The sequence below is a fragment of the Pelodiscus sinensis genome, chromosome 7, assembly GCF_049634645.1.
Source record: "Pelodiscus sinensis isolate JC-2024 chromosome 7, ASM4963464v1, whole genome shotgun sequence".
NCBI classification, from domain to species: Eukaryota; Metazoa; Chordata; order Testudines; family Trionychidae; genus Pelodiscus; species Pelodiscus sinensis.
Genome location: NC_134717.1, coordinates 57,678,759 through 58,097,500, shown reverse-complemented (window position 1 = coordinate 58,097,500; position 418,742 = coordinate 57,678,759). Strand labels below are relative to the sequence as shown.

The window sequence follows — 418,742 nt, the reverse complement described above, 5'->3', positions numbered from 1 at the left end:
TGTTTCCCTCCTCTCCAGGAGCCCCTCTTTATACAGCCCACACTGAGCCCTAATTAGCGATTTACCACAACTGGCCAGTGAGGGGTCAACGCCATGTCTCTCTCGCACACACACAAGCTTTTGCACTGCTCCCGAGGGGTATGAGAAATACATTTCTGTGTTGTCATTTAAATGATTTACCCAAAGTCCTGCCAGCAAGGGAAGCCCCGAGAGCCAGGAGAGACCGTGTACATATTTGCAGTTCTGTGCCTGGCGCCACACCCAGATCTCAATTATAGGAAGGGCCCTACCACATTCAGGTCCATTTTACAGAAGACTAGTGTTGGAGGAGACCTCAGGAACTCATCTGGTCCAACCCCCTGCTCTAGGCAGGACCAACCCCAACTCAATCATCCCAGCCAGGGCTTTGTCAAGCCAGGACTTAATGTTTAAGGATGGAGATTCCACCATCTCCAGGGGCAACCCATTCCAGTACTTCCCCACCCTCCTAGTGAAATAGCTTTTCCTAATATCCAACCTAGACCTCCCCCACCCTGATACTTCAGACCATTGCTCTGGGATCTGTCCTATGATTAAAAAGAAAGTAAAGTTCATTATTTCAGCAACTGACATCTGGAATTTCATGATGCAATTGTAGAGGTCCTGACCCAAAAAGGAGTTGTGGGGTCACAAAGTTATTTTTTGGGGGGGGGAGGTGATACTGCTATCCTTACTTTTGTGATGTGCTGGTGGGGGCTCTGACTTCAGCGCTGGGCAGCTGGAGAGCTAGAGAAGAACACCAGCTCTGGCCATAGTAAATCTGAGGGTATGTCTACACTACCCTCCTAATTCGAAATAGGAGGGTAATGTAGTCATACCGCAATTGCAAATGAAGCCCAGGATTTGAATTTCCCGGGCTTCATTTGCATAAAGCCGGCCGGCGCCATTTTTAAATGCCGGCAGTTCGAACCCCGTGCCGCACGGCTACACGCGGCACGGAGTAGCTAGTTCGGATTAGGCTTCTAATCCGAACTAGCTGTACTCCTCGTAGAATGAGGAGTACAGCTAGTTCGGGTTAGGAAGCCTAATCCGAACTAGCTACTCCGTGCCGCGTGTAGCCGCGCGGCAGGGGGTTCGAACTGCCGGCATTTAAAAATGGCGCCGGCCGGCTTTATGCAAATGAAGCCCGGGAAATTCAAATCCCGGGCTTCATTTGCAATTGCGGTATGACTACATTACCCTCCTATTTCGAATTAGGAGGGTAGTGTAGACATACCCTGAGCGGTTAAATCCTGAACTGAAGTCCATGGGAGCTTTGCCATCATAATTTCATCCCCAGGATTGAAAGTGCCCCCATTGAACTGCTAAAATTGTGCAGTTGACCTTCCTGGAGAAGTCTGATTAGAAATAGCTGTATGTATATGAATGTATAATCTACCTTTGCTCCATTTGTCAATAACACAATAGAAATAACACACACACACACACAAAACAATCTAGGAGTGTTATTTTTAAAAAGCTACGCACTCTCCCTTTTTTATCACAGTCTTAGCATATGAGGTGAGGCTGGAAATTGACGCAGGTCAATATTCTGCACAAACAGCCAGTCTTTGAAAGACATGTTAACCTTTGCTTTATTTCATCAGTCAGCACACACTGGGCATGCTGTTATGAGACTATCTACAAGGCATGGATGCTAAGGCTTCACGCCTGTATATTGTTCTTTAAATACAGAAGAGAATGAAGACGTGATGGTTTTGCTCTGCGGACACCTATGCCCTTTGTACCAGGGGAGTATCTCACAGGCAAATGGCGTATTTTCATGTAAAGCATGTAAAAATATTAATGGGGTGATTATAGAAGAGGTGTGTTTTCCCTCCAGCAGATGGCAATAGAGTTCACTAGTTTTATTGCTCTGACTAAACCAGGGCTGGATTACCCAATAGGCAGACTAAGCACGTACTTAGGGCACCGACAAAACAGGGGCACAAAAAAAAAAAAAAAAAAAAAAAAAGATTTTATGGTATAGTATTTTTTTATTTTGAATTACATGGGGGGGGGGGGGGCACCATAATCTTTTCAGTGCTTAGGGCCTCTGAAGGTCTTAATCCGGCCCTGACTAAGACCAAGGACAATGTTTAAAATTCTGGTGTGCAAATTTCACAATTAAAATTAAAGAATTTCCCACATTTATTTGGCATTTTGCTGCAAATTGACCTGTGGCACTGGAAACCGTATTTGTGAATTCTGTGCTGCTCGTACTAATAATGACTGGGGTTAATTGGTGGTGTAAGTGAGTCCAATGTCATTCATTTCAATTGAAGTTTTACCTCCTTCCCTAACCCTAACGTAAGGATGAATTTATCCCACTAACTAAAACAATGGATCACCCTGAACCATTTTAGTCATTGTTTGGGTCAGTGCTAAGCAGGAAACATGCCAATGCAAATTGGTGACATATGGAAATGAAAATTCTAAGCCACATAACAGACATTTTCCCCTCCGCAAATTTTGTATTTCTCCAGGCTGCTCTACCTAGGAATGTCCAAACCAGTTACAAATGAGTCATTAAGCATCACACCATGGTTTGCAGAGGGATAGGTGGTACAAAGAGCTAGCAGGCTAGCCTATGAGTTTTAAATTGTAGTTTCTTTTAACCACTGTACACCGCTCTCTTCTATTGTGATAGCACTAAATTAAATTTGCTCTTCCTAGCAGCAGTCACATTGAAAAGACAATTAAAAGCAACTAACTTTACAGATTAGACATACAAATGCAGAGGCCAGGCTACGAGCCAATATTGAAATGGGCAAACATAAGAGTTGGGTTCTCTTTGAATATGATTTGGGCCTGTTGCGTTGAGCTAGCCCGAACCATTGCTAACAGGCAGACAAGGTTTTTTCTGTGCTGCCAGAAACAGCCCAAATCCCTGAATTCTTCCGATTGTCTTCATTCATTAGAACAACAGGCGACCTTGAGAATACTCCTTTGAAAATGTATGTACTTCCTAAAGAAATACAGTTCCCCTCTTAAAGGGTGTAACTCGTTCTCCTTCATTTTCTGCCTTTACACACGCATGATGGGAATGGGTGTTCTGTTGGGGGAAATGTGCCCCTAAGAGGTGGAGTAGTGAAAAAAGTAATTACTTGGTTACCCTGGGACCATCATGTTCCATTTACTACATTTTATGAGAAATTCTGCTGGCGCAGTTGAGTCTCTGGTTACCTTGCTTTATTTTTTTAAAATTCCTTCTGTCCCTTCAACAGAGGTTTCAGAACGACAGAGTCCTCCTTTCTTGAGTCCTCCGCTCAAAGATGAAAAGCCCTAGATAACTAGGATAAGCAGCTGCCTTTGGAAGAGCCCATCAAGAAACACTTAGATCACAATGGAGCATGGAAGATGCCCCTCTGCACCAAATGGACTTTCCGGTGAACATTTGAACTAGAGCGCGTGAGTAATGGCTTCTGCTATGACTAAGCAAAACCGTTCATGGACATGTAACTTGCCCATGTGACTCCACACTCCATCTTTACCTGCCATTTTACACTGGCTGTGCTGAGGGCTTGGTGTGGAACAATGGATATCCCCGCACATGTTAGAAGCTATAAAAGGTCCTGAAAACACCACCATTTTGCCTCTTTCCTGCTCAAACCTCTGGACTATACACTTATATGAATGGAGGAGATGGGGAGCATTGTAACAAAGGGACTGGAAGTAACTAAAGACTTTATTTAAGCCAACAGTTACCATCGCTGTTATAAGCCTGAACCAAGAACTTCACAATTACTGCATATATTTGATTCCTTTAACCAATGTTAACTCTCGCCTTTCTTTCCACAAACAAACCTTTAGCTTTTAGGGTACGTCTAGACTACGTGCCTCTGTCGCCAGAGGCATGTAGATTAGGCTACCAGACATAGGAAAATGAAGCGGCGATTTAAATAATTGCCACTTCACTTAAATTTACATGGCTGCCGCGCTGAGCCGACAAACAGCTGATCAGCTGTTTGTCGGCTCGGCGCGATAGTCTGGACGCACGGGTGTCGACATCAAAAGGTATTTGTCGACCACCCAGGTAAACCTCATCCCAGGAGGCATACCTGGGTGGTCGACAAATACCTTTGATGTCGACACCCATGCGTCCAGACTATCGTGCTGAACCGACAAACAGCTGATCAGCTGTTTGTCGGCTCAGCGCGGCAGCCATGTAAATTTAAGTGAAGCGGCGATTATTTAAATCGCCACTTCATTTTCCTATGTCTGGTAGCCTAATCTACATGCCTCTGGCGACAGAGGCATGTAGTCTAGACGTACCCTTAGATACTAAAGGATTGGCAACAGGATGGTTTTTGCATAAGATATGACTTACGTATTGACCTGGTGTGTATGGCTGGTCCTTTGGGATCAGAACCACCTTTCATTTGATGAGCCGGATGATAAAGAGCCACTCATATCTGAATCCAATGATTTTGGTGGTGATAGAAAGGCTAAAATGCCTCAGGAAACTGCTTTTATGTCTTCTTGTTAGCCAGTGTTGTGAGAGAATTAATTTTGTGGCTGGTTTGGTATATCTTAGGGAGCAGTAAACGCCCGCATTTTGGGGTGTGCTTGCTTTATTTCTCATCAATTGTCCTGCTAAATTTGGTATTCTCTGTTGTGACCCAGAAAGGCACCGTTACAGAGGCATTTTATTTTTAATGGCAAATGTTGATAAACAGCAATTGCACCGTACAGACATAAACCAACTAAAAATATTTCCGTCAATAAGCTAAATTCACACCTAGGCATAGTAAGGAAAATGGGGCTTGAGAACTTATTGGGTTTTTTTTATTTAAAGCTGTTTACTTTGTATGTTTCGAGGCAAGATATTGACAATTTAGTGTTTTAATGGTTGTAAAGCTTCTACTTTTTACATCTCCATGTCTAGTGTCATTAAATAATTAGTGTCCAGCCGGCACCACTGTCGAACCCCTTGTGACGGCGTGTTGGGGAACCCCCGACCCTGCATCCGTAGCCAGATGTGACTCGCATCCAGCCAGTAGAGTGAAAGATTTTATTGGTTCTCAGGGACACAGCGCAGCATAGGAGCAATGTTAGCACAGACACCGAGAGCAGACGCCTTATTCCTCTTGGGGGAAGGGCTCATGGGCCCTGAACCCCACTTTCCTGTGCCCAGTCTCCCCTCATCTTCCCCCAGCCGAGACTCACTCACACTCCCTGCAACTGGTCACTCAGCCCCCAGGCAGCCCCACCTCTTGCTTTGTTCAGATTCCTCCATCTAGCCCAGGTGTCAGGCCAGCTGGGTCATTGCCTACGTGCCTCCCCTCAGGGACCCATCCCCTGCTGGGCACTGCACACACAGACACAGAGTCTCTGCAGACCAGCATAGGGCAGTAGGGGGTCACACAGCGCACAACACAGCAACCAGTGAATGCCAAACCAGAGTGGATCCAGAGCCAGAAGAGAGGACAGCACCCCCACTACGTCACACCCCTCTGATAGCCCACAAATGTGAAATTTAAAAATGGATACAAATAGAACAATGCTCACACACAAATATTGATAGATGTTGAAATGATTAAAAAAATGAATTCTGCCAAGCCTACAAATAATAATATTCCAGATCCATGGTGCCATTTTAGCAGATCCTCCGCGTCTTTACCATTGCCCTTCTCCCTGGAGCCTGCAGAATGGCCACACGGGACTAGTTTAGAGTTCCAAATGAATACGAGTAAAGCAATGACTGGACCTACTTGGAAGGAAGCTTGCAAGATAGTGTCTTGTTAACAGCTGCTCTCTGAGATTTCACCAGACAATCAGCCAGAAGAAGGGCAGAAGGAAACAGCATTGATTTAAAGCTGATGGCCAAAGGTCAGTTATTCTGAGCAAGGAGCATTCAGAAAGGTGCAGAAGCTGTGATGAACACAAATGGACTCCTGCCTGGGGACCACCTAATGGAGACAGACAACCACTTCTAGGGAGAGGAGTCTCAGATTAGGAATTTAGTAGCAGTAGATACCATCTATTTTGCTAGAGTCCTTCATTTTAGAAACTCCGGTTGGAAACCTTCTCTGTCCTTTACAGTCCTACATACAATCTTTCTACTTATCTATGTCATTTAGGAGATAAGATCTATAGCAAAAAGATGAGCTGCCCTCTCTCGCATAAAGCTCCAAACCTTCTCAATATGAACCCCAAGAGCCTGATTCTCTGCATTGCCCTGCAGTTTGTGTAGCAATTCACACTACAGCACAACAGGTGCCACAGGCTGCCCGTTTGCCTTGGTACTGTTTTGCACACCCTTTGCCTCTGAGCATGAAGATTACACATTAGGCAGGTCAATAGAAAAATCAGGCCCCTAATTTTTAGGGACGGGTTAACATCAGACATGGCCCAGATTAAATTGGGGACCGAGTTTTGCTTGTATATTTCCTGGGATGTTGGCACTGTGAAAATATGGAGGCCCTTTAGAAGTGCTTAGCCTCTAAAATTGCCTGTGTGTATCACGGGGAGTGGAATCACAAGAACAGGAAGCCTCAGCTGGGGGAAGACCTAGAGCAGTGGCTCTCAATCTTTCCAGACAACTATAACCTTTTCAGGAGGCTGGTTTGTCTTGAGTTCCCCCAAATGTCACCCCACTTAAAAAAAAAAAATCAGTCAAACTTAAAAAAAGTATCAGGGTACACAATTACTGAAAAATTGCTGACTTCCTCATTTTTACCATGCAATTATGAAATAAATCAATTGCAATATAAAATATTGTATGTTCAATCAGTGTATAGTATATCCAGCAGTATAAACAAGTTATTGTCTGTGTGAAATTTTAGTTTCTACTGACTTCCCTTGGGTTTTTTATGTAGCCCGTTATAAAACTAGACATGCGTCTTTGATGCACAGGTGTGGGAAATTGAGGTGCAGGGGAAGGCTGCAGCATCTCAAGGTTTTTCACAGAGTCTCAGTTGTAGGCCCTGCGCCCAGAGCTCCGCCCACCATTCCTGTGTCGAGGGCTCTGCCCACTGTCCCATCCTTGGCCACCTAACCATTGTCCACACACCGTCTTCCAGAGCAGTGCAGCTCCTGACCCCAGCGCAAGGGGGAGGAGAGGGGTATGGCTGGGTGCATCCCCGGGCGTCCCTAGAGCCAAAGGCTTGAGGCCATGGAGGAGGAGTTATAGAGAAAGAGCTTCTAGATGACCCAGAAAGACCCATGTAGGAGTGCAGCAAAGATTCTCCCTATTAATGTCTTAAAAATTAAGAATGGGACAAAGGCACAATCCAGGAGTGCTGCTGCCTTTGGAAGAACCCATCATTCTGGGACCACTCAACACCCACTGAGCACAGGTGTGAAGGACTGTGTAAGGCACAAGACAATGGGGAATCTGGCCTGCCAGGGAGGGCAGGAGTGCAATTAACCCCACCATGTATCTAATTAAAAGCTCGGCATCACTGCTACAAGAGCCCAGTGCACCAGAGCAGACAGAAAGCGATAGCAAACGACCTCCTAGGATCGTGCCTAAACTAGAATAAAAGACATTGGGATCTTTCAGCTAATGTTTTAAAGTCTTTCTCTGAACAAGGCCCATTATATATTTAACCTGTGGTGAACGTTTGAGATAATTGCTTATGGGAGCCTAGGGTCCACTTGGACTAATTAACATGTATTAAACTAACCTATTCTGTCTACAGGGAGGTTTTTAAATGTTACCCTCCATGGTTTCAAAGAGCACCTTTGACCCTATAGGTCAAAATCCTGTGCAATCATCGATACCTATTATTCATCGGGGGAGTTAGGTTTGACCTTAATGGTGTCTTGGTATGTTAATTAAAGGCTTCCGCTAACTAGGACGTGATAGTATTTTCCTTTGGAAAGAATAGGCACATTTTTTGCCACTGAAACAGATGGACATATCCCCGGTTAGCTCTTCTTCTTAGTGGACTACACCTGTGTTCCCTAACAATGTGGCGAGGTGGTAGAAGTGCATCCTTCTAAAGCATATGACTTTATAATTAGTTTGAGTCTTCTGTACCTTCTTACGTTACCGAGAAGTGGGAATTCAGGGCTGACCACAGTCTGACTCTAGAACTGATTTCATTCAAGTGATTTTAAGAAAGATCCTTCTTACCGTATCCAGTTTCATGCTAGCCTGTTCCACAGCACTGCCTTCCATTAAGAAGGGGAAGTGTCTTCCCACAGAACTTGCAAGACCATGTAGGAAATCTGGATTTAATTCACTGTCATAGCAAAGGCAGAGTGGCTGATAGATAATAGCAACCTGTGTGATTGGCTCTATGGTGGAAGGAATGTGTTTGCATACGGCATCATCTCCAACTAAGTGAGGAAGGAAGCAAAGCATTGTCATGGACATCAAGCAGGTGTCGTTTCTTGTTGGGGTTGTGACGGATGGGTGGGTCATTACCCGTTTCTGGACATTCCAGCCATTCAGTTAACTAAAGTCTTTTCACAGTGATTAACCATTGAAAACTAATCCTAATGGCCTTGCCTGTAAGGGTTAAAACCACAGACAGTGAGTCCTAGGGAAGCAGGAAGTGAGGTGGCAGGAGGCCAGGAAAGCCAATGAAAACAAAGTGTGGGCTTATGAATTGGAAGCAGTGACCTTCCCATTCCTGTCAGTGTGTGACCAGAGGGGAGCTTGGGAGACATGAATTAAGCCAGGAACCTGGGCATGGAGATTCCAGCGACATCCATGCCTAGGGAAAGACTAAATCTTGGAAGAACAGATGTGTGAATAGAACAGGGAATGTTTAGTTAGACGTAATCAGGTTATCGTCTGTATTTTGGGGCTTGGTGAACTTTTCTGTGCTGAGCACAGATCACTATCCCCTACATTGTAACTTTCCAAACTGAATCCCAGAGAAGCAATTCTCTGCGTTTTAATTCTTTTTTTTTTAAGCTGCTCGATAACATCAAGAAACCAAGACAAGTTTCACCCAATGTGTTTTCTTTGTTTGGGAAATAAAAATCACCCTTTTAAGACCATGGTCTGATTCCTGTATCTAATTAGGAAGGCAGGAAGTTCTATGTGCACAAGCCATACTACTAGGATAAATTAGTTTTCCAAGCTCCTCTCCAAAGGGAGGGTTAACAAGTTTCAGGGTCTCTCACAGAAGGAATTCCCAGATGCATCCTCCTGAGTTCATAGGGAGTTTTGCACTTGGTCGGTGGCAGCAATACCAATCCAAGGTCAGGGAATCTTGGGGAGTTTTTAAACAGAAGCCTTTAGTGGCAGGGTATTTTAAAGTCTTTTGCAGGCCCCTACCTTCTGCACCCAGAGTGCCGGAGTGGGGAACAGCCCTGACAGGGGTAAAAGAGGGGCAGGGAAACTGGATAAAGGAACTCTCCCCAATGGAGCTTCATTAATTAGCATAATGGATCCTTGAGAATGGGAGAGTCCAGTACTGTTTTTCCCTCCCCTTACCCCAGTATAGCTCTGTGGCAAACACCACTCCTTCTATGGTCAAAGAGCAGCACTGCATTACAGTACAGCTTAATTTTCAACCACTTCCTTCAGGGTAAAAAGCAAAACAAAGCAGGACAAAGCACTGCCAGCATCTCTCCCAGCTCAACATAGAGCCTGCATTGACCTCGTTCACAGCCCTTTTCATTCCCATGCACTGTTGTAAAGGCGTGCACACCCCTCACACTTTTTATAAAATACAGTTATGCAAACAACCCGAAACAAACCTTTCACCCAGTCCCAGTGGCTCAGTCACAAAACAAGTTTCCAACCAGAGCTGGAGGAAGAAAGCCCTTTCTCTTCATCTCTCCTGGCTCCACAGAGTCATAAGAATGGCCACATTGGGTCAGACCAAAGGTCCATCTAGACCAGTATCCTGTCTGCCGACAGTGGCCAATACCAGATGCCCCAAATGGAGGGAACACAACAGGTAATCATCATGTGATCCCTCTCCTGTCATCCATTTCCAGACAAACAGAGGCTAGGGACACCATTCCTACCCATCCTGGCTAATAGCCATTGACGGACTTAACTTCCATGAATCTATCTAGCTCGTTTTTGAACCCTGTTAAAGTCCTACTCTTCACAACATCCTCTGGCAAGGAGTTCCACAGGTTGACTGTGCGCGGCACAAAGAAAAACTTCCTTTTGTTTGTTTTAAACCTGCTGCCTATTAATTTCATTTAGGAGTCAGGAGTGATCCCCCTTTGCCAAGTTCATGGGCACCCTATTCACTAGAAGGAATAACCTTCCGAAAACCCTTCCTGTCTGAATGATCTGGGTTATGCAGGAGGCTAGGCCAGGCTATTGCTGCAGTCCCTGCTAAACTTGGGATCCATGAATGCCCAGCAAGGCGAACCTGGAGATGTTTTACCCAATGGGTTATTTTATGGGAGGGAGCCAGCTGGCCCAAGGGGGGCAAATGTGAACTGGATCCAGATATAGAGGAGCCATCAGTGCATCTGGTGGAAGGCCAGGCTGTGATTTTGCTTCTCTTATTGCACTGAAGCAAATGAAGTAGGAGGAGGCTGCGATGCAGCAGGAGCCCTGTTGCTACAGATCAAAGGCGACTCTGAAAGTCTTAAGAAGGAAACATCAGAGCCAGAGTCTAACCCCTGCAGTATGTTTCCTCACGGCTCAAGAATTTCTGGCGGGCAGGGTGAATTTTGATGGCACGGCTCTCATGCGAAGGCTGTTCTCCAGAGACTGCCATTTGCCGCAGTTCACGCCGTGATCCCAGACTGTAACTGAATCTGCCATTGCTTCATCATCGTCTGTAAATCCAGTAGGGCCAGGCCCGTAAATAATTCCCCTGCAGTATGCAACAGCAGACAGCACTGGAACAAATGGTTACACCTGGCAGCAGATGCCCTAATCAACTTAATTGAGGAGTTGATTGTGTTTCCAGCATTTGGTGTAATTTCATTGTAGCCCCTGAGTTCCTTTCCTTAAAACAGTGGCAGACAAAATATGGCCAGTGCGGTGCCCATGGACTTGGCAAAGGGGGATCACTCCTGGCTCCTAAATAAAATGAGTGGGCAGCAGGCTTAAAGCAAACAAAAGGAAGTTTTTCTTCACTCAGCGCACAATCAACCTGTGGAACTCCTTGCCAGAGGATGTTGTGAAGACTGGGACTAACAAAATATGGCCCGTGGGGTGCCCATGAATTTGGCAAAGGGGAAATCACTCCTGACTCCTAAATGAACTTAATAGGCAGCAGGTTTGCTTTAAAATTAATAGGCAGTCTGCAGCTAGGTGTAACCATTTGTTCCAGTGCTGCATCGTAGTCTGTAAATTCAGTTGGAACCAGTCCCATAAATAGCTCCCCTGCAACTGTGAGGGCCATGTGCTCTCAGAATGCAGGGGGCGGGGCTGCTTCATGCACTGCCCCCACCTCTGCACAACCTCGCAGCTCCCCTTGGTCAGAAGCCAGCCATTGGGAGCTGCCCAGGCTGTGCTTGTATAGGGAATGCGCAGGTGCCCCACCCCAGCTTGCGCTGCTCAGAGAAGCACACAGCCACTTTGAGCCACATACGGGGAGGGACGGGAGTGAAAGGTAGGGAGCCTGCCTGAGGCTCCTGCAGGGCTGCTGGCTGGGAGCTGCTTAGATAAGTACCTCCCGGCCATAGTCTGCACCTGGCACCCCAGCTTCTCCCTCCCCCCAGCCCTATATACCCCCTCTTACACTCCCACCCCACGTAACCCAAACTGTCTGCACTCCTGTACCCATATCCCCTCCCTGCGCCTGCCCCCCAGGTCACAACCCCTCCCACATCCTTGCACCCCCTTCTACACTCCTCCCCCAGGTCAGAATCCTCTCCTGCATCCATACACCCTCCAGAACCCCCTCCTGCACCCAATCCTCTACCCCTAGCTCCCTTTTGCACCCCACCACCATCCCAGATGCCGCACTTTTCCCATTACTATCATGGAAGAATGCAGCCCCCGACCACCGCCGAATTCTTGAAGTGCTCCCCTCCCCCCCATCAAAAATATATTGCCCACCCCCGTCTTAAAGCATGGTTTTCCGCTGGGAAGAGGACACAGTTCTGGTGGATACATCGTTTACAGCAGCCTAGCAGTGTCGTGTTACAACGATCGCCTATAATTGTGGAGATGATGGGTTTCCTTGCTCACTGAGATTAGTCAGACTCAGGAGAAAAATGGGGTGGCAGTTTGTCAGCTGTGATGGGTGACACAAAAATAAGACACATATAAAATGAGAGATTGATGTCTCAAAGAACAGCCATTTGGGCCCAGCTCCTCACTGGTGATACTGAAACGGAGACTCACAAGCCGCAAATGGCTCTTTAATGGTGTCTCCTACCACTTCTTTGTAGCATATTCAAACACTGTAGGATTTAATCAACAACAAATCTAGGGGTATGTCTACACTAGCCACCCTAGTTCGAACTAGTCTGGCTAATGTAGTCATTCAAACTTGCAAATGAAGCCCGGGATTAAAATATCCTGGGCTTTATTTGCATGTTCCCGGGCACCGGCATTTTGAAATTCCCGGTAATTCAAACCCCCGGCTACACGCGGCATGGGCTAGGTAGTTTGAATTAAAGCTTCTAATTCGAACTACCATTAGTCCTCCAATGAGAATTAGGAGCTTTAATTCAAACTACCTAGCCCGTGCCGCGTGTAGCCGCGGGCAGGGGGATTCGAACTCCCAGGCATTTAAAAATGGCGGCGCCCGGAAACATGCAAATAAAGCCTGGGATATTTAAATCCCAGGGTTCATTTGCAAGTTGGAATGACTACATTAGCCACCCTAGTTCAAACTAGGGTAGCAGTGTACACACACCCTAAGTTACTAACCAAAGCAGGATGCTTTTCCTCTGTCACTAAACAAATGTAATTCATAAAATACATGGTCAATCATTTTGCTGTGAGAATAAATAATACATATAAAATCCACATCTGGATACCCACATTTTCAAGCTGAATGTATTGGAGAAGTCTGCCCTGTTTAAAAACAAGGCATTCGATATCTAGCTTGTAATACAACAGCAATCAGAATAACTTCCCTTGGCTTTCATTAGCAATGATCTGACTCATTCATGCTAATAAACCCACTGGCCCTCCACTGCCCGTCTATGCACTCAAGTAGAGAGTTATTGCCTCATAAAATGGAGGGGTAGCAACATTATCACTTACATGCAATATCCTTGAGCTGGGCCATGAAACATCAATGAGGGAACAAAGGTCTTTCCTTAATGGGGGGGGGAGGAATGGCCAACTTTCCACTCAGTTCATCTTGCTCTATGAAAGGTTAAAAAGATAAGGCCCTGCTGCCTTGCTAGGTCAGCTTTGGCTCACTGCAAATCTGCCCCAAAAATGCAAGAACTTGAATATTTGTGACCCACATCAGTCTTAGCAAGGAAGGGCCAAAACAGCCAGTTGGCAACTGAATTTTCTATTCCTGAAGCAATGACTTTTTAAAAAGGCGTAGGCCTCGATTGTCAGCTGGTGGAGTTCTAAGGAAGGAGAATCACTGACAAACGTCCTTGGTAGCGCCTTCTGAACGTAAATAAAACCTTTTTAAAACAAACTAGGGATCTGCGTTCTCCAGCTGCTGAGCACGTCCCTCCCACCTCTCCCCAGCCACCGATCACTGGCCACTACGCTCACCACCACCCCCAGCCACTATGCTCGCCATCTGCTACACCCTACCACCAGCCTGCTCCTGCACCCTCCCTCCTGGCCAAACACCGTACCCTCAACCTGCTCCTGCACCCTCCCCCTTAGCCCTGCACCCTACCACCAGCCTGCTCCTACACCCTCCCCCCAGCCAGATTCTGCACCCCCACCTACACCCCATCTGCTGCCCATATCCTGCACATCCCACCCCATCCCACTCATTAGCAAAGATGGGGGGGGGCACAGGAGGGGGAGGGGAGAGGCTGTGTGGCTCAGGATGGAGGCGGGTGACGGCAGCACGAAGACACAGATGATGTGAAGACATCACTCTGTCATCCCATGGGAATTTTTTTAATCGCGTGCACACACACACACACACACACACACACACACACACACAAATAATAAGTCTGGAGCCTCTGCATGTGAAAGCAGGTTCCTTGATTTACCCATAGGACAAATCCACATGATGCACATTTTACAGCATCCTGTCGATGTATCAAAGCTCTGACCTGAAGAGCGCACCGCGTCGACTGGCAGAGCACGTTATTTTGATGTGCGCTGCATCCTTAGCCTCTCGGCGTCATCGACGGAGGCCGTCCTGCCCTGCCTGAAGGTAATGTTAGGAGGTGGACACCTGCCTACTAGGAACTGGAACAAGACCCCCTGCTCTTTTAAAACATGCCCTGGCCCAAAAATCATTAACAATAGTCACAGGGTTCAAACCCATGAGCTGCACTCCTACTGCCAGTGTACACATGAAAGCCTCTGTAATTCCATCTGCCGTTACCGGTTTTCTAGGTTCTTTCACGTCCAGTGAACTAGACACTGGAGGGGAGAGGGTGATGAGGAGACTGTTTGAACGCAAAGCGGGGTCCAGCCAACAGAGCATAGGGCTGAGAGTCAGGGCACTTGTTTTCTGTTCCTTCCTTTGCCACTGACTTGCTTTGTGACCACCAATCCTTTCCTAGAAGGCTTCAGCATAAAGTTAACTGCCTGCTGTGGAAAACAATCACATGCAACTAGGTAAAAACGGAGGGTGGAAGTTAATTTTAAAAACCATGCTGTACTTACAGAAAGCTTGTGCATTATTATGAAGCTTGAGAAAACACACAAAATTGCTGCCGCTTCATTGTGTAAATGAATACAATTTCCATCTGCAATCTGATTATCATGTTTCCCCAGAGATTATGCAGCTTGATTTTAGTTAGCCAGGTGTCCACTTTTCATGGACACGGTCAAGTTTCTCGCAGTCCCATAAAGTTTGTTCACAGCCACCAGTCCTGGCTCTCAGTGTTCTATGCTGTTATTTAGCTCTAATTTACCCCTAAATGTCCTCCAACAGCCCAGTAAGCAGTGGACATGTTGGCAATGCTGCCAGACAATATTGACCTCCTGTGGTCTGGAAAATTCCCTGGTTTGGCACCGGTCAGGTGCCGGACTAGAGAGATTCAACCTGTACTCTCAATTAGTGTCTGGAATGGATTAGCACAACCAGCCGTTGTAACCTGGCAATCCAGCACAAAAAAGGTGTTGCACTCCAGGAATCACATTCTGCTTTCTCCCTGCTTTAGTGTGGGCATAATCTGCTCTGTCCTGTTTGCTAGTGCAGATTACCTCACCCTCTAACCCAGGGGTGGGGAACCTAAGTGCAGCCCCCGGCTTGCCTGCATCTGGCCCCCGAGGCGCAGGGCTCCCCCTGTGCTGGTGTTCTAACCTCCTGCGGTCCCCCGTGGGGCTGAGGGACATGATCTACTAGCCTGGGCCCCCCAGACTCCGGTGTGTGAAGGGAATGTGGGGAGTGTCTTTCTCCTCAGCTGGTGGCCCAGTCAGTGAGGGCTTGTTGTGTGTGACCCCCAAACTTATTTTTCTGGGGGTCAGTGGCCCGACCCCACCCCTGCTCTAAACCATCCCTGGTGCACTAGCTGGTGGAGTGGTACAGGAGCAGATCCAGTGCTCCACCCACTAGCCATCCCTTCCTATCCACACACAGGAGGGGAAGTAACTGCCTGGCAGTGTTTGCTCCCTCCCTCACGTGAGAGAGCAGTAAAAGCCACCTGGCAGCATGCCAAGCTAACCCAGGGGAAAACCAGAAAAGCCACACACGTGCCAAGTGTGAGTCGCTATTATTTAGATGACAACATGGGCCCCCTAGTGCGAAGTGCTTCCCCAACACAACCAGGGCTGTGGAGAGCTTAGGTTCTATGGCCACGAGGGGGACAGGCAGCCATTTGAAAGGAGAAATGACTCAAGACCATACACAGCCTGCGTGGAAATGGAATTGTAATAAATACATTATGCATTGGCCAGGAGACAGTGGAGGTATTAAAAGCAGCAGGGTCTCGTTGGCCATCCAAACCAACCCTAGGCCAGATGCACCAGGAGATCGGCACGCTTTCTTCAGTTCCAACCTAATCCCTGGGAAAAAGTGGCTGCTAGTTATGAATACAAAGCTGAGTGCCCAGCATACGCGGGTTCTCAAGCATCCCAGGCAAAGAGAGAAGATGAAAGAGCAGAAAAAAAAAATCAGACTGGTAGTTGCAGGGCCTCAGGCTAGGCAATCAGCAACAGTATGCAGAATGTGTGAGAGAGAAATATGCCAGGTGCCTGCAATCACCGCAGATCCTGAAGCAGGGAGTTAAAAGCACACACTGAATTATGAGCCGCTAACATTGTAACTCTGCCACTGACTTCCTGTGTGGCCTTGAGCAAGTCTCCCTGCCTGTTAACGTGGGAATTGCAATACTTCCCTACCTCTCTTCAAGGAGTACAAGCAGTAAAACGTATCTGCGGTAGCAGCCCAAGCCCCAAAGTGGGAACAGGGCTTCATGGTCCTGAAAAATACATACAGAAAATCCCTGCCCCTCAGGGCTTAGAACAGGACTACTCAATATGTGGCCCATGGCCCGTTTGTTTGCGGCCTGTGGTGCAGTTTGGGTTTACACAGGGATCAACCCACAGCCTGCGGGAGAGAGCGCCAAAACAAAAAGCAGTCAATATAATCAGGGCTTGACAAATCAGTGAATCTATCGCCCGGGGCAAGTAGATTTCAGCCGGTCACCCCATTCACCAGCAGCGCGCGCGCATGCTCAATGCAGAGCTGGTGCATGCGCAGTGCAGGGCTGGCAAGTAGATTTTGCCGTGGTTTGTCAAGCCCTGAATAAATGGTCTTCTGTTGAGATGCATTTTAGTAATTGAGTTCCTGGACTGTCATTGCTCATTAAAAGTGCTGTCATATGGGCAGAAATGGAGTAAATGTTGCATTTTATTAATATCAGCAGACCTGACTTAAATGGGGCCTGCGTGTTGTGAAGTCTTGCCTTAATCTTTGTATTCATGCCCGTCAGTGTGAAAGAAGCTATTTGCATATATTTGCTTATACAGTATCTGCAACCACACTTAAGTTGCAGTCCTCAGCTTTGTGCTGTGAGTATCATTGTGGCCTCTGGAGCTTCCAAAGTTGAGTAGCGCTGGCTTAGAATCGGTGAGGTCTTATTAACTAGTTTGTGTTAAGTACCACAATTGCCTCTACACATTTTTTTTTAATATTATCCCTGTTGTCTTGAACTCCCTCCCTTGCCTTTGCTTCTACCATACGACTTCTTGTCATAAGCCCTGATCCTCCAACCACATCACACATAAGTAATTTCACACAGGAATGCAAAGGGGAGCAAAATTAGACCAGTGGTGGCTGCTTTTGAAAATCCCATCCAGAACAGCAGAGATTTTCAGAAGTGACAATGTGTCCCTCGCTGGATATTCAGCTTCAAAGACACCTGATTTTCAGTGCATGGAGGATGAACATTTTCTGATGGCCAGGTTCAAGTTGGGTGCCCCCAAAATCCCTTGAGAAATCCTTGGCCAATAAATAAGAATTACCATCTTCATTACGGACAGGAACAGCGACAGAGGACCTAGGCAGCTGTTGTATTCCAAACTGAAACGTACAAAGAGACTGTTCGCTTCATCTGTCTAATGCTAAGTGGCTGCTGCAGGAAGAGCTGAACTCATCTGATCCCAGAGCACAGAGAACAGACAGACTGAGAAAACAGTGGTTCAGGCAGATTCTGCTACTCTGTGCGTTAATACCCAGACAAGCTGCTTTTGTCTTTTCCTTTGAAGACACAGTGTAGCAGGACACTTTTACAGTTAATTACAGAAATGTCAGTTTCAAACTCTTGTGGAATTAATCGCATTTTCTGCTAAATTGCAGCATATTGGTTGTTTTTGTGAAGGTACTCTTCGACATCCATCACCCTCTGGTAGACGAGCAAGTACACGACAGGATAAGCTTCACACTGGGCATTTAATCTCAATACCTGTAGCAGGGCTGTCAGACTTTGCTACCTTGCATCTGCTAAACATCATTACAATAAAGTAATGAAAGTCACGAGAGAGATTTGGGGAAAATTTTCTTAAAAAAAAAATCTTGCAGTAAGTGGAGATGCAAAAATAAATCGACCAAACAGATTTCTAAAAGTGGGGTTTTTTAAACTTGGAAAAATATGTAGCAGTGAGCTGTTACTTTGTCATCAAATAAGATCCTGATTCAACAAGACACCCAAGAATCCAGAGTAAAATTTTGTAAAAATTACTTAGGAACTTAAGTCCCATTGTGTTTCAATGAGGCACCCTGCAAGATGCAATCTTGTAGCTTGAGCAAATATACCTCTGATCAAGCTAGTCTAGTAAAAATAGCAGTGTAGCTGCTGGGAGTGAGCAGTGGTATAGGCAATCTGCTCCTAGCACACATCTAGCATCTTGGATAGGATCCGTCTAAGGCCGCTAGCTCTGCCCATCACTCACACCACCACAGCGTCTATTTTTAGGGGGAGTTAGCACCTGTACATCAACTCCAGCTGGAAAGGACACAACCAGCGCAGCCATACCCAAACACTCTTCAAGTGACTTAGGCACATGAAAACGGGATCTTAGCCACCTAGTGCCACAAACTCCCCCTGACTTTTACACTCGGGGGGCTTAACCACCCTCAGCGCCTCTGCAAATCTACCCTGCACCACTGAGGCGCTTCTTAAAAGTGTAGCCTTTGACTGAGGTTTTCAAGGCAGCAGATTCATTTAGCCGGGAACTGGGCTTCCAAATCCCTTCGAAAGCTTTCAACCGCTCAGCTTTCGCCATGTGTTCAAATCCCATTGGCTTCCATGGGATTTAAACTCCCTTGCCTAAGAGCTTTGGGGCTTGCACCAATGTCTCCATTTTTACTACATCATCTTTTTGTTTCCCCTTGTGTTCCCCTTTGCCATCCTGAAATAGTGGCCAGTTCTCTATTGCGCCACCGGGCCCAGCTATGCGTTAAGCATTTGTATTTTTAAATACTGGGCATTGTGGAAATATTAAACATTGTGGCTACATCTACACAATGAGTTTTCTCCGCAAAATATATGCTAATGAGGGACTCATTTGCATGAATTGTGATCTCATTTGCATATCGTCTTCCTATCCGTTTTTGCAATGGGTTTTTGTGCAAAAATGGATTGGCAAAAAATGTGCAAAGGAGATCATGACTCATGCAAATGAGTCCCTCGTTAGCATATTTTTTGCGGAGAAAACTTGTAGTGTAGATGTAGCCTGTGGGCTAACGTATGCCCAATTGGCACACCCCTGCTTTGGGCCCAGAGCAAAGTGACACTGTCAAGCATGGGCCTTGTGCCTCAGAGACACAAAATAGATTAGAGCCGTGAGTCTCTCTACCCTCCATGGGCCTCATCTTAGCAGGGCCTCTAGTCACAGGAAGTGCCTGTCGCACACATATGCTAAAAGAGTACATATTAGGGTAGGTGAATTGAGTGCCTGGAATTACATGAGGATAAGGATATGAATTGAGTGCCTGGAATTACATGAGGACAAGAATATACTAGGCATCATGTAAACTTGTAGGAATGAGGCTAATCAATATCATGTGGTAATACCAGGGTATAAAATATATTGGAATGACAGAGTCAGTTGCACCGGTGAGGGTGTGGTACTTTATGTGGAAAAAAGTATAGAGAGTCAAAGTAAACATTTTAAATGTCTCCAGCTGTACTACAGAACATCTATGGATAGAAATTCCATGCTTGTTTCATGAAATTATAGCAGCAAGAATATACTACCCACCACCTTGCCAGGAGGCAGACAGCAATTGTGAAATGCTCTGGGAGAACAGAGAGGCCATAAAAGTAGAGAACTCATTCATAAAGGGGGATTAAAACTACCCCCAAAGTGACTGGATCCACATCCTCAGGACGGGATGTGGAAATAAAATTTCTAGACACCATTAATGACTGCTTTTTTGACCAGCTAGTACTGGAACCCACAAGGGGAGAAGAAGGTTTTTATTTAGTTCTAAGTGGAGCACTGAGTCTGTTCTGAGAGGTGAATACAGTGGAAGCGCTTAATGTTAGTGACCATAATATCATTTACACTTAACATCCTTGGGGGGAGGAAGACTAAAGAAACCCACCACAGAAGCATTTATTTCCCAAAAGGGGAGCTAAACAAAAATGAGGATGCTACGTATACGGAAATTTTTAAAAAACAAAGTCACAAGAATAAAATGCCTGCAAGCTGCATGGAAATTGTTTAAGAACGCTATCATGGATGCTCAGATTAAATCCACACCCCAAACACTGCAGAGTAACAAGACCAAAAAATAATGACACCCCGGAATAAACAGGGAAAGAGGTAGTTATAGGCAAAAAAGGCATCTTTTAAAAATTGGAAGTTAAATCCCCCTGAGGAAAACAGAACAGACCATGACGCTATTATAGTGTTATAATATGATAAGCTAACGTAATGCCATGGAGATTAAGCTTCTCAGGTATGTTTCCCTGTAGAAGGATGAGCTTGATTTAATCATATTACATGAAAAAAAAAACCACTCAGGCTGATTCTGGTACCTTGGGCTGATACGGGAATCACAGCTAGAAGCTGAAATAGCAGCCAACACTGCAGAAACAAGTGCTCCATTCTCATGCAAATAAGGGGAAGTAAAAATAGTTTAAATTATGGAAAATGCCCTGGACTCCATCTCTGAGTGAATACTGCACATGTGGCTCCAAATATTCATATGAATTTTCAAACAAGTTCACTTCAACTTTGTCGAAATCCCACTGTCTTTGCTGTTCATGAACAGTAGGGCAAATGGAGTTTATTGGCAGGTATGTTTGCCACAAGAGCTCACTTTCAGTGAACATTCAGAACATTTGCTGAAAACAAATTATGAATTTGTAAATCACAAGACTTTTCTCTGGTCAGTGGATTCACTGACTCAGGTGTCCAGTCAAAAAAGCCCAAATTGCTAATACTGAACAATCACGGTGAGCCACTCATACTATCTCTACAAGCTAAAAATCATTACTGGGCATGTAAACTTTGACTAGGATCATTCCAAAATAGAAAAAAAAAAAAGGTACACTTCATTCATTCCTTCTGAATTAATTATTCGCCCAATTCTAGTACCTAGGGTTAGGAATTTGGGGTCCAAGTTGGCATTTACTTGAAAGAAATGCAGATGTGGTCACCCTTTTATAATGAACTTTTCACAATGATAGCAGTGATGGTACCACAGAGATGTCAAACTCCCCTTTCCATATACTTTCCCCCAAATTCTCTCTCCATACGTACAGGCCAATTGTATTCATTTTGCCCAACCTAAAGTTTTGCCAGGTAGAAAATACTTAGCGCAAAAAAACTGAAATACAAAATTTGTCCCTGTTGTAGCATCAGTGGAGTTGCCCTTGGGATAAATTTGGCCCAAAGTATTAACTACTACTACTACTAATAAACAACAGACGCTTCTGAGCTCCCCTTCAGCAGTTGCCATCTACCGAGAGAACATCATCAGCCTCTGAAATTGGCAACGTTAGAGCCATAAGACACTGGAAAGCATTTTGCATGTTGGCTTGACAAGCCAAAGAAGAGATTTCAGTATTGCATATATTTAAGCGCATAATGGAGTTCTCGGATTGTGTAATTGGCCTGACCCATGCCACTTCCATCAGCATCCCCCCCAAAACTCTTAATCCTGGACACAGTGTGGGAAATAGTCATTTCCATTTTAATTATTAAAAACATTCCACATGAGGAAAGCTGCAGCTTGACGTTAGCCCTCTGCAAAGGATACACGTAACCTCCATAGTGGAGCGATATAGGAAACACTCCATATGATCCCCGTGGAGTTTCTCACCGCCCATGTTTTGAAATACTGCCTGATTCCCAAAGATTTATGGTTCTTTCTATGACAGCAGTTTTACATAGCTCCATATCAACCTCTGATCTCATAGGTCATATGAGGCGCAGAATAACATTCTTAAGCGACATCATGTTACCTGACTCCCTAATTCTAAATAAGGGTCTCCGGGCCTCCTGGCCATTTAGAGAAAGTTAACAGGTCTTCTGGAAGGAGACGGGAAGAAGTTTTAGAAAGAGGGAGGAGGGAAAAAATTATTTATGGACACTCTTCCGATAGCAGAACTTTGCACTTGCATAAAGCCTCCCATTGGAGGATACGAAAGTGCTTGACCAATGTAATTTTCCTAGCAGGCGTGAAGTTAAAAGCACTTAAGAATAGGTAAGCTACACCACAGTGAACTTACGTGGTTTGGCCAAGGCTTCAAAGTGAGCCAGTGGCACAGAAGGGACCTGAACCCAGTGGTTCTTCCTTCCTGTTTCCTGCCCTAAGCACCAAGTAACACGAGGCTGGGTCCTTTAGTCCCCCAAGACAAGGAGCCTTAGTCTTTGATCAAGGCTGCAGAGCCTCCAGTCCCTAGGTCAAGAGTGTGAAAGAGACCGTTCTCTTTCCCTGAGCCCTCACTGATTAGGAACAGGCCCTTCTACCACCCTGGTTGGCTAGAGGACTTTGGGGAAATTCCACCCATCACTTCTCGCCCACCTCTCCCTGGAGAAGAGGAATGCTGCTCCGGGGGAGTGCTCAGTCCTGCCCGTTCCGGGAAAGGACATCAGGAGAGCTCTGACTGGTCAGATGGCAGAGGGGCATGCTGGGAGAAGACCGGGTGGGTTGGCCAGTGAGCTCAGTGGGAGCACGTCCTGAACTAGAGACCAGGAGATTGTCCAGGGGGCAACCCAGGCAGGCAGAGCAGATCCGGCCCAGTGGCTTGACCAGCACAGTGAATGAGTCGAGATACCAGGACCCAGGACTCTCCACACCATGCTAGGGGATCTCCAGGCCTTTACAAACAAGTCACTGTCTGGGAATGCCCAAGCGGTACCAGTAGCCAGAAATGCCTTTAACCAGGAAGCTTCCTGTAGGAAGTGTCAGAGGGGTAGCCGTGTTAGTCTGAATCTGCAAAAGCGACGAAGAGTCCTGTGGCACCTTATAGACTAACTGAAGTGTAGGAGCATAAGCTTTCGTGGGCAAAGATCCACTTCGTCAGATGCATGACATGCATCTGACGAAGTGGGTCTTTGCCCACGAAAGCTTATGCTCCTACACTTCAGTTAGTCTATAAGGTGCCACAGGACTCTTCGTCGCTTTTGTAGGAAGTGGACACCCACGCTCGGCCCCTCCGATAAATACCCCGTCTATAGGGAACAACTACACACATTCCAAAGCTACAAAAAATATGCTCAGGCATGAGGACCTCGCGTGACATGAGGAAGAGGCGGAGAATAACGTCAAGAGACTAAATCTGTGCTTTAGGTACCTCTGGGTGCCCTCAGAGTAGATGTGTTCACCCCTCTCCTCCCCCCCAGTAGACCTCTAGTTGTTTTGGTTGTGGGTGCCGATTCCAAACACTGTGTGTGCTTCCTAGATGATCACAGGCAGCTTCTGAGTTGTGGAGAACACCACAGATCATTCACAAGGGCAGAGAATTGTGCATAGCAAGGTGTGACACAAGGGCCTTTTTCCCCCCTGAATATCTTCCCTACCTGCTCCAATAGACAATGAAGTCAAGTGAAGCCTTAGAAGCAGATGTTTGCTCTAGCCAGAATGCACCTATTGCAATGCATAGAAATAGCTGAAGAATTCCAATCTCCTTCGCCTGGCTCCTGCAAGCAGGTTCTAAGTTATGCAAATTACTGTCTACTTAAATAAGTGATCCATTATAAATACCAGAAATCAGGCAAAATGCTGGAAAACTACAGGGCTGTACCTGACTATACCAATATAATTTAGAGTCCCATATGTGCTGCTGTACTTAAGCAGTGTACACCCTCCACTGGGCAGAACTAGGCGTTTTCATCGGAAAGGAGACAGATTTTTGGGCTGGGGCCTCAGCTGGCATAAATTAGCAGAGCTCCACTGACTTCAAACGACTGCTGATTGACGCCAGCCAACAGTTTGGCCCTTCCATTCTGAATAATTTCAAACCCTCTTTAGGGTTTTGTTTGTCCAAGAAAAAAAAAAGTCGCTCTGCTGTCAAGTCGCATAGAAACTAGACTATGCAGATATTTGTGGACGTGGTGCTATTTACTTAGCCATCCTTTAATGCCCTTTCCAATTCTCACGGCATTCTGTCTTCTAGCAGATTATCGAAATAGGACTTGAGAAAGACACAGCTCATTTAAATGAACAGTAATTTAATTCTTTCGTTACACATTCCCGGAATGAGACAAGGAGAGACCGTCAATCTCTACAGCTGGTGCCCAGGTTCTGGGGCAGTGAAGCTACAAGAATTCTAATTGCACCAAGGGGATTTTAATACATACGCTATGAGCGACCGTGCTGGGAATAGCATCTTGTGCAGCACTTAATCTGTATATTTAAAACCAAGTAGTGAGAACTATCCCCACAGGCCCTGTCAGCTAACATTTCCTGTGCAAAGAATCCTGCCTGAAGAGAATCAATACACGTGCCTTGCCTTAACGGCCAGTCTGGCTGAAGGAAGCTAGAACAGGTGCCAGGGGGAAATGCGGTCACGAATTTTTCAGCCACATTTTATCAGCCATTTACTGCATTTTTTACTCTGGGTGGGGTTGTTTCCTACAAGGGCAAGCATGCATGAACATAAAACGATACTCTTTCGATCTCCCACCATGAGTTATCAGAGGCCACCCAGGAGGCTGGAAAATGAATTGAAAAGCATGTGAGCAACTGGATTTCTTTTTCAAGGAGGAAATGGCCTCTGGATTGTTCGGGGAGGATCCAGGGGCTATGTTTTCCCCTTGGCAGGTCCCCCTCACGAGGGGAGGGAAGCTAAGGGGCGGGAGCATTCTCAGAGGAACGTCTTACATGCCTCACTTGGGGTTGCCTGGAGACACTGACATTGCGACAGAATTAGAAAGCCTTGAGCAGGAGGGCAAGAAGGCACAAGTGCAAAGTCAGCCGTGGGCTATATGTGGCGCAGCAGTTGGTGCCCTTCTCCCCTCGTATGCACTTTTCCAAACACTTCTTAAATCTGTCCTTTGACGTCCAGGCCAGTCCTCTCTTGCTTTTGCTTTTCACAAACTCGCGAGGCTCGTTTTATCGCTCTTTCCTTGTTTTGGTGGCCGTTTCTCCTCCCCTTTTCTTTCCGGAACCTACCATCACCCCTTGGGTGTAGCCGTTGTGGATCCCCTCTCATGGCTGGAGACCGGAGAGCAAGGAACAGAACGGAGTGGACAGAGCGATTGATAAATATTCCCTAAAGAACATGTATCCATTGCCCCTGAGAGCGTATCCAAAATAGCCCTGCTCATGGCAGCTTCCTCGCCCAGCATTTGGATTGTAACACACAAGTTCTATTGAAGAACTAGAAGATTGACTGGCCATTGCTCAGGCCCTTGAGGGCAAGGAGCTGCGGGTGTGGGGGGTGCAGGAGTCAGGGCAGGAGCTTGGGGATGTGAGGGGTTCAAGGAAGGAAGCTAGGGGAGGGGGCTGCAGAAGTCAGAGATGTGGGTTGGGAGGGAGGCCTCAGGGGAAGGGATGGGGGCCTTCGGGGATGGGGTGGGGGCAGCCAAAGGCTTCTTCCCGGAGCCATGAGGCCCACCCACCGGCTACTCCCCGGGCCAACCCAGGGCATCAGGGAGTGCTCCTCAGAGCCAGCCCAGGGCAGCAGGGGCTGCACAGCCCAGCCAGTAGCTGTTCCCCGGGGCAGGCCATGGTGGCGGAGGCTGTGCTGCCGGCCAGTGGCTGCTCCCTGCCCCCTTGTGATCTTTCTTGGGTATAACCGTCCCCCTGTGGTCATTCATGAGTATAACTCTCCCTGTTATCACACCCTCCCTTTCCCTTTGATGAGACAAAATGCATTCCAGGCACATCCCATTGTCCTGGCACAACCAAACCCTGACCTGGCTTTAAGTTCTGATGAGAGGAAGCTTCCTACCAAAGTTGGTGGTCCTAGCTCTTACCGTGTAGGAGCAGTTCTAGAACAAACTGCCTCACAGACAGACAAACTCTCTCAAATACATAGTACATAAAAGATCTCAATTCAGCCAGCTCCATCCGTTTCATTTAAAATATTGTTATTTGATGCAGAATAGAAACACACATGCATATGGTCTTTCTGGAGAGCTCTCTTTGCACTGTTGTCTTTTTTGGTCCTCAGGTTAATTTAGGTTAAATCTTATTTGTACCCATAAATTCCCCAAACACTTCTGTCTGTCTGCCACGGAACAACACGGGAAGCAACAGCGGCCATGAAGAACAGCAGCAGCTGAGGAGGTTTGTTGCTTTCTCTCACAAGTGGGCCTTGTCACCCTTCCAGGAAGCAGTGGCAGCAAGATGGCTCTGGCACAGCCTGACACCCACATCGGGTTATTCACGGCCAAAAGCGGAAGAGGAACCTTGTTGCTGTAACACCCGAAAGTGGGGCTGCGTCTGCCACTATTGACTGAAGCGTAGCATGAATGGGCACAGACCCCCTCACCGGCCAAACACAGGCAAAATGCAGTTCCTAAGCATCTCAGGAACTGAGATGGATACGCAGTGACTTGCCCAAGGTCACTTAGGAAATCTGTGGCAGAGCAAGGACCTCAACCCAGGTCTCCCTGAACCCTCCTTCCTCTTTATTAGCTACAGCTGTTTGCCTTCTTAAATCCATAGGGTTATTTTGCAGGAATGCCTGACTAAAGCTAACTTTTTGGGGGGAGCTAGGGGAACTGAGGAAACATGAAACATGGCCCTGATTGGTGGAACTGGGCTTAAAGTGTGAGCACATTCCAAAAAGTTTAGCTTTTCTTTTTAAAGGTGTTTAGTTTTCATCTCACTTTGTTCTAATGCCTGGAGGGTTTGCAGAAGTGCTTGGGCCCTTCCAAATACCTGATGGCCACAGACCTGCTGGGGTGAATCCTAACAATCCTACAAATGTGGGGCCATCTAAGCATGTGTGTTTCTGTGTTTTAAATTCTTTACACATAAATGACACAGAGTTGGATCAACACTGCTAGTGGTTTGCATTGCACTTGTGCTTCTGCACCACAACTAGCTTAGTCACTGGAGACTCCTGCTCTTTGGCACATTCTGCACCACAGAAAGCCTTCCAGCATTATTTTATGTTGTGGGGACACACAATACGCACTACGGGGTGTATACCTGAAATGCAGATCCACTGGTGTGTGACAGGTCCCCGAAGCTATGTCTACACTGCCGGGTTCTTGCACAAGAACACGGCCACGCTGCCATGTCTGAGATGTGCTTTTGTGCAAGAGTGCCCAGGGCAGTGTGCAGGGGCAGATGCGGGGCCCCGGGCAACATAATTCCACAGGGCCCCCCCTTTGCCACAGCGCATGCGTGGGGCTTTTTGAAGCGCGGGGCCCAGGGCGGCCGCCCCGCTCGCCCTGCCCTATATCCGCCCCTGGCAGTGTGGATGCTCTCTTGCGCAAGAAAGCTCTGATGGCCATTTTAGCCATAGGGCTTTCTTGTGCAAGCAACCCCTGAAGCGCGTCCACACTGCCCTCTTGCGCAACAGCTCTTGCGCAAGAGAGCTTACACTTGTAAGAAAAGAGTGTAGCTCTTGCGCAAGAAGCCCTCTCTTACCACGCCGTACCGTACATTTTCTTGCGCAAGAGAGGGTGGGCAGTGTGGATGCTCTGCAGGTTCTTGCACAATAACAGCCGTTCTTGCGCAATAACCCGCCAGTGTAGACATAGACCTATTGTGCCCAATCCAGAGGAGCTGAGCTGTTACAGCCCTCATCTCCAAAGGCCTGACTCTTTAGCTCAAACTTGAGAAACCTGGGTGTGTCCAACAAGGGGGTGACCATCACCCTTACCACAGGGCTGTGTGTATATCGATGGAGGATGCACACATCTGTTAGAAATATTACAGTAGTGCTTGTCCGTTTAAACCAAGAGCAGGGCTCCGCTGTGCCAGTGGCTGCACTTACACAGAGCGAGAGAGAACGTCAGAAGGGAAGATCCCTCCAACCCAGTATCCTCTCTTCCGACGGTGCAGCAGAGGGGATGAGCAAAGCAAGCAACGCTCAAGTCATCCATCCCTGTCCCACTGTGGGAACCGGGCCAAAAAAAAGTTTACCCCAACTGTGAGCACAATTGTAAAGAGCATGTAAGTGTCTGCAAGATAACAAACACACTGACCTATAACAGCAAATGCTGATGGGAAATACTCCCAGGTTGCTTTCAACAAAGACTGCTATAAACTATGGACGTTAATGAGTAGTCGACTACCCTGTAAGCGTATCAAGTAGTCAACTGGAGTACTGACTACCCACTTCCTCCTCTTGCTTCCTTTATGAGATACAGCAGGAGGGAGGGGAAACAGGAGCTGGTGCTGGGGGGAGCCGGATTAAAAGCCGGCTCCCCCCAGTACCGTCTCTATGGTGCCGCCTGCCCCTCTCCCCCCACTGCCTTTATCAGAGGCAGTGGGGGTGGGAATAGAGGAGGCTGCTTCGGCAGCAGCCCCTGTCTGCAGCAGATGGGGCCTGCTGGCCCAGCATGCTGCACCTCTTCATTTTAAATGTATTAAGAGCCAGGAAGCTCTTGCTACATTTAAAATGCAGAGGCGCAGTGCGGGTGGCTCCTGGAGCCGGCACGAGCCGGGACTGCTACCCCCGAGGCTCTGCAGAGCAGCCCTTCTACACGACTAGTTGTGCAGTCAGTTAGCCAGATAACTGCAATTTAGCATCCTTACTATAAACAGGTGCCACAGAACCGGAGAGAGAGAGAGAGAGAGATTAGACCTAACCAAAAAAATGAAGGGGGGGGGGGGGCTATTGACATGATCCAAGGACTATGTTGAAATCACCCTTGGTGACAAAACAAAAGCAAAGCAAGAACTGGAAATCAATTCACCATATTTCATGCATTGGACATTAGACCTAATTGGTGGCCCTCCTATTGAGGTGACTACTGCACCCATCACTTTCTTGGTGGCTCCTCCAAGCAAGAGGCTTCTGAAGTGGGGAGCAAAAGTAAATGCAAAAGAACAGATGGAAACTCCTCGAGTAAGATCCATGACCATGTCTACCACCCTCGGAACCCCAGGCCTTCCTCATCCTGGTGCCGAGAAACACCCTGACCAGAGAGATCCAGAGAACATCACCACCTCTGCTGGTTCCAGCTGAATCCCAGCCCCTGAGTGGGATGAAGTGAAATCAGACCAACAACAAGGGCAGCCCCAGCTCATCATAACTACTTCTCCTCCTCCCCCCAAGGACAGTTACCACCATCTCTGAGGCCATCTAAGGGATTGTCAAACAAGTCCAGGGGAGGGGTTCCTCTTCTAAGACTCTCCAGCGAAAAGGAAAGGGAACAAGGGATGCAGTTACGATGGAAGTCTTGTTTACATTTCAAAGGATTTAGCCGTTTCGCTAGCCCATATTTTATCTAACTACATTTTCTGCTCCTAGGTGTTTGTAAGCTTTACAGGCAGGAGAGAGGAAGTTTGAGCGACCTTTTATAGACAGGAGCCTGAGGCACAGAGATGAAGGGCCACACCTTCAGCGGGGGTCTATCGACTAAAAGGAACGGACCCAAAAAACTCACTTGTCCTGGATCGCACCAGAGGTCTGTGAGTAGCCCCGATTTCCCGAGGCCTGGTCTAGTGCCAGCCTTCCCCTGCTCCGTTGTGGTTTCTGTAAATGTCTCCTTCTGAAAGGCCCATTTTCAAAGCAACGCCCATGCTTGCTGGGCTGAGGAGATGAGACACGGAGCTAGGAGGTGCTGCGAGAGCCTTGGATGTCTCTAATTATAACCCTCTCCAACCTGGAATCCTCAAGGACATGAATAATGGCTCTGTTAATAGCCTTGCACTTATTAGTATAAAACTGCAAGAATCCAAAGCCTATGTCAGTAGGTGTTTCAGTCTACCCTCGAAGTGTCTGAAGGAATTCTAAAGCCTATGGACTTGGAGGGGAAGTAATTCAATTTAGTAGAAATGGAAACTCTTTTGCTCTGCTGAATAAAATATCAGGGATCCATCAAAAACTCAGTTGTCTTCTCCACACTGAAACAAACTGAAGAGCACGGGAAGAAGGAAGGTCTCTATGGAGACTGAAGTGTGGAAAGATAAATAAAAGTTTTAAGAAGGGCAGTTCAATTACAAATGCTTCTTTTGATTAATCGTTTGTGGTTAGATAAGGGGGGAAAAGCACCAGCATCGGAAAACAATATCATGTAGAGCATCTTCATTTAACTGGGGCTCAGTCCATCAGCTACAACATGACACTGGATTAAAGGTAGTGATTTGGAGTTTTTGACTCAACTTTACCATAGCTTTCTAGGCTTAGAAGGAAGAGGGAGAGCAGCAGGAGAGCTCTCGCGGGCTCTTCTCCCTGGGAGAGTTACGGTGGCTGAACGCATGAGGAGTTTTCCATATACGTCTGCTTTATTTTTAAACAACCCCCAGTCTTTGCCTGATCAGCACTTTGTGGCAGAAGGAGGAAGCAGAGGAGGAGTAAAGGGGGCTGGAGGAAGGAGGTCAAGGAGGATGGAAATTGGTGATCTTCCCAACGCTTAAATTAAAAATTCCAGTGTGAAACACAATCTAGTGACACATAAGGTGGGGGGGAGGGGGGAAGAAGGGGGAGATTTATGACTTCAGCACAACGGAAATTCTACCAAGAAAGAGCATAAGTCCATCTGTATTTGAATGCCAACAAGTGATTTGGAACCGGCTTCGTCATATTTCTCTCTTCTTCTTCTGTATTTTGAAAAAAATGCAGGGGAGGCTTTTATAAAAAGGCCACTGAAGTGCCCTGATCTGACGTAGCCCTGACCCTTTATATTCCATTTATAGTCTGAGGGAGAATGACATCCCCCCTACTAGCAAACTGTCCAATCCAGCTGCATGTGTCAAGATTGTATTAGGCACTAAGTGAAATATATATATGACCTTTTAGTGTTTTACACAGTGGGTCCTCCTCCAAGGCTCTGGGCTGTAGATCATCTTGACCACTGCTCCTTACCCAGGAATCACTTTTAAAGGTTTTTTGGGGTCCTTTGCTTTTTTAAACAAACAAACAAAATGGCACCAAAGAAGGATGTTAAGAAAGCTGCACCAGCATCAGCACCGGCACCGGCACCGGCACCAGCTGCTGCCCCAGCGCCTGCCCCAGAACCAACTAAACCCAAAGAACCAACAATTGATCTGAAGAGCATCAAGGTAAATGGTTGAACTTACATGGTCACTGAAAGAGCCCCCGAAACACAAAAAAGCAGGAAATTTAGCAGATCCCTATGGGAACCTGCAGTAAATATTTGCATTTGTTTCTGGGTGTGGGACAGCTGTGAAATGACTGAGTAACCTGAACGGCTTTCCTGATTTACCTGAGCTTCTTATTTATCTACATTGCTGGAAATCTCTAAAGCATGGCGCACATTTTAATGCAAAAGCAAAACCTGGAAAGCTCAAAAAAATTTTAACATAGTGGCCAGTGTAGCTGTTCTCTTAGCAACACCAGCCTGGCCCAGAGTAATTTTCCATTCAGTGGAACTGCATGTAAGAAATTTTTAAAAGGAAAAAAGATACACACACTCCAAATTAGAAGCATGAAAACTGAATTAGCAAAAGAAAAAATTTCACTCCTTCCTTCCCTCTCTTTCAAAGTGACTCATTACTTTGCAACTTTCACTCTGAACGCCTTTCCAAATTTTTGGGAGCAGCTGTTGACTCTTTAGTCCTGGGTGCATTTATTTGACAGCTGCTTTGCTTATCCTCCATAAAAGACAACCGTGACAATTCCATCAATTTCCTTTTAGCTTTGCTACCAGAAACATTGATCCTATGGTAAATGAAATAATGAGGTAGAAAACCTTTAAGGGAAATGTTTCAGTGACTATATTTTTCATCTCTATGTTTTTGTTCATAATTTGCTAGTTGCTGCAAAGAAACTAACAAGCAGGAAAATCCTTTCAGAGGTTTTTCTTAGGTTGCAGATTAATCAAATTCGTGTTTTCTTTGGTTTTCGCATGCTAAGTTGAATGTGGTTGGTTTTTTACTTGAAAAGAACTGTCTGCAAGGAGGAAAGTCTGTCTTGGGGAAAGGGAGGTGACAAAGAGGAATGAGATAGTTACATCAACCTGTATCTCTAAGCAACATTATAAATAGTCATTCCCCACCTATCTGGTGAAGCTTCTGGTCAGATTACCAATTTGGGAATCTCTACATAAGAAGTCCTGCCTAATATGGAGAACTGAAGGGTAGAAGATACAGAAACAATTCTGAGAACCATTCTCATTTTAGCCACAATGTCCCATAATGAATTCTGTTCAGGTTAACACCACCTACAGCTGGTTGTTTCACTAACACTTGGCTAGTCAGAGACTTTCAATGTTATGATCTGTTACTTGAAATCATTTAAGCGTCCTTTAACTTTCACAGCCTGACTTTAAATGTTAAGTCAATATTTCATTAACACAACACCAACAAAAGTTAGAGAGAAAATAATATAGATCTTCTCCGCTCCTCTCAATATTGAGTCTGATCTGATCAAGAAAGCTCCTTTCAAGGACTGAGTGGTCATAACTGAGGTTGAGTATAGAACCCCATCTCCTCTGGCAATACTTTCTAAAACTAAAATCTTTCGTTTGACAAATATCCAGTTACGTGGAGGAACATGAGCTGGAGTTTCTATTACATGATTTAAGTTGGTTTGGTGGCTGCATGTGTCCAGTTCATTAGGAAAAAACAGGAATTTTCACCTCCAGTGATCCTAGTTGATCGATCTTTGCATAACTACACAGTAGTATATTAACATTCAAAAAAATAGAAGCAGGGCTTAGGCACCACAACAGTTCAGCATGATCCTATTCTTTGTTCATACTGCTCTGCATTAACACTGCAGATAAACAGTTATTGGTAACAAAACCACAACTCTGCATGTTGTCAGATGGGTATTGGTAACCAAGTCTGGCTCATTTGTACCCAGCACGGTTCGATTTTAGAACAAAAGACTTCTATCTTCGCTCCTTGCTTTAAAAATAAAACATGATGGCTTAAAAAGAGAAATCCTCCTCCTTTTTAAAAGAAAACGACTAAAAAGGCAGCATGGATGAGGTAGGTAGGTATTATTATCATCCCATTTTGCAAATGGGGAAACGGAATAAAAAGTGTTTGGTGGATTTCATTAAACAAAAAAAAAACAAAACAAAAAAAACCCCACAGAATGAAACAGGCTCTAATGCATTTCTATGCCCCATTTCTATGCTCTGGCCATTAGACTCCACTCCTACAAATGTTTTCCTCTTTTTCTTCCCCTCTGGCTAAGTACTTATGACTCCTATTATCAACATATGTCCCAGTCATTAGTGTATTTAATCTCTCAACAGCTTCACAGAGTCAGGGAAAATATTTCTCCATTACTGAAGCTCTGAGAGCTTGACTTGCCCAGGGTGACAAGAAGTTTGTAGGAGAGTCAAGAATTAAAAATAAGACTTTTGAGTCCAGCTAGTGCCTCAGTCACAAGAACAGGCCTGCCTTCTTCTAGTTCAATGTCAGGAGAAGTATGGGCATGCTGCTCATTCAAATTCTGAGCCAAAAGAATACTTCTAAGATTAAGAATTTCTGCCCAAGAGCTTCCTACTTTATTGTAAAACTAATCCTCAGGTCAGGAGACACAGCCAAGAAGCACAAGCCTGCAGATGTTTCCTGCTTTAAAGTGAATCAAACAAGACTTGGGGCAAAATTTTCAAAATCTGGCTACAGGGACTTTGGGACACCTTATCCGAGTCCTCTTAAAAGGTCCTGGCTTTCAGAAAGAGTGAAGCACTCATCCTCTAAAACCCAGGCCCCTTTTTAAGATGTTCCAAACTGGGCACCTAAAAATTAAGGCACCCAAAAATCCCACTACAAGTTTCACCCCATTCATTTCACCTTCAGCATTCTTTTCATCTGCTTTTAACTGCGTTAATGTAAAATAGGTAGCCGCTCCTTTGAGCTGACTGGGGCTGCTTTCTAGCACCACCTATCGACTAAAAAACAGATTAGCATTGATACTGGTCTAAAATGGGAATAATCTTATTCCTCAACCCTTTCTTGATTGAGAGCAGGTTAGTGAGCAGTGATCGAGAGGAGATAGGTTGGGGAAAATGGGGAAAGTGGGTGACTGAATTAGGACAAGGAAAACATCCTTTGTTCCAGCTCAGAGATCTGAGGCCCTGCTTGTCCCCACACAGAGAACAACAAATTTTCAGGAGTCCAATTTCCTAAAACTTTTCAGTATCGATTTTTATTACTACTGTGTGTACGAGTGTATCATCAGGTGCACAGGTTGATGCAGGAAACAAAATATGAATTGTATTAGCAAGGGGAGAGAGGCTGAGTGTTGAATGCATATGAGAATTACAGGAGGGCGCACAAAAGGAACCAGAAACAATTAAGGAAAAAAAGTGTCATGTCTCATCAGTTCAATAAGAACACCCGTAACATTGCAGGCGTGGCTATGAGGACAGATATTCAATAGTCAATTATTGCAGTGGAAGTTAAGAGCCTAAACACATTTGTGGATGTAAGCCTGAGCAAAAAGAGGCACGTTAGTTCTCTCATGCACCTCTTTTATGAGGGCACTCTATGCTTTAAAACAAATACAACAAACCAGACATTGGTATTATGTACAGGCTGCTTACATACAAAACTAGGTTTCAAATATTTTCTTTCCTAACCATTCCAATGAAAACAAAGGCTTGAATAGTGGTTTAAGATGTGGAGCCTATGATTGTGTTTGCCTATGTGTACACTCTTTGACATAGTATTTACAGTCATTGCAGGACTGGTACAAGCTGTCCTGTGGCACCGGAGAGACACCCACCCACCCATTGTATATATGGGTATGTCTACACTACAAAGTTAATTCGAACTAACGGATGTTAGTTCGAATTAACTTTAATAAGCACTACACTAGCGCTCCGCTAGTTCGAACTAGGTAAACTTCATTCTACGAGGACTAAGCTTAGTTTGAACTTACTAGTTCGAATTAAGGGGTGTGTAGCCCCTTAATTCGAACTAGTGGGAGGCTAGCCCTCCCCAGCTTTCCCTGGTGGCCACTCTGGCCAACACCAGGGAAACTCGTGTGCCCCCCTCCTGGCCCCGGACCCCTTAAAGGGGCACGGGCTGGCTACGGTGCCTGTGCCAGGTGCAAGTCTGCCAGCACCCAGATAGCAGACCCTGCACCTGGCACTGCTCGAGCCAGCCACCTGATGCCCCCCAGCCCTCCCCCTCTTCCTGGGACCAGGCTGGCGGCTCCCGGGAGCTTGCCTGGGACCGCAAGAGGCGGGCACCCGCCTGGTCTAGTGCGGACATCGTGGACCACGTCCACGACCTCCACACTAGGCACAGGAAAGTGGCCGTCTAGGGCAGGATAGCTGCCAGCCTGGCCACCCAGGAACAGGTTTGCATGAAAATCAAGGTGGTCCACTGAGACCCCCCGACCCTGAGCCCTGAGTTTAGAATGGCTGTACTGGGTCAGACCAAAGGTCCATCTAGCCCAGTAGCCTGTCTGCCAACAGCGGCCAACCCTAGCGACCCTGGAGGGGATGGACCGAAGACAGTGACCAAGCCATTTGTCTCGTGCCATCTCTCTCCAGCCTTCCACAAACTTTGGGCAGGGACACCACTCCTACCCCCTGGCTAATACCACTCCATGGACCCAACCCCATAAATTGATCTCACTTCCCTTTAAACTCTGTTCTAGTTCTAGCCTTCACAGCCTCCTGCAGCAAGGAGTTCCACAGGTTGACTATTTGCTTTGTGAAGAAGAACTTTCTGTTACTAGTTTGAAGCCTGCTACCCATTCCTTTCCTTTGGTGTCCTCTAGTCCTTCTTTTATGGGAACTAATGAAGAACTTTTCTGTATGCACCCTCTCTACCCCACTCGTGCTTTTATAGACCTCTATCATATCCCCCCTCCATCTCCTCTTTTCTAAGCTGAAAATTCCCAGTCTCTTTAGCCTCTCTTCATATGGGACCAGTTCCAAACCCCTCATCATTGTAGTTGCCCTCCCCTCTCCCACCCTCTCTCTTCCCCTCTCGTACCTCCTCTTCCCAGTCTCCCCCAGTTTTGTTCAATAAAGAGAGATTCTATTTTTGAACACAATTGTCCTTTATTTTGTACATCAGGAAGGGGGGCTAGGGAGGGGTAAGTGGAAGGAGGTGAGGGAGGAATGGGGTACGAGCCCCCGATGGGGAGGACTGGGCTGGCTCTGTGGGTTTCTGGGGGTGGAACCTCTCCTGCAGCCCCCAAATTGCTCCCCCTCCCCAGATGGCAGCCTGCAGCAAGAGCAGCCGTTCTGATGGCCGAGTGCTGTGATGTGCCCAGTGTGGGTACTCCGGGCAATCTAAGCCAGGACTGGTTTGCAAGTGGGGCACCCCTGAGAACTGTCTGTCCGGGGTGGGGGTCAGGTCCCTTTAAGCACAGCCCTCGGCTAGCCTGAGAGAGCAGCTCCACGCTCTAAGTCCTCATCTGATGCCCTGCCGGCACTGCTTCCGGCCATCCTTAACCCCGGTTCAGGGTCCACTCTGTGTGGACATGCTAGTTCGAATTAGCAAAACGCTAATTCGAACTAGTTTTTTAGTCTGGATGCGTTAGTTCGAATTAGCTTAGTTCGAATTAACTAATTCGAACTAAGTTAGTTCGAATTAGCGCTGTAGTGTAGACGTACCCTATTAGATCTTGAGCTTTTGTGGGTAAAACCTCCTTGACCAGATGACTACTTAAACAAGTTACTTGAAAGGCATTCTGAGCTAATTAGAACAGGGGCAGGATTTAAAAAAAAAAAAAAATCAAACTCCTATATTGTACATTACTGCACTTAAAAAAAAAAAACGAAGAAAAACGTAGATGTTGTAGCTAGTCCTTAGAAAAGTGCAGAACTATCAACGTTCTGTCTGATAGACTCACTGGGTCCAAGTCTGAAACCCTCTCCTACCTAGGACAGATTTTGGTGGTCTTTGCAGATGGGGCGGGGCGGGTCTTTTTGTGCAGCCTCACCTTCACCTGCCTTTGTGTTTCGCCTTAATTATAATGGTAAATGCCCCTTCCAGAGTGGCTCAGCATCAGTAAGCCAGATGCTGAGCTGGTGCAAATCAGCATCGCTCCCAACTTCCGTGGTTTTGTAGCCAGATGCTGAGACCGTGGGCTTTGAAGTCGTTTCCATTTGTGCAACGTGAGTATAAAATGCTTCTTTTCCCTGCTGGTACCACACAAAGCACTGTCAGCATAAGGTTCAAGGCCACAGGGAGCGAGCCTGGGATCTCCCAAGTCTGAATGGCAAGGAAGGGGAGAGGCTATTCTAGCACTATAAATGACACCGGTTTTGGAAACCGTGGGCTCCTGGGCGTGGCATTAGCAGAACTGAGCCCCCAGCCCTGGTGAACATTTGAAGACGTTCAGTGTACTAATTTTAAAAAATGGCATCTTAGGCAACTGGTTCCTGCATGATGCATGAGAAAACCCATTGCATGGATGTGTACTGGGATTCCCCCCAAACGTGACTCTTGATGTTTCTCCAATGGTCTCTCTCTTGTTGCATTTACTCCACAAGCAGGTCGTCTCTGAATGGACATAGCCCGGGGTGTAACAGGAGAGGTAAACTGCTAAATGCATTGACAGAAAGCAACACACCCACACACACTGCATGGGTAATGTGATCTCCAAGGCCAGCCGAGCGAGAGAGTGTGCACTGCAGACTCACCGCCTTTGGTGCTGCAGAGGAAGAAACTGGGGTGTTAATAACAGCTCAGGATTTCCTTTGCAACTCCTTGATTCTGGACTCTTTGCCCAGGTCCTCAGCTAAGGCCAGATCTAGTGCCCACTGAAGTCTATACAAAAACCTGCCTCTGGCTCAGCCTACTCAACCAGGCTACTAGGGACTTTGTCGGGATGGGGGGGTGTTCAAAGTGACTCAGCCACTTTTGAACTCCTCAGTCCTATGCAGATTCCAGGGGAGTCCCTTGAAATAAGTCTTACCAAAGGGGATGCTGCAGTATATAGGGACCACTGGGGGGCAGGGAAGACTCAGCCATGCCCCTTCCCACACACCACGTTATAGATTCGCCAGGCCAGCTTTCAGTCTGGTTTGCACCTGTGGCACTGCACAAAGCAGCCCTGCGGCAGAGGACAATCTGGATATCAGAGTGGAAGACATTCTGAAACTGTCACGTGGAAACCAAAGATCACCTCTGATGGTGGGGTTGCAGAGTACTCAGTTTTCCCAAAACAAAAGTTTATCTGATAATACTATTTGGGAGACGGTGGTTCACCTGAGATTTTTCATAATTTCCTCTGTGCACAGAGCCTCTTGTAGATGAAAGCTGGCTTTGCTTGTAGCAAATCTCTCATTTCCATGTTTTGCCCATGTGAAAAACTGTTTGAAAATAGTTTGTACCATGATGCACAATTTTCATACTTCGGTGGTGTTTAAAATTAAGAGAACAATGTGAACTCCTGAAGAAAATTTGTCATGAAAAATGGAAATTAAGGCAAATTACATAACAGGCTAAATTGTCCAAACCCCCAAATAGCTCTTTTTGCTGATAATAGCCAATATATATTCCAGAGGGTGCAGCTGTTAAACTTTATTAACAGCTCCACTCTCTGGAATATTATTGTAACACCCTTTGTCAGAGATCTATGGTAGATAAATGAATGAGATGAGCTCACATAAGTAACCTTCCTTCAATTAGGTTATCTAGCCTATCAATAATAGAGAAATAAGTATCTGCAAGGAGATGTGAAATAGCCACAACTAGAAATTCTCCTTTAACTTCTGATGTTATATTTAGATCTTACACTAGTTACCAAATAACAGCTTTCAACCATCTGAATTATTATACATCACAGCTGCATGAAGAACTTTTTCTAGTCACATAAAAAAAAAGTCAACATTTTAAAGATTTTCCCAAACAGGAATAAAACCCAAAAATGTATTTTTCACAAACTGAAAATGGAGGGGAAAAAGATTGGTTTCAAAATTTGACTTTTTTTAAAAAAAGATATTAGAATTAGAAAGCCAATTCACATTGGAAAGTGGAATTTTTCATTTTGAAAATGTCCAAACAAAATCTTTCGGTTAACTTGTAAAAATGTTGAAAAGGTAAGAAATATGGCAAAAGTGAACCTGCCCCATGATAAGTTTCAGTTTCAACATATCAGCATTTTCTGACACAAAAACTTTTGTCATCTAATTCCCGACCCGCTCCATTACACAGTATTTTAATGTCAAGCAGCAATAACTCAAGTAGCTTTAATATACCAACATGACCACTGGGAGGCATATTAAAACAACTAATCCAGTGGAGACAAGTCAACAGCATTGAATTTCCTACTCACATCCTCTAGATTTTCATGCAATGCCAAATGCAATTAGAAAAGGGACACTTTTACAGATTAGCCCAAATGAATGCTACTTCCCTCTGGAAAGCTAATGGAATCTCTGTAAAATGATACCCTCCGTGCTGCAGCTGTGCCACATTCCACTTGCTGGCATTTTAGGATTGCAAATGAATTAATCAGTTAACTTCATCCAAGAGTTGTTCCATAACTGGCAAGTCTCATAATATGCCATGTTGCTGTAGCTATGTTGGGATTGCAAAGTACTTTGGACTTTGCATTCAAAGACTTTAAAAAAAACAAATTTGCCTGTACGTCATTAGATTTAAGGAGGCATTTGACCTTTTATATTGATAGAGGCAATCTTGGTGCATGCATTTTTTATTTCCCTCTTTTATTGTATTACCAAGGACTTTTTATAAAACCAGAACTTTTCTTCATGGGGCATTAATCTGCTCCTGATGCTTATTCCCCATATAAAAAGACACGGGGCCTCATTCTCCGCTTCCTTGAACGGGGGGGACAAGAAGCAACTCCGCTGAAGCTTTACCAGTTTGATACCAGTATGAGAAGAATCAGAACCCTGGTCATTAGTGAGGCTACTGTGGTTTCAGTGAGGCATGCAACCCTCTGTGCCAATAAGGTGCAGTGGAGAAGATAGCATTTGCAGTTACACTAGTTAGCATCAAAACTTTATTGGAGATCTGTTAACTATGCTGCAGGGAAACCGCACTTTACCAGCTCCGGTTCTTTGAAAATTCCCCTTAGTATATGGTGTTGAACAAATAATATATTCTGGAGGGCTTTAGAACTTCTTCTAAGACATCCTATGGAAGGACATTGCCAGACACGCAGCATTTTGAACTATAATAATTAGGGAAGTAAGGGAGGACCGGTTAAACAATTAATTATAAGCAGATGCAGGATGGTTAATGCTACTGGCTACACGCACTCCACCCTCCCCTTCCAGTTCTGTGAGTATATTTTTAGCAGGCTGGCTGGCAGGCTGGCTCAGGCCCGGCTTGCGCCACATCTCAGCAGCTAACCCTGCTGCGACTTTGCCCAAAAATTAATTTAGGAGCCAGTCTGCCAGCTGCTAGAATACTTTTAGTGCAGAACCACTTATCGGGGAGCCATGCGACCAACTAAATATTTGTCAGCTGCATGGTTACCGGATTACACACAATTTGACATCCCTGATAAGGGATGGCCAGTCAAGTCCTGTTCCAGGGATCTCAATGTCTCGGAGCCTTCTGAGTGGGTTTCTCCACACCTTACGGCTCCTGGAATAAATGAAGCATGCTGGTGGAAAGCTAGTGTGAAAAGGTGGCCCTTGGACTTCATTGTTCTTTGTCCTCGACTAGGCCTGGTCTATACTAGAAAATGAGATTCAGAGATGCAGTTAAGCCAGAGAAGTGAAATCCACACACTTGTTGAGCTGACCTACGCCTTTTTCCATGCACTGTAATCCTCCACCTCTTTGGATAACTACACTTGGCCTTTTCTGTGCTGCAACCCCCTTGCACACTGGAAGCATTCCCATGATCTCAGTATGGGATCTAGTCAGGCTCCCATCTTGAACAGGAGGATCACAAACCTCAGGTTACAAACTCCTGACCAAAACAGGATTCTTCCCCTTTGGGTGTTAAAATCCTTCGGCTGTATCTTCACCGTTTTCTCATCACTTCTTTCTGTTGAGCCAAAGTGACCATCATTCTGTCCCTTTGGTCTCTCCATGCATTGCAATCCCTACGGTCATTCATTATATTTGTTGTTACTCTCTGAATTTCCCCGCAATCTGAGTATTGTCCCACGGGGACAGTGATCATTGCATAGTCTGAGACGTCAGAAAAAGCTATCCAAAAGTTCAGATCTAGCCAAAGCCAGAGTACATTTTGTAACCCTTACTGAACATCACTAAAGAATTAGAAACAGGACAACCAATCTGGTAATTCAGTGCTGGGAGGTGCCACCCTTACACCTCCATTGAACTGACTGCAGGAGCAATGGCTACATGTGTATCCATCCCCTCTCCACATAACTCACAGCTGGATCGAGCCCAGAATGGACTAAAAATAAAATGTATATAAAAACCATGGACTCATAGGGCTGGAAGAGACCTCAGGAGTCATCAAGTCCAGCCCCCTGCTAAAAGCAGGACCAACCCCAACTAAATCAACCCAGCCAGGGCTTGGTCAAGCCAGAACTTAAAAACCTCCAGGGATGGAGATTCCACCCCCTCCCCAGAGAACCCATGCCAGTGCTTCCCCACCCTCCTAGTGACATAGTTTTTCCTAATATCCAACCTAGACTCCCCCACTGCAACTTGAGACCATTGCTCCTTGTTCTGCCATCTGTCACCACTGAGAACAGCCTCTCTCCAGCCTCTTTAACTGTCCAAAGGGAAGTTCCAAAGGCTGCTCTCAAACCCCCCTCACTCTTCTCTTCTGCAGACTAAATAAGCCCAAATCCCCCAGCCTCTCCTCATAAGTCACGTGCTCCAGCCCCCTAATCATTTTGGTTTCCATCTATTGGACTCTCTCCAATGCGTCCGCATCCTTTCTGTAGTGGGGAGCCCAGAACTGGACGCAATACTCCAGATGTGGCCCCATCAGTGCCGAATAAAGGGGAATAATCACTTCCCTAGATCTGCTGGCAACACTCCTACTAATACTCCTCAATATGCCATTGGCCTTCTTGGCTACAAGGGCACCCTGCTGACTCATATCCAGCTTCTCATTCACTGGAATCCCCAGATCCAAAAATATTTCAGTTTTTATCAAAAACATTAAAACCGGACATAGATCACATCAGAAAATGGAATTATATTGTCATTAATATTTTCACTTAAAACACACACACACACACACACACACACACACACACACACACACACACACACCATGTTTTCCATGGCAAAAATCTATTCAGTGGAACATTTTCCAGCCAACTATGACAGGCAGTGAAGGACTAAGACTAGAACCTACATTCACATTCTCCCAAGGGCATGACACTGCATTGACACTAGCGGGGCCAACTGCTGAGAAATAGTTCAAGATTGTCATGATCTTTTAAAAGTTTCCATTCCGTCCCCCACCCCCTCCCCCCTATCAGAATCCACACCCTAGCTCGGTTCACAGCTTTCTCACTCGAAGTTGCACACCAGCTGAGGCTGTGGCATGACACCTCTGAGTAGGGATGTTAAATTAAGATGAATTAACCAATCGGATAGTCGATTGGATTTCCATCCACTATTTGATTAGTCCACGAGGGTGCATCCGCCTCCTGCTGGGCTCTTGCTGCAGTTCGAAAGTGGAAACCCCGCAGGGAGCACAGACGTGGTCAACAAGGCGGGGGGCAGCAAGGCGGGGGGGGGGGAAAGGAAGCGACTAGTCACATCACTAGTTGACTATCTGATAAGCTTATGCTTATAGGATAGTCGAGTAGTTGCTTACATCCCTACCTCAGAGGCACACTAGTTTACAGCAGATGGGGATATGACAGCATCAAAAACTGGGCTAAGCTAAACCACAGCAGCAGCCCAGTGTCAGAGGCCAATCCACCCCTCCAGACGTGATTGGCCATGGAAAGATCATGCAGATGTCTCCCCAAAATCTAAACACTTCTGCCCCCTGCCCTGGGTATGTCCCTGTCCCCTCCACTACCATCACGTACATAAAATAACTAAATGACGTGCCATAATCATTCATAATGACTGAGGATGTGTGTAACACATCGCATGTTCAGGAATCTTTTTGGACAAGTTCACACATCACTAATGCAATTAATTACTTAACACTCCGGCGAAAAAAGACCTTTTACCACATCTTATAGCTAGAGAAGCGGAGGCAGAGAAACCTGATGAACTTGCTGAGAGCCACACAGTGGGTTAGAGTGAGAGTCAGGATTTAAATTCAGATCTTCAGGCCTCTTTTGTCTGATAACTTGCCCGTGGGCCCCTCCCATGAGACGAAGGGAAGAGCTTCAGAGCCAAGTTTCCCAATCTTTTTAGGATGCTCATCTCTTGAGTTTGGAGGAGTAGGCTAGTTTTTCCGCTGGTAACTGGTGGCAGTCCCAAGAGTAACTAGACCTGGGCCACATGCCACTTCCCAGTACACATCTGGGACTGCTCCCCTGGCTAGACCACCATAAGGTCCTCTCCTCTCCACCCGGGAACATGAGATGGGGGCCCACCCTTCTCCCACCACTTGTAGGCACTCAACCTACCCCATCCTGTCATTGGGGAAAGTGTGTTAATGCTCCCTGCAGTTCACCAAACCTTCCAGAGGTCCCCTCCCTCGCATGCCATCCCCCTTATCCCCATAAGGGAGCTATGCCATTTGCTTTGTGGGGCTCCCCCTGGATAGAGCATACAATCATAGAACCATAGAGCTGGAAGAGACCTCAGAAGGTCAGCAAGTCCAGCCCCCTGCTCTAGGCAGGACCAATCCCAACTAAATCAACCGGCCAGGGCTTTGTCGAGCCAAGACTTAAACACCTCTAGGGATGGAGACTCCACTACTTCCCTAGGGAACCCATTCCAGTGCTTCACCACCCTCTTAGTGAAATAGTTTTTCCTAATATCCAACCTGGACCTCTCCCACCGCAACTTGAGACCATAGCTCCTTGTTCTGCCATCTGTCACCACTGAGAACAGCCTCTCTCCATCCTCTTCGGAACCTCCCTTCAGGAAGTTGAAGGCTGCTATCAAATCCCCCCTCACTCTTCTGTAGACTAAATAAGTCCAAATCTCTCAGCCTCTCCTCATAAGTCGTATACTCCAGTCCCCTAATCATTTTGGTTGCCCTCCGCTGGACCCTCTCCAATGCGTCCACATCCTTTCTATAGTGGGGGGCCCAGAACTGGACACAATACTCCAGATGTGGCCTCGCCAAAGCCAAATAAAGGTGAATAATGACATCTCTGGATCTGCTGGCAATGCTCCTCTTAATGCAACCTAATATGCCATTAGCCATTGCCTACAGGGGCACACTGTTGACTCATATCCAGCTTCTCATCCACTGTAACCCCCAGGTCTTTTTCTGCAGAACTACTACTTAACTGGTTGGTCCCCAGCTTGTAACAATGCTTGGGATTCTTCCGTCCCAAGTGCAGGACTCTACACTTGTCCTTGTTGAACCCATCAGATTTCTTGTGGCCCAATCCTCCAATTTGTCTAAGTCACTCTGGACCCTATCTCTGCCCTCAAGCGTATCTACCTCTCCCCCTAGCTTAGTATCATCCGCAAACTTGCTGAGTGTGCAATCCATTCCCTCATCCAAGTCTTTAATAAAGATATTGAACAAAACCGGTTCTAGAACCAAACCTTGGGGCACTCCCCTAGAAACCGACCACCATCCTGACATCGAGCGGTTGATCACTACCCGTTGTGCCCGGCCTACTAGCCATCTTACCGTCCATTTATCTAGTCCACATTCCCTTAACTTGCTGGTAAGAATATTGTGGGAGACCGTATCAAAAGCCTTGCTAAAGTCAAGGTATATCACATCCACTGACTTCCCCATGTCCACAGAGCCAGTTACCTCATCATAGAAGCTAATCAGATTGGTCAGGCATGACTTGCCCTTTGTGAATCCATGCTGACTATTCCTAATAATTTTCCTTTCTTCCAAGTGCCTCAAAATGGATTCCTTAGGGATCCCTTCCATGATTTTTCCAGGAACCGGAGGTAAGACTGACCGGCCTATAGTTCCCTGGATCGTCCATCTTCCCTTTTTTGAAGATGGGCACTACATTTGCCTTTTTCCAATCATCCAGGATTTCTCCCGATCGACACGACTTTTCAAAGATAATAGCCAAAGGCTCCACAATGACATTTGCCAACTCCCTCAGTACCCTCGGATGCATTAAATCCAGACCCATGGATTTGTGTACGTTTCCCTTTCCTAAATAGTTCCTAACCCGTTCTTTACCCACCAAGGGCTGTCCATCTTCATCCCATCTTGCGTCACTTAGCGCATTAGTCCGGGAGCCCACCTTGTCCGTGAATACAGAGGCAAAGAAAGCATTGAGTACTTCAGCTTTCCCCACATCATCTGTCACTAGGTTACCTCCTTCATCCATTAGGGGCCGCACACCCTCTCTGATCACCTTCTTCTTGTTTCTACAGGCTTGTTAACCTTTCTTGTTATCCTTCACATCCTTAGCCAGTCACAATTCCATTTGCGCTTTCGCCTTCCTGATAACCCCCCGGCATTCTCGAGCTATACATTTAAACCCCTCTCTGGTCATTTGTCCAAGTTTCCACTTTTTGTAAGCTTCCTTTTTGTGCTTAAGTTCACCAAGGATTTCCCCTGTAAGCCAATTTCCTCCTACCATGTTTGCCTCTCTTGCTACACATCAGGATGGTTACTTTCTGTGCCTTCAATAAGGCTTCTTTAAAATACTGCCAGCTGTCCTGGACTCCTTTCCCCTTCATGTTAGCATCCCAGGGGATTCTGCCCATCAGGTCTCGGAGGGAGTCAAAATCTGCTTTTCTGAAGTCCAAGGTGTGTATTTTACTACTCTCTTTTCTTCCTTTGGTCAGGATCCTGAAATCTACTATCTCATGATCACTGCTTCCCAGGTTGTCACCCACCTCTACTTCCCCTATTAGTTCCTCCCTGTTTGTGAGCAGAAGGTCAAGCTGCGCACGGCCCCTGGTCGGATCCTTCAGCACCTGTGTCAAGAAGTTATCCCCAACATTCTCCAAAAACTTCCTGGATTGCCTGTATACTGCCGTATAGGTTTCCCAACAGATGTCAGGGTGATTAAAGTCCCCCCACAAGAACCAGGGTCTGTGATCTGGAAGCTTCTCTCAGTTGTCCAAAGAAAGCCTCATCCACCTGATTTGGAGGCCTGTAGCAGACACCAACCACAATATCACTGCTGTGGTTTGCTCCTTTAAACTTAACCCATAGACTCTCAACAGGTTTTTCTCCCTCTTTATACTGGAGTTCAGAGCAATCATAGTGCTCCCTTACATACAGTGCAACTCCTCCTCCTTTTCTCTCCTGCCTGTTCTTCCTGAACAGTCTATACCCTTCCATGACAGCGCTCCAGTCATGCGAGTCATCCCACCAAGTCTCTGTTATCCAAATTAAATCATATTTCTTGGACTGGGCCAGGGCCTCCAGTTCTTCCTGTTTGTTGCCCAGGCTTCTCGCATTAGTGTACAAACACTTCAGGTAACCAGTTGATTGCCCTATCTTCTCCATTCGAATCAGGGGTCCTCCTTTCTTGCTCGTTCCTCTCTGCATTTCTTCCCAGTATCCGACTTTCCCACTCCCCTCAGGGTTTTGGTCACCGTCCCCTGACGAACCTAGTTTAAAGCCCTCCTCACTAGGTTTGCAAGCCTGCCCGCGAAGATGCTCCTTCCTCTCTTCATTAGGTGGATCCCATCTCTTCCTAACAATCCTTGTGCGCAACCACGCATTTACGTCCTCAATTCAACGATCCCTGCCCAGTCCTTTCCCTTCAACAGGGTGGATGGATGAGAACACCACTTGCATACCAAATTCTTGGATCCTTCTTCCCAGTGCTACATAATCCACAGTGACCCGTTCAAGGTCATTCTTGGCCGCATCGTTAGTTCCCACGTGGAGAAGCAGGAAGGGGTAGCGATTTGAAGGTTTGATCAGTTTGGGAAGCCTCTAAGTCACATCCTGAATGCGAGTGCCTGGTAAGCAGCACGCCTCTTGAGATTCCAGGTCTGGATGGCAGATGGATAGCTCAGTCCCTCTTAGGAGGGAGTCCCCGACCACCACAAAGATGGAGCCCCACAAAGCCTGCTTTCACTCTACTGATCGTTGCTGCTGTGGGCAGGTAGACTCCTCACCAGGTTGACTCTTCCCTGGTCTTTTCTTTCCTCCCACTCCCAAGCATTGGTGGCATGTGAAAAATGAAGACATTAGGGAAACCTTTGGCCTGACGTCCCCCTTCCTCTAGCTTTGAAATACAACGGCCAGCAAGGAAATATAATTTTTCGGTCACAGAGACCCTTAATGGTTTTCTGATGCCCAGCACGCACCAATGAGCCAGAGAAAAGTAAACCATCTCATCTGCCTATTTCCATCACGTGAACGGCTCCAGGCAGCACACTAGATAAGTCCACTGGGCCAGTGTTGTCGGGAAGGGGTTAGTGCAACCGTGCAAGCCCCGAACCTGCAATGAAAGAAATCCCCTAGAACAGTGGTTCTTAAGTGGGGGCCATGAGCAAGTGTTGGGGGGTTGCTAAACAGGGCCTGCATTAGACTCACTGGGGCCCAGAAGAGATAAGGGAAACCCCCATTGCATGGTGTTGATGCCTGGGGTCTTTGGCCCTCACACCTGGGGAGGAAGCTGAAGTCTGAGCCAGGTACCTTTGTAGGGGCCCCCACACAATTGCCTTGATTACGAGCCCCTAACATTGCCCCTGGATTTTACAATCACACCATCCTTCCAGGGAAGGAAGGATGGACCAGCTAGTCTTTCAGAATCAACATTCACATGGTTAAAAAGTCAGAACTAGCCAATTATTGCCCTACAGACCAGCCCTCTTTTCACTCCACAAAGCCCAGCACCACACTGACACAAAGAGAGGTGGACCCAAAGCCAGCTGAAGTCCATAGGAATCTTTCCACTGATTTCACTGGGCTTTGGAATAGGCACCGAGTTTGCTGGCTGGGAAACCTCAGTCTGTTTAAGTACCCGCAGCTTCCTGAGGGGTGGGGGAGGGGGGGGGCAGAATGCAATGTGAACATGTAAAAGCAGCCAGATGGACAAACAGAGAGCTCCTCCCTCTTTGCGGCTGACTTTATAGCCTGAGAGACAAATAGGAGCTCTTCAGAAAGAGAAGCCCCAAGTAGGTCGAGCAGGAATAGTCCTTCTTTGCGTTACAGCTCTAGGAAGTGCTGACACAAGGCAAAGCTCCCTGTCCCTTTCGGACCACCTAAAAATAGCCCCCGCAAAATGTCTGTCAAGAAATGGATCTGTCCCTTTGCCCTAAGAAAGCTAAAGAACTCTCCAAGGGGAGTGGCTGCTTCACTCTGACACCGGAGCTGGCTGTGAGGTCACCGCCTTCACATAAATAAGAAGAAGAAAAGTGAGGGAGGAAGGACCACTCTCTCAGGGACTCAAGAAGCCCTCAGCCAATTCCTCCAGCCCGGCTGCTCCTCTTCTTTTCCAACCGTCTGCATCATGGTGGGTCCACAGGAAAGATAATTCTTAATAGCAAGCCAATGGTTTTAATCTGTATCTAGCTTCCAGTTTGGGTTAGTTTTAGGAGGGAAAGAAGGCCAGAAAAACTATATCATTTGAGGTAGAAAGCCAAGCAAGTAGGGACCTCAAAAGATTCTATTTTGCCCTGGGGGTGAGGAGCGGAGGGGGAAAAGGAGTGAAACTTGATTCTGCTAGGCTAGCTGGTTAGTCTTGTGTCTTACACTAGTTAGACAGAAATGTAGTTCCTATAACTTTAAACTGAAGAGATACTATCGCAGAAATCTATGCTAATTTTTTGTATAGGATGCACGTTGATGTGGTTGCAAAGGAAGCATATAATAAATTATTACCTCAGGAACAAAGCACTGATAAACAGCTAATTTAGAAACAAGGAGTCTTTAATGTCTGGGTTTATTTGTTATCCTAATGTTGAGCTGCTGGTTAAGCAATGATAATTCACATGATCTTAATATTGGGTATCTGTAGCGAAAGGATAATTGGCCTGGAAGTCCATTAACAACTTCGCTATGAAGAGACAATTGATTCATTGCTTAAGCTGCAGCCCTGGTTTTGTCCTAGCTATACTTCTCAATGGGATCTTTAAATAGTCTTAGGATGCTCTTAAAAAATAAAATAAAATAAAATAAACCAAGCAGACACTTAACTAATATGACTAGCCATGGCCTAGTTCTATTCTGAAAGACAGGAATGCTAGAACTCTCAGATACTCTTGTGCTATTTTCTTTCTTCTGTCAATGCATTTTCAACAGTACTAGCTCTCTTTTTCTCTCTTTTCCCTCCCAACTGCAGTCCTTCAGTGCTGACCAGGTTGCTGGTAAGTGGAACAGGAATTTTTCTGTCATAGAACTGGAGTGATAGACTACCGAATACTAGCTGTTCCCTGGTCTAACCAGAACTTTCTCCGTTGCTAGCCCTGTTGATATGCAAGCTACTCCTGAGAATCGGACAAACAAGCTCTTCTTTTTTTTTGGCCCCTTTGAAAGAGGACTCATGAAGGAAGTTGGATATTTTAAAATCCAACAGGTTCCCCCCCCCCTTTTTTTAAAGCTATTTTTTGTGATTGATTTCTTTCCAACAGATCGAGTTCTCCAAGGAGCAGCAGGATGGTAAGTCACAAGACAGCCAGTAATATCTCTGCACACGCATTCTGATAAAAGATGTGGCTAGAAAGTTTAACCTAAGTTTAACCCAGATCTTCAGCCCATATGAATCAGGATGCCCCCACTGCTGTCACAGGAGGCATGCTGACTTATATCATCTAAGGATCTGACCCTGGATTTCCAGGTCACTTATTTTAACACTTACATTCTGCCTAGTGTGCCAGGTACATAGGCCTCAGAGGACCTCTAAGGTTGCCACCTGTACCTGCATGTCAAACAGATGCTGTGAAGCTTTTTTATCATAAGGCAGAAGAGGGAAAAAGAGAAGGTGAAAAAATAACGTAGCTGCAATTACGCTGGATGGTTATTTGCATTAATGGAAGATTAAAAACCTCTGTGAAATACCTACTTGTCACTCTTGTCTGGGAGACAATACGGGAAAGAAGAGAGTTATATTGCTATAAATACACTTATGAAGCATGGAAAAAGGAAATTATTCATGCACACTGGTGCATATAATGGATGTATTTCTATGCTATGCTTACTGCTATATTTCCTGCTTCTATAACAGTAACTATCAAGGTACAGGATTATTCAGTTAAATCTGTAGCCTTCCTAAACAGGTGTGGCTCAGATCTCAAAGTTTTAGAAATTCTCCTTTGAAGAGCCTAAAATCTGCTCCAGAAGTGTTTTTAAATGGACACATTTTGGTTATGTTATGTAATATAATGTAGGCTACAAGCAGCAAAAACCCAGTAGAAAATAAATTTCATCACAGCTCTGAATAGCTCCTATTTTGAGGAGAGGTACAAAGGACCAACTGGAAACCAAAAGTGACAGAAAGAGAAAAGTCAGAGTGTTCAGCTATGGTACATCAAATTGTGGGACAAAGTCAAATTGAGATATGCAACTTCAGCTACGTTAATTGTGTAGCTGAAGTCGATGTAGCTTAACTCAGCTTTTGGTGCCATCTACATTGCAGGAAGTCAAAGGAAGAACGTTCTCCTTTCGCCTTCCCTTACTTCTCATGAAATGAGGGTTATCTGCAGGGACAGGAGCGCTCCTCTCAGTTTGAATGAGCTGTCTTAACTCAACAGCTAATTTAAACCCTGGAAGATCGACAGTGTCAGCTTCGATCTTCCTCTGCAGTGTAGATGTACCCCTAGTGACAGACCTAAATCTCACGAGTCCGTCTGAACTTCCTGGGTCTGATTCTGTTCTTGATGAAACCAGAGTTAATGAGTGTACTATTGAAGTCAACTTGAGTTACACCCCCATGAGATCAGAACTGGTTTCAAACACTCCAGATCATTAAGTGGGCTGATTTGGACACGTCCCTAATTATAACCAGGGAACTTTCACAAAAGAGTTGGGAATGGTTATGGAAAAATTAAGTCAACGAGAATGCATATGTATAACAAAGCAGCAGCTTTTCTAGCCTCCATCCTGCTATTTCAGAGTAGCCCAGCTGTTGCAAAGTTGTGATGACTGATCCAAGTAATGGAGCAATTAAAGGCCACTTGGGAAACAGAAGAACTCACTTGGAATACATTAACCCTACCCATTACAACTATTCAAGCATGCTACAAAATCAGCAGCTGAGCACAACATTGGTCAAGGCCAGATTTCAGATTTGCTTACACCAGTATAATGCAGGACTGGCTCCAGAGAATTCAATAGAGGAACACTAGGGGAGAAAAGGGTCCAAGAGGGCTTGTAATTGGGCCCTTTTCACTGGACTGGGAAGCTGCATCAATGACTATTAAATCCCCCTTTTTATTTCATTTAAAAAAAAAATCAAGAGAGGAACAAAATTTGGTCTTGGAACACTCTCGGTTCTTGCTAATGGCAAAAAAGACTCATGTTTTAAACTTAGCTTTGGATAAACGATGACACAAGATGAAAGGCCAGCTCAGCTGGCATAAACTGGTAAAGTTCCATTGACTTCCATCTCTTAGAAACAGCCGATGCAGAGGCAATAGATTGCTAGATGCTGTTTTGTATAACTCCAAAAGGCACAAATTGCATAGCCTGCAGTAAAAGGGGAGCAAGAGGAGAGAGCCAGCAGTTATGCGTTAGAAGTCTTTACACATTAGATAGTAATGGGATTAATTCCAGATGGCTTAGATTACAGTCTTGCAGAACCACATGCTGAATCAGCAGTTTTATTGGGTGGTAAGGATTACTCCAGGCAGACTGGATGTGAAGCAAACACCAAAATACATCAGTTTCATGTGTCCTTAAGCCCTGGTCTACACTAGGGTGTTATTTCGAAATAATCCCCCTTATTTCATAATCATAAGCAAAGTGTTCACACTACCAAGCCCGTGATTTCAAAATCACGGGCTGGTTATTTCGAAATAGTTAACTCCTGCTTTCCACGAGAAATAATGCGGATTTCAACATAGTTATAGGGTGGGTGCTGTGCTGCTGCTATTTTGAAATACTCCTATTCTGGGGAGCAATTAATCACTCCCCAGTGCTTCCTGGGGCTCTAAGTCGAGGTAGCGCATCCACAATAATGGAGCCTGCCTCAGACTAATTTCAAGGCTCCCCAGTAGTGGGGACACACCATTTCGATTTTGTTTTTCGTAAGTTATTTCGAATTTAGTTATTTCAAAATAATTTCCTAGTATAGACATGCCCCAAGAAAGAGGAGTCATTGGGATTCTTGACCTAAGTCTGTCCCCAGGCAGAAAGAACGGCCACCTACGTACTGTACAAATCAATGCCTTTCTCTAAAATGTGTTTTCAAAATAAACAAGCAGCTGTAATGAAATACACAATTAGTGCTCATGGCACTTAATACACAGGACACTCAAACTTTTGGATGTTAAATTACAGTAGAGCTATCGTGTAGACAGCTCTTGACAAAACCAAGTCAGCTGAGATGGCTCTTTAGCTAAGTTCCTTATCACGATGCTATTAAGTACAAAACAAAGATTATTGAACGGGGCGTAGCCTTTGAATACGGAGAATGCCTTGAACAGGATTTTTCACACGAATTTTTAATTCATGTGCCAAGGTCTCAAGTGGCAACTGGAAAATAAATGGACATCTGTCATCTGGGGACAGGTTTGATTCAATCTGAATGTACTGGCATGACACACTACATGAGCATTGCCAAAGAAAGAAAGACACAGACCTTCAGGGGCATCTGTTATGCTTGGGAATGACCCACCCAGGATGGGAGAGAGGACATGAAGTGACAGATGTGGTTAGACAGATCATAGCAGTGCCATGCCATGAGAGAAGGCAAGGGAGAATTTCAGTCATGTCCAATTGCAGGTTAACATCCATCCAGCTGAGACACAGCCTGCACACGTCAAAGTGGGCAGAACTCTTGTCCTGCAAGGAGCGTTTGGATATCTCTTTGTGGAAAAAAAAAAATCAAACAGATCATTCAAGAACTGTTTATCATATACTAGTGCCATGTTTCTCAACCAGTGGTACAAGTACCCTTAGGGGCACTCGAGAGAAGTCTGGGGGTTTTGTCAGCACAACTGAAATTTGGAGAAAACTGAATTTGTTTTAAGTTTCACAGCGTTTTATTATTTTTGTACTTTTTACACACAAACATTTCATCGCCCACCCGGCTACGATTAAGTTGTTTAAACAAATGTGTTACAATTGTTTAAAAACAAACAAACAAACAAACAAACAAACAACTTTTTTGTGTCTGAAAACTGTCGGTACTGGGGGTATTCATAATTTTTTTTTTTTTTTAAAAGGGGTACTTTATTAAACGAAAAAGGTTGAGAAACACTGTGCTAGTGGATTGCGGGTTGAGAAACTTGTTCATGAATGGGGACGTTTTGAGCAAGCTGATCTCCCTTGGAACTTAAAATGGCCAGTTACAAAACTACAGTTGGCTATTCAAGCTAAGAAAGTGAGCAGAAGGGTGGACTGAAGAAGGGTAAAATTAGTGATATTCAAATGCCATAGGATGTGAGTTTTGCTTGAGACATGGGCCAAAGACTCTGCACCCTAACTCCATTGATTTCAGTGGCATTACAACAGGTAGAGAATATGGCCCCATGTCTTGGTCACTACTAGTTAATACTGAGCTGCCCATCTGATCTAACCTTTGAATTTTCTCCTTGCAGACTACAAGGAAGCGTTCCTCCTCTTTGACAGGACAGGTGAAGGCAAGATTACCTTAGACCAGGTCGGTGATATCATCCGTGCTCTAGGACAGAACCCTACAAATGCCGAGATCAAGAAGATCCTGGGCAACCCTAGCAAGGAAGGTAACTATCCCACAGTCTGTAGGTGCTTAATGAGGAACTGCCATCCCCGCCCACTTAGGAACGACACTGCTCACAATGGATTGAGATGGCGGCTCTCATCCTCCTAGTTGGGTACAAAAATCACTTCACCAGGAAAAAAAAAAGCAAAAAACCTTGAAGTGTTCCTAGATCTGTTTGAAGAGGAAGATGGAGGCTACGTCTAGACTGCAGGCTTCTTGAGCAAGCACACATCCACACTGCAAAAGTGCATCAGGAAAGTGATGCGCTTTTGCGCAAGGGAGCATCCAGACCACATGGACACACACTCATAAGCAAACTCTGATTGCCAGTAACAGAATGGCCACCAGGGCACCTGTGCTTCTTTCGATAGGGTTTTTTTTGCGCAAAACCAGCCTGTTTCCCGTCTACATACACCTTTTTGCGCAAAAAGGTGTGTCATTCCTCATAGAAAGAGGAATTCCTATACCACAAAAACCCCTCTAGTCTATCAATTCACTGTAAATTCTCTTGCACAAAAAAGCGCTTGAGGTGTGGACACTCCGCGACTTTTTGCGCAAAATGGCTAGTTTTGCGCAAAAACTCTGCAGTGTAGACATAGCTGGAGAGTAGATTTGGAGAGGGGGATGGGGTGAGCATTCTGATTTAGGCCTTGAGGAGGATTTTTTGGATGCCAGATTACGGCAGGTGTAACCCACTGGTGCGAACGTGTCTCACCCCTCTCTCTCTCTTTGTAATTCCCATTTGGCCCTTGAAGATAAATAGCTTTGATATTTGTTGTCCAAAGTCCAGTGTGCACCTTGGACTACATCTGCTTTTTTTCAATTTTGCAAACTCCTCACAGATTAAGTATAAGCAATCGATGCCGTTGCCACTAGTTCATATTGAGAAGGGGAGGTGCTGAGGCGGTGATTCTGTGCTGTGGCCCTAAGACAGGCAGAATAGGACTCTCGGGCCAAGGCAGGACGGGGCTCTAAGGTGGCTTTAAGCCACCTTTGTGCCCTTGAAGTCTTGGGCTGCTCTGGGTGCCGGAGAGGCTTCTGGCATCTTTTAGACAACTCTGGGGCTCTGTGCAAGTTACCACCGCCCTATCGACGGCAACTCAGAATCTCCACAGAACTGTCCTCAAAACTCTCCTTCTGCTCAGGCCAAAATCCTCCACAGGCTGGGAACCTCCCCTTCCACAAGCACAATGCCTTTAACAATGTGAAAAGAAGGCAGGGCAGTGGTTTTAACACCCACCAGACTGCAACCATGGCCATAACTTCCATAATAGTGACGCACAGAATCGATACGGCAAAATCATTAAAAGGCCTGGGGAAAGCAACAGCTGATAAAGCGAATGTGAGAAGAGGGGATGCTGGAGGGGAGAGGACCTTTCGTATTCCAGCTTAGGGATTCGGGAGAAGCTATACGGCTCTCTCTTCAGTCGTGTTATAACTAGACACTTCCTTTCCAGAGATGAATGCCAAGAAAATCACATTTGATGAATTCCTGCCCATGATGCAGGCTGCTGCCAACAACAAGGATCAGGGTTCCTTTGAAGACTTCGTTGAAGGTCTGCGTGTCTTTGACAAGGAGGGCAATGGCACAGTCATGGGCGCTGAACTCCGCCATGTACTGGCTACTCTGGGTAAGAGATTTTCATTTCCGCAAGGGGCTCGAGAAGCCAGCTTGTTTACAGGCACGAGACGGAGATGAAAGGATTGTCATGGTCAGTACAGAGACGTACAAAGAACTACACAGCTAGACTAGCAAGTATTCTACATGGGAGCATACAGGGACAGAAGTCTTACAACCCCCTCTAGACACTAAGGCAAAAATATTTGTACTATGTGTAGGCTCAATCTAAGAAATTTAAAAAAAAACTAGGGCTGTCAAGCGATTAAAAAAATTAATCGCGATTAATTGCGCAATTAATCGCACTGTAAAACAATAACAAGAATACAATCTATTTAAATATTTGTGGATGTTTTCTACGTATTCTAATATATTGATTTCAATTACAACACAGAATACAAAGTGCATAGCGCTCACTTTATTTTTTATTACAAAACATTTACACTGTAAAAAAACCCCTTCAGTTCACCTCGCTAAAGTATTGTAGTGCAAATTCTATCATGAAAGCTGAACTGAAATTCTTCTATATAATCAATATATTTGTGTCCTATTCAAAAGAGTCCTTTTTTAGCTCAGCCCCAGTGACGGGTGGCACAGGGCCAGAGGAGAGGTAGACTTTGTCGTGGGCAGTGCAGAGATCACAGGGGGCTCAGCCCCCAACTGCATAGGGTGGCATAGGGCTCAGGAGTGGGGGTCAGCCTCCAAGCTCAGAGGAGGGGTCAGCTCCTGGACTGGAGGGGGTAGACCCCATTATGGGCAGCCCCAGAATCCGATGTGGGAGGAGGGTCAGTCCCAGCCCCAGGAGGCAAAGAGGGTGGCTTGGGTGAAACCAGCTGGGGGGGGGGGGGGTGGAGGGGACAGCTTGGGCAAAAAAATATGGTCACCTGGGAGGGGAGAGGGATGGGTGTCAGGGTCTTTACTTTTCGGCTGTGTCTACACTGGGCCACTTATTCCGGAAAATCAGCCGGAATAAGCTGCGAGCTGTCTACACTGGCCCTTGAATTTCCGGAAAAGCAACAATGCTCTACTGTACAAAATCAGCCGCTATTCTGGAACAACTATTCTGCTCCCGCTCGGGCATAAGTCCTTATTTCGGAACACTGTTCCGGAAAAGGGCCAGTGTAGACAGCCCAGTAGTCTTTTCCGGAAAAAAGCCCCGATCGCGGAAATGACGATCGGGGCTCTTTTCCGGAAAAGCGCATCTACATTGGCCACGGACGCTTTTCCGGAAAAAGGGCTTTTCCGGAAAAGCAGCCTGCCAGTGTAGACGCTCTTTTTCCGGAAATACTTATAACGAAAACTATTCTGTTTTAAGCATTTCCGGAAATTCATGCCAGTGTAGACACAGCCTTCTTGTTTACTTCTCAGCTGGAGCTGAACCACAGCTTCAGGGTTTTTTCCCATGCGCCCTCTGGTGGCGATGTGCATTACTGCACGTTACCAGAGAGTCTCTGGAGTAGCTCACCCTGGTTTGCTCACCTCTGCAATTAACGCGATAATTTTTAACGCGTTAATTCTGCCCTGCGTTAATCACAGGCGTTAACACCCACTAATTGACTGCCCTACAAAAAAGAAACGAGACTGAGGGATAGTAGATCATGCTGTATGAACATTCAATGATTTGGCCTTGGCAGAGGTTTTGCTCCCAGACTTCCACATCTTGTTGACCAGCAAGTACATGCTTTTCGAGAGTCTGCATGGAACCCTTGCAGGGAAGGTGACCCATAAATGAAAGAAACATGCGGTTAGGAGGAACTCATGGTAACCAAGCAAGCAAGATCAAAGAGACGGGCATGAATGCAGGATTTCTGAGACTCTATGGAAGATGGAAACAAACCCAAATTCTATTTGTGTTTCAGGGGAAAAGATGAAGGAGGAAGAAGTAGAAGAATTGCTAAAAGGACAAGAAGACTCTAGTGGCTGCATCAACTATGAGGGTAGGTAGTAACAATCAATCACCTCATTACTCTCTTCCTTTATGTGTTTGGTGCCTCTTTCAGAAAGTTTCATAACGGATTGTTTTGAATGGTATAATCCTTTATGCCAATAATCAGAGAGTGAGTCAATGAGCCCTCTAGAGACATCATTTAGACGAGGCTACGCTGAAAAGCGTTATTCCAAAAAGACAGCTTGCTAGAAAGGATTATCAGATGGTTGCCTCAAGCTGCTTAGCAAGAAATCAGGATATGAAAAGAAAGGACTAAAATTCAGTCCCAACATACTTTGCTTCTATTTATGCCAAGACTAAACTTGGTCCAGAATCTCTAACTTACTTGAGGAGATTTCTGATTACATGGAGCTAACCAAAGCCGATGCTTAGAGAGAATTGTGGATACTCATTCAGCTGTGTCACGACGGAGCAGAAGCCGAGTTTGACTTGCTCAGTATTGATTGCTAAGATAAATGTCATTACAATCTGTCAGCAGCTCAATCTGATGAGTACTACATTTTATCGTGAGTGCCTCAAAACGGTTTCATCTGTGAAATACCTTTAAAACGACACCCCACTAACTCTCTGCTAAATCTGTGTTATTCCACAGCATTCGTAAGACACATCATGTCTATTTAAATGGAGGTCATAAAAATACAATACGGTATGTGCCTCTTATTTGCATTCTTTGCCTTCTCTCCCTTAGACTCTTTGTTCAGTGTCTTCCATCTGCATGCATGGACAGTTGTTCCCAGGTGGTACCTACCAGTCCCCTGCTATATAAATAAAGGGAAGGAGTGTTGTTCAGTGGTAAGAGAAAGGGATGGAGAGTCTGAATTCTCTGGCTCCTGTCTCAGCTCTGCAACTGAACTGTAGCAGGATCATAGAAAAGTCCCCAGCTCCTGCCTCAGTTTCCCAATCTGTGAAATGATTAAATATCTAACTTATCAGTTACCATGAAAGAGCTGAGGCATAAGTAGTGACCTGTATCTTCCCTGTGGCATAAAAATAGCTACTTGAGACTTTGTCTTATGAATACTTTCCAATTCTTTCTAAGTCTTTCAAACCTCTTCTTTCAACACACTTGTAGATTAACAGCAAAGGGGAGAGAACTTTAAATACCTGTACGAACTACAGATAATAGCTGCTGAAACTAAATGAAAAAATTTCTTTAAAACAATTTTCTAATGGTTATATCATCACTGGAGAGAAACATACCCAGCTAGTATGTGAATCAACATTATTACAAACAACAACACTATGCGCAGGTCTATCCAACAGGGTTAAATTCGAAATAAGCTCTGCAACTTGAGCTACGCTAATCGCATAGCTTAAGTCGAAATAGCTTATTTCAAATTTGGGCACGTCTACACAGTACTCATTTCAAAATAGAGCATTCTTCATCTGACTTCACTTACTCCTCGTTCAATGAGGTTTATAGAGAGTCAGCGTAAGAAGCCCGTTATTTTGAATTTATTTCAAAATATCAGCTTGCTATGTAGACCCACAATACGTTATTTCGGAATAACTGACATTATTCTGAAAGAACACTGCTATGTAGACACGCCCTATGAGAGCTAAAACTAAGAAATGAAATGCATGGCATGTCAGTTTGTAAGTTTCGTTTCCGGAAGAGAAGAGATGTCATGAAATCTAACTCTCCCATTTCTCCTTACCAGAACAAGTTTAGACTCCGAAGACCAGAATGCACTCGAAATTTGCCTGAGTGAAACTCTTCTTCCATCCAATACCATCAGTATGGAACACACACAGAACTGTACGATGGGCTCCCAACACAGCAATTTTTTTTTTAAATCAGTAGGTATCTCCCTCTCAATCATCAAACTTACGCTTCAGAAATTGAACATTTGAGGCAAGCTAGATGGAATGAACTGTACAGTTATCAGGCCCAATCATTTCTTGTTCCATGTCGTTTGCCGTGAAGCAATGTATCCCCTTGAAAAATGTGACAATAAATCCCTATGGTCAGTCTGTGGCTATAAAGTCTTTCCTTTCTACAAAGCTGTTCAAATCTCATTTCACAAAAACATTACTCAAGTCTTAATTTATTGTCTCTGTATATTGTATTTCATAAAATAAAGTGTTATGAAAAAATAGCTCTCTTTGGGGGTTGGTTGTTTAATCTGGATCAAAGCAGTTTTCTCTGGGGGTCATGAGAAGGAGCAGGTAGCGAGCAATGCCCTGCACTATCACCAAGCCACTCTGTGGAGAGGAAGAGTCGTAGTTATTGTCAGAATGCTTTGAACGGTGGCCTCCATCCAAATCTTTGAGAAGTTCACCGATATAGAATAGACCAGTGCTGGTTGCTGGGCCAGCCGTTCCATCCTCCCTCTCTTGCTACACACCCACATCTCACTCCCAGACCTGCCCAATAAGACCTAGAAAGATAAAGGAACAGGAATCTCACAAACAGAGGTCAAAGTCAGCATGAGCAGGCCCAGAAATGCCATTTAGAGAGGAAGGGAAGTGGAAGGTGTACTTGCAGCCTCTCTGGAGGACTAGAGACCAATTGATGAACAGAACAAGTGGTCAAAACCAGATCAAGGTATGTATCAGTCAGATCAACCACCTATCATTTACAATATATGGCTATGCTCTCTGCACGGACAATTACAGTAATTAAATCTGGAGGCTGCTTCGCTATTGGCATGCCTCTCCCTTAAATGCAGCTCATTTTCCTGGGACGCTCATAAAGCTGCTTTAATCCCCCGCTGGAGTGTCAGCTTGTTCTATTACCGTCTGACTTAACCTTATTAAGTTACTATGTATGAAATGCCCATAATTCAAGTGACAGCAGGTGCAACAGGCAGGAGGGGAGGTATCAAGTGACAATAATCCTAGACATGCCAACCAGCTGGAGAAATAACAGGTGCCCTGCTTTCTAAGGCTTCAGAAAGAATTTCTATTTAAACAGTGAACAGGAAGGCCAACGTGGATCAATTAATCTCTGAATTAGTCTCTGGACTGACAGATGTCTTCAGTCAGCAGGTAATTTACAGGTTTCCTGCATGCACGAGAGAAGAAGCTGCCCAGCCCACTTGTGCACATCTGATGAGAGAAAAGACACTGTTTCTTTATTTAGCCTTGCCATAAAAAAAGCAAGGGAGGAAAAAAGAAGTAGATCACTTCTGGCAAGTTACTTATAACTACAGAGTTGTGAGCCTAACATTCCAAGGGACTGCTAGAACAAAGGGGTTTTTAAACAGATAAAGACCAGACGTGTAAACACAGTTCTTTTCTTAATAAGCCTCTTCATTCAACTAGAAGAGATTTTCACCACTTATGCTGGTGGCTGAATAGGTGCTGGAACTAGGGGTCTAGGAGGTGCTACTTGAAGTGGTTTCCATTATATCCAGGGTTCTCAGTTTGGTTCAATGGCTCATATCGCTTCTGCTATAAAAATTGTTCTAGCTCCCCTCACTGGCTTACAATCACATGAAAAAGGTGTTTCACACGGTCTTAATTTTCATGTAGTAGCTAAATGTTTCTGACACACCCAGGGCCGACTTATCCATTAGGCACAGTAGGCCCAGTGCCTGTGGCCCACAATACTTTTAGGGGCCCACAAAAATGTTCTAATTTCTTTTAAAATCAGAAGGGAAAAAATGAACTTTTAGGGTCGAAGAAAATGTTTTAATTTTTTTCTCAAATCAGAAAAAAAAATGAAACTTTTAGGGCCCTCGAAAATCTATTAAATTTTGCCTAAAATAGAAAAAAAAATGTTGAAGTATTTAAAGTTATATCAAAAATAATTTATATATATATTTTATGGAGGAAGGGGCCCACGAGGGCAAAAGTGCCTAGGGCCCATGAAAGTCATACGGTCCAGGACGCACTAGGAAAATATCTATTTTTTTCTTCTATTTTTTGGAGAATTATCCAAGCTTTCCTCCAAGCTTTGTGGAGGAAAAGTGTTTCATCTTCAAAACAGCATGAGCGTGCACATTGCAACATGACTTACATTGTGAAAAACAGCCATTTTTGTTGACAAAAATAAATAAATAAAAGCCTTTTAGCTCCAGGAAGGACTTTTGTCTCTCCCGCTCCTCCCCTGTGTTGTGCCCTGGATGCCTTGCTTACCCTGAGCAGGGAGTGGGGGTTGTAAGTGAAATGTTACAACGTAGGACTCAGTGTTCACAGACTCCTTTTTGTGCAATGTGCTGAAGAGCAGAGACTTTGACAGCCCTGCCGCATTGGAGAGGTCAGCCCCACCCCGAGCCCCCTCCAAACCCCTCATCCATGGCTCCACCCCACAGCCTGCACCCCTAGCCGGAGTTCTCCCCCTCCCCCGCATGCCAACCCCAGGCCCCGGGCTGGTGAAAATGAGTGGTGGAGGGAGGGGGAGGATGGATTGGGTGGGGAGGGGTGTTTGGTTTTGTGCAACTGGCAACCTTACTTCTAGAGCTGCATATCCTGACATTACAGTATAAAGATGTTGCCATTATTTCTAATGAATCGTGCATCATAAAATACGATTCTTCCTCCATGAAATTATACCTCAGAGTAAAGTCTGAAATGCTGCTGAAAAGCAAAGCTTGACCTTCTGGATTAATGAGCACAGCATGTATCAGACTGCACTTTATCAGAGCGTTAAACTGAACTTTCTATTACCAAAAATCTCTGGTTCAAGAGGACAGTCTATATTAGCTCATAAGCACGTCAGAGCTCTCCCTAATGCAGCTACGATAGGCAACAGCAGCACTAAGTCGAATTGTTTGTGGTATGCCTATGCTATTGCTGAGCCGGTGGAAGGAATGTGCCCGACGCAATGAAAGAAAGATGGAGAAAAGCCATTAAAATGAACTTTGCCATTGCCTTAGTAGCAATGTGAAGTAGCACAAGGGGTGTTCACTTTAGTTAAAAGAAAAAAAAACCATAAAAATAATTAGGGTGATAAACTATTAAAACAGAGCAATACATTGTATGGGGCCTTTGTAGCTGTTGTATGTTATTTGCAAGCAGTTTATTTTTAAGGGGTACACTCCTCACCAGAGGAGGAACCTTTAGGCATGAAATTCACTCCTCAGGACTCCGCGGGAGGAGCCGAGAGTCTCTGGATCGGACCGGCTCTGTTGGTATTATGATGTGTGCCACAGTGGAAAGAGGGGTGTGTTTGAGGAGTGACCTAGACTGGGTGAGGAACAGTAGCTTGGGAAGGCAAACTGAGGCCAAGCTTCTAAGGACATAAGTAATCCAAGCGGTTGAACACAGGCCACTTGGTCTGTTTTATGTTTCCTATAGTTCTGCCGGTTTGCTGCAAGGCTTATTGCAAACGAAACTGTTTAGAGAGCACACTCCATCGCCCAGCTCCCTCCGCCCCTCCTGCAAAGCAGCATGCACTCCTGCAAGCAGCGCTTACATGCAAGAGTGCAAGCGCTCTCTTTATGCCTCAATGCAGCGAGCTGCCTCTTGCTTCCTCAGCTCACGTGCAATTTTCAGTCCTTCAAGGTGGATCCAGAAGAGAAATGAACAGGTTGCCAACTCGTGCCACACTTGATGTTTCTTTAAAAGCCCAGACTGTTGGATTAAAGCAGGAGCGGACAAAATATGGCCCCCGGGCTGGATCCTGTCTGCCCAACAGCTGGATCCAGCTGCGGACGCAGCAGGAGCCTCAGCCAGGTTCCCTGTCTGCCCTGCCCCACAGGTTGCTCAGAGCAGCCGGCTGCAGGGGCTGCGTGTGTCATAGAAAGCTGCGAGCCTGGGGGAGGAGAGAGAGGCACAGCCCCACACCCAGCACAGTCTCACATCTCCCCTTGTCTGAGATAGAACCTGGCTCTTGAGGAACTTGCTGGCAAGGAGCTGAGCAGACAAGCACCTCCCGGCCAAGTCACCCCAGCCTCTCCCTACCCTCAACCCTCTGCCCTCACTGCTGCACCCCTATCCCACATAATCCAAAGCCTCTGCCCCCTGTTCCTGCACCATAACCCCTCCAGACCTTACCCCCCAGTTCCCTACCCCCCACCACAATCCAAATCCCTGCATACCCTCCTACCCCAGGTCACCCACATCCAGTCCCTGCACTCCCTCCTGCATGCTTCCTCCAGATCAGAATCCTTTCCTGCATCCATGCCCCCTCCCACACCCTGCACCCCAATCCCCTGCCCCAGGGCACAGCCCAAACCCTGGGACCCCTGCCGCCCCAGGTCACAAACCCCTCCCAGACTCTGCACTCCCTCCTCCAGGTCAGAATCCTCTCCTGCACGCCTACTGTCTCCAGACCCTGCCCCAGGTCATATCCCCCTCCTTCATCCAAACTCCTTCCTAGTTCCCACACCCCCTCCTGCACCTCAGGACGTTACCCCAAGCTCCCTTCTGCACCTAACTGCCACCCCAGACCCTGCACCTCCTCCATTCATATTAAGGAAGACCTACCAAATTCTTGGAGCGTCTCCCCACCCCCATCAGAAATTATAGCCCACCAGAGCATGCTTACTCGGGAGACCATGGGTGGGGGTGCTTTCACACCCTTTGCGCACACACCCCTGCATACAGGCCTGCACTATAATCTTGTTAAGTCCTTCTGGAACAGGCACACTTTCATGAATGTCTTCTTAAAATTCTGTGGCCCTTTTTCATTTGTACAGCATGAGCAAATTAAACACAGAAAAACACAGCTCTTAGCATAGCAGCCACTTGCATGGAGCACTGTCTAGTTCTGTTAACACAAGGCAAAACACCTTCTAAAGAGTCCTCAAAATGGTGTATTTCATTCACATAAAATCATTCACCTTTAAATCTACCGGCCTAGTGTACTTTAAAGATATGCACTTCCAACACACCGGTCATCTGAAGAAGTGGGTTGTGCCCACGAAAACTCATGACACCATCTACATAGTTTGTTAGTCTTTAAGGCACTACTAAACTATTTGTTGGGTTTTTTAAGTTTAACCAAAAGGGGGGTTAAGCTCACTCCAGACTTCAGCAAGGTGGGGTTTAACTTCCCACTAAATCTAATCATTTTGCTTGCCTCCCCCTTGCAGCGAGTCCATCTGGGGACAGGGACACACCAATCACAACCCGGCGAGAGGACATGGTGCAGGCTGGGAGGTTACTTTTACAGTATCATTGAAGAACCGCAACAGAACAGGACCCAATAAAGCGCAAACTGAACAAAAAAAGTTTCCCCCAACCAAGAGTTAAAATAAACAGTCGCTTGTTGGAGCCAGTTCCCAAAAGGAAACAAACAAAGGTTTGACCCTGAGCTTTGTCCCAGTCTCAGAATTCACAGGACATCCGCTTTCCCTCAGCCAGTCAACTCCCATCTTCTCCATCTCCCACTCCCTCCACTGCCTGCCTGTCTTTGCACCAAGGACAGACAGCTGGGTCCCTTTTCAGGTTAAAGGGCTTAACTGTTTCCTACCAGCCTAGAGACAGAGTTTCTTTGTCCTGTCACAGGTCCCAGAATACATTCCATTTGCACTGGCTGACTTTTCAATGACAAGAGACAATATACACTGTATATATTAATATATCATTCACACCTGGTCCCTGAGAGGAAATTAAGTCTAGGCACACTGCCCTGGCTCCTTTGAATTATTAGACTGCATAGCTCTATCAAATCAAAGAAACAATGAGGGTTCCTTGAATAACTCATTAACCTTTTCCATCTTTCCAAACATTGACCCTCCGGATAGAAACAAAAAAAATCCTTCCCGAGCAAATAAATAGTCAGTGTTGGAGTCTTTGTGAAAGAAAAATAATGGAGCGGTTTGTGGTTCTTTGTTCTAGCATGGGGAACAGGCAAAGATGTCTCAAAAATGTTCTCCACCCTATAAATGACATTGCTTATTAAATGACTCATTAATTAAATGTCTCATACTGAACTTTCCAAGGTGTAATACAGATATCTAGAAACAGTGAATTTTTGTTTAGGAAAGAAAACCTGATTTTTTTTTACTTACTTTGATGAGATTCTTTTTTCTGCTCCTCAGTTTCTTCAAGTTCATATGCCATCTTTAGTGCTGGGGGGTTGATTTGGTCACAGGATCTCTTGCATTTCAGAGATGAAAAAACCAGCCTTAATTCTTATGGGCCAGATCACATGAGGCTAGAATGCAGCCAGGAAAGGAAGGAAAGAGACCGCTCTTTCACTGTCCTGAGCGGCCTACCTGGATCTTGAGTTCAGGTGTGCATGGGAAGAAAGCAGGGTCTATGGCACATGGCTATTTCACAGCTTATGCAAATCCCAATCACAGTTAATTGTTTAATAGTGTAACAGCTAAACAAGGGTACGAGCACATTTTAACCCCTTCAGCCCAACACATGTAAACACAAGAACGCATCCAACCGATACAAACTCCTGACAACAAGAAAAAGCCCAGTAAAGGAATTCTTCCACCTCAGCACACATACGCCACCTTCATTTGTCCAAAATAATAACAGATCCTACCACTCCGCTTCTACAAAGTCGTATGCAGTGCTCTGCGTGACTTCCGCTCTGTGAGGGAGTATTGGCCCGCACTGCCTTCCCAAGGGTTAAATCCAGCCCTGGGAGAGGCCTGGGGCTGTGTAGCTCACAGCAATGACTAATAGCAGCCAATTAGGGTCCACCTGGAGCTTTAAAAAATAAGGGCTTCTGGCATGGAGAGGAAAACACTCTTGCTGTAGCTGGGGAGCAGGAAGGACCTGAGGAGCAGGGAGGGTGGGGCGGTGTCCCATCCCGTCCCTTCCCGTCCCGTCCCGTCCCGTCATGGTACCACTCCTAGGCCGCAGGTCCTGAGACAAGGCCTGAGGCAACTAGCGCTGCAGGGAGGCAATAGGTCCATACCCCCTAGCCAATGATGAGTGGCCATTTCAGATGCAGTTTGCCCCCGAGGCTGGAGCTAGCTGACAAATGGCAGTGGCTTGTGAGTGGGTACAGAGGTTTGGGGTTCCCTGGTAGGGGGGGACCCCAGAGTGTGGGGCATGAAGGGACATGGGGCCTGATCCAGTGCAGGAGACCTGCTGGCTGGTGTTTTGCCCTCCGTTACCAAAGGTGCTCCAAGGCCGAAGAGCTAATGCCCTGAAAGACCAGCAAGAGGCGCTGCCGTGGTGAGTCACAACCTGTTACGCTCTCCAAAGGAATGACTGGCCTTTGTGAAGCAATCACTGGACTGGGAGCCCCAACGCCTATGTGCTATTCCTGGCTCTGCTGTACCCCACTGGGTGAAAGCACTTCACTGCTCTGTGCCTCAGTTTCCCAGTCAGTAAAGTGGGGGTGATGACCCTGGCAAAGACCTTTTACATCTGCACTTGAAAGGGAATCCTCTGAACTGTCATTCATGTTAAAATTCGACACTCTCCAAGAAGGAATGAACAAATACTCAAACTATCTTACCCATTACCAAGATAGCTTCCCCAATTATCACCTCTAATACCATTAACTCACAGACATCCCACTCTCCCCACCTCTAATATCATCAATTCACAGACACTTATCTTCCTTCCTTCCCCCCCCCCCATCCCCCTCCTGTTCTGAAATGTGATTTGTCCTTTTCATATGTGTTCATTTTTGTAATTGTATCCTTTGGTATATATGATTGTGACTATTTTCTTCCACTATTTGATCTGAGGAAGTGGGTCTGACCCACGAAAGCTCATCATCTAATAAACCATCTTGTTAGTCTTTAAAGTGCTACATTGTCCTGCATTTTGCTTCAAAATGCCATTGTGAGTTCCCATGTATCTCTCTCTGGCATTTCCAGCTCAATTCTTGCTGGTTTTGTTTAGTTTTTAATGGGTTTTTTTCTAACTTCTACTCCAGCAGAAATCAACCTTTGCTGCAAACATCAGCCCCTGTACTCTTTCTGCTTTTCTGGTACAATAAAGGTTGATGCACAGAATTCTGACTGGCCATCAACAAATGGCCTGCCCTTTTAATATGTTAGCCAGTTAAACGATATGTTTTAACTAGTTAACCAATTAAATGGGATTTTACATCCCTAATTCTTAAACTATTTTTTCATCCAGGAAATTTGAAACCCTTCTATCATCAGGCCACATTTGCTGAAAGCCTGCTGCTTCCACTGATCAATAACTCTGGGTGCTTCTGCCCCACCGTTAGCCGCAAGAACTAATGCGAATTGCAGGACACATTGATCGTCAATGCTGTGGATGTACTTGCAGCTCCGGGTTCCTCCTGGGGCTACGCCTGTCTGCATGTTGCTTTGCTTTTGCTAAGCCCATGTCTTCACTGCGGGAAAGATTGATGCTGCCGTGATCCATTTTCTGGAGTCAATTTAGTGGGTCTAGGTAAGAATAGGGGTGTTAAGAGGCAGGTAATTGACACAATTGTATCGACTATACAATGAATCGATTACATGATCAGTCAATAAGGGAAGGTGCTCTGTCCTGCCTTGCTCCCAACCAGGAGCTACCCGGCTGTGGCTCTGCTGTTTAAATGTAGTAAAAGCTGGGCACACCGGTGGGAGGGGGGGGGGGTCCTGGCCTGGCCTGAGCTGGGACAGAGCTGGGACAGCTGTGCCTCTGCATGTTAAATGTATTAAGAGCTGCCTAGCTTTCCCTCAAGACCTGCCCAGCTCTTACTACATTTAAAATGCAGAGGCACAGCGGTCCCAGAGCGGCGCAAGCCAGATATGCTTGGTATTGGCTCACACCAGGTCCAGCCGCCCCTGTTTGTGGCAGCCTGGACTGGCTGTGGGCAGGGGCTGCTTCACAGCAGCCTCCCCTATCCCTGCCCCCCTCCCCCCCAATAGGAGCAGCACGGGGGAGGGGAGAGACACAGGGCAGGTAGCACCATGGAGATGATGCTGGTGGGGAACCAGCTTTTAAGCCAGCTCCTGTCTCCCCCCCCCCCCCCCCCCGGCCTTTTCTGCCTCTGATACAGAGGCGGGGGGGAGGGGAGAGCACGGAAAGTGAGTAGTCGAGTACTTGACTTGACATCCCTAGTTAAGACCCACTAAATCGAATTCAGAGGGCACCCCCTTCTGCAGCCAGTACTCCTGCTCCTGTGAGGAGTCAGGGAAGCTGACAGGAGTGTTTGCTCCTGTTGGCCTCCCACTGTGGAAATGGTGGGAAAACTTGAATCCAGGCACGTTGATTCAAGTTATGTAATTAACGTAGATGAAGTTGCATATCCTGATTCGACCTTCCCACTTTAGTGTTGACCTGGCCTGGGACACCTTTGCATACTTCAGAACTTCATCCTGCACCTTTCGCATCCCTTACTCCTTTCTTTCTCAGCAAGAGACAAGATTTTTTTTTCCTCTGAGTAATCTCGTCCCCATCTTGATGCCGTCTGTATCAAGCTAACATCTGGGTTTTTCTTGAAGGAAGGAAACACAATATGCATTAGGCTGTCTGAGAAGGAAAGACACAAGATCCATCATATCTTCAGAGAGGGTGATCCTATGCTGAATATGGAATACCAGGTAAAATGACTCCTATTCAGGTGAGTTCCATGACCTGGTAGCTAGACCAGAGGAGTGCAGCGCATCACTGTAAAGAGACAGTCGAGTCAAAGAGGTTGCCAGGCCAAGTGGTCTGACAGGACTGGACAGCAGCACGGGTTGGGGCACAGCATTGAGGAAAGAAATGCTCTTTCGGATGTGTAATCCTACCTGAAGGATACATCTAGGAGCAGCCCCTCCACATCACATATCTTAATTTGGATACAGACAGGAGAAGAAGCTCAAAGTGTCATTGGGTACCACATGGCATAGACAACCCATAAACCAGACATTTGCTGTCACAGAATTTTGGCTGTATTGATTTGTGTTTTCCCACATGCGCTAGCAAAGTCAACATACTTGCTCCAGGGGATAGAATGCTTTTCCATAATCCTCTATTTGACATTGCAGTGAGCATAGCCATGTTCTCCTTGCTTGAGCTCGTTTAGGATACATCTACAGAGCAGCGTTATTACGGCATAACTAATGTTATTCCAAAATAACATAGTGCTTGTCTATACCACAAGCCTTTATTTCAAAATAATGTCGAACTGGAGGACTTCTTACTCCGACTCCTGGTATCCCTCATTTTATGAGGTACAAGGGAAGTCGAAGGAAGAGTGTGTAGACAGCGCCAAAAGCCGAGCGAAGCTACTTCAACTTCAGCTACGCAAGTGACGTAGCTCAAGTTGTGTAGCTTAATTTGACTTTTGCCCTGCTGTGTAGACAAACCCTTAGAAACCTGGAGCAGACTTATTTAACATCAAATGTGCATGCTGTAAGAGGGTTCATTTTTCAGGGCCTTGAACAGTGCCTCTACCTACAAAGTGGCTGAAGAACAGTAACTTAATATTTTCTTCGAAATAAAACAACTGTGTACAGAGAATGCTTTGGCTTGAGTATACACATGAGCATCTGCAGTCTCCGTGTCTAGAAACCACTCCCATAGGACACTCCCCAAATAATCTCTTGCAGCAACAGTATTCTGATATTCAGTGACAGGGAAAGTGAATTTGATTTCAGCTTCTCTTGAAAGCTGTTTCTCACTTGACCTTCCTTTGTAAGATAGCATAGAACCCCTTTTTTGTTTTAGCTTTGCCTTAAATCAAATTCACATTGATGAACACATGAAATATCATTCTCAGAGAAGCAGGCACCAAAATGAACACTGACTCTTTTCTTCTGGAACAGTGACCCTGTAAGGAATCAGAAGAGATAACAAGAATACAAACAGGTGGAGGGGGAGGCAAGGAAAAACAGACGTGCAGCCAAACAAATCTAAAACAAAGCCCAAATCCCCCTGATACTGCTCTCACAAGAGGGCAGAAACAGATTAGCCTCTTTTATATTCTATAGGTAACACTCCTAATGAGAACTGGTGATGTTTTGTTGCATTTGACCCGGAGACCTGCTGTTTATAAACGCAGCAACTTAAATAAAGCTCTAGATATCTAGAGGTTTCACAAGAAACGTCTGAAACTAGCCAAATAAAACGAGAAGAAAGATTCAGCTTAATAGACTATACGGCAGTGGTTCCCAACCTTTTCCAGATGGGAACCCATTTTGACAATTCAGGAAGACTTGGTGACCCAAAGCAATTCAAAAACGGGGGGAGAGCCACCTGGGGAGACGCTTGGTAACCCTTTTGAAATGTAATGGCGACCTATATTTGGGTCCCGTCCCATAGGTTGGGAAACCTTGCTATATGGGAAGGACTAGCCCTATGCTGAACACTAAGTTTTGGAGGTGGGGAAGAATGGATGAGCTAGTGTGTCCCCACTGGAATGGAAACAAAATGTGTGAAGGAGAAAATAGAGGAGAGGGGCTCACAGAGAGGAGAGAAATCAGACTCCCAGGTGATGTTCATCCTACAAAATCACGTCTTGGCACAGCTTCTTGGAGGGGTTGCAGAATAAACTGGCCGAAGGAGCTCTGCGGGCATAGTAACACTGCTATGCTATGCAGTGTCATCCCGTCCAGGGGACACATCCAGGCAGCTGCCCTAGGCCCCACAGTTTTGGGGGCTCTGCGGTGACAGCCCCAACCAGTCTCAGGATGTGAGGGACCGGAGGATTAGTGGGCCTGGCACAGCAAGGGCAACAAAGGTCCTACTGACCGAGCTGGTCCATTGTCGGGGTACAGTGGTTCAGTCAAGTCTACTGACAACTATTAGTGTACTTCGTTTGACAATAAACCTGGCCAGGTGCCTTCAAAACCTCATCTAATTTTCCAGTCCCTTTGGAGGCTCTCTCGGACTCTGTTGTGTTGACTACTTGCACAAATCAGCACAACACAGAAGAGGAGCACACACGCAGGCAGGTTAGCATCATTGACAGAGCAGGAGCCCTGTCAGGACAACACAGAAGTGAATTCTGACAACTACAGCTACTATGACCAGGGGTTTTATTCCCAGCCTGCCTAAAGGGCCAACGCCTGCACTTCACTTCCTCTCTGAGGACAACAGACTATGGATTGCCAGCTGTTAGGAGTGACCATGCAGCTCTTTCTAAGCAAGCAACTTTATTCTCAAAGTAACAACATGGCAGAGAACAGGTACAGACACAAAAGTTCCTCTTTGTAACCCACGAACCTGGTGGGTGTGGGTCACTGAGACCACTTACAGAGAGAATAAGGAATCTATAGAGAGAATAAGGCTGCTTTACAGCCTTAGCTGAGTGCTAGCTAATGTTTAGCTACTGCGGTAGAAGTTCATGCTTTAAGCTCTTGAGCTTCTAGGTTCGATTCTACCTGCAGATGACCAGGGTCTGTCAGCATTAGAGATACTCATGCTAAGAGCCTAATGGAGATCGCCCTTATGGGGCCTGAATAGGCCAAAGTCTTTGCAACCCTTAGACAAAAGGTCCTGTCCATTAGCACTAGAAAGAAGGCCCTGAGTTAATTTAAACCCAGCTTTTTATATCAAAAGCCCTTTCTTTGTCTTCTGGGAAAAAACAGTTTAAGGCAAGCAAATGCAAGCTCCCAGGGGGTGGTATCTCACTGAAGGTTTTATAACCGAATGGTTCCCCTTCATTACCCTTACTAGCAGAGCTGTGGCAACCCTGCATGACTGGAGTTAGATAATCCATTCCTGCTTTTAATGCAATATGGTGCATGCTTTGTAGCATCTGTCATAGTTGTGTGTGGGGGGGAGGTTTGCTAGGTTACCTGACCAGCTGTGCCTATGTGTGATTCCCCCTCCCCTCCATCCCTAGCTGTCATAGGTATGTTGGCAAAACTTTGTAGTCTGGTCCAAACCATAGACTTGCACATGTGGGCTGTGTCTAGACTGGCCAGTTTTTCCAGAAAATCATCTGCTTTTGCGGAAAAACTTGCCAGCTGTCTACACTGGCCGCTTGAATTTCCGCAAGAACACGGACTTCCTACTGTCTGAAATCAGTGCTTCTTGCGGAAATACTATGCTGCTCATGTTCAGGCAAAAGTCCTTTTGTGCAAAGCTTTTGCGCAAAAGGGCCAGTGTAGACAGCTCAGATTTGTTTTGCAAAAATGGCGATCAGGGCTGTTTTGCGGAAAAGCGAGTCTAGATTGGCACGGACGCTTTTCTGCAAAAAGTGCTTTTGTGGAAAAGCGTCCGTGCCAATCTAGACACTCTTTTCTGAAAACTTTTCCGTTAAAAGCATTTGCGGAAAATCATGCCAATCTAGACGGAGCCACAGTGTCTGTGTGGCCTTCCTAGGACCTCTAGCCTCAGGGCATGTTCCTGGAAGTGGACACTGCAGGAATGGGCCAAAGGCAAGAGAGGAAACCACTTTGAATTGGCAGGGAGTATGACAGGGTTGGAGCAGCACCTTGGCTACTGTGTCTCAGCAAAGCCCTCTATGGCAAAGGCACAGTTTAGAGCACCCTTGGGGCAACCCTAAACTGCAGTGGAGCCCATACCTACAGACCCTGATTACTTCTGAAGAGAGGAAAGGCAAACTGCTTGTCTTCCACACCTGTCCGGGTGCAAGGATAAATCCCCCTCTGGCTCAGAGTGGGTAAGGATGCCAAATGGCAATTTCCACAGAAGTTACATGCCTAGGGATGGATAGTCAATTAGCGATTAACTGGAGTATTCTTGTGCAAGCTGTAAGCCTCCCTTTTTCGGCCTTATTCAGAGGATTTGAATACCTAGCTTCTGCCTCCCAGGTGAATGCCTTAATGGCTATACTCACTTGCCCTGTGGCCCAGTGAAGCTCTCTGTTTTAGAGATTTGTGTGTCTGTCTGTCTGAGAGTCCATTTGTTCAAGAACTCGCCCTAAACGGTACGAGCTAAGACCACCACATTTGGTATACACATTCCTCTTCTCCTAACTTAAAGCAAGGTCAGGGTTTGGTTGTGCCAGGAAAACGGGAAGTGCCAGGAATGGGACTGGTTCATAATATGGAAAGGGAGGGGCACAGAAAGGAGGGCACGATACAAGAGTGGCCACTGGGGGCGATGAGCCTGAAGGAGAGAGCTATCCTCCAGAGTGTCTGCTGGGGGAGTGGCCAGCAGGGCTGGGCCTCACGATCTTGCCGGCCATCCATCCGGGTAAGTAGCCCCTCTGCCCAAACCCCTCTCCATCAGCCCTTGGCCGCAACACCAGATGGGGGGAAGACCCATGCCAGCCATGAGGGAGGTAGGGGGAGAGAAGGCCCCTGGCGGCTGGGGAGGAGTTAGAGGGGGACAGAAGGCTCCTGGTGGCCAGAGGGGATGGGGGAAAGGCTCATGCTGGCCAGGGGATTGTGGGGAGAGACGGAAGGCCCTTGATTGCCAGGAGAAGACAGAGGGGTCCAGGAGGCTGGAGGGAGCAGGAGCTGGGGGCAGACAGAAGGGCCCTGATGGCTGGGGAGGCTGGTTGAGGGAATAGAAGTCCCTTGATTGCCAGGGGACCCAGAGGTAGACAGAAGGCCCCTGGCCTCTGGCAGCTGGGGTGGTGCTGGGAGGGGAAAGAAGGCCCCTGCCGACCAGTGGGGCTGGGGGCAAAGAGAAGTCCCCACTGGCCAGGCGGGGACAAGAAAGCCCCTCAGCATGGGACCCTCCCATCCTGAGCCCCTCCTCACCCTCCAACCCTCACGCTTTCACCCCCTACTCTCCCAGTCTCCTTCCTGCCTCCCCCCCACATCTCCAGCGCCCCACTCGCCTGACGGACCTGGGCAACGGCATGTAAGTCTTCTCGTATTGCGATATTTGTACAAAGCGGAATAACTTCAAGAAGAAAGCTCAAGCACCCCTCTTTCCCTCCCTACAGAAGCCAAGGGCTGGCTGGTGAAAGCACTCACCTAGAAAGGAGAGCAACCGGAGTCCAAGCCTCCCCTTTGGAGCCGGCTTTCCAGCCTCCCGGTCTGAGGCAAGTTTGCTAACCACTGGGCTAAAGGTCACACGCTGTTTACTGGCCCAAAACTGACTTTTTCAATTTTGCTGACAGATTCCAAACATTTCTGGAACAAATACTTCCCTGATTTTTTCAGGCTGCTGAGCAATGAGGCTGTAACAAAGTCCACAATTATTTGCCCAACTCTGGTTTTAATGAGGGGGTTTAAAAACACCACCCTTCTGGCTGTGCTAGCAGGAACCGCCCTCGCCTACACCCCAGTTGTTCCTTGTGGCCTTGTCAGCACGCTGCCCCCAGCATCTGCTCAGGTTCTTCTGAGTATTTATCTCAGTTTTACTTTAAGCAGAATACCCCCTTTATAGGCTTTAATTTAACAACTCCTCCCTCACGCCCCAAACCATTTCCTCTCTACCAATATTGTTTCATTCCTAAGATCTTACATTCATAAACTCTTCCCAAATCTTACTGGGCCATGCCAGGGAACAGGGTGGGCTGACCACTAGGCCCCACAGCCTTTCAGGGGACACTATCCTGCCACAGGCTGCAAAAAGAGTATAAACACTGCAGTGAGGTGGTATGTTTTTTCACAAGAAACTAAAACTGTTGTCAACATCAAATCATTTTACAAAAACAAGGAATTCTTTTTTTTAAAGATATTGGGGGGCAAAAATAAGTTTAGGGTGAAAAATTTCAACTAGTTTTTTGGTGTCCTCAGTGTCCACAGAGCTTGGCTGATAGCAGCCCGGTTTAGGAGAGTATCATGGCTCCGGGCCCCTCCCCTCAGAGCCGATCCTTGCACATCTGTACTAAGAGGAATCTATCATAGGTATTTACCCTCCATTCTCCAAGGCTCCTGTCCTTTATGCTTCCTTTTCACTCTTGGCCCTGGTCTACACTAGGACTTTAATTTGAAATAACCCCCTTTCGGTCGAATTTATAAGCGGGAGCATCCACACGACCAAGCCTGTTATTTTGAAACAATGGTCTGCTTAGTTTGAAACCTGTTCTCCTGCTTTCCATCAGGAGTAATGCTAATTCCAAAATGGTTACTTCGAAATAGCGGTAGGATGGACACACCGGTGCTGCAATTTTGAAATAACTGCTCCCCAGAGTAATTCCAACTAATTACTCCCCATTGCTTCCTGGGGCTCCAAGTCTGAGGTAGCGCATCCACATTTACAGAGTCTGCCTCGCACTAATTTTGAGGCTTCCCCATAGTGAGGTCACGCTAGTTCGATGTTGTTATTTCAGGAGTTATTTCTAATTTAGTTATTTGGAAATAATTTCCTAGTGTAGACATGGCCTTGTAGGATACCCCAGAGGGTCAGTCCCATCTTAAAAGAGAGTATCTATTTTCATATTGCCAGGGGGTGTTCTAATGAAGGTCTTTCTCATTTCACTTTAGAAAGTATGTTTCTTAAGCATCAATATGTCCCTTTGGTAGATGGCAATAAAAGAGACATTAGGGGAGATGCAAGGTTTGTCAGGTGCAATAATACAGATGCATATTCCCATGCTGCCATCTTGTGGTTAAGTGAGTCAGAGGCCATTTATAAGGAAGCAGCTGAGGAGAAGTTTGACTCTGGGTTTAAAATATTACACTGATCTTGGTATGTGGCAGCTACACAAAAAGTTCAGCCATGACAAATCTTTCAGGCTGTAACTGCATATCTCAGTGTAACAGTGTCTGTGTCCTACAAATACATTCATGTTGAAAGGTAATTCTCTGCTCCTGGCACTAGCGGCCACTGGCCTCCTAGATGCAATGAAGATGGGCCAGATTATTGAAACTGCTGAGTCCCTGCAACTCTCATTGACATTCAAGGGAGCTGCAGCGGTTCAGCATTTCTGAAAATCACACCTTAGAGATACCGATCGCTAGCCGCAAAAGCATAAAAGGCCTACTTTCAAGTTGGCTTCAGAACTATGTCCGGGAGGGGAAGGGGCGGTAGGAAATTGGAACAATGGCCTTTGAGTTAAGGAGATGCTGGAGATCGGGGTTCACTTCATACAAGCATCCTGTGGCAAGATATTTAATCTCTCTGGGCCTCATTTCCCAGTGCTGGTGTTTCCCCACAGGAGCTCCTTGCAAAGCTCAATTCTGGGGCCCTCAGGGGACTGTGAGGAAGATGGGGACAGCCGGGGAGCAGGGAGAAGCGCAGGGAAGTAGTTGGTGACTGCCCCAGAGCCTGTCCTGTCCCCGGCTTCCCCAGCCTGTGGCTGACTCCTGCTCCTATCTGGGAGCTCCCCTCTCTGGACAGCCCCGCGACTCAGCTCTGGCTTTGACTCTAGATCCATCCACAGCTCTTCCCAGGAGCTGCTGGCCCTGTGCTCCCTTGCTTCAGTACACCCCCTTACCTCCCCACCCAGGACCCTCACTGGCTCCTGCCAGCTCAGGGCATGCTCTGCAGCGGGAGGAAAGTGCCTGCCTGGCAGGGAAGCACAAAGCCCAGAGCCATGTGCAAGGGACCTTCCATTTGGCCTGCCAGTCACCAGCTGTTCCTTGCTGTTCCCCGCTGGGGGCTCCCCTGTAAAAGCAGGCTAGTTACCTGGGGTCCAGTTGGCCTGCTAGGCTCTCAGTATCCCTAGCCCTGGTGGCCCCTTTCCCTCCTGGCTAGAGAGCGTCCTCTGAGCTGGCGGGAGAGGAGGGTGCTCAGAGGCAGGGCGGCCTGGGAACACTGCAGACAGGACTGGGCAACGGAGCACAGAGTGGGAGCCAGGTAGCAGGGTTAGCCTTACAGCGCAGGCCCCAGCAGAGAGGAGGGCAGAGTCACTCTGATGGGCCAAACGAAAGGCTGGATCTGGTTTCAGGGGACCCTCTTGCTGTATAGGAGCAAAGACGCTTACTTTGTCCATCTTGTGTCTTTACAGCATAAGCTCTTCAAGCCGGGGAGTGGTTCTAAGTCTGCAAACGTACACACGGTGACGCAGCATGTGCTTCTAGACTTGCAATGTAAATGCAGAATTGCCAATCTCAAGAATTCAAAAAAAAAATCACAAGTCGGACACGAGACTTGTTTGAAAATCACGCGATTCTGAGGGAGTGGGGGGGAAGCACAACTCTTCTTCACCTTCTAAGGCTGTGTCTATACTGGCATGAATTTCCGGAAATGCTTAAAACGGAATACTATTCTGTTTTCAGTTTTTCTGGAAAAGGAGCGTCTACATTGGCAGGCTGCTTTTCCGGAAAAGCCCTTTTTCCGGAAAAGCATCTGTGGCCAATGTAGACGCGCTTTTCCGGAAAAGAGCCCTGATCGCCATTTTTGCAGTGGGGGCTTTTTTACAGAAAAGACTACGGGGCTGTCTACACTGGCCCTTTTCCAGAACAGTGTTCCAAAATAAGGACTTATGCCCGAGCGGGAGCAGAATAGTTTTTCTGGAATAGCGGCTGATTTTGTACAGTAGAGCGTCGTTGCTTTTCCAGAAATTCAAGGGCCAGTGTAGACAGCTCGCAGCTTATTCCGGAAAACCAGCTGATTTTCTGGAATAAGTGGCCCAGTGTAGACACAGCCCTAGTGTTTAAGCCTCTTGGGTCATGGGTTTTTAGTTTTTTGTTTGTTTTAAAAGGAAAGCTCAGAGTCTAATGTCATCCAGGAACTGGGGCCTGAAAAAAATCACCAACTAGCGTGAGACTCGTGATAAAATAATGAAAGTCGACCTCCCTACAAATTATTATGATTAATAATTATCATAATTGTCTTTATGAAAATTAATTTGCAAATGTTCCATTCTGGTGGGTGATGAATGTCAGTTTCCAAAGCAGGATCCCATTGGCTACCTCTGAATTAAACACACATGATTAAACAGGATTAGACATACTATTATGGCTCGGCAGCTGTCTAGCACCCTGAACTCCGTTCACTGTGTGAGCACAGAGAAATAGAGAACCAAGTGCAACATTCAGCCTCTATGCCTTCTTCTACAATATATATTGTTTCCTCTCATCAAATGCTTCCTGAAAGTACCATTCACTCGGCTCCTTTACACAACTGTTGTGCAACACCCTCATTAGGAAGCTATTTATTCTAACACTGAGGCTATGTCTAGACTGTAGGCTTCTTTCGCAAGAACCTTTTTTTGGAAAAGATCTTCCGAAAAAACTTCTTCTGAAAGAGAGCATCCACACACAAAAGCACATCGAAAAAGCGATCTGCTTTTTTGAAAGATAGTGTCCACACTGAACGGATGCTATCGCGCACGTAAGCTGTGATTACTACGGGCGGAGTGGCCACCAGGGCAGCTGTGCTTTTTCCTCTTTCCTGTTCTTTTGAAAAAATTCCCTCTTCTTCATCCGCCTACGCCTTTTTCCGAAAGAGCACTTTTGGAAAAAGGCTTCTTCCTTGTAGAAAGAGGTTTACCAATGTTGGAAAAACCCCTCTGTTCTTTCAATTTTTTGTCAAAAGAACGCGATTGCAGTGTGGACATAAGTAAAGTTTTTTTCAGAAAAACAGCTGTTTTTCTGAAAAAAAAAACTCTGCAGTGTAGACATATGGAAAAATCAAATGTACAACTACAAAAGGGGAATAACTGGCTTGGTGGTAGTACTGCTAAAAAGGATCGGGGATTAAGTGGGTCACAAAGTGAATACGAGTCAACAACATGATGCACTGCCAAAAAAAAGGTTAATATTAGTAATATTATGCTAGAGTGTTGTGACGGGGTGGACAGGCCCCGCACTAATGGACAGGGGGTAGCCCAGGCCCAGCTGGCGGAGAAAGCCCCACTCCTCCAGCCCTGCCGGGCATGCTCTCAGCAGAGGCTGGGTATAAAAGTAGAGGAAGCCCTGCAGCCAGGGAGACCGTGAGATGAGGGAGTAGTCTAGGCTGGGCCGGTGTTTCTGCAGCAGCTGAGACTGGAGTCGCCGCCCATGCCTGACCCAGAGACAGAGCCAGCAGCCGCCACTCCCAGGGAGGCAGGAGCGCTCCCGCAACCCCGGCAGGTACCGGGGCCAATGAGCCCCAGGGGAACCAGGGCGGGGCAGGAAGCAGCCCAGGGCACAGGACTCAAAGCTTGGCTCCGCGTGTATTGGCCGGATTCCCCGCTGAGCGGGCAGGGACCATAGGCCCTGCCTAAAGGGCCCTGGGCTGGGACCCGGTGGAGAGGGAGGGCCCGGGTCCCCCTACCACCCATTCCCCCTGCCCTGGATAATCAACCCCCGGGCCAGGAAAGGCTTCTCGGAGCGACTAGCCCTCTAATGCCATATTTACCCTGATAGAGGGACATGGACTTTTATGTTGGGACTACTAGGGTTATATTCACCCTGACAGAGCGGTCCATGGGCCCGTAAGAGAGGGGGCGCATCCCACGCCAGGGGCGCATCCCGTGACAAGTGTATTAACAGTCGTGTTGTATGCAAGATATGGGAGGTAACTGTCCTGCTCCCTTCAACACTGGAGAAGCCTCAGCTGAAGCACTGTGTCCAGTTCAGGATGCCACAATTCAGGAAAGATGTGGACAAATTGGAGACAGTCCAGTGAAAAACAACTACTGTAAAATGATAAAAAGTTTAGAAATCTTGACTTCTGAGGTCAAGGTTAAAAAACTGCACGTTTAGTCTTGAGAAAAGAAGACTTACGGGGGGACCTGATAACAGTCTTCAAATATGTTAAGGGCTGTTCTAGTTGCTCTCCATGACCACTGAAGGTAGGGCAAGAAGGAATGGGCTTAATCTAAAGTAATGGAGATTTAGGTTAAATCTTAGAAAAAACCCTTCTAATTATAAGATTAGTTAAGTTCTGGAATAGGCTTCCGAGGAAGGTTGTGGAATCTCCATCACTAGAAGCTTTTAAAACAGGTTAAGGAGCGTCTACACAGCACCCTAAATTCAAAATAAAGATACACAATTTGTGCTGTGCATATTGCAGATCTTATTTCGAATTTGCTTATTTTGAAATATGGTATGTTTACACAGCACCAAATTTTAAAATAATGCACTATTTCAAGCCATCCCTTATCCCTCGTGCAATTAAGTTCACCAGGATGGCAAAATAGCATGCCTGTTATTTTGACAAATATTTTTAAAAAACGGGCGGCTTGTGTAGATGTAGGATAGCTGTTTCAGATATCTCCCGTGGCCAGAAATAGCTGTGCAGTGTAGATGTACCTTAGAGAAGTTCTTGTCAAGGAGGGTAAGTTGAGGTTTATTTGGTCCTGTCTTTGTGCAGGGGGCTGGACTTGATAACTTTTCAGTGTACTTCCAGCCACACCTTTCAATGATACCACTGCTCCCTTAACAAGAAAAAGGGTTAACTGCTCTCTTTTATAAAACAAAAGATGTGGTTTTTCTTTTCAGTTTAAAATTCCTCAAAACAGGGCCCCAAGAGCTGATTCTGCTGGCCAGGTATTCTTTATCTGAGGAATACGTGTAGTGTGATGTCTCAGCAAGGTGACAGAACCTTTGTACTCTAAGGCTGTGTCTACACTGGGCCACTTATTCCGGAAAAACAGCCGCTTTTCCGGAATAAGCTGCGAGCTGTCTATACTGGCCCTTGAATTTCCGGAAAAGCAACGATGCTCTACTGTACAAAAACAGCTGCTATTCCAGAAAAACTATTCTGCTCTCGCTCGGGCATAAGTCCTTATTCTGGAACACTGTTCTGGAAAAGGGCCAGTGTAGACAGCCCAGTAGTCTTTTCCGGAAAAGCAGCCTGCCAATGTAGATGCTCCTTTTCCGGAAAAACTGAAAACAGAATAGTATTCCATTTTAAGCAGTTCCGGAAATTCATGCCAGTGTAGAGACGGTCTAATTGTTTGAAACAATTTCATTTCAGGATAACGTAAAACAAAAAACCTTTCCCCATGTGACTTATTCTTTTCCTCTCCCCTTCGAGTGTCTCGCCCCGACTCTCCTCCTTTCCTCATTAAATCTCAGTGTAACAATGTAAAGTTTAAAAATATTTACATTACAAACAATATACATATGTTTTATTATAAACCTCTTACAGTCTTAGAGGTATTAGAAAGGATTTGTAATTCCAAAAGTCTGCAATGCACTTGATTACATGGAGGCTTTAGCAAGGCTTTTATTCTGCAGGAGTAATTGTTAGAAAAATGCCTCTCAGTGTTTTGTTTGCTTGATATTGCAGCGGATTTGGAGACACACAATCAGGAGAGAGGCATACACTTATTTAACCGAAAAGCTTTTAGTAAGTGAATTAACATACGTTCCAGCTCCATTTCTGGAACTATAATGTGGTCCAAGGGGACATTGTAATGAAACACATTTATAAACTGCCTGTCAAGGAGCGTGTCTATGTGCCATACAATGAAATAAATACAAAACACACGGGGCCAGGTTTTCCACATTACTCAGCACCTAATAGCTCCCGTTTAAGGCACTTAAATGAAGTGGCCAGATTTCCAAAAATGTTCAGCTCAAGCATCAGAAATAACAAGCCAACAAGCCCCAAGAGATCATAAACTGGTGCTAAAGGCTCTGGCAGCAAGGTGAACCCAGGAGCTCTTGGCAAACCTTTCAGAAGACAAAAGGAACAATTCCCAGTTAATACAAAGAATGGGGAAGGAAATGAGACAGCAGGAGAGATTCATCTGTGATTGCATGCTGCATACTCTGGCAAAGAGGGACTATGTGCTGGGCATGGGCGGCGAATTATATGGGCTCGTGGTGCCCTGGCTCCAGAAATATCCAGAGCCGGGGGCCGTACTTCACCAATATTTGGAGCTGGGTCTCTCCCCCGGCCCTGCCTGGAGCAGGCCCTGGCTCCCGGCCCCCACCTTCCGGCCCCCCCACGCGTCCTCCGTCCCCAGAACGTCCCTGTGATGGGGGCCTCACCTCCCCACACTAGTCCTGCCGGTGGCGCTGCCGCCATTTGGGGCTTGCGGCGCATGTGCAGGGGTAGCCAGCGGAGACACCCCCCATCCGGTGTATGCGCACGCCAGCTGCACCAGAAATGGGCAGGCTGACAGACCCAGGGGAGACCTGGCAGCCGAGGGCATGCCGGCGCTGGAAGAAGGCGCCGGTATTTAAAAATGGCGGAGGCGGATGAAAAGGGGGAAGGCAGAGAGTGAGTGGCCGGACCGCCCGCGGGAGCCCCCTTCTTGCCCCAGGAGGCCGCCAGAGCACCTGGGGAGGGCAGACGCACAGGAAGAGGAGGCCGTGCTCTAGGGGTCTGGCACCAATCAGTAGCATTACCAGGTAGGCTTAAAAATATACCGGCCACACTTCATGGGGGGGCGGGGACACCGGCTGGGAGGGGAGGGGCGCTGGCCAGGAGGATGGGGGGGCTGGAAAGCAGAGCTGGCGGAGAGGAGGGGTCGGAGGCTGACTGGGGCAGATCGTGTGGCGGGGGGGGCGGCTGACAGGAAGCTAAGCTGGGCGGTGGGGGGAGGGGATCAGGCGGAGAGGCGCTGGCCAGGGGAGCTCAGGAGGAGAAGGGGAGAACTGGCCGCTGGAAGCAGAGCTGGCGGGGGGTGCAGCGGGGCTTGCCGGGGAAGATCAACCAGCCGGCGGGAGGTAGCGCTGGCGGTGGTGGAGGGGCGGGGATTGGGTACAGCCCTGAGCTCGCCCCCCCTTAATGATTTATAAGAGATTTATTAATAACTTGAGTGCCACAGTGGCACATCCAAACAAGCCACATGAACTCAGCACTGGTGCACAACACAAAATCCATTCTGCTCCTGGGAGGAAACTCCTAGGCTATGTCTACACTGGCGGTTTCTTGCACAAGAACATGTCTACAGTGCCATGTGCGAGCTGTACTTTTGTACAAGAGCATCCATGGCAGTGTGGACGCTCTCTTGCGAAAGAAAGCTCTGATGGACATTTTAGCCATAGAGGTTTCTTGCGCAAGAAATCCCTGCCGGGCATCCACACTGCTCTCTTGCGCAAGAGCTACGCTCTTTTCTAACAGGTGTAAGCTCTCTTGCACAAGACACCCTCTCTTCTCACGCCGTACTCTTCCCACTATACAAACCTGCCTCCCATGGTGCTGGGATGCATTCTTTCTGTTTGCCTGCTGCCTATGCAGGCAAGAAGGTATCATCATGACACGGTATAAGGATAGGTGCATCTATACTGGCAAGATTTTGCGCAAAAGCGCTTGCTTTTGCACAAAAACTTGCCAGCTGTCTACACTGGCTGCTTGAATTTGCACAAGAGCACTGACTTTGTAATGTACAAAATCAGTGCTTCTTGCGCAAATACTTTGACACTCCTGCTCAGAGATAAGCCCTTTTGCGCAAGAATACTTGTGCAAGAGGGCCAGTGTAGACAGGCACCTTAATTTTTTGCGCAAGAAAGCCTGATGGCTAAAATGGCCATCGGAGCTTTCTTGCGCAAAAGCGCGTCTACACTAGGCACAGATGCTTTTGCGCAAAAGCAAATCTTTTGCACAAAGGTACTTGCCAATCTAGACGCTCTTTTGCGGGAATACTTTTAACGGAAAACCTTTTCTGTTAAAAGTATTTCTGCAAAATCATGCCAGTCTAGACGTAGCCGATGTGTATATTTGTGCACTGCACACTTGCAAGCAGATGTGTGCAACTGTGTATGCTACCTATTCTGGCAAGGTGTGTGTATTGCGCATTTCTGATTTGTGTGTCTGCTTCCAACTCAGGGGGTATGTCTACACTACCCCGCTAGTTCGAACTAGGAGGGTAATGTATGCATACCGCACTTGCTAATGAAGCCCGGGATTTGAATTTCCCGGGCTTCATTAGCATAAGCGGGGAGCTGCCATTTTTAAATCCCCGCTGCTTCGAACCCCGTGTAGCGCGGCTACACGGGGCTCGAACTAGGTAGTTCGGACTAGGGTCCTATTCCGAACTACCGTTACTCCTCGTGAAACGTGAAACGAGGAGTACCGGTAGTTCGGAATAGGCACCCTAGTCCGAACTACCTAGTTCGAGCCCCGTGTAGCCGCGCTACACGGGGGTCGAAGCAGCGGGGATTTAAAAATGGCGGCTCCCCGCTTATGCTAATGAAGCCCGGGAAATTCAAATCCCGGGCTTCATTAGCAAGTGCGGTATGCATACATTACCCTCCTAGTTCGAACTAGGAGGGTAGTGTAGACATACCCTGGGTGTGCTGCACACTCTCTGAGAGGTAAGTAGTATGTTTTGGTTCAGCGTGAGGCTGTAAATGTATATGTTGCACACTGGTAGAAGATATAGGTGTTCTGTGGCTCAGGGCGTACTGTGGGTGTATTATGGTTATGACATCCACATGACAGGAGCTGTAGGGATGTGTATATTGCTCATTGACAGGCAGTGCAGGTGTGCATGCGTGGGCATGCTGTTACATGCTAGCGGGCAGTGTTTCTGTGTGTTGCTAGATGTTGTGCAACAGCTGGCAGCATCAGTGTGCATGGCTGGGTGTTTAACGTTGGGGAGCGGTGCTGGTGTGCATGGATGGGTGTGGCACACCAGTCAGCAAGCAAAGTTGCGCTGCATGGTTGGGCATTGCATACCAGCCATCAGTGTCAGGTGCATGGTTGGGTGTTGCACACCAGGAGGCAATGTTGGTGTTTGTGGCTGGCTGTTGCACGCCACCCAGCTGGCGGTGTTGGTGTGCATAGCTGGCTGTTGCACACCAGTCAGTAGGCAGTATAGGTGGTTGGCTGTTGAACGCCACCCGGCTGGCAGTATCAATGTAAATGGCTGGCTATTGCATACCACACGGCGAGCGATGTTGTCATAACTGACTGGCCTTGCGTACTACCCGGATAGCGGTGTTGGTATACGTGGCCGATTGTTGCATAACAGCTGGCAGGTGGTGTTGGTGTGCGTGTAGTTGTTGCATAGCACCCGGCAACGTGGGTGGTGGTGTACATGGGTGACTGTTGCATACCACTCAGCTGGCGGTATTGGTATACATGCCACCCAGCAAGCTGTGGTGTTATACATGGCTGGCTGCAGCATACTAGGTGGCAGGCAGTGTATGTGGCTGGCTGTTGCACACCAGTGGTGAGTGGTGTACGGAGCTGGCTGTTGCAATCAAGGCAGAGGGCGGTGTATGTGGCAGGCTATTGCACACCAGGCTGAAGGCAGGGTATGGGACTGGCTGTCCTACATTAGGCTGAGGGTGGTATACAGGACTGGCTGTTCCACACGAGGCAGAGGGTGGGGTTGAATAAAAGTCAAGATGGAGGCCGGAGACCTGATGAACCAAACTTTATTACACAGCGCTGTGGAGATCACAAGGGGATTTCTACTGGACACAGCCAGGTGAACTCTTTTATACAGTGCAGTACACAACCACTACTTGTCATGCCCAAACTTGTTCCTGGGCAAGATACAGCACCTACCATGCTTGGCTGAGAGCCAAATGTGTCACAGTTTTATTTCTTTTCCAGGCCAGGCAGAGGGCGGGGCTGGGTGTTGCAAGCCAGGCGGAGGGCGGGGCATGGGGCTGTTCCACGCCAGGTGGAGGGCGTGGCACGGGGGTGGCTGATGCACGCTAGGCGGAGGGCGGGGCACGGGGCTATTACACGGAGGGCGGAGTACGGGGCTGCCTGTTGCACGCCAGGCGGAGGGCGGGGCTCGGAGCTGGCCGTTGCAGGCCAGGTGGAGGGCGGGGCACGGGGCTGTTGCACGCCAGGCCGAGGGCAGGGCACGGGGCTGGCTGTTGCATGCCAGGCGGAGGGCGGGGCACGGGGATGGCTGTTGCACACCAGGCGGAGGGCGGGGCATGGGGCTCTTGCACGCCAGGCGGAGGGCGGGGCACAGGGATGGCTGTTGCATGCCAGGTGGAGGGCGGGGCACGGGTCTCTTGCACGCCGGGCGGAGGGCGGGGCATGGGGCTGGCTGTTGCACGCCAGGCGGAGGGCGGGGCACGGGGCTGGCGGTTGCATGCCAGGCGGAGGGCGGGGCACGGGGCTGGCTGTTGCATGCCAGGCGGAGGGCGGGGCACAGGGGTGGCTGTTGCACGCCACGCGGAGGGCGGGGTACGGGGTGGCTGTTGCATGCGAGGCGGAGGGCGGGGCACAGGGGTGTTGCACGCCAGGCGGAGGACGGGGCACGGGGCTATTGCATGCCAGGCAGAGGGCGAGGCACGGGGCTGTTGCACGCCAGGCAGAGGGTGGGGTACGGGGCTGGCTGTTGCACTCGAGGCGGAGGGCGGGGAAGGGGGCTGGCTGTTGCACGCCAGGCGGAGTGCAGGGTACGGGGCTGGCTGTTGCATGCCGGGCGGAGGGCCGGGCACGGGGCTGGCTGTTGCACGCCAGGCAGAGGGTGGGGCTCGTGGCTGGCTGTTGCACACCAGGCGGAGGGCGGGGCACGGGGCTGGCAGTTGCACGCCAGGTGGAGGGCGGGGCATGAGGCTGTTGCATGCCAGGCAGAGGGCGGGGCATGAGGCTGTTGCACGCCAGGCGGAGGGCGGGGTAGGGGGCTGGCTGTTGCACACCAGGCGGAGTGTGGGCCATGGGGCTGTTGCACGCCGGGCAGAGGGCCTGGCATGGGGCTGGGTGTTGCATGCCAGGTGGAGGGCGGAGCATGGGGCTGTTGCATGCCAGGCGGATGGCAGGGGCACGGGGTTGACTGTTGCACGCCAGGCGGAGGGCCGAGCATGGCGCTGTTGCACGCCAGGCGGAGGACGGGGCACGGGGCTGGCAGTTGCACGTCAGGCGGAGGGCGGGGCATGGGGCTGGCTGTTGCACACCAAGCGGAGGGCGGGCCATGGGGCTGTTGCACGCCGGGCAGAGGGCCTGGCACGGGGCTGGGTGTTGCATGCCAGGTGGAGGGCGGGGCATGGGGTTGACTGTTGCACGCCAGGCGGAGGGCGGAGTACGGGGCTGGCTGTTGCACGCCGGGCGGAGGACGGGGCACGGGGCTGGCTGTTGCACACCAGGCAGAGGGCAGGGTACGGGGCTGGCTGTTGCACACCAGGCAGAGGGCAGGGTACGGGGCTGGGTGTTGCACGCCAGGCGGAGGGCGGGGCACGGGGCTGGCTGTTGCACGCCAGGCAGAGGGCAGGGTACGGTGCTGGGTGTTGCACGCCAGGCAGAGGGCAGTGTACGGGGCTGGGTGTTGCACACCAGGCAGAGGGCGGGGCACGGGGCTGGGTGTTGTCCGCCAGGCAGAGGGCAGGGTACGGGGCTGGGTGTTGTCCGCCAGGCAGAGGGCGGGGCACGGGGCTGGGTGTTGCACGCCAGGCAGAGGGCAGGGTACGGGGCTGGGTGTTGTCCGCCAGGCAGAGGGCGGGGCACGGGGCTGGGTGTTGCACGCCAGGCAGAGGGCGGGGCATGGGGCTGGGTGTTGCACGCCAGGCAGAGGGCAGGGTACGGGGCTGGGTGTTGTCCGCCAGGCAGAGGGCGGGGCACGGGGCTGGGTGTTGCACGCCAGGCAGAGGGCGGGGCATGGGGCTGGCTGTTGCACGCCAGGCAGAGGGCGGGGCATGGGGCTGGGTGTTGTCCGCCAGGCAGAGGGCAGGGTACGGGGCTGGCTGTTGCACACCAGGCAGAGGGCAGGGTACGGGGCTGGGTGTTGCACGCCAGGCGGAGGGCGGGGCACGGGGCTGGCTGTTGCACGCCAGGCAGAGGGCAGGGTACGGTGCTGGGTGTTGCACGCCAGGCAGAGGGCAGTGTACGGGGCTGGGTGTTGCACACCAGGCAGAGGGCGGGGCACGGGGCTGGGTGTTGTCCGCCAGGCAGAGGGCAGGGTACGGGGCTGGGTGTTGTCCGCCAGGCAGAGGGCGGGGCACGGGGCTGGCTGTTGCACGCCAGGCAGAGGGCAGGGTACGGTGCTGGGTGTTGCACGCCAGGCAGAGGGCAGTGTACGGGGCTGGGTGTTGCACACCAGGCAGAGGGCGGGGCACGGGGCTGGGTGTTGTCCGCCAGGCAGAGGGCGGGGTACGGGGCTGGGTGTTGTCCGCCAGGCAGAGGGCGGGGCACGGGGCTGGGTGTTGCACGCCAGGCAGAGGGCAGGGTACGGGGCTGGGTGTTGTCCGCCAGGCAGAGGGCGGGGCACGGGGCTGGGTGTTGCACGCCAGGCAGAGGGCGGGGCATGGGGCTGGGTGTTGCACGCCAGGCAGAGGGCAGGGTACGGGGCTGGGTGTTGTCCGCCAGGCAGAGGGCGGGGCACGGGGCTGGGTGTTGCACGCCAGGCAGAGGGCGGGGCATGGGGCTGGCTGTTGCACGCCAGGCAGAGGGCGGGGCATGGGGCTGGCTGTTGCACGCCAGGCAGAGGGCGGGGCACGGGGCTGGGTGTTGTCCGCCAGGCAGAGGGCAGGGTACGGGGCTGGCTGTTGCACACCAGGCAGAGGGCAGGGTACGGGGCTGGGTGTTGCACGCCAGGCAGAGGGCAGTGTACGGGGCTGGGTGTTGCACACCAGGCAGAGGGCGGGGCACGGGGCTGGGTGTTGTCCGCCAGGCAGAGGGCAGGGTACGGGGCTGGGTGTTGTCCGCCAGGCAGAGGGCGGGGCACGGGGCTGGGTGTTGCACGCCAGGCAGAGGGCAGGGTACGGGGCTGGGTGTTGTCCGCCAGGCAGAGGGCGGGGCACGGGGCTGGGTGTTGCACGCCAGGCAGAGGGCAGGGTACGGGGCTGGGTGTTGTCCGCCAGGCAGAGGGCAGGGCACGGGGCTGGGTGTTGTCCGCCAGGCAGAGGGCGGGGCACGGGGCTGGGTGTTGTCCGCCAGGCAGAGGGCGGGGCACGGGGCTGGGTGTTGTCCGCCAGGCAGAGGGCGGGGCACGGGGCTGGGTGTTGTCCGCCAGGCAGAGGGCGGGGCACGGGGCTGGGTGTTGTCCGCCAGGCAGAGGGCGGGGCACGGGGCTGGGTGTTGCCCGCCAGGCAGAGGGCGGGGCACGGGGCTGGGTGTTGCACGCCAGGCAGAGGGCGGGGCACGGGGCTGGGTGTTGCACGCCAGGCAGAGGGCGGGGCACGGGGCTGGCTGTTGCACGCCAGGCAGAGGGCGGGGCACGGGGCTGGCTGTTGCACGCCAGGCGGAGGGCGGGGCACGAGGCTGTTGCACGCCAGGCGGAGGGCGGGGCTTGGGGCTGGGTGTTGTCCGCCGGGCGGAGGGCGGGGTCTCTGACCGAGGCTCAGGCGGTGCCCGCTAGGGGGCGCCGCAGCGCGGGCCGGCGCAGTGGGTGTCCTGGGCCCGGCGAGATGGCGGCGCGGCGGTTGCTGAGCGGGGCCCTGCGGCCACTGGGCGCTCTGGGGGCCCGCGCGCCGGCCAGGTGAGAGCCCCGCCCGGAGCCCCCGCGGGGCGGGCAGCCAAGGAATAGTCCCGGGCTGCGCGTGTGTTGTGCGCGCGCTGTACTGTGTGTGTGTGTGTGTGCGTGCGCTGTACTGTGTGTGCGCGCGCGCTGTACTGTGTGTGTGTGCGCTGTACTGTGTGTGTGTGCGCGCTGTACTGTGTGTGCGTGCGCTGTACTGTGTGTGTGTGTGCGCGCTGTACTGTGTGTGTGCGCGCGCGCTGTACTGTGTGTGTGTGCGCTGTACTGTGTGTGTGCGCGCGCTGTACTGTGTGTGTGCGCGCGCGCTGTACTGTGTGTGTGTGTGCGCTGTTCTGTGTGTGTGCGCGCAGTACTGTGTGTGCGCGCGCGCTGTACTGTGTGTGTGTGCGCTGTACTGTGTGTGCGCGCGCTGTACTGTGTGTGTGCGCGCGCTGTACTGTGTGTGTGCGCGCGCTGTACTGTGTGTGTGCGCGCGCTGTACTGTGTGTGTGTGTGCGCGCGCGCGCTGTACTGTGTGTGCCACTGTAGTGTGTGTGCACTGTACTGTGTGCATGTGCGCGGGATGTTAAAATTAGGTTATTTTACTAAATGAGTAGTCGATTGACCCCTCGGTCAGTCTCTAGGGGAAGGCAGCCGGCTCAGTCCTGACTCATGGCAGGACCAAGCTCTAGTGTGGCTCTGCAATTTAAAACGCGGGGGGGAGGGGGGCAGCTCCTCTCAGTCCCTCCTGCTGCTGGGTCCATGACCAAACTAGGGTCAGCTGTGTGGTGGCTGCCTCTGTGCAATTCAAAGGGGCAGCCGCGGAGCCTGGGGTCAGTTGGGGGCTCCCCATTTGATCCTGGGCTCCCCGCAGCACTTCCCCAGGACCCAGGCTGCGTTTTAAAGGGGTGGTGTTTTACAGGGGCAGCTGCCGTGGAGCCCAGGGGCAGAGCTGGGCACTCCTCAGCTGACCCTGGGCTCCTAGTGGCATGCAGTGTAACATGGAGTCCCCTGCTGACCCCGGGTTTCACCGCTTTGAAATGCACAAAGTGGGGGCTCTTGTGTATTTCAAACCAGGCACCTGCTTGCATCAACATTCCTCCTTTGCAATGTACAAGTGATTGTGGACTAGTCAATTAGCCACATTTTAACATCCTTAGACCAAACCCTGCTGCGTGCTATGGGGCAGGCTGCCCTGGCTCCCACTGCCTTTCATCCTGCAGAGCCACAGTGGGGTTTGGTCCTTTCACAAGCAGGGACTGAGCCTGGCTGCCTCCCAGCCGGCAGCAGCCCATCTGTGAGGGATCCCAGCTCCTCACTGGGATCCCCACCCCCCCACGCGGTCAGGAGCTGCTGCTGGGGAGAAGGGGCTGCTGCTGGGGAGAAGCCTCCCCTCTGTTTCCCCCGCCTCCCTGTCTCTGATAGAGGCAGCAGTGAGAAGTAGGGGGGAGACAGGCGGCACTGCGGAGCTGGTGCTGGCGGGAACTGGCTCCCACCAGCTCCTGCTACCCCTAAGCCCCCCACCCCATGCTGCTGTCTTTATATCAGGGGCAGCAGTGCTGGAGGGAGGGGGCAGGTGGGAGCTGGTGAGCATGGGGAGCCAGTACACGTGTTTACATAATTAAAAGCATTTTAACGTCCCTAATTTGGAGGCAGTTCTTTAGAAGGAAATGAGCTGTGACCTTTGGTCCAGATACTGCCAGCATAGCAATTGCCGATCATGACAAAGCTACACCCATGCAAACTATGCTATTTCACAGTCAGAATCAGATCGTATCCCTCCATGCTTTATGAAAATTGGCTTATGAATTTGCATAACACAGAGTTGCTTTATGCAAAACAGGACATGTAACATCATTTTTACAGTTACAATTAGGGATGTGAACTAACATGTATGTGTAAATGTGTAACTTCGGATTTTTTTTTTTAGCGCTTACATGTACACACATGTGGGGGAGGAGGGTGGGCGGAAGCCAGTGCTTCCCCCCTCTCCCCGATAAAGCCTACTACCCCTGTGTTGTTCCCCCTGACCACCAGCAGCTATAGGTGTGTGTGGGGGGGTGCTTGGTGTAACCGAGAGCAAGAGTCCCTCTAAGCTGCACACCTGTGCGGCCTCGCACAGCATAAGCGCCCTCGTGGAGCCTGGAGTCAGTGGGACTTTCTGCTGGCGGCCCAGCCTGCTTGTGGAGTTCCGCATTCCTCCTTTGAAATGTTCAAGAGCCCGGAGGAAGGAGGAATGCCGAAGTGCTTATCGACTAGTCGATGGAAATTCCATCAACCACTCGACTAGTAAATTACTCATTAGTTAACCAGTTAGAATCGCCTGTCAAAGGCTCTGAGAGCTGCCAGTAGATCCCGATCTGCTGGTTGGTGACCACTGATACATTGCAGTCCACAACCTCACCCACTCCTGTAATAGACCCCTTACCACTGGCTCAGTTTCTGAAATGTTCAAATCATGATTTAAAGACTCCAAGCGAATCCACATTAACACTAGTTGAAACCAGCAGAGTGACCCATGATGGCAGAAGGCAAAACAAAAAAACCTGCCAATCTGATCCCAGGGAAAATTCCTTCCCAACCCCAAATAGGATGCTGAGCAAGATCCACATCAGCCAGATACATGGAAAGAATTCTATGTCGTAACTCAAAGCCCTACCCTTCTAGTGTTTCCTCACTGACCATTGGAGATGTTTGCTGCTTGCTGTTACAGATCGGCTACAGATCAGATGCGATCAGATGCCGTTGTGTAAGCAGTCTCATCATACAGTTCCTTCCATGAGGTTAGCAAGCCCAGTCTTGAAGCTAGTTACAGGATTTAATGTTCTGAATACACATCAGAGTAGCTGCCATTGCCAGAGTTGGCATTTAAAAGTAATAGTAAAAGTGGTACTTTTAAAGTTAGAGAGATTTGTAGAATCACCCCAAAGGGAAGAGGGAAGTGGAGTTCATGCTCAAAGAAAACAGGTGAATGTTAAGATTAGAGCCCTGAAAATCTGCAGCTATCCACTTACATGGCTGTGGATATCTGCAGCTCATTTTTTAACACTGAGGGGGTGAGGACAATCGGCTTTTAAGCCAGCTTTTCCTCCTCCCCCCTTGCTGCCTCCCTCTGATAGAGGCTGCCACTAGTCAAGTCACTATTCAACTATCCAGTAAGCACATGCTAATTGGGGAGTTGGCTAGATGCTTACATAGATGCTTGGTTGTTTGTTGTGGCTTATATGAGGTTTTATAGACAATTTGGATGGCAAAAGAATCAGCAGAGTTTAACTGTTGAGCTTTATTTGTAATTTAATTTTGAAGGATGATGGTATTGACTGAATTTGAAAGTGTAGGACTATCACTGCTGGATCTTGACCCTGTCTCAGTGTGTTTTTTGAAATAGTTCATTTAAGGCTGTCTGTGCAGCTGGGCCAAATGCATATCCAAAGTTGACCTGAAACATCTCTTGCTGTACCAAATCTTGAGGGGTTTTTTCTGGTTGTCAGTTATGTTAAGTAACATCATGGTTTTGTGATGTGGACAAATGTGCATGTCTGTTAAGGTTTTATGTTGAAAATGCAGTACCAGAATTATATGCTGGGCTTGCCTGCTATACCAGGAGTCAGGACTTGATGACTGAGGAGTTACTTCTGGTCCTATGTTCCTTTGGAAGGCCCACAAATGCTTGACCAAGATAAGCATTCACTGCTTAGAAAAGCGTTAGGTAGCATTCCTTACAACTGCTCGGGCTGTTTCATTTTAGGTATCTGCAAACTGAAAATCATGGGTCAGTACGTCTTGAAACCTCTTCGGCTAAAACATTAATGGATATTGGAACTCGGAGGATCTTCTCATCCGATCATGATATCTTCAGGGAAAGTGTGAGGAAGTTCTTCCAGGAAGCAGTGGTTCCTTTTCATGCAGAGTAAGATATGGTTCAAATATTTTGTTGCCTCCTAATTCCAGGCTGTGTCTCTGAACTCTCTGGGAATGATGTTCTGAAAACAGGTGAACTGTAAAATGTATTTTAATCTTTAAAAGATTGGGTTAAGATGTGTATATTCTGGATTGCATAGCTCCTACATCACACATTTGAAGGAAGAAGAAAAAAAAAGTACAGGCAGTCCCCGACGCGTCTGGGCTGCCCGCTGCCCACGTGTTCCGCCGCTTTGCTCCCCGTCCCCCTGGTCTGCAGACCAGGGGGACGGGGAGCAAAGCAGAGCAAAGCCGCGGAGCCCAAGGGCAGCAGGACAGCCACGGCGCGTCTGGGCTGTCCCGCTGCCCCCATGGTCCGCGGCTTTGCTCCGGGCGCCTGTGGTACAGCAGCTGGGGCGCTGCCGGTTGGTCCCGTAGCGCCGCTCTGGGCGCTACGGGACCAACCCGGCAGCACCCCAGCTGCTCTGCCCCAGGCGTCCTGATTCAGCCACTGCTGGTCAGTTTCAGCAGCGGCTGAATCAGGACGCCTGGGGCAGAGCAGCTTGGGTGCTGCTGGGTTGGTCCAGCGGCGGCGCTACTGGACCAATCCAGCAGCACCCCAGCTGCTCTGCCCCAGGCGTCCCCAAGTCAGCCGCTGCTGAAACTGACCAGTGGCTGACTACAGGAAGCCCCTGCCCGGGGCTTCCTGGAATCAGCTGCTGATCAGTTTCAGCAGCGGCTGACTTGGGGATGCCTGGGGTTCTTAAGTTGAATCTGTATGTAAGTCAGAACTGGCGTCCAGATTCAGCCACTGTTGAAACTGATCTTCAACACTGTAGAACAGTGGTTCCCAACCTTTTTTATATGTGGAGCGGCAAACCCATTCACAAGATTTGGTGGACCAGTAACATTTTATTTGCATATTGTGCAAATAATGAATATGCAAATAAAATGTTACTGGTCCGCCAAAAGCTCCAGCCCCCAGAACTACTGCAAACAGCCAGCCTCAGCTCCAGCAGTCGCCACGTGATGGGTGGCTGCAGCAGTGGAAGCTAGCTGTTTGCAGTGGCTCTGGGGGTCGGGGCCGGGTTACGTGCCGGCCCCCTACCCCAAGAGCCCCCCACCCCTCTACTACCCTCCCCCCCACCGGCTAGCCACTGACCCCAGAATCCCATGCACCCAACCCCCCCTGTGCTAGCCTCCCACCCTCAGAGCCCCCCAGTACCAGCTCCCCATCCCAAATGCCTCAGTACTAGCCCCACGCCCCTGAGAACCCCCCACCAGCAGACCCTCCCACTGCCAGCCTCTTGTTTCTGGCTGTTAATACATTTAAAAGGCAGAGCTGCAGCGAGGTTAGTTTTGGGCCTGGGAGCTAACCCGGCTGCGGCTCCCCCCTTATCAACTAATCGACTAGTTGATAGAAATTCCATCGACTAGTCGATTCATTGATTACATTTAATATCCCTACTTTTAAGCTAGCTCCCCGTGTGTACCGGCTCCTGCCTGCTGCTCTGCGATTCCCTGGAGTTGGACTGGGAGCCGTTTGTGTAACTGGTTACCCATTTAGATGGCTACACGCTTACATCCCTAAATGGAACTACCTTGTTTCAGGCACAATCTTCGGTATATTTTAGTTTTGTAATCTCCTAGTCCAAATTGCTGTTTTGAAAATTGTTTGTAATAAAATGAGTATGGTTGTTCTAAATCTAGGACAACAGTTTCATTTCAGAATTAATTTCAAGATAATTGAGACTCGTCAAGTTAATATCAAACAGTTGTCTTTAATTCTGGAAGTGAGGGTGATGGGATGAAATATGGTATGGTGTCCTTCCACTTAAATTTAGTTGGTTAGCTATACTCCAGATACGGTGATTGTTCTTTCTAGGGCTATAGTGTGTGTTTGCAAAACCATAACCAGGATATAGATCCCATTCTCCAATATGGAGCATCTTCCAACTAAACATTTAAGCAGTGTATTAATCATGTACTGGGAAAGCAAACAACAAAAAGGTGAATTTAATATATTCCACATGTTTACATTTATTCCATCCCTTCCCTCTCTTCTCTCCATCTCCACCTGGAACATCTCTCTTATGCCTGAAATAATTGTTCTGTTTTTGTACAATCTCCAGAAGATAAATATGAGAGAGAATAGAACAAACTCTCACAACCAAATAATATTTATTATTTGTATTGCTGTAGTACACGGGGCCTTTCTCATAGACCAGGGCCCCAATCAGATAAGACCTGTACAAAAACAAGTAAAAATATTCCTTTCCCTGGGGCTTAATATAGCTTCTCTTCTTCCATGTATAGTTACTAAGTGATGCTGTTCAGGCCAGCCAACAACAATTCCGGGCCCTGAGGAAGAACAATCAGTGGGCCCCCCTGCTTGTACATCCTGTAGACATGGTCTGCCTGATGTTTTTTGCACCTGTGCTGATTGGTTCCCAGCAAGCTGTCAGCCAGTTAGGGTTGCCAATGGTGTAATCATGCAAATGCAAAGACCCTTTCCCCGCCCCTTTCCCTGAGGCCACGCCCCATCCTGTTCCTTCCCTGAGGCCCTGCTCACTCCATTCCCCTCCCTCCAGGGCTTGCTCTCCCCTGACCCCATCCTCACTCACTGTCACCAGGCTGAGGCAGAGGTTGGGTGCGGGGTGAGAATGGAGGTGCGGGCCCTAGGAGTGCGTTTGGGTGCTAACTCAGGGCTGTGGCAGGAGGGAGTGAGGAGGTTGGTGCTTACCTTGGGTGGCTCCCAAAAGTGACTGCCATAGCCCTTGCAGCAACTTCTAGCCAAGAGGCCTGGGGGTTTCTACACGCTGCCACCTGTCGGCACTGTCCCTGCAGCTTTCATTGGCTGCAGGTCCCAGCCAGAGAGCTGAAAAGTCATCATTAGGGCAGGGGTAGCACATGGAGACCACTCCCCCGGGGCCACAGGAACGGCATGGAGCAAGGGCCAGCAGGCAACCTGTCTTAGCCCTGCTGAGCTTCTGGCCGTGGTGGCTTGGAGGGAGGCCTCAGGCCCTTTTAAGTTGCTTTGCTGCCTCCTGTTGCTGTGCCTGATGCCATTCAACCAAACGAAATAGAGAATATAAAACACCATCCACTTAAAATCATTCTTGTGTCTAAAATAACTTCCCCTTACTGTGATAAGTAAGACCCGCTGCTTGAATACCTGAAAGAGATTAGAGGAAAGGTTTTTGTTTAACTGTGTTTTGTGCGTTTGACAGTGCTTTGTGGACTGTCTCGTTCCCCTTCTCTGTAAAGATGGGTTGGTTTCCTTCTCTTGTTACCACGGATCCTTTCACATGGCAACGGGGGCCAAGAGAAACACATACAGGAAAATGTGTCTGCAAAGCCAAACGAAAAATACAGCCCCACCTGTGCATGTCTCTCTGACTGTGGTCCCCAGACTGCTTCCTACCCGTAATGTTATCTGTCTGTCCCCTTCCCCATATCCATGGCTGGGAAGGGGAGTCATGGTTAGGGCTGGAGGCTCCACCATGCTGGGAGCCAGGGGCCGGGGCTGGGAGTGCAGCTGCGGTTGGGGCTGGGGCTGGGGCTGGGAGCAGAGCCGGAAGTGGAGCTGGGGCCAGGATGGGGTTGTATCCTGGAGCAGAGATGAAAACACAGTAGGGCTCGGGGGTGCTTCCTTTCCACTCCGGTGGGGCCTGGCCTGACCCTGCCACACTCCCCTGAACATTCCTCCGTGATCCCCGAGTTTGGGGACCACTGCTCTAAGAAATCATCCAGTGGAGATGGGTTCGTCCTTTACATTTAAGCTGATAATCCAAGGAAGGTTTCCGGAGAACTAGCCGTGCATGCTAGGGATGTTCACTTTCGACTAACCAGCTAGTCGATGGATTTTCTGTCGACTACTTGCTTAGTTGATAAGGGCGTGGGAGTGGGGCACTCACTATCCTGGTGGCACCTCTGCCTTTTAAATGTAGCATGAGCTCCACGGGGCTCTTGCGACATTTAAAAGGCAGAGGCGCAGCGGGGGGGTCCCGGTGTGAGTGGGGACTGCTTGAGGCCCCACTCGCACCGTTTCTCCCTCTGCGCCCCTGTCCCCCTGCAGAGACAGTGCTGGGGGAAGCCAGCTTTTAAGATGGGTTCCTTTGCCCCACCCCCTGCCCCTTCCCTGAGGCCATGCCCCATCCCTTCCCTGAGGCCTTGGTCACTCCATTCCCCTCCCTTTTAAGCCGGCTCCCCCCACACCAGCTCCTGCTCTGCCTCCCCCCTTGCTTCCTCTGATACCGAGCGGGGGAAGCGACTAGTCGAGTAGTGACTCAACTACCCGATAAGCCTCGGCTTATCCCTAGTGCATACATTTGTCTTCTAGAACGTGCAGAGTCTTGCCGTGTAATGTATCTTACTTTTGCAAAATTCTGTCGCTTTGATATTGCTTAGTCAGTGAAGTGTCTGTTGTTTATGCTTTACATCCATTTCAGTTGCAGCTGATAAAAGGCCTCTGAACTAGTATCCCTGGCTGAAAATATGAGTCTTGCACTATAGCCAGAAGGCCAACCAGCTATCTATTAGCATAGAGCCTGAGGGAGAAACGTTCCATAGATAGGAAACCTCTGTCTTGAGTCTCCAGTTCTCCTTCTTAGTTAATTACCAGAAGCTCCTATGCTATCAGTTTACCAAACTATTTTACATCCATTTACCAAAATACCAATTAATCCATGCTAGTGTTCACAAGTTTATCAGTTATAACAGTTAAGGAAATTGTACATTATAAATTGGAAGCAGAAGTTAGCGTTTTACCACCTACCATACTGTATGTCAGGGCTACTAAACTTTGGAAGCCCCAGGGGCCACAATGATACTCGCAGCACATGCCAAGGGCCGCAACGTAAGTGTGGTTGCATGTACATGCAAATATATGTATATAGCTTCTTTCACACTGACAGGCATGAACACAAAGATTAAGGCAAGACTGCACAACACGCAGGCCCCATTTAAGTCAATTCTGCTGATATTAATATAATGCAATAATTACCTGATTTCCACCCATAGGACAGCACTTTTAATGACCAATGACTGTCCAGGAATTTAACTACTAAAACACGTATCGACAGAAGACCATTATATTGACTATTTTTTTTGTTTTGGCTCCCACCTTGGGCTGCAAACAAATGGGCTGCATGAGGCCCGCATGTCGAGTAGCCCTGCTATGGGTAAATCTGTGATGGCAACTTAATCGTTAATGCACAGACTTGGAGACTACAGATCCTAAGTATGTTGCGTGAGTCCAAGGAGCATACCTCTCCCCAGCTAGTAAAATACATGTTAAATGTTACCTTGTGGTGTTGGTTGGTTTCTGAGACTTAAAGTCTTATTCTTAAGCACTGAAACTTGGTAGCAGCTTTTCGGGTGTAAAGCAGCAGCTGTGGCAAAGCACAAATAGCATGGGGGGCATTCCACTAACTTCTCGTTTCTGTATCCTTTGCAGATGGGAGAAGGCTGGCCAGGTGAGCAGGGAGCTCTGGGAAAAAGCTGGACAACAGGGACTGCTGGGTGTCAACATATCAGAAAAGCATGGTGGAATTGGAGGGGATCTCCTCTCTTCAGCAGTGGTCTGGGAGGAGCAGTAAGTACAAGACCACTGTGATAAACTGGATTGGTATTATTAAAAAACGTGTTTGTACGATTTCCTGATTGCTATCGCAAAGAGAGCATGTTCACAGTCAGTCATAGTTTTTTTTATTCACGGTAATGATTATTTAGATTGCATAGGTGCCCCTTACTTTAGATATTTAGGATGCTTGTTTAAATAGTATTATATTTTTAGGACTGCTGAAAGGGAAGGAAAAATGTTCTCTTCAGACTCATGAGTGATCCGCTAGTTGGCAGTGAAGATACACGCTATAAATAAATAAGAACGTGGATGTCACAAGTTAAAATTGTGTTAGTGGGTTTTGACTGCTTTTATTGTATGTTTATTTCAGTTTGATTCTCTGCTTTTTAAATGTATAAAAATGAACATATAAATCACTGAAACAAAAAACAGGACCCAAGAAAACCAACAATAGAACACCACTTGTCATCACCTACAGCCCCCAACACATTATCAATAAACTACAGCCTATGCTGTTACAGGATACTAAACTCCGAGAGGCTCTGGAAGACAGACCCATAGTCTCCTATAGACAACCACCTAGCCTCTTAACCAACAACCACAGGACATACCACACTAATACCAACCCTGGTACCTTCCCTTGCAACAAACCCCGTTGCCAGCTTTGTCCACATATTTACTCTGCTGACACCATTATTGGACCCAACCAAGTGAGTTATAAGATCAAGAACACATATTCCTGCGCATCCAGAAATATACTTTATGCAATCATGTGCCGAAAGTGTCCGTCTGCTATGTACATTGGACAAACAGCTCAGACACTTCGCCAAAGGATCAGTGCCCACAAAACAGATATCAGACAGGATCACAAAGAAAAAACAGTTTCTTGCCATTTCAACCAGAAAGGACATTGTCTCAACGACTTGATTACCTGCATCCTGCTTCAAAGACCTTTTAAGACTTCACTTCAAAGAGAATCCTCTGAACTGTCATTCATGCTTAAATTCGACACTTCACACTCAAATTTGAATAAAGACGCTAATTATCTTACCCATTACAAAGATAGCTTCCCCAATTATCACCTCTAATATCATTAGCTCACAGACATTTACCTCCCCCTCTTCTCCCCCCTCCATCCCCCTTCTGTTCTGAAATTTGATTTGTCCTTTTCATATGTGTTCATTTTTTTTTTATTTGAATCCTTTGGTATATATGGTTGTGACAATTTTCTTCCACTATTTGATCTGAGGAGGTGGGTCTGGCCCACGAAAGTTCATCACCTTATAAACCATCTTGTTAGTCTTTAAAGTGCTACACAGTCCTGTTTTTTGTTTCAGCTGCACCAGACTAACACGGCTATATTTCTACCACTATTCTATATAAATCAGTCACACTTTCTTCTAAAGTTTACTCTTTTCTCTTCAAGGATGTATGTTAACTGTACTGGCCCAGGATTCAGCCTTCATTCAGATATCGTCATGCCTTACATTGCAAACTATGGCTCTAAAGAGCAGATTGAGCGGTTTATCCCTGAAATGTCTGCAGGCAAATGTATTGGTGCTATAGCCATGACAGAACCGGGGGCTGGCAGGTAAGCAAAAAACGATAGGCTTTATACACAGGTTGTTCACCTAATTTCCCTGTGTAAAAAGTCCAAAGGTGTCAGTTACATGACCACTGTATCGATTAGGCAGTAGCCCGGAATAGGTGGATCCACAAAAATAAGCTTGAATTATGGATTGCTGTTTTACAGCTTTGTCATTTCAAACTTTATCTGTTCCAAACTCATGATCTTGCCATCAGTCCTGGGACAAATAGGAGTTTGTATTTGTTTCAGATTGTGCATAAACAGTCGCTAGCCTACTTGATGCATAGACATTCTTTAATGTGAAATGTAATATCTCATTAAGGGAGGCCTGACTTGCTCTACAGCAAGGGAGCTCACGAGCCGCAGCGGCTCATAACCCTGAAAGTACGGCTCACATAGTCGCCCCATGCGCCCCTATAAATGGCTCCTGGCTCCTTGTGCTCACTGGGTGCAGGGAAGCTGTCCAGCGCGGCAAAATGGTGTCAGCCGGCAGGAGCCTGATGTGGCCAAAAAGCCTAACCCATGGTTTTTAAAGGGGCAGTGTCTTTTTTGTTTTGTTTTTTTTTTTAAATCAGCAATTCTGGTGCGGCTCTTCTCATTTTTTCTGCCGCTGTTTCGGCTCTCTTAGTTTAATGGGTCGGCCACCCCTGCTCTGCAGAATGCTTTCTGAATTCCGTAAGAGGGCCTATTTCCTTGTCCCTGAATTGTGTAAAGCATAGAGTTCTCGTTCCGGTGCTATCATTCATGTAGTCTTAAGTGTAGACAATAGGATTATTGAGTAGAGATTACTGATTCAAGGTCATTCGCTTTTGTCTCTGCTCTGCTGAGCAGAAGGGAGCACGAAGCACAATCGGGGAGCTGCACCTTCTGTGCTGTGTGTCTGTTGGTCTTAGCAATCGCAAAAGCCTATCAGCATGAGAACTGTAAGCTCACCTCTAGCCATATGTGGAGGCTGCCAAGCTGAGCGGCTCAAATCTGGTTTCTGGGGCAGCTCTAAATTGATGGACCATGTTAACATAAGATGCTGCTGAGCTGATAGATGTTATTTGTGCACATGGTACTTCTGCTGTGAACAGATATGTCACTTTGAAAGTGAAACAGTGACGCGCTGCACTGAAGATGCGGAGGTTCGCCATTCGTGTGTGTGTGTGTGTGTGTGTGTGTGTGTGTGTATATATATATATATATATATATATAACACTCTTGTTGTTTCCATAGTATTCTCTAGCCCCTTTTTCAGATCTGTGAATCCTATTTTAGTTTTGGACTACAGTTGAGCATAGCACTATCCACGAGGAGTTCTGAGCGCCACACTCCATTATTTTATTCTAGGGATTAATTTTTAAATGTAAACTTCATGCCGCTGTTGGCTTGTTCTCTTAAGTAACTTGCTTTTCTTGCCAATTAATTTTAGTGATTTGCAAGGCATACGGACATACGCAAAAAAGGAAGGAAGTGATTGGATTCTCAATGGAAGTAAGGTATGTGAATGGGTGTGTTCTAACTTATGGTGCTTGGGTACTGAATTCATTCAGTAAGTGAGAGAATTTACTTGATTTTACAGCTGTTTTCACAGCATGTAGTGTTTCTACCCCTTGGTTTTTCCTTTTGTACCAGTTACGTCTTACAGAAGAGTTCACGTTCCCCAGCCATTGGACTTACGCTGACAATTTATGGGTCAATCAGCAGAGCAGACTCTTTCCTTTGCCGCTTTTATTATAGAACGAAAAAGCAGCCCAGTCTTAAGCTTTTGCTCTTTTCCTTGACTGGTTTTAGTCAGTCTGCACAATATAGCCAAGGGCCAGACTGTTTCTTAGTTAAGTGGAGTTCGTAGCAGAATAGCCATCCCACGGTTCCCTGTTGGTTGAAGGAAATAAACAGAAGCCTTTACCGCTTCATCACAAAAACTAAATCTTTATTCAATGAGCGTATTGTTCAGTGTATGGGATAAATTCGATATTAGATGCCAACCACATGCCAAGGTGCCATAAGGCTGACAGTGTGTAGCCATCTCATTTAATCCCTAATATAAACAATTAAGATGGTTGAAGTAGGGGATTGTCATTCTAAAAATTTTTTAAATGATGTTGCTGTTAGTTGAAAACTTATAAAACCAGAAACCTCTTAAGAGTTACAGCTCGGTCCAGGTACTTTGGAATATTGGGGTGGTTGATTTAGTAAAATTTTGTTTTAAAAATGAATGGTAGTTGACCGCATAGTTTAGTAATTAAAAAGGGAGACCCAGGGAGTTGAATTCTGTTCCTGTCTCTTCCACTAAGTCACTTCTTTACTTTTAAGAAAATTATATCATCCTAGGCCTCAGTTTCCCTATTTGTAAAGTGGTGGTGATTATCCTTGCCTGTATGGTAATGCTTTGAAATCTTTGGATGAAAGCACAAAGTAGTAACAGTATTTTGATGTCAGTACATTTCAAAGATTCTTCCTCCGATGTGACTTGCCTGTTATTTTTAGGCATATTTATAGGCTAAATCTGTGTATGTTTGCAGAGACTAGCAAAGTGGAGCTTTGTTCAGATTGTGGCTTTTGGTCATTGCAATAATAAAATAATAAAACTGTAAGTGTTTATGTGTACTTGTCCATAAGTATGTAAAATATATTTAACTAGATAATCGATTGCATGCCTGAACCTAGGCAAGACAAGGCAGTTCATCCTTTTTCAGTTGGCATGGGAAGACATCTGAGCAATTTTTATACTTGGTATGTCTGTACCCATGTTCTGCCTGTTGTTCTCTATGAGAATTTGACTTTTAAATAGATGATACAATGAAGACAACTGTAAGTTTCTATCCATTTTGGCATGCATCAGTGTTTAATTCAATGATAAATATGGGTCGACAGCATGTTGTACAGAATTATGATTTGCTATAGTAATGAAGACCCTCCCAATAATGAATCTTTATAATAGAGATGAGACTGAATTAAAAATCTGAATTTAAATTCCTCTGAACTCTAGGAATGTTTGGAATAAACAAATACAAATATGGTTCCTTTTCTTAATCTGCCCTCTCTCTTTATAATGGGTCAGAGTAGACCCTAGCACTCTTTAACTTCGGGGTATTCGTAGACCAGATCCGACTTATGCTGCCCGAATCCATCTCTCCTTTATAGCATCTGTTCAGAAGCACGTGCTTTATGCATCTGGACTTTTTAAACCTTTTGGACACTTACTTACAGCTTTCCTCTCTTGTATACTGTTCATTTGTAGAAATATGTGACAGTTCGTGTACTGCTACTTTGTAGTCTTTCTAGCTACCTGCCAGCTAACATGCAGCTCTAATCCGTCTTGGTTTTCTTCCAGGTATTCATCACTAATGGCTGGATGACTGATTTAGTGATTGTGGTTGCTGTTACAAACCGTGAAGCCCGCTCCCCTGCCCATGGGATCAGCCTTTTTCTGGTGGAGAATGGAATGAAAGGATTCATCAAAGGACGCAAGCTAGACAAAATAGGCCTGAAAGCACAGGTAAGTCATACAAGCCTTACCATATGTGGGACTTTGAGGCAGTCTAAAAGGACTTGCTATTCCCTGGGGTATTCTCAGTAAAGATCAAAGGTCGCTATAGTAATACTTCCCCGTTTATAGTTTTAACTGCCAGAGCAGGATATTCTAAATTAGACTGAAAGGTTGAGTTGCGGTTGAGTGGAATTTATACTGAAAGCAAACAGCCTCCAGTGAATATATGTAATTTGGGCTGTTGAAGTTAAAAATTGGAGAAGAGGAAAATCTGAGGAAGAGAGTGTTTGACCTCACCGGGATTTTATTTAAAACCACTTTTAGGACACAGCAGAGTTGTTTTTTGAAGATGTACGTTTGCCAGCCAGTGCCTTGCTTGGACAAGAGAACAAAGGGTTCTACTATTTGATGAGAGAGCTCCCTCAGGTAAGGCTGACACAAACCCACACTGTGCGCAGGAAAAGCCCAGACTTTATTTTGGTCTTAGCTTGGAATTGACACCTACAGTTTATGGATTATGCTGAGACTCCTCAGTCTCAGCGATAGGATGCTTACAGCTGCTGTCTGCTGATACTTTATTTATTTTTTTGTGGTAGGAATTGTGCACTGCAAATCGAAATGAAGCATCTTGGAGTGTCAGTGAAATCGCTTGCAATCTAATAGTTTCTATTCACATAATGTTGTTATCTACAATATGAGAATTTGTTTGCTTGTGAGCAAGCGAATGAGTCTGTCTGTGAGTCTGTTTATTCAAGAACTCCTCACAAACAGTAAGAACTAGAACCACCAAATTCAGCAGGCAGCTTCCTCTTCTCATAACTTAAAGCAAGGTCAGGGTTCAGTCCTCCAGGGCATGGCAGAAGAGGCTAAAGCCCCTTTTCCGATTCATATAGAAAAGAATTCTGCCTAGAGGTAAGAGCTAGGACCACCAAATCCAGTGTGTAGCTTCCTCTTACCATAATGTAAAGCAAGGTAAGCAGGGGCGGCCCGTGAGCCTAGGCAAACTAGGCAGTTGCCTAGGGCGCTGCCGGCCCGGGCACCGCGTGATTACGTCATGGCCATTTACAGCCGTGCAGGCGGGGGCGCCAATCACACCTTCCACCTAGGCGCCAGCTGCCGCAGCCGGCCTTAGGCCGCTCCTGAAGGTAAGGTTGTGTGGAGGAAGAGCGAAATGGGATGGGTGCAGGAGGGGGTGAGGGCTTTGGCTGGGGAGGAGACGTTTGGGTGCAGGAGGGAGCTCCAGGCTGGGTCCAAGGGTTTGGAGTGCAGGAAGGGGCTCAGGACAAGGTCTGGGTGGGAGTGATGACCAGCCAGCACTGTTCCCGTATGAACATGTGTTCTAAGCCGTGCAGAACAGAGACAGAATCATCAGGCAGGTGAACAGGTCTGGCTGGGGGCATGCTCCCTCCGACTCCAGCTAGATCTGCCCCAGGCTTCTACTCTCCAGGCACCCTTTAGGGAGGGTGGGGGGCTGCAGTTCCCCTGACTCCCCCCATTCATAGGGGAACTGGTCATCACTACCTCCCAGACCTTGTCCTGAAACCCTTCCTGCACTCCAAACTCTTGGCCCCACCCTGGAGCTCCCTCCTGCACCCAAACATCTCCCCAGCCAGAGCCCTCACCCCCTCCTGCACCCATCCCATGCCTCAGCTGCAGCCCCTTCAGGCACTCTGAACCCCTTACTTGCCCCACTCTGGAGCCTGGGGGGTGCCCACAATCTTAATAGTCTCAAGCCTCCAGAAAAATGAATATAGCCCTGAGTATAGGTAGGTTGAGTGAAGAGGGTTTTTTGTTTTGTTTCTTTGGGGGGGCTTGTGTGTGGCCCCGGACGGATTTTTCTGTGGGTCAGTGGCCCCTGACAGAAAAAAGGTTCCCCACCCCTGGAATACATGTATCAAGTTTTCAAACCTGATTTCAAGACCAGATTTCTCTATCAATAGCACTGGTGTGAAGAACATAAGATTAGAACAGGTTTTTTTTTTTTTTTTAATAAAATGCAACAAACAACTGTGGTATCATCTCAACACTTGTTCACTCAGCTCAATAGTTGTAAATACTCTCTTTTTGCCCTTTATAAGCCTCTTGGTGCAGCGTTGACTCTTTTTCTTCTAAAGATTAATGCAAATGCACCTGCAGCTCTTCTGCCAGTGGAATATCATAGAATAATAGGACTGGAAGGGACCTCGAGAGGTCATCGAGTCCAGCCCCCCGCCCTCAAGGCAGGACCAAGCTCCGTCTACACCATCCCTGACAGATGTCTATCTAACCTGTTCTTAAATATCTCCAGAGAGGGAGATTCCACCACCTCCCATGGCAATTTATTCCAATATTTGACCACCCTGACAGGAATTTTTTCCTAATGTCCAATCTAAACCTCCCCTGCTGCACTTTAAGCCCATTACTCCTTGTCCTGTCCTCAGAAACCAAGAGGAACAAATTTTCTCCTTCCTCCTTGTGACACCCTTTTAGATATTTGAAAACCGCTATCATGTCCCCCCTTAATCTTCTTTTTTCCAAACTAAACAAGCCCAGTTCATGAAGCCTGGCTTCATAGGTCATGTTCTCTAAACCTTTAATCATTCTTGTCGCTCTTCTCTGTACCCTTTCCAATTTCTCCACATCTTTCTTGAAATGTGGCGCCCAGAACTGGACACAGTACTCCAGCTGAGGCCTAACTAGTGCAGAGTAGAGCGGCAGAATGACTTCACGAGTTTTGCTTACAACACACCTGTTGATACAACCTAGAATCATATTTGCTTTTTTTGCAACAGCATCACACTGTTGACTCATATTCAACTTGTGGTCCACTATGACCCCTAGATCCCTTTCTGTCATGCTCCTTCCTAGACAGTTGCTTCCCATCTTGTATGTATGGAACTGATTGTTCCTTCCTAAGTGGAGCACTTTGCATTTCTCTTTATTAAACCTCATCCTGTTTACCTCTGACCATATCTCTAACTTGCTAAGGTCATTTTGAATTATGTCCCTATCCTCCAAAGAAGTTGCAACCCCACCCAGTTTGGTATCATCTGCAAACTTAATAAGCGTACTCTCTATCCCAATATCTACATCATTGATGAAGATATTTACCAGTATGGGTCCCAAAACAGACCCTTGCGGAACTCCACTTGTTATCCCTTTCCAGCAGGATTTAGCACCGTTAACAACAACTCTCTGACTACGGTCATCCAGCCAATTATGCACCCACCTTATCGTGGCCCTATCTAAGTTATATTTGCCTAGTTTATCAATAAGAATATCATGCGAGACTGTATCAAATGCCTTACTAAAGTCTAGGTATATGACATCCACCGCTTCTCCCTTATCCACAAGGCTCGTTATCCTATCAGAGAAAGCTATCAGATTAGTTTGGCATGACTTGTTCTTCACAAACCCATGCTGGCTATTCCCTATCACTTTATTACCTTACAAGTGTTTGCATATGATTTCCTTAATTACCTGCTCCATTATCTTCCCTGGGACAGACGTTAAACTGACCGGTCTGTAGTTTCCTGGGTTGTTCTTACTCCCCTTTTTATAGATGGGCACAATATTTGCCCTTTTCCAGTCTTCTGGAATCTCCCCTGTCTGCCATGATTTTTCAAAAATCATAGCTAAAGGCTCAGATACCTCCTCTATCAGCTCCTTGAGTATCCTGGGATGCATTTCATCAGGACCTGGTGACTTGCTGACATCTAACTTTCCTAAGTGATTTTTAACTTGTTCTTTGTGTATTCCATCTTCTAAACTTACCCTCTCTCTGCTTGTATTCACTACGTTAGGCACACCTCCAGACTTCTCAGTGAAGACCGAAACAAAGAAGTCATTGAGCATCTCTGCCATTTCCAAGTTTCCTGTTACTGCTTCTCCCTCCTCACTAAGCAGTGGGCCTACCCTGTCCTTGGTCTTCCTCTTCCTTTTAATGTATTTATAAAAGGTCTTCTTGTTTCCCTTGATGCCTGTAGCTAGTTTGAGCTCATTTTGTGCCTTTGCCTTTCTAATCTTACCCCTGCATTCTTGTGTTGCTTGCCTATATTCATCCTTTGTTATTTGTCCTAGTTTCCATTTTTTATGACTCCTTTTTTATTTTGAGATCATGCAAGATCTCCTTGAGCTGGTCTTTTGCCATATTTTCTGTCTTTCCTACACAGCGGAATTGTTTGCTTTTGGGCCCTTAACAACGTCCCTTTGAAATACTTCCAACTCTCCTCAGTTGTTTTTCCCTTCAGTCTTGCTTCCCATGGGACCTTACCTACAAGTTCTCTGAGCTTATCAAAATCTGCCTTCCTGAAATCCATTACCTCAATTGTGCTGGTCTCCCTTCTACCTTTCCTTAAGATCATGAACTCTATTATTTCGTGATCACTGTCCCCTATACTGTCTTCCACTTTCAAGTTCTCAACTAGTTCCTCCCTATTTGTTAAAACCAAATCCAGAACAGCTTCTCCTCTGGTAGCTTTTTCAACCTTCTGAAACAGAAAGTTGTCTCCAATGCAGTCCAGAAACTTATTGGATAGCCTGTGCCCCGCTGTGTTAGTTTCCCAACATATGTCTGGATAGTTGAAGTCCCCCATCACCACCAAATCTTGGGCTTTGGCTAGTTTTGTTAATTGTTTAAAAAAGGCCTCATCCACCTCTTCCACCTGGCTAGGTGGCCTGTAGTAGATTCCTAGCATGATATCACCCTCATTTTTTACCCCTTTTAGCTTAACCCAGAGATTCTCTACACAGCTATCTCCTACGTTCATCTCCACTTCAGTCCAAGTGTGTACATTATATTATAGACAGACTTCGTTCTCAAACTATTTCATAAGAAAATTGAAAAGTAGAAGCATTTTGTAGAACCCAGAATGAATCATTATTAGTAGAACTGAACATAGTTGATTAGTTAATGCATGTTTGGAAGAGCAAAGGAAACTTAAGATACCAAAATCATGACTCTGCTTTTTCATAAAGCAAAACCTATGGCTTTGTAGTTGCATCATCTAACAGAAATGAGGTTTACTTAATTTTACACTGTCAAATATGAGACCTACTGTTTCACTGTACAAATTCCATACAGTATTTAGCTCTTTCAAAGAAAATATTTCAGTGGTTTGAAAAAAAAAATGCTCATAAATATGCCTACAATAATGAACCAGATTATTTAAGATAAAAACAATTCCTTAGGACATGGATTTTAGTTTAAATGTTTTCATAGTTTATGAGCATGGGAAGAAAATTATAAACTTGTCAATGTATTTAGACAATGTCCTTCAAAAACTTGTTTAAATTACTCTTTCATTTGAACTGAAAGATTAAAACTAAATTACTGACAAATTTGAGCCAAACTGTTTCCATTGAGTCAGTAGGGGTATTACATTTCACTTTCAGATTTTTTTCCTTTTCTGTAGACTTGCTTATGCAACTTTGGAATGTCACTAAGAACTTTTAAAATCAGGACCCACAAAGACAGTTGTGTCCATTACAGTGACAATATTTTCAATTATGCAGCATTGTTAAAATGTTAATGGAACAGATAAAAACAAACAAACAAACAAAACAGACATAACTAAACTTTTGTTTCCCAAGCTCTGTGTGTGTGTGGGGGGGAAGGGAGAGGTGGAACTCTCAGATTCTTTATCACTTCTGTCTCTCAAAGGAAAGGCTGTTGATTGCTGATATGGCACTTGCAAGCTGTGAATTCATGTTTGAAGAAACAAGGAATTATGTTAAACAAAGAAAAGCCTTTGGGAAAACAATTGCACATTTACAGGTAAGCTTAAACCAAGAAAAGCAGACAAATCCTTTTGTGTCTACCTGCATCTTTCTCCATTACAGATGCATGTAATATGTAACTTTCATTTCAGCAGAGGTGTTAGGTGACCACTGGCCTGTTTTCAGAGGTTCAGAAGTTGGAGTAGGAACAATGACTCTGCTTTCTCTCCCGCGTTCAGTTTTAATTAAACATGACTAAGTACTCTTACGATACCATTGCTGCGGCTGCTTTTAGATTTGTAGTTAACAATGCATTGCTGACTTGGTATATGACTATATAGTGAAAATAGTTTTATTTATAAAGTTGTAGTTTACATTCTGAGGCTCTGACCCTACAATGCATTGTTTTGGATGGACTTCTGCCTCCAAACTGAGTCCTGTTGGCTTGGGTGAACTTCCAGACATGATGGTCTACCAGTGCATTGCAGAGTTTCAGTGCCTACCCGAGATTGATACTGCACAAGTTTTTCACAGCAGGGACCTTGTCTAATGACTGTGACGTGTTAAACAAAAAAATTGCTTTATGTTGTTGTCAGTTTTATGTATATTCCTCAGCTGTGAAGGAACTAAATGCGTAAGACTCCACATAAGAAGTTATAGATTGTCCACAGTACATATTATCCTTCTGCCATTAATGAGATTTAGATGAGAGTTTGGGGTCTATGGCAAGTCCTTGTTCAGAATCATGAAAACATTCTGCTTCTCACAGTAGCTTTCTTTAACCAGGATAACTTTTGCTAACCAGATAGTAATACAGACTCTGGGATTCTTCATGCTATTTTTTTTTCTTAATGCAAGACTGATCTTATGCGTTTCAATGTAAACATTAGGTAGGGGGCTATTCTGAAAACAGAATGTTAAACATTTTAAAACATGTTAAGCATTTTTATGTTCCAACGTTTCGTGTTACATAGAAACTGAATGAATTATATAGGTTGGAGGATGGTAGACTTTTTATTACTTGAAATGTGTCCTTGAGATCACAGTATAAATGGCAAGATTCCCAGGCAAGATTCCCAGTTTTGATCCTTTTCCTGTTATGTCAAAGGCAGACCTCCCTTTGAATTCACCAGGAGCAGGAGCAGACCTTTAGACACAAGATGTCTTAAGTATCTATTCATAAAATTTCCAGGTCTGATTTAGCATTTCTAGTTTCTGTACTTAGCACTATGAAAATAACTCTTTCAAAAACTATAGCTAGCTTTAAAGCAGGATAACTACTGTCCAATACACTTTATTTTTAAAGGTATGTTATCGAAACATTATCCATTGTTTGCATCTCTGTTTCCTTTTATTGCTGATTGCTAAAATATGTGTACAGTTCAAAAGCTGCCTGCTGTCTTGCCTAATTTATTTATTACAAGGTTTGAAATCAGCCTTCTATTTTTTTCTGTAGCTTGGATGAAGGGAAGGATGAAGCCCACTGATAGAGTAGTTTAAGAACTTGAGAAAAGACTTGTAGGCTTGTCTTTTTCATTCCCTCTGCCAGCATAAAGGCCTACTACCACATTGTTGAGTTCTTGCACAGACTAGCTTTATATAATGCTACAAGTGGATTTCTTCTTTTTTTCCACGGTATAACAGATTTCAGTGCTAGGAAACTTCCCCTGACAGCCAGTCTTGTTCAGTAGTATCTTTACTACTCGTATCTCTTTGCACCTCTCTTCTCCCTCTGTTCCTGTATTGTAATTATTCTTTAATAAAAGAAAATGGAGAAATACTTTTTTAATTGTGATATTATTCCTTTAAAATAATTTTTGCATTTAAGAAAATAGAATTGGTACTTTATAGAACTGCCAATAAACTAGGGAAATTACTTTATGCAGTATAGTTGTACTTCTATCAATTCCAGAATATTAGAGTGACAAGGTGGGTGAAGAAGTTGGTCCAATAAAAGATTACCACCTCACCCACCTTGTCTTTCTAGGGCAGTGTTTCCCAATTTCATTTGGCAACGCAACCCTTTTAAACTTGAAAGAATTTTGCGGAACCCCTAATAACAGTCTAATATATGGAGCTGGAAAAGTAAACCACAAATAAGTTAGGATGATGATAAACAAATGCTAAACAGGGTCATGAGATCAACATTTAGTTTAATTGCACAAATTTAAAAATAAAAATCACATAATTTTTTAAAATAATAAAATATTATTGTAATGGAATTTTCTCATGGAACCCTTATTTTCACTTCGCCGAACCCCAGAGTTCTGCGGAACATCATTTGAGGGAAACTGTTCTAGGGAAATTACTATCTGTTTGGAGTAGAAACACATTTTTAACAGAAGGGGGAGCTCAGGTTGCTAAAACTTTCAGTAAAGGGCCAAGGGCCAATAGATTATACTACTGTACTTGGCAATCTATGAACTCAAACATCTCGTTTGTTTATTTTTAAAGAAGAAAACATATTCTTCTGGGGGGTTTAAGCTCAGTGGTTTAAGCATTGGCCTGGGTTGTGAGTTCAATCCTTGCAGAGGCCATTTAGGGATTTGGGGCAAAATGTGTTAGGGATGGTACTTGGTCCTGCTGTGAAGGCAGGGGACTGGACTCAATGACCTTTCAAGGTCCCTTCCAGTTCTAGGAGATAGGCAATCTCTATTAATTTAATTTATATGTCTTTGTGAGTCGCAGACTAAAATCTATAGCTTTTCTTTAATTCAGAAGTCCCTTGACTCTAAGCATATCCTATTTGATTAGACTGGCAGAAATGTGAGTCCATTAAAATAAATGGAAATTAAGCTGCTTTTTGTTTTATAGAATTCCAGCTGTTGTATTGGCGTATCATCTTTGCTGCAGTGATGTTTCCTTTGTGTACATCATTTCTTGTTTGTTTGGTTTTTTTTAAAGCATTTTCTTGTAAATACCTTATTGGCATCTTTTCCTTCACTGGTTTGTTTTAAAATATTTCCTAATTTTTAAATACAAAACATTTTTTTCCTCCCAACAAAAATCAGACTGTGCAACACAAGTTAGCAGAACTGAAAACTCAGATTTGCGTGGGCAGGACATTTTTGGACAGCTGTCTACAGCTGCACCAGGAGAAATGTCTGGACTCCTCCACAGCTTCCATGGCAAAATACTGGTATGCATGTTAAAACAATTTAAAAATGTTACTTTTTTGAACTTTTCTGGGCTCTATCATTATAAAATGGAGGCAACCAACCCAAATTTTTAGCCCCAAAGTTAACATTACATTTGACTAAATCTTTGTTGGCATTTAACATCAGAAATTATTTGCCTAAACTTATAGTGATGTATGTGGTATAAATCACAGAGATGTACACTGAACATTGGTAAATCAAATAATTTCAAAATTAGTTACTTAATGTTGGCTTTGAGGATAAAATGTTTCTTAAGCAATGCGATCCAAATTTAACTTTAATAGTTTCACCTGAGAATTATTTTACTGATTTTTTTTAAATAATCGTATAGCTGAAAAAGTTTAAAAATCAGAGCTTGATCTTACTGAGATTCCCTTGCATCATATTTACAAATTATGAAACTATTTTTGGATGTAATATTTGATAAATCTTGACATAAGTAGGTATTAGACTTAGTTCTCAGAAAATGGCTATCTGGTTTCAGGAAAGAATAATTAGCTACCTCTTTATTGCTGGTGCTGAGATTGAGCTGTTTTTCCTTTCCATTTTATTATTGGACAGAAAAAGCCCCAGGAAATTTTTTGCAGTTATGTATTAACTTATGTTTATCCAGACAAAGTTAGACAAGTGGAAACATTTAAGATCCTGGTGCCAGATTAAGTTATCTGTAAAAATGGGAAAAAATGAAGACGAGAAAGTGACAGAATATTTTGTCAAAAATGTACAAGTTTTAATCCTTTCAAACATTATGCATAAAATGCCAAGGGAATTCAGATAACATTTACATTAAAAGAAAGGATTGATTGTTTCTTGGCATAGGCTACATCAAAATAACTAGTACAGAAGAAGAGGCATTCAGCTTTGTGGAGAAGTCTATAACTAATGCCAGCCTAATTAATACACACGTCCATCCATGGATTTTCCAAAGCACAAAACTTGCAAAATCACCAAAATTCTTATATCTACCATATGTAGCACCCTTGTCCATATAGATAACTAGTAGCAGATGTAGGCTGCAGCCTAACAGGGGGAGGGGAGCAGTCCCTGGCCTGCTCCGGGGGGGCCTTGCTTGGGGCAGTGACCACCCTGTCCTTCAGCCTGTTGTGGGGGCAGTGCTCTGTGGGCTGGCCCCTCCACAGCCTGCAGGCTGCCTGGAGCGGGGGTGAGGCTCTGCGGGCTGCCCCCTTCTCCAACCTCTCTGCTGCTCCCTACTGCCTGCAGGCTGTCTGGGGAGGGACCAGGCTCTGGAAGCTGTCCCTCCTCCAGCTGCCTCCCTGCAGGCTGTCTTGGAGAGTAGGTAAGTCTTGGGGCTGCCCCTGACCTGCAGCGCACCTCCCCTCACCCCCACAGTTTGCAGGCTGTCTGGGGAAAGCCAGGCTCTGAGGGTCCCCACACTCCCCAGCTGCCCTCCCTCCAACAGCACTTCCTGCGGCCTGCAGGCTCTCCCGGGCAGGGTGGGGCGGAAGGACTGGCTCCGGGTTTAGGGCAAGGAAGCTTCTCACCTGGTCTGGCGGTAGGCATTATGACAGAGTCCCAGCCCTGCTGGCTACTCTTTGTGCTTCTGCTGCGCCCTGTGACCACGCTGAGTATCGCGTTCCTCTTTTCTGTGCTTCTCCCTCTTCCCCCTCCCTTTCCATGTTGTCTGAAACAGGCCCATTCCCAGCACGACTAAACCTCGACTTTGGTTTAAGTTCAGGTGAGAGGAAGCTCCATACCAAATGTGGTGGTCCTAGCTCTTACAGTTTAGGAGGAGTTCTTGATCAGACGGACAAACAGATGGGCAGACGCACACATATAGAAGATAGATGGCATTTTTGTAATTTTTCCACAAAGCTTAAATAGGTTTAAAAATTGCTTGAATAGAGAAATTGCTTCTTTCTCTTGCACCAGTATGCTGCACTTCATTTGACTATACAGTAGTTCATGTCCTTACTTCCTTTCTTAAGATTTAACCAAAATGACTATTGTTGAGGTAATGTTTCTTTAAATAAAGTTTAAAAAAAGCATTATGCATCTTTACAGCTGTTGAAGTTTCTGTGTTTTATTGTGATGATATATTTACAGTATTTAAATCTGAAAATCTATTTTGAGTGGATAGTTTAATCAGGATATTTTAGGGTTAAACGTGGTATATAATTGAAGGAAACTGCAATGGAGCAAGCTTGAGGAGAGAATTTCATGAACTCTTACAGAAAAAGGAAATTGATTTGACTAATTATTTTTCATATTTCTTTTGCTATTGTTGAACTTACTTGTTTGAACAGTATTTTTTCAATGGCCTAGCTGTTACTTTTTGCTTGATCCCAAAGTGCAGTCAAAATCCTGTGGGGTTTTATAAAATTTGTATTTGAGTTTTTGATATAACTGCAAGCATGCAGTGTTTCGAAAGAGAAAATGCAGGAAACGAATTATAAATCCCATGCTGTCTTGGATAAGGAAGTATACTAGATTCTGCTGGTAAAGTCCACAGAAATTAATATCCAGACAGTTAACAGTGGAGAGGGGGAAAATACTGGAGCATTGATTAGCTAGCCATATTAAAGTGCAATGTTGAGATTCTTACCATTGAAAGAGGCATCATCTGATATTATTGGTGTACAGACAGTATCCCAGTGTGTTGGCAAAGGGAAAAAAGCTGTGAACAAGTAACATGACTTCACTGAAGTATCTGACGGAAGAATACCCACTGTTTTAAAAATAAATCTTTGATAATTGGCATATACAACATGAAAGCAAAAAGTAAACAATCATGTCTATATTTGAAAACCCTCCTCTTAAAATTTCTGAAAGAAAAGCCAAATTGTTGAATGTTAAAGTTAAAACATTTGTCAGTTATTGCTTCTTTCTCATCCTCTTTATAAAAAAGTCCAAACTTCATCACAGTTCATCATGGTAATTCCTGACATAGTAGGGGTATGGATATTATATGTAGAGCCCTACACAGATTAAAAAAATTGTACTTGCAAAAATGAGCTGTGGATATCTGCATCCACATTTTATTGGAATAAATTGCCAAGGGAGGTGGTGGAATCTCCCTCTCTGGAGATATTTAAGAACAGGTTAGATAGACATCTGTCAGGGATGGTGTAGACGGAGCTTGATCCTGCCTTGAGGGCGGGGGGCTGGACTCGATGACCTCTCGAGGTCCCTTCCAGTCCTATTATTCTATGATTCTATGTGCATATATAAAGCTGATCTCTGTGGATTTTCAGGGCTCTAATTATATGTAAAACAAGTCTGATAGTTAAATGTTTAATTTACATACTAAATCTATAAAGTAGTGTAGCATACATGCTTCAAAACCAACCTTCTGTTTTTGCTATTCTTATCATTTTAGGGCTTCTGATCTCCAAAACAGCGTGGCTACTCAGTGTGTACAACTCCATGGAGGATGGGGGTACATGTGGGAGTATCCAATTGCAAAGTAGGTGTAACACTTCAGTCCTGAATGATAAAAGATTAAGGTCAAATTAAAAGGTGATATTTTCTTCACAATTATTTGTAAACTGGAAGGGAAATGACTCTCTACTAACACAAAGCAGTTTACAGATATACATAAAGAAGATATCTTGGTGTAGTTGGTTTTACTGTTTCCTCTGTATAATCAGGTAGGCAGCTTTTCCTCTTGTTTGTCTCTCTCTCAGCAAAAAAATTAAGTGAATCATTTAAAAAAAAGTCTTATAGCAAAACCATCTGAAAAATTGCAGGACTTTAGGGCAGATGAATTGTCAAATTGCTTCTAACTCACATTTTTAAAATTAAGCCTGGGATGCCCCCCCGCCGGCTTCCCCTGAGGCTTTCAAAGCCGCGGAGGGGCTCCGGCGGGGGGGCAGCCCATGCGCGCCTGGGATGCCCCGCCGCCGGCTTCCCCCGAGGCTTTCAAAGCCGCGGAGGGGCTCCGGCGGGGGGGCAGCCCATGCGCGCCTGGGATGCCCCCCCGCCGGCTTCCCCCGAGGCTTTCAAAGCCGCGGAGGGGCTCCGGCGGGGGGGCAGCCCATGCGCGCCTGGGATGCCCCCCCGCCGGCTTCCCCCGAGGCTTTCAAAGCCGCGGAGGGGCTCCGGCGGCGGGGCATCCGGCGTACAAGACGACCCCCGATTTTTGGGGGATGTTTTTTAACATCAGAGGTCGTCTTGTACGCCGGAATATACGGTACACAGCATGCTAATTTCGAAATAAGCTATTTCAGAAATAGCTTATTTCGAAATAACATGTCTACACTACAGGGAAGCCTCAAAATTAGTCCAAGGCAGGTTTCCCTAATGTGGATGTGCTACCTCGAATTAGAGCCCCAGGAGGCACTGGGGAGCAATTACTTTGAATGGCCCTGGGGAGGAGCTATTTCGAAATAGCAGCAGTGGAGCGTCCACACTACGACTATTCTGACATCACTATTTCAGAATAAGCGTTATTCCTCACGGAAAGAGGTTTACAGATTTTGAAATAATTTCAAAATAACGGATGGCTTAATTCGAAATAACAGAATTGCTGTGCAGACGCTTTCGTTGTTCCAAAATAATGACTGTTATTCCGAAATAATGCTGCTATGTAGATGCACCTTTCATTATTGTGCAAAGTAGCCATCCATTGTGAGTAAATAGCCACTCTAGAGTTCACTGAACTCCGCTTTAGTATCTGCATATCTAACAACCCAGTGCAAGTTTGTAGGGCCCCTGTTATGTACTGGGGGTAGCTGCCTGGCAAGGTGTCTGTTTGAGTTTTTAAATGTTGTGGAGCTGTGGGAGTCTTACATTTTCTTGAATAATGAATTTTAGAGTGACTTTTTAGGGAGAGTTGTGGTTGTGATTCCGTGCTTATTGCTTCACAGAGTGAAATTAGCAAGGGATTCTTATCTGTTTCCCTAGGCTGCTGCCCGGGTACAGTATGTTCAGAAGCACTATTCACTCCCCACACTCCCCCTGGGAGTGTGAGGAAAAGGGAACTGGATGACTTGGGGATCATATTGGGTTCAGACACCAGTTGAAATGAAGCATAGTGCTTAAATCTTTAACCAGCTGTGTGAAATGAATTGGTAGTTTCAGACCATTTCCGGGGGCACAAATACTCACCTTTCAGAAAGACTCCACAGCACAAGAAGAAGCCCAGTCAGCAAGGAATGAGTGTGGCTATCTTGGAATTACTGTCTTGGATCTCGAGGTGCTCTCTTTCTCAGGGCAAACACACATACTAGTAAGGCAGTGTGGGTGAGCTTACAATGCATATGTGGTATATGCATTGTGGGCAAATGGAGGGTTTCAGTCCTCGGAGATGTTAAATCAAGCTCTAAATTAGCTTTAATTGGGAATAGGAGGATATAATAAAAGACTTGAGAAAGGGAGAGCAAACACCAGGATGTATTGTTTTGCAGACTGTAAGAAGATGTTGTTTTGAATATAAAAAAGGAAAGAGGCACAGAAAAATAATAATAAAAAAAAAAAGTTGCAAGGTAGCCGATGGAAAAGAAACACAGAAAAAAATACAGGCAGTCCCCGGGTTACATGGATCCAACTTACATCGGATCCCTACTTACAAACGGGGTGAGGCAACCCCGCACTAGCTGCTTCCCCCCAGCAGACCAAGGAGACGCGAAGCTAGCGCCCCCCTCCCCCCCCCCCCTGCAGACCAGGGAGATGTGGAGCGGCTTTTCTCAGCAGACACCTCTGCTTGAGAATAAAGGACTGAGGGAAGTGAGGTGTGGGAGAATAAAACTGAGCTCTGGAGAAATGTTTGGCTAGAGTTTCCCCTACAATATGTACCAGTTCCGACTTACATACAAATTCGACTTAAGAACAAACCTACAGTCCCTATCTTGTACGTAACCTGGGGACTGCCTGTACAGGGAAAAATTTGAACCCAAAATGACCAGTTGGGACAGTTCCCCCGAGATTTATATGGTTTCAAATGTAAACATGTTCCTACCCTTTGAGACTTGGCATAGGCAAGCAGCAAACGTTACTTGGGACTTATAAATCAAAATAAGGTATGTTATGCACCAGGAGATTGCAAGATAGCAGGAGATAACTTTTGTGTCAGACAAATATTTCCAAAATTAATGCTGTGTGTTCCAGAGTTTCTCTGCCTCCTGGACTAACTGCAAATAAAGTGGATTAAATCCATAGGAGATGTGCGGGGGGAGGGGAGAGAGCGAAGCACCTGAACCCTAGCAGAAGTTGAGGGGGGCCCACAGTTGCATAGGGACCCATAATTTGTAAGGATGGCCCTGCACTGTGGGGCATGAGGGTCAGCAGGAAAGAGAGGGGAAAACCCTCACCAGTACCAGCATGGGAACCTTACCTGTGGACAGTAGCAGACAACATTCAGAGCCCCTCCCCCACTCCCTTACTGGGGCAGCTGCCCTCCTATGGTCACTCTGCAGTATGGCTGTCCCCTGCCTTTGCTGCCCCCAGTAGTCGCTCAGCAGTACAGCTGTCCTCTGATCAGCCCCCTCCCTTTCCATGTTATGGAAAACAGTCCCATTCTAAGCACTTTTCTTTGTCTTGCCACAACCAAACCCTGATCTTACTTTAAAGATAAGAGGAAGCTGCATACCAAATTTGGTGGTCCTAGCTCTTATTTAAGAGGAGTTCTCGAACAAATGGACTCAGACGGACAGATGTACGTGTCTAAAATAGATAGAGACAGACAGGAGGATTTACCTGGTATTGCTTGGGTCCTTAACTCAAATAATTTTTTTTCTTCATTTAAATCATTGTTCTGGGATAGGTCTGGGAATGAGGGGTTCAGTGTGCAGACTGACCTGGGGGGAGAGGCAACCCCAGTTCTCTCTGACTGCAGCAACCTGGGGCCAGATGAAAAGTGCCTGTCCATGGCTGCTGCAGAGGGCCCAGCTGGGGGATAGACAGACACACTGACAAACTCTCTTAACTATGTAGTATATTTGATAACCAGATGTCATTGTCAAATGATCACAACCTGAGCAACTCAGGATAATGCCCATTATGATTTCCCTATTGCTCCCCCCCCCCCAAATAAAATATCCTGAAAGAGGCATCTGAGTTCTTACTACAGACAGATCATACTTGAATTATGCTGGATCTTTAAAGAGAGATTTTTCCCATTTCATCCTTGTGGCACATATGGTGGGTTTTTTTTAAGTACCTCTTTAAACCATTCAATCTTTCATTCTCTCTCACTTTTTCAGAGCTTTTGTGGATTCTCGTGTCCAGCCAATCTATGGTGGAACTAATGAAATAATGAAAGAGCTTATTGCTAGAGATATTGTGACTGACAAGTAGACATCTGGCTACACTGAAGACTGTCACAAATAATATGATATTAAATCAGTCATCAGAATGCAAGTAGAAGAAAGATGTAATGTGTTTTACTGTGGGAAAGGAAACATGGTTTGTACCTGTGGTGTCTAATGTTAAATGAAGATTATTAATTTGTAATGCTTTCTTTCCTGTTGGGAAACATTTGGATTGTACTCTGGACAAATTCACAAAAGTTTTAGAGGTAAGAAGATCTGTTTATATGTAATGGTAGTGAAAAGTTATGAGCACCGTGGAATGTTACAATTAACTTGAAATCTTTGAAACAATGTCATATTAAATCCAGTCCTAACTGGTCAGAATTAAAGACAATCAAATTGTCAAAGAATCCACTTTCTTCCTAGAAAGTAAACAGCTGGGGTGTTTTTAAAAAAAAAAAAAAAAAAAAAAAAAAAAAAACACCAAAACTACATTTTTGGACCTACAGTGTTAAATGTAACTGTAGAACTTGGATGTATCATGAACTCAGTGCCACCTCTGTTTAATAATTTATCTGTGAGAGAATGTAATTGATTTTCCTCTGATGATTACTAGAGTTTATGCATTCATGAATGATAAGAACAAATGGATAAGTGCCTTTTTATTTTTGATCTTCATAATGAATTACAAAAATATAATAAGCTTTACAATGAAATGCAATTTGCCTTATTGCAATATGTTCTTACTTTGTATAAATAAGCTTAATAAAAACATTAATTACAAAATAGCAATTTTCTGCATTACTTGAAAAATCAGAAATCAAATACTATCAAGTAACTATTTGGAAGAGCATGTGCATCCATATTTTGGTTTGTAAGAAACTGCACATTTTAGTTCAGAGTAACACATCTTCGATGTTAAGCTGCAGGAACACCTCTATAAAAGGCTGGTTGGCCAATTCTTAGTAAATGTGCAATCATTGGCTGGAGGTTTAGTATCTGGGGTTGCATCTGCACTGCACCCTTAGCTCGAAATAAGCTGTGCAATTTGAGCAATGCAAATTGTGTAGCTTATTTCAAGTCCATTTCAAAATAGGTTATTTAAAAATTTGGCACTGTCTACACAGTGACAAATTTCAAAATAGAGCGCTATTCTGAAACATCCCTTAATCCTTGTGGAATGAGGTTTACAGGGACATTGGCATAGCGAGCCCATTATATTTTGAAATAACGGGCTTGCTTAAAAGACATGGAATAGCTATTTCAGGATACCAGAAGCATCTCAAAATAGTGCCACTGTCTAGACATACCCTGAGTATGCTGCTAATAAAAGTTTTTACTGCTTTTAATATTTGCTTTGAATTAGCCTAATTACACAACTAGAATTGTGGTTTTTTGCTAAGCCAAATGTGTAATTAGTGATTTGACTACCACGCACTTGCAAATCTGTTGTCTTTTAGAAGTAAGTTGTTAGCTGTCACACTATAATGCTAAGTTTATGGTTTAAAGAGACATTGCCCAAGTGATATCCTTCCTGGGAGTTTCAGCAGAGAAGCCCAGAACTGAGTGGAGACTGATCAACCCACTTATTTTAGAGGTGTATTTATATCAGGATTGAAAAGCTTTGGAGCAGTAAAAAAAAAAAAGTTCGATGCTTCTGCTGGTGCTAACATTGTTTGGATGAACAGATACCAGTCTGTATGCCTGTCACAATCATTAAATTAAGTTCTACAAGTGCTAAATTCATCCAAAACTATAAAGGCGTTGGACTAAAGACTTGTCCAATTGGATACACGTGTACCTTATTCTTCTCCTCTTGTGCAGTGTATGTTTGCCTTTGCAATGGGGGCATATTGGAAGTTTATAAGGCTGCATCCGTGCCTATCTAGATGAATGTAGGAGTCCTTAGCTGAGTTTGCACTTGCTCGCTAATGTTTTGCACTAGTTCTAGCACGGTGCTGGGCTGCATTTCTGGGCTGCTGCTTCGCTCCCGCCTCCCAGGAGTGGAGAAACACAGCTGGCAAATTCTTACGGGCGGGGCTGGGAGAGGGTAGGAATGAAGCGGGCCTCTAGGGCACGCCAGTCCCCCTCCGTTTTGCATAACTCCGCCCACCGCGGTCGCGGATTGGCCAGCTCTCCCGAGGCCTCGGCTGCGGCCCCGCCCGCCGCCTGGAGTTGGGCGCTGACTGTTAAACAGCGGCAAAGCGGCGCAGGCAGCCCGGGCGGGAGGCGGTGCCGCCGCTGAGGGGGACCCGAAGAGCGGAGCCACGGGGCAGGCAAGTGAGCGGGGGGCCGGGCCGGGCACGCTCGCGGATCCCCCGCCGGCCGCTTGGCAGCAGCTGCGCGAGGCGGTTGGTTCCCGCGGCCGCGCCACCCCCTTCGCGCTCAGCGAAACGGCTGGAGCGGACGACGGGAGTGCAGGGGGCGGGGCCTATGGGCAGGGGGCGGGGCACATTCCAGCGGCCTCCGGGCCGCTCCCGCGCGGCTCAGGCCCCGCCCCCTCCCTCAGGGGCTGGAGACGTGTCCGCCGCGGGGGACTAGGGGGCTGTGCCCGGCCGGGACCAATCAAAAGAGCCTGTGAGCGCCGGCGGGGCGGGGCCTGTCTGCTCTAGAGAGCAACGGCGCCCTCGTCTCCCCCCCCCCCCCCCCCCCCGCGGGGAGCGCGCGCCGGGCTGCCCCCTCTCTCCACGGCCTGTGGGGGGCGCCGCGCGGCTTGCGGGTCCCGTCAGAAGCGGGTTCGCGGCCGCCCCTCCCCCCTCGGGTCTGGAAAGCTCCGCGCGGCTGGGGGGGGTCACTTGAACGAGATAATCCAGGGAATGCAGAAAGGGGGCTGATGTAATCTCCCTGAAAGGGACACTGTGCAGGGAAATCACACTTCCACATGGAGACTCGACTGTCCTTAGTCTGGGTGATGCCTCAGAGGAACATTTTATAAAACTTCTTCAGACACAGTTTGGTTCAAAGGAATAATCAAAATAATCACCTACAGGGTTTGTTCTGGGGTTTTTTTTGAACTTGCACTGTAGTTCGAAGTAATACATCTATTTATATTAGAGACACATGTCCAACAAGTAGAGAGCCTTGAGTAGGCCATGTAATACAACCCTGGCTAATTTTAACACTATAGTTTCATTGTAGCCCATTATATTGAGTCTTTTGTTAAATCATATTAGGACATTAAGTATTAGGGATATAAGAGGTTAACTGGTTAACTTATAATCATGCTTACTGGTTTCTGTTTAATGATTAAATTCTGACTGTGGTCCTGCCTACCAATTCTACAGCTGGGGTCCCTTAGGGTTGTCATGTAGCTGCCAGCTAGGGTCCATTGCAGTTGCTGGCCCTGTGGCTAGGGCCCCAGGTGCGCAGCCGGCAGCCAGGACCCCACCTGCAGTGGGATCCCTGCTGGCCACAGAGCCCCAGGTATGGGGCTGGCAGCCGGGACCCCACATGGACATAGATCCTGGTAGTGGCAAAGCCTGAGGCATGGGATTAGCAGCTGGGATCTCGCATGTGCCGAGATGCTGGTGGTGGCAGAGCCTCAGTTGCATGGCCAGCAGCGGGACCCCAGGCATGGGGGCACCCATCCCGCACCTTTCCCTTCATATCTCTAGGTCCCAGGTAACTGTGTAACTGATTGAATTTTGATCAGTTACACGGTTACTGTTTTTACATTTTTTTACATCCTTATTAAGGTTAGAACACCTGAGCTAATTGATAGAGTGGTGTTACACTTTGAATTGAGGTAGCAGATGATGTGGGATTCAGTATCATTGAGGAACAAGGGGAAAATTTTCTCAGAGAGTTATCGATTTATCATAAATTAATAGTAAAAAGATCCAGTTGAAATATGTCCTTTTTGTTGTTTTGTGTAATTATAGCAGTGTGGGTGGTCTGTTTATGAACTGAGTTTCCTTTGTGTTCAAAGAAAGATCGCTGTAGGTGTATGTTTTCAAAGATGAGTAATACATGATTTATAACTGCTGGCGCGTACATAATGCTCGAGTACTCAGCTCCTGCTGTACTGCACAGTAAGAGCTGTGAAACACAGAGGTGACCTCTTGTCTTGTTTTTCAGAGCTACTAATAGAACAAAATTATAACATGTTTACATATTCATAGTAAGTTACTGTGCTGCTTCTGAACCAAAAACAAAAGCTGCTGACTTGAATTATATCTTTTCTTTTAGATTGGTGTACAGTCCCAAGTGACTAAGTATGGACTGTTCTTTGCCCTTCATAACCTTATCCAGGGCATCCTGTTGGGACCAACATCTTTTCAGTCAGGATTACTGCAAACCCCTACTCCTGAAAGGAGTCCCTTTGATTAAGTGTATGAATAGTGGAGGAACAGTTCTTAAAGAATAGTAATAGAAATGTAGCCGTGTTAGTCTAGTGTAGCTGAAGCAAAATGCAGGACAATGTAGCACTTTAAAGACTAACAAGATGGTTTATTAGATGATGAGCTTTCGTGGGCCAGACCCACTTCCTCAGATCAAATAGTGGAAGAAAATAGTCACAACCATATATACCAAAGGATACAATTTAAAAAAAATGAACACATATGAAAAGGACAAATCATATTTCAGAACAGGAGGGGGATGCGGGGGGGGGGGGGGGAGGAAGGTAAGTGTCTGTGAATTAATTATATTAGGGGTGGGGAGTTCTTAAAGAGACACTATAAAGTTGAATTCTAGTAATTCCTAACATATAAAATGTGGTTTTGGCCTGAGGCATGCAAGCTTTTGTTTTTACAATCTCATTTTCCTATTTTTAAATGCTGTCTTGTTTTTTAAATGCTAACTCATGTAGAAAGAAAGTGTGTAAGTTTCTATACATGAAGTACTGCCAATTCAAAAAACAAATAAACTGAAAACAGTATGTTTCTCTAATCTTTTTTTTTATAATAACTTAAAGTGTTACTTGTAAATAAGGTAGGTATAAAAAAGAAAAAAGACACTGGGAAGACTATCGTGTCCCTTTAAACAGGCTGCTGTTTTGAGACTGAAAACTTAGAATTTGGGTTCCAAATATGGGAGGAAGGTTAGGAGTGCACAAATGATGTTTACAGGACTTCATTGTGAATATAAATATTGCTTTAATTTACAAAAAATCATCAAAACACTTCTGTTTCAAGGTTCTCCTGAAATGTAAAACAAAAGCCTCAGTACTATGTAAGTGCTTGAGAATCAGAAAGTGAATGTAGTTATAAACAAAAACGAAATTGACCAGTTTGTTTGCTTTATCTTTGTTCACTCAAAGTAAACAGTATCTTTCGCACATAAAAGTAAATGGATTTTAAAAAATTCTTTTTAAAAATAATGTACTTAAATTTTGAATGCATCTCTTTAAATACATTTGAAATAGAATCTCAAGGGAGAGGTTTACAGAGAAGAATCTCAAAGAGCGACGTCAGAAATGGTTTAGAAAAGTACAGGAATAAGAAAAAGACGGGGGGAGAAGATAGACAAAAGTGAGAGAGAAGTAGAAGATAAGTAGGGCTTGATGGGGTGAGGAGGAATTGAAGAACAGTATCTGGGAGGTTGGAGAATATTAGTGATCATTTAAATCGTTTTTTAAAATGTTGTTTTGTATGTGAGGTGCAAGGGTGTGGTCCAAAAGGAGTACTTATGCCGTGTGCAAAACCAAAATTCCTGGCTTACATCTTACCTTACTAGTGAGGATACACATTCTACTGTGAATATTCTACTTTGATCCTTGAAACAATGTTTTCCTCCCCTTCCTTTTCTCTTTTTTTAAAAATCAGATTCTCAATATTAAAACCCAACAGTTAAATAAAAGTTGAACTTCAGATAAATTAAAAACAATTCATTTGCCTGTTTATTAGCATTTTTATTGCTTCTAGTTTGGAAACGTAAAAGTCTTAGTGGAAAAATATCCTCATAAAGTCAATTGCTTTGACAAAAAAAGCTCTTTCCAGTGTAAGATTTCATCCTTTTCATAAACATAATATTACAGTACTGCTTCTTTGTGAGAAGCAAAGGGCTTGGCCATAGGTTTGTTTCCAGTGAGGGTGGAGTGAAATTATTTTTACTAATTGATGTCAGAATGCAAAAAAATACCCCAAACTTGTGAAAAGGAAAAATGGACCATTTTTGTACAGCTCAAGATACTTTTAATGAAGAATGTTTAGTCCCATGGATGATGCTTTGTTTCAGTCCTGTGTCACTTACAAGGCTGTCTTTGTTTTCAGAGCATGTTATGGAGGTATTACATAGTTAAGGTTGGAACTGTCCTGGTTTATAATTCTGAATCCACAAAAACAAAACAGATAACCTGAATGTTTTCTCCTGTGGCAGACAATCGTTTTGTAATGTGTAGAAAGGTTATTGGACAGGATGTTGATCAGATTTGACAGTTTGAAAAATTAGGAGATTTCTACTTTCAAAAAAGATTTTCTACCATTTTTAACATGTTGTAATTCAAGCAGCTTGCTTCAGGAACTCCAAATCTGGGGCTTTTTTAATTGCCTTCCCTCAGGAGTATTCCCTTTCACTAATTTCAGTTTTCAGTGGTTTTTTTCCCCCTCGAAACTAAGAAAAAATTGAAAATTGTATTTGTTGGAATTTAGGGAGCTTGCAGCCGAGTTGGAAGCATACATTGTTTAAAGGGACATAATCAGTTTCAAACACTACCATTTCTGTGTGGAAACATTTGTACTATATTGTTCTGAATAGCACTTTAAAATATAGAGGTATATATTTAATTTGTCTTTGGTTTTCAGTTTGTTTATTTTGTACATTTGGTTGCTCTTTGTATATACAGGCAGTCCCCGACTTACGCGGATCCGACTTATGTCGGATCCGCACTTACGAACGGGGCTTTCTCGCCCCGGAGCTCACAGGCAGCGGTCAGCCACCTCGAGCTCCGGGGCGAGAAAAGCTGCTCGCGGTGCCCCTGGTCTGCTGGAGACCGTCTCCAGCAGACCAGGGACACCGCGAGCAAACCCGCAGCAGCGGCGGGGTCCCCCGCTTCTGAGGCTTTGCTCTGGCAAAGCCTCAGAAGCGTGGGACCCCCCTGCTGCTGCAGGTTTGCTCGCGGTGTCCCTGGTCTGCTGGAGACGGTCCCCAGCAGACCAGGGGCACCGCGAGCAAACCCGCAGCCGTGCGGGGGGTCCCCGCGCTTCTGAGGCTTTGCTCTGGCAAAGCCTCAGAAGCGCGGGGACCCGCCGCGGCTGTGGGTTTGCTCCCGGTGCCCCTGGTCTGCTGGGGACCGTCTCCAGCAAACCAGGGGCACCGGGAGCAAAGCGGTCCGGCCAGAGCAAAGCCTCAGAGGCGAGGCACCCCCCGCTGCCGCTTTGCTCCCTGTGTCCCTGGTCTGTTGGGCGGGGGCGCAGCTAGTGTGCCCCCCCCCCCAGCAGACCAGGCTTTTGTTGTGGACCCTGGGGCAGAGCAGCTGGGGTGCTACCGGTTGGTCCCGCAGCGCCGCTCTGGGCACTACTGGACCAACCCGGCAGCACCCCAACTGCTCTGCCCCAGGCATCCTGATTCAGCCGCTGCTGGTCAGTTTCAGCAGTAGCTGAATCAGGACTCCTGGGGCAGAGCAGCTGGGGTGCTGCTGGGTTGGTCCAGTAGCGCTGAGGAGCGGTGCTACTGGAGCAACCCAGCAGCACCCCAGCTGCTCTGCCCCAGACGTCCCCAAGTCAGCCGTTGCTGAAACTGACCAGCGCTGACTACAGGAAGCCCGAGGCACAGTTGCTCTGCCCCGGGCTTCTTGGAATCAGCTGCTGATCAGTTTCAGCAGCAGCTGACTTGGGGTTCTTAAGTTGAATCTGTATGTAAGTCAGAACTGGCGGTCAGTGTCAGCAGTGGCTGAATCTGGACGCCAGTTCTGACTTACATACAGATTCAACTTAAGAACAAACCTACAGTCCCTATCTTGTACGTAACCCGGAGACTGCTTGTAGTCAGATTTCCTGCTGTTTCATATGAGTATTTCACAGCAGTGGAGGGGGATATTTATTTAGAAAAGGAGGATGTAATTATAAAATTGCACAAATTGGCAGGTTAGATTCAGGGGCTGGTATAGGAGCTGAACAACTTTAAGCTCTCAATATAAAATAAACTAGATTTCAGGTTGACCATATACTTTTAAGAAATCCTCCTCTGAGAGCTCAAAGAGTCTAATGTGGGCTTTAGTAAGCTTGTAAACTGCAGGAAGCATGATTTCTGCCTCTGCTTAACTTTTAGCAATTCCATCCATATCTTTTCCATGTATCAGTTATTTCACATTCCTGCCAGGGAAAAGGGAAAAAATTAACCCCCCAAATTAAAGGATATGCTTTGTTACAGTGGGCTTAATGTTGTAAAAACAAATTACTTTTAAATATTATGTTGTAGTTAAAAAGAAGAATGCTGTGGAATCACATCTCAGCCCTTCATTAAAAATGTTGACAAGTCTGGAGATTCAGGGCCCAAATCACAGTCTGGATTCTGATTCAATGCATGTCCCAAGCATCTCCTTACAAAAGGACTCTGTTGAGCCCCAGCCAGGATTTATAGCCACCTTTCTCAGGGGAGGGCTTTGTTTGTAGTGTACTAACAATAGCTCTGCAGAATAGAACATCTCATTCTCCAAAGCTAAAACTTGTATGCTAATATTTATTCATATGGTGATAGCGTCAATAGCCCTCTGAGCAGGGTCTCAATATGCAAGGCTGTGTACAATTCCAGAGAGCTTGCTGCCTAAGTACAAGAAGAAAGACAACAGGTGGAGACAGCAAAAAGATGGGAGGGAACACAAAGGAACAGTGAGATGATTATATGGCCCTTCAGATGTAAATTATGTGGCAAGACCCAAAACTTGAGAAGTGAGTTAGGCAATGGCTGTGGAACCCAATGGAACTGAAGAAAATAGGCAGGTTAGTGGAGAAGGCACCCATCCAATGGAACTCCTAAAATAAGGCAATAAACAAGGAATGCTACTTAATAGTCACCTTTTCAACAAATCTATTGCTTCCCATGGTTTTTTTTAACCTCCCTGCTACTGTCTTGTTTCAGCTTGCCCAAGACCTCATGCTGGCCATAGACTTTCTCCTCCTAATCAGCACAAGAGAGAATTCCTGCTCCTGTGAACATAAGCTGACCAGTTGGGCAGGTGCCTGCAGTGAAGAACTTCTGCTGGAAGGGAAAGCATTTTATTGCATTAGAAACAAGCCCTGCCTGACACTGAAAAGTTGATCTTGTTTGGTTCTTGGAATCCATTCAGGCCCTGTCAGTCAGATGAATTTGCATTAGTTAGGTAGGATTTAAATTATTTTTAAAAGAATTTTAAAATATGTCTGAAATGGTCTTTTATTTGTATATTGTATTTTAAAACAGACAATTTATATATCCCCTGTTATTTTCAGGTTTGCTGTAAATTACCTGCAATAGTTATAATGACACCAGCCCTCAGAGAGGCAGCAACAAAAGGTCATGGTATCCACTTGTCACCTTCTTTGTCCTCTAGAGCTATGGAGTCTGATACAACTTTGTGTATGGAAAATTCCAGAGCAGTCGAGGAGACGAAAAAAGAGGATTCCATCACACAGATTACTTGTTCAGTCTTAGGATTTCCCACTGCTGACCTCAACCTCTCTAATGATATCTTCAGTGTAAAACACTTTGGTTCCCCACAATCTACTAGACATTATCAATCTGTCTTATTAATGAGCACAAATTCTCCATTAAACCTAAAACCCACCAACAGTAAGCAAAGGAATTCAGAAGAGCACAGCTGCTCCAAGATGAGAAATCTACTACATAATGGTGCAACCACACAAATCAGTCAGACTAATAATTCAGAATCAGAAAACCAGGTCAGAGGGGAAAATGTATCAGAGACCATGTCCCAAAGTTTGGCAGAAATGCAAAGACTGTTGGATTCAAATGTAACTGAAATCAGTAATATGGCGTTTCCAAAGTGTAAATGGTATCGGAAGAATGGCTTTTTGGATAAGGCTCTGCTAGTACACGGTGAGACAAAAAAAAGCAATGTATTGCATCAAGTTGAGCATGAGCCTTTGAAACCAGTCATGAGCTGCACACCCAGGAGTAAAGAGGAGGAGTTGAATGCTCACTTACTTGAGTATATCAGTAGGCAACAAGTTGTGCTCAGTCGAGCCAAAAGAGCTCGGAAACGTTTACAAATACTCCTGGCAAAGCATGTTGTCAAACACTGTGATCACCAGCTGAAATGCTTTGTGAAACATCAGCTCCAAAGAATGAAAGTTTTTCATGATCCAACCAGATTTTTGGACAGTAGCTCCCGTGGATGCACTGATATTAGGGAAGAAAACAGTACAACTAACTTGAAGAATAATAAAGACACACAGAATGGATTTAACATTGAACCTGGTGAAATGTGGGGTTTTGCACACTCTGCTACAGGCTTGCTATCTCATGTGGAGAAAGATCTGGACTCTGATGCCACTTGCAGTAGTTCAGATGAAGATCGTGATGAACAGACTGTCAGAAAAACTGTGGAAGGGTAAGTGTTAAACTATTGCTAGACGTTTGATGTATTCATTTAACAACTGTAACAAACCCAAAAGGGGCCTGGGCCTTCAAGTTCTTTTGCCTGTGAGTAGCATTAGTCTTACTGAAGTCAATTGGACTGTTCATGTGAGCAAGGTTTGGTAGAATGCAGCCCTCAATTTGTAATCCTATAAATCAAATATTAAGGGAACAATCATTTGATTAGGTTGTAGCATACAGAAAGCATTTCTATGATATGCCTATGGTATGCTGGGCAGTTTCAACAGCGGCTGAATCAGGACGCCTGGGGCAGAACAGATGGGGTGCTGCTGGGTTGGTCCAGTAGTGCCGAGGAGCGGCGCTACTGGAGCAACCCAGCAGCACCCCAGCTGCTCCGCCCCAGGCGTCCTGATTTAGCTGCTGCTGAAACTGACCAGCGCTGACTACAGGAAGCCCGAGGCAGAGTTGCTCTGCCCCGGGCTTTCTGGAATCAGCTGCTGATCAGTTTCAGCAGCAGCTGACTTGGGGACGCTTGGGGTTCTTAAGTTGATTCTGTATGTAAGTCAGAACTGGCGGTCAGTTTCAGCAGCGGCTGAATCTGGACGCCAATTCCGACTTACATACAGATTCAACTTAAGAACAAACCTACAGTCCCTATCTTGTACGTAACCCGGTGACTGCCTGTATTACTGAGTACTCAAATCAATATAAATTCATAGCAGCTAACATGCCGCTCTTTCTCTCTCTCATTCGTTGTCCCTACAAGAGGAAAATTATCATTAATACAGAGAAAGAGAAATGCCAGACATCTCTATGCTTATATTCCAAATAGAAAAGTGTATTATTCCAGAAAATAGTCTTAAAGTTTTACATGTTTATTTTCAGTTTGACTTATTGCAACAGCAATTCTTGCTTTGAGCAAGACTGTCTTATCATAAGCATTTTCAAACGTAATTGTACAGCGAGCCCCTTCTGACAACAAATATTGCCACATGACCCCTGAAGCCTGAGCCTGACCAAGCTCTACAACCCCAGGTGTGAAGGTTAGAGCCTGAGTTCCACTGCTGCAGGAGGCCACAGATGAAGCCCAAGGGCTTCAGACCATGTAGGGACCCTTCAACTGAGCGCCCCTCTGCCTACCCCCTGAAGGCACCAACTTCAAACCAGGGCAGTGGGGTTAGGCTTCAGCTTTGGCCCTGACAAGTCTAAGGCAGCCTGGCGACCCAATTAAAATGAGGGCGTCCCGATCCACAGTTTGAGAACTGCTGTCTTCTTATATGAAAGCAGGGTGCTTGCAAATAAAGATACTGATTCCTAACTTTTATTAATATTTTCACAGCTGCTAAAAGCAGACTGAAAGATTTTAATGTAAGGGAGAAGGTTTGACATGTTGTGGCATGCCAGGATTTCAAACCAAGAATGTCAAAGCCTGCTAGTAGGTTACGTTTGAGTGCATAATAATAAAAAAAAACTTGACATAACAGTTACGAAAGTGATGAATTAATACACAATTAACATAGTGTGGCAGAACAGAAAATCTAATAGTGCACATCAATTCATACGTGATAATCTGACAAACCTAATTAAGTGGAATATTGGAAATAGTTTTATTGCTGAAGTTAATTGCTGATTTATTATTGGCTTTGTATTTTACTAAGCTTTGTAAGTTAACTGTTTTTAATTATTGGCTTGAGGTCCCTTCCAGTTCTAGTGTCCTATGAGTCTATGATTCTAACTCCCGTGAACCCTTGGGGAAAAAGGAGGGAAAAACTCTGGCTTTCTTCCAGGCCAGAAGAGAGTGAGTTGGTGGGCTCCATTTTGGGGAGAGGAGCCAGATTGCTGGTATGGAGCCTTTTCCAGGCCAGGAGCTGTTGTGTTGAAGCTACAGCCTGTTACTGAGAGCCTTCTGGGGCTTGGACCTAACCGGCTGCTTCAGGGGCTGTTGGTGATTATACCTGGAGAGGAGAGACTCTGGCTTTGCCTTTGGCTGAGAAGGGCCTGCATAAACTGGAATAGAAGGTACTGTGAATATCTGTAGCTCTTTGGGAAACTGCTGCCTGGAATGAAGCACAGAAGACAAACTGACTCTGGGTTCAAAGGAAAAACTTAAAAAACAACAAATCGTCTAGTAGCATCTTAAAGACTAACAAAACATGTAGATGGTATCATGAGCTTTCATGGGCACGACCCATTTCTACAGATGTCCTGCTTATCTGAAGAAGGTTGTGCCTGCGAAAGCTCATGATACCATCTACATGTTTTGTTAGTCTTTAAGGTGCTACGAGACTATTTGTTGTTTTTTAAGTTTTTCCTGTTACAGACTAACTCGGCTACCCCTCTGAAGCTTCTGGGTTCAAACAGAGGCAGAGTGATCTGCCTAGTGAACCAGAGCTGCTGGCATTTGGTGGAGCCTGCTCCAGTGGCAGAGGGATTTTGCAGCTGGCTGGCTGCCTGGGCTGACACACACAACCTATATATTGCTGTCTCCACTTCAGCTGAGGATCTTGAAGTGCGTCCATGCAAGCGTCTGGAACGCTGAGATCCAGAGGAGTGTACATACTGGGGTGGGGAAAATGGTGGCAGTATAAATGTCAGTTAAATACGTTTTCTTTATTTCTGTGTACTTTAATTGATTTTATTCATTTTTAGTCTGTTAAACCCTCTTACTTTAAGTTAAGTAAAGGTGTGTTAATTCTAATTTAATCAATTAGATATATATTATTTATAATTGTTTTGGAGTTAGATCCAGATTATTACTGGAATAATTTTATTCCGGGAGGCTTCCATGGCACCATAAATGTGTACAGGGCCAGCCAGGTGGTGGCACTGACATTGCATATTCCTTTAGGAGCAAGGGACCGCAGCAAGGGAGTGGATAGGGAATCCCCAACTATACAACATCACCAGTGGGTTAGTCAGGATCTTCTTTTAGGTTAAAAACAGGTGCCCAGGCACACAGGTGAGTGTGGCCTGCTCCCCAGTAATCCAGGGAGGAAAGAGGGGGTTACACAAGGAAGTAAGTGTGCTTCATACTCTACGTATTGAGGCTTTTAAGTTTTTATTTTGGATAGAACAAAATTATTTAAGTAGCCAGCAAAAGTTTCTATAACATTTGGGGATAAGGGTAATGGGAATGCTGTATTCACTTAATTCCTATTGAAATGTATTAGGTTCAGTTTAATAGGGCAGCTTCTTCAATAATGTTTCTGTTGTAGATTCCTATAGAGCTGCCATCTGGAGTTCTGTTCTCATATTTTGATGTACTATTCCCTTCTTGACTTTGCATCTAGACTTCATGCTTATTCTTCAGAAGCAGTTCTGCCAGATTTGTGTAATGGGAACCTCTCAGCCAATATTCCTGAGTGTTGTACTTTAGTTAGACTATAGGTATATGGACTTCAGAAAAGCAGACTTTGACTCCCTCAGAGAACTGATGGGCAGGATTTCCTAGCATGCTTACACGAAGGGGAAAGGAGTCCAGGAGAGCTGGCAGTATTTTAAAGAAGCCTTGTTAAAGGCACAGGAAGAAACCATCCCGATGCGCAGCAAGAAAAGCAAATATGGTAGGCGACCAGATTGGCTTACCGGGGAAATCTTTGGTGAGCTTAAACACAAAAAAGAAGCTCACAAGAAGTGGAAAATTGGACAGGTGACTAGGGAGGAGTATAAATATATTGCTCGAGAATGCAGGGGAGTTATCAGGAAGGAGAAAGTGCAAGTGGAATTGCAGCTAGCAAGAGATGTGAAGTGTAACAAGAAAGGATTCTACAGGCATGTTAACAATAAGAGGGTGATCAGAGAGGGTGTGGGGCCCTTCCTGGAGGAGGGAGGAAAACTAGTGACAGATGATGTGGGAAAAGCTGAAGTACTCAATGCTTTCTTTGCATCTGTCTTCACAGACAAGGTCAGCTCCCAGACTAATGCACTAGACAGCTCAGTATAGGAAGGAGGTGGACTGCCCTTGGTGGGGAAAGAACAGGTTAGGAACTATTTAGAAAAGCTAAACATACACAAATCCATGAGTCTGGATTTAATGCTTCCGAGGGTACTGAGGGAGTTGGCAAATGTCATTGCTTAGCCTTTGGCCATTCTCTTTGAAAACTTGTGGAGATCGGGAGAGATCCCGGATGATTGGAAAAAGGCAAATGTAGGGGCCATCTTTAAAAAAGGGAAGAAGGACAATCCAGGGAACTATAGACCAGTCAACAAGGACAAGTGCAGAGTCCTGCACTTGGGACGGAAGAATCCCAAGCATTGTTACAGGCTGGGGACCGACTGGCTAAGTAGCAGTTCTGCAGAAAAGGACTTGGGGATTACAGTGTATGAGAAGCTGGATATGAGTCAATAATGTGCCCTTGTAGCCGAGAAGGTTATGGCATATTAGGTTTCATTAGGAGGAGCATTGCCAGCAGATCCAGAGAAGTGATTATTCCCTCTTACTCGGCTCTGGTGAGGCCATATCTGGAATATTGTGTCCAGTTCTGGGCCTCCCACTATAGAAAGGATGTGGATGCACTGGAGAGTGTCCAGTGGAGGACAGTCAAAATGATTGGGGGCTGGAGCGCATGACCTATGAGGAGAGACTGAGGGATTTGGGTTTGTTTAGTCTGCCGAAGAGAAGTGTGAGGGGGATTTGATAACAGCCTTCAATTTCCTGAAGGGATGTTCCAGAGAGGATGGAGAAAGGCTGTTCAGAGTAGTGACCGATGGCAGAACAAGGAATAATGATTTCAAGTTACAGTGGGGGAGTTCTACGTTGGATATTAGGAAAAACTATTTCACTAGGATGGTGGTGAAGCACTGGGATGTGTTCCCTAGGGAAGCAGTGGAATCTCCATCCTTAGAGGTGTTTACGTCTCGGCTTGACAAAGCCCTGGCTGGGTTGATTTAGTTGGGATTCGTCCTGCCTTGGTCAGTGGGCTGGACTTGATGACCTCCTAAAGTCTCTTCCAGCTCTATGAAGGAGACATTTCTAAATCAGAAAGTGATGTTACCAGTAAGAATGGTTCTTCGGGGGTATTGCCTCTACATATTCCTACTACCTGCTCACCTTTCCCTCTTTCTTGTAGTTCTAGTCTGAAAGATTCTTAATTTACTATAAGACACTTAAGTTGTTGAATCTATGAGACCCATTACTATTCCTGTTGTTGAACCTTTGGAGCTAATATTCTACAAAGAAAGATGCAGTTTACAATTCTTTCCAAAAGTGGCAAAGTTAATGGTTAATTGTATTTCCACAGGTTGCTAATTCCAGAGGAATTAATGTTCAATCTGACACCATACACTGACCTTTTATCATGAAGAGCTCTAAAGTTATCAGAACTTTCTAAACAGAATCCTTTCCATCTCTACCCCAGGATTCTATGTTTAGATAGCTCTGGATCACCTAACCTGATGGGTCCCCTAACCAATTACCCTAACAGGTCTGGAGTGATCATAGATCATAGATCACTCCAGACCAGAGGTGAGCAAAAGGCCCTCTGCAGGCTGGATCTGTCCCACCAAGCAGGTGGATCCGGCCAGCAGAGGCCCTGCTGCTCCCCTGCCCCTATGCCGATTAGGCCTTGGGGGCGGGGGAGCATGTGAAGTCTTCTCCGCTCTGCCCCGTCCCTTAATTGGCCTGGGGGTGGGGGAGCGCGCAAAGCCTCCTCTTGCTCTGCCAGGAGCATGTGGCGCTTTGAAGTGCTGCGCACTACTCATGGGAGGGGAGGGGAGGGGAGGGGAGGGGAGGGGAGGAAGAGCGGAGGAAGAGCGGAGGAAGCTTTGCACACTCCCCCTCCTCCACGCCCTAATTGGCCTAGGAGTAGGGGAGTGAGTGAAGTCTCCTCTCACACCAGGGGCATGGGCATCTTGGGGGAACTTGGGGTGGGGGAAAGGTACCCCCTCATTCCCAGACCAATCATTGTTTGGGGGGTGAGGAGTCCAGAAATATCTTGACCCCAGCCCTTCTGCTTGATCCCCTGCCCCTTCCTGCGCGGCCCGGGGCCACTTCAAAAATTTTCAAAGTGGCCCCTGGCAAAAAATTATTGTCCACCCCTGCTACTGACCATGGATGCCTGCCCAACGGGGTGCATTTTTTGTATTGAGCCCTTATTCAGATTATCGAGCATTCAAGACATCTCTAGCTGGGTGATTAGGTGCATTTGGAAATGCCATAGATGAAAACACCGTTGTGTCCTATACTATAGATGAGGGGGTCTCAAACTCCTAGCCCAGTGTTTCCCAGTTGGTGCTCCACGGAAAGAAAGTGTTCCGTGAGAACTCAGCACTCCCCCGCCCCCTCTTAAAAAGACCTTTTTTGCCGCAGGGTCCGTGGTGTGTGTGGTGTGGGTTTTTTTTTCTAAATTGTGGCGGCACTCAGCGGGTTTTTTTTTTCTCTCGACAAATTTTACCCTGGCATCCGTAGGGGTTCCTTGAAATTCTTTCAGGCTGAAAAGGGTTCTGTGGCCAAATAAAACTGGGAAACACTGTCCTAGCCTATGGGCCATCCCCATCCGGAGCTTGCTTCGCTTTCCCACAGCTCCTGCCACTGCATGGTGTGTGTGGGCCTGACTGGTACTCCCATCCTGTGCCAGGCCCCCCGGTAATCCCAGAGGCCTCGTCCCTAGGGGGACCGGGTGCCATGGAGGGAAGAGTTCAGGGCAATGGTGGGAAGGACCAGGATTTGAGGGCCATGAACACACAGGCTCTCCCTGTTGGTATTCCCATGCTGGATTGTGTGACTGCTCTGGCCAGGGATGGCCCAAGGTCTGGGAGTTTGACACCTCTGCTAGATAATATTTGCTGTTGCAGTTTGTTAGGTTGGAACATATATTATTTCCAATGAGGAGTCATGTAAGGCTGCTATGCCATTCTCCTTTTAAGCTTTCTCCGAGCATTAAAGGCTCAACACGAATACTCTGTAGGTGACTAAAACTTTTGGTTTCAGGTTCTCAGGACAGTCACGCCTATCTAGAGATCTTCCATTTTCCTTTGTTTTCACTCTCATCTCTTCTGTTTTCTTAGTTTACTTAGTTTGAGGGATTGTAGTTTACTCCTGTATAGGGTTGCCAGGCCTTTGGAATGCCCAGTCGAAAAAGGAGCTTGTCCTGTTGACAGCACAAGAGAGCCCTCGGGCTAAGGCAGGCTCTCTATCTTCCTGGCTCCATGCTAATCCTGGAAGTGGGTGTCCAGGGAGGCTGCATGCTAACCCTCCTGCTTTGAGTGCCTGCTCCGCAGCTCCCATTGGCCAGCAACCATGATCAATGGGAGCTGCAAGGGCAGCGCATGGAACCTCTCTGGAAACCCATGTGCCTAGAGGACCCGAGGATCTGTTGGCTGCTTCCTGGGAGCCATGGTAAACACTCTTAGGACCCTGCACCCTGACCCCACCCCCTGCCTGGAGCCCCTCCTTGCATGTCACATCCCTCATCTTTTGTCCCATCCCAGAGCCTGCACCCCCGATGCACCCTAGTCCTCTGTCTCAGCCCAGAGTCCTCTCCTGCACTCCAAACTCTTCATCTCTAACCCCACCCAGGGTCCACACCCCCAGCCGGAGGCCTTATCCCCCTTCTGCACCACAAGCCCTGCCCCATTCCGCTGAAAGTGAGTGAGAATGGAAGCGAGTGAGGGAGTGGGACCTTGGAGAAGGGGTGATGGATGGAAGGAGGGAGGATGGAGTGAGTGGGGCAGTGGGACCTCGGAGAAGGGATGGGACAAGAGTGGGGCCTTGGGGGAGGAGAGGTAGGGGCAAATTTCTGAACTGATAGGTGAAAGTACAAAAACAGAAATAAGACTTGATTATGGCTGTTCTCTGGATATCAGTATGCCATCAGTTCCCTGAAAAGGAATGTCCATCTCTGCTGCAGTTGATAATTTCAGTACCATTGTAGCATTTACCCTCCTTAGTACTTGTGGCTAAATTTAAGTTGGCTGAAGTTATTCAAGTTGGAAAATAAATTGTGGCGTGTATGTGTGCATGTGTGTGTGTTGAACACATTATTGGATACATTTCTGAAAGTGCTAGTGGGTAATAATACATGTCTGCCGTCATGAATTCTGGGTCACAGGACAGCACAATCAGTGGGCCCCTGTTCCCCTCTCTCAGACAGACCCACAAGCTGCCATCCCCCAGCTAGAGTAAGCCTGAATACCACCCCTCAGAGGATCCCCTGGTCAATTGCAGCTCCATCTCCCACCTGCCCAGAGGTGCCCTTCCCACCCTCCTTCCCCTCTTTGTCCTTCCAGCCATCCCTTGCACAGCTCTACTCCCCCTCCCCCAGTAGTCCTGTGCGAACTTCTCTCCTTTCCCCCTATGTCCCCAAGCCCAGCTCTTCCCCCTCTCCACTCACCCCCGGCCAGCTTTACACTCCACCCCTGCTCTTCTCCCTTCCTAGCCCAGCACCTCCCAGTGATCCCCAGTCTGATTCATTCCCCCCCTCTCACTTGGGCTTGTCATCACTGGTTCCCCACTCTGTTGGAGCTGTTGATATACCTGCCAATTCTGCTTCCTCTGTTCCTGGACCTTCTCATTCAGGAACATGGGCATGTTTGCCATCCAGTCCTCCACACCCTTCACCTCACGACATGGCAGCTTTGTGGCTAATACTGGCTTAGCTGGCATGCTTGGTACAAGTTCTCCTTAGCAGCAGGAAGTCCTCAGCCAAGTGGAAGCGGTTTTCATGTTGGTGTCTGCCCTTTATCTGCCTCAGGAGTATCAGATGTCCCTGAAACAGTAAGGCTTAGCAACTTCATCGCTTAAGGTGCACTTGGCTAACTCTGCTTTCCATCTGTGAGAGGCTGGCCAATCGGTGTTCTTGAGCGCCCTTGTTGGGCACTTTCTCAAGAGTATGGACAGACTTCACCCACTGGCTTGGCACCCTGTTCCTGCTTGGGACCTTAATATAGTCCTCTTATCACTCATGGCTCCTCCTTTTGAGCCTCTGGATGCGTGTTTCCTGCTTTACCTTTCATGGAAGGTGGCCGTTCTGATTGTGATTACCTCTGCTCGGCGGGTATTGGAGCTTCACAATCTAATGTTGCAACCCCTGTATACTGTCTTCCACAAGAATAAGGTTCAGTTTTGCCCTCACCCCTGCCTTCCTTCCAAAAGTAGTCTCCAATTTCCGTGCCAGCAAGACATTTTTCTCCCCGTGTTCTATCCTAAGCCTCACCAGAACTCATGGGGAAAAGACTGCACTCCCTTGATGTTAGGCATGCACTCACATTCTACATCGACTGGACGAACTCTTTTCAGAAGTCCTCACAGCTCTTTCAGATCATGTGAAGGGATTACCTGTTTCCTTGCAGCGCATCCTTGGATCAAGGCATGTTATGACCTGGTGAAGGTCTCCACACCGACTCTCATGGTGCACACTATGCAAGTGCAAGCTTCTTCGGCAGCTTTCCTGACTCATGGGCCGCTCCAGGAAATTTGCAGAGCCGCAACTTGGTCCTCGGTGCAATGCACTATTCAATTGTGTAACAGTCAAGACAGCACGTGGCCTTTGGCTCCATAGTCCTCGAGTCAGCCGCTCTCTGACTCTGACCCCTCCTCCTTGGTAATGCTTGTGTGAATTGGAATACATATGAGCAAGCACATGAAGGAGAAAATATGGTTACTCATCTTTGTAACTTTTGTTCTTCAAGATGTGTTGCTCATATCTATTCCATAACCACCCTCCTTCCACGCTGTCAGAGTAGCTGGCTGTTGGATCAGCAGGATTGTATATAGGGTGTCACACTGTACACACTGGTGACCCAATAGGTAGCAGCTAGAACAGGGTGGGGAACCTTATTTTGGTTGGGGGCCACTGATGCTCAAAAATCAGTCGGGGGGGCACACAAAAATGAGAAGCAAAAAACCCTTAATAACCCTCACTAGTGTGGCCTCTGGACTAGTAGATTTTGTGGACCGACTCCACACACTGGGGTGGGGGCAAAAATGAGGGGTTCAATGTGTGGGAGAGAGCTGCTGAGAAGCAGGCTTGGGGTGTGAAGTCTAGGTGGGAATGAGGGTGCAGGAGTGGGTTTGGGGGTCTGGCTCCCCAATGCTGGGGAGGGAGCTTCATGCCTCGGGGGCCAGATGCAGGCAAGCTAGGGAGGGGGGGCCTGCAGGTTCCCATCCCTGATCTAGAATTAAACTTTTTGGCAGCCATGCACATGGTGTGCGCATACCTCAATTGGAGTAGATATGAGCAACAGCTCTTGAAGAGCAACATTTCCAAATACAGGCAGTCCCCGTGTTACGTACAAGATAGGGACTGTAGGTTTGTTCTTAAGTTGAATTTGTATGTAAGTCGGAACTGGTACATATTGTAGGGGAAACTCTAGCCAAACATTTTTTTTAGTTTTGGATAGCATAGGGAAAGGTTAACTCCCCTCTAATGTTTGTTTTGCTGTCTGTTCCCCTGTTCAGAAGATTTCACATCTATTTCTGTCCCTGTGACAAACTCAGGACTAAAGGAGTAACTCATCAAATACCAAACAGCTCTGCACCATGCTTTGAGCTAATAGCTTTATTTCCACACACCACCCAGGGTTCTAGGAGGAGGGTCCTTTTTTTGCTAACACAATGAGGCCAGCACTTTGTTTGTTTTGGTGGAGTCTTTGTTTGCCCAGGGAGCCCAGCATGTATAGGGGGAGGAGGGGCCGAGAGGCTGCTTTTGTCTGCTGTTCGGCAGCCTGTTGCTCAGGGGAGGGGGCAGCCTGTTGCTGGCAGAGGGGGAGGGGGGAGGCTGCGAGGCCTCGGGGGGGGGGGCAGCGGGCGTGGGGAGGCACTTTTCCTCTGCCCGGCAGCTCTGCGGGACCCCAGTTGGAGCCGGCCCGAGGAGGAGGAGGATCCTAGGACCCAGGTGAGCGAGCCCCGGGAATGCTGCTGCGCATGTGCGGGAGTTGCCTCACCCCGTTCGTATCTAGGGATCCGACGTAAGTCGGATCCACGTAAGTCGGGGACTGCCTGTATGTGTAAGCATTTTTATGCAGAAAAAACATTGAGTTAAAAAATAAATGTTAAATTCCAGAAAAGGTAATATTGATGGAGGCTCCAAAAAAAAAAAGTGATTACAGATCTTTATAGAAATAGCAGTATATTTGATTCATTGAGGTTTTATTGAATTGATAGTGCATGGCTTTGTTTGGTAGTAGTAATTGTGAAGCAACAGCATATTATTCTGTTTTCTCAGTTTTCATTCTTCTGTGCGGATCTGGGCAAAGACGTAATTGAGCTGTCAACGTAAATGGTGTATTGTTATGCATTGTTGATTACATATGATATCAGAGAGTGCTATTTGTTACAGTTTTTTTCACATTTTAAAGTACATTTTAACTGCCTGGAATGTATGCATTACATTGAGCACGTAAAAGAGCAGCCTTTTTTTAAATTATGTGGTTTTAGATTTAACAATTAACTTGTCTAGGGGAATTAATGCCTCTGCAGTGTCCAGGGTTAGTTTATTCTGAAAACAAACATTAGGCAGGCTTGCTAGAAGACGTAGTCCTTGAGAAAGCATTTACAGGTCATTTCATAAATTAGACATGTTTATTCAGCTGTGGCATGTGATAGTTTTTGTTACCAGTGGTCATTTTTATTTCATACCTGAAACCAACTGCTGATTTAATTTAAAGTGCATTTATTATGCAACATATCAGTGTTTTAATATGCACTTTGTGCTATCTTCACTTATCTTCATAAGTAATGTCTAACTTATTAAATACTAGCGCGTATACCTGGCGTTGCTCAGGTCCTTAACTAAAATAATTTTTGTTTTTTCTTCATTTAAATCATTGCTCTTGGGTGGGGCAGGGATGAAAAATTCAGTATGCGGACTGACCTGGGGAGAGAGGAAAACTCCAACCCTCTGTCACCACAGCAAATTGGAGCCAGATGAGAAGCACCTGGCCATGGTTGCTGTAGCTGCAGCAAGCACAGCGGCTGGAGGGGTGCATATCTCCTGGTCAGACAGACACACAGACAGACTCTCTCAGATAGCTGTCCTTTTCTCCATGCCTGCCCGCCGCTGTCCCAACAGGATTATAGGAGTTCTGGTCTCCATCTCTGGCCCCTTTCTTCGCTCCTGTGGTCATTTTATAGTATAAGTGTCCCTGCTAGTAGACCCCTTCCCTTTCTGTTTGATGTTTATTCTAGGCACATCCCATTGTCCTTGCACAACCAAACCCTAAACTTGCTTTAAGTTATGATAAATTTGGAGATCCTAGCTCTTACTGTTTCGGAGGAATTCTTGAACAAACAAAAGACTCATCGACTGACAGACACACAAACTCTCAAATATATAGTAGATCACAGGAACCCTGCATTTACCATAATGATGTGCAATGTTTATATTCAAGCTAATCATTGGTGAGCTTAACCAGGTGTTGGTGCTGTAATGAAGCTGGTTGTAATGCTGGGCTGTGTGTGTCTAGACTGCATCCCTTTTCCATAAAAGGGATGCAAATTAGACATATCACAATTGTAAATGAAGCGGGGTTTTAATTCCCCATCCCCCGCTTCATTTAATAAGGGATCTTTTGGAAAAGGCTTTATTTTCCGAAAGATCCCCATCTAGACTGGTGCTTTTTTCCAGAAAAGCTCCGAGCCGGAAAAAAGCGGAAGCCATGTTTATGCAAATGAAGCGGGGGGGATTTAAATACCCGCTTCATTTGCAATTGCGATGTGTCTAATTTGCATTCCTTTTACGGAAAAGGGATGCAGTCTAGACACAGCCCTGGTGTAAAATGCTGCAAGGGAGATTGGGGCCAGTTCAGATAATACTGTCAAACATGCAGTTTCAGTCATGGGCTAGCAAATGCTAATTTGATTTTTACTGTTTGTATTGCAGTACTTGGTGATGTGAAGTATGAGCTGTTTTGTCTCTGTAGCTAATTAGCCAAGCTTCTTGGGAATCAGGATTCTTGTCACTGTGCAGTGTTGCTATAACTCATGATTTTATCAATACTTACCATATTTGGCTTATTTTTAAGGATTCTCAAGAATTTCTTATTTTAACAGTCAAACTTACAAAGATGTATTTACATCCAGAATGGCCAACTTCCTTTGACAATGAATCTGAAGTCTAACTGTTGCCAGGAAAGATGGGGGGGGTCCTGTACTCCGTATGTGAGGACTAAACACAGATAGGAGAAGATGGAGTTGCCAGAAATGAGAGTATGGATGCAGCAAGAAGGGGGGAAAAACAAAGTGAAATACCAGAGAGATGTGAGGAGCAGCCCAGGAATGGAGGGAAGTTTAAAGGAATGAGAGGAGCAGGAGGCAGCGTGAAGAGGGTACAGGAAAATGTGGTATGATAGAGGGAAAAAAATTAGGAGGAGTAGGAGAGTGAAAGAAAAGGAGGAAATAAAAAGGTCAAGTGCACACAGAGAGATGCTTGGGGACCATGGAAGGATGTTCGAGGCAGTTGCCATTCTGTCGCATTCTGTTCCCCTCCCCCCCATTCAAGGATAGAAAGAGTTGGATAGAGGAGGACTGAATGGAAGCCACCCATTTCATGGAGGAGAGGGTAAGCTGAGTGATCTGAGTTAGGAGGTTGCATTTTTGTGTATAATAAGATTTAATTTTTGAATCTGAGGTGTTTTCATACAAACTGGGAATGCATGATATCATCACATGGGTGAAAAAATTTGGCAGGCAAAAATGGCTATAATTAAGCCAATTTTATAATCTTTGTGGTCTGATTCAGGAGATTGTACATTTGGAGTTCCTCTTAGTGCTTTCTCATAACACTAGCGTGGGCGCATTACAGCTTATACCACCTATTTAATACAAAACTTCCACTTATTGTTAACTCTCTCCCCATAAATACATGTCTGGGCACTCTGTTTATCCTCTCCAATCCCTTCATCCCTGATGAGGCTGTATTCCTCACAGTTTTCAGGCCATAGGAATTTAGGGTAGGTAGGTGGAAAACATCATACACTACCCCTTGAAGACTCATGGCCCAGTCTAATGATTTTTTCAGCTGTCTCTTAAGTTTGGACCAGCCCTGTAGAGCCTGGTCCTGTGTTCTTCTGTACCATACGTTTTCCTTGATTAGATTCTCCTTTCCTATTATTTTTCTGCCTAATACCTATTTTTCAAACTATCTTTACAGAAGCAGAAAATCCCTCACAATAAAATGTCTGTGCATAGCGTGAGGCTGCTTTTTACTTTTGCTAGCAGTTCCCCTATCCATGCAGTTGCCCTTTTAGCTTCTCCTTAATTATAGATAATACTGAAACATAAATCCCAGGCAACAGATGAATGGTAGAATTTGTAAAATGAATGATTTAAAAAAAAATGCCTGCTGGCTTCATCCCAATATTTTAGGGGGTAGCTGTGTTAGTCTGTAACTTTAAAAACAAGTAGTCTTGTGGCACCTTAGAGACTAGCAAAAACATGCAGGCTACACTACAAGGTTTTTTCGCAAAAGCAGCTGTTTTGCTCTGGGGAGCGTCCACACCTCAAATGAGCTCTTGTACAATTAAATGGGCAGTTAAATGGCAGAACAGAGGGTTTTTCTTTTTCTGCCGTAGGTAAACCTCCTTTTCTGAGGCATAACTGCTTTTAGCGCTACAGTTATTACCATCAGAGCTTTCTTGCGCAAGAGCGTCCATGCAGCATGGATACTCTCTTGAGCGAAAGCACATTGCTTTTGTGATGTGCTTTGAGGTGTGGCCGTGCTCTTGTGCTATACGTTTTTGTGCAAAAACACTTGCGCAAAAGGCTTCTTGTGCAAGAAGCATGTAGTGTAGACGTAGCCATATAGTATCATGAGCTTTTGTGGACAAAACCCATTTCTTCAGATGAGTTTGAGTAACAAATACATTCCATGTTAAAGTTCAGGGGTTTTTTTCTTTGTTTTTCCCTTTTGGGGAAGGCAGGAATGCAGAGAGTTTAGGGATGGGAGGGAAGGATAAGCTATACTATCCGGCTGTGTCTAGACTGGCCAGTTTTTCCGGAAAATCAGACGCTTTTCTAGAAAAACTTGCCAACTGTCTACACAGGCCTCTTGAATTTCCACAAAAGCACTGACTTCCTACTGTAAGAAATCAGTGCTTTTTGCGGAAATACTATGCTGCTCCCATTCGGGCAAAAGTCCCTTTTGCGCAAAACTTTTGTACAAAAGGGCCAGTGTAGACAGCTGAGATTTGTTTTGCGCAAAAAAGCCCCGATCACGAAAATGGTGATCGGGGCTTTTTTGTGCAAAAGCACGTCTAGATTGGCCACAGACGCTTTTCCGCAAAAAGTGCTTTTGCGGAAAAGCGTCCGTGCCAATCTAGACTCTCTTTTCCGAAAATGCTTTTAACAGAAAACTTTTCCGTTAAAAGCATTTCCGGAAAATCATGCCAGTCTAGACGTAGCCCATGTGTAACCCACACACCTAGTGTGGTTACTGAGCAATGTCAGTGGTTCCCAGACTACAGCAACAGTTAAGACCAAGAGACCTCTACAGCATGGTTTGGGAGCCAGCTGGCTTTTAGCTCAGAGGGTAGAGGCTCCTATACTCCACTTCAGAGGTACCAGGTTCAAATCCACCTGGTGGTGGTTATACATGCATTTGTCCTATCAACAATTTTTGGGCTAAGGTCTCTCCAGGAAGGCTAGGAGTGGCTGGTAGTAGTAATACATTTCTTTTGGTTTCATTTAGTGCCATTCTAAGCTCAGACTTGTCTCTATTGGCCTGAGAAATGAATTTCTTCATGGACTTGTAATGCACTGCCCCTACACTGCCAGCCGCAAGTTCCTTCTTCTAATTATAATTTGATTATAGTCTAACTGCTTGCATTTATCTGAGCTTTTTATGGTTTGGTTTTTCTTCTGTTTTTATTTGGTGTATTCTTACATGCAAGTCACATAGGCTTGACCTGCTGCAATTTAATCAAACCAGTGTTTCACATGAAAAACAGCTTATTTGAAATAGCTCGAGCATGTCATGTGGGAAAAAATTTAATAAAAGCTTTTTACTCTGTTTGTTACGATTTTTATATGCTAAAGGCTAACAGGATTGTGCCCTAAGTGGTTTGTCGGCTTAATCACTGTAGTATATTTTAAAAATATAATTTACTGTTTCAGAGTTGGTAGCAGTAGTGTTTTACTTTTTCAGCACATTGAAAAGTGAGAAATTCTAAAAATGTAGCATTGCTAATGGTCTGGGATTGTTCAGAGAAAAACACACCTGGTTTTACTTCCTATGAGAATATGAGGACAGTGTCATGTTCTCGTCCTCAGCACAAAAACTGAGTAAACAGGTTTGCAATAAGGACATACACCGAAAGTATCTATGCACTTTCATGTTCCTTTCCCAGTTTAGAATCAGAGCGTGGGGCTTCCACTCTGTAAGATGTGCTATACTGTTTGGTTAATAGTAGCTGTTACTAGTTGCTTTGTACTCCTTGATGGAGCTTTGTTCTGTGGATCTGCATAGTTGGATTTGCATAGTTATTGGGTCTAGAGATGTAAGAGTAGTTCAATAGTCAACTACTCGCATTTCTCTCCCCCTTTGCTGCCTCTATATCAGTTCATATCAGCGCTTATTTTAAGCATTGTTTCTATTTGTATCAATTTCAGTTTTCACAGCTTGGCAAAATTGTGGGTCTTTATATTTTTCTCTCTAAAATTTTCACAGTTGTAGAAATCCTGATACCCAGTGCCATACTCTAACCACTAGAAACACTTCCTTATAGCATGTCCTATGGGCATGTATACCATCATCTAATTTAACAGTGTTATGAAAACTTAAATGTATGAAGTGTATGTTTATAATTAGACTATTCTAAGGCCAAAGTCTGCTCTCAGGTGTGGGCCATGCAACTTGTATTGACTTTTGAGGGAATGATAAATACATACTTTATGGCAGAATTGATTGTGAATACCGTCCATCCAAGATCTGATATTTCATGGTAGTAGTAATAAAATGCTTTTTTTTCTTTTGCATGTGAAATATAAGGATATAGAGACTCCATTATTGATAATGACCTATTTCTATCAGATAATGCATTTCATAGTTTAACAAGCTTTTTCTTTATCCATTGTGGTTTGGTCTTGAGCAGAGTAGATACAACTCAATGTTTTTTTAAATAAAAAATTGGATTTTTTTATTTAAATTGGATTTTTAATTTTTTTTAAAATCAATAAATACTAAATTGCTCTCCTGTTTAAAAATAAGAAAATTAAATTGAGTGCTTATAACCAGACTATACTCCCTCTGGTAGAGCAGACATTGGTGGAGGGTTGCTAAAGACAGCGTATGAGAAGGAACTTGAACAGTGTGCAAGAAGTACTGAGGGGAAATTTTCCAGTTTAAGCCTTGATGGCTGGAGCAACGTACATAATGCTCCAGTAATATGTACGTGTGTGACAACAAAAAATGGGGTTGTATATCTGTCAGAAACAAGTTACATTGGAAAATGCCCACACAACAGAATATCTAAAAAGTGGCAGTGAAAGTTGTAATAAACTGTGAACAGAAGTTCAGCTGTTGCTTGTGCCATTTTGCCACAGACAATGCTGCAGACATGACAAAGATGAGAAGGTACTTAGAAGAAGAAACAGAAGGATGCTCCTTAATAACATGGCTGCAGTGCCCATTGGACGCATCTTTTAGCCAAAGATTTAAGTACGTCTTCTCCAGGAATTAAAGAAAATGTTGTTGAAATTGCAAAATACTCTCATAACAACTATGTTTCTTCAGCTTCACTGCAGTGAGCAGGAGGATCCAAACTAATTCTCTCTCAAGATGTTGATGGAATTCTGTGATTGACTGTTTTGAACAATTTATGAAGGATTGGTCTAGTTTCATAAAACTTTGGAGAGAAAACAGCGATAAGATATTTTGAATGAGATACTTCCAGTTATCTAACATTGAATTGAAGAGGAATATAGAGAATATGCTCAATATACTGAAGCCTAGGGATGTAAACAACCGTTTAAATAGTTAACCTGTTAAACGACTAAAATGTTAACATTTAACTGGTTAACCGCTGGTGGGGCTTTGCATTTCGAGCGGCCAGGAGAGATCTGAGTCCTGCTGGTGTGACCCTGCCGGCCCGCCTAAGCCAAGTCAGTGCACCTGGAGCTGGCACACTGCCTCCTGCCAACCCGCACAGGCCAAGGCAGAGCGGCCAGGGCCTCTCCTGCTACCCGTACATGGTCGGGTAGGTCTGCTCCAGCCTATCACAGTTGGCCATCCACCTGGTTACCTAGTAAGCATTCTGGTAAGCCTAATGCTTACTGGGCAACCAGTTAACCTTTTACATCCCTACAAAGTCTATTATTTATAACCTTAAACATCAGAGAAATTGCTGCTGCATTTCTGATCTGTCAAAATTTGGAAGGCACTTCAAGAGATATTGACAAAAGAAATCCCTCACCAGAAAGTTAAACTGCAGGCAATAAAGGAGAAAATAGATCAAACAGTAATTCCATATCATTTTCTTGCAACCCCAGATTAATTCTCGACCCCAGATATGAAGGTAGATGTCTAGCTTCTGAAGATGATAATGTTGCTAAGCATGGGCATTTCAAAATCACTCCGTAGTTATGCCAGTCATAATACATTTCAGGGCTGGAGCAAAGCCATTTAATCAGTACATGTTTACTGATGTTTTGAACAAAGTCACTCCTGTGACTTGATGGAAATCATTAGCCAGGCACTTTGAAACAGTGTTCCTTTAGTTGTTAAGCCAACTTTTCACAATAGTAGCTTCCTCTATAGACAGAGAATATTTTCATCATTTGGTATTGTTCACACAAAGCTAAGGAATCAACTAGAAGTTGAAAAATCATGAAAACTCGTATTTCTGTTTCAGTCTATGAATCAGAGTGACAGTGGGAGTGGGGAAGATGAGAGCTAGATGTAGAAGTTTTAAGGACACCGAACATTTAGTGTTGTGATGACTATTAGATTTAATAAAATTTGAAAATTAAAAAAAAAGAGTGTATGGACAGCCATCAGCTGGCAACTCAGGAGACTGCTGCAAGTGCAAATGTGAAACAATTTTGTAACATTAAGAATTAGTTTAATGAAATGTAAGTGTTATTGTGTTTTTACCATTCCTAATGTATTGCTGCTGCATCTGCAGCTTGACATGGATAATAAGTATTATGTACTATTTCCTAAATTAATAACTTTATATTTATCTAAAACATTACACAAAGAAAATCTTCCAAGATGTTGTAAAGTCTTGTGCTCAATTGTAAATTAATGTGTTCTGGTGATCAGATTTGCACTGTTGTTTAAGACCTATTTGAAAAAGTATGCATGGGAAATAGATTTTTAAATCAATGATATTTTGGGGTAATTTAAATCAATCCACGCTGTATCTGAACATGGATATCTTTACTGGCATGATATCATACCATACAAGTGAAATAAGAACAACTGGCTAATTCCTCCTCTTTGCAGTGGTAAAGGCACTTTCTCTCGGTCTGTGGCCAGGGCGTATCTAGACTACGTGGAATGGTTGAAAGAGGATATGCAAATTCCACGTGAATTTACATATCTTCTTCCGATCATGCTTTCGAAAGTGAAAGTAATTAAGATGCAGCTTTTTCGGTGAAAAGCCGTTCTTCAAAAAAGGAGGTTTATGCGGCTTTTTGGCAAGGCGGTAGGGGTTTGCCAAAAAAGCTGCATCCTAATTACTTTCACTTTTGAAAGCTCAGCTTTCGAAAGTGAGATAGGAAGAAGATATGCAAATTCCTGTGGAATTTGCATATCTTTTTTCGACCGTTCCCTGTAGTCTAGATGAGCCCTGGTGTACTTGTTGTAGAGAGTTTTTCCTCTTGCTTATTTTCAGTATTAGAACATGGCTGCTTTTTACCCTTCTCCCATAAACTATGTTTCATTTTATTTGGGCTTTTAACCCTAACACGTTGCTCACAGATTCCAGCCCAGAGATGTCTTGTAATATCACCCTCAGTTCTTCATCAGTAGAATCATACAATCATAGGACTAGAAGGGAGCTCAAGAGGTCAGCTAATCTAGACCCCTACATTCATAGCAGCAGTAAATATTATATAAAGTTGGGGTGTAAGCAAATAGTCAAGTAGTTGACTACCCGATAACCTTAAGCTTATTGCGGAGTCGAGTTGACTACTCACTTTTCAACCCCTCTCCTCTTGCTGTCTCTGTATCAGAGGTAGCAAGGGGGGCGAACAGGAGCTGGTGCTGGGGGGAGCCATCTTAAAAGCCGGTTCCCCCCAGCACTGTTACCATGGTGCCGCCTGCCCACCCTGCGTTGCTGCCTCTAGCATTGCGGGGGAGAGTACAAGGAGTCTGCCACGAAGCAGCCTCTGCCTGTTGCCAGTCCGGGCCTCCACGAGCAGGGACAGCTGCCCAGCTCTTATTACATTTAAAATGAAGAGCTGCAGTGGTCCCGGCTCTGTCCTGGCTCACGCTGCTTGGGGACCTACTCCTGCTGTGGCTCTGCAGTTTAAATGCCAGTTGTGACCTAATCACTGTTGAGTAGAGCAGAAGAATTATTTCTTGTGTCTTGCTTACAACAGTCCTCCCTAATACATCATGTGGTTTTGGGGTTTTTTTCAACAGTGTTATACTGTTGACTCATTTATTTTATGATCCACTGTGAATCCTGGTCCTTTTCTTCCTTACATCTTCCTAGACCGTCCTTTTCCATTTTGTGTGTGTGAAAAGGATTGTTCCTTCCAAATTGGAGAACTTTGCATTTGTCCTTATTGAATTTCATCCTATTTACCATTTCTCAAGTTTATCCTATCCTCCCAATCACTTGCAACCCATCCTATGCTGGTATCATCTGCAGACTTAAGCGTTCTGTCTAATGCCATTGTCATTGATAAAGATACTGAACAGAACTGAACCCAAAATTGATCCCTGCAGTGCACCTCTCTATAGCCCTTCCACCTTTATTGTCACTACTGATAACAATTATCTGGGAATGGTTTATCCAACCCAGTTATGCACCCACCTTATAACAGCTCCTTCTAGGTTGTATTTCCTCACATCTACCACTTCTCTCATCCGTTAGGCTTGTTAGTCTTTCATAAAAAATTATTAGGCTGATTTGACACAGTTCTTGACAATCCATGCTGACTGTTACTTATCACCTTTGTATCATCTAGATCAGTGTTTCTTAAACTTTTTAAGACTGAGTAACACCACACAATTTTTTTTTTATGAGGAACACCAAGGATTTTTTGTTGGGGGGAGGGGGAAGAAAGGTTAGAGGGGGAAGTTATTGAGGGGAAAAAAGGGTCGGGAGAAAGTTACTGGGGGGGGGGGGGGGGGGAGAAGGTCCTGCCCCGTTAAGGGTGGCCAATTTGAATTCTGTTGTTCTCTGCGGCACACCTCTGACTGCCTCATGGCACACTGGTGTGTCACGGAACACAGTTTAAGAAACACTGCTTTAGGTGTTTGCCAATTGAATACTTGATTATTTGATCCATTATCTTTCTTGGTACTGAAGTTACACTGACTGTCTGGTCTGTAATTCCCTAGGTTGTCCTTATTTCTTTTTTATATGGATTGGCACTAGAAGTGCACTTATTCAGTCCTCTGAAATTTCTCCCATCTCCTATGACTTTTTAAAGATAATAGCTAAAGCTCAGCTATGTCCTCAGTCAGCTTCTTGAGTATTCTAGGATGCATTTTATCAGGCCTTGGTATCTTGAAGACATCTAAGTTATCTATGTAATTTTTAACTTGTTCTTTTCCTATTTTATCCTCTGATCCCATCTAATTTTCACTGGTATTCACTATGTTAATGTCCTATTGCTACTAACCTTTCTGCTAAGAACTGAAACAAAAATGTCATTCAACATTTCCACATTTTCTATTATTTTTCACCTCTAATTGAGTACTTGCCTACCACGTCCTTGGTCTTTCTCATGTATTTGTGGAATAAGAGGAACATTTTCTTGTTACTCTTTGTCTGTAGCCTCTTTAATCTCATTTTTTGCCTTGGCCTTTCTGACTTTGTTCCTACGTACTTGTGTTATTTGTTCATGGTCCTTTTTTGTAGTTTGATTTAGTATCTGATTTCTGTAGGATTTTTTTTTTTGAATTTCAGATCATTGAAGATATACTAGTTAAATCAAGGTGGTTTCTTGACATAACTGCTATCTTTCCTTGCTCCCCCACTCTTTTTGGGAAGAGAACAGAAACAGTTCTCTCTCCGGTGAATGGCAAATTCTGTTAACCTCCTTATTCTGTTTTTGTTTCAAATACATGTGAATGTTAAAAAAAAAAAACCTCTTGGGCTATGTCTACACTTCTTGCGCGAGTAATATGCAAATGAGGCTAAGCGTGGAATATCGCTGAGCCTAATTTGCATACATAAGGAGCCACCATTTTTTTCAGAAGAGGCTCTAGTGCAAGAAGGAGCATTTACACTGCCCCTTCTTGCGCAAGAAAAACCCTCTTGCGCAATGCTGTTCTTCCTGAAAAGTAATAGGTGTAAAGGCATTGCGCAAGAGGGTTTTTCTTATGCAAGAAAGGGCAGTGTAGATGCTCCTTCTTGCGCAAGAGCCTCTTCTGAAAAAAATGGTGGCTGATTAGGTATGCAAATGAGGCTCGGCGATATTCCACGCTTAGCCTCATTTGCATATTACTTGCACAAGAAGCCACGAGTGTAGACATAGCCTTGAAGTATCATATATGATATATTTACTTAATATGCACATTGACCAAAATTAATTGACACCAGGGACAGCTGAATCACCCAAATCTGTAATTGAGTGCATAAAATTGATTTTAAAAAACCCATAACCTACAATACCGTCACAGCTTTGAATAGCATGGCATATGTAATTGCAAATTGTTGAGTTGTGCCTTATTAGAATAGAAGTGTCAGTGAGGTGATTATGGAAATCAGTATGATTTGACAGTGGTTTGGGGTTTTGCTAGTAGAGTTATTGGAATTCTATTAAAATCTGTAACTTGCATTAAGAGATCTAGTTTAGTAGTTAGTCTAGCTTTTTGGCTTTGGAGTACATAACAGAAAAACAGTTTTATTAAAGCCAACTTGCAAAATCTGTTGAACGATGAATAAAGTGCAAGAAACTTGTACCGGTTCTTAATTAAGGAAATCAGATGTTGATGTTGTATTGAGTTAACCTGATTAGATGCCTTCAGAAGACAAATGAGATGCTTTCATCAGTTGAAAGTGCATTTATGAAAACGTGTTTATTTTTCTTCTTGGTCTAACCAGTATTTCATCTTATTTACAGCAACTATAATTCTGAATGGAAGTGGCTTGTAGACAGAGCTAAAATTGGCTACCGTTGGACATGGCTTCAAACCCAGATTTCGGAGCTAGAATACAAAATCCAACGACTAACCGACCTTCATAGGCAGATACGTGCCACCAAGGTATGATCTGTGTGTTAAGAAGTGGGCTTTTCAAATAATCCATTGACAATATTTCCAGTACTATTTTTTTCTTTTTGTAACAGTTTTGGTAGCCAAGCAAAATATTGCAAAGAATTACAAAGGTTAATGAGAAGATATCAGAAATCAGAAGCATGGTTATCTAGAGGGCATACACATGGGATTGGAAATCAGAGTCTCCAGAGTTCTAATCCCGGCTCTGTCATTGATTCACTATGGCTCTGGGGAAGTGACTTGAGTTTCCCTGTGTATTAGGAATGTTCAAATGTGTCATTTGCTAACTATGTAACGGCTGAAAAATTCAGTGGTTACCCATGGGGTGGCAGCCAGCTCCTCAGGCTCCTCAGCTTACAAACAGCTGCTGTCCCATGCTGCTGCCTCTGTTGTTATAAGCAGCAGCACGGGATGGCAGCTGGTTCCCCGGAAGCTGGTGTGTGCTGGGAGCTGGCTTAAAAGCTTAATAGCCAGCTTAAAAGCCAGGTCCCGGTGTACCCTATTCCTAGGGGCTAGGTGCTGCCTCCCACTGCTACCTTTGGGAGCCAAACCATGCATGTAACCGTTTGGTAACTGATAAGCTTATGTTTATTGGTTACCCATTTAAACAGCTGCACTCTTACATCCCTACTATGTATAAAGAAGAAACAGTGATTTTTTTTTTTGTGTGTGCCCCTACCATACAGAAATATTTTCAGGACAAATAAATTAATGTTTTTTGAGAGATTTGAATGTGTCAAATGCTCATTATAATTAGAATTACAATATGATATCAACTTTTCTGTTTATACAAGTTTAAAATAAAAATTAAGGAAGTCAAGATTGTTAGGCTGTTTTTTAGGAATGTTATGCTAAATCATACTGTTCTTAGCACTTCATTTCTATAGGCCAGCCAACTCATTCCCTCCCTATGAAGGCAAAAATTCAGCATGTTCCTGCTCATTGATTGTTCCTTTTGTGGTGGTGGAATGTTTCCAGGGCTTGCCTTGCCTCCCTCTGTAGAACTGAAAGGAGGGCAACTCATGAAACTTTAAATCCATGTAGTATCTATGTGGATGATCTCTGCACCTACTCTTAGGGCACCCCTTCACACCCCAAACCCATCAGCATGGCTGTGAGGGTGATGGGAAGAAATCTGCATCATGGCAGTGACTAGGAGATGGTATTCTTACTCATGTATTTCTTTAGTGGTAGGAGGTACGTTCACATGTGGCCAAGCCCCATCCCTTCCCAGGGATGAATGCTACAGAAATGATGCTTTCTGCCTCACATCTGGGCCTCTTACCTCAGATTGGAATCTCTCTCTCTCTCTCTCTCTTTTAAATATGAAACAAATGTCAGTTTACAATATTTTGGGGAGCTGAAAGGTCTGGTTAGAACATTAATGTGGAATGGGGGAGACCCTGCTGTGTGGGCATCGTCACGGGTCCCATACAAGAGGCAGTCCATCTTCGCTACCTCTATAGATTCAAAGGACAGGCAAGGCTATAAGGAGCTGAGAGACTCATCTCATTGGACTTAGAAAAAGTCATCAGAAAACCAAAAGCTATTGTGTGGCCAAAAGTTCTCATTTTTTTCCAAACAGAAAAAAATGTCCTTTTTATTGTAATTTTCTGTGGCAACTCTCACTTCCATTTTCCAACCATTTCTGCTTACAGTCTTCCTGGCTACAAGCTAGCCTCTTCTCCTTACTTTCCAGATATCTCACCATTCCTCTTCCCCTTTCCTTTTTGTTTCTCTCCACCTTCATTCTCCCTGTTTTATTGTGTCTATTCCCTCCCTCCACCCTTTCCTTTTTTAAGAATCTTGTTTCTGTTAACTCCTTTCCTTTCTTTTTTCCTCCCCCCTCCAGTCATGCAATATATTACTCCAGTGAAAGACAGTTTTTAAAAAAATTGACTGTCACCTGCATCATGTGGCTTTTGTGTCCTTTCCCTTTCTTCTACTTTTTGAATTTTGTGTTTGGCTTGTAAATTCTTCATGAAAGTGTCAAAGTCAGACACAAGACTCACAGATTTGTCAGACCGCTCTGTTTATTAGCAAAGCTGCTCTGCTAATTCACCTAGAAAATGTGAGTTCCATACAAGGCTCAAACCCCTTTGATTTATACAGTCAAAAGAAAGACAACTTAACAAGATTAAAAGGATGGCAAAACTTCGCATGATTAGTATGAGGCTAGTCAAGTATCTTCATTTCCATATCAAGCACACAGCAATCTCCTGTCCATATCTCTCTGGCTATCTCAATTACTTTCTGCCTAACACCTAATGTTTCCTTTTCCTGTTACCACAGGCATACCTGACTAGCACTCTGATCTGCATACCTACAAACAACATTAACATAATTTCCTCTTTCCTGTTCAGAGACAAACAGTGTTCCTTCAACTTATTCAATTATTACAGTATAATTCATCTTTCTCTTAAAATATAATTCTTTCTACTTTCACAAAAGGGACACGCTATATATCATCCTTTTGCTTTACAGAGCATCTACTACAACCAAATAATGCTTTGTGCCTTTTTGTGTAACCACACAAAACAATAAATAAATAAGCTACATACTAAAAATCCAGGGGGGAAGTGCAATGGCAAACATAACTACATATTTTTCTCTTGTTCTAAAAGTCTTTTGTTGATGGGAATGGCAACAAAACAGGATTACCTTTTCAAAATGCAATACAAAGGTTTTGAATTTTCTTTTTTATCCATCCCAAACTAAGATCTATGACTCTCAGCTTGCATTAGAGAGATTTTAGGTTGGCAGATCCTCCCTTTCGACCTAAGAGAAGGCTTAGAAAAAACTTGATTTCCCTGGTCACAAGGCCTAGTTTTCAACTTCTCTTGCTTTGTGACCTACAAATATTATAATGGCCAAATATGCTATGTCTGAGACTTGGACCATCTCCTGATAGTTAATACAGGGAAACCCAAACCAATCTGATAGAAGGAGCAGTATGTTTGTAGACATGTTCATTCAGTAAACATGTAGTTTGCCACAGTTTAGATTCACAGAAACAGTTCTTCAGTTATTAACTTTGTTCTTGGACAGTAGTTTGAACAGTGGAAACAATGGAGAGATTCAAGATGAGGGCAACTCCATACTGCTTGTGTGTTTCCCCGTTTTTCTTCTGAAAAAATAATCCAAATTCTGGATGTTAAGGACTAGTCAACTATCCGATAAGCAAAAGCTTATTGCATAGTCAGTCAACTAGCTGATCTCCTCCTCCCCTCCACTGCCTCTATCAGATAGAAGCAGCAAAGTTGGGGGGAACGGGTACTTCAAAGGGGGAGTGCTCAGCGGCTCAGCTGTGCGGCGCTGTCCTTTGAACTCCGCCTCTGCGTTTCAAAGGGGTTGCCCTGCACAGCTGAGCTCAGGCTCAGCTGTGGGGCGCTCAGTGTTTCAAAGTGGCGCTGTGGAGCCTGGGGTCAGGTGAGGGCTCCCCAGCTGATCCCAGGCTCCGCGGCATTTCTGTGGAACCTGGGATCAGCTGGGGAGTCCCCAGCTAACCTTGGGTTCTGAGGAAATGCTGCGCGGAACCTGGTGTCACCTGGGGAGTCCCCAGCTGATCCTCGGTTCTACTGAAATGCCACAGGGAGCCCAGAATCAGCTGGGAGTCCCCAGCTGACCCCAGCTCCACGCAGCATTTCAAATCCACAGCGCAGCATGGAGCTCGGGATCAGCAAAGGACTCTTGAGTCCACTGCTGACCCCAAGCTCCATGCTGTGTTGCGGCTTTGAAATGCACAAGAGTCCCCGCTGGGGGCCCCAGGCTGCAGGCGGTGTTCCGCATTCCTCCTTTGAAATGTATATTTCAAAGGAGGAATGTGGAAGTGCCTATTGACTAGTTGAGTAGTCGATGGAAACTCCATCGACTACTCGACTAGTCAATTAACAGATATTTAACATCCTTATTCTAGATTCTAGAGCTAGTTGCGACTGAGACACGACTCAAGGTGTCAGTGTGATGTTGGCGAGGACCATTCAATTAAAGCACTATCCTGGAAGCATCACAGGAGCCTTAGCCAAGGTAGAGACCTCTCCTCCTATTGGATATTAGAAGAAATACAGGGTTCTTGATTGAGTTCCATTCCATGCCATTCCTTCATCCTCCATAACTTTTAAGAAAACCAAAATATGAGAAGGTGAAGTTGAAGAGCCTATTCTTTCATCACTAAATAGTAGCTCAGATATCTGAATAGATCTCAGAACCACATTTACGCTCCCGGCTCATGCCACAAAATTCCAAGTTTCTGTAGGCTTTTGCTGAAAGGAAAAGAAGCATATAAGTTAAAGCTAATGGCATTTTAGCATGACCAGTTGAGGAAATAGGTTTGATTGTTTCAAAGCTCTGATTATTTATTATTTTATTTCACATGTGCTATAATGTCTCTGACTTTGCAGTTTCTTATTTTAGGAAAAGCTTTTGACACTTAATATTTCTTGTGGAGAAGAAAGTAAAGGGTTTTATTGTTTTTGTTTATAAAAATCTGGTGTTCATTACTATGAAAAGCGATACTTATCCTTTTAAGCCATTTATACTCCAGATGAGATACCAAAAAAATACACCGAGGCTGATGTCTTATTCCTACTTGTGGCCTTGAAGAACAATGGAATTCATAGAAAAATTATTTTATATGCAGTTGTTGCCTCCATGAATACAAAAAATTCCTAACTCCAAAAAATTATCTTGAATTATGGTGAAAGACTGCGGTGTTTCATGCTTTAATGGATTGTGGAGAGAAACCTTGACATTTTGTGTGGGTGGCAGCAGCTGGGGAAGAAAGGGAAGGGAACATTTTAAGGACTTTCAGAGAAAACTCATCTGTAAAGATGCTAACTAACTTGGAAATCAAAGACTGAGGGTTTTGTTTCTACGAAGAGGAAACCAATCATCTTAAAACATCAGGCAAAGAATCACATAGTTGATTTCTAATTTGAATTTTGGCATAGACTCTGAGGCAGCTTTATGGGCATAGGTTTAGTATTGCCAAGGAGAAAAAAAATGAATGTTACCGTTTTATTGTGGCTTAAGTGGATGAAGTATTATTTACATATTGAATGCACTGAGCATACTCAGACTTGTTCCAAAGAGTTGCTCCAGGCTTAGGAGGTATGTTGCAGGGTTGACTGCCTCTTGAAAATGATTTAAGAGGGTTAATTTGTTGTCCACTTACTGTTTTCAATTGCTGTTGTCTAGGGGATGGTGATCTTAGAAGAATTCCCACTTCCAAAAGACATTTTGAAGAAGCAAATGCAATTGACAAACCCAGAAGTGTTATTAAACTCCACAGGGAATTCTCAAGCTACCTTTGAGAGACAGGATTCTATTCCGGAACATGATTTTGAAATGTCACCAAGCAGCCCCACTTTACTTCTACGAAACATAGAAAAACAGGTAAGAACTGAGTGTCAAATGGAGCCAACCTTTTACAGAATTAGAGCAAGCTACCTGGCATTTCTTTACAGACCCGTAAAGATATTTCACATTCCTAAGAGTGATTGCTGATGGATTGAATATCTTAAGTAAATAAACTGGTCACTAGGTTTACAAATTAACTTTTCACTGAAGTATCTATAATTCTGTTTTGATTTAATCAAAGTGGCCATTTCTTGCTTCAGAGAAATAAACATCAGGTTCCTGCACAACAACTCTAACAGTTTCCCATGTAACTTCTTGTCCATAAGGATTTGGATTAGTGCAGTTTTGCTGTGGTTTCTCACGAGTGCAACTTTTCTGTAAAAATAAATTACATTAAAAATAACCCCCAAACTTTGTTCACCTGCTCTCCCCAACAAACATGAGGCCAACTCTGTGAAAAGTTATATATCTGTAACCCCATTGACTTCTGTGGCTTAGGCATAGCTGAGAGCAGAATTTTGATGCAGTGTCTCAAATATTAATTTCCAAGTTGGATTCTAGGAAATACGGTGTAGATCCTAGAAGGTTTTCTTTTCCCTACAAGGTATGCAAGTAAAGATATAGGGGAAACATGTTCATGAACCAACTGTAGGAAACTTGTTAGGATAAAGTGGAGTAAAATTTGTTTTTATAATGTCCAACAAAGAAGATAAAAGATTTATCAGACTTTTAGATGCATCACTGGGAAATTTAGTCAGCTTTTAAAAAGCGAAATAAAAGTAGTTTCAGGTAGTACACCTACTCCTGTTTGCCCCTGCTATGTTTTGTGACTTTATGATCATATTTTCTAAATGGGAAATATACACAGTGCTGGAAAAGGCACAAAATAAGCTGGACAGTATTTTTTTTAGCAATGTCCCAGCTTAGCCTGATTACTTGGAGTATTCGCTGTGCAGTTCTTTACAGACCACTTTTAAAGCAGTTAAGATTAAAGTAACATTTGAGGGTTTTTGAGGTGCCTAAACATTTCCAGACAGTTTTAAAAGTGTGCAGTTGCCCGAAAAAGGTCTGAAATTATGGCCTTCTTTATTTTCTTGCTGACTCCATGTCAGATTTGCTCACATTATAAATAAAAAAGAAAGTTTATCTAGCTGCCAGCTCTGTAAATCAGCTTATGTTCTGAGACAAACTTGTGTATTGTTTTTCTTTTAAGAATACTTAATAAATAATCTTACTTCTGGTAGAGTGAATCTTAGCAAATAAAAAAGTTAGGCACGAATCTGCTATTTCAAATATACATAATTTATATTAGCAAAGTCAAACTATTTAGTAGTAATTTCCTCTAAACAACCTAGTGATTAAATTTTATGTCAAAGTAACCACTAAGGTTTAATGTTCAAAACACAGAGAAGTTGTGAAATACTATCTGCGCTCTGTCACTTTACAAAAAAGAATTCTTAGTCTTGGTGAATTAACTGCATCTCTGTTTCACACAATTCTTAAAGTCGTGATTTTTTTTTGAGGACTTTCAGTGTAGCTTTTGAATATACCAGTAAATAAGAATAAAGGTAGGGATTTCTATCACGTCTAGCATCTTTTTATTTCCATTAGTTCTTACTGTTGCTCTTTTGGCCATTATTATACCTTTTCTCAACCTAAGTGAGCAACTAAGAGGATTCTTTCAATGACCAAACTATTTGGTTTATCAGCCAATACTATGATAACAAGTAGGCAGTCATTTTTTTTTCTCTTGAGACAGTATTGAAGCCCAGTTTCGAAGTCACGAACAGCAGCTACACAATCAGCTGCAAAATTTCTACCATTATTAACTGCTACATGAAAGATAAAATGTGTTCTGCAGGCTACTTTTAAAGTTTGTGTTTTTTATCTGAAAAGATATGAGGTGCCTTTTTTTTTTTTTTTTTTTTTTTGGCATGTCCAGAGATCTGGTAATTACTTTGTCATGGAGAAAACTAGACCTAGAATACTAAATGATGGGGGATAGAGGCATCTTTTAGTTTGTTGCTTTGTGTGAATGAAAGCTTGACTACTGTGTCTTTCAGAGTGCTCAACTGAGTGAAATCATCAATAATCTAATTGCTCCACTCAATATGTCCCCCACATTCTTTCCTCTCTCTTCCACATCCTGTAAACACAAACAGCTGGTCAATGGCGTCTCTCTCAGGTAGGTGACTGTGTGATATAATTTTGTTTCTTGAGAGAGGTTAGTGTTGTAACTTCAGTAATTTTTTTATAATGTTAAGTCAGTCAAAACTAGTAATTTTTCAGTAGTAAATATAAAAAGTAGAAAGCTTTTGCTTCTGAACGTAAAGGTAATAGATTTGCTTTTGACAATCAAATAGTTTATCAGTTTTGTTCCTGAAGTTGCCATCAATTCCACAGATGATTATATACAAGTAAAATCTTCATATGACAAAATGTAGCTGTGAAGGCAGGAGGTAAGGAAGATTGTTTTTGCAAACTTAAAATTGCATTTATTATGCCAGAATAAATTCTCCTAGGGAAAATTATGTAATTGATTTGACTTTGAATAGTTTTGTTTTATGTGATGACTTTCCTTCATTTTTAACAATGAAAACACTTCTTTAATAAGGAAAAATATCATTATATATCACAAACATTGCGGGTTTTTTTTCAAGTGATTGCTCATGTGCATTCCCATAGGTGTGCATATGGAAGGTTTTTCCCTTAGCAGTACCCATTGGGTCAGCTGTGCAGTCCCCTGGAGTGGTGCCTTCCTGGCACAGTCTAGGGTTCTGCCAACCCTACCCCTCGGCCTCCTCAGTTCCTTCTTACGTGCAGTGATGGTCGCACTTGTTCTCTTGCTCAGCAAAATAGCCCTAGCTGTTTCCCTTTGTGTAAATAGTTATTCTAAGTGTTAGTCATTCATGTAGTTAGTAGATGATAGTTTTTTGTTGGAGGAGTTCCTCCCCTCTTTTCCCTTTTCTTTCTTCATTTTGGCCCAGGGCATGCAATGACCCCAGAGATTTGAGCACTTTGACTCTTGGGCAAGGCTATGCCCAAAGGAGACCCACATACTGCTTTCCTAAAGTGTTGAGGGAAAGGGGCACTTAACTGCTAAGTGCAGTATTTACAGGAGTTTCAAGCCAAGAACCAAGCAAGAGAAGGACAAACATTTGAAACGTCTGCTTATCGAGTTGACACTTAGCCCCTTGGTGCCAGAGCTGGTGGCCGGCACCGACCTCTCAGGTGCACAGCTCATTGGCTTCAATGCGGGACCCGTTGACACTGAGAGAGGAGAGACACAAAGAGAACTGTCATGACTCCTCAACACACATGAACAGATCCTTGGTGCAGCACTGCTCCCAGTCTCTTGCTCCGCACAAGAAGACCAGGTCGGATAGAGGCCACTCACCAGCCAGAAGGCTGGCAGCAATTACAGTTTGGTTCGTCCCATGTCCGGACAACATAAGGAAGGCGCAGCAGCCCCGGCACCATTGAGTTCAGGCTCAGATGACTAATCTGCATGGAGTGCTGGTGGAAGAGTTGGTACCATCACCAGCGCTAACTACGGGGCCGCATAAGGCACAGGCACTGCCACCAGCCCTCCCTGCAGCACCACCCTTGGCACAGCCATCTGACAGCACCTACATTTCCAATACTGGCACCTGAACTAATGCTGGCACTGGCTCCTCTTTGGTACCAAGGCAAACCAGCCATGATGAGGCGATGCTTGCTGTCGCTCCTGAACCTTTCTCTGGCACTGTCGGAAACCACTCCACCTTGGTCTGGCTCCAAATACATGTCAGAGTCCGAGGCAAAGTCCTCAGTATTGTGTAGTGCCCAGTACCGGTTGCGATCTCATTCTCAGCACCAACATTGGGAAGCTCCTCTGGGATGAAAATGCCCTGGGCCCCTGCAATGGCAGGCTCTGGTACAGTGGACTCAGAGTCCAGTATCAAGAGTGGCATTTATGATCTCCACCCACCAGCCACCTTCAGCCATTTGGGTCACCCTGCACCATCAAAAGATGCCCAAAACTGAGCCTGTGCAGGCACTGCCAGAGCACCCTGCTACACTAGTGCCAATACCACTCCAGCCTCCAGTAATTTTCCCTCCCAGCATCTCTGAGGACACATGAGAGTGTTGTGATGTGTTGCTTGTGTCCATTCCAAATCCCACCCACCCACTCTCTGTCGGAGTACCTGGCAAGAAGGCACTGAGGAGGTGTGGGGTTGGCAGAGCCCTATATACCTCCCCTAAAGATGCCAATCCAGGGGACTGCACGGCCAACCCTTCCAACGAGCATGCACGTGGTGCGCATACACCTATTGGAATGGACATGAGCAGTGCATCTCGAAGAGCAGCAGTTACGAAAGGTGGGTAACTGCTTTATCTTTTTGAGATGTTTCATTTCCTGCACAGCAGATTGTGTGAAATGAATAGTAGAAAAATGTTTACCACTTATGCCATTTTGCACTTGCTACAAGTTGCATCTTTCATTCAAAGTTCTTAAAGTATTGTACTAATAAACATTAGTTCTTTTCGAGTGATGTCCCCGTGGGTGCTCCACTGTTGTTGTCGGGTTGTCCCGGCGCCACAGATTGGAGTTTTAATTGAGCAGTAGTCAGCTGGACCGTGCAAGCGTGGCTCATGACTCGAGCCATTCATGTCATTTTGATCACGTGCGCGGTCCAGCTCCTGCCAATTCCTTCTTCGCTGCCTCAGTCGCAGACGGAGCAAACCTTCTCTCCTCAGACAATCTAGAAAGGAAAACAAAAATTACTTAGTTTAGTTTGTTCACTTTGATAGTTTAGTTAAAAAAAAATTCCCTTAGTAGTTAGTTGATAGCTGTTATGCTGGGCTCCCCCGGATTTAAGAAGTGCGCCGCATGCCGTGATGCTATTCCAGCATTGGACGGTCATACCAATTGCATTAAGTGCCTTAGTGGGCACTTGTGCCTCAGAAATCTGTTCACTGCACCAAACTGACTTTCAGGGCACGCAGAGATAGGGAAATGAGGCTGAAGATGTTTCTCTTCAACAAGGCCTTACAACCTGTGGAGTTGGCCCAGTCAGCTGCCACTTCACAATCATCCAGGGCTGAAAAACAGAAAGCCACTTCTCTACAGCTGGCTACTGCTCAAAAAGAGCCTTGCCAACCCGTTCCCTTCCACTGGCCTTAATGGCATGTGTGAGGGTGGGTTACAAACCGGGAACATCGGGTGCCATGGTATCACAGTATAAAATGGCCTCCGACTCAGAATCCTGGCAAAAATCTGTGTCGGTGCTGTCAATGGCCAGACCCGCTCGCCAGTCGGCACCGCCAGCTACCACACCGACCAGTATGGCATCACCAACTCCAGTGCCGCCCGTCTTGGCACTGTCAATCTCGGTGTCAACTACAGCGGCGCCACCAATCACAGCACTGACCGATGCGGCACCGCCAAATCCAGCACCACCGCTATCAGTTCTGACTTCTTCATCAATAAAGGTATCATATACCCCAACTGACCCAGTGTCAGCACCATACGTGCTGTCCAGCCCACTGGCACCAAAGAAAGCTAGACAAAAATGTGACTCTACGAGACATATAAGCCTGGAACCGTTGAGTTTCTCTCCGGCATCATCCTCAGCATCACCTTCTCCGCATTCATCCCGTTTAAGAGGGAGTGACACAGAACATACTGTACATGACCAAAGCAGACACTATAAGTCTAGATATGATCGCTCACTATCTCTCTACAGGAGATATATCTCTCATTCACCTCTGCCATCCTCAAGAGGTTCACCAAATTCTCTACATTCTCCAGATCTCCCGATATATTATCATACTCATCACAGGAGTGTCTTTTCAGCTAGATATTCTTCTCCTATCTGATCAGAATATAGACATCACAGCTCAGCATACTACCATTACTATCCTCAATATAGTTTGGCATGGCACCATTATCAACAGTCATAATATGGTCCACCCTGTTGTTATGGACATTCAGTCTCCTGTGCTCCCACAATCTTTCTCCAGCCACCTCATAGGCATCAGATAGTAGTCACACCTCCTAATGTTCCTCCCATGGCTCACCAGTCAGAACCGGAGGAGGGTCAGTTATCTGAAAGGAAGCGCAGCCGCCAGATATTTCACCAATGGTCCAGTCTTCCTCATTTCCTGATGAGGCAGTTATCCTGATGAGGAGTGATCAGTCTCCTCCAGATGACCTGAAGCAATTTCAGGATCTTTTTAAGAGGGTAGCTGCTAGCCAGGAGATTCAACTAACTGAAGTACCTAAGAAACAACTCCGGCTTCTCAAGAATCTTCAGCCCTCAAAGTGTGCAAAGATCACAATCCCCATAGACGAGGCCATTATGGAGGCCGCTGATGAGACCTGGCAGACCCCAGTGTCAGTGCCTCCAACCAACAAGTGTGCAGAAAAAAAGTACTTCATCTCCCCCCCCCCCCCCCAGAGGGAGCTGAATTTTTATTTTCCCACCCACAACTGATGCTGTGGTGGATGCTGCCCAGCACAGATCCAAGCTTCCACAATATAAGAATGTCACCACAGACAAGGAGAGCAAGTGAATGGATCTGTTTGGCAGAAAACTTTACTCCTCCTCCACCTTGGTTGTCCGCATAGCTAATTATTCAGTGCTACTGTCAAATCACAATTTCAACAATTATTTCAAACTTACCACACTCATGTAACACCTGCTGGACTCAGGTCGATATTGAAATCCATAGTTCAGGAGGGGTATGCATTGTCAAGGACTGCCCTTCAAATAGCACTGTATGTAGCGGACACAATAACTCGAGCTATGGCAACATCTGTAGTTATGAGGAGAGCCTCGTGGCTGCAATCCTCCGGGGTCCCTCATGAGCTACAAAGGACAGTGAAGGATCTCTCTTTCGATAAACAGAAGCTGTTCACAGAAAAGACCAACGAGGTCTTGCATGTGAGCAAAGTTTTGAGAACGACCTTGTGCACCCCACCATACCACTGCAAAAGATATACCCCATATCAGAAACACTGTGAGTTCTCATACTCTAGGTATCAGCAGCACAGCTTTGATCAATCGAGAGCTAGGCAATGTCCCCAAAGGAGACTTATGTGGTCAACCACACACAACTACACTTTCGATCCCTTCAGCACTGGCTTGTGTCTGTTTATACCCACCTCAGATGACAAGTCCACAGACGAGTCTCTCCCCCTTCCCATTTTCTAAGATCTCTCAAATGATGGACCGATCCAGACAACTTTCTGGCAGGCGTCCTGTTCCATCGAGATCAACCCTCTTCCTGCATAACTACGGATACTTCTCTCATTGGATGGGGAGCCCACATGGGCAACATGTCAATACAAGGACGATGGACGATTTGAGAGACCACCTTCCATATCAATGTATTGGAACTAAGGGCTGCCTTCAATGCTTGCAGCCCTTATTCGAGGCACATATTCAAGGCCATGCTATCAGAATATTGACTGACAACATAACAACAATGTATTATATAAATTGCCGAGGGGGTACTCTATGCACCGAAACAGTCTGTTTATGGAACTGGTGCATACGAAATGGTCATCTGGGTAGCTTCATACTTACCGGGCATCAAGAACTTAACAGCATACACCCTCAGCTGGCACTTTGCCCCAAACCATGAGAGGGAGCTCAATTGCGGGTTCTCCAATCCATCTTCCACTGATAGTCATCCAAAAATAGACTTGTTTGCCTCCTACAAAAACAAGAAATGTCGACATGATTGCTCCAGAGCCGGCATCGAACCGGGATCTCTAGGGGACGCCTTTCCCTCAATTTGAAAGGCCCCCTTTTATACATATTCCCTCCTGATCCGCTTATTCACAGAGTGCTGGAAAAGATCAACAGAGACGAGGCAACGGTTACTCTCATAGCCCTGTTGTGGGCACGACAGATATGGTTCCCTTGTCTCCTCAGATATCACCTTCCAGTTACCTGTCTATCACCTTCCAATTCATCACGACCTCTTAACTCAGAATAGTGCAACCTTATTCCACCCACAGCCACATGTCCTATGCCTGGCTGCATGGCTCATTGTTGGTTCTATGAAGGGGAACTTCACCGTTCGAACCAAGTGAAAGAGGTTCTTCTGCATAGTGGAAAGCAATCTACCCGTTCCACTTACCTCCAAAAATGGCATAGATTCCTTTTGTGGTATTCTGACAAAGCGTTGTACCCAGGTACAGCACCCCTACATGCAATTCTAGACTACGTCTTGTTCCTCAAGGATACTGGGTTGGCCCTTGCCTCCTTAAAAGTCCATTTGGCAGCTATTACTGCCTTTCATCAACCAGTAGACAGTTATTCAGTCTTCGCACACCCCAAAACAAAGAGATTAATAAAAGGCCTCTCTGACACATGCCCACCACGTAGCTTACCACCGCTGGCATTAGACACTCTTACCCATGCTCCCTCTGAGCCTTTAGCTACCTGTTCACTATCAAAAATGACACTGAAGGTAGTTTTTCTGTTGGCAATCACTTCTGCCTGCAGATTTGGAGAATTAGCAGCCTTAAAGGCAGTACCACCGTATACCATTTTTAATAAGGACAGTGTGATATTGCGCCCACATCCTTCCTTCATTCCCAAAGTTTGTTTGAACTTCCATATAAATGAACCAGTTGTTCTCCCTTTCTTTTACCCTAAGCACACTCCTCAGGACGCTATGCTTCATTCTCTGGACGTATGCAGAGCTCTCACGTTCTATATAGACAGAACTCGATCTTTCTGGAAATCCGAGCTCTTACTCATCTCCACAGTGAAGCACAATAAAGGGGATCTTCTGTCATCACAATGTATCTCCAAGCTCATAATCTCTTGCCCCGGGCTTCCTGGAATCAGCCGCTGATCTGTTTCAGCAGCAGCTGACTTGGGGTCCCCTGGGGCAGAGCAGCTGGGGTGCTGCCGGGTTGGTCCTGCAGCGCCGAGGGGCGGCGCTACGAGACCAACCCGGCAGCACCCCAGCTGCTTTGCCCCAGGCGTCCGGATTCAGCCGCTGCCGAAACTGACCAGCAGCGTCAGTTTCACCAGCATGCTGAATCCGGACGCCTGGGGCAGAGCAGCTGGGGTGCTGCGGGGTTGGTCCCGCAGCCCCGAGGGGTAGCGCTACGAGACCAACCGGGCAGTACCCCAGCTGCTCTGTCCCAGGCGTCCCCAAGAGCAGCTGGAGTGCTGCTAAGTTGGTGCCGTAGCGCCGCCCCTCGGCGCTGCGGGACCAACCCAGCATCACCCCAGCTGCTCTATTGCAGGCATCCCCGATTCAGCTGCTGCTGAAACTGACCAGCAGCAGCTGAATCAGGGACGCCTGGGGCAGAGCCGGACTATCGTAAGGGGGGTTATGAGGGGTCTGTTGTGGCATCCCCTCCCACCCCACTCCAGACCCCTCATAGTCCCCCCTTCTGATAGTCCGGCATATCTGATAATCCGGCACCCCCTGGGTCCTAAAGGTGCTGGATTATCGGAAGTTTACTGTATTTGGTTGGTCTAGAAATCTTTCCATTATCATGTGACCCCCAACAGTGAGAATGGTGAGTACTGAAATTTTCAAAAGGAGTGGACAGACTTGTATACGTTTGTGCATAGGTCTGGGTCTCTCCACACTGTCTCATTTGTACTGAGAGACTGTTTTAATTATTTTTTAAAAATAAGTCCATGACAAAACATGCAGCATTTACTACAAAATACCCCAAGGTTGATGCACTGAAAAAAAGCCTATGAGGAGCTGCCGTGAAAAATGCACATTGGACCCAATATATCCTGTTAGCATGGTCAAAAAGAGGTGAGAACTTAAAGGCCGCAATTTTTGCGGGCTCATACAGCATTATTCAAGAGGGGAAGTCTTTCACTGACAGGGGTTATGTGAGGAGATGCATGCTAACAATTGGTCAAGAACTATTTGATGCGTTTTACAACAAGGACAAAAATCTTACAGAAAATTCAAGACATACCTTTATCGGCAAAAACAGTTCATGACAGAGCTGTGAAAATCAACAAGGAACAAATGTAAAATTTGAGTAGGGCTACTTATTTTTTGTTTGCTTTGAACAAGACAAGTAACATATGTGACGTTGATCAGTTGTGTATTCTGGGACGATATAGTTGTGGAAATGCTATGCATGAAGAAATGATTGAGATATTACCAATGAAAAATCAAACAAGGGGCGCAAAACATCCTTAAAACTGTGATGAACTTTGTAAGCAAGAAAGAAACATAGTTAGGTAATCTTCTATCTGTGTGTACTAGGGTGGGCACAGGGGCCTCTGTGGGCCAGATCCGGGCTGCCAAGCGGGTTGACCTGGCCGGTGACTGCCCTGCCACTCTCCCGCTCCCAAGCCAATCAAGACCTAAGGATGGGGGAGCAAGCCAAGTCTCCTCCCACCACCAAGGGTGCACAGCACCAGAGGGAACCGCATGCCCAGGGTGAGGCGGGGAGCCAGAGACTATATCTGCTCCCCGGCCCCAGTCCCTTTTAGTTTGAGTGTCTAATGTGTTTTTAAAGTTTCCATGCATCTTGCAGGTTTTTCTTATGGTTGTTCTGTTTAATTTCCATTTAACCAGTCTCCTAATTTTTTGTAGTTTCACTTTTTGAAGTTAAATGCTATGGTAATGAGTTTCTTTGATGTTCCCTGCTCCCCTTCTTCCCTTCCAGGATGTTAAATTTAATTATGCTATAGTTACTAAGACCAGATCCTGTAGTTGATCTAAGACTAAATCAAGAATTACTTCACCTTGTGGTAGAATTTCCAATTCTTTCTGCCTAATCCTTTCTCTCCACTCAGACATAGAAACTAACTTTCATATAAGCAGCTCTCAATACTACAGTGTTGCTGCTTTCTTATGAGAAAGGAGATTCAAAAATACATAGCTTTGGTAAAGGTGCAGCCTCATGGTATGAAAATAACCTTTTGAGTTTTCTAGGCTTATGGCCTCTTGCACATATGTGAGTCTCTTTCTCTTACTGAGAATATGGACTTTGCAGTCCTAGCTAAGCATCAATTTCAGAAGGGGCAATCCCTGCTCCCCCAAGGAGTACTGGCACACATACACTCCCAAGGAGTGCCATAGCATATCCAAGAATTCCACATCTGGTGGTAGTGAACTTCCAGTCTCTATAAACAGCGAGAAGTCCTGTGGCACCTTATAGACTTTAGAGTCTGTAGAGTCTCATTTTGACAGCCATCAGAATTTCCATTTATAAGAATGGATACCTCAAACCTGGGTTGGGAAATCCATTTGGGTGACTATGTCGGGGAAACCATGCTATATGCTGGAGCCTCAAACAGTGCTACTGGCTCTGAGATCTTTAGTTTTGTTGTACCAAGAATTTGTCAGAAAGCACAGCCACAGCTCTTGGTAGCATATACTTAACTCCTTGACTTCATCACTGATGAGTAAAAAGGCCACAGTAACTCATGTCAAAAAAACCCCATCATACATACCAAGTCATACAGGTGTGTGTAATGTACATTTTAATATTATAGTTTTTATACTATATATAAAATGAAATGTCTTATGCAGACAATAGGAATGGAAAATCCCATTTAATTGGCTAACTAGTTAAACATATTGTTTATCCAGTTAACTAATTAAAGGGGGGAATGAGAGACAGGGGTGGGCACTCCAGCCAGGCTTCAGCGGCCCCTCCTGCCCATCGCTGGGCTGTAGTGCCCCACCTTCTTCCTCTCTGTATCCCTGGCTTTCACATCCCTAGCAGACAGTCTTATTTTGTAGGGCCCAGTTTTGCAGCTTAGAGCTAGTTGTCAGAAAAGATCGATGGTTGTTGTTGTAATGAGCTCATTTTTATTGTTTTATTGCCTCCTATCACTTAACAGTTGTATAAGAAATCTGTGATTTGTGGATTTTATCAAACAAGATAAAAAATAACAGCAGTCGGTACAGACAGATTGCCTATTATGAAACCAGGCCCTGAATAGCTCATCTACTGACATTTCTCGGGCAATTCAGTGTTTTGTTGTTTCTGGTCTTTGATGTTGTAAAAATAATGCACACTTGAATGCTTTTTGTAGTGAGCCTTTAACTTTGCAGGCAGATGTTGCTACAGCAACAAAACAAAGCAGGATACTACAAAAGTAAAGTGCACTTTTATTGATTCATTCCCACCCAGGTGGAGCATGTTTTGGAGTCTTATACTGCATTGAAATTGGTCTGATGAGGCAAACCAGTTCTAATTTGGTAATACAAATGTAGTTGCTTTCAGACAGCTCTGCTATTGTGTATAAAAGTGCTTGTACTATTTTTGACTTTCAGTTACTTTCTTATAATATAGCTTTTGTTCCTTTTTAAAATACTGCATTCTAACCAATGTTGACTTATAAGCAAGGTGTGTGTGGTTCAAGTTTAGGGAGATGATGATTACATTTAGAGAAATTCACATGTGATAGATAAGTGTTACAGCCTGGCCCAATAACTCTCTAAATTAACACTGCCCTATTGTGAGGGGTCTTAATTTCTGAGTCTCATCCAAACCAACTGGTCTGGGCAGAGTCTGTCTTTCTAGTTCTCAGTAAGGCACATTCTCAGGCTCAGAGCTTGTTCCTGGGCCTTTTCGTGCGAGATGGGACTCTTCAGTGCAGCTACCCAAGACCCCGAAAATCAGTGCTTCAGAGCCTTCCATTCTTACATGCTGCTCCTAGGCTGAGGTCTCTCTGGACTTCTATTTGAACTCCTTCAGGCAACCTGGGAACAAAGCAAGGAACATAGATTTAGCAGTGGAATTTCTTACCCAGAGTGACTATTCTTAGAAGCACTTGAGTAGCAACAAAAAGATGGGCAATACCCCCTACTCTGGCCCCACTAGGAGTACAGGTCAAACCTCTAAAATCTGGGGCTCTCTGGTCCAGCAACATCTGTGGTCTGGCAGGACCATGAATATTGCTGGACCAGAGAGCCCTGCCTGCCCAGTTTCAGAAGTGCAGTCCGAGCTGGGCTTGGTGGCAAGGCGCCCTGCAAATCTGAAGATAATTTTTGCTCACTATTTATCTGTGTTCAGCCTGTGGAATCCCCCCTTCCTCCTCTCTGGAAATCCTCCTCCTCAGAATAAAATAGAATTTTGGTCTCCTTACCATGTGCTCTACTGGAAGACTTCAGCCTCCCTCCCTTGGCCATGCTCCTGCCCCTCTGTGGGCCACTGTGTATTCATTTGGGGGAGTGAGACAGCCTTTGAGATACAATCAAATCTAGTGGCTCCAGATTGCTGGTAGCTTCTCAGTATAGTCTTTTAACACGATGTCAAATACTTTTCCTAGGAAGGGCTGTTGTCTAGTATGCAATTCTGTAAGCTTGCCTTAGGCAAGTATAGACATGTATTGAACACATGATACAAAATTGAGTTTAGAATTTTGATAGAAATATATCCCACTTTGTCACATTAGGCTGATATCTTCTATTTTGAATTAGCCTCAGTTTTATTAGTCCCTTTACATAAACTAATAGCATAGTAGTTTATAGTAGTTTAGTTACATTTGCCAAATAATTTATATTAATTTAACTACCTAGGCTACAGTGAGACTAGATAATGAACCTGAGCCTTCCTTCATTTATGCCAGTGTAATTTCATTAACTTCAGTGGAACGTAGATAAATAGGAGAATGTCATAAATTGTGGTATTGAGTTCTCATCATTAAAGGTAAAATGCATGACTTAGCTGCTGTAGTTATTCTAAAAGTAAGTATAATTCCAGGAACTGTTATGAACTCTCAAACTTAAGTCAGTTTTAAAATAGGTTTTGTCTGGGAATAGAAAAGAAAATGTGAACAAGATCAATAGAATTCCTCACAGTGTTGCAAAAAGAAATTCATAATGTTAATAAACCAGTGAGGAATTACCTATGCCACAAGTTGTGATTTCTTGAAATAGTATGTTAAAACTCAAGTGTTAATTTTGAGTGTCTCTAGAATTATGGGTATAATATGTTTTGGTTGGTAAATCTACTTACTAATTGTGGGAGGTTGCCTTTATACATTGAGCATTCTTGACCTTTTTGACTGATTTCAGTGTTTTCATGGAATTTCAGAGCTTCAGACAACAGAGAGGAAATGTCATCTAGTAGCCAGTTGTTTGATCATCAACACATCAAAAAAAGAAGAAAAGACAGGACAAGGCTGAGATCTCCATCTGAAACTATGAGCACGTCAGCCCGAACAAGGCCACTTCAGAGTTTCCAGAAGAGGAAACTATACCGAATGAGCAGTGCATGTTGTTGGAATAAACAGGTAGAGCTGTCTCCTCTCCTTTAAAAGACAAAAGCAAAAATTCCAGTTGTCAATGTCTGTATATGGCAGTCTGCTACAATAGTATATTACATGCATCTGTTTTGATTGTTCAGTGCATTCAGACAGTGTATATAGTATGTGTGATTGGAGTTCAGCTGTGTCAGCAGGAATTCACAGTTGAATGTAAAAATTAAAATTTGCTCAGGAGCTTGTTTTATCATATCCATGTATTTGTCTCTATTTGTTTTACAGTTGGGGGTGCAATGATTTTTTAAGGAGACTTTACTGCTGAGGAAACAAGCTAGAACATAAATCTGCTAGCTGTTTGCTTTTAGAGTATTTGTTTAACTAAAGAAAGTTTACACAGCTGGTAGTGCATCATTGTGGGGGAAATTAAACTGCTATATCTTAATCTTGTTTCCGCTTTTGCCATTCCCAGCCAGTTCTGCTCGTTCCTTCATAGCATTAGTAGTGCCTTAAATCTTTCTGTTATAAATTAAGATTTTGTCCCATTACAAACAAACTGAATTGAATTAAATGCTTAATGTGGAAAAATCTATTTTAGACTGCTACTTGTGTAAAACAAATGCTGTTTGTAGCCTTGTCCACTGTAGCAGGAATAATATACTGTGATTCCAAATGTTATGAATACCAAGTGAGTTTTCCTTGTTTCTAAATGGCTGAGTTACGTGCTGTCTTCCATCATAAATCCAGCAGCATTAATTCCAAGGGGGTTTGATGCTTTGCATGACCTTCCTGTACCTTTTAGAAACTGTATTGTAATAGTGCTTTTGCATCACAAGTAACACAGTCTGTTAGCATTTTCATTCTAAAGTTGTGTTGGAGTTATAGAAGAGGACATTAAGATTTTGAAAGGCATCGTTTTGTTATCCCATTATTTTTGTGTATAGATGCAGTTATACTAACTTGACATTTGTTTTGATTTTAATTGCTTCCAGCAGTATGTCATCTTTAATCTCACAAACTAAATTTTATGAGGGCCTCTGCAAATAGGAAATATAATGGCTATATGAAAGTTATAATGGCAGTACCAGCAACCCCTTAAGGGAAAGCTGTATGTGAAATCTTGACCTCACTGAAGTTAATGGCAAAACTTCCACTGATATCAATGAACCAGGATTTTACCGTATGAATACATAAGAAAGATGTTTTCAATATGAATATAATCAGATATTCACAGATAACTTGAAATCTTGCGTTGTAATGTGTTATGCAATATATTCTCCTTAGATTAAGAAAAATTCTTCACCTCTTTGCAGCAAAAAAGGGCCAGATTTACAAAGGTAGAATGTTTTTCCACAGGAGAATTCTGATTCTTGGAAATCAAAATGTTTCATAGAAATGGCTTGATTTTGACTAACGTCTTATGGAAACTAGGCAGGTTTCTCTCTTAAACCTTTTTGGTTTCATATAGCCTGCTTTTCTAGACTCCTTGCAGTTTGGCAGCCCTCCTGGAGATGCCATACCTCTCAGCGTCTCTGTAGTTCATATGGCATGCTGCTATTGAGTGGGTCTTCCCAGCTTCTCTGCGGCTTGCCTGCAGAACTTCTAGGCTTCTGTCTTCCCTTTCAGCCCATTGGGTACTCAGTGCTGGCTCAAAAGCTTCTTGCTCAGCTGGGACTCCGAGGATCTGTAGCTCTGACACAACTAGTCAGGTGGACTGCCATGAAGCCGGGATCTTCAGGGTTTTTCCAAATAGGAACAAAACTAAATCTTGAAATATCAAAATCCTCCATGAAAGCAATAAGCCTGATGATCCCAAGGTACGAACTTAGTGTGAGTGTTAGAAGTGCCATTTGTATCTGTAGGTACCTAAAATAGCTTTGAAAATCTGTACCACAGTTACTACATTGCTGATCAAAGAAGAGAAAACCTCATAGAAAATGGTTATACAAGAAGGTGTGTATGAACAAAAAAGTAGTAACCTAATGTGTTTGCTGCACAGGACCAGAGCATGGGACTACCAGGGGGTGGAAGACAAATGTGGCTCTGTCATTTTTTCTCTTTCTTGACAACGGGACTGGCTGAGGATGTAGGTGGTCCTAGGTGCAAGTTAGTTTCTCAGATCAGGATTTAAATGTGTGATGTTAAACATCAATTGCCATCTTCTACAGACCTAGGGTAGGCTTTAACATGGGCTACATACTTAGTTGAGTAAAAGAGGCACACACCACTCACATCCCTACTACCTTGACTTCAACTCATCCAGTTCATTATGTGTAAAAGATAGTATGTCTTGCCTACTGGAATTTTTTTTTTCAAATATATTGTGATGGGTTGAGTCACAGATCTCCTTGAGACTTGCGCTGATGGGCTGCTGATCATACCACTGAGCCTGTTTACCTGCCTTCTGGGATAGAACGTCTGGTCTCCACAGCAAAAGCACAGTGTTGGTGTCACAGCAGAGCAACACCGATTCTGAGAGCAGACCAGCTGTGGATAGGCTCAATTACAGAATCCAGGTGCACAGCCCCAGTGGGATCAAAGTCCCAGATAAATCTCTTTTACTCTGCATAAAAGTTTTATACAGAGCAAGCTCGCATGTTGCTCCCTCCTTTTATCAATGAAAGACAGAGATGTACAGATGTTGTCCCCTCCCCCACCTCCAGATAACAGTTATTTACACTGGGTTTATAATAAACAAAAATGATTTTATTAAATTCAAAAAGTAGGTTTTAAGTGGTTACAAGTGAGAACAGACAGATACAAATAAATTTCTAAACAAAACAAAACACACCAGCGAAGCTTAATACTGTAAGAAACTTGTTACATGCAATTCCTTTCCATAACAGTAGTTTTAATGATCTTTTCTCACAAGCTTAGCAGCCTCCTAACTTGGGCTCGATCCTTTTCCCTGTCTAGTCTTAGGGTGTGTCTACATTGGGAAGTTTTGCAGTCGACATTACTTTTTCCTCCAAAAGTCATCAAAAAGAAAGTCACCAAATCATGTTTACACTGCCACCCTCTGTTGACCTGGACACATTTTTACCTCCCCCATTGACAGAAAGAGCAAAGCAAATTGGTTAAGCATCCCACAGTGCCTGTTACTACCTTCAATTGATAGGCAGTCTGGGAATGCACAATACAGGCAGTCCCCGAGTTACGCGGATCCGACTTATGTTGGATCCGCAGTTACGAATGGGGCCCTTCCTCTCCCTGGTCTCCAGCAGACCAGGGAGAAGAAGCAAAGCGGCGGAACACGCGGGCAGCGGACAGGGCTGTCCGCTGCCCACGTGATCCGCGGCTTGGCTCTGCTTTGCTCTGTTTTGCCCCCCCTCCCCCGTCCCCCTGGGAGACGTCAGCTGGCCGCTGCTCCGTGGCTTGGCTCTGCTTCCCCTCCCCCCCCCCGGTCTGCAGACCGGGGGGGGGGGGGGCAAAGCAGAGCCAAGCCGCGGGCAGGGGGACGGGGGGGGCAAAGCAGAGCAAAGCCGCGGAGCACGCGGGCAGCAGGACAGCTACGGCGCGTCTAGGCTGTCCCGCTGCCCCCGTGCTCCGCGGCTTTGCTCCGGACACCTGTGGTACAGCAGCTGGGGCGCTGCCAGTTGGTCCCGTAGTGCCGCTCTGGGCGCTACTGGACCAACCGGGCAGCACCCCAGCTGCTTTGCCCCAGGCGTCCCGATTCAGCCACTGCTGGTCAGTTTCAGCAGCGGCTGAATCAGGACGCCTGGGGCAGAGCAGCTTGGGTGCTGCTGGGTTGGTCCAGTAGCGCCGAGGCGCGGCGGCGCTACTGGACCAACCCAGCAGCACCCCAGCTGCTCTGCCCCAGGCGTCCCCAAGTCAGCTGCTGCTGAAAATGACCAGTGGCTGACTACAGGAAGCCCCTGCCCCGGGCTTCCTGGAATCAGCCGCTGATCAGTTTCAGCAGCAGCTGACTTGGGGATGCCTGGGGTTCTTAAGTTGAATCTGTATGTAAGTCAGAACTGGCGTCCAGATTCAGCCGCTGTTGAAACTGATCAGTTTCAGCAGCGGCTGAATCTGGACACCAGTTCCGACTTACATACAGATTCAACTTAAGAACAAACCTACAGTCCCTATCTTGTACGTAACCCGGGGACTGCCTGTATAGCGCAAGTCATTTTGGGAACGTGAAAACATCCCATCAACCACCTCTTTGCTTTCACGCCATTTGAAACTGGCAGTCCTTGCTGTGCACTCCAGGATCTCCTGTGAGAAATCATGGATACCAGATCTCTTTCCCATGCTGTGTTCAATCTGCTTAGGACATCACACGTTTCAGAAGAACTACTGTTGAACTAACTCTCAGAGGAAGATGAGGATGAGGATGACTGGGTGAGTGACGTGGACAGCAGTGACTTAACATTGCATTTGGCTATCACAGAGCAGATGTGCAGAGTAGAGAGTCGTTTTGGGGCCAGGGAAACCAGCACTGAGTGGTGGGATCACATTGTCATGCACATGTGGGATGAAGAGCAGTGACTACAGATGTTTAGGATGTATAAAGCAACCTGGAGCTGTATGCTGAGCATGCCCCTGAACTGTGGCACAAGGACACCGAAATGAGAGCTGCTCTCTTGGTAAAGAAGTGTGTTGCAATTGCTTTGTGGGAGCTGGAGACGCCAGTTGCTACTTTTCAGTTGCAAATCAGTTTGGCTTGGGGAAGTCTGCTGTCAGGGCAGCACTTCTGCGAGTGTGCAAGGCAGTAAAGCACATTTTGCTTTGTAGGACTGTGGCCATGAGAAATGTGGATAGCATAGTGACTGGCTTTGCAGAAATGAGCGTTTCAAACTACGGTGGGGCAATTGATGGCATAGATATTCTCATTATAGAGCCACCCCACTTTGCACCAGAGTACGTTAATTGGAAGGGGTACTTTACAATGGAGCTTCAGGCACCTGTGGATCTCCATGGACATTTCATAGACATAAATGTGGGGGGGAACCTGGAAAGGTGCGTTTGTGCATGCACCTTTAGGAACAGTGGCCTGTACAGAAAGCTGCAGGCAAGGACTTTCTTGGGGCATATGGAAATGTCTATAGTGATCTTCAGTGACCCAGCTTTTACCCCCTACAGCCCTGGCTCGTGAACCCTTACACAGAGCACCTGGACAGCAGTAAGGAGCAACAAAAGGTTAGGTGATGGTTGTTGGATGAGCCTTTGGCAGATTGACAGCGAGGTGGAAGTGTCTCTATGGCAGGCTGGACCTTGCGAAGAATCATATCCCCAGGGCGTCGCCTTATATAAGCTCTGAGGAACCAATCTGACAGTGAAGGGTTCTGGCATTTCTTTGTCTTCGAGTTGTTTCCCTGCCTTATCCTACTACTCATCTGGAGCATGGCATTCCCATGAAACCAAGGAATGTTACAAACTTCAACAGGGCCAGAGCGATTCGTATGCATTGTGTCACACACGAGAAATTCACTGAACTCTTCATCAGTTCTGTCTGTTATTGATCTGTTTCAATAACAGTCACAAAGGCTATGTCTACATTGCCCCCATTTTGCGCAACAAATATGCAGATAAGGCGAAGCGTGGAATATTGCCGTGCCTCATTTGCATAATTAATGAGGCTCTGTTCTTCTGCATTTTTTTCAGGAAGAACGGTGCTTGTGCAAGAGTGGGTTTTTGCGCAAAAACGCAGCCTAATTAATTATGCATGTAAGGCACAGTGATATTCCACACCACCTCATTTGCATATTTTTTGCGCAAAATGGGGGCAGTGTAGATACAGCCATAGGGTGAATACTTGCTGGTAAGGAAGAGTGGAGGTTATTGGAAAACCTCACACTTAGGTTAACGTCCAATTGTCAGAAGTCACAGCTGCTGTGATGAGTGGAGTATGCTGGTAAAAAACCATTCCAAGATATGAGAAGGAGTGTGTGAGCACAGAGGGAGGATTGCTGGCTAAAGAATTTTGCATGTGCTGCCAGGTAGGCTTCTGTGTGGGTGTAGAGGGTGGATTGGTTGGTAAAGAATTCTGCACATGCTGCCAGAGAGGCCTTTGGTTCTTTTTGCTCTGCATCTTAATTAGACACTTCAGCATCTCAGTTTGGTCTTCCATGAGCTTTAACATGGTGGCTTCTGTTCTAGCTTTCTTCCCCCGGGTGCCTCTCCTCCCTTTTATTGATTTTGGAGCATTGAATGTTGCAAAACATCCTTCATTTGGTCCTATTTGGTCCTTCAAGGTCTTTTCCTGAGTTGACAGAGCCTATCAGTGGGGGAGTATGTCTGTCTTCTCAAGGTGTGGTCTGGAAAAGTAACCATTAACAACAGAGTGACTGTACTCTTCCTGATAAAGATTGAAACATTTCACTTACATCCACTTCCCTGAACAAAACCAGTACCCTAGAAGCAAACACAGATCTCTCCAGTCACTCTGATCATGGTGAGTTTTAAAGGTTGAAGGAGGGGGAGAAGGGTTGGGCATGGGGACATAAGTAAGTAGAGCCCCCACTTTTGCAGCAGGTGTATATGGAAACAATTTGTAATAATCTTAAACTTGTCCACAGGCTGCCATCACTCTGGCTGACATCTCCCTGCCGAAGGTTAACAGGCAAATGTGGGCTCTGCCTTTGAATGCATGAGGGAGGAGGGAGCGTCCCACTCCTTATGCAGCCCAACTCTGTGATACCTGGGTTCCAGCAGCACAGACGGAGGAATGGTTTGGGAGAATGTTGTCCCATGGGGGTGGGAAGGGAGCAGCCCTGCTATGGGAGCTCCGTGAGAAAATTAATAAGTAGCTCAGGAAGAGCTTTTGACATCGTTACCCAACGAGATTCTATTGATATCTCTGAGCCAGCCAGCTGGAAAATGGATTTTAAAGTTTTCGGGGCTTGCAAGGGGAGAGGGGCACATTGTTTACCTGTTAACATGACTGCAGAGCAGAAGAGTTCAAAGCGCTGGCCAGAGTGGCTAATCAGGTGTAGTGGGAAAACATCCTGGAGTTCAATAAACTTGGAAAAAAGCCTGCTGTAGGTCTCACTGCATGAATGTTGACAGTAAAGGATGGGGGAGGGACGTACCTCCCCGAAGAGGAAGTTTTTTGTTGCCGAAACTAGGCGTTCTTTGCGACTTTTGTTGTGTTGCAGAGTGAATGCTCTCTGGGTTTTGTTGTCAAAAAGGTGACAAAACTTGCCAGTGTAGACAAGGCCTTAGGTGTTTCCAGCAGTCATCTGGGTGGCAAGCAAGGGGTGCCTTGGTGTCTTGCAACTGCCAACTCCCTATTGTTTGGTTCCCTGCCTATAAATCAATTTTGCCCAAGGTGGGAATCCTTTGTGTTCAGCTTCCACCTTCTTGTACCTCCAAGGAAAAGTACCACATCCAAAAAGGGTTGTCGTTTCAGGTAACCTGACCACATGTCTTGGTAGGACCAACCATAGTTCAGGCTTACAGAAAAAACAAGATTAAAAATAAGAGTACTGTGCCATTAAGTTGCTTCAGTACTACCACTGGCTTTCATTAGCACATTTCGATATATGAACAAGTTCATATTTCATATTTCCAACTTCAAATACAAGAATTATACATTCACACAAATAAAATATACACATTCAGGGAATTACAAGTTCTCCAGTGGTAGTTTACATGCCACATTTTGCATAAAGCAGCATGTTTGAGTTAGGCATATTCATATTCAAACACATACTTCCATACAGAATATGAAGGTGCAACATCACATCTTATTTAGCACATTGGCTAACATGTTAAATCTTAGTCTGAACAAGCCCAGATTAGCCACTGTTATTTGTATCTGATTCTAAATAGCTCCCTAAGAACCATTATGTTTAAATGCAATGTGCTTTGGCAATCTCTCCACCCTCTGTGCCAGAAATTATCTATACCTGTACATGACTAGAGAGGAGCCAAGATCTGGGGATGCAGTCTTTGTACCAATTAAAGATTTTCCTCACTCCCTAGGAATCCTTATCTACTCATTTAGTTAGGATGGCTTTTAGGTTCTTTTATGTCACTTCTGCAGCCCAAAAGGTTTAATGTGGGCCAGAATCTGACCATTTCTGGATCTCCGGATTCAGTTCCTAGTTACCTTTTCAAAATCCAGTTTTTAAATTTTAGCAGTGGGCTTTTTAGATGGCAAAATGATTTTTTTTTTTTCATTTCTGAATCTTTTACTTTGATATTTTCTTAACTCTGTCACCGCACTTTCACAGTGTTTTGCAAAGGAGGTGCTGAGAGCAGGGGTGAGAAAAAGGGCCTCTGCTGCCAGTTTTGGACCGCCAAGTGGGTTGATCCAGCCCACAGAGGCCCTGCCACTCCCCCGCCTAGGGGAGCATGTGAAGCTTCCTCCTGCCCTGGGAGCAGCATGCAGCGCTTTGAAGCACCACACGCTGCTTGCAGGGCAGAAGACATCATGCACTCCCCTGCCCCCAAACCCTGATTGGCCTGGGGGCAGGAGGAGCATGCGAAGTCTCCTCCGCCCTCCCCCCTGTGCTGTGTGGAGCTCATGGCACTTCAAAGTGCTGTACACTTGCGCAAGGTGAGGAAAGCTTCATGCAGCCAATCAGGACTTGGGGGCGGGAGAGCCCGTGATGTCTCTTCCCGCCCTGCGAGCAGCGCGTGGCACTTTAAAGTGCTGCATGCTCCTCACAGGGCGGAGGATGCTTTGCGCACTCTCCCTGCCCTCAGGCCAATCAGGCCTGGGGGCGGGAGAGCTGCATGAATATTCCTTTGCCCTATCCTGGCCCTGCGAGGAGTGCGTGGCACTTCAAAGTGCCACACGCTGCTTGCTGGGTGGGAGGAGGCTTCCTGTGCTTCCCCCACCTCCAGGCCAATCAGGATTTGGCCTGCCAGGGGCATGCGTGTCTAGTGGGAAGGGGAAAGCAAAGGGGCTCCCCCACCCCAGACCAATAATGGTCTGGGGGTGGGGAAGCTCAGAAGCATTCTGGCCCTGCCCATTCCAGATTTGGTTCCGCCCCTCCAGGCCGGCCCAGGGCCACTTCAAAAAATGTTTGAAAATTTTGGCAAAAATTATTGCCATGCCTGGCCTAGAGTCTGGGTAGCCAAGGAGTTGGGACTAGGACACAGGATCCAAGTCCTAGGAACACTATCATTTTCACTATTGCACTTAACTGGAGACTGCGCTGAACTTTTGCATCCAGAGGAATTCTTTCTAAGTTAGTGGGTGGAGGCAAAATTGAAGGAGCAACATGGAGTAGTTTGCATTGCTGCTGTGTGCGCTATACATGTTCTGTTGCAGAGGGGGGAATAAAGAAGTGGTGCTCCTGCACAGTCAATCTCAGGCCTTTTACAAACATCAGATTCATTTAAAATGTAAAATATTAAGGAGAAAGAAATAAAAATCAAGTCACATAATGCTTCTGTGGGAAACATGGGAAAAGAAATCCTGTCAAGAAAAAAAGTGACAAAATCAGACTGGGCATTTTAAACGTGTTCTGACAGCCTAAATTAAATAGATGTCAAGTCCTTGAATTAAGGACTGTCATCAGTGTATTACTTCCTTCCAAGAAATCTTATTCTTTCTGTAGCCTTGCTGTCACTTTCTCTTCATCTTAGTAGCTATAGTTGGTTCCCCAGCCATTGATGAGATAGTTCAGCGTGAAATAGAAGAATAGAGTATCAGCCCCAGCTGATTGTTTGAGTAGACAGAATGTCTAAGGCTGAGACAGACAGCCTCCTGTTTCCAGAGCCCCACTGCACCCAGCCCCCCAAAGTCCTCCCCTGTGTCGGCCCTGAGTCCCCAATATTAGCCTCGTCCCCAGAGCCCCCCAGTATTAGCTTTGCCCTCAGAGCCTCCCAGTGCCAGCTCCTCACCTCTTAGAACCCCCCCACTCCCAGAGCCCCCTAGCACTAGCCCTGCCCCCAGAGGTCCCAGTTCCTGCCCCGTCCTCCTTCCCTAGCCTTCCATTGCCTCCCAACTGCCAGCTGAGTGCTGTTGCCCGAGTTGCGGTTGCTCTAAGGCTGCTCTGTTGGGCTCTGCCCAGCCCTCCCGCCACGCAGCAAAGCGCTCTTCTATATCCAAGAAGAAACCCTGCCCTTGCTCCATGCTGGTTGGCTGAGAGGCAGGGCCAGACATGCCTCTCCCAACAGGAGTGGAGTGCCCTGGCCCCCAAAGCCATCGTGGTCTGGCAGCCAGAGGTCTGCAGCCTGGCAGCAGGCTGCGAACCGGGGGTTGGGAACCGCAGCTCCAAAGAGGCACAGAAAAGAGATATTGAAAATTACCCCAGTTTAGTGTCTGGCAAAACTCAGTAGATTGAGAATATACAGCCTAGCAAGCAATATTATAGGAAGATGCTATGAATTTGACATTGTGGGAATGCAAGGAATCCATCCCAGATTTTATTAGTAACTAATAATTAATAGCATGGTTTATATTATTGTCTCTTATTAGTTTATTAGTGGCATTCTACTACATTATTTGATAGTGTAGACAGAGACTGAGTTAATATTCATATATAGGAGTGTTCCAAACATTTTTATCAATTTCTGGCCAGTTATTTTGTTTCCCTCCAAGTCCTCTCTTCTAATAGCTGGAGGTAAAATATTTTAAGTTTTCAGTTGACAAATGCCATCATACATGTAGTGCATAGTTTCAGAGAGCTAGAATTGACTTGTAATAAAAAATCAGAATACTTACAGTTTAGAAACAGCAATGATTTTAGTTTGTTAGATTAAACATTCGGTACATCCTACAAAATGAAAAGTTTGTGTATCTATCCTGTAAGTGCTTCTGTCGTTTATGAGGTAAATGAGGAACTCCACTTGGAGGAGAGGCCAACAGACAAATAAATGAGCTGATCTTGACACTAGTTTGTTATTAAAGCAAAGAAAGTATATTGAGCAAACAGATCATAATTTACCAAAAAGTCCACTTAAACTCTGCTTATATGAATTGCATAAAGCCCACCTGGCCAAGGTTCCCTCTAATTTTTCTATCCATATGCAGAATAAATGTTGTTTGCAGCAAGCATATGCAGATGTGCACTACTAACAGAAACACACAGTGCCAGCTGTCGGAGCTCTGCTAATCAGCTGGACAACATTTGAATCTTTCCTGGGCAGCTGCTCATGCACTCAGCTTACAGGGAACACTGATCCTGACCAAAAAAGACAGAATAATAATTATTTGTGATTTGTTTGGTGCTCAGTTGGGGTTGCTAGCATCCCATTTTGAAATGTGGGAACTTCACAACAAGATAATCCATCAGTTGCATATCTTAAGTCCCTGAATTCTAGCTGGCTACTGATTGCTTAAGAAAAGTATAGGCTTTAACTTAGATACCTGGAGTGAATAGGCATCTTCTTCCTTCAGATTTGCAACTATATTTTCATTTTAGATTGCATCTGTGAAGAAGCATTTTCTTTTCAGCTGTGTCTAAGCTCCTCACAAGCATAAACTCAAGCAGACCTACCATCTAGAATATGGAGTATATTTGAAGTAACTCATTGACTCATTGGGTTTTACAATTATGTAACTGAGGGCTGAATTTTGGCCAATAGAATGTAACAACAGAACTGAATGTTATTTTGTTACATTTAGGCACATTTCCAAGAATTGCTCAAAAACATACAAGAGTCTTAACAGATTTTTCTGTGTCTTTTTTTAATTTCATATACTGATTCTGATTAGCATTCGCATGAGAATTAAAAACTTGAAATGCAAAAGATTGTGCACTAAATTTATATCACTCTTCATCATATAAGCTTTTTTTCTTTCCTTCTACAACTGGCATTTAAGCAACACTATTCAATTGATAACCCTTTCCAGAACAAAAGCATTAATCTTAGTCTCAAAATGATTCATCATCAGTTTATCACACTAACAGGCTACAAATAATCTTTCTGGATGAGGTTGTGTTTTGAATTTGGGAATAGTTTCTGCTTGCCCTTTCTCTGCAGCAGTGTTAAACAGTACTGCAGATAAACTGCTGAGTGAGTAGATTAAAATTCCTGGGTAGTATTTAGAGAAATGGCTTTTCTTTGGGGTGTGTTTTCCCTTGTATTTTAAAATACACTTCTGATGCTTTTCATTGCCATTCTGTAAGCATCTTTTTTAGTTTTCATAGATGCTACAGAACAGAAAAAAGGGTGTTCCTTTTAAATACACTATATCTCCTTATAATTCAGTCATGTACTTTTGTTATTAAATAAATACTAAAAGGGACATTACACCTCAGTTTTCATGGGTACTTTCAAGGAAGAAAGGGGAGAGAATAAGTTTAGATATATGCAAGCTTTTGGGGAGAGAAACTGATAAAGGAATTGGGTTTCCACAGAAGTTTTCTCTATAAAATATTGCCTAGTTGGATATGCTATAGATATCTGTCTTCTGAAATGGTTTAGACCAGCGGTTTTCAAAGTTGGGTCACAGGCATGCCTGGGTAAGCCTTAGGCAGGCCCACAGCTCTTTGTTTAGCTAAGTGTCCGTAGCCACAGAGCCTCACAACTCCCATTGGCTACAGTTTGCCGTTTCCAGCCAAGGGGAGTTGCAGGAAGCTGTGTGGCCCAGGGCGCTGCTTCCCACAGCTTTCCTTGGCTGGAAATGGTGAACCGTCGCCAATGGGAGTTAAGAGGCTCTGTGGCTACGATGTTAGATTAAACAAAGCATCACTGGCCCGTCAGTAGCTTACACTGGTGGGCCCGTGACCCAGCTTTGAAAAACACTGATTTACTCTCTTTATAGAGAATGTCCCAAGGTTTTATGAATTGCTTGTCAATTGTTGGAGCTCTGTGGGTATTCAGTGGAGATAATGGATAGAGCTGGTTAACATTCAGAATTTTCAATGTGAGAGAAATTCTGACATTTGGTAATTTCCTTTTGTCCTAAATTGTTTCAGAAAAGTCAAAATTTCCCATTGAATGAAAATTCCCCAACCCCAAATTATTTCAGAAATATTAAAACATTATCAAAGTTTCATTTCAATAGGTTTGAAGGGTCTTTTTTTAACCTTATCATTGTAGCATTTTAACTGTATTGAAAGTTTGAAACACACTACTTAGGTAATTTCTTATCAGAAATTTCAACAGAATTAATAAGTTCTGGCAAGACATTTCAGTTTTAGTTAAATCAGCATTTTCTAATGGAAAACTTTTCTGTCAGAAATTTTTCAACCAGCTGCAATAATAGACTTTCCTAACAGTGCAATGTCAAATTATTTTCAGCTCTTCCTTATTTGTAGTAGCCTGCTTAGGAGTTTAAAAATAAAATATCTCTTCCTAGTAGTTTTCTTCTTTTTGCATGTGCTAATCATTATTTTGTTTTGAATTACAAGGTGGCTAATGCAGGGTGGTTGTTTTTGCTTCTTTTTGTGTGTGTGCAGTTACACTCAATGATCTGAACACTAATTTGGGAATTGGGTCTCTTTAGCTGACTTACTGCAGAGAAAATAAGCAAAAACATAAAAATCCTGTAGCCACTGTTTGTAAACGTAATTACTATTTTTAACTAGACTGAGACTTGGAAGGATATTTCTGACCACACTGTATACACTTCAAGCAGGCCAAAAAGCAGCTGCAACTAACTTCACAATATGTCCAAAATAATGTTTGGGGAACAAACTGATCAAGCTGATTTAAAAGCTGAAAATTCAAAGTCAAGACGAACTCTTGATTTAAAGATATCAGCTTTATCTGTGTATATCCTGGAATTTGTTTCAGTCCAGTGATTAATGGTTAAAGAAAACTATATCTATTGTGAACATTTTATAATTTACCAGAAGGATTTGATTCATTTCTTCTAGGAGTCATTTAAGTTTCTCAAATAAATAGGCTGATAAGGAAGTTTGAAAAATACATATCCAAGAGAGTGAATTGGCTTTTTAGAGGTGGACTCGTCTCTAAAGAAAATACAAAGTATATCTATGCTACAGAGACTGTTAGTAAAACAATATTGGAGCAGGGTTTTGCTAGCGTGGAACTACTACCTTTCCAAAGTATATTAGCTGTGCCTACAGAAGCAGTCTTCTATCAGCGTAGCTGCATTTATGCCAGGGGCATTTGTTAGCATAGCTGAGTCACTGACCGATATAGCTACGCTGATGTAAGCTGTAAATAGTTGGCAAGTCACTTTTATTTTTATGCAGTTTTAAGAATCAGAACCTAAGTGGCTATCTGTGAGATATTCAGGTTTGTTTATGGTGTTCAGAAATATCTTAAAACTTTCATTTTGTTGGGTTACTTCTTCCTTTCTTCAAGGACCACCCTTAATAATATTTGTGGAATGTCCAAACAAAGACACCAGTCATGCCAACACTTAATGTGCCTGCTTAATTTTAAATGTATGAATAGTCCCACTGACTTCAACTTCAAACATGGGCAGTCCCATTGAATATGGATGCACATGACTGGAAGATCCTGCCTATATTATATTTTACCAGGAAAAATATTGTAATTTCATGTTTGTTCAAGGGAAGCCTAGTTTAATCCTAGGCAATCAGAGATCCCCTCTGCTGTAAAACTATAGCGTGTACTAGGTAAAATTACTGGTTAGTTTAGAAGTCCCTGTTATAAAGTAGAGAATCTGTTTATGGAGGAATAGAAAAAAACATTTTTATCTAATACTAAGTAGTCTCCTAAAGTGTTATTTAAGGAGTAAAATAAAAATCTTGGAGTCACTTATGACCCATTGTTGGAGGGGAGGGGAGGGGAGGGGAGGGGAAGGGAATGGATTTATTTGATACCATAGGTAGAATAATTGTTCCAACACCAATGAATGAGAATGTTGATGTCATCTATAGAATGCACTTTGAAAAATCTCATAAGGCAAGGAGCTTTGCGGGGAGTGCTACTTTCTGAATCTTCGAAGAAAGGGAAGTTAAAATTACAGATGTAGCTTTGTCTTGCTCATTTGGTCAACTGACAACTATGTCAGCAAAGTCAGGCTATTTGTTTATCCTTCACATGGGGAAGATACTCAGTAAGAAAACGAAGAATTCATATATGCCTGTCACTGCTATTGCTTAATAAGCTCAAGTCATAATGCAGGAGGCGGAAAATAGTCCTGTTTAAATAAGCTATTGTTGCAGGAGGCTGTGAAGTGCCCATATTATCCCTTTCCCCCTCCTTTCCCTTTCACACAGGAGTCTATTGTAGGATGGACTGTTTTTGTCTGTAATGTCAAAGTTGCTATGAGCCATTTTGAAAAATGTGAAAATGTGAGTGAAAGCTTTCAGCTAATAAGGAGGAAGACAGAAACTTCAGCTTTAGTATGTGTTTATGCAGAAAATGACATGAACGGTAGTGTTTTATATGAACATCTCTTGTTCTTAAATCATCTTCCTCTGCCACTGCTCCCAATCCTTCAAAGTGTTGACCTTTGAGAGACCCTGTCACATTCAAGATCTTCATCATTGCACTCAAATCTCAGCATAATCTTTCCCCTTTGTTTTCTTTTTCCTTTTAGCACATTATTTACCTTACTGATACCTTTTTATCTTACTCCCACCTCATTTTGCACCATTCATCCTCTAGTTTTTTTACACTTGGATAAGTTATCTTCTTCTTTGCCAACATCTCCTCTTCCTTCCTTTGGATCACTTCTCCTCCCAGAAATTCTATCTGCATTCTCTTCTTCATCAGGGCTGGCCCTACCTTGAGGCGAACTGAGGATCCAGACACAGGCTGTATGCAGTTTGACCTGATATTCATGAACAGGGAGGAGCTAATAGGGGAAGTAGAGGTGGGTGACAACCTGGGAAGCAGTGATCATGAGATGGTAGATTTCAGGATCCTGACCAAAGGAAGAAAAAAGAGTAGTAAAATACAAACCTTGGACTTCAGAAAAGCAGACTTTGACTCCCTCAGAGACCCCTGGGATGCTAACATGAAGGGGAAAGGAGCCCAGGAGAGCTGGCAGTCATTTAAAGAAGCCTTATTGAAGGCACTGAAAGAAACCATTCCAATGCATAGCAAGAGAAGCAAATATGGTAGGAGACCGGATTGGCTCACTGGGGAAATCCTTGGTGAACTTAAACACAAAAAGGGAGCTTACAAAAAGTGGAAACTTGGACAGATGACTAGGGAGGGATATAAATGTATAGCTCGAGAATGCAGGGGAGTTATCAGGAAGGCAAAAGCGCAATTGGCATTGCAACTCGCAAAGGACGTGAAGGATAACAAGAAAGGTTTCTACAGGCACTTTAGCAAGAAGAAGGTGATCAGAGAGGATGTGGGGCCCCTTCTGGATGAGGGCAGTAACCTAGTGACAGATGATGTGGGGAAAGCTGAAGTACTTAATGCTTTCTTTGCCTCTGTCTTCACAAACAAGGTTAGCTCCCAGATTAATGCGCTAAGTGACACAATATGGGATGAAGGTGGACAGCCCTTGGGAGGGCGGGGGGGGAAGAGAACAGGTTAGGAACTATTTAGAAAAGCTAAAAGTACATAAATCCATGGGTCTGGACTTAATACATCCGAGGGTACTGAGGGAGTTGGCAAATGTCCTTGAGGAGCCTTTGGCCATTATCTTTGAAAAGTTGTGGAGATCAGGAGAGATCCCGGATGATTGGAAAAAGGCAAATGTAGTGCCATCTTTAAGAAAGGGAAGAAGGACGATCCAGGGAACTATAGGCCGGTCAGTCTTACCTCAGTCCCTGGAAAAATCATAGAGGGGATCCTTAAGGAATCCATTTTAAAGCACTTGGAAGAGGGAAGATGATCAGGAATTGTCAGCATGGATTCATGAAGGGCAAGTCATTCCTGGCCAATCTGATTAGCTTCTATGATGAGGTAACTGGCTCTGTGGATATGGGAAAGTCAGTGGATGTGATATACCTTGACTTTAGCAGGGCTTTTGATACGGTTTCCCACAATATTCTTGCCAGCAAGTTAAGGGAATGTGGATTGGATAAATGGACTGTAAGATGGATAGAAATCTGGCTGGAAGGTTGGGCCCAGCGGGTAGTGATCAACGGCTCGATGTCAGGATGGCGGTCGATTTCTACCAGAGTGCCCCAGGTTCAGTTCTGGGACTGATTTTGTTCAACATCTTTATTAATGACCTGGATTGCACCCTCAGCAAGTTTGCAGATGACGCTAAGCTAGGGGTAGAGGTAGACACGCTGGAGGGAAGGGATAGAGTCCAGAGTGACTTAGACAAATTGGAGGATTGGGGCACAAGAAATCTGATGAGGTTCAACAAGGACAAGTGCAGAGTCCTGCACTTGGGACAGAAGAATCCCAAGCATTGTTACAGGCTGGGGACCGACTGGCTTAGTAGCAGTTCTGCAAAAAAGGATCTGGGGGTTACAGTGGTTGAAAAGTTGGACATGAGTCAACAGTGTGCCCTTATAGCCAAGAAGGCTAATGGCATACTAGGTTGCATTAAGAGGAGCATTTCCAGTCGATCCAGAGATGTGATTATTCCTCTTTACTCGGCTCTGGTGAGACCACATCTGGAGTATTGTGTCCAGTTCTGGGCCCCCAATTACAGGAAGGATGTGGATGCATTGGAGAGGGTCCAGTGGAGGGCAACCAAAATGATTAGGGGGCTGGAACATATGACCTACGAGGAGAGGCAGAGGGAGTTGGGTCTATTTAGTCTGCAGAAGAGAGGAGTGAGGGGGGATTTGATAGCAGCCTTCAACTTCCTCAAGGGAGGTTCCAAAGAGGATGGAAAAAGACTGTTCACAGTAGTGATGGATGGCAGAACAAGGAACAATGGTCTCAAGTTGCAGTGGGAGAGGTCCAGGTTGGAAAAACTATTTCACTAGGAGAGTGGTGACGCACTGGAATGTATCAGAGGGGTAGCCGTGTTAGTCTGAATCTGCAAAAGCGACGGGGAGTCCTGTGGCACCTTATAGACTAACTGAAGTGTAGGAGCATAAGCTTTCGTGGGCAAAGACCCACTTCGTCAGATGCATGTAGTGGAAATTTCCAGAGGCAGGAAACTGGAATGGGTTCCCTAGGGAAGTAGTGGAGTCTCCATCCCTAGAGGTGTTAAAGTCCCGGCTTCAGAAAGCCCTGGCTGGGTTGATTTAATTGGGATTGGTCCTGCCTTGTGCAGGGGGCTGGACTTGATGGCCTTCTAAGGTCTCTTCCAGCTCTATGGTTCTAGGAGTAGAACAGGAAGAAGGCAGAATTGAGACCTTCCAAAGTTCTTCATCGAGTAGTGTCCCCGAGGGTGCTCCACTCGAGGTGCTGGGCTCGTCCCGGCGCCGCAAACCGGAGGAATTTTCATTAGCAGTAGCCCCCTGCCGGACCGCGCATGCGCGAGTGTCCCCTTCGCGCCTTTCATCTGAGCGCGGTCCGGTCTCGTCAGTTTCTCTCCAACCGTCCGCAGCCGCAGACGGAGTTAGTTTAGGCTCCCTTCTCCTCTCTGAGGGGAAAGGGAAAAACCTTCCTAGTTGTTGTTTAGTTAGTGATAGGTAGTTATCTGTTCTAGTTGTAGTTCCCCCTTTAAAAAAAAAAAAAAAAAAAAAAAGAAAGAAGAAAAGAAAAGCCGCTTTTCTTCAGCGGGCGGTCAGGGCTGCCCTGACTGAAATTGACAAGAACAAACGACTCAAAAATGCCAGGATCACCCGGCTTCAAGAAGTGCCTCCAGTGCCAGGAGGCTATCCCCATTTCAGATGGACACTCCCGGTGTGTCCGATGTCTCGGGGACACTCATGTCCCAGCCAAGTGCAGTCACCGCGCGAAGATGACAGCTCGCGCTAGAAAGGATCGGGAGCTTAGGTTGAGAGTCCTTCTGTTCAACAAGGTTCTCCAAGCTCCGGGGGTCTCCGAGCCGCACTCTGCATCTCCTGACCAACCCGGGCAAGCCCCCAGGATCCATGGGACGCCAAGCGCCACTGCAGGCAAGCCGGGGAGCTCTGGCTATGCGCCGAGACTCCCCGCGGGCAAAGCAGCTAAGGGCCGTAGCTCTTCTGCCCCAACTACAGCCGGCCCCAAAAGCTCCGATCCGACACCCAAGAAGGGATCGAGAGCAGAGTCGGTGCCGGCGCCGGCAACGGCTTTAATGGCGATTGCGGAGCCGGCAAGGGAAGCCCCGGCACCGGGAGTTCCGGCGCATGCGCGCTCGCAGCCAGCCATGACGGCACCCGCAGCGCCTTCCTTAGGTGCCGCCCTGGGCTCCTTGGTGCCGGGCATATTGGCACCGGATGCACCTGCACCGCATGAGTCTCTGCCAGCCCAGCCTCCTGCTTTCACCCCTTCGGGGGATCAAGCTGCACCGAGCCTTTACTCTGCCGTTCATGTGGCAGACGTTCAAGTGGCAGAGGCTTCTCCACTGTGTGCTGTTCTCACACAAGCACCTCTTCAGCCTGCCTGCAATGCCTCGGTGCCAACCAAAGCTCAGCAAAAGACTGCAAGAGTCCGGACACCATCAATAACTCCGGACAGTGTCACCTTCTCACCTGGACCTGACTCACCTACCTCGTCCCATGCTGATTACCGTCGTCACAGTCACCGTTACTCGACCTCCAGGGAACTCTACTATAGGTCACCTCGTCGTTCATCGCCACGTCGGTACTATCGGGATCGTTACTCGAGCTCGCCCTCACGCTACTATAGGAGATCCCTTTCACCAAGATCCCCAAGCCGTACAGACTGCCATCGGCGATATGACACATTGAGAAGATACAGCCGTTCTCCCTGCCACAGTCGGAGGGAAGACTGCTATTACCATGAGTACTCTTCTCATTCATCTCGCCGCAGAAGGTATTCGCGATCGCGATCACCGCATTCTTCTCAGCATCAATCTCCACACGGTCTGGACGAGTCTGCTCCTTATGTAGCACCACCATCCTCGGCTGGGGATTTGGATTCGCAATATCAGGAGGATAAGCAGGACCACACTTCTCTTCAAGGACAGCAGAGCCCTGATTCCCCGGCGCAGCGTTCCTCATCCTCGCCGGATGACACAGTGGTCCCTGCAGACTTGTCTACTACGGAAGACCACAAGCAGTTCCAGGAGCTCTTCAAGAGAGTTGCACAATCCCAGGACGTTCAGACCGCGGACGTGCAACAGAAACAACATTGATTGCTTAAAAATTTACAACCTTCCCAAAAGTCGAAGCTCGCTTTTCCCTTTGATGAAGCTATACTGGAGATCGCCAACGACATCTGGCAGACCCCAGCCACTTCGCTACCAACTAATAAGCGGTCGGATAAGAAGTACTTCATCTCTCAGAAAGATATGGAGTTTCTCTTTACACATCCTCAGCCTAACTCCCTTGTCGTGGACGCAACAGAGAACAAGATCATCTCAGACCAAGAATCCCTCAAATGACAAGGAGGCCAAACGACTGGATATCTTGGGCAGGAAAGTATATTCCTCCTCTACTTCTGCCCTGAGGATGTATAACTTTGCGGCACAGCTGGCAAACCACGATTTCGATAACTATTCGAAGCTGATCCCTCTATTTGAGCACTTGCCGGATTCTAAACGTCAGTTGCTTAAGGCAGTGATACAAGAGGGCTACACAGTCGCCCGAACAGCCTTGCAGATTGCCCTTGACATGGCTGACGTTGCTGCTAGATCCGCAGCTTCGGCCATAGTCATGCGTCAGGCGTTTTGGCTGCACCAAGCCGCTGTCCCGAAGAAGATGCAGGCCAAGGTGGAGGATTTGCCCTTCGATCGCAAATCGCTATTTGCTCAGTGGACAGATCAGGTCTTCCACTCGGGCAAGGACACACGTACGACTCTGAAGACGCTAGGGATGTACACCCCCCCCCTACAGACGTAGGAGATACATACCCTACAATAGACAAAGACCATTCTCATATGCGACACCATGCGCCAGGCCATACGAGACAACGGCCCCAGAAGCGTTGCCAGCAACCCAACAAGACGCCTGTCCAGCAGCAGGGCCAACAGCAGGTTTGATGGGTTGATCGAGGGACTTTGGACCACCCCGTTAACAGAGACTCCGGATATCACAAAAGGCGTATTCCATCATCGTCTCAGACCTTATCAGCATCGTTGGGCTGTCATATCCACCGACCGGTGGGTTCACGACATAATTACTTCAGGATATGTCATCCCCTTCACCTCTCTTCCCCCTCCCTCCCCTCCTGCCCCGTCCCTTTTCAGGGACCCCTCTCACGAGACGCTTCTACATCAAGAGGTGTCACGCCTTCTCATATTAGGGGCAGTGGAAAGGGTGCCGACACCCTTTTTGGGGAGAGGGTTCTACTCTTGCTATTTCCTCACCCAGAAGAAATCAGGGTGTTGGAGGCCTATCCTGGACCTACATCGGCTCAATCGACATCTGAGAAAGCAAAAATTCAAGATGGTCACGTTATCTTCAATTATCCCGGCTCTCGACAAAGGGGATTGGTTCGCGTCCCTCGATCTTCAGGACGCCTACTTCCACATAACTATACACCCGGCGCACAGAAGATTCCTTCGGTTCACAGTGGGGTCCGACCACTATCAATATCGCGTGCTGCCTTTCGGACTATCGGCGGCCCCACGGGTTTTCTCCAAAACCCTGGCGGTAGTGGCGGCCTACCTGCGACGTCTCGATATTACAATCTTCCCATACCTGGACGATTGCCTGCTAAAGGCTCCCACACTCGACGAGGCCACAAGGGCAGTGTCTACAACTACCGCTTTGTTCACAGCCCTAGGGCTCATAATCAATGTCGAGAAGTCCTTCCTAACACCTACTCGCGACCTGGAGTTTATCGGCGCAAGACTCAACTACCTAACCGCGAGGGCATACTTGCCGGTAAAGAGGTTTCAACTCATACAGGACCTGCTACAATCAATATCAATTTCTCCGAAGTCCCGAATACTTACCTGTCTGCAACTACTGGGACACATGGCAGCCACCACATATGTGGTTCCGCATGCCAGACTCCATATGCGAAGTCTTCAACATTGGCTGTTCACTGTGTACACACCAGTGCGCAGTACGAACAGGGTGGTTTCTCTGCCCAGTCAGGTGCGATCTTCCCTGGCATGGTGGGACAACCCCGTCAACATGCTAACAGGGGTCCCCTTTCATGCCCAGAAACCGGCTCTACAAATCACTAAAGATGCCTCTCTACTCGTCTGGGGCGCCCACCTTCGGGAGCTCCGTGCGCAGGGTCTATGGACGCCCCAGGAATCGCTTCAGCATATAAATTTTCTCGAACTAAGAGCAGTCTTCAAGGCTTGCAAGCACTTTCTGCCCATCATCCGAGGACATTCCATACAGATTCTCACCGACAACATATGCACGGTGTATTATATCAACAAGCAGGGGGGGTCACGCTCCCGCTCCCTGTGTGCGGAGGCTGTGCGCCTGTGGAATTGGGCTATTCAACAAGGCATCACCATAACTGCAGCATACCTCCCTGGCAAGGACAATGTAATTGCCGATACTCTGAGCAGGCATTTCCTCTCACAGCACGAGTGGGAATTGCATCCCGAAGTGCTCCGCGACATCTTCTTGCAATGGGGTTTTCCCAAGGTGGATTTGTTCGCCTCTCGACACAACAGGAAATGTCCTCAGTATTGCTCACGAGCAGGCATCGGCACGAACTCTCTTGGCGATGCCTTCCTTCTGGACTGGGATCACCACCAATTACTGTACGCCTTTCCTCCTCTTCCACTCATTCCAAGGGTTTTGGAGAAGATAGCACTGGATGGCGCAACAGTGATTCTGATAGCACCTTTCTGGCCCAGACAGATTTGGTTAACGCAGCTGTCAAGAATGTCAGCGGCCTATCCACGACGACTACCGCAACTGTCCAACTTGCTGTCCCAGAAACACGGCACGGTTCTTCACCCAGCCATCGACCGCTTACACCTCACAGCATGGCTCCTAGTTGGCTCCAAGCTTCGGAACTTTTATGTTCCCAAGAAATGAGACGCGTATTGGTTAACAGTAGATGCAGTAAAACGCGTAAATCCTATCTCTATAAATGGCGCCGTTTCCATTCGTGGTGTTTGGCTAAGGATCTTGACCCTCACTTGTCGTCTATACAACAGATACTGGATTATGTGATGCATCTAAAGACGACGGGGCTAACTATTTCGTCCCTGAGGGTGCATCTAGCGGCAATTTCAGCCTTCCGTCTTCCCGTGGACGGCTATTCAGTGTTCGCCCACCCTATCACCAAGAGATTCCTGAAGGGGCTAGGCAACTTGTATCCGGCCCACAGGATCCCACCAGAGCCTTGGGACTTACCTCTGGTATTGGACGCTCTGACTCGCACACCCTTTGAGCCGCTTGCAACGTGTGATCTACGGATGCTCACGATGAAAACTGTGTTTCTGCTTGCCATTACGTCGGCGCGTCGAATAAGCGAATTAGCAGCTCTTTCCGCCGATCCGCCGTATACGCAATTCTTCAGTCATGCGGCAGTACTGCGTGTCCAACCAGCGTTTTTGCCAAAGGTCAACTCTGCTTTCCATATAAATGAGCCTATAATTCTACCGACTTTCTACCCGAAGCCTCACTCCTCATTGGAAGAAGTACGTCTACACACCCTAGATGTCAGGCGAGCGCTGGCCTTTTACCTTGACAGAACTCGAGTCTTTAGAAAATCTCAACGGCTTTTCCTTTCTACAGCCGAATGCTCCAAAGGCAAACTGCTTTCTGCACAGCGCATTTCCCGTTTGGTCGTTGCTTGCATCACGCAATGTTACGCCTTGCGCAACAAATCTCTCCCGAGCGGTCTTCGTGCTCATTCCACCCGGTGCATAGCTACATCCATTGCCTATCTTCGTGGAGTACCATTGCAGGACATATGCCGTGCAGCAACCTGGTCGTCCACCCTCACATTCGCTAAACACTATGCCCTTGCGAATATACTTACCTCCGATTCGAGGGTAGCTCAGGCTGTCTTGTCTACAGCCCGAAAGTGATAGGTCCGAAGCACTCAGGTCACGCTGGACCACTGCTGTGTACTCACCTCGAGTGGAGCACCCTCGGGGACACTACTCGATGAAGAAAAGAAAGTTACTCACCTAGTGCAGTAACGTCTGTTCTTCGAGATGTGTCCCCCCGTGGGTGCTCCACGTCCCACCCTCCTCCCTGCTTCGGAGCCTCTATTTATGTCTTTCAGATGCTTCCGGTTGGGAGGAAACTGACGAGACTGGACCGCGCTCAGATGAAAGGCGCGAAGGGGACACTCGCGCATGCGCGGTCCGGCAGGGGGCTACTGCTAATGAAAATTCCTCCGGTCTGCGGCGCCGGGACGAGCCCAGAACCTCGAGTGGAGCACCCACGGGGACACACATCTCGAAGAACAGACGTTACTGCACTAGGTGAGTAACTTTCTTTTTTGGCCCCAGTGAGGGGGCAGGAGGCGTCATTTGAGCTCCCTGTCTCAGGTGCCAAAATGTGGGCTGGCCCTGTTCTTCAGTACTTCCCACTGGATCTCTTTCCTACATTATTCCCATGTGTTGTGTTGGGGTTTTCTTTGTGCTATCTATCTTAGATTGTAGTTTCTGTGAGGCAGTGACTTTGCTTTCCTCCTGGATACTATGTAAATATATGGCACACATATTTATGTGTAATGCAGTTTCTATGTAAGAGGTCAATAATGTATGGAAATATACAGGTACCATGACTTTCATGTTGTTTAAGCTGGGTAACAGATACTTAGTTTGGTATATACAAAGAAAAAAAATTGCTATTATAATACCAGTCAGATTTGTTGTGCCTAACTAGAAGATTAACTGTTCCACTGGCCTTTTTGTTTCTTGTTTGTAGGGAATACCCAAATTTTATTACAGGTTGAGAACAATTACCTTTTGATTTGGAAACCACTTTGGAAATAAAATACTGCTTCTCTACATTTTTTCCTAGCTCTGAATGACGCAAAATAACTTTTCATTCAGATACAGAACACAGAGGCCAAAATCACTTTTCCAGTCGATTTTTATCACTTCTAGGCTAATCAAAGTTTGTATGAGAGCATTTCTCATTTTCATAGCATTGAGTCATTCATTACTCTCACTAACATATTTATCTCTTTGGCCCAGTTTTAGAAAGTGAACAAAGGGAAAATGAACATTTCAGATGATGTTTCTGTTTATATCCTTGCAGGCTTTGCCATCTAGAGATGCTTCGTTTCCATATAATACACAAGTGCCTTGCATGGCTCCAGCCTCCATTTGGAGCAGTTATGAACGCGATACAACATCCAGAATAGTACAACATATACCAGAGATGGACTCCACTTTTCATCCTGTGCTGTCATTCTCTTCAGGTAAGACATCTAGTTCCATGTTCTCAACAAAAAAGCTAGTTCCATTGTAAAAAAACAATTATAAGACTTTTATAAACTTTTAAAGCTTTGACCATGAAAGAACTAGGGATGTGAGCAACTAGTTGACTATCTGATAAGTAAAAGCTTATCAGATAGTCGACTAGTGCCCTGATTAGTCGCTCCCCCAACCCCTTACTGTCTCTATTAGAAGCTTCAAGGGAGGGAGCAGGAACCAGTGCTAGGGGGAGATTTAAAAGCCAGTTCCCCCAGCACTGTCTCCATGTGAGACAGAGGGGTAGTGGGGACCATGTGCAAGCTGAGAATCAGCTGATTCCCAGCTCATGCCCTGTCCCACACGCTGGGTCTCTGCTTTTTCAATGTATTAAGAGTCTGCTGGCTCGTAATACATTTAAAAATGAGAAGCATACTGGGGGGGACCCGGCGTGAGCCAGGACAGCTGATTCCTGGCTCGCACTGGTTCCCCCGCACTGTGCACCAGCCTTTTAAATGCATGAAGAGCTGACAGTATTTCTTTTAAGAGGTTCTTTGTAGGGACGTTAAATTCAGTTTAATCAGCTAATCGACTAGTTGACAGCTAACCTTGCTGTGGTTCTGCTTTTTAAATGTATTAAGAGCTTGTTGGTTCTTAATACATTTAAAAGGCTAACACGCAGCAGGAGGAGAAAGAAAGAGGCATCAAGGGGGAAGAGGAGGGTGCTTCAAAGCAGCAGCACCATGTGGAGCCTGTGGCCAGATATCAGGCTCCACGTGGTGCTGCTACTTTAAAAAGCCACGTGCAGCTCAGGGGCTCCGGCTGGCCCCAGGCTGCACGCAGTGTTTCAAAACAGCAGTGCTGCGTAGAGCCCGGAGTCAGCTGGGGACTCCCCCTCTGGCTCCGTGCTCCCCGCAGCTCTTTCCCTTTTGAAGTGTAGCAATAGCCCTAGGGTTATTGCTACACTTGAAAGGTGGAAGCGTCCTTATAGACTAATTGAATAGTTGATGCAAATTTCATCGACTATTTGATTAGCTAACTAATCAAAAGTTTACATCTCTAGGGTAGAGGTGTAGGAGGGGGTACAGAGTCTGGGCGGGAGTTGTGCCCTGGGGAAGATGGGGTGCAGAGGGTTTTGGCAGAGATCAGGGGTGTGAGAAGGAATGGGATGCCAAATACTGGCTCTGGCTGGCTCCTACTTAGGTGACTCCTGGCCAGCAGCCCAGCGGGACCCTCATACAGACTCAAAGTGGCTGCCTGCTCAAAGTGGCTGCCTGCTTGGGGCCATTTGCCTCTCTGAACTGCATGCCCAAGATGGGAGGGGGAGACTTTGTGCACTGCCACCACTCCAGCCCAGTCACCTGCCAGTGAGAGCTGTGATGGTTGTGCTGTGGTGGGAGCAGTGGGCAACACCTGTTCCCCTTTTCCCCTTGAAGGGGCACACAGCGCCAACAGGCACAGAGCCCTAGCAGCCTGCCACTTTGAGCAGCCTGGGACTGCAGCAGGCAGGGAGTCTGCCTGAGTGAGGGTCCTGATGGGCTGTGGGCCAGATCCAAAGGGTTGGGGGGCTGGATCTGGCCTGCAAGCCTTGTTTTGCCTGCCACTTAACTTATCACCTTATTATCTTCTAGATGTTTGCAAATTGATTCTTTAATTATTTGCTCCATTGTCTTTCTTGGCACAGAAGTTAAACTGCCTGGTCTCTAATTTCCTAGGCTGTCTGTATTTCCCTTATTACAGATGGGCACTAGATTTTGCCCTTTTCTAGTTCTTCTGGAATCAATCCTGTCTTCATTGATTTTTTTTAAAGATGATAGCTAATGGCTCTGATACCTCCTCAGTCAGCAATTTGAGTATGCTGGGATGCATTTCATCAGGCCCTGGTAATTTGAAGACATCTTACTTGTCTAAGTAATTTTTAACTTATTCTTTCCCTATTTTAGTTTCTGCTACTACCCCATTTTCACTGGTATTCACTGTGTTAGGTGTCCAATCACCACCATCCTTTTTGATGAAAATCGAAACAAAGAAGTCTTTAAGCATCTCTGTCATTTCCTCATTTATTCTTTTTCTCTACTCTGTTCTTAGTTTTCCTCTTGTTTCTAATATATTTGTAGAATGTTTTTGTCTTATTCTTTGTCTTTAGCTAGTTTGAGCTCATTTTGTGCCTTTCTAATTTTTCCACTACATACATGTGTTGTCTACTATATATTTGAGACCGTGTTGGTGTCTGTCTGTCTTTGTGTCTGTCCATCCATCTGAAAGTCCATTTGTTCAAGGCATCCTCCTAAACAGTAAGAGCTAGAACCACCAAATTTGGTACAGGGCATCCCTGCTATCAGTCGCCCGGTATACATCCGTTCTGCACCAAAGTTGTTGACCCTTGTAGGAACTGATGTGTTATAAGTCTTCTCATTCCCCGCTCTTTAAGTCGTGCAAAAGAAAACCCACTTCGCGCAAATGAAAGTCAGCCATGGGGAAAAAAATTCCCTGCTTTAAGTTGTTTCACTATAAGTCCAAGTTTTTTGGAACATTTCCTGGACGTATAGCAAGGTCGGCTTGTAAGCAAGGTCAGGGTTTGGTTGTGCCAGGACAATGGGATGTGCGTGGAATGTGATTGTCTCTCATCAAACGGAAAGAGAGGAGTGTCATAGCAGGGACAGTTATAGTTATGAATGACCACAGGCAGGCAGCAAGTACTGGGCACAGTTATACCCAGAATGACCACAGAGGGCAGCAAGCACCCCAGTCTCATGATGCAACTGTTGGTTAGCAGTATGGCCCCGTCACCCTGGTGAGCAGCTGCCATCTGTCCAGTGTGGCCCCTGCGACCCCCTGAGAAGCAGTGGCCAGATGGTGCAGGCCACCTCCACTGGGCAGCCTGCCCCTGGCCACCACTGGGGAACTGAGGGTGAGCTGCGTAGCCCCTCCTGCCCCAGACCAACCCTGGGGAGCAGCCATCGGGTGGGTGGAACAGCCACTGCTGCCCCAGGCTGGCCCTGGAGAGAAGCTGCCCCCTGCTCTGAGTCTCCCAACCCCTCCCAGCCCCCTGCCCTGACTCCTACATCCCCCACTTCCTGCCCTGAGCCCCTTTTTACCCTCCCATCTCTGACTCTTGCACCTCCCCACACCACCAGCCTCCTGCCCTGAGTCATCTTCCCCCCCCCACACACACACACACTCCTGCACTCCCCACACCCTGCAATACTGGGTAAGCCTTCTAGTCTATTATATATTTGAGAGAGTTTGTCTGTCTGTTCAAGAACTCCTCCTAAACAGTAAGAGCTAGGGCCACCAACTTTAGTAGGCAGCTTCCTCTTTTCATTCCTTAAAGCAAGGTCAGGATTTCGTTATGACAGGAAAACGGGATGTGCCTGGAATGGGATTGCTTCTCATAAAATCATAACGAAAAGAGACTGAATCATCTGGCAGGTGAAATGGGCTGGCTGGGGGATTGCCCCAGCTCTGAGCTTTCCACCCCTCAGGTGCCCTTGAGGGAGGGGAACGGTTGAAGCTCCCTCCATCCTGACTTGTAGGGGGACATAAAGTGAGGGGAAAGTGCATAGTTTGCAACATTCCTTACTCTACCTGGAGAGTGCAGGGGGCAGATGAACCTGGATGTTCCCCAGCTGGGGGACATGCACCTCTTCCCTGGCTGTGCCCACTGAAGCTACAGCAGCCATGGAGAGGTGCTTCTCACCTGGCCCCAAGCTACTGCGGCAAGAGGGCTGGGTTAGACCTCTCTCCCTGGGCAGCCTGCATCCTCAACCCCTCATTCCCAGCCCCAGCCCCAGCCCAGAGCAATGATTTAAATTAAACACCCTATTTTAATTTTATTTTCCAAAAAATAAAAATGAATTGAGTTAAAGACTCAAGCAATGCTGGGTAAATCTTCTAGCTTGCTTATATTTATCCTTTGTAATTTAACCTAGTTTCCTTGTCTTCTTGTAGGATTCCTTTTTGATTTTCAGATCATTCAAGGTCTTCTGCTTATGTCAGGATGGCCTCTTGCCATACTTCCTGTCTTTCCCACAAAGTGAAATAGTTTCCTCTTGTGCCCTTAATGTCTCTTTGAAAAACTGCCATCTCTCTTCAATTGGTTTTGTTTTCTTAGATTTACTTCCCATGGGATCTTACTTAATAACTTGCTGAATTTGCTAAAAAAAATCGGAGGAAGTGGATTTTGCCCACAAAAGCTTATGATACTATATATATATATATTATATATTTGTTAGCGTTTAAGGTGCTAAAGGGCTATTCGATTTTTTAAAGTTACAGACTTAACATAGCTACCCCTCTGTGAATTTACTAAACTCTACCTTTTTGAAAGCCATTGTCTTTATTTTAATATTCTCCCACTTACCATTCTTTAAAATCATGAATTCTTATTATTTCATGGTCACTTTCACCCAAGCTGCCTTCTGCTTTCATTTTCTCCACCAGTTCCTTCCTGTTTGTCGAAATCAAATCTAGAACAGCCTTCCCGCCCACGTAGCTTTCTCCATCTTTTGAAACAAAACATAGTCTTTAATACATTCCAAGAACTTCTGGAATGATTTATTTTGGGGATATCTGGTTAGTCCCACATCACCACCAAGTCCTGTGTTTTGGATGATCATGTGGTCTGAAGTTGACCCGTACCATCACATCGCCCTTGTTATTACTCCTTTTATTCTTACCCATGGACTCTCACAATTGTGTCTCCTATTTCCATCTCAGTGTCAGTCCAAGTGTTTATATAAGGCAATGCCCTCCCCCCTTTTCTCTCTGCCTTTCCTTCCTGAGCAAGCTGTCCTCTTCTGTACCAATATTCCAGTCATGCATATTATCCCTCCAAGTCTCTGATGCCAGTTATGTCATAGTTGTGTTTATTTCCTAGCACAATGAGTTCTTCCTCCTTATTCCCCATACTTCACGCATTAGTATACAGACATAATGTAATGGAAATAGAATGGATCACTGCATGCCTGAGATTATACAGTTCAGTTATGTGGCCTCATTCTCTTCTGTGTTGCCTCCCAAGTCCTTTTATGTATCCCTATTCATAAAACACTACTCAGAGCTGATGTGGATTCCTTCTTAGGAGCAAAGCCATTAAATAGTTGCTTAACAGAACAGCGGGCAAGGAGAGGGAGGTGATGGTCTTTTTCCCACTTTGTAAGTAATCAAATAAGATAATGCAATTGAACTGCCTTATCAGTGTATTTTGCTTTTGAATAGGTAACAGTCTCTACTAGTATGGAGTCTTCCCCTCCAGCATATCTACAGCAACATGGAAATTTACCAAGTAGTTGTCAGTGGCTGCAGCATACCTCATGCATATTCCATGTAAATCTATCCGTGTATTATTAGAGCAGTGTTTCTCAATCAGTGGTATGAGTACCCTTAAGGGTACTTGAGAGAAGTCTGGAGGGTACGTCAACACAACTGAAATTTGGAGAAAGCTGAATTTTTGTTTTAAGTTTTACAGCACTTTATTATTTTTGTACTTTTTACACCCAAAAATTTCAAAACCTGCCCTGCTATGAGTAAGTTGTTTAAACAAATGTGTTGCAATGGTAGAAAAAAAAATTGTCTGTCTGAAAACTGTAGGTACCGGCGGTATTTACAATTTTTTTAAAGGGGGTACTTATAATTTTTTTAAAAAGGGGTACTTTATTAAAAAAAAAGGTTGAGAAACACTGTATTAGATAACTGGCAGAATCAGACTTGCATGGAACAAATCTTGAAGAAAAATCTGAAAGTGGCATATGCTGATTCTACCCAGAGCCTATGAATAAACTAGGGCAGATATCATTAGCCTTTTACGTACAGTGTGGGAAATACACAGTCTCTGAGACATCCAGTTGATCCTCTCACCTTCACCCCTTTTCTTCATCCCTCCCCAATAAAAAAAACAAGCTGGGAAAACGGTCATAATATTTCTAAGGAATAAAACAATCTAGTATATTGCTAAGGGAAAGAACAAACCTTCCTGGTATTTTATACTTCATAGAGAAGCAGAAAATGTAAAACCCCAAATTAAAAAAATACCTTTTGCAGGTTCCTATTAATCCTGTGATATAGACTTTACTTAGATCAGTACAGTTACTGATATAGACTGTTTTTTGGGCTAGCAAAAATTGCGTTTAGAAATAGTTTTGGATTTGCATATCTCCAAGACACTTGAGATTTAAGATGGTTTGTAAATGTTGAAAATTATTGTCTACCCTTTGGCCCTTTAAATTAGTCTCCTTTTTCTTTCTAATTTCTCAGCTGTCAGACTTACCCCCTTGACTCTTCATCTTTCTTGATCCAAGTATAAAAAGTCCTCATTCCTCTCTCTACTTCTTTTTTTGTAAATTGGTTTCTTGAAGGGCTTTTCAAACAGAAAAGTTGTTTGTAAGTCCTTTTGCCTTTTTACAATGACTGAATTCCTAAGCACTTGAGATGTTTTGCAGACCAAATCTCTGCCAGGAAGCAAGTTAGAATTCCCTGTTGCCTTCTTTGTAAGAAACAGAAGGAGGGCACCTACCTTGAAATTACCCCAGCGTGTTCAGCAACAACAGTGTTGCTCAGATTGCTCAAAGCGGCTAGCTGAGGAACCATGTGCCACTCAGCACTGCATGCTCCTTGGGGGGGCAGGGAAAGCTGAGGCTGATGGGGTTCATGGGGCTTTGAGCTTCATGGGGCTGCGGCAGGAAGGGAGCTTGTCTGAGGGTCGTGCTGGTCTCCAGGCTGGGAGCCACCTAGGTAAGCTCCTCCTGGCCAGAGCCAGCATCTGGGATGCCATACTCTCCTGCATTAGGGATGTGAACAATTAGTGGACTGTCCGATATGCAAATGCTTATTGGATAGTCGACACAACAGTTGACTACTTGCATCCGTCCCCCCTTCCTTGCTGCCTCTATCAGAAAGAGGCAGCAAGGTGGGGGGAAAGAACAGGGGGTGCTTCAAAGTGGCAGTGCTGGGTGGAACCCGAGGTCTGCTGCTCTGAAACGCTGCGTGCTGCCTGTGGCCAGCCCTAGGTTGCACATGCGTTTCAAAGCAGCAGTGCCTCAAGGAGCCCGAGATCTTCTGAGGACTTCCCCGGTGACCCCAGACTCCATGCTGTGCTGCCACTTTAAGGCGCCACGGAGAAGACGGGGCTAACAGTGGACTGCTTGAGTCCCCTGCTTGACCCCATGCTCCCCGTAGCGCTTTTGCCTTTGAAGTGTAGCAACAGCCCTGGGCTGTTGCTACACTTCAAAGGAGGAGACACCTTTATCGACTAATCGAATAGTCATCTATTTGATTAGCTAGTTTATCTACATTTAACATCCCTATCCTGCACGTCAACTCCCTGCCTCAGGCCACTACCCAAACCCTCTGCACCTCACCTTCCCCAGGTCACAAGTCCCTCCTCAGCCCAGTACCCACTCCTACATGCTTCTCTCGGGCCAGAATCCTCTCCTTCACTCAGACCTTGCACCCCAGTCCTCTGCCCCAGGTCACAATCCCCTCCTTCACCAACATTTCTCTCAGACCCTCCCTCTCCTGCAGTTCAGTCCTCTACCCTGAGCTTCCTTCTGCACTCAACCTCCATCCCTGATCTGCATCCCCTCCATAGAGAAGTGCGGCCCTTGACCACTTACCAAAATCTTGGAGTGTTCCCTCATCAAAAATCATTGCCTACCCCTGTGTTAGCCTGTTATCCCCTCACCTTCTGGCCTGTTTCTTTATAATTTTGTCTTCACTGCTGACACCAGGTGTTTTGTTTATTTCTTTTTCTAGTAGGATAATCAGTGGGCATTAGACAGGTCTCTATAAAATTGCAATGGAGACTAGGCACCTGTAATTTTTACAGCAGGGGTAGCTAGGTGAGGTCAGTCACAGGTAGGGGAATAGTGTTGATGTCACTTGGTTACTGCACAGCAAAAATTGCAGGTGCCTGATCTCCACTAGGATGTTAGTTATCCTGCTGTTAAAAACAGACATACACTTTTTTGGCAGGAGCAACGTATTGTGTGGACAAGGATGAAAGATGGGCAGGAATAACTTCACATCAGAGTCTATGTCTGCATCTTAGTTTCTGAGTTCCATTACCAATCATCCCCCATGTTCATGGCAGGATGTGCCAGAGAGCTGATATTTCAGTTTTCCAAAAATGTCTCTGTTGCTGCTGAAGTCTCAGCGGGGCAGTTGTGTTAGTCTGTAGCTGCAAAAACAACGAGGAGTCCTGTGGCAGCTTTAGAGACTAACAGATTTATTAGGGCATAAGCTTTCGTAGGTAAAACCCACTTCGTCAGATTAATTGGAGTGGAAGTTACAAAAGCAGTAGGATATATAAGGAAGAAGTTACTTGTGTACTGAAGCTAATCAAGTCAGGGTAAAGTGGGTCATTCGCAGCATTTGGTCTGGAGATGTGAATATCCAGAGAGGGGAAATAGCCTTTGTAATGAGTTAACCAGTTGAGATCCTTATTCAGTCCTAAGTTAATAGTGTTGAATTTGCAAATGAATTCCAGTTCAGCTGTCTCTTTTTGTAACCATTTTTTAAAATTCTTTTGTAGAAGGATGGCTACTTTCAAATACATTATTGAATGTTTAGGGAGGTTAAAATGATCTCTTACAGCCGGTTGAGTGTGGCTAGTTCGCTACTGGCTACTGCTTCAAAACTGGTTGGACAGTACGGCCCTTGACCCTTCTCCAGTTTCACTATCTGAAGACATTGTCCAGCACAAGCCGTCAGTCTGTCTTTGTGAGCTGGTGGGCTCGAGGCAGCAGTATTCTTTGTACTGAACATGAAACAGACTGTATGAATAGAAATGTAATGCCAATGTAGAACTCCTTGTCCCAGAGCTGGGGGGCTGTCTTAGATGCATGTCTCTTCCTTTGTATTTCAGATATTCCTCTTCATATATATTTTGAAACATTGTTAAAGGAGGACAAGATCAAAGGAGATCCTGTTGACTTCTCAGCACTAGGGGTAGAGTTTAAAATGTCTCCGTTCAATGGTATGTGATGCAAAATATTTTAATTAGTGCAACATTTATATTTTAGCTATTTTCTCAACATTTCTTTTTGTATTATAGGTGCTGCCTTAAATATTATTAATGTTTTATGTGATTTTATAAAAGTATGACTCCTGCCCAACATAGCTTACAATCTGATCAGGTCATAAGACTAAATACTGGGAGAATAAGGGGCACAAGAGTTAGGAGGAAGAAATAAGGAATCTAGGGAAAAACTCATCCCACTCACATAGATTCCAAATAGTTGGGTTTTATGTAGGTAAATTTGTGAAGAGAATGGGAATGTAAAATCTAACCTGCAACCTGTACAGGGTTCCAGGATGCTATACAGTTCTCCTTTCTTGCTATATCTAATTATGAGCTGGAATAACAGGTGTTCTTCCTGATAGTTGTGTGTGAGCATCATTGGACCTGCATAAACACAGCTGGTTGTCCTTAATTGTGGCCTTCTGCACCAGTTCCCAAAAATTATTGAGAGGACAACCTAGGAGATTTTAAAATGTTCCAGTGTTCAGATAAAGGCGGTAAAGTGGCCAAAGATGTAACGCCTCTGAGGCCCATATGTTTTTAGCCAGTGTATTGTATGTATGAGAATATAAAACCAATCAGTGCCAAAGGCATTTCACACCAGTATGCTGTTGATTCATCTAAATCATTAAGCCCTTGCCAAGCAAATTACGTAGCGACTCCTTGGAAATAACCTATAGTCCTGTTGCAGATTGTTCTCATTAAGAGATGCTGCTGCATTCAGCATGAGCTTAGAAACTTGATGATAAACTTCTCCAAATGGTCACTGAGGACTATTTAAACTCTCTCAGCTATAACTATATTGGTTTAGAATCTGAGCAAAGTAGCACAATCCCCTATCATGGATGCATTTTACCAGTATGAAGGAATAAGTTACACTGATACAGGTCCCTTCCTACAAATATAACTGTGTCCACACTGAGTATTGCTTTAACAATATCTACAGCTAACCTGCTACAATAACAGCACAACAAATGTAAGGGGTGTGGATCCTCTCTAGAGCCATTGCACCATTTAGAATGTCAGTGTGCTGGAACATTTTAAAACCAAGGCATTGATTCAGTAAAGTACTTAAATGCCTAAGTGAAGTCAATGTGACTGTTCAAGTATCTTGCTGAATCAGAGCATGACTAATTATTTTAAGTCAGTTTATTACTTAAAGCTATAGATTTTTCCATCTCTTACTGTGTAAATAGCTTCTTTGGTTACCCAACTGTTCAACTGTCTAGTATTTATTCATTGTTGATTAGACTTTGTTGAGATAAAGGACAGGTGGCTTACTAAAATGAGATATGTATGGCATACAAAGGTAGCAGCAGCTGAAATAAGAAGATTTTATGTGAATTCTGTGGGATAGTAAAGTATTGCATTCTGCAGGAAATCTGCCTTATGTCATATCCCTTATCTCCAATGTACCCCATACCTTGCACCTCTTCCACCTTAACTGCTTTTTGCCATGTGCCTGGTATTAAAGGTGCTGTTATATCTCTAATTGCTTACAAATAAATAGTCTGTTTAGAAATATAGTTAACACTAGCTAAAATGTGAATTAACCCTTGCTGTAGTACAGTTATGAGCAAAAAAGACACAAAGGGTTAGATGCTTTTCTGTTATGCTACAGTAAATCAATTGATGCAAATATGATTTCATCAGTGGAACTCAGAGGTGAATTTTGATTCAGTGGTTGGCCTTTTTTTGTGTCTACACATGCCACGGATTGTTACCCTATGTACTTTGTATGTTTCAGAAGAACCTGTCACTATTTCATTATTATTATTCATGTAATGAAAATGAATCTGAAACTTTAGAAATGCTTATTTTGTTTCAGAATACAATCAGCATAATGCTTCTTTCAAACAATGGAGCAGTGGCTATTTACTTAACTCCAGACCTCAAGCTGCATCAAAAACATCAGAACTATTCTCAGAGGGAAGAAAAAAAAGGCACCTAAGTGAGACAGCGATAGGTAAGGAAAAACTATATAAACTACTTAGAAACTCTTACTGAAAATACCCTTAAAAGAATGTGATTTACCATTGGGCTTCACACTTTATTCAAAGTTGTTTTTTCATATAAATTAATAGATAATTTTATAAAATTGTCTCTTAAGGGAATGTGAAAAATAGGCTTATGATGACAGTGCAAATAATAGATGTGCGCCATTTAAGACATACCATTTTCTGCTTCTTTTTATTTCTTCCATCCTCCCACCTTTCTTTCCCCAATTCTACTTCGATGCAATTACAAAAGTAGACATGCTTCTGTTTTTTTCTTATTAGTTGCTCCTTAAGGAGACTCAAGTTGCATTTGTGTAATACTTGACAGTGTGGGATTTATTACATTTCAAAAAATTCTCCATGAAATAGGCTATGCGATATATTTGTAAAAAAGACATTTAACCAACTATTTGCTGTCTCTGAACTCAGCTATGTTTCACTTATTGTATGCTATAGGGATGTCAACGTGTAGTCGACTATACAGTTAACCAATAATCTTGTCGACTACACACACTCCTCTTCCCCCCACAGCCTCTGTTAATTTGGGCTCTGTCTCAGAGAAATTATCCATGAGGAAAGTCAGCAGCCTGGTGAGCAGGGTCAGAGAATTGCAGAGTTGTTTATGAGATTAGAGTTCGTATACTTGACGCACATTGTACATAACTATGCTTTATCTGGTGTCTCTTCTTACCTTTCTTCTGCTCTTGCCAGATCCTCTTTATATTTAGTTAGTGTTCTAAATATATTTTAGTATGGGATTCTCTTTCAAGTCAGGCTAAGAGAAAATTGGGAACAATGTTGGTTTGCTTTTAGAGTCCAAAAAAATTGCAGGAGGGGCTGCATTCACTGGGACTGAATAAAGAATACCCATGAATTATGACTTGTCTGGAACATTGAATGCACTTTAGGGGAAATCAGACTTGCAGGTGAGGCAATTGACTTTGCCATTGTCATCTTTGCTGCCGGTTCTTCTTAGCCATCAGGCAGGAAAAAACTGCTTCTTATCACATAGCCATTAGAGCACCCAATGCATATACAGCCCTGTCAGGGAAGGCTACACTCTGTTCAAGATTATCCCTACGAATGTGATTGCTTTTGGTTGTTCATAGTCTGAAAACATCTGTAAACGAGGCAGGATCTGACACAATGAGGCTGCTTCCAAGAAGGAATTATCCCCCTTGCATTAGAGAGGCAGTTTTTGTGGGACAGTAGTGATGGAGGTAAATTTTCCATAGAAAGAGCCATATAACTGGCTGTTAGGTGTTAATGAAATCTCAGGTGTTCAGCTGGGCGCTTTCAGAAAGGGCCTCATTTGCTACAATGTGGGAAATATTTTTAATATAATAGACAAATATTTTTTTCAAATATTTTTGTGGCAGGAGAATGTAACAGTGATGCTTTTTGCTTTCGACGTGCAGAACCAGAATCCCATAACGATTTTACTGCAGTGACTCATGTCAATTTGATGTCTAGAGCTACCCCAAACACATCGTCACAGGTAAAAAAAATGAATAGACTGATGGATTAATTAAAACATCACCAGAGAGTTGTACAAATTAATAAATAAAAATACAGACCTTTCACAATGTAATTGCTTTACATAGTTTCACTCATGCATAGTTAGCATGAGATTAATAGTCTGCATTGGGAAGGGAGCACAGAACATAGAAATGCATTCTCAAAGACATTTTCACAGACCATGTAATTAGTTTATCAGAACTTTTTTTTAAAATCTGGATTTTTACAATGAATAAAATGTATCATATAATTCATGTCCCCACTGGAACTGTGACTGAAGACTTTTATAACACCGCCTCCTGATGGAGCTGTACAATATTGGCTGGCAACTTAAATACAGCCTTCATCCCGCAGCATCGTGATATACCAAACCATGACTGAGTCTTTTGTTTATTGAACAATTAGCAGAGCCTCTGATAAAGTGACGGTGATATCCAGGCCCCATTAAAATCAATGCCAAACCTCCCATTTATTAGAGTTGCATGGAATTTTACCTTAAAAGTCTTCAGGTTTCAGTGCTGCAGAAATATGAAGGCTTACAGTTTGACAAATGCTGTAACTGATCATCTAAACCTAATTGATGTTCCCTAAGCAGTTTGGGTAATGCAAATTCTGTTGAATTTCTTTCCTTGATTGAGTTTGTTACATGTCTGCATCTAGTGGGAACTTCCTTCTTTTACAAAATTGAATGAAAGTGATTTACTTTGAAACTTGCTTTTTCACTTGAAAACAGAAAGCTCTGTAATTTAGATTGAATCATGTTTTAGAACCAAACCACCTTCTGTAATATAGAAAAGTCAGTCCACACACTTGAGAGAAGTTGGATAGCCCCAAGAAGGAAAATGCTCAGAAATTCAGCATCCTCTTATCCTTAACAAAGGGATTTCTGCAGATTTCCAGATAAATATTTTCCATCTAGATTATTCTACACTGATCAAGTCATTTATCATATTATATTTATGCTTTGACCTCTTGGCATTCTTACTTTTATCGAGTGCAGGAACATTTGTGTAGTGGTCAGGTAATAAGTATAGCATGAACATTATGAAGAATATAGCTGTTCACGGTGGAATTGTCAACAGCGGTTCTCAGCACTGACTATAATTGTGAAATCAGAGTTACAATTCCCATTGACTTCAATGGGAACACGGTTAATTCAAAACTGAGTATTTTTGAAAATATCATTCTAAAAAATCACTTTGCTTTTGTGACTGTTAAATTTACAAAAAACAATGCTTAGTCTTATCATTAACATGCAGCTGTTATCATTAAACTAATGACTTCTGTATTATTGTTATGTAGCATAGCTCTAGACGGAGACTGAGAAGCGAGAGCTCCTATGATATAGACAACATTGTTATTCCTATGTCACTGGTTGCTCCCTCTAAACTGGAGAAGCTACAATACAAAGAAATCCTTACTCCAAGGTATGTTCATTTTTCCCTCTTTGCATTTATGGGGAAACACTAGTGATACATTTTCTTTTTCCATAAATCTTCCTTCTTTCCCCCAAGGGAAATGGTCAGACTTCCTTTAGACACAGTGGGGTCTGATGCACAAATAAGCACACTGTAAAAATAAATAAGAATGTTTTTCTTTAATCTTAATTCTGGTGCACACTGCAGACATAAATGCATGATCTAAGATTATTTTTTATTACTTAGTTCAGTAGAATTCATACGCTCAATAACATGCACAGAAATACACATACCTAAACATTATTTTTAATGTCTGATTTTATTAATTGGATTTAACTTTTTCAAGTAGCGTAACTCCATTATTTCTGATATATGGTTCTCTTAACTCATTTAAAATACATAGATTCTTAGAACATCTTAAACAAGTTTCTGTTAAACTAAATAATGAGTAAATCATCTAAGCTAGTCCTTTTATTTGCATATCTTTGATTCTGTTTCAGGCGTAGGCTGGTTCTATTTAAAGGCTTAAAATCGTAGTAACAGGAATAGTATTAAGGAGCTCAGATTCTGTATTTTTTTAAAGAAAGATTTTGTAGAACCTAATGTTAGAGAAGACCTGTTTTAATTACTTAAATGTTTACATTCCCTTATAAAGCTTGCAACGTAAATACTGCAGAATTGTACTATTTAATAAGAGCCAACAAATGACACTGACTAGAAACAGAATAACCTCATTTCACAGCTGAGGCGATAAAACATTAAATTTGGCTAACCATGTGTTAACTACTCTTCTCCAATTCGTAGCTGGAGAGTTGTTGAGCTTCATCCTCTGGGACGATTTCACATAGATGAAGAAGAGGTAGGCTACATTTTAATGAAACCAAGAGTATAATATATGGCTTCTTAGTGTATGTTTTCAGTAGACATTGGTTTAATGAAAACCCCTGGTAAGTCTGAAATTATAAAAATAAGCTTTTTATAATACCTGTCAAGTTAAAAACCTGTCTAAGCCTTTGTTTGAATAAGTGTTTTATATACTTATTTTGTCAGCTGTCTCTTCGCCCATCCTGCCAACCTCCTAGCGGCAGCACTAACGGGTGATAAGTAAGATGAATCTCCATTCGGAAGCAAGGAGATGAAAGAACTAGGAGTCAGTGCTAGTATATAATCAGCCTACCTACATCCTAGAATCAGGAAGCCTGTAGTTTCTTCATTGTTTTCCTTTTAGCGCTAAGGAAAAGAGGAAGGAGAAGAGGATGGGAAAGAACACACAGAGTTGAAACAATTAAGATTTTGTGTCTGCACCTTTTTTGGCAAAGCTCTAGCATAGTGGGGCTCAGCCAGTGATCCAGCAGCAAGCCCCTTCTACCAACCTCCTGCCCTAATTGCCACCAATCTGTCTGAGGACTGCGATACTAGAGATCCAGTGGAACACCCTCTCCAGAGAGTGGAAAATCAGGTGGATCTCCAGGTTTTCTAGAAGTCCCTCATCCTCTGCATTGTCAACAAGCAGCACCAGAAAGCCAACTTCCTTGGGCTTGTACCATTTCAGCAGATATTTTTATCTCTTTTTTTTATGTGGGCCATATTTGTCTACTCCTTGCACCATGGTTTAGTTTTCCATTGGCAGGAGGGATGCATTCCTCCTTCCTGTCTGAAGCAGAGCAGCCTGTATCACTCTCCTCAGTACACCATGAACAATTCCTTCATCATCCACTGCTATTGTTCCTCCAGGAGCATGGATATGCTTGCCTCTTTCATGGCACCCCTCTGGACTTACTGGTTTGGGAAACTTTCCCTGGCATGCGCGGTATTTCCCAGACCCAGTGTGAACTTTCTTTCCTCCCTTTCTTTCTGCTGCTGTTTCTTCTGACCTGAGTTAAATGTCTAGATAGAAACCTGCCATTTTTGCTACCTTCCTGGAATCTTTGGGGGTATCTGATTTCTATCTCTGATCAATATCACTGACATGTACCCCTGAGTCTGACCTCTACTTGGACTAACAGCAGTTCCAAGACAAACATCCAGCCCGTGGTCCAAAACAAAGATATTGCTACCATCCTGGGTGAGAATATCCTTCTTAGCTGGCAGGACCCTTCTATGTGGCGGTTAGATGGTCCAATATACTAGACAAGGAGTAAACTTTTCAAAGGATTTCTCTCTCCCTTGGAGATTGAAAAGGCAATACCTGCCATGCAGCAATCTTAAGATGTTATTCTGAGGAATGGGATCAGGTAAACGAGATCTTCTGTCTTCAGTCATTTGGATAGAAAATACTCCAGGTCACAAAGGACAAAATATTTCTTCTTCTTATGATAGATTCCACCACTTGTCCTTCTGAAAATGTACCTTGCCTATATATTCTATAGCTCCATGGAAAAGGTGGACAGATTTTTCCGTGGTAGTGCCCTGGAGGTCCTGGCCAATGTTCCCTGTAAACTGAGCACTTGGGCAGCCATCCAGGCAAGATTCAAGTGCCACCCAGCTGATTAACATGCCTCAGTGCACATAATAAAATGTATTCTGCACATGGGTGAAAAAAAATAGAGGGAACATTGCTGCTGACAGGCATTACAATTACTGGGTAGCTTGAGAGAAAAGACATGAAATATCAGAATTAGTAGTAAATAATGTTCCTTTCCTCTAGCTGTCTAAAAACCAAATAATTGCATTGTTTACCTCTTTTTTACTCTCGCTTGCACACTCACACACATACTATAATAAAGTAAGTGTCAGTTAAAAATAGAATCTTTATGAAAGATACATATAAGTGGGAAATAGGTAATTGTGCATGTATAGGGTAAGATTTCTATTTCTGTGCCACTGTAGCTTTTGAATTTCCTGATTTCTGTGTTGAAATTTATGATCAATCGTTTTCTTACTGTGAGGTTTTGAGATTAATATTGTCTAAGTTGAAATCCATGGCCAAACATAATTGTAATAAATAACCAGTAGCAGTTTATGTAATATTTTTGTTTGTTTCAGTAGAGGCACATATTTTAATATGTCATCAGTGTGGCAGGGATGAGTTCATAAATAACTTTTCAAGGTTGGAAGACACTTTTGGTTTTCCAATAAGTTCTATTTCCATATGGCATCTAGTCACATAGGATGCATCTTACATAGCAGCGTCATTTCGGAGTAACAGCCATTATTTCGAAATAACAATGCGAGCATCTACACAGGAATTCCATTATTTTGAAATAGTGTTGAAATAACAGACGGCTTATTCTGACGTCTGTGACCCTCATTCCATGAGGAATAATGCCTATTCTGAAGTAGCTATTTCAGAATAGCTATAGTGTAGATGCTTCACTGCTGCTATTTCAAAATAGCTCCTCCCCAGGGCCATTTAAGCTAATTACTCCCCAGTGCCTCCTGGGGCTCTAAATTGAGGTAGCATGTCCCACATTAAGGAAGCCTGCCTCAGACTAATTTTGAGGCTTCCCTGTAGTGTAGAGGTGCTATTTTGAAATAAACTATTTCAGCGTATTTCTTCTGGAATAGCTTATTTTGAAATAAGCGTGCAGTGTAGACGTACTTATAGAGTATAAGGTTGACCAGATGCTGTGGAAGAATCCAAAGCTTGGTTTGGTTAAAACTTTTTCCTCAGACCAATCATTAGATATGCCAAATGAACATACTTATTCATTTTTTTGAAGAGGGTTTGAGGGGAAGTTTCCCTAAAAATCATTGCCAGAATCTCCCACCTGTGACCAGAAAGCCTTTTGTTGTTGTTGTTGTTGTTGTTTGTTGTTGTATTCAAATCAACCAAAGGAATAGATTTCAAAATTTCCCAGCTTCAAATTATACTAACTCCAAATTAATCCAAACTGGGTGGAAGATACGTATATAAAAAAAAGTTTTACAGTTTGACAAGAGAGAGGACCAAATTCTGTTCTGTCTCCAGTGGAGAGACACTGGTGTAACTGTTGGACCCACAAACTGCAGTTTTGTTCTTTGGCGCTCTTACTGCTCCAAGTAGCAATGCAATAACTTTCAAATCAGAAAATACGTTCTGCTGTAAAATTTGTATAGTCTAACTTTTAACTTCTTATTAGGGCTGTCAATTGACCTGCATTAACGCCTCCACTTAGGAAGGAACAATCACTCTCTCACATACAGAATGGGAAGCGACTGTCTAGGAAGGAGTATGGCAGAAAGGGATCTAGGGGTCATAGTGTAGTTTGGGAAAGAGAAGACTGAGAGGGGACATGATAGCGGTTTTCAGGTATCTAAAAGGGTGTCACAAGGGGGAGGGAGAAAAATTGTTCTTCTTGGCCTCTGAGGACAGGACAAGAAGCAATGGGCTTAAACTGCAGCAAGGGAGTTTTAGGTTGGACATTAGGAAAATCTTCCTGTCAAAATGGTTAAATACTGAAATGAATTGCCTAGGGAGGTTGTGCAATCTCCATCTCTGGAGATATTTAAGGACAGGTTAGACAGACATCTGTCAGGGATGGTCTCGACAGTACTGGGCCCATGAGGGCAGGGGACTGGACTTGATGACCTCTTGAGGTCCCATCCAGTTCTAGTGTTCTAGGATTAATGCAGAACAGGATTAGCGCATTAATATTGTAACGTATTAATCGCAGATGTTAATGCTGCACTGCCTCTTTGAACTGCTGCTCTGGAGCTTCAAAGGGGCTTTGCAACAGTGGAGCTGGGGATCAGCTGGAATCTTCAGCTGACCCCAGGCTCCTAATGCGTTGCCCCTTGGAAATGTTGCCGCGGGGCTTCCACGGAACAGCGCTGCATGGAGCCCGGGGACTCTAGCTGATCCTGGGCTCCATGCAGCACTGTCCGCCACGGCGTTTCAAGGGGGGCACACGCACTTAATCGCAATTAAATTTTGTAATCGCTTACTAGCCTGACTTCGTTTATTAACTTTGAAGAAGAATTTCTGTGGAACCCTGGTCTTGGCTGTGCTCTAGGTGCCACAAAATACAAATAGCAAAAAGGTGAAATCCTGTGTTCCAGCCCAGTTCAAAGAGATCGCTTTTTACAATGTCGGTGTGCTATAGTATTCTTGTGTACAAAGTGATTTAGACTGTCAATCAGAATACTTTGATTTTCTTCAAAATGTCTTTAACAGCAGATGCTTTTAGTCCTTTATGGATAATTGTAAAATTTACTTTAAATGTTGTACAACTGGTATAAAAGGAACAATCGCAAAATCAAAAATCTTTTCACGTAGAGGAACATGGATTTTGACTGCTGAAAGGAAGCGTGTTAAAACCAAGATTTTCACAGCATGAAAGACTTGACAATTTGCTAATGTTCAAAATCCATAGACTTTTTTAAAGTTCTTTTGTTTCAACTTAAAAGTAAATTTGATTACAAATGAATTTAATTCTCCTAGAGGGAAGAGAACTTTTGTAGTCCATAAAATTGTCACTTTTACACTGTACGTCGTCCTTGAAGAAGTTATAGCAAGATACACAAATGTAAGAGTTAGTAAATACCAGAGGAAGAAAGGAGATTAAAAGGACTTCCAAAGTGATTTGTGTTTAACATGAATGCAAAATAATGAGAATTCTTTCCGAAAAATCACAAGATGGAGTACAGAGCAGTCCTATTTCTGTAAGACATTGTGTAAATGGAGTTCTGATTGGTAGGTAGCTACCCAGCCAACTTTGCAAGCATGTGCATTAGGGCCTGACCCAAAGCCTACTCTAGAAGAGCCATAATTGCATCCAAAAAGGTAGCACATTTCCTGTTTACTTGACTTAAAAGTACATAACCTTCCTCGTTTTTCATTCTAGCATAGTTCTCATTTAAAAAAAAATCTGGATTATTTCTCTAGGGGCATGAATAACTTCTGTATCAACTTGAGATCCCCCCTTACAAATATGTAAATTGGGGGGGCTAAAAATTGTATCATGTAGCTGTACTTTTCTATCATTTTTACATGAACACATACAGGTTAGTGATGTGTACCTTTGTACCCTTCAGTGTACTGTCTATATTGTTGGTTGCATGTGTGGCACAGATTTTCCATGACTGTATAGAAAACCTTTGTCTTCACTTTTAGTGATGCTTGTAATCATGGCAGGAGCCATCTCTCCTTTATTACAGATTGAAGATCTGTCAGATGAACTTTTTTCTTCACGTCATGCAAAATATGAACAGCGAGAGAAAGCAAGGTGGTTATTGTGGGAGCAGAGCCAATGGCCAAGAAGAAATAGCAGGCAGGTGTATTGTCATAAATGAAGGACAGAATCATTGGGATTTTCTGTGGGTAGCAGAGCAGTAACTTTGAAAATGAGGGTATTCTCTATCAAATAGTTTACTATGCATGTTTAATTTATTGTTCAAAAAGGAAAACTATGTTGCTTTAAATCATGTGAATTAGAAGAATATCAGGTATACTGGCATATTAGTGAATAAAATCTTAACACTTTCTGTACTCAACTCACTGCTGCTGTTCACTGCCATGCTTCGTAATTATTTTCTTAGCCAAATGAATAGGGTGTCGCTTCTCACTCATTAATCTCTGGGGCGTTGCTTCCCCGTACCTGAGACTGGAAGTAATTGCATTTAGAGGCCCACTTCAGTTACTGGATTCTGTTAAGCTTGTACTTTCAGAAAATACTGTCAGAGAAATAAAATATATTTAAATATTTTATACCAAGGCCAGTGTTGCTATAAACTTCTGTTTTTCAGGTTATCTTTACTTCTAAGCATATACATAAGAAGCCATTAAAAACTTAAAAGTAGTGCCTTTTCCCCCTTTAAAAGCAAAATGGAATAGTTTCCAGTCACTGAGCAGTTGACTAAAAAAAACCCTTATATTCTCATTTTGTCATATACTAGATCTTATAGCAAAAATGCTGAAGGCCAGCGAGGACAGGATCCAGTAATGACAGAAAATCATCACAACTCATGTGCCTTGCTGCATTGTGCTGCTGAAGCTGTTTCTGACCTTACTTCAGAAATCCATGGTTCTGCATGTTTAAGGGTCCCACAATCTTCAAAGGAAAACCAAGAAACAAAGGTATGGTCGTTTTTACTAACTAAATTTTAGAGCCTGATCCGGTACCCAAAGTTTCCCTGACTTCAGTGGGTCTTGGATTAGGCTCTAAAATTGCAAAGTAAATGTTCTCTTCTATTGCTACTTAGACATTTAACTTCCTACCTTCGTTTTTGGATTGCATTCAGAGCTTCTGCAAATTACCAGATGGAGATGACTTCCAAAAGAAATCCTCATTTTGTCAACAGAATAGGAACAGCACAGGCAAAACGTTCATTACTAGGTCAAAATGTCTCAGCATCAGAGATGAGAGAAGCAGGCTCTCTATTGATATATTCTGTAGCTTTTCTTCAGAGGATGCCAACATTGGTTCCAAATAGTCTGATTGTGATGGTAATAAATGTTCTTTAACGGTAGAAAATAGAGGGTTGCTTTTTTTACATTCCTTGCCCTTTACTTCGTAACTGCATTGTTTAATCTTGGAAATAATTTTGGGATACAACTTATTTAAAAGATTCTATACAAAATGAAGTTGTGTTGTTTTAAGTCAAGCTACATTGAAAACTGGTACCCAGCAGAATGGTATTCTTCCCTGTCTCCAAAGAACCTTGCAACCACTGTAAAGAACAAGATTTATTTGTTACTCGATAACAGAATCATTCTGCACATAACTAAACAGGACTCCTCTTTCGCCCCTCTCCTCTTTCATTCCTTTCAGTCTGAGCTGTGGGAACTTCGGGTTTTTCCATTAAAGGATGAAGACATAGAAACCTTACGGTGCCAAGACCAAATAACAAATCAGATTGAAAGTTCAAGTGCAGATTTCCACAGTGACTCCCTCTGTACTTCATGTACGCCCATCAGTGGCCATCCACCAAGAAAACAACCTGCAGAAGAACTGGACGACTGTAAAAGTGTTTTCCTAGGACTCGGCAGCACAAGAAAACACAGGTGACAGGGAATAATGTGTTTCATTAAGAAAGCCAGTTAAGGTGGAGAAAAGCATAAGGTAAAATCTCTGTTATTCACACAACACAATTCAGATACTGTACATTAGCATCATATAATATATTTTCTTTCTTGCTTTGTAACAGGCAGGATAAAACCCCAAACGCAACAGTTTCTTCTTCCTGAACCACAAGAGAAACTAATTGTTTCGAGCTGGAAGTCTAGTATTGCCTGTGTTGAAAATGGGCACATCTAAATAGCTGGCTTATGGGTTACTGCTTTCTGTTGTCATATTGCCACATTCTTTAATATGCTTCCTTTTTTTTCTTTCATATGAGTGTATGGTTTTGATAAGACAGCAGAACACACTTTATTCCTTTAAACAAACAACTTCAAAACACAGAAAAACTACTTGAAATGACAGTGAGAAGGTTAATTTTAAAAAAAAAAGTTTTCTTTAGTGGCATGAGCTTGTGACAAATACCTGCCTTGTTTTAAATGCATGTTTGAAATCCACTGAATATTTAAATACCAGTAATTTTTAAATACTTTCAAAAGCATTATTTGGGTTTAAAATGAGTCACTCAGTCAACACTCATTAATGTTTGTTTCATGAAGAAATTTTCAACACACAAATAAATATATCACTATATTTTCATAGTTGATACAAAAGGTAGAGAGTTTTGTATTTCATTAATTAAATGAAGGTACAGTTCTTTGAATATAATTTTGGATCACCAGATATTTGGAGACCTAATTCCTAGCCCTACTGTAACTAATGCAGTTTATAACTTGTGTGGTGTAATGTCTTAACAAAAGTTTAGCTTTTATGATTTCCTGCCAACTATGCAAAAGTAGAGTGATTAACCACAAAAAGAATACATTTTTAATAAGGACATCATAAGGGCAAAAAACCTTTCACAATGTTAATAAAAAAATTTATTTTTAAATTTGCAGCCATTTACTCTAAGGAAAATAAAGCAAATTGTTTAAGCTCATACATTCTGAATTACAGTATTTAGAATTTATCTACATTCTCAAGTGACACTAATAGAAGATGAAGCATACCAGAATGAATTATACAGCAGTATTCATTGACATCGATAGAATATGTGTATAAACCACTGTCAGCAGGAAGTTTTTCTGTGTACAACAGTTGAAGGCAACTATGTAGGAGTCTCTGTTCTTGTGCAGCATTTTTCTCGGCTTATAATATCCAGTACTGACAGATGACCCATTTGTTAATGTCAGCCTTATTTTTTTTCCTGTCAGATTGACTGGAAATATATGCTGACATCAGAAAAAAGTTCAGTCAAGTTTTAACACTACAGCTTATGCTACATTGTAGTTTATTGAACATTCTGATTTATTTTAAATCTTTTTAATGCTGGTTTGTCCAGAATATTAAACTCAAATTTTGCCTCAGTGTCTGATACAATAATCTTCAATGCAAGGGTTTTTTTAAATTAAAAGTTATTTCCATAAAATATGTGGAGTCTGTCTGAATTTGATTAGCAAGGGGAGTATTTAGCTTCTCTTCATAGGGCTATAACCTAAAAGTAGTGGTACATACTTGAAGACCTGTACATCTGTACTTACAAACAGAAGCTCGCATGCAGCCTTAGGCAGGAACATCTTAGGGATTTATGGGGCTCTATGCAGTATTATTAAACTCATGCCCCTATGCCCAATGGCAACTGGGATGGGGGAGGAGTGATATTTTAGAGATTTTATAATCTTCAACACCACACTAATATTTTAAAGCAATTTTTAACTAAGGTCCGTCTGATAAACTAACATAGTAAATTCAGACACTGACTGTACATTCCTAGGGTTGGCAAATGCCTTTTAAATGGCTTCATTGCCACCTGAATGGCTCTATCACAGGCTCAATATTCTGCTAATAGCACTGGCAGGCTCTCTCACTTTGAGTTAATTAGATCCTCTCCCAAGGAAGCAGAGACCCAGGAGGGCCCCAAATCTTCAGATTCCCTATGCAGCTGCATATTCTGCATATGGGTAAGGATGACCCTGGCCTTGGGAGCAGCAAGAGGCACAAATGGCAGTAAGCAATGCTCTCTGGAGGATCAGGAGCAATTGCACAACCAGCAGCTGGAGAAGCAGCAAATTGCAGGGAAAACTGCCACTTCTCACCAGCTGCCCCATTCCTTGGGAGTCCTTTGGTCCATGCTCACGCTGCTCAATGCCTCCTGCAGAGTGGACCCGGGAGGGGTGTGGTTGGGAGATGAGGAGCCAGCACAGAGCCTGTGGGGATGCCGAGAAGTCCCCTTAAGAATCTCCACCTTCCTCCTCATCCACCTCTAATTAAACCTGTCTTTCTGAAGCACCAGCAGTCAATCAAGGTTAAATAAAAAACTATTTCTATTTTTCATTGCAAATATATAGTATTTTAGCTAAATTATGGGTCAAATACACTTTTGTGGGCTACCATTTATAACGTTTCAATGAGAAAATATATTCCAACTTCTAAAACAACCAACCTACAAAGAACTTTTGGAACATAGCCGTTCGTAAATTGGGAATGGTTTGTATTGTGTTTTGTCAGGGTGAGGTGAGGTTTATTTCTTCTCCATTCCCTTGCTCCTTCAAAGTAAAGATAGGAGCAGCTCAGATTCTGATAGTTCTGTGATGAGAACTTATGTATAACAGGGCTACTCAACATGCGGCCTGTTAGTTTGTGGCCCATGGTGCAGTTTGAGTTTACAAGGGGCTCAACACGCAGCCCGCGAGTGGGATCCTTTGAACATGGTGTCCACTGGGAACACATTCCCCAACAGCGAGGCATCTCACAGGTGGAGCGAACACTGAAAGACGCAAGCAAATGGGTTGGCTGGAACAGACAGGTACAGAGTGTCAGTGTTTCTAGCACCCAGGGAGGAGGTGCCAGGAGCGCATGAGAAGTGCTTTGTATTCATGCCCATCTGTGTGAAAGAAGCTATTTGCAGATATATGCAACCACACTTAGGTTGCGGCCCTCGGCATGTGCTGTAAGTATCATTGTGGCCCCTGGGGCGCCCAAAGGTGAATAGCCCTGGTATATAACATTGTTTGGTACCTCCTACTCCGATTTGTATGGCTGTATGAGAAGCAATCCAGGTGTCAGTTACATGAACTCCCTGCATGCAGGACCTAGGAGAACTAGAGGTGAGAAACACTGATTTAGTTAATGAAGTCTGAATCATCCAGAATGCTGAAGGGGAAAAAAAGAGAGTTTTCTGTTAACATTAAGAGAATATTTTAAAAATGAAGTAACCTTTTGAAAAGAATCATAGGAGATTGGGTATGCATGAGACCTCAGGACGTCTAGTCCAGCCACAACTAAATCATTCCACCCAAGGCTTTGTCAAGCTTGCCCTTAAACCTTGAAGGAGGGAGATTCTAACGTCTCCCAAGATAACCCATTCCAGTGCTTCACTGCCCTCCTATTATCCAACCATGACCTCCCCCACTGCAACTCTCTGGCAGCTGCCACCACTAAGCACAGCTTAGCTCCATCCTCTTTGGCAGTACTACTTCAGGAAGTTGAAGACTGCTGTCCAATCTCTTGCTCATTCTTTTCTGCAGCCTAAATAAGCCCAGTTCTCTTCCTGAATCATACACTCCAACCCCCTAATAATTTTTGTTGCCCTCTGCTGGACTCTCTAATTTGTCCACACCCTTTCTGTAGTGAGGGGCCTGAATAATGGTAAATAATCTTTTCCCCTCAATCTGCTCCTCCTATAACATAACCCAATAGGGCATTAGCTTTCTTGGGAATGTCACATTCATAGCCAGCTTATGTAATCCTCAGGTTCTTTTCTGCAAAAGTAAAAGTTTATCTGAGAATTGAACCCAGGACCTTGGGTACTCCAAGCAAGACTCCTACCCATAGATGAACAAGCCACCTTTAATAGGACAGCTCACAGCACTGGTTTTCAAAGGATCAGGATAGGGGTCTTTTGATCTATAAAAATCACTATCATAGGGGCAATGCAAAATTTTCCCCATCCTGGTATAATAGCTGCTGCCTCATGAAATGGCCTCCATCAATTTCCTTCCTTTCCCCCAGCCAGTTTGTATATTTTCACATGCAACTACTTTCTCAATTTTATCTTTTAGCTATTGCATAAAGACTAAACTAGCTCATCCCCCCCACCACCACACACACACAATCAGCTATACTGTAAACTACTGAGCAGTATGCAGTCACTGTTGGACCTATGGCTCAATTTATGTAGTTGTGCTTTGTTTACCATTTTGGATCAAAATACAAGTCTCCATGGCCTGGTTGCAAGAGGTTGCGCATCCTCCTCTCCTAAATCCATGACCTTCCTCAAAGCATGGGAAAGGCAGACAGGCCTCCAATGTGATCAGACCCTATTTTCTGTATTATTTGGGTACATGCTTGTAGCACTGTCCTCTGTAAGACCCATACACCCAAGTAAGGACTGAACAGACATCTTGATTCTAATTTATTTTCCTTCATTGACAACAGTAGGCAGGCTGGCCCCTTCCCTTGTCACAGAATAGCAGTTCTCTCTTGGCCCACCCGTGCAGCAATGCGCACATTTGTTTTAGTTCTATAGTCTAGATGGCAGCTTTGTTGGCTTTCCACTGGAACTTTATTTTGGGACAAATAAGTCTTAGCTGGCATTCATTTTAGGCCCAGTGATATCCTTCCGCTTTTATTTCTGAAACATTATGACATTATGCAATCCTAAAGAAATTGCAGCTATAGAAAAGTACAGTGTTTCGTATTGGAGGTCTGGCAGGGTGAATGTGCAGTGTGTCTGGAAATTTAATTTAGGCATGAAAGTTTGAGCTAGACTTCTCCCTTCATTCAAAATCTAAAAGACTGCATTGTGTGGTTCATTTTAATGTGAAAGTACTTTTGCCATTCAGATGCCTAATCAGACTGGGTGTCTTCCAGGTCAGAATGTACTTTCATGGATGTGGTGCAGCTACTGTTTTCTATGTATAAGCATATCACTTAAAAGTAAGTGCAGCAAAGCATTCCGGGACCAAAAATTGTCATCTTTACATTTGTTTGCTAAGAGTGAAAATGTACAGTTCTTACAGAGTAAAATAATAATGTAATTAAGCCTATGTGAGAGTAGTAATCTCTGTGGTGACTAATAGCCTTACAAGGGGCTATGATAGTGCAGAGGTCACACTTACAAAGAACAGGGCTAAAATAGGAATACTCAGCCTCTCACTCTGCTTGAGAGAAGATGAGATTGTATACATGTCCACCTCATCCCCAAAGTGAGTGTAACCTAGGCTGGCAGGCCCATTGACCAAAAAAAAGGAGTGCCCCTCCCCGCCCACGTTGCTCTAGTTTTGGACCTGACAAAGGATTCAATTACATACTTCCCTCAGGGCAGAGCATAATATTTTTAAACTGAAAGACTGCATGGCCTCGTAAGTGATGACACAGGACTGCTTGCAGTTCAGTTATGGAGTGAATGTTTGTTTTGGGGGTGTTGTGGGAAGGAGTATAGCAATTAATTACATTTGGAAAAGCACAGCAAATGTGAGCTAATGATTCCATATTGACAATTATCCCTAACTTGGTTTTGGTTCTTTCTAAACTCTAGCTGACTCACTAACAGCATTGAGGATGTCATGGCCCAGTCTTCAGGGCTGCCTCTACAAGCCTTCTTGTGGCCCCTTAGTACTTTTTTTGTGCAGCCCCTTTGCAGATGCATCCTCACATCAGGTTTCACTGAGGGAGCTAGAATGGCTATGTTTGCTGTACATACCTGTCTCAGTCAGTGAACTTATTTCAGAAAAGATGCTCTTTCTTTGGTTGATCCTGGAGTGCCCATATTATTGAACAGCTAATAGATGAGTCTAGTTTGCCGTATGATGACTTAGAACAGAGTTTTATTTTAAACACTGAAACAGTTTTGTAGGGATGCACAGAGCAGACATTCCTCCACGCGATATCCCTTCTCAAGCAAAATCGCACAATTTTGTTTCAATCCAATCCCTGGTAGCTGCTATAAAATGAGCCTCAATGCAATTTGAGAGAGAGCACTGGCTGATTGTATTTCCAACCCTGGAAAAACAGCTGCTCCCTTCATTGTTCATTTCAATGAATGCTCAATTCTTCAGTGCTGCAGTCCTGGCTCAGCAGCTATGTTTCCACATTTGAATAGGACCCACTCACACAAGTTGGTCTCATCGGTCCAGGGAGCGCTTCTGAGCAGCTTCTGAACACACATTTCTCAGGAGGTTGATGACAGATCTAGGATCTTCACTTTTCATTATAGCACTTCCAGATACAATCATGTTTGCTCCTGCCTGGAAGAAAGTTAAAACAGTCAGATAGGGACTACTAGCACAGAGTATTGAGATTAATTAGTTAAAAATTCTCACTGAAGGACTGTCTGGATATGTGGATTCTCTACTCCGACCCTATGCCACCAGCACTCCCAGCTATCTCCGTGAAACCACTAATTTCCTGAGAAAACTACAATGCATTGGTGATTGTCCATAAACATCCCACACATAGATGGAATACAAGCTGTCAGGAACAGTACCCCTGATGCTGCCACAGCACAACTGGTGGCTGAGCTCTGTGACTTTATCCTCGCACACAATTATTTCAGATTTGGTGACAATATATACCACCAGACCAGTGGCACCGCTGTGCCCCACAATATGCCAACATTTTATGGCTGACCTAGAACAACGCTTCTTCAGCTCTTTTCTACTCATCCCCTTCTCTACCTACGCTACACTGATGACATCATCATCATCATCTGGACCCATGGGAAAGAAACTGAAAGAATTCCACCAGGATTTCAACAGCTTCCACCCCACCATCAACCTACAGTCTACACAGGAGGTCCACTTCCTGGACACCACGGTGCGAATAATTGACGGTCACATAAACACCGAAAACCTACCAACCGCTATGCCTACCTTCATGCCTCCAGCTTCCATCCCGGATACACCACACGATCCATTGTCGACAGCCAAGCACTGAGGTACAACCATATTTGCTCCAACTCGTCAGACAGAGACCAATACCTACAAGATCTTCACCAAGCATTCTTGAAACTATGCTACCCACACGAGGGAGTAAGGAAACAGATCAACAGAGCCAGATGTGTACCCAGAAGCCTCCTGCTGTGGGACAAGCCCAAAAAAGAAACCAACAGAACACCACTGGCCATCACCTACAGTCCTCGGCTAAAACCTCTCCAACCCATCCTGGACAATGATCCCTCACTTTCACAGGCCTTGGGAGGCAGGCCAGTCCTCGCCCACAGACAACCCGCCAACCTGAAGCATAGTCTCACTAGCAACTATACAGTGCACCATAGTAACTCTAACTCAGGAACCAATCCATGCCACAAACCTCGGTGCCAACTCTGCCAAAACATATCTACACTAGCAACACCATTACAGGACCTAACCATATCAGCCACACCATCACTGGTTCATTCACCTGCATGTCTACCAATGTAATATACGCCATCATGTGCCAACAATGCCCCTCTGCTGTATCAGCCAAACTGGACAGTCCCTACGTAAAAGAATAAATGGACACAAATCAGATATTAGGAATGGCAATATACAAAAACCTGTAGAAGAACACTTCAGTCTCCCTGGACACACAATAGCATATCTAAAGGTAGCCATCCTGCAGCAAAAAAACTTCCAAGACCAGACTTCAAAGAAAAATTGCTGAGCTACAGTTCATCGGCAAGTTTGACACCATCAGCTCAGGATTAAACAGACTGTGAAATGGCTAGCTAACTACAAAAGCAGCGTCTCCTCTCTTGATATTCACACCTCCTCGTCAGCTGCTAGAAGTGGGCCTCATCCTCCCTGATTGAATTAACCTCATTATCTCTAGCCTAATTCTGGCCTGCATATTTATACCTGCCTCTGGATATTTCCACTACATGCATCTAAGGAAGCGGGTCTTTGCCCACAAAAGCTTTTGCTCCAATACATCTGTTAGTCTATAAGGTACTACAGGACTCCTTGTCGCTTTTGCAGATCCAGATTAATACGGCTACCCCTCTGATAGTGAAAATGCTGTATTAGAAAAAGTAGGCAACTATTTTCCTCTTGCCACATGCATGGACTCCATTAGATAAGACTCTCTCAGGACAGGTTGTGAGAGAATTACTCTAATGAGAAAAGGGTATTCTTTCCCCCACACAGCATTCCTGCTGCACTCTTGCCTATTTTAGTTCTGGTTCTACCCCAAGCAAAGGAAAACAAAAACAAGTGCTATATGTTGGGTCATAGGTTGATAGACAACCTAAAAAAAGATCACCTGCCTTGGTGCTGCAAATGACCAAAATTACTATCTAAGACAAACTGTGCTGTTCAGTTTTTAAAATCTTACCTCAGCACATTTATGAATGGTGTCTGGCCCCACACCACCATCCACTTCAATATCCAAGGAAGGAAATTGTGTCCTCAGCCACTGAACCTAATGAGTTCATACAAAAAAATGCAAAAGATAAGTATTTGATTTTACATTCAGCTGCCGTGCAGGTGTAGATCATTTCCAACATTTTAAATGTTTAAAGAATATTTGTTAACAGAATCTCATCTCCTCTCAGTTCTCAAGCTGTAGGACAGGGTGGCCAACCCATTACAGATGAAGAGCCAAAATAGAACCAAGGGGGAAAAAGTGGTTGAGCAAAAAACAAAAACAAAACAAAGAGCCCCCACATTTGGTCAAATAAAAAGAGCCCCCGCTGCAGCCCTTTTAAGAGCAGAGCAGGCATTGCCCTTTTAAGGCAGCCATTCTGAAGTCTGCACAGGACACTGCAACTCCAGCTCTGTCTCTTCCAGACAGAAACACGCTGCCCCTTTCAGAGCCGTGAGCGCAGGAGCCACAATTTTTTCTTTGGAGAGCTGCATGTGGCTCGCAAGCCGCAGGTTGGCAACCTCTGCTGTAAGAAGTAGAAAGGATTAATTCCATTTAATAAAACACAGTCAGTATCTACCTTCGGCATCATGTCTTCCATGAATTTCTGCCCTCCAAATCCAGGTTCCACTGTCATCACCAAAGCCATGTCTATCTGATTAGCCCATGGTGCTAAGTATTCAACTACAGTTCCAGGTTTGATGGCCAAGCCAACCTGGCAAGGAGGGAAACAAACGAAAGTGCATCTGGAGCACTGGCACCTGTTAGCATTGCTCTGATACTGGCTACTACATGCATAATACAGTTACTGATTAAGTATTTGGAATATTTTGTAAGACCAATTTAGGTACTAACTACATTGAAACAAACTTTGTATATTGAACCCCAACCCCCCCTCCCCCCCCGCCGCCCCACACCTATAATGTAATCTATCCACAGCCCCTGGGGCTAGGGCTGTGACTGAGGCCTAGTCTAGGGCTAGAGTGCAACAGGGCGGTGCTCCCTCCCTGTCCCCATGGGGGCTGGCCTGGTCTGTGCTCCTCCCTTTTCTCCACACCTCCCTAGTAGGGTTCATGGACCAGCGCATGAAAGCAAGATTCCATTTTGTCTCTAGTATTTCCATCAAAATACAAATCAGATTCATTTTGTTAGAACAATACTGCCTAGATCTTACAGAGGAAAATAGCTACTGCAATGGCGCACACTGCTCTTGCCACACCAACTCCTCACCTTCATTCCATTTTCCCGAATGTCTTTAATCAGTGCTCCTGGATTGTCTGTAGCCTCTAGGTGGAAGGTGTATTGGTTTGCCCCTGCTACAGCCATTGGTTTCACCCACTGTTCTGGCTTGGCAACCATCATGTGCAAATCTAAATGTATGAAGTCAAACAGAAACAAGGGTAAGCAAGATACACTTGGAACGCATCACTGCACCAAAATATACTAACGTGTATTATCTGCAATAAATGCATGCACTCAGCTCCAAGAGTAGCCACAGCATTACCTGTTTGCATATTAAGTCATACAAAATAAATGCAGAATATAAATCCATGCTCAAAACTGGTATTATTGGATGTTCTAGTTAACCTTAATAGTACTGATTAAATGACTGACAGAATGACATGCCACATGGTAATGTGTTTTTTAAAGTACTAAAAAACAAAACACATTAGCTCACAGAATATATTCTTCCTTCCTTCGAAGGATGTAAAATCTGGTCTAAAAGGTTAACCAGTTAAACTTTAACAGAAGCAGCTCTCCCCGCACACGGTGCAGTGGGCCCAGTTGGGCTGAAGTAACCCTCCACTCCTGCAGTGCAATGCAGTAAGCCTAGCTGGGCCACCCATTAACCATTTACCCAGTAAGCATCACCCAATAAGGGTGATGCTTACTGGGTAACCAGCAAACCTTTTACATCCCTACCTTTGACTTAGCTTAGCTAAAAAGGAAACCATATTTTTAAAGCATTTTGTTTGGCCATAAATATTTGGTATTCACTGAGCCAGGACATGGTTCCTTTGTGCTACTCAAGTTCTAGAAAGGGTTGAAAATCTGGGGAAATCCTCATTTGACATAGCTGGCTTCTACAGCAACCCTCCTCATCTTTCCCAACATGTAGAGGGATGTGTTGAAATCACACTCCAAGGATTCCTGTCATCCTCGTGGTCCCAGGGGCAAGGCTAATGTCAACTACGACAGCACAAAACCACCTCCAGGATTAGGGAGTGGCAGAATGATTCTGAGGTTACCCCTCTGAGCTGTGCCCTAAGCTTACAGTCCACAGGTGAGGATTCAAATCCAGTGTTTTGTGTTTTCCTCTGTCAATATAACACATTATTCAAGAGTTTGGAAAAATGAAATCCTTACCAAAGAAAGGATCCTGACCCAGTTGCTTTCGAAGGCTCTCTACTACAGGGTGGCCAAATGTGATGTTCGGAACAAAGTGCCTACCAATTAGAAAAAGCACTTGATTTTTTTTTTTAAGCTGAGGTTCTTATTATGCATGCTATAGAGTTTCACTGTAGGGTGACTAAAGTAAGGAATTTTATATTGACCTACATATTTTTATATTTATGAAAAATATAAAAACAAATCTTCATAAACTATGTTCAAGACACAGTGTTGTTAATACAACAGAATCTCAGAGTTATAAACACATCGAGAACAGCGATAGTAATTGAACAAATCATTATGGGTGTTCTTTCCAAAGTTTACAGCTGAACATTGACTTAGAACTTTGAAACTTTACTATGCAAGAAAAAAAATGCTGCTTTTAGCCATCTTATATGAAAAACACAGAAACAGTTTCTTTACCCTAATCACATCTTTTTTGAACTTTTTTTCAAGTAGTTTACTGCTATCATAGTACTTTTGTCTTTGCAGCTACCTGATTACTGAATTCTGGTGCTATATGGGTATTGTTGACCAATCAGTGTGTCTCAGATTCTACTTTAGAGAGGGTATACACTGGGAATGAGGAGACAGTTTATTCCCAGTTCTGCCACTCACCTATCATGTGACCTTCAACAGTAAGAGATCGCTGCCCAATTTCCCTCCTGCCCTTTCACTGTCTTGCCTATTTAAGGCCATAAGTTCCTTGGAGAAGAGACTGTCTCTTGCTATGTGCTTGTTCAGCTCCCAAATCTCAATTTGGGCTTCTAGGCATTATAAAATAATCAATTCAGTGAGGTGAACAAAACTCAGCGGTCAGACATTTTTAACATCAAAGTCAAATAAGGTGTTAGGGAAGAAACCAAGATGAATTTAAAAGGACAGAAATGAACTTTCAGTGGGACTGCCACTCTGTGTGCATGAGAGAATGATACTCTTATATCTGTCCCCAGCAAAAGTTAAGTGGGATCTAGAAGCCCCAGTTTTCATGAATACAGTCCATTTTCTTGAAGCAAGAAAAAGTTGTTGAATGGAAAATCAGCTATATAATTCATGAAGTTAGCTAGTGACTTCTATGGTCAATCTATTTTTCTTGAAAGGCATTCAGATACTATGATGATGAGAGGCATTAAAACACCCTAAGACAGAGACGGGCAGTAATTTTCAAGGGGGCTACTCTAAGAATTTTGGTAAGTGATCATGGGCCACACTTTTCTATTACATTAATGGAAAAGGCATGGGGCCAGGGAGGGAGTTTGGGTGCAAGAGGGGATTCAGACCTGGGGCAAAGGTGTAGGGTGCAGGGCCTGGGAAGATGTGCCAGATGCAGGCTTTGGCCCTGGCTGGGAAGCTCTTACCATAGGCAGCTCCCGGCTGGTGGCATAGTAGGGCACTCAGGCAGGCAGGCTGCATGCTATGGTAGCCCCATGCTACTCAAATCAGCCCCCTGTTGATGGCAAATATGTCTCCAGGTTGCTCGAGGAGGAGGAGGGAAGTGAGCCTCCACCATGCTGCCTGTGCCCACAAGCACCACCTCTGCAGCTCCGACTGGCTGGTTTCCGGCGAACAAGAGCTGTGAGGATGGGGGCGAGAGTAGTGCATAGAGACCTGCTACCACACATCCCCATGAGGTGCTCAGAACCACGCTTGCCAGGAGCAGCAAGCTGCGCAGCTTCCAGGAGTGGCATGGCTGGGCCCATAGCAGGCATGCTATTTGAGTATTCCACTGGGCTGCAAGATTTTCAGCAGCCCTGGTTCACAGGGTCATGGCGGGCTGGAGGAAAACGTCTGGCTGCACAAATATTACCCGTATTTTGCTCACTTGTCCTAAGACAAGCTATGGCCGCCATGGCGTTACAAAGCTGCAGCCCCGCATGAAGCCCGCTTTGAAGTACCTTCTCTTCTCTTCCCCCCCGCCCTTTGCTGCCTCTATCTGATAGAGGCAGGAAGGGGGGAGGGGGAGGAAGAGGAGGGAAATTGACTAGTCAACTGGACTATTCAATAAGCATTTGCTTATCCGGTAGTCGACTAGTCCTAAAGGACAAGAGAGTGACATCATCACATCACCCTGCATCCCGCTGCCTGCCTCCACCCTTAGCTGCTCCGCCTCCTCCCTCCCTCCCTCTCCAGTGCTTGGGGGTTGGGAGGGAGTAAGGTTGCCAGATGGTTTAAAAAAAAAATAGCTGACACACTTGACATTACATCACAATCTGCATTACATTTTATTTAGAAAATACCGGGCATTTATATTTTCTCAATTTATTTCTAGAACAGAAAGCTCAAATACTGGACTGTCCAGTTCAAAACCTGGCAACCCTATGGGGAGGTGAGGTTGGGAGGGGGGAGCCGGGGCTGCTGCTCCTTGGACCAGAGACAGGTTGAGGGTGAGAGCCAGAGCGGCAGCTGGGGGAAGAGCAGGGGCTCCTTGGACCAGCCTTCCTCAGCCACTGATTGGGGGGCGGGGGGAGCCGGGACTGACCTGGCCCTGGCCCAATGGCAGGGGGGAGAGGGAGAAGAGCAGGGGCTGACACAGCAGGGCTCTCCCCCGCAGCCAGGGAGAGGGGAAGAGCCTGGGCTACTACAGTCCAGCCCTCTGAACAGTTTTGGGGGGAGGGACAGGCCGGGCCCATCACCAGAGAGAGGAGAGATGGCAATTATATTGAGCAGGGAGCACAGCCCCTAGTTTCCTTTAAAATCTTTACACCAAGGGATATGAAAAACAGGAGTTTATATATGGAGCAAGAGAGAGACAAAAGAAAGCATAGGTGTCCTCTGGTTAGTGGGGCAGGAAAACTGAATAGACATCAAGAAGGCTTGTTTTCCTTCAGCCTTCACTAAAAAGGAACATTATCACCAGACACTAAGTAAAATTTATATTAGCAAGGAAGCAATGCAAACCAAAATGTGAAAAGAACAAGTTAGAGAATATTTAGGGAAGCTGGACATACTCAAGTTGGCAGGGCCTGATGAAATTCATTGTAGGTACTTAAGACACTAGCTGAAGCAATCTCAGAACCCATTAATTATCTTTGAGAACTCATGGAGAACAAGTCAAGTCAAGTCCCGAGGACTCGAAAGGGCAAGTACAGAGCACGTCTTTAAAAAGGGAACAAAGAGAAGCTGGATCAAACCCATCTCAGTGAGCCTCTCCCAGCTGCAGGAAACTGAAGACAGCACCACTCCTAGCAGCAGTCAGAATCAAGGGTGGTAACACTGCAACCCTCCAACAATGGCCTTGCAACTCTTTCCTACCCCCTTTGGGTTCATGACCCAACACAATGAAATTTCAGATTTAAATATATGAAACCATGACCTTTTAGATTTTAAAAATCCTATGACCATGAAACTTATCAACATGGATTGTGAATTTGGTAGGGCCCTAATAATAAAGTTGTAAGAAATATCTAGCATGGATTTGTCCAGAGCTCAATTTCCTTCTTTGGTACAGTTATTAGCTGTGGGATTTGGCTTTTGACAATTCCATATGACAGCATCATAATCAAATCAGAAAAATAAAGTCTGGATGAAACTATTATTGGTGCAAATCTGGTTGAAAGACAATAGTCAAAAAGTAGTTATCAATGGTTTGCTGTTAATCTGGAGGGATGTATCTAGTCGGGTTCCGGGATGTATCTAGTCGGGTTCCACATGTCAGCTCTGGGTCTGGTACTATGTAATATTTTAATAGTTTGGATAATAGAGAGTATGCAGTGGACACCAAACTGGGAGAGGTACTGGCACATTGGAGAATACAAAATAACTTAATCAGTAGTCCCTGTAAACGGGGTGCTTGTGCAGTGAGATTTAAATGCCACCCCGCTGATTAGTAGAGCGCCCATTTGCACATGCCTCAGTGCACACAAAAATGGTTCTGCACAGGGATGGAAAAGATTAAAGGGAGGATGTTCAAAACAGAACTAGTGAAGTTCATGGAGGACAGGCTCACTGGTGGGTATTAGCCAGCGCGGGCGGGGCAGTGCCCTTCTCCTGTGTGCGCCAGAAGCTGAGAGGCAGGACAGATGCTCCAGGGCTGCCTGGTCTGCTCAGGTCTCGGGCACTGGGCACTGTGGGCAGGCTCCCAGGAGAGCTGGGCCTGTGGCCTGGCCAGTCTTATGCTCTGTTTCAAGAGGGCGGAGCCCTTTAGCCAGTAACTGACACGGGCAGCAAGGGGGAGCCCAGCCTGGACCAGGCTTCCAGTGGAACCCACCCCGGGGGCGGCTCCCATCGCCCGCCCGCTAGCCAACGCCTGTCGGGGCGGCCTGTTTACTGGCTCCGTCCTCGCCACGGGAACTGGCCGCGGGACTCCCCGGCCTGCACGTCCAGGAGAAAAACAGACCCCGGCCCGTGCGGGGCTCCCACGGCTGCGCAGCCGCAACTTGCAGGGCGCGGCTCGGGGGAGGAGCGCGCGGGCTGTTGGCCACAACCGCAGCCCCGCCCCGCAGGCGCCCCGGACAGGCCCGCGGGAGGGGCTCGCGCCCGGCCGGCGGCAGTTACCCGTCCATCACGCGCCAGGCCCGCGGGAGGGGCTCGCGCCCGGCCGGCGGCAGTTACCCGTCCATCACGCGCCAGGCCCGCGGGAGGGGCTCGCGCCCGGCCGGCGGCAGTTACCCGTCCATCACGTCCAGGTGCAGATAGTCCGCCCCGGAGTCCAGCATGCGGCCGCACTCGGTGCCCAGCGCCGCCAGATCGCTGTTGAGGATGGACGGGCCGATCCGGCACCCCGACGCCATGGTCGCCCCGCCACCCGGAACTAGGCGAGGCGCAGGCGCAACTGCCTGAGGAAACCGCTGCCCGAGGATCTTGGGGTGGATAGTTCTTCGGCCTCTGCCGCCCGGGGCCCGCAGCGCAACAGGGACTACCCGCCCCACAATGCAACGCGGGTTCGGGAAGGGTTAGCGCAGGCGCGCTGCGTGAGCTTTTGCACCTCCCTCCCGGCGCCAAGGGGCGGGGCAGCAATGGAGAGGGGAGAGGCGAGCCCCGCCCACCGCTGCTCGGGTCACGCCCTCGGCGGCTCACCCCATCCCGCTGGTGGGCGGGGCGTTGTCGCGTGTGTTGAGCAAGACGCGGCCGGGCCTCCAGCCCTGCAAAGCCGCCTCGTGGGCGCTCGGCTGCCGGCGCGGGGGGGTTCTCCGGCCAGGAGCATGCAGGCGGGGAAGAGAGGAGGCTTTCGGAGGCCGCGTCGCGAGAGCAGTAACGCCTGACACAGTGCACGCCCGTTGTGTGCCATATATTTTATTGTGCATATTCAAACATTAAACTCTTTCATAAACACAATTCAGACATCTCTATATTGTACCCTTAGTCTTTGGTCGCTTGGCATACAGCACAGACTTTGCTAGTCCTTGTCTAGGTCTGTAATCCTTCGGATCTGTCATCCTGCACGTTATTTTGAAAGGGGCTTTCATTTTCCTAATAATTGTGGCTGTCCAGTTGCATTGAGTCTGAAAAATGAATTGCACAGTTGTAACGTGGGAAAATTATATAAGTTGACATGGTTTTACCCACGTCTATGTAAGGAATTTGCCTTAAGCCCTCATATCTCGCTTGCTTCTAATAAATTCTGTTTCCTCTGTTTAGCACAGCAAGATTGGCTTCCTTTCAGTGCAAGACAGAAAATATAACAGTAGCAAATGAGTAGGTACTTCTTAACTGCCCTGAGATAATAGTTTATTCTGGTTGGACTATTTTAACTAGTTTCTTTTCTAATAGTTTCTGTCTTTCCCTCTAAACATTTCTTTGGTAATGGGAAGTAAAACACTATATTAAAGCTTAAGATTTGTTCAAATTTCAGAGAGAATGCCCTTGTTCAGAGATTATGAGGGAACTACATCATTTATAAACTTATACTTGGTTAGGGTTTCAACTCAACAAGAGTTTCTAATTTTGATGGTTTTTTTAACTTCCAAATTAAAAAGATTATTTCATGTTTTCCTTCTGGAACACTTTTCTTTCCTTCAAAAATCTAGACAATAGTAGTATTTCAAATACATCCTCTGACATTCTTATGCACATATATTTATACATAAATACACCTAGACATTCAGCACAGTTCAGGTCACATTAAGAGGACACAAATGCATACAAGAAGTGGATCAAACCAAAAGTTCCCAGTACAATGATCCTCTCTTTTTTAAAAGGCTGGACTGGGGAGGTATATGGCAAGTTTTAGTGAGGCACATATCAAAAGATGACAGAGAAACATATTAAATGATGACAAACTCTGTTGGCAACAAAGTAATTTCACAGTACAGGATATAGCGCCTTTTAAAAAGGAAAAGTTGTCTAATGTTGTACAATAGGATTAAACACAGAGCCATGCCTTTTAATTACTATTTGTTGATCATGATTAGTGTGAACAGACTTTTCTATTTTTAATCCTTTTGCCAACTGTATGTTAATGTAAAACTTCGAAGCAACACAAGAGAATCAAACACTGACAGACATTGGTTCAGGCCAGACATTTGACATACACTTAAGGCCTCTAACACTAATAAAGCAGCATCATTTTCCTTCACAGCAGAAATATACCAGTCACTTTATAAAGATACTGGAAAAATGCACAAACTCTGCTAAAGTACATGTTTATGCACCTTATTAGTACTAAGTGCAACCAATATGAAAGAAAAAATTACAAGTACACAGACTGATCAGCCTGTGTTAACTACCTAACGAAAGTATAGCCATCTTCTGAGCTACCTGAATAATCTAATCTTCATTTATACAATGCATTTTTTAGCTGGAGGGTGGACTTCAAAAGAGGCATTTTTAGTCTTTGCTATGGCTTGCTAAGATGGATTCAGCTTGTAACAGTGGGCAATCTTAATGGAAACATTTATTACAAATATTGAATTTAACATAGTAAATCACAGTTATTTTTCTATAATAAGACTAGAGTATCATGGGAAGGCATCTATTTCGCACTCATGTAAATGCTTTCTTTTAAATATATTATTAATGAAAAAGTGACTATGAAATTCACAGGGTTCCATGTTTATTGTGTCTCGGTCATTTCTATATCAAATTTACTCAGTTTATGAGTAAAAAGTTTCCCCCTTCAATTGCCAGTTAAGCCAACCAGGGATCTGAATGAGAAGCTGTGTTCTTTCTGATTTATGTATCATCATTAATAATAGCAATTGCATGCTTAGTACATATTTTTGATGATGCCAATGCTAGGAAAGAATCCAGGGCATTCTCCTACAGATGGATGGTATAAGTTCTAGTGCTGAGAGACGTAAGAATTAATCGGATAAATTTAAGTTAGCAACATAAGCAGCTATATTGCAGAATATCCATCATCTGTGTTGACCAAGCTGCCATTTTTATATAGACACAAACTACTTTTAAGATTTCCCTCTATTCAGTAAGGGTTTAATCCTGCAAGATTCCCATGAGGTGCAAAGCACTTCCTATGAGGTGCAAAGTGTCTTTAACTCTCAATGAAGGCAACATTAGTAGAAGGTGTTCAACACCTTTGGACTGGGGCCTTGACAGACAAACTTGTGAAAAGAATACATTTTGTTGTTTTTAGGGTATCTCGTGTGTGTGTGTGTGTGTGTGTGTGTGTGTGTGTGAGTGAGAGAAAGAGAAAGAGAAAGAGAAAGAGAGAGAATAATATATAGGACCCAATTGTGTACTCTGATGTATACATACAGCTCCTGTTGACTCATATATATGTAGAGGATACATGATGGTAGGATATAAAGGTTGATTGGTTGAAATTACTGAAGCCACAAGTCAGTTCTGCAGTTGATTCTAAATGAGTGCCAAAAAACCTATAATACTTCACCACCATGTAGGCTTCATATGACAATGTTTTACAGAAAAACTGTTAGGAAAAAAAACTTAAGAAAATACAGTGTTGTTGTTGTTGGGTGGTAGTGTTTGCTTGGTGTGCATTTTGTTTTGGGGATTTGTGGTCATATCATTTTAACTCTAAAATCATGTTTTAATACCACAAGTCCAGATTGAAAGGTCAAACAAGATTGTGATTATTTTTAGAGCTTTCTAAAATGTATCAAAAAGAAGTTTTCTATATATAATAATGCTACAGTTACAAGGTCTAATATCTCATTCTGTCCAGGTTAATTGAAAATGTATTATGTGTATGCGTGCGTGCGCGCACATGTGTGTGCGCACATACACACATAGGCATTGCTTGAAGTTTCTTGCTATGCCTCACAGTTGTTCTGCAGCTTGCCCGTATGTCAATGAGTAAAGTGCCATTTCAATTTAATCCCATGATCCTGAAGCACAATTGTAACTCACCCACAACTTCAATCAATTCCCAAAGGGGACACAGAATATGTATAAATATTATGCATGTATATCAACACATGCAGAGTCATAATTAGTGCATATTCATATACACACATATCATGAGGCCTTTTTTAAATACAATCTCAGTGTGCAGAAAATATATTCTTTCATCAGGTCTGTTCCCTGCAATATTCATTCCTGGTTTACAGAAATGTGAAAATAGGGATATGGATATATTTACTTAAAATATGTTTTTCCAAGTGCATACAGCATAAATATTTGCATCAATTAAGTTGTTGCCCCATACTACAAAGTCCACACATTCTAGCTGTGGTTTCTACGTAAGTTGCTTAGTACATTTAAGCAGCATATATAGTACCATTTACATCAGTACAGACCACTTTTACTTCCTTCCCCTCTATCTTTGGGCATGGCATGTGCATTCTCTCTCATAGTCTGTAGTGTATTCAGTTTTACACGGAATTACTTTTTTTTTTTTTTTTTTTTTTTAGCACTAGGATAATGTCTTACAGAATGCAATGAAACCAACAGACCGAAGTAAACGCTACTAAAGCCTGCCATGATCTTTCTAATCATTGAATGGTATGAGCCACTGCTATAGGGGTTAGAAAATACAGTCATGGGCCTTCTTATTTAATACAATCCTTAGTTTGATGTTAATTGTCAACAATAGTGTCAATATTCAATCATGCAAGTCTTTCATTCAGATACTATAAGAGACAGAACTATGTAGCACTTTAAGGACTAACAAGATGGTTTATTAGGTGATGTTCTAGATGAACAGGAATATGTGTTCTTGATCTTGTAACTGGCATGGTTAGGTCCAATAATGGTGTCAGCAGAGTAAATATGTGGACAAAGCTTGTTGCAAGGGTTTGTTGCAAGGGAAAGTTCCAGGGTTGGTATTAGTGTGATATGCCCTGTGGTTGTTGGTAAGAATCATCTTGAGGTTAGGAGGTTGTCTATAGGAGACTATGGGTCTGTCTCCCAGAGCCTCTCAGAGTGTAGTATCCTGTTCCAGTATAGGTTGTAGGTTATTGATAATGTGTCGGACGGGTTTAAGTTGGGGGCTACAGGTGATGACAAGTGGTGTTCTATTGTTGGTTTTCCTGGATCTGTCTTAAAGTAGATGGTTTCTGGGTATTCGTTTGGCTCTTTCAAGTGCTACATAGTTCTGTCTTTTGTTTCAGCTACACCAGACTAACACAGCTGCATCTCTATCACTATTCAGATACTATGTAACCCTTGTGAAATTACAAAAATAAACTTTGGGATGCAGTGTTAAAATGGCTAACCTCAAAAAGGTGGGGTGTTTCAGTCTACAATATTAAAGTAATGCATTTTACTGGAGAAGCTGCAGACTGCAGTAGATTTCTGGCAGATCAAGATTTTGGGAAACAAATACATGACTGTAGAATTTTTTAGAATTTTCTTCTGGTCTTTGGGGGTCTGTCCTGAACCAAACTAGGTTTGCCAAAGGCTTAATTTATTTCCTAAAACAATAGAAAATCTTTCCAATTATAGAAAATAAGATTCTTAGATATTCTCCCTTGTGGAATAAAGTGCTCTTTTGATTAGTTCATGAATGGTCATCAAGAAACTCTACAGAGAAGGTATAGTTTCTCTAGCAATGCTCTACATTGTGTCTCCTCCCATTCTAATCTAGTTCCCAGACTTTTACACATGGGACTCGTCTAAGTCAGCATCAGTCTCACCAAGCTCAACATTTGTGAAGCTGAAGTGGCTGGTAAGCAGGGGATTCTCCATCCCATTGTCTTCACTGATATGAAGGACGGTGTCTCCATGTTGCAATAAGCTGGTTGTCTCAAGGCCTGCAAAGTCCTCTGAATCAGAGAGCTGTGTAGCAGGTGTGCTATGTGCTTGTGCTGCCTCCAAATCTTCCTCTCCTTTTTCCTTTTCAGTAGGAAGTGCCTCACTCTGAAATCAAGGAGAGTTTTCAGTCAGGCTCCAACTTACGGGAAGAGAACAGGCAAGCAAAGGGGGGAATAAAGAGGGAAGGGAGAGAATGAAAAAGTAGTATGTGCAAAATATATTAACCTCCATTAGCTAATAAATACTAATCCATAATTGTGCTTCGGTTTATTTGAATTGTTTAAAAAGCTACATACCCTAAAATTTTATGCAAAACAATTTTTTTCCTGGTTGGTGAATTTGTAGTGGAAACTACAAAGGTGATATCCCCCCTACAGTTTGGAGGGAGGAATTGGCATTACAATTTTTTTCATATTTTTTCCAAAATGGGTTTTTCAGTCTCTTCTGCTCATGGCCAAGGATGCATCCCCTGTGGCAACCAGATAAAAGGACATATAAAAAGAGATGTCTCATTGGCTCAGCTCTAACTTCTTGGTTACAATTTGTAATTTTCTGATAGTCCATCTTCCACCCTCCTTTTTTCCAGCAGAAAAGAGTTTTTTTTTAAAGGTGCCCAGGAGCGGCCTGAGGCCGGCAGCAGCAGCTGGCGCCCTAGGCAGGGTGGCACAATCGCAGCCCCTGCCTGCATGGAAGTCAATGGCCATGATGTCATCACAGGGCACCCCCGGCGCCCCATGACATAATCATCGGGTGCCCACGGCAGCGGCACCCTAGGCAACTGCCTAGCTCGCCTAGGCTCACAGGCCGCCCCTGAAGGTGCCCTACTGCAGTTCTGTGTGATTTACTCTAACTAGCATGAAGCTCAGTGGCACAGTATCAGCCTGTACTATCCAACCCTGTCCTGGACCCGGGGGAATATTTGTATTTCAGCACAGAGTAGCCGCCCACGTGCTGTGGCTCTACTGCTCCTGGCAGTCATGTGAGATAAACATTCACTCAGGTGCGTTTACATAGATTGTAATCACCCACTCTGATGACAGTGTCAACGTACTGCAGTAATGTGTTTTTTGTAGGAATCCTTCCATACTGATACATCAGTCTAACCTACTCCAACGCTCACAGATCATCCCTGCAGAGACCCGTGTGGCTGAGGAGAGTGTGGAAGGGTGTATGAGAGAAAAAAGTCCACAGACAGGTGGAGGAAGACATAAGGCAGTTCGAAGGACATGTAGTGGTGAAGTGCCACAGAAGTGAAAGGAAAGAGATCAATACAAAGATCTTGGAACTGGCAATTTAGACAAGAAGTGGTATTGGGTTACCACCTCACTGTAAGGAAAACAGACTCTGCAGCATGAGCAGTGGGGATAAGAGGCAAAGGGAGGCAATGCTGTCTTGTGCTCAACCTTTTCCCATTCCTATTCAGATAGTTCCTGCAGGCTCCCACAACAGACTGTTGCAGCCTGGGAAGAGTTTTCCCCTGGAGGGAATCTATTATCTTAGGCTAACCCGGGGAAAGCGGGTTTTGCCCACGAAAGCTCATGATAATATATATTTTGTTCATCTCTAAGGTGCCACAGTATTCCACATTGTTTCTTTAAAGTTACAGACTAACATGGCTATCCTTCTGAGACTTATATACTGTCAGTTTCTGAATCTACTGACAAAAACAGTTGTGCATTAAAAACAATGAGTGTTGTAGCACTGTAAAATACAGTAATTCCTCATTTAACACTATAGATGTGTTTCTGAAAATGTTCGTGCTAAGCGAAAATGTGCTATACAGGGTCAATTTTCCCATTAAAAATAATGGAAAAGGTGGGGATTGTGTTTCAGGTGGTGGTGGCAAAGTCAATTTGTTATTGGTGCTCAGTCATCAATGTCAACGTTATCTAGCAACACAAGATAACTAGCAACACAAGACACGGTTTGTTAAAATACAAAGATAAACACGCGAGTGAGCGGAGGAGCGCTGTGACCATGTGTATTCATCCACTCATGCATATTACCACTGTTTTCACCAACTTATACTGCCACATGAAGTAGTCCGCCACTTGATTATTTTTGTGTTATTTTGGGAACAGTCGTGTTATTCGAAAAACGTTCCCCCCAAAAAATCATGCTATTGCGAAAACGTGTTAAGCGGGCACATGTTAAATGAGTAATTACTATAAATTTGGGCATAAACTTTCAGGGGCCCAAATAAATGTGTTAGTCTTTAAGGTACCACAGGACTCATAAGAACAGCCATACTAGTTCAGCATCCTGTCTTCCGACAGTGGCCAATGCCAGATGCCCCAGAGGGAGTGAACAGAAACAGGTCAAATGATCCATCTCCTGTCTTCTCCAGCCCCTGACAAAGAGACACCCTTCCTACTCATTCTGGCTAATAAGTATTGATGGACCTAATCTCCATGAATATATCTAGTTCTTTTTTGAACCCTGTTAAAGTCCTGATCTTGAAAACGTTATCTGGCAAGGAGTTCCACAGGTTGACTGTGTACTGCATGATGAAAAACTTCCTTTTGTTTGTTTTAAACCTGCTTACCTATTAATTTCATTTTGTGACCTTCTAGTTCTTAAGGGAACAACTAAATAACTTTTCCTTATTCACTTTCTTCATACCTGTCAAGATTTTATAGACCTCTATCATATATCCCCCTCAGTCTCCTGTTTTCTAAAATGAAAAGTCACAGTCTTTTTAATCTTTCTTTAAATGGCACCTGTTCCAAACCCCTAATAATTTTTTATTCCCTTTTCTGAATCTTTTCCAATGCCAATATATCTTTTTTGAGATGAGGCGACCACATCTGTACACAGTATTCAAGCTGTGGATATACCATGGATTTATATACAGGCAATACATTTTTCTGTCACATTCTCTACCACTTTTTTAATGATTCCTAACAGTGTTTGCTTTTTTGACTTCCACTGCACATTGAGCGGATGTTTTCAGAGATCTATTCAAAATGACTCCAAGATATCTCTCGAGTTGTTTTAGCTAAATTAGTCCCCATCACTGGGATTATTTTTTTCCAATGTGTATTACTTTGCATTTATCAACATTTAAATTCATTTGCCATTTTATTGCCCAATCACTTGGTTTTGTGAGATCCCTTTGAAGCTCTTCACGGTCTGCTTTGTTCTTAACTATCTTGAGCAGATTAGAATCACCTGCAAATTTTGCCAACTCCTTGTTCTTACTGAAATAGACTGACACGGCTAACCCTCTGAAAGTTGTGCATTACTGTAATATGTCTACAGGACCTTAGTTTAAAATTTGCTTTAAACATTTCATTAGTTTGTTGCTGAAGATTATAAAATCACATCTCTAAAAAAAATCCTTGCATAAGGTGTTTAAGTGCACAATCTCAGTATTCAGCTTTAGCCTTAAACGCTTGGATCTTCAGACATATACTTTTTAAAATAAATTCTTCAAATGGTCACCTTCATATAAAATACACATTTTATTTTAAATTACTATAGGACAAATACTTGATTCCAATGTATTCCTGTCCTGTTCATCCCTGCTGCTGTCATTTTTCTCTTGTATTCTCTTTTATTGAAGAGAGCCCTTAAAGCAGGGGTGAGGAAACTTATTTGGCTTGCGGGGTGACCCACAGAAAAATTGCAAGTGAGAAGCAAAGAAACAAAAACAAACCCACAAAAACCCCAAACCATCACTGATGTGGCCCCTGACCAAGAAGGAGAAGGACACCAGAGCCTAAGAGGACCCAATCTTGGTGGGGAGCCCCTGAGCCTTGGGGGCTGATGCAGTCAAGCCAGGGGTCGGGCCTGAGGTTCCCCACCATGCCTTAAAGAGAACTGGGGAACCTCAGGCCCAGGGGCTGAATGTGGCACCAGGCAGGCCTGGATCTGGTCTCCAAGACTCATGCCTGGCCCCCCAGAACTAGGGAGTCCGCTCTGGTATTCCAGCCACCCTGCTGCCCCACCATGGGGCTGCAGCACACACAATCTACTAGGCTTAACTCAAAAAAGGTTCCTCACTCCTGCCTTAAAGGAACAATACCCCTTTTTACCCAGGTATCTGGACAAATGAATTTCCCCTTTATTTCTGATCATTTGATGAGTTAGTTTTAAGAAAACCCACCACCAAAATTACTATCTAAGCAAGATGTAAAATCCTTTGTTATGCCTAAAATCTTTGGAAACATATTTTTAATATAAACATATGGTGAAATTTTATAAATGTCTATTTTTATGTAGATCACACAAATAGCATTTCCTTTTTCTAAAGCAATAAACTTTGCTATGAACACACTAAACTGCTCTGATTAATTTAATAGAATGTCTTTGTTTCAGTGTGTTAAATACGTAGTAATCTGGGAATTATAATAATTTTAGAAATACCAATTAAGAAAATGTAAATCAGAGAAGAGCCGCATCATGTATTCTATAATATTTAATGTTGTATTGAGCAGGGCAACTGACTTGCCCTTATGACAAAGTTTTTGCAAATAAATCTCTGACAAACTTCAGGGGATATAAAAAAAACCCGTGGCTGACATTTTTGATGCCCAAATTGAGTGCTTTTAAATAGTACCTTCTGCATGTCCAATCTTCACAATCTGGCATGGTCATGACCATGAGGGATGGACAGCAGCCTGACTAAGGGGTTAACTGTACCTAGCCAGGTAGTAGTTAGCCAATAGAAATGTAGATAGGGATTTCAAACTGAGACAAAGGAATTTTTGGGTTTTTCTTCCTTTGTCTCTGAGCCAGTTGTTCTCAGACTCTTCACTATCTGTAAATAGGGTAAAGTTTAGATAAATCCATTAGGTTTTATTGTTTTATGGTTTGGGAATGGGAATCTGATGTCTGTGCATTTAAAAATGGGTTTTCCACTCCTTTGTAACAGTTTTTGGCTCATGGGAGTCCCCCATGAATATATTAATTGGCGACTTTTCCATCTAGTCATTATGCTTGTAACAGGAGTATTGTGGTGATAATAAAAGTTCTTTCTTTTATTTAACCTGGTATTGGTTAATTTTTGTGTCCTGGTTTTACTTTAGGACTGAGATTTGCCAAGACATCTCTTCCCTGGTTTTCTTACTATTACTTGGGTGGTGGCAGCGGATTTTTATCCCTAAAATCTAGGTTTTTAAGATTTGGGGGGGAAGCTTTATACCAAAGCCTGGAGAGAGGTTTTGGGGTACTCTGGATTCATCGTGCCAGAGTGGGGAATCAGCCTTGACAGGCATGCTGTGGAAAACATGCTCTGTTTTAGAAGAGGGTGGGGTTTTTTCCCCCACTGTCATTTGCTACATCCAAGTTCAGGGATTGGCTGGAAGGGGTGAACAGAGAGAGACAATGGGAAGGGGACGGAGGCTAGGCAGGACCACAGGCTAGGGAGCTTGCCTCCCCAAGCAGCAACTTCACTGACCTACCTCCTCTGCTCTGCAGTCTTCACATACCAACCACTTCTCTTTCCGGCCATAAATGACATCACCAGTGATTTTTGCTATTTTTTTTCAGCAGCTTAAATCACTAAGAGAGGCACTGCGGGCGCATGTACCCACTAGAGACTGAAGCAGCTAACCTACTTTTTGACTCATCCAATGGGTTACCTGGCTGGTGATTTGGCTGTGGAGATCAGCAACAACAATGGCAGGTGAGGAGGTCAGCACAGGTTTGTTCACAGCATCTGGCTTGCTGACTTCTGCAGAGCTGCTCCTGCTGCAGCTAGGTTGCAGGGCTGGGGTGGGCGTGGCATCTGTTTTGGGGGATGTTGTCGCATCCAACTGAGCTTCAGTGAAAGTCACTGATCGCTTTTGATCCACTGCAAGACCAGAACAAGGGGGAGAATAAATTACAAAAATATTCTCATTCAGAAAAAAAAATCAGAATATAATAAATACTCTATATTTATATAGCATCTTTCATCTCAGAGTGATTTACATACATTCATAACTGTCAGGTGAGCCAGCTATTGCGACCCTCATTTACATGAGGGATATGAAGCACAGGTTGGTAAGTGACTTGGACAGGAATTCTGTAGTAGATCTGAAAATAAAATCCGGGACTTTTGACTCTTATTTCTGAGCCTTACCCAGAAGGTCACCAAGTGGAAGTAAAGAGCAGGCAAAACATATTACATAAACTGAAATGTACCCATCAAAGTTAATATCCTTGCTCTTGTTTTTAATTGTGTTTGGCTGAAGATTTGCGTTGTAGCACATCTGCAGCACTGCTCCTCTTAGGACTACACTGATCACTAACTCCGGGAAAAGTACTGCCTGCTAGATCACTAACCAATGCACACAGGCTTCCCTTGACAACTGGTCAGACCCTTCTGGAAGTGGGAAATTCCACAACTGCTGCACGCCCTACTGAGCAATGTTAGCCACGAAAAGAACACGGCACCAGTGTTCCAAAGACTGAACTGGCTCCCCCTATTTGCTCCTATGGTCTTTAAATCTTTAAAGCTCTGTCAGGTTAGGTCAGGAGTTTCAGACTCCCAGCCTGTGGTCCAGTCCCAGCTGAAGTGACTGCACAATCAGGCCCAAGACTCCCAGTGGGACTGCAGGAGGGGGCAGGGGGGGGGGGAAGGCAGACTGTCCATTACCGGACCATGAGCCCTGCCCCTTTCTATCTTTGTCCCGCCCCCTACCACTATTGCACCCCGCCCCCCAAAGCACCCCAACGTGCACGCTGCTTCCTCTTCACACCAAGGTGATCCCCAAAGTCGTGTGTTTGGAGAACAGGCTGCCATGGGGGAGTGGGGGGGGGGGAAGGAGGTGATGGCGGGAAGGGGCGGGGCTTTGGGACTGGTAACGGACAGTTCCCCCTAGCCCACCAGGAGTCCTGGACTGGTGATTCTCACTATGTGAGACATTTCCTCTCACTGTTCTACCAGGACAGCTGATATCAGCAGAGGCACTGTCACAATCTTTGGAGTTGCACTTGTGCTGTTGACAGGGCATTCTCAGGTGAACCCCTGACTCATAAACCCTCTATCTGGGGCTGAGAAGATAATTCTGTGTCTAAATCCATTCTTACATTGGCCTTTAGAGAAACCATCGTTTTGTGGAAGTGGATGTTTTGGTGTGGTATCTCTCCTCCAAACACTAGACAGAAATCCCTAAATTTTGCCTCACATGGATTAGTGAGGAGCACCGGGATCATAATTTCCAACTGCTACCAATCAGGGCTAGCTAAGAACTGGTACAAGACTAGACAACTCTTCATCAGTCCCCCCCAAGCTATCCAGTACGTCTGCTCAGAGAAATCTACAGAAAACCCACCTATGTCAATTTCACACACTGTAACCTGTCTTTAAAGGAAAAACAAAACCTAGTAGCTCCTACTTTAGGTGCCAGCTGCGGGAAAGCAGGAGTTGCCTCACCACTTGGTTTTGTTTTTGGCTGTATACTTCGACGAGTAGTTGAAAGTCGAGCCCCGTGACGGCTACGAGGTTCAGTTTGGGTCTTCTGACGTGAGAGAAGAGGTCTTCGTAGCTACAGGACACAAAGCAGAGTAAAGATAAGCCAAGAAGACACTAATGTACAATTGAAATGTGACTAATCATAGCATGGCGGTTGACACTAAGTGTCATACGTCAGAGGGCAGGGAACAAGAGACTTCACACTCCCCCTGCCCTCAGGCTAATCAGGGCTTGGAGGTGAGGGGGAAGCATGCAAAGTCTCCTCCCATCCTGCAAGGAGTGCATGGCACTTTGCGTGCTTCTCCCCTGCCCTGCCTTCCCCATCCCCAAGCCTTGATTGGCCAGGGGGCAGGCAGGCGGGCGAAGTCTCTTCCCACCACTAGGAGCACGGGCGCCTAGAGAGAACGGCCAGCTCTCTCTGGGGTCAAGTGGGGGCAAAGACGTCACACACTCCCCCACCCATATACCAGTCAGAAAGCCCAGAAGTATCCTGGCCCCACCCCTTCCACCGGAGGCTCCGCCCCTTCTGGGGCAGCCCAGGGCCACTTAAAACATTATTGCCCACTCCTGATTTATATGATTCTCCTAGATATAGTCACCAATTTTTCTTTTAGTGGCTGGGCATGTTTTGGCTTCTTAAAAAACTCAGGAGCTGAAATAAAGCACTTTGCACCAATTCAATTTGAATGTAGTGACCTCTGCTCAAATAATATAGCTCTGAGGAAAGGGTTTGGGGGTCTGAAATGGAGTGTAACTTCTTTCTTTGTGCCTGAATGGTTCTGCTTGCCCAAGCACAACACAGAGGACTCTGATGCATTCTGGGCAAGGGGAACAGAAAATAGAAGATCTCAGCAGCAAGTGGACTGCAACAAATGGAAATTGTCATGTTCCCTGCTCCCTGTGATCTTACCTGTCTGAGGCCTCTCTTCCTTCCGAGAGGTTGCTGAAGAAGATTCTGTTGTCCAGGTTCACTCTGCACGCTTGCTACCCTGTTAAGTGTGGACAATATCAGCACAGCCATAGAAGTGCAATGGCTGGTTAGAATAATTCCTAGCCATTGTGACTAAAAAACTCTAATGGCACAGTCACTTCAAAGACTATCTTTGAAGGACAGGGGGAAATGTTGGGTTGCAATTTCCAGAGTTTAAGAAAATGGATGGGAGAAGGAATCACAGCGTTCATTCTCTACTAGGCCATGCATAGGTAGCACAGAGCTGTGAAAATTGAGATGTTCAGTTTTCAATCATTGATTGACGTATCCCATTCTGCAATACCCACTTCTCTGTGTCCTTTCTCGTTGGCCTCCACAAAGGGCAAGAATGCCTCTTTTTTACCTCGGGTTGATGTTTTGGTGAGGGTAATTACCCAGGCCTATTTTTCCCAATTGGATTCCAAAGCCTCACCTCTGTTTTGTCTTTTTGGCTTCAATGTCATTTTATTTTTAAACAAAAATGAAACATGAACACACATGACACAGAAAGGGTGCGTGACTTATGCAAACAAGGTGCATTCGGTATGTTTGCAGCCTGAAGTCTCTTTGTGGCTAATGAGCAAAATAAATATAAAAACAGCTACAGTATTCTTTTAGGACTTTGTAAGTTGTCAGTGATGTCTGAATAACTGAGTTAAAAGTAAAAGCAGTTTTGCAATAGAAGAGACTGCTAAATGCTTTAAAGTAGTGTATGCTACTGTTCAACTAATTCCTTTGTTAATTTGATATTAATTAGATTCTCCTTCCCCTGCATCCTTTTTCTGCAATACTGTATTATTCCTCCCAATTCAATCACAGTTAGTTACTCACTTAGCAGGCAATGATCACAAATATTTTAGTTGAGTGAACTGAACCTGAGATAGGTATGGTTACAATGGTAAGTAACATTTAGATGAACTTCTTTCAAATGGAATAGCTGCATACTTAGGAGGACAAAGCCAAAACAGTAAGGCAGCTTCTAACATTGGCCAGTAGGCACAGCTGACTAATCAGTAGTGCAGTACGTCTGGCATTTGGCATGTCTTAATCTAAGAAAAAGAACATTCCTTTTCTTCTCAGTTTTCCTGGGCTTTCTTAGATCCCCCTTAGGAAGAGGTCAGAGCCTCCGCGGAGGTGTGGTTCAACACACAGCCTTACCAGGACTGGAGGAGAAAAAAAACAACACTAATACTTTTGAGTGTGCATTAGCTAGGAGAATGGTTTAACTCCACATAAGAAAATAATGTATATGTGGGTCCTTTCTCCCTTGGGCAATACTTTCAAAAGAGATCCCATCCTCTAGAGCAAATACTCAGCGCAGTGTAATTTGATTTACAGTGAAACAGTCAATGTCAAGATGAGACTGCCCCTACGAATGGCATGATCCCACAAGCTACTTCTAGTTGTCACCATTACATTCTTGACCCAGAGAACAGCCTATAGCCCATAGAGTGCTTAGACCAGTAAATGCCAACTCCGATACACCCTCAAGGGTCTCAATGGTAATAGGCTGAATTTACATTTTTCCTCACATAAGAAATTCAGACATGTTTCCATTATAATGTGTACATTCTGTTAATTATTTGCCTCTAGAATTACTTCAGGACTTGCTCCCGCCAATATTTAGAGACTCAGACAGATATTAGCAGGGCTTGACAAACCGTGGCAAAATCTACTCGCCAGCCCCACACTGCGCATGCACAAGACCCGCATTGCACATGCGCGCGCCACCGGTGAATGGGACGACCGGCTGAAATTTACTTGCTACGGGCGAGTAGATTCACTGATTTGTCGAGCCCTGGATATTAGCACATGAATATTTTCTTTACATAGATGAAATACTGTATTGAACCTATGTTTGGTTCTAAAGAGGCGGCAGAATATATTTTTTTAAATGATGCAATAAGAAGTTTGTTGAACCAAGTGGCTAAATATCACTGAGCTATGGTAAGGTTGTCATTACAGTTTCTGAGGAAAGATGATGACTTTTAGTTCTATGAATAGGGAGACTGACATCTGTCAGAGACTAAAATTATGTTAAATTTAAATAATCTGTTACAGTAATGGAATAAGCATGTCAAAAGTGCCCATAGTGAAAACACCTTAAACTCATTAGATACAGATCATTCATTATATTTGTGAGTATGATGTTACTGTGCTGCATGCATGTTAGACACGAGGAAAAATTATTCCCATGGACTAATCTGTGCATTAAAGACAAAGATAAATTGCAGAAATGTTAGACTGAGTTGCTTTTCCTCTGTTGGCCTGGGTTTAAGTTTCACATCATATGTGAAATGAGTTTAGTGTTCTAATAAGCAGAATTATGCCATCACGCAAATTAGCATAATTCAAGGAGACCTTATGAGTATGAGCAGAGATGTCCATTGGAGGTAAAAGGTGGGAGGAGTTTTAACAGTGAAATTCGGCAGGAAAACTCTGTCTGGGCATGGCAGTCATTTTCACTTTCCTAAATACTCATATTCACCCCAAATTTTGAGAGAAAGAGAGAGAGAGAGAGCTTGCTTTTCCCTTCTCCAGAACAGCATAAAAAATCTGGTTTCAGTGAAAATTAGTTTCAAAGGGCCTGTTGACTCCATAAGTACCTCCTCTTCTTTCCTGGTCTCATAACAAAACCAAGCTTGTACTGTTGTTCTGTTCTTGGTTTGGAGCAATCATTATACTTGGGTGGTCAGATTCTGGGGACTCTACATAGCTGCTTTCAATCAAATCAAATGCTATTTTCACATGACATAGTTTATTCTACTTCTCTTGTGAACCTAGCATCTAGTAGAGGATTTTTGGTTGGAGCACATAAACCAGATTTGATTGAGGAGAACACTCTTATAAACTTTCCTGTCCAGAAAGAGTGCTCCTCTAACATGTGCTGAGTATGAATGACAATCATGTTACTTCCTTTCATGGTTAGTGCAGAGACAGATGAACAAACAAACAAACAAGCTGTTCATGAAAAATTGTTGCCAACAGTACAAAAATGTCAGGCCAGTGTAACATTCATATCACACAGGACAAACTGGAATAAGCGTTGCCCGGTTGACATTTATGATAGGTTATTTTCATGAATAACAAGAACTAATGCAACAAATAAAAGTGTGGTGGTTTTCAGGGAGGGGAGAACAAAAACCAGAAAAGCAAGTAAATCATTGTTAAAGAATATTAAATGGACGTTAGTGGCTGCCAGATCTTCAGATAAGCATCTAAGTAGAATGCACCTGCTGAATTTCTCAAGACACCAGGCATGGGAGTTCCACAGATTGTCAATTTTTTTCCACACTTGCCCTGTTGATATTAATTTGCTCTAGTTTTCCTTATTAAGCATGATTAATTTAAAACAAACATATCAGAAACATTGAAAGGGAATTTCTTTGCGCATCACAGCTTTCAATTATAGGAAATTCTCGTTCTCTTTTCCCTCGTGCTTCGGGAAAATCTTCCACCTAATTTCAAGTTATTACCTCAATAAATCATTATGCTAAATAAAATAGTTTCCCCTCCCTACATGTACACATTTCTGCATAATCTCAGGAACTTGAATGTTATTCTCTTCTTGTGTTCACTGCTGTTTATCTATGTAACTCTAACTGGTACAAGCACAAAGGGAAAAACGACTTTAGTGTTGTCTTTATTTATCATTGTTCTTTTCATTTATTTGAAATTCCTGGTTTCCATAATGTTCTGATCTTTGTTTCATTTCATCAGTAATGACTGCTGCTAAATTCAGTATGTTATCCTTAGCAGTTTTCATCCCTGCTCTAATGAAGATCAAAGATATGTAAAGAAAAATCTTGGCCTGTTTTATGTAAAACAAGTGTTCCTGAATGTAAGAATATATTCAACCTCTGCTACAACAATGATCTCCATAATCTGCTGTGCTATCTGTCTCTTTTATTGCTTCTCTCCTTTAGAGAAGGAAGGTAATTTGCACATTTTAGTACACACAGTACAGCTAAAATGTCGGGTTTTTTATCTTACACAGAACTATAATTGTAGCCTTTTCACAAAGATCAGGTTAATTTGCTCCACCATTACCTTGAGTCTCTTTTAAAGTACTGTGGAATAAAAGTGTCACCTCTTTAAAACAAAGAAGTCTACGTCTGTGTCTTCAAAAATAATAAACCCCATCAGAAACAGTCTCTCAGTACAAATCTACCTATCTGACAATGCTCACTGACCAACTACTTTAAGAAAACTCGACACAGCACAGCACAGGATGCACAAAATCCTGTTCTGGGCAAAGGTTGGCACGCTAGTAGCTAACAAAACTCACCGTGCATATGTTTAGAATTTAGAGATCAACATGAATTATTTTGGCATTGATGTTGTCAGCTGGCTCAGCTGTCCTGTACGTAGCGCCAAGAGTTGCTATGTAGCCTGGTTACCATTTATCAGTCAAGATATTTCACAATCAATATTAGGCTGTGACTCAATCTGCAGGTCACTTGTCATATATAATGAGATTTTCACATTAATTTAGGCTTCTGAGCTGCTGTGCAGCTGACTGTCTAGAAGACAGGCTTCTTAGGATTCTTTTTTGCACAGAAGAATACATTTTGCCATACAGGAACTTGCCTGCTGCTGCCAAAGGACAATGTCTTTTCTTTACAACACTTCCACATTACCACCAATCAGAGACTGATCAGGAGAGGGCCCGCAAACACAAGTGACACCATGAATCATGGGGTTGATCTAAATGACACCAAACAATACGCTTAATTTCCCATTTTTCCAATATTAAAATAAAATTGGAGAAATCTCAAACACAATTAATTCACGAGAATGCCTCTCAACACAGCCTCATCTTTAGGCAAGAGTGACAAAGTAATGACTAGAGATCTGGTAAGGGAGAAAACTGTGGTCTCCCAGAATGTGAGAATATGTTCTCCCAGAAGGAAGCAAAGAGCTTGTAATGAATGACAGCTTTCCCACCTAGTGAGGATCAGTTGAGAGGTATGACCACAGTAGTGCACTAGGAAGAAATGGTTTAGATGGCTGAGCTGACTGTTAAAGGTGCAGTCCTCCTTTTAAAACCTTACAACCAAAATGCTTTAAAGGCACAGTCATAACAATGTCTGTTCACCTCTCCTGTTCATGAGAAATGCTAGCTTGCAACGCTTGGACAATGACGTTGCCAGAGCAATTTCTCTGAGGATGAACAGTATTTGCCTGAAATCTCTAAGGCTGCATTTACAAAATGACTGCAATTTGTAAATCATGGGGATTCAGGAATTCTTAGAGAATTATATTATTAATGAATGCTAAAGGAGAGAATAATGATTAAAGTGTTTCTAGTTGGTGATATTGTGAAATGATATATTTTGATAAGATACATAATATAGATAATATTTATGATAGATATTTTTTTTAAAGTATGTTCCCAAACTGGTGCTCATAAATGGTTACATTTAATGCCATGGTGATGATGCTACTTTCTTAGGTCTTCAGAGCAATAGCTATCAAGGAAAAATCCATGACAGGCAGACAAATATTTTGGCTTGGCAAGATTTTTTTTTTTTTTTACTTCCTCAAGATTGTTAGGAATTAAAAGCTATTGGCAATCAAAGCTGAAGTTGGGTTACTACACCTTTGACTTGCGAGCCTGAGTATCAATGACCAACAAGAGACAGACATGGAAAGAGAGACAAAGGGTGAGGAAGAGAGACAGAGGATATAGGGAACTCATTATTTCCCAGCACAGACACTGACAGACAGGTAGTGTTGACACTGTACCTAGAGAGGCTGCCCTCAGCGGCCAGGCCCTGGGAGTCATCGAGGACATTAGGTTCACTGCAGGAGGGGCAGGGAGATGAAGCATTTAGGGAAAGAAAATGCAAAAAGCATGCAATTGTCTCTATTTTCAAGAAAAAAAATTATCAACGGAATAAGAAAAGAAAAGGAGGACGGTAAAATCATTTGGTCTTGCCCTGGTTCATCAGAACACATGACTCAAAGCGTTGAAAGAGGAACATCTGACAAATCAAATTCTGGATAAAAGGATCAATTTACAAATGGAGGATATGATATATGGACACCTCCAAATCTCTACACACTATTGCATGAGCTAAGAAGCTCGCTGAGGTGTGATTCTAGTGCAAATAAGGGGTAAGGAGGATAGGACTTGAAAAGTTTTCAAATAATTTTGCTGCCTGTATTTCCTTTGATTGTATTCTATTTACTTCCAGTTTCATTTTAAGATCTCCCCTCCACCCCATATACCCTATCAGTTCACTTATTCCGGCTTCTCCTTGACGTGTTAATTCACTTACCATAAGCTGTAGAACAACATTCTAGTTCTGATGTTATTAAAAGGCCAAACTGCTGAAAACTATGGTCTTGCATTGCAATAAAATTGTAAGTAAAGAGCTGAAATTTATAGTGGCAAATCTATACCAAATCACACTGCCTCAACAGCTACCTATTTCCCCCATCAAGAAAGAGCAACCGATAATATTCCAGACTGTTCACTCATTTGAAATAGGAAAGGTAGAAAGAGATCTGGAGGATTACCAGTAGGAAAGTAATACTGTTACAATACATTTATTAGTTTACATGTGTAATACACACAAAAAAAATCAGAAACCATTGCTTATCCATGGCTAAAATGGGTATACAATTGAGAACAATGATTAGGCCTTCTAGGCCAATGAAATAGCTACCCTACACATTTGAGAGGTGATTTTCCCAGTAGATTTCATGCTTCAAAAGTCAAAGAGACCAAATCTATATTGCAATTAAACATTATTTACCTCAGGATCACCAATTAAAAACCAACATGGCTCAAAAATTTACAGTAAAACATAACTAAGGAAATGGAATTAAATTAGTTAAAAGGTCAAAGGTGTCCTCACTAGTACCCTTTATGCAAACAATGGGATAAAATCTGCCGCTCTTATTGTTGCAGGTACATACAACTGTTCCTTTTAGCTGCTACATGTGCCATATATTGAGAGATTTCTAACTGAATTACCAACACGGCTGTGCAAAGGGACAATGGCCAGTCATCAATAAATGCAGAATTCACATTTTCAACATGTATAAAAATGACAAATGAATCTATGCATGGACCCATTATCAGAGCTCTTTGCTATGCAGAAATCTATGTCATGTATAAATAAAAATAACCATTGTTTACTGAAAAATAACAGCATTTGATGGGAAAAACTGCTTGTTCACTGACTTCTATGTCACTCACCTGACTAATGAGTGCAATGTATAACACCTAAATCCTCTCTCTCTCTCTTTCTCACTATAACAGAGGCATCCAAGATTAGCTCTAGCAGACAAACAAGTTGCTGGTTTAGAATAATCCCACTTCTCTTTCTGCTGTAATCTAATGTCGACAGGAAAACTAATTTTTGCTCTGACTTGGGGTTGATACTGTACTCAAGAAACTTTCCCAGCATCGGAGGAAGGGCTATACGCAGGACTCTGGCTCAGCACCCTGAAATCATGCCTACAGCTTTGAAATCCGCATTATAAATCATAGTGGAGAATCATTATATTCTAACCTGTGGCAAGTCAATCCACTGACATCAGTGAGCAAGCACTGCAGGATAAGTAGCTTTTCAGTAACTTGGGTGCTCACTCTATCACCCTTGCCTTGCTGCTCACTCTCTGTTACACATAATACACCTTTGGAATGTTTGCTCTGGGGAAAGGAGTGGGAAAGATGGAAAGCACATGTTTTTACCTTTGGCTGGGTAACATGCCCACTTCAGCCTGAGGTGCAGACATGCTGGAGATATGGCTGGAGAACCGCCGCCTCCCAATGGCACTCATAAGGTATGCTTCCTGTTCACTTACCACACTGGGCATGCTCACGGAGTCATCTAAAAGGGACACGGAAGAGACAGACCAAGAAAAAGGAGTCATCAAGAACCCCAATAACACATTCAAAAATGTCCAGGTAATACCAGAACCCGCCCCATGTTCATGCCTAGTGGACACATAGCACAGGCCCAACACTGCAAACATGGGCATCTGATTAACTTTTCTACCAAAAATAGACATAATAAAGATAAACATGGGCACAAATGTTCGCAGGTTCAAGGCTTTCGACTGCAGGCTCTTTGGCACAGGGACCTTTCTCTCTTATATCTTTATACATTGTTTCAGACAATCAGTTCAGAATGCTCAGTACAATTACTACTATGAAGTTGTCCATCAAAATATGATGTCTCTTGAGAATAAAAACTATACTGGGACATTTTGCTGGTAAAAAACATTAAAACATTTCAAGATCCAGAAAAGTCAACTTTCAACAAAATTCTGAAATAAAAAAAACCTAATCAACTCTATACCCATTTTGAAAAATACAGGAAAAATTCAGTGAAATTTTTCCTGATTTTTAAAAAATTTAAAAATAGTGGAGAAATGTTCATGTAATGTTTCCACCCCCCTTTTTTACAAGCTCTAAACTGAATAATCTGCAGATAAAAGTATTTTGATAAATTCAACACAGTGCCAAAATTCAAAATAAAACTATTCAAAAATTCCCCTTAACCTTCGTTGAATGAGGATTACCGGGATGTTGGAACAAGCAACATCAAACAAACAAGCATGTTGAAACATGTTAGTTCAAAATCTACTTTGAAATAGCAGGCTGCTTCAATAGACATGGAATAGCTATTTCAGCATATTTCTGGTATCCTGAAATAGATCCACAGTGTAGACGTATTTGCATTTAAAGAGGGCATGTATAATTCAAAAATAAATCCAAATACCACCTATATTTTCACTTACGACTCAAGAAAACCTGAAAACTGTTGAAGTTTTTATTTCTTCTTTTGAAACCCAAGATGGTGAAGTTTTGCTGCATTTAATTATGTAAATTCAAACCATAGATCAACACTGCCATATTTACTTGATTTAAAAAAGTGTGTTGTGCATTTGTAACACAAACACAATAACTCTCCAATAACATTGGAGAATTCTTTTAATCACTTTTGACTTGCTGGTATTTTCAGTCCAACAAGTAGGTCAAAACATGATCCTTATTGGAAAGGATCATTCCGCATATTCTGCAACATGCCTTTAACTCCATGCTTCAATTAACATGCCTCAATACCTTCTCATTTGCAATTGATTTTCCCCTGGAGAATTTAGGTTCATTTTTGGGTCACTTTGGTGGCTCTCTCATGCTTCTTTTGGCATGTCAGCCAGCTTTAAATCAGACTAGGCTGGAGAGTGAGGGGGAATGACAGTGCTGGCTCTAAAATCTTGCCCATGGCCTAAACAAACAGGAAGATTCCATTGGGTGTAACCAGAAGATATCATGGTCACCAACTAAAGAATACAGAACAGAAGGCACAAGCTGTGCAGTGTTTTGTTTTAAATCCATGTGCATCAAGTTTGGGTCCCATTTCAGGAGAAGCACTCTCTTCATTAGGGACATCTTCTCCATGTAGTAAGTGCTTACACTTCTTCTAGGGCCATTGTCTCTCTCATATCTGATGTCTTCTGGGACTAGCCAGCTGTCCCCAAGCACCAAAGTTGAGTGACAAGAGTTCCCAGCCATACACACAACAGCTGCACCACCAGAAGACAATAAAAGCTACCGGACTAGGAATCCCAAACCTTCTGGATAGAGAGGAGCAGCAACTGTGCTCTGATCCTGACTCTGCCAGCCACTTACTTTCTTCATCCTCCTCATCTGTGCGGCTCAGAGTGTCCTGAGAAGCCTGATGGGAAGGCTCACTGTCCTGCTCCCAGACCGTGCCGGTGCCGGTGTTCGAGCGGGACATGGTTGCCAGGCTGAGGCGGTATGCGGAGGTGGAAGTGCCCACGGTGCTGATGGAGGTCTTCCCTTGGTATGCTGAACAGAGTGGAAAAAACAAAGCCAAACGAATTACAGTGGCAAGAGTAATATTGTTCCCAGGATGGTGAAGGCATCTTCCTCAGCCAGGGAGTATAATGAAGGCAAGAGGTGTAGGAAAGTCAAGGGCAGAAAGAGAACTCGGCCACGGCTTGTACTTACTGACACCAGATCAGTACAACTACACCCGCCCAGCTAACCTGTAAGAAACCTTTGTCACTGCCAAGATTTCTTATGGTCTTACTGTCCCATCCGTTGCCCCGCTGCAACATTTAGCAGGCAAGGCAGGTTATTATGGAGGTTAAAAAAAGTGGAAATACTGTAACCCACACACCTTCCAGGTGTGATGTACTGTCCCATTTAGTTCACTGAGACCACTTACAGAGAGAATAGCGAGTCTGCTCTACAGCTTTACCTTTACACTATTTTCTTTCTAAAAAGAAAATACTGGGTATAAAGTTTTCCACCATCTGGAAGTGATGACTCCCCTCTAGTGGCAGCAAATGTATACAACGAAGGAGACATTTTACTGATGTGGCCACATTATGAATGGTCAGGACTTTTCCCATTGATTTCAAGGCACAATAAACAATAAACAAGTAGCATCCTATTAGAGGGGAGCTGAGAATAGCTAGATTTTAAAAAAGTACATTCACCTCTACAGCCGTGGTTGGCGTTCACGCTGGTCCGTAGAGACTGAAAGAGGTTACCACGTCATGGCGGTGTGAAGGAATATGAGAAGCAAGATGGTGTTCTGAGTGTAGGTATTGGGGAGGTGGATGTAATGGAGGCTGCCATTGCAACCAGTAGTAATTTGCACTTTTGCTGCCTGTCTCAGCTGATGGGACAGTGATTGACAGAGCAGCACATGAAGGCGGCCATGTGGGGGAAGTCGGTATTCAGTATCTCGCCTTGTCCGTCTGCAGGGCCAGCCCCTTTGACAAGCACAAAACTCACTCACAACACAAACTGCCATGCACAAAGCATCCACCGCTGGTGCTGTGATACTGTACCCCCGTGCGGACAGGGCGAAGCTGTCAGAGCAGCTCCATGCGGTGCATTTCTGGTTTTGCAAATTCCACGTGTTTGTTGTCGAAGGGCTGTACAAGCAGCCAGGTGAGTGCTGCTCATTTCTATGCATTTAAGTTTCAATAGCCTGAATCAAAGTGTGCACACAGAGGGCAAAATGATTGTCTCTTGCCGTCCGTATCCACACAGAGGAGGAATATATCCTTTCTCCCTCTCCTAGGACAGCCTTACCCGACCCACTGTGCACTGCCTCCTTCAGGATCTTTAGCTCGCTGTTGAATTCTGTGATGAGGGAGCTCTTGCACAGAGGGCGTGGTATAAAGCGCCTCTCCAGCTGGTCAGCGATATGTTGTCGGGCAGTCAGCTCCTCGTGATTCTCGGCAGGCTGGGCCAGCAGCTGACAGAGAGGCACAACAACCCTCGTTAGCAAAGGAACACCTAGTATCACACAGGAACACCACACGGTCCCTGTCCAGCTAGCTTGTGAACACCCTGGTACCCCAGTCACCTGGCTGTTTGTACACCCACAAGCTGAGGATTTTTGTCCTTGTACGTAAGAAGTTGCTACAGCAACAAGCAGAGAGATTATCTCGCTAGGGATGGGCTCTATAGTTGCAGGTAACTTCTTCTCCCAGCTTATAGGACGACTCAATGTACACTGAAATCAGTCAACATTGCTGTTAATATAGCAGGTAGGAAACAAGGAGGAATATCTAGATTTAAAGGCTTCCTGGTGCTAAGCAATACAGTCACATGCACCAAGACAGTGCCTATCCCAAACAGTTGACAGGCGTAGAAATGGAGGGCTGGACCGGACCTCAAGAAGTCATCAAGTCCAGACCCCAGCACGATGGCAGGACCGAGTAATCCTAAGCCATTCCTGACAGTTGTCAGTGATGGGGACTCAATTTACACACGTCAATGTGAGCAGGAGCAGCCTGCGTACACCAACTGCCTGTTGGTTCTCAAGAGCTGTGCTGGCTTATGACTCAAAGCCAGTGCAAAGCGGAAAGGCTCTACCCATCTGATAATGGCCGGGCAAAGTTCTTCCCCGACCCAAGCAACAAGCCTGCTCGATATATCGTGCTACCCATCCCAGATCCCGTCTGAGTCCTTTAGATCCACACAAGCCTCTAGTTGCCTGATTGCTCAGGGCTTGTGCTCATTGTAGAGTCAATGTGGGCTCTTCCGCGGGTGTTGCCCTAACCCAGCCCCCATCCACACACAAAAACCTCTGACCTGAGGTTGGCGCTTTCAGCCTGGGCTAACTTGGCTATAGGCTTAAGACCGGATTCTGCTTTCACTCAGGCTGGGGTGTCTATAGTGGCTGGGGCAGAGAACTAACCCTATCAAAGGAGATCTAGGAATTGCAGCTCACACCTTGGTACTCCAGTGAGTGCCTACCATGGGCCTCCATGCGTATAGCTAACCAGCCAGGGAAATGGGTGGGGTTAGTGCAAGGCCTCTCGCCTGCGCCCCCCTGAGCACTTTTTAAATGTTTCTCTTTCAATCACTGGGCCACCCAGGAATCAGGCTTGAGTCGGTGTCAGAGGCTCCCTTTTGCAAGGGCCCAGGGGTGTGGGCTGGAGCCGGGGCACAGTGGAGGCGGCTGGGCGAGGGTGGCACGGTGGAGCAATCTGATTCCTGGGAGCTCTAGATCTGCCACCGTGGTGTGTGCAGGGGGCTGACCCCTGCTGCTGTCCCATGCCAGCCCCTCCCAAGCCGGGATGGACCCACGGCTAAGATGGGGACTGTCCCATCCATAGGAGGACTGAGGTGATCACCGTGACAAAACACAGGGATGGGAGCAGCCGCCCTGAAACATCCTGTGGGTGGGACGGCCCTGACGCTGGCTGTGACGTAGTGGGGGGTGACTTGCTAACTCACTGGCCACTGTCTGTAGCACCACCGAGCAAGACAAGCGATGAGTCACTATGCAAAGAGGGTATCTCAACCTGTGGGAGGATGGAGGAAGCAGCCTCAGCTACAGGCTGGGGGGTTTAGAAGCCGAGACCCCCTCCCATATCAAGGGGGGCTGAGGCATCCTAGGCCTGCCCTGTAGCCTGATGACATCTGTGCTGTGCTGTATCCCGAAGAAGCAATAAACCACCTCTATTCTACCGGCTGGTGGAGTCTGTTCATGCCATTACGGGGGTGCAGGAGGCGGGGGACTCCAACACGCCGTCACACTGGCCTGAGAGAAATCTTCCTGGCTGGTGGAATCCTGGATGCCTCCCTGAGGGTGTCGTATGTCTGCTTGAGGGGCCACTCCCAGCAGGACAGGGGAGGTTGAGCTGATGTAATAATGGGCATTAGCGTGAACATAAATTATTCACCATCCACACCGTCACCATTAACCTACTCAGGTGCCAAGAACATTTCAGGAGGGGGTGGCGGGCCCTGTTCTCCACCGTATGGCATTGTGGATCCTCAGTATCAGAATTCCCATCATTTTAGCTTACTCTTGTGTTGCCCAAAATATCCACTGTGATGAATGCTCCTTAGCAGCAAGAGGGTCTGTACACGGATCTACTAGAGAACCAAGGTCTCAGAAATGCCTCCAGCCCTCCTTCTGAGACCCCACGCACAGGAGTCAGGGGTCGTTCGCTAAGTAAAAATACTCTTCTCCCCAAGACCGCAGTCTCCCTCAACACCCGTGTCATGTTCTCCTCACAAGGCAGTGTGGGGTGTCGTGCCTAAAAATAGGATCTATTGAAGCAGCTGACATTAGGGTCAATGTTCCTGCTAAACTTTTCCAGCTGCGTGCGGAATACATTTTTGTATGTGCATCAAGGCATGTGTGAATGCGCACCACCAGTAGCAACACAAAACCACATTCCAGGCTCTCTGCTAATCAGCCGGGCGGCATGTGAATCTCTCCTGAGCAGCTGCACAAGCGCCCAGCTTACAGGGTACCCTGATGGGGGTGAAAGCTGGCATTACCTTGCACTGAATGAAGGGCCGCAGAAGCACAAAGATAGGGATCCGAGTGCGAACAATAAAATCCAGGAAGTCCCAGAGGGCCAGCCCGCCCACCTTGCGCAGGGCCATCTCTTTGACTTGCAGGCTCAGCCAGTACCACTGGCTGCCAAGCTGGCGCTCAAAGCACACGAGGATCACCTTCAGGGCTGCAGGGGAACAAACACCAGCACATGTCAAGTGCTGCAGCCAGAGCCGCTAACTCCAGACTTGAACAGCTGGGGTATTGCAGTGAAGTGCATGGCAGTTTCTTTACCTCCAGCTGCCCTCTCCTGCCAGGGAGTAGGGCAGGTTTGTGGCTAGAGTACAAGGCCTACCCCCATCAGGAAGCACAGTTCTGTTCCCAGCTCTGCTAGTGGGTTACAGGAAGATTTTCATTTAGTACAGCTGTGCTCCACTGCCAGACACTGCCAAGCCCAAAGTTCCCAGACCACACCAAAAATTCCCTTTCTTCTTTCATAAGCAGCCCAGTCTGGGGATAGACACTGACCAAGGACAATGGAGAGAAATCTAGGCTGTGCTCTCCTGCAGAGGGAATGGCTCCGTAATGGGTGTCTGGAAGTGGCTATGAAGAGAGGCCTTCCGGTACTGCCCTTGTGAGAGCCCTGCACCAAAGCTTATTTGGAAACTGATCAAAGAATCCCTTAGCACAACCCATTGAAAAAGTAATTTATGAATGAACAAGGGTTAGGCTGGAAACGAGGCTGCTTATTAAAGGCCGAATTGTGACAGTATCTCCTCAAACCGAGCTGCCCTTACACTCCCACACACAGGCTCCACAGGCCATGCACCCAGCCACAGAGGAATAAGGAGACAAAGTGGCTGGGGAAGCGGATACAGACCTCTCTGTACGTGTGCCCAAATTAGCTGAGCCAGCGTGTGCAAACAAAATCAGCTAGTACAGGGGTTCTCAAACTCTGTGGCCCACGGCCTACCCTGCTCAACACAAACTATTCTGCGGACCACCAGCCAACCATTCATGATGCCAGGAGGGTGTGGGATGTGGACTCTGGCCTAGAGGTTGGGTGCAGGAGCAGGCTGAGGGTGGGAGGGTGGGTGCAGAAACGGGCTGGGGAAGGGAGTCTGGGTGGGAGGGTGGGTGCAGAAGCGGGCTGGGGAAGGGGGTCTGGGTGGGAGGGTGGGTGCAGGAGCTAGAGTTGCCAGGTGTCTGATATTCACCTGGACAGTCCAGTATTTTCAGCTCCTGTCCGGTAAAAAAAATTCAGAGAATACCAGACACCTAAAATGTCGGGTATTTTCTGAATTTTTCCTTGGCCAGGAGGCAAAAATGCCGGGCACCTGGCAACCTACAAACACTCAGCGCCCGGCCTCCCACCCTGAACCCCCTCCTGGCTCCCAATACCCCCAGCCCCCTGACCCCAGCCCCCATGCTTACCTGGTTCCCCAAGGCTGCCAGCACAAAATGGCTGCTGGCTAAAAGACCTAGGGGAAGCAATGCTTTCCCCTGGGTCTTAGTGCTCAACTTCTCCCCTGTTCCTATCCCTGCACTCACTCTTAAAGGGGACATGCTGTTTAATGCTGTTTAATTTTAATTTTTTTTTTTGGCGTAATAAGTCCTTGGAGTCCTTTTTTTTTTTTTTTTTTGCTCAACAATTTTGGTCTCCCTCTCTTTTTTTCCCCCCTTCAACAGAATTTTTCCAGTTTTTTTTAGGGTGTGTGTGTTCGGTATTTTTGTTTCAATCATCTGGCAACCCTAGCAGAAGCGGGCTGAGGGTGGGGGTCTGGGTGGGAGGGTGGGTGCAGGAGCGGGCTGAGGGTGGAGGTCTGGGTGGGTGGGAGGGTAGGTGCAGGAGCTGGCTGGGGGCGGGGTGGGGGTCTAGGCAGTAGGTGAGTGGTTTCCAGCACTGCTATTTTACCCAGCTGGGGAGAGGTGGAGCGACAGCATGCAGAGCTGCTTCCTTCCCCAGCGAGCTGGACCCGGTCTGTGAGCTTGGTGCTGCTCCCCTTCTCCCGCAGTGGGAAGCCAACCTTGCAGGGGGGCTGTGCGGGGCTGGAACTCCAGCATGGGCCCCCACTGTAGGGGGGGGTGAGGCCTGGGCTCATGGTCCACCTGCAAGATGGCGGCAGACCACTAGCAATCCATGGACCACACTGAGAAACACTGAACTACTAGCAAAGGTCAGTGATCAATTCCCACCTCCCAGGAGCAAAGAGAACAGATGAGGAAATACCAATCAGTGAAATGTCTCAAACCGCAATGGCTGGCAGCTCGGTGCAGCTTATGCTCAGTGCAGTGTGACTAAAGCAGCTGGAAAGAGCTCAGGGCATAATTTCCAGTGCAAGGAGACACAGCACACTGGAAACAGCGCATAACTGCCTTGTCCCAAGAGTGAGGCAGCCTAGAACAGGGGTGGGCAATATTTTTGAAGGGGGGACACTTCACAAATTTCTGAAATGGCCCCAGGCCACCCTAGAAGGGGCGGGGCCAGGACATTTCCCATGCTCCCCCGCCCACAGGCCCTGATTGGCCTGGGGGTGGGAGAACCCAGGAAGTCTTTGCACCAGCACCTAGAGAGACCCACCAGCCATTTTGAACAGCTGACGGTTCCTTCTCAGTGCCACGTGCCCCTGGTGGTGGGAAGAGACTTCACGTGCGCCCCCATCCCCAGGTCTCGATTGACGTGGGGGAGTGGCAGGGCTGCTGCAGGCCAGATCAGTTGGCGTGGTGGGCCGGATGTGGCCCCTAGAGGCCTATATTCTTGGATGGGATTGCTGCCCCTCCTACTGTATGCACCACCCTGGCTACACCTCTTTTTTGGAACAGGTATGTGTTCCAGCGCGAAATGGCGCATTCTGGTGGCAGGGCAGACATGCCCTTGTGGCTGGGAGGATTTTCTCTGCCTTCCCAGCGGGTTCGTAAACGAAGCCTTTTATTTTCCTCTCTCCTGATGGACACGTGGCGGCTGTCACTCACTCACCCAAGTATGCTGCTTGGCTGGTGGACTCTGCAAGCCCTTCCCTGCGCAGGTCCTTCCCAGCATCCCCTGGGGTGGAGCAGTGTGCAGGGGAGCTCTCCATCATGAAGTTCTTGCTGCGGGAAGTGCTGATGATGCGAGGTGGCAACAGGATGTTAATTACAGTCTGGAGCAGCAGAAGGACTTCCGGCTGCTCCAGCCACGGACTGTCTGAGATCCAGCGAGGGGGTGGCAGGCAAGGGAAAGAAAGGAAAGAAGATCAATCCATATCCTCTCAAAGCCCATGCAAAAGCCACAGTCTCGTTTTCAGTTCCCAACCTGGGATGGAATTGGAATATCCCTCAAACCAAGCCCATCCCCCACTTTGTTATGCTGCTTCTCCTCCCGTGGGCAAAAGCAAAGTTATTCTAGCCTCAACTTGCACCCTTCCCTGGCAGCACTAAATCCTCTGAGCATAACGACTTGGCCTGCTCTCTTTTCCCACACTCTGCTTTCACCCCTGCATTTGATGTAGGTGCTTAAAAGTGAGCACAATCTATAGAAGACAGGGGGTGAAAACGTGATTTGGGACAGACAACTGGCAAGGAACGAGATGAAGAGCAAACAACAGTGGCGAATTCCTGTCCCCCAGAGCTCTGCATCTTCTACATTATGATACATTTTGCCTTGTCCAGAACTCCACCATTGTTCTCCTTTCCAAAGAAGTAGCACACTTCTTGAAGAGTGAGCTTGAGAACCACTGATCTGACACCGCTGAAACAAAAAGGAGAAACAACAGCTCCCGTTGTAGCTCCTTTCCATCACCCCAAAGGCACTTTCATGACACCGGTGGGAGGAAGCCAAATAAGAAGCAACAACAGCAGGAAAGGCAAATATTTGTGGTTGTGGGGAGGACTCTTTTTGTTAAATAATCATCAGACCTTTGCTTCCTGATCCTACTGTGAGCACAAATGGAATCAGTAGGTTTAAAAGCATTCCTTCTCTTCTCTCCTGATTGGTGAATGGGGAGATCACATGGCTTAAGGGGAAATCTTCTTTCAAAGCCTGCACAGTAATAATAAGAAAGGATTAAATGATTTCATCAGAAGTTTAAAAATATAAACCACTGTGGAGAACGCTGATTCCCATAGGCATTGTTCACATGGCACACCACAAGTGACTGATAAAATTACTAGCTCTGAGGAGGCCTGAACAGAAGCTGAGAATCTAAATGGTAACTGTTTTTTAACATAATCATGTGATAAAGGATATTCTGATCTCAAATACGCCATTATAAATCCAGAATAATCTGTTTGGAGTCCATATGGTATTATTTCAAATCTACGTTGGTGCAAATGAGATCAGAATTTGGCCCAAATTACCTGGGAAAAAAAAGAAAAGGGAGTTACACCAATGATAAAAACAGCATCTCCCCTCTTGCTGAGTGTGGAGGATAATCCAGGATCCACCCTTACTTCCCTGCCTCATCATTCTGCTTCCTTCACCCACAAACCCCTGATATTATGGTGGCCTTCCTTCCTGAAAACAAACAAAATGCACAGTTGGATCCTGACACTTAGTCCAGTCTGAATGAAATGCCCCCTCAGCCTAAACAGATTCACCTCCAAAGCAGAAGAATTTTAGTGGTGGTGGAAGAAACTAATGCTGGGCGAATAGCTGAAGGTTCAAAGCTTGTCTAGAGCACCCAAACTTTTAGATACTTAAGTGTGAATTTAAATTGAACCTCAGAACCACTCAAGTATGCAAATCTGTACGGGAATGCTCAGGGGAGAAGGTTTTTCCTGTGGGACTTCAGACCCTGCTGAAAGTGCTGGTAGTATTATGACATTTCCAGTTTTGAGCCCTTCTGAAACCCAGGAAAAACATGTAAAAATGGAAAAGAAAAAAACCCATATGCAAATATCCCCAAATGATTAAAAAAAAACCCGATTCATCTGGGTTCTAAACAGGGGCAAAGATTCAAGAGAAAGTAGATGTGGCTTTTATATTTTTAAGAACCAGCCACCCAACATTGGAAGAAGCCTGCAACATTTCTGCACTGATCAGTGAGAATGCCCATCTTATGGATGCCACCTCCTGTTCTATGGTGAACAGGACAGTGCTGCACTTTGATGCATTGGCGCTCTACCCCTCTTTCCCATAAGCCCCCCACGCTCTGAATGTCCTGTCAAAGTGCTCAGCTGCATGGTAGATGTGCCACTCCTTAGTTAATTATAAGTAGAAAAACTGGTCCAAGGGCATAATATTCCCAAATAGGCCATTGTAGCATGAGCCTTCATTCTGCCCCTGGGTATATCTCTATTCCCTTTGGTTCCGAGCCCACACAAAGGTATAAAGCGTATGGAAGCAGAGAGAGTCCAAATGCACATGGAAGAGCTGCCGGCAAACATGTTTTAAAAACAATTAGCGTCCACAATAGAAACATATGGCACTAATGTGAAAAGGAATATCTTCATAAAAATTCCTCCTGATGGGATCCCGTGTGTTCACTGTTCTAGACTTCCAAGGATGATATTTGATCAGCAGTTTAAAAGCCAACCCTTGGTGTGCAGTCAGGCTTTTTTCTCTCCTATCTGTTCTTTGCACAACCAGGGTCAGTTTGGTGTAGGTCAACGGTGCCAAACCCCACGCTCAATGATGCCCCATGACGGTTGGCAGGGCTGCCTGGCATGCCCTAAGACTGGACTGTGCACAAAAGGTAACAGATGACTTTCTGCTCGCTTCCTAGATCCCGGGAGGAATCAAAGCACGAAGCATGATTCCCCGCTGGTGTAATTCAGCAGAGCTCCACTGACTTCAGTGGTGTTGCCTCGTGTGACACCAGCTGAGGATCTGACTGCTTGTTAAGATCTGAGCTCCATTCTGGTGCTCCAAACCTTTGCCCTGGGGTGGGATGGGGAGAGTTGACATTTTGTTCCACAGTTTTTGCCCAGCTGTCGCAGAAAAAAAAGAGCACCTATGAGTTGGTGTCTCAACCACAAGCTTAACGGGCCTGATACCAGACAGGGCAGGCACACCTGTATCTGCAATGCTACAAGCCGGACAACAGCTGTGCTGAAGGGCAGAGGTGGTGAGAGATAAGGGCTGAGATGAAGAAGGGGTAATCCATCAGCAACACTGGAAGGTCCTACTACTCCCATCACCTGCAATACAAACAGAGCACATCACCAGGACTGACTCCTGCCATTCCACCCATGCCATATCCTCCAACATTTGTGAAAGAGAAACAGGTACACCTCAGATGGTGGGAGGCTGGGGTGCTCGGGGAGCAGGCGTGTCCCCAAATGCCCCGCAGCAGCTGCGGTGAGAAAGGAGAAGGGATGGTTCTAGCAGGGAAAGTGCGGAAGGGGTAGGGAATCTCTACAGGGAAAGCCGGATGGGGTGGACAGAGGACACAGGGAAACTGGTACATTTCATGAATGTACCCACTACCAGCCCTGAGTAGCCAGCACTGGACTGGTAGAATAGGGACAGTTGGAGGGTATGTCATGTAGCCACTGTAGTCCATGGAAAAACGTAATATAAGCAGGAACTTTGTGATTCTTTTCTTTCCCTTGCTGATTTCTTGAAAGAATAATGTCCCGAGGCAGATCCAGTCCAAATTTTGTACAATGTTCAGACTCTCCTTAAGCGCAATGTATTCTTAAAGACTCTGTTCTAATTAAATAAACTAAACTGAATTAAAAATAATTAAATGAACTAATGGATTAAATGAACTAATCTCTGAATTTAAATTTAGGCTTCATTTCAAAGGTGAAAAACCTTTATTCTTTGTCATTTAAGATTTCCCCTTGTTCCTGGCTACCATTTTTTGGGGGGGGAAGAGGGAGGGTTTGAGGCTGTTTGCTGCTATGAGTGCAACTCTGACTGGTGTAAAGGCTCAAATTTTCAAAGCTGGCTCCAGACAAAAGGTTCAAATAGCCATTGAACAAACACCGCTGCTACAACCACAAAGGAGCCACTCGAACTCTTGTCATTATGGTCCCACCCATCTCCCTCTGGTGCCGTATGAAAATGCTGTATGGATTCTGAATGAAGACAAAGGTGTTGATAACGCCAACATCTTCCAGTTTTATCTGTAAGCGCTTTGGAGCAATCAACTTTCCCAAAGCATCAAACACCCAAACAAAAAACCCCACAACCTCACCCAGCCCTCAATCTTTTTCATTCTAAAAATCAGTCATTAAATTTATTTAATATTTAAGTCAGTATTTTTAACCCAAAGGGAACTAAGAGCGCTACCACAGCCATTTCCCTCCAAATCGTGGGGTTTTTTCCAACTAAAATGGAAACATCCGCCTCTGGTGTAAATGGTCTTTGCTCTATTGACCTGATTCTTCCTAGTCACCAAGGCCTTGTCATGATTGCTTGTTACCATCAAATGGTCAGACAGACTCCAAGAGTTCTGTGTGCAGCATCTCTCTGTTCACGAAAAGCACAAGAGCTGTCTGTGCACAGGCGTCAACCCCAACCCCTCCCCCCCATACATCATTATAGCTCAATTAAGGATGAGATCTGAACATTGTAAAGCCAGACCCTGCACTAGATCAAACCAGGGACATTACAAATGGCAGAGTGAATCCACTCACGTCACCCTTTAACTAGCCACTCAATGCCCTTGTAAAGAGCAGTAAAAAGTTCCCTTCCCAGCTGTAAACTGAAACTGTCCCTACCCCCACCCTCCCACTGCTACCAGGTGTGTGCAGTCTCCACCGCCCCACTCTCCAACTTGCAGCCCTCAACTCTCAGCGCAACATGCAGAGGTGGATTTTCAAAGTGGTGCGTGGGAAGTAACACAAATCAATCACTTGACCCGGGGGATCGGTCCCTGTATCTTCCCAGGCACCACTTTGAAAGTGTACCTCACTGTCTCTGGTGTCTCCTGGGAAGTCTGCTTCCACAGGTGGACAGGTAACAGGAAAAGGGATCAATTTTAATCTTCAGTCCGGAAAAGTCAACAGCAGAAGGAAGCTTAGCAAATGTTCATAATGTTGCCACTTGGCTACTCACCAGATTGACACAGACATTGATCAGTGACCTAAGGTGAGGCAGGAAGGATATGATTGGCTGCCTCTGAAGTGTCAAACAAACCCCTTCAATCAAATTGCTGGCAGGCTCCCACTCAACCTGTCGCCTGGAATACAACAGTAGGTGCCGTTAGCTGGTTGGCTGCCCCGCCAGATACGCCAAAACAAGGTGACGGACATATGGCAACTCCAACAAGGAACATTTAAGACAGCAATGACATCCAAGATGGCAACAAGGGGCATTCCAAGGGTAAGAGTTTTACCCAAGTTATTCAGGGAGCACCGAGCACACTGGGAAATACAGAAGACACTGGGAAGAGAGCAGAGGCATTCCTGCCCTGCTGGATCAGTGACACAAAAACCGTCACAACAAAGAGAGAGAGAGAGAGAGACTGGAAGAATTTGGATTTCATCCCTAACTTTTCCTCTTTGCAAGAGAGCCTGAGGGTGCAAACGGGGACATCCAGGAGACAGACAGCTCAGATGAATCTGTCTAATGACCAGTGCTTGTTTGACATTTACAAAGGCATGCTGCCTCTGCTGAGGCAGACCTAGTGATTAACACATTAATGCTACTCAGTTTTGTGAAATCCCTGTTGATTGAATGTAGGCCTCACCACAAAACCTAGAGTGGAACAACTCGGCACTCAGGAATACTTCCTTCTCCACTTTCATACAGCCTAGCCTGCTGCATCATGGGAACTCCCATTTAACCTGAGCCCAGACCACAACTTCACCTTCTGCAGTCCTCTGTGGCAGGATAGACAAGTTAACTGCCTCCCTGAACCAAAAAGTTAATCCTGCCCTCACCACATCCCTTGCAGATTGCTTTTTCCTTTATAGTGATTTCTAGAGTCTGTAAAAGGAGCCAGCTTGAGAGCCCAGGAGACAAAAGATCTTTTACAAGCCATGCTCCTGGTCTTCAGGGGCTGTCTCCCAAGTCTATGTGGATCTGGATACTGGAGGCAAGGATGAGGCAGACCCTGTCTTACTGGAGCGTGTGGTACTGTTATATTTCCAGTGAGAGTCCAGGATGGACTCCTTAAAAGGCTCCCTGGTGCCGGTTATGCAGTCTGTCAGCCACATACTGCACCACAAAGGTAGGTCAATCCCTCTCAAAGAGGAATACCCCCAAGTGACGACCGTGTGGTCCAACGCTTACCTCGTGCATATCAGCCCCACCTTTTTGAGCTGGACAGAAAGGAAGCTGTTCAACCTAGAGAGTCCCAGGGGATCAAATGGCCTGCTCCTTTAAGCAGCAGCACGGAACCTGTGCCAGCAGCCCTGATCACCACTTAACAGGCTGCCTGGCCACACTATGTGAAAGACGGTTGGTGCGTTTGGGTCAGCTGGTGGAAGGCAGGCGAGTGACCCAGCAGCTCCTCCAATGCTCACGCCTGCCAGAAGGAGCGAGTCCAGTGCGGTGGCTCTGCGGAGGCGCAGGTGGAGTGAGTGGGAGGCTGTGGCAGGGATCCTAGCTTTTCGGACCCACGATGAAGAAGGGATAGTAGAAAAGACAGTGAGATAATGGCAAAAAACAGCACTAGCAAGATGAGGCAGCGTGAAAAGTAGGTCCCAATTCTCTGAGAGGGCAGCATTTTTGAAAGGGTTCATCCAATGCAGTAGGAAGGTGGGAGGAGAGGTGAAAGATCCCCACCTCGCTCGGTACGCACAACACCCCATCAGAATTGCAGACATTCAGTGGTGGGAACGACGGAATTTAACAGAGTCTCCCTCCCCTTACACTCTTGGCCTCTTGGCTAATGCTACCAACAAGGTTACCAATTCAAGGCAACTGTCATGGTGTGTTTTTGTGATCTAGGAATTTTTCCAGAAGAGACTGGACCAAGATCAGCTTCTTTCCCACAGGCCACGAAAAGGCCATCATGCTACTAACCTGGACTGAAGTCACATCAGTGAGGCCAAAAGGCCCCATGTTCAATTATCATCCCCTGGAACCTCCCACATTACTTCTTGTGATGCTGCTTTCATCACTCACGTCTTCTTTAGCCATATGTATTTGGATACTACTACCATCTCAGGCTATTCTTATAATTTGTACAGAGCCTTATGGTAATCAGGTACTTTAAAAATACTCTTCCCATAATTTAACATACTTTTTTAAAAACAGTAAACATAAAAGACCCAGAAATAATGAGACTCTTTTTAGCCTGAAGACTTATTTTGGGAGAGGGAATGTGTTAGATTTCCATTTCTTATGGTCACTCTCAATAAAATATGCATTTCCTCTCTTGCTGCCCGGAAACCGGCACCAAGAAAAATGGCGACATACATATGCACCAACAGGAGAAATGCATCTTTGTTTTGCTGTAAAAGTTCAGTGCAGCATGACACTGTCAATAAAATGACATACCCTTACTTCAAGGCTTGCAACATCAGAAACGGACCCAAAGGTTTCCGTTACACCTGCTCACCTCAAAGTAGGCATCTTGTGAATTTTATTGAACATACGATCCAATCGCTTTAAGATGAGGATAAGGGCAGGTCTCACGGCCTCGGCTGTCCAGTCGGTGATGGGCAGCATCTCCATGATGTAGCGCCGGAGCCCGCGGCTTTCCATCGTCTGGGTATCATAAGGTGCCAGCTTCAGAAGGGAATGTGCAATTTCTGCCAACCTAAAATTATGGCTTGTTAAGAGGGAAATCTGGTACTCTAACACGAGCGTCTCTGTAACACAGAGCCATGCCAACTGCTTGGTGGAGGTATCACCAATCTCTTTTAACGGAAGGATATTGTTGAGGGTAGAGCCCTGCAATTTAAACTCTTAGGTCAAATAATGACACATTCCTGGCCCCTGGTGGAACCAGTACTTCTGCACATGCATGTACATGGTATCTAAGGATTACATCATCATGGGCATCTTTATGTGGATAGTAGATGGGTAAATTGCATCAAAGAGATCACAAAGAAAGGCTAGCTCATGTTACTAAAACAGGGATCAAATACAGTAGTATCTTTGTTCAGCTGATAATAATATACAATGTAGGCAATCCCAGTGAAGGGTCTTTAGCAGTGCACAGCAATTATCGGACGTGTATCAGTGAAGCTGGAGTGGTTTGATTTTCTGTCATGTTGCCAGATCAATATGAGATAAATACGGAAAACTGCATATTTCCATGCCATTTTGATGCATTTAACTTGACAAAAATAATGTGGTTCACAGATCTATGTAATCTGTGTTATTTAGGATTATTTTCCCCAACATGGTTCATTTTGCTTTCCCATTAGCTTCACTTATGGCTTTTTTTTTGGCTCTTTCTGACTCTCCCAGATAACCATGATTATGGGGTATCTTTTATCTCATGCTTGGAATAAGAATGGCAATTAAACAGATACTTGAAGACTTCTTGTAATTTTTTTAATGTGCTGAAATTGAAACATATTATGGGAATGTGTCAATTTTGATAAAACTGCATTGTCCAACAGAAAACTGTTCTGTTGAAAACTGTTCAACTAGCACTAATGACAAACTCGAAAAAATGGATCTTGAGGACCAGGACTGTGTGCTGGAAGGGTATTTTCCTCTCAGCTTCACCAAGGTAGAGACTGGGAAAAAAAACTTTGGAAAAAGTCTGAAGAAAAAACAGCCATAAAACATGCACAAAATATGGTATGAGAAGAGAGAAATTCTCCCCTCAGGCTTTGCTTTTCTAGCTCTGTAGGCTGAAGTTAATGTGCTATGCAATGGCTGAATACAATACTGAAGCAGAGACACACCTCCTAGCAGAAAGCCATAGCCCAGATAGTGCAGGGGATGTACTGTTTGAAATGATGCGGATATGTTGTTCTGCGAGGCCGTGTCACAATGCCACAGTACCTTAACTCTGTGAGAGCTGCTTTTTAAAAGCACTGTAATTCTTGAATGAATTTAACTGAGAGATAAAAGATAAATAGCTCAGCACTATTTTATATATTTTCTGGCTGTTATTTTAGGGTAATTTATAACATTAACAATGTGGTATAGGATTTGAAAAAGCCGCATTATCTTGTTTCATCTGCACATTAATAAACATCTTTTCTTTTGTCAGTCATATTTTGGTTTGATGAAGGTGATCAGGAGTTTAGAGCTACCCTGAGAACCCTAATGGCTATCAGCCATTGCGGCTGAGTTTCTGTCTTTGGATTCAACAATGGCAACTGGAAAACATCCAAGCACACTCCCTTTGCTAGTGAGACGCATTAAGTTTGGATCTGATTTCAGTGCAAGATGCTCAGGTACAATGGTCGCCTACTCTGTCTTGTTATATGTGAGGACGAGCAGTTATATTTGGCAGGCTTTCAGTCCCAAAGACAGTCCACAGTATATAAGATTTAAAAAAAAACCTCTTTGTAGTTGTGATTTGTTCTTTGAATCTGAGACGTTCCCGTCCCTTTCTCAGAACAGTTCACAAGCGCTCCAGAGGGCCCTTACAGCTCCCAAAGAAGAAGCCTCCAAATTCTTTGGAGAAAAAGATGACCTACCATTTGATTTCATGCTAACTATGGATGAGACCATTTGTTTGTGTTTTAGCCCCAGCAAGCCAGACACGTCTAGCACTGAAACCAAACCAGCACTTTTCTGGAGCAGCAGAGGAGTCACATTATTCTATCCACTCTGACTTCAGCGATTCAGACCCTCAGCTCCATTATGGTGACTTCTGATCTCTTTCCACCTTGGAAAACAGGCCAGCATCGCCACATAATCCCCTACTTTCTGATTCTTTAGAATATCTCAACAAAATTGCCTGATGGCATTATTGAATCATCTGATGGAAGAGATTTAGACTTAGACTAGCTTAGTTCTGTGACTTCAACACATACAAACCTAAAGTATCCATATGAGTCTAAAGAAGTCCTAGATTATGCAAACTGAGAGCCCCTTATATTGTGTACAAAGGCAAAACAAGGATATCGATGAAATATGGAAGATCTCCAGCCTTCACAATGTTATGCTATGAGCTAAATCCTTGTATTAGATGTACATTCCTGAGGCTCACTGAATAGTTGGAGAATTTGTACTGCAACAAAATGGGCATACAAGTAGTTATTCCTTCCTATTTTTGATATCCTAGCACTTACTTTCCGGAGGAAAATGTTTCACAATGATCTACACAGGGCCAGACTGCAGATATGCACCTACATTTAAATCAGCCACGTACTACATGAGAATGTCCTGCATCTGCTCTAAAAGGTTTTAGTTCAAGGAACAATCCCAAAGCGTCTAATGATATCCTCCAAAAGCATTCAGATACCCACAAGTTATGGTGAGAGCTACATTAAAACTGCCCCAAGGGAGCTGACCGAATTGCCAGGCACCTGAGCAAGGTGTGTGTGAGGGGGGTGGTTCTATGCACCTGAAAAGGGTGAGCCCTCAGGAAGAAGGGGTAGCGCTGGGGACAAACAGTCCTGAGCATCGCCCAAACCCGCCATGCCCCCTGCCACCAGACCTTAGCACCAGCTGAACTGTGCCAGGAGTGGCAGCAGCTGGGAGCCCTGGGCCCTTTTGAATTGGTGGGCATTGGGACTGTGGCCCTCTCCCCGCCCCATCGGAGGGCCTGAACTGTGCCATATTAGTCCTGGTTTCCAATACATTACAGGATACAGTACACACACTTACTACTCGCAATCACAGACAATACATCAGAACACACCTGCAGCATAGGCAGAACCAACAATACCCCACAGAATATAATTTCCCCTGCAGATTAATTTTTGGTCTATCAACTATGCCCACACATGTGGAGGAATAACCATCAGGCAAGCACATATATGTTTTAGTGACTCTTGAGACAAAGGCCAACTTCAACAGACTATTTGATAGCAGGAACTGCTGCCCCGGATTGCAAGCGTATGAAATGTCCAGGAAATGCAAAGGGAATCGGAGACGATCTAGGGAACACCACATACCATTTCTGGAAGGCTCTGCCAGCATGAGTAATTGTTAGAACAAATAAAAGCGCAAGTGGTTACTTTTGGCTTTATGAAAAATTAGAGTCAGGGAATGAAAACGGCAAATCCCTGAGAGGAATCCACTTTCCTACAGGTCTCTGTTCAGATTTCTCCTCCTTCTGCATTCATGACTAGCACACATTTGCCTCTTCTTTGGCTTAGGGTACTAGAACTTAATGACTTTCCCCACCCCCTCCTCCTCCCGTTTCACCCCTTTTCGTGGAATGGAAGCAAGCTGACAGACTCCTGATTGGAAGCCTCTGGACATACCCTGTTCCCAAGGCTGAATGAGGTAGAGTGCTCACTCAGACTTGCCCCTGGAACTGCATACAGCATCCTGCATACAAAGCGTGCATTTCTTCACCGTTATACAGACAAGCACACATAGAGTTGTACGGCAAATGGAGTACCTCATGTGAGACTTAACATCCAGCAGCTCCAGGGAAGTCACCCTGGGCTCTCCAGCCAGGTTCTGCAATATCTTCAGCCTAGGGCCACAGTGCTTATAGAACTCAGTGCAGATATTCAGTAGGGACTCTCTGGGCCTCCTGAACTCCTCCCTAGCAATTCGCTCATCCAGCTCTTCCCGGGGGAGACCCTGGCCTTCCTCCAGCAAATGAAGGTTTTCCCTGGGGATTAAAAAAAGTGAGGGTGTATGGTGCATAGCTGAAAGGTGACGCAGACAGCTTGGTAAATGAGATTGTAATTACTGCTCTGCAAAAGCCACTTCCCCTGTGACAGAAAAGGAAGGCAAAGCACCTGGCACTTGTAGTAAGGGGAGAGAGAGAGAGAGAGAGAGAGAGAGAGATTATTACCTCCAGGATGGAGAATTAGCCTTGTTTAAATGAAAATACCTTCCGCTGGTTTCCCCTGAAACAGCATCCCTTGCCTCAATTACTGTAAGTGCAACCTGATGAACTAAGAATCCGCCTCAGAGGAGTTCATCATAAGATGCCAGGGAAAATGGGTGTAGGTCTTACTGTACCTGATAAAGTGCAGTTTGACTCCTTGATCCGGGTACCTGGGAAGTTGAAAATGCAGACACTGTGATTCCAAATAGGAACTCCAGCACATCAGAATTGCCATATTGGTTCAGATCCTCTGTCTCACAGATGCTTCAGAGGAACGTGCAAGAAAACCCAGAGTAGGCAGATGCGAGCTAGGCTACTACCCAGAAAAAACAAACACAAAAAAACTCTTCCTAATCCATAATAATAATTAGCAATTGGCTTTAACCCTGAAGCATGAGGTTTTATGTCCCACTCAAAACTTTTTTTTAAGTATTTTTTTCAAGTGTCCCTTGTTTGTGTATTATCGGACAAAAAGAACATAAGCTTTGCATACTTGGAGTCTGCACCATTTGATATTTTGCATGCCCCCTCTTCTTTACCACCTTTAGAGGTACATATCCCAGTCTTTTCATTCTCTCTTTGTATAAGGTCTGCTTCCTTTACCTATTCATTCTTATTGCCTGTCTCTGAACCTCTCTGGCTCTGCCAGTCTTCTAACATGTGGTGAGGACATACACAGTATTTTAGCTGAGGGCATATCCTTATTTTATATGATGGCATTAAAATATTTCCCATATTTTTCTCCCTCCTAACATTTTATTTTGTGAGACCAGATCTTAACTAATGGAGAACCTCTTTAATCATTGTCTTTTGACTCCCAGGAAAAATAATTTGGAAGCTGCAACAGCGATCAAGTTTTGTATCACTAAATTCCGGCTCTTACTATTGAGTCTGTTATACGGAGACCACCGCAGACAACACAAATGGGAAACAAAAAATGGTGGAGATTTTTACTACCTCTGTATCCTATCTTTAGTCCGCAATCAGTGGATGGGTGCCCTTCCATTCCTGGACTAGATATGTGTCCCATAGAGCTGCAGCAGGGGTAAGTCCAGGACCTGGCATGAGCCGGGACTAAGCAGTCCTGGCTCGCGCCGGATCCCAGACCTCAGCATTTTAAAATGTCATGAAAGCCGGTTTTTACTACATTTCAAATGCAGAGCCGCAGCAGGGGTAGGTCCCAAATGTGGTGCGAGTTGGGATTGAGCTGTCCTGGCTCCTGCTGGGTCCTAGACCACTGCACATCTGTCTCCCTTTCCCCCTCTCTCCCTGCACCGCAGAGATGGTGCTGGGGGGAAACCGGCATTTAAGCTGCCCCCCCCCCAGCACTGGCTCCTGCTCTCCTCCCTTCCCCTGCTTGCTGCAAGGGGTGGGGAAGCGAGGAGTCCAGTAGTGACTAGCCTAGGCTTATCAGGTAGTCGACTACTCGACTAGTCACTTACATCCCTAAACATGACGTGATAGAATTTGATCACAGAAATGTGTAACCTATCCAATAAGAGGGCAGCGCTGCCTATGTTAGCCAAGCCTGCACTCCAGATAGGATTTTCTAAATCTATTATTTGTATCAGGCTTTGAGCCTTTCACTAGCACCTTCTCCACAATGTAATATCCTCATCCGGAGGTTTTGTGCTTACAGCAGCCTAATGTGAACTGCCTTGCCCTGAGTGATGGGGCAGCATTATGTGTTTCTGGCTACACCTAGGTTTTAGTTAAACAATCCTTCAGCTTTTCCATGCTTTATTACCCTCCTGCTGTTTTCAAACCATGTGTGTGTGCGGGGGGAGAGGAGGGAGGAGACAAAAATCAATATCTGGTCTCTCCTGCACTCTGGAAGCAAAAATGGGACATTTTAAATCTGGTTAATAAAGTCTCTGGTGGGCCAAGGGGAATAAAAGAGACTGAATCTAGAGTCAGCATCCCCCAGTCTGGTATCCCATTCTCCTGTTCAGTCACATTGTCCTGGACTATAATACAGCCACACCGAGACTCCAGGATTGGGGTGCTGCCGATGGAGTGCTTGATTTGGGGGGGTTGTTTTCTCTTCAGTCCTTCTCATCCTTAGTAACTGATTGCCCTCTCACACACATAGAGAATCTTAGAACATGGGGGTCAGAAGAGACCTCAGGAGGCCCTCAAGTCCAATGTCCTGCTCAAAGCAGGACCAAACCCATCTAGTCCATAAACCAACCATAGCGCCTTCAGAACTGTTCCTGATCCACAGAATGGGACCCGACACTGCAAAATTCCAACAGAGGCAAGTGGGAGCAATGGATTGAGAAAAAAACACATAGAATTACCTCGTATTCACCCCAGCTGACATGGTATGGTTGGCTGCCGTGGCTCCTTTATGGCCTTGGTCGGACCTGCTCATCTGAGGGGCAGTCATGGGCCTGTTCAAAAAAAGATCAATAGCATAATGAAGACAATCTCTCAGAACCAGACTGACTCTCCAGCCAGGACCTGTTAAAACACAGTGCTAAATTCACTGTGGTCATTAAACACTGGCATGCTACGCATGCATCGCAGTTTCACTGTCCGTAGTTCATGTTATCAGCAAGCTACAGAGTAAAGGCTGACTTCGGGCTGCCCCGGGGCTACCTGGTGAGAACTTCCACGCTGTACAAGAGGGCCTGCAGGGACGTGGCAAGAGCAGCAGTAGCAGCAATCTCCTCGCGGGCAGCTGGCACCGTCTCCACTTGTGAAGTCTGCTTCTTCAGTTTCTGCAGGTAACAGGGAACCAGTGCTTCCAGGACCATCAGCATCTGAAGGCTGGGACAATGCAAACCACACAACCTTTCACTTCAGGCAGAGGTCTGAGAGTCCAACAGCAACCTCAGGGCGTGATTTCATTATATCTCACTAGCTAAACAGGGCTGGGCCTGAAAGGTATGTGGACAGAAGACTCCGCTGAAGGGAATCCGGTGAGTGCTGGAAGTGAATATAAACACAATTACTTCATATCAAGACAGCGTCTTTAGTCTGAGAATCTCAAAGCTGTTTACAAACCTGGTTGAGTTTTCCTGCTCAAATGTAGATCCAGGGATGCCACACAATTGTGTAATGCCCTAATGGTTCATACGCATTCTCTCATGCCCATACACTCATGTTTGGCTCCAAGGATTCCTTTTCTTTCAGGTTCCCCTCCTGAATTCCCCTTCCTGTCGCCTCCTGTTCCCCAAATTCTCCTCCCCTTCAAATCTGTCTGCTTCTTCTCTCTGCTCCTTCCCTCACGTTCCCCCTCTCTGTGCTCCATGACCACAGAGACCCTAAACCCGACAGCGCTCTCCAACTTTCTCATGGTTATACACAGATGGTTACAACGGCTGCCTTTCTAGTGCTGCTCCATCCATCATGCTGCGCAGGGCTTTAGCCACATGGCTGTTGGCAGCTTGGGAACTGTGCTCTATGAAATGCACCTATGGATTGAGAACACCTCAGGCTCTCTATGGTTTAGACTTGTCCCATAGCAGACATCCAGGACCCTAATCACAAAGCATTTTCCCCACACAGCTGCCATCCTTGACCAGGGACAGGGTAAGAGAGCAGTTGAAGAGTGCATCCTAGACATCCAGAATAACTGAACACAAATGAGTTTACTATTATCATGCCTATGCTACTGATGGTAAAGTGAGGTACAGACAGGCTAGTTGACTTGCCCAAGGTCACACAGCATGTCTGTGGCAGGCAGGCCACTCCCAAATTATTTCTCTCCCAGTGTCCCAGCAAAGGATTTTTTGCAACAATAGGGGTATGTCTACACTACAGCACTAATTCGAACTAACTTAATTCAAATTAGATAATTCGAACTAAGCTAATTCGAATTAGTGCATCTAGACTTAAAAACTAGTTCGAATTAGCGTTTTGCTAATTCGAATTAGCATGTTCACATTGAGTGGACCCTGAACTGGGGTTAAGGATGGCCGGAAGCAGTGCCGAAAGGGCATCAGGTTAGGACTTAGAGCGTGGAGCTGCTGTCTCAGGCTAGCCGAGGGCTGTGCTTAAAGGGACCCGACCCCCACCCCAGACAGACAGTTCTCAGGGTTCCCTGTGTGCTTGTCTACCTCGATGAGGGACAGCAAAGCAGTTCTGTCTTAGAGTGCCCTGAGTGCCCTCACTCGGCACAGCACAGCACTCGGCCATCAGCCCGGCTTCACTTGCCGCAGGCTGCCATCCGGGGGAGTCAATCGAGGGGCTGCAGGAGAGCTTCCACCCCGAGGAGCCTGCAGAGCCACCCCAGTCCTCCCCAACGGGGGCGCGTACCCCATTCCTCCCTCACCTCCTTCCACTTACCCTTCCCTAGCCCTCCTTTCTGATGTAAAAAATAAAAGACACGTGTGTTCAAAAATAGAAACTCACTTTATTTAAAAAAACTGGGGGGGGGGGGATTAACCTCTGGGGAGACTGGGAAAAGGAGGTGGGAGAGGGGAAGAGAGAGGGTGGGAGAGGAGAGGGGGAAACCTGGGAGGAGGGAGCTGGAAAGGGGAAGCCAGGGGAAGAAGGAGGAGGGGAAGTATAAAACGATGGTACACCATATCTTCAGTACAGTGTACAGACGAGGTCTCATCACCTCACAAAAGATGTTTTGGCCTTTGAAAACACCAAATGAAATGAATGGGTAGCAGGTTTCAAACTAATAAAAGAAAGTTCTTCTTCACAAAGCAAATAGTCAACCTGTGGAACTCCTTGCCACAGGAGGCCGTGAAGGCTAGAACTATAACAGAGTTTAAAGAGAAGTTAGATAAAGTCATGGAGGTTGGGTCCATGGAGTGATATTAGCCAGGGGGTAGGAATGGTGTCCCTGGCCTCTGTTTGTGGAAGACTGGAAATGGATGGCACGAGACAAATGGCTTGGTCCATCCCCTCGGGGTAGTTGGTGTTGGCCGCTGTCGACAGACAGGCTACTGGGCTAGATGGACCTTTGGTCTGACCCAGTACGGCCATTCTTATGTTCTAAGCTCAGGGTCGGGGGTCTCACTGGACCACCTTGATTTTCACGCAGACCTGCTCCCGGGTTCGCATGTGGCCTTTGGTGGCCAGGCTGGCAGCTATCCTGCCCTAGACGGCCACTTTCCTGTGTCTAGTGCGGAGGTCGTGGACATTGGAGGCCTCCCCCCAAACTTAGATGAGGTCCACAATCTCCACATTAGACCAGGCGGGCGCCCGCCTCTTGCGGCTCAGGGCAGGCTCCTGGGAGCCGCCAGCCTGGTCCCGGGAAGAGGCGGAGGGCTGGGTGGCAGCAGGTGGCTGATTCGTACCGTGCCAGGTGCAGGGTCTGCTGGCTGGGTGCTGGAAGGCTTGCACCTGGCACGGGCAAGCCTTTAAGGGCTCCGAGGCCAGGAGGGGGGCAGCCAAGTTTCCCTGGTTGTGCCCAGAGTGGCCACCAGGGCAAGCTGGGAAGGGCTAGCCTCCCACTAATTCGAATTAAGTAGCTACACAGCCCTTAATTCAAACTAGGCATTAGTCCTCGTAGAATGAGGTTGACCTAGTTCGAATTAAGCGCTCCGCTAGTTCGAATTAAGTTCGAACTAGCGGTTTGCCTGTGTAGCGCCTATGAAAGTTAATTCGAACTAACGGCCGTTAGTTCGAATTAACTTTGTAGTGTAGACATACCCTAGGGCTGTATTGATGTAATGACCAGTTTTAATCTGGATAATTGCCAGAACTGTGCTGAGTACACACGAATTTTATTTAAATTCACAGACATTCCACTAAACAACGTAACAATACAGCACTTTTCACCTACTCTAAACTCAGCTGTATTTTTTTTTTTGAAGTGGAAGAATGTGAACTGCTCAAGTGTACATTTTTTTCTGAAAACCAAGAAGCCATGCTTGGAATCGGCTTCCATAATCATTACTTTTGCTTCTACTGAACTCCATTTTATCCCTCGCACCTCACGCTATTCTTTTCCCTTTTCTAAGTGTGCATAGACTGAGCTAGACACCAAAGAGATATTACCTTCTAAATGATTCAGGAGCGTAGGCCACCACAGTTACACACAGCTTGATGGCTTCACTGATAGAAAAGGTCAGATCCTCATTCCCATAGCAGAAATCTGAGGAGACGGGAGTAACATAGGACGTAATTATGCAAATAGAGGAAACGGAAATGCAGGCAGGTGGAATTCACTCAAAGGGTTTTTCTTTTGAGTTGCTCTGCCTCTCACGTTATTAAATCCCAGACAGTTTTTGCTTTTTTAAAAACAATAAAAGCCACACCATGTTCTCATTGCTTGTCCCAGCCATCTGAAAGCTCAGCAGTGGCAAAACATTTGTCCCCAATCATAAGGCCTCTATACCACTTACGTCATATTTTAAACTCTGGGTAGCACATGAAAATAAAGTGACATCAAATGTGACAATGGCTGTGTGAGGTTCATTTCACCCCACAAAATCAGGCCTCCTTTATAAAGGTGTCTATATATGTAATTATGGCCAACATTTGAAAAGCAGCTAGCAATTTTAAATAAAATCTTTCAAAAGCACTTAAGTAACATTTTCAAAAGTGATTCAGGCACTTAGGGGCCTGAACCTCCTTCAAAGCCAATGACTTACACCTCCGAAGCATTCAGGTCATTATTGAAAAAGGCGCTTAAATGTTTTTGAAAATACCATCATTCAGTGCCTCAATTTTTAGGTTCTCAACTTGAGACACAGCAAAGGGGCCACATTTTCAGAGTGTAGATACTCAACACTTTCTGAAATTCTCTTACAATGTCCCAAGTTGGCACCCAAAAATAGAGGCATCCAAAAATATTGGTCACTTTTGAATATTTGGGCATTAGGATAATTATAAAGCTATTCTGATTTAGATTTAGATTTCTTTGAAAACTAAACAGGTTGAGAGATGCTGTACCATGCATTTTCAAAAGCGACGAGGAGTCCTGTGGCACCTTATAGACTAACTGAAGTGTAGGAGCATAAGCTTTCGTGGGCAAAGACCCACTTCGTCAGATGCATGCCATCTGACGAAGTGGGTCTTTGCCCACGAAAGCTTATGCTCCTACACTTCAGTTAGTCTATAAGGTGCCACAGGACTCCTCGTCGCTTTTGCAGATTCAGACTAACACGGCTACCCCTCTGATACTTGACACCATGCATTTTCAAAAAATCATCTTTCATTAAGGCATCTAATGAAATGCTGCACTGATTAGGCTTCATCTGGAATAATGCTGCACTGATTAGGCCTCAGTTGGAGTATTGTGCCCCGTTTGGGCACTACATTTCAAGAAAGATGTAGAGAAATTGGAGAAGGTTCAGAGAAGAGCAACAAAAATTATTAAAGATCTAGAAACCTTATGGGAAGACTGAAAGAATTGGGCTTGTTTAATTTAAAAAAGAGTAGACTGAGAGAGGCCAAGATAGGACCTGAGGCCTTTGCTTCCTGCCAATACGGAACAGAGTAAGGCACTGAATTGATTTTGTCTGCCCAATGCAGCCTATTTGGGATTGTTTTTCTTCACTCCCCAGTGAGCCAATTCAAAATTGCAAACATGCTCACTCAGCACAACAGAAAATGGTTTCAATTAAATAAATAACCTGTTGTGGGAAATACCTAATGGACAATTGGCACAAACCTACCCCTGACAGCTGGGTAAAGTGTAGAAGCGGATGCTGCTGCACTGAGAAACAAAAAGCCTACAGCAAATATTACTGGGTCAACATACTAGATATAAAATTAAAAAAACACGTTTCTTGAGCACCAGGGGTAACAAAAGGAAGATCTGTTATTACCTAATGATTTAAGAGGCTTTTCTGCTTTCACCAGCTCTAAAATGTCCAAAATGTCCGGTGTATCTCCCTCTAGGGACTGCAACAGGTCAAACAGGCACTGAGCAGACACTCCTTTGCTGGGTCCACTATTTGTAGCATCCTGTATAAATGATACGATTGACTTTTTTATTATTCTGTTTGCATTCCAGTTCAGTTTTAATCAAGCATTCAAAGAGTTTAGAAGTTTAGTTTAGGGGCGTAATCATATAAACCAATATGCACGGTCTGATTCTGCAAACAAAGGCCAGAGCAGTAACACAGTCTGGAAACTGTATAGTCTTACTTCCAAGGTGCTCGTTCAAGTGCTGTCCTCTGCAGTAGTGACACTATGTCACAAATACGCAAGGTCTCCGATTCCCTCTCTACCTATATACTTACAATCACAGAAACGTAGCATTGGAAGGGTCTTCGATTTCTGACAGGTGTTTGTCTCACCTGGTTTTAAAAAACCTCCAAAGAAATTCTACCATCTTCTAGGTGACTTCTTCTAGTACTTCGCTACCCTTACAGTTAGGAAGTTTTTCATAATGTCTAAGCTAAATCTCTCACTGCAATTTGAATCCACTGCTTCTTTTCCATTATACAATTACAGATTTATGTTAAGGTACCATTTATAAATAGCTTATAAAAGGATAATAAATGGTTAATCAATTGTTACAATCTCAAAGGTGAATAGGCGGCTTACAACAATATGTCAAGTCTGTGCCATGCTTACAACAGGGCTGTGTCTACCCTGGCAAGTTATTCCGAAAAATCAGCCGCTTTTCCGGAAAAACTTGCCAGCTGTCTACACTCGCCGCTTGAATTTCCGGAAAAGCACTGACGATCTAATATAAAAACATCAGTGCTTTTCCAGAAAAACTATGCTGCTCCCGTTCAGGCAAAAGTCTTTTTCCAGAAAACTGTTCCGGAAAAGGGCCAGTGTAGACAGCACAGTAGTGTTTTCCGCAAAAAAGCCCCGATCACAAAAATGATGATTGGGGCTTCTTTGCGGAAAAGCGCGTCTAGATTGTCCACGGACGCTTTTCCGCAAAAAGTGCTTTTCCGGAAGTGTCCTGCCAATCTAGACGCGCTTTTGCGAAAATGCTTTTAACCGAAAACTTTTCCATTAAAAGCATTTCTGGAAAATCATGCCAGTGTAGACGTAGCCCAGCTGTTCATTTATTAACCCTTTATAAACCATTTAAAATAGGATTTTAATATAGATTTTAATTATATTTGGCTCTCTGCTTTCTGTCACATATAGTGCCACTCTTCCATTGGGCATTCCTGTATATTTTATGCCCTGGTCCTGCTGTGTCCCATTGATTGTCATCATTCCACAAAGTTTCTTTGATGCCTATTATATCTGTGGCAAAGCTCCAACCGTGTCCCATGGGTCCCGCACTTCTGGCTGATAATGTTTGCCTCAGAGCCTCGCTGTGATGCTCTACACAGCCCACTGCCCTTGACTAGAGGCAAGGGTCACAGCCCACTAAGCCCTTCTCACCACAGGCTCATCCATATTATGGGGTAAAACCCCAGCTCAGACCCGGTCTCCCCTCTCGGAGGCAGACTCTGTAATGGAGAGGCAAGGGGTGGGGGGAACCTAGGCCTACCCACTACTCCAGGCTCCAGCTCAGGAACCCTAAGTCAGTGGCAACAGACAGGGTTTCCTCTATTCCAAGTCTTGCCACCACTTCCCTGGGTCACCTCCCCAAACAATTCCTCCCAGGACTTTCTCTCTGGTACCTGGACAAGTCCTTCCTGCTCCTCCACAGCACTCTGCCTTTTCTCACAGTCCCCAGCTTCTCAGCAAGTGCACCTCTTCACTCTCAGGCCTTGGGAACCTTCCCCTCTTCCAAACTCCTTGCACGCTCTACTAACTGCAGAGGAGCTCTTAACATATCTCAACTGGCTCTTAATTGACCCTAAGTGCTCTGATTAGACCCATACAGTTGACTCCAGAAATCTCCCAGTGGTTTCCAGGTGCTTCAATTGGCCTGACAGATTCCAGAAGGTTCCTTCTGGTGCTGGGTTAGCCCTTGTTAGTTCACGCTGGGTACAGAGACTTACTCAAGCTAGGGCTAATGTACTTTTCTTCTACCACTCTCCTGTACCCCTCTGGACTGACCCTGTCACATATAATTATCGTCACTTAACACCAGGCACTCAAGTTCACTCATCGTATTATTTAGATTTCCTAACATTTATATACAAACAGTTATAAAATTGGTCATCTTTTAGTTTTCCGCAGTTATGTGATATAATTGAATAGGACTTTTTTTTTCATTTCACTGTTTCTCTTCAGTACATATCTGGGCGTTGTCAACATTTGTCCTTACTAAGATAGAGTTTCTGTTATAGAGCCTCCCCTATGGGATGTCTCTGTTCAAACTCAGTGCTCCTCCATACCTGCAAGCTTTTCCCTCAACCCTTCGTTTGAAGGCTCCTCTATACACTTCTTAATTTTACATGCCAACAATCTGGTTCCCTTTTGGTGTGGGTGGAGCCCATCCAAAAGGTTCCTCAATCCCCAATAAACCTAAACCCCTCCTCCCTACACCATTGTCTCATCCACACATTGAGGCGCTGAAGTCCTGCATGTGAAACTGGAAGCATTTCAGAGAATGCTACCCTGGAAAGCCCAGACTTTAATCTTTACCTAGCTGCCTAAATTTGGCCTCTAGGACTTGTCTACAACCTTTCTGTATGTCTCTAGTACTTACATATATCATCCCAGTAATCACAAACCCAACTATTTATATTTCTAATGATTGAATTCTCTATTACATGAGGTTCCCTACCCCAGAGAGGTATCCTCAGTGCAAGAGGGATACCATGACATCATCTGGAAGGAGGGTTATAACTCCTCTGTTCTCACTGAATCTTCTTCTCTTCGGGTATGTCTACACTACCCCGCTAGTTCAAACTAGCGGGGTAATGTATGCATACCGAACTTGCTAATGAAGCCCGGGATTTGAATTTCCCGGGCTTCATTAGCATAAAGCCGGCGCCGCCATTTTTAAAAGCCGGCTAGTGCGAACCCCGTGCCGCGCGGCTACACGTGGCACGGGCTAGATAGTTCGAACTACGTAGCCATTCCGAACTATCTGTACTCCTCGTTCCAAAATAAAGGTTGCCTGCCCCTTTAAGAGCAGCCATTTTGAACTCTGTTTTTCTCTGTGGCACACCTCCAACTGCTTTGTGGCACACCGGTGTGCCCCGGAACACAGTTTAAGAAACACTGCACTATAGTGTGCTGGAAAGTCTCATCTGTGTACTTCTTCGTCTCCCTTAGCTTCTCCAGTTCAGCCATTCTGGTTTGCAGAGCTCGAACTCTCTGAAGTCCACAAGCTCTTTGCACCCAATGCACACATATGCCACTTTGCCATAAAACAGGTAACCCTTCTTGCTGCACCCAGTGAAATAAACTGCACAGCCCCCACTCTGCTGCTGGGTGTTTTTACACCTGCAGCTCTTTTTGACCAGAAATCTAGGAGCACGTTTTACGCACAGGGAACTCGAGGAGAGGAGCCACACTGGCAAACAGTTGCAGAACGAAGGGCTTGCGATGCAGAATGTAGAACTGGCGACAGGCAAACTCAATTGCTTGGCGTAACTGTGGGTTGCTTTCATAGTCTGCATACACCTGGCAGGAAAAAGGAAAGAAAGAGTATAGAAGTGCCAATCCAAAGAGCAATACAGGGAATTCTGAAAGTCATTGTGGTCCTAGACAGCAGTATTTCCACATGCCTCTCTCCCACCCAGAATCCTGCCCTGCAGGTGTTTCATTAGATTTGTGAATCACCAGTGATTAATTTCTCTGTGGTTTGTAAACAATGCACTTACCTAAAAGCCTTTTTGTACATTTAAATTACCTCCCTGCTCTAGTTCCCTGCTGATACATGTTTGCATGAAAAACAACTACCAATATAACTCTAGCTGTGCTCAGGCAACAAACCTCACTGAAGTCCTGCATTTGGGGTGGATTTCACCCCATTACTGATAGCCCACACAAGACTTTCTATGCCACAGAAGTGCTCTGGTAGCTCAGCTGCACATCAAGGAGATGAACTCAATCTCTGGGGGCAGAAAATGAACTTTTTGGGTAGACAAAAAGACACCTCATTGGCTTGTTCCTGAGGAAGTAATTGGACTATGAATTTACATTCATGGAAATAGGATCTCAAACAATGCTGCAAAAAGGGGCAAGAGAAATGTGTTGCGACTGAAGGCTACATTAGTTAATTCTCTAGGGAACAGGTTATAAAACAAATATCACATGTACTCCACGGCTGTGTCTACACTGGCATGAATTTCCGGAAATGCTTAAAACGGAATACTATTCCATTTTCAGTTTTTCCGGAAAAGGAGCGTCTACATTGGCAGGCTGCTTTTCCGGAAAAGCCCTTTTTCCGGAAAAGCCTCTGTGGCCAATGTAGACGCGCTTTTCCGGAAAAGAGCCCTGATCGCCATTTTCGCGATCGGGGCTTTTTTCCGGAAAAGACTACTGGGCTGTCTACACTGGCCCTTTTCCGGAACAGTGTTCCGGAATAAGGACTTATGCCCGAGTGGGAGCAGAATAGTTTTTCCGGAATAGCGGCTGATTTTGTACAGTAGAGCTTTGTTGCTTTTCCTGAAATTCAAGGGCCAGTGTAGACAGCTCGTAGCTTATTCCGGAAAAGCGGCTGATTTTCCGGAATAAGTGGCCCAGTGTAGACACAGCCCACATGTGTCCAGTATCCTGATTCACGCTTTCTTAAATCTTGATCTGTGATAACAAATTCATGATTGTTCTCACTGTAAGTGTATCTCAGTGCTGTGGTACTGTACAAGGAGCTGATAGTTCAAGGTGGTATGTACACTGCATTCCTGATCTGACTAGGAGTTCTCAGTGGATAAAGAGCTGAACACTGTAAAAGAAGCAGCTCTTTCGTCTACAGTGCTAGCTGGTGGGGTAGGACACTCACCTGCAGCATGGTGGGGAGGATCCACTGGTAGCCACTAAGAGAGAAGAGGTGGTTGAAGTGCACAGCAGTGTTGATGACAGTGGCGGCGTACTGCCTCAGCAAGGCACTGTCCTCTGGGTGTAGGATTAGCGCTCCATTGAAGACGTTTAGGAACAGCATGATCTCGTCTCCCCAAGGAAATTCACTGGGCATGCCCAAAAACATCTCCTCCAGGAGCTTAATCCATAGGCTTTTCTGAAGAGTATCAAGGCCAAAGAGTTCCTTCCCAGCTGCAAGAACAACGCAGGCCACACAGAAGCTAATTACTCGCCTCAGCCCAGCAAGGCATTTCCAGCGGGATAACATTCCCAAAGACCAATGGAAAAGATCTTCTGAACAACAGCTTCTACATAGTTTCCTCCAGCAAACTCGGCACCACTTTGGCTACAGATACTTTTTAAAAAGGACTGAACCAAATTCACTGGTGGTGTAACTCTACTGATGACAATAGATTTTTGGCCAATTGAGGATAAGCAATAGAAAAGAGGCACTGGAGGAATGCAATATTATAGGACTTTATTCCTCTTTATCCTGTTAGTCTAAAATTCATTCAATTTTTCATTCTTTTAAGTTAAAGCAGACCAAAAATGTATATATCATTGGTAACTTGCCATCTTTGGAGAAGTAGGCAAGCCCTACCCTTCAGGTTACTCCAGAAGAAAACACACTACAGGATGCTGATGTGCAATTAATATGCTGCCTTCAGTGCCAGCAGTCGTCCAGTTTCGTGATCTGCTAATGCTTACCACACAATGAAAAGGGCCTTCCAGGGCAATGGGCAGCCTAATGCACCCCAGAGTTTGACTAGAAAACCTACTCGGTTATAAGGCACCTTAGAGACTAACAAAATATATAGGGTCATGAGTTTTCCTGGGTAAAACTGACTTCATCAGATGAGTTGGAGTAGACGTAACAGAATCCAAGATATGTATAGAACAACAAAAGCAGTGACCTGTCAATTGCTGGATCTGTGTTAACAAAGCTAATTAAGTGGGCTGAATACAAGAAGTTTTCTATGTGGATCCCTTCTGATGGTCGAACCAGCCTACTACCCCTCTGAAACTTTGATTATAAGGGTTAACCTTTGAAAGGGGCATTTCCTAAATTCCGTTTGGAAAATTTTGCATATATGCTCATCATGGCTGCAGACACCACATTTACACATACAAGTTGTGTAACCATCCACACAAATTCCATTTTGGATATGCATTTACCTAATTTCCATGTGAAATGTTGCAGGCACAAAGGCAGAAGTTGCACACTACATACAAACTTTGTGAGCACAGCTTTATGTGCCTACACTTTGAAAAACATTGCATTAGCAGTGCTTGTCAGTAATCAGAGTATACCGAGTGCATGAAACTGAGGCCCTAATCCAAAGCCCAACAAAGTCAATGTAAAGCAGTCTCTCTTGTGGGCTTTTAATAAATGAACAAATGTATGCAGCAGTATCTTTACTGCTGTCACGCTCATGTCCTAATGCCTGGAAATCATATTCTTGGGTGGGGTACTTTTCTTTGACTCTTTCAGATGAGATAAATCTCTATGCTGTTCAGTCTTTTTGAGCAAAGAAGAAGATTTCCTGAATGAAGAAGCTGGTGCCAAGTACAACATGCAAACAGAGCCAGTGAAATCTTTGCCAAGTGCTTTCTCAGTACCTTGTGGATCACTGAAGAGGGAGAATTCTGCATCAATGGCACTCCGAGGGAAGGAAGGCAGGCGGAGAAGGTCTTCTTGGAGCATAGACACGTGCGATTGTTTGTGGGCGACAGGAATTTTCTGGGTCAGCGATATGAGGAACAAAACCCGTCCTACCTCCTCCAGCTTGCGGGTGAACACCTAGCAGAGAGGGAGAGACACATGGAGCATAAAGGTTGTGACACCCTTAAAGATCACCACGCCATACGTATGAGGACGTGTGCAGACCAGTGCAGCTAAAAGGAGCAGGCGGGAGGGAGTTTCCACTGCCTTCTTCATTGCCCTGATTGTTCCTGAACATGCAGCATGCCTGGGGAAGTGACACTCAGGAGCTGCTCCTTTGGAAAAGTGTGCCCTGACACCGAGGGGAGCATTTTACAACGGACAAGGAGGAGCCACTTCCAATGATGTGGTTTTGGCTGGAGATGCCCGGGTGGTGGGGAGATACCTGTTTCTGAATAAGCTCTTGCCCCTTTTCTGGATGCATGTGTACCAGATTGAGCTGCGGAGACACTGACCTCCGGAAAGGATAAATATCCCGAACATAGGTCTGCAATGGAAGAGAATAACAAACCGTTTTAAAAAAATACAGTTGGAACTGGGCCCAAAGCAGGGACTGGACAACAACCCTCAGTACATTGCCCTGTTCTGTTCATTCCCTTTGAAGCCTCTGACACCAGCCACTGTCAGAAGACAGGCAACTAGTCCAGACAGACCACGTGATTCCGTATGGCCATTTTTATGTTCTTCATCAGTGCAGTCGTAATAAAAAAGGCTCTTCCATGGAGAGTGGTGAACTGGCTTGGATAAAAAACCCAAAATGATGCCCACACCGACAGTCCTCTGAGCTTTCGTCCATTCTTAGAACCCCAACCAAACAAAGTCTAATACTGAGCTGCTGAAATATCTGGATAGGGGCTTCTGCTCTGTGATGTGGGTGGTATAAGAATCTGAACAGAACAGGAAATAGATTTCCCCAGACAGATATTACAAAATCTAAGATGCAGGCTTCCTTTCCATCTCTCTTTAGGGACACTAAGGCTGTGTCTAGACTACATGCCTCTGTTGGCAGAGGCATGTAGATTAGACACATAGGCAAAGGCAAATGAAGCCGCGATTTAAATGATCGCGGCTTCATTTACATTTACATGGCTGCCGTGCTGAGCCGGCAAACAGCTGATCAGCTGTTTGTCGGCTCGCGCGCTAGTCTGGATGCTCCCCTGCCGACATCAAAGCCCTTTGTCGGCAGCCCCGTTATTCCTTGTGGAATGAGGTTTACCGGGGCTGCCGACAAAGGGCTTTGATGTCGACAGGGGGAACGTCCAGACTAGCACGCGAGCCGACAAACAGCTGATCAGCTGTTTGTCAGCTCAGCGCGGCAGCCATGTAAATGTAAATGAAGCCACGATCATTTAAATCGCGGCTTCATTTGCCTTTGCCCAAAAAACAAATCTACATGCCTCTGCCAACAGAGGCATGTAGTTTAGACGTACCCTAAGACCTGTAATTTCCACAGGTGACAGTTCTTCATCAGTGATGATACGCTGGTCACATACAGATCTCTTGCTATATTCTAGCCACTCCCAATATTCAGGAAGGGATGAAGAAAGAACAAAATCAGATGAACCAGGCCTTTACCTCACCTTATTGTAATGAATAAGATTCCATCGTTTATCCATTAAAAAATAATGAGCAGACTGGGTTTCAGGTATGTTAAAAAACTCCAAGCACTCCTAAGGGGGAAGAAACAAAGAGCAACTTGTTATTTTTGAAGAAAGTTGTACGAGACAAAGAATTTAATACCAGTTATTGAGGGACCATTCCCAAATGCCTTGCTAAGGCTGGTACATTGCTCTTGAAAATGAACAGACAGACAGACAGGTAGATACATACTCCCACTTCAGTGTTCGTAAAACCTGTTGGACTGACAGCCTTGTGGACTGATGTTACTTGTGTTTGTTCATAGAACAATTACTTTTGCCTCCACACTTTTTCTGTCTCTATAGCGGCATCATCATATGGTTATTACTGCCTCCACTGATACCAGCTCTAAGCACCACACAAATATATGTATTTATTCTCACAATACCCCTTCCAGGTAAGGAAGTACTGTATTACAAAATGTGGAAATAAGGCCAAGAGAGATAAAGGTTATATCTACACTTAGGGGCTACGTCTAGACTACATCCCTTTTTTGTAAAAGGGATGTAAATTAGACATATCGCAATTGCTAATGAAGCGGGGATTTAAATCTCCCCCGCTTCATTAGCATAAAAATGGCTGCTGCTTTTTTTCCGCACGGAGCTTTGTTGGAAAAAAGCGCCAATCTAGACGCTGATCTTGCGGAAAATAAAGCCTTTTCCGAAAGATCCCTTATCCCTTATTTCATAGACAAAGCTCCGTGCGGAAAAAAAGCGGCAGCCATTTTTATGCTAATGAAGCGGGGGAGATTTAAATCCCCGCTTCATTAGCAATTGCGATACGTCTAATTTACATCCCTTTTATGAAAAAGGGGTGTAGTCTAGATGTAGCCAGGGGGTAAAGTAGATGATAGACTCTTCATAAACCACCTTAACACAGGTATAAACAGCAACAGAGACTCTAGGGAGTAGAGCAGAGTTCTCTGAATTCCTAGAGCCCTGCCTCTCAGCTCTACACTGCTATTTTTCATAGAATCATAGAACTGGAAGAGACCTCAGAAGGTCATCAAGTCCAGCCCCCTGCCCAAGGCAGGACCAATCCCAACTAAATCAACCCGGCCAGGGCTTTGTCAAGCCAAGACTTAAACACCTCTAGGGATGGAGACTCCACTACTTCCCTAGGTAACCCATTCCAGTGCTTCACCACTCTCCTAGTGAAATAGTTTTTCCTAATATCCAACCTAGACCTCTCCCACCACAACTTAAGACCATTGCTCCTTGTTCTGCCATCTGTTACTACTGAGAACAGCCTCTCTCCAGCCTCTTTGGAACCTCCCTTCAGGAAGTTGAAGGCTGCTATCAAATCCCCCCTCACTCTTCTCTTCTGCAGACTAAACAGACCCAACTCCCTCAGCCTCTCCTCATAAGTCATATGCTCCAGCCCCCTAATCATTTTGGTCGCCCTCCGCTGGACCCTCTCCAATGCGTCCACATCCTTTTTGTAGTGGGGGGCCCAGAACTGGACACAATTTTTAGCATGTTTTACATTTTTAGCAGTGTAGTTTGCTGCTTCCTCTCTGCTGTCAGACTTTAGGAACACTGTGTCTGTCTGTCTGTCTGTCTGTCTGTCTGTCTATGCCTTTACTGCTTCAGGGAAAGTCTGAGTTACTACAGAGAATTCTTTCTCAAGTGTCTGGCTGGTGGGTTTATTTTACTTTGTTTACAAAAAACCTGGCCTGGTGCCTTCATCTCTTATCTGATGTGTGGTCACTGGGGGTTCTCTTGGGGTCTGCTGTGCAGAGCTAGGGCAGCACACAGAGGGAACACACGCACACAGCCGAATGGTTATCGACATTTGACAGAGCAAGATGTCTCTCAGGACACCACATCAGTGGCATCCGACAACAAATCTGTTTGGTCCTTTACTTGTGTAGATACTCAAGCTGGTCACACCCAGAAGGAAATGAACACATGCACATTTCAGTAAATAGTTAACTAATTTATCCAGCAAACTGTATCTGACTAGCAGCAGTCTGTTGGCCCCAGAGTTACACTTGTGGGGCTTGGCTGGCAATGGGATCGCCCATAGCCCAAGGTACCAAGGGTGGGAGGACCCCACCCCATTTTTCTACAGTAGTGATCACCCCGCTTGTGACGGAGCAGGTATCAGAGCCATGTTCCTGTCCACCACCCTAAAATCAAGATGTTTGCAAGATAGTATTTCTAAAACTTAGATGTGACCAGCAGAGGCAGCTAAACGTATCAATGCTCTGCTAAAAACCTCATTCCCACCTTCAGAAGAGCTTCAAATTGTGTGTCCTCATGCACTGGTAACTGGGTGGGGATGTCACACTCGTTCTGTCCATGCACTACCAGAGTCTTGGTGCCTGCAGCAAAGAGGAGCTGTCATTCTCTTGCTTCTGAATTTTCGCATAATTCATATTCTATTTCAATGGGACTATTCAGAGTAAGGTTACTGGGTGACATTCATCCGGTGAGGAGCCAACACAAGACCCAGGATCTGGAATCCACTATGCAACACTTATACTCGCATTTAATGAGAATTAGTCTTTTCTAAGGGTTTACAAGTGGTTTTAACAGCAACAGTTACCCTAAGGAAGAAATACATATGAAATGACAACTCTGTTTTTCACAGCACAATCTCTTGTCTGACTCAAGAAGATGTGGGTTATTGCTGTATTCTCTTGGGCTATGTCTACACTGCAGGCTTATCTGAAATAACAGAGTGTGCGTCTACACAGCAAACGCATTATTTTGAAATAATTTTGAAATAACTGTCTTCTTACTCCAACTTCTGTAACCCTCATTTCACAAGGAGTAAGGGAAATCAAAGGGAGAGTCCTTTGACTTCCTGCTGTGTAGACAGGGCCAAAAGCCGAGTTCAGCTATTTCGACTTAAGCTACGCAATTGACATAGCTGAAGTTGCGTAGCTTAATTCAACTTTTGCCCTGTTGTGTGGATGTACCCTTAGTAATTAACTGCCAGCATTGCCACAATTTACATTGGAGGATTTCAAACTGAGCTAGCACTAAATGATCAGACTTGGCAGTCCATCAGGAATCGACTGGCACATGGTACCTTTTGGAATAGAGTATGTATGTCACTTTTTGTTTACTTGCCAAAGGCGTTCTAAAGGGGCTATGAACTGTTCAAGAATTATTTTCAATCTGGTAATTATTTAACAGAGACCAAATTCAGGGAGGACTGGCTTAAAAATGTCTGGTGATATTAAGAGGGAGCTTCCACTGACCTTCTTCCAAGGGACCTCAAACCAGCAAGTCAATATTTGATGGGTATCAGGAAAGTAATATAGAATACAGAAGATAGGTAAAGGATCTCTTAAAGATTGTACATCTCCCTACCTGGCATTGAGGCAGTCACCAACAGTTTTACTTCACACTGCTCCTTCTTCATAGTCTGTTTGAGATCCTTGAAGAACAGGCCCTCTACATAACCCACCACTTCCCACAGGAAGGTTAGTGTGGCTGAAATAGCATCCATGCCCCATTCACATGGAGTACGCACAAAATACATGATCAATCCCACCTGCAGGGCACAAACAAAAGAGTGGTACTCAAACTGCTTTGGTTTCTACCTCACATTGTTCTTACTGGCATTCATCCTGCTTTAGCCAATTCTGTGTCCCATGTTCCATTATTCTGGGGAGCAGTCAATTTGTGATCAACCCAAGGCAACCATGTAGATCAACCACCATGGTCCTTTACACCCCATCTCTATAAAGTGGAGGAAAGAGAGGATCTGGGTAGCAGTGTATAGGGGGGACCAGGGAAGAGGAGCAGGGACCTGGAGGAAAACAGCAAAGCAGGAATTGGGAGTGGAGGAGGCTCTGAGAAAAGGAGGGCAGGAACAAACTAGGAGGCAGGAACTAGTAATAGGGCAGGCAGGTAGACAGTGTTCAAACTGGCAGACATCTAAGGATTCACTGAGGGTATGTCTACACTACAAAGTTAATTCAAACTAACAGCAGTTAGTTCGAATTAACTTTCATAGGCGCTACACAGGCAAACCACTAGTTCGAACTTAATTCGAACTAGCGGAGCGGAGCACTTAATTCGAACTAGGTCAACCTCATTCTACAAGGACTAACACCCAGTTCGAATTAAGCAGTTAGAATTAAGGGCTGTGTAGCCACTTAATTCGAACTAGTGGGAGGCTAGCCCTCCCCAGCTTTCCCTGGTGGCCACTCTGGGCACAACCAGGGAAACTCGTCTGCCCCCCTCCCAGCCCCGGGGCCCTTAAAGGGGCATGGTCTGGCTACGGTGCCCATGCCAGGTGCAAGCCTGCCAGCACCCAGCCAGCAGACCCTGCACCTGGCACGGCTCGAGCCAGCCACCCGCTGCCACCCAGCCCTCCCCCTCTTCCCGGGACCAGGCTGGCAGCTCCCAGGAGCCTGCCTGGGGCTGCAAGAGGTGGGCACCCGCCTGGTCTAGTGTGGAGATCGTGGACCTCATCCACGACCTCCGCACTAGGCACAGGAAAGTGGCCGTCTAGGGCAGGATAGCTGCCAGCCTGGCCACCAAAGGCCACATGCGAACCCAGGAGCAGGTCTGCATGAAAATCAAGGTGGTCCAGTGAGACCCCCGACCCTGAGCCCTGAGCTTAGAACATAAGAACGGCCGTACTGGGTCAGACCAAAGGTCCATCTAGCCCAGTAGCCTGTCTGCCGACAGCAGCCAACACCAGCTACCCCAGAGGGGATGGACCAAAGACAATGACCAAGCCATTTGTCTCGTGCCATCCCTCTCCAGTCTTCCACAAACAGAGGCCAGGGACATCGTTCCTACCCCCTGGCTAATAGCACTCCATGGACCCAATCTCCATGACTTTATCTAACTTCTCTTTATAGTTCTAGCCTTCACAGCCTCCTGTGGCAAGGAGTTCCACAGGTTGACTATGCGCTGTGTGAAGAAGAACTTTCTGTTATTAGTTTGAAGCCTGCTACCCATTCCTTTCCTTTGGTGTCCTCTAGTCCTTCTATTATGGGAACTAATAAAGAACTTTTCTTTATGCACCCTCTCCACACCACTCATGATTTTATAGACCTCTATCATATCCCCCCTCAGTCTCCTCTTTTCCAAACTGAAAAGTCCCAGTCATTTTAGCCTCTCTTCATATGGGACTTGTTCCAAACCCCTGATCATTTTAGTTGCCCTTTTCGGAACCCTTTCCAAGGCCAAAATATCTTTTCTGGGGTGAGGGGATCAGATCTGTACACAGTACTGAAGATGTGGGCGTACCATAGTTTTATACTTCCCCTCCTCCTTCTTCCCCGGCTTCCCCCTTCCAGCTCCCTCCTCCCAGGTTTCCCCCTCCCCTCTCCCACCCTCTCTCTTCCCCTCTCCCACCTCCTTTTCCCAGTCTCCCCAGAGGTTAATTCCCCCCCCCCCCACACACTTTTGTTAAATAAAGAGAGTTTCTATTTTTGAACAGGTGTCCTTTATTTTTTACATCAGGAAGGGAGCTGGGGGGGGGGGGTAAGTGGAAAGAGTTGAGGGAGGAATGGAGTACGAGCCCCCGATGGGGAGGACTGGGGTGGCTCTGCGGGCTCCTCGGGGTGGAAGCTCTCCTGCAGGGTCTCCTTGATCCTGACAGCCTCCCGACTGACCTCCCGGATGGCAGCCTGCGGCAAGTGCAGCCGGGCTGATGGCCGAGTGCTGTGATGTGCCGAGTGACGGCACTCAGGGCACTCCAAGTCAGGACTACTTTGCTGTCCCTCATCGAGGTAGACAAGCAAGCGGGGAACCCTGAGAACTGTCTGTCCGGGGTGGGGGTTGGGTCCCTTTAAGCACAGCCCTCGGCTAGCCTGAGACAGCAGCTCGACTCTCTATGTCGTAACCTGATGCCCTGCCGGCACTGCTTCCGGCCATCCTTAACTTCGGTTCAGGGTCCACTCAATGTGGACATGCTAGTTCGAATTAGCAAAACGCTAATTCGAACTAGTTTTTAAGTCTAGATGTGCTAATTCGAATTAGCTTAGTTCGAATTAACTAATTTGAATTAAGTTAGTTCGAATTAGTGCTGTAGTGTAGACATACCCTTAGTTGCTCAGATAACTTCCTGTGCCTCCTTCTCTCCTAAGTAGCATGTCCAAGCCAATCTTTGGCTCCAGACATCTCCTCCAATCGAGAGCTTGTGGGAAGAACCCTTGGTAAACTAGACCATCACTGCCCCCTTCTCTCATGGTTCTAGCGAGCTGCATGGTGGTGGTGGAAGTCTGCATACTTCTGGGGACCTGCAAACTTGGGTTTGAGACATGCGCTCCTTCACGCAGCAGAATCGCAGAGAGCACAGCTCAGGATCTGCGCACATGTTGCCAAGTCTCCCCTATCCACCCTCTGAGCAGAGCTCCAATGATTGCTCTGTGAAAGGGTGGTATGCAGCTGTGGAGTAAAGGTTTGGGATGACAGTTTATTTAACTCTTTAATAAATGACAATAAAATGGAAGCCTATCTGAGCCGGGTGATGTATGCTGACTACTGGAGGCTTGGTGTGTATGTATATAGTGTGGGCAATACCACAAGGCATGCTCTCCTCTAGATTGTAACACATGTGCTTTCGGAAACGGGCAGTCAAAGATTAGACTAATGGCTGATATAGGGTGCTACTCACCAAGTAGTTAAACAGGATGTGAGATGTCTGGGCAGGAAAGTCTCCGATGTTCAGTAGGAGCTTCCTCAGCATGTACATCAACTCATCCTGGAAAAAGAGCAAGAGTTTTAATTTCCATCACAAAATGGTCTACAGTTTCTATCCGTTCTCACTTGCTCTTTCTCTGCATGAAATGGAACCATATGGTTAGGCGAGTACTTAGAATTCTAAGTGCAAGTCCAAAGGCACATTGAATGTACCTAGGTCACTGGTTCTCGTTATTTTATATTGGGGATCACCTTCTTACCTAGAAATAACACCCTGGCAGCCTCCCAATTCTGTCATTAGACCCTGCAGCAATTCTAGTTCTGACTTACAGTCAAAAAGTCCTGTACGACAGTATTGGAGAGAGTATATGAAAATTAATTCACCTTAAAGACTAAAAAATTTATTTGGGCATAAGCTTTCGTGGATAAAAACCACTCTCTCAGAAGTAGCGATACCGTTATTGATATCACTATCAGACTCAAGGGCAGCAGCAGTCAAAAAAGCTAACAGAAGATTAGGAACCATGAGGAAAGGTGAGTTAATGAGATAAAAATATCATAATGCTACTATGTAAATCCATGGCTTGAATAACGTGTGTAGGTCTGGTCTCCCCATCTCACAAATAGAATACATTAGAACGGGCAAAAGTGTAGAGAAGGACAATAAAAATGATGAGGGGTATGGAACAGCATTTGTATGGGGACTCCCCACAGGGGACTGTGCAATTTAGAAACGAGACAACTAAGGGGCGGATATGGTAAGAGCTCTGTAAAATCATGAATGCTGTGGAGAAAGTGAACCAGAAAGTCTCATGTACCCATCACGTCACACAAGAACCAGCGGTCACCCAATGAAATGAACAGGCAGCAGGTTTAAAACAAACTTTAGGACGTTCTTGTTCACATAGAGCACTGCCAACCAGTGGAACTCCTTGCCATGGGAGATTATGAAGGATAAAGGTTAAAAAAGGATTAAGTAAGTTCACGGAGAATTGGCCCATCAATGGTTATTAGCCAAGCTGATCAATCCCGTATGCTCTGAGTATTCCCAAACCTCTGACTGCCAGATACTGGGGCTGGATGACAGGAGATGAATAACTTGATAAATTGCCCTTGGCTGTTCATTCCTTCTGCCCACTGTTTAAAGAGAGGTTGCTGGGCTATATGGACCATTGGCCTGATCCCATGTAGCCGTTTCTATGTTCTTACTTATATGGTGTCACTGGTGCTGCAGGTCTGCACGATACTTTTCATACAAACAAAAGAGACAGAGCCCTATCTCAGAGTTTACAATCTAAACCAGACACAGCAGAGAAACGGATTACAATGAGAGATATTAATAACTTACGTTAAACAATCTGTTCCACCTTATGCTTAGCTGTGACACGCTCAGTAGCTTTCCCAAACCCAAAGAAGAGCTCTGGGTAAGCCTGAAAACTTGTCCCACCAACAGCAGCTGGTCCAGTATAAGATATTACTTCCCCGGCCTTGTCTCTTTAATATCTTGTGACCAACATGGCTACAACACTGCCGACAGGGCGATGCCTTATCAGCCCTGTATTTCAAGGAAGGTCTAACAGAGCAGCTCTTATGAAACTAGCTTCATTTGCACCAGCTGAGGATACCTAACTCAGCAGAATTCACTGAGACACCTTGGACAATCATGGCCAGATTCTCTTGTGGTGTAAATCAGAATAGCTTCATTGACTTAAATGGGCCGACACTGATTTTTACCAGCTAAAGATCAGTCTGTCAGTAGTCTAAGCCACCTTATAATAAAGATTGTTTAGCCTTTCAGTGATTTTACTTGCTCTTATATTTTCGTGCCTGACATGATGGCTAAGCTCGTCTTTAATATCTATCCTGAGAAAAGTGGAGCCTAACTTACCTGTCGATTGCTTATTGTGAGTTTCTCCAGGAAATGTCGTAGAACCGTAGAGGGATCTTCAATCAAGCAGTTCCATAAGACCTGCTGGGCTACAGCACTCACTACACAGGAGGAAGAAAAAAACCAGTTGGAACTTCCTCGAAGAAGTCTTACAGGGGTATATTTATATTACAGTATTTGACATCTCCTCATCCAACCACGCATAAACCTTGCTCAGTGCTCACTCAGAAAACTGCACTTCCTGCCCTTTCTCAGACGATGATGGTTTTTGCTGTGCTTCTAAGGTCTTCAAAAGGCACAGACCCTTGCCAGAAATTTTCAGTGTGCAGAAGCTGAGCTAGATGGTGTTACCCCATTTCTTTCTGTTACAGGACATGACAGGAAGGGCCAGCCACACTTTACAAACAATGAATAATAAATATAAAAAATAACGAAGTAAACCATTTGCAAATTGCCTATAATATTTCACAATAGCAACGAAGGATGTTAAATTACATTTAATCGGCTAATCGAGTAGTCGATGGAATTTCTATTGACTACTCGATTAGTCGATAAGGTGGGAAACTGAATAGCGGGGGGCCTGGGCCCAGAAGCTGCACCTCTGCTTTTTAAATGTATTAAGAGCCAGCAGGCTCTTAAAAGGCAGAGGTGCAGCGAGGGGGACCAGAGGGAGACTCTGATTAAGAGTCCATGAATGTTTAATCTAGGTCAGCACCTGCTACTCCATCCTCCCGGACTTCTCCATCTTCCATCAAGTGAACAATGGGGAGCACAGCCGCACAGATGCATGCTGGGAACACTGCCTGGGGGGGCTGTGGCACATGATGGTTTGGAGTGTGCTCTGTAGTGTGTTCCTCATCTAGAGTGCAGAGAGGAGTAAAAGGCATGCATTAGCCAATGTGCTGTTAGTAAAGCCGTTTTAGTTACAGTTTTCCACCTGGTAGGCTTCACCTGACACAACTCAGCAGTAACTCACAATGAAACTCTAGAACTGGAGAGAAGCTACGTGGCAATGAATAGCAATATCATAATGCATGGGGCTGACTAGTCCAGAACTTCCTGAGCATGCAAGCAGGCCTCACAAAATCAGGTGCGGCTTGGTTACGAGCAAGCAAGACGGTGCATCAATAGGAATGAATAGCTACACTTCCCAGGCGACTTAAAAACAAATGCACAGCCAATGCCCACCTTCTGCACTGACCGCTGAACGCACTGACCAGACAGAACCACGACGGAAGGAATAGTTCCTGTGAGAAGTACTGGAGGTGCAGGAGGGACTCACAGAAAGACGGCGCGATGCCAAGTTGGTGACTTCTTCTACTGACAAAGAAAACAGGAGATGTGAATTTTGGTCCATAAATTCGACTGACACAATGCAGGGCACCTCCTCGGGAGAAGCAGCATGCTGCCAGACTGCAACAGGGAACAATTCAAGTCAGGCTTCTTGTGAAGTGCACAATTTAGAAGCTAAAAAGATGACCTAGGTCATTTTGTCCATCCCTGGGAGATAGAGCAGGCCTGTTCCTTAACGTATTTTACCCAGTACTTTGCTGAGTGAGCTGACTCCAGTGATGCAGCTCCACAGCTTCCATCAGACGATTATTTTATATCCTAATAACTCACACTATTAGGCAATTAGTTGTGCTTCCTGTAAGGTGCTGTCTGAGTGCACTTCCACAGCCACAATTCTCTGTGCAGACTTTCCATTGCATACCCAGCAGTGGACATCACAGGACTTCAGCAGGCCTGGCCAAAAGGTTTGTGGGGCCCAAGGCAGGACGCTGGCAGCGGGGCCCCAGGCCTGGCTGGTGGATGGTGAATATTCAGCAGCACGAAGCCCCGAAAGCGAAGGGCACAGGGTGTTTGCCTTGCTCGCCTTGCCCTATACTTTAGCATATCCATAGCTGCAATGTGATAAAAGTGAACATTTAACTAACCCTTGTTAAAGTAGAAACGCTTTATGGCAATAGCGTGACTCCCTGAAAATCCTCAACCCAGGGCTAAGTTTTCAGATTCCTTTATTCTTATGCAGTAAGGAGCTGACAGGGCCAGGTACTGAATGCCTCCTGCGAGGCACTAAGAGTCCCCAACTATTGGCCAGTGGGAGCTGAAGACACCCTGCTTTTTGCAGGCAGCATTCAACAGTTCAGAAGTTTGGGGCCTTATTACACTAATTCTCAATTACACATTTTTGAACCTTTGATTTTTTGACATGGATGCCTTATACCTAGGTGGTGCTGTTAGGTTCTGAAAGTGATTCAGAACCAGTTCCACTGCATGATCCAAAATGGTGAGGCTATTAAAGAGAGGTCTTCCCTATCATTACGGATCACTTTCTTTCCTCCCTCCTCCCCTAAGATCTGTTCCATGTTGTAGGCATGTGCTTATTAGTCCCTGGCAGGCAGTTCCTGGCTCTGGAGCGCACCTTCCTCTTCTTGCTCTGAGTTTGGGGTACAGGTGGGCTCGTAGCAGGCCTCCTGCGTAATGGGAATAGCCGTGATCAGACTGGCTTCCCGGCCTAAGCGCTTCTTTTCCTCTTCCTGCTGCAGGTTCTTCAGGATGTGCTCAGCTCGCTGGTGGGAACGAGAGACCGCCCGGGCTGAAAATGACTTCTGCCAGAAAAGCGAGAAGAAAGAAAGCAACGTGAAGCAATTAGTTTGGTTTTCACACAACACATGTTTTGGGCCACTTTTATGTAACATTTAATCACTAAAGCTCAAATCCACCCATCTGCACACACTCGCATACACAACGGTTAATAAAGATTCCCAAGGAAGCCCTTGTTTGGATATCTTGTCTTAAACCTCTTGCTGACAAATAAGAAAAATATAAATGTTGTATTTCTGATGCCCAGGCACTATGTTGATAATGTACTCAAAGTGCTCTTGTAAACCGCACAAGTAAAGAAATTCAGAGTTTAGACGATTTTGTATTCTTTAGCTCTTCCACCCCTTCCTCACCCCCACCTGACAAAACCAGAAGGATAATCTGCTATTAAGCAATAACAATACCCCCTCTAGGGAACGCTCTACTTACAGACTGGTCCTCATTAATTGGGTCCTGCACACTCCCACTGCACTGTGGAACCCATGGGGGATCAAACATGGGCACAGAGGGCATGCCCAGTACTGGAGAGGGCAAGGTGAAGTTGATACTTGGAGGAGGAATCTGTAAGAAACCCCAAGGAGAGAAAATCAGGCAAAGGGAAAGAGAAGTTTTAAGTGGTGGATTTAAATGCTTATTGATTACGATTCCCCTTGGGATTCTAGCCTCCTTCTGCAACCTGGGACAGAGTGAAGGGGAACTGCATTCAGTAGTAACAATTTATTTTAAAACAATAAAGCAGCTTAGACAAAATTATTTTGCACTGTCCATTATAAAAACTGAATCCCAAACTTAAAACAGGGAACCAGGAACTATAATACCACAGAATTGCAGGACACCGATTCTTTTGCATAGCATCATGCCAACCATTTGGGTTCTTGTTACATCACCAGTTATAATCAGGACTCTTCAACCACCATGAGAAACAGAAAACTAAGGAAGAAAATCTTCCAAATTAATCACTTTTACTCCTCAAATGTTACATAACAATTATCTGTGGTATATCAAAGGGTCAATACCCTTGCAGTGGTTTCAAGAAGACATCTGTTCCTTTAAGATGGACACTAGAAGATACCTGGTTTAGGCTGAACTTCTCTAGTCTGGCACCTTGGGAACCGGACCGGTGCCAAACAAGAGAATTTGATGGCCCACAGGACGTCAATATTATCTAGCAGAATTACCAACTGGTTACTGGGATGTTAGAAGACATGTAGGGGTAAATGAAAGCTAAATAAAAGCACAGAACACTGAGATCCAGGACTGGTGGCTGAAAACAAATTTTATAGGAACCGCGGGAAACTTGGCCAAACCCACGATAAGCGAACATCTGGCTAAGTGAAATCAGGACAGACCACAGATGCTGCCAAACCAGAGAGTGCCAAATTAGAGAGGTTCAACCTGTATATCAATCTGCAGTGAAGGAGCCCACTTCCCAGATATGTCCATTATATCATTAAAAATTACAGCAGTTAGGAGAACAGTGTATGATCTTCAGGGATGTATCAAATTTTTGTAAAAGATTAAAAGTGAATAGACAACTCAACTGGCCAATCCCATTAGTCAAAGAAAACCCATGATTAATATTGACCATATTATCGCTTGGGGCATGAAACACCCAACTGCAAAAGCAATGGCCAAATCAGGTCCTATATATTTAGCCCAACACATTTAATTATAAAAGGCACAAGATATTTCTGTTAATAATCATGAAAATGTTGCATCATCTTCTAATTTAATGTTGGCAGAAGAGTTCCTTGTCTTCATGTCACAATACATCTGCCCCCCCGACACACTGGCTGTGTCTACACTGGCATGAATTTCCGGAAATGCTTAAAACGGAATACTATTCCGTTTTCAGTTTTTCCGGAAAAGGAGCGTCTACATTGGCAGGCTGCTTTTCCGGAAAAGCCCTTTTTCCGGAAAAGCATCTGTGGCCAATGTAGACGCGCTTTTCCGAAAAAGAGCCCCGATCGTCATTTTCGCGATCGGGGCTTTTTTCCGGAAAAGACTACCGGGCTGTCTACACTGGCCCTTTTCCGGAACAGTGTTCCGGAATAAGGACTTATGCCCGAGCGGGAGCAGAATAGTTTTTCCAGAATAGTGGCTGATTTTGTACAGTAGAGCATCGTTGCTTTTCCAGAAATTCAAGGGCCAGTGTAGACAGCTCGCAGTATATACCGGAAAACTGGCTGATTTTCCGGAATAAGTGGCCCAGTGTAGACACAGCCACTGTGTTTGTTCTCCTCCTCTACCTTAAAGATCTGTTGTGCTCCCTCCTCCATCCGAGGCCAGACTTGATAGCGAAATCTCCAGAGAGTATGGAATTTGAGAACAGCATTCAATCGTTGCACGGTCTCAGGGTGACGAAATTCGGACATCAGCATATCAGAAACAGCCTCCGGCACTTTCACAGCACACAGCAGGAACATGGCAGCTGCAGGGAGAGCACATCTGATGAGCTGAGTGTTTCCAGAGTGCATTTGTTTTGCAAATAAAATTGCCGTAATTTAAAAAAAAAAACCCTAAAGATATACTCCGCAGAAAATCAGATAAGCAATATACTTCGACCAGCAAAAAGTGCTTTGCTTCATAAAACCGAATCAGTGTCATTCCACCTATCACAGCCATTACAACTGCTCATGAAAAGGTTTTAGCAAAGCTGCTTTTAAAACAGAGAATACTTCTGTTCTCCTGAAAACCTCAGTAATGATTAGCTTAGAATAATAAGTAAGCCCATGATTCATTAATCAATAATAATGAACAAGCAGCAGCACTTTTTAGGACTTTCCAACACAAAGCATTTTACAAAGGAGAGAGGGGGAAACTGAGGCACATAAATTTTAGCGCCTTTCTGAAGTTCACCAATCAGTGGCAATGCTGGGGAAAGAAATTAGATTTCTTGACTCCCACTCCAGGATCTTATTTTCCTACTGTACAGATCTGCATAAAGGAATATTCCAATTATAGACAGACAGTAACTTAATTATTGGGAATGTCACAATGCATTGAAAAAGATCATTAGTTATGAATCTAATAATAAATTGTCCTGAGATAAGAAATAAGAAGAAAACCAATGAATGAATACTTTGCAACTTCCTAAGGGTACAGCTACACTTGCTCCCTAGTTGGACCTAGGGATGCAAATGTAGGCGACTGAAATTGTTAATGAAGCGGGGATTTAAATATCCCGTGCTTCATTAGCATGATCTCGCCGGCGCGTTACTCTGCTCACCAGCTGATTCAAAAGTGAAAGTGCGCTCCTGGATGTGTTAGTTTGAACCAAACCCCTTGGTTCGAACTAACGTTACTCCTCATTTTTTGAGGAGTACCCTATGGGACCAGACAGGTGCAGAATCCAAATATTTACAGAGCATTCAGTAACTTTTAGATAAAAATAAAAAGGGTTGACAATGAGATTTAGGTCTCAGTCCTGCAAGGTGCTGAACAATTCTGGGAGTTGCGCTTCCAAGTCGGGGGAGTGAAGGGTGTTAAGAATATCACAGAAGAGCTCTGCACACAACCCCTGAAGCATTACTGAACTGATCTGAAAGTCAGTGGCCTGTGGGCAAACCATACAAGTGTTAATTACGAAATAGTTGTTTGTGTTCTCTTTCCTTAAGTGCCATCACTATGCAGTTATAATGGTGAACACAAATGCCAAGGATTTTTAAATTCCAGTGTCTAAAATGACCTCTACAGTCAGACTCCTGGGCATTGGAGAACATAATGCAAAGGAGTTGGGCACCCTACTTTGTCTACAAACACACAGAACAAAAGGATGGCCCCTGTCCCAAATTGCTTAGAAACTAAGTACAGGAGAGAGTTGGGAGCTGGACCCGGAGACATTACAATTAAATAGGTCAAAATGTGTTGGAAGTGGGTCAAGTTGAATCTCAAGGGTCATCCTCTCTCACAAAGACTCCCTATCACAGTGATGGGAGGGGAATGCAGCTGGATGCAAAAGCTGGTGTTTTGCTGTTGGAGCCACTGGGTGAAGGAATGGTCAGAAATGTGTGACCTGTGTACTCATAAGCAAATATCAATGCTTACAGACTTGCACAGATATCAGTCTTCAAAGTATGGCTGGCTGCCTGGAGCGGTTCACCCCAGGAGCCCTGAAGGTAGCTGCTGTTTGCCAGCCTGTCTGCCTGGCATTTACTGAGAGAGTCCCAGACATTCAGACCTCTCTTAATTGGGCAGCTGGTATCCTTTCCTCTACTCAGAAGCCAAGCTACAAGGTTGCTCTGTGCCTTTTTGGGTTCCACCACCCCATTATCTCCTCTGGAGACTTTTGGACATGTCCTACATCTCACTGGGAGGCTGTTAACCTCCCTCCTTCCCCGCCCCCAAACTCTGCAACAAACTCTGAGTACAAGCTCATGGGCTACGTCTACACTGGCACCCTTTTCCGGAAATGCTTAAAACGGAACAGTTTTCCGTTATAAGTATTTCCGGAAAAAGCGCGTCTACATTGGCAGGATGCTTTTCCAGAAAAGCACTTTTTCCGGAAAAGCGTCCGTGGCCAATGTAGGCGCACTTTTCCGGAAAAAAGCCCCGATCGTCATTTTCGCGATCGGGGCTTTTTTGTGGAAAAGACTACTGTGCTGTCTACACTGGCCCTTTTCCGGAACAGTTTTTCTGGAAAAGGACTTTTGCCTGAACGGGAGCAGCATAGTTTTTCCGGAAAAACACTGACAATTTTACAGTAGATCATCATTGCTTTTCCAGAAAAGCAAGCGGCCAGTGTAGACAGCTTGCAGCTTATTCCGGAAAAGTGGCTGCTTTTCCGGAATAAGTGGCCCAGTGTAGACACAGCCATGGAGTTTTCTGCTTGTCCATCGACAGGCAGAAGGATTTTGTCAGATGATACAGCGCAGAGCTAGGCAGGTGAGTTAAGACTAAACTGCTTTAATATTTAAGAAGTGATAATGTTAGGACAGGTTTCACCAGGCAGTGCTGCTATTCAGAGGCTGACGTGGCACGGCATGGGAACAGCTCTATCAACTCTCATCTCCTCCTGAGCCATGGGATTTCAGTCAAGACTGAACTGGTCTCACAATGACCTCCAACCCTCAAGCAAATTTTAGCTCTGCCCATGGTCAGCTCCCTGTAATCTGCTGCCTGCCGCACTTCCCCGCCTCCTAGTAGCCAAGCAGAACTGTGCCTGGAAGCAGGCAGAGTTCTCTGCCTCAGGCTTCTTCCAAGAGCTATAGGAGTTTGGGGTAGGGCAGTAGGGAAGAGAGCAGCTGCATCATTCTCACAGGAAAGCAGGGGGAGCAGAAAGAGCCAAGCAGATTAGGGGGGCTCCATTCCCTCCACTCCCCTGTGAAAAATGGCTCTATGTGCTCTCTGCTTATCCTCACACACATCTGCAAGGCCAAGCCTAGGAAGGGTGGCAGGAGGATAAATAACCCCTAGAGCCACAGGAGGAGCAGAGGTGGACTGACAGGCAAGTGGAAGATCTGAGGCGGGGGCAGGATTAATTAATGGGCTGTGGTGTGGGAAGACAAGGGGCTGGACGCACACAATTCATTAGAAGGTTCAGGAATAAGATGGGAGCTCCAGCCCATCAGGCAGGATTTTAGACACATCTCTGTTACATGATCTCAGCTGGGTCCTCTGGCAAAAGCTCCAGCGGCACGGACCGCTTTACAAGATGATTCTGGGAGAGTTGGCAATACATGTACTGGGGCAGTGGGGAGGAGAAGGCGAGTTCAAACATCAAAAATGACCCAAATCCACCATGTCATCTTTGTTTTAAAGATCTCCTGATTCTGGGCCAATCCCCGAACTGCTGAGCTTTCAGGGTTAGCAACACTGAAGACACCAAGTACTGTTAAGTTGTGTGATGCATTTCTGTTTGCGGTAGGGCTGTGGCACACGGCAGGAAAGCGTCCTTTAATCTCTCTAATTAGAATCAATTCCTGGAGCAGAGATGGTTCCTCTGAATCAGGCACTGACGTCTGGGCTGGGATGCCCAAACAGGAGATTGCCTGCAGCCTGCTTGCGCTTTGTGACAAGCACAGCATAAAGAAGCTGCCCTAAGAACATACCCAGACACAAAGTCACCGATTCCTCCTCCAACAGGAAGCTGATCTGCAAGGCCCCGACGTCTGCAACGGATGGGCACTGAGTTGACAATACCAGTCTCTGGATCTGGTTCTCTTACCTGCTGCTCCAGCCATGTGCTCATCCACACTGAGCAGTAGCTCCCACACTGCAGGCTGGATGTCCCCGTACATCTCCTCTGTGAGGATCGGAGCTGCCTTGATTAACAGTGACAAAGGCGCTGGAGACAGACTCATTACCTGCAGAAAATGAAAGTGCATTTTGGAGCAGAGCTGAGTAAACGATTGTTAACGAGTAACATCCTCACTGATTTTACTCTCGTATCGGATCATAAATGATCCCCCGTCTCTGGTTTTAGCAGATTCAATTAATCTGATATGAACGTAGCACACTTGTACGTGAGCATATTTCAGTCTGAAAACTCTGCACCTTGACTAGCTGCTGTTTGTCAATTGTGGCGTGAGGCTGATTCCCTAAGCCCTGTACTATTTTTGCTGCTCCCTGACTCAGGGACTGAAACTTTGATAAATCAGAAGAATGGAAGGCAAAGATAGCAGCACATGCACTACTATAAATATCAATCACAAACCATCACTGCAGCAAATTCACAACTGGTTTCTAAATACATGCTTTGATACCTTATTACTTGAGGCATGAAAATATGTAGACACTTAAAGGCCCAGACTCCAACTTCTTTTCCTTTTTCATTGCTCCTTCGGTTGTTAATGGGGTTAGAATTTGCATGTATTAATTGAAATCTTTGGGCGGGGTTCTTCTAGCAGCTGCTCCAGCTCAATCTTAGGTGCCTCCTATACATTTCAGGATACCATTCATTTCCACGGTGTTATTTAGGAACAGTCACACATTCCAGTTCTTCTTACTCTATGCACAGGTTCCATAATCCTTCCTTCTCCCACTACAAGCCCTCTTGGAGGGCAAGGCAGAAGCCACTGTGGTGGGTAAGAGAAAGAGAGCCAATACCTGGTGCCTGATGTATTTCAACATTCCAGAGTCCTTCTTTCCTTCCAAGTTGATATCCATCACCCTCTTCTTCAGAGAGGGCGTTCTCAGGCACGACTTGTCCAAGCACTGAAAAAAACCCAAGAACGGAATTCAGTTATTCATCTTGACGACATCTAATTTGTAAAACCGGAGAATCTAATTCAAGTGGATGCTGAAGCTATGGATCTGAAGCTGTCCATATAAGGCCTTTTTTTTTTTCTGTTGGCGTATTCAGCACCCAGCAAGATGACCTAATCCTAAAGGTTTTTTTAAAAATTTGAATTTTAATACTACTTTCCTTAACAAGACCAAAGTAGTAGCCAATAAGCCAAATCAGAAATTTGAATGTGTTCCCTGAAAGTGTCCCATAATACTCTCATCTAAAGGTTACAAAGGTATGAATTTTAGAACACAAGTGTCTCAGAAGGTTAAAAGTCAAGAGCACACAAATTCCAATCTAAACTCTCCTAGTGAGTGTATGACCGCTGCACCGATCCATCAACTATTCTCCTTTCCTCTCAGGGAAACATAAGCAGCACTAGGTACCTGCACATGAATTTACTGCTGCTTGAAAGTGAAACCAAGCTAATTATCATGTAGCCCAGTGATAAGGAGAAATGGGACTTACTGTTGCCAGCCATTTTATATTCAATATCCCGAGCACCACAGTTTCCCCAGTGTATTGTGTGGCTTTTGACTTTGTAGTGGCAACCTATCAACTAACACAGGGGTTTTCCCCCATGGAGGTCGCAAACAGGTGTCAAGTGTTATAACCCTCCTGACTTTCTCCAAATGAGAGCATAGTGTCAGCTAGGTCTTGGCTACATGCTAGGGAGTTGCCAGAGTTGTCGCAGCATGACAAAGTTTTATGAGCTAACACATAAAAAGAAATGTAGTAGATAGAAATAAAGGTTTTAGGGTTTTCCTATGTAAAGAGCCCCAGCTTTATGTGTGTATGCCCAGATGCATTATTGCCCATACATGGGCTATGAAATAGTATAGCTTCCCGTTTTGCAGTGGAATTCAATGTTTGAGCTGAAATAACTGCAGCATTGCAATGTGTGTCAGGGGACATGAGCATCGTTCAGCACTCCAATGAGTAGTAATTCTGCATTCTTTAATTTGTTCCCTTTGTGCTTTGTTCTGTATCAATATATCAGTCATTGATCCAAATGAACAGGCAACTAATCACCCGTTCTGTGATAGGGAAATGTAATGAACTTGTGTAACCTACACACCTGCTGGGTGAGGTGCACTGTCCCGTGTAGTGGCACTGAGACCACAGAGAGAATAATGAATCTTCTCTACAGCCTTCGCTGAACAGTAGTTGGCTTTTAGTTCATACAATAGAGCAAGGGCGGGGAACCTCAGGCCCGGGGCCCGCATCTGGCTCCTGGCTTGCCTAGATCTGGTCCCTGAGGCTCAGGGCTCCCCCATAGCATTGGGGAGTGTCGTCTTCTTTTTTGAGGGCCACGTCAGTGAGGATTTGGATGGGGTTTTTTGCTTCTCATTTGTGTGTGGCCCCCAACTGATTTTTCTGCGGATCAGTGGCCCCCAACCCAAAAAAGGTTCCCCACTGCTGCAGCAGAGGCTCATGCACTAAGCTCTAGAGGTCCCAGGTTTAATTCCACCCACAGGCAACTGGAGTCTGCTGGCATTACAGATGCAGAGCGAAAACTTCCACCCAGAGAGGTGACGATGAAATCTTTGCTTTGGTGAGATTATGAAGTGAATTCAACAGGGGGCCGGAGCGCATGACCTATGAGGAGAGGCAGTGGGATTTTGGCTTGTTAGTCTGTAGAAGAGAAGAGTGAGGGGGATTTGAGAGCAGCTTTCAACTATCTGAAAGAGGGTTCCAAAGAGGATGGAGAAAGGCTGTTCTCAGTAATGGCAGATGGCAGAACAAGGAATAATGGGGATATTATCTAGGTTGGATATTAGGAAAAACTATTTCACTAGAAGGGTGGGGAAGCACTGGGATGAGTTCCCTAGGGAGGTGGTGGAATCTCCATCCCTAGAGGATTGAAGTCCTGACTTGACAAAGCCCTGGCTGGGATGATTTAGTTGGGGTTGGTCCTGCTTTGGGTCGAGGGTTCGACTTGATGACCTCCTCAGCTCTCTTCCAGCCCACGGATTCTATGATTTTATGAGTATCAAAGGTCACAAATACTTCTGCTTCAAATTAAAGGGTTGTTATTACCACGTGAACATCTGCGAGACTCCCATATGACATGTATTCAGAAAATCTGCATCCAGTCTGGTTCAGCTCAGGAATGTATAAATGTCAGCCGGTTATGGTCCCTGAATAACCCAGGGATTTCAGGAGCTGCCATACTTTAAGCACAAAAGCAGTCCAATTGAAGCCAATGAGACAATCACTGGTTTAAAGTTTGTCACAAGGTTAGGTATCTTGCTGAACGGGGGCCATAGTTTGGGTGACACTCAGTGCAACTAACGAGTGCAGCTAACGAAAAGAATCTTGTAATGAACTGGGTCCTTTACTGTCCTTCTCACCTCCTTCTGCTTTTTGCCTCTTGCCACGTTGTTCAGTGCATTGTTTTCTCGGAGTGAATCCACGGTGTCACCATACAGCAGTTTGATGGCTCGGACCAGGCGAGCGCAGGAGCGGCTGTGGTGGAGGTAGCAGTGCGGGTGGCAGTAATCAACATGGGTGCATATGAAACTCTGCTGGTTGCACAGCAGGATCATGACCTGGAACCCAAAGGGGGTGCGTGAGAGTTACTCCAAGTATAGGAGCACTAGTTTGGCAGAGAGAGAAGGCCCAAGACAAGCAGCGTTCCCTCCATTTCATGTAAAGACTCTTTTGTTACTGACCTCCGTTTGAAAAAAAAAGGGGGGGGGAGAGGCAGGGTTAGAACTGGTCAAATATTTGACCACCATTAAACACTAGGTGCCCTATTGTGGTTCTGAGTTGGTTCCATTCAAACAGGAGGGCTTCCCTGTTCCCAAACAGAAATAAACCCAGCCCCTGGTAACCCAGACCCATCTAGGGGTCCCCTGCAGCTGGTAGCTATGCAGGGTAGGAGTAGCTCCTGCAGCACTTGGGGACTGGAAGGTACCTTCAGGTCAAGGGATCTAGACAGGCATTAGTGAATGCCCTCTTACTCCAAACGCATAGCAGTGAAATACCCAAAGTCAACCGAGAAGGGAGGCAAGTGGAGCAGGGCCCCCCCGCCCTCACTCAGTACACATTTGCTTGTGAGAGGAGAGGTGCTGTGCATTAACAACCCACCCCATTTTACCCTGGCTTTATTCCACAACACTCCTTAAAATTCTCCAGACTTTCATCTATGTAGACTAAATACCAGGCAGGCAAGGTCACAGCAATATTCTTAGCTCCCTCTAGTCTATGCCTTGAATTGATGAGTGGGTCTATCCTGATCATGGGAAAATTCACCACTGCACTCTCCACCAGATGCAAGGGGATCAAGTTGTCCGCCAATGACTGCACCTTCAGGTGGCTCAGACTAGGAGTCAAGCCAATGTACTGGCATTTCTACGGTGGGTATGGTCATTAATAGTACAACAGCAGTGCCTGACAGCAAGGATGGACCCGCAGTTAGGATATCCGCTGAGGAGTGGGAAGGTCTGGGCTCAGTGTCCTGGGAGTCACTTGGTCTGAGTATTAGTGCCCCACCTGCAACCTGGAAATAACACCACTGTTCTGTTGTGAGGATAAATACACCGAGAACTCTGAGAAGCTCAGGTGCTTGGGACCATAGAGCTCAGGTTAATTCTGTCTTCTTTTTAAGTGAATTTACAATTTGCAAAGGTATGCAGATTAGGAGGCTGTTCAGGTAAAGAGAGAGGGCCTGACTGAGACTGCAGCCCCACTGTGTTAAGTGCTGTACACACGCACGGCAAGGGGTGATCCCAGGCCAAAAAGTTTATCATCTAAAGCAAGAGGACAGAGAAGTGGTGGGAGACAAGAAGCATTATCTCCCTTTTACAGATGGGGAGCAGCCACTCTTCTTCAGCTGCAGCCTATGGACACTTGCCAGCCCTAATGCCGCGCTAACTGAGCGTGAATTGTGAACAGTTTACCCCTCGTGTGTCATAATCATTCATTTTGAAACCCCAAAGTGCTAGGTCGGAGAGCATCTCAAGGGACCTGTACTTACATGCAGCCACGACATGTTTCGATGGTAATTCTCCTCCGTGCCTGTGCTACTCAGCACTTCAGGCTCAATGCTGGGCTCACTTGCACTCCAAGGGCTCCCTTCTTCAAAAGAAAAATACCCCATAATGTGGCTGTCTTCTCGGCTACCCCATGTGTTAAAAGCTAGGGAAAGTGCTTGTAAGCCAGGCCAGCCTTGCTGAGACCAATCACTGTGCATAGAACCAACTGCACTTGGAACCCTCCCGCCTGCCATCAGCTGGACTGGCAATTACAAGCAGCATTCACAGTCACTGTTAATTTGCCAGCTAGTCAGTGGGGAGCATTGTTCCCTTTCTGGCAGAGCGGGGAGGGAGTAAAAATACTGGAAACAAATTCCTGGCATCACTAAGATGCTGCAAATTAGTTCAATGATCTGCACTGACTGGACCGCGTGGTTACAAACGTCAACAAAAATCCAACCTGAAGTGGAATCAGCCTGCTGCCGCCGCCACCACCAGGCAATGTCACCATTAAGTGCCCAATGAAAAGACAATAATATAAAGGGGAAAAAATCCACACTCTATTCATGCTAATTCGAGAGAACTAGGGCAAGGGAGAGAGCTCTGACTTGTCACTGAACGGATCCCAGTGTTTCCTGCAGCCACCAGGGGTCTTCCATAATGCCCACATTTGAGAACACAAGTTGCTTTGGGAGGCATTTTACCATGAACATCAGTAAGGGTCTGGCTAAACTCAGGTTAGTCCTGTCTTCTTTTACTTTTTCTAGTGAATTTATGGTGTGCAAAGGTATCCAGATTAAGAATTAGCTTTCCTATTGAGCCACGAGAGAGGGACAGCTGACAGGGTCAGAAGGGCCTTTGGGGTTGGGATGTTAGTTCAGCCTCAGTTGTTATTCAATCCTTGACATCTTTGTTGACATCCCTATCACTTTGTGCCAATTGCGACAGAGATTTCTTGTGATGTGGACATAAAATAAATGTATAAGGACTAATTTTTGAAGGACATCGTATTAAAGATGTTACATTTAGATTAATCAACTAATCAAATAGTTGATGCTGGCTCTTGCTACATTTCAAAGGCAGAAGCGCCATGGGGAGCCCTCTGGGGCTGTTGTACATTTCAAAAGTCGGGAGGGCGGGGCTAGCGGGGCACTGCTTGAGTCCCCAGCTACCCCCTGCTCCTGTGGCTCTTCTGCTTTTGAAATGTAGCTCTGCTCTTGCTACATTTCAAAGGTGGAAGCACTGCCAGTTCCCCACTGCACCCCTATCCCTCCCCCCGCACAGAGACAGTTTTAACTGGCTTTTAAGCCTGCTCCCCCACTTGCTGCCTCTCTGACAGAGGCAGCAAGGATGGGGGAAGTGACTAGTTGAGTCAATTCGTTGCTTACATCCCTACATTGTACATAAAATAATTGTACAGTCTATTACACTCTCATATGACATGCATGTGTAGAATATTATATGATATATTATATAAAATATGTGTATATATATATAATATCATACAATATAAAATCTGCATGTATACACATGCAATATCTACTATCGTGGATAATAAAATGTATAACACAATAATATTATATATATTGCACATATAATGTCATATATATAATATATGATTTGTAAATGTTATATATCTATATTATCATATGATTCACGTGTGCGCACACATACACGTGTGCATATCTCCTCCTAACCACAGCATGAAATTGGCTGGCAGTCTGGTAATTTAGTATTTTAAGAGTTCATACACTAACACTGAGATTTAAATTGAAAATTTTTCTGTGGAGTAGAATTTACATTCCAGTGTGCACCAATGGCAAGATTTGAACTCTGGCCTTCCTGGGTGTTAGCTTAGGCATTCCATGAGGAGGGAAAAGATGACTGCTTAACTCATAGGGATGGCGATTTCTCCTACTCTAACCAATCTTTATATTTATTTATTGTTTCTGGACCTGCTTTAATCATATCAGAATCTGGATGCTGCCTAATAAGCCCCACTCCCTTTTTAGCCCATCTCATCTATGTTACCTATGTCAGTGACAGTGTCCCTGCTGTGGGACAGCTGCAGCTCCTCATTCTCAGACTCTGAGTCCTGCCGTGATAACTTGGTGCTCTTTAGGCTGCCGGCCCGGCGAATGCTGGACAGGGAACCCCCCTTCTTCACCCGGAAACTGCGGGTTCCTTTAATCTGGAGCAAGCGGGAGCCTCCTATCCTGATCTTCCTGCTGGAAACTGCATTAAAAGAATAAAAGAGGACTTTTCCCCCTTACTTTTCTCCCATTTAAAAAAAATCCTAGTCCCCCCGTCCCACCGACTCCTGATTGTCAGCCTGTGTTACAGCAACTTGACTTCTGTCAAGGAAGATGGGCAAGAGGGTCCCTCCAAAGCCAGCCAGCACCAGTGCAGATCTATCTATCACTCAGGACGGGATGCTTTACAGAAATGTGCTCAGAATCTTCTTCCTGTAAACATGTTACATCAGCGCCGGGCTTGTTTATATTTGCGATTAACCCTGTTTTGACCACTGATGTCCAGCAAATGGGTGAGCTGCACTGGCAGAAACCCCAAGCAAAGGCAAGGTACATCACAATTGGCACTGGTAGAGTTCATTCATGCTTGAAACTCAAGTAGACTCAGCTGGTGCCAACTGTGGCTTTCTTTGCTCAACTTGGAATTTGCACTGGTGCACATCCAACAGCTGCTGCCCACCAGCGGTTGAATGCCAGATGCAGACATGGCTTCTCTGACTCTCCTTCTGACTAAAGGTTTGCAAACCCAGATCTGCCCCTGTAGCAAGATCACCTAGTTCATTAGAAGAAGTTAGATTTGCATAAATCCCTGTCTTTGCATGTTGTTCTTCATCACTGGGATGTTTTAAAGGAAACTGTAGCATGTAGTTCCCCTCCTTCAGACAAGGCAGCAGCTTTCAGGCACTAAAAATACACCGAGACTTTTTTTGTTTCTGATGAGCACAAACATGAAATGGTTCAATGTTCAAAGCACCAATCATTTGCATTTTATTCTTCTCTTAATTCAAAGGCGAAACAATGGCAGCACATCAGTCCAAATGTTGCAACACTCAGTCATTAAACTGTTGATCTATTCAGAGAAGAACACACGAGATCACCTTTTGGTGCACTGTGCAAACGGGACTTGTATAAACCTTTTGGTATATATAAGAAAAATACATAAATATAATTATATTTGGACTTGAAAACTCAATCTTCTGAGCCTCAAAAACCCCTCTTAGTTCCCCATCTTAATACTCTCATACCACCCAGAGGCCCATTTTTCTGGTTTATCTTTCCTAACGATGGAATAGGCCTGGATGGGTCTCCTTTTTGGAGCTAATGAGCACTACTTATTAATTAGCCAAACTAATCAGTGTTGAGTGATTTAAGTATCTCGTTCTCTGTGACTGAACTGAGACTTAACTTATAGTTGGCTAGATTCTGTTAACCTCAGCACAGCTGCCGATATTCCCCTGAAATGCACAGCTGTTTTGGCACACCTAGTTTAGAAACTTCTTAGCACACAATTAGTACATAAACTTTCTGGGGGCTACCTGTTACCCTAAATTGGTACATCTATGCTTTGGACCTACCTGTAGCAGGTTAGACATAGTAAAATGGTAGTTTTTGCTTAGCTGTTAAGACACATCTGGGTTGACCAATCGAGCAAAGTAATTACCACTCAAGAGGAGATGAAAGGAAAGAAAGGGATTATTACTTGTCAAAAAGATTGGGGTAATGATACTGTCCTTTTGTCACTGCGGGTGAGAAAAAATTAGTTACAGTCACACAACAACAATTTTCAGCTAGACAATTTTAGATTCAGAAAGATCTCTTTGTATCTGATACATTTTAGCTCAAGTAAATTCCCAGTAGAGTAGGCTGTAGCCACAGCAAAGAACAGTTTAAAAAAATTGTGTATTTGTTTAGCATATTTCAGTACAATACTGCAAAGCGCTTTGCTAATGTATAAACTGAAATGCAGCCTCTATATCGGGATCATTTTTCCCCACCACTAAAACACAGCTGCCTCTGGGCACAATGTAGTAGCTTCGTAAAACTTGCATGGTGACATGACACCAAACCTCACAGCAAGAAGTGAAGCATGGCTTTTGAAACTGCATGGAGAATTTAGTTAGGGAGAATGAACTGGAATTGCTCTTGAGATAATAAAGATTTTACACTGTATCCAAAAGTGTGCAGCACAGTAACCATGCAGGGGCAAATTCAATCCCATGTTCTCACCGGTATCATTCCCTGCAGCACCTATTGTTTTGAGGAGGCCTCCTATCCATCTACCCTGACAGCCCATCCTTGCTTTTCTCAGAAGGTGTGATGGCCTCACAGCACAAGATGGTTGCAGGCAGTTGCTATGGAAGCCTTTTTAAAAATTAAAGTTGTATCCCAGGGTTCTAGGATTCTATGACTATTTGCAGCTTAATGGGATGCTGCCTTCACCATCAGTAGCCGGTCCATTCCACACACTTTTGCAGACAGTTTTACACATGAGTTTTGGAAACATTTCACATATGAATATATCTACTTGTGTATGTAATAGCAGCTTATCATGAACATGAATGCATTACAGGCCTGATCCAAAGCCCTATTCAAATTTTATATTCAAGGGAAATCTCATGGTTGACTGCAAAAGAAAGTTACTACAGTGGATAGCTTTGGATGATCTGCATTATTTAGCACACAAATATAATTCTTCACAAAATCCAAAACCATCAATTCCATCCCTTAAAAACATTGTTACAGAATGTCTATATCTGTGCATCGCTGTTACGAAAGGAATTTTGAACAGTTTGCCTTGCAAATCTTCTAACCTAAAACACAAACTGGACTGTCAACAGGTAACTGTCCAGAGCATACAGACTCTAATGTCAACTAGTGTAACTACTGACTGTGTATTGTATTGCAACACTTGTACCATCAGATAGTATGGGGGTTTTGCATGAGATGGTTTTAAAATGAAAAACATTCTGCTGCCCTCAGCAAACACAGTGAGCTCGAGCTTTGCTTGTACAGTACGCAATATGTTGGTAATATTAACTTGTTAGCCATCAAGAGCCACATAGGTAAGTGTTTTTCATGTAGTAGTAAAGAACCAAAAGTGACCTGGTGTTAAACCACTAATTCTGTTAAATGCCATGAACTCTGAACAAGTAGGTATTTTAACAGAATAGTGCAATCTTTCAGCCCATGTGTGGTTTTTACCCCACACTGAAGAAAATACAAAAATCAAATCAAATACTTCTGAGCATTGCACCGAACGGTGCTACTGAATTTACACAGTTTGCTTTTTCAAACGTCCGTTTGGTTCTGCTAATATCATTATCCAGATGACTAAGAAATCTTTGCTTTTCACACCCAGCATATGCAACATTACAGTTTAAAGATAGCTCAGAAAATAGTCAAGCCATGTGGCTCTGTGGCTTCCTGTTTTTTAGCACAGTCTATGGGAATGGAGAGACACAGCATACAGCATCACAGAACAAGCCCCAGGCACATGCAAGCTTCACTCTGCTGACAAACCTTTCTTCTCTTCGCAGCCGGTGTCAGATTTGAGGGTGTGGCTGCTGCTGTGCAGTGAGTCTTTTGAATCTTCGTTTTCATCCAGAATCCCAGCAAAGCTGATCTTCCTCTCATACCTGTGCCTGTCCAGCTCAGGGTCCAGACGCAACCTGCAGCTCTCCAGGTCCTGTAGCATCATGTGGACCACAGAAACACATGAATAGTGTGAGCCCTTATACTTTTCTCTAGCAACAAAAGATTATCGTTGTAGCAAAAACTGCCCTCAAATGGGAATCCTACTTCCAAATTCCCAGTTGGACTACTCCCTTCATCTCTACCCTGATACACTTTCAAAGCCCAATTGAATTTGGATCTCAACCACCGTGTGCCCAATGCAAAGGGGTATTGTTATGGTGGAAGGTATGAACAGCACCATCAACTGGGCTTCTGATCTATAGGTGATCTGGTTAACGATGATGAATGTGCTATGCACCTTATTTTCAGGACAATGGATAGAGCAATATAATGTCCCTTCAGATACCAATTGTTGGACTCACCAGGAGTGTGACTCTTGCACTTACTACAACAATCAGTTTAAGGTTGGTCCAGGGAGTTGGGCACCTTGGTTTACTGGGAACTGGGCACCTCAACTCTATAAGGCAGTGCTGCAAATCCCAGTTTAACTGGTTTAGTCCAAACAAACGTGGATGCAGACTAGCTGAAAGGATTTAATTAATTGTTCATTGCCCAACAGTGCACACCTGGCTTTAGGAAAACATCCACAAGTTGCTAAATGATCCAAGAGCATTGAGAGATGCACTCAGATCACATTGCAAATGAAGGCAAAACTTAAAGCAATTCAGCCCAACTAGTTTGGATGGAGTGATTTGCCTTTATCAGCAATAACAACAAAAAGGAAACAAATCTTTATATGCCCAATTCTCTTTAAAACCACAAGCAGGCCAGAAAGTTTTCTTTGCACAAAGAAACCCCCATTAACCCATATCTAACTTAAAACATAACATTCAGTGCAGATGATTTCCTGAATGTCATGGGGCCATAATTGTTCAGTACATTCACAAAGTCAGGCTAATGCTAATATTTCTGATACCCAGTGAGATTATGTTTTCGTCCAGCTTCTCATTATCCAGCAAGTGCTCCTCTCCTTTTCCCACAGCAGAGTGTGAAAAATTTATTAATCAGAAGCATTTCTTGTGGCTCAGAGACATAGATTTCTATGGATCCTAATTAGCCAGGATGTTCTTAATTTCCACACATCTGTTATAGTCAGATGCATTTTCACCTCTAAGACCCTGTGGTTTTGTAACACTGCCATTTATTATGTGGTAAAATAGTCAACAAAGAGCCATATGGATTTTCTCCTTTGCTGCATAGCTTTTGACTGATTCATTTCATTGGAGAGCTATAAAATATTTTAGCAACCAACTTCAAAATCTAATTGCCATGATGCCACATCATGTCAGCCTGTCAGGTAAATTGTCATTAGTGAGGTACTGAGATTTAGGTGTAAGACTTCTGTTAAAAATAATGGGAATGGTGGATCTTAATTGTTCAGCCTTTTGTGGAAACTTCACCACAATTAAATTCCTGACACCCATCTATGCTTTTCATCAGATTTATGAGGAAATTAACCTCATAGGAAAGTCTCCATCTCTAATTCCTGTGGCTCACTTACCACGAGAGGCTCAGTACGTGGCCTGGGCATGTAGGGGAACGTCTCTCGAAGGAAGGTGGTAATCTCCAAGAGAAGTTGGCATGCTGCCATCTTCAGGGCAAAGGGGCAACAACATTTGGTAGGGTTTACAGTACCTGGGAAATGAGATTTGCTTGGTAAGAGAATACATGATACAAAATGTGGAACCAAGAATTGATGGACACACATGGAGCACAATGCAGGGTGCAAATGAAAAGTGTTATGATTAAATTCTAGACCCCTATATTACTTTTCTAATATTAAAAGGACAGATCCATGCATGTATCTATCTGTTGGCACAAATCCCATATACAGTGAGGTATATTGTTATCAAAACATCCGCTAACTTGAAGTGGTCTGAAAATATAAACTCTACATACATTATTATATATTAGCATAACACAGATATTTTATGCCCTTTAGACTTTTGCATTGATGGCAATCATTGCTAAACTTGTGTCCTCAATGAACATGAACTCAAACCAATAACAAATCAGCAGCCAGCTGAAATTATAAGATTATAAGATTGGGAATGGGAAATCATATACATCATTGCGAATTAGTCAACGTAGAAGTTCTGCTAATAACTGTCTAGAAGACTAAATAAAACAGCAGCCCTTCACTTTTGTTCTACATAATGAATACAAATGTTATTTAGGGCGTGGGCAACATCGGGCAGGTTATTGCACCATCAAGTGTTTGGAAATTAGTAAAGTACAAATTTCCATGAAAGAGGGATTTAGCAAAGCCAAGTATTTATATGCATGCTTGACTTTACAGAACTGGAACTACTCACATGCTTAAAGATAAGTGCATGTATAAATGGCTTTGCTGAACTGGAGTTTACATGCTTAGCTTCAGAATTTATTATGTTCATGATATTTTTTCAGCTGGTCCACCACCACTCCATACTTGAAAAGTATGAAGTGTCCTTGTGACATTTTCTTTTTGGTGAACATACAGAAGGGAAAAAAGCTGGTAGTTGTTTTGGGGTCCCTTGTAACTACTAACAATGCTGATTTTTTTGGAATGTTTTGGGCTTGTCATTTAATGAACCATCTACATGTAATTTGGAGATTTTATGTTTCCCCTGGTTTTTCTCATATCTGATCCTGTTGTCTTTCACAAAGAAACATGCAGATATTGAACAAACAAGGGAAGGTTTCAGGGATGGAGAGACCTACTAGATAGCTACTAGATGAAGCACGGTTACGTTTGCCTCACTTGCAAGCGCGTTCATTTATTTCACCTCTCATAAGTGATGGAGAGTTCACAGAAATTAGAATGATCTGAACAAGCAGAAACACGGGGAATCTATGGGGTGTTGGGGAACCCAAGGGTGTAGTCTATGGTCACAGTGGGCCAAGGCATGCCTAACAGACACAGCCCAAAATTCCATGGGGAAGCTCTAGAGCAGATACTCTGCTTGTTACACTGCAGAGCGTTCTACTAGGGATACAGTGTAAGCCAGCAGAAGGATTTTTACCAGCATAACTACCTCTGCCCCAAATGACAATAGCTAAGGAGACAGAAGCACATTTTTATCAGCATAGTCTCTTCTGCACAGAGGGTTTTGCTGTCATTCAGCTAAGGAGTGTGATTTGTTTTCTCACTGCTGGCCAACATAGTCAGGCCATCAAAACACAGAGTGTAGACTAAGTCACAGTGGCTCTCTGAACTTCCTTGCCCACTAGCTTCCCCCATGAACCTATCCTATGCAGTAGCCCGGCATCCTAGCCCCGTCCTTTTGGAGTACCTGGCACCAGGGGGGAGTAGGAATTGAACAGACCAGGCTCTCTCAATCACAGGGACCTCTCATGGGTCATTTAAGATAGACAGGGAAGGTTCCTTGTGCATTCCACCCCTTGATGTATACAAGCATCTGGGTCAAACAGAATGTGGCCCAGTACAACTATCCAGGGTCACTTAGGCTCCGCCACTGTGGTCAGGAAGAAATGGTATATTATGAAGTGCTGGGAAGAAAATTCAGATACTGAAGGCCTGATTTTCCTCTTGCTCAGTGATTTCACATGAGTAGAATTCCATTGCCTCTACCAGAGTGGCCTTTATGCAGTGAAAAGAGCAGCTTCTGAACCACAAAAAGGAAGTCAATTGATACATAAACAGCACTAACATATTACATTCAGTGGAAAAACAGTAGTATGCATACACACACACACACCAGTACATTACAGCACACGCATATACAAAAGTGTTTGGGGACAACAGAATGTTCATTGCTATCTTTATCTATAGTCTACATCTGTATGTGATGTCACTGTATTGATTCTGATTCTAGATCACATTACAATTTGTGTGGCTATTTACTTCCGGAATCTGTGACTCTCTTTAAAATGAGTTTATTTGCACATTTGGTACGTTGTATGTTTTTAATCAAATTCTCTGTACCGCCTCACTATATATGTGTGCTAGCATCACTACATGGAAATTAAAATACTTAAATCAAAAGCATTTCATGAAGCTATGTCAATTTACACCAGCTGAAGATCTGGTCTGTCAATATTCACAAAATTCAGGTCTGGCTGATTCTGCAAAAAAATGCTTTGGTTTTGTATTTTGGGAAGGACATCTTTGAAGAGGGGGTGTCAGAATGGTATACAGACACTTGAGCCTCGAGATAAAAGATGTATCAGTTTTCATTTATAATCACAATCTACAGTAATTGGAACGGGTTCTCCTGCATTTTTTATGCTATTCTTTTCATTGTCTCTTACTGCTCCTACGCATGTGGTGTATTTCACATCTAGGCACAGGAAAACAGGGAAGGGAATTGGTGGGGAATACAGTCGGGTGGGAAGAATATGAAAGAGAAGAAGAAAATTAAGTGCTCCTAAAGCAGAGGTTCTTACAAGCGGGGGTTCTTGTAGTAAAGGGAGTCTCCTTACTATCATCTAAAAAGTCTTCCTCCTCATCCTCCTTTCTCAGTCTCCGCTTGGTCTCGTCATCATAAATGAGGCCCAGCAGGTTGGCCGGGCTCTCACTTTCACTGTGGCACAGCTCGTTGAGTCGGATGCCAATTGCCTGCCGACAGTAAAGAAGAAAATGAAAGCACAAGGGAAGGAGAACCGGAGGGAATTCACCTGGACCCGGCCCTTCTGAGACAGCTGGAAATTTCATGTTAAGAACACAACTTTTTGGTATTTTTTAAATCTCTATGGCAATTGAGAAAACTAAGGGTGGGGGTTGGATAGAGGGGTGGAATCACCACTAAAGAAATTAATTTTTTTTTGTCAAAATAGTTAAAACTTTATCAAAATTTAGAAAGGGTTTTTATATTTCTACTGGAGGAGGGAACTTGGCAGAAATTCCATCTGAATTCTCTTCCTTCCCCTGACTATTTTTTCATCAAAATAATTTGCCGCTGAGGATGGATGGTCGCTGGTTTTGATACAGTCTGGAACTTAGGAGACCTCCTCAGTGATCTTGGGTAAATCACTTAGGCCTGGATGTACAAAGACTTTTAGGCCACTAAGGCTATGTCTACACAGCAGCGTTATTTCGGAATAACTGATGTCATTCTGAAATAAAATAGTCCGTGTCTACACCCAAGCAGTTATTTTGACACAATGTTGAAATAATGTCGAGCTGGAGGACTGCTTACTCCGACTCCTGTAACCCTCATTGTATGAGGAGTAAGGGAAGTCGGGTGTAGAGTGCTCTATCTCAAAATAATTGCTGTGTAGACAGCGCCAAAAGTCGAAATAAGCTATTTCTACTTCTGCTACACAATTAGCGTAACTCATGTTGTGTAGCTTATTTTGAGTTTAGCCCTGGTGTGTAGATGTGCCCTATCTCTCATGGATTTCAATGGGAGTTCAGCACCTTCATACCTTTAAAATGTGTCCCTTAGCTTTTCTATGTCTCCGTCCCCATCTGTGAAATGAGAATAATAGCAATACCCTACTTCACAGGGAATGGGGAATACATTACAGATTGTGAGGCACTCAGATAATACAGTGGTGCATATAAGCAGTTAGGTGAAAGAGAGATTCCCATTGGAGAAAGGAAAAAAGCCTCAAAATGTCACCAGCCATACAAATAAACAAACAAACCAAACAAACTTTAATGTTAGTGTAGCTGAGGTTCTGAAGGCAATGCTACAACTGGGTCTGTTAAGAAGGAGAATACTTAACATTAAGACCATTTGAGAACTCCCAAGGTTCTTTCCAAAGTATGCTGTTTGTAAGCAATGTACATTAAAGAGAACATGGAAAAGCACACGGAATATTTTACCTTGCTATAGAATCATTTTGTAAAATAGGAAGCGGTAGTCATTTCTGACTTTTAATAACAATTTGGCATTTAGGTGTTCTAGGATTTAGAGGATGTTCCTAAGAGAGAAACTAACACTAATTTTCAGACCCTCTGAATCTCAGAATTGGCACACCAAAGGCATATAATTAATTTGCCTTGGCTAAAGTGAAGCCAAGAAAGAAACGCAGTCACAAATAGGTATGATTAAGGCTCATTCCCACTGCTACCGAGCAGTTGCTGTTAAATGGAGATGATAGACTCTGCGAGGCGACAGAAGAACGCGGAACAGGGAGGTTTGCAAGCTGAGCTGGATGGCTGTCAGCCTCAGTTATCTGTGAGGTTACACATAGCTGAGTAAGCTCTAAATCTTCCATATCATTTCCTCCTTCCTCACATCAGTGTTTAAGGAAGAAATGCCTTGCTTGGTTTTCAAACACACAGTCAATTTACCACTTGTTATTACTGCTCTGTTGTCTACCCTGATTGATGATAAAACAATTATCTATATAACTAATTTGTACTGAATTCCTAATATGAACTGATTACTGGAGTTACCCTGGGCTAGTCTGGCTAATGGAACAAAGTACAGGCAGTCCCCGGGTTACATGGATCCGACTTACAAATGGGGTGAGGCAACCCCGCACTAGCTGCTTCCCCCCAGCAGACCAAGGAGACGCGAAGCTAGCGCCCGCCCCAGCAGACCAGGGAGACGCGAAGCGGCTTTTCTCAGCAGACACCTCAGCTTGAGAATAAAGGACTGAGGGAAGTGAGGTGTGGGAGAATAAAACTGAGCTCTGGAGAAATGTTTGGCTAGAGTTTCCCCTACAATATGTACCAGTTCCGACTTACATACAAATTCAACTTAAGAACAAATCTTCAGTCCCTATCTTGTACGTAACCCGGGGACTGCCTGTATTACAAGTAGGAGGAGGCATCTTGACAAAACAAGCTTCAGGAAACGACTGACTAGACTAGACTGACCAAAGCAGGCTGAAAAGCCTGTCACTCAGAGTCTGTGACGCTGGTGGGAGCGAATTGGCTCACTTTGTAACAGGCCCGTTACTTTTAGTGGCACTCTGAATCCTGTCCAGGTCAGTAGTGACTTACACTTGTTATTCTGGGAGAGCTATTTGGGACCTTAGGCTGGGTGGCCTCAGACTAGTTCTTTATCTGCCCCAGGGTTTTATAATGCCAGCCCTCATCACAATACTTAAATGACTCTCAGTGCCCAAGTGTATCTCCACAAAAAACCATCACCACAATTAACACAACTCGGCAATCTTGCTGGCAGTCTGAAGGAAGAAGCCAGGGACTAAATGGGCTTGGAGGTTGACCTGCCTCTAAATCCTACTGATCCAGCCCAGAATCTCCCTTGTGGTGCAAAAGCTTCAGGTCCCCCCCGTGAGCCAGGGTGGCAAGTCGCAGGTTGCTCTGGGATCCTCTGAAAGTACAGAGCTTATGTAGTGGCTCGTATGCTCCCTCGTGCTGACACAGCCGGTATAGCAAAGAGATGTGGTTGAGGTTCCTTATACCTGGGCAATCCCCAACTAGCACCATGGCCTCTTGAGGGCATTAATAGCCAGCAGAATTTAAAACAACTTCTAAGCTGCAGCCACAGGTTACACCAGAGGACCAGCCTTGCCTAGTTAGTGCAGGACTGAGACAGCACAAAAGCTGCCTTTGGAGCCTCCTCCTGAAGAGTCTTGTATGCTCCTCAGCTATCCCCAAGGAAACAGCGCTAGGTCCAAGTGAGGTGGGAGGCAGCGTGGTGCTGCAGCTGACCATGTGTGCCAGCCTGTGGATAAACAGAAGACATCCGTCTCCACGGAGACCAATATGGCTCCTCTCAAGAGCACCAGACAGGTATTAAACATGTGGAAAATGCTGCACTGTCAAGAGCTGGCTCTAATTTGTCCCTACCTTAAAGTAGAATAAAAAAAGAGAGGGAGAGGTGCAAGTAATAATTAATAAAATCGACCAACCAACAAACCATAACAGAAGAGCATGCTCCCTCTGCAGGGCTGCTGCTAAGCAATTAGCTCAAAAACTCCACTCCAATTTCCACACACACCCTGCACAAAATGTGTAGAGGTAAATACAAGAGAGAGGTGCTGACTCTTTCTGCATTTGAAACCCATAAGACAAAAATCAATATTGGCTGCAGGGAAAGACATTGTATGTAAAAGCTTCCAAAAGAGAATTAGAAATAAAATGGAAGCTAGAACATAAACTGAAAGGTATCAAACATCCCAAGCCTCTCTCTTTGATGGTGTTCTTATACCCTGCGTGGTAACAGAACGTGTCTGAAGGCTAATAAGAACCACAGCCATTGCAAAGCTGCTCTTTAGAGTAATTGTGCCTTTAAACCAGGGGTGGGGAACCTCGGGCCCAGAGCATGCCCCCGAGGCCCAGGGCCTCTCCCAATATTGGGAAGCCTGCACTCATGTTCCAGTCCCCCCACTACATCCCATAGGGCTGGATCACAGGAAATGTATTAGGCTGCCCACCCCCAGGCTACGTCTACACTGGCCCCTTTTCCGGAAGGGGCATGTAAATTTCACTAGTCGTCGTAGGGAAATCCGCGGGGGATTTAAATATCCCCCGCAGCATTTAAATAAAAATGTCCGCTGCTTTTTTCCGGCTTTTAAAAAAGCCGGAAAAGAGCGTCTACACTGGCCCGATCCTCCGGAAAAAGCGCCCTTTTCCGGAGGGTCTTTAAGTAGGAATAAGACCCTCCGGAAAAGGGCGCTTTTTCCGGAGGATCGGGCCAGTGTAGACGCTCTTTTCCGGCTTTTTTAAAAGCCGGAAAAAAGCGGTGGACATTTTTATTTAAATGCCGCGGGGGATATTTAAATCCCCCGCGGATTTCCCTACGACGACTAGTGAAATTTACATGCCCCTTCCGGAAAAGGGGCCAGTGTAGACGTAGCCCCAGGCTCTGGTGTGTGAGGGGAATGTGGGGAGTGTCTTTCTCCTTCTCATTCGGGGGCCCACAGTGAGGGTTTTTTCTGCTTCTCACTTGCATGCAGCCTTCAACTGATCTGTCTGTGGGTCAGCGGCCCCTGACTCCAAAAGGTTCCCCACCTCTGCTTTAAACAGTACATCCTTCATTCATACCACTGGGGACATGGGGAAGGTTTCACTTTTGGTGACTATAATCTGTATTTGTTATTTAATATTAGGGAGGAAGGTGAAAGGAGGAATTAAAGAGACATCTCCTAGCTCTCAAGAAAGGGGGCAAATCCCAGACCTCTCCCCTCTTAGTATTTCACAGTTCTCCTCTGTGGCTGAGTGTGCCAAAGTTAGGGTTGCCACATGTCCAGTATTGACCCAGACAATCTGGTATTTTTGCCTCCTGTCCGGTAAAAAAATTCAGAAAAAAACAGACATCTAAAATGTCCGATATTTTCTGATTTTTTTTCCTGGACAGGAAGCAAAAATACTGAACACCTGGCAACCCTACAATACACTCGGCGACTGGGCCCAGCCCCAGCACCCGCCCCCAACCTCTCCCCCTGCTCCCGGACCCCCTGCTTACCTGGTTCCGCAGGGAAGCTGAGTTCTGGCTTGATCAAGAAAACAAAATGGCTGCTAGCAAAAATCCTAAAGCGCAAGAGGAACCAATGCCTTCCCTGGGTCTTAGTGCTCAACCGCTCCCCTGTCCCTATCGCTATTCTGACTCTGCGGGCACTCTGAAAAGGGCCATGCTGTTTTAATATTTAATTTTAATTTTTTTTTTTTGCTCAACAACTTTGGTCTCCCTCCCCCCTCTTTTTTTCCCCTCAACAGAATTTTTCCCCCAGTGTTTTTTTTGGGGGGTCGGGTCGGGGGGGGGGTCGGTATTTTTGGTTAAACCATCTGTCAACCCTAGCCAGAGTTGGGAGAAGGGGGATGGCAAAGCAACCCTAAAATGTCTTCAATTTGAGTTGAAGGGTGTTCTTCCTGAACATGCCTGATTTCTGTTGCTGCAGGTTTTTATACCTTTATTCAGCAAGATCAGCTAGTTCTAACCCAGATGACCACGAGGTAAAATGAAAGCATTGACACAGATGCGAATTCTGCGTATTTACATCCATGGAACCTACTATTGCTGCTATGTTAGTAATCAGCAGAGTTGCAGCAAGAGCCAATGGAAGCCAGAGCCATCAGAATTTTTCATGTACCCCTCCCCATGTGATCTTGGGGCAGGAGAAAACCCAGCATCTCAAAACACTGAAAGACCTTTGTACTAAGATAATCAATCATGCGTATTCATTGGCAAGCGCACCAACTAATTCCCTTGGCATGAGCTGCGCCTCTCATATCAGGGACAGTGGGTCTTTGGAACCTAGTTCTCCAGAGTCCCAAATCTGGAGGCTCCTTTCAAACAAGTTAATGTGAAACCAGAAAAGCCCACCTGGAGAGGGATGAAAATGCCCACAGGAAAAAGTGCTAGTTCCAAATGGCTGCACTTTGACGCACAGATCTTTGAGGCTTGGGAGGGGAACCCTCCTGTACCAAGCACTATTCCATTCCAGTGTAGCTTTTACCAATTCTTGTGGGACAGCAGCTGCTGTGACTATGATGGGAGAAGCAGTTTGGAATTCGTACTGCTCCTGTGGACCCTGGATTTAAGTCCTGATCCTGGTGCGCCATGAGAAAGTGCCATGACTCTATGAGCGGTAACCCTTTTTGTATTCTCTATCAGGAGCGGTCAAACAAGCACTTTGTGAGTACGGCCAGCCTCTCTCTCAGAACCTGGAGAAAAGGGCAGGCTCAGAGATGCAGTCCACCACGGCAGCCTGGTAAGCAGTCCTATCCTGGAATAAGACATTCTGGGAAATAAAAGCAAGGGGAGGGCTCAGTGGTTTGAGCATTGGCCTGCTAAACCCAGGATGGTAAGTTCAATCCTTGGGGACCTGCTTAGGGATCTAAGGAAAATCCATCAGGGAGGGTACTTGGCCCTGCCATGAGGGCAGGGGACTGGCCTCAAAGTCTCTTCCAGCTCTATGAGATAGGTATAGCTCCATATAAATCTTGCCTTTTCCACAAATAGGGTAAACATATTAGGAGCAAGGCTGTGCTCATGACCTTTCCTAGAAGGTGCAGAACAATTAAAACAAGTGCCTGCATTTTTCACGCCTTTGATTTGTTTTTAATTACTTTTGAGGCAGACACCTCTGAAGAGTGTCTGAATTAACCTAGGGGACTATGGATCTCTTTGGCTGTCCACATGGAGAGGCTTACATAAAGAACACGGGCTGGGGAACTTTTTTTTCCAAACTCCAACATATGTATTTGTTTGGCTTGACACTCATTATACAATAGATCTTTGCTTTTATTAAAACAGAAGGGTAAGACAAAACTCTCTGAAAGCCAGAAACTCCGGCTTTCAAAATGCTGGAGCTCCTGCAATACAACTAATGAGAAGGAGAGTAAAAATGAGTTTTCCCCTCTGTTTCCATGATGCAGGCTTCCAGGCACTTAGCAGGTAGAGTCTGGCGTAGTTCCAGTGGAACCAGGCTGATTTATATACGCTGAGAATTTGTCACTACATGTCTAAAGTGGATGCCAGGAGGAAGGTTATTACATTTTTGGCCCCTGAGCCATTGGGATTTGTAATGCTCTACTCCATTTGATTTGTCATTCGATTTTTTTAACGTAAAGAACAAAAGGTGAAAACGTACATCTCCCCACTGGTAGAAGAGTTTGGCTGCATTCCACTGCAGCTTCTGGTTCCGTTTGTTCCCCACTATCGGGGATCGTCCCCGGGACAGGCCTTTCTTAGTGATATTCACATGGTGCCCCTTCATCCACTCTGGCCAGTTGCCACGATTGCAGCGGTGAACGAAGCGAGCACATTCAAGGAACAGGGCTGCTCTTGCCACCACAGGTGCTTCCTGAAATGATTGGAAAATTACATTAAAAACCATGAATCAACCAATTCCACTTAAGAGTTGGCATTATTCGGACTGGTTTGCAAATAAAAAGCAACTTTCTCTGGAGGACCACAGTTAATGTGAAGCTCCTTTGGATAAGGTCTCTGCTAGCATCAAATCCCTGACCTCTACTTTTCTTACTTAGGACACAAGACCAGGTCCATTAGCTAGGAATTTCTATGCCTTGGTCAGCCACTAGATGATGGCAAAGATCCACACTTATATTAATATGGTTACAACAGCAGATGTCTATTGCTTTCTAATCATCCTTAATGACACCTTGTTTCCTATAACTGGTGGTTTACCTCACTCATAATGGAGAAAGAGAAAATAGGCTGGATAAGAGTGTGAAATAATCCAAGATGTGCCTGAACCAAACCACTAGATTTGAATACTTCTGAACCTTGGGGACGTTCAGATCCAGATGTGGATTATGTTTCAGTCCCCTACATCTACAACACACCAATATAAATACATAAGAGGTTTTGGGTTGGCCAGAAGGGAGAAAATAACAATAATATAAATCAATCAATCAATTCTCACTAGTATGTATGCTGCAGATATAATATACTGTACTTCCATTTTCTTTCCAGTTCTTCCTGCATATTAATAATAACTTTTTTATTGGTTTTTGCAAATAATGTGTTCACATAGCAAAAATAAACATATATATGCAGATCTTGACATGGTGTTTTTCTTGACCTGTTATAGCAGTATTTAGCTGCATACCGTGCCAGGCTACAATTAACTGTTTCCCTACTTTATTAGAAACCCTTTTGCATAACTGCTAAAACTGATTCAACTGAAACTTTCTCCATTGTAGTGAGCCACATTTTCAGATTAAAATGACAGTTTGGGCACATGTACAACAGCATTCGCATGCATGGTCATTTGTTGTGCTAGGTGACAAGGGTGCGGATGCCTTCCTGGAGGGTTGCTATGATGGTGGCCAGCATGATCTGTACTGACAACAATTAGACACGAGAGGATCAAATTCTCTGCTTGTATAAATCAGTGCAAAACCACTGACTTCAGCAGGAGTCTGCCAATTAATGTCAGCAGAGAATTTGGCTCACAGCAACCCTCAGTTTAGACACCAGCATGCTGTTTGTTGAGCTACTCTCATCTTTGGCCAGCATGGGAAAAGACAAGAAAACCGAACTTCATAGCACTGTCTACATGGTGCTTAGGTTAGTGCAATGATGTTGCTCAGGGGTGTGAACATTTCACACTCCTGAGTGATGTAGTTATACCAACAGGGATCTGTAGCATAGGTCTGGTGAAGGCGTATCAAGGGAAAAGGGGACTGAGGCAAATAAAGATAGAGTGTATGGGAATAACAAGGGTTAAATAAGAAGGATGGGCCAGTAGCTGAAGTACTGGAATGGGAGCCGTCAGTCCAGCTCCCTGCTTTACTACAGACATCCTGTGTGACCTCGGGCAAATAAATTTGAGTAACTGAGGAACACAAAGAATTTCTGAGTTATGGAAATAATTGCACTTCCTCTCCTCACAGGAGCGTTGCAAGGATTAAAGGTTGTGAGGTGCTAAGTTACTGCAGTGATGGAATTGACAGAAGTACCATGGACAGACAAATGATCTGCCTGCACACCCTTGGAGGTCCTCCAGGACCTGTGGGGTATGTCTAGACTACATGGCTCCATCGACAGAGCCATGTAGATGAGTTTACTAGACATAGGGAAATGAAGCAGCAATTTAAATAATCACCGCTTCATTTACACCAAAATGGCCACCGCGCTGTGCCGATCAGCTGTTTGGCGCCACAGCGGGGCTGTCTGGATGTGCCGCGGTCAACAAGGTAAGCCTTTGTCGACTGCTCTGGTAAACCTCATTTCATTTCATTGTCGACCGCGGTGTATACAGACTGCCCCACTGTGCTGCCAAACAGCTGATCAGCACAGCGCAGCGGCCATTTTGAATCTCCGCTCCATTTTCCTATGTCTAGTAAACTCATCTACATGGCTCCATCTATGGAGCCATATAGTCTAGACATACCCTTGGAGATCCTCAAGTCTCTGCATCTGCTCCAGGTAAGGTTCTGGATAACAGGAACAATTAAGCTATTACACTGATTTACTCAATACTGTTCTGTGGTAATCACTTTCAAAGACGGTAACTTTTGATAAATCTCTCATCCTAAAATCACAACTCAAGTAACAGGGAAGATGGCCCTCCAGGGCCTAATTCTGCAAACCCTTCCTCACTTGTGAAACCCTTGCAAACTAATGCAAATAGTCTGAGTGGCCTTGAGTAGATGGGGAAGGATTGTCTTCCCAAGTAAGGCTGTGGGACTGGGCCTCTTGTTCTAAGGATTCTGCTCAGATGTTCCACATTTAAAACGTGGAGCTGGTCGCCCACAGAGAAAAAGACCCTGCTAACTGTGGCAGTGTGCAGATTCCCTGCAATAGCTTACCTGGTGCTCAGAGCAATCAGAAGCAGCAGGAAAGGAAAGATGAAGAGATGACAGAATGGACAGGAATGGATTCACATCACAGAGAAACACATCACAAATGGAGAGAAATGAATCAGGCAGGCGATGCGTGGCTGAAAAGAACCACAAGTTACCATGGTTACTGTCAAAACTCAACACAACAGCAAAATCCTAAACAGCGTTGCCACTTCCTATGGAATTATTTTTGCATGTCATCAAAGTAAAGTCTCCACCTTTTTACATTCAAATTCCCATAACATTTTTTTTTGTACTGTATAAATCAACCTAAATAAGAACTCACATTTCTCTTAACAATTCATATTTTACATAATCCCATAGGGGCTTTTCAACCGTCTGTTCAACTCATGCTAGCTGGCTCAAATTAGAATCAAAATGTGATAATATCATTAAGGCTAATGTTTGAAATCAACTTCACGTTACACAGGTTTAAAAGGAAGGCACTGAACATCTCAGGTCAAGCTTCAATTATGAAAGGTTACAAGAATCTGTTTACATAGTTTACAAGCTACAGAGGGTACATAATCAGCATTGTCACAGATTTCGGTGTGTGAGTTGTTAAGCGGCAGAGAGTAAGGCTATGTCTATACTGCAGCGCTATTTCGGAATACCGGAGGTATCCTGAAATAGCTATTCCACATCTTTTGAATGCGCCCATTATTTCAAAATATAATGGGCTCACTATTCCGACATCCCTGTAAATCTAATTCCACAAGGAGTAAGGGACGTTTTGGAATAGAGATTTATTTCAAAATAAGTGCTGTGTAGACAGCACCAAATTTCGAAATAAGCTATTTCGAAATAACATCGAAATAAGATACACAGTTTGTGTAGCTCAAATTGCTATCTTATTTCGACCTATGGTGCAGTGTAGACGCACCTTAAGTGTTCTCTGGAACGCCACCGATAGAGTGTATGGAGTCAGAATCAGTAGCAGTGAAGCAGATAGGTACATGGATGGTGTGATATGGACGAGCAGTTTGCTTAAGTTAGAATCAAAATAAGATCATATCTTTCTACTGCCTGAGCTCAGCCAGTCCGGTAGAGATTTGGGACTAGAGAAAATACAGTTCCACTCTTGACTTCTCCAAATGTCAGGTAATTTTGCAAGTCTGATACTGCCATCTGGTGGTAACTCTCTTGTGGCTACCCCTTTCCTCATAATGACAGTTCATAAGAACATAAGCAAATTTATTCAAACACATTTATTCCCTATTCCCCCTTTTCCCTCTTCTGGAAAAAAATTATCTATTTTTGAAAATAAACTGTTAGTTGCTTGTGAAAGATGTCAGACTACCAGCTGTTCTCTCTTGCAGTATAACCATAAGGCAAGGATATTGTGGGCAGCAGCTAAGCATGTGTACACATCCCAAGCCACCACTGGGCATGGAACCAATAGTGCAATGGAGCAATTGCTCCAGGAGTAAATGGTTAAGTCCATCTCTCAGCCCTTTCAGCACTTGGGCTTTCTGTAAGTACTGACACTGGTGTCAAGTATTGCCATTTGCATCAGTCAAATCTGGTCTAGGATAAAAGTAGGTTGTTACAGCCTATTAGTCATCACATGATGATCAATCCAATGTGAACAAAGCAGCATTGACTTTAACATGTGCTAGGTCATGATAAAGAATAGTCTGCCCCTACAACTTAACTGGATCAATTTAGCATGTTACAGGCTGTGACCCTTCTCTACATTACACTTTTTAAACATGCTCATTAGAATATTTCAACCAGCACATTCTACAACACACCTTTGATCCTAATGCTTTGATGGTGGAATTTATCCACAAGGGACTAGAGTGGCATACCAAACACATTCCACTTACATATTAAACAGAATTTCAAGGACTAACAGACTTCATTTACTACCAGCCCCAGCTGAATTTCAGCTGGAGGCAAAAGAGTAAAATGGTCTGTAACCCACTATTAATTCTCATAGAACAGCTGGTAGCCCATGACCACACCACTTTACAAAACTGAAGTAGGAAAGGATGTCACTTCTTCTAATCTTCAAGGTAGCCTGTGGTTCAATGTATATAATAAATCACTACCTTTGCAATACCTATGTTTCTTGTTCCACTTCTCTAATTTCTCTAAATTACAGTGACAAACATATTTAAAGTATCTGTGCTAATCAAAGATTGTTTGATCACTTTAGGAATTATTTGTGAAAGAAGCATGAAAAACATGCTGAGGAAAGTCGAACTAGACCTGAAATTAGAGCTGATTGCCCCTAATTTTTAACAGTTGTCATAGCAACATGGCTAGGGGAAATCATATAAAATAACAAGCTTTTAATTTGCATTAAATCTACATCAGGCAAATGTTTCAAAAGCTTGGAAACAGTTTAAAAATACACTTTGTGTTAAACTGTGTTTCTCTGTGCTTTAAAGACGGTGAAAGCATTTTTTCATAATAGCGTAATTTGCCTGTGGCCAAAGAAGTAAAATAACATACTGACAGCTTTTCAAAAGTACAGTGACTATGACATCTTAAAAGCTAAAACACCTCACTGGCTGTATTTATAAAAAGCAAATGAAATGCATTAAGGATCCTTCTTTCTTGCAGATTAAACAACAATGAAGAGGCCTTGGTTTTGGAGACATGTTTGGGCCAAACTGGATGCAACTCATACCCACAGCTTCTCAAGCAATAAAACATCTATTTATGGCAGGCTACACAGATCAAAAATGATCTGCCAGAATATGAGTAGAAAGGTCCAATGCAAGAACCCGGGATTGACCAACCAAATGAACTGATTTCATTGTCAGACATTGCGATTGTCATACAAAAAAAGCTAGCGTAGCTATAAATATAAAGGGAAAAAGAGGGTGTAGTAAAAATTATACTGATTTTGACACATGTTGTTATTTTTCTCTTTGTAGCACTAAATCTCTACCCCAACTTCCCCAAAATGGGGCAAGTTATTCATCCCAGTTGTTGGTCTCTGGTTCAGTGACCAGATCATAAATATGATTCTGTGCTCTGTGCCAAAAGTAGCTATCCTTTCAGAGACTACAGAAAAGACAGACTCAACAGAAACATCAAGAAAACAAACAAAGAAAAGAGAAGATCTCTGGAAGTTTTAATATTTTAAAAGCTCTGCCTCCCTTTTCCAGACTCCCAGCTAGCTAGCAAGATGCCAGAAAGAGTTAACTCTCTGTAATTCTCTTATTAGTTCAACGTTCTTATAATAATAAAGGCTTTGTAGTCATACATAATTCACAATGATAATTAAGGATCCCCTCAACTTCTTGCAGAGACATGCCGTCATGAATAATCTGTTGGCTCACGCTGGAACCCTTTAATATAGCTCCTTGATCATTTTAGGGATGCTTTACTTTAGGGACAATAAAATGGCTTCCAAAAGAGGAAGATCAATGGGTGCTAAATTAAGGGCAGCACCAGAAATTATTCAAATCTACCTTTTCCTCAGATTTCTTTCAATGCCAGTTCTTCTGACCAGGACATCTGATCTTTCTAGGCTTGTGAACTAGAGCTTAACACCTTCATTTTTACGAGCAAACCTCTGACCTTTTCAAACACAAAAGGCAAAATAACAAAGGTTCAGTCAGGCCCATATGCAGGGGGGTTCGGAGAGTCCCTCATGGTCCTCGTTCCTGGGAGAGGGGCTAGGGAGGGAGAAATCAGCCCAAGTCTTACTCCGTCCAGCCATACCCCAAATAACAGAGACTGGATTCACAGCCAGGCCCCTGGGAGCACACGGACAGGAGCTGTTACACACCTGGTCCCTGCTCACATACACCGTGTGCCCTCCCGCTCCGCACTCTCCCTCTTGTTGACTCCAGAGGAGAGTAAGGCTGGTGGGGGAGGCTTGCCCTCCTAGCCTCCAGGTTCAGGTAGCTCTATTCTCCTGCCTCCCTGTCATTCACCACATGCTTATTTCGAAATAAGCTATTTTGGAATAGTTATTCCAGAATAGCATGTATACACCACAGGGAAATCTTCCCTAATGGAGATGTGCTGTCTCGATTCAGAGCCCCAGGAGGCACTGGGGAGGAATAACTTAGAACGGCCCTGATGAGGGGCTATTTCAAAATAGCAGCAGTGGAGCAACTACACACGGCTTATTTCGAAATAGCTATTTCGGAATAGGTGTAATTCCTTGTAGAATGAGGTTTAGAGAATCCGGAATAGGCCTTCCATTATTTCAAAGTTATTTCAAAATAACAGAATGGCTGTGTAGATGCTCGCATTGTTGTTTTGAAATAATGCTAGTTATCTCAAAATAATGGTGCAGTATAGACGCACCCGAAATGTGCAGCTATGAGGGCTTGGCACATCTGTTAATCAAGATCCAGGGTCTCAAATTAGGTATCCAGAAAATGGGGAACACGTAATTAGTGACCACATGTGAAAAGTCTAAGTGACTTGCCCAGTATCACATAGGAACTTTGTGGCAGAGGCAGGGATAGACTCCAATTCTCCTGTGTGACATTTAACTGCCTTACTCACAAGACCAACCCTTTTCTTCCTGCAATCCCCCGCCTCATTCACTAGACAACTGCCAACTTCTGCCACAAATCTGACAGAGGACCTGCATGCCACAGACTCCTTTGCTACACAAATCTGACTCATTTTCAGAGCAGGCTCATCCTGGGCAATGAATGAAGCAGGGCTTTCATGGAAAAAATAGAATGTAGCTATGCAATACAAAATATACTAAACACAGAGTATGCTTTTGTGGAGACTACAGTTAAATCACCATTCTTATTATTGCCTAATTCTAATCTCAGTTATGCTCTGGCTTTACAAATATTGCAACTGAGGTCAGATTCCAGCCCAGAGAATTTTTCAGGATATTCTTATATCACTCTACTTATGAGACCACCAGAAGCCTCCAATGGATTTATAGCCTCCCAGCTGGCTATATTCTATATCCTGTATCTTGATATTGTAATAAGCCGTTTGCAAAGGGACAGCTACTGACTGTTCATGCACTTTGCAGCATGAACATAAAAACATGTTAGCGACAGTCTTATGAAGAAGACTGGTATAATAATGGAGACCCATTTTCTATGCGTGTTTATACAGTCAGGCATTAAAACTTCAGCTAAGGTTAGTAACACTTCATATTTATATAGCACTTTATCTGTTCAAAGTGCAGTACAGACATTACCTAGCGACGGCGGCATTTCAGTACTCTCCAGTTCGTACATTATTGCTCAGCAGTAAGAATGCTTGTGCAAGGACTTACAAGATCGAGGGCAGCTGCCAGGATGGAGGCATCAGGAATAGTGCCCGGCTCGCAGCAGTTTAAGAGAAACTGAAAGCGTTTCATGCCTTGTCGGATTGCTCCCAGGTTCACTACATTCTTGGATTTCCCACCTTCCTGGCTGGAGGCCAAGTGATCATCAAAACTGTGGCAACCTGAGGAGGTAGAGAGTACAGAGAAGGTTTGGGGAGGGGGGGGGGGGGGAGAATGAGGAGCAGAGAGGAAATGGGGAACACAGTACCTTACAGATTAAAAAAACCAAAAAGAGTTTTTTAGGAAACCTGGCATGCATGAGCCTACCCCTTCCCTCAACTTGATATATTATCTGAGCATGTGTGACAATTTCCTGGCACCCAGTGACTAAGATGAGGTGTGAAAACGGTGAGCCTGATTCTGAACATGGCTCTGCTGGCATTAGTCCAGAATGGTTCCTTGGACGTGGATGGAGATGCTCTAGATTTACTCCAGCGTAAATGAGATTAAGAGTATGGATGGTCCAGGGTCATTTTTAAAATATGTAGTACCAAGTCTTCTGCCTGTTTGGGCTCTCAGACTCTCTCCTTTCCCCCCACTTCCGGGTCAGCCTATTTAGATTATTTTCATTTATTGGTCTCTACCTTAGTTTTTCATCCTCCTTTGCCTTAAGAAAGAATAGGCATTTATCCTCGCCTATTAATTTAACAAATGTTATATTATATTTTGAGCAGGACACACAAGTAATAATTCTTGAAATGGACAAGGCAAGGATAAGGCCTAAACCTTCAAAAGTGACTAGTCGTTTTCGGGAGCCCACCGTGAGACACCTCATATCAAGGCCTGATTTTCTGAAGGAGCTCAGCATTCACCTTCTGAAAATCCTTTAAGAGGCCTCACACATGGTGGAGGCTCCCAAAATGACTAGTCACTTTTGAAAATGAAGTCCATGAAGTCTCCTTTGAACATAGTAACTTGTTGCTTTTATGGGACAAGTCAGCTAACCACAGTGCAGAGTGGAACCAAGGTTCCCCCGAAGGAGGGAAATAGGTAAGCAGAACTCAGTAAGTGACAAAGCTGGTGTTGCTTGTGGAAGGTACATGAAAGAAATACTAGACCATCCCTGGCAGGAGCTTATTTAACCCGCTCTTCAATATCTCCAAGGATGGAGATTCCACAACCTCCCTAGGCAATGTATTCTAGTGTTTAACCACCCTGGCAGTTAAGAAGTTTTTCCTAATGTCCAACCTTAACCTCCTTTGCTACAATTTAAACCCATTGCTTCTTGTCCTATCATAAGAAGTTAAGGAGAACAATTTTTCTCCCTCCTCCTTGTAACACCTTTTTAAGTACTTACAAGCTGCTATCATGGTCAATGAGAACCTATGAGCACTTCTACCACCTCTAAGGAAATAAATCTGCAAAGCCTCAGCACCTCAGTAGAGCTGACTGAGGACTAGATGGGACTCAGAGGAGAAATCTGAAAAGTAGTTTCAAGTCTAAGATGATTGCCATTCACCACAATCAGTGTAAACTCTCCACTTCCCTTTGCAAAAGCATATGCAGAATCAAGCTAAAGTCAACTATATCCAGATTATAGGTTTTCTTGCTCTTCTTGCAAAACTATCCCAACTTCCTTTAGCTTCTATGATGAAGTAACTAACTCTGTGGATATGGAAAAGTCAGTGGTTGTGATATACCTTGACTTTAGCAAAGCTTTTAATACGGCACAATATTCTTGCCAGCAAGTTAAGGGAGTATGGATTGGATAAATGGACTGTAAAATGGATAGAAAGCTGGCTAGACTGTTGGGCAGAGATCAACGGCTCGATGTCAGGTTGGCAGTCGGTATCTAGCGGAGTGCCCCAAGGTTCAGTTCTAGGACCAGTTTTGTTCAACATCTTTATTAATGACCTGGATGAGGGGATGGATTGCACCCTCAACAAGTTTGCAGATGACACTAAGCTAGGGGGAGAGGTAGATATGCTGGACGGCAGGGATAGGGTCCAGAGTGACCTAGACAGATTAGAGGATTGGGCCAAAAGAAATCTGATGAGGTTCAACAAGGACAAGTGCAGAGTCCAGCACTTGGGACAGAAAAATTCCAAGCATTGCTGGGGACCAACTGACTAAGTAGCAGCTCTGCAGAAAAGGACCTGGGGATTACAGTGGATGCGAAGCTGGATGTGAGTCAACAGTGTGCCCTTGTAGCCAAGAAGGCGAATGGCATATTAGGTTGCATTAGGAGGAGCATTGCCAGCAGATCTAGGGAAGTGATTATTCCCCTTTATTCGGCTCTGGTGAGGCCACACCTGGAGTACTGTGTCCAGTTCTGGGCCCCCCACTATAGAAAGGATGTGGATGCATTGGAGAGGGTCCGGCGGAGGGCGACCAAAATGATTAGGGGGCTGGAGCACATGACCTATGAGGATAGACTGAGGGATTTGGGTTTGTTTAGTCTGCAGAAGAAAAGAGTGTGTGTGTGGGGGGGGGGAGGGGGGCGGGAATTGATAGCAGCCTTCAACTTCCTGAAGGGAGGTTCCAAAGAGGATGGAGAAAGGCTGTTCTCAGTGGTGACTGATGGCAGAACAAGGAGCAATGGTCTCAAGTTACTGTGGGGAAGGTCTAGCTTGGCTATCAGGAAAAACTATTTGACTAGGAGGGTGGTGAAGCACTGGAATGGGTTCCCTAGGGAGGTGGTGGAGTCTCCATCCCTAGAGGTGTTTAAGTCTCAGCCTGACAAAGCCCTGGCTGGGTTGATTGAGTTGGGATTGGTCCTGCCTTGGGCAGGGGGCTGGACTTGATGACCTTCTGAGATCTCTTCCAGTTCTATGAGTCTATGATTCCTTGAATTACAGGTGTAAGGAAGAACCTTTCACTATTGAGAAATCTTACAGAATGTTCAATAATAAAGCAATTTAGAACTTCAGGCTAAGGACTCTAAAGGTACTTCTACATAGCAGTGCTGCACATCTACACAGCAAGCCATTATTTTGAAATCATGTTGAAATGGAGGATTTCTTACTTCAACTCCTGCAACCTTCATTTCACGAGGAGTAAGGGAAGCTGAAGGAAGAACACTCTTCCTTCGACTTCCTGCTGTGCAGACAGCGCCAACTGCCGAATTAAGTTATTTCAACTTCAGCTACGCAATTGACGTAGCTGAAGTTGTGTATTTTTATTCAACTTTTGCCCTGCAGTGTAGATGTGATTTCTAACACGGCTCTTAGCAGACAAAGGATACCATCTTTGAAGGATGTTCTTTACTTAGGGAGAGGAGAAAAGCAGAAAACTCCAAGTCCATTAAGGGACCTTGCCATTAAGATTTACCTTGGACACACATAGGGTGTATCTAGACTACAGGGTTTTGTCGACAAAAGTGGACTTTTGTCGACAAAACTATACCTGCGTCCACACTACCACTGAGTTCTGTCGACATAACGTCGACAGAACTCAGCAGTTTTGTCGATGCTGGTAAACCTCATTTTACGTGGCATAACGCCTTCTGTCAACAGAGTTTCTGTCGACAGAAGGTGTTATTGCATGTAAACTTTCCTTTGCGTCTACACTACCATGTCGACAAAGCAGCTTGCTTTGTCAACAGAACTCAATGTAGTCTAGATGCTCTTTGTCGACAGAAGTTTTGTCGACAGTATCTGTCGACAAAACTTCTGTCGACAGAAGCCTGTAGTCTAGACGTACCCTTAGATAGTACAGTGACAGGCCCAGAATAGATACTACTAAGAATAGAAACTATTAAGCCCAACCATGCAAACAAAGATGAATCAAGTTTAAAACGTCTTGTATGAATGAATGTATGTGGCTATCCTATATCCAGCTAAGGTATGCAGAGCCCAACAATAAAACATTTTTATCTTGGGACAGATTTAATCCAAATGAGAAAAAGAAAAGAAACAAAGAGGATGCTTGTATCAGTGAGTGACCATTCCTGCCTTTTCTTCCAATGCCTTTGTTTCCTAACTACCTGGCATTTTTAACCTAATAAAATGCCCATCCTATCACATTATCTTGTTTGGGCTATAGACAAAAACGATTTCCCATTAAACTCATCTCACCAGTCTCTCAGAGTCATAATACGTGCTGCGCCTCTAAGCTGTACAATACAGAAATTCACTGCCCTAGTGCAAGGTGCAGGTAGGAATGCTTTAAGCCACCTTTGTGCTCTCCTAATTTTGGGCTGAGCCACAGCCATCAGTATAATTCAGACACGTCTGCGGCCCAGTTTCAGTTGTGGTCTCCTCCCTGGTCTTCTCTAAGGGTGGAAATACTGAACAGACTCTCCAAAGTCCTGCCTCTTCTGGTCCCGCCCTGGTAATGTACCTTCCAGCCCCCAGCCCTTCACCTTTCCTGGGGCTTCTGAGGGGGTCCTGGAGAGACAACTCTATGACTAGCTCATGACCTGTACAGGGGGAAATCCCCCGGACACAAACAGGGCTTTGAGAGTCCTTCTAACTGGCATAAAAGGGTCAGGGTAGGGTGAGGATCTCATTCTTGATTTTTGGGTCTCCACGGGTCCTGGGCAAGGTGTGTGTGGAGGGGGAGGGGGGGAAGCTCCACGCTCCTGGAAGGGGCAGAGCCTCGAGCTGAAGAGGCCAGCCAGCCCTCAGTGCCACCCAGAGCAAGGCAACCCCCACCCATTGGCATGGCCCAGAGCACACGGTGCCACACTCCTGTGGCAATTTAAAGGGCCCAGGGCTCCTGCTGCTGCTGCTACAGTAGTCGCGGTGGCAGCCAAGAGCCCCAGCCCCGGACTCTTGGCCAACTTCTCTCTTTGCCCCCTCACAGAAGGGCCTGGCCTGCAGTCTTATCTCTGGGCTACATTTTGCTAGTGAGGGGGACAAGGAGAAAGAAAAGGAGGGGGACATTAACCACCAATCTGTTTTGGGTTCTTTCTATAGTCTGATCACCTAACCCAGAGGTCCCGGACCACACCACTTCCCGCAACAACCTTTGGCCGGCAATGGTGACCACAGCCAACAGGCTCCGTGATCGCCCATCCCTGCGGAGGCACAGGGAAACAAAGTGCCTCATGTCCAGCGACTGGCTTGCCCTTGCAAGCCACAAGCCAGAGTTTGAAAAACCCGACCTACCCTACTGTTCTGGGACTTCATCCTGCTCCCACTGAAGTGAATGGAAATTTTATCATTAAGAACATAAGAACGGCCATAGTGGGTCAGACCAATGGTCCGTCCAGCCCAGTATCCGGTCTGCTGACAGTGGGCAATGCCAGGTGCCCCAGAGGGAGTGAACAGAACAGGGAATCATCCAGTGATCCCTCCCCTGTCGCCCATTTCCAGCCTCTGACAAACAGAGGCCAGGGACACCAATCCTACCCAGCCTGGCCATCTCATTCAGGTCAATGAGAGCAGGAGGAGTCGGCATTGTTATTCATCCAGAAACGGATTCCTTTCCATCCCCAAAGGCAAACAAGTTGCCAGCAGCTAATGGGGCAGATCCTCAGCTGGGTAAACTAGCACATCTCTCTTTGCTTCCATGGAGATAGTTTGATTTTCACTAGCTGAGGATTTGCTTGGTTAGTGGAAATCAGTGCCTGTCCTAAAGAGAGAGCTGCTCATCCACAGGGATGAGATGTTTGCAGCTCCTATTGGCTATGGATCACTATTCCGGGCCGTGGGAGCTCCAGGAAGAGGCACAGATCAGGGCACCACTTCCTGAAGCTCCTATTGGCTGAGAACAATGATCCACAGCCAACGGGAAATGCAACTGCCTGTTCCTGTGGAGGTGTAGATAAATATAGCGACATACCAGGGGCTAACCCTGGGGAACCAAATCTGCCCATTTCAGTACTAGGAAGAGACTGGCTTTGGTACAAGGGTTTGTCTTGCCCATTACCACTGGCAGGGGCCACAGAGACTATGAAGTTTGGTTCCCCTCTTTCCCCCCATGCTTGCCGATGATGAGATGAGCTCAACAAACAGGAAGCCAGTGTCTAAACTGAGGGCTGCCATGAGTCTCTGAGGCAAGTCATCGGCCTGAGAGTACAGGACTCACTCAGGTTAAGGAGGAGCGTTGTCACACTGGATACTTTCTTACTGACTTAGGGTTTGGGTGGAGATGCAAAGATGTTATTTATAGCAAGCGGTGACATCTTTGATGACAAGACCCTGGTCCTGATCTCATTTACACTGGTGCGAATTAGGAGCATGGTCACTCCCTGGAAGTCAGAAATGCTTCCGTGGTGTTAGTGAGATCAAAATTCAGGCCTTATCACTTTCTGTATGAAGCTAAGATTAGAAAGACATACTCCTACTTGGTTGATACTGCTATTCCTGACTTTGTGATTCCCGTGCAAGCCTGTACCTATGATGGCAAAATGAGCATGTACAGCCATGGTATAACATCAGATCATGTCAAACGTCATGTCAGAGAATGGAATATACCATAAAAATAGCCGAAGCAATGGAGGAGGGGACTCAAACTCTTTGTGTGTGTTTTTAAAACAGACATAATAGAATGTCAAGATACAAGGTTTGTCTCCTTGGTAACAAGGATCAGGTTTCGGAACTGAGTTTGGATGACTGCATGATACTTGAAAATATAATATCCTCTTATTAAAGCACTCTTCAGACAAACATCACTGCTTTAAAAATTGCATTAGGATCAAATATTATTATAACTATTTCTTTTGTTGAGAAAAAGGGACAGCATCTCTTTAGCGAATAGTACGCAGACATTAGACATGCAAACACAGAAGAAAAGAGATAATTAAAACAAGGTTTATATAGAGTTTTCCATTCAATTGGTGCCGAATCTTGCTAAAATTGTTATATGGTCACAAACTGGACTAAAGAGCTGATAATAATTATGAAATGAAAGATTCACACACCCTCTTTTGGACTAAATCTTTGTTTTTGAAGTAAATATAACATTTTCAAGTGCGCTGATTCGGTTTAATTTGACTTTATTTTTTAAAGGTCCAAATGTTATATTACTTTAATTTGAAAAGATTTGATTTTTTTATTTCCATGTTCTCCACATTTGCCAGAAATTTTTGAAAGAAAGAAAGAAAGAAAGAAAGAAAGAAAGAAAGAAAGAAAGAAAGAAAGAAAGAAAGAAAGAAAGAAAGAAAGAAAGAAAGAAAGAAAGAAAGAAAACCCTCATTTCTAACCATCTTTTTCTTCTGTGTGATGAAGCTTGGATGGGTATCTTCGGCAGATACGCCATTTACCAAGACGCTTGAAGAAATTCTCCTCTTCATCTCGCCCATTCTCCAAACCAGCTCCTGGTCCACCTTCTGACAGCTTCACTGCACTAGTGAATTTCACCTGAACAAGTGAGGACATAAGATTCATGTTCTGATGTGCTATGATTTCTCTACCAACTTTGCCATAGCAATGCCATATGTAAGGACAGGCAGTGGTGTGATACATTACTATAGCAACACATCTGGAACTGTGCCCCTTTGCACCAGCTGAAGATATTCTATAAAGTGTCTAGGTAACAATTCCCCTTCTTTCACACAGATTTCATCCACATATGACTGAGGGAAGAACTAGTATGATCAACTAGTAAAATACATTAAGTATATTCAGAGGACCTATATACCTCCTTGAAAAGAATTAGTAGGAGAAACGATAAGGTAATTACATTGACACTTCATTCCTGTGACACTGTTTATATGGAGGACTAAAGAAGGCACGATGGCAAATCCCTAGATAGCCTATGACTAAAATGAAGCATGGTGCACATTTAACCCAGTTCTCTTCTCCAGAAGGAAATCTTAAGATGCTATTAGGGATGTAAAATTCCGATTAGCCACTCAACCAGTTAAACATTAGGTTAATCTAACGTTTAACTGGTTAACCGACTAAGTGGGATTCCAGGAGGGGGACTGCTCCAGCCCAGTTGAAGCAGCCCCTAGCTCAAAGGGCTCCTGCTTCCAGCCCTGTTCACATCCTTAGATGCTACTGGATATGACAGTTATTACATGCACGTTCCCCCTTTTCATTGCTACAGTAACACCATTTTGCTGCCACCCTTATTGACTCTATCAAACTGCCTCACCACTCTTAGCCTTCCAAATCACATGCATCCTCACAAAACTGCTTTCAGGAGTTCCCTGATTTTTCCAAAGTTGCTTTTCAAGTGAATTTCTAGTGTGTCCTATACTACAGCACCACACACCACTTAGAAAAACACTGAAGGAGAATCATTACTGTCCAATTATGGACTTTCTCCACTCTGCTCCTCCCTCTTCTCAAAGGAAGAGGAAAAGTCACCTGAGACTTTTAACCTTTTTCCTTGAGGGAGCACCAGTCTTACTTTATGTTTAAGGGACAAATCCTGCTGCCTCCACCCTGGTGGGCTTATGCTGGCTAGATTTTGGGATGGAGCCGGATTTAGGAGGTCTGCACAAGGGAGAGCAACCTGATAGGGCACAGAGGGTAGCTTCACTGGGTCTCTGTGCATGGAAGCATGCAGGGCAGGGAGGAGAGTGGGTGATTCCCACCACTGGGTGGGTTTGCTGGCTTTTCACTTCCGTGAGGGTTGGGGTTGATGAATGCTAGGATCAAAGAACCAAAGACTTTCATTCAGAACAGCTTCCAAGGAGCAGCTGTGCTACCACTCCATAGCCCAGGGGAAGAATGTCCTCCCTCCCAGTGTTCAGCATAATATCTTGGCTAGAGGAGAAGGATTAGATATGTTCCTAAATATGGAAAGACAGATGCCTCCTAGCTTTCGCAGATACAGAGCTGTACCACTGTGGGCACTTTACTGAAAGTCCCAGCTGATAAGGGTTTTGTCCATGGGTCCCATCAGGTGCAATATGCATGCTGATCACAGTATTTTCTCTGGGACCTGAAGTGATCTATGAAGTATGGATGTGAGTGACTACCCAATAAACATATGCTTATCGGGTAGTCGACTAGTTGCTTCCCCCCACCTTTCTGCCTCTATCAGAGAGAGGCAGCTAGGGGGGAGCTGGTGCTGGGGGGAGCTGGCTTAAAAGCTGGTTACCCCCAGCACTGTCTCGGGGAAGAGGGGGCAGGGAGGCAGAGGCAGAGCGGGGGAACCAGATGTAAGCCAGAAATCAATAGATTCCCAGCTCGGGCCCAGTCCCAGATGCCGCGCCTCTGCTTTTTAAATGTTTTAAGAGCTGCCAGGTTCTCAATACATTTAAAAGATAGGGACGCAGCAGGGGGGACTGGGAGCAAGCCGGGACAGCGGATTCCCAGCTCGCGCCCAGTCCCTCTGCTACGCCTCTGCCTTTTAAATGTATTAAGAACCTGAGAGCCTTAATATATCTAAAACACAGAGCCACAGCAGGGTTAGTTCCCAGGGCCAGGAGCTAACCCCACTGCAGCTCTGCATTCCCCCCCCCCACCCCGTGGTCTACTCAATTAGCTGATTAAACACAATTTAACATCCCTGCTATGACGTAGCCAGATCCTAACCCTTTATCTTTTCTACTAATCTGAAATGATACATTTACCTTGGAACTCTGCCTGATGAAAGACAGACGATCTACAGAGCTGATATCCAGGAGGTCTTCCACCCCGTCGGCCAGCCCAGACAGGGAAGAACGTTTCAGCCAGTTCCCTGATGCAGATAAAGCCAGTCAGGACAAATCTGAAATTGCTCCAAGCTGCATATATTAGTAATACAGACTTATTTCTCTACAGCACTGAACCAATCATACTGTGACATGAGAAACGGGTGAAGGATGAGGCTTGTTCTTGCTACATGCATCAAAGATCATAGTTTAATTCTCAACATGTGAGGCTGAGTTTTCGGATGGTAAAAGTTGAAATATCAGGAAGAGTCAGTAAGAAAGGATATTCATTCTTCCTTTCTTACTGAAGTCTGCTTAGTAAGCTTCTCTTAGGGTATGTCTACACTACAGCACTAATTCGAACTAACTTAGTTCGAATAAGTTAATTCGAACTAAGCTAATTTGAATTAGCGCATCTAGACTTAAAAACTAGTTCGAATTAGCGTTTTGCTAACTCGAACTAGCATGTCCACACTGAGTGGACTCTGAACTGAGGTTAAGGATGGCCGGAAGCAGTGCCAGCAGGTCATCAGATTAGGACTTGGAGTGTGGAGCTGCTGTCTCAGGCTAGCCGAGGGCTGTGCTTAAAGGGACCCGACCCCCACCCTGGACAGACAGTTCTCAGGGGTGCTCCGCTTGCAAAGCAGTCCTGGCTTGGAGTGCCCTGAGTGCCCACACTTGGCACATCACAGCACTCGGGGGGCAGAAGAGTTTCCCTGGTGGTGCCCAGAGTGGTCACCAGGGAAAGCTGGGGAGGGCTAGCCTCCCACTAGTTCAAATTAAGTGGCTACACAGCCCTTAATTTGAACTGCTTAATTCGAACTAGGCGTTAGTCCTTGTAGAATGAGGTTTACCTAGTTCGAATTAAGCGCACCGCTAGTTCGAATTAAGTTCGAACTAGCGGTTTGCATGTGTAGCGCCTATCAAAGTTAATTCGAACTAACGTCTGTTAGTTCGAATTAACTTTGTAGTGTAGACATACCCTTAGAGAGGAAGGAAGGTCCAGTGATGGTTCTAGTTTAGAATTTGGGAGCACTGGATTAAAGTCCCTGTTCCAACACTGTCTCTCCTGTGTGGCCCTTGGGCACGCCTGTAAAATGAAGATAACAGCACTTCCCTACTTCAAGAAGTCTGCAATGAGAATAAATATACTGAAGATTGAAAGGCACTCAGATTCTACATGTCTTTGCAATACAATATCCAACACACACACACACACAGAACAGATCTATTATCTTTGCACATGTAGTATAATATAATAAAGGGACATACATTTACCTATGGGGAGTTTGAGTTTCTTTCGGAGCGAGATCCGTCGAGAACGGGAGCGGGAGCGCCTGTCGGTGGTTGTTCCAGAGTGAGCAGTGGTGCACTCAGATGTGTCCTGCTCTGACTGGCTGCTGGTATCACTTGCTGCACTCTGTGACTTGAACATCTTCCGCCAGAAGTCTTTGCGTCCCAGAACTGCCCCTTGCATCTGTTCATCGCTGAAAGAGAACCCAACACAAAGGTAACAATTCCTCACTGTGGTTTGTATGCTGCTAAGCACATTTGAACAAGTTTCTCCTCTTCTTTTACCTCTCTTTGTTCCTTGGCACTTGTTACTCTAAAAATGTAAATGTATTCTTCTTGATGTAATTTCTTGTCAGAGAGAGTATATCTACACTACAAAGTTAATTCAAACTAACAGACGTTAGTTCGAATTAACTTTGATAGGCGCTACACATAGAAACCACAAGTTCGAACTTAATTCGAACTAGCGGTGCGCTTAATTTGAACTAGGTAAACCTCATTCTACAAGGACTAACGCCTAATTCGAATTAAGTAGTTCGAATTAAGGGCTGTGTAAACACTTAATTCGAACTAGTGGGAGGCTAGCCCTCCCTAGCGTTCCCTGGTGGCCACTTTGGGCACCACCAAGGAAACTCGTATGCCCCCCTCCCGGCCCCGGAGCCCTTAAAGGGGCACGGGCTGGCTACGGTGCCCGTTCCAGGTGCAAGCCTGCCAGCACCCAGCCAGCAGTCCCTGCACCTGGCATGGCACGAGCCAGCCACCTGCTGCCACCCAGCCCTCCCCCTCTTCCCGGGACCAGGCTGGCGGTTCTCAGGAGCCTGCCCAGGTCCGCAAGAGGCGGGCACCCGCCTGGGCTAGCGCAGAGATCGTGGACCTCATCCACAACCTCCGCACTAGGCACAGGAAAGTGGCCGTCTAGGGCAGGATAGCTGCCAGCCTGGCCACCCAGGAGCAGGTTGGCATTAAAATGGGGTGGTCCAGTGAGACACCCCGACCCTGAGCCCTGAGCTTAGAACATAAGAATGGCCGTACTGGGTCAGACCAAAGGTCCATCTAGCCCAGTAGCCTGTCTGTCGACAGCGGCCGACACTAGGTACCCTGGAGGGGATGGACCGAAGACAATGACCAAGCCATTCGTCTCGTGCCATCCATCTCCAGCCTTCCACTAACAGAGGCCAGGGACACCATTTCTACCCCCCGGCTAATAGTACTCCATGTACCCAACCTCCATGAATTTATCTCACTTCTTTTTAAACTCTGTTATAGTTCTAGCCTTCACAGACTCCTGCAGCAAGGAGTTCCACAGGTTGGCTATTTGCTTTGTGAAGAAGAACTGTCTGTTATTAGTTTGAAGCCTGCTACCCATTCATTTCATTTGGTGTCCTCTAGTCCTTCTATTATGGGAACTAATGAAGAACTTTTCTTTATGCACCCTCTCCACACCACTCATGCTTTTATAGACCTCTATCATATCCCCCTTCAGTCTCCTCTTTTCTAAGCTCAAAAGTCCCAGTCTCTTTAGCCTCTCTTCATATGGGACCTGTTTCAAACCCCTGATCATTTTAGTTGCCCTCCCCTCTCCCAACCTCTCTCTTCCCCTCTCCCACCTCCTTTTCCCAGTCTCCCTGAGTTTTGTTCAATAAAGAGAGTTTCTATTTTTGAACATGTGTCCTTTATTTTGTAAATCAGGAAGGGGTGCTAGGGAGGGGTAAGTGGAAGGAGGTGAGGGAGGAATGGAGCACGAGCCCCGATGGGAGGTCTGGGATGGCTCTGCAGGCTCCTTGGGGTGGAAGCTCTCCTGCAGCCTCCCGATTAATCCCTCCTCCTGAATGGCAGCCTGCGGCAAGTGCAGCCGGGCCGATGGCCAAATGCTGTGATGTGCCGAGTATGGGCACTCAGGGCACTGCTAGCCAGGACTGCTTTGCAAGCGGGGAACCCCTGAGAACTGTCTGTCCAGGGTGGGGGTTGGGTCCCTTTAAGCACAGCCCTCGGCTAGCCTGAGGCAGCAGCTCCACACTCTAAGTCCTAATCTGATTCCCTGCTGGCACTGCTTCCAGCCATTCTTAACCTCGGTTCAGTGTCCACTCAATGTGGACATGCTAGTTCGAATTAGCAAAATGCTAATTCGAACTAGTTTTTAGGTCTAGATGCATAAACCAGGCTACTGGGTCCTTCATGGGGGACTATCCATAGAAGATGCTCACAATCCTAACTGCAAGAAGATGCATTTGAGCCCAAAATGTATCAAAAGCTGGGCAGTGTTAGCCAGGGAAAGGAAGTGGCTAAACTCGTTGGGAGAGAGTTGACTTAATGCATCTCCTGGCAGGGCTTTTATGTACTAAACCTACGCTGCATCCAACATAACCTCTGGCATAAGTCCACTTCCAGAGTACAGCATTCCACCCTAGTGCAGGCAATGTAATGTGCCCCATCTGTGATGTCTCTTGGCCCACAGTTTTTAATCTTTCCCAGCCCACTACTTGGAATGGTAGGAAAAGTTTTACCTCACCACCAGCATGTCATTTAAACATGTGGGTTATCAGTCTCCCAGGGCATGCGGCATGATGATTTAACTATCAATGGGAAAGCAATGCCTACAGAAAACTTCTCAGGCCACATATTAGTCTTCTATGACAGGTTTCTAAGAGTAAAGAATAAAACTAGAACACCACAAAAACTAGCTGAGTTGAAACACTTCTAGCAATATGAGATTTTTCAAGAGCCCCGAGTTTGCTCATGACCTTCAGACTGGGCAAAACCTCCAGCTAAATCAGACTAAAAGCATAAATCAATTCACCATTCATTTGTTTTATTTAACTACTCTTACCACACTTGTTAACTAGAAAATGCTATTTCCCCTTAAACCACAGCTGGGTTCCTTCACAATCCATCTCCCATTTGATCTCGCAATGAAGCCATAATGTTGCCCTTGTTAATGGGTAGCAGGTTTAAAACTAATAAAAGAAAGTTCTTCTTCACACAGTGTGTAGTCAACCTGTGGAACTCCTTGACAGAGGAGGTTGTGAAGGCTAGGACTATAATAGAGTTTAAAGAGAAGCTAGATAAATTCATGGAGGTTAGGTCCATAAAAGGCTATTAGCCAGAGGATAAAATGGTGTCCTTGGCCTCTGTTTGTCAGAGGCTGGAGAGGGATGGCAGGAAACAAATTGTTTGATCACTGTCTTCGGTCCACCCTCTCTGGGGCACCTGGTGCTAGCCACTGTGGGCAGACAGGATACTGGGCTAGATGGACCTTTGGTCTTACCCAGTACGGTCATTCTTATGTTCGTATGTTGTGATTACATAATCATTTGCATGGAAAAAGAGATGATCCTCTGCAGATTCAAGTAGATGAGGAGGAGGAGGAGGACGAGGAGGAAAGATTGCGAGAAAGACAGAGAAATATCCCAGCTGGGGCCTATTGTCCCACCACAGGATATGAATAGCTTCAAAAGATCTGTTAGGTCTTCAGAGAACAAGTGATATAGGTAAATTCTACTATCTTTTCTAAAGACACTCATCTTCACACATCTCCACTATCTTCAAAAAAAGATGAAGATGCAGATACAGAAACGGGAGGGTTCTCTTCAGAAATTTCAGTAATTTTACTTATTTTTACACTGTAAGGGTACGTCTACACTACAGCGCTAATTCGAACTAAGCTAATTCGAACTAACGCATCTAGTCCACACTGATTGGACGCAGGGGCGCATTTAAGGCTGGCTGAAACCGGTTCTGGCAGGGCATCAGGACAGTAGTTGCTTTGTGTGGCTGCTGTCTGAGGCTATCTGAAGCTCGTGCTTAAAGGGACCCCCCCTGGACAGCCGGTTCTCAGCTTTTCCTGCTTGCTTGCCAACCTCGCCGAGGGCAGCAAAGCGTTGGTCTCTGTGCCTGTCTGTGTCGGTGCTTCCCTTCGGGGACGCCGCCGCAGGTGGCAACATGGAGCCAGAGCTCGCCCTGCACCTTCTGGTGCACTTTCTGGACTTGCTGCTGCAAGCCTGCCAGCAATGGCTCGAGGCTGCCTGGCACCACCTGGTGCACGTCAGCCCCCTGCCTCTCTGCCTGGCCGCCCTGGGGGCCGTGGAGGAGCCGCGGCGGCGCCCTGGCACCGGCGTGCCCCGCCGCATCTGGCGTCTGGACACCAGCAGCGACTGGTGGGACCGCATCGTCCTGGAGCACTGGGAAGGCCAACAGTGGACCCAGAACTTCAGGATGAAGAGGGACACCTTCCTGGAGCTCTGCGAGTGGTTCGCCCCTGCTCTGCGCAGAAGGGACACTCGCATGAGGCCCGCCATCCCCCTCCAGAAGCAGGTGGCCATCGCCCTCTGGAAGCTCTCCACACCGGACAGCTACCGATCCGTCGGGAACCAGTTCGGCGTGGGGAGATCCACCGTCGGAGTGGTGCTCATGCAGGTATGGCACTCGTCGGCCACTGCGCTGGGGGTGGAGGGGGGCTGCAAGGAGGGGATGGGCCGCCCCAGGGACAAAGGGGGGGCGGGAGGAGGCGAAAGCGCCCCACACCGGAGGGGTCGGTCTGTCCCGGCCATACTACACGCCGCCAGGGGGGTTGCTTCCAGGAGTGGGGTGCGGGGCACTGCCAGGGCACGAACGCTCCCAGTCACCTGGGCGCCCCACTGATTGGCGCTTTGCTGTGTCTCTCTCCGCAGGTGGTCAAGGCCATCAACCGGGTGCTGCTCCGCAGGGTGGTCCGCCTCGCCGACCCGGACACTGTCATCTGGGGATTCAGCGCCCTTGGCTTCCCCAACTGCGGGGGGACCATCGACGGGACGCACATCCCCATCCGTGCCCCGGAACACCAGGCGTCCCGGTATGTCAACCGCAAGGGGTATTTCTCCATCCTCCTGCAGGCCGTGTGTGACCACCGGGGCCAGTTCACGGACATTAATGTGGGCTGGTCCGGCAAAGCACACGACGCCCGGGTGTACCGCAACTCCTCCGTGTGCCAGTGGCTGCAGGACGGGACCTTCTTCCCCGACCGCCACATCAGGGTCGGGGACGTGGACATGCCCGTCTGCCTGGTGGGGGATGCCGCCTACCCACTGCAGCTGTGGCTGATGAAGCCGTACACGGGGCACCTCAATCCCTCCCGCCAGGCCTTCAATGCCAGGCTGACCAGGTCCCGCATCGTGGTGGAGGGGGCCTTCGGGCGACTGAAAGCCCGCTTTCGATGCCTCCTCACCAGTCTGGACCTGGCCGAGCACAACATCCCTCCCGTGGTGGCAGCATGTTGTGTGCTCCACAATTTATGTGAGAGAAAGGGGGAGGCTTTCCTGCCAGCCTGGATGGCTGAGGCTGACCGCATGGCTGGCCACTACAGTCAGCCCCGCACCGCCGCCATCCGGGAAGCCCAGCGGGGGGCCGTCCGGATCCGGGAAGCCCTGCGGGAGAGCTTCCTGGTGGAGGAGGAGGACTGACCTCTTCCTTGCATGCCCCACTGGGGCCTTCTTCCACCCTACCCCCCTTCTCCTTTCCCCTCCCTACCTACTGTCAAATAAAGACACCTGTTTTTCAAACAAAAATGTCATTTTATTTTACATAACTGGGGTGGGGGGAGGGAGGAAGAAGGGTGGGAGAGGGAAACCTAGGACGAGGGAGCAGGAAGGGGAGGGAAGGGAGGAAGGGAAAGGAAAGCTCAGTGGTGGGGGTCCGGCTGCCTCTACACAGCCCTTAATTTGAACTAGTAAGTTCAAACTAGGCTTAATCCTTGTGGAATGAGGATTACCTAGTTCGAACTAAGCGCTCCGTTAGTTCGAATTAAATTCGAACTAACGGAGCGCTAGTGTAGCGCCTATGAAAGTTAGTTTGAACTAACGTCTGTTAGTTCGAACTAACTTTGTAGTGTAGACATACCCTAAGTTCCTTGGGCAGAGGTCACCTTTCCAGTATGTATGTACATAAAACCTAGCACAATAGGTCCCCAGATTATAACTCTAGGCATTACATACAACTACAAAATTAGAAGAAGAAGAAGAAGAAGAAGAAGAAAGATGGTGGTGCAGCTCTGCTGAGTCAAGTACAACAACCCAACTGGGTGGGAAATTAACTGACCATTGAATGAATTAAGGGGCATGTAGCTTTCCTACTAGTGTAATTTTGACATTCCCTGCAGGAGCAACATCTAAGAACATTGAGAGCTACATGATACCACCTGGCATCATGTTTGGAGCAGGGATGCATGAACAGGGAATTGCTGTGGTAGTGCGAATAAATGTTTTATATTTTGCTCTGTCACTGTTAAAATGCACTGACAAATTTTGTTGCAATTTTATTTTGTGCTGCCTTCCTCTTGTAATAGCCTGTAGCACCAGTTTTAATTTAATCTTCCTCTGAAATCAAATTTAAGCCATTATCCTTTAGGTGGTATTGAAAATGGGCAATTGTTAGACATAACCTTTAAGTTCAGCAGCAGCTAAATAAATGCTCAATACATTTCATGTATCACCCTCAAAGAGGAAGCCTAAAAGAGCAGCTGACTGCTGCTACCACAAAGGGAACTGCTGAGGTACAACACATTTATTTACTTACTGCTCTGGTGTCTGCTGAGGACGGCTGGAGATGTAACTACGACATTCATCAGGAGCCGATGATGCTTGGCCTTTGTCAATAACAACACTTCCCACCTCAGATCTATGAAGACAACACAGATGGGCAAATAAATCTAACAGGTGGCGTATCTTGCATCTCGTATACCTAATGTTGTTCCCTGATCACTGAATCCAGCGCTTTTGCAGATCAAATTTAGATGTGTGCCTCCATTATAACAGCCTTCAGCCTACGCACATATCAACAGCAGAAATGTACGGGCACAGGGAATTAAGGCCAAGATTAAGGCCCTGTGTAGGGCTTTTAAAAACCGTGCTCCCACTATTATGGCAACAGGTTCTGAGGGACCATGCAGTCCCAGTCCCATGCAGGACTCTAATTATTTACAAAAGCTAAAAGCATTTTTGGAAGCTATATTTTGAGGGTGTTCAGTGTGAGGTGCCTTGAAGCCTGACCATCAGAAAGCATCGTCACTCTTGTTCAATGGTGGTCTGCATGTCTCGGAGACCAAGAATACCATGCAACAAATCTGATGCTGCCCACTTACATGAGACTAATGCATTTAACTCCATTTGAAGTTCCCTTTTGGATCCATACGTATTCTTTAATGTGACACATCCCAATCACAGGACAGCATTTCATGTTAATAAAGCAATGTATCAGGACTAGGCTTCTTTTGTATCATGCTCCCTAGGCATTCTGACAAACAGCTCTTGGCACCTCAAGCAACTGATGCTAATACTAGGCCAGGCAGGTGAGGGATTTGCAATCATCCCTTCACGCTCAACCTCCCCCCTACTCCCCTTTTTCTGCCCCCTGAATTTACACAGCTTTGCTATCCTACCTCCTATATATCAGCTATTTCTGTTGGGATGCACATTTTTCATGGGCTACTTCCACAGCTGCCTCACTCACTTTATTAATTTTAAGTGTGGCTGCTGACACTACCACACTTACACTAGGTGCTAGCGTGTCCTAACAAGATGAAAACAAACAACCCTTTGGACTTTCTTACATTTGTGTTCAGCATAATAAGTTGTACAGAATATAAATCATTCAGACACAATTCCCTCCCAGACACAAACTTTTTGCTCCCCAGAGGTTTCGGCTCCTGCTCAGTTGTTTCATCTGTTTTCTTCCCTGGAATTAACTTTTCAGCACTGTCCAAAAGGGCGCTGAGTGCCACCCTTCTAAAAACATTCCCATGAGCCTCTTTGATAAATTGGACCAATTGTCGGATGTCACAGTACAATCCCTGAATGACAAAGAACACAGAGAGAGAAAGTTACGTTACTCGTCAGTTACGTTACTCGTCAGTAGGTATATAAGCAGGGAGGGTAATAAATATTCTTTTTGTATGTAGCCAGCATGACGCACTAGTTCATGAAGAACTGCATGGCTTAGTAATTTTACCTGCTGTTTTCTAACTTGATCTATACCTACAGGTTTATGATTTCTTGTTAATGCCAAATGTTTCCCTTTCTAAAGAGAAATAATTTAACTAAGGAAAGGTTGCAGCTATCCCTCACGTTGATCTATTAACCATCATAAGCCATAAGCATGTTATTATTGTTATAGAGGGCATATTCTGTAGTTGACTATGGCAGTTTAAAAGTATACCAGGGGTTCTGTATCCCAGGATCTGGGAGCTGCAAAGGTGATTTGAACTCTCTTTCATCCCAGGGGGTATGGGCAATTGCAGCTCCCGTTGGCAATCTCCGGTCCTGGCTAACGGGAACTGCAGGAAGTGGTGTCCCAGCCCGCACTGCTTCCCGCTACTCTCATGGGCTGGGAACTGCAATCCATTGCCAACGGGAGCTGGGACTGCCTGTACCTGCAGTGGTGCAGGTTAACCAAGCATCTCCAAGCCAACTAGTGATTTGTCCTTAAAAGCCATGACTCAGAGTCTGAAAACTCCTGTTATCTCATTCATCTAACCTATCGTCTTGAAATGCATGACAAATCCTAGTGAAAAAAGCAGAGTGACACAAAACTGCACACCATGCTTTGAAACCTGTTGGCATTTCAGATTTTTTTAAATTATTTCAATGGATTATGTCACGGCAATAGGGAGGAATGATTTGTACATTTACCAGTCTAGCTCTCACAGTTAGATTTTTGTTTACTTCAGTACATTTGCATGTACAACTGTAGCCCCTGGGAGGAGTTGGTATGGAAAGGATATCCCTATCTTTCAGGGAGAGACCTTTCCAAAGGACTCAACTAGTATTTCAGGAGATTTCCTGAGATCCCTCAGTCTATGCTATAAATTCCAGCTATGGAACTACATGACCAATATTCAGATCATTTGATGGACCTACTCTCATGTTTGAAGTTAGGCATGTGCTTATGTACCTTGCTGAACTGGGGTTTCAAGCACCTACTCTTTACCCTGGAGAGGCATACATCTTCTCTTGGGGTGTGTCTAGACTACAGAGTTTTGTCAACAAAACTATACCTGCGTCTACACTACCGCTGAGTTCTGTCGACATAACGTCGACAGAACTCAGCAGTTTTGTCGACGCTGGTAAACCTCATTTTACGAGGCATAACGCCTTTTGTTGACAGAGTTCTGTCGACAGAAGGTGTTATTGCCTGTAGGGTTGTGTCTAGACTACAGGGTTTTGTCGACAAAGCAGCTTGCTTTGTCGACAGAACTGAATGTAGTCTAGATGCTCTTTGTCAACAGAAGCTTTGTCGACGTATCTGTTGACAAAACTTCTGTCAACAAAAGCGTGTAGTCTAGACATACCCTTGTATGCCTTTTCTTCCTAATTTAGCCCATAATAGGTGTTTGCCCTCTTCCCAAAGCTACATATTAGTGTAGTACAATTCAAAGTCTTTGCTCAGAAAGAGTTCCAAGGGAGAAACACAGAGACACAGCAGGTCTGGTTTGAGTTAACCTAGCTAGACTGTTCTCGGAAGGTTTGCACAGCTTCTACCAAAACTTGGTGACATCTAGATCATGTAAACCAGCATATCTCCACTGAATGCAATGGAACTATTCTGATTTATCCCAGGTGCGATAATAGTAATAATCTAGCCAATTATTCCTAGCCCTGGTTTAGTGCTGCTAGAGTTTTCCTTTCATTAACATCAAATTCGCAATAAACAATTACACAGATTAAATCCTCATTTGCAGACAGAGAGGCTCAAAGGCCAAATTTCAGCTGTGGAACTACGTGACCAATATTCAGATCAGATGCTGGCTGGGTAGGATTGGCCCTACTGACACCTGAAGGATGACTTTTTCTTAAACCTGTCTAGCTACCCAGGCCAATAAAGTCTCATTGAATTGAACCCTCATTTTCAAGCCCAGCTGCTGTATGAGAGTGAGAGGAAATTCGGCTTGTAAAGCCTGCACATAAATCCTCACCAGGTTTTCAGGGCTATGCAGTTCATGTGTAGTGGAAGCACAGCGAGTGATCAGTGACTTGAACATTGCACTGACAATGATACCTTCCACACTTTGGGCTGTAGACTTGTTGTCCATTGTGGTGAAGTTATTTCCAAATCCAGCCTTATCTGCAAAATGCAAGAACAATTAACCACATGGTTGAGATGCGTTAACAAATTATAGTTTAAAAATAATTATGTATTTAAATGTATTAAAAGATGTAAATTAGTGGGATGCCCTCGCTCTTAACCATGTGTTCAATGCTGGTGACTCTAACTCATAAAGAAAACAGCAGATATAAGTGGCACAAATAAGAAGAGGGATAAAAAATCTGCCATTTGAAGAGAGATTGAAATGATCAAGGCAGTTTATCCTCACTTTATTGCCTCTCTAAAATAGGGGAATACAAAACAACAAATGGAATAGGAAAGGTAATTCAGGTTTTCCTGTTTTCTGGCTCATATAACACAGAGGAAGGGGGCACTCAAATAAACTGAACAGCAACAAGCTTAAAACTGACCAAAGGAAATTATTTTCGACCAATGGAATGCTGCTCTCACGAGGTACTTTGAAGGCCAAGATTTTAGAAGAATTCAAAAAACAGATTAACCCTACATCAGAATGACAAAAATATCCACCGTTTCTTTGGAGAGAAAAAAACAAACATTCAGAAGAAAGGGCTTATTCCTTGATGTTATAAGCCAATATCCAATTGATGGATATTTAGAAGAAATATGCCCTCTGGGCAGGTTTATTGTCCACTATGGTGCTTCTTGCACCTTTCTCTGGAAGCGACTGGAATCACAGACAAGGGGTACGTCTACACTAGCCCCCCTAGTTTGAACTAGGGAGGCTAATGAGGGCGACCGAAATTGCAAGTGAAGTGCAGGATTTAAATATCCCGCGCTTCATTAGCATGTTCCCGGGCGGTCGCCATTTTGGAAACTGACCAGCCTGGAATAACTGCCTGCGTCTACACGCGGCAGTGAAACGGGAGTTCGAAGTAAACCCCTTAACTCGAATTAGCTGTTAAACCTCATTCCACGAGGAGTAACAGCTAATCCGAGTTAGGGGTTTACTTCGAACTCCCATTTCACTGTCGCGTGTAGACGCGGGTAGTTATTCCGGGCTGGTCAGTTGCCAAAATGGCGACCGCCCGGGAACATGCTAATGAAGCGCGGGATATTTAAATCCCATGCTTTATTTGCAATTTCAGTCACCCTCATTAGCCCCCCTAGTTTGAACTAGGGGGCTAGTGTAGACGTACCCAAGGACAAGAACTTCTTGTGTGTTTTGATATGGCAATTCCTATATTCCAAATGCCTCCCATTAGCTACTTGTGCACACACTGATCAACGTACATGTACCATCATCATAATGATACACAGAATTGTTAGTCTCCATTAAAAACACTGGACCTACACTGTATGCACATACATAGGAATGCTCATATTCTTGTTTACATGATCTGCTTTAGAGATTTGCTGCCTCACCTTAGGCACTGCGGAGAGATTTCATGCTCAATTTTATCTCCATTCAGAATAAACACAGAACACACAGTCCACTCCAGCTGGCATTCGGTCAAGTCATTAAGCAGAAAACCGCCTGCCTGAGGCATAGTTGAGAGAAAATGTTCCTTCATAAAGCCATGAACAAACGGGTAGGAGGCATCAAAAGAGGGGGGACAAATGCTTCTCTCATTCTAACTGTACTCTAAATAAAAGGCATGTATAGGGCCAGACCCTCGGGGCTGTAATCTGAAGTCATTCCAGTGACTTTAAGGGAGCGATACTGATCTATGCCCACTGAGGATTTGACCTTGTATTTACAGTTATTTTTTGCCTTTAGAAATTCATTGAGAGTTTTGAAAATGGCAGCCTGCATCCTTGATGGTGGAAAATGACACCACCATAGAGGTGATGCGATGCCAGCTATACTTACTGTCAGTGACTGGCTCCATGCAGAATCCTAGCAAAGCATGAAGGAAATCTACCACATTATTGAGGGAATCTCTGTTCACATAGTCCCTCATGGTCTGCCGGAACTGAATTTTATCCAACTTGTACAGCTTTGTGAGGCAATTCTGAGCCTGTGAAGACATTACAAAAATGAGAGATATCTTCTTGAGTTTTTATGTCAGTTGCAGGGTCCTTCAAGTATGTTTTTGCCCTTATTTCACCAATACTGTGTTGTCAAAAAATAGCAAAAAAAATCATATGCCACAATGAGATATGATCTTTCAGCTGATACCAAACATACTAGTAGGAGCCATCACACCATATTAGCTTTTGGATCTGATGTTAAATCAAGCTTACTCCTTTCCTCCTCTTGCAGCCCTCTAAATGGAAGTTAAAATTACACTGCAGCTGAAATGACTAGGAACCCATTTACCCTGGCCAATATTTACAGTATAAATATTAAGAAAAGAGGCTCTTTTGAAGGGGCTTCAGATTTTGAGCCTCTGGCCCATATCCAGCCCTCTTCCTGTGTTTATCTGGGTCTAATAACCAACTCAGATTCTGCAGACTGCAAACTTCTATTTTAAAAAAATCAGTATTGACTCTTTATTGCAAAGTTAATCATCCCCATGTGACCCAATGCCAAAACCCTGATGTAAATCTGAAGAGATGAGCAAACTGTCCTATTTCTTGCAATGTGCACTTGGTTCTGATGCCTAGTGGTAATAGTGTCATTTTCAAATAACTTGGATGCACAATTTTGCATGCAGTTACCACAGTGGTGCATCCAAAACAGCCTAGCCAAATAACAGTAGAAATAGCAATCATCCCAAGACTCCACTATAAATCTCTTTCCATAAAGACCATAGCATGTCCCACTGAGGCTACTGGGATTATTCACATAATTAAACTTAAGCATGTTCCAAAGTGTTTTACTGGAGCAGGCCTAAAAGATGTAAAACTTAGCCTTAATTTTACTAACTATAAGTTTGGTTGCTATGTACAGATCATTGTGGATCCTTATTCTTTGTGTGAACCTCCCACTGCCATCATTGGCTTTTCTGCCACCCAATGATGGCTGGACATGACACTAGCATTGTAGCCTGGTCTCTCTGGTATCATAACTGCAAACAGAATTTAGGCCACTCCACAGAGTGGGTCTGATAGCCTTGTTCTAAGGCATGATCCAATTCACACTAAGTCCTGGGAAAGGCTCCCATTAATGTCAACAGACTTTGGATTAGGCCTCTACTGTTCAAGAGTATAACGTGAAGTACTGCTGACTGCATTGTGGATGCTATATTTGCCCACATAGTCACCATCAGAATCTTCCTTACTGCTTTGGAAAGCATTTTGGAGAAGCGTGTGCAGGAAGACACTATAGAAAAAGAAATTATTTTCTATTTTTTTCTTAGTTTTACATCCCTGGCAGTTTGTATAGACAGGAAAATCGTGGCACAAATTACAGTGAAACAGGAGAGTTGGTGAATTAGGGTATAAAACAAAACAACAACAACAAAAACCAGCACATAGACATTTGGAATTGCCTGATGACTATTTTGTATTTTCAGTTTAAAACAAAATTCTAATTTTTGTCTCCATAAAAACAACTAGCTGGATCCTCTAGTAGAGTCCAGCTGTTCTGCATTGCACTTGTCAGCATAATCTGAATTTAAAGATGTAGAACCTAGTCTGAGGATCACACTACTGCAAAGAAGTATAGGTCTGATTTAGGGACTTATTTTTACTCTTCATTCCTGCTTCCAGTATAGTTTTGACAAGGAAGCACTGCTAGGACGTCCTTATGCCACACCAACCCTCACCTGTGTCTTTGGCCTCTTGTGGCCATTACAGCCCAGCACAAATTAAAACAACTTTTTAATTGGCCCAACCATAAGAGCAGGACCAGCCTACACAGCAGTTTTAGAATCATGGGAATGAAAAGGAGAATTTCAAACACAGGGCCAGCTACTTAGGTACTCTGTGTTCCATCCCTGGCTCAATCACAGACAATATCAAGTCATGGGCAAGGGCAAGTCACGTAGGCCTGACTTTTTAAATGTCTTTAGAGATTGCTGAGACTTAGGCATTGTAATACTAAAAGCACCAATGCCTGAAATACCTTTAAAAAGCCAGGCTTTCGTTTTTCTGAGTCTGTTAAATAAGGGTAATACTTCCCTACCATGTGTCACACACAGCTACTATGGTGATGAGGCAATAAAAGATACTTAGATATGAAGATCTGACCCAACCCAGGATAAAAATCAGCAATCAGTACCTTCAGGAGTCCAATCTTTTAAAGTTCCAGTCCTTATTCTGAGGTTTTACAGTATGAACCAGTCTCTCAGAACTGGTAAAAATGCACAGTAAGTGGCAAGGAAACATTAATCAGAACTAAAATCATGCAAACAAACTGCAAAATTAAACTGAAGGAAACAAAAATACATCTGCATTTTGCAATGCAATCTAATACTTTGAGAAATGAAACTTATCCTGATCTTGACCGGAGCTTGTCATTTTTTTGTGGCAAATAGAAAATTTATCAGAAAATGCATGTGGGGATACGGAAACTATTAAGTGAATTTTGCAAACTGTTTCAACTGAAAAAAACTATTTTGGAAATGCTGAAGCAAACAATTTGGAAAGTGTCATTTTAACTTGACATTTGAAATGTTTCATTCAACCCAAATCAAATTCTTCAGCTTTTAATTTTAGCAAGAAAAAAATCAGTTTGAAACAAACTGATTTTTTTCATGTTTTTTGGTTTGGCCACCAATCCAAAAAAAAAAAAAATCAATTATTCACTCAGCTCTAGCCTTGAACACATATCACCTTGAGGTACAGGATAAACAGCTAAACGCTTTGAATTCAAGGCTCAGTATAAAAATGCAATATACTGCATGCAAATCTACTGTCAGCTTTTAACAAACTGAGCCAGTTAACAGGCTAGGGGAATCATATAACGCTCCCTTCTCCCACTGTAGACCTGGTTTATAGCCAAGTCTCAGTCCTACCTTCACCTCCACTTTTGTGGGTACAATATACACCAGCTAACGAAGCCAATGTCAATGTCCACTGCAGCAAACATGGGGGCCAATAAAATGCATTTGTGAGACTGGAGCTTTAGAATGCTTCTGTTTGGCAGCACACTTGGCCTTGTGATTCCATTGAAAGCCTCTAGACCTGAGTTATAATTCTCTGGGATGCAATCACAGCAATACCGGAGCAATTCTGGGATCTTTATGCTGGTCAAAAGGCCAGAACCTTACTAAAGCTACCCAGTAGTGGAGGAGGAGGTCTCTTGTTGCTCTTCTGCAAAAGAATGCAGCACAAAAGCATGCCAGGCACAGAGTGAACGCTGGCTATTTGGGGATGCTGGAGCCGCCCACAAGCAGACATTCTAGGGTAGCTCGGGGCTTGTCTATACTCATGGAATTTTGTACCAACGTGACCAAGGCGATATAGTCACCATTGTAAACCTTCCCACTGTCGCCATGCTGCACCTGTGCACAAAGTGGCTCAGCTAGTGCAGTGTGTCCATGCTTTGCAAATCTGCAAGGCAGACAAGCTTCCGGGGCTGCTCTAACTTGTGCTGGGCACAAGACCTGCCCCTAGCAAGGCCAGGAATTTGGAAGATAGAAGGGTGACTTAAAGCTGTCATTGCTTCCCCTTGGCTCGGCTGCAGTGCTCAGCAGGTGCAGCGGAGATTGGGGGCCAGCATTTAATGACAACTATAATGGAAGCCATGTGGAAAAGAAGACTGGGGGGTGGGGGGGTATCAACATCAACAGGCACATTTCAGAGAGAAGGGGTAGGGGGGAGCTGGAATCTGCTTTAGTTCTCTTACATTCTCCTGGAATACCTGGTGTCTCAGACGATCTCCAGAGAGCCCTCGGTGTCCTTCTCCACAGCCATAAGCACAGCCCAGGGATTTCACTATTTTGATCAGCATTGTCAGTGCCAGTCTGTGAGTGCTTATGGGAGTGCTTTCATCCTAAGAGATGGAGAAAGGAAACCATACCATGTGACGCTGAGGTCAGGTCATTCATATCCCTTTAGCATCTGCTCAGAATTGGCTTGCAAACTATCCAATATTAGTCTGAATAGTTAAGTAATTGAAGATGCTATTGATTTCTCCTTATTCAAGCCCAGTGCCTAATCCTTTAAAAACTTTGTAGTCAGGAGCATTGTAGTCAGGTGTCAATGAGATACTTCTAAGCTTTCAATTATCTGCCAGGTGGTACGGATATGACTGTGCTGCCGCACTTATAGGGTGTGTCCACACAACATCTTAAGCTCAAAACAAGATATGCAATTTGCGCTATGCAAATTGCGTATCTTATTTCAACTGCATTTCAAAATAGCTTATTTTGAAATTTGGTGCATCTACACAGCACCAAATTTTGAAACAACAAGCTATTTTGACACATCCCTTAACCCTCATGGGTTGAGGATTATAGGGATGCCGAAACAGAATGCCCGATATCTCAAAAAATATTTCAAAATAATGGGCGCGTTTAAAAGACACAGGGTAGCTAACAGCCCTGCTGTCTAGACGTACGCATAGTGAGTACAGGTTGAACCTCTTTAGTCCAGAACTCTCTGGTCTGGAAACATCTATAGACCGGCAAGATTTTAGTTAGCCAGATGTCCATTTTTCATGGGCGTGGCCAAGTTTCCCATGGTCCCATAAAGTTTGTTTATAGCCACTAGTCCTGACTCTCAGTGTTCTGTGCTGTTATTTAGCTCTAATTTAACCCTAAATGTCTTCTAAGAGCCAGTAAACAGTGGAAGTCTAGCAGCATTACCAACAAAATATTGACCTCCCATGGTTCTGAAAATTCTCTGGTTCGAAACCGGTTAGGTCCCGAGGGTGCTCGACTAGAGAGGTTCAACCTGTGCTGCTTTACTGAAAGTAGTCCGATTGAAATCCATGGGACTACTCAAAGTATTATTGAAGTAAGTGGGGCAGAACTGAGCCCTACGGACTTCAGGGGTCAGAACCATATGCATCTAGTCAAGTTACAAAATGAAGACTGGGCGAGCGTACTGTCCCTCTCTTGCTACTTGTTTGCTTTGTGCCTCTAAGTACTACCATAAATAATAAAAAGTAGAAAAAATCAGCAATAATTTGTCCTGTTTGTTTTTAAAAAGCACTTGTACGGTATGTAAAACAGCACTTAATCAGGGCACTAGAAATACTTGTTTTATATGAAGAACACATCCATGCTAGGTCCATTAGGGCTGCTTAGCAAAGCTACTTCCCGCATGTAGCCACAGCAAAGAGCGCTCAATTTTCCAAGGCAATGCATGTACTGGGTTTGCTGTGGGTACTGCACTGACACAAATCAATATGTTTTAGTAGTGCAAAGAAAAGAAAACCTAGCCATTCCCAAAAATAGAGAGACAACAGGAAATGATAAGTGCTTGCCCACATACATCTGCACAAATACATACACAAACTTAAAATTCCTTATGCCACATGCATGTACTCTCTCTGTAGTATCTGTTACCCAAACATACCTTTTCTTGATTTTTATCATTCTTTTCATAAGGACCTCCACCTCCTCCTCCGCCACCTCCATCGGCTCCGCCACCTCCTCCTCCACCACCTCCTCCACCTCCACCTTCTTCTCCTCCCCCATCTCCAGCTCCACTGACTGGGGGGCCCCCGAATCCACAGGCTGAGCCACCTGAAGCAGCCCCCTTGAGCTGGAAGGATCCCTCACTCGGTCTCTTTTCCACAGCCTCATTTTCCTTGTTCTCACTCTTCCTTCTGACTTTCTCCACACAGGGCACCACACCAAGCTGCAGCAGGCACTCAACGATGTTCAGCGCCACATCGCAGATACGGGAGCTGATGTCATGGTTTAAAACCAAGTAAACAGCCTTCAAGACCACCTGGACAAAGAGGGCAACAACGTGTTTTGGTCAGACTCGTGTTCCGTATTGTTATTGTTTATTATCATCATTGCTTTGTATTTGTATTACCAGAGCGCGTAGGAGCTCTCATCATCTACAATCTAAATGCAAAGTCCAGCAGCAACAGGTGGGTATGCAGAACCCAAGGAAACAACGAGACAATATTGGTCATTATGATAGCCCAACAGCCTAACCGTTATCAAGTTTTTTGGTAGGCATCCCAGCAAAAGGGGGTTTTGAGGAGGGATTTTCAGGAGGACAGTGCATTTGTTTTGTGTATGTCCAGGAGGAGTATAAGGGAAGGAAGCATGAGTTTAATGAGTAGTAGATGGAGGATGGCATCACCAGCCAACAGGAAGCAGATGTCAACATTTCAAAGGTGAACGAGATGATAAAGAAGGAAGGAAGGAAGAGGCCATGAAGGGCCTCAGAAGTGAAGACGCGTAGCTTTATGTGTAATGTGAAGAGGAGGAGGAGGCAGTGGAGGGATACAAAGACGGGGTGACATGGCTGGAAGGAACACAAGCAGGACAAGATTGCACTCAAACAAGGGCTGAGAGATGGACATTGCAGTAGCTGAGATGCCACTCTATGACTGCCTGGACTAGAATTACAGCTGTGGATGGGGAGGAAAGGCCGTATCTCAGAGATGCCATGTGGAAAGAACCAGCAAGGTTTAAATATAGCCTGGATATGAAGCCCCAGAGAGAGGTCTCAGCTGAAGATGACACCCTGGTTATCGACATGAGCCACAGGCAGGATAATGGAATGATTTCAAGTGGTTAAGAAGGCGGGGAGGGGGAGTTCTTCTGGGGTGTCAAGATTAGGAGCTCTACTGTAGCCATGTTAAGCTTGGGGTGGCAGCTAGACATCCACAAGGAGGCGTCTGTGAACTAGGCTGAAACTTTAGTTTGGGCAGTAGGAGAGAAAGCCTGGAGTGGAGAGGTAGTTCTGTGAGTTATCAACAATGAAGACGGAAGTTGAACTTGTCAAAGGCAAGGCAAAGGTAAAAGAGAAGAGGACCTGAGAAGGGGACAGAGCCCTGTGGAACTCTCCCAGAAAGCTGGCAGGGAGGATGGGGAGGATCATCCTAAGAAAATGCGGAAGGAGAGATTAGAGAAGTGGGATGAGAACCAGGAGAGGTCCATCACGGAAGCCCAGGGAGGACAGAATTCCAAGACACAGCAAATACTTTAAATTCAAGGGTTTGATTTTGACTGTCTTCTTCTCCCTTAGCTAATGTGAGAGTTTGGATTCACTTCCCAACTCCATCTGCTCACTCACTCTAGGGAAGGAAGAAGGTAATGATCTTCCAGAGCCAGGAGTTTGGAGTCTGATAGACTTTGCTGAAATTCTGACAGAGATGAATCTTTTTCCCTTCAAGGCAGTCCACCTCCCTCACAGACTTCTTATCTGCTATGCCAGTGTTAGAAACCTCTGGGATAACACTAGAAACTGACTCACAGGAAGTAAAAGCAGTGTGGTCTACTTGGTAGGGCAAGTGGGAATGTAAGTCAGGGTACTAATACTGTTCTACCACTGACATGCTGTGTAAACTCCCCCTCCCAACCAACAGCTCAGCCCAGCCCACCTCTAGGTAGGAGCTCATAGGTGCTACTGTAATACAGCGATTTAATAATACAGGCAGTCCCCGACTTACGCGGATCCGACTTACGTCGGATCCGCACTTACGAACGGAGCTTTCTCGCCCCGGAAGTCGGGGCGAGAAAGCCCCGTTCGTAAGCTGCTCCGGTGCCCCTGGTCTGCTGGAGACCGTCTCCAGCAGACCAGGGGCACCGGGCGGGTTCCCGCGCTTCTGAGGCTTTGCCAGAGCAAAGCCTCGGAAGCGCGGGAACCGCTGCTGCTGCCACTTGGGTGCCGGTGCCTGTGGTCTGCTGGGGACCGTCCCCAGCAGACCACAGGCACCGGGACCCAAGCGGCAGCAGCGGGCGGGTTCCTGCGCTTCTGAGGCTTTGCCAGAGCAAAGCCTCAGAAGCGCGGGAACCCCCGCTGCTGCCGCATGAGACCCGGTGCCTGTGGTCTGCTGGGGACGGTCCCCAGCAGACCACAGGCACCCGGACTGAAGCCGCAGCCGCGGGGGGGTCCCGCGCCTCTGAGGCTTTGCCAGAGCAAAGCCTCAGAGGCGCGGGGAACCGCCGCTGCTGCCGCTTCAGTCAAAGCGGCAGCAGCGGCGGTTCCCCGCGCCTCTGAGGCTTTGCTCTGGCAAAGCCTCAGAGGCGCGGGACCCCCCCGCGGCTGCGGCTTCAGTCCGGGTGCCTGTGGTCTGCTGGGGACCGTCCCCAGCAGACCACAGGCACCCAGACTGGAGCGGCAGCAGCGGCGGTTCCCCGCGCCTCTGAGGCTTTGCTCTGGCAAAGCCTCAGAGGCGCGGGACCCCCCGCGGCTGCGGCTTCAGTCCGGGTGCCTGTGGTCTGCTGGGGACGGTCCCCAGCAGACCACAGGCACCCTGACTGAAGCCGCAGCCGCGGGGGGTCCCGCGCCTCAGAGGCTTTGCCAGAGCAAAGCCTCAGAGGCGCGGCACCCCGCTGCCACTGCGGCTCTGCTCCCCGTGTCCCTGGTCTGCTGGGGGGGGGGGGGCGCAGCTAGTGTGCTCCCCCCCCCCCAGCAGACCAGGCTTTTGTTTTGGACTCTGGGGCAGAGCAGCTGGGGCGCTGCCGATTGGTCCTGCAGCGCCCATGGGCACTACTGGACCAACCCGGCAGCACCCCAGCTGCTCTGCCCCAGGTCCTGATTCAGCCGCTGCTGGTCAGTTTCAGCAGCGGCTGAATCAGGACGTCTGGGGCAGAGCAGATGGGGTGCTGCTGGGTTGGTCCAGTAGCACCCCAGCTGCTCTGCCCCAGGCGTCCCCAAGTCAGCTTCTGCTGAAACTGACCAGCGCTGACTACAGGAAGCCCCAGGCAGAGTTGCTCTGCCCCGGGCTTCCTGGAATCAGCTGCTGATCAGTTTCAGCAGCAGCTGACTTGGGGACGCCTGGGGTTCTTAAGTTGATTCTGTATGTAAGTCAGAACTGGCGGTCAGTTTCAGCAGTGTCTGAATCTGGACGCCAGTTCCGACTTACATACAAATTCAACTTAAGAACAAACCTACAGTCCCTATCTTGTACGTAACCCGGGGACTGCCTGTAATAATAATAATAATAATATCACTGAGTATGTCAGAATCTGCAAGGTAGATGCTTATGAGCTTGACCAATCCTTTTAATTTTAATTCCAACAAGATTCTATTAAACATGAAACTGAAATGATCTCTTTTTTCATCAGGACCAACTGCAAGGACCTGCAAGGTAGAGGCACTGAGAGGAGAGAACGGTTAACTGAGGAATTCTCTGCTTCCAAACAATTTACAAGCACTTTCTCATGTCAGAGGAGAGGTCATGAATGAAAAGAAACAGAGAAGGAAATGCTTTGTTATCATTTCTTTGCTTCCCTAGGTTTCAGTCAGAACTCTATGAGTGTATTCTGCCTCAGTGCACATGTATGACTCATGTTAAGAAGAAGAAGTTGCATTACCCTTTAGTATTTTTGAATGACCTTCATGAAGTGCTGGAAGAGACAGTTATAGAAAGAGACTATGGAAAACAGACAATGTCCCTCGTCTCTCAGTTTAGCTCAATGCACAGCTGCATTGACGGAAGAGGACAGAGGCTTTTCTTATTCCTTATCACATTTACCGAAAGATCCAGCATGCCGTTCTTGTGAACAAAGTTGTTGGTTCCATCAATGTGATCCGTGTCCTCCAGGCAGCTGTAATTGATGCAGGAGTCAGTCAAACTCCGTGGGAGATTGGCACAGGCCAGCGGCTCATGAGGCATTTCTGGAATGGGCACCTGGTTACAGAGCTTCCGCATATGCTCGCTGAAGAAATCTGCGTAGCCCACGTTGAATGAGGCCAGAGTGGTGTTGAAGGTGGCCACGGTGATGGTAGAAATCTGGGATCGCACTGTAAGACAGAAAACGGGCATCTTAGCCTTTCGTGGCTCAGTTACAAAACTACCCATTCAGGCTATGCTTACTATTGTAATTAGCACCACACGCAATAATGTATTTTTTAAATTATTCCTAAATTTGTCAGCAAAAAGTATCTTAGAGATCAATTTGTAAGCCTTTCAGATACAGAGCTGAGCTAGTGCGTAACAAAATGCTCCTGAAACGAATGCATCTCAGACATGAGAAACCTGCAGAGCAGATTGGAAAAGTAAGCTCTGCCTGAAATATGTCAGCACCAGGGCCAAGGGAGACTTGCCCACCCTGGTTTTGATCTGACACACATCCAGCTTTTCTGGGACTGCTCAGAATTGTTCAGAGAGGGACGTCTGAAAATGAATCCCAAAGGCTCACTTCATACCATGCAAATACATCTTCCTCTACTAACGGCGTATGCCTGGGAGCTCACTCACAGGACAGGTGTTCCTATGCAAGGAGTAGCAAGCTGGTGCAACACCGCGAGCACTAACAATCGCTAGAGGTACTGCTCCAAATTATCCACAAGAGCCTCCCAAAGGAGAGAGAGGGAGAGGGGCTCTTTCCTATTAAGCCACCTCTGCCGTAACTAGCAAAGCTGGATCCAACAACAACACCCTGCACCCTTCCAAAAGGTGCAGCAGCCGCTGCATCCCTAGCCTGGGCCTGGGAGCACTCCAATTTGCTCCCCAAGGAGGGCTGTGCTTCAAGCCTACATATCTAAAACTAATTCCAAACCATTCAATTCCAGGCCTCCGCTTGGAATCTGGGGTAGGGTTGCCAGGTGTCGGTTTTCGCCTGGATTGTCCATTATTCAGGCCCCCCGTCCAGTAACAAAAAAACCCAGAAACTTCCGGACCTGTGAAATGTCTGGTATTTCCTGTTTCCCTCAGACGGAAGCCACGTCTGGCAGGGGCAGGGGAGTGAGGAGAGCGGCAGAGGCATAGTTAAGGGGACACTTGCCCCCGGACACCACACTAGGGGGGAGCTGGGGTGGGAATGGTGCGCACGCTGCTCTGGCCCATGTGACCCTTTGAGCAGAGACCCAGGAGCTGGCCACATGATGCCTCCCTTTACACTGTGAGCCGAGGCAGCCGGGCCGGTGGCAGGAGCAGTGACTTTAAAAGTAAGATTTCCTTACACAGCCACCCTGTTCCTCCGGTGACTGGCTCTGCACGAGGAGAGGAGGGAGATTTGATTGGGGTGGGGCACTCCCGGTGCTGGAGATGTCTGGGTCAGGGGGAGGGGTGAGTGCGCTGAGATGGGGGATGCTGTGGAGGGCCTGGCTCTGGGGCAGGGGTGAGTGAATTGGGATGGGGGACCCTGTAGGGGGCCTGGCTCTGAGGCAGGGGTGAGTGCACTGGGCTGGGGAGAGTTGGGGGGCCTGGCGGGCCTGGCTCAGGGGGAGGGGGGAGTGCATTGGGGATTAGTGTGTGGCCCCAAACTGGAGGGAGTGATGTAAGATGCGGTACAAGCTCTCCCCTCCTTCCAGAGTCAGACTCATCACTTCCTCCCTCTCCCCCCCCACAACAACTTTGGTCTCTCTCTTGTTTTTTTCCTCAACAGAATTTTTTCCCAGTGGTTTTTTTTTCTTTCTTTCTTTTTTTTTTAGGGTGTTCAGTATTTTTGTTAAACCATCTGGCAACCCTAATCTGGGGGCTCAAATGAACTAAAGCAAGAAAACAATTCAACGAAGTCTGTGATCTTCACTGGGTCTCAGTGGGTATTGCAGGGCCTTCTCCCACTCAAAGGCATATCAAGCCTTTAGAAGGCTCAACATTTGGTGTCTTCATGATGTTGATGACACCTTGCTCTACACCTCCATCTTTATGGACACGGCCGAGCAATGTACACAGCATCGGAATGACATCAGCTGCAGTGTGACCCAGAGAAGGGATGACTGTGGGTAAAACAGGTGGAAGGAGTGGGAGATATACCAGACAAGGGTAGAGTTTCGAGAGGGTAGGGAGGGCAGCAGCCAGGTGTGAGAGGCTGCACAGAATGCAAGTACTTTCCTCTCACTCCCTGACAGTCTGGGGAATGGGATAAAGAGCAAGCTGCATTCCGGTGTGCACGGCTGCTCCCCACCTTACCCTCCCGAAACTTCGCCCTTGATATGAGGCATCTTGACTCAAGGTGTACAGCTGTTTTTTACTACGCAGGTCTTTCCCTTGAAGCCATGTCTGGAATATTCACGTTACAGCAGGGGTCAGGACTTTATCAAGTGAGAAGTGTTGTGTCGCAACCCTCCCTGAGCCCAGGGAGACAGTGTAGCTCAGCCCTCAGTTCCATGGCTAAAAGCTGAATTGTTTTCTTTCAATACAGGCAGTCCCCGAGTTACGCAGATCCGACTTACGTCAGATCCGCAGTTATGAACGGGGCCCTTCCTCTCCCTGGTCTCCAGCAGACCAGGGAGAGGAAGCAAAGCGGCGGAACACGCGGCCAGCTGACAGGCCAGACGCGTCTGGGCTGTCAGCTGGCCGCGTGCTCCGCTCTGCTCCCCCTCCCCCTAGTCTGCAGACCAGGGGGAGCAGAGCAGAGCAGAGCAGAGCAGAGCAGAGCAGAGCAGAGCGGCGGAACACGCGGCCAGCTGACAGCCCAGACACGTCTGGGCTGTCAGCTGGCTGCGTGTTCCGCCGCTCTGCTCTGCTCTGCTCCTCCTCCCCCTCCCCCTGGTCTGCAGACCAGGGGCAGGGGGAGCAGAGCGGAGCACGCGGCCAGCTGACAGCCCAGACGCGTCTGGGCTGTCAGCTGGCCGCGTGTTCCGCCGCTCTGCTCTGCTCTGCTCTGCTCCCCCTCCCCTTGGTCTGCAGACCAGGGGGAGGGGGAGCAGAGCAGAGCAGAGCAAAGCTGCGGAGCCCGAGGGCAGCAGGATAGCCACGGCGCGTCTGGGCTGTCCCGCTGCCCGCGTGTTCCGCCGCTTTGCTCCGGACGCCTGTGGTACAGCAGCTGGGGCGCTGCCGGTTGGTCCCGTAGCGCTGCTCTGGGCGCCACTGGACCAACCCAGCAGCACCCCAGCTGCTCTGCCCCAGGTGTCCCCAAGTCAGCAGCTGCTGAAAATGACCAGTGGCTGACTACAGGAAGCCCCTGCCCCGGGCTTCCTGGAATCAGCCGCTGATCAGTTTCAGCAGCAGCTGACTTGGGGATGCCTGGGGTTCTTAAGTTGAATCTGTATGTAAGTCAGAACTGGGTCCAGATTCAGCCACTGTTGAAACTGATCAGTTTCAGCAGTGGCTGAATCTGGACGCCAGTTCCGACTTACATACAGATTCAACTTAAGAACAAACCTACAGTCCCTATCTTGTACGTAACCCGGGGACTGCCTGTATAAGCACACTTCTCATCTACAGGTGCTGCACAAAGAGTGGGTCAACATCTGGAGGGCATTTTAACAAAAGCTGCATTTTTTTTTTACAAAACTAAATTTTGAATGAAAAACTTCATTACAATTTCAAAATTTTGAAAATGTTAGGACAGCTTTTTCTTTCCTTGCTAAAATCTTCAAAAATCACTAGGACCTTGGACGGTGGCAGCATACAAATACAAATATTAGCTAGTCCATTAAGTGCAAATAAAATGTAGAGCTTCAGTAACCTGACAAATTCTTACTTGGAGGTGGACAACAACGTCATCAGTATTTTTGAGAGTGGACTGCTACTGAGTTAATGATCTGCAGGAATACAGAGCTCCAGGATGAATGGATTTTATATTTCAGGTTTCAAAGGAAGAGTATGTTCAAATGACAAGGAGAGAGAAAATAATGGTTCAAGTGGCTAGGATATCAGCCCAGGACTTGGGTAGTGTGGATTCAATGTCCTGCTCTGTTTGTGACTTCCTGTGTGACCAAGCACAAATCATCTAGCCTCTTTGTGCCTCAGCTCTCTATCTGTAAAGATAACATTAGAGAGGTGCTCTGAGGATAACGACTGAGACATGCTCAGATACGATAGTCCTGGGGCCCATTTGAATACCATAGAAGCTCAGAGTTATAAACACCCCAGGAATGGCAGTTATTCATAACTCAGAACAGAACAAAAGTTTACAGCTAAACATTGACTTCATACAGCTTTGAAACTTTACTATACAGAAGAAAAAAACGATCCTTTCCCTTTTATTTTAGTAGTTTACGCTTAACACAGTACCATACTATATTTGCTTTATTTCTTTTTGTCTCTGATGCTGCCTGATTGTGTACTTCCATCACCAAATGAGGCGGTTAGGTTACTGGTCAGTTCGTAACTCTGTTGCTCATAATTCTGGGGTTCTACTATACCAGTGTTAGATGGGAAGTTTAAATGTTTTCTGCGCTTGGCTAAAAGAGAAGCAGCAGCTATTGATTGTGCTTGGTTCCTGCCCTCTCCACCACAAAGCAAGAAAACTTGTTAGTACTGGTAATAACAGCATCAGACTATTAATATTGAGGTGTCTTGTATAATTTTAGCAGCCCTATTATAGGAAAACTTTAGCAATGCTCTTGTCTTTTTGGTAGCTAGCTTTGTTACTGTAAGAGTAAGGAGTCTTAACTCTGATGGGGTGGGCCATATGCTGATAAGAGCAATTACACTTCTACCTCTGTGGCTTTTGCAGTGTTACATGCATATAGCATTTTTATCAACTTCCCAGAATTGCCAGCCCCAAGTACTAAAAAATTATGAGTCAGGTAAAAAAAAAAATCACAAGATTATTACTAAAAAGCCCCATGACTTCTAAGCCAAATTCTGGGTTCGGTTTCTTTGTCTTCTATCACTTGGGCCTTTAGGGTGCATCTTGGATTATTTTTCCAAGCTTTTCCTTGAAATTATGTGAGTTAGAAATAAACTTTTTAAAGGTGAAAGCTGAGATTCTTTTGCAATCTCTTGATTCCAGCAGCAGGAGCTTTTAAAAAACCATCAAAAATTGTGAGAGACCCAATGAAATCACAAGAGTTAGCAAGACTGACTTCCTGCCCTAGACTTCTGAGTAGCGTTGCTGCACACTGTTAAAAAGGTGCTGTGTCCCATCGTACACGGGGACGCACATCCTTTAAGATGAAAGACAGATACTTGTGAAAAATTATACTACAAAAAGAAGAAACAAACAATGATGTATATAGAAAAGCCAGAAAGGGAAAGAGGGAATTAGTCAGATATTAAGTAATGAAAACAATAAAACTCTCTCAGCCTCCTGATGTTCATGCTCCAAAGAGGTATTTGCTTATCATTATATTTGACGCACCTTCTTTGACTGTATTTTCTCCATGGCTGTTTGAGTGGTCAGGCAGGTCCGTAACCAGGGTGTGATGAGAGTGGGAATGTCTAGCACTCAGGCTCTCCATCTCTGTAGCTGTGTCAGAGCTCCCCCGTCTGGTGAACTTCCCTAAGGTGAACACACAAAAAATACATGTAGGCTGTGTCTAGACTGCATCCCTTTTCCGTAAAAGGGATGCAAATTAGACACATCGCAATTGCAAATGAAGTGGGGATTTAAACCCCTCCCGCTTCATTTGCATAAACATGGCTGCCGTTTTTTTCCAGCTCGGAGCTTTGTCAGAAAAAAGTGCCAGTCTAGATAGGGATCTTTCAGAAAATAAAGCCTTTTCCGAAAGATCCCTTATTCCTTTTTTTAAGAGGAATAAGGGATCTTTCGGAAAAGGCTTTATTTTCTGAAAGATCCCTGTCTAGACTGGCGCTTTTTTCCGGCAAAGCTCCGAGCCGGAAAAAAAGCGGCAGCCATGTTTATGCAAATGAAGCAGGAGGGGTTTAAATCCCCGCTTCATTTGAAATTGCAATGTGTCTAATTTGCATCCCTTTTACGGAAAAGGGATGCAGTCTAGACACAGCCGTAGTTTGCAAGTATAAGGGACACGTTAATGTTAGACGCTGAGGTGTGAGAATGGCGGATGGGGTTCGTTAAGATTAACAGAGGGGTAGCCATGTGAGTCTCAATCTGCAAAAGCGACGAGGAGTCCTGTGGCACCTTATAGACTAACAGATGTATCGGGGCATAAGCTTTCGTGGGCACAAAGACCCACTTCGTCAGATGCATTCGTCAGATGCATTAAGATTAACAAGAGTCCAAACTAGGGATGTAAAATCCCATTTAATTAGTTAACCAGTTAAACATTTTGTACATTTAACATTGACATTAAACATTTAACAGGTTAACCAATCAAATGAGGGTGGGGGGTCCAGGCTAGAGCGGCCCACCCAGCTGGAGCACCCATGCCCGCGGTGTGTCAGGCCAGGCCCACTGCAGGTGAGGAGCTGCTCCGTCCGGGTCCCGCAGGGCTGGAACAGCTGCCGGTTAACCATAACTGGTAAGCATCACTCGGTAAGAATGATTCTTACCAGTTAATTGGTTAACTGGTTAATCATTCACATCCCTCGTCCAAATCTCACCTGATTCATGTGAAACAGAGCCAAAGTGGAAAATCCTTCTTCAGGCTTTATCTATAATACCAATTTTGTCAGTCAAGGGTGTGAAAAAACAAGACATTTGGACTGACATAAGATTCAGTGACAAAAGGTCTGGTTTGGACAGCACTAAGTCAGCAGGAGAACCTCTCCTGCCAACTTAACTACTGCTGTTAATTGGATGTGGTTTAATTATGCCGGCAGGAGAGCTCTCTCCTACCTTACAGGAGAGACCTTACAGTGGTACAGCTACAGTGGTATAGCTATGCCACTGTAAGGTCTGTAGTGTAGACACAGCCCTAGCCTATGTCTAGCTACTCAAGCAAAACTCCCACTAACGCCAAGAGAAAGGTGGAGAGGCAGAAAGGAATGATGTGTTTCCTGAGTCTGAGTGGAAATATGTTTTGCCAAGTCATATTTAATGATCAGTAATAGTCTATGTAGTCATTGAAGGTCACCAGTCAGAACAACACCGTGCTTTACCTTAGAAGATGGCAGAAAGCCTATGCCATTCCTACAACAGGCATGGCAAACCACTAGTCAGGGCAAAGAACATAACCAGCCATCAAGAGGAAGGCTGCTTTGCAGTGCGACAATGCTGGAGAAATAAAGCTCCTCTGTTTCCACCCTGCTATTCTTAGAACATTCTGCAGCAGAATTATTAAAGGCTTGTAATAGTAATCCTTTCCCATTGGTCACCTAATATAGCAGTTTGCCAGCCTCCTCTCTCAAGCCCACGCCGGTCCTCTCCAATCCCGGAGAAGCTGCCAAAGGAGAACGTGCTGCGAGTGGGCGACACATCCAAATGATCCTCATGGAGCAGGAAGGGCACCCCCATCCTTCGCTGCCGTTTCTTCCCTGTGTGGTGAAAGGGGATAGAGCCCTTGCGCTCACGCTCGCGATCCTCTTTGCGAGTCTTAAACTGTAAAAGGAAGGGGAGGGGGGTTAGAGGCCGGCAGAGGCTGCGGGGCATTTCAGTACAGTTAGCGGGGAAGGACATTACCAACAATGGACAAGCATACAGGAATCCTAAATTCTCCTTGTTCGATTAATCCTTTTTAAATATATAACATTATAGATCTTAATTTGTTTCTATAACCTTCAAAGCAAGGAAAGGGCTTTCTTGGGAGAGTGCTTCACTGATTTAGACTCAGATCTCAGGACCAGCATAGGTCCATTGAAACTGATGGAGCTGCTCTGTCATACGAGGACCTGGCTGCAAATCACCACCACTTATGGAAAATCTCATTGATTTCAATAAGAGTTTGACATAAGTAGATTTCAGCAGTGTACACACACACACACACACACACACACACACACACACACCCATCCATACGTGGAAACATGTCCATCATAAGCTTTTAGGAGTTGCACACCTGGCATGTGTATTGGCACTGGATTCTATATAAACAAAAATAAATGATTGTGCTACTCACCTTTTTAAAAATGTTCATTCCCAGGTCTGTGGAGAGATCAGGCACGGCTAACCTGCGCAGGTTGGTCAGTGACACCTTAGAAAAGGCCTCAGTGCTTAGTGATTTTTCCTCCTCATTGCACTTCACTGTGAGATCCTTCACTCCCCGAAAGAAGAGAAACATAAACAAGCAGAAATAGCAAGTAAGCAACTAAAACATCTACTACTATCCCAACAAAGGACAGCTCCAAAGGAGAAAAAACTTAATTCCATCAGACAAAACTCCACTCCCACATTTAAACAGATTTAGAACTTCAAAGATTAATAGTTTAATCTGATCGTTTATCATTCAACATGATAGCATTTTGCCACCACAAATAACATCAATGTCAGGAAGAAGCGCATTGGGCTGGGAGTCCGGAGACCTGGAGATCTCTACTCCCAGCTAGGACACTAGACCCTAGTCTACATAAGGGAGTTATTTTGAAATAACAAGCGGAGCATCTACACTACCAAGCCTGTTATTTCGAAACAATAACTCCTGCTTTCCACAAGGAATAATGCTTATTTCACAATAGCTATTTCAAAATAGTGGAACTGTGGATGCTCCATGGCTGCTATTTCGAAATAACTACTCCCCAGAGTCATTCAAAGAAATTACTCCCCAGTACTACCTGAGGCTCTAAATTGAGGTAGAACGTCCACTTTAAGGGAGCCTGCCTCAGACTAACTTCAAGGCTTCCCTGTAGTGGGGATACGCTATTTCAAAATAGTTATTTCAAGAGTTATTATTTCGAAATACATTCTTTCGAAACAATTTCCTAGTGTAGACATGCCCTAGCGTAGCATCTGAGCGTGGGCAGGCTGTTTCACCAATATACAGCTGTGGATTATTATAATTGCCTTCCCTTATGAAGTGCTTTGAAATCTATAACTGTATCAGAGCCAATTGTTAGTTTCAGCAAATATAACTAAAATATATTAAGACTAATGTTTCAGAGTTAGCATCTGAAATGTGATGAGCAGCATTTTCAACATTGTCTCCATCTAAATAACATTAAGAACTACTTGGTTTATACCATTTTAAGATTTTGTTATAGGTTCAGGCTTCTTTACATGAATAAAAAGCTGAGATTTGTACATCGGTGAGAATTCTTAATTGCAGTAATGGTGCTCAGGAATATCTTTACTTGTATGCACAACTGCTACCCCCCATATTGTTTAAAAGCCTCAGGCCTCAAAACATCCTAGGCATCCACTTATCTCTAGGCAGCCAAACCCGAGGGCTGTGTCTACACTGGGCCACTTATTCCGGAAAATCAGCCGCTTTTCTGGAATAAGCTGCGAGCTGTCTACACTGGCCCTTGAATTTCCGGAAAAGCAACGACGCTCTACTGTACAAAATCAGCCGCTATTCCGGAAAAACTATTCTGCTCCCGCTCAGGCATAAGTCCTTATTCTGGAACACTGTTCCGGAAAAGGTCCAGTGTAGACAGCCCAGTAGTCTTTTCCAGAAAAAAGCCCCCATCGCGAAAATGGCGATCGGGGCTCTTTTCTGGAAAAGCGCGTCTACATTGGCCACAGACGCTTTTCCGGAAAAAGGGCTTTTCCAGAAAAGCAGCCTGCCAATGTAGACGCTCCTTTTCCGGAAAAACTGAAAACAGAATAGTATTCCGTTTTAAGCATTTCCGGAAATTCATGCCAGTGTAGACACAGCCCTGGTGGACTGGAAACTCAGCAGATTTTCTTCTTGTGCCTCAGCTACTATAACCATATGACGGTGAGGAAGGCTTTGCTGCAGGAGGAGGCATGCTTCCAGACAAGCATGAAGACTGGCTCTGTCTGCTTGTGGTCATTAAAGATGATCTGGCACCTGACACAGGAGCAGAATGGCTAGTTCCTGTGACATGATCAAATCCCATGTAGGTAATGACATTCTGCATGACTAAATATTACTCCGTTGTTTCAGCTGGAGAAGCTTCTCTCTTCATTCCCTCGCCAGAATTACTGTGCAATGTTGCTGTGTGATGTTAAAAAAATCCTGCCTGTCACTTCAGAGATGGCTGCAGCTCACTGAGCAATGAAGTGATGTCTGCAGGTTCAGGTCCTGGCTACTTCAGGTCCCGTTCTACAAGCGTGTGTGTAACTTTACTTATAGGACTGGTCTAGGGTTGCCAGGTGTCCAGTATTCACCCAGACAGTCTGGTATTTTCGGTTCCTGTCCAGTAAAAAAATTCAGAGAATACTGGAGACCTAAAATGTTGGGTATTTTCTGAATTTTTCCCCGGTCAGGAGGTGAAAATGACGGGCACCTGGCAACCTACAAACACTCAGCGCCCAGCCTCTGCCCCCCCCCCAGCTCCCAACACCCCCAGCCCCACGACCCCAGCCCCCATGCTTACCTGGTTCCCCAAGATTGCCAGCACAAAATGGCTGCCAGCCAAAAGACCTAGGGGAAGCAATGCTTTTCCCAGGGTCTTAGCGCTCAACCGCTCCCCTGTTCCTATCCCTGCACTCACTCTTAAAGGGGACATGCTGTTTTAATGCTGTTTAATTTTAGTTTTTTTTTGTCTTAATAAGTCCTTGGAGTCCTTTTTTTTCTCAATAACTTTGGTCTCCCTCCCTTTTTTTCCCCCTTCAACAGAATTTTTTCCCGTTTTTTTTTGGGGGGGGGGGGTGTTTGGTATTTTTGTTTCAACCATTTGGCAACCCTAGACTGGTCCCTCTGAAGGCAGTGGAACTACAGGCAGTCCCCGAGTTACGCGGATCCGAATTAAGTCGGATCCGCAGTTACGAACGGGGCCCTCTCCCTGGTCTCCCAGGGCTGTCTGCTGCCCACGTGCTCCGCGGCTTGGCTCTGCTTTGCTCTGCTTTGCCCCCCCGTCCCCATGGTCTGCAGACCGGGGGGGGGAGGGCAAAGCAGAGCCAAGCCGCGGAGCGCGCGGTCAGCTGACAGCCCAGACGCGTCTTGGCTGTACGCTGCCCGTGTGTTCCGCCGCTTTGCTCCCTGTCCCCCTGGTCTGATTCCTAGAATCAGCCGCTGATCAGTTTCAGCAGCAGCTGACTTGGGGATGCCTGGGGTTCTTAAGTTGAATCTGTATGTAAGTCAGAACTGGCGTCCAGATTCAGCCGCTGTTGAAACTGATCAGTTTCAGCAGCGGCTGAATCTGGACGCCAGTTCCGACTTACATACAGATTCAACTTAAAAACAAACCTACAGTCCCTATCTTGTACGTAACTCGGGGACTGCCTGTACTCACATTAATATAGTCAAGCATGCGTTTAACTGTTTTCAGGACCAGGGCCACTGAAACTGTTTTCTCTTCATCCTGTTTTCCAGCTTTAGAGATTGATACATGATACCTCCGAGGATAGCTCTTTTTCAGGGGGAGCATTCTTTTAGTACGAGTGACATTTGGCCAAATTAGACACATGGTGTTTTACATCTGCAAATCTGATGGCAGATTACAAGTGGCACATGACAGGTAAATCCAATAAAAATTAACCAGGTTCAGTTCTGGTGCTGCACACTCTCAGCTCCCTTTAACATCTGTGGCAGCTGAGGGCACTCAGCAATTCCTGGGATTAGGCTCTTGTGTTGCAAAATGCTTTGGGATGCGTGTGGATGGAAAACACTACACAAAGTTAACTCAGGATTATTATCACTGTGCATCAGAGACTGAATCACACTGGGGTGGCAAAGAGTACCTAATCAAAAATCAGGTCCAGTTGTGCTAGAAACTATGCACACACATAGGAAATCATAACCCCTGCTCTGAAGACCAGTCAGCTATTAAAACCACTGTATCTGAATTGAGTTACACAGTCATCTTAACCATATACAGTATGGGATATAGCCTCGTTTAATGTTGAAGGCTGGTTAAAAATGTGGTTACCATCACAACAGATCTTTCAGTGAGGCTGTTCCTATATATTTTTTCTCCTATCACCCTGCATCTGCCTGTTTAGCTACCAATTCATGAGTAATGCTATCAACTTCTGAGTATTACACTTGAAACTCTTGGGTATAAATTACCATTACATCTAGTCATTTCAACTGTGCTGTTTTTATGTTTAGGGTTTTTTTTTTCTCTGAGCTCCTGCAGTGTTCTTGCAAAGCTGTACAGCTTTACAAGCCCTCAAACATTTCATTTCCTAATTCCATCCCTGTGCTGGATTCACTGCATACAGATGTACTGATGATTTTTCCTTACACTGAAATACATGTCGACTTAGACTCCTCTAATAAAGGCAGGGAGAAAGTATTTGTAGCCTTCATTCACTTGCCGCTTTGCTTAGCAACACGGATCAGGATACATAATTCTCTGCATACTGCATGAAATATTCAATATATCCTTGAGCTGTTCACTACAGCCTGAACTGAGATTCTCTCGAGATATATAAGATTCTAATCATTTGATCAGAACTAATTTGCTGCAATATGCACCAGAATTATATTTTACATTATATTTCCTATCTAAATGGCCTGCTTGACAGCCATGCTGAAGCTTAGGAATGTGGAATAAGTTACATGGCAACCTCACATAGGCTATGTCTAGACTGCAAGCCTCTTTTGAAAGAGGCTTTTTCGAAAGATACTTTTGCAAAAGCCTCTTTTGAAAAAGAGCATCTAGACTACAACCAGTACTTTCGAAAAAGCAAGCCACTTTTTTGAGAGAGAGCACTCAGGCTGTCTGGATGCTCTCTTTCGAAAAAGCACAGTTTGCATTACATAGTGCCTTTTTTCAAAAGAGCACTTTCGAAAAAAGGCGTTATTCCTCGTAAAACGAGGTTTTCCACGGTCGAAAAAACTGCCGCGTTCTTTCAATTTACTTTTGAGAGAACGTGGCAGCAGTCTAGATGCAGGGGAAGTTTTTTTCAAAAAACAGCCACTTTTTTCGAAAAAAAAACCTTGTAGTCTAGACCGGTGTTTCTCAAACTGTGCTCTGCAGAGCCACAGGGCTCTGCCAGACGTCTCCAGGGGCTCCGCAAGGTTGACAAATTGGAAACATCAATAGGTACAACACACACAATCAGTGGACCACTGGGGCTCCACATAAATTTTTACGCATGTAAAGGGCTCCGGAGCCCAAAAAGTTTGACAACCGCTGGTCTAGACACACCCTCTCTCTACATGCCAACATTAAACCTACTTGCTTGTTCCTCAACTGATTTCTGTGCAGCTCTTTCTGCCGCCGTGTCTAACATCAGTTGAAGCTAAAAGGAGCAGATGACAGAGAAGACACAGTGCTGTTACTTTAAAAGTGTGTGTCTCCCCTATGTTGTAGCAAGAAGCCCTACTAAGAAGAGGCCATGAACTCAGAACCAATTTAAGGATGCCATTTTAAATGTACAATGTCTAAGCATAGGCACCCAATATTTTATTCAGAAAGCTTGATTTTCTATTGGAAAAGCAAAAGCAGAGGAAGAATGCAACTTGATGGGCTCCCACTGTAAATGTAAAAAAATATGCGGCTAGCCTGCTTGTTCATCTTAGCACCCTGAGGGTATGTCTTAGTTAATTCGAACTAAGCTAATTCGAACTAACGCATCTAGAACTAAAAACTAGTTCGAATTAGCGTTTTGCTAATTCGAACTAGCGCGTCCACATTAAGTGGACCCTGAACCAGGCTTAAGGATGGCTGGAAGCAGTGCCGGCAGGGCATCAGAGGAGGACTTAGAGCGTGGAGATGCTGTCTCAGGCTAGCCGAGGGCTGTGCTTAAAGGGTCCCAACCCCCACCCCGGAGAGATAGTTCTCAGGGTGCCCCGCTTACAAACCAGTCCTGGCTTGGATTGCCCGGAGTACCCACACTGGGCACATCACAGCACTCGGCCATCAGACCGGCTGCACTTGCCGCAGGCTGCCATTCGGGGGGAGGGGTTAATTGGGGGGCTGCAGGAGAGCTTCCACCCCCAGAAGCCCGCAGAGCCAGCCCAGTCCTCCCCATCGAAGGTGCTTACCCCATTCCTCCCTCACCTCCTTCCACTTACCCTTCCCTAGCCCCTCTTCTTGATGTACAAAATAAAGGACAATTGTGTTAAAAAATGGAATGTCTTTATTGAACAAAACTGGGGGAGACTGGGAAAAGGAGTTGGGAGAGGGGAAGAGAGAGGGTGGGATGGGGAGAGCAACTAAAATGATCAGGGGTTGGGAACAGGTCCCATATGAAGAGAGGCTAAAGAGACTGGGACTTTTCAGCTTAGAAAAGAGGAGACGGAGGGGAGACAGGATAGAGGTCTCTAAAAGCAGGAGTTGGGTGGAGAGGATGCATACAGAAAAGTTCTTCATTAGTTCCCATAAAGAAGGACTAGAGGACACCAGAGGAAAGGAATGGGTAGCAGGCTTCAAACTAGTAACAGAAAGTTGTTCTTCACAAAGCAAAGAGTCAACCTGTGGAACTCCTTGCTGCAGGAGGCTGTGAAGGCTAGAACTAGAACAGAGTTTAAAGGGACATGAGATCAAGTCATGGAGGTTGGGTCCATGGAGTGCTATTAGCCAGGGGGTGGGAGTGGTATCCCTGCCCAAGGTTTGTGGAAGGCTGGAGAGGGATGGCACGAGACAAATGGCTTGGTCACTGTCTTCGGTCCATCCCCTCCAGGGTTCCTAGGGTTGGCCTCTGTTGGCAGACAGGCTACTGGGCTAGATGGACCTTTGGTCTGACCCAGGACGGCCATTGTAAGCTCAGGGCTCAGGGTCGGGGGTCTCAGTGGACCACCTTGATTTTCATGCACACCTGCTCCTGGGTGGCCAGGCTGGCAGCTCTCCTGCCCTAGACGGCCACTTTCCTGTGCCTAGTGCGGAGGTCGTGGACGAGGTCCACGATGTCCGCACTAGCCCAGGCGGGTGCCCGCCTCTTGCCCGCCTCCTGGGAGCCGCCAGCCTGGTCCCGGGAAGAGGGGAAGGGATGGGGGGGCATCGGGTGGGTGGCTCAAGCCGTGCCAGGTGCAGGGTCTGCTGGCTGGGTGCTCGCAGGCTTGCACCTGGCACGGGCACCGTAGCCAGCCCGTGCCCCTTTAAGGGGTCCGAGGCCGGGAGGGGGGCAAATGAGTTTCCCTGGTGTTGACCAGAGTGGCCACCAGGGAAACCTGGGGAGGGCTAGCCTCCCACTAGTTCGAATTAAGGGTCTACACAGCCCTTAATTAGAACTAGTAAGTTCGAACTAGGCTTAATCCTCGTGGAATGAGGATTACCTAGTTCGAACTAAGCGCTCCGTTAGTTCGAATTAAGTTCGAACTAACGGAGCGCTAGTGTAGCGCCTATGAAAGTTAGTTCGAACTAACGTCCGTTAGTTCGAACTAACTTTGTAGTGTAGACATACCCTGAGTCACTCACTAGTTAATGAATTCTCAGCCCACAGACCTTCCTGAGAGAGAAAGACATGCTAAGTAGACAGAAAAATAGAGTAGAACATGACTTCTTCCATCTCCATGCCTCAGAAGCCTAAGTCCATCACATCTGCCTCAATTACTGACATTCTCACATGTTTACTTGTTGAATATTAATCAGCCACCAGACGTCACTGTGTGTTATAGAGCAATGGTTTTCAACCTCTGGCTTGCTAAGATTCCCCAAGGGGTCCGTTTCTCCGTTCAACATTTTTTGGGGATTCACAGTAGAAAAAAGGCTGAAAACCACTGCTATATAGAAACCAGACAGGGTGAACAAGTCAGAAACAGCTGAAACTCCAGCTGTGAGGACGTTGCAGCTGCTTTGTTTATTAAACCCTTCCATTTTAACAGGGACTGATTCCATGTAGCATAACAAAACGAATGAGACTTTGATGAGAAAGTCAACATTAACAATCTAGTAGTCTAGCCATGGAAAAAAGTGTTGTTCTGAATGGAACCCTCACATCAATGATCAAAAGATCCAGTCAAAAAACAAACAAGCAAACAAAACCCAATCAACTAGCACAGTAAAATACATGCAATGTTAACTATGAATAACCAAATGGCTTAAACAAAAATGTTAGTAAAGAACAACAGAATGAAAGGTTCTCCTGTGGGAGCAAAACTATTTAAAAACCAGGTAGAACCTGAGAATGTGAAGGTGGGAGACGTAGATCTTGCTACATTGCTAGGAGATCTCTTGTCAGGTACATTAACACTGATTCCAGAACTCCACTATGATGGCTAGCTGATGCAGACAACACATCCCTCCACACTACTGCTGTGCTGAGAACAACTTTATTACTGCACTGGCATTCAGGAAATTACACACACAAGAGCAAGTGGTGACTTTAAGCAGATGCAAGAGAGGGCAGCATAAATATGAAAGTATTATCCTACAGAACCATTACATGTCCCAATCTATTCTTGTGTTTGATGAACCCTCTGAAAAATCTGTACTTTGATGTGTTCCCACCCCACTGTGTGCAATTTGTTGCAATGTCTTAAAGAAGATGGGCTTGTGTCATGTTTCAAGGAGAATACTGTATTGAGACTGTGATAAGTATTATTTTCATTTCTCTGGGACTAGCAATATAGTATATTCTTAAAATAGACCTGAATGCTGAATTCCAGGGCAGTAAGACTATCTATGCAATCCACATATCAACATTTCCCATGCGACAAGTGACTTCACCACAGTTTATGTTATAATTAAAACCAAAGTGCTGAATCACTACTAATCCTGCCATGTCTCTAAAGAGTTACCGAGTGAGACCAAGCGATGGTCTCTTACCTGAGTTTTGTGGGTGTTCACCAGAGAGGGTGCCGCAGCGACCATGGAACTGCTGCGGGGCCTTGGCAGGTGCATGGTTTCCGGCTCAGGTGGCTTCTCTGGCTTCTCCTCCAGCATATGCCTCAGCCTTTGCAGATAATACATCAGAGACCACTGTGTGCCTTCCTCAGACCAGTGTGGCTGCAGCAGGCAGCGTAGTACTGCCACATCAAAATAGGTGGCATAGCGAGACTTTTGGCAAGGCGGGATTACCAATGAGACCCTGTTCCAAATAATGAATGAAGCAACATTAGAAATTAGTGATGGCTATTAACTTCCCTAGAGGTACAGAGTTCTGCCTAAGGGTTCCCTCCAGAAAGACTCATAGAGCTGGTCTATGCTGCACTAAAAAATCCCAGGAAACAGAGGCGCAGGGCCTGGGTCAGCTGACTCAGGTTTATGAGACTAAAAACTGCAAAACAGCTGTTCAGCTTGCGCTGGAGCCTTGCCCACTTGCCAGGATTCAGAGGCCGGGCTCCATCCCAAGGCCAAATGTCAACACTGCCCCAGATCCCAAACCTGCAAGCCGGCCGTGGGCCCTTTTATTGCAGCCACCCTTAGGGGTTGCCTTTTCATCATTCACTCTACTGCTCCATACGATTAGCTTCCCTCTTGTAGATGGAAACCATCACTGTCTTACCCTTCAGTTTGGCAAACTGAAGTCACTCCAGAGCCCAGCACTAATAATGCGCCATTTGCCAGCCACTAAGAAATAGTTACAGACTGAAAAAGGGAGAGACGTTGTCACTCTCTCTCCACAGTGGGCTTAAAATCCCAGCTCATTAAAGAGAGAGTATTAAAGCCCCTTCCAGTCTCCTCAGACCTGCAGAACTCTAAGCTAGTTTCCAGTTACCAGGATGCTTAATTGATACTGTTGGCTAACAGAGAGATTTGAATACAGGACTAAGACACTGGTTCAGGAAAGCATCCTTGCTTTTGAAAGCACTTAAATATGTGCTTAACTTGAAGTCTCCAGTGAAACTCAAGCACATGTTTAGTTAAGCATGTGCTTAGATGCCACCTTGCACAGGGATGCAATCCTAAATCAATGCTGAAAAAGCACAAGCCTAGACCACTGCAATAAATGACTAATTCCTCCAGCAGGATGCAGTAGCAGATTCAAACCTCTGCTGGCCAGGATCTGGTGGGAGAAGTGGGGGGGGGGGGGAGGGGGAGAAGGGAGTGTTACACAGTCAGCTGTTACTAAAAGAAATGTCAGCATGATGAAAATTCCCAGTAAAATAATCACTTATACTAATTTAAGTGGATCTGGTGGTTCTCAAGTGAGGAAGTGCTACTGCTACATAAGATGACCTCCATTTTTGCCCCGGGCTACTAGAAAACATGACGCATTTCATCTTCCTTACAAGTTTTTAGTGTGAAACTTCCCTGGTGTTTTAGTTTCCAAACTTGAACGTCATGCACAGAGAGACAAGAATGAACTATTGAGTCGGAAAGGTCATGTCCTGATTCTTCTACTAAGCTGAGATTATCCTTACAGCCATGACAGCATGCCAACGGAGCCCAGGCAAAATGGTTCTTTCACTAAGAATGGGAAACATGGAATGTTTTCTGCAACAAAATTATCTGACACACCCCAGCTCAGTACCTTCCTCAGATTAAACATTCTAAAAAATTTTAAGTGAATGCACTAAGTGCATGTGAACCGTGAATTCTCACTCCTGCACATGTAAGCTTCATTTTGAATAAAACCATCAAAAAATACTAAAAAGGCTAAGCCCCAAACCACCTTTCACTGATAAGCTGCAAACTTTGTGTGGCCCCAAAGGAACTTTTTGCCCATGATGCAATAGCACTTGCTGGCAAGATTCTATGTTGCTGAGATCCACCGGGTCCATGTTAAAGCATAGGCACCCCAGGCCTGTGCTTAGTGCCCCAGCATCTGGAGGAGGCATTCAAATCAGAATCTCAGTTTTCATTAGAAAAAATTCTAAGCCCTCAGAGTTGCAAAGGAAAGTTTGGAAATTTGATCTGATTGTAACTGATACAGTGACGTCTGCAGACAGCAGAAAACAACTGCTCTGAGACGGGGTGGACACGGCCCCAGCAGAGCACTCTAGATAGCAAGGAGAGAAAAGCAAGGAAACCTGGCCCACACACCTATACACAAACCCAGGCCTGGAGTACGTAGTGGGAGACTGCTTTGCTGCCATCCCGGCCCCCTAGGTGGGAAGGGGGTTCCCCTGCCATCACCAATCTAAGTAGCAGATGGAGCCACAGTGAGAAGGCAAGGTCAGGGTCATAAGGTGGGAGCCCCATGCTATGATGGGGCTTGATCTCCACATTGCCTTGATGGGACACCAAACCATAGAACACCAAAGCAAACATGATTCTGGGCTGCATTAACAGGTGTGTTGTGAGCAAGACACGAGAAGTCATTCTTCCACTCTACTTTGCGCTGATTAGGCCTCAGCTGGAGTACTGTGTCCAGTTCTGGGCACCACATTCCAAGAAAGATGTGGAGAAATTGGAAAAGGTCCAGAGAAGAGCAACAAGAATGAATGAAGGTCTAGAGAACATGACCTATGAGGGAAGACTGAAAGAATTGGGCTTGTTTAGTTTGGGAAGGAGAAGACTGAGATGAGACATGATAGTAGTTTTTAGGTATCTAAAAGGGTGTCACAAGGAGGAGGGAGAAAAATTGTTCTTCTTGGCCTCTAAGGATAAGACAAGAAGCAATGGGCTTAAACTGCAGCAAGGGAGGTTTAGGTTGGACATCAGGAACAACTCCTGTCCGGGTGATTAAACACTAGAATAAATTGCCTAGGGGGGTTGTGGAATCTCCATCTCTGGAGATATTTAAGAGCAGGTTGGACAGACCTATCAGGGATGGTCTAGGCGGTGCTTGGTCCTGCCGTGAGGGCAGGGGACCTCAATGACCTCTCAAGGTCCTTTCCAGTTCTAGTGTACTATGATTCTATCTGTTCAGTCTTATAATCAAAAAGATTTCTGGATGCCGTTCTTGAAACAGAAGTGTGTAACCTGAGCACTTGTTACCTTTTTTTAATTGTCTGTAAGACACAAGAGTAGCTAGTCAGTAACTGCTTCATGAATAGTGTTCTTGTGCATTTGGGACAAATCCCAACAGCTAGCAATATTTACCAAATTAATATTGACAAGGCAACAGAGCACAGTGGACGGCAAGCTTTGAAAGGCAGGCACCCTGGCAGAATATCCATATCTGTATGTTGGACACCCAGCCTGGAACTGACCAGCCTAACGCTACAATCCAGCAAACCATAAGAACATAAGTAGTTCCACAGTCTTCAGTGGGTCTGTGTTAAAGTTACATATACGTTTCAGTGCATTGCTGGAATACAGCTTAACAGGATACAAGACATTCAACAGGGTTAGGCTGCTGGTGTGCTGAGACCACAGCTATAAGGATGACCAATATTGTCTCATTGTTTCCTGGTACTTCCCATCCAATCTATCTGTATCCATTTATTATCTCTTGTCTAACAATAGAGGTTGTCTACATGAAGAATTAGTTCACTCCAAGCTGGGGTGTGAATCTACCCCACACTAGCCTGCTGCAGACAAGCTGCCCATGGGGACCATACTGATGCACTTTAACAGTGTGTTTATGTGCTTTGCTCTGGTCAGGGGTAGAACTGTTAATGTGTGTCAGCAAGGGCCGTGTGGACAGTCAGTCTGCAGCAGGCTAATGCAAGATAGATTCAAAGCCCACCTCGCAGTGAACTAAGCCCTTAGACTGTAAAGTGTCTGGGGGGCAGGGACTGTGGTTTGTTCTGTTTGTACAGCACCTAGCACAACATGGTCCTAGTCCAAGGGCTTCAGTCCCCACTAATGCAGGTTTCCCACTGCACCTAGTCCTTTGAAATGTACAAGGGCCACTGGGATTGCCAGGCAGGCTGCCGTCCCAGGCTGCTCAAAGTGGCTGTCTGCTCCATGTGCCTCTCTGCACTGTGCGACGGGGTGAGTGGGAGATTTTGCAGGCTGCCCCTGCCTCCGGCCCAATCATTGCAGCTCCCACAAGCTGGAAAACTGGGCACTGGGGTGACTGGACTAGGGGCAGCGCACAGAGTCTTCCCCACTATCTGCAGCACACGGTACAGAGAGGCAAATGGCACCAGCAGCCAACCACTTTGAGCACCTGTGGCAGGCAGGGAGCCTGTCTGACGGTCCTGCTGGGCTGCTGGCCAGGAGAGGCCTAGGTAAGCACCTTCTGGCCAGAGCCATGCAGTGCCCCACCCCTTCCCACACCTCTACCCCTTTCCCTACGTCACCACTCAAATCCTCTGCAATCCCACCTACCCCATGTCACAACTCCCTCCCAGGCCCTGCAACACTCCTCCAGGTCAGAATCCTCTCCTGCACCCATACCCTCGCCCCAGTCCTGGGCCTCTCCTGCACACTGACCCCCTGCCACAGGTCACCACCCAAACCCTCTGCACCTCCCCTGCCCACATGCCCCAGGTCACATCTTCCTCCCAGATCCAGCAATCCCTCCTACACCCCTCCGCCAAGATCAGGATCCTCCCCTGCACCCATACTCCCTCCCAGAGCCTGCATCCCAAGCCCCTGTCCCAGGTCACAACCCCTCCTTTACCTAAACTTCCTCCCCAAGCTTCATTACACCCCAATCCCGTACCCCAAGCTCCCTTCTGCATCCAACTTCCATCACAGATTCCACAGAAAAGTGCCCCCCATCAAAAAATATATCAAAAATTATTGCCCACCCCATCTTAGTCTATGACTGGGGCACTGAGGCACTATGGTAAGATAAATAATAATAATAAACATAATATAAGCCATGTGAGCATTCTAAGGCAGGTATATCCAGTTAAGAAGACTTGAGCAAAAGGTTTGCAACGCTGACCCAGCCTGCAATCAGGGTAGAATGGCAGTTTCTTCCTGGAATACATTTGTTGGGAAGGAGTCATCTCAGAGAAATGTGTTCATTCACAACGAAAATGCCCAAGCAAATCCACAAGAGATGGTTTGCTGCCAGCCTCTGTCAATGCAGGACACCACAGAGGCCATGTCTATACTGGCAGACGAAAAGCACTGGCAGGAATATTTGTCCAATACCAGAGGCACAAACTTGAGGTTTGCTGAATGAGTTTCCACAAAAACAGAATTTGAAATCTTGTGCTTTGCTTTGAATTAAACCCCATATACATTTAAGTAGGTTCTTGTTGCCTGATAATTGCAGGGTGAGTGGGTGACATATTTAGTTCAGTCGTGGGCTCAAGGACAAAGGAATACGGTGACTGTTGATAACGGGAGTAAATAACATTTGTTTCTGAGTTGTCTGTTGCTTGGCAACCAAAGCTCCCCGTTCAGTTTTAATTGATCAATGAGTTCACCAAATAAGGAGATATTAATGAAGCTCTCTACAAAGCCTGTCAGAAGCTTCATCTCCTTAGCAACCACCCAAATGAGCTGGATGCACTGGTCACCTGATTCAGTCCTCTAAAAGACTGCCTGCTCCCTTACTTTCTGTGGGTGTGTGGATGCACGCCAAACAATGCCACACATGACAAACAATTTACATTTAGTAAGACAATACAGGCAGTCCCCGGGTTACGTACAAGATAGGGACTGTAGGTTTGTTCTTAAGTTGAATCTGTATGTAAGTCGGAACTGGCATCCAGATTCAGCCGCTGCTGAAACTGATCAGTTTCAACAGCGGCTGAATCTGGACACCAGTTCCGACTTACATACAGATTCAACTTAAGAACCCCAGGCGTCCCCAAGTCAGCTGCTGCTGAAACTGATCAGCAGCTGATTCCAGGAAGCCCGGGGCAGAGCAACTCTGCCTCGGGCTTCCTGTAGTCAGCCGCTGGTCAGTTTCAGCAGCGGCTGACTTGGGGACGCCTGGGGCAGAGCAGCTCGGGTGCTGCTGGGTTGGTCCAGTAGCTCGGCCGCTCCTCGCTCCTCGGCGCTACTGCAGCACCCCAGCTGCTCTGCCCCAGGCGTCCTGATTCAGCCGCTGCTGAAACTTACCAGCAGCGGCTGAATCAGGACTCCTGGGGCAGAGCAGCTGGGGTGCTGCCGGGTTGGTCCAGTAGCGCCAAGGAGTGGTGCTGCGGGACCAACCGGCAGCGCCCCACCTGCTCTACCACAGGCCCTGGGCTTTGCTCCACGTCTCCCTGGTCTGCTGGGGGAGGGGGCACTAGCTGCGTCCCCCCCCCCAGCAGACCAGGGAGACGCAGAACAAAGCGGCAGAGGACCCGGGCCGGACCGCGGCGCTTCCAGATCAGCACCACGGTCCGGCCCGGGTCCTCCGCGGCTTTGCTCAGCATCTCCCTGGTCTGCTGGCTCCCCCAGCAGACCAGGGAGATGGGGAGCAGCTTTTCTTGCCCCGGAGAAGGCAGGCGGCAGGATCAGGAGTCCCGCCGCTCCAGTACTCCGGGGCGAGAAAATCCCCATTCGTAACTGCGGATCCGACATAAGTCGGATCCGTGTAACTTGGGGACTGCCTGTACTCAGAAAATAACAGATGACTTACTTTAACCAGATCATGTTAATACAATGAAATAAAAACCCAGTATCTATACAGGGCCTGACACAAAACTCACTGAAGTCAATGGGAAGACTCCCAACTAGATTAAGTACATAAATAATGGTTTTACCCATTCAAGCAAGCGACAAATATACCAATTATATGTATTTCAAGAAAACAGTTGGGGAGATGGTTCTCCAATCTTAAAACTCTTGAATATTTCGGTCTGAAATTTCCCCAAATGAACTTGAGGGGACAACATTTTCAAAAACAGAAGCCTAAGAAAAATGTGGTCCTAACGGGAATACTCAGCCCTTCTGATAATCTGGCTGTACCTTTATCTCCCCAAATACAAATTTAAGGAGGTTAAATTTAGGCTCCTGCATTTGGAAATCTTTGCCTAAGCCCTGCAAGGCTGGCTGAGGACAAAAGGTTTGAGTTGTTGTTCTTTTGCTCCCCTGCCAGCCAACCCGCGGTAAGTGAACTGAATACCTTTATATGAAGACAGGGAAATGGCCAAGCAGCACTAAAAGGGAACAGACCTACAGAAATACTCTGCCACAGGGAAAGAATAACCCAGAAAGCAGCCAAGAGAGATCAAGCCGCAGAAGAGCTACCCCGTCAAGGAGAAATGAGTCTAATGTTTGGATTTTTTTTTTAAATCAACATCCAAAAATACAAAAGGGCCTTGTTCCCTGTTCTGTCCCAATTGCATTGCAATTGCTATCCTAACAGGCCAGCTGGACTGTCCAGTAAATTAGACGGAATAAAGTCAGTGTGACAGCCACCATGTCAGAGGGTACATCAACTACTGAACTGAGGTAAAATCATGAGCTGTTAGAGTTCGAGCTGAAGAGAGAAAGCTCTCTGGCTGTCTCTAACACATATCCTTTCGGGATTAAGCAAGGAGGGGTGGGGCTAGAACACATAGGCCACAGTTATACCAACATAGCTTTTCACAGGAGTACCTGGAAAGCGGGGCTCCTCTGTCTTGGGATGTTTGGGATGAAACACTTCCATCAAAGGAGTTTCCCCGATGACATCCTGAAACAGTGGCCCGGGGCGGCACAGCGTCTGGCTGGGTAGTTTCACACACCACCTGAAGTCCCTTAGCATATTTTCAATAAAGAGAAATGTTTAAAAACTGATTTGGGGTTTCCACATTAGACCTCTGACTATGATACGGACTTGGTGCAATAGTATTGTTTATTAAAATAGCATTGAGGGCACTCAATCAAGAATGGGGCTTCGATGTTTTAAACATTGTGCAAACACAGAGTTCTCATCCCAGAGATTTTATCATGAACTATTCCGTCAGGGCAGACCTTTCAACCTGCATGAAGCTCAACTGACTTCAATGGAAAGCTATTTTCTGCTTTCAAGGTCAGGGCCTAATGCAAGATAAACACATTATATAAATGATGATATGTGGCTAATATTATTAATATTAATTAAGAAACAGTAATTTGAACATGCAGTAATTTAGACTGGATAGAGCACCTTGATGGCACCAAGTCATCCAAAAAAGGTGTCTTAAATGAAAATAGAGAGCACTGGCCCTCTCTTCTTAGCTCTATCATGTGTCTTTAATACTGATAACGTGTTGTCACTTTTTACACAGGTCCTGGAAGCTATTTGTTGATCCTTTACCTTGGGCCCCAATCTCATTCTTTGCAGGGGATTAGCCTTGAAAATGATCAAACCAATTCTAAAACGCATAATTCAATGAAAGCATTAAGAGGCATTGGAGGACTGTTGGCTAATTAATCAAATAATGTATTGGATATGATTTTTTAAAACACATTAAAATGATTTAAAATGCAGGATAATTATTCCAAATGTCATTTCAAAATTCCCTGCAAAAGATCCCTTTCCCACCTCATCCATTTAAAAAAAAAATCAACTCCCCTCAGCTCCCATTGGTTGTCTAGACAAAGGCCTACCTCTGTGTGTCCAGTGTCCAGATTAGGAGATTCACAAGCCAGGCTCTGGTTGCTGGTTGGAGAACTTCTCTTGGCTGGAATTTAAAAACAAACAAACGTAATATTCATGTGATATTAACAAAACAAACCCTGTGCAATTGGGGGGGAAATGGCATCCCCCTCACTAACATTACCAGACACTGCACTGGTTGGAAACTATAGCTGGCTGGCAATTTTCTGCGACTTTGGGGGTGGGGGGAAGTTCAGGAAGCACGGTTACCACAAAATCACAATTTTCTGCAGGGAAATTCTGCCCCCTGTGTTTTGTTGAGCTGAATTGAAACATTCATTCCAAGTCATTCCGGCATTATATTGCATCTGTCTGGGGTATCTCAAGAGAGCTGTAGTTGAGGTGCTTCATGCTCCAGTTCTCTTATGGATTGGGTTCCTTGGAGAGATTACTATGACCACGATGCACTTTGGTCTCCTCTCTGAGTTAGCCACACACAGTACATGGGAGTTTGTGTTGCATCACGGGAGAGGTAGTCTGGCCAGGAAGCACAGCCCTAGATAAGAATGGGGCCACTAGCATCTTAACTACAGCTCCCATGAAGAACTTGGCAGATGCAACTTAAAGTCAGACTAACTCAATAGGAAAAGTTTTGACATTTCCAAACTGGAATTTTTATGAACTTTTGACTTTGTGAAAAATTTATTATTTTTACTGTTCATCTCAATTCAGGATGAAAACTGTCGAGATATTGCAATTTTTCACAACAAAAATGCAATGTTTGCTCATCTCTATGGGGAATGTTTTCAAAATGTAAAATTTTATACGTCAAAACTTAGCACTGAAGGTATGTTAGGGCCTGAACCAAAGCCCATCTAGTCTAACCCCCAACTCAAATCAGTATCAACCCCGACTAAATCATTCCAACCAGGGCTTTGTCAAGCCAGGATTTAAAAACCTCTAAGATCTCACCATTTCCCATAGAGGGGAATAATCACTTCCCTCAATCGGCTGGCAATGCTCCTTTTAATGCAGTCAATATGCCATTAGCCTTCTTGATGAGAGGTTTTATTTTGATAAGGAACAAAAATACATGACTGTACCAAGATCCGGCACGTATGGCAAACAGGGCTCGGACAACCGTACTGCACTTTCCGATGCTTAACATCTGTCACTATACAGCAAGGTCACACACCTGTAATAATGTTCCTGATTGGCTTAACCAAAGCAGTGAAGGCAGAAACCTCAGGCTGTCTGTGCTCCCACATGGGCTGCCAAATAACAAGGCCACTGGCCAGCCGAAAAGTCAGGTCAGACTCCTAGAAAGACACAATAGGATCATTTTATCGTATGTGGATTAGTTAGATCTACTGACCCAGAAGAACATCATCTTCTGTCTGTGCTGATTATCCTACTGCAACACAGACCATGAAAGCAACAACCGTGATCACGTATAATATATATAATATGAGCTGTTTGTGTGCAGTAAGTCAAAAAGTCACTAGTGTAACTATTCAATGAAGGCATAAATACCTACCCAAAGGCTTAGTAATAAAGCATCATGGATTTCCCACTACAAAGCTAAGTAAAAGACGTTTGGCTCCAGGCCACAGTTATACTGATCCTATTTTTCCAGGATCTGTGCCACTACTGAAAAACCAACCCACCATTGCAGCAAAATCCTTTCTATGAATTATTCTGACTATTGCTTTAGGTCCTTTAGTATGTAAATCTTTCCTTAAGGCTTCCTTTTCCTCCAATGCCTGTCTGCACAAAATAAGCCAAAAATAATAATTATTTTAAAAACACATGTATTTAGGAAAGCTAAGCATTCTTGCAAGTATCAACATATATTCTTATTATTACCACTAATTTTTAACTTAAACACCAAAATTATGATGCTGAAAAGATTTATGCATGTGTGTAATTTTACTCAAGTGAGCTGCTCTATTGATGTGAATGGAACTAGTTACACATACAGGTAGATCTTCGCAGAACCAAGATCCAAGTATGTAGGGCCTTTACTAAAAATAAGTGGCCCCATGATCTGATTGTTGGAAACATTTTCCTTCCTCACTTTTTTCCATCCCTATTCTTTGTTACTCCCTTCCCATCTAAAATGAGTTTGTGACCTCTTTGGGGGCAGCTATTGTGTATTTGTATGACAAAGCACCCAGAAACACTGTATAAGAAAGATTTTGTTTTTCCCTGTGATCTGATAAGTCTAGTGGTGCACTGGTCCCTGTGCACTGCAGTTGTATAATTATGAACACGAGGTTAATGCTGGTTATTCAGGATTAGATTTTGTCTTTGCTGCTGGCTCTGAGTCAGAGATAAAATGTCGCTGTGTCAGCTTGGAAGAGCTTTGGGAAGAACTGGGATTCAAAGACTACCAGCCACAGGAAATATGTGCTACCCTTTTACCGGGTACCAGTAACTTTACACTCCAGTGCTGGCTCCGTTCTGCTGATTGATATGTGTGCACATGCATAAGTAGCTGAAGCTCTACTAACTCCCCACCTGCTCAGTAAAGGGAATAGGGAGTAGTAGGTATACATCTTCACAATGCCTGAGTCAAAATGCAGAAAGGCTATGCCAGAGAGCTGGCCAAATCTTACCTCCTGTGCAGGCACTTCAGGGTTAGGATAATTAGTTACAACATTTACTGTGAAAGATCAGATTCACGTAGGGGGGATGAGAAATGGGATGTGAGCATTATCTAGCAACTATCTGGTTAAACATAGTCATTTTCTAGTAACCTATTTTCTAGGAACAGCTGATTGAGAAAAATAGGGTTGCCAGATGGTTTCAACAAAAATACTAGACACACTTGACATTACATCACAATCTACATTACATCTTATTTAGAAAATACCGGACAGTTATATTTTCTCCTTGATATTTTCTCAATTTGTTTCCTGAACAGAAAGCTCAGATACTGGACTGTCCAGTTCAAAACCGGACACCTGGCAACCCTAGAGAAAAGCCAATTTCACATAAGAGGCTAGCCCTAAAAAAGTAAGGCTGTAGGACAGACCTTCAGTGAAGCTAAGAACAAGAGGTAGGAATCAAAGTATGCAGGGAAATAAATTCCTGATTACATAGTTCTGTAAAGCTGGCTTATACAGTGTAAAATAAAGAGAAGGACTTCAGTGGACAAAAAGACTGCAGTCTACTTCTGACATCAGAATAGAGAAGTGCTTAATTTGCACCTGTCATGTCATGAATACTATCAGAGATCCTATTAATTATTATCAATACTATTAGTCATAACAAATCAGTAGCAACACTATTTCTAGAATTACTAAGCAGACAGCAAGGTACTTGTTAACCATGAACGAGAGTCAAACAGACTAAGCTAAATCCACAGTCCTTGCTCCAGCTCTGAACCAGTGAGAAGTCCATGCCATCAATACTCACTGATTTCAATGAAAGCTGCAGGTACTTAACACCTCTGATGGTTGGGTTACTTAAGTAAGTGCCTAAATAGGGATTCAGGTGCTTCACTTTGGATATTCTTACCTTAGTGTCTGCCCAGTGCTAAAACCCTTATTCACGTCAATGGAATTACCTTTGATACTTTTACTATAAGATGGGTGCACAACTGTTTGAAAGGCTGTGCTCAAAAAGCAGTAATCAATGGGTCACTGCCAATCTTCAGAGATGTATCTATTAAGATCCTGCAGAGGTCTGCCCTGGGACCAGTACTATTCAAAATTTTCAATAGCAACTTGGTTAATGGAGTGGAGAGGATGCTTATAAACTTTGTGGGTGACACCAAGCTGGAAAAGGTTGCTAGCACCTTAGAGCATGGGATTAGAATACAAAATGACCTTGACAAATTGGAGAATTGGGCAAAATCAACAAGCTGCAAGTCAATAAAGGCAAGTATAAAGTATTACATATGGGAAGAAAAAAAATCAAATATGCAAATGCAAAAAGGGGAATTACTGGCTATATTGCTGAAAAGGATCTGGGGGGTTCAGTGGGTGTCAATGCAGCATGATGCAGTTACAAAAAACGCAAATATTCTGGAGTGTATTAATAGAAATGCCAGATGTATGAGCTGGGAAGTAACTGTCCCATTCTACTTAGCACTTGTGAGGTCTCTCTGGGAGTTCTGATTCCAGTTTGGGCACTACAATTTAAAAAAGATGTGGACAAATAAGAGACAAGTTCAGTGGAGAGAAACAGAAGTGATAAAAGGTTAGAAAACCTGACCGATGAGGAAAGGTTAAAAAACTGGGCATGTTGAGTATTGACAAAAGAAGACTGACAGAGAACCTGATAACCAATTTCAACTAGGTTAAAGACTGTTATTAAGTGTGCAGTGATCAGCTGTTCTCAATGCCCACTCCAGGTAGGACAGGAAGTAATTGGCTTACCCTGCAGAAAGGGAGAGTTAGGTTAGGTATTAGGAGAACTTTTTAACTGTAAAGTACTGAAACAGGCGTCCATGAAAGATTATGGAATTCCCACCACTGGAGATTTGTAAGAACACCTGTTAGACAAATCAGGTATGATCGAGATTTACTTGCTCCTGCTTCAGCACAGAGGGATGGATTAAATGACCTCTTGAGGTCAATTCCAGTCCTGCCATTGTATGATTCTTTTATGGCCATGGGACTGCTCTCCTGCATAGGGACTGGGCCTTTATTCTGCACTGTATAATAAACTCACTAGCCACTATTATGGCTATTTGCAGCCAAGGCAGAACTGCAGTCTCCCCTCACACTGATGTCACACCATTACCACTCCCTGACAGTTCTTCCACTTACTTTAATCCTGTGGACCAGAGGAGCAAACAGGAACACAAAGAGCTCCACTGTTGCCATGGAATTTTGAAAGAACTTCCTTCGGTTAGTCTCTTCATCTTCATTAGTGCTGCCACGCCGAGGGTGTCCTGGAGACCCTGGGTTTTCAATTTGATGAATAAAAGCACTACTGCTCCCTCCCCAGCTGGAGCCTCTCTCGCCTCCAATCCGGTCATTGCTGCAGTCTTGAGGAGCTTCCAGTAGCATCCAGTGGAGGGTGTGAAGAAGTTTAGTTTCTGCTACTCCAAGCTTGTCCTGATGCCCTGAATGGAAAAATACAGCATAATGGGTGTCTCTATTTACACAGGATCAGTACATTAGAGATTTGGAGATTTTCAAAGCCACTTCAGAAATTGGGCATCCAAATTCCCTATGTGGCTTTGAAAATCTCAGCCCTGAAATTAGAAACATCTGAGCTGTTCCTAGTATGTCTTGGCTAAAACCACTTGATTGCCTTGTGCTCTGCTCCCTGAAATGTCACTCAGTATGTATCTGCATGTGTAAACATACAGTACTCAGAAAAGATGCTAACTTGACAGCCTGGATCTTGAAGCACTTCTATTGATCCCCAAGTTGTAGCACTGCAAGCGTCTTCACACTGTCCTCGGCTACTTGTCTCCAGCAATACACTTCAACTCTGTCTGGAAGAACCAGAGAAACTAGTTTGACCTTGATGACCATGGTGCAAAGCCAACTGATGTCATTGGAAAGACTCTTAGGGTATGTCTACACTAGCTCGTTCGTTCAAGCTAGGTAGGCAAATGAGGGCAACCGGAGTTGCAAATGAAGCCCGGGATTTAAATATCCCGGGCTTCATTTGCATGTTCCCGGGCGCCGCCATTTTTAAATACCCCTTAGTCTGAACTAACTGCCCGCAGCTAGATGCGGCAGTTAAACATTAATTCGAACTAACTCCTTAATTCGAATGAACTGTTACTCCTCTTGGAGTAATTAGTGTCAATTGCGGTGGGAGATTTTGTAATCGGGATACTTACCCATCCAGAACTAGACCAAAGGCAATGATTATTTACATGCAAATACAGAACTTTCAGACATAAACTTAACATCAAACCAGACCTCCTTATCCTGAGATGCCAATCTGCAAGCGGCCCACATCCTTTTGAGATATGCCATGATGAGGAGGATGTAACAACAAATGAAAATACTTTCAGTGCCCACACAATTTGACTATTATGGCAAATGTCTTGCAGAAAATAAATATCCCATGAAGAAGCTTATTAAAGTGAGGTAGCAATACTACCAATACGTCCATTACAGTTCCTCTTGGAGATTAGTACTGAACTAATTTGACTCTCAAGATTGTTAGTCCCTCTTGACAACAACTTCCAAGAAGTCACTCATTTGTCTAGTTGGCACCCAGAAATCTTGGGATGGATTTGATCCTTTCAAGCTTAAAGAAGAGGATCTGTTCATTCATGACTTTTTTTCTCACTTCCCATTATCCAGCAGTGAAATCAGAAAGATGTCTCTGTGACATCACACTTCCCAGACTGTGGCTGTAGAACCAGGATTCAACTGTAGCATTAAATAGAGGTGTCTCCTGGAGGTTTGTTCCAGTAAATCCTTATGTAAAATACAAATATCTTCAGTGACAAAGAAAATGTAGAAAAATATGAACTAATTAAATATATTCCCATATGATTAGTCTTCTGTTTAGGTTCCCCATCCCCAATTTTGATCTAGTGTTAAAATTTCATTTAGAAACAGAGAAAGATTTGGTGTTATATCAATTTTTTAAGGCACAACTTCAAATTGGAGAAAATATTTAACTTATTTTTTGATCTACCTAAATAAAAGCTAATGTCTAGTTCTACGGGGTTGTTGTTTTTTTCAAGAGGCTGACAATTCTTTGTATTATGTTATCTGTGCTGAATTTTATATAAAGCATAGTCTGATTACTATATCGCCTGCAGAGTAACCATAAGCAAAATTATACAAACCCTTACACATATGAACAATCCTATTCTGATTAATGTGATCAATCAGGTGAGTGAATTCTATCCACAAGAATAAAGGCATAAAGGACTAGATTCCCATCATATTTTGGAGTTCAAACGAAGTAAACAGGAGAAATAAGAGGACCTATCTTGCTAGGTTTATTTATGTGATTAATCCTTACTAACACTAGTTGTCCCATAGACTTACATGGGTTATTTGCTTAAGAAAGGACTACTATATGAAAATGGATTTGCACCTACACCTTGGAGAAAATGGGTATGTTAACACTACAATCTAATACCCACCGCTGGCCCAAGCTACCTGCAGGCTTGCAGGGCTCGAGCTACAGTGCTATAAAATGGCAGTGTTGCTGTCTGGACTCAGACTGTGCTCCCGGACAGAATGGTCTATGGCAAGTTAAGCACAACTCTGGAAGTAAAAACAGTAAAAAGCAAACTAAAGCAAGTACTAACCTAGCTTATTTCGATTGGAAAGCAAAGTCGCTGTGCAATGAAGTACATGTGGTAGTGCAGCTTGAACAAGTTCCCAACGAGAAATGCTCTGGATGGCTTCAGAGAGGGCTGGAGAAAGACCATGTAGCTTGTTCTCTACTAAAACTCTTTCAAAAGACTAAAGAAAAAAGGAAAAAAAATATTATCCCTGCATGTGCTCTGCAAGACTGAGTGTTCTCTTCTAAAGCTTTTGCTGTCACATATATATAACATACAGTTCTTTTCAGTAAAACTATGCCTTAAAATATTTTCCTGAAAGAAAAAAGACTATAGCCAATGCTCACTGGATGGATGGTTAATCAGGAGACAGCACTCAGAAGAAATCAGAACTAGCATGGTTCATTTGATATATTTTCTTTAGTCAAAAGAATGAAAGAAATGAGTATCAAACTCCATATAAACAGAAGTACTTTGGGCCAAATTTGGCATAGAGTTAATCCAGGGTAAATCCAGAGTAATTCTGCTTGTAAGTAAGTAAGTGAAGCTACTCCAGATTCATACCAGCATGACTGAAAGCAGGGTTTGACACTTTCTTCAAAGGTCTGGTGTAGCATAAAGAGCAGCCAGTTAAAGCACAAAGGCCTTAGCAAATATTTTCACACCCTATCACAATTGTTAATCAGTGTGTAAAATCTGTCATCAGGACATTATACAGTATTTTTTCAAACAGTTAAGGTTCTTGGCTTGACCATGTTGATTATTGTGGTCTCAAGAAGCACCAAGTTTGGGGGCCAGGGTATCTGTTTAATAGAGGAAAAAACCTTAAAGGAAGCTTTTTATCAGACAGCCAAGCTATTTCTACTAGGGATGTGAACAGGTTAACTGGTTACTTGGTAAGCATCACCCTTACTGGATGATGCTTACCATGTACCAACTGGTGCCCAGAAACAGCCCCTCACCTGTGGCCTGCTGTGAGCAGAGGGCTTCCCCACTGAGGCCGGGAACCAACAGCAGCCCCAGCCTTGGGACCGAAGCTGGGATCGTCGTCCACAGATGGCAGCAGCCCCAGCCCCAGGCGTGATTCCACTTAACATTTAACTGGTTCACTGACTAAGTTAACCTAATGTTTAACTGATGAATCGGGATTTTATTACCTTAATTTCTACAGTAGCTTCAAAACACTTTTATGTTCTTCCAGGCTGTGTCTACACTGGGCCACTTATTCCGGAAAATCAGCCGCTTTTCCGGAATAAGCTGCGAGCTGTCTACACTGGCCCTTGAATTTCTGGAAAAGCAACGACGCTCTACTGTACAAAATCAGCCACTATTCCGGAAAAACTATTTTGCTCCCACTCGGGCATAAGTCCTTATTCCGGAACACTGTTCCGGAAAAGGGCCAGTGTAGACAGTCCAGTAGTCGTTTCCAGAAAAAAGACCCGATCGCGAAAATGGCGATCGGGGCTCTTTTCTGGAAAAGTGCGTCTACATTAGCCACAGATGCTTTTCCGGAAAAAGGGCTTTTCCGGAAAAGCAGGCTGCCAATGTAGATGCTCCTTTTCCGGAAAAACTGAAAACAGAATAGTATTCCGTTTTAAGCAGTTCCGGAAATTCATGCCAGTGTAGACACAGCCCCAATGGTTAGGGCATCTGCGTATTGAAAAGACTGTCAGATTGGACTCTTCTTCAGACCGCTCTAACCCACCTCAGCTGCTCAAAAGCTGCAGGGATTGTTACCGCAGCTAGGAATAAATTGTGCTAAGAGGACGAAACTCTTATGCCAGTGGGTTTAAGGGGGATGGCCTATGAGCCATGATGCTAATGTAGGTTTGCCAGAGAATTTCCCTATGTATGATGGATTCTCCAATGGCCAGTTAAGCAAACTTTGTAGAAAGTTAATGATGGTGTGGTACAAAGCGTCCCCTTCCTATAGGAGAACCAGGCTTTATGGTTACAGGGTCAGTCCCCACTCCAGTTCTAGCATATGCTTGTATATCTGACAGCAAAATGTGGATCCTTCCCTCAACTTTCTTAGGGCCTTGCCCTACATTGTTTATGCAAGCACAACTCACAGCAACTTCAGCTGATGTTCTGCCTACACACTGAGTGCAAGATATGGTGCTCTGCATCAAACTTTGATCTTGATTGTTATAACTTAGCGACTCCATTTCCTTTATTTGCTCCTGAAAATTTTCAAAATCAAGATGAACAGCCCAGTTTTTATCTTCCTTCACTAGAAGTTACATATGCCCTTGGCAGAAGGACAGTATTGAAATAAAATAAAGGAGGGATCCTAGGGCACTACAAATGCAGCTATAGCTGAAAATCAAAGAGTCTGATAGGTTAAAGGCATGGCTATTCCAGCACACACAATGGTGACCTAATTCAGGTTTCTGTAATAAAAGGGACTGAATGGAAGCAATATAAGATAAAATAAACCAAGCCAACCTGAATCCAAAGATTTGTGCCCTAAATATGAACAGCCAACTATGGAGCTAGATTTGAAAAGAAAAAAAAAAGAAAGGCTAAAAAGAATGACATCTTCTGGGGAAGGAGATCCGGTCACAGAATCCAGTACCATCAGCCTGAAAAACATATTCAAATTGACTTGGAAAGCTCAGAGATGTTGAATTGGACCCTCCTTATCCTGCAAAGGATGTATGAGTGCAATGAGATGAAAAAAAATAAAGAAACATTGAGGGAAAATGTAGGGAAGCTAGAAAGAAACAGGGAACAAGAGAACAGAAATAGATGTCAAATATTGTATGTTTTAATGGAGTGTTAGGGCTCAGAAATTTTAAAAAATGGCGAATCAGCCTCCGGATCAGGATACATCAAAAAAGCGTGTTAAAAAACAATGTATGGTGGGAGTCTTCGTTATACTCACATGAGCAGAAAAAGCTTTGAGTTTGTTCAGAGGTTGTTTTAGGAAAAAACATAGTTTCCTGTGTTTACCAATCAAGGGCATGTCTACACTGCAATGAGACTGCAGTGAGGCTCAGGATAAGGGACTGTTTAACTGCAGTGACACCAAAACTTAAAGTGTCGCGAATTTAGAGCCAAGAAAAAGGTGACACTTCTTTGCACAGATAACCAGTGAAATTAACCTTCTACAGAAAAGTCATTGAATCAATTCTCTGAAATACTAAATATGGATAGACAGTCATTGCTAAAGAATATTGTGTAATTATGCCAGCCAATAACACTATGATAATCACATCCCATGCTTCTGGGTATGAGTTGATTGCCTGCAGAGATCCAGAAGTATTACACCCCTTCTCTCCCCACACACAGCATGATATAATTACTGGCATGGAAAGAGGCTTATCTTTCTTTGGAAAGAGTAGGTGAGGAATCACTAGCTTGATTCAACAGATCAGGTCCTATATTAGGGGTGGGCAAATGGATCTGGCAGGCCCCCACTGCTAGAGTTACCTGCACAGCTGCAGGTACTGGCAATCACAGCTCTCATTGGCCGCATATTGCTGTTACCAGCCAATGGGCGCTGTGGGAAGTGGTGTCTGGTCCACGCCTCTTCTCATGGCTTCCATTGGCTGGGAACAGTGATCCATGGCCAATGGGAGCTGCAATTGCCTGTACCTGTGGCTGTGCAGGTAAATATAGTGGTGGCTGCCTGCCAGGGGCTAACTCTAGCGAACTGCTGCCATGTTACTGCCCACCCCTGCCCTATAGTCTTCTTCTTTTCTCATCTACTCACAGTTATGTTTCACCTTTGGAAATTTCCTATCATAACTACATAATGACTAATTCAGAACTGGAGAATGTAGCTGAAGAAACAAAAAGTTCTGTGCTGAGAGGTGGCCAAAAGCATAAAAGCTACAAATCCTTTATAATGCTGAATTCAGTTGCTAGAGAGCCAATTAAAAATATTCTACCAATAAATGCAGGCAGAATATAAATCTGTCGCTGAATTATTCTCAGAAGCATGAAACCTCTTCAGCCGTCCCTCTTACAAAGATAGACAACTATAAGTCCTTAGAGACACACATAGAGGGACAAATGCTGAATTAGCTTGCATTAACATTGTGGAGGCTTGCACAACAGGATAACTGTTTGACCTGTACCTGGAGGGATAAGCAGTGGAGAACCCACAGAAGAAGGAGTCTGCCTAGGTAGGGCATTCATTGTACGTTTTTAATAATGACCTACATAGGTGGAAGAACACGGGTGTCATGGCATGATGAGTGCAAATTCATGTGGCTCAAAATTGGTGAAGAAGTGCAGTGCGGCCAGCTCCAATATTTCCTATACGTATCAGCTAGGTTCATAGTATCACTATGGACAAAAGCTTGTGCTTAGGAATCCAGATCTGCCACAAATTACCCATCTTCCACACCTCCACCTATCACACCAAACACATCTTTTTACTACTTTTTCGGTGGTCCTTTTTCAGTATTTGAAAACAAAACACTGCAGATATTTACAGCATGGTAGGAGACAAAGAGGTTCTGTATCGCCCAAGAGATACCCAGCACATATACTCCGGGTTACTTCAGTATTCCATCTTGTAAGGAGGAGTTAGAAAATCAGATTTTAAAACTTAAAAAAAAATACCCTCAATTTATGTTGGGATTGCTATTTCAACTCTTAGAATTATATCCAATTTTGATAAATGACTAGAGCCTTGCAAATCTGCAGATATCTGCTTTATATCGGTGGATGTCCACATCTACGGAGGTGGACACAGATATCCACGCCTCATTTTTGTGGCTACAGAGAGGCGGATACGAAATTTTTTATCCATGCAGGGCTCTACAAATGACTCAGTTAAATACATTGGAAGGTCAACCACAATGCACAATAACTGTTCAAGAAATTCTGAAGTGTCCTAGACATGTCTAATTTGACCTTGAAGAATAATTTTCTTAGAGAATCAGATATCTCAGAAGCTAAACTCTTTAAAGACACAGCTGGTAATACATACATAATGGTAACTATTTTATAACACTTCCTGTATTTTACTATAGTGTTAATATATTGTGTTCTCCATTTTCTGGATTTTTTCAGTTTAGTTAGTATATAGGACTACAGAAATAAAAGTTAAGTCCTTAGTACTGAAAATATTTATGTATATACTACTTACACATATTCATATTTCCATGAAAGTCACTAGGATTAATTATAAGCACAAAATTAAACACACAACTGATAGCAGAATTAGGGCCAAACATATTGTCTCCACCCCTTACTGATATTTTACTATGGTTTTGAACATGCATTTTGAGTTGCATGGCTGGTTTGACGTTTTTTTCCCCCATGATCACTTGGAATATTTTTCCATCTCTGGTGCAATTTCTGACATAAGTAGATTTAGACCAGAGATTATTTGGCCTTCGATTTCCATCTTATCAAATTTCCATATTCAGCCAATGCTGCATGAAACTAGCAAACAATAGTTTAAAGAGGGGGACCACATACCACACAGGAAGCTTCATACTGTTTTCCCAGTTTGGGCCTCAAAAATGCACTAAAACCCCAAAAAACAACAATAAAAAAAGAGTTAGTCTTCATAACAGTTATAGGCATAGCACATTACAAATGACAATAAAAACATGTTTAATTAATTTTTCAGTGTGATGTTACTGAAGTGACTAGATAAGCCCATATAACAAACAGAAATCAAACTATAAGAAACTCAGAAACCTGTTGAATGCATTGTACAGAATGTTATTACCTTTTCCATAAACAGAAGGTTTTCACATAATCAAGCAAATACAAATATGCAAATAAAACATTCTAAAAATGTTATATTCTTCTATTAAAGGTAAACAGAATTCATCAAGTTTAACTCAACAGAACTAGGTATGTGAGCATGTACTCGACTATGTATGCTTATGCGCATTTCTGATACAGAGGCAGCAAGCGGGGGAGCAGGAGCCGGTGCTGGGAGGAGCCAGCTTAAAAGCCAGTTCCCCCCAGCACCAGGTGCATGGTGTTGCCTGCCCCACCCTGCACTGCTGCCTCTATCAGGGGCAGCAATGGGGGAGGGGAGCAAGGGAGGCTGCTGCAAAGCAGCCTCTGTCCATGGCGGGCCTGAATGCCCCATGGTCAGAGGATGCCCTGCATCCCCCAGAGCAGCCTCTGTCTGTGATGAGCCTGGACCTGCCCTAGGCAGAGGCTACTTTGTGATAGCAGCCCCTGTCCATAGGGTGGAGTGGGGGAGGGGGAAGGAAGGGAGTCTGAGGCTCCTACAGAGCAGCCTCTGTCTGAGGGGAGCTCAGACCCTCCACAGACAGGGGCTGCTGACACTCCGCACTGCTTCCTCTGTGTGGCTATGTCTAGACTGCAAGCCTCTTTTGAAAGAGGCTTTTTCGAAAGTATCTTTCGAAAAAGCCTCTTTCGAAAAAGAGCGTCTAGACTGCAAGCAGTACTTTCGAAAAAGCAAGGTGCTTTTTCGAAAGAAAGCAGCGAGTGAGTCTGGATGCTCTCTTTCTAAAAAGCCCTGCTGGCATTCAAGAATGCCTTTTTTCGAAAGAGCACTTTCGAAAAAAGGCGTTCTTCCTCGTGAAATGAGGTTTACCGCCGTCGAAAGAAAAGCTGCGTTCTTTCGATTTAATTTCGAAAGAACATGGCTGCAGTCTAGACGCAGGTGAAGTTTTTTCGAAAAAAGGCTACTTTTTTCGAAAAAACCCCTGAGTCTGGACACAGCCTATCAGAGGCAGTAGTGCAAAGTGGCAGACAGCCAGTCCACAAAGGGAGCTGGCTTTTAAACTGGCTCCCCTCACGGACCAGCTCCCGCCTGCCACTCCACACTGCTGCCTCTGATGCACTGCAGCAGTGCAGGGTGGCAGGGGACTTCCCAGGAGTGGAACCGGACTGCACAGGCTGCTGGCTCTGCCCCCGGGGACTGTCGAATAGTTGTGTAACCACTAGTATTTTATGCGGTTACATGACTATTCAATTATACGATAGCGAACACCCCTAATCAGAATGAGGAATTTTCTAGTCATGTTTACCGAGAATAAAATATATTAAGAATTACTGAAATTAGGTGTTGAATAGCTTTGGTTTGCTAGCAGATTGTGTTAAGGATTTTTTTCCTCTCTCAATTATGTATGAATAACAAGATTAAAACAAACTGAAAGGCTTGGAGGCCTCCAGTTCCTCTCAGGCCTTAGCTAGAACTCCTCCCTTCCCACAAGTAGATAGATTTGAGGGTTTCAGTAACTCAGCCAGAGAGGCTTTCGGTCTGTTAATGGTGTGTGTGTGTGGGGGGGGGGGGGGGGGGGGGGGGTGAGGTACTGTGGCATGCAAGGTGCAGGGCATCAGACTGGATGATCACGAGGGACCCTTCTGACCTTGAAGTCCATGAAGCTACTCAGGACCTCAGAGAGCAACATTTGCTCCAATGCCTGCATCAGTGAGAAGACTGCCCTAGTCCTGTGACTGATAAATAACAGTAACCCCCCCCCCACACACACACCACCAGCACACACACACACACACACACACACCACTACACACATACCCAAAAACACACACACCCAAAACTAGACACACTCACACCACACACAAACACCCCAAAACACCCCCCACCGCCCCAAAACTAGACACCACACACACACGCCCCAAAACGACTCTCACACACACATACCCCAAAACTACACGCTCACCCCACCCCACCCCACATACACACTGCAAAACTAGAGACCCTCCAAAAACAAGCATCGGCCCAACAGGTGGCCAGGCAAAGGGAGTTTTAGGGAGGGGGAAAGCCCAGATTTGGAAGTGGGGGGGGGGGGAGCAACCCCCAGGATATCCACGCAGCCTCCCCGCATCCAGCAGCGCCCTGCAGGGCGGAGAGGAGCCGGGGGCCAGCTCCAGCCAGGGCCGCCCCCGGTGTCACCGCCAGCAGCCCGGCCAGGGCCCCGCAGCGCGGCCCGCTCGCACCTGGTTTGCCGCCACAGGAAGATCTGGATGGGCAGAGGGACGCCGCGGCCGCTGCCCTGCTCCGGGCCCTCGGAGCTTTTCCGCTTCACCATGGCGGCGGCCCCCCCGCGGCTGCCGCGCCGCGCAAGATGGCAGCAGCAGCGGCAGCAGCAGCGGAGGCGGCGGGCAGGGCCGCTGGGGGCGGCGGGAGAGGGTGGGGCGAGCGGCGGCCGCCTCCCCCCGGCCTTCAGCACCTCCCCCGCGGACAGCGCCCCGCGCCCGCTGGGCGCCACGTCCAGCCCCGCGCCCCCTCTAGCGCTACTCGCCCAGCTCCATGCTCCCCACGGCAGCGTCCCGGCCCCGCCGCACTCCAGAGCCGGCCGGGCGTGGGGCGCCCCATCTAGCGGCACTGGGGCCACTTGCAGGGAGAACCTGGGAAGGCGCCTGCCCCGCAGCCTGGGGGGGGGGGGTGTCTACACAGCAAAGTCCACATCGAGAACCCCCGCCTCGCCACACGCCACCTGTTATTTCGCAATTTTTTTTCAAAAGGGCCGTGTCCAGACTCAGGGGTTTTTTCTGGAAAAGTAGCCTTTTCCCGAAAAAACTTCCCCTGCGTCCAGACTCAAGCCGCGTTCTTTCGAAATTATTTCGAAAGAACGCGGCTTTTCTTTCGATGGCGGTAAACCTCGTTTCACGAGGAAGAACGCCTTCCTTCGAAAGTTCCCAAAGAGGCCGTCTTCGAAAGAGAGCATCCAGACTCGCTGGGTGCTCTCTTTCGAAAAAGCGGATTTCTCTTTCGAAAGATCCGCCTGCAGTCTAGACGCGATCTTTCGAAAGAGGCTCTTTCAAAAGAAACCTGCAGTCTAGACAGCCAACAAGGGGCACCTATTTCGGCATCCCGCGGGTTAAGGGATGTCTGGGAATAGCTTTATTTCGAAATGTGGTGCAGTGTAGACAGCCCCAAATTTCAAAATAGCCTGTTTTGAAATAAGCTACGCAATTTGCAGTGCAGCGTAGACATAGCCTGAGAGCCTGCTGGCTTGAAGCTCATGTCCTGGATTCTAGTCCCAGGTTGGAGTCCACTTGCAGACGACTGGGGTCTGTGGGTGTTACACATACACGCCCCCCCTCAAGGGTGCTTGCTGGGTAACTACCAAAAAAGAAGTGCGATATATGAATCCTCACACTTGGGGGGGGGGCATCAATAGGTGTGTGGGAGTCTTTTGGCTGGAAGAGGCAGGGGACTCAACTTGCTGTTGCAGTAAGGGATGAAAGGGAGGTCATCCCAGTTCTATATAGAGCAGTGGTCCCCAACCTTTCGTGGCTGCCGGGCGCCCAGGGGCGGGGCCACTCACGTGCCGGGTGTCCGGGGGCGGGGCCGTTTACGCGCCACGTTTCCGGGGGTGGGGCCACACATTGCATGTGCTGCATGCCCAGGGCAGGGGCCGCCCATGAGCCATATGCCCAGGGCTGGCACCACGCATGTGCCTCACACTGGGGGCGGGGCCAGCCCAGATGTTTCGGCAGGTGCACATAAATGCCCCGTCGGGCACCATGGCGCCCGCAGGCACTGCGTTGGGGACCACTGATATAGAGCATGTTGTTTTCTGTTGTTTATAGAGCAGGGGAAGGAAGGGAATAATGACTTACTTTCCTGTTCCTTAACAACCATGCTTGCAAGCAGAGGTCTGCTCAACAAGTTTTTGGTGGCCCCTGAGTGCGGTCACTAACTCTTGCTGGTAAGGCAGCAGTGGTATGGGTGATAGTGGGTGACTTAGGGGCCTCAGTCCAAAGCCATACAGCCACAGGATGGAACCTGCTGAATTTTGTTACCTTCCCCTCCCCCCCACACACACTTCTCTTAAATGCCAGGGATTGCAGAGATAGTGTAGAATATAAATCAGCAGAGTCCTAGCACTGGCTGGACTTACTAAGGAGTCCAACTGATCTGTGACCAAGAGGGCGTATTCTGAAATATTTTTGTATTAATCCTAGTCAGGCCTCAGTTTCCCTCTGTACAGTGCATTTCTATGATGTTGATGTAAAAGCGTTAACATGGTTCTTGAGACAGTTCAGGAGATATGTGTGTGAATTAACAGGATCACTGAAGAACTGGCTCAAACCAATAGAGGGTCCAAAAAGGCAAAAACATCCCAGTGACTGAACAATCAACAGCAAGAAACCCCAGCAAGGTGGGCTGTGGGAACAAGATATGTGGAAGAAGTGTAGCCCTTTTGAAGGGACTCTGGAGCCTGGACCTGTGGGAAAAGAAAGAAAGGAGGAACAGGGAGGGAGAACCAGAGATGAAATCCATCACAGCATGGCTGGCTCCTAATGATACTAGTTTGACCAGGCAAACTGTGGTTTAACTTCTGCCCCTCTGTGTTAACCTAGAGACTCAGATTCAGATACCAGGTGACTAGTAAAAGGTTACCTTGTTTTGTAAAGGATGCCCATGTTACTGCAAAAACTCAGAGGGGCACAGAAGGATTTGCTGCAGGGAGCCATGGAGAGAGAAAGGGGGAAGACCCAGTCTGAGATCCTTAGGGGAAGGCCTCTTACCTCTGTGGGTGCTGGCACCTGGAAGGGATCACTCCCAAGAGACTGGTGACAGGCTGGGGAGTATACTGGATCTTGTAATGGGATCTGTCACATTCTCAGAGGCTCAGGATGATATAAAGCATATGTGGAAACCATTCTGAGTAGCCAGTCAGTCTCACCATTGAGATTAGGGATGTAAAAGTTAACCGGTAAGATGATGCTTATTGGGTTCTGTTACGGGTTAAACTCTGCTCCCTCCCAGTGAGCCAGCTTTGTTCCCATGAGCCAGCTGCCCTGCTCTCTGGGCTCTGCAGGATCACGCTGGCTATGCTCCTGGGGAGCCAGCTGCTGCTCTGTGCTTGCCAGCACCCTGGGAAGTATGGTTTGCAGAGCCCACAGCGTGGGGCCGGCGACATGGGACATCCCAGGAGCAGCTGTGGGGGCACCCTTCCAGCCTCCAACATCCTTCTCTCCCTGCTGCATCCACAGCAGGCCCCTGCAAGGCTCCCACTGGTTAACTGGCACCACTATCACCCATTAAAGGTGATGCTTCCCAGTTAACAGGTTAACCTTTCACATCCCAAAAGAGTATTGAACACCGGCGATTGGTGCTATGGCCTTGAGAGTCTCCACAGCTGAGAATGGCCAAGGGTCTTGGAAGAGAAGAGACTTCTGCTCAATAAAGCTTTTGAACACTTTTCCACAGGCCTGCCAGATGCAAGAGGTACAGACCAACTGAAATGGACAAAACTCTTTAGGATCAGAATTTGAGTAGATAAGGATGAATGATGAGGCTAGTGAAGAATCTGGAGCTGTAACTTGCTACAAACATTAGTTCTCATTTAAAGAGAGATGAAGGTCGACAATAAGTGTCCTGTTTCTTTAAAAGTGTGACAGCAAGCCAGGAGGGTGAGGGCTGTGGAAATTTCTAGGCAAAGGCAGAGAAGCTGCAGGAACAATATTATGTTCATGGTTTAGTGTTAGCTAGTCTTTGCATTGTCACATGACAGCACTCAAGAAGACAATACAGAAGAATTGTAACAGACTTCCTCAAGCAGGGAGTCAGACAGAGCCTGTATCACCAAATCTTTTCCCTGACCCATCCACACTGAACAGTGTGGAGAGAACTGAGACAACCTGGCTGATCTCAACTGTCTTGGCAGACAAGATACCTCTTGCCAGAGGGAAAGACTTAAAGTATTTAAGCCTAATATATGGCTGGCTAATTAACCTAAGAGACTGGATGAATTCTCCAGGCAAACTATTTAAAGAGACCAGATCAATACAAAAACTGACTAGTTGCAAAAGCCAGTTGAAGAAGCTAATGAAAGGGTTAATTGTGCAGTTTGTGTTCCAAAATTATTAACACAACTTTGACACTTTGGGCTAGCTACTCAGCTGGTATAAACTGTTGCAGCTGTTGTCTGCAATGGAGCTGTGCCAATTATGCCAGCTATTTGGCAGGTTTCCCCTGTGCAAACTTGTAAAGTTTCTACTACCTGTTCTACCCTACTTGCCATTTTAAGTACAGGGAATCTCAAGCCAATGGAAGAAGACTGAAGTGTCAGCATAAAGAGAGGATTTTAAAACATGGAGATTCCTAGATGCTAGTGCAAAAGCAACAGCGAGGAAGATGAGTTTCAGAGGACAATAACAGTGGATCTCAGATCTAGGTAAAGAATCTCTGGTCTGGCCAAACTGTAATTAGACCTAACAGACTTAACAGCATCCAGGAGCATAGCCCTAAATCAGACCAAAACCCCAAATAAATCCATCTTACGCTGTATAAAAGCTTTACACAGAGAAA

General features: G+C 45.1%; 6 protein-coding genes and 1 long non-coding RNA gene across 22 annotated transcripts in view; 4 read left to right on the top strand and 3 right to left on the bottom strand.

Annotated features, from left to right (window-relative positions):
- The window catches only part of CPS1 (carbamoyl-phosphate synthase 1), a 283,263-nt gene extending 209,098 nt beyond the window's left edge, over positions 1 to 74,165 (bottom strand). The window contains exon 1 of the mRNA XM_075933931.1: positions 74,051 to 74,165. The gene's annotated coding sequence lies outside the window, so the exon portion shown is untranslated. The remainder of the gene's footprint in view (positions 1 to 74,050) is intronic.
- MYL1 (myosin light chain 1) lies at positions 30,844 to 59,372 on the top strand. 2 transcript variants are annotated; one of them, XM_006127381.4, is made up of 7 exons: positions 30,844 to 31,103; positions 49,562 to 49,589; positions 53,690 to 53,833; positions 55,290 to 55,463; positions 57,310 to 57,387; positions 57,991 to 58,044; positions 59,060 to 59,372. In XM_006127381.4, the coding sequence occupies exons 1-6, from the start codon at positions 30,966 to 30,968 to the stop codon at positions 58,017 to 58,019; spliced, it is 591 nt and encodes a 196-aa protein (XP_006127443.1). In that variant the 5' UTR covers positions 30,844 to 30,965; the 3' UTR covers positions 58,020 to 58,044; positions 59,060 to 59,372. The 2 variants fall into 2 exon arrangements, with proteins under 2 accessions (XP_006127443.1, XP_025042605.1); XM_025186820.2 differs by lacking the exons at positions 30,844 to 31,103; positions 49,562 to 49,589 and adding exons at positions 48,312 to 48,444; positions 49,273 to 49,297.
- Positions 74,166 to 89,079: 14,914 nt separating the features above from the next.
- Positions 89,080 to 120,612, top strand: ACADL (acyl-CoA dehydrogenase long chain). The gene is made up of 11 exons (XM_075933926.1): positions 89,080 to 89,235; positions 92,963 to 93,124; positions 98,573 to 98,710; positions 100,125 to 100,289; positions 101,701 to 101,767; positions 103,606 to 103,770; positions 104,086 to 104,187; positions 109,403 to 109,516; positions 112,470 to 112,597; positions 115,954 to 116,040; positions 119,777 to 120,612. Exons 1-11 carry the CDS (start codon positions 89,165 to 89,167, stop codon positions 119,868 to 119,870), a joined length of 1,293 nt encoding a protein of 430 aa, XP_075790041.1. The 5' UTR covers positions 89,080 to 89,164; the 3' UTR covers positions 119,871 to 120,612.
- A 1,331-nt stretch (positions 120,613 to 121,943) lies between these two features.
- KANSL1L (KAT8 regulatory NSL complex subunit 1 like) lies at positions 121,944 to 221,681 on the top strand. 4 transcript variants are annotated; one of them, XR_012905316.1, is made up of 17 exons: positions 121,944 to 122,100; positions 128,843 to 129,083; positions 129,193 to 130,313; positions 153,480 to 153,621; positions 158,830 to 159,027; positions 161,055 to 161,176; positions 173,033 to 173,231; positions 198,167 to 198,329; positions 207,185 to 207,295; positions 209,169 to 209,306; positions 210,717 to 210,835; positions 212,158 to 212,282; positions 213,078 to 213,132; positions 218,352 to 218,464; positions 219,090 to 219,270; positions 219,965 to 220,255; positions 220,341 to 221,681. XR_012905316.1 is itself a non-coding variant. In XM_075933925.1 (16 exons), exons 3-16 carry the CDS (start codon positions 129,223 to 129,225, stop codon positions 220,199 to 220,201), a joined length of 2,955 nt encoding a protein of 984 aa, XP_075790040.1. In that variant the 5' UTR covers positions 121,944 to 122,100; positions 128,843 to 129,083; positions 129,193 to 129,222; the 3' UTR covers positions 220,202 to 221,681. The 4 variants fall into 4 exon arrangements, 3 of the variants coding, with proteins under 3 accessions (XP_075790040.1, XP_075790038.1, XP_075790039.1); XM_075933925.1 differs by having other exon boundaries at positions 210,756 to 210,835; positions 219,965 to 221,681; XM_075933923.1 differs by having other exon boundaries at positions 219,965 to 221,681.
- A 4,381-nt stretch (positions 221,682 to 226,062) lies between these two features.
- On the bottom strand, positions 226,063 to 235,835 carry RPE (ribulose-5-phosphate-3-epimerase). Of its 3 annotated transcripts, none has more exons than XM_006127377.4 (6): positions 235,595 to 235,835; positions 230,963 to 231,042; positions 229,826 to 229,965; positions 229,176 to 229,310; positions 228,566 to 228,652; positions 226,063 to 226,500 (listed from the first exon to the last, which is right to left on the bottom strand). In XM_006127377.4, exons 1-6 carry the CDS (start codon positions 235,714 to 235,716, stop codon positions 226,378 to 226,380), a joined length of 687 nt encoding a protein of 228 aa, XP_006127439.1. In that variant the 5' UTR covers positions 235,717 to 235,835; the 3' UTR covers positions 226,063 to 226,377. The 3 variants fall into 3 exon arrangements, with proteins under 3 accessions (XP_006127439.1, XP_075790044.1, XP_075790043.1); XM_075933929.1 differs by having other exon boundaries at positions 235,538 to 235,676; XM_075933928.1 differs by having other exon boundaries at positions 235,481 to 235,616.
- Positions 235,836 to 236,198: 363 nt separating this feature from the next.
- UNC80 (unc-80 subunit of NALCN channel complex) lies at positions 236,199 to 414,678 on the bottom strand. 10 transcript variants are annotated; one of them, XM_075933912.1, is made up of 65 exons: positions 414,416 to 414,677; positions 411,944 to 411,992; positions 406,529 to 406,685; positions 404,061 to 404,359; positions 400,478 to 400,601; positions 399,294 to 399,367; positions 398,319 to 398,458; positions 390,819 to 391,080; positions 382,157 to 382,291; positions 381,417 to 381,639; positions 379,540 to 379,680; positions 374,037 to 374,305; positions 369,947 to 370,324; positions 368,271 to 368,417; positions 364,407 to 364,554; positions 362,445 to 362,593; positions 360,154 to 360,323; positions 359,051 to 359,152; positions 352,484 to 352,698; positions 351,152 to 351,258; positions 348,827 to 348,983; positions 341,686 to 341,858; positions 333,746 to 333,958; positions 326,675 to 326,846; positions 323,787 to 323,920; positions 322,112 to 322,277; positions 318,591 to 318,794; positions 316,562 to 316,662; positions 314,934 to 315,131; positions 312,399 to 312,506; positions 311,518 to 311,656; positions 307,601 to 307,782; positions 305,781 to 305,912; positions 305,170 to 305,356; positions 303,933 to 304,064; positions 303,460 to 303,603; positions 302,745 to 302,845; positions 300,831 to 300,917; positions 297,563 to 297,746; positions 296,471 to 296,565; positions 294,182 to 294,271; positions 292,987 to 293,088; positions 292,499 to 292,679; positions 290,802 to 291,070; positions 289,346 to 289,480; positions 285,811 to 285,949; positions 284,036 to 284,132; positions 280,676 to 280,846; positions 280,375 to 280,467; positions 278,209 to 278,244; positions 277,634 to 277,852; positions 273,710 to 273,910; positions 271,258 to 271,381; positions 269,265 to 269,390; positions 267,168 to 267,291; positions 266,251 to 266,457; positions 263,276 to 263,460; positions 260,564 to 260,729; positions 259,124 to 259,303; positions 257,180 to 257,318; positions 255,220 to 255,276; positions 249,412 to 249,490; positions 248,463 to 248,574; positions 246,685 to 246,896; positions 236,199 to 241,204 (listed from the first exon to the last, which is right to left on the bottom strand). In XM_075933912.1, exons 1-65 carry the CDS (start codon positions 414,505 to 414,507, stop codon positions 240,944 to 240,946), a joined length of 10,095 nt encoding a protein of 3,364 aa, XP_075790027.1. In that variant the 5' UTR covers positions 414,508 to 414,677; the 3' UTR covers positions 236,199 to 240,943. The 10 variants fall into 10 exon arrangements, with proteins under 10 accessions (XP_075790027.1, XP_075790028.1, XP_075790031.1 ...); XM_075933913.1 differs by having other exon boundaries at positions 303,933 to 304,061; XM_075933916.1 differs by having other exon boundaries at positions 326,711 to 326,846.
- Positions 326,809 to 335,646, top strand: LOC142830231 (uncharacterized). Its single transcript, XR_012905317.1, has 3 exons — positions 326,809 to 326,962; positions 332,767 to 332,863; positions 335,514 to 335,646. It is a non-coding gene; the product is annotated as an uncharacterized LOC142830231 (long non-coding RNA).
- Positions 414,679 to 418,742: the final 4,064 nt, after the last annotated feature.

What these genes read in the sequence shown, in the direction of transcription:
- RPE (XM_006127377.4), bottom strand. Translation starts at nt 235,716, where the DNA reads ATGGCGTCGGGGTGCCGGATCGGCCCGTCCATCCTCAACAGCGATCTG. An exon ending in CACCTGGACGTGATGGACGG is followed by an intron (nt 231,043 to 235,594) that starts GTAACTGCCGCC and finishes TCTAATTGGTAG; the next exon opens with GCACTTTGTTCCGAACATCA. An exon ending in TGGAAGACATGATGCCGAAG is followed by an intron (nt 228,653 to 229,175) that starts GTAGATACTGAC and finishes TGAACTCATTAG; the next exon opens with GTTCAGTGGCTGAGGACACA.
- KANSL1L (XM_075933923.1), top strand. Translation starts at nt 129,223, where the DNA reads ATGACACCAGCCCTCAGAGAGGCAGCAACAAAAGGTCATGGTATCCAC. An exon ending in CCTAAGTGAGACAGCGATAG is followed by an intron (nt 209,307 to 210,716) that starts GTAAGGAAAAAC and finishes TTTTTGTGGCAG; the next exon opens with GAGAATGTAACAGTGATGCT. An exon ending in AAAGAAATCCTTACTCCAAG is followed by an intron (nt 212,283 to 213,077) that starts GTATGTTCATTT and finishes TCCAATTCGTAG; the next exon opens with CTGGAGAGTTGTTGAGCTTC.
- MYL1 (XM_006127381.4), top strand. Translation starts at nt 30,966, where the DNA reads ATGGCACCAAAGAAGGATGTTAAGAAAGCTGCACCAGCATCAGCACCG. An exon ending in GGGCAACCCTAGCAAGGAAG is followed by an intron (nt 53,834 to 55,289) that starts GTAACTATCCCA and finishes CTTCCTTTCCAG; the next exon opens with AGATGAATGCCAAGAAAATC. An exon ending in TGGCTGCATCAACTATGAGG is followed by an intron (nt 57,388 to 57,990) that starts GTAGGTAGTAAC and finishes GTTATTCCACAG; the next exon opens with CATTCGTAAGACACATCATG.
- ACADL (XM_075933926.1), top strand. Translation starts at nt 89,165, where the DNA reads ATGGCGGCGCGGCGGTTGCTGAGCGGGGCCCTGCGGCCACTGGGCGCT. An exon ending in GGGGCCCGCGCGCCGGCCAG is followed by an intron (nt 89,236 to 92,962) that starts GTGAGAGCCCCG and finishes GTTTCATTTTAG; the next exon opens with GTATCTGCAAACTGAAAATC. An exon ending in AAACAATTGCACATTTACAG is followed by an intron (nt 109,517 to 112,469) that starts GTAAGCTTAAAC and finishes AACAAAAATCAG; the next exon opens with ACTGTGCAACACAAGTTAGC.
- UNC80 (XM_075933912.1), bottom strand. Translation starts at nt 414,507, where the DNA reads ATGGTGAAGCGGAAAAGCTCCGAGGGCCCGGAGCAGGGCAGCGGCCGC. An exon ending in CTGGCAAACTGCTATATTAG is followed by an intron (nt 379,681 to 381,416) that starts GTGACCAATGGG and finishes TGTTCACCTTAG; the next exon opens with GGAAGTTCACCAGACGGGGG. An exon ending in CCTCTTCAGTGATCCACAAG is followed by an intron (nt 291,071 to 292,498) that starts GTACTGAGAAAG and finishes TTGTTCTTGCAG; the next exon opens with CTGGGAAGGAACTCTTTGGC.